The sequence below is a fragment of the Syngnathus typhle genome, linkage group LG9 (genome assembly GCF_033458585.1).
Source record: "Syngnathus typhle isolate RoL2023-S1 ecotype Sweden linkage group LG9, RoL_Styp_1.0, whole genome shotgun sequence".
Classification (NCBI taxonomy): domain Eukaryota; kingdom Metazoa; phylum Chordata; class Actinopteri; order Syngnathiformes; family Syngnathidae; genus Syngnathus; species Syngnathus typhle.
The window spans coordinates 13,452,144-14,028,859 of NC_083746.1; the positions used below are offsets into that span (position 1 = coordinate 13,452,144).

At 43.6% G+C, this 576,716-nt stretch overlaps 3 protein-coding genes and 3 long non-coding RNA genes across 48 annotated transcripts; 1 reads left to right on the forward strand and 5 right to left on the reverse strand.

Moving 5' to 3' along the window:
• Positions 1 to 3,083: 3,083 nt before the first annotated feature.
• LOC133160234 (uncharacterized) lies at positions 3,084 to 9,972 on the reverse strand. Its single transcript, XR_009715829.1, has 2 exons — positions 9,365 to 9,972; positions 3,084 to 4,728 (listed from the first exon to the last, which is right to left on the reverse strand). It is a non-coding gene; the product is annotated as an uncharacterized LOC133160234 (long non-coding RNA).
• An 86,223-nt stretch (positions 9,973 to 96,195) lies between these two features.
• Positions 96,196 to 165,712, forward strand: LOC133160231 (interferon alpha/beta receptor 2-like). Of its 10 annotated transcripts, XM_061287899.1 has the most exons (9): positions 96,197 to 96,477; positions 96,798 to 96,883; positions 107,484 to 107,613; positions 120,498 to 120,673; positions 127,182 to 127,330; positions 128,192 to 128,348; positions 151,362 to 151,477; positions 164,286 to 164,410; positions 164,515 to 164,636. In XM_061287899.1, the coding sequence occupies exons 2-8, from the start codon at positions 96,835 to 96,837 to the stop codon at positions 164,361 to 164,363; spliced, it is 855 nt and encodes a 284-aa protein (XP_061143883.1). In that variant the 5' UTR covers positions 96,197 to 96,477; positions 96,798 to 96,834; the 3' UTR covers positions 164,364 to 164,410; positions 164,515 to 164,636. The 10 variants fall into 10 exon arrangements, with proteins under 10 accessions (XP_061143882.1, XP_061143883.1, XP_061143875.1 ...); XM_061287891.1 differs by lacking the exon at positions 164,286 to 164,410 and having other exon boundaries at positions 164,515 to 165,712; XM_061287892.1 differs by lacking the exon at positions 164,286 to 164,410 and having other exon boundaries at positions 96,198 to 96,261; positions 164,515 to 165,712.
• On the reverse strand, positions 163,096 to 173,584 carry LOC133160233 (uncharacterized). The gene is made up of 2 exons (XR_009715828.1): positions 167,661 to 173,584; positions 163,096 to 167,079 (listed from the first exon to the last, which is right to left on the reverse strand). It is a non-coding gene; the product is annotated as an uncharacterized LOC133160233 (long non-coding RNA).
• Positions 173,585 to 210,998: 37,414 nt separating this feature from the next.
• Positions 210,999 to 403,433, reverse strand: LOC133160073 (interferon alpha/beta receptor 1b-like). Of its 24 annotated transcripts, XR_009715803.1 has the most exons (17): positions 403,302 to 403,429; positions 400,744 to 400,867; positions 375,184 to 375,362; positions 372,811 to 372,947; positions 371,083 to 371,322; positions 369,638 to 369,788; positions 342,226 to 342,355; positions 338,472 to 338,513; positions 272,045 to 272,232; positions 269,102 to 269,262; positions 268,424 to 268,577; positions 268,039 to 268,196; positions 233,604 to 233,767; positions 229,244 to 229,308; positions 228,987 to 229,168; positions 220,792 to 220,875; positions 210,999 to 220,371 (listed from the first exon to the last, which is right to left on the reverse strand). XR_009715803.1 is itself a non-coding variant. In XM_061287637.1 (15 exons), exons 1-15 carry the CDS (start codon positions 403,402 to 403,404, stop codon positions 220,353 to 220,355), a joined length of 2,034 nt encoding a protein of 677 aa, XP_061143621.1. In that variant the 5' UTR covers positions 403,405 to 403,429; the 3' UTR covers positions 210,999 to 220,352. The 24 variants fall into 24 exon arrangements, 13 of the variants coding, with proteins under 13 accessions (XP_061143621.1, XP_061143618.1, XP_061143627.1 ...); XR_009715802.1 differs by having other exon boundaries at positions 228,987 to 229,308; XR_009715801.1 differs by lacking the exons at positions 228,987 to 229,168; positions 229,244 to 229,308 and having other exon boundaries at positions 210,999 to 218,721; positions 218,883 to 219,005; positions 219,123 to 220,875; positions 403,302 to 403,427.
• LOC133160078 (uncharacterized) lies at positions 349,763 to 369,631 on the reverse strand. The gene is made up of 3 exons (XR_009715810.1): positions 366,520 to 369,631; positions 365,074 to 365,193; positions 349,763 to 349,777 (listed from the first exon to the last, which is right to left on the reverse strand). It is a non-coding gene; the product is annotated as an uncharacterized LOC133160078 (long non-coding RNA).
• A 12,939-nt stretch (positions 403,434 to 416,372) lies between the features above and the next one.
• Positions 416,373 to 566,009, reverse strand: ifngr2 (interferon gamma receptor 2). Of its 11 annotated transcripts, XR_009715716.1 has the most exons (9): positions 565,748 to 565,989; positions 538,542 to 538,656; positions 485,966 to 486,135; positions 474,135 to 474,277; positions 473,796 to 473,937; positions 439,541 to 439,680; positions 433,231 to 433,388; positions 422,665 to 424,608; positions 416,373 to 417,959 (listed from the first exon to the last, which is right to left on the reverse strand). XR_009715716.1 is itself a non-coding variant. In XM_061286752.1 (8 exons), the coding sequence occupies exons 1-7, from the start codon at positions 565,785 to 565,787 to the stop codon at positions 433,260 to 433,262; spliced, it is 870 nt and encodes a 289-aa protein (XP_061142736.1). In that variant the 5' UTR covers positions 565,788 to 565,992; the 3' UTR covers positions 422,932 to 424,608; positions 433,231 to 433,259. The 11 variants fall into 11 exon arrangements, 9 of the variants coding, with proteins under 9 accessions (XP_061142738.1, XP_061142736.1, XP_061142735.1 ...); XM_061286752.1 differs by lacking the exon at positions 416,373 to 417,959 and having other exon boundaries at positions 422,932 to 424,608; positions 538,551 to 538,656; positions 565,748 to 565,992; XM_061286751.1 differs by lacking the exons at positions 416,373 to 417,959; positions 433,231 to 433,388 and adding an exon at positions 434,456 to 434,567 and having other exon boundaries at positions 422,932 to 424,608; positions 565,748 to 565,988.
• Positions 566,010 to 576,716: the final 10,707 nt, after the last annotated feature.

Sequence of the window (576,716 nt, forward strand, 5' to 3'; positions counted from 1 at the left end):
GTATTTGGCCCCCTTGAACCTTTCAACATTTCGCGACATTTCAGGCTTTAAACATAAAGATATAAAAGTTAAATTTTTTGTCAAGAATCAACAACAAGTGGGACACAATTGTGAAGTGGAACGAAATTGATTGGATAATTTAAACCTTTTTAACAAATAAAAAACTTAAAAGTGGGGCGTGCAATATTATTCGGCCCCCTTGCGCTAATACTTTGTAGCGCCACTTTTTGCTGCAATTACAGCTGCAAGTCACTTGGGGTATGTCTCTATGAGTTTTGCACATCGAGAGACTGGATTTCTTGCCCATTCTTCCTTGCAAAACAGCTCGAGCTCAGTGAGGTTGGATGGAGAGCTTTTGTGAACAGCAGTCTTCAGCTCTTTCCACAGATTCTCGTTTGGATTCAGGTCTGGACTTTGACTTGGCCATTCTAACACCTGTATACGTCTATTTGTGAACCCTTCCATTGTAGATTTGGCTTTATGTTTTGGATCATTGTCCTGTCGGAAGATAAATCTCCATCCCAGTCTCAGGTCTTTTGCAGACTCCAACAGGTTTTCTTCCAGAATGGTCCTGTATTTGGCTCCATCCATCTTCCCATCAATTTTAGCCATCTTCCCTGTCCCTGCTGAAGAAAAGCAGGCCCAAACAATGATGGTGCCACCACCATGTTTGACAGTGGGGATGGTGCGTTCAGGGTGATGAGCTGTGTTGCTTTTACGCCAAACATATCAGAGTCAGAGTCAGAGTCAGCTTTATTGTCAATTCCTTCATGCCAAGACACACAAAGAAATCGAAATTACGTTTCCTCCATCCCACGGTGACGAGACACAGTACACGAGTAACATACAAGTAAACAACGGGGGAGAGAGTTCAGGACGCCAAAAGCCTGAAGATCACAAACTTCGCCAGAGGCGAGCAGTGCTTGCATCCCACCACAGAGTCCCGGCACCATTCGTCACGGATGTAGACACGCATTCCACCTCCTCGCGATGTTCCCCCTCGTACAATGGCCCGGTCCGCCCGATAGCACGCTAGCCGCTCCAGATGCACAGCAGTTACGCACTGTCCGTTTCATAGATCTCAGCAGGCATGTTGATGCCCAGCGATCGAACGTTCGCCCGAAGAAAGGAAGGCACGGCCGGTCGAGCTGGGTTGGCCGCCAGCCTGGCCCGGACGCCCCCGCTCTCGCTTCAGGACGGAGCAGACCGAGCGCCTTTAATGTCCCTGCTTCAAAGTCCAGATCGCCACAAAACTCGCTTCCGCCGATGTCGAGCTGAACCAGCCCGCTGTACTTGTAGCACAACCCGGTGCGACGAGACGAACACACAAAACTGTCGGACAAACCCACATTAAACGACAAAACAAAACACCGTTCGGGACAGAGAGAGGCCGCTGCGTGTGCACGCGCCGCCATCTTACTTACATCTTATCGTTTTGCATTGTGGCCAAAAAGTTTGATTTTGGTTTCATCTGACCAGAGCACCTTCTTCCACATGTTTGGTGTCTCCCAGGTGGCTTGTGGCAAACTTTAAACAAGACTTTTTATGGATATCTTTAAACTTCTCCACAACAGTATCTCGGACCTGCCTGGTGTGTTCCTTTGTCTTGATGGTTCTCTCTGCGCTTTAAACAGAACCCTGAGACTATCAAAGAGCAGGTGCATTTATACGGAGACTTGATCAAACACAGTTGCATTCTATTTATCATCATCAGTCATTTAGGACAACATTGGATCATTCAAAGATCCTCACTGAACTTCTGGAGTGAGTTTGCTGCACTGAAATTAAAGGGGCCGAATAATATTGCACGCCCCACTTTTCAGTTTTTTATTTGTTAAAAAAGTTTAAATTATCCAATCAATTTCGTTCCACTTCACGATTGTGTCCCACTTGTTGTTGATTGTTGACAAAAATTACAATTTTATATCTTTATGTTTGAAGCCTAAAATGTGGCGAAATGTTGAAAGGTTCAAGGGGGCCGAATACTTTTGCAAGGCATTGTGTTTGTGTGTGCGTGTGTGCGTGTGTGTGTATATGTGTGTATGTGTGTGCTTGTGTGTGTGTGTGTGTGTGTGTGTGTGTGTGTGTGTGTGTGTGTGTGTGTGTGTGTGTGTGTGTGTGTGTGTGTGTGTGTGTGTGTATATATAGGATCCTGAACTCTCTCCCCCCTTCTGCGTAGTGTCCTGTACTTTTGTGTTATATTCTGACTGTCTGCTGTATGCACACTTGCTCCATTTTTGCTCCTCTTATTTATTATTTGTTTATTTATTATTTATTCATCACTTTTATTATTCATTTTTTGTGCCTTCTTGTTTTTATTTTTTTGTGTTGTTTACTTGTATGTATATTGTGTACTATGTCTTGTCACCGTGGGATAGTGGGAACGTAATTTCGATTTCTTTGTGTGTCTTGGCATGTGAAGAAATTGACAATGAAGCAGACTTTGACGTTGATATATATATATACATATATACCGTATTTATTCTAATTATCGCCCATATTCTAATAATCGCCCAGTGTGTTAGCGATGACATAAATAAAAAACATTGATACCTCTAATTATCACCGATGCTTCTAAAAATTCCCCCTCAAACTTACGTTTTCCTCCGCGACCGCATGCCGACGTCATTGCGCAAGTTTAAATGACTGATTTGACAGCACGTTGAATGTCCCTTTTAAAAAAAAAAATCTCCGTAAACTATGATACAATTATACCCTTTCCTCCGCTACAATATCCTCACACAATTACGTTATCGGGGCGTGCACTAGAACAAGATGATCGCGATAACATGACGTGCGCAACATGTGATGTGCGACGGTAACGTGTCGCATCGATAGAGCGTCAATTGACGCACCCCGCTGTTAGAGGTAGATCAAAACAGCCGCTGTTCTAGTGTTAACACCAGTGAGATGCAGGTATTGCATACTACATAAGGAAAATATACATATCGCCCATTTCAGTGCCCCTTGGCGATCGGACAAAAAGTGTTCTCTATTAATCGCCCACCCTCCTTTTGGACATAAACTGTTAGAGTGGTGCTCACTCTAACTTATTTTGCAAGAACCACTCGGAGACAAGTTAGTCGTTTTGGGCACCTGCAGGCGGAGAGTCCATTCGTCACTGTGCGTACAGCAATGATCGAATGACGTCTGACTCTCGCTTCCCACAAGACCATCTTTATTAAGAGAAAAAGGGTGGGGGTGACAGTAGACTGAATAAACAAGTTAAAGCTCTTGCTTGACCTCTAGGTAAACAGAGCAGGGGATGTTTTACGACATTGTTTAGGATGGGACAGAGTTAGGTGGTTTATTACCGGTTACATACCAACGTAAGCATAAAACTAATCCACCTAAGTTATTTATTACCGGTTATATACATTCCAAGATAATCATAGATCAAGATAGTTTGGAAAACCCTGACATATCCCTCCTGTTTTATCATATGATTATGTGAACCCGATCAATCAAACATAAGTAAGTAAGTAAATATAAAGAAGAATAGCAAAAAACTATAATAAAAAAGATCAATAAAAAACGGAGACGACAGCGGACGGGTTGGGGAGCGTGCAGGGTGAAACACGACAAAAACAACAAACAATGATAGCAACAACTTCCAGTGAAGATGAGGTTTTTCCTCAATACTCCAGTCCAAACTTATTGTGTGGTCTAAAAACCTGCTGGCCGATGTTAAATCGCAGGAAAAGTCTCACACGGTCCCTCTGCCTTAGGCGACCATAATGCTATCAATAAGAAAATATAAATAAAGCCACGATCCGTTCCGAATGAAGTAGGACCCGTCCAATGGTACAGCCATGTTGGCAGGAGAGCCCTTACACCTTGAAATGGCTCTCCCATCCTGGCACACAGCGGTGATGTCCAAAGCTCCCATCCAGTTCCCTCCTGGAGAGCAGTTGTCGTGAATGCATCCGTGGGTCTTGTTTTCTTGGACGAAACACGTGTAGTCCATTCCAGGTAGCGTCCTGGTTTAGGCCACTTGTGGCATCTGTCGTCCTCCAACAGTCACATTGGGATTAATCCAAAATAGTTTGATCACAGATTCATTCCTGCGAGTCCAGGGCGGTAGGGGTAGCGTCACTGACTGACAGTACGGTGTTGATATCAAACTCCTCCCATGAATGCCATACATTTCGCTTCAGTGACATTCATTGCTCTGGCCTCCAAGTGAACTTGTGTGGAGCAAGGGGAGTTTTTGGAAACACAGATAACATCCCCCCTGTGTGCGCGCTCCCACAGTGACCTTCACATACCGGTACCAAGCGTTGGTTTTGTATGGGTTTCTGGGGTCTCATGACCAGTCCTCAAAGTTCTCATCGTGTGACCATCGTTTCCCACGGTCAACATTATCACTTGGTCTGTTCAGATGTGTCCATAGACTATAGCATGCTCCAACCAGAACGCAGCAGAGGATCCACCTGGCATGTGGAGCCCCGTTGCTACTAAGATGACAAGAACACCGAGACATACCCCCGCCTAGCGGAGTTGGGATCGTTGTTCGCAGACTTTGTCACCGTCCCGAAATGAGGGGTCCAGCACTCCTCGTAGCTTGCAGTGGCTAAGGTGAATCCAGTTGGGTCTTTCAGCGATCTTCACTGCGGAGGGGGGTAGTCAGCAAGACTTGGAATGGTCCCTCCCACCATGGCTGGCCCAGTTCCTTCTTTTGATGACCTTGATGTAGACCCAGTCTCCTGGATTGATGGGGTTGTCGACCTGTGAGGAGGAAAGATCAGGCGGCAGTAAATTTGCATTGGACATATCTTTCGGTTTGAGGGACCTGATCATGCTACCTATGTTCTTCATCTGCTTTTTGCAACTCTTGTAGTCAATTGTAATGCCCTTTTTAACGAGGCAGATAGGAGTGTTTGAAAGAAGAGTTTGAGCACTTCCTAATGATTCCTCCTAACCAAAGACCGTTTATGACAGGGGCTTTCCCATTTATTGCCTCCTGTCTTAAAGGAGATTCCCTTATCCATGCCGTCTTCTTCCTAACACAGGTTGTGCACATAAACGCACACACACCGAGCGCGCACCCAAGGCTCAGACAAACGACAACAGCCTGACACAACTTTACAGAGATTACGCACGAACACAGAACACAGACAAAGGGATTCTATACATCTCTCATGTAGCTCCTTTTGATAGAACCTCCTATTGGTAACTGTATAGCGGACTGTTCCGCATATAATCCCTTACTCAACTCCCTTGCTTCTACTTTTCCATGTCGGTGCAGTCGTAAGTGATCCCTACTGCAGTCATTGTCTTGTTAACTGTCGCCTTGTGCGACTCCTATGCATGATTGTGTGAAAGTCAAAAATTTAACGTATCCAACATTCTGACCACCCAAACTCCACCGTGGTGCAACGAATTTACTATTTTATTGAGTAGGTACATTGAGCAACCTAGCTTCCTCTTGACTGAATCCACTTTAGTCCAAATGTCCTATTCTAAAATGTATCTAACTCAATTTCTACTTCTTATGCCTGATGAGCCAAAACATCAGATCTCGCTCTTGTTTCTCTCCGTTTTAGCCTATTTGTTTTGTCCAATCTGTTCAATCTCTGACCATGATGCTTCTCTCTGTAGCTCTACGCATTATTAAATTTTTATCAAATCTCCTCAGTTCTGTCAAACCCAGTGCACAATGAAGCTCCTTTCCACTTTACCCCAAGCCCCACGAAGTTTCAGCACGGAGTGCGATTTGGCCGTTGGACATTTCAAGTCCATATCTTTTGCCGCACCTCACCCTCTCAAGATGGTGTTCTTTTGTTGTTGCTTCAGAGCCAACACATCCATCACTCTCGAATGAGTCCATTGTTCAAATGTCCATTTTGTCTTCAACATTGTGAGTTCCTCCACTTCTCACTGTCTTTTCTCGTCCCCGAGGATGTCGTCTTTTCTCCGGAGTGTACTTGCCCCTTCCAAGCACAACAACAGTCTTTCTTTGTCCTTGCCAAAGGTCAAAGGTGCCTCAAAGCCAGGCACCGTTTTGTAGACGTCCATGGCTGCAGGCAGAGTCTCGGGATTGAGTTTTCAGGGATCCTGGCACTGAGAGTGACAGACTGGGACATCAAACTTGTAACCAAATGTAGCTGCTGCCATCAATTCGCTAGTAACGTTTGTTTACCAAACTTCAAATTCTCCTAGTAACAGCGATCTCGTCTTTATATTGTAAGTCCTGTAAGTCATCCTATTTTCGAGCTACGTTCTGTCCATAGTTCCTATTTAATGAGACAGTACATTGTCTTCAGTATCATTATTTAAAATTAACTCAACGAGGTCTGCGTTCCACATCTAGCCCTGATCTATGTCTTGACCTCTCAAACGTTATTACCTGTGTCATGCTTGCTCAAAAATGTGACTTAGAATATGGTGTTGTGAATTTCCAATCTCCCTGATCAAATTGGATCCCGCTTCTTAGCTCTTCTTTCTCATGCTCCTGTTAGCCCGCAACTATCCAAATTAATAATGTTGTTTTCTTTTAACTGTCTTTCTGTTGAACCTCTAAATCTCTCTTGTTGCTAACCTATCTGCACCAGGAAGGGTCTTAAAGAAAGGACCAACAGATTACTCCCAATATCTCCTCATTATTTATGAGTTAGCCTCCCTTTCCTCACTCGGGTGCATATCTTGTCAGTTGTTAATGGAAACCAGATGTCTCGTGCCAATGAGATCATGGACCAAGGCCCAAACAATCCCGCACGAACCTGACCCGAAACATGACCCGGTCACACTTAGGCTTACTAGTGAGATATACATTGCATGATACCAGAATAGAATTTTACCACAGTATGACACTAAATGTATTAGAAAATCCATATGTCGTAAAGGTTTGTATTATTACTATCTTCCACTATCTGTCCTATTCACTCCCTCCTTCTGAGGCTTGACAACGCCCATGCCTCACACCTTGACAAACGTTTTGGGAGAACGTGTTCTTCACTACATATGATTCCATCATTTAATTTGACTTTCTTTTCAAAACGCTTCTAAATTTCCCAGTTCACACATCTTCTGCATGTGTTACTGGTTCTCCAGTTTTTTTCTCTAGTTAATCATTAATCCAAAAGCTATGTTTTTCATTTTAGCATTCAACTTACTCAAAACCACTCTTTCAGCAAAGTTGCTCTACTAATTTTCCATAGTAGTCGCCAACAGCTTCAACCATTCAACCTGTATTTTCCTATCATTCAAGGCAATCATTCATCAATGCTCATTTGCATCTCACACACAGTCTCCAAAAAGGAGTCTTACCATCACATTGGTCTCAATTCATCCAAGCTCACCACACAACATCCATATACCATTTTCAACTCAAGGTTCCTGATAGAACAATCCACCAAAAAAAAACTCAACTCATAAAAACTGCTGGCAAATTAATCTGAATTTTTCCTTTGTTTTTAAATTTAAAGAACTCAATTTCTCAGATTTAGCTCGCATATAGCAGTTTGTATAATTTTATAACACCATCAATCAATTATTCCTATTAAATGTAGCATTGCAATGTCTTAAATTCACAATTTTGCTTCTTCCAATTCCTGAAAGCATGTTCTGTCGTTTCTTTTTCAAATTTCTCATGAGGGCTCAACACTTAACATGCACTAGTGTGGATCAATTTCTGCTCGCAAACACATTTTTCTCTTTTCCTCTCATTTTTATCTTTCCAAATCGTTTCTGTTCTGCGGTGCAAATTGGATAGACCACAGTCTAACAAATTTCTTTACACTGAAAGTTTAGCCAATCTTCATCATTTTAACACACATGCACAGCTCTCGCGCGCGTAGGGCAGGCCCCAGCACCAATGATTCGTCACAGGCTGGCCATTTCCTGTGGTCGATCATGAGCTAGTCCCTCCCACGCACACAAGGACAGTACATTCTAATTTTTTTTATTTATCTTCAAGTTGCATTCATTTACCACTTGATTTGCAAATTCTAACTTTAGTGTACACACACAATTTGATCTCTGGTCATTTGTCATTGGGCATACAAACAGCATTGTCATACTTCTTGCATGGACAAGAGCTCTAATAATCCAAAAAATGTTCCAATAATCTGACAATGACATGTTTTGCTGTCATATGGGCATCTATTCTTTCTTTCTCTGTATTAGCATGAGGGGTCAAAGGAGAGGAAGCTTGTCATGCTGTAAATGTGACTTTTCCTCTGCCTCTTCCTCTGCCCCTTGACTGGCACCGTTTTTCTTTTTCTAAAACACTCTCTTGACCAGTGTCCACGTTTCCCACAGTTCCAACAGTTGTCAGAATCTGATGGGGGTTTTGAATTATATGGTGGCCTTCGGCCTTGTTGGTCTCTCTCTCTTCCTCTCCCCTTTGGGAACTTTGGGAGAAGATCGTTGTATCTTCATTTAGATCATTATCATCATCTAGATGAAATACATCAGAACATTTGCCTTTTTGGATCACTTTTTCAGCATGCCTGTCCCACTGCATAGTTGTTGTATACAAGTTTTGCACACGAGCGGAATGCCTCTCTTGCTCTTCTGCTTGAGCTGCGGCTGGAGCCGTGGCCGGGACAGTGCGCCTGCGCACTGTGGCCTCATTGTCTTCCGGCCTGACAAACATAGTCGCAGTACTTTTCAACTTTGTCTTTTGGATTTATTCTCTTCTCTCTTGTGAAGCTTTCAACCACAGTCTAGCACAATTCAACTCTCTCTCTTTTCTTTTTCCACTTCAGCATGTATTACATACAATCAAGAAATCTACTCGCCATGAACTCATCTCCTTCAAGAGCTAGAGATTTATCGTTCCTTTTTCTCATCTTAATTTTAATTTTTCCAGTGTTTTTTTTTTTTCCAATCTCTTTTTATTTTCTTTGAGGATCCTCAATGCAGGTTTAAATTGACCTTCTAACAAATTACTAGCCTGTGTTATTGCCGTCGATCAATGCTAGAACTGCTTTTTAGTCAATTTATCCTACCAGTCACACATTCAACCACACAAATTTCTTATCCCTGCCTACGCGAAGTCCTCTTTTAAAAATAAAAGAGCTGCTTCATCCGGAGAGGGGACTCTACAACACCCCTTCCTTCCCTGGGAACTAAAGACAACAGTCCTGTTACCCAGCCCTGCCAACGCGAAGTTGTACCCCTTAGAACAGTGGTTGTCAAATGAGGGTACACGGAGGTACATGAGATTTTACAAAAATATATAAAACAGTTTGAAAACCACTGCTCCAGAAGAGCCACTTCATCCGGAGGGGGACTCTACAACACCCCCTCCTTCCACAAGACTTCTTATCTTCTGTCTTGCCTATTTTTATTCCTGTGCACTTTTACTTTTACGCGTTTCACAACCACACAATCCCACAACTTTAGGGCTTTAACTTACTTGTCCCCTGGTTCGTTGCATTTCCGGGTCCCGTCAACCACCTCTGTCAGACGAAGGCAGACATAAGATGCTGGCCCAGCGAAGAAGTTCTCTTCCCAGGACTTTCTTTTCCAGGTCCTCCTAATGGACGCTGGCTTGTCGACAATGCAGCACGTCTTCCTCCGTCAGTCAGATGGCGGGTATGAGGGTCCCGGGTTTCGGCACCAAAATGTTAGAGTGGTGCTCACTCTAACTTATTTTGCAAGAACCACTCGGAGACAAGTTAGTCGTTTTGGGCACCTGCAGGCGGAGAGTCCATTCGTCACTGTGCGTACAGCAATGATCGAATGACGTCTGACTCTCGCTTCCCACAAGACCATCTTTATTAAGAGAAAAAGGGTGGGGGTGACAGTAGACTGAATAAACAAGTTAAAGCTCTTGCTTGACCTCTAGGTAAACAGAGCAGGGGATGTTTTACGACATTGTTTAGGATGGGACAGAGTTAGGTGGTTTATTACCGGTTACATACCAACGTAAGCATAAAACTAATCCACCTAAGTTATTTATTACCGGTTATATACATTCCAAGATAATCATAGATCAAGATAGTTTGGAAAACCCTGACATAAACCTTCTTTAATTATCGCCCTGGGCGCTAATTAGAGTAAATACGGTATATATTTATCATCGGCCCCCCCAGACCCCCGGTCGGTCCCCCAGACCCCCGGTCGGCCCCCCCAGACCCCCGGCTACTTTTCAGTGTTTTTTCACATTTGCCATTCTCATCCCTGGTGAATGTGTCACGGCTCCGCTCCGCTCTTGCAGTGCTGACCGGCTGACGCACCACACATTACTGCCGTTGTCCCGACTGTTTCTGCACGGTGGTGCATTTTTCCTTCATGCGTGGGTGTGTCACGTCTCCGCTCTCGCCCTGCTGTCCTATGGCATCACACGCCGTCCGCAATAGACCTCTGAGGCGCGTGTCGCATCGGGTAGTCGCTGATGGTGTAGGGGTGCACTTGTGTGCTTCGATTCCTGCATTTGACGTGCAAACAGGACAATCTAATCGGGAGTGACAAGCACACACTCAGCTCTACTCTGCTTGGCGATTGAAGAGCAGAGACGTGATAGTGTGTGCGTGCGTGCGTGTGTGTCCGCATATGAGCGTTTGCGGGCGTGCGGGCGTGTGAGTGTGTTGGTGCGTGCGTGCGTGAGCTCGCTTGTGTGTAATAAAGTACAAGTTTGAGGTGCTGCCGATATGTTGACATGAATAAAGTGGACGAGGCTGAGATAAAGTGTAGTTAGACCTGCTAAGCCAATCAGCTGCTAGGACACAGATCAACAAGTTCCCATTGGCCATTAGTGTCATATGGGCAGACAAAGCCCTGATCTCCAAGCTGCAAGTGCCGCAAAAAGCCGCAACGCATCGGGTGTAGGGGTGGACTTGCCTGTCTTGTTGCCTGCCTTGTGTGCTTTATTGCGTATGACGGTGTGAATGTGTGTATGTGTGAGACCTAACAAAATAAATCAGAATCTATCTGCAATAATTGTTTAAAAAAAATCCGTGATGGACCGAGCTTGCGATAGGTAAGACGTGCGGTAGCGAGGGATTACGGTAAAGCAGGTAAAATAATCTTCCATGTCTGACTAAGAACTGTTTACGTAAATAATACAAACATTTCAAGTTGGTTTGACAGTTTTGCTGAATGGCATACCAGTTTAATAACACTTATGCATGTATATTTTCCGATTATAACATGAGTTTTCTTGTGTATGTAATTTCCCTCTTTCATTTAATTCACTCGCTTTTTTTTCTTCCCTAGTTTTTTGGACCTTACACAAACAAGACATTGTTTGAGACAGACGACACGTACCGTCTTCTTGGCTTTCAGATTGAAGACCTGGGTTGCTGTAGAGTTATTCAACATCCTTTGTGGGGGTCACACGTGTTTGTGGGAATAATATTTACAAACGCACCACCCAGCAACCTTAATATAAAGAATTCTCATGTCTTTTAAACACAAGTCCATATGCTTTTTTATAATCGAAATGTTCTTAGCTAAAGATCTATCTACGGTTTGCGTGTTGGTATCATTATTTAGTGGACTGAATGTAATGCTTGCATGAAAACTTTAAAAGGTTGTTATTGTTTCACAATAAAATCTCAAATTAAACATTATTTTTGTCCTGTAATATTTAAAATAATTTTTCCGCTTCTGTCAAATGCATACCGGATTTTCCAGACTATAAAACGCACCTGGTTATAAGATGTATCAGCTAAAATTAGGGGGATTTTTTTTTTTTTTACATATAAGCCGCATCTTTACAAAAAAAGGATTGTCAGGAAAGAGATGGTTATTTGTGGACGCATACCTTTTATTAACATAACTTTTATTGACAGAGAAGAAGGAGCTCTGCAAACATACAAACTTGTATAAATCTCAGCAATAACCAGAATGAACTTAATGTGCAGGGAACACTAGCAACACCATAAATAAAATGGGACCACTTACAGGGGAAAAGTTGGCAATGAAATACGAGCTATACATAAAGCTGAAATGTTAAAGTATGTTATTAAAACTTAAAAAAAAGCTTTCTGTGTCCAGTCTTTCTTTGTTAATAACTCGCGTGCACACTTCCGTGTTGCTGAGGTACTACTGCTGCGTCACAGGCAATGTTTAGAAAGACATGTTAAAGTATGTTATTAAAACTTTAAAAAGGGTTTCTGTGTACTGTCTTTCTTTGTAAAAAAACTGGTGTGCACGTGTGGCTTATAGTCCGGTCCGGTTTATAAATATCAGAAAAAAACTAAAATATCCCCGGATTTTAGCTGGTGCGGTTTATAGTCCGGTGCGGTTTATAGTCCGGAAATTAAGGTAACTGTGATCATCATTCATCCATCCATTTTATTACTCAGGTATTTTCAAAGCAAATTAATATTGTTGCATTTATTAATTTGCTTTAAAATGATATATAATTAAAAGCTGACACTATAGCAATGTCAAACGTGTTCATTTAAGAAAAAGCCACGCACGTTTTGTAAACAAATCTTTCATAATGAGAATGATTTGAGTGAATTGATTTGAATGAATAATTGAAGACATTTCAGTTCTGAAGGCTCCTTTTCTCCCAAGCAAAGTGACAGTTGGTGGGGAGGGGGGGTAAAAAATGTAACAGGAACTCTATAAAGAAATGTCAACCCGTGAGGATATGTCCCCCCCCCCCCTTATTTTGAGAACGGTGAGTGCTGGACTCCAACTGTTCTTTTTTTCTGTCTTCCTGGGGGTCTGTTCAGGTAGTGTGGCAAATTTGAACAGGTTCCCTCATTCCTAGGCCAAATTACAGGGGGGAAACACATCCTCACGGCGGCCCCCTGAGGCTATGTCCCCCCCCCCCCCTTATTTTGAAAAGGGTGAGTGCTGGACTCAAACTGTTTACTTTCCTGTCTTCCTAGGGGTCAGTTCAGGTAGTGTGGCAAATTTGAACAGGTTCCCTCATTCCTAGGCCAAATTACAGGGGGGAAACACATCTTCACGGCGGCCCCGTGAGAATATGTTTGGAATATGGAGCTCTCTTCCACTTCCGTGGCTGGAAGTCCACGCCGCCACACGCCTGGCGCCCGATTTCAATCCACAGAAGTGAAAGAGAGCTCTGCGACGTCGCGGTCGCACGTCAGCAGCGCAGCGGTTGTTTACATAAAGGACAAAGATCGACTCAACCAGGGACGATGGATGGGGCTCGGACAATGCTTTTACGCACGCCCGGTCCTACTCTACCAAGCTGTCTTTCACCTTGAACTTTGTTAACGCTACAATATAGTTATATAGTAGATCTGTGGAATAACGACGAGGCAGCGCGACGCTTGACTCGACAAGCTGCTGCTGATGCGACGTCGCGCTGCTGTCGTCAGTTGAAATTCAAATTACAATAATCCCTTCCTACATTGCGGTTCGTTTATCGCGGTTTCACATGTATAAGTCGCTCCTGAGTATAAGTCGCCCCCCCACCTAAACTATGAAAAAAAACGCGACTTATAGTCCGAAAATTACGGTAATCAAAATGAGGGAGCATGACAGACCATATCCATGGCTGCAGGCGGTATCAACTCTTCTGCAATGGTGTGTTTTTTTTTTTTTTGCACTGAGCAATTGGGACCGCTTCTTTATATGATGCTAACAATGCTCGCTGATTGACTGAAATAGCGTTCACAAAGCGGGAAGATATATACTGGCCGTTTTCACTGAAAAAAACTCAAGCATCTTATCAGCGTGAATGGGGTGCAATGTCTTTCAGTGCCGCCTTAATATTTTGGCTTCATACTGTCCGCTGCGAACATTTTAAGGCACAGTAAACACACCGGTCTCTCCTCGTCTCCCACCGTAGTCACACTGAAGCCGAGTGCTGAGTACGCTTCGTCATATTTCCTTGTCTTAGCTTTCGGGTGACCATCCATTTTCTAGACTGCTTGTCTCCCACAGGGGTCGTGGGCATGCTGAAGCCCATCTCAGCAGTCATCGGACAGTAGGCGGGGGACACCCTGAACCGGTTGCCAGCCGATTGCAGAGCACACAGAGACGAACAACCATCCTTACTAGCACTTACACCTAGGGCCAATTTAGAGTGCTCAATCGGCCTACCAAGCATAATTTTGGAATGTGGGAGGAAACCGGAGTGCCGATAGAAATCCCACGCGGGCATGGGGAGAACATGCAAACTCCACACAGGAAGGGTCGGAGGTGGAATCGAACCGGCACCCTCCTAACTGTGCTAACCAGTGCTCCACCAAGCTGCCCCCCCGTTCTTTTCAATCCTGTTAAATATTTTTCCATGGTGTCCCACTGCACTTTCTATCGCCTGCTCTGTACTGTGTCTGCGTATAATCCGTGCGCTCTACACTATCGTGAATACTCCTTGTGTACACTCTTACAATGATACTGCCACTAGTGTTGGCTCGTGAGTGAACGATTCGTTCAAAGAACGAATCTTAAGATTCTCAAAATTTTCAGTGAACGAGAGTGAATGACTTCACTTCCTGAAGTGATTCGTTCTTTTTTCAGTTCATCGCAAGAATGGATCAGTGAGTGAACGAGTGCTGACTTTCCTGTTCGCGAACGAAACAGTGAGTGAATTGAATTCTTGTGAATCAACAGATCAGTCAGTGAACGTGTTGCGTATGCATATGTATATACGCCTAAATATTGCTATCCAATACATCTACTGCAAGTTCACATTAGATTGCTGGTCTGAAATGTACTTTTATTATTATTATTTACGTCTCTGAGTCGTCATTTTATCGTGGTGGAGGGGTTTGCGTGTCCCAATGATCCTAGGAGCCATGTTGTCTGGGGCGTTCTAGGTGAGGAGCCAGACAAAGCACGGCTCACAAAAAACCCTTATGACAATTAAGAAAATTGGATCTCGTTTTCCCTCGCCCGGACGTGGGTAACTGGGGCGCCCCTCTGGAGCCAGGCCTGGAGTGGGGGCTCGAAGGCGAGCGTCTGGTGGCCGGGCCTTTGCCCATGGGGCCCGGCCGAGCACAACCCAAAAAGGAAACGTGGGTCCCCCTTTCCATGGGCTCACCACCTGTGGGAGGGGCCAAAGGGGTCAGGTGCAAAGAGAACTGGATGGCAGCCAAAGGCGGGGACCTTGGTGGTGGGATCTCCGGCTGCAGAAGCTGGCTTTTGGGACATGGAATGTCACCTCTCTAGCTGGAAAGGAGCCCGAGCTGGGGTGCAAAGCAGAAAAGTTCCGACTAGACATAGTCACAGTTTGGGTTCTGGTACAAGCCCTTTCGAGAGGGGCTGGACTCTCTTCCACTCTGGAGTTGCCCACGGTGAGAGGCATCGAGCAGGTGTGTGTATACTAGGGGTGTAAATCGCGGGTTTTGTCACGATACGATATAATATCGATATAAAGAACTTCGATACGATATTTGCCGATATCTTAAAGCCTGCTGCGATTCATTCACGATATATCGCGATATAGTGCTCTACGATCGATATATTTTTTTTTTAATAAAAAATATAGAACAATATCCTGATTTATAACAATTCATACGCAAAATCAACAAGGTACTGCAAACTCTTTATTTAGGAAATTACAAGAGTATTGTTGTATACAAATTGCTTACTTAAACACTTAACTTTGATGTCGTGTTTTTTCTTTAAATGTGCGGCGAGATTTGTGCTCCCTGAATATTTGATCACCGCATGGCAGGATTTACAAACTGCACGTGTCTTGTCCGTCGAGCCATCTTTTCTTTGGAATCCAAAGTGCTTCCAAACGAATGACTTGAAGCCTAAAGGGGAGCAAATTTCCTCGTCTTTTTGGACACTAGCCATAGCACCAGCCCAGGAGCCGCGTACTAGTTGTCGCCTCCCCTTTTACGTGCGTGCTCTCCTCACAACACAACACGCGCGCACTGCTCCCGGAAAGAGGAAGCAAGCAACAATGAACTGGATTTCAAAATAAAGTCGCGTCTAATGTCCGAGGTCAAACACGGCGATATAAATCGATGTTTACCTTTAGCATCGATACCAATAAATCGTAGAGCATTATATCGATTAATCGATGTGTATCGATGTATCGTTACACCCCTAGTGTATACGTATTGCCTCCCGGCTGGGCGCCTGCGCATTAGGGTTCACCCCGGTGAACGAGAGGGTAGCCTCCTTCCGCCTTAGGGTGGGGGGACGTGTCCTGACTGTTGATTGTGTCTATTCACCAAATGGCAGCTCCGATTACCCACCCTTTTTGGAGTCCTTGGGAGAAGTGCTGGAGAGCGCTCCTTCTGGGGACTCCATCGTTCTTTTGGGTGACTTTAATGCTCATGTGGGCAATGACAGTGAGACCTGGAAGGGTGTGATTGGGAGGAACGGACCCTCCTATCTGAACCCGAGCGGTGTTCTATTGTTGGACTTCTGTGCTCGACAGGGATTGTCAATAATGAACACCATGTTAAAACATAAGGGTGTCCATGTGTGTACTTGGCACCAGGACACCCGAAGCTGCAGTTCGATGATTGACTTTGTAGTTATGTCATCGAATTTGCGGCCGTATGCTTTGGACACTCGGGTGAAGAGAGAGGCGGAGCTGTCAACTGATCACCACCTGGTGGTGGGTTGGCTCCAATGGTGGGGGAAGATGCCGGTCCGACCTGGCAGACCCAAACGTATTGTGAGGGTCTGCTGGGAACTTCTGGCAGAATCCCCTGTCAGGAAGAGCTTCAACTCCCACCTCCGGCAGAGCTTTTCCCACATCCCTGAGGAGCCGGGGGACATTGAGTCCGAGTGGACCATGTTCCGTGCCCCCATTGCTGAGGCAGCTGACCGGAGCTGTGGCCATAAGGTGGTTGGTGCCTGTCGTGGCGTCAACCCCCGAACCTGCTGGTGGACACCAGCGGTAAGGGATGCTGTCAAGCTGAAGAAGGAGTCCTATCGGGCCGTTTCGGCGGCCGACAGGTACCGGATGGCCAAGCGGAACGCGGCTTCAGCGGTTGTTGAGGCAAAAACCCGGAAGGAGTTCGGTGAGGCCTTGGAGAATGACTTCTGGATGGCTTTGAGGAAATTCTGGTCCACCATCCGGCGTCTCAGAAGGGGGAAGCAGTGCACCGTCCTCACTGTTTACAGTGGAGATGGCGTGCTCCTGACCTCGACTCAGGACGTCGTGAGTCGGTGGGGAGAATACTTCAAAGACCTCATCAATTCCACCGACACGCCTTCCATTGTGGAAGCAGGGCCTGGATACGTTGAGGTGGGCTCTCCAATCTCTGAGGTCGAAGTCACTGAGGCAGTTAAAAAACTCCTCGGAGGCAAGGCCCCAGGGGTCGATGATATCCACCCAGAGTCCCTAAAGCAGGGGTCACCAAACTACGGCCCACTGGACCGTTTAATCCGGCCCGCCAACCCTGAACAAATTGTATTATTAAACTCTTTTTTTTTGGTCATTTTGCCTGCAATTACGGCGTTTCCCCAGTAGGTTGGGAAGTGCTCGCCTGCGCATTTACTACCGTAAGCCTTGTCAGAAAGCTCGGTGCACACTCACAAGTGCGTGTACGTACATGGCGCACTCGCGCTCTATTTGTATCAGTCCCGAATTTAGAGCGTGGACTGTGATGACAGGTGGACACAGTGCCGAGCGTTCAAAAGAGAGTGGCCAATTTGGCTCGACGTACGCGACGAGGTAAACGGACCAACACCTCAGATCTCGCCTAAGAATTGCCACAACAATTTTACTCCAGACTATGACGCACTAACAAACTTTAACAAAAAAGACAGCGGTGTCTACAAGCCTACTGGAACCTACAAAAGGATTATAAGGAAGGAACACAAGAACTTTAAGAGACTGCTTATATGTGTCAGAGAGATTCTGCTCTGACAACTGAGCTGAACTTTTATCTGTTAACATTGTGCATGGCACAACAGAAAGTTAATGCTCTATGGCTTTTTTTTTCTATGAAGAACCCAGAGAGAGTTATTTAGTTATTATTTATTTCCTGTTTTTTCTGTGAAGAACTCAGAGAGGGTTATTTAGTTATTACCGTTTTTTTCCGTGTATAATGCGCGAAATTTAACTAATTTATTGTCCTAAAATCTGGGGTGCGCATTATACATGGATACAATTTAAAAAAAAAAAAAAAATTAATAATTTTTTTTTTAAGAAAATCATGGTACAACAAAACCAACAACAGGACTGACCGACAAAGACGTGGAACAAAAAGACAGGGTGACATTACCAAAGACAGGAACAGAAAACCAAACAGACATGACATCATCCGACGGTGAGCGAGGGGCAGACAGGACTTAAATACAAAACACGTTACATTGATTGAGGTGACACAGGAAGGGAAGGGGCGACGCGAACAGAAACTATGGCAACCTAGACACATAGCAAAACTGGGGACGAGACATGACAAATCTCCCTCGAAATAAACCTTGAAATCACCTTTCTTCTTGTTTGTTGTCAATCGCGCATCGCATTCAGCCATCCTGCCCAACACACTTAGTCAGTAAAATTCATAATCGACGACACATCGTTTGATGCGATGGTGCAATCCTTGATGGTGTGTTATTGTCAAATATTGTTTGTTCTTTAATCTCCATCGCGGACCTGACATCATACGGAGGCAGTATGACTGGGCATGCGCACTATGGATCCGATGCGCAGAACGGATGCGCAAGACACGTCAGCTATATAAAGAGCGAGAGTTGTTTTCTTCCTATTAGTTTCAATTCACAGTTTACTTAGCAGTTTCAACCAGCAAATAACAAAATGCGTATTACAGGTAATATTTTATTTCACAACACTTTGCCTTGTTCCTTTCGTCTCTGCTGTTCACTTCAAACACGCTCCATACGACCGCAATGCTCTCGTATCAGACGCTTGCTCGATCACCTGCTCGTTTGCTGTCACAATGTACCCTACACAAATCCGAAACATTTGTTGCGGCTCCGAGTCACGACGAGGGGCAAGTTTTGGTTTCCAAGGGTGTTTTTATTCCTCTTCAACGTCTCTCCCATACAGAGCCGCCTTTTTCACGTCCGCACGCCTTTTTCACATGTCCGCACTGATCGCGGTGGTGCGTTTACGGGCAGTCGGAGAAATCAACGCCAACAAAAAAAATTACATCCAGCCTAGTTAAGACCATACCAAAGACTATAAAAATGGGACCCATTGCCTCCCTGCGTGTGTGACGATCATTGGGACTTAAAAAAAAATAAAATAAAATTTAAAAAAAAATCATAAAAATTGGGTGCGTATTACACATGGGTACAAGCTTTTTTCCAGCATCAACATGCCATTTTTAGGGTGCGTATTATACATGGGGGCGCATTATACACGGAATAAAACGGTATTTATTTCATTAATAGTGTTATTATTTGTTTCCTGACTTTTTTTCTGTAAAGAACCTGAAAAGGGTTACTAAATAACCGTTAATTGGTTATGTGTGGCTTTCTGGAAAACAATTTAAAAAATTAAGCTCCCCTACGATCGTCACACTTTTTCTGTTACAAACTGACGCCGGCCCCCCATCAGAGAAGGGAAAAGTTATGTGGCCCTCACAGGAAAAAAGTTTGGGGACCCCTGCCCTAAAGGCTCTGGATGTTGTGGGGCTTTCCTGGCTGACACGCCTTTACACCATTGCGTGGACATCGGGGACGGTACCTCTGGATCGACAGGGTGGGGTGGTGGTTCCCCTCTTTAAGAAGTGGAACCGGAGGGTGTGTTCCAACTACAGAGTAATCCCTCTCCTCAGCCTCCCTGATAAGGTCTATTCAGGGGTGCTGGTGAGGAGGGTCCATCGGAAGGGTGAATCTCGGATTCAGGAGGAGTGTGGTTTTCGTCCCGGCCGTGGAACTGTGGACCAGCTTTATACCCTCGGCAGGATCCTCGAGGGTGCATGGGAGTTCACTCAACCAGTCCACATGTGTTTTGTGGACTTGGAGAAGGCAATCGACCATGTCCCTCGGAAAATTCTCAACTGGATGAATGTGTGACCGAGGTCACGTTCAAAGTCAAAGTCAAAGTCTGCTTTATTGTCAACGTCTTCACATGCCGAGACACACAAAGACATCGAAATTACGTTTTCCCTATCCCACGGTGACAAGACATATTACACGAAAGACACACAAGTAAACAACGCAATATAAAAAACAAGAAGGCACAAACAATAAATAAGAGTAACAATAAATAATAAATAAATAGAAAACACAACGAATAAAAGCCAGTGTGCATACAGACAGAAAAAGTACAGGACGCTACGCAGAACGGGGAAGCAAGTTCAGGATCCTGACTGCCTGGAGTATAAAGCTGTTTGAGAGTCTGGTGGTGCGGGAGCGCAGGCTTCTGTACCTCTTCCCAGAGGGCAGAAGCTCGAACAAAGAGTTAGCGGGGTGACTCACATCACTCACAATCGTGGTCGCCTTGCGGGTGAGATGGAAGGTGTAAATGTCCTTCAAGGAGGGGAGCGAAGCACCAATAATCTTACCAGCCGTGTTCACTATGCGCTGCAGGGCCTTCAAGTTGTAGTCAGTGCAGCCGCCACCCCAAACAGCAATACAGCTGGAGAGGACGCTCTCAATGGTGCCGCGGTAAAATGTAGTCATGACGGCCGGAGGGGCGCTCGCTCGCCTGAGTTTCCGCAGGAAGTACAGGCGGCGCTGGGCTTTCTTTGTCAGTGATGCGGTGTTGGTGGACCAGGAGAGATCCTCACTGATGTGCACCCCCAGGAACTTGGCGCTGCTCACTCTCTCCACCACAGCACCGTCGATGGTCAGCGGCAGGTGTTGGGTGTGACCCTTCCGGAAGTCCACAACAATCTCCTTGGTCTTGTCGACGTTCAGCAGGAGGTTGTTGTCCCTGCACCACGTGGTCAGAAGGTCAACCTCCAGCCTGTATTGAGTCTCGTCTCCCTTGGTGATGAGACCCACCAGAGTCGTGTCGTCAGCAAACTTCACTATACGGTTGTCGCTGTAGGTTGCAGTGCAGTCATGCGTCAGGAGGGTGAAGAGCAGCGGACTGAGCACACAGCCTTGGGGGGCCCCCGTGCTCAGCGTGATGCTGGCGGAGATTTTGTCGCCAACACGTACTACCTGTGGCCTCTGACAGAGGAAGTCCAGTAGCCAGTTGCAGAGGTAGGTACTGAGGCCCATGTGTGGGATCTCAGTCTTCCACCACTTAGTATCACCATTAACCCTTTCCGCCTCCTTGTCTTCGCACACATTTATACATTCATGTGTAAATGGTCCATCAATATTGCATACGTTTAGGGTTGCAAAGGGGTGGAAAATTTCCGGTAAATTTCCGGAAAGTTTCCGGTAAATTTCCATGGGAAGTTAAGCTCGGGAATTTTGGAAATATTCCAAATTGGAAACTTTCCATGGGAATTATGGGAATTTATGGGAATTTATGGGAATTCATGGGAATTTAATGGGAATTTATGGGAATTGAGGGTAATTTAGTGGAAAGGTATCATATCTAAGCAAAAATAATTGTTTAGTTATAAGCAAAATAATACAATTAAAGCAGATACAATTAAAACAGATTTATTTATAAGTTGAACAATCAAACAGAACAAACACATGAACGTGGAGTTAAATTTTACTCAAAAATGAACACAAATGCATCCCCCTAATCCAAAAATCCAAACAAAGTCCCATTCAAAATGTTAAATAAATCTCTCCAAAAAAGTCCCAATCCACATGCACATAAAAAAAAGTCAGCTTCCCTAGAGCTTCTCAAGCTTCTCATTTTCTTGCTAAACCCTTTCAGGCAGTAGGCATTCGTGGGTCTCAACATCCTGCATGTCCACTTCCTCAACATCGGACTCTAACTCTTCCTCTTCAGAGTCACTGTCCAGCCTTGTGGAGGATGGCTCTTTGTCAGGCTCAAAGAGCCTCAGGTTAGCCCGAATAGCAACCAATTTTTCCACTCTCAGATTTGTGAGCCTGTTGCGCACCTTTGTGTGTGTGTTCCCAAACATGGACCAGTTTCGCTCTGAGGCAGCTGATGATGGTGGGATCTGGAGTATGATGGAGGCTATAGGTGCAAGAGCCTCCGATCCACAAAGTCCCTTCCACCAGGTGGCTGCAGATATATGCTGGCATGACTGCCAGATTGCATCCCCTTCCCAAAGGCCTTGCTTTGTTCTGTACTTTGCCAAACTGCCAAGTACTTTGCCTTTATCAAGGCCCAGGTGGTCTGACAAGGCTGTAATAACGGTGTAAGCACTGCTCATCTCTTCCCCAGAGAGTAAATCCCTGTCATATTTTGGGTCCAGCATGTATGCTGCTGCATGCAACGGCTTCATGCAGAACTCCCTGCGCTTTTCTAGCAACTTTGAGGTCTGCAAAAAGACACTGGACATCTGATAAGATGGCACCATCACCCTCTATCTTGGCTATTGCTGCTGCAATTGGTTTGAGGATTCCCAGACTGCTGGACAATCTTTCCCAAAACACATCATCTAACATGACTTTCTTTATGTCACTTTCGATGCCTGCAGTCTGGGATATGGCCATCTCTTGCAGGGACTCCTTTCCATCCAAAAGACTGTCATACATGATGACAACGCCACCCCATCGTGTGATGCTGGGGAGCTTCAGCGTGGTATTTTTGTTTTTTTCCTTTTGCTTTGACAGATAAGTTGCTGAAGCTACTTGTTTGCCCTTCACATACTTGACAACTTGCTTCACTCGCTTGTATAGAGTGTCCATTGTCTTTAGTGCCATTATGTCTTTAAGGAGAAGATTGAGAGCATGGGCAGCACAGCCAATGGTTGTTATATGAGGGAAGGTCTCCTCCACGTGTTCCCAGGCAACCTTCATATTTGCCGCATTATCAGTCACAAGTGCAAAAACCTTCTCTGGTCCAAGATCATTGATGACCACTTTCAGCTGATCAGCAATGTAGATGCCTGTGTGTCTGTTGTTCTTTGTGTCTACACTCTTGAAGAATACAGGTTTAGGAGTGGTGACAATGTAGTTCATGATACCCTGTCCACGGATATTTGACCATCCATCTGAGATGACTGAAATACAGTCTGCTTTGTCAATAGTTTCCTTGACTTTTGTCTGCACCCTGCCAAACTCTTCATCCAGCAAATGAGTGGATAGCGCATGTCTGGTTGGGGGGGTGTATGCTGGCCGGAGAACATTCAAAAATCTCTTCCAGTACACATTGGCCGTTAGCATCAGGGGTGAGCCAGTTGCATAGACTGCACGAGCGATACACTCATCTGCACGTCTCTTGCTTTGTTCATCCATATGATCAAAGAATCCTCTGATGCCAGAGGGACCAGGAGCTGATGAGAGGGTATCTGACTCTGATGCGGCTGATGCAGATTTATTTTCATCTGTAGTGGAACTCCCATCTGTTGCACGTGTTGAGCCTTGAGGAAGTTTGTTGCACTTTGCAATATGCTGCTGCATTTTTGTGGCATTTTTTGTGTATGCCTTTTCACAATATTTGCAGATATACAAAGACTTTCCTTGCAAATTAGCTTGTGTGAAATCTCCACACATCGGATGGCGCACGTGGCATTTTTCTCTCTTTGATGTCCCTGAGCTGTTGAAGTTATATTAAAATTATTAAATTGTTTATAATTTAATATAAAAAAACAACTAAATGTTATTGTTCTTAATTCTTAACCCACAACTCTGAAAAAATACAACAATGTGTCTGTGAAGCTACACATCCCTGGGGATGTGTCCAATGTATCCTGGTGGAGATACAACTCATAAAATCCAAAATATACAAGATGTTTTTAAAACTATTAGTTATTGTTATTTACTTAGGTGCAAATGATATCTAGCAACATCAAAGTTCCACTCCTGTCTGTTAAAGTGATATTTACTGTATAAATTGTGGTTTATTTGGTTTTGACCAGTTTTATTTTTTCCACCATAAGGCTAAATATAGCACTTACATATAAAAATATCTCTAAATATATTACCATATAATGTCATCAAAACTTACTTCACTTCATGCAGTCCACAGGCTCAAAAGTCTGGCTTCAATTTGTGTGCTCTGGACTCAAAAGTGTGGTCCAGAATTGTATAAATCATCTGTGCATGTGATGGAGGAATGAACAGCACATGTAGGGGGCGTGGTCTCAGTGGCCCTGCAGCTATGTGAGCATGTGATAGCAAAGATATTCAACTGTGCTGCATGATATCTGGTTGTTTTAGTCAGGATTATGCTAAAATATTATTTTACACAACTATATTTAAGTTCCCTAATAAGAACATACCTTCAGTTTAGTAAATTCCCGGTTTATTCCCGTTTATTCCCGTTTATTCCCGTTAATTCCCGTTAATTCCCATGGAAAGTTTCCAAGTTTGAAAATTCCCGGAATTTTGCAACCCTACATACGTTTGATACTGATTAAACATCGTGACAATAATAACACATACTTTCACAATAGTCATTTTAACACAATCAGAACTATGATCGTGGGTTCTCTTAGTTAACAGATTACAACACTCAAGCATCTTCAAAACGTATTTTGATAAACTGGTGACCTCTAGGTCAAGCTCAAGCGTGGGATTGCAGTCTTCCACCCACGGTATCACTGTCAACCCCTTGTCCTTACTCAACTCTTAATACATTCATGTGTAAATGAAACATCAGTGCTATGATGCTGCTCTAGTTGCTGCTAACAATACAATATTTTAAAGCAGAATAAAAAAAAGTATATAGCAGCTTACTCTAACTGTGATTAACATGTCTCATTCTCATTAACCAACGATGAGCATGGGCTTCCCTTTATGAATTTTTTTTATGAAATTCTTTTTTTTTTTAAGTCCCAATGATCGTCACACACGCAGGGAGGCAATGGGTCCCATTTTTATAGTCTTTGGTATGGTCTTAACTAGGCTGGATGTAATTTTTTTTGTTGGCGTTGATTTCTCCGACTGCCCGTAAACGCACCACCGCGCTCCGTGCGCGCACGGGAAAGAGGCGTGCGGACGTGAAAAAGGCGGCTCTGTATGGGAGAGACGTTGAAGAGGAATAATAACACCCTTGGAAACCAAAACTTGCTCCTCGTCGTGACTCGGAGCCGCAACAAATGTTTCGGATTTGTGTAGGGTACATTGTGACAGACAGCAAACGAGCAGGTGATCGAGCAAGCCTTGTCTGATACGAGAGCATTGCGCTCGTATGGAGCGTGTTTGAAGTGAACAGCAGAGACGAAAGGAACAAGGCAAAGTGTTGTGAAATAAAATATGACCGACCTGTAATACGCATTTTGTTATTTGCTGATTGAAACTGCAAATTAAACTGTGAATTGAAACTAATAGGTGGAGTGTAGTTGGTTGGCATAATTCACCCGGAACCTAAGTTCACGTTGCCGAGTTCCGGTGGGATGGTTTAGAGGTGTGGGAGTTTCTTGTTTGGTTTAGTTGGTGTTAGGATCTTGAGGGGAAAAGAGTCGGCCCGTGGTTGAATGAAGATAATTATAAATGTCATTAAAACAACTGCCGTTGGCACCGTCATTTGTCACTCCGCCTCCAACTCCAGTCCTTGCACACCACAGGAGAACTGAACTCTCGCTCTTTATATAGCTGACGTGTCTTGCGCATCCGTTCTGCGCATCTGTAATGGCGGCCTCCGTATGACATCCGGTCCGCGATGGACATTAAAAAACAAACAATATTTGACAAAAACACACCATCAAGGATTGCACCATCGCATCAAACGATGTGTCGTCAATTATGGATTTTTTTGACTAAGTGTGTTGGGACAGGATGGCTGAATGCAATGCGCGATTGACAACAAACAAGAAGAAAGGTGATTACAAGTTTTATTTCGGGGGAGATTTGTCCCATCTCGTCCCCAGTTTTGCTATGTGTCTAGGTTGCCATAGTTTCTGTTCGCGTCGCCCCTCTCTTCCTGTGTCACCTCAATCGATGTAACGTGTTTTGTATTTAAGTCCTGTCTGCCCCTCGCTCACCGTCGGATCATTGCATGTGTTACTGTCATGATGTCTGTTTGCTTTCTGTTCCTGTCTTTGGTAATGTCACCCTGTCTTTTTGTTCCAAGACTTTGTCGGTCAGTCCTGTTGTTGGTTTTGTTTAAAAAAAAAAAAAAAAAAAAATTAAAAAAGAAAAAATTAAAAAAAAAATTGTACCCATGTATAATGCGCACCCCAGATTTTAGGACAATAAATTCGTTAAATTTTGCGCACTATACACGGAAAAAAACGGTATATTATAGCAATACAAAATAATATAACATAATCCAAAATTGTGTGTTGCTGTGCTTCAGAACAAGTCTTCATCTAATCGATGACTTTTTAAACTATTAATTTACTGTTAGGTCAATCTGACTTTGGCACCATCTTCTGGTGAAATTTGGAACAAGAATGAAGGTTTACTGGTTCATCCAACAAATTCCCCTTTACCAATTTAACTGTAGTTAATTTTGAAGAACTAACTTTTAAGTAACCCCTAGTCAGGCCCCCTCTTCTTCCATGTCAAGCCAATTCGTCTGGGCCAAATCCAATACACACTCACGCACCATCTTTTACCATCCTATCCACCATGTAACTCGACAACCTCTCTCTCTCTCATGTAACCACAGAGCTCCAACTTGGTGTCGTGGAGCCACGCCAGCATCTCTGGTCCCAGGTCGAAGAGGCCGCCCTCCGAGGGTGGTCTAAAAAGGGGGCAGGTGTTGATGATGTGGTCGGCTGTCTGCTCGGAGTCTCCGCACTCGCATGCCGCACTGTCCGCCAGTCCCCACTGCCGCATAGACGTGTTGAAGCGCCCAACACCAGTTCTTAAGCGGTTCAGTGTGGTCCACTGCTGCCGAGGCAGTTCGTCTCCTCCTATGGCGCCTTCTCCTGGTTCCCAGACATAACGGTGCATGAGGGAGGGGCCAACTGCCTCCCACTCCTGCTTCCAAGCTGCTGCTAGCCAGGCATCTCTGGGGATGTCTTCAGGGATGGAATTGAGCATCTTTTGTGCTGCCATGTTGTAGGGGTGGCGTGCCTTGAGTCTGCTTGGTGGAGCTGGAGTTGTTGTAGTGTTGTGCAGGATGTGCCAGTTGTTATTTTTCGCCTTCCTGGCGAGAACGAGGGTGGCAGCCTCTCGCCGAAGGTTGGCCGGCGCTATTCCCACAAGGACAGGCAGGAGGGACACAGGGGTGGGTTTTGGGCATCCTGTTATAGTTCGGAGGGCATTGTTAATTGCCACATCCACCTTTTTGGCGTGGGGGCTTCTGTTCCAAACTGGAGTGCAGTACTCTGCTGCAGAGAAGACCAGTGCTTGGGTTGATATCCGCAAGATCTTAACAGAGGCTCCCCACGTTGTTCGAGCAAGGCGGCGGATCAGTGCAACCCTGGATGTCACCTTTGCCTTCAGATCTTCGAGGTGTTGTTTGAAGGATAGGGTCCGATCAGGACACACGCCGAGGTACTTCGGGGCTTGTTGAACCTCCAGGCATTTGCCCTCAATGCTCACTGCCAGTTCTCTCCTTGCTTCCCTGGTGCTGAGATGGTATGATGCACCAACAGTCTTTCCAACGCTGAGCTGGAGACGCCACTTTTGAAGGTATGGAGCCATGGTGCGCATGTCTTCATTCAGGCCGTCTTCCGTCGACTTCCACGTTGGTCGACTCAGCATGATGGCAAGGTCGTCTGCATAGCCATACTTTCTGGATGCTGTGTCCGGTAGGTCGTATATATAGATGTTAAATAGTGTTGGTGAGAGAACTGACCCTTGCGGTACCCCGCTCCTCAGTCTACGGAGCCTACTGCACTGCCCACTGCTGGTTTGGAGAGTAAAGCTGCGGTTGGAAATAATCTCCGTCTCCATAATGAACTGCACCATGTGCCGGTCTGGTATGGTCCTCAGCAGCTTCAGGTGGAGTCCCCCACACGGTGTCATATGCGGCAGTTAAGTCCAGGTATACCACTCCAGCTTTCTCCTTATCCTGGAAGCTGTTCTCGATGTCTCGGGAGAGTGGGTTAATCTGGTCTGCTGTTGACCTTCCGCGACGGAAACCAGTTTGTTCCCGTGGGAGTTGTGAGTCCACCACTGGCTATTTGCGGCTGTGTATCATTCTTTCCAAGATCTTAAATGGGACACTCAGCAGTGAGATGGGCCTGTATGACTTGGGGTCCTCCGCATCTTTGTTTGGCTTCAGCAGAGCTATCACGGAGGCCTTATGCCAGATCTTCGAGAGCTTTAATCTCCAGTAGCATGACGTGAAGAAAGCTTTAAACCATCTAGATGTTGTTGGGCCCTGGTAGATGACGAACTCCGGGTGAATGTTGTCACGGCCCGGGGATTTGTCCGGCTTTAGCTTGCTAATTGCCTCACTGAGTTCCTCTGCTGTAAAGGTTCCCGAGAGATTGAAATCGACGTTGGCGTGACACCTCACGCGATATTAATCGTGCAAAGTATTTGTCTGCATCCGGGAAGCGGCCATTCTTCAGGAGTTGGGAGGCAATGAAGTCTGCAGTGACTGGGCATCTGTGGGCTGGTGTATTTCTGCCTGTGAGCCGGTTGATGGTCTGCCACGCCTTGCGGCTGGAATGGGTGAAGTCAATTGATTCAATGACTTCTGTCCATCTCGCCTTGCGGAAGGCGTCCAGCTTTTCGAGCAGTGCTGGTGCCGTTGCGTCCTCCTCTTCTCTGGAGCTGGCTCTCTGGTGTTCCCTCAGGAGGCGGCTACACTCCCCATCCCAGCCTGGGATGTAGTTCCTGTTGTACCCACGTGGGATGGTCTTCTTTGCCGCAGGCAGGAGGACCTGGCAGTAGGCTGCATAGGCTGCTTCCACATCTGTGGACTCTGGGTCTGGCAGGCCGGCAGACCTCCTTTCCGTCTCCTCAGTATACGACTCCCAGTTGGCTTTTCGGAAGTTCCATCTCTTCACAGGCTTCCCTGGCACCGGTTCCACCAGTGATGGAACTTTGATGACGGAAGGTTGGTGGTGTGAGCGGGGGAACCTGTCAAGAACACGCCTCTCCGGTCTTGGGTCATTGCTGCGGCAGACGGCGAAGGCCAGGTCCGGGTTGGTGGTGGGTGTTCCAGCGTGCAGAGAAGAAGGTTGGGGGTTCCTTGGGGTCGTACAGTAGCATGTTGGAGCCTGGTGGGGATTGGCTACAGGCTGCCCATCTTATTCCAGTGCGGACGAAGGTTGCCACACCGTGTTGCTTGGTATTGATGGACCCGGCGAGATGAAACCCAGGGATTTTGAGGATGTTGTTAGTCGTGCAGTGCGTCTCTTTTAGGAGCAGGACCACGGCCCCATTGGAGTCGGCCAGGTGCCGAAGGACTTTGAGTTTGGCGGTGGTAAGGCTCTCGACATTAAGTTGAAGCACCGACAGGCCTCGGTTTTCGACGGTCGGGATAGCTGCCCGTCCACCGTTCCTCAGTCTGCCGGCTCTGCGTTTGTTTGGCGACATTAGTTTTGCAAGCGGGACTTGCACCCTGACCTTGCTACTCACAGGGAAGACCGCGTGAAGGTTGTCGTCCATCTTCCTCTTAGGTGTTATGGGGAGTTACCATGTAACTACTGCCGTGGATGTCTATTTACTAGGGGTGTAAATCGCGGGTTTTGTCACGATACGATATCATATCGATACAAAGAACCGCAATACGATATTTGCCGATATCTTAAAGCCTGCCGTGATTCATTCACGATACATCGCATTATGAATCAAGATCTTCAAGATGGCGGCGCGTGCATACGCAGCGACCTCTCTCTGTCCCGCCCAAACGGTTACATTCGCTTGCTGCGATCTACAAACCGGACAGTGCGGGACTGCTGTGTGCTCGTGTTCACGGAGACTTGGTTGACTGTCAACATTCCGGACACTGCTGTGCATCTGGAGCGGCTAGCGTGCTATTTGGCGGACCGGGCCATTGTACAAGGGGGGAAATCTCGTGGAGGTGGAATATGCGTCTACATCCGTGACGAATGGTGCCGGGACTCTGTAGTGGTATGCAAGCACTGCTCGCCACTGGCGGAGTTCGTGATCATTAAGTGCCGTCCTTTTTACCTGCCAAGGGAATTTACCGCGATTCTGCTCGTCGCGGTTTACATCCCGCCTTCCAACATCGAAGGCGACAGGATCGCAGCTCTTAGTGAACTGTACCAGGCTGTCAGTGACCAAGAGACAGCGCACCCTGACGGTTTCACCATCTTCGCTGGGGATTTTAATCATGCTAACCTGAAGTCTGTTTTTCCGAGGCTTCACCAGCATGTTAATTTTCCTACGCGTGGCGACAGCTTCCTGGACCTGGTCTACTCTTCTCATAAAGGAGCTTTCAAAGCCGCCCCCCTCCCCCATCTTGGACTTTCTGACCATATCACTGTTATGCTTTTGCCCGCATACAGACAAATGGTGAGAGCGTCCAGGCCAGTTCGCAAGCGGGTACGGGTGTGCCCTGAGGGTGCCTCTGATGCACTGCGTGACTGCTTTGGATCTACTGACTGGGACATGTTTAGGAGGGCTGCCACTTGCGACGATCGGACAGACATTGAGGAGTATACGGACTGTTTCCTTTTACATCAGGAAGTGCATTGATGATGTGACTCACTCAAAATCCATCGTCACTCGGGCTAACCGGAAGCCATGGCTGACGGGGGCTGTCTTCAGGCTGCTGAGGGCCAGGGACAAAGCCTTTAGAGCGGGGGATGAGGCTGGCTTGAGGGCTGCGAGGGCTGACCTGTCCCGGGGCATCAAAGATGCAAAGAGGGCGTTCTCGTGCAAAATTACCACCCACTTCAAGGACAGCAGGGACGCATGGAGCCTTTGGCAGGGCATTCAGACCATCACGGATTACAAGCCCGCGCCGCAGAGCTGTGAAGGCGACGTCCGTCTGCTCAATGACCTCAACCGCTTCGACGCTCAGAACAGCACTTGCCCGCTGAAGGCCACTCCCCCTTCACACGAGCTGCCCCTGTGCCTCTCCGCCGACAGCGTGAGGAGGGCGCTTGCCGCTATCAACATCCGTAAGGTGGCGGGCCCTGACAACATCCCGGGTCGAGCGCTGAAGGACTGCGCTGGTGAGCTGACGGATGTCTTCACAGACATTGTCCATTGTCCCGTCATGTTTCAAAGCTGCCACCATCGTACCTGTGCCGAAGAAACCCCCGTGGCACTTACGCCCATCATTATGAAGTGCTTTGAGCGGCTTGTCATGGAGCACATCCGATCCGTTCTCCCCCCCACCATTGACCCCTTCCAGTTTGCGTACCGAGCCAAACGGTCCTCTGAGGATGCCATCTGCTCTGCCCTCCACTCGACCCTCACCCACCTGGAGAGAAGAGACTCGTATGTGAGATTGCTGTTTGTGGACTTCAGTTCTGCCTTCAACACCATTGTGCCACAACACCTCATCAGCAAACTTGACACGCTGGGCCTCAGTACCTACCTCTGCAACTGGCTACTGGACTTCCTCTGTCAGAGGCCACAGGTAGTACGTGTTGGCGACAAAATCTCCGCCAGCAACACACTGAGCACGGGGGCCCCCCAAGGCTGTGTGCTCAGTCCGCTGCTCTTCACCCCCCTGACGCATGACTGCACTGCAACCTACAGCGACAACCGTACAGTGAAGTTTGCTGATGACACGACTCTGGTGGGTCTCATCACCAAGGGAGACAAGACTCAATACAACTTCCCAAATACAGACAACACAACGTGTCCCACCCGAGGAACACAAACACTGGACCACTGCTACACCGTAATAAAGGACGCATGTGCCCCGTGCAGCTTTAGGACTCTCGGACCACTGTCTAGTTCATCTGATCCCAACCTACAGGCAGAAATTAAAAACTTCTAAGCCTGTGGAGAGGACTATGAGGAAATGGACAGTGGAGTCAAAGCAGGACCTCCAGGCTTGAGGTACATGGGTAGAGGCTTTTTTCCAGCATCGACATGCCATTTTTAGGGTGCGTATTATACATGGGGCGCATTATATATGGAAAAAAACGGTAGTTAAATTTTGCGCATTATACATGAAAAAAAACGGTAAATGTCTTGAAAAGGGGAAAAACACTACATGCAATGTGTTGTGTTGACTCTTTATTCACTGTACATAGCCTGCCCTCTATCGGTAAGAAATGCGAACTACAATGATATGGTCCTTCTCAGCCCAGGCTCCCAATACTTTTCAGGCTTGGACGATTTTGTTTTCTCCAACGTGGAACTCATCTCCCTGACTCTAAAGTAAGTTTGAATCTTTTATTACGCTGTCGAACTTGTTTTTCACAGCCGGAGTGCCTGGGAGAGCGGAGGCTTCGTGGCCGTTTGTCTGCCGTCGATCATCGGACGCAAAGTATGGCTGCGGATCAAGAGGTTTGCGTGGCTTCGTGCAACAACTGCACCCTTCTCTTAGAGAGGTTGTCCCTGCTAGAGGGACGTGTCCGCCAGTTAGAGCAGAATTGCGCGATAACTGTAGATGTGGCGGATACAGACGCGGGCTGTAGTCAGCCCGCTAGCCTAGTTAGCATTACCCCCAAGCGGCTTGCTAATCGCGATGAGCCAGGTAAGACGCATAGCCGTCCAAAGTCATCTCGGTCTACTGGCCCTCGCACTTTGGTCATAGGTGACTCCATTACCCGAAACATTACGCTTAAAAATCCAGCCACGGTAATGTGTATTCCTGGGGGCAGAGCACCCGACATAGAAGCTAATCTTAGGGAGCTGACTCGCAATAGGTCTAGTCAACAGCGTAGTTCCATCAACACTAGCTACTCGGACATAGTGATACACGTCGGCACCAATGATGTTAGGATGAGGCAATCGGAGATCACAAAGAGAAACATAGCGAGGACTTGTGATCTCGCCAGAAAGATGAGTCGGCATCGAGTATTTGTCTCTGGCCCCCTGCCTGGGAGAGGCACTGATGAGAGGTTTAGTAGATTAGTCTCCCTTAATCGATGGATGGATGGGTTCTGTAAGAAGCAGGGACTGTATTTTATAGATAACTGGCCTTCCTTCTGGGGCCGCCCCGACCTGCTGAGGAAGGACGGCCTTCACCCTAACCGTGCAGGCGCCTTCACTCTTTCTAGGAATATAGATCACTGTTTGAGCCACACATGACAGGTCACTTTAGAGCAGGCCGGGTCACAGGTGATTAGACCACCTGTCAAAATGGGTTTGGAGTCTGTTAAGATAAAGTTAACTAGCGCTAGGCTAGACTCCCAGCATGCACAAAGCTCCTTGTGTAGACTAGAGCGTGATAGTTTGAATAGTGCTACAGTACACATAAATGCACTTTCTACTGGGGTAGTAGAAAAATCCAATCACTCCACCCCGACCGGTTTTGCTGATGAAACGGTGCCGGTTTCAGATAATTCTACACGTGTAACAAATATTTACTATCAGATTCCCACGGTCGTATCATCCCACCGCACTAATAAACATTTGAGAGGTGATGTCAGGCCTAGAGAACACAATCTTACTCGCATCTCGTATAAATATCCTTCGATAGATACGCACCCGGATCGACCAATTACACTTAAACTTGGTTTTATGAATATTAGATCGCTTCATACGAAAGCCATTCTCGTTAATGATCTCATCACAGAACATAATCTAAACGTTTTTGGTCTCTGCGAGACCTGGTTAAAACCTAATGAACTGATGCCGCTTAATGAGGGCTCGCCTCCAAATTTTGTGAGCTCGCATGTGGCGCGTCCTCGAAAAAAGGGTGGGGGTGTCGCCCTCATCTCGAATTCCGAGCTTAGTTTTAGGCCTCGTTCGATCGACGTATTTAAAACATTTGAGGTTCTCACTGTCCGATCCACTGCTTTACCGTCATTTTATCTTGCTGTTATTTACCGTCCACCCGGGGCTTACTCTGGCTTCCTGAATGAATTTTCAGAATTTATGGCTGATCTAGTAACCAATGCGGATAATATAATTATCATGGGCGATTTCAACATCCACATGAATTTACCGTCAGAGCCACTTACTTCGGCGTTTCAGACTTTAACTGATACGTTTGGTTTTACGAAAGCCGTACAGGCAGCAACGCATAAGAATGGAAATACCATAGATCTGGTATTATCCCGAGGACTTGCAACCTCAAATATAGCAGTACTGCCATACACTACTGTTTTGTCTGATCATTACTTAATAAAGTTTGAAATTCTAGTTCCTTGTCAAAGACAAGAGAGCAATCAGCATTATAGGAGCCGTCATTTCAACTCCATGACTGCAACTGCGCTATCTGAGATACTGTCGCCTGTGGCAACCGCTATATTTCTCACATACGCCGGCTCTATTGATAATCTTACAAATGAGTTCAATGCGACATTGTCAAATGCCATTGACGCTGTGGCGCCGTTACGTCTGAAAACTCGCTGTAGAGTGCCTACTCCGTGGTTCACAGATGAAACGCGTACGCTTAAGCAATTATGTAGAAAGCATGAGCGCAGATGGCGTCTAACCAAACTTGAGGTTTTCCATCAGGCATGGCAGGATAGCCTCCTGAAATATAAAGATGCGCTTATTTCGGCAAAAACTCGGTATTTTTCGCAAGTTATTAATCTCAATAAAAATAATCTGAAACACCTACCGTTTTTTTCCGTGTATAGTGCGCCCCCATGTATAATACGCACCCTAAAAAATGCATGCTGATGCTGGAAAAAAGCTTGTACCCATGTATAATACGCACCCAATTTTTATGAATTCTTTTTAAATTTTTTTTTTTTTTTTAAGTCCCAATGATCGTCACACATGCAGGGAGGCAATGGGTCCCATTTTTATAGTCTTTGGTATGGTCTTAACTAGGCTGGATGTAATTTTTTTTGTTGGCGTTGATTTCTCCGACTGCCCGTAAACGCACCACCGCGCTCCGTGCGCGCACGGGAAAGAGGCGGCTCTGTATGGGAGAGACGTTAAAGAAGAATAAAAACACCCTTGGAAACCAAAACTTGCCCCTCGTCGTGACTCGGAGCCGCAACAAATGTTTCGGATTTGTGTAGGGTACATTGTGACAGACAGCAAACGAGCAGGTGATCGAGCAAGCGTCTGATACGAGAGCATTGCGGTCGCATGGAGCGTGTTTGAAGTGAACAGCAGAGAAGAAAGGAACAAGGCAAAGTGTTGTGAAATAAAATACACAGAACGGATGCGCAAGACACGTCAGCTATATAAAGAGCGAGAGTTGTTTTCTTCCTATTAGTTTCAATTCACAGTTTAATTAGCAGTTTCAATCAGCAAATAACAAAATGCGTATTACAGGTAATATTTTATTTCACAACACTTTGCCTTGTTCCTTTGGTCTCTGCTGTTCATCCTAAAACACAAAGGCGCTCTTTAAGCAATGCGACAGTGAGCGCCCGGCGCGCTGCGGTTGCGCGACCACACCAAATTAAGCTCCCTGCGCAGTGCGCACTGAGGTCCACTTAAATTTTAGAAAGTACATCAGGACTTTAAAAATGTCTTCTAAATTTCAGCGACGGCTCTGTCACAATAATGCGACCAGCGCGGTGCAGTTGGGCGGTCGGCGGCGCGCTACGGTTGAGCGTTCTTTCTCGCGCTCTCTCTCTCGCTCTCTCTCGCTCTCGCACACACGCAAACCGGATATCATACGGAGGCCGCCATTACAGATGCGCAGAACGGATGCGCAAGACACGTCAGCTATATAAAGAGCGAGAGTTCAGTTCTCTACCTAAATCCGTAGTACAGGTAATATTTTATTTCACAACACTTTGCCTTGTTCCTTTCTTCTCTGCTGTTCACTTCAAACACGCTCCATGCGACCGCAATGCTCTCGTATCAGACAAGGCTTGCTCAATCACCTGCTCGTTTGCTGTCTGTCACAATGTACCCTACACAAATCCGAAACATTTGTTGCGGCTCCGAGTCACGACGAGGGGCAAGTTTTGGTTTCCAAGGGTGTTTTTATTCCTCTTCAACGTCTCTCCCATACAGAGCCGCCTCTTTCCCGTGCGCGCACGGAGCGCGGTGGTGCGTTTACGGGCAGTCGGAGAAATCAACGCCAACAAAAAAAATTACATCCAGCCTAGTTAAGACCATACCAAAGACTATAAAAATGGGGCCCATTGCCTCCCTGCGTGTGTGACGATCATTGGGACTTAAAAAAAAAATAAAAAATAAAAAAATTAAAAAAAAATTGTACCCATGTATAATGCGCACCCCAGATTTTAGGACAATAAATTAGTTAAATTTTGCGCACTATACACGGAAAAAAACGGTATTTGATACAGTGGCAGAGCTGACTCTGCGCCAGCCGACCACCGATAGTTCCTTCCACTCAGCTGACGAGTTCATGAAATTTTTTGCTCAAAAGATTGAATCCATTAGGGATGAGATCAAGAATACCATTCCAATCGCTCGGTCGAGCCCGCCGTTTACCAACGCTGATGATCATGCAACAACCCTCTCAACTTTTAAAAGTGTGTCTCTTTAAAGGCTTACACTGTCATGATGTCGGGGTTTTGTAGATCGTTTGTTTTTGTCCTGTTATCACTTCCTGTTTTATTTTGTATACAACCTCTGCACTTCCTCTGCACTCCCGCCCACTTGACATCCCCGTTATGACAACTACGTACACCTGTGTCATCAGCCCTGATTGTCTGCACCTGTGTTCACCCTCCCCCGTAGGTCGATTTAGTCCGCGTCTTCCCATCGCCTTGTGCCAGTGCGTCTTGTTTGCCATGACCACCAGCGACTCCATAGCCCCAGCTATTTCCCGAGCCTTCCCGTGCGTTCTTGCCTTGTTTTTTCCCTCCTCGTGAGGCACCTTTTGTTTGCTGTTCCCGGCCCGTTTTTTCCCTCAAGTAGAGGCGCTTTTGTTTATCCCTTTTTTCCTCGTGTTGAGGCACTTTCTGTTGTCACCTTTTCCCTCCTTGTGAGGCGCCTTTTGTTTGGAGCGGTCATCCGCAGAGACAATAAAGCCCGTGAACCTTCCAACTCTGCGTTCGAGTCCTCTCCCTGCTCTGTGCCTGACAGTACGCACTGGCCAGACATGGACTCGGCAGAGTCAGAACGGCTGGCCTCCGCGGTGCGCTCCCAGGCATCGACGCTAGCCCAACACCAGCAGCAGGTCGATGCCCTGGGAGTAGATGTCCACGAAATCCGGAAAAACCAAGAAGACTTCAGAGCGGCGGTGGCGGCCCAGGTGGGATCACTGAGCCAGCAGATGCAGGACATTGTCACGCTGCTGACCGCTGGACCAACAGCGACCCCCAGCCCTCCAGTGTCCCCCCCGATCGATCGGCAGGCTCCCGCGCTCATGGCAATGGGTGTCCGGCTGGCTCCCCCAGAACGGTACGCTGGAGAACCTGGGGGCAGCAAAGCCTTTGTCACGGAGTGTGAGATGCAATTTGAGCGGTCCCCAGGCGATTTCCCCACCGAACGCTCCCGGGTGGCCTACATGCTCTCGTACTTGACAGGAAGAGCCTGGGCATGGGCAACGGCAGAATGGGCCCGGGATTCCCCCACGTGCCACTCTCTCTCCGCGTTCGTCGATGCTCTGCGCATGGTATTCGATCCAGTTTCCTCGGACCGTGAAAAGGCGCGCGAGCTCAGCCAGCTGTCCCAGGGTCGAGAGTCAGTTAGCGACTACGCGATCCGCTTCCGCACTCTGGCCGCGGAATGCGGGTGGAACCAGACGGCCCTGTACGATATCTTCCTCAAAGGTCTTTCGGGAACCATCCAGGACCAACTCGTTCCTCTCGACCTCCCCGCTGACCTTGACGCGCTCATCGCCCTGGCAATCCGCACAGACAATCGCCTGCAGGACCGGAAGAAGCAGCGCACAAGCCGGAGCGCGACCGTCTTCCCCCCATGGCCAGGTTGGCATCACCGCACCTCGAGACACACCGCCAAGCGTCGAGCACGGCACTGCTACTGCCTGGGGCTGAACCCATGCAACTCGGCCGAGCCAAGTTAAGCGCCGAAGAGAAGCAGCGCCGATACCGGGAAGGTCGATGCTACTACTGCGGCGCTCTGGGACATCTTGCCGTCTCCTGCCCCGAAAAAAGGACTATGAAGGTAAGCGCCTTCTCCGGTAGCCAGCAGAAGTGTCGAAGCCTACCCATCGGTACCCTTACATGTTCCGGGAAAAGCACCCAACTAGGAGTGTTAGTTGACTCCGGGGCAGACGAGAGCTTGATCGACTGGGCTTTCGCCCGGCGGTTCGGAATAAGAACCGAACCCCTAGCCAAGACTGTGAAGGCCAAGGCACTCAATGGGCAAGCGCTCTTTGACATATCTCAAATCACTGAACCCCTCTCTCTGTCCTTCGGGAATCCTCATGAAAAAATCAGGCTACATGTGGTTACCTCTCCCATGAACCCAATCATCCTCGGGTACCCGTGGCTATCGCGGCACAACCCCGTCGTGGACTGGGGGTCAGGGGAGATAAGGGAATGGGGATCCCGTTGCCAAGGGTCTTGCCTTACCCCTAATTCCCCGATCAACCTTACCCCCGACCCTAGTTCAGACCCCGAAACCCCGGACCTGTTAGGGGTACCCGCATGTTACCACCACCTCGCGGAGGTCTTTAGCAAAGCTAAAGCCAGCTCGCTACCGCCCCACCGTCCATACGATTGCGCTATAGAGCTCCTGCCTGGGGCTACAATACCCAAGGGGAGGCTTTATTCCCTTTCAGAACCCGAAAAACAAGCCCTGAATGAATACCTACCGTTTTTTTCCGTGTATAGTGCGCAAAATTTAACTAATTTATTGTCCTAAAATCTGGGGTGCGCATTATACATGGGTACAAAAACTTTTTTAAATTTTTTTTTAATTTTTTTTTTTTTTTAAGTCCCAATGATCGTCACACACGCAGGGAGGCAATGGGTCCCATTTTTATAGTCTTTGGTATGGTCTTAACTAGGCTGGATGTAATTTTTTTTGTTGGCGTTGATTTCTCCGACTGCCCGTAAACGCACCACCGCGCACGGGAAAGAGGCGGCTCTGTATGGGAGAGACGTTGAAGAGGAATAAAAACACCCTTGGAAACCAAAACTTGCCCCTCGTCGTGACTCGGAGCCGCAACAAATGTTTCGGATTTGTGTAGGGTACATTGTGAGACAGCAAACGAGCAGGTGATCGAGCAAGCCTTGTCTGATACGAGAGCATTGCGGTCGCATGGAGCGTGTTTGAAGTGAACAGCAGAGAAGAAAGGAACAAGGCAAAGTGTTGTGAAATAAAATATTACCTGTAATACGGATTTAGGTAGAAAACTGAACTCTCGCTCTTTATATAGCTGACGTGTCTTGCGCATCCGTTCTGCGCATCTGTAATGGCGGCCTCCGTATGATATCCGGTTTGCGTGTGTGCGAGAGCGAGAGAGAGCGAGGGAGAGAGCGCGAGAGAGAACGCTCAACCGTAGCGCGCCGCCGACCGCCCAACTGCACCGCGCTGGTCGATTAGTGTGACAGAGCCGTCGCTGAAATTTAGAAGATATTTTTAAAGTCCTGATGTACTTTCTAAAATTTAAGTGGACCTCAGTGCGCACTGCGCAGGGAGCTTAATTTGGTGCGGTCGCGCAACCGCAGCGCGCCGGGCGCTCACTGTCGCATTGCTTAAAGAGCGCCTTTGTGTTTTAGTCTCAACACCAAAGGAACAAGGCAAAGTGTTGTGAAATAAAATATTACCTGTAATACGCATTTTGTTATTTGCTGATTGAAACTGCTAATTAAACTGTAAATTGAAACTAATAGGAAGAAAACAACTCTCGCTCTTTATATAGCTGACGTGTCTTGCGCATCCGTTCTGTGCATTTTATTTCACAACACTTTGCCTTGTTCCTTTCTTCTCTGCTGTTCACTTCAAACACGCTCCATGCGACCGCAATGCTCTCGTATCAGACAAGGCTTGCTCGATCACCTGCTCGTTTGCTGTCTCACAATGTACCCTACACAAATCCGAAACATTTGTTGCGGCTCCGAGTCACGACGAGGGGCAAGTTTTGGTTTCCAAGGGTGTTTTTATTCCTCTTCAACGTCTCTCCCATACAGAACCGCCTCTTTCCCGTGCGCGGTGGTGCGTTTACGGGCAGTCGGAGAAATCAACGCCAACAAAAAAAATTACATCCAGCCTAGTTAAGACCATACCAAAGACTATAAAAATGCGACCCATTGCCTGCCTGCGTGTGTGACGATCATTGGGACTTAAAAAAAAAAAAAAAAAAAAAAAAAAAAAAAGATTTTAAAAGAATTCATAAAAATTGGGTGCGTATTATACATGGGTACAGGCTTTTTTCCAGCATCAGCATGCCATTTTTAGGGGTGCGTACTATACATGGGGGCGCACTATACACGGAAAAAAACGGTAGACACATTTGACATTTGACGTTACACGAAAGAAGAAGACCTAGACACATCGCTCAAGGCAGGATTGATCAGACCCTCGTCCTCCCCTGCAGGGGCCGGGTTTTTCTTTGTGGGCAAAAAGGACGGTACCCTACGCCCCTGAATAGACTATAGCCCCCTCAACCAGATCACTATAAAAAATCGATACCCCCTTCCACTCATGGCGACGGTCTTCGACCAGTTGCAGCAAGCCCAGATTTTTACCAAACTCGACTTGCGTAATGCTTACCACCTCGTGCGCATCAGGCAAGGAGATGAATGGAAGACGGGGTTCAACACCCCCCGAGGACACTTCGAGTACCTGGTGATGCCATTTGGGCTCACCAATGCCCCTGCCGTGTTCCAAGCTATGATTAACGATGTTCTGGGAGACTTTATAGATCATTTTGTTTATGTCTACCTGGATGACATTTTAATTTATTCACCTGATACGGAGACCCATGAACACCATGTTGTCGGTCCTGCAACGCCTCCTGGACCATCACCTGTACGTGAAGGCGGAGAAGAGCGAGTTCCACGTCGACACCATATCCTTCCTTGGCTTCATCATAACACCTGGTAAAGTACAAATGGACCCAGCCAAAGTAAGTGCCGTGACCCAATGGCCCAGACCCGATAACCGTAAGAAAGTGCAGCAGTTTCTGGGCTTTGTTAACTTCTACAGACGATTCATCCGAGGCTTCAGCGCCACAGCGGCCCCGCTGCACGCTTTGACTTCTCCAACGACCCCCTTCTGTTGGACGACGGAGGCAGAGGCCGCCTTCCAGGTGCTAAAGAGGCGATTCAGCACCGCCCCGATCCTCACACTACCCGACCCCTCTCGTCAGTTCGTGGTGGAGGTAGACGCCTCCAGTCGAGGAATCGGCGCCGTCCTGTCCCAAAGATCACCAGAGGACAACAGGCTTCACCCGTGCACCTACCTGTCCCGACGGATGACCCCCGCCGAACAAAACTATGACGTAGGTGATCGAGAGCTGTTGGCGGTGAAGCAGGCGCTGGAGGAGTGGAGACACTGGCTGGAGGGAGCCCAACAACCCTTCCTAGTGTGGACGGATCATAAGAACCTGCAGTACATCAAAAATGCAAAACGGCTGAACTCACGCCAGGCACGTTGGTCACTTTTTTTCAACCGTTTCAATTTCACCCTGTCCTACAGACCGGGTGCCAAGAATGCCAAACCCGATGCACTGTCACGTGTCTACAGCCCGGACCCGGAGACCAAGGAGCCCGAACCCATTCGTCACCCTCACTGTGTGGTGGGTCCGTGACCTGGCCCATTGAGGAGCAAGTAAAGCAGGCCAACGGCGACGCACCACCCCCTGAGGGCTGCCCAACGAATCGACTTTTTGTGCCGCCCACGCTGCGTCCCCAAGTCATCCACTGGGGGCACACCTCCCGGCTCGCCTGCCATCCCGGCGTGCAACGAAGCCTGTACGTGGTACAGCAGCGATTCTGGTGGCCCTCCATGGTGGCCGACGTCAGGGAGTACGTCGCAGCCTGCTCTGTTTGTGCGCGCAACAAGAACACCCCCGGCGCCCGGGTAGGCCTGCTGCAACCTCTCCCCATTCCCTCTCGCCCCTGGGCCGACATCTCTGTGGACTTTGTCACGGGACTTCCCGAATCCAAAGGGAAACCAACTATACTCACAGTAGTGGCCCGATTTTCTAAGATGGCCCACTTCATTGCCTTGCCCAAGTTGCCCTCAGCCAAACGAACGGCCGAAGTCCTCATGGACCAGGTTTTTAGAATACACGGGTTCCCACAGGACGTTGTCTCAGATAGGGGTCCCCAGTTCGTAAGCTCATAGGGGCTACCGTGAGTCTCACGTCAGGCTACCACCCGGAGGCAAACGGCCAGGCCGAACGCATAAATCAACAACTAGAAACAGGCCTCCGCTGCCTTGTAACCCAGAACCCCTCCACGTGGAGTAAGAACTTGACATGGGTGGAATACGCCCACAACTCCCTTCCAACCACGGCTACTGGAATGTCCCCGTTCATGTGTGTTTTCGGCTATCAGCCCCCGGTCTTCCCCGACAACGAGCCAGAGGTGTCGGTGACCTCGGCACGCGCCGTGGTGAGGAGATGTCACCGCATCTGGGCGGCCGCACGAGCCACGCTGGTCCGCCAGGGAGACCGAGTCAAGAGAATGGCCGACCGGAAACGACGGGGGGGGCCAACGGGTCTGGCTGTCCGCCCGGGACCTTCCCCTCCAGGTGGGCTCCAGAAAGTTGGCCCCCCGTTTCGTGGGGCCATTCCCCATCTCGAAGGTCGTGAACCCAGCCGCTGTACGACTTCGCCTGCCCCGGTCCCTCGCCGTGCATCCCACCTTCCATGTGGGGAAGATCAAGCCGGTCAGGGAAAGTAGAATGGTACCGGCTCCCGACCCACCTCCGCCTCCGCGAACTGTGGGGGGTGGGCCTGCGTACACGGTCAAGGAGTTGCTGGACGTGCGCAGGAGGGGTAGGGGCTGGCAATACCTGGTAGACTGGGAGGGTTATGGGCCAGAAGAGAGGCAATGGGTGCCACGCAGCTATATCCTGGATCCCGGCCTGCTGGAGGCCTTCTACGCTGCTCACCCCGATGCTCCTGGTCCGTCTGGGATCCGGCCCTAGAGGGGGGGTTATGTCATGATGTCGGGGTTTTGTAGATCGTTTGTTTTTGTCCTGTTATCACTTCCTGTTTTATTTTGTATACAACCTCTGCACTTCCTCTGCACTCCCGCCCACTTGACATCCCCGTTATGACAACTACGTACACCTGTGTCATCAGCCCTGATTGTCTGCACCTGTGTTCACCCTCCCCCGTAGGTCTATTTAGTCCGCGTCTTCCCATCGCCTTGTGCCAGTGCGTCTTGTTTGCCATAACCACCAGCGACTCCATAGCCCCAGCTATTTCCCGAGCCTTGCCCGTGCGTTCTTGCCTTGTTTTTTCCCTCCTCGTGAGGCGCCTTTTGTTTGCTGTTCCCGGCCCGTTTTTTCCCTCAAGTAGAGGCGCTTTTGTTTATCCCCTTTTTCCTCGTGTTGAGGCACCTTCTGTTGTCACCTTTTCCCTCCTTGTGAGGCGCCTTTTGTTTGGAGCGGTCATCCGCAGAGACAATAAAGCCCGTGAACCTTCCAACTCTGCGTTCGAGTCCTCTCCCTGCTCTGTGTCTGACATACACAATTGGTTAGTGCGGCTAAACAAACAACATGTTTACTCGACCCTCTTCCAGCCAAACTACTTAAAGAATTATTTCAAATTTTAGGACCGTCCGTCTTAAATATAATCAATCTGTCTCCTCTGGGATAGTGCCAACAGGCTTTAAAACCGCTATCATTAAACCGTTACTTAAGCGACCAAATCTTGACCCGGACTGTCTCAGTAATTATAGGCCAGTTTCAAACCTCCCATTCATAGCAAAACTTCTTGAAAAAGTAGTAGCGCAGCAGCTTATTGATTACATGGTCGCCAATAATCGATATGACACTTTTCAGTCTGGTTTTAGAGCTAATCATTCCACTGAGACAGCACTTGCTAAAGTGACTAACGATCTCCTCATAGCTATGGATTCAAACACTTCGTCTGTACTAATACTACTCGATCTTAGTGCTGCCTTCGACACTGTAGACTTAGATATTTTATTAGGGCGTCTTAAAAAGTTGTGTTGGTATTTCAGGGTCAGCACTAGGCTGGTTCCATTCTTATCTATCAAACAGGACGCACAGAGTGGTCCATGGCAATGCGTCCTCGGAGCTCTGTAATTTTACGTGTGGTGTCCCACAGGGATCGGTTCTCGGACCAATTCTTTTTAATATTTATATGATTCCGCTTGGCGACATAATACGTAAATATAATATTAGTTTTCAATGCTATGCGGATGACACCCAATTATATATGCCGTTATCGATGACAGATCCGCGGGATTGTTGTAATCTTGAGGCGTGCCTTGCGGAGATCAAGCAATGGATGTCTCTCAACTTCCTTTGTCTTAACCCAGATTAAACTGAGATGTTGATAATTGGGCCAACTTGTTATCAACACTTATTCAAGGAAACCGCTATAACTATAGATAACCGTACCATCACTCAAAGCGATACTGTAACTAATCTCGGGGTAATATTTGACCAAACTCTCTCCTTTCAAAAGCACATTAAGAATATAACCAGAATTGCGTTTTTTCACCTTCGTAATATTGCAAAGATTCGTCCGATCCTCTCGACCGGTGATGCAGAAACTATTATTCATGCGTTCGTCACGTCGCGCCTGGGCTACTGTAATGTACTATTATCGGGTCTTCCTAAGTCCCGCATCAAAAGTCTACAGTTAGTACAAAATGCTGCTGCAAGGCTGCTCTCTCGGTCAAGAAAATTTGATCACATTACCCCAATACTAGCCAACTTACATTGGCTCCCGGTCTATTTAAGATGTGATTTCAAGGTTCTTCTATTAACCTATAAATCACTGCATGGCTTAGCGCCTTCATATCTCGTCGACCTAGTTGTTCCTTATGTTCCGTCTCGTAACCTTTGTTCGCAAAACTCTACCCTTTTAGTGACACCGAGGGCCAAGAAAATGTCTGCAGGCTCTAGAGCATTTTCTATTCGGGCTCCAGAGCTTTGGGATGCCCTACCAATGGATATTAGAACTGCTACCTCAGTAGAAACATTTAAGACACGTTTAAAGACACATTTCTATGACATGGCCTTTAACTAACCTGTAGTGGCCGATTCGGCTGGAGTTTGTTTTCTCTCCCTCTCCACCCCCTCCCTCCCCCCTCCCCGGCCGGAGAGGTGGTTAGGTGGCACCCATGCTGACAGCGGCTATCTGGATTCTCGTGGGTCAATTCAGGATGAGGGAACTGCAGCTCAACCTCCTCGTAGACACTGCCAGGACAATTGAGGGCTCCTTCGGCAGCCCTCTGCTCTGACATGGACATCCACTTTTTATTTCATTGATGTTCATGTTGTATCATTTGTGCCCTCTCTGTATCCATTCCAACCTGGTGATCCTGAAAGGGGGATCCTTCCATCTGTGGTCCCTTCTCAAGGTTTCTTATTTTCCCCCCAGTAGGGGTTTTTAAGTTTTTCCTTGCCCTTTTGGGAGCTTAAGATCAGGGGATGCTTTGAGAATAACTGTCAATTTCTGTCTATGTGAAGCCCTTTGAGACTGCTTGTGATTTAGGGCTATACAAATAAACTTGACTTGACTTGACTTGATGACACCACACAATATAGGTTTCAAACTTATTATAATTATATAATTATAATTTCAATGCCGGAGTTGAATTTAGTTTCCGAATACCATACGTGATGGGTGTTGTAAAAATTTGCTTTAATGATTGAAGTGCAAAAAAAAAAAAAAAAGCTCACATCACCTAGTATTCCCAGGCAGTCTCCCATTCATGTACTGTACTGATAGCACGAACTGTCATAAAAAGAGACAGTTGACGGCCTGCCAAAAAGTGTACCACCAGAGCAGTGAAGGACATAAAAAGAGAACATACTTCGAACGATTACGTGTGAAACATTTTTGTTACATATAACAACAATACATCGTACCGGGAGTTATCGAACGCACGAGGAGGACATATTAAAACAATGAAGGGAATAAAACCACCCAGTCAACTGCAACTGGATGGAAATGTGGCCAAAAACTGGCGATCCTTCAAGCAACGTTTTCTTCTGTGCCTCACTGCGATTGGGACTTCGTCTAATTCAGGGGAACGTAATGTGTCTTTGTTGCTGACAGTGGCCGGCCCGCAAGCTATTGAGGTGTTTAATACATTCACGTTTGTGGAAGAAAAGGACCAAAGTGATCTGGCCAGGGTGCTTGGACTTTTTGATGACTATTGCAAAAACAGGGTGAAACCCCTGGCCCATTTTTGACCAACTTGAAGACCAAAGCACAAACATGTAACTTCGAGGAGCTGAAGAACTCGATGGTACGGGATCAAATTGTGTTTGGCATACGTGATAAGCGTGTGAGAGAAAAAATGCTGAGCGACTGTGACCTCTCGTTGGACGGCGCAGTGAAGATCTGTCATGCGAATGAACTTTCCGCCATGCACGTAAAAACATTTGGACAAAGTGATGCTGCTGCGGATGACGCCTGTGCAACGGCATTGGCGGCGAGTGCGTTTGGACAAGAGGACATGTTGATGGACGTCGTGAACAAGACGAGCACAAGAGGGCGTGCGGAGTCAAGGAATATTGAGCCATACGATTGCAAGCGGTGCGGTAACAGACCTGCATCCCGGCAGTGTCCAGCATATGGGAAAGCTTGCAAAATGTAAAGGCAAGTACCACTTTGCTAAGATGTGCCTATGGAAAAGACAAAAAAAGACAGTCATGCTATTGACACTGAAAAGCAGCTGCATGTGGGAACTGTGCATTGTGAATCACAACAGGCTGCGGATGTAGAGAATGTGCATGCAGTGGATCTACACACAGTGAAGTTTGGATTGCTCCTCTTCTGGTTAATGACACCATAGTTCCTTTCAAACTGGACACGGGCGCAAAGGCAAATTTATTAAACTGGAGGGATGTACAAAGTCTCAAGATGAGGCCCAAGATATTGAGCAAAACTGTGGCTTTGAAGGCATATAATGGACAGAGCATTGAGACAAGAGGTACATGCAGGCTGACAATCGAACACAACAACCGCAGGCATAATGTAATGTTCACAGTTGTACCAGATGGACATGAAACATTACTGGGGGACGAAGAGTGTGTGGATTTAGGCTTGGTCAAGCGAGTTTATGCCATAAATTAAACGCTGGATGTACTATGTACCTCGTCAAGCAGTGCAGGACTGTCTCATGCTGCAATAGTGTACAAGTATGCATATGCCTTTCAGGGTTTGGAGCACTGCCCTTAACATACTCCATCAAACTGAGAGAGGCTGTGCAACCTGTCATTCACGCACCCAAAAGGGTCCCAGTTGTACTCCACACCAGACTCAAGGAAGAACTGGACCGTATGGAGAGTCTGGGAGTCATACAGAGAGTGGAAGAGCCCACTGACTGTCTGTGTCAGATTAAGGAAAAGTGACAAACTGTGCATTTGCATGGACCCAAAGGATCTGAACGCTAACGTTAAAAGGGAACACTATCAGATATCGAGAAGAGAAGAAATAATAAGTGAAATGACAGTAGATAAATACTTTTCTAAGATGGACTTATCACATGGGTTTTGGCAACTGAAGATTGACGAAGACAGTGCTAAACTTTGCACCTTTAATACTCCATTTGGACGGTATTCGTACCGACGCTTGCCCTTGGGGATTAGTTCTGTCCCTGAAAATTTTCACCGAGCTATGGAGCAAATTATTGAGGGTCTGCAGGGGGTGAGGGTGTATGTAGATGATGTGGTAGTCTGGGGCTCAACTCAGAAAGAGCATGACACAAGACTGGAGAAGACACTCAAGAGGATACAGGACTATGGACTTAAATTAAACAAGGAACAATGTCAGTTCAGTGTCAGAGAAATCATGTTCCTTGGTGACAAGACCTGGTGTTCAACCAGATGAGATGAAGGTGAAAGCCATACATTACATGGAGAAGCCAAAGGACAAAAAAGGGGTACAGAGAGCCCTTGGAATGATAAATTATCTGGGAAAATTTGTGCCAAATTTTACTGTCAGAACTGCTAATCTGAAGAAGCTATTACATCGGGAGACAGTGTTCCAGTGGGCGCATGAACATAACCGGGAATGGAAGGAGCTGTTAAGAGCTCTAGCAGGTGAACGTCTTCTGAAAATGTTCTGCCCTGAAAAGAGAACGAAGGTTTCTACGGACGCCTCGAAAGATGGGTTGGGTGCTGTACTCCAGGAGGAGGAGGGGGCTTGGCATCCAGTGGCGTATGCATCACGTTCAATGACAGCTACAGAGTGCAGATATGCACAAATAGAAAAGGAAGGTCTGGGTCTGGCCTTTGGATGTGAAAATTTTCATACATACACATATTGAACTTCCGAGGGTCATTCATGAGACGGATCACAAGCCTTTGCTTGGCATTGCTAAAAAGAACCTGTGTGACATGTCGCCACGGGTACAGAGATTAATGATGAAATTGCAGCGCTATGATTTCAAACTTGCTTGTGTGCCAGGATCACAAATGTACACTGTCCAGGGCTGCACCTGCTGCCATACATGATGCTGAGGCAGAAGGGGACGTGGCTCTTTTTGTGAACATGGTCTATGCTGCATTGCCAGCCTCGCAGGAACAATTGTCTGAGATTGCAGCTGAAACGCTGAAAGACCTCATACTCTGGAGCAGCGGTGGCCAACCCGCGGCTCGCGAGTCGCATGCTGTCATGCCTCGTCTCCAGTTTTGGTTATGTGTCTGTGTGCTCGCCCCTCCCTTCCTGTGTGCCCTTGATTAATGTAACCACACGCACCTGCCTCTCGTTACCTGTGATGTATTTAAGTTCTGTTTGCAGGTCACTCCCCGTCGGAGCATTGTGCGTAAGATGTGGACAATGCATGTCTCACGGTCACGGTTTGTTTGGTTCCTGTCTTTTGTTTCACGATTTGGTCTGTTAGTCTTGTTAGTTTGTTGTTCAGTCACGTCAGTTTGCCGAGTCTTTTGAGTTTGCTGCAATAAACCCTGGTCCAAGCTGCACTTGGTCGCCCTGCTCCATTTCTCTACTCCGCACCGTGACAGAATGCTCCGACCATCACAGCGACCAGCGCTTGGACCTTCCAGCATCAGCTCCTGTCCGCGACGCGCAATCCACGCCCGTCGTTCAAGCAGGTTCCAGCGCCATGGGCTTCGCGGCTGCCATCAGAGTTCCTCCCGGTGCGACCGGCTCCGCTGTTGCCATCGGACTTCGCCCATCTGCGACGCCAGACTCGCGGCCGCCGTCGGACTTCGCTCCAGCGACGCCAGATCCGCGGCCGCCATCAGGGTTCCTCCCGGCGCCATCGGCTCGACGGCTGCCATCGGACTTTGCTCCAGCGACGCTGGACCCACGGCCGCCGTTGGTCCTTGTGCCAGCAGCGCCCGAACCTGCGATCATCACCCGACCCCACATCTAGGAAGGCAACATGCTCGACTCCTGCTGCTGCGCACAACTCCGCCTCCCAGAATGCCGATTGCGGCATGGACTCCCCGAATGCCGTCGAATGCGGTCCTGTTTCCCCGGGTGTCCGCCGATTGCGGTTCTGTTTCCCCGGGTGTCCGCCGATTGCGGTTCTGTTTCCCCGGGTGTCTGCCGATTGCGGTTTTGTTTCCCCGGGTGTCCGCCGATTGCGGTTTTGTTTCCCCGGGTGTCCGCCGATAGCGATTTTGTTTCCCCGGGTGTCCGCCGATTGCGGCTCTGTTTCCCCGGGTGTCCGCCGATTGCGGCTCTGTTTCCCCGGGTGTCCGCCGATTGCGGTTTTGTTTCCCCGGGTGTCCGCCGATTGCGGTTTTGTTTCCCCGGGTGTCCGCCGATAGCGGTTTTGTTTCCCCGGGTGTCCGCCGATTGCGGCTCTGTTTCCCCGGGTGTCCACAGATTGCGGCTCTGTTTCCCCGGGTGTCCGCCGATTGCGGTTTTGTTTCCCCGGCTGTCCGCCGATTGCGGCTCTGTTTCCCCGGGTGTCCGCCGATTGTGGCTCTGTTTCCCCGGGTGTCCGCCGATTGCGGTTCCGTTTGCCCAAGTCGCCGCCAATTGCGGTTCTGTTTGACCAAGTCGCCGCCGATTGTGGTTCCGTTTGCCCAATCCGCCGCCCGAGTGCGTTTTTTGGCTCCTAGTCGCCGCCCGAGTGCGGATCTGTTTGCCCCTAGTCGCCGCCCGAGTGCGGATCTGTTTGCCCCTAGTCTCCGCCCGACTGCGGATCTGTTTGCCCCTAGTCGCCGCCCGAGTGCGGATCTGTTTGCCCCTAGTCTCTGCCCCAGTGCGGATTTGTTTGCCCCTAGTCGCCGCCCGAGTGCGGATCTGTTTGCCCCTAGTCGCCGCCCGAGTGCGGATCTGTTTGCCCCTAGTCGCCGCCCGAGTGCGGATCTGTTTGCCCCTAGTCGCCGCCCGAGTGCGGATCGGTTTGCCCCTAGTCGCCGCCCGTGTGCGGATCGGTTTGCCCCTAGTCGCCGCCCGAGTGTGGATCGGTTTGCCCCTAGTCGCCGCCGGAGTGCGGATCTGTTTGCCCCTAGTCGCCGCCCGAGTGCGGCTCTCTGCCCCTAGTCGCCGCCCGAGTGCGGCTCTCTGCCCCTAGTCGCCGCCCGAGTGCGGCTCTCTGCCCTTAGTCGTCGCCCGAGTGCGGCTCTCTGCCCCTAGTCGCCGCCCGAGTGTGGCGCTCTGCCCCTAGTCGCCGCCCGAGTGCGGCGCTCTGCCCCCCCGCGTGCCGCCGTGGGGGGTTGGGTTTTTGGGACGTTGGGAGCCGTCCCTTGTGGCGGGGGTTCTGTCATGCCTCGTCTCCAGTTTTGGTTATGTGTCTGTGTGCTCGCCCCTCCCTTCCTATGTGCCCTTGATTAATGTAACCACACGCACCTGCCTCTCGTTACCTGTGATGTATTTAAGTTATGTTTGCGGGTCACTCCCCGTCGGAGCATTGTGCGTAAGATGTGGACAATGCATGTCTCACGGTCACGGTTTGTTTGGTTCCTGTCTTTTGTTTCACGATTTGGTCTGTTAGTCTTGTTAGTTTTTTGTTTAGTCTATGGAAGTTTATCTGTGCCATCGGATTTTGAATTCGAATTTGTAGCACTGAATTTTTTTACATCCAATTTTTAACACTGAATTTTTTTTGCATCTAAATCAGACTTTGAATTTTAAAAGCCATCGAATTTCTAGCACTGTGACGTCGAAACAGGAACGTCGTGAAGTTCAAAGGTAACAGTAACAGTTAATACTGTAATACTGTAATGAACTTGAACTTCACGACGTTCCTGTTTCGACGTCACATGACCAATGGAGCGTAACTTGATTGGCTGAACGTTGGATGATTTGATACAGGGATTGATTACTTCTCCCTTGGTTACCCCGGATGTCCGCGCTGAATATTTTTACACTGAATTTTTGGAGACATCGAATTTTTTTACACTGAATTTTTTTAGACATTGAATTTTTTTACATTGAATTTTTTGAGATGTCGAATTTTTTGACACTGAATTTTTTAAGACATGGAATTTTTTGACACTGAATTTTTTGAGACATTGAAAAAAATGTCTTAGGAAAAAAAAATTCAGTGCTAGAAATTCGATGGCTTTTAAAATTCAAAGTCTGATTTAGATGCAAAAAAAAATTCAGTGTTAAAAATTGGATGTAAAAAAATTCAGTGCTACAAATTCGAATTCAAAATCCGATGGCACAGATAAACTTCCATATTAGTCACGTCAGTTTGCCGAGTCTTTTGAGTTTGCTGCAATAAACCCTGGTCCAAGCTGCACTTGGTCGCCCTGCTCCATTTCTCTACTCCGCACCGTGACACATGCGGCTCTTTGGCTGGTTTCATGCGGCTCTTTTACGTTCATATCAACATTTGTGTTTATTTTTCGTGCGTATTTGCTTCGCTTGAGTTCAATATGGTATTTTGGTCAAACGCGCGTGAGGAGAAATCCCGCAAAGGAGGAGGGACAAACCCATTTGAGGAGTGTCAATTTTGCTCTCAAAATGGCAAGGAAAAAATGCACAGCTAAACGAATATATGACGATGAACACAGGGCAGAGCGATTGGTTTTGCTGGCTTTTTAATGAATGGCGACTGTGACTACGGGGGCCCATTAGGTCCAGAAAAGCTGACAAGACGCTAAGCCAGGTGTCAGGTTTATTTTGCTGATTGAATAAGTGAATAGAAGAGCAACAGCAAACAAACCACAAGTGAGACAGAATATTAAGTCTTTTCTCGCGAGGAGTGCAGTACAGATAGCTTGAGACAATCTCTACACACACTAAAAATCTGTAGGCACTCCCGCTCTTTTTATTTGGATTTGCCCTACCCACAGTGTGAGACACTAGATGTTTACATACTGATAAGAACATCTGGGAAGAGGAGTTTGAGTGGACTGGATACAAAAGAAAAAACCTTTGACCTCTAGTTAAAACATAGCAAGGGAAGTTTTACGACATTGTGTAGGATGCAAAAAGCTAAGTTATTTATTACTGGTTATATACATTCCAACCTAATCTTACGATAAAGATAGTTAGGAAAACCCTGACTTTAATGGTCACTTGGAGGTTCATCTGGGGCAAGACAGCATGTTGGCATGTTGTCCAACAAAGTGGTCTTTGTTAGAAAGGAACTGTCCTTCTGTGGTACATCATAAAAACAGCAAGGCCAAACAGCAAGCATATATTGCAGTAATATTGCAGTAAGGCATTGATTAGAGAACGCATGATAACATACATATATACATTTTTCTAACACCAGGGGTGGCCAACTCGGCCAAAATGGCAAGGAAAAAATGCACAGCTAAACGAATATATAACGATGAACACAGGACGTTTTTAACAGAGTTAAAGTTGTTTTTTGTTGAACGCAATGGCAAGCCATTCTGCCTGATATGTCGGACGTCATTAGCGCATTTAAAAGCTTCAAATGTTCAGCGCCACTTCAGCTCACTTCATGCCAATATCGATAAGGACTTTGCAAAAGGGACTGAATTTCGCAAGCACAAGTTTGGACACTTTGAAAAGTCAGGCAGAAAAATAGTTACAGTTTTTCAAAACAATTACGAAGCACTCAGAGACTGTCACACTTGCATTGTTTCAACTGGCTTGGAACATTGCACGGGCTAAAAAGCCATACAATGAAGTGGAGTTCGTTAATAAATGCCTCAGTGACGTTATTGAAATCTTGTCTCCTGAAAACGACAAACTAAAACAAATGGTCTGTCCCGCCACACATAGTAGGTGAAATAACGTATGTTTTTGTTTGTGGAATTTGTTGAACTGAGAGTTTGTCTGTGTGAGACAATGCACACAACGTTCATTGTTGAAAATGTGGTCTTTGGTCTGTGTGGTTTTAGTACTGTAGGAGTCAATTTGTCATTATCATGTTGATGCGTGACATAATAATGTCACAATAAATTTGGCTGAGCAGAGGTGTGTGTGCGCGCGTGTGTGTGTGTGTGCGTACGTGTGTGTGTGTGCGTGCGTGTGCATGTTTGTGTGTGTGGGGGGGGGTGTTCACGTGTGCTCATGTGTATGTTGTGGCTCTTTGCGATGACAGTAAAAAATGTGGCTCTTAGTCTCTGACTGGTTGGCCACCCCTGCTCTGGAGGGTGATCGAAAATTTAAATGAGGAGTGGAAGAAGGGGTCGGGTATGCAATATTATCACTTCCAGTCAGCGCTCTCTGTGGTAGATGGACTTCTGCTCAGAGGCAACAGGATTGTGGTGCCCACAGCCATGCAAAGAGAAATGCTCACCAGCATTCACGAAGGGCACCTGGGTGCAGAAAAATCTAAAAGAAGAGCACGCGAGGTCTTCTACTGGCCAAATAGGAACATTGACATTGACAGGTTGGTTAGTGACTGTGCTACATGCCAGGAGTATCAGTACAAGCAAACAAAGGAGCCCCTTATTCCCACTGAGCTACCGTCACACCCGTGGGAGAAGGTTGGAACTGACTTATTTCAATATGAGGGCAAGGACTATTTGCTCGTAATAGATTACTATTCAAACTATCCTGAAATGTATCTATTACCCAGCATCACATCTAGAGCTGTGATAACACAATCAAAGGCAATCTTTTCCAGGCAGGGCATTCCGCTAACTCTGGTTTCGGATAATGGCCCTGCCTATGCTAGTCATGAGTTTCGGAGATTTGTTTCGGAATATGAGTTCAATCATGTGACCTCCAGTCCTCTTTATCCACAGTCCAACGGTAAGGCAGAGAAAGGAGTACAGACAGTGAAGAGACTTTTGAAAAAGGCAGCACGTAGCAATACTGACCCATACTTGGCTCTGATGTCGTATAGAGCAGCCACCCTGGAAAGTGGCAAGTCACCTTCTGAGTTGTTCCTGGGCCACAAGATCCGTACCAGACTGCCCAGTTACCATACAAACACACCCGTAAACGGAGATGAGGTTTGGGCAGGTAAATCCAGGATCCTACAACATAGACAAAAGACATGTCATGACCGCATAGCGAAAGTTCTAGTGCCACTGCAAGAGAAGGAGGTAGTTCGCATGGATGGACGACCTGGGTCGTGGGATCATAGAACCGTCGTGTTGCAGAAAGTTGCTCCCAGATCATACAATGTCATGACAGAAAATGGTGATATCTATCGCAGAAACAGGAGGCATCTACTGAAAACCAAGGAGCTATGGCAACCACAGGATGAGTCCAGGCAGGCCAAGCAAGTCAGAGATAAGCGCAAGAGAGCACGAAGATGAAGGACAGGATCGTGACAATGCAACAGATGTTCTGTGCAACGCAGACGTGAGAGGAAGGGACAACTCCGAGATGACGCACCACCCTGTTCAGCTGTGCAGGGCTGAGCGGATCAGAAAGCCTGTGGTTAAACTGGACCTGTAGGGATGGACTATTAAGAATAACAATCACTGACTCTTGGGGGGTGGGTAGCTTTCATAATTCACTTGCAGATGTGTTCTTAAATGATATGCAGATGTTTTGAATGCTCAGTTTACTCTGCTTGTTTCATATACCTTTTTTGCTTGTTTCATATACCTATTATTGTGGGTTCTTTTCCATAATAAGTTCTTTCAAGAATATGTTGTTCTCATGGAAGGGGAAGATGTACTGATAGCAGGAACTGTCGTAAAAAGAGACAGTTGACAGCCTCCCGTAAAGTGTACCATTGAAGGACCTAAAAAGAGAAAATACTTATAATGATTACGTGTGAGACGTCTTTGTTACATCTAACAACAATACACGTACCAACCAGGCCCGACCATGCCTAGCTTCTGAGATCAGATGAGATTGGGCGTTCTCAGGCTAGTATGGTCGTAAGCAGTTGTTGAACACAAAATTTTGCAATTGCAAATTTGTCAATTTCAAGATTCAAGAGTTTTTTATTCGCCATGTTTGAACGTGCCAAACAAGGAATTTGACTTCGGTAAATCACAGCCTCTGTTAAACATTTAGGTGACTAACAACAATCAGGACATGTGAAAAATGGCAAATATTCTCAAACATCCCCTGATCTTAAACTACCAAGAGGGCAAGGAAAATCTCAAAACTCCAGCTAGGGGAAATGAGAAACCTTGAGAAGAGACCACAGATGGGAGGGTCCCTCTCCCAATTTGTTTGATTTATTATTGGTCAAGCTAAATTTGCCAAGTTGATTTTCTGTTAATTTGTATGCATATTTTATGTTAAGAATTTATTTTCCTAATTGTGATTGACTTCACTTGGGACACTACTAAGTTTACTTAATGTGTTGCACTGGGGACTTGTTAGTGGTGTGCATTCCAGTTCTTTTAAGTGAACTGAATCTTTAGAATCAGTTCACTCAAAGGATTTGTTCAAACAAATCGTTCAACGAATCGTCCCCCCCCCCACATACACACTGATCCGTTTTTTTGTTGTTTTGGTTTTACTTCAATAACACACACAACTAAGCAATACACCTCACATTACACCAGACAAAAAACAATCAAGTAAACACAGGGTAACGTCGACAACGGCAACGCAAACATTTTTCTCTATGTTACGACATCCCGTGGAAACAACCCATATACATCAAACAATAAAACTACACAACGCCCCCCCCCAAAAAAAGAAAAAAATATAATATTAATACCGTTTTTTTCCGTGTATAGTGCGCAATATTTTACTAATTTATTGTCCTAAAATCTGGGGTGCGTATTATACATGGGTACAAAGAAAAAAAAAAATTTTTTTTTTTTTTTTTTTTTTTAAATAAAGTCATGGTACAACAAAACCAACAACAGGACTGACCGACAAAGTCGTGGAACAAAAAGACAGGGTGACATTACCAAAGACAGGAACAGAATGACAGTAACACATGCAATGATCCAACGGTGAGCGAGGGGCAGACAGGACTTAAATACAAAACACGTTACATCGATTGAGGTGACACAGGAAGAGCGGGGTGATACGAACAGAAACTATGGCAACCTAGACACATAGCAAAACTGGGGACGAGACATGACAAATCTCCCCCGAAATAAAACTCACCTTTCTTCTTGTTTGTTGTCAATCGCGCATCGCATTCAGCCATCCTGCCCAACACACTTAGTAAAATTCATAATTGACGACACATCGTTTGATGCGATGGTGCAATCCTCGATGGTGTGTTATTGTCAAATATTGTTTGTTTTTTAATCTCCATCGCGGACCGGACGTCATACGGAGGCCGCCATTACAGATGCGCAGAACGGTTGCGCAAGACACGTCAGCTATATAAAGAGCGAGAGTTCAGTTCTCCACCTATTAGTTTCAATTCACAGTTTAATTAGCAGTTTCAATCAGCAAATAACAAAATGCGTATTACAGGTAATATTTTATTTCACAACACTTTGCCTTGTTCCTTTCGTCTCTGCTGTTCATTTCAAACACGCTCCATACGACCGCAATGCTCTTGTATCAGACGCTCGCTCGATCACCTGCTAGTTTGCCGTCTGTCACAATGTACCCTACACAAATCCGAAACATTTGTTGCGGCTCCGAGTCCCGACGAGGGGCAAGTTTTGGTTTCCAAGGGTGTTTTTATTCCTCTTCAACGTCTCTCCCATACAGAGCCGCCGTGTGCGCACGGAGCGCGGTGGTGCGTTTAGGGGCAGTCGGAGAAATCAACGCCAACAAAAAAAATGACATCCAACCTAGTTAAGACCATACCAAAGACTTTTAAAATGGGACCCATTGCCTCCCTGCGTGTGTGACGATCTTTGGGACTTAAAAAAAAAAAAAAATTAAAAAAAAAATTAAAAAAAATTCATAAAGATTGGGTGCCTATTATACATGGGTACAAGCTTTTTTCCAGCATCAGCATGCCATTGTTAGGGGTGCGTACTATACATGGGGGCGCACTATACACGGAAAAAAACGGTAATTGGCTCGGGTAATTCATACATTTCTTTCTATAATACAACACCTGGACACTGATCCGTTGGCAACAGTCTCTCAACAGGTGTTGTGCTTGATTTGGTTCCCCCGTGAGATTTTGTTCCCCCTGCCGCGGGAGCGCACACACCTTGTTTGGAAAGCGAAAAACCGATGCCGTACGGCGTCAGCACTATGTTGTTTTCAATAAAAACATGAAGAACTCATGTTTGCGTCAGTCAATTTTAATTTTTTAGAAAGGATTATTCTCATTTGATGTCTTTAAGTTCATTCGCGTTCTGCCGTTGAAGCGGGTTAAATTCAAAGACCAGTCGCACAGATGGAACACTCATTCACTTCACCAAAAAGCAACGATATAATTACGTGAGCTCTTTGGATAAACCTCGATGCAAAAAAAATCCTCTTTTTGGGTACCGTGAGTATATATTACAAAGGAGACTTTATACTTAATTATGATCATCATTCATCCATCCATTTTATTACGCAGATATTTCCAAAGCAAATTAATATTGTCGCATTTATTAATTTGCTTTAAAATGCTTTAAAACACTATAGCAATGTCAAACGTGTTGATTTAAGAAAAAGCCACACGTTTTGTGATCAAATCTTTCATAACGACAATGATTTGAGTGAACTGATTTGAATGAATAATTGAGAAGAAATTTCAGTTCTGAAGGCTCCTTTTGTCCCAAGCAAAGTGACAGGTGATGGGGAGGGGGGGATAAAAATTGTATCAGGAACTCTATAAAAAATGTCAACCCGTGAGAATTTGTGCCCCCCTCCCATTTTGAGAACGGTGAGTCCTGGACATCGACTGGCTTTGTTTCTGTCTTCCTGGGGGTCTGTTCAGGTTGTGTGGCAAATTTGAACAGGTTCACTCATTCCCAGGCCAAATAACAGGGGGGGAACAGATCCACACGGCGGCCCCGTGAGGAAATGTTCCCCCCTCACTTTTGAGAATGGTGAGTCCTGGACATCGACAGGCTTTGTTTCTGTCTTCATGGCCTCGTGAGGATATGTTCCCACCCCCTCACATTGAGAATGGTGAGTCCTGGACTCCAACTGTTTTGTTTCTGTCTTCCTGGGGGTCTGTTCAGGTTGTGTGGCAAATTTGAACAGGTTCCCTCATTCCTAGCCCAAATTACAGTGGGGGAACGGATCCACACGGCGGCCCCGTGAGGAAATGTTCCCCCCCCCCTCAGTTTTGAGAACGGTGAGTCCTGGACATCGACAGGCTTTGTTTCTGTCTTTCTGGGGGTCTGTTCAGGTTGTGTGGCAAATTTGAACAAGTTCCCTCATTCCTAGGCCAAATTACAGGGGGGGAACAGATCCTCGCGGCGGCCCCGTGAGGAAATGTTCCCCCCTCCCTCAATTTGAGAACGGTGAGTCCTGGACTCCAAATTGATTTTTCCTGTCTTCCTGGGGGTCTGTTCAGGTAGTGTGGCAAATTTGAACAGGTTGCCTCATTTCTAGCTCAAGTTACAGGGGGGGAGCACATCATCACGGTGGCCCCGTGAGAATATGTCCCCCCCCCCCTTTAGAGAAAGGTGAGACCTGGACCTAAACTGACTTTTTTCTGTCTTTCTGGGGGTCTGTTCAGGTAGTGTGGCAAATTTGAACATGTTGCCTCATTTTTAGCCCAAGTTACAGGGAGGAACACATCCTCACAAGTGCCCCGTGAGAATATGTTCCCCCACCACCCCCCATTTAAAACGGTGTATATGTAAATAAATGATTTGTGCACTGATAACTTTACAATATTGGATACTAAATAGATACATAAACAAATAGATAATTTCGTTTTTGTGGTGAATTCTCTTCGATGGTCAGCTGGTCTTCCAAACAAAATGGTGAAAAAGTGGCTGGCTTGGGGAAGGAAAACTTCAGTCACACATGGCTGATTGGGGAAAGATTTTATTCAACCGATGTCAGAGAGAAGTGTCTCGCGCCCAAGCCCAGATGTCGAGTCCCTTTGTCTACTCTCGCCCTGAAGCTTATACTCTTGCGCTTCCCTCCACGCGGGAGCGCGCAGATGGGGCTGTTGGCTGACCCCGCAGTCCGCCTCCTTAACTCTACACGGTGTGTATCTTAGCAGTTGTTAATGGAAACCAGATGTGTCTGGCGCCAACGAGCCTACAAGCCCCCAAACAATCCCACACAAACCTGACCCAAACATGACCCCGTCACACTTAGGCTTACTAGTGAGATAAACATGCATAAGCATGATACCAGAATAAAAAGACACAACATTCCCCTCTAACAGGCCACAACAAGTGCCCCGGCAACAACTCGACAAGAAATGACATCGGTACATCCAAAAACCTTCCCCCAACCATTTTATGGTTTTCATCTACAATTTGGACTTATTCGTCTCATCCTAAATCATGCTCAAGGCATGCTACTTAAGGTTACACTAACTCGGAGAGCTCAACCTAATTTAATATCAAATTCCTCCCTGACAGCAATCTGAGGCCTCTCAAGAACCACATTTGACCAAGATCGAATCCCCCAACTCCATTAACTGATTGACGCCGTCCGCACACCCCCCTTTGGTAATATATCACCAACGCCATCACTTTGGAGAGGAAAAGTTTGCTGTGGCCCGTTAGAAGCCCCAAAAAGTTGCCGGACCGCCGTCGAAAAAAACTCGCCAATCTAATGACGAGGAAAAAGAGGGAGACCCATTCTACACCCCCGGAGACGGCTCTCATCTGGCGAGAGCCAGGTGAAGGGAGCTCCGGCACACACCACATTTCACAAAGCGTAGCATGAGCCCCAAACACAGCAACAAACAGAACCACGACCCTCAAATAAAAATTGTTCAAAATGCAATGTCGTATGGTAAACATGCCACGGGGTAAACAAATGAGGTCACATAACAAAGTAAATAACATGGCAAAAAACAACGAGGTAACACAGTGAGGTATATGAAAACGAATCGTCAAAGCATGCAAGAAAATTACCGTTTTTTTCCATGTATAATTCAAAGTCAAAAGTCAAAGTCTGCTTTATTGTCAACGTCTTCACATGCCGAGACACACAAAGAGATCGAAATTACGTTTGCTCTATCCCACGGTGACAAGACATATTACACGATAGACATACAAGTAAACGACGCAATATAAAAAACAAGAAGGCACAAACAATAAATAATAAGAGTAATAATAAATAAACAGATAACACAACAAATAAGAGCCAATGTGCATACAGACAGTAAAAGTACAGGACGCTACGCATAACGGGGAAGCGAGTTCAGGATCCTGACAGCCTGGAGTATGAAGCTGTTTGAGAGTCTGGTGGTGCGGGAGCGCAGGCTTCTGTACCTCTTCCCAGAGGGCAGAAGCTCGAACAAAGAGTGAGCGGGGTGACTCACATCACTCACAATCGTGGTCGCCTTGCGGGTGAGATGGGAGGTGTAAAAAAAGTTTTTTTTTTTTTTTTAATTGTACCCATGTATAATGCGCACCCCGGATTTTAAGACAATAAATTAGCTAAATTTTGCGCATTATACATGGAAAAAACGGTAAACCCCTTGTTGCATGCACAAGCGCGCGCAGATATGAAATCCAGTCCACTGAGCCGTCAGTGGGGAATAGCACTAGTAGTAGACGGCCCTGTCCCGGGCCGGCTGTCCGTTCAATGTCCTCCTGTTGCTTATGATGGCCGTTGAATCCCGTGCAAGACCCCGGTCAGCAGCCAGGCGACCTATGACAAGCTAAAGCTACTGTCTGTATCAAGTGACGTTAACAGTGCGAACATGTGGAGTCATAATGGCAAAGGCAGCAGCCCAGGCCGGACGTCCTTCCGGCCCAGTCGGCCACCGCTGGCGGGACAACACAACCCGATAGCTCCAGTGTTACCGGCCCCCTCAAATAATTATTTTGCGGTGATGGGGCAACGAGGAAAAAGCTGTGTCAATCATCGAAATCTCATCAGAACGCCCGAGGGCTCCCGACACCTACCCCTCTTTTCCAGAGGCCCACGCGGTCCCTGAAACAAACAAACAAACAAACACTCCAGGACTTATAAATCATTACCCTCGTTTCTCGTCGTGCCGACAGCGTTGCTAGATCCCCCCAGTCACCATGTAAATTCTACCTGTTCCTGGTAGCCTTTCCTGCCGCAGATGTCACTGTCTCAATCACACTGCCATCTTTCTGAAGTCCCGTCAGTCATGTCACTTCAACCGCTCTTTTTCCCGTCCAAATACTATTTTTCACCCCCAAAATCCTTCTTCAGTTTAAAGATGCGTAGCATTGTCAAACCGGTACCCCTCACAATACTGTAGTTTCCTAGATCTGTACCTTTATGTATCCGTGTGCCTTATGTTCGAGCCACCTCACTGTTCAAATCAGTCATCATTCTGAAACAACGCTCATGTAATCTTACCAAAACGGTACAACCACTCAAATACTTTCATTATTCTTTATGCAAACTAATCGTCCTAAAATGTATAATAAAACATTTGCCCTCTAATAGCAGCTTTAATGCCGTCACACGTTCAGAAATTTCCCCATTCCTTGTCTCTGGCCCCGTCGTCCTCTGACATTCAATGACCTTCCAAACTTTCGTTGTGTATTGTGCCACTGTCCACTCCCTAATCACTGTATGATTTGTCCTTCGTACTTTGTCATTGAAAAACCTTAAACCTTATTGTCACTAAATTGTTACCACGCTTCGCATCCATTCCAGGTTGTTGTCTCCCGTTAACTCCCTTTCTTTCAAGATGCTTCTTCTGCTCCTTCCATCACTGCTAGTTGAATTCTGGCATGTCCTGTTAAAGCTTAAAAACTAGTGAATTTGGAAAAAAAAATACTTTGTATATCACAATTACAAATTGAAACCTACTCATCCATTTCTGTTTTACCACTCCCCCCTGACACATTCACCCAATGTGTCATTACATATCAAAAGGAACCTGCAAGGTGTACCCCTCATCACCACACTCATTGTAGCCAGGCCCGCGGAATCTGTTGCGGATCTGACAATTCCTGATGTTAAGGATTAAAGCTGTCTTCACTTTAAAAAGAATTGAACGGATTTAAAGAATGACTATGATAGGAAAATAAAGACATTTTAAAGTTATAATTACCGCATATAAAACCATGCTCGACATAGTTAATACGAAATAATCAATACCGAATTAAGGCTTAAGAAGAGATTTAATGAATAAGCAAGAAAAAGAATTGCAAGTCCATCCATCCATCCATCTTCTTCCGCTTATCCGGGGTCGGGTCGCGGGGGCAGCAGCTTCAGGAGGGACTCCCAGACTTCCCTCTCCCCAGCCACTTCATCTAGCTCATCCCGGGGGATCCCAAGGCGTTCCCAGGCCAGCTGAGAGACATAGTCTCTCCAGCGCTTCCTGGGTCGTCCCCGGGGGTCTCCTCCTATTTGATTTATTATATTTGTTAATTTCCATCAGGTCACCCCTATGTCAAGCTTTAACACCATCTCCTGGTGAAATTTTGAACTACTACATGTTTTGGGATAGCCAATGTGCCTGGGCCAAATTCACTACCTAAGTTTACACCATCTCGTACCACCATGTCACTTGATATCCCCCCCCATGAATTTCGGTACAGGCAACATAACCCCCCCACCACAGTTGGGAGCCACTTTGGCATCTCGTCCTCGGAAAAAAATATATATATATATATGTCCACAACTTTTCCAGCAGAGGAATCAGGGAGTAGTTCGTCGGGCGGGCTGAGGCAGCGGGATAGCAAGCCCCTCCCGGGTCCAAAGCAAGCGCTCCACGCGGTCCTGAATGAACAGGCCGCCGTGACGGACGCTGATGTCGTCGTCGCTGCCGTTGCCATTGTTGTCGATGTTGACGTCGACGCCCCCCTCAGTGATGGCTCGAAGAAGAAGCCGTCACCGGACCAATGTCCGAGGCAAGGTCCTCCGCGCCGAGGGGAGGGTCACACAGCCACGACAGGAGCAGCATCGGGTCCCTCTACTCGGGTGTAGAAGTCTTTGGACAAAAGTCGATGAGCCAGGCTAACAGCCACACACCGGCCACACCGCCAGTGGGACGTGAAGCATTGTGAACCGTCCAGGTGGCCCTAAGCCATGTGAACCAGAGGCCAGATGGTGCGACAGGATATCACTCTGTCTCAAAACGAGGACAACTCATGGTCTCGGTGGGCTGTGTCAGAGTAGCCACCCAATCTAAGCCGCTCCACTCAGCCTGCTCTCCTTGCTTGACATTAGGGGCAAGCCATTTAAAGACGGCGGGGATGTGGGAAAGCCACAGCTCACCACAACCTTCCGACCGTCCAGGCAAATTTCGACAGATTCAATCTACTAAGAATGCACCTGGGTGCATTCAAAGCACGTACTTGTCTGAAACACATAGACGCACAAGTTTAGAACATAGAACGGTCAATCCCTCCGCATGGCAGAGGGACTGGCCGGCAGGTGTTTCGCTCACATTTGCTTCCAAAATAAAACACAAAAATAAAATGGAAGTTGCTATTACAAAACCTTTCTACATTATACTTTGACACTCTCTGACAAATGCTTTCCTAAACAGGCTTTTTGGAGCCCTGTTAAAAAGATGTTTACAATTTGAAAAGGAGGAAGTTATCATTACTAACTCCTTCAAAATTATAGAATCAGGACTTATTCTATCTAATTCTTTTTGACACTCTCCAATGCCTTCCTAGACAGGCTTTTTGGAGCCCTGTTAAGAAGACGTTCATAATTTGAAAAAGGGGAGGAAGTTGGGGCCGGGGATTCAAATTCCTCCAGTATTTCCCTTTTTGTTTTTTGCTTTCTTCTCTCAATGATTGCTGAATTTAGTCTTGGGTAACGGGACACTAGGCATTGCTGTACCATTGTGCTTGACTCTCCCCCTCCTAGAAGAGAGACTTCTTCGAACAAATTTATCCTCCACTTACATTTGCAAGTCAAATATAATGTAAGATTAGCAAAGTTGGCCGGTGCGTTAAAACTACCAAATTTACCTGTCTAAATTTGCACCATTCTATATCACTGTTGCTGAGGAGTTATTCCATCAACTCAACATCGCTGGGACAGTAAGCCTACACACTCACCGGTCACCTATTTATCTTGCAAAACATCTGGAGACCCGGGGCCGCAGAGGCTCCGGGAGTCGCCAAAAGTGTCACGTGTCTTGCCTCCGAAGCACCGATGTCGTCTTCCTCCTGGAGGCTTGGGTCTTTACTTCAGACTCCTTCCACTTGACAACGATGCTCACAAATGCTCACACGGTGTTTCGTCGTCCCTGTTCCAATAAAAAGAGTCATCGCCTAAGGACACAGCCCCGTGTGGCTCTTCTCAGCAGGTCCAGGGCCCAACCGGCCATTTTTCCGTTCTGTTTTCTTCGTATGATAACTGCACCTTTGCATGCGGCCAAACACACCAAGGCGGGGACAGCTAAATTGTCAGCTGTAATCTGGTTCTTTTGGTTACATCTTAGCTCGAATCGGGTCAGCTGACAATGGTTTCAACTGCTCACCCTCTGGATTTTATTCTTCAAGCGTCTTGATCCCGCTCACGATTATTGTTGGCGTCGGCTCTTCTCACTGCTTCCAGCCCTTCATGTCTTGACAAGGAGTCCACAAGCACACCTCTTGTGCTGTCAACTCACATGGGTCCAGCGACATACTGGCCCCCATGGCACAGTGCTTGAAAGTCAATCCGTCTGTTCGCTGTCGTCTGCAACCTGTGCTGTACCTGTTACACAGTTCATGCAAGGCAGCACGAATTGCACTTTCGGAAATCCAGAGCTCCAGCTTCTCCAACTCCTTCCGTGTAGGCACCGCTCTTCCGTGCCCTATGGCTTCATGTACGGCCGTCACCACATTCTTCACGGACTCACATATGGGACCACTTTCCACGAGGGGTCTTGTCCCATTTCTCAACTCCTACAACTATAATTATCCTTTCTTGGACGTTTCGATGAACCTTCATTCTTCCAGCAGGCCCCCTCCTAGGGCCCATCCGGTCTTCCTTTCACACCCCCGTAGTCATGTTCTTCCCAAATGGCCAAAATGTCTATGAGGGCTTCTTCACCATAATGGCTGTCGGTTATGACTCTCACGCTCCCTGCGTGTCTGTTCACAACCTCCAACAGTCTTTCCAGCACTGTGGGAGCAATTTCTCTTGCCTGTGCGTCACCGGGCGTTCTTCCCCAACGTCGGTAACCCCTCTTAGGGATGAAGCCCCAATGAGCTTTCAGGTCTCCATCCTTTCTTGATCCGTCTCTTTTCGCAGTGTCTGCTTCTGCGGGCCTGTCTGCAACTCGTTTCCTTTTGACATCTCATCAGTCTTGTGTGTGTGTGTTTGTGTGCTGGACACATGCATATAGCTTTCTTTTTGTGGCAATTGGAATGCCTCCACAACATTTTTTGCTGGCACATATTCTTCAGTCACTTTTCAATAATCTCCTGATTGTTCACAGCAAAAATGTTTACAATTTTGAAGAAAGAAAAAAAAGAAAAACTTACCAAATGTTCAGCTTCTTCTAAGTCAGCAACCCTCAGAGGTCTTACTCAAGGCTGTCGACAGTTCCCTTTTTCGAGACAGCTGTTTCCTCTTTTTCCTCTCTCAAACTCACTTCCCTAAAAAGAAAAAAAATGGATTAAAAAAAAAAAAAACAGCTGCCAATGGATTAATCAAAATTCTTGCTGCCTCAACTTTATATAACCTAATCTCTCTTATTTTCCTGTGCAAATACTTGTATAGTCTTGACACAGCCAATCAACTAGTTCTCCTGACTTAAGGATTGGAATGTCTTTATTTCATAATTTTGCTTCATCCTATTTCAGACAGAAAGCTCTCTGTCCTAAAAAAAAAAAGGGGAAAATAAAAAAAATAATAAAAAAATCTATTAGGGCTAGACCAGTTCCTGTAAACAACTAATCCCCCCACTTTTTTATTTTCTCCCATTTTGTGGTGCAAACCAGACAAACTACAGTCCAGAATATTCTTCAGTGCACCATTATAGCCAGTTTTGTCTTACAACACATAACACCGACAGACAACATAGAAACAAACAAGCAACGCAGCGCAAATGTCATCTTCTCCCCGCTTCAAAACACCCTGTGGGAAACACAGACTGTCGCTTTAACACTCTCCCCGAGGACACTCAGCCCCCACCGAGCAAACGGCCTGCTCTGCTCTTCCTCTTTAGCTTTTTCCTTTTTTTCATTCTCTAATACTCCTTCCTCAAAAAGCGCACACACTACACAGCGAGGCGCCGCTCCCATGCCAGCTTTACTATGTATTTAGCAAACTCTGGAGGCCAGCTTCGCTTCACAAGCCGCCTCCAAAAAATTGTTGTAGGTTCGAGCTGTCTCCTTTCGAAGCCTTTCCGTGTGCACTCGGAATAGGGACGATACAGCTCTTAGTTACTCAACGGCGCCTTTTGCGTCGCCTCTACTCAGAACACCAATTTGAGAACTCACGCCTCGCTAATTGATGCTCTCAACGGCAGGATGCACTTTCTACGTTTCAATGTACCGCCACGCAAGAAACGTGCCCATGTACCGGCCCCTCTAGCTTTCGCAAGTTCTGCCGAATACTCTGCGAACAAAACTCATCCTTATAGCAACGTGCTAAGGGGTAGCGGTCACCGTTTACTATGACACAAAACAGTTCTAATCCTCCCGTGCTTTAAAAGGATCTTTTCTAGGAAACTCTATACCTTAAAGAGACTGTTTTTATGTCACTCAAGGCCGTTCTGACATTTGTTTGTATCAGTGAGTGGAATTATGACAGTTACTAGGAAGAAAAAACTGAAAAAACTCCACACAGGTTCGTTTTGGAGCTGCGAGCAAACATCTATTAATAAATCTTAACTCACAACCCCCCTCCACTCGTTGGGCGCCAAAATGTCAAACGCGCACTTTTTATCGTAGTGCCTCCGGCTCCCTAGTAACGGGTTCAATAAGCCGGGGCGAAGGGACTCGTCCGTAGCTGACCACCCGAGTTAAATTAATTCTACCAGAATCAATCTAATTTCTATACGACGCCAACCCCTTTCAAGTCATCCGACGCGCGAGCCGAGTAACTCAATTCGAGGCAAGTCGCCGGTATGACCGCGCCGTAATGATGGCTCCCTTCGGTTGTTTGATGCTGGTATTACGTTACGGATATTTTTTAGATGCCTTTGTTAAGACCTCAAGGATTCGTTAATTTACTAGAGCGCCCTCGCCCTAGCTGAGCTCAAGATAACTACTTCGAACCAGATCTGACAATTCCTGATGTTAAGGATTAAAGCTGTCTTCACTTTAAAAAGAATTGAACGGATTTAAAGAATGACTATGACAGGGAAATAAAGACATTTTAAAGTTGTAATTACCGCATATAAAACCATGCTCGACATAGTTAATACGAAATAATCGATACCGAATTAAGGCTCAAGAAGAGACTTAATGAATAAGCAAGAAAAAGAATTGCAAGTCGAAAACACAAAATAACAAGACTCACCCACACAGAACAAGAGAGGGGACTAAAGGTCTAAAATCTTTTTTGGTTGAACAAGTCGAGTGATCGGCTCTCCTTTGTTCCAAAATCCGAATTTTGTTTAAAAAAGAGGAAAGGTCTGGCCATGAGGAGAAAGTAAAAGTGGCGACTTCCCCTTTCTGCCCGGTGGCTTTCTCCCCTGCTTTCCTCAAAGCTTAAAATTTGACAAAGTCCAATTCGAAGACTCTGGAAATTCATTTTAGTAGATTTTGGTTCAATCTCAAAAATAATGCAAAATCCATCTTCGTTCTTTTACTCCGGGCAGCGTCACGGCCATCGCCCTGACTAGGAAGAAGCGCGCCCGCTCTGTGTCCGGGCAACCTATTTATAGGCTTCTGGCATTAGTTCATCGGAATTACATCATCCCGCACGTCAGGTGGCCTTCCTGGAAGTTTCTGGAAGTTTCAAGAATGTTCCTTAGCTGATGCCTGTCCAGGCCAGCTAGAATCCACTGGTTGTCTTGGCAACCTTGCTTCAAGCAGCAATCATCGGAAACAGATGTTTCCTGTTTTGCTCGTTCTTTACTTTTAGTATTAGCCCTTAAGTCTCCTCTCAACTTAATGCATTCAGGTATGGATGGAACACCAATGTTAAATACAGGTTGGACAAAACATTGCAACATGAATCACATATATCTTGTCTAATAAAGATCAATCTCAACACATAATAGTACTTAACACAATAATGGGTTCTTCCAACCTAAACACATATATTGATATTGCTCAAGCTGTTGCATCTTAAAATTATGGCATAGCAAATTCATATTCCAAAATTGTGCGTATCTACGTGTTTGAACAGGTCGTGTCCTCCCAATTGCTAACTATTTGATTTATTAGATTTTATAATTTCCATCAGGTCACCCCTATGTCAAGCTTTAACACCATCTCCTGGTGAAATTTTGAACTACTACATGTTTTGGGATAGCCAATGTGCCTGGGCCAAATTCACTACCTAATTTTACACCATCTCGTACCACCATGTCACTTGACAGCAGGCAAACATTGACCCCTAATAGAAACTCTTCACATTCTGACATACTCGTCAACATTAAAGATTAAAGATTAAAGTCCCAATGATCGTCACACACACACCTGGGTGTAGTGAAATTTGTCCTCTGCATTTAACCCATCCCGTGTGATTTTAATCCATCCCCTGGGGGAGAGGGGATCAATGAGCAGCAGCGGTGCCGCGCTCGGGAATCAGTTGGTGATCTAACCCCCCAATTCCAACCCTTAATGCTGAGTGCCAAGCAGGGAGGCAATGGGTCCCATTTTTATAGTCTTTGGTATGACCCGGCCGGGGTTTGAACCCACAACCTTCCAGTCTCAGGGCGGACACTCAACCACAAGGCCACTGAGCTGGTAGCAGTGACATGACCTATTGTAAAATCTCCAATTCAATTTTCCATAAACTCGCCCATCAGATTCATCGCAAATTGTCATATATGTCTATCGGAGGGGCTAACTGTGGGACCCGCGTTTTGAGGGAGCCTCCATACCCTCATATTGCTCCTACAAACTCGATCTCTATTACTTATCCTAATTAAATTCAATAAAGATGGGTCAGACTATTCCCACTGGCTTTTTACGTCATCATTTGGCTCTCCCCCTTTTTCCTGTTGTCTTGCTCAAATATGTTTCTCAGTCTGCTTCTCTTTATTGCCCCTCTTGGCGAGTCTCACTCCCCCCCTTTTTTTTTTCCTTCCTAAAAATCCTGCCTGTCACACCATCCAGCACCTCTCCCTGCTGCCTTAAATCGTCGTCTATTACCACTCCTTTCATCCACTCACTCGCGCGGTCTGCCCCCCTTCTGCAAAGCTGCAGCTCCACACAGGGAGCGCCAAGCCTTCTCCCTCGAATGAGCAGTTTTTAATGTAATTTACGTCATTGCTGTCCAGATCTTCTATCCTCAATCTCCCTTGCTGTCAATCCCTGTTAAAATGCCAAAATACTCCCGTTCCTACTTGCTCTAATCCGATCTTTGACAATGTAGTTTGCCCTCATCAAACGTCCGAATATACCGTTTTTTTCCGTGTATAGTGCGCAATATTTTACTAATTTATTGTCCTAAAATCTGGGGTGCGTATTATACATGGGTACAAAGAAAAAAAAATTTATTTTTTTTTTTTTAATTTATTTATTTATTTATTTTTTTAAATAAAGTCATGGTACAACAAAACCAACAACAGGACTGACCGACAAAGTCGTGGAACAAAAAGACAGGGTGACATTACCAAAGACAGGAACAGAATGACAGTAACACATGCAATGATCCAACGGTGAGCGAGGGGCAGACAGGACTTAAATACAAAACACGTTACATCGATTGAGGTGACACAGGAAGAGCGGGGTGACACGAACAGAAACTATGGCAACCTAGACACATAGCAAAACTGGGGACGAGACATGACAAATCTCCCCCGAAATAAAACTCACCTTTCTTCTTGTTTGTTGTCAATCGCGCATCGCATTCAGCCATCCTGCCCAACACACTTAGTAAAATTCATAATTGACGACACATCGTTTGATGCGATGGTGCGTGCAATCCTCGATGGTGTGTTATTGTCAAATATTGTTTGTTTTTTAATCTCCATCGCGGACCGGACGTCATACGGAGGCCGCCATTACAGATGCGCAGAACGGTTGCGCAAGACACGTCAGCTATATAAAGAGCGAGAGTTCAGTTCTCCACCTATTAGTTTCAATTCACAGTTTAATTAGCAGTTTCAATCAGCAAATAACAAAATGCGTATTACAGGTAATATTTTATTTCACAACACTTTGCCTTGTTCCTTTCGTCTCTGCTGTTCATTTCAAACACGCTCCATACGACCGCAATGCTCTTGTATCAGACGCTCGCTCGATCACCTGCTAGTTTGCCGTCTGTCACAATGTACCCTACACAAATCCGAAACATTTGTTGCGGCTCCGAGTCACGACGAGGGGCAAGTTTTGGTTTCCAAGGGTGTTTTTATTCCTCTTCAACGTCTCTCCCATACAGAGCCGCCGTGTGCGCACGGAGCGCGGTGGTGCGTTTAGGGGCAGTCGGAGAAATCAACGCCAACAAAAAAAATGACATCCAGCCTAGTTAAGACCATACCAAAGACTTTAAAAATGGGACCCATTGCCTCCCTGCGTGTGTGACGATCTTTGGGACTTAAAAAAAAAAAAAAAAAAATTAAAAATTTTTTTTTTAAAAATTCATAAAAATTGGGTGCGTATTATACATGGGTACAAGCTTTTTTCCAGCATCAGCATGCCATTGTTAGGGGTGCGTACTATACATGGGGGCGCACTATACACGGAAAAAAACGGTATACGTCCTCCTGTTATCTTCACCTCCACCTCTTAGTAGTTCTTTTGATAGAATCTCCTATTGGTAACCCTATAGCGGACTATTTCGCATATAATCCCTTACTCCGCTCTCTTGCTTCTACATTGCCATGTGGGTGCAGTTGAAATTGAGCCCTATCCAACTTTCTGACCACCCAACCTCCACCAGGGTGCAACAAACTTCTATCGTATTGAGTAGGTACTTCGAGCGTCCTAGCTTCCTCTTGACTGAATCCGCTTTAGTCCAGATGTCCTATTCTAAAATTTATCTAACTCGACTTCTACTTCTTATGCCTGATGAGCCAAAACATCAGATCTCGCTCTTGTTTCTCACCGTTTTAGCCTATTTGTTTTATTCAAATCTGTTCAATCTCTGACCATGATGCTTCTCTCTGCAGCTCTATGCATTATTCAATTTTTTTATCAAATCTCCTCAATTCTGTCAAACTCAGTGCACAATGACGCTCCTGTCCACTTTGACCCAAGCCCCACCAACTTTAGCAACACCACAGCAAGGAGTGCGATTTGGCCGTCGGCCACTTCATGTCCACCTCCAAATCTCTCGTGTTGCTGACCTATCTACTCCAGGAAATAATTTAAAGGGTCTTAAAGAAAGGACCAACAGATTACTCCCAATATCTTCTCATTATTTACGAGTTAGTCCCCCTTTCTTCTCTCACTCCCTCTTTCTATCTGTCTCGGGCTGCATTTGTGGCGTCCTGCCGTAAATTAGTGCTGCCACGGCCCAACTGTTTTCCTAAGACGCACAGGTACACATACATTAGTATTTTAATGAGTATCGCAACCACGCTGCTCTCTCGCCTATTTACAAACTGTTAAACATTAGTGCCAGTGATGTTTCAATTTCAATCATGTACGTTCGCCGTTGGTCATGCACCCTTTGCTCCTCAACATTTGATCTCCCCTCATCTTGTCTCAGTTCTCATCGACATTGACCTCTCCTGGGGGGACCCAGCCCCGCCTTTGCGGGCTCCTTGGCACAGCGCCCCCGGACAAGGGGGGGTCAGCGTATCAATGTTGACGCCACGGTCTGGCCAGGCCCGTGCGTCTCGCCGGCCCCCACCCCTGCCGGTATAGCGCCATTCCGCGCCTCGGAGCACACCGGGCCCCCTCCTTTCTTGGACATTCTCTGATTCATGCCATCTTCCTCCTCCCATGCGTGTGCACATAAACACACACACAGAGCGCGCACACAACTGCACCTGCACACACGCATCCACGCGCGCACGCCCAACACCAAGCGCGCACACAGCTCAGACGAACGACGACAACTGACAGAAACTTTACAGACATTACGCACGAACATAGAACACAGACAAAGGGATTCGAATCCATCTCGAATGGTGCATTTACAAACATGCCCTTTGCACTTCTTGTCTTTGTTTCCCCTAAGAGTGCTTTGCATTTCCCCTTATACTGCAGATTTTTAACTTCAGTGTGCACACAAATTACTTTTCTTACATGGTATACCAAAATTAAACCCCCTCAGGCCTCTTTTTCCACGTTTTCCAATTTCTATCGGCTACGCACTCCTCCGCTCTGCCAATTGCGGTCTGCTGCAAGCCGTAAATCTTATCAGACTTTGACAAGAGTGTGTACTATTACAGTGCGCCTCGACAATCGGACTCGAACCGTGTCGACTTTGGGTACGACCGCAGCGCACCAGTTCGCCCCGGTAAGTTGCCCAAAGAGTATCTCTCTAAGAGGCTAACGCGCCAGCAGTCAGCCGGTGGAACCGCGCAACCCGCACAAACTCCTAATCTGATCAGTGCTCAAATAACGTGGTCTGCGCGCATCATTCTCTTCGGCACCCTGGTCCCAGACCCAGCCGGTAATTCCCCCACATTCGTTCACACGCTACGGATGCCAAGGCTGCGCACTCCTCCGCTCTGCCAATCGCGGTCTGCAGCAAGCCTCCCTTTTTCGTAAGACCTTTATAGAGACAAATGCCACCACCGAACATCTCAACGACCACATTGGGTGTGATCTCAACGTCCCAGCACGACCCCGGGAATTGTGCCTCCAGTGGCTTGGTGGTGCACGTCTCTTGTCGCAAACAGTGTTCAATCGTACCTGTGTTTTCGCCTCAATCACACAGCTAAAATTTCCATCCTCCATCGGATCTGTCGCCAAAATAAAGTCCACATTTTATGGGACTTTCTATTATTCTTCTCTCGTGACAGCCGATCAGCAATGTCCCAGACATCCTGTCCTGTTACACGTGCCCTCTCTCGGGGCATTTTCTTTCTCATTCATCATTCACACCAGACATGTCACTCACACTGTTGTGCACATTCCCCATTAAGTCTTATGCTTTTTCCATTTTTATTTGCCTTTTTTCCTTTTTTCTTTTTTTATTGAACATTTTCATTTTTCTATTGGGGCTACTCCCCCCTTTCAAAATCCACATCTCGTTGACATTCAGCTAGGGGAGACAAATCCCCCCCCCCCCTTCTGCTAGCCACTGGCACACCAGGCCCATTAACTGTCCCGCTTAGGAGCCACTCCATCCCCCCCCACACCAGGCACGAGCACCTCGCAACACTGTGAGTGAAAGCTTCTCACCTCAAACTCAGCCTGCCGGACGGACGCTCAATGCTCGCACCCAGGCGGGTGAGGGCTCCCCGAAGGACAAGAGAACTGTTCGTGACGCCAAAAATTGTGGTGAATTCTCTTCGATGGTCAGCTGGTCTTCCAAACAAAATGGTGAAAAAGTTGCTGGCTTGGGGAAGGAAAACTTCAGTCACACATGGCTAATTGGGGAAAGATTTTATTCAACCAATGTCAGATAGAAGTGTCTCGCGCCCTAGCCAAGATGTCGAGTCCCTTTGTCTACTCTCGCCCTAAAGCTTATACTCTTGCGCTTCCCTCCACGCGGGAGTGCGCAGATGGGGCTGTTGGCTGACCTATGTCAAGTCAAGTCAAGTTTATTTGTATAGCCCTAAATCACAAGCAGTCTCAAAGGGCTTCACATAGACAGAAATTGACAATTATTCTCAAAGCATCCCCTAATCTTAAGCTCCCAAAAGGGCAAGGAAAAGAGAAGGGACCACAGATGTAAGGATCCCCCTTTCAGGATCACCAGGTTGGAATGGATGCAGAGAGGGCACAAATGATACAACATGAACATCAATGAAATAAAAAGTGGATGTCCATGTCAGAGCAGAGGGCTGCCGAAGGAGCCCTCAATTGTCCTGGCAGTGTCTACGAGGAGGTTGAGCTGCAGTTCCCCCATCCTGAATTAACCCACGAGAATCCAGATAGCCGCTGTCAGCATGGGTGCCACCTAACCACCTCCCCGGCCGGGGAGGGAGGGAGTGGAGAGGGAGAGAAAACAAACTCCAGCCGAATCGGCCACTACAGGTTAGTTAAAGGCCATGTCATAGAAATGTGTCTTTAGACGTGTCTTAAATGTTTCTACTGAGGTAGCAGTTCTAATATCCATTGGTAGGGCATTCCAAAGCTCTGGAGCCCGAATAGAAAATGCTCTAGAGCCTGCAGACATTTTCTTGGCCCTCGGTGCCACTAAAAGGGTAGCGTTTTGCGAACGAAGGTTACAAGACGGAACATAAGGAACAACTAGGTCGACGAGATATGAAGGCGCTAAGCCATGCAGTGATTTATAGGTTAATAGAAGAACCTTGAAATCACATCTTAAATGGACCGGGAGCCAATGTAAGTTGGCTAGTATTGGGGTAATGTGATCAAATTTTCTTGACCGAGAGAGCAGCCTTGCAGCAGCATTTTGTACTAACTGTAGACTTTTGATGCGGGACTTAGGAAGACCCGATAATAGTACATTACAGTAGTCCAGGCGCGACGTGACGAACGCATGAATAATAGTTTCTGCATCACCGGTCGAGAGGATCGGACGAATCTTTGCAATATTACGAAGGTGAAAAAACGCAATTCTGGTTATATTCTTAATGTGCTTTTGAAAGGAGAGAGTTTGGTCAAATATTACCCCGAGATTAGTTACAGTATCGCTTTGAGTGATAGTACGGTTATCTATAGTTATAGCGGTTTCCTTGAATAAGTGTTGATAACGAGTTGGCCCAATTATCAACATCTCAGTTTTATCTGGGTTAAGACGAAGGAAGTTGAAATACATCCATTGCTTGATCTCCGCAAGGCACGCCTCAAGATTACAACAATCCCGCGGATCTGTCATCGATAACGGCATATATAATTGGGTGTCATCCGCATAGCATTGAAAACTAATATTATATTTACGTATTATGTCGCCAAGCGGAATCATATAAATATTAAAAAGAATTGGTCCGAGAACCGATCTCTGTGGGACACCACACGTAACATTATAGAGCTCCGAGGACGCATTGCCATGGACCACTCGGTGCGTCCTGTTTGATAGATAGGAATGGAACCAGCCTAGTGCTGACCCTGAAATACCAACACAACTTTTAAGACGCCCTAATAAAATATCTAAGTCTACAGTGTCGAAGGCAGCACTAAGATCGAGTAGTAACAGTACAGACGAAGTGTTTGAATCCATAGCTATGAGGAGATCGTTAGTCACTTTAGCAAGTGCTGTCTCAGTGGAATGATTAGCTCTAAAACCAGACTGAAAAGTGTCATATCGATTATTGGCGACCATGTAATCAATAAGCTGCTGCGCTACTATTTTTTCAAGAAGTTTTGCTATGAATGGGAGGTTTGAAACTGGCCTATAATTACCTCGACAGTCCGGGTCAAGATTTGGTCGCTTAAGTAACGGTTTTGTTTTAAAGGCTGTTGGCACTATCCCAGACGAGACAGACAGATTGATTATATTTAAGACGGACGGTCCTAAAATTTGAAATAATTCTTTAAGTAGTTTGGCTGGAAGAGGGTCGAGTAAACATGTTGTTTGTTTAGCCGCACTAACCAATTGTGTAAGCCTTTCAAGAGATACGCTTTTAAAAGTTGAGAGGGTTGTTGCATGATCATCAGCGTTGGTAAACGGCGAGCTCGACCGAGCGATTGGAATGGTATTCTTGATCTCATCCCTAATGGATTCAATCTTTTGACCAAAAAAATTTCTCGTCAACTCGTCAGCTGAGTGGAAGGAACTATCGGTGGTCGGCTGGCGCAGAGTCAGCTTTGCCACTGTATCAAATAGGTGTTTCAGATTATTTTTATTGAGATTAATAACTTGCGAAAAATACCGAGTTTTTGCTAAAATAAGCGCATCTTTATATTTCAGGAGGCTATCCTGCCATGCCTGATGGAAAACCTCAAGTTTGGTTAGACGCCATCTGCGCTCATGCTTTCTACATAATTGCTTAAGCGTACGCGTTTCATCTGTGAACCACGGAGTAGGCACTCTACGGCGAGTTTTCAGACGTAACGGCGCCACAGCGTCAATGGCATTTAACAATGTCGCATTGAATTCATTTGTAAGATTATTAATAGAGCCGGCGTATGTGAGAAATATAGCGGTTGCCGGCGACAGTATCTCAGATAGCGCAGTTGCAGTCATGGAGTTGAAATGACGGCTCCAATAATGCTGATTGCTCTCTTGTCTTTGACAAGGAACTAGAATTGACCCCGCAGTCCGCCTCCTTAACTCTACACGGTGTGTATCTTAGCAGTTGTTAATGGAAACCAGATGTGTCTGGCTCCAATAAGCCTACAAGCCCCCAAACAATCCCACACGAACCTGACCCGAACATGACCCGGTCACACTTAGGCTTACTAGTGAGATAAACATTGCATGATACCAGAATAAAAATACACAACATTTTCCTTCTTTTGGTCAAACAATATTGTCTTGAATTCAAACTTGTCACCGAAGCACCCATTTTACCCCACCATGTAAGCGCGCACTTAATGTAATTTCGCCATTTCTTTCCTGACAACAATACGGTGCCGCACAATGGACCCAACTATTTACCAACAAATTATTGACTAATTTATGGAATGGAAAGCGCCAGAGACTCAAGGTCTGTCTGTATTAGTACTGTTTATTGAATTATATCTTTAAAAATTATCAATGAAGTTAAGAAGCTAAATGTCTTAATAATGTTGTTGGGCCACAAATTGGCCCAACAACATTATGAAGACAATATAACAATATAATTAAAAAACTCAATATGCATTAATTTTGTTCTTTGCACATTTTATTGAAATTATTGAGAGGTATTTTTTTTCTTCCTTTATTTTAAGATCAACGCGGTGGAATACAAGCTTATAGTTGGCATTGTCAATGAGCATAATCATTGGAAGCTGGCGGTAAAGAAATATTTTAATGCCACAAGGGGAGTAACATTATTCAAGATGGCGGCGCGTGCATACGCAGCGACCTCTCTCTGTCCCGCCCAAACGGTGTTTTGTCCGTCTAATGAGTGTTTGTCCGGCAGTTTTTTTTGTTCGTCTCGTCGTACTGAGTCATGCTACAAGTACGGCAGGCAGGTTGACATCGGCCAAAGCGAGTTTTGTCGAGTTCTGGACTTTGATGCGGGAACATTAAAGGAGCTCGGCCTGCTACGTCCTGAAGCGTCGTCGGGCTCGTCTGCTATTCCTCCCCCGGTTGGGAAGCGTCGAAAGCGTTGTGCGAGGAGGCTGACGAGGGGCAAACGCGAGGGCGTCCGGGCCAGGCTGGCGGCCAACCCTGCTCGCCCGGCCGTGCCTTCCATTCTTCTGGCGAATGTTCGATCGCTGGACAACAAAATGGATTACATTCGCTTGCTGCAATCTACAAACCGGACAGTGCGGGACTGCTGTGTGCTCGTGTTCACGGAGACTTGGTTGACTGTCAATATTCCGGACTCTGCTGTACGTCTGGAGCGGTTAGCGTGCTATCGGGCGGACCGGGCCATTGTACAAGGGAGGAAATCTCGTGGAGGTGGAATATGCGTCTACATCCGTGACGAATGGTGCCGGGACTCTGTAGTGGTATGCAAGCACTGCTCGCCACTGGCGGAGTTCGTGATCATTAAGTGCCGTCCTTTTTACCTGCCAAGGGAATTTACCGCGATTCTGCTCGTCGCGGTTTACATCCCGCCTTCCAACATCGAAGGCGACAGGATCGCGGCTCTTAGTGAACTGTACCAGGCTGTCAGTGAACAAGAGACAGCGCACCCTGACAGTTTCACCATCTTCGCTGGGGATTTTAATCATGCTAACCTGAAGTCTGTTTTTCCGAGGCTTCACCAGCATGTTAATTTTCCTACGCTTGGCGACAGCTTCCTGGACCTGGTCTACTCTTCGCATAAAGGAGCTTTCAAAGCCGCCCCCCTCCCCCATCTTGGACTTTCTGACCATTTCACTGTTATGCTTTTGCCCGCATACAGACAAATGGTGAGAGCGTCCAGGCCAGTTTGCAAGCAGGTACGGGTGTGGCCTGAGGGTGCCTCTGATGCACTGCGTAACTGCTTTGGCTCTACTGACTGGGACATGTTTAGGAGGGCTGCCACTTGCGACGATCGGACAGACGTTGAGGAGTATACTGACTCTGTCTCAAGTGCATTGATGATGTGACTCACTCAAAATCCATCGTCACTCGGGCTAACCGGAAGCCATGGCTGACGGGGGCTGTCTTCAGGCTGCTGAGGGCCAGGGACAAAGCCTTTAGAGCGGAGGATGAGGCTGGCTTGAGGACTGCGAGGGCTGACCTGTCCCGGGGCATCAAAGATGCAAAGAGGGCGTTCTCGTGCAAAATGACCGCCCACTTCAAGAACAGCAGGGATGCACGGAGCCTTTGGCACGGCATTCAGACCATCACGGATTACAAGCCCGCGCCACAGAGCTGTGAAGGCGACGTCCGTCTGCTCAATGACCTCAACCGCTTCTTTGCTCGCTTCGACGCTCAGAACAGCACTTGCCCGCTGAAGGCCACTCACCCTTCACCCGAGCTGCCCCTGTGCCTCTCCGCCGACAGCGTGAGGAGGGCGCTTGCTGCTATCAACATCCGTAAGGCGGCGGGCCCTGACAACATCCCGGGTCGAGCGCTGAAGGACTGCGCTGGTGAGCTGACGGATGTCTTCACAGACATCTTTAACACTTCCCTGCAGCAGGCCATTGTCCCGTCATGTTTCAAAGCTGCCACCATCGTACCTGTGCCGAAGAAACCCGCTCCGTCCTGCTTCAATGACTACCGCCCCGTGGCACTTACGCCCATCATCATGAAGTGCTTTGAGCGGCTTGTCATGGAGCACATACGCTCCGTTCTCCCCCCCACCATTGACCCCTTCCAGTTTGCGTACCGAGCCAAACGGTCCTCTGAGGATGCCATCTGCTCTGCCCTCCACTCGGCCCTCACCCACCTGGAGAGAAGGGACTCGTATGTGAGATTGCTGTTTGTGGACTTCAGTTCTGCCTTCAACACCATTGTGCCACAACGCCTCATCAGCAAATTTGACACGCTGGGCCTCAGTACCTACCTCTGCAACTGGCTACTGGACTTCCTCTGTCAGAGGCCACAGGTAGTACGTGTTGGCGACAAAATCTCCGCCAGCATCACGCTGAGCACGGGGGCCCCCCAAGGCTGTGTGCTCAGTCCGCTGCTCTTCACCCTCCTGACGCATGACTGCACTGCAACCTACAGCGACAACCGTATAGTGAAGTTTGCTGACGACACGACTCTGGTGGGTCTCATCACCAAGGGAGACGAGACTCAATACAGGCTGGAGGTTGACCTTCTGACCACGTGGTGCAGGGACAACAACCTCCTGCTGAACGTCGACAAAACCAAGGAGATTGTTGTGGACTTCCGGAAGGGTCACACCCAACACCTGCCGCTGACCATCGACGGTGCTGTGGTGGAGAGAGTGAGCAGCGCCAAGTTCCTGGGGGTGCACATCAGTGAGGATCTCTCCTGGTCCACCAACACCGCATCACTGACAAAGAAAGCCCAGCGCCGCCTGTACTTCCTGCGGAAACTCAGGCGAGCGAGCGCCCCTCCGGCCGTCATGACTACATTTTACCGCGGCACCATTGAGAGCGTCCTCTCCAGCTGTATTGCTGTTTGCGGTGGCGGCTGCACTGACTACAACTTGAAGGCCCTGCAGCGCATAGTGAACACGGCTGGTAAGATTATTGGTGCTTCGCTCCCCTCCTTGAAGGACATTTACACCTCCCATCTCACCCGCAAGGCGACCACGATTGTGAGTGATGTGAGTCACCCCGCTCACTCTTTGTTCGAGCTTCTGCCCTCTGGGAAGAGGTACAGAAGCCTGCGCTCCCGCACCACCAGACTCTCAAACAGCTTCATACTCCAGGCTGTCAGGATCCTGAACTCGCTTCCCCGTTCTGCGTAGCGTCCTGTACTTTTACTGTCTGTATGCACACTGGCGTTACCTATTTATTTATTATTTATTGTTACTCTTATTATTTATTGTTGTGCCTTCTTGTTTTTTATATTGCGTCGTTTACTTGTATGTCTATCGTGTAATATGTCTTGTCACCGTGGGATAGGGAAAACGTAATTTCAATCTCTTTGTGTGTCTCGGCATGTGAAGATGTTGACAATAAAGCAGACTTTGACTTTGACTTTACAGCAAAAAAATATTTAGTTATGTGCAAAATGTTTAATAATTCATGCATATGAATAATAAAACCTCATACCGTTTTTTTCCGTGTATAGTGCGCAATATTTTACTAATTTATTGTCCTAAAATCTGGGGTGCGTATTATACATGGGTACAAAGAAAAAAAAAATAATTTTTTTTTTTTTTTTAATTTTTTTTTTTTTTTTAAATAAAGTCATGGTACAACAAAACCAACAACAGGACTGACCGACAAAGTCGTGGAACAAAAAGACAGGGTGACATTACCAAAGACAGGAACAGAATGACAGTAACACATGCAATGATCCAACGGTGAGCGAGGGGCAGACAGGACTTAAATACAAAACACGTTACATCGATTGAGGTGACACAGGAAGAGCGGGGTGATACGAACAGAAACTATGGCAACCTAGACACATAGCAAAACTGGGGACGAGACATGACAAATCTCCCCCGAAATAAAACTCACCTTTCTTCTTGTTTGTTGTCAATCGCGCATCGCATTCAGCCATCCTGCCCAACACACTTAGTAAAATTCATAATTGACGACACATCGTTTGATGCGATGGTGCAATCCTCGATGGTGTGTTATTGTCAAATATTGTTTGTTTTTTAATCTCCATCGCGGACCGGACGTCATACGGAGGCCGCCATTACAGATGCGCAGAACGGTTGCGCAAGACACGTCCATACGACCGCAATGCTCTTGTATCAGACGCTCGCTCGATCACCTGCTAGTTTGCCGTCTGTCACAATGTACCCTACACAAATCCGAAACATTTGTTGCGGCTCCGAGTCACGACGAGGGGCAAGTTTTGGTTTCCAAGGGTGTTTTTATTCCTCTTCAACGTCTCTCCCATACAGAGCCGCCGTGTGCGCACGGAGCGCGGTGGTGCGTTTAGGGGCAGTCGGAGAAATCAACGCCAACAAAAAAAATGACATCCAGCCTAGTTAAGACCATACCAAAGACTTTAAAAATGGGACCCATTGCCTCCCTGCGTGTGTGACGATCTTTGGGACTTAAAAAAAAAAAGAAAAAATTAAAAAATTTTTTTTTTAAAAATTCATAAAAATTGGGTGCGTATTATACATGGGTACAAGCTTTTTTCCAGCATCAGCATGCCATTGTTAGGGGTGCGTACTATACATGGGGGCGCACTATACACGGAAAAAAACGGTATACGTCCTCCTGTTATCTTCACCTCCACCTCTTAGTAGTTCTTTTGATAGAATCTCCTATTGGTAACCCTATAGCGGACTATTTCGCATATAATCCCTTACTCCGCTCTCTTGCTTCTACATTGCCATGTGGGTGCAGTTGAAATTGAGCCCTATCCAACTTTCTGACCACCCAACCTCCACCAGGGTGCAACAAACTTCTATCGTATTGAGTAGGTACTTCGAGCGTCCTAGCTTCCTCTTGACTGAATCCGCTTTAGTCCAGATGTCCTATTCTAAAATTTATCTAACTCGACTTCTACTTCTTATGCCTGATGAGCCAAAACATCAGATCTCGCTCTTGTTTCTCACCGTTTTAGCCTATTTGTTTTATTCAAATCTGTTCAATCTCTGACCATGATGCTTCTCTCTGCAGCTCTATGCATTATTCAATTTTTTTATCAAATCTCCTCAATTCTGTCAAACTCAGTGCACAATGACGCTCCTGTCCACTTTGACCCAAGCCCCACCAACTTTAGCAACACCACAGCAAGGAGTGCGATTTGGCCGTCGGCCACTTCATGTCCACCTCCAAATCTCTCGTGTTGCTGACCTATCTACTCCAGGAAATAATTTAAAGGGTCTCAAAGAAAGGACCAACAGATTACTCCCAATATCTTCTCATTATTTACGAGTTAGTCCCCCTTTCTTCTCTCACTCCCTCTTTCTATCTGTCTCGGGCTGCATTTGTGGCGTCCTGCCGTAAATTAGTGCTGCCACGGCCCAACTGTTTTCCTAAGACGCACAGGTACACATACATTAGTATTTTAATGAGTATCGCAACCACGCTGCTCTCTCGCCTATTTACAAACTGTTAAACATTAGTGCCAGTGATGTTTCAATTTCAATCATGTACGTTCGCCGTTGGTCATGCACCCTTTGCTCCTCAACATTTGATCTCCCCTCATCTTGTCTCAGTTCTCATCGACATTGACCTCTCCTGGGGGGACCCAGCCCCGCCTTTGCGGGCTCCTTGGCACAGCGCCCCCGGACAAGGGGGGGTCAGCGTATCAATGTTGACGCCACGGTCTGGCCAGGCCCGTGCGTCTCGCCGGCCCCCACCCCTGCCGGTATAGCGCCATTCCGCGCCTCGGAGCACACCGGGCCCCCTCCTTTCTTGGACATTCTCTGATTCATGCCGTCTTCCTCCTCCCATGCGTGTGCACATAAACACACACACAGAGCGCGCACACAACTGCACCTGCACACACGCATCCACGCGCGCACGCCCAACACCAAGCGCGCACACAGCTCAGACGAACGACGACAACTGACAGAAACTTTACAGACATTACGCACGAACATAGAACACAGACAAAGGGATTCGAATCCATCTCGAATGGTGCATTTACAAACATGCCCTTTGCACTTCTTGTCTTTGTTTCCCCTAAGAGTGCTTTGCATTTCCCCTTATACTGCAGATTTTTAACTTCAGTGTGCACACAAATTACTTTTCTTACATGGTATACCAAAATTAAACCCCCTCAGGCCTCTTTTTCCACGTTTTCCAATTTCTATCGGCTACGCACTCCTCCGCTCTGCCAATTGCGGTCTGCTGCAAGCCGTAAATCTTATCAGACTTTGACAAGAGTGTGTACTATTACAGTGCGCCTCGACAATCGGACTCGAACCGTGTTCGAAAATTTAAAAAAAAATTAAAAAAAATTCATAAAAATTGGGTGCGTATTATACATGGGTACAAGCTTTTTTCCAGCATCAGCATGCCATTGTTAGGGGTGCGTACTATACATGGGGGCGCACTATACACGGAAAAAAACGGTATTTTGTGTGTAAAATATAGGCAATCATGCCAGGAGAAAAAAGGTCCTTAATACTTGATCCTCTTGGTGAGTCTCAATTTGAGACAAATGTCAAATGGACATTAAAAAATGCCTGGAATCAACACAGCTTCTAAAAATCAGAGTAATATTGACTCTTAACTGAACATGTGCGCTTTCTTTTGAAAGTGGACTAGGTTTTATTTTTAACAATAGAAATTATGTAATTGACGGATAAAACTTGAAATTTGTGTTGATATGTACCTGCTCTTATATTTCAGGGCGTTCATGCGCAGGTGAAAGATCGCAATGTTTCCAGGTGGACTTGTGGCACTGTCCCCCATCCCAGGCAACAAGATTCAACCTCTTGTGGTGTCTTTGCTTACTTAGTCAAACATTATTCAAAACTAAAAAAACTAATTTAGAATTCATACAACAAAGGACTAAAATAAATTATTGTCTGACAGCAGATTTTTTTGTATGATATATAGACTAAAGGGCGGCTCGGTGGCGCACTTGGGTAGCACGTCCGCCTCACAGTTAGGAGGGTGTGGGTTCGATTCTACCTCCGGCCCTCCCTGTGTATGTTCTCCCCGGGCCCGCGTAGGTTTTGTCCGGGCACTCCGGTTTCCTCCCTCGTCCCGAAAACATGCTTGGTAGGCCGATTGACCACTCCAGATTGACCCTAGGTGTGAGTGCGAGTGCAAATGGTTGTTTGTCTCTGTGTGCCCTGCAATTGGCTGGCAACCGGTTCAGGGTGTCCCCCTCCTACTGCCCGATGACGGCTGGGATAGGCTCCAGCACGCCTGCAACCCCCGTGGGGACTAAGCGGTACAGAAAATGGATGGATGGATGGATGGATGGACATAGGCTAAAGATGGCAAACATTTAAAGCATTCTTTATGCACTGTAAACATCTGACATTGTCTTTTTCAGTTTGCAGAACATATTTCAAATGAAAAAATTGATTTTTCAGCAAAGACACATGATATAAACAGGTACAGGCTGCAAATTGTCACAACGCTTCTATTAGAGACTGGTAAGTAATATGCACCCAAGAGATGTTATTGCCATCCAAAGAATGGTCCTGACTGTGCTATCAATTCTATATACAACTCAGTTAAGTTTTACACAGGGAAGTGCTATAGCAATCAGCACGTACAATATAGTACTGTAGCTTTTTTGTCGGGAAGCTACACATGATAGACAACAGATGGGTAATTATGTCAAGTCTTGTTAACTAATGCATGTGATGGTTAAGAAATATATGGAATTACACATTCATTGTAAATTATTGTCTGTTGTTCTATGTTTTCAACAGAGAGCATTTTGATGTTTTTAACTTCCTAACGTGTAAGATTTTAAAATGTACATTTCCTCACGGGGCCGCCGTGAGGATCTGTTCCCCTCCCTGTAATTTGGGCTAGGAATGAGGGAACCTGTTTAAATTTGCCACACAACCTGAACAGACCCCCAGGGAGACAGAAAAAAAGCCAGTCGATGTCCAGGACTCACCATTCTCAAAATGAGGGGGTGGGGGGACATTTCCTCACGGGCCCGCTGTGAGGATGTGTATAATTTCGCCTAGGAATGAGGCCAGTCGATGTCTAGGACTCACCGTTCTCAAAATGGGAGGGCGGCACAAATTGTCACGGGTTGACATTTTTTTATAGAGTTCCTGGTACAATTTTTATCCCCCCTCCCCACCACCTGTCTTCAGAACTGAAATTTCTTCTAAATTATTCATTCAAATCAATTCACTCAAATCATTCTCGTTATGAAAGATTTGATCACAAAACGTGTGTGGCATTTTCTTAAATGAACACGTTTGACATTGCTATAGTGTCAGCTTTTAATTATATTTTAAAGCAAATTGATAAATGCAACAATATTAATTTGCTTTGAAAATACCTGCGTAATAAAATGGATGGATAAATGATGATCACAATTAAGTATAAAGTGATGCCGCCGCGGAAGGCAGCCACGGTGAGTCGCTCTCTGTTTATTTGTCTTATTTTGTGTGTTTTCTGTGTCCTTTGCTGTCCATCCCGGATCACTTTTACCAGAGAAGCTCTGTTAAACATCGGACAGACTTCTTCTGGTATTTTCTCTCCTGTTCTCTCCGATTCAGACTGTTTGTCGGAGATTCTAGCCGGAGCGGCGGTGCTGTACAAGCTAGCGCGACGACGGCGGCGCGGAAAGCGAGCCGGAGCACTCGTAAGGCTGAGGCAGAAAGGGTTCCGTTCTGCCCTACCGTCAATTCATCTGGCGAATGTCCGCTCCCTGGCGAACAAGATGGATGAACTGCTGCTCCTCACTTCAAGGAACACGGACTTCAGCAGATCCGCCGCGCTGTGCTTTGTGGAAACGTGGCTTAGCGAACGAACCCCCCACCACGCCGTGGAGCTAGCCGGGTTCAGGCTAATGCGAGCAGATCGCAGCGCGGAGCTCTCCGGAAAATCAAAGGGAGGTGGTCTCTGTTTCTACATTAATGAACGTTGGTGTACTGATGTCACGGTGTTGAAAGAGTTTTGCAGCCCTCTCCTAGAAACAATTTTCATAAACTGCCGGCCGTTCTATTCACCACGGGAGTTCTCCTCGATCGTCATGGCGGCTGTTTACATCCCACCACACGCACGTGCGAGTGAAGCCACGCAGATGCTGGCTGACCAGGTAACAGACATGGAGAAACTTCTACCAAACTCACTAATCATTGTTGTGGGTGATCTTAACAGGGCGAACCTCACACACGAACTCCCCAGATACAGACAGCACGTTACGTGTCCCACCAGAGGGGCACAGACTCTAGACCACTGCGACACCGTGATCAAGGATGCATACCACTCTGCGGCTCGTGCAGCTTTAGGACTCTCGGACCACTGTCTAGTTCATCTGATCCCGGCCTACAGGCAGAAACTAAAAACTTCTAAGCCTATGGTGAGGACTGTGAGGAAGTGGACAGTGGAGTCAAGGCAGGACCTCCAAGCCTGCTTTGACTGCACCGATTGGGGTGCTTTCGAAGCTGCAACTTCAGACTTGCATGAACTTACTGACACTGTCACATCATACATCAGTTTTTGTGAGGATCTGTGTGTGCAGACTAAGACCTTCTGCACGTACAACGACAAACCTTGGTTTACACCGAACCTCAGGAGGCTGCGCAAAGTCAAGGAGGAGGCCTACAGGAGCGGCGACCGCGAGCTGTTCAGGCAGACCAGAAACACACTGAAGCGAGAGGTCAGGAAAGCCAGGAGGTGTTACGGGGAGAACTTGAAGAGACACCTCTCTGCCAATCCTGATCCCTCAACGGTGTGGAAAGGTCTGCAGAGCATCACGGGCTACAAGAAACGAACCCCCCGTCCTGTAGAGAGCCCAAGGCTTGCTAACCAGCTAAACAAGTTCTACTGCAGGTTTGATCGGTCCTCCCACACAACGGGACCTCCTGCAGCACAATCTACATACTCACCTCTCCCCACAACTGCTCTGTCCACACCTCTATCATCGTTGTCACCCACTCACTCTCTTGCAGAGGCCGCGCCTGCACTCCAGGTCCGCGAGGAAGAAGTGCGCCAGATGTTCCGGAGACAAAAGACCAGGAAAGCACCTGCCCCAGACGGCGTGTCACCTTCCTGCTTGAAAGTCTGCGCTGAGCAGCTGGCGCCCACCTTTGCACGGATCTCCAACCGTTCTCTGGAGCTTTGTGAGATGCCCTCGGGCTTCAAGAGCTCCACCATCGTTCCAGTGGCCAAGAAGCCCGCCATCACAGGTTTGAATGACTATAGACCCGTCGCATTGACATCTGTGGTCATAAAATCGTTCGAGAGGTTAGTGCTGAACCACCTGAAGGAGGTCACGGGCCCCCTGCTTGACCCCCTCCAGTTTGCCTACCGGGCAAACAGGTCAGTGGATGATGCGGTCAACATGGGACTGCACTACATCCTGCACCACCTGGACACCCCAGGAACGTACGCCAGGATCCTGTTCGTGGACTTCAGCTCGGCGTTCAACACCATCGCCCCTGACATCCTCCAACAGAAGCTCATCCAGCTTGCGGTGCCTGCCTCCACCTGTCAGTGGATCACCAGCTTCCTGAGCAACAGGAGACAGCGTGTGAGGCTGGGGGGCATCACATCTGACACCCGGACCACCAACACTGGAGCCCCTCAGGGGTGCGTCCTCTCCCCACTGCTCCTTTCTCTCTACACCAATGATTTCTCCTCAGGTGACTCTACTGTGAAGCTCCTGAAGTATGCAGATGACACCACTCTCATCGGACTGATCCAGGACGGTGATGAGACTGCGTACAGACAGGAGGTGGAGCGGCTGGTCCACTGGTGCAGTCAAAACCATCTGGAGCTGAACCCGCTCAAGACCGTGGAGATGACAGTGGATTTCAGGCGAGACCCTTCACCACTTTTACCCCTCACTATCCGGAGTAATACTATTCTCTCCACAGACACCTTCAAGTTCCTGGGAACCACAATCTCTCGGGACCTGAAATGGACCGGCCACATAGACTCTGGCCGGAAGAAGGCCCAGCAGAGGCTGTACTTCCTGAGACAGCTCAAGAAGTTCAACCTGCCGCGAGAGCTTCTGAAGACCTTCTACACTGCCATCATCCAGTCTGTCCTCTGCACCTCCATCACTGTCTGGTTTGGATCGGCCTCCAAACAAGACAAGCACAGACTACAACGGACAATCAGAACTGCAGAAAAGATCATTGGAATCAACCTCCCATCTATCCAAGACTTGTACCTGTCCAGGACCAGGAATCGGGCAAGGAACATCTCTACAGATCCTTCTCACCCTGGTTGCAGTCTGTTAGAACTACTCCCCTCCGGACGGCGTTATAGAGCTCGGTACGCCAAAACCAGCAGACACAGAGACAGCTTCTTCCCCCAGGCTGTTGCTCTGATGAACTCACACCACTCTTAGAGTCTCAGAGTCATTACTGTGCAATAACATCCTGCTCTCCACACCTTTTTTGAATTTGTCTACACTGTTTGTACTATGTGTCCTCTCTGCATCCATTGCGGCCTGGTCAAGAGGGACCTTCCCATCTGTGATCTCTTCTCAAGGTTTCTCATTTCCCCTACCTGGAGTTCTGAGTTTTTCCTTGCCCTTTTAGGAGTTTAAGATCAGGGGATGTTTGAGAATATTTGCCATTTTTCACATGTCCTGAGTGTTGTTAGTCACCTAAATGTTGAACAGAGGGTGTGATTTAAATTCCTTGTTTGGCACGCTCAAACATGGTGAATAAAATACTCTTGAATATTGAATCTTGAATCTATGAAAGTGATACTTCTTACTATGGCCAGCTGCCCCACTCATTTTTATACCCTTTGTTAAGTTTAGGAGAAAAACCAGGGTCCTGACAATTGGAGGGAACTCGCGAGCTAGTGTGTTTGTGTTGTTAGCGCCGTTGTTTGTACACGCGTCAAGTGCGAAAAAAAAAAAAATTATATCACGCGATCGACCAATAGTGGCTTGGCGATCGACCGACGTATTGCGCCCCCCTGGCTTAGGCGGTCCACGGAGGCAGAGCTTCCAGGGCTGCGAAGCACCCAGCCTCCGAACTGGCCTGCGAATTTCGACACGGTGACCGTTCGCCTCGCATATAGGGACACAGACAATTTAACAATCCTATTGTTACAATATACGTTGTGTTAGAGTGGTGCTCACTCTAACTTATTTTGCAAGAACCACTCGGAGACAAGTTAGTCGTTTTAGACACCTGCAGGCGGAGAGTTCACTCGTCGCTGTGCTTACAGCGATGGTCGAATGAAGTCTGACCCTCGCTTCCCACAAGAGCATCTTTATTAAGAGAAAAAGGGTGGGGGTGACAGTAGACTGAATAGACAAGTTAAAAAGCCCTTGACCTCTAGATTAGCAGAGCAGGGGATGTTTTACGACATTGTGTAGGATGGAACAAGCTAGGTTATTTATTACTGGTTACACACCAACATAAGCATAAAACTAATCTACCTAGGTTATTTATTACTGGTTACATACATTACAACATAATCATATGATCAAGATAGTTTTGGAAAACCCTGACATATCCCTCCTGTTTTATCATGCGATTATATGAACCCGATCAATCCAACATAAGCAAGAAAATATAAAGAAGAATAGTAAAAACAATAATAAAAAAAATCAATAAAAAACTGAGACGACAGCGGACGGGTTGGGGAACGTGTAGGGTGAAACACGACAAAAACAACAACCAATGATAGCAACAACTTCCAGTGAAGATGAGGTTTTTCCTCAATACTCCAGTTCAAACTTATTGTGTGATCTAAAAACCTACTGGCCGATGTTAATATGCAGGAAAAGTCTCACACGGTCCCTCTGCCTTAGGCGACCAGAATGCTATCAATAAAAAAATATAAATAAAGCCACGATCCGTTCCGAATGAAGCAGGTCCCGTCCAATGGTGCAGCCATGTTGGCAGGAGAGCCTTTGCGCCTTGAAATGGCTCTCCCATCCTGGCACACAGCGGTGATGTCCAAAGCTCCCATCCAGTTCCCTCGTGGAGAGCAGTTGTCGTGAATGCATTCGTGGGTCTTGTTTTCTTGGATGAAACGTGTGTAGTCCATTCCAGGTAGCGTTCTGGTTTAGGCCACTTGTGGCATCTGTCGTCCTCGAACAGTCACATTGGGATTAATCCAAAAGAGTTTGATCACAGATTCATTCCTGCGAGTCCAGGGCGGTAGGGGTAGCGTCACTGACTGTGACAGCACAGTGTTGATATCCAACTCCTCCCATGGATGCCATACATTTCGCTTCAGTGACATTCATTGCTTTGGCCTCCAAGTGAACTTGTGTGGAGCAAGGGGAGTTTTTGAACACACACATAACATCCCACCTGGGTTTCGTATGGGTTTCTGGGGTCTCATGACCAGTCCTCAAAGTTCTCATCGTGTGACCATCGTTTCCCACGGTCAACATTATCACTTGGTCTGTTCAGATGTGTCCATAGACCATAGCATGCTCCAACCACAACGCAGCAGAGGATCCACCTGGCATGTGGAGCCCCGTTGCTACTATGATGACAGGAACACCGAGACATACCCCCGCCTAGCGGAGTTGGGATCGTTGTTCGCAGCCTTCGCCACCGTCCCGAAATGAGGGGTCCAGCACTCCTTGTAGCTTGCATTGGCTAAGGTGAATCCAGCTGGGTCGTTCAGCGATCTTCACTGCGGAGGGGGGTAGTCAGCAAGACTTGGAATGGTCCCTCCCTCCCACCATGGCTGGCACAGTTCTTTCCTTTGATGACCCTGATGTAGACCCAGTCTCCTGGATTGATGGGGTTGTCGACCTGTGAAGAGGAAAGATCAGGCGGCAGTAAATTTGCATTGGACATATCTTTCGGTTTGAGGGACCTGATCATATAATCTGCCAAGGACTGTTCTTCATCTGCCCTTTGCAACTCTTGTAGTCAATTGTAATGCCCTTTTTAACGAGGCAGATAGGAGTGTTTGAAAGAAGGGTTTGAGCACTTCCTAATGATTCCTCCTAACCAAAGACCGTTCATGACAGGGGCTTTCCCATTTATTGCCTCCTGTCTTAAAGGAGATTCCCTTATCCATGCCGTCTTCTTCCTAACACGTTCGCACCCACACAGGTTGTACACATAAACGCACACACCGAGCGGCGAGCGCGCACCCAAGGCTCAGACAAACGACAACAGCCTGACACAACTTTACAGAGATTACGCGCGAACACAGAACACAGACGAAGGGATTCTACACATCTCTCACGTAGCTTCTTTTGATAGAACCTCCTATTGGTAACTGTATAGCGGACTGTTCTGCATATAATCCCTTACTCAACTCCCTTGCTTCTACTTTTCCATGTCGGTGCAGTCGTAAGTGATCCCTATTGCAGTCATTGTCTTGTTAACTGTCGCCTTGTGCGACTCCTATGCATGATTGTGTGAAAGTCAAAAATTTAACGTATCCAACTTTCTGACCACCCAAACTCCACTGTGGTGCAACGAACTTACTATTTTATTGAGTAGGTACATTGAGCAACCTAGCTTCCTCTTGACTGAATTCACTTTAGTCCAAGTGTCCTATTCTAAAATTTATCTAACTCAATTTCTACTTCTTATGCCTGATGAGCAAAAACATCAGATCTCGCTCTTGTTTCCTACCGTTTTAGCCTATTTGTCCTATCCAAATCTGTTCAGTCTCCGATTATGATGCTTTTCTCTGTGGCTTTACGCATTATTTAATTATTATTATTATTATTTTATTCTATTTTTTTAACAAATCTCCTCAGTTCTGTCAAACTCAGTGCACAATGAAGCTCCCGTCCACTTTGACTCAAGCCCCACAAAGTTTAGCCACGCCACAGCAAGGAGTGCGATTTGGCCGTCGGCCACTTCATGTCCATGTGTCTTCTGCTGCAAGTTGGTGTTCTTTTGTTGTTGCTTCAGAGCCAACCCATCCATCACTCTCGAATGAGTCCATTGTTCAAATGAGTCCATTTTCAACATTGTGAGTTCCTCCGCTTCTCACTGTCTTTTTTTTGTCCCCGAGGATGTCGTCTTTCCTTCGTAGTGTACTTGTCCCCCTCCAAGTACAACAACAGTCTTTCTTTGTCCTTGCCAAAGGTCAAAGGTGCCTCAAAGCCAGGCACCGTTTTGTAGTTGTCCACGGCTGCAGGTGGAGTCTCGGGATCAAGTTTCAGGGATCCTGGCACCGAGAGTGACAGACTATATGTCCTATTCACTCCCTCCTTTTGAGGCTTGGCAGCGCCCATGCCACACCTTGACAAGCTGTTTGGGAGAATGTGTTCTTTACTACATATGATCCCATCATTTAATTTGACTATCTTTCCAAAACGCTTCTCAATTTCCCAGTTCACACATCTTCTGCATGTGTTACTGGTTCTCCAGTTTTTTTCTCTAGTTAATCATTAATCCTAAAGCTACGTTTTTCATTTTAGCATTTAACTTACTCAAAATCACTCTTTCAGCAAAGTCGCTCTACTAAGTTTCCATAGTAGTCGCCAACAACTTCAACCATTCAACCTGTATTTTCTTTTCATTCAGGGAATCATTCATCAATGCTCATTTACATCTCACAAACAGTTTCCAAAAAGGAGTCTTTCCATCACATTGGTCCCAATTCATCCAAGCTCACCACACAACATTCATATACAACTCAACTCAAGGTTCCTGATAGAACAATCCACCAATCCAAAAAAAACTCAACTCATAAAAACTACTGGCAAATTAATCTGAATTTTTCTTTGTTTTTAGATTTAACGAACTCAATCTCTCAGATTTAGCTTGCATATAGCAGTCTGTATAATTTTATAACACCATCAATCAATTATCCCTATTAAATGTAGCATTGCAATGTCTTAAATTCACAATTTTGCTTCTTCCAATTCCTGAAAGCATGTTCTGTCGTTTTTTTTTTCAAATTTCTCATGAGGGCTCGACACTTAACATGCACTAGTGTGGATCAATTTCTGCTCGCAAACACATTTTTCTCTTTTCCTCTCATTTTTATCTTTCCAAATCGTTTCTGTTCTGCGGTGCAAATTGGATAGACCACAGTCTAGCAAATTTCTTTACACTAAAGGTTTAGCCAATCTTCATCATTTTAACACACATGCACAGCTGTCGCGCGCGTAGGGCAGGTCCCAGCACCAATGATTCGTCACAGGCTGGCCATTTCCTGTGGTCGATCATGAGCTGGTCCCTCCCACGTACACGAGGACAGTACATTCAAATTTTTCATTTATCTTCTAGAAGCAAGTTGCATTTATTTACCACTTGATTTGCAAATTTTAACTTTAGTGTACACACACAATTTGATCTCTAGTCATTTGTCATTGGGCATACAAAAAGCATTGTCATACTTCTTGTATGGACAGGAGCTCTAATAATCCAAAAAATGTTCCAATAATCTGACAATGACATGTTTCGCTGTCATATGGGCATCTATTCTTTCTTTCTCTGTATTAGCATGAGGGGTCAAAGGAGAGGAAGCTTGTCATGCTGTAAATGTGACTTTTCCTCTGCCTCTTCCTCTGCCCCTTGACTGGCACCGCTTTTTTTTCTAAAACACTCTCTTGACCACTGTCCACGTTTCCCACAGTTCCAACAGTTGTCAGAATCTGATGGGGGTTTTGAATTATATGGTGGCCTTCGGCCTTGTTGGTCTCTAACTCTTCCTCTCCCCTTTGGGAACTTTGGAAGAAGATCGTTGTATCTTCATTTAGATCATTATCATCATCTAGATGAAATACATCAGAACTTTCGCCTTTTTGGATCACTTTTTCAGCATGCCTGTCCCACTGCATAGTTGTTGTATACAAGTTTTGCACACGAGCGGAATGCCTCTCTTGCTCTTCTGCTTGAGCTGCGGCTGGAGCCGTGGCCGGGACAGTGCGCCTGCGCACTGTGGCCTCATTGTCTTCCGGCCTGACAAACATGGTCGCAGCACTTCTCAACTTTCTGTCTTTTGGATTTATTCTCTTCTCTCTTGTGAAGCTTTTAACCAGTCTAGCACAATTCAACTCTCTCTCTTTTCTTTTTCCACTTCAGCATGTATTACATACAATCAAGAAATCTACTCGCCATGAACTCATCTCCTTCAAGAGCTAGAGATTTATTGTTCCTTTTTCTCATCTTAATTTTAGTTTACCAGTGGGTTTCTTTTCAATCTCTTTTTATTTTCTTTGAGGATCCTCAATGCAGGTTTAAATTGACCTTCTAACAAATTACTAGCCTGTGTTATTGCCGTCGATCAATGCTAGAACTGCTATTTTGCCAATTTATCCTATCAGTCACTCTCAATCACACAAACTCCAGCGCTTTTTATTTTTAGGCCTATCCAGGATGGGTGTAAAACCCTTCCAAACAGCTTGGAAAAACGGACAAAAAAAAAAAAATCTACGTCCTTCTTCAATTGAGAAAAAAACCCAGTTTTTTTTCTTAGCCCGTTCTTTCCACTGGGACAAGAATCCCAGCTGTTTCTTAGCTTGGAAAAACCAAAGCCGTATCTCGTGCACCTTTAATTTTTTACGCGGTTCATAGCTCGAACAAATCAAAGCCGTATCTCATAGCTCGGACAAACCAAAGCCGTATCTCATAGCTCGGACAAACCAAAGCCGTACCTCATAGCTCGGACAAACCAAAGCCGTATCTCATAGCTCGGACAAACCAAAGCCGTATCAGCGCTTTAAAAAAAATGTTTTTTTTTTTTTTTTAACTTACGTGTCTCCTGGTTCGTTGCATTTCCGGGTCCCGTCAAACCACCTCTGTCAGACGAAGGCAGACCTAAGATGCTGGCCCAGCGAAGAAGTTCTCTTCCCAGGACTTTCTTTTCCAGGTCCTCCTAATGGACGCTGGCTTGTCGACAATGCAGCACGTCTTCCTCCGTCAGTCAGATGGCGGGTATGAGGGTCCCGGGTTTCGGCACCAAAATGTTAGAGTGGTGCTCACTCTAACTTATTTTTCATGAACCACTCAGAGACAAGTTAGTCGTTTTAGACACCTGCAGGCGGAGAGTTCACTCGTCGCTGTGCTTACAGCGATGGTCGAATGAAGTCTGACCCTCGCTTCCCACAAGAGCATCTTTATTAAGAGAAAAAGGGTGGGGGTGTAAAGGGAAATGTACTTTCGGCAGTTTGCAAACACATTTGATTAAGGCTCCGTTAGACACATATAATCATATCCATATAATTTCTAGTAGTAGTGTGGTCGCTTAATAAGTGGAAAGGAATGTGCAGGCTACATGAATTTGTTTTCTTCAAAGTATTGTGGAACAGGAGGTCCAGAGAGGGAGGCGATCTCAAGGCCGATGGGAACGCGAAAAACAACTCGTCTTTGTGGTCCAGAAACCTGTGCTGAGCAGGGGAAAACCCAAACGAGGAGGAGATGACCATCGACCAATCACCACACAACCTTTTGCATGTTTGAATATTCATATTGTGTTTCTTTAAAACTGGGCAACCCAGAAGAATGTGTCGTCTTTTCTGGTCACGAAGGCACACGAGTTTTTGTGTTAAGGACCCAAGACCCAGGCGCCTGTATTAGCTTGCTTTGTCAAGATTAAACAATTGGTAAATTCGGTCTGATTGATCTACTGGTCTTCTCTTTGACAGAACGAACTCGCAAAATTGTTAGGTGCGCCAGTGTGTGGATTAGAACATGGCAATTTTTGTGTTAAGTGTTGATCACAATTTGGAGTCAGATCAATAGCTAAAATCCGTATCCTAACAGGGTGACAGTAGACTGAATAGACAAGTTAAAAAGCCCTTGACCTCTAGATTAGCAGAGCAGGGGATGTTTTTTACGACATTGTGTAGGATGGAACAAGCTAGGTTATTTATTACTGGTTACACACCAACATAAGCATAAAACTAATCTACCTAGGTTATTTATTACTGGTTACATACATTCCAACATAATCATATGATCAAGATAGTTTTGGAAAACCCTGACACGTTGTTTTGGAGGATCAATTGCTTGGTGGTTTGTGAAGGCACTCAATAGGAAACATGATAACATCAATGTCGTTCATTTCCAAATATTTGGCAATGGTTTAACAAGCGGCTTTGTCTTAAAATAAGCTCTTGGGGAAATTCATTACATTAGTTAAGGGAAGATGTGCCACATCCAATATGGCTAATACGATGGCGTATTCCAGCTACTGGCCAACACGCTTAAGAAGTTATCTAGTAGATGAACATGTCTGCACGTTACGACATTGACGACGTGATCATGTGATTTCCTATTTTACGCCTTCGAACCTACCAAGCAAGCAATTGGACCTCTGCAGAATGTAACTATCAGAGTATTAGGCCGTTAATTATTGCCGGGAATATTTTGGTTTGTTTGTTTCACGGCTGTGAAATATTTACCCGATTTTGTTAGATCAACCTGTTATGGAGTTTCCTTGAACAGTACGTTTTTAAATGCAGTGATTTTGCGAGCACCAAGCTAGGGTGTGAAGGTCCCCATGACAAATATACTCTGCATGGAAGGTTTTCCATTGAAGGTAGCTGCGATGTCATGTTTCATTTATTACTGATATTTCATTCCACTTAACGTAAACTTGTTATGAACATTTCGTTTCTAACGTGTCATATTATAACCTATTCGCTAAGTTTAACTAAGCATAAGCTTCATCTAACGAGTTGTATGCTATTTTATTAGTATTATTTTTTCTTATTTTCTTTGTTGTTGAGAGGTACATTGGGTTGTTGTCCATGCAGCCTAAAATTTACTCATAAATGTACATAGCATAATGTGGTTTTATGGTTTACCTCAACAACACTGTCAAACTCTAACATTCTCCCAACTGTTGGATCCTTTCAGAGGGTACATCAAGAACCGGAAAGGCCACCGCCCTGACATGATTTTTGTCTTTTGGACGCTTACGTCACTTCACCATCTTCTCTCAGGTGTGTACTGTACATTGTTTTTTAGTTTTGCATTTTAAATGTTTTGGGTTTTGTGTGACATGAGGTTAAACATTAACACGCTCTTGATATTCAGAGCCACGACAAGCAGCACTGTGGCACCTAGATTAGTTTCGTAACAAACAAATTATGGGGGTGGAGTGGGACGCTGATTAGTAGGGGTGTAAATCGCGGGTTTTGTCACGATACGATATAATATCGATATAAAGAACTACGATACGATATTTGCCGATATCTTAAAGCCTGCTGCGATTCATTCACGATATATCGCGATATAGTGCTCTACGATCGATATTTTTTTTTTTTTAGTAAAAAATATATAACAATATCCTGATTTATAACAATTCATACGCGAAATCAACAAGGCACTGCAAACTCTTTATTTAGGAAATTACAAGAGTATTGTAGTATACAAATTGCTTACTTTAACACTGAACGTTGATGTCGTGTTTTTTCTTTAAATGTGCGGCGAGATTTGTGCTCCCTGAATATTTGATCACCGCATGGCAGGATTTACAAACTGCACGTGTCTTGTCCGTTGAGCCATCTTTTCTTTGGAATCCAAAGTGCTTCCAAACGAATGACTTGAAGCCTAAAGGGGAGCAAATTTCCTCGTCTTTTTGGACACTAGCCATAGCACCAGCCCAGGAGCCGCGGACTAGTTGTCCCCTCCCCTTTCACGCGCGTGCTCTGCTCACAACACAACAACGCCGGAAAGAGGAAGCAAGCAACAATGAACTGGATTTCAAAATAAAGTCGCGTCTAATGTCCGAGGTCAAACACGGCGATATAAATCGATGTTTACCTTTAGCATCGATACCAATAAATCGTAGAGCATTATATCGATTAATCGATGTGTATCGATGTATCGTTACACCCCTACTGATTAGGCTTTTAACGTTTCCATCTACAGTAGTTCCAATATTTAATTCAAGATTCAAGAGTTTTTATTCATCATGTTTGAGCGTGCCAAACAAGGAATTTGACTTCGGTAAATCACAGCCTCTGTTCAACATTTAGGTGACTAACAACACTCAGGACATGTGAAAAATGGCAAATACCGTTTTTTTCCGTGTATAGTGCGCAAAATTTAACTAATTTATTGTCCTAAAATCTGAGGTGCGTATTATACATGGGTACAAAAAAAATTTTTTTTAATTTGTTTTTTTTTTTTTTTTTTTAAAGAAAGTCATGGTACAACAAAACCAACAACAGAACTGACCGACAAAGTCGTGGAACAAAAAGACAGGGTGACATTACCAAAGACAGGAACAGAATGACAGTAACACATGCAATGATCCAACGGTGAGCGAGGGGCAGACAGGACTTAAATGCAAAACACGTTACATCGATTGAGGTGACACAGGAAGAGAGGGGCGACGCGAACAGAAACTATGGCAACCTAGACACATAGCAAAACTGGGGACGAGACATGACAAATCTCCCCCGAAATAAAACTCACCTTTCTTCTAGCAGGTGATCGAGCGAGCGTCTGATACAAGAGCATTGCGGTCGTATGGAGCGTGTTTGAAGTGAACAGCAGAGACGAAAGGAACAAGGCAAAGTGTTGTGAAATAAAATATTACCTGTAATACGCATTTTGTTATTTGCTGATTGAAACTGCTAATTAAACTGTGAATTGAAACTAATAGGTGGAGAACTGAACTCTCGCTCTTTATATAGCTGACGTGTCTTGCGCAACCGTTCTGCGCATCTGTAATGGCGGCCTCCGTATGACGTCCGGTCCGCGATGGAGATTAAAAAACAAACAATATTTGACAATAACACACCATCAAGGATTGCACCATCGCATCAACCGATGTGTCGTCAATTATGAATTTTACTAAGTGTGTTGGGCAGGATGGCTGAATGCGATGCGCGATTGACAACGAACAAGAAGAAAGGTGAGTTTTATTTCGGGGGAGATTTGTCATGTCTCGTCCCCAGTTTTGCTATGTGTCTAGGTTGCCATAGTTTCTGTTCGCGTCGCCCCTCCCTTCCTGTGTCACCTCAATCGATGTAACGTGTTTTGTATTTAAGTCCTGTCTGCCCCTCGCTCACCGTTGGATCATTGCATGTGTTACTGTCATTCTGTTCTTGTCTTTGGTAATGTCACCCTGTCTTTTTGTTCCACGACTTTGTCGGTCAGTCCTGTTGTTGGTTTTGTTGTACCATGACTTTCTTTAAAAAAAAAAAAAAAAAAAAGTTAAAAAAAAAAATTACATTTTTTTTTTTTATACCCATGTATAATACGCACCCCAGATTTTAGGACAATAAATTAGTTAAATTTTGCGCACTATACACGGAAAAAAACGGTACATTGATTCTGGTAGAATTAATTTAACTCGGGTGGTCAGCTACGGACGAGTCCCTCCGCCCCGGCTTATTAAACCCGTTACTGGGGAGCCGGAGGCAGTTCGATAAAAAGTGCCCGTTTGACAGTGCCAAGCAGGGTGGCAATGGGCCCCATTTTACAGTCTTTCGTATGACCCGGCCGGGGTTTGAACCCACAACCGTCCAGTCTCAGGGCGGCCACTCTAACCACTAGACCACTGAACTGGTCACGTTTCCTGGTCCTGGACAGGTACAAGTCTTGGATAGATGGGAGGTTGATGTCAATTATCTTTTCTGCAGTCCTGATTGTCCATTGCAGTCTGTGCTTGTCTTGTTTGGAGGCCGATCCAAACCAGACAGTGATGGAGGTGCAGAGGACAGACTGGATGATGGCAGTGTAGAAGGTCTTCAGCAGCTCCCGCGGCAGGTTGAACTTCTTGAGCTGTCTCAGGAAGTACAGCCTCTGCTGGGCCTTCTTCCGGACAGAGTCTATGTGGCCGGTCCATTTCAGGTCCCGAGAGATTGTGGTTCCCAGGGACTTGAAGGTGTCTGTGGAGAGAATAGTATTACTGTGGATAGTGAGGGGTGAAAGTGGTGAAGGGTCTTGCCTGAAGTCCACTGTCATCTCCACGGTCTTGAGCGGGTTCAGTTCCAGGTGGTTTTGGCTGCACCAGTGGACCAGCTGCTCCACCTCCTGTCTGTACGCAGTCTCATCACCGTCCTGCATCAATCCGATGAGAGTGGTGTCGTCTGCATACTTCAGGAGCTTCACAGTAGAGTCACCTGAGGAGAAATTGTTGGTGATCCACTGACAGGTGGAGGCAGGCACGGCGAGCTGGATGAGCTTCTGTTGGAGGATGTCAGGAGCGATAATGTTGAACGCCGAGCTGAAGTCCACAAACAGGATCCTGGGGTACGTTCCTGGGGTGTCTAGGTGGTGCAGCATGTACTGCAGTACCATGTTGACCGCATCATCCACCGACCTGTTTGCCCAGTAGGCAATAGTAGGTGTCTCTCCAGGCTCTCCCTGTAACACCTCCTGGCTTTCCTGACCTCTCGGTTCAGTGTGTTTCTGGTCTGCTCTGACAGGTCCCGGTCGCCGATCCTGTAGGCCTCCTCCTTGACTTTCAAAGTTCAAAGTCACTTTATTGTCAATCCCTTCATATGTCAAGAGACACAAAGAAACCGACATTCCGTTTCCTCCATCCCACGGTGACGAGACACAGTACACGATAAACATACAAGTAGACGACACAAAATCAAAACAAGAAGGCACAAACAATAACTAATAAATAATAAATAAATAAAATGAGTGATGAATAAATAATAAACAAATAACCCAATAAATATGAGGAGCAAAACTGAGCCAGTGTGCGTACAGCAGACAGTAAGCATAGCGCAAAGTACAGGACGCTACGCAGAAAGGGGGGGCGAGTTCAGGATCCTAACAGCCTAGAGTATGAAGCTGTTGGAGAGTCTGGTGGTGCGGGAGCGCAGGCTCCTGTACCTCTTCCCAGAGGGCAGAAGCTCAAACAAAGAGTGAGCGGGGTGACTCACATCACTCACAATCGTGGTCGCCTTGCGGGTGAGATGGGAGGTGTAAATGTCCTTCAAGGAGGGGAGCGAAGCACCAATAATCTTACCAGCCGTGTTCACTATGCGCCGCAGGGCCTTCAAGTTGTAGTCAGTGCAGCCGCCACCCCAAACAGCAATACAGCTGGAGAGGACGCTCTCAATGGTGCCGCAGTAAAATGTAGTCATGACGGCCGGAGGAGCGCTCGCTCGCCTGAGTTTTCGCAGGAAGTACAGGTGGCGCTGGGCTTTCTTTGCCAGTGATGCGGTGTTGGTGGACTAGGAGAGATCCTCACTGATGTGCACCCCCAGGAACTTGGCGCTGCTCACTCTCTCCACCACAGCACCGTTGATGGTCAGCGGCAGGTGTTGGGTGTGACCCTTCCGGAAGTCCACAACAATCTCCTTGGTCTTGTCGACGTTCAGCAGGAGGTTATTGTCCCTGCACCACGTGGTCAGAAGGTCAACCTCCAGCCTGTATTGAGTCTCGTCTCCCTTGTCACTTTGCGCAGCCTCCTGAGGTTCGGTGTAAACCAAGGTTTGTCGTTGTTGTACGTGCAGAAGGTCTTAGTCTGCACACACAGATCCTCACAAAAACTGATGTATGATGTGACAGTGTCAGTGAGTTCATGCAAGTCTGTAGTTGCAGCTTTGAAAACTCCCCACTGTCCACTTCCTCACAGTCCTCACCACAGGCTTAGAAGTTTTTAGTTTCTGCCTGTAGGCCGGGATCAGATGAACTAGACAGTGGTCCGAGAGTCCTAAAGCTGCACGAGCCACAGAATGGTATGCATCCTTAATTATGGTGTAGCAGTGGTCCAGTGTCTGTGCCCCTCTGGTGGGACACGTTATGTGCTGTCTGTATCTGGGGTGTTCGTGTGCGAAGTTCGCCCTGTTAAGATCACCCAGAACAATCATTAATGAATTTGGTAGAAGTTTCTCCATGTCTGTCACCTGGTCAGCTAGCATCTGCGTGGCTTTACTCGCGCGTGCGTGTAGTGGAATGTAAACAGCCGCCATGACGATCGAGGAGAACTGCCGTGATGAATAGAACCGGCCGGCAGTTTATGAAAAGTGTTTCTAGGAGAGGGCTGCAAAACTCTTTCAACACCGTGACATCAGTACACCAACGTTCATTAATGTAGAAACGGAGACCACCTCCCTTTGATTTTCCGGAGAGCTCCGCGCTGCGATCTGCACGCGTTAGCCGAAACCCAGCTAACTCCGCGGCGTGGTTGGGGGTTCGTTCGCTAAGCCACGTTTCAACAAAACACAGGGCGGCGGATCTGCTGAAGTCCGTGTTCCTTGAAGTGAGGAGCAGCAGTTCGTCCATCTTGCTCGCTAGGGAGCGGACATTCGCCAGATGAATTGACGGTAGGGCAGAACGGAACCCTCTCTGCCTCAGCTTTACGAGGGCTCCGGCTCGTTTTCCGCGTCTCCGTCGTCATGCTAGCTTGTATAGCACCGCCGCTCCGGCTAAAATCTCCGACAAACCGTCTGAATCAGAGAGAACAGGAGAAAAAATACCAGAAGAAGACTGTCCGATGTTTAACAGCACTTCTCTGGTAAAAGTAATCCGCGATGGACAGCAGAGGACACAGAAAACACACAAAATAAGACAAATAAACAGAGAGCAACTCACCGTGGCGGCCATCCGCGGCGCCATCTTGACGTCACATTAGACACATTGTCTACAGCCTATGAAATATCACATTAGTCAGGACACGTGACAATATCACGTGTTATTTTATTTACTGTAAAGGTACAATACATCTGCAGAACAGTATGGGAATGGTTGTTAAGGCAATAGAAAAGGTATATGTACTGTATTGGGGAGGGTTTAAAAAGCTTTAATATTGTGTACTGGGCCACAATGCTACAGGCGATTCATTGCAACCGTGACTCACTTTGGATTCGCTATGCATGATGTCCCTCTGGGTTAGTGTAGTGTGGTAATTCGGAAGGTACACACTTTGTATTGCCTGGCAAGGAAAACCACTCTTCTAATTGACTCGCTAAACATCCATGCTCTCTCGTGGCCAACAAGAAACACTGCGCGTTGGAAATTTCAAGACAATGGTGTTTACATTTCTAAATAATACATATACCGTTTCTACATTGAAAACTTCAATACAATGGTGTTTAAAGTTCTAAATAATACATATACTGTTTCATCTTGGCGGATTTTTGTTTTTTATGAATGGTTCTGGAACGCATCTCCCATGTTAAATTAGGGATCATTGCATTCCTAGATTTGACTCAAACGTTTGTCACTTATAGTTACCATAATACATGAAAGTTATGTACCGTAAATTCCGAACTATAACCCCGCACCGGACAATAAACCGCACCAGCTAAAATTGGGGATTATTTAATTTTTTTTCTTATATATGCCGCACCGGACTATAAGACGCACGTGCACACGCGTTTTTTACAAAGAAACATCGTTCACAGAAAGCCTTTTTAAAGTTTTAATAACATAATTTAACATGTCTTTCTAAACATTGCCTGTGACGCAGCAGTAGTACCGCAGCACCACGGAAGTGTGCACCCGAGTTATTAACAAAGAAAGACTGGACACAGAAAGCTTTTTTAAAGTTTTAATAACATACCGTTTTTTTCCGTGTATAGTGCGCCCCCATGTATAGTACGCACCCCTAACAATGGCATGCTGATGCTGGAAAAAAGCTTGTACCCATGTATAATACGCACCAAATTTTTATGAATTTTTTTAAATTTTTTTTTTAATTTTTTTTTTTTTTTTTTTTTTTTTTAAGTCCCAAAGATCGTCACACACGCAGGGAGGCAATGGGTCCCATTTTTAAAGTCTTTGGTATGGTCTTAACTAGGCTGGATGTCATTTTTTTTGTTGGCGTTGATTTCTCCGACTGCCCCTAAACGCACCACCGCGCTCCGTGCGCACACGGCGGCTCTGTATGGGAGAGACGTTGAAGAGGAATAAAAACACCCTTGGAAACCAAAACTTGCCCCTCGTCGTGACTCGGAGCCGCAACAAATGTTTCGGATTTGTGTAGGGTACATTGTGACAGCAAACGAGCAGGTGATCGAGCAAGCGTCTGATACGAGAGCATTGCGGTCTTATGAGCGTGTTTGAAGTGAACAGCAGAGACGAAAGGAACAAGGCAAAGTGTTGTGAAGTAAAATATTACCTGTAATACGCATTTTGTTATTTGCTGATTGAAACTGCTAATTAAACTGTGAATTGAAACTAATAGGAAGAAAACAACTCTCGCTCTTTATATAGCTGACGTGTCTTGCGCATCCGTTCTGCGCATCGGATCCATAGTGCGCATGCGCAGTCATACTGCCTCCGTATGACGTCCGGTCCGCGATGGAGATTAAAAAACAAACAATATTTGACAATAACACACCATCAAGGATTGCACCATCGCATCAAATGATGTGTCGTCAATTATGAATTTTACTGACTAAGTGTGTTGGGCAGGATGGCTGAATGCGATGCGCGATTGACAACAAACAAGAAGAAAGGTGATTTCAAGTTTGATTGAGGGAGATTTGTCATGTCTCGTCCCCAGTTTTGCTATGTGTCTAGGTTGCCATAGTTTCTGTTGGTGTCGCCCCTCCCTTCCTGTGTCACCTCAATCAATGTAACGTGTTTTGTATTTAAGTCCTGTCTGCCCCTCGCTCACCGTCGGATCATTGCATGTGTTACTGTCATGATGTCTGTTTGGTTTCTGTTCCTGTCTTTGGTAATGTCACCCTGTCTTTTTGTTCCACGTCTTTGTCGGTCAGTCCTGTTGTTGGTTTTGTTGTACCACGACTTTCTTAAAAAAAAAAAAAAAAAAAATTAAAGATTTTTTGTACCCATGTATAATGCGCACCCCAGATTTTAGGACAATACGTAAATTAGTTAAATTTTACCAAAGACAGGAACAGAATGACAGTAACACATGCAATGATCCAACGGTGAGCGAGGGGCAGACAGGACTTAAATACAAAACACGTTACATCGATTGAGGTGACACAGGAAGAGCGGGGTGATACGAACAGAAACTATGGCAACCTAGACACATAGCAAAACTGGGGACGAGACATGACAAATCTCCCCCGAAATAAAACTCACCTTTCTTCTTGTTTGTTGTCAATCGCGCATCGCATTCAGCCATCCTGCCCAACACACTTAGTAAAATTCATAATTGACGACACATCGTTTGATGCGATGGTGCAATCCTCGATGGTGTGTTATTGTCAAATATTGTTTGTTTTTTAATCTCCATCGCGGACCGGACGTCATACGGAGGCCGCCATTACAGATGCGCAGAACGGTTGCGCAAGACACGTCCATACGACCGCAATGCTCTTGTATCAGACGCTCGCTCGATCACCTGCTAGTTTGCCGTCTGTCACAATGTACCCTACACAAATCCGAAACATTTGTTGCGGCTCCGAGTCACGACGAGGGGCAAGTTTTGGTTTCCAAGGGTGTTTTTATTCCTCTTCAACGTCTCTCCCATACAGAGCCGCCTTTTTCACATGTCCGCACGTCACTTTCCTCTTTTCATCTGATCGCGGTGGTGCCTTTATGGGCAGTCGGAGAAATCAACGCCAACAAAAAAAATTACATCCAGCCTAGTTAAGACCATACCAAAGACTATAAAAATGGGACCCATTGCCTCCCTGCGTGTGTGACGATCATTGGGACTTAAAAAAAAGAATTACATTTTTTTTTTTTTTTTTTTAAATTGTGCGGGTATTATACATGGGTACAGGCTTTTTTCCAGCATCAACATGCCATTTTTAGGGTGCGTATTATACATGGGGGCGCATTATACATAGAAAAAAACGGTAACCTTCTGAATAAAATGTATTAAAAGTTCACGTTCATTACAACTTGTTTTTGGTGAGCAAAATGTCAGAAGAATTGAATTTACATGCTGATTGATTGGGTTCTAATACAATGCAGATGGTCCAAACAGCACCACTGCTTTGTGTAATTCTGAGTCACATGGCAGAGTAAGAGAAAGGGTTTAGAGCAGGGCTGTGGACTCGGACTCGTTGGACTCGGTCATTTTTGCCGGACTCGGACTCGGTGCTGATTTTGACCAAGTCCACCGAGTCCGACAATAAAATAAATACGTCCAATTTTATTTTCATCATGCTGCTGAGAATGCGCATAGGAATACTGTCCACAGCCCTGCTTGCTTGTTATGAAGACAAATTTAGTTGTTACGTGCGCGCCCGCGCCTGCCTGCCTGCGTGTGTGCACGTACAAGACCCACAATGCCCGGCGCGCAGCCAAGATGGAAGTACCCGGGAGCAGTGAGAGAACAATGTTTTGTCCCTAGATTTGGGGGGGAAACGGAGCGTAACTTACGATCAATGCGGCCACGTTGAGTTGCACTTAGGCTAACGTTATGTACCAATGTCAAGGACGCAGTGGCGTAGCCGAGCCGGGGCGGTGCCCCGGTTAGGACTCCCTGCGCCCCGGTTGAAAAAAATCGAGCTTTTTCGATTCTTCATTTTGATGCCGTTTTTTTCTTTCGGTCTTGCGCGAATGTGCTTGTGCTATTCTATGTGCACGATGTTGTCCATTCACCGTTTGCCTCCCGGACCCGGATGTTGTTTTAGCGATCAGCGAACGGCTTGGGTGATGTTAGATTTTTTTTCCTGTGAGCGCGCGCCCCTACTGGAAAAATTCCTGGCTACGTCACTGCAAGGACGATTATGTCACCCAGCTTATATCATTGATGTGTTTCGATAGTTGTGGGGTCATCACTAATTATTTGTGTTTAGATAAATGTCTGAGCTATAATGGTGTAATTAATGATCGATAGTTGTGGGGTCATCACTAATTATTTGTGTTTAGATAAATGTCTGAGCTATAATGGTGTAATTAATGATTAAAACTTGAAAGTATCTGTTTATTGTATTCGTTTATATGTTTAACAAAGACAAAGCCATCACAAAACGGTTGTAATTATTTAGATTTTGATCTAAATTAGCCTTGAATAAAGACTAAGCAGTCACATGAATCAACAGAAAAAATGGACAGACGGACTCGGACTCAGACTCGTGGTCAAGAGGCCGGACTCGGATTCGGTGCAAAAATCCGACCGAGTCCACTGGTTTAGAGCCCTTTGACGCAGGTCACCTAGCGTGCATTCCTACTAAAGCTCATAATAGTCACAAGCAACACAGCCAGAATAAGCAGCAGCCATAGTAGTGTTTCAAAATAGTATTTTTGTTGTTGTTTTTTTCTTCAAGATAGCGCAGTGTATAAAAGTGAAAGTGTTTTTTTTTTTTTTTGCCATTTTTCACATGTGTTGTTAGTCACCTAAATGTTGAACAGAGGGTGTGTTTTACCAAAGTCAAATTCCTTGAATCTTGAAGTGATCAAGTCATCACAAAAATCACGAAAAAATCCTTATATAAGCCGCACCTGACTATAAGCCGCAGGGTTCAAAATTTTGAAAAAAAGTCGCGGCTTATAGTCCGTATTTTACGGTATTTTGTTTTTCATTTGCTTTTTGAACAAGCAGAGTTGCAATTTATAAACCAAGTAGCTCGGCTGTCAAAAGAGCACAGGGGCGTTTGCGACATTTAAAAATGACTTAAATATTTCACTTGCAAAGAGATCAGGAATGCTTGTATGCAATAAATTACACAATATTTTTTTATTATTATTATTTTTCAGCTTTGAGTGAACTTCCCCAACCAGTCAACGTGGCAATCACCTCCACTAATTTCCTTCATATGTTAACATGGGAACATGGACCAGGCAGACCTGCGGATATTTATTACCAAATTCGCATCAGTACAGATATGTGAGTTTCTTCATTGTTTATTTTAATGTAATATGTTAGTTCAGTGACATGAATCACAGATCTATTCGAGCTTAATGGGTATTAAGTAGGGGTGTAAATCGCGGGTTTTGTCACGATACGATATAATATCGATACAAAGAACTACGATACGATATTTGCCGATATCTTAAAGCCTGCTGCGATTCATTCACGATATATCGCGATATAGTGCTCTACGATCGATTTTCTTTTTTTTTAAATGAAAAATATAGAACAATATCCTGATTTATAACAATTCATGAGCAAAATCAACAAGGTACTGCAAAGTCTTTATTTAGGAAATTACAAGAGTATTGCAGTATACAAAGTGCTTATTTTAATACTGAACTTTGATGTCGTGTTTTTTCTTTAAATGTGCGGCGAGATTTGTGCTCCCTGAATATTTGATCACCGCATGGCAGGATTTAGAAACTGCACGTGTCTTGTCCGTTGAGCCATATTTTCCTTGGAATCCAAAGTGCTTCCAAACGAATGACTTGAAGCCTAAAGGAGAGCAAATTTCTTCGTCTTTTTGGACACTAGCCATAGCACCAGCCCAGGAGCTGCGTACTAGTTGTCGACTCCCCTTTCACGTGCCTGCTCTGCTCACAACACAACGCCGCGCACTGCTCCCTGCTCCCGGAAAGAGGAAGCAAGCAACAATGAACTGGATTTCAAAATAAAGTCGCGTCTATTGTCCGAGGTCTAACACGGCGATATAAATCGATGTTTACGTTTAGCATCGATGCCAATAAATCGTAGAGCATTATATTGATTACGTAATCGATGTGTATTGATGTATCGTTACACCCCTAGTAGGTACCGTATTTTTCAGACTATAAGTCGTGTGTTTTATATAGATATATTTTTTTATATACCGCTGTTTTCCATGTATCATGCGCAAAATTTAACTAATTTATTGTCTTAAAATCTGGGGTGCGCATTATACATGGGTACAAAAAAAAAAAAAAAATTTTTTTATCCGGATATGATACGGAGGCCGGCATTACAGATGTGCTTTCTTCTCTGCTGTTCACTTCAAACACGCTCCATACGAACACAATACTCTCGTATCAGACACTTGCTCGATCACCTGCTCGTTTGCTGTCACAATGTACCCTACACAAATCCGAAACCTTTTCTTCACTATCGAGTTTGCTAGCGCATGCGCAGTGATACTGACCGGCAGAATAACATCCGGTTGTTCCCAAAGATGACCTTTTTTCTGAAATAATTTTACTTTTACGGACTTAAGTAGGAGTCAAAATTTGGGTGCGTATTATACATGGGTACAGGCTTTTTTCCAGCATCAACATGCCATTTTTAATGTGCGTATCATACATGGGGGCGCATTATACATGGAAAAAAACGGTATTTTGTATTTGAAATTATTCACAAATTTTCGAAATTCAAAAGTCCGCGATGTAGTGAAACCACGACAAACGAACCGCGATGTAGCAAGGGATTACTGTAATTTGAACTGCAACTGTACATAAAGGACAAAGGATTCAATCACGGGATTTAATGACTTGGAATGACAGAGATTGTTTGATAATTATATGGGTCTGTGCAATAATTTGAACTGCAACTGACGACGAGTCCGACGTCAGAGGCGCAGCGCACACGCGGCGTTGTTTACATAAAGAATGAAGATTTTGAGCGATGGATTTAATGATTTGGATTGACACAGATGGTTTGATAATATTGTTGTTTATATAATAGGAATTTGATATATACTTTATGTATCGTTATTTGGGCCTGTGGAATAATTTGAACTCCAACTGACGACGAGTCCGACGTCAGCGGTGTGGCGCACACGCGGCGTTGATTACATAAAGGACGATCGGTGGATTTAATGATTTGCAATGACGCAGATGGTTTGATAGTGTTGTTGATAAATACAATATACAGTGGAGCCTCGGTTTTCGACCACAATCCGTTCCGGAAGGCTGTTCGAGAAGTGAATTGTTCGAATTCTGTATCATGTTTTCCCATTGCAAATAATGGCAAAGAATTTAATCCGTTCCAATAAAAATAAAAAAACGTTGCTGAAAGTTAGAAAATATTTTTAAAGTCCTGATGTACTTTCTCAAATTTAAGTGCACCTCAGTGCGCAGGGAGCTTTGTTAGGGTGGTGCTCACTCTAACTTATTTTGCAAGAACCACACCGGAGACAAGTTAGTCGTTTTAGACACCTGGCAGGTGGAGAGTCCATTCGTCGCTGTGCTTACAGCGATGATCGAATGAAGTCTGACTCAGGCCTCATGAGGTGCATATTTATTGAGAGAAACAGAGTGGGGTTGAAAGTGGGGTTGTGGGAACACAGGATGGGGTGAAGCCGCTTCCCTGCTGATCAAAGCATAGCAGGGGGCCTTTTACGACGTTGTGTTAACAAAGCAACTTTGATTGCTTCCTCTGCAGCTATTCAATCAGCTGAAAAGATCTTAGCACTTTGGTCTACTACTTTTGTTAAGACGGGACAAGCTAGGTAAATTATTACAGGTTACATTCCAACATAATCATACAATAAAGATATTCTGTAAACCCTAACATATCCCTCCTGTTTTATCATATGATTGTCAACCCCGATCAATCAAACATAAGTAAGAAAATACAATGACAGCAATAATTTCCAGTGAAGATGAGGTTTTTCCTCAATACTTCAGTCCAAATTTTCTGTGTAACTGAAAAACCTGCGGCCAGATTAAACGAGGAAAAGAGTTGCACGGTCCCTCTGCCTTAGGCGACCAAAACAGTTCAAGAAAAACATTGCTCGTTATTGTTCAGCCGTTGGGGGCTTGGCACGCCCACTAGTGGAGGGTGAGCACAATTCTCACCCCTTCGCAGCTCTGCTCCGTCCGGGGAGAATTTGGAAATATCTCCTGCGTGGTCGTTGTCTTCAGTGGGTCAGGGTGGACTACCTGGCCACCAAGGGGGAAGAGGATTATTCTGCCTCTGTTTGAACTGGGGGCGGGGACGCTGTCGATGGCGGATCTGGTTCCTTCCAGGAACCCTTCACTGGGGCGCACTGGGACAGATGATACCACGTATCTCCTTTGCCGGACAGCTGGACGGCACGTGAGATGGGCTCATTTGAGATGTTTCTTCTGCTCCTCTCATCACTGTGTGTTGAATTCTTACATGTCCTGTTAAGACTCCAAAAACAATTACATTTGACAAAACATTGAATCTTACAGTAGATTAAATCATTCTACTCCCCCACCCTTTCGACACATTCACGTAATGTGTCAATAGCGTCGTTGGGGAGCAAAAAGGACCAGCAAGGTGTCCCGAAGACATTATCATACCCATCCCGGCTGGACTAGATGGTCCTGTCTTGTCCAGCCACAGGAAACGGGCCTTCTCCATTGAACCATTTGACGTCAATGGTTAATCATCAAATCCTGTTCATCTCAATTTGTACTATATTTACAGGCGAGAAGAACTCTATCTTCAATCGTGATCACGTCACCTCCACGTCAATTTACCCAGGCCATTCATATGCGTGCACACACGTACAAACTAAAAGACACAAAGGCACCCATTCATTCACCATCACATCCCAACCCGTCCCTCAACATTTAACTTCATGATGGCCGTGAGCAGGCAGACATTGAAGTCCACCAGACCACAGCCACAGCCGTGAACATCCCATGCCGCCCATGCATTCCCTGCCTGTCCTCATTCATTCTTCCATCATCCTGCCTTAATCTCACTTGCTATCACGCCCTCAGCACACACCTGGAGTGGGTATGACTCCACTCCGCGCGCTGCCACAGCAAGGGAAGCAAGAGGGGGGGGGCATCATTTCCATACTGACTTATCCCAGCCTGGCCAGTACTGGGACAATCAATGCCGTCGTCCCCCACCCGCGCCAACCCAGCAAATACGTAGCTACCCGCAGACTCCAGAGCCCCACACCTACATCAGTCTCCCCCACAATCAAATTACAAAATCAATCACCCCACTCACATTCCAACATCCGTGGAGACAATGGAACAGAATGGTCCATGTGCAACACCACAGGAGCCGTCTCCCACAGCCTTTTCACACCACAATACCACACTCCCCCTTCCACAGTCCACTCTCAGTGGAGACAATGGAAGGCAGCAAGGCAAAGGTGAGACGCTAGAGGAGCAAGCTCCTGCAGTCCTTCCACAAACCAATTACAACAAAAAACAAAAGCCCAAATCACTTATGTCTGTTTGGAAGGATCACAACGGCCAAATTTTACAAATGACAAACCACAAGACGCAGGTCTTGGAACCACATCGACGACCGCCAAACGCAAATGCCGGGTCAAGGACTGTTCTTTGTCTGTTCTTTGCAACTCTTGTAGTCAATTTTATTGCCCTTTTGAACTGGGCAGGTAGGAGTGTTTGCGAGAAGAGTTTGAGCACTTCCTAATGATTCCCCCTAACCAAAGACCATTTATGACATGGGCTATCCCATTTATTGCCTCCTGTTTTAAAGGAGGTTCTGGTCGGATCTGGGATGGGGGAATGGATGTTAAGTCCTGTAGCAAATGGTTCCTTTGATCAGTCAAACAAATGTTGATTAGCCAGGGAAGCGCATAAGCGCATGCCCTTCCAAACACATACACCACTTCCTCATAGCGTCTTTAGTCATTTTTCAGTCATCTTCCAATTGTTTACAGCAAAAGTTTGAAAAGCTTGAGAAAATTTTAACTTAATAGTATGACGCCAAATGTATTAGAGAATACATATGTCGTAAAGTGTTGTATTTTTACAATTTTTCACTATCTGTCCTACTCACCCCCCTTCTGAGGCTTGGCAATGCCCATGCCTCACACCTTGACAAACCTTTTGGGAGAATGTGTTCTTTACAACATATGATTCCATCATCATTTAATTTGACTTTCTTTCCAAAATGCTTCTCACTTACCCAGGTCACACATCTTCTGCATGTGTTACTGGTTCTCCAGTTTTTTTCTCTAGTTAATTATCAATCTAAAAGCAACCTTCATTTTTTTTTTCTTTTTTCTTTCTTAGCATTCAACTTACTCAAAATCACTCTTCCTTCAAAGTCACTCTACTAATTTTCCATAGTAGTCTCCAACCAGGGCTGTGGACTCGGTCGGATTTTTGCACCGAGTCAGAGTCCAGCCTCTTGACCATGAGTCAGAGTCCGAGTCCGGCTATCCATTTTTTCTGTTAATTCATGTGACTGCTCAGTCTTTATTCAAGGCTAATTTAGATCAAAATCTAAATAATTACAACAGTTTTGTGATGGCTTTGTCTTTATTAAACATATAAACAAATACAATAAACAGATACCGTTTTTTTCCGTGTATAATGCGCCCCCATGTATAATACGCACCCTAAAAATGGCATGCTGATGCTGGAAAAAAGCCTGTACCCATGTATAATACGCACCCAATTTTTATGAATTTTTTTAAATTTTATTTTATTTTTTTTTTATTTTTTTTTTAAGTCCCAATGATCGTCACACACGCAGGGAGGCAATGGGTCCCATTTTTATAGTCTTTGCTATGGTCTTAACTAGGCTGGATGTAATTTTTTTTGTTGGCGTTGATTTCTCCGACTGCCCGTAAACCAGTGCTTCTCAAATAGTGGGGCGCGCCCCCCTTGGGGGGCGCCGTGCTATACCTGGGGGGGCGCGTGTGACCCTGGGGAACAGGCTTTTTTTTTGCAGTACTAGAATAAAGTGTAATTGCGCATCTTCCCAGCAGGGGGCAGTGGCGCTCTCATTGTTACTTCTGTGACGTTTGCGACAGTGCAACATTTTACGACTTACAAGACAAGTTAGGATAGTCACGGTGGGGAGGGGGGGGGCGCGAATAGTTTTCTTCTTGCTGGGGGGGGCGTAACAGAAAATAATCGAGAAGCATTGCCGTAAACGCACCACCGCGCTCCGTGCGCGCATGTGAAAAAGGCGTGCGGACGTGAAAAAGGCGGCTCTGTATGGGAGAGACGTTGAAGGGCAATAAAAACACCCTTGGAAACCAAAACTTGCCCCTCGTCGTGACTCGGAGCCGCAACAAATGTTTCGGATTTGTGTAGGGTACATTGTGACAGACAGCAAACGAGCAGGTGATCGAGCAAGCGTCTGATACGAGAGCATTGCGGTTGTATGTTGTACCATGACTTTCTTTAAAAAAAAAATATATATATATATATATATATATATATATTAAAAAAAATTTGTACCCATGTATAATGCGCACCCCAGATTTTAGGACAATAAATTAGTTAAATTTTGCGCACTATACACGGAAAAAAACGGTACTTTCAAGTTTTAATCATTAATTACACCATTATAGCTCAGACATTTATCTAAACACAAATAATTAGTGACGACCCCACAACTATCGAAACACATCAATGATATAAGCTGGTTGAGATAATCGTCCTTGACATTGGTACATAATGTAAACATTAGCCTAAGTGCAACTCAACGTGGCCGCATTGATCGTAACTTACGCTCCGTTTCCCCTCCAAATCTAGAGGCAAAACATTGTTCTCTCGCTGCTCCCGGGTTCTTCCATCTTGGCTGCGCGCGGGGCATTGTGGGTGTTGTACGTGCACGCACGCAGGCAGGCGCGGGTGCGCACGCAACAACTAAATTTGTCTTCATAACAAGCAAGCAGGGCTGTGGACAGTATTCCTACGCGCATTCTCAGCAGCATGATGAAAATAAAATTCAATAACGTCACTGAGGCATATTTTAACGAACTCCACTTCATTGTATGGCTTGTTAGCCCGTGCAATGTTCCAAGCCAGTTGAAACAATGCAAGTGTGACAGTCTCTGAGTGCTTCGTAATTTTTTTGAAAAACTATCTTTTTTTCTGCCTGACTTTTCAATGTCTCCAAACTTGTGCTTGCGAAATTCAGTCCCTTTTGCAAAGTCCTTATCGATATTGGCATGAAGTGAGCTGAAGTGGCGCTGACCATTTGAAGCTTTTAAATGCGCCAATGACGTCTGACATATCAGGCAGAATGTCTTGCCATAGCGTTCAACTAAAAACAACTTTAAATCTGTTAAAAACTGTGTTCATCGTCATATATTCGTTTAGCTGTGCATTTTTTCCTTGCCATTTTGGCAAGCGTCTTGTCAGCTTGTCTGGACCTAATGGGCACCTGTAGTCACAGTCGGCATTCATTAAAAAGCCAGCAAAACCAATCGCTCTGTTTGTCCCGCCTCCTTTGCGGGATTTCCCCTCACGCGCATGCGCGTTTGACCAAAAACCATATTGAACTCAAGCGAAGCAAATACGCACGAAAAATAAACACAAATGTTATTTTTATTTTTTTTTATTGTCGGTCTCTGTGGACTCGGTCAAAATCAGCACCGAGTCCGAGTCCGGCAAAAATGACAGAGTCCGACCGAGTCAGAGTCCACAGCCCTGTCTCCAACAACTTCAACCTGTATTTTCATTTCAGTCAGGCATTCAGTCATCAATGCTCATTTGCATCTCACACACAGTCTCCAAAAAGGAGTCTTTCTACCACATCGGTCCCAATTCATCCAAGCTCACCACACAACATTCACATACCATTTTCAACTCAAGGTTCCTGATAGAACAATCCACCAATCCAAAAAAAACCTCAACACACGAAAAAACTGCTGGCAAATTAATCAGAATTTTTTCTTTGTTTTTTTAATTTGAAGAACTCAATCTCTCAGATTCAGCTTGCATATAGAAGTTTGTATAATCTTATAACACAACCAGTCAATTATTTCTACTAAATGTCAATGTCTTAAATTCACAATTTTGATTCTTCCAATTCCTGAAAGCATGTTCTGTCGTTTCTTACTTAACATGCACTAGTGTGGATCAGTTTCTGCTCGCAAACAGATTTCTCTCTTTTCCTCTCATTTTTTCTTTCAAAATCGTTTCTGTTCTGCGGTGCAAATTAGATAGACCACAGTCTAGCAAATTTCTTTACACTAAAAGCTTAGCCAATTTTCATCATTTTAACACATCCACAGCTCTCACGCGCGTAAGGTGGATCCTTACCAATGATTCGTCACAGGCTGGCCATTTCCTGTGGTCGATCATGAGCTGGTCCCTCCCACGCACACAAGGACAGCACATTCTAATCTTTTATTTATCTTTTAGAAGCAAGTTGTATTTCTTTACCACTTGATTTGCAAATTTTAACTTTAGTGTGCACACAATTTGATCTCTGGTCATTTGCCATTGGGCATACAAGAGCATTGTCATACTTCTTGTATGGACAGGAGCTCTACCAATCTAAACAATGAAAATGACATGTTTTGCTTTCATATGGACATCTGTTATTTCTTTCTCTGTATGAGCTTGAGCGGTCAAAGGCGAGGAAGTTTGTCATGTTGAAAGTTTGGCTTTTCCTCTGCCTCTTCCTCCACCCTTTGATTGGTATTGTTTTGCACGACGACACTCTTTCGACCAGTGTCCACGTTTCATACAATTAAGAAATTTACCCGCCATGTACTTCTCATCTCCTTCAAGAGCTAGGGATTTACCGGTTTTATTTCCCATCTTAATTTGGTATTTTAGGTTTACACAATTTTTTTTTCTTTTCTTCCATTGAGGATCCTCAATGCAGGTTTAAATTGACCTTTCAACAAATTACTAGCCTGTGTTATTGCCGTGGATCAATGCTAGAACTGCTTTTCAGTCAATTTAACCTACCAGCCACACAAATTCCAGCGCTTTTTATGTTTAGGCCTATCCAGGATGGGTGTAAAACCCTCCAACACAGCTTGGAAGAACGGACAAAAAAAAGAATCTACGCCCTTCTTCAATTAGGAAAAATAAACTTTTTTTTTTCCTTAGCCCGTTCCTTCCACTGGGACTTGAACCCAAGCTGTTTTTTGGCCGGAAAAACGTACAAAGAAAATCTACACTCTTCTTTGATTAACAAAAAAGAAGCTCCGTGTTTCTTAGCACGTTCCTTCCACTGGGACTCTAACCCAAGCCAGACCCCTCAGCTTGGAAAAACAGACAAAGAAGAATCTACGCACTTATTCGATGAACGAAAAAGAAGCTCTGCTTTTCTTAGCCTGTTTCTTTCCCTGGGACTTGAACCCAAGCTATCTCCCGTGCACCTTCTACGCATTTCACCAGACAATCTTAAACTTACCTGTCCCCTGGTTCGTTGAACTGCCGGATCCCGTCAATCCACCTCTGTCAGACAAAGGCAGACCTAAGATGCTGCCCCAGCGAAGAAATTCTCTTCCCAGGACTTTCTTTTCCAGGTCCTCCTAAACGACGCTGGCTTGTCGACAATGCAGCACGTCCTCCTCCGTCAGCCAGATAGCGGGTATGAGGGATCCGGGTTTCGGCACCAAAATGTTAGGGTGGTACTCACTCTTACTTATTTTGCAAGAACCACACTGGAGACAAGTTAGTCGTTTTAGACACCTGGCAGGTGGAGAGTCCATTCGTCACTGCTTACAGCGATGATCGAATGAAGTCTGACTCAGGCCTCATCAGGTGCATATTTATTGAGAGAAACAGAGTGGGGTTGAAAGTGGGGCTGTGGGAACACAGGATGGGGTGAAGCCGCTTCCCTGCCGATCAAAGCGTAGCAGCGGGCCTTTTACGACGTTGGGTAAACAAAGCAACTTTGATTGCTTCCTCTGCAGCTATTCAATCAGCTGAAAAGATCTTAGCACTTTGGTCTACTACTTTTGTTAAGACGGGACAAGCTAGGTAAATTATTACAGGTTACATTCCAACATAATCATACGATAAAGATATTCTGTAAACCCTAATAAGCTTAATTTTCTCCGATCGCGCACAGCGCACCGCCGAACGCGCAACCGTAGCGCGCTGCCGACCGCGTAACTTCACCGCGCTGGTCGCATTATTGTGACAGAGCGGTCGCTAAAATTTAGAAAATATTTTTAAAGTCCTAATGTACTTTCCAAATTTTAAGTGGACCTCAGGGAGCTTGATTTGGTCCGATCGCCCAACCGCAGCGCCCCGGGCGCATTGCATTGCTTTAGCAACGTCTTTGTGTTTTAGGATGGCTTTACTACTCCCACTTGCTTCCTTTGGAGGCATGATTAAAGTTGATGCAATCCTCAGAGTAACGAAAATGTAATAACGAATGGAGTCAGTTGGCAAGCGGGTCCTCTCGGCTCATCTCGCAAGGTTCGACAACCAAATTTCGTCTGACATCCAAAGCAAAAAAATCTCGAATTTTTTGTTCAAATACCGATTTGTTCGAGAACCGGGACGTTCGAAAACCGAAGCTCCACTGTACATCGTTATATGGGCCTGTGGAATAATTTGAACTGCAACTAACGACGAGGCCGACATCAGCGACGCGGCGCACACCCGGCATTGTTTACATAAAGGATAATCAATGGATTTAATGATTTGGAGTGACACAGATGGTTTGATAAAGGTGTTATTTATGTTATAGTTATTTGAATAACTGTTAATATTACGTCAGGCCTGTTCTCAGCTCTTCGTTTCTGTTTGTCACCTTAGCATACCGTATCGTTTAGCCTATTGTTGCTCGTTCATGTCTGTTCTTGGTGTTGGATTTTGTCGAATAAATTAACCCCCAAAATGAGACTTATACACCGGTGCGACTTATATATGTTTTATTTATATATATATATAGTAGCTTTCAGTCCGAAAAATACGGTAATTTCATTTAAAAATGTAATAATTAACCTCATAAAAGAGGGCAGCACAACTATGGAAATGTCAAATTAACTTGTCAATTCAAAGATTAAATAAACACCTTTATACACAAAATGTGCTTAGTAGGACTGCGCAAATCACGTTGTATTTTTCGGACTAAAAGTTGCTCCGGAATATACGTCGCATCAGCCATAAAATGCACAATAAAGTGAAAAAAACCTATATACGTAAGTATATATACAAAAATTTAGGTTACCTGCTGACAGTTCCGACTGCTACTCCAGTCTTCTTCAGAGCCGTCAACCGACGTGCTGCTGATGTGTCATTTATCCATTGGCGGACTTGACAATTTTACATGAAAGCCAAAGCCAGACCTGTCATAGCTAATGGTTAAATGACACGCCAGCAGCACGTCGTATGGCGGCTCTGAAGAAGACTGTAGTAGTAATCGAAACTGTCAGCAGGTAACATCCAAAAATGTTCGTGTCTGAACAAAATAATCTGTTTATAGTATTACAAAGACATGATGAATCTCATGTCAAGTCAGGTCAAGTTTATTTGTGTAGCCCTGAATCACAAGCAGTCCCAAAGGGCTTCACATAGACAAACGATTGACAATTATTCTCAAAGCATCCCCTGATCTTAAGCTCCCAAAAGGGCAAGGAAAAACTAAAAAAAAACCTACCAGGGGAAAAATGATAAAACCTTGAGAAGGGACCACAGATCGAAGGATCCCCCTTTCAGGATCACCAGGCTGCAATGGATGCAGAGAGGGCACATAAAATACGTAATATGAAAAAGTGGATGTCCAAGTCAAAGCGAAGAGCTGCCGGAGGTGCCTTCGATTGTCCTGGCAGTGTCTTCGAGGAGTGTAAGCTGCAGTTCCCTCATCCTAAATTGGTCCACGAGAATCCCGATAGCCGCTGTCAGCTTGGGTGTCACTTAACCACCTCCCCAGCTGGGGAGGGGTGGGGGGAGAGGGAGCAAAAACAAACTAGCCGAATCGGCCACTACAGGTTAATTAAAAACCATATCATAGAAATGTGTCTTTCAACGTGTCTTAAATGTTTCTACTGTGGTTGCAGTTCATATATCCATTGGTAGGGCATTCCAAAGCTCTGGAGCCCGAATAGAAAATGCTCTAGACCCTGCAGACATTTCTTTGGCCCTCGGGGTCACTAAGAGACTAGTGTTTTGCGAGCGGAGGTTACGAGACGGAACGTAAGGAACAACTAGGTCGACGTGATATGAAGGCGCTAAACTATGCAATGATTTATAGGTTAATAGAAGAACCTTGAGTCCCATCTTAAATGGACCGGGAGCCAATGTAAGTTAGCTAATATTGGGGTAATGTGATCAAATTTTCTTGCCCGTGAGAGCAGCCTTGCAGCCGCATTTTGTACTAACTGTAGACTTTTGATGCTGGACTTAGGAAGACCAGAGAATAATGCATTACAGTAGTCCAGACGCGACGTGATGAACGCATGTATATTAGTTTCGGCATCACCGGTCGAGAGGATCGGACGAAGCTTAGCAATATTACGAAGGTGAAAAAACGCAATTCTGGTTATATTAATGTGCTTTTGAAAGGAGAGCGTTTGGTCAAATATTACCCCGAGATTAGTTACAGTATTGCTCTGAGTACAGTTATCTATAGTTATAGTGGTTTCCTTAAATAAGTGTTGATAACGAGCTGAACCAATTATCAACATCTCAGTTTTATCTGGGTTAAGACGAAGGAAGTTGAGAGACATCCATTGCTTGATCTCCGCAAGACTGAGAGACATCCATTGCTTGATCTCCAAAAGACACGCCTCAAGATTACAACATTCCCACGGATCTGTCATCGATAACGGCATATATAATTGGGTGTCATGCGCGTAACAAAAACTAATATTATATTTACGTATCACGTCCCCATCATTCATCAAAATAAATTTATTTCTTATTGATTGGTTTATTTTTATCACCAAACCAGACCCCCTCAATGCCTCAACTGCATCTTAAAGTGTACCTCTGGAGATCCCACATTGAGGTATTGATGGGGAAAGGGTTAGGGTTGTGAAGTGTGGTCAATACTTGGTGTTACAATTTCTTTGTCTCGTCTTGTATTTGCCAAATTAATGCATGGCGCCATGAATTTGAATACACAGAGCAATTAGTCTAAATTTTTCCAAAAATAGAAACTGTTTGGCTTCCCTTAAAGATTGCTTGCATTCCTATTTTTTCATCCTGTAGGGGAACTGCCTGGGTCCCCGTGGCTGCCTGTCAGCATGTCCAGTACCCATTGGTTTGTAATATGACAGAAGCCTTCTCCGACCCATGGCAGTTCTACGTAACCCAGGTTACAGCCAAGCTGCGAGCTCAGGCCTCTTGGCCATTGACGCATCCTGGGTTCCAGCCAATCAAAGACAGTGAGTGACACTTTATTTTCGTTAATTATTTAGTTATGTAATTATTATTTAATTATTTATTTTAATTACCGTTTTTTCCATGTATAATGCGCAAAATTTAGCTAATTTATTGTCCTAAAATCTGGGGTGCGCATTATACATGGGTACAAAAAAAAAAAAAAAGAATTCTCAATTTTTTTAATTTTTTTTTTTTTTAAATCCGGATATCATACGGAGGCCGCCATTACAGATGTGCTTTCTTCTCTGCTGTTCACTTCAAACACACTCCATACGAACACAATGCTCTCGTATCAGACGCTTGCTAGATCACCTGCTCGTTTGCTGTCACAATGTACCCTACACAAATCCGAAACATTTCTTTGCTATTGAGTATGCTAGCGCATGCGCAGTGATACTGACCGGCAGAACATCCGGTTGTTCCCAAAGATGATCTTTTTTCTGAAATAATTTTACGTTCACGGACTTAAGTAGGAGTCAAAATCTGGGTGCGTATTATACATGGGTACAGGCTTTTTTCCAGCATCAACATGCCATTTTTAGGGTGCGTATTATACATGGGGGTGCATTATACACGGAAAAAAACTGTAAATACATTTTGTATGTGTTAACCTATAATGGCCTAAAGCGTGGGGCCCGGCCGGGTACAGCTCGAAAAGGAAACGTGGGTCCCCATTTCCATGGGCTCACAACCTGTGGGAGGGGCCAAAGGGGTCGAGTGCATTGTGAGCTGGGCGGCGGCCAAAGGCAAGAGACCTTGGCGGTCCGATCCCTGGCTGCAGAAGCTGGCTCTTGGGACATGGAATGTCACCTCACTGGCTGGAAAGGAGCCCGAGCTGGTGTGCAAGGCAGAAAAGTTCCGACTAGACATAGTCGGACTTGCTGCCACACACAGTTTGGGTTCCAGTACAAGCCCTCTTGAGACGGGCTGGACTCTCTTTCACTCTGGAGTTGCCCACAGTGAGAGTTGTCGAGCAGGTGTGGGTACACTTATTTTCCCCCAGCTTGGTGCCTGCACATTGGGGTTAACCCCGGTGAACAAGAGGGTAGCTTCCCTCCGCCTTCGGGTGGGGGGACAGGTCCTGACTGTTGTTTGTGTCCATGCTCCAATCAGCAGCTCAGAGCACACACCTTTCTTGGGGTACCTGGAGGAAGTAGTGGAGAGCGCTCCTTCTGGGGACTCCATTGTTCTACTGGGTGACTTCAATGCTCACGTGGGCAATGACAGTGAGACCTGGAAGGGCGTGATTGGGAGGAACGGCCCCCCGATCTGAACCCGAGCGGTATTCTATTATTAGAATTCTGTGCTCTACAAGGATTGTCAATAATGAACACTATGTTCAAGCATAAGGGTGTCCATGTGTGCACTTGGCACCAGGACACCATAGGCCGCAGTTTGATGATCGACTTTGTAGTCGTGTCATCAGATTTGCGGCCGCATGTTTAGGACACTCGGGTGAAGAGAGGGGTGGGGCAGAGCTGTCAACTGATCACCACCTGGTGGTGGGTTGGCTCTGACGGTGGGGGAAGATGCCGGTCCGACCTGGCAGGCCCAAACGTACTGTGAGGGTCTGCCGGGAACGTCTGGCAGAATCTCCTGTCAGGAAGAGCTTCAACTCCCACCTCCGGCAGAGCTTTTCCCACATCCCGGAGGAGGCGGAGGACATTGAGTCCGAGTGGACCATGTTCCGCGCCTCCATTGGCAGCCGACCGGACCTGTGGCTCTAAGGTCGTTGGTGCCTGTCGTGGCGGCCGGGAATCGGACCGTCAAGGTCCCTGTCTTTGGCCGCCGCCCAGCTTACACTGCACCCGACCCCTTTGGTCCCTCCCACAGGTGGTGAGCCCATGGGAAGGGGGACCCACCTTTCCTTTTCGGGCTGTGCCCGGCCGGGCCCCATGGGCGAAGGCCCGGCCACCAGATAGTTAGATAGCATGGATATTCAAAAAAAGGTTTTTGAAATCAAATGCATTTATTAACAGCATTAAAAAAATTTTCACCAAAAAACTACTATCACTGATTCTCATTTAAGAAGACATTATTATGAATAACAGTTTAGTTTAGTTTAGTTTAGTTTATTGTTTAGCACATATTATTATAACAATAACAGTGCAAGGAGGGAGACGAAGCCTAGGGCTTGTAAAGAGCTCCACTCCTGTACAAACAAAGTGCAAAAGCAAACAAAGTGCTGTGTCGTCAAATGTCATTCAAGTGTTTCAAAAATATATATACATGTGTATATATATATATATATATATATATATATTCTGTTCACATATATATGTATATATATATGTATATACATGTATATATAAATACATACATATATATATATATATATATATATATATATATATATATATATATATATATATATATATATATATATATATATACATACATATATACACGCACATATATATATATATATACACATACACATACACATACACACACACATACATACATATACATACATACACATACACAAGTAAATAAACAAAAGCATAAGCTATTAATTAATTCGTCATATTTATACATGCATACATACTACGAATGTGTATGTATACATACATAAACAAATACACTATACAAAATGAGAAACAAGAGAACAAAATAGTCACTTAGCGATGTTGAAACAATCAAAGAGACACCAGGTAGGAATAGCTTAGAGGGGACAGAAGAAACTGCAAGCAGAAAATAACAAAAACAAGGAAGAATCAGAGTATAAATTGTGGTCTAACCAGCTCAGTGGCCTAGTGGTAGAGTGTCCGCCCTGAGACTGGAAGGTTGTAGGTTCAAACCCCGGCCGGGTCATACCAAAGACTATAAAAATGAGACCCATTGCCTCCCTGCTTGGCACTCAGCATTAAGGGTTGGAATTAGGGGGTTAGATCACCAACTGATTCCCGAGCGCGGCATCGCTGCTGCTCACTGCTCCCCTCTCCCCCAGGGGATGGATTAAAATCACATGGGGATGGGTTAAATGCAGAGGACAAATTTCACCACACCCAGATGTGTGTATGAATCATCTTAGTGCGGTGGAGTAATTATGAACTGGTAAGATCATGAGTAGAGAAGGTGGTATTTCAGGTGCTTTCTAAAAGCAGCCTGTGAAGATATGGATCGGATATGGATTGGTAGCTCATTCCAGAGTGAGGGCCCTCTAAAGTAGATATTATATTGATGGCGTGATGTTCGACAGGAAGGTGGGTGGAGATTGTCACTCTGTCTTGTTGGATAAGAATGAAGATCAGATACAAATGTGAAGAAATTATAAAAGGTGGCTGGAAGACAGTGTTTCCTATATATATATATTCATGGATGAGTAGACATGTTTGATGAATGTTTACTTAATCAATTGGCAATAGTGAATAATTTTCAAACAGTGGTGCCGTTGGTTCATATCTATTCGAGAAAGAGATCATTCTTAGGAACTTCTTTTGTATGATGAGTAATTTGTTGAGGTATGTTGGATATGTGGCTGCCCAGACTGTGTTGCAGTAATTGAGAAAAGGAAACAGGAAGCTATAATACAGAGTGAGATGAGCAGAAGGATGGACCAAAGGACAAACCTTTCGTAAAATACCTAGCATTTTCATAGATCTTTTGCAAACCAAATCAATGTGTTTAAGTGTTTGTCTACTATAACTCCTAAGAATTTGGTGCTAGCAACTTGATGGACTTCGTTATTGTTTATGTAAATTTTGGTCTGTTCTTTGGGGTAAGATTTATTTATATTGCAGAAGGTCATGAAGTTATATTTTTTTATATTGAGTGACAACTTATTTATTTTGAACCATTTTGTAACAGCGTGCAATTCAGTATTCACACTTGCAATAGGAAATTAAAATCATCGTGGCTGGCAATAAGATTAGTATCGTCCGCAAATAACAAAGGGAGAAAATTTGAACAAGACATGGAAAAATCATTTATGTACACCAAAAACAATAGAGGACCCAATATTGACTTTGGGACCCCAGATAGTATTTTCGATCTGTTGGAAGAACAACCATTTATATATACATATTGTTCTCTGTTAGCGAGATAGTTTGTGAACCATTTCAGGTCAGAATTGTTCACTCCATATCTCTCTAGCTCAGCGATAAGGATCTTATGGTCGACGGTATCAAATGCTTTGCTTAATTCTTGGAAGACACCAAGAGCGAAATTCTTATTGTCAAGAGCTGTTGAGATGTGGTTGACAAGCTGAAGCAGTGCATGCTCAGTAGGGAACTTTTTGCAGAAACCATATTGATGTTTATAGAGAATATTGTTTGTTTCTAGGTGCTTTGCCAATCTTGAATAAACCATTTTTTCTAGAATCTTGGAAAAGCATGGAAGAATGGATATAGGTCGATAATTACCATATTCATTTGTCTCACCGGCTTTGAAAATAGGATTGACTTTCGCAATTTTTAGTTCTTGGGGTACAATGCCAAACTTTAAAGATAAGGAGAAAATGTGTGTCAGTGGGATTTTTATTGAATGAATGATTTTCTTAATAAGTATGCTTCTGATCTCGTCATGGCCATGGGCCGTGTTTTTCAAGCTCATGACGATGCTGTAAACTTCCTCAACACTAGGAGGGTCAAGAATAGAGAGTGAAGGAAACTGCCCTGTAATTAGGTAACAGGGGCTTGTATCAGAGGTTGAGAAGCTAGATGCCAAGGTAGCGCCAACATTTACAAAGAAATCATTGAAACTATTAGAAATATCTATTGGGTTAGAATGGGCTCCATTCTTCCCCAACGTCTCACTTGTTGTTTTGATGTCACCAGAGGCTTGTGTAAATTTATCAGCATAGTAAGTTTGTTTGGTTTTCCTTAATAATACTGTAAAATTATTTTTATATTTCTTGTATGTTTCTATATTTATAGGGGTGGGATTTGCAATAGATTTTCCATATAGTTTGTTCTTTTTACGTGAAGATTATAACGATAGCTGCTATACGCGCGAGGCTATTTCATGTCAAAATAGGCTGCTCTGTTCATGTTTCGAGTAAATCTACGGATCGATATGGAAGGGAAACATAGGTAAGTAGTACCAATGCGTTAGATCGAACTTTAGTCAGTTCTGATCATGAGTGATGCGAGTCACCCCCCTCACACTTTGTTTGATCTATTGCCCTCTGGGAAGAGGTACAGAAGCCTGCGCTCCCACACCACCAGACTCACCAACAGCTTCACACTACAGGCTGTTAGGATCCTGAACTTTCTCCCCCCTCCACCCTCAACTGCATAACGTCCTGTCCTTTTGGGCCACGTTGGCTGCCTTGCACTACTCCTCCTGTACTTTTGCGCTGTATACTGACTGTCTGCTGTATGCACAATTGCTCCATTTCAACCATGTTGCTCTTATTTATTTATTTATTTATTCATTCATTCATTCATTCATTCATTCATTCATTCATTCATTCATTCATTGCTCTTATTTATTCATTGTATGTCCCTTCTTGTTTTCCCTTTTTGTATTGTTTACCTAAATGTTTTGTTTGTCCATGGACCAATATAATATAATATAATATAATATAATATAATATAATATAATATAATATAATATAATATAATATAATATAATATAATATAATATAATATAATATAATATAATATTTTTGCGCATTATACATGGAAAAAAACGGTAATATGTCTTCTCACCTTGGTATAATAGGAAAGCAATTTCGATCTCTTTGTGTGTCTTGACGTGAAGAAATTGACAATAAAGCAGACTTTGACTTTTGATCCACAGTTTGTCGGTGAGTAAGGTTTTCCTGAGTCTTCAAATTAGCTGTCAACCTCTCCGATGTCGGCGCCCTGCTAGCGTAGTTAGCATGCTTTGTAGCAAAGTGACGGCTAATATTGGACTCCTTGAATACTGCAACCGTTTCTTGGCATATCAGACAAACCGGCATTGATCGGAGTTGAGCGAAAAAATATTTTGTTGTCCACTCTTTTTTTAAACACTTGGCACTCAGTATCCACCTTTCTTTTCCTTGGGCCATTCATTTTAATGAAAGGATTCCAGGGGAAGGTTTCTGGGTCTCTTTAGCGTAAACTGTCTGAAAGCTCAGCGCGCGAGTTACAAGAATGCTAACGTCACATACCTCACTCGAAATTTGGCACTGATAGAAATAGAGCGCGGAGTGCGCCAGGTCTGTACTACTGAGTACGTACACGCACTTGTGAGTGTGCAGACACGGCTTCCGGGAGTAAATGCGTGGGCGGGCGCTTCCCCATCTACTGGGGAAATGCAGTCATTGCAGGGAAAATGACCAAAAAGAATGTTTAATTATACAATTTATTCAGGTTTGGCGGGCCGTATTAAATGGCCCCGTGGGCCGGATGTGGCCCGCGGGCTGCAAATTCCCCATGTCTGTGTTAAGATCAGGGGATGTAGTCAACTGTGTCGTTAACATTTGTCTACTGTGCGCATGTGACAACCTTTGAGACTTTTCTGTGATTTCGGGCTATATACGTAAATAAATTTGATTTGGCTTCAACTTGTATGATTTAGCTCAGCTGGACTTGCCAGCAGTGGCTGTGACTCCATGTCAAAAAGATCTGTGTGTGGACCTTCTGCCTCAAACGCAGCATCTATGGGAATTCTACAACTCACTCAGCTACGAACTCAGGATCGAGAACAGTGACGCAGGCAGAACTCCGGTAATGTTGAGAACTAACGTACACAAGTGTTAAGGAATCTACTTTTTACTTGTAACTTTCGCTTTCATGTGTTTGTATGCTAGTTGCTTGGTGTGGGTCCACTTCCTAATTGCCATACACTCTTATGACTTCACTTGCACTCTATAGATATTTAGAAATTACATAGCCATTCCCGCCACACTCCAATTGAACTGTTGGGGCAGGTACTCTTGTCCTGCTCCCTTTCCCGCCTGTCCTATTCCAAAACTTGAATTTGTTTTTCTTTGCAGTTCCTGAATGAACAACTTCATTTTAGGAGCAACTTTCTAACTTTGTTTTTTAAACAATAAAAATGTGACAATATAAGAAATGAACAATTATTTGTTACGCTTAGAATAAACCGTTTCTATTCCTTAAAATTTCTAGAAGCAAAGCTAAATTGATTTTTAAAAAACCTGCTGTGATTTAATTTTACAAAATAAAATGTATTCCTTTATTCACTCTTTGCAGACATAGAGAACAAAAAACTGCATCCAGATAACTTTTGGCACTGACATTTGAAAAGTGGCAAAAACAGTGTAGACAAATTAAAAAAAGGTGTGAAGAGCAGGATGTTATTGCACAGTAATGACTCTGAGACTCTAAGAGTGGTGTGAAATCATCAGAGCAACAGCCTGGGGGAAGAAGCTGTCTCTGTGTCTGCTGGTTTTGGCGTACCGAGCTCTATAACGCCGTCCGGAGGGGAGTAGTTCAAAATAGTTTAGTGCAGTGGCTTGGTGCCCATCCCTAATAGTTTCACATTCATGTGGGTGAAAGCTTTTATTTTCCTTCCACGAATCATGTACTGTACTGTATCTATGTGGTTAATGCTGGTGGGGACAGTTTTTTCAGGAACCCGAATCTCTGAAGGGAACTGTTCTGAAGAACCTTGCTCCCGGAAACTACTGCATCTCAGTTCGATTTTCTGACAGCTTTATCCCGAGACAGTCCAACTACAGCCAGCGTCATTGTGTCGTTACCGCAGGGATTTCTCCTTCAGGTAAATGGCTCTCCTTTTGATTTGGCATTCTCTCTTTCAATTCCCTTTCTAAACTTCTAATTACCGTTTTTTTCCGTGTATAATGCGCCCCCATGTATAATACGCACCCTAAAAATGGCATGTTGATGCTGGAAAAAAGCCTGTACCCATGTATACTAATGCGCACCCATTCTTTTATTTTTTTTTTTTTTTTGAAGTCCCAATGATCGTCACACACGCAGGGAGGCAATGGGTCCCGTTTTTATAGTCTTTGGTATGGTCTTAACTAGGTTGGATGTAAATTTTTTTGTTGGCGTTGATTTCTCCGACTGCCCGTAAAGGCACCACCGCGATCAGTGCGGACATGTGAAAAAGGCGTGCGGACGTGAAAAAGGCGGCTCTGTATGGGAGAGACGTTGAAGAGGAATAAAAACACCCTTGGAAACCAAAACTTGCCCCTCGTTGTGACTCGGAGCCGAAACAAATGTTTCGGATTTGTGTAGGGTACATTGTGACAGCAAAGAAGCAGGTGATCGAGCAAGTCTGATACGAGAGCATTGCGGTCGTATGGAGCGTGTTTGAAGTGAACAGCAGAGACGAAAGGAACAAGGCAAAGTGTTGTGAAATAAGATATTACCTGTAATATGCATTTTGTTATTTGCTGATTGAAACTGCTAATTAAACTGTGAATTGAAACTAATAGGAAGAAAACAACTCTCGCTCTTCAACTCGTGTCTTGCGCATCCGTTCTGCGCATCGGATCCATAGTGCGCATGCGCAGTTATACTGCCTCCGTATGACGTCCGGTCCGCGATGGAGATTAAAAAACAAACAATAAAAACAGCACACCATCAAGGATTGCACCATCGCATCAAACGATGTGTCGTCAATTATGAATTTTACTGACTAAGTGTGTTGGGCAGGATGGCTGAATTCGATGCGCGATTGACAACAAACAAGAAGAAAGGTGATTTCAAGTTTTATTTCGAGGGAGATTTGTCATGTCTCGTCCCCAGTTTTGCTATGTGTCTAGGTTGCCATAGTTTCTGTTCGCGTCGCCCCTCCCTTCCTGTGTCACCTCAATCAATGTAACGTGTTTTGTATTTTAGTCCTGTCTGCCCCTCGCTCACCGTCGGATCATTGCATGTGTTACTGTCATGATGTCTGTTTGGTTTCTGTTCCTGTCTTTGGTAATGTCACCCTGTCTTTTTGTTCCACGTCTTTGTCGGTCAGTCCTGTTGTTGGTTTTGTTGTACCATGATTTTCTTAAAAAAAATAAATAAATAAAATCAAAAAAAATTGTACCCATGTATAATGCGCACCCCAGATTTTAGGACAATAAATTAGTTAAATTTCGCGCATTATACAGGGTAAAAAACGGTAGATGTAAATTTAGTACAACTTAATGATCAGAGTCAAAGTTAGTAAAGTCGTTTTCTCTATCCCACGGTGACGAGACATATTACACGATAGACATACAAGTAAGCGCCACAATATAAAACAAGAAGGCACAAACAATGAATAAATAATAAATAAACAGATAACACAATAGTTCGTAAGCAGTAAGCATAGCGCAAAAGTACAGGACGCTACGCAGAACTGGGAAGCGAGTTCAGGATCCTAATACCCTGGAGCATGAAGCTGTTGGCGAGTCTGGTGGTGTGGGAGCGCAGGCTCCTATACCTCTTCCCAGAGGGCAGAAGATCAAACAAAGAGTGAGCGGGGTGACTCACATCACTCACGATCGTGGTCGCCTTGCGGGTGAGATGGGACATGTAAATGTCTTTCAAGGAGGGGAGTGAAGCACCAATGATCTTACCAGCCGAGTTCACTATGCGCTGCAGGGCCTTCAAGTTGTCGTCAGTGCAGCTGTCACCCCAAACAGCAATACAGCTGGAGAGGACGCTCTAAATGATGCCACGGTAAAACGTAGTCATGGCGGCCGGAGGAGCGCTCGCTCGCCTGAGTTTCCGCAGGAAGTACAGGCGGCGCTGGGCCTTCTTCTCCAGTGATGCGTGTTGGTGGACCAGGAGAGATCCTCACTGATGTGCACCCCCAGGAACCTGGCGCTGCTCACTCTCTCCACCACAGCACCGTGGATGGTCAGCGGCAGGTGTTGGGTGTGACCCTTCCGGAAGTCAACAACAATCTCCTTGGTCTTGTCGACGTTCAGCAGGAGGTTGTTGTCCCTGCACCACGCGGTCAGAAGGTCAACCTCCAGCCTGTATTGAGTCTCGTTTCCCTCGGTGATGAGACCCACCAGAGTCGTGTCGTCAGCAAACTTCACCATGCGGTTGTCGCTGTAGGTTGCAGTGCAGTCATGCGTCAGGAGGGTGAAGAGCAGCGGACTGAGCACGCAGCCTTGGGGGGCTCCTGTGCTCAGCGTGATGCTGGCGGAGATTTTGTCGCCAACACGTACCACCTGTGGCCTCTGTCAGAGGAAGTCCAGTAGCCAGTTGCCTAGGTAGGTACTGAGGCCCAGCTTGTCAAGTTTGCTGATGAGACGTTGTGGCACAATGGTGTTGAAGGCAGAACTAAAGTCCAAAAACAGCAATCTCACATAAGAGTCCCTTCTCTCCAGGTGGGTGAGGGCCGAGTGGAGGTCAGAGCAGACGGCATCCTCAGAGGACCGTTTGGCTCGGTACGCAAATTGGAAGGGGTCAATGGTGGGGAGGAGAACAGAACGGATGTGCTCCATGACAAGCCGCTCAAAGCACTTCATGATGATGGGCGTAAGTGCCACGGGGCGGTAGTCATTGAAGCAGGACGGAGCAGGTTTCTTCGGTACAGGTACGATGGTGGCAGCTTTGTACCACGACGGGACGATGGCCTGCTGCAAGGAAGTGTTAAAGATGTCCGTGAAGACACCCGTCAGCTCACCAGTGCAGTCCTTCAGCGCTCGACCCGGGATGTTGTCAGGGCCCGCCGCCTTACGGATGTTGATAGCGGCAAGCGCCCTCCTCACGCTGTCGGCAGAGAGGCACAGGGGCAGCTCGTGTGAAGGGGGAGTGGCCTTCAGCGGGCAAGTGCTGTTCTGAGCGTCGATGCGAGCAAAGAAGCGGTTAAGGTCATTGAGCAGACGGACGTCGCCATCACAGCTCTGCGGTGCGGGCTTGTAGTCCGTGATGGTCTGAATGCCCTGCCAAAGGCTCCGTGCGTCTCTGCTGTCCTTGAAGTGGGCGGTAATTTTGCAAGAGAACGCCCTCGTCGCTTCTTTGATGCCCGGGGATAGGTCAGCCCTCGCAGTCCTCAAGCCAGTCTCATCCCCCGCTCTAAAGGCTTTGTCCCTGGCCCTCAGCAGCTTGAAGACAGCCCCCGTCAGCCATGGCTTCCGGTTAGCCCGAGTGACGATGGATTTTGAGTGAGTCACATCATCAATGCACTTCCTGATGTAGAAGGAAACAGAGTCCGTATACTCCTCAATGTCTGTCCGATCGTCGCAAGTGGCAGCCCTCCTAAACATGTCCCAGTCAGTAGAGCCAAAGTAGTCACGAAGCGTATCAGATGCACCCTCAGGCCACACCCGTACCTGCTTGCGTACTGGCCTGGACGCTCTCACCATTTGTCTGTATGCGGGCAAAAGCATAACAGTGATATGGTCAGAAAGTCCAAGATGGGGGAGGGGGCGGCTTTGAAAGCTCCTTTATGCGAAGAGTAGACCAGGTCCAGGAAGCTGTCGCCACGCGTAGGGAAATTAACATGCTGGTGAAGCCCCGGAAAAACAGACTTCAGGTTAGCATGATTAAAATCCCCAGCGAAGATGGTGAAACCGTCAGGGTGCGCTGTCTGTTGTTCACTGACAGCCTGGTACAGTTCACTAAGAGCCGCGATCCTGTCGCCTTCGATGTTGGAAGGCGGGATGTAAACCGCGACTAGCAGAATCGCGGTAAATTCCCTTGGCAGGTAAAAAGGACGGCACTTAATGATCACAAACTCCGCCAGCGGCGAGCAGTGCTTGCATACCACTACAGAGTCCCGGCACCACTCGTCACGGATGTAGACGCGTATTCCACCGCCACGAGATTTTCCCCCTTGTACAATGGCCCGGTCCGCCCGGTAGCACGCTAGCCGCTCCAGATGTACAGCAGAGTCCGGAATGTTCACGGTCAACCAAGTCTCAGTGAACACGATCACACAACAGTCACGCACTGTCCGGTTTGTAGATCTCAGCAAGCGAATGTAATCCATTTTGTTGTCCAGCGATCGAACATTCGCCACAAGAATGGAAGGCACGGCCGGGCGAGCTGGGTTGGCCGCCAGCCTGGCCCGGACGCCTCCGTGCTTGCTCCTCTTCAGCCTCCTCGCACACCGCTTTCGACGCTTCCCAACCGGGGAGGAATAGCAGACGAGTCCGGCGACGCTTCAGGACGTAGCAGTCCGAGCTCCTTTAATGTCCCCGCATCAAAGTCCAGAACTCGACAAAACTTGCTATCGCCGATGTCGAGCAGAACCTGCCTGCCGTAACTGTAGCACGACTCAGTACGACGAGACGAACACATAAAACGGCCGGACACACACTCATTAGACGAACAAAACACCGTTCGGGCGGGACAGAGAGAGGTCGCTGCGTATGCACGCGCCGCCATCTTGATGATGTGTCAAATTACAACATTGGTTACCTCAAATGGGATGGGGCTCAGACATGGCTTTTACGCACGCCTGGTCCTATTCTATGGAGCTCTCTTCCACCTCCATGGCTGGAAGTGCCACCTCCGGGGATGGAAGTCCATGCCGCCACACTCCTGGTCATCGACGCTGGTGCTTGGGGCCGTGTGGCGGTGAACTATTTATGTTATAGGTATTTGATATATTTTATTTTGTGTTGCAACTTGTATATGTTTTTATCATTACAGTTCAGTAGTTGTTGGCTCGTTGAACTCTTGTTTTGTTAAATAAAGAGCTGTTTATCAAACCCACGTCTTCCCTTGTACTTTGTTAACGCTACAATATAGTTATATACTAGATCTGTGGATAACACTATAATAGTTATATACTACATCTGTGGAATAACGACGAGGCTGACGTCAGCGGTGCACGCGCGGCGTTGTTGACAAAGGAAGAGGCATTTGATCGATGGATTCAATGATTTGGAGTGACACAGATGGTTTGATAATATTATTGCTTATATAATAGTTATTTGATATATAATTTATATATCGTTATATGGGCCTGTGGAATATTTTGAAGTGCAACCGCCGTCAGTAGCGTGCACCCGGCCGGCATTGTTAACATAAAGGACAATCGATGGATTTAATGAATTGGAGTGACACAGATGGTTTTATAAACGTGTTATTTATGTAATAGTTATTTGAATAACTCTGATTGTTACGTCAGGCCCGTTCTCAGCTTTTCATTTGTGTTCATTGTTTAGCCTGTTGTTGCTCATTCATGTCTGTTCTTGGTTTTGGATTTTGTAGAATAAATTTCCCCCAAAATGCGACATACTCCGGAGCAATTTATATATGGTTTATTTTCACGTTATTGTGCATTTTATGGCTAATCCGACGTATATTCCGGAGCGACTTTTAGTCTGAAAAATACGGTACTTAGATCCCTCTCATTTACACACGTATTCTATCTTCTTTTGGCTAATCTTCATTCCCTTCCTTTCCGGGGCATACTAGATTTCTCTCCACCTGCTTGCTCCTTACTCTCACTACAGATCATAATGTAATCCGCAAACATCATGGTCAATGGAGATTCCTGTCTCACCTCATCTGTCAGCCTGTCCATCACCATAGCAAACAAGAAGGGGCTCAGAGCTGATCCTTGATGCAGACCAACCTCCACCTTGAATTCCCCTTGCCTACAGGACATCTCACTCCTGTCCTGCAACTTTCATACATATCCTGTACCATTCACATACCGTTTTTCTCCGTGTATAATGCGCGAAATTTAACTAATTTATTGTCCTAAAATCTGGGGTGCGCATTATACATGGGTACAACTTTTTTTAAATTTTTTTTTTTTTTTTTTTTTAAGAAAATCATGGTACAACAAAACCAACAACAGGACTGACCGACAAAGACGTGGAACAAAAAGACAGGGTGACATTACCAAAGATAGGAACGGAAACCAAACAGACATCATGACAGTAACACATGCAATGATCCGACGGTGAGCGAGGGGCAGACAGGACTTAAATACAAAACACGTTACATTGATTGAGGTGACACAGGAAGGGAGGGGCGACGTGAACAGAAACTATGGCAACCTAGACACGTAGCAAAACTGGGGACGAGACATGACAAATCTCCCTCGAAATAAAACTTGAAATCACCTTTCTTCTTGTTTGTTGTCAATCGCGCATTGCATTCAGCCATCCTGCCCAACACACTTAGTCAGTAAAATTCATAATTGACGACACATCGTTTGATGCGATGGTGCAATCCTTGATGGTGTGTTATTGTCAAATATTGTTTGTTTTTTAATCTCCATCGCGGACCGGACGTCATACGGAGGCAGTATGACTGCGCATGCGCACTATGGATCCGACGCGCAAAACGGATATGCAAGACACGTCAGCTATATAAAGAGCGAGAGTTGTTTTCTTCCTATTAGTTTCAATTCACAGTTTAATTAGCAGTTTCAATCAACAAATAACAAAATGCGTATTACAGGTAATATCTTATTTCACAACACTTTGCCTTGTTCCTTTCGTCTCTGCTGTTCACTTCAAACACGCTCCATACGAACGCAATGCTCTCGTATCAGACGCTTGCTCGATCACCTGCTCGTTTGCTGTCACAATGTACCCTACACAAATCCGAAACATTCGTTGCGGCTCCGAGTCACGACGAGGGTCAAGTTTTGGTTTCCAAGGGTGTTTTTATTCCTCTTCAACGTCTCTCCCATACAGAGCCGCCTTTTTCACGTCCGCACGCCTTTTTCACATGTCCGCACTGTTCGCGGTGGTGCCTTTACGGGCAGTCGGAGAAGTCAACGCCAACAAAAAAAATTACATCCATTCTAGGTAAGACCATACCAAAGACTATAAAAATGGGACCCACTGCCTCCCTGCGTGTGTGACGATCATTGGGACTTAAATAATAATAATAAATTAAGTGCGTATTATACATGGGTACAGGCTTTTTTCCAGCATCAAAATGCCATTTTTAGGGTGCGTATTATACATAGGGGCGCATTATACACGGAAAAAAATGGTACTTCTCTTCCACTCCAGACTTCCTCATACAATTAGGGGTGTAACAATACATCGATACACATCGATTAATCGATATAATGCTCTACGATTTATTGGCATCGATGCTAAACGTAAACATCGATTTACATACAAAGAGATCGAAATTGCGTTTCCTACTATCTCACGGTGAAACGACATATTAAATAATACATATATATGTGTGTATATACACCGTGTTCCAAATTATTATGCAAATTGTATTTAAGTGTCATAAAGATTACATTTTTTGTTTTTCAATTAAACTCATGGACGGTATTGTGTGTCAGGGCTCTTTGGATCACTGAAATCAATCTCAGACACCTGTGATAATTAGTCTGCCAGGTGAGCCCAATTAAGGAAAAACTACTTAAGAATGGCGTTCCACATTATTAAGCAGATGACCATTTCCAAGCAACATGGGAAAGAAAAAGGATCTCTCTGCTGTCGAAAAGCGTGAAATAGTTCAATGCCTTGGACAAGGTATGAAGACCTTAGATATTTCACGAAAACTTAAGCGTGATCATCGTACTGTAAAGAGATTTGTGGCTGATTCAGAGCACACACGGGTTCGTGCAGATAAAGGCGCAACGAGGAAGGTTTCTGCCAGACAAAAACATCGGATTAAGAGAGCAGCTGCTAAAATGCCATTACAGAGTAGCAAACAGATATTTGAAGCTGCTGGTGCCTCTGGAGTCCCACGAACATCAAGGTGTAGGATCCTCCAGAGTCTTGCAGTTATGCGTAAACCATCTATTCGGCCACCCCTAAACAACGCTCACAAGCAGAAACGGCTGCAGTGGGCCCAGGAATACATGAAGACTAATTTTCAAACAGTCTTGTTCACTGATGAGTGCCGTGCAACCTTGGATGGTCCAGATGGATGGAGTCGTGGATGGTTGGTGGACGGCCACCATGTCCCAACAAGGCTGCGACGTCAGCAAGGAGGTGGCGGAGTCATGTTTTGGGCCGGAATCATGGGGAGAGAGCTGGTTGGCCCCTTTAGGGTCCCTGAAGGTGTGAAAACGACATCTGTAAAGTATGTGGAGTTTCTGACTGACCACTTTCTTCCATGGTACAAAAAGAAGAACCGTGCTTTCCGTAGCAAAATCATCTTCATGCATGACAATGCACCATCTCATGCTGCAAGGAATACCTCTGCATCATTGGCTGCTATGGGCATAAAAGGAGAGAAGCTCATGGTGTGGCCCCCATCCTCCCCTGACCTCAACCCTATTGAGAACCTTTGGAGCATCCTCAAGCAAAAGATCTATGAGGGTGGGAGGCAGTTCACATCCAAACAGCAGCTCTGGGAGGCTATTCTGACATCCTGCAAAGAAATTCAAGCAGAAACTCTCCAAAAACTCACAAGGTCAATGGATGCAAGAATTGTGAAGCTGCTATCAAATAAAGGGTCCTATGTTAAAATGTAACTTGACCTGTTAAGATGTTTTTGATTGAAATAGCTTTTGATTTCAGTAAATATGACCTCCTAATGCTGTAAATTCTAAAGATGAGCATTTCAGTTCATAACAACCTATAATATGTTATAAAACTCTGTTGTGCGTAGTAATTTGGAACAGTGCATTTTAAGTTTTTTATTTTTGAAAAATTCTGTTATCATTGGGAGGTTTGTTCAATAACATTCGAATTCATTAAACTAATGGTTGATGACTTGAAAATTATGCTGACTCATTTGCATCGACTATTTAGGAAAATCTGAGATAAATATCATTTGCATAATAATTTGGAACACGGTGTATATATATATATATATATATATATATATATATATATATATATTAGGGGTGTAACGATTCATCGATACTAGAGATGCACCGATCCGACTTTCAGTTCCGATACCGATACCGATGCCGTGGCTTTGCGTATCGGTCGATACCCGATACCGATCCGATATTATGGTTGACTTGATTGATTGATTGATTGTATATTTATTGATCCCCAGGGGTGGGGAAATTCAGGCCCCAGCCGTATTCATACCACAGAGTGGGTATACAAAAGACACACAGATGGCATGAGCGCAACTCAATAGGCTCTCATAAGGCTGCCACACAACGGTGCCACAAAGAAAGGCAGAAAGTGCTCAAGATAAAAGCCATCAAAGCAAAACAAAGCTAAAAGACAAAGGAAAAAAAGTAACAGCGGCCAACCAGCACCCCTCAATACAAGAGAACACCCCAAAACACACAAAATAGCCTCCACGGGGTCCATAGACAGGTGTAGGGGCAGTCCAGTTCAAACTTCACAAGCTACATAACTCTACATGTGGAACAGAAAAGACCAAAGGCAATGGCATCAGGCAGACTACACAGTTCTTTGCTCTAAATTAGGGGTGTCCAAACTAACGGTCCAGTTTTTATTGGCCCGCAGCAAATTCTGAAAACATAATTGAATATGGCCCGCACAAGAAGCTTGAGCTCAGCTTCTCAGTTTCCACACTAGATGGAGCCCGCCACACAAAGCGTTTGACGTCCCATTAACACCCCCCCGGAAGAGAAGCGAACACGCAGCGTTTCACATCCGATTAGCCCCCCCCATTCGGGAGAGAAGCGAACGCGCAGCCTTTGACGTCCCATTAGCAACCCGAAGAGAAGCGAACGCGCATGGTTTGACGTCCGCTTAGCAACCCGGGGAAGAGAAGCGAACGTTCGCTCCATGTTTGCGTTTGTTTAGAAAACTCTCGTGGCATGCGGCACACGTGCTGCTGACGTATGACGTAGCCCGCGTCCCAATAGATTAAGGAAAGTATCGGCTCACAGATCGGTTGTATTTTCCGATACCCGATCCATCTATTTTGTTGATATCGGGACCGATATCCGATCCAGATATCGGATCGGTGCATCTCTAATCGATACACATTGATTAATCGATATAATGCTCTACGATTTATTGGCATCGATGCTAAACGTAAACATCGATTTATATCGCCGTGTTTGACCTCGGACATTAGACGCGACTTTATTTTGAAATCCAATTCATTGTTGCTTGCTTCCTCTTTCCGGGAGCATTGCGCCCGGCGTTGTTGTGTTGTGAGCAGAGCAGGCACGTGAAAGGGGAGTCGACAACTAGTACGCTGCTCCTGGGCTGGTGCTATGGCTAGTGTCCAAAAAGACGAGAAAATTTGCTCCCCTTTAGGCTTCAAGTCATTCGTTTGGAAGCACTTTGGATTCTAAAGAAAAGATGGCTCAACCGACAAGACACATGCAGTTTGTAAATCCTGCCATGCAGTGATAAAATATTCAGGGAGCACAAATCTCGCCGCACATTTAAAGAAAAAACACGACATCAAAGTTCAGTGTTAAAATAAGCACTTTGTATACTGCAATACTCTTGTAATTTCCTAAAAAAAGAGTTTGCAGTACCTTGTTGATTTTGCGTATGAATTGTTATAAATCAGGATATTGTTCTATATTTTTTATTAAAAAAAAAAAATCCGATCGTAGAGCACTATATTGCGATATATCGTGAATGAATCGCAGCAGGCTTTAAGATATCGGCAAATATCGTATCGTAGTTCTTTATATCGATATTATATCGTATCGTGACAAAACCCGCGATTTACACCCCTACTAATCAGCGTCCCACTCCACCCCCATAATTTGTTTGTTACGAAACTAATCTAGGTGCCACAGTGCTGCTTGTCGTGGCTCTGAATATCAAGAGCGTGTTACTGTTTAACCTCATGTCACACAAAACCCAAAACATTTAAAATGCAAAACTAAAAAACAATGTACAGTACACACCTGAGAGAAGATGGTGAAGTGACGTAAGCGTCCAAAAGACAAAAATCATGTCAGGGCGGTGGCCTTTCCGGTTCTTGATGTACCCTCTGAAAGGATCCAACAGTTGGGAGAATGTTAGAGTTTGACAGTGTTGTTGAGGTAAACCATAAAACCACATTATGCTATGTACATTTATGAGTAAATTTTAGGCTGCATGGACAACAACCCAATGTACCTCTCAACAACAAAGAAAATAAGAAAAAATAATACTAATAAAATAACATACAACTCGTTAGATGAAGCTTATGCTTAGTTAAACTTAGCGAATAGGTTATAATATGACACGTTAGAAACGAAATGTTCATAACAAGTTTACGTTAAGTGGAATGAGATATCAGTAATAAATGAAACATGACATCGCAGCTACCTTCAATGGAAAACCTTCCATGCAGAGTATATTTGTCATGGGGACCTTCACACCCTAGCTTGGTGCTCGCAAAATCACTGCATTTAAAAACGTACTGTTCAAGGAAACTCCATAACAGGTTGATCTAACAAAATCGGGTAAATATTTCACAGCCGTGAAACAAACAAACCAAAATATTCCCGGCAATAATTAACGGCCTAATACTCTGATAGTTACATTCTGCAGAGGTCCAATTGCTTGCTTGGTAGGTTCGAAGGCGTAAAATAGGAAATCACATGATCACGTCGTCAATGTCGTAACGTGCAGACATGTTCATCTACTAGATAACTTCTTAAGCGTGTTGGCCAGTAGCTGGAATACGCCATCGTATTAGCCATATTGGATGTGGCACATCTTCCCTTAACTAATGTAATGAATTTCCCCAAGAGCTTATTTTAAGACAAAGCCGCTTGTTAAACCATTGCCAAATATTTGGAAATGAACGACATTGATGTTATCATGTTTCCTATTGAGTGCCTTCACAAACCACCAAGCAATTGATCCTCCAAAACAACGCGTCAGGGTTTTCCAAAACTATCTTGATCATATGATTATGTTGGAATGTATGTAACCAGTAATAAATATAATAAATGTAAATAAAAATAAAATACAACGATTTGAAAATCCTTCTCAACCCATATTCAATTGAATACACTACAAAGAAAACATATTTAATGTTCAAACTGATAAACAATTGTTTTTTGCCAAATATTAACGTAGAATTTCATGGCTGCAGCACGTCCAGTAGAAGTTGGGAAAGGTGGCAAAAAATACTGAGAAAGCTGAGAAAAGCTCATTCAACACCTATTTGGAAGATCCCACATGTGATCAGGCTAATTGGGAACAGGTGGGTACCATGATTGGGTATAAAAGGAGCCTCCCCAAACATGCTCAGTCATTCACAAGCAAGGATGGGGCGAGTTTCACCACTTTGTCCACAACTGCGTGAGAAAATAGTTGAACAGTTTAAGAACAACATTTCTTAAATCAAAATTGCAAGGAATTTAGGGATTTCAACATCTATGGTCCATAATATGAAAGGTTCAGAGAATCTGGTGAAAACTGCACGTAAACGCCTTGGCCGGAAACCAAGACTGAATGACCGTGACCATTGATCCCTCAGACGGTACTGCCTTAAAAACCAACATGAGTGTGTAAAGGATATCACTAAATGGGCTCAGGAAAACTTCAGAAAACCACTGTCAGTAAAGTTAAAATTGAAGTCCCAATGATCGTCACACACACATCTGGGTGTGGTCAAATTTGTTCTCTGCTTTTATGAAAATCACACGGGGATGGGATTTTTATCCATCCCCTGGGGGAGAGGGGAGCAGTGAGCAGCAGCGGTGCCACGCTCGGGAATCATTTGGTGATCTAACCCCCCAATTCCAACCCTTGATGCTGAGTGACAAGCAGGGAGGTAATGGGTCCCACTTTTATAGTGTTTGGTATGACCGGGCTGGGGATTGAACCCACAATCTTCCAGTCTCATGGCGGACACTCTACCACTAGGTCACTGAGCTGGTAAATACAGTTTGTCACTACATCAGTAAGTGCGGGTTAAAACTCAACCATGCAAAGCAAAAGCGGTTTATGAACAACATCCAGAAACGCCGCCGGGTTTTCTGGGCCCGAGCTCATGTAAAAAGGACTGATGCACAATGGAAAAGTGTTTTGTGGCCTGATGAGTCCACTTTTCAAATTGTTTTTGGAAACACTGGACGTCGTGTCCCCTGGACCAAAGTGGAAGCGGACGATCCGGACTGTTATCAACGCAAAGTTCAAAAGCCAGCATCTGTGATGGTATGGGGGTGCATTAGTTCTCATGGCATGGGTGACTTACATTTCTGTGTAGGCAACATAAATGCTGAAAAGTACATACAGATTTTGGAGCAACATATGCTGCCATCCAAGCGGTCTTTTTCATGGACACCAATGCTTATTTCAGCAAAATAATGCCAAGCCACATTCTGCACGTGTTACAACAGCGTGGCTTCGAAGTAAAAGAGTCCAGGTTCTCCCCTGGCCCGCTTGCAGTCCAGACCTGTCTCCCATTGAAAATGTGTGGCGCATTATGAAGCGTAAAACATGACAGGGAAGACCCCGGACTGTTGAACAACTGAAGCGGTTCATCAAGCAAGATCGGGAAAGAATTCCACATGAGAAGCTAAGCGAATTAGTCTCCTCTCTTTCAAAACGTTGATTGAGTGTTATTAAAAGGAAAGGTGATGTAACGAAGTGGTAAACATGCCCTTTCCCAACTTCTACTGCACGTCTTGCAGCCATTAAATTCTAAGTTAATTTTTATTTGAAAAATAAACTAAACATTAAATATCAAAGTCAAACTCCGCTTTATCGTCAATCCCTTCATATGTCAAGACACACAAAGAAACCGAAATACCGTTTCCTCTATTCCACGGTGACGAGACATAGTACACGATAGACATACAAGTAGACGACACAAAATAAAAACAAGAAGGCACAAACAATAAATAATATATAAATATGAGTGATGAATAAATAATAAACAAATAACACAATAATAAGAGGAGCAAAACTGAGCCAGTGTGCATACAGCAGACAGTAAGCATAGCGCAAAGTACAGGACGCTACGCAGAAAGGGGGAGAGAGTTCAGGATCCTAACAGCCTGAAATATGAAGCTGTTGTTGAGTCTGGTGGTGGGGGAGCGCAGGCTCCTGTACCTCCTCCCAGAGGGCAGAAGATCAAACAAAGAGTGAGCGGGGTGACTCACGTCACTCACAACCGTGGTCGCCTTACGGGTGAGATGGGAGGTGTAAATGTCTTTCAAGGAGGGGAGTGAAGCACCAATAATCTTACCAGCCGTGTTCACTATGCGCTGCAGGGCCTTCATGTTGTAGTCAGTGCAGCTACCACCCCAAACAGCAATAAAGCTGAAGAAGACGCTCTCAATGGTGCCGCGGTGAAACGTAGTCATGACGGCCGGAGGAGCACTCGCTCGCCTGAGTTTCCGCAGGAAGTACAGGCGGCGCTGGGCCTTCTTCGCCAATGACGCGGTGTTGGTGGACCAGGAGAGATCCTCACTGATGTGCACCCCCAGGAACCTGGCACTGCTCACTCTCTCCACCACAGCACCGTCGATGGTCAGCGGCAGGTGTTGGGTGTGACCCTTCCTGAAGTCAACAACAATCTCCTTGGTCTTGTCAACGTTCAGCAGGAGGTTGTTGTCCCTGCACCACGCGGTCAGAAGGTCAACCTCCAACTTGTAATGAGTCTCGTCTCCCTTGGTGATGAGACCCACCAGAGTCGTGTCATCAGCAAACTTCACAATGCGGTTGTCGGTGTAGGTTGCAGCGCAGTCATGCGTCAGCAGGGTGAAGAGCAGCGGACTGAGCACGCAGCCTTGGGGGGGCCCCTGTGCTCAGCGTGATGCTGGCGGAGATCTTGTCGCCAACACGTACCACCTGTGGCCTCTGACAAAGGAAGTCCAGTAGCCAGTTGCAGAGGTAGGTATCGAGACCCAGCTTGTCGAGTTTGCTGATGAGACGTTGTGGCACAATGGTGTTGAAGGCAGAACTGAAGTCCACAAACAGCAATCTTACATAAGAGTCCCTTCTCTCCAGGTGGGTGAGGGCCAAGTGGAGGGCAGTGCAGATGGCATCCTCAGAGGACCGTTTGGCACGGTACGCAAACTGGAAGGGCTCTATGGTGGGGGGGATAACGGATCGGATGTGCTCCATGACAAGCCGCTCAAAGCACTTCATGATGATGGGCGTAAGTGCCACGGGGCGGTAGTCATTCAAGCAGGACGGAGCGGGTTTCTTCGGCACAGGTACGATGGTGGCAGCTTTGAAACACGACGGGACGATGGCCTGCTGCAGGGAAATGTTAAAGATGTCCGTGAAGACACCCGTCAGCTCCCCAGCGCAGTCCTTCAGCGCTCGACCCGGGATGTTGTCAGGGCCCGCCGCTTTACGGATGTTGATAGCGGCAAGCGCCCTCCTCACGCTGTCGGCAGAGAGGCATAGGGGCAGCTCGTGTGAAGGGGGAGTAGCCTTCAGCAGGCAAGTGCTGTTCTGAGCGCTATGTTGTCCCTCCCTGTAGTGTATTCAGTCGAATATAGGTTGAAAAGGATTTTCAAATCATTGTATTTTGTTTTTATTTACATTTTACACAATTTCCCAACTTCAACCGAATCCGGTTTGTACAAAGACGCAATGCAGCTCCTTCTGACCCTCTCTGTACTTCTCCATCAGAATCCTCAAAGAAAATACTGCATCTGTAGTACTCTTTCTGGGCATAAAACCATACTGCTGCTCCCAGATACTTACTTCTGCTCTTAGTCGAGCTTCCACCACTCTTTCCTATAACTTCATTGTGTGGCTCATTAACTTTATTCCTCTGTATTTGCCACAACTCTGCGCATCCCCCTTGTTCTTATAGATTGGTATAAACACACTTCTATCACTTCACTCTGTCTGACATTCTTTTCACCTCCAAAACATTCCTCACAAACTCCTCTTTCAGGATAACTCCTACTCCATTTCTCTTCCCATCCCTGTCAGGTCTAAGTACCGTAAGACATTATTTTACACACTGAAAGAAGAGGAGAAGACAACCAGAACTTCTTTTGCTCGTGAGGAGAATTACGTAGAAGGCCCAGTTACAGTCATCCACCAATTCTGGACTCCTCTTCCGCTATCTCCTCTTTTTATTTTGGGTTGCCCTGGTTACAAGAGGCATTGCTACACTAAAGAGAAAGGAGATTGTGGCTGTAGCAACGCTGATTAGCTAACTAAAGGATGTTGTGTCGTGCAAGGCCTTGGCCGATTCGTGACCCCAGCAATGCAGAGTCTGTCCTTAGTTGGTTGACAGCCTCGTCGTAGGCTGCGATCTTCAAACGTGCTGGGTGCAGTGTCCCTGTAAAACAACGCTCCAGAGTATCACACAATAATAATAATAATGAGTAAATAATCAGATACCTCTCGTGCATACACTCCAACAACCGTTAAGTAGATGTGAGATAACTTGCATGAAGTCTACTTAAACCAACATTGAGTAAATATGGGATAACTTAAAAACTGTCCCGTCAACAACAATTTATGAATAGAAACTACAAGGTATAAAAGAGAAAGAACTTCTCTTGAACTAATCAAAGAACAAAGGTGTTCTGTTCATAACTAGTGAGGGCCTCTCACAGATAAGAAAAGGAAGGGAGTCTAAGAACTCCCCAGAGCTAGACAGATATGTTTGCTTGAGCGGTTCAGGCCGACCACCGCTTCTGCAAAAAGAATTGTTCCAACAATCCACACGGCATCCTCTCATTCTCTAGGATGTCATTGAACTGTCTGGTCAAAAACTCTACAGACACCTCCCCAAGACACTTCCATACCTTCACAGGTATATCATCCGGCCCAACTGCCTTTCCAGTCTTCATCGTCATCAGTTCCCTCCTTACTTCACCTCTACTGATCTTCGCAATTTCCTGGTCCACAGTGGCCATCTCTTTCACTCTCTCGTTTTCCTCATTCATCAACTCTTCAAAGTATTCTTTCCATCTTCCTATCACAGTTCCTGTATCTGTCAAAACATTTCCATCTCTATCTTTCATCACCGTAATCTGCTGCACATCCTTCCCATCTCTGTCCCTCTGTCTTGGCAACCTGTATAATTCTTTCTCTCCCTCCTTACCATCAAACCTGGCATACAGGTCGTCGTATGCTCTTTGTTTGGCCTTTGCTACTTCTGCTTTCGCCTTACGCCACATTTCCCTGTTTTCTCTCTTCAGTCTTCTCGGTGTCCCACTTCCTTTTAGCTAACCTCTAGTCACGTATGCACTCCTGCACTTCCTCGTTCCACGACCAAGTCTCCTTATCGACTTTCCTTCCAGAAGACACACCAAGTACTCTCCCACCTGTCTCCCTGATCACCTCAGCTGTCGTCGTACTGTCATCTGGAAGTGCCTCCTGCCCGCCCAGAGCCTGTCTCAACTCCTCCCTGAAAGTTACACAACACTCTGCTTTTTTTAGTTTCCACCACTTCGTCCTCTGTTCTGCCTTTTTCGTCTTCATCTTCCTCTTCCTCACCACCAGGGTCATGCAACACACCACCATTCCATACTACACTTTCACCTGCCACCCCTTTGCAGTCAGAGTCAGCTTTATTGTCAATTCCTTCATGCCAAGACACACAAAGAAATCGAAATTACGTTTCCCCTATCCCACGGTGACGAGACACAGTACACGATAAACATACAAGTAAACAATGCAAAATAAAAACAAGAAGGCACAAACAATGAACAATAAGAGTGATGAATAAATAATAAATAAACAAATAACACAGTAAATAAGAGGAGCAAAACGGAGCAAGAGCGCACAGCAGACAGTCAGAACAAAGCGCAAAAGTACAGGACTCCACGCAGAGGGGGGAGAGAGTTCAGGACCCTAACAGCCTGGAGATCACAAACTCCGCCAGTGGCGAGCAGTGCTCGCATACCACCACAGAGTCCCGGTACCTTCCGTTACAGATGTAGACGCACATCCCACCTCCTCGCGACTTTCCCCCTCGTACAATGGCCCGGTCCGCCCGATAGCACGCTAGCCGCTCCAGATGCACAGCAGAGTCGGGAATGATAACGATCACCGACGTCCCAGTGAACATGAGCACACAGCAGTTACGCACTGTCCGGTTCGTAGATCTCAGCAGGCGAAAGCAAACCATGTTGATGTCCAGCGACCGAACATTCGCCAGAAGAATGGAAGGCACGGCCGGGCAAGCTGGGTTGGCCGCCAGCCTGGCCCAGACGCCCCCGCTCTCGCCCCTCTTCAGCCTCCTCGCACACCGCTTCCGACGCTTCCCAACCGGGGGAGGAATAGCAGGCGAGTCCGGCGACGCTTCAGGACGGAGCAGACCGAGCGCCTTTAATGTCCCCGCTTCAAAGTCCAGAACACCACAAAACTCGCTTTCGCCGATTGAGCAGAACCAACCCGCTGCACTTGTAGCACAACCCAGTACGACGAGACAAACACAGAAAACTGCCGGACAAACCCACATTAAATGACAAAACAAAACACCGTTCGGGACAGAGAGAGGCCGCTGCGTGTGCACGCGCCACCATCTTTTACTTTTCATGATGTGAACTCAGTCTGATCTCCTTCAGGTCATATCGTCTACACCAGTGGTCCCCATCCTTTTTTCTGACACGAACCGGTTACGTGTCCGAAATATTTTCGCGGACCGGCCTTTATATAAATGAATAATACATTTATATAAATAAATAATACATTTATAATGAATATATGAATACGATTAAATAAAATGATACGACTGGCATAAAAACAAATATAAACGACATAAAAATAAAACTCACCATTACATTGAATTAGTGGGAGCCCTGATAGTGGCCGTTGTTAACCCGGGCCTCGACCGATCCGGTATGGAATTAACAGACTGAGTTCACATCATGAGCTATTTTGGCAAATTTCTACGCCGGATGCCCTTCCTGACACAACCCTCTACATTTACTCGGGCTTGGGACAGGCAGAAGAAAGACACTGCCTTGTACCCCCCTATGGCTGCATTGGTCAGCCCGATCCTGCTGCAGTGAAAATTAAGGAGTGGTTGTGTCCTCCCTTCATAGGGCTAAAGTTGTCTTACTTGGTGCATGGTTTGTTGTCCTTTAGCTGGACTGCCAACAAAGAAATGGTCTTGTCTTCCCCGTGAGATTGATGTCCAGGCCACTTCTCCTCTGCCGTGTGGGTTTCCCACCACATTCCACCTGAGGTCATGCAAACCTCTCCAGACCTTCTCAGTGAATGAGAAATGAAAAGCAATTATTGCAAGCAGTACTAAGTTAACTTGTCTTCTAAATGGCAACTGCATGATGAGCATACATGTTAAGTACTAAGTTAACTTGTGTCTAAATGGCAACTACGTGGTGGGCCTACGTGTGAATTTCTTCATTAGTTACCAATAATAGAGTATAGCCGCAGTTACCATTCTAAACATATATAATAATGATAGACAGAATATTTCTGGTCATTCCTTCACCAGAATTAGACAAGGTGAACTATTGGCCATTAAACCCTTTGTTAGAATAATTAGTTTTGCTGAAGCTCTGGTCGGCCTGAAACCGGAGGTCACATATTTTCGCTCAGGCCAACATATCTGCCAGCCAGCCTTAGGGAGTTCTTATACTCCCTTCCTTTTCTTATCTGTGAGAGGCCCTCACTAGTTATGAACAGAACAACTCTGTTCTTTGTTAGCTCAAGAGAAGTTCTTTCTCTTTTGATTGTTTTTGTCCGAGACAGGTTTTTAGTTATCCCATATTTACTCAATGTTTAAGTAGACTTCATGCAAGTTATCTCACATCTACTTAACATTTGTTGGAGTGTATGCACGAGAGGTATCTGATTATTTACTCATTATTATTATTGTGTGAAATGTAGCAAGAAAGTCTAGAGCATTGTTTTACAGGGACACGACATCCAGGTTTGGAGATTGCAGCCGGGCACGAGGCTGCCAACCATCTAAGAACAGACTCTGCATTCCTGGGGTCACGGATCGGCCAAGGCCATGCGGCCTCGCACCACACAACATTATTAGCTAGCTGAACAGCGTTGCTACAGTCACACTCTCCCCTCGCTTTAGTGTAGCAACGCCTCTTGTAACCATGGCAACCCAATATAAAAAGAGGAGATGATGGTAGGGCAGGTCAGAATTGGTGGAGGACTGTGAACTGGGCCGTCTACCTAATTCTCCTCGCGAGCAAAAAGAATACTGGTTGTCTTCTCCTCTTTGTTTCCAGCGTGTAAATAAATGTCTGATGGTATTTAGACCTGACAGCCTTTGATCAAATTCAAGGAGCACGTATATACCGTATTTCTTGGACTAAAAGTCGCTCCGGAGTACAAATCGCATCAGCCATAAAATGCACAATAAAGAGGAAAAAACATACATGTATATGTCGCACCGGAGTTTAAGTCGCATTTTGGGGGAAATTTATTTGACAAAATCCAACACCAAGTACAGACATGAACCAGCAAAAACCGGCTAAACGAAACGGTATGCTAATGTGACATAAACACAAACAAGAAGCTGAAAACGGGCCTGACGTAACATCAACAGTTATTCAAATAACTATAACATAAATATGTTTATCAAACCATCTGTGTCACTCCAAATCATTGAATCCATTGATCGAATGCTTCCTCCTTTCTGTAAACAACGCCTCGTGTGCGGCGCGCCGCTGACGTCGGACTCGTCGTCAGTTGCAGTTAAATTTATTCCACAATATAAACAACAATTTTATCACTCCAAATCATTAAATCATCGGAAACTTCGTCTTGTGTCACTTGAAAAAAAAACAAAAAAAAAAACAGCTGTTGACATCAGACTAGATATATCAAATAAATGTAATATAAACAACAATTTTAACGAACCATCCGTGTCACTCCAAATCATTAAATACATCGGAATCTTCATCTGCTGTGTCACAAAACAGCTGTTGACGTCAGCCTCGTCGTCAGTTGCAGCTCAAATTATTCCACAATCTACGTATATAACTATATTGTAGCGTTACCAAAGTACCAGGCCAGATGTTGGTTTGGTAACCGGCTCTTTATTTCACAAAATAAGAGCTTAACATATGAGCCAACACAGTGCTATAAGCAAGCGCCCTAGATCGCCTCACCCCCTCGCTGCCTTCATGGCCTTGATAGACAATCGGAAACTACTGAAGTCAGAGGGCTGAAGTCTAACAACATAGACGTTGCTACTCTTGATGAACTATATGAATTAACTATAACATAAATAACAAGTTTATCGAACCATCTGTGTCACTCCAAATCATAAAATCTCCTGACTCCGCAAGTCAGTGAATGGAACTCATTGTGAGTGAGGCTCAATTATTCCATAGCCATAGTGCGCCCTAATGCGGTTTAAAGTGAAAATAACGTGAAGTGATCAACTATACTAAGTTAGTAATGTGTTAATGATCAAGTAAAAATTTGTGAATAATTAAACATATAAGTCGCTCCTGAGTATAAGTCGCCCCCCCACCCAAACTATGACAAACGCGACTTATAGTCTGAAAAATATGGTAAATATTGGCCAATAATGATCAGCCACTGATGGGAGCATCCCCAATTAATTCATCATTGCAACTTTAAAACAACCTGGAGAACACAAGAAATAATGAATGAATTATCAACAGCTGCATCTGTAAAAAAGAAGTTCACATTTTCAAATTTTATCAGTCCATCCATTTTCTGTACCGCTTTATCCCCACGGGGTCGCGGGCGAGCTGGAGCCTACACCAGCCGTCATCGGGCAGTAGGCGGGGGACACCCTGAACAGGTTGCCAGCCAATCGCAGGGCACACAGAGACGAACAACCATCCGCACTCGCATTCACACCTAGGGACAATTTGGAGTGCTCAATCGGCCTACCAAGCATGTTTTTGGGATGTGGGAGGAAATCGGAGTGCCCGAAGAAAACCCACGCGAGCACAGGGAGAACATGTAAACTCCATACAGGGAGGGCCGGAGGTGGAATCGAATTTTATCCATCGTTATCAATTGTTTTGAACAGTTTTGTGTGTGTGAGAGCGTTTGTGTGTATTTGAGAGGTATTTCTGAATGATATCCCTGGTGGACTATCAAAATTGTTTTCCATCTGTTTCATATAAATATTTGTCAATAAATATTTTTTAAAATTTTATTTTACCGTATTTTTTGGACTATAAATCGTGTTTTTTCTCATAGTTTGGCGGTCATACTGAGGAGCGACTTGTATGTGAATTTTTCACAAATTTAAATTCAATTTTTTTTAAAAAGTGAAACCGCGATGTTGCAAGGGATTACTGTAATTTAAATTTCAAGTGACGTCAGCGGCACGGCGGTTGTTTTACATAAAGGACAAAGATTCGATCACGGTATGACGAAGATAACGAAGGGGCCCACGTACTACCGGCATCATTAGCGGCTTTGTTTGTAAGTGACATGGAGGACGAAGAGTTTGACGGATTTAATGATTTGGAGTGACACAGAAGGTTTGTAAAACTATTATGGCTTTTACGCACGCCCAGTCCGACTCTACGGAGCTCTCTTTCACCTCCGTGGATGGAAGTCGGGGGCCGGCGCTCGACCGGGTGGCTGTCCGGGGATAATAATATTATTGCTTATATAATAGTTATTTGATATATACTTTATATATTGTTATATGGGCCTGTGGAATATTTTGAAGTGCAACCTCCGTCAGCGGCACGCACCCGGCCGGCATTGTTGACATAAAGGACGATCGATGGATTTAAGAAATTGGAGTGACATAGATGGTTTTATAAACGTGTTATTTATGTAATAGTTATTTGAATAACGTTAATGTTACGTCGGGCCCGTTCTCAGCTCTTCGTTTGTGTTTGTCACATTAGCATACCTATCGTTTAGCCTGTTGTTGCTCGCTTATGTCTGTTCTTGGTGTTGGATTTTGTCGGATAAATTTCCCCCAAAATGCAGTTTGTACTCCGGAGCGACTTATATATTTTTTTCCACGTTATTGTGCATTTTATGTGTAATGCGACCTATATTCCGGAGCGACTTTCAGTCAGAAAATTACGGTACTAAAGAAAAAAACGCTCCTCTCAAACCTTTGTCTCTCCTTTTTCTAGACTGTGTGATCTCAGCTTTTTTAAGCATTATATCCATTGCTGTTATCATCATTGTGATTCTTCTCATCTATACTGGATTGCTATGTCTGAGAAAGATTCATCTGCCACCAGTGCTGGTAAGTAAGTTACGTTGTATTTGGGATGGGAATCACACATCACATGTAGTCACACCATTGCTCATAAAGCTGTACACCAAAGTGGATTGAGGCTATGGTTGGGCATCGAGAATCAGGAATCTACCGTTTTTTTCCGTGTATAATGCGCCCCCATGTATAATACGCACCCAATTTTTATGATTTTTTTTAATTTATTTATTTATTTATTTATTTTTACGTCCCAATGATCGTCACACACGCAGGGAGGCAATGGGTCCCATTTTTATAGTCTTTGGTATGGTCTTAACTAGGCTGGATGTAATTTTTTTTGTTGGCGTTGATTTCTCCGACTGCCCGTAAACGCACCACCGCGCTCCGTGCGCGCATGTGAAAAAGGCGTGCGGACGTGAAAAAGGCGGCTCTGTATGGGAGAGACGTTGAAGAGGAATAAAAACACCCTTGGAAACCAAAACTTGCCCCTCGTCGTGACTCGGAGCCGCAACAAATGTTTCGGATTTGTGTAGGGTACATTGTGACAGACAGCAAACGAGCAGGTGATCGAGCAAGCGTCTGGCATTGCGGTCGTATGGAGCGTGTTTGAAGTGAACAGCAGAGACGAAAGGAACAAGGCAAAGTGTTGTGAAATAAAATATTACATGTAATACGCATTTTGTTATTTGCTGATTGCTGCTAATTAAACTGTGAATTGAAACTAATAGGAAGAAAACAACTCTCGCTCTTTATATAGCTGACGTGTCTTGCGCATCCGTTCTGCGCATCTGTAATGGCGGCCTCCGTATGACGTCCGGTCCGCGATGGAGATTAAAAAACAAACAATATTTGACAATAACACACCATCAAGGATTGCACCATCGCATCAAACGATGTGCCGTCAATTATGAATTTTACTAAGTGTGTTGGGCAGGATGGCTGAATGCGATGCGCGATTGACAACAAACAAGAAGAAAGGTGATTTCAAGTTTTATTTCGGGGGAGATTTGTCATGTCTCGTCCCCAGTTTTGCTATTTGTCTAGGTTGCCATAGTTTCTGTTCGCGTCGCCCCTCTCTTCCTGTGTCACCTCAATCGATGTAACGTGTTTTGTATTTAAGTCCTGTCTGCCCCTCGCTCACCGTCGGATCATTGCATGTGTTACTGTCATGATGTGGTTTCTGTTCCTGTCTTTGGTAATGTCACCCTGTCTTTTTGTTCCACGACTTTGTCGGTCAGTCCTGTTGTTGGTTTTTTTGTACCATGACTTTCTTTAAAAAAAAAAATTATAAAATAAAATTAAAAAAAAAAAAAAAAAAAAAGCACCCCAGATTTTAGGACAATAAATTAGTTAAATTATGCGCACTATACACGGAAAAAAACGGTAATGGGTCCGGGAATTTCATTCTGGTTCAGATTTGTCAGTGTCTGTGATAACTTTCAATTTCGAGTTAGCCGTGTGGAAAAAGCACAAACAAAGGAAGTTTCGGTCACTTGGAGCGCAGGGCCTTGTCTGCCCATATGACTTAACCGTGCACTATTGGCCGGTAGGAGACCAATGGGAACATGTTGAACATGTTTTCATGCTCTGTTCTGGAAAATAAATACATAAATCTGGCCCTCTAAGGAGTTCCTAATTTTTGTGCGTGTTGTGCAAAATGTGTTTTTCAGTTTAATTGCAGTGTGCCTACATCTATAAACTTGTGCACAGCCTTATTGGCTCTATAAATTGGTGGAGCGACAGATGACGAGGGTGCTACAGGAGGTGATGACAGGCCACTAAAGAAAACATATAAACGCTTGACATGTCTTAACCAGCCTCTTGACCAAGTCCGGCTGTCCATTTTTTCTGTTAATTCATGTGACTGCTTAGTCTTTATTCAAGGCTAATTTAGATCAAAATCTAAATAATTACAATAGTTTTGTGATGGCTTTGTCTTTATTAAACATATAAACGAATACAATAAACAGATACTTTCAAGTTCTAATCATTAATTACACCATTGGAGCTCAGACATTTATCTAAACACAAATAATTAGTGACGACCCCACAACTATCGAAACACATCAATGATATAAGCTGGGTGACATAATCGTCCTTGACATTGGTACATAATGTAAACATTAGCCTAAGTGCAACTCAACGTGGCCGCATTGATCGTAACTTACGCTCCGTTTCCCCCCCAAATCTAGAGGCAAAACATTGTTCTCTCGCTGCTCCCAGGTTCTTCCATCTTGGCTGTGCGCGGGGGGGTATTGTGGGTCTTGTGCGTGCACGCACGCAGGCAGGCGGGCGCGCACGCAACAACTAAATTTGTCTTCATAACAAGTAAGCAGGGCTGTGGACAGTATTCCTAGGCGCATTCTCAGCAGCATGATGAAAATAAAATTGAACGTATTTTTTTTATTGTCGGACTCGGTGGACTCGGTCAAAATCAGCACCGAGTCTGAGTCCGGCAAAAATGACCGAGTCCGACCGAGTTCGAGTCCCCGAGTCCGAGTCCACAGCCCTGGTTTTAACAATGACTGTTTAAAACAGGAGAAATACGCTATGTGCCTACGACCATGCCGAGGCGATCCATTTTATGCTACCTGGTCCCTGTGCCCAGTGAAGATTCTCTTCGAAGGTAAAACCGCATTAGATGATCACGCCAAGTCTAAAAATCATAAAAATCGAACCAAGCCAAGAGCAGCAGCTTTTATTCCACAAAAGCAAAGAGAACATAATTATTTATCCTCCCCCAATACTGCCCCCAGGTGTCCACAACAAGAAACTGTTGAAAATAAACTAATATGATAAAGGCCTGCGATTAAGTAAAGCAAGTAACTAAACAAATTTGTAGTAAGTGTCATTATTACTAATTGGAGCTACACAATTGTCAAGTCAAGTCAGTCAAGTTTATTTGTATAGCCCTAAATCACAAGCAGTCTCAAAGGGCTTCACATAGACAGAAATTGACAATTATTCTCAAAGCATCCCCTGATCTTAAGCTCCCAAAAGGGCAAGGAAAAACTTAAAAAACGCTAGCAGGGGGAAAATGAGAAACCTTGAGAAGGGACCACAGATGGAAGGATCCCCCTTTCAGGATCACCAGGTTGAAATGGATGCAGAGAGGGCACAAATGATACAACATGAAAATCAATTAAATAAAAAGTGGATGTCCATGTCACAGCAGAGGGCTGCCGAAAGGAGCCCTCAATTGTCCTGGCAGTGCTCTTCGAGGAGGTTGAGCTGCAGTTCCCCTATCCTGAATTGGCCACGAGAATCCAGATAGCCGCTGTCAGCATGGGTACCACCTAACCACCTCCCCGGCCGGGGAGGGGGGAGGGAGGGGGGAGGGAGGGGGTGGAGAGGGAGAGAAAACAAACTCCAGCCGAATCGGCCACTACAGGTTAGTTAAAGGCCATGTCATAGAAATGTGTCTTTAAACGTGTCTTAAATGTTTCTACTGAGGTAGCAGTTCTAATATCCATTGGTAGGGCATTCCAAAGCTCTGGAGCCCGAATAGAAAATGCTCTAGAGCCTGCAGACATTTTCTTAGCCCTCGGTGTCGCTAAAAGGGTAGCGTTTTGCGAACGAAGGTTACGAGACGGAACATAAGGAACAACTAGGTCGACGAGATATGAAGGCGCTAAGCCATGCAGCGATTTATAGGTTAATAGAAGAACCTTGAAGTCACATCTTAAATGGACCGGAAGCCAATGTAAGTTGGCTAGTATTGGGGTAATGTGATCAAATTTTCTTGTCCGAGAGAGCAGCCTTGCAGCGGCATTTTGTACTAACTGTAGACTTTTGATGCGGGACTTAGGAAGACCCGAAAATAGTACATTACAGTAGTCCAGGCGCGACGTGACGAACGCATGTATAATAGTTTCCGCATCACCGGTCGAGAGGATCGGACGAATCTTTGCAATATTACGAAGGTGAAAAAACGCAATTCTGGTTATATTCTTAATGTGCTTTTGAAAGGAGAGAGTTTGGTCAAATATTACCCCGAGATTAGTTACAGTATCGCTTTGAGTGATAGTACGGTTATCTATAGTTATAGCGGTTTCCTTGAATAAGTGTTGATAACGAGCTGGACCAATTATCAACATCTCAGTTTTATCTGGGTTAAGACGAAGGAAGTTGAGAGACATCCATTGCTTGATCTCCGCAAGGCACTTCTCAAGATTACAACAATCCCGCGGATCTGTCATCGATAACGGCATATATAATTGGGTGTCATCCGCATAGCATTGAAAACTAATATTATATTTACGTAATTGCAGCGTAGAAGGGTGAGTTTTATCTTCAGGGGATGTTTGAGAATATGTGCCATTTTTCACATGTCCTGAGTGTTGTTAGTCACCTAAATGTTGAACAGAGGGTGTGATTTACCAAAGTCAAATTCCTTGTTTGGCACGCTCAAACATGGCGAATAAAAACTCTTGAATCTTAGGTTAGATGAGCGAAGGGCACCATCGCTTACAAACAAAAAAGTCAATAAACAGTTTCTTACTCTAAGTCCTCCAAGCATGCTCTCGTTTAGTTTTTTCCCGGTATAGGTACAAAGAAGTATTGTACAGGACGGTGACGTGCATTTTATTCTCATTTCCTCAAGCAAAAGGCCCGCCATTGCATTGCACAGAATGTCATGTGACACATTCCTGAACCTGATTGCCTGACGCGAGGCAAAGCGAGTGAAGTTAGTCCGCGGAGAGGCGAAAGCGTTTTTGCGTTGCGTGTCGACCTTTCTGCGTAGCGTCCTGTACTTTGCGCTATGCTTACTGTCTGGTGTATGCACACTGGCTCAGTTTTGCTCCTCTTATTTATTGTGTTATTTGTTTATTCTTTATTCATCACTCATATTATTTATTTATTACCGTATTTTCCGCCCTATAAGGCGCACCGGGGTATAAGGCGCACCTTCAATGAACGGCCCATTTTAAAACTTTGTCCATATATAAGGCGCACCGGCCTATAAGGCGCATAAAATAGAAGCTTTACTGCAACAAACTGAGGTTGACTAGGGTTGCGGTCTGCACCCACTAGTCAATAACCAACGAGCCCTCTGTAAACAATCGCGTTTCTCAAACAATCTCCTATAAAATGATTGGAACTGACTAAAGTTCAATCTAACGCATTGGTACTACTTACCAATGTTTCCCTTCCATATCGATCCGTAGATTTACTCGAAACATTAACAGCGCGGCCTATTTTGACATGAAATAGCCTCGCGCGTATAGCAGCTATCGTTATAGCATTAGCCATCCGCAAAAACCAATGACCCTCAGCTCGCAATCTCCCATGAGCCTCAGCAAAGTGTAAACAATCGCGTCTCTCAAACGAGCTCCTATAAAATGATCAGAACTGACTAAAGTTCGATCTAACGCATTGGTACTACTTACCTATGTTTCCCTTCCATATCGATCCGTAGAATTACTCGAAACATTAACAGAGCAGCCTATTTTGACATGAAATAGCCTCGCGCGTATAGCAGCTATCGTTATAGCATTAGCCATCCGCAATTTCCTAAGAGCCTCAGCTCGCAATCTCCCATGAACCTCAGCAAAGTGTAAACAATCGCGTCTCTCAAACGAGTGCCTATAAAATGATCAGAACTGACCAAAGTTTGATCTAACGCATTGGTACTACTTACCTATGATTCCCTTCCATATCAATCCGTAGAATTACTCGAAACATGAACAGAGCAGCCTATTTTGACATGAAATAGCCTCGCGCGTATAGCAGCTATCGTTATAGCATTAGCCATCCGCAAAAACCAATGACCCTCAGCTTGCAATCTCCCATGAGCCTCAGCAAAGTGTAAACAAACAATCGCGTCTCTCAAACGAGCTCCTATAAAATGATCAGAACTGACCAAAGTTCGATCTAACGCATTGGTACTACTTACCTATGTTTCCCTTCCATATCGATCCGTAGATTTACTCGAAACATTAACAGAGCAGCCTATTTTTACATGAAATAGCCTCGCGCGTATAGCAGCTATCGTTATAGCATTAGCCATCCGCAAAAAAAAACATGACCCTCAGCTCGCAATCTCCCATGAGCCTCAGCAAAGTGTAAACAAACAATCGCGTCTCTCAAACGATCTCCTATAAAATGATCAGAACTGACTAAAGTTCGATCTAACGCATTGGTACTACTTACCTATGTTTCCCTTCCATATCGATCGGTAGATTTACTCGAAACATTAACGGAGCAGCCTATTTTGAAATGAAATAGCCTCGCGAGTACAACAGCTATTCGGTGACGCCCCCTGACTACAGTTACCATAATGCTGGGAAGCGATGCGACCTCGTAATTTACTAGTCGTACTAAAACGTACTAAAACATTTTGGCAGAGCACTGTGTACAACCAGTATGGATCAACAAATTCATCACTTGATCCATATATAAGGCGCACCGGGCTATAAGGCGCACTGTTGACTTTTGATAAAAAATTAGGTTTTTAGGTGCGCCTTATAGGGCGGAAAATAATAATAATAAATAATAAATAGTTATTACCGTTTTTTTCCGTGTATAATGCGCGAAATTTAACTAATTTATTGTCCTAAAATCTGGGTACATGGGTACAATTTTTTTTTATTTTTTTTTTTTTTTTTAAGAAAATCATGGTACAACAAAACCAACAACAGGACTGACCGACAAAGACGTGGAACAAAAAGACAGGGTGACATTACCAAAGACAAGAACAGAAACCAGACAGACATCATGACAGTAACACATGCAATGATCCGACGGTGAGCGAGGGGCAGACAGGACTTAAATACAAAACACGTTACATTGATTGAGGTGACACAGGAAGGGAGGGGCGACGCAAACAGAAACTATGGCAACCTAGACACATAGCAAAACTGGGGACGAGACATGACAAATCTCCCTCGAAATAAAACTTGAAATCACCTTTCTTCTTGTTTGTTGTCAATTGCGCATCGCATTCAGCCATCCTGCCCAACAAACTTAGTCAGTAAAATTCATAATTGATGACACATCGTTTGATGCGATGGTGCAATCCTTCATGGTGTGTTATTGTGAAATGTTGTTTGGTTTTTAATCTCCATCGCAAACCGGATATCATACGGAGGCCGCCATTACAGATGCGCAGAATGAATGCGCAAGACACGTCAGCTATATAAAGAGCAAGAGTTGTTTTCTTCCTATTAGTTTCAATTCACAGTTTAATTAGCAGTTTCAATCAACAAAATGCGTATTACAGGTAATATTTTATTTCACAACACTTTGCCTTGTTCCTTTCGTCTCTGCTGTTCACTTCAAACACGCTCCATACGACCGCAATGCTCTCGTATCAGACACTTGCTCGATCACCTGATCGTTTGCTGTCACAATGTACCCTACACAAACCCGAAACATTTGTTGCGGCTCCGAGTCACGACGAGGGGCAAGTTTTGGTTTCCAAGGGTGTTTTTATTCCTCTTCAACGTCTCTCCCATACAGAGCCGCCTTTTTCACGTCCGCACGCCTTTTTCACATGTCCGCACTGATCGCGGTGGTGCCTTTACGGGCAGTCGGAGAAATCAACGCCAACAAAAAAAAATTACATCCAGCCTAGTTAAGACCATACCAAAGACTATAAAAATGGGACCCAACGTCTCCCTGCGTGTGTGACGATCATTGGGATTTAAAAAAATATATTATACATGGGTACAGGCTTTTTTCCAGCATCAACATGCCATTTTTAGGGTGCGTATTATACATGGGGGCGCTTTATACACGGAAAAATACGGTATTTATTGTTTGTGCCTTGTTTTTATTTTGTGTCGTCTACTTGTATGTCTATATGTCTCGTCATCGTGGGATAGAGGAAACGGAATTTCGGTTTCTTTGTGTGTCATGACATATGAAGGGATTGACAATAAAGCAGACTTTGACTTTGACATCCAAAAACAGTGTCAGAAACAGGTGTGAAGCAGCATAAGTACTGTGCCAGATTTCACTGTTAGTAACTTTAACGCAGTTATAACAATCATCATAGTTGAGTACATCATCCAGAACTGAAAAACTATAACAGTGTTAGTAACGCCGTTACTTCAAACGCCGTTAGTCACAACACTGGTGTTCAGTAGCATATTTTAAGTAACTGTTGCAATATAAAAATATGCGGGTTAAAAAAAAAATCCCTCTCAGTAACTCATAGTAATGTTCACAATCAGTGAACAGAGTTCATTTGTGAGGAATGTTCTGAGGTGAAAAGAATGTCAGACAGAGTGATGAGTTTGAAGCTGGAAATCCCAGGTGTGATGTTCAATATTGTCATTGGTTATGCTCCACAAGTAGGACGTGAATTAGAAGAGAAGAAGAAATTCTGGAGTCAGCTGGATGAGGTGATGCAGAAGTGAGTGGATAGTGACTGGTGCAGACTTCAATGGACTTGTTTGTGCAGGCAACAGAGATGATGAGGAAGTTATGGGCAGGTTTGGTATCCAGGATAAGAACGTAGAAAAAAAGATGATGATCACCTTTGCAAAAATAATGGAAATGGCTGTAGTGAATACTTTCTTCCAGAAGAGGGAGGAACATTTGGTGACCTACAAGAGCGGAGGTAGGAGCACACAGATGGATCACATGTTGTGTAGATGATGCAATCTGAAGGAAATCAGTGACTGCAAAGTGGTGGCAGGTGAGAGTGTAGCCAGACTGAATGGTGGTGTGTAGCATGACCCTGGTGGTGAGGAAGAGGAAGATGAAGACGACAAAGGCAGAACAGAGGATGACGTGGCGGAAACTAAAAAAGGTAGTTTTGTGTAGCTTTCAGGGAGGAGTTGAGACAGGCCCTGGGTTATCATGAGGCACTTCCAGATGACTGGACAACAAGAGCTAACGTGATCAGTGAGACAGGTACTTGGTGTGTCTTCTGGAAGGAAAGTCGATAAGGAGACTTGGTAGTGGAATGATGAAGTGCAGGAGTGCATACGTGGCAAGAGTATGCTAGCTAAGAAGAAGTGGGACACCAAGAGGACTTACTGAGAGAGTAAACAGGGATACAGGGAGATACAGCGTAAGGCAAAAGCAGAGGTGGCAAAGGCCAAACAAAGAGCATATCTGTATGCCAGATTGGAGAGTGAGGAGGGTGAGAAAGATTTATACAGGTTAGCGAGGCAGAGAGAAAGAGATGAGAAGGATGTGCAGCAGGTTAGGTTGATTAAAGATAGAGATGGAAATGTTTTGACAGACACTGGAAGTGTGATAGGAAAATGGAAAGAGTACTTTCCAAAGAATTGATTTTTTTAAACACTTTTTAAACGCCTGCTTTCCAAAGCCAACCTCTGAATATGACGCTGAGCGCGCACTCAACTTCTTTAGTCGACCATGGCGAGGCCTGTTTTGAATGGTCTTAGCTACCGTGCTACAGCTCAGTTTCAGGGTGTTGGCAATCTTCTTATAGCTTAGGCCATCTTTATATAGAACAGCCATTCTTTTTTTTAGATCCTCAGAGAGTTCTTTGCCATGAGGTGCCATGTTGAACTTCCTGTGACCACTATCAGTGAAAATACCTAATTTAATACACCTAATCCCCAATCACACCTAACACCACGGTACACCAACTAGTCGCATTACACAGGGAGGAAAAATGCCTAATTGGTCCCAATTTTGGCTTAATTTTGAGATTTCCAGTTGGAGTGTAGTCATTTTTGTTGCCAGCATTTTACACATTTGTTGTTGTATTTTGAGTTACTTCAAAGTAACAATAAATTTACTTTGCTATCCAAGCTCTACAGTGACTACTTAACATTGGATCAAAGTGTGATTTCTTTAGTGTTGTCCCATGACAAGATATACTTAAAACATTGCAGAAATGAGAGGGGTGTACTCAGTTTTGTGAGATACTGTAGGTGAGGGTAGGAGCATAGATCAACTGGTAAATTGAGAGCTTCGCCTTTTGGCTGAGCTCTCCCTTCACCACGACGGACCGGTACAGAGTCCGCATCACAGCAGACGCTGCACTGATCAGCCTGTCGATCTCACGCGCCATCCTGCTCCCGCTCATGAACAAGACCCCAAGATAATTGAACTCCTCCACTTGGGGCAGGATCTCATCCCTGATCCGGAGAGGGCATTCCACCCTTTTCCGACCGAGGACCATGGACTCGGATTTGGAAGTGCTGACCCTCATCCCGACCGCTTCACACTCGGCTGCAAACCACTCCAGTGAGAGCTGGAGATCACGGCCTGAAGAAGCCAACAGCACCACGTCCTCTGCAAAAAGCAGAGACGCGATGCTGAGGTCCCCAAACCGGACCTCTTCAACGCCTCGGCTGCGCCTAGAAATTCTGTTCAAAAAAATTATGAACAGGATCGGTGACAAAGGGCAGCCTTGGCGGAGTCCAACCCTCAGATTTGGAGGTGCTGACTTTCATCCCAACCGCTTCAGACTCTGCTGCGAACCGCTCCAGTGAGAGCTGGAGAGCACGGATTTAGGAAGCCAACAGCACCGCATCATCTGCAAACAGCAGAGATTTAAGCACCGAAGCACCCCCCACAGAACTTTCTAAGGGACACTGGTCGAACGCCTTCTCCAGGTCCACAGAACACGTGGAGTGGTTGAGCAAACTCCCATGCACCCTCGAGGATCCTGCCAAGGGTTTAGAGCTGGTCCACTTTTCCACGGCCACAAAGAAAACCACACTGCTCCTCCTGAATCCGAGATTCGCCCTCCCGACAGACCCTCCTCTCCAGCACCCCTTAATAGACCTTACCAGGTAGGCTGAGGAGTGTGATTCCTCTATAGTTGGAACACACCCTCCGGTCCTTCTTCTTAATCCCAGTCAGCCAGTCCAGATGCGTGTCAGCCAGGACAGCCCTACAACATCCAGAGCCTTTAAGAAATCCGGGCGGATCTCATCCAAACCCGGGGCCATGCCTCCGAGGAGCTTTTTAACTACCTCTGCGACTTTGACCCCAGAGATTGTAGTCCACCACAGATTCTCCAGGCCCTGCTTCCGCAATGGAAGGCGTGTCGGTGAAATTGAGGAAGTCGTCAATGTTTTCTCCCCACCGACTCAAAACGTCCCGAGTCGCGGTCGGTAGCACACCGTCTCCACTGTAAACAATGTAAACAGTGAAGTTTGGGTGGGGGGGCGACTTATACTCAGGAGCGACTTGTATATGTTTTCTTTCACAAATTTTTACTTGATCATTAACACATCACTTACTTACAAGTATAGTTGACCTCTTCACATGTTATTTTTAGTATAGTTGATCACTTCACATGCCTTGATATCTTTATCTTGAACATAGTCAAAACATGAAAAATAGAGAGGAAAAAAATCAAATAAAGTAATTAACACTTTAAAGCCCCATATCCTCTGGACATGTCCTCTGTCACCAGGATGACGTAAAGGACGAGAAATTTGATCGATGGATTTAATGATTTGGAGTGACACACATGGTTTGATAATATTGTTGTTCATGTGATAGTTATTTAAAATATAGTTGTATGGGCCTGTGGAATAAATTGAACTGCGGCGCGGCACACGGCATTGTTGACAAAGGACGATCAATGGATTTAATGAATTGGAGTGACACAGATGGTTTTATAAACGTGTTATTTATGTAATAGTTTTTTTTAAATAACTGAATGTTACGTCAGGCCTGTTCTCAGCTCCTTGTTTGTGTTTGTCACGTCAAAGTCAAAGTCAGCTTTATTGTCAATCTCTTCACATGTCAAGACACACAAAGAAACCGAAATTACGTTTCCTCTATCCTACGGTGACGAGACATATTACACAATAGACATACAAGTAAACGACACAATATAAAAACAAGAAGGCACAAACAATAAATAATAAGAATGATGAATAAATAATAAATAAACAGATTACACAATAAATAAGAGGAGCAAAACGGAGCCAGTGTGCATACAGCAGACAGTAAGCGTAGCGCAAAAGTACAGGACGCTACGCAGAAAGAGGAAGCGAGTTCAGGATCCTAACAGCCTGGAGTATGAAGCTGTTGTTGAGTCTGTTGGTGCGGGAGCGCACGCTCCTATACCTCTTCCCAGAGGGCAGAAGCTCAAACAAAGAGTGATTTATAGGCCAAAAATTACGCTAAGTTAATTTATATTCGTGAACACATTTTTAGTTACCGTTTTTTTCCATGTATAATGCGCAAAATTTAACTAATTTATTGTCCTAAAATCTGGGGTTCGCGTTATACATGGGTACAAAAAACAAAAAAAAAACATTTTTTTTTTTTTTTTTTAATCTGGATATGATACGGAGGCTGCCATTACAGATGCGCTTTCTTCCCTAATGTTCACTTCAAACACGCTTCATACGAACACAATGCTCTCGTATCAGACGCCTGCTCGTTTGCTGTCACAATGTACCCTACACAAATCCGAAACATTTCTTCGCTATCGAGTTTGCTAGCACATGCGCAGTGATACTGACCGGCAGAATAATATTTTTTCTGAAATAATTTTACGTTTACGGACTTAAGTAGGAGTCCAAATTTGGGTGCGTAATATACATGGGTACAGGCTTTTTTCCAGCATCAACATGCCCTTTTTAGGGTGCGTATTATACATGGGGGCGCATTATACATGGAAAAAAACGGTATGTATATTTTTATTTCCTTGCAAGAGATTATTACAAGAAAGATTAATATAAATTAATAGTGTTCTGCATATAGTATTTGAGTTTTGAAAGGGTTCATGCCTTATTGGTGGTCACTGTTTACTGTTTATCGTTTTTGTTTCTATATGCAATATTTGAAACATAAATGTGTCTGTCAGGTACATTGCTACAAGTTGTTTAACTTTAATAAATCAAACACTGATGGGACAATCCTGTACCTCTTTCTTTTCAACCAGAAATGTGCTGCGCTGGTCAGGGGGTACTTGGCTGAAAAAATATTTCAAAGGGGGTACATCACTGAAAAAAGGTTGTGAACCACTGCTCTAGGCAATTGTTCACTTCCGAAATATTGTTAACAATGGTTGGTTATTTGTTAATGTCACAATGGCTTTTATTTAGCTTATATGTGGGACCTTTGCTTCAATCTTTTTTCATGATATTCTCTTCTCTGCTTTTTTGTTTTAGACATCCGTCCATCACACAAAGGAGGCCCTGATTGTTGTGCCCCACAAAACATCCTTGTCTTCCCTCGTAATTAGACCAACACTGTATTTTCCATGTGAAGAGAAGGACCGTCAATTGTCAGATCTTCAAGATGGAGAAAGGACTTCAAGAAATGAAAGTGGTTACAAAATTCGTTTAAATTCTAACCTACCATCTTTGTCATCATCATCTCCTTCCCTTCTATTCTCATATCAGCCTGGATCACGGTTAAACAACACTTCAAACTCCATTTTTTTATCTTTCGATGTTTTTAGTCCCCTGCCTCAAACATGCATTTGGAATGACAGACTTTTAAATGCTGCATCAAAACATACATCCACAACAACAGGCTCACTTTCTGATACTCTTGTGAACTCAAACCACAGTCCATTTTTAGACCAAGCTAGTTACATGGCTGAGAGGATACAGCCAATTGAGGTCGAAAACTGGGAGGATGAAAAAAGAGACAACCAAGATGTTAATCTCAGCTCTCTAATTTTGGGTAGGTATGTGGAGGAATGGGATAAAACCATTTCTGACCAATCAAATGTGGATACAATTGATTTGGAAGAACATGACAGGAATTCAGCGATGCTGCCAGAAACCTGGGACACCAAAGAGGCACACATTCAAAGCACCTTCTGCTCTGATGATGAACAGCAACAAGATGTACAGTTTTCATACATGAGGCGCTAATTTTCTGTCATATAGGACATATTGTACTATACACAGAGTTGCCAAATGTTACAAATGGACAATACTGTAACACAGGTGTCAACACAGAATAAGACACTAATCATAGGCTGTGAATAAGCTACGCTTTTGACATTATCATGAAGGGAGGAGAACGATGGAGACCATGCTAATTGCCAAGCTTTTGTGACATGTTGTAAAGCACCAAAATTAGTGATTTCCCACCTCTTGTGTTTTATCCTATTTTGTAATACAGTAATCCATTTATTGCAGTTTAACTACTTCGCAGATTTTTTTTCCAAATTAAAAAAACAATTAAAATTCTGAATAAAACTTCAAATTTGGAGAATTATGGCACAAAAGGTGCCCACACGCCAGCAGAAGGCAGGGAGTGCCCACACAATTGCAGTGCATACACATATTTACAGTGTTGTAACCTTGTTATAGAAATATTGTTACAATAATAAAAGAGGATGTTCAGACGGTTTGATCGCAGCTTTTATGATAACAAAACAAGCATCAGAAAAACACATGCAAACAGAAGTTGCTGGTGGCCACAACTCACGGCCATGCCCTTCACACACCAACTGATTGCCCAGCTAACATGCCCGCACAACCCACCCGCATGACGTCACTTCTCACTCCTGGCCCCGCACTCAGACGCCCAGATACAACAAACAAATAATACAGGACATTACACTGCCCTCCCCTTTATAAAAACCCTCGACCCAAGGGGTCAACACAAAAAGTCATCCAGCCGTCGTGCCAGCTGAGCAGGGACAACACTGGCGGAATCTGGGGAACATGAATCCACCGCACGTCCCAAAGTGGCGGGTGAAGCCGACCCCGCCTCAAATGCCCAATGCCCCGGTACGGAGCCAACCTGTCTCGGTGCAGGGAAATCAGTGCATCTGCCCCTAGGGGGAACCGCCACTCGGTAGACCACATCCTCCACCCGCTGAAGCACCCTGCACGGGCCATCCCAATGGCTGTCCAACTTCTTCCATTTGGGTGTGTACACCCAAACTAGCTCATCAATCTGGAAGTTCCGCCCCTTGCTCCGCACGTTGTAGTTCCGCTTCTGGCGCACACTGGCTTTCTCCAGCTGGTCCTGGGCGGATGCATGCGACGCGTCCAAACGGTCCTGCAGTCTCCGGGCATACTCCAGCCCCGGTTGGTCCTCAGAATCACCAGGTGGCCTCCCGAACGGCAACTCCGCCGGCGTCCTGATTTCCCGGCCCAGCATCAGCAGAGCAATTCGTGGAACTTTGATCGGTCGAACGATAAGCTATCAGCACAAGCAGAATGTGTCGGTCCCAGTCATGTTGGTGATTGGAAATGAGGATGGGGAGCTGCTGCTGCATGGTGCGGTTAAACCGTTCCACAAGGCCATCACTCTGCGGATGCAAAGGGGTGCTGCGTGTCTCCTGCATGTCCAGAATCTCACAAAGCGCAGCAAAAACCTTGGACTCGAAATTTCGGCCTTGGTCACTGTGGAGAATGTCAGCAGTTCCAAACCGACAGCATGTCAGCCATTGTCTCTGCCTCCTGATCTGGACGTGCGTATACCTCTGGCCACTTGAAGTAATCCATCGCACACAGCACATAACGGTTCCCTCTGTCCGTCACGGGAAAAGGACCCATGATGTCCACAGCAACCCTTTCCATGGGCGCCCCAACCCTCTGTTGCTGAAGCGGTGAATGTGACTGGGCCTGTGGCCCCTTGTAGCCTGCACACTCATCACAACGCTGGCAGAAGTCCTCCACGTCTCGACAATGGTGACCCCAGTAGAACCCTTGCCACAGCCGTCCGAGAGTCTTCGCACTGCCAAAGTGTCCCGAACCAGTGCCCGCCTGTTGGGAAAAATAGACTTTTTATCATTGGATTCTATGTATCTACTTATGTGTGCAAGATTTTCTGTAGTATGTGACAGTTTGGCCTCGTGATAATGACTTGGGAGCATATGGCTGGCTAAGGAACTCGTGTCTGGAGTCACGAGTCGTGCTATACAATAAGCCCCATTGTTAGCTATCCATACACAGGACATGAGGTTGTCATGCGATAAGCTGAAGCAGACAAACGTCCTGTTTAAGTGGAGATCATGAGACCGCCACAAGGGTATCCGTCCCATTTGTCTAGCTAAAGTCACGAGCCGACCATACCGCTTCTGTCCGAGATATGTCCTTCCTGTCTAAAGAAGCAATGCATTCATGTACACTTGCCCCATTGTTTGTTCCTCAATAAAAGGCACGACCAAACTGAGGGAAGGCGCAGATCCCATCCACATTCGCTGTGGCTGGGGTGTGTCCTTCTGCAGGAGTCGCACGCCAAAAAAGACATATCCCGCCTCTGTGAGATTCTGTTCAGATAAATGTTGTGAACCCAACATTCTGTGGTGGCCCGTACGGGGATTCATGAAAATCTGCTTGCTGACCCGAGGAGTGTTGAAGACGCCGAATCCGTGCACGGCAGAGGTCATCACAGGACCCTGAAGGAAAGCCCTGGGGAGCGATGTTTATCCACCAGGCCCGCGAAGTCCAGTTCAGCACCTCTCGGCGGCGACGATTAACGGAATCTTTAAGAGAAATCTTTCAGAGATTCGGTGAGACCTCTTTGTTGGCTGCGTGGTTGGGGTATTTTAGTCCCCGGAAAAAAGGGTACCCGGGTAAGGGCGGCGGAGTCCTTGTTGTGAATTCCAAGTGATAGGAATTCGGTCTACAGATGGAACTTATAGATGTAAATACACCTCGTTGTGTTAAAAAAAAATCCGCAGTGTAAATGTGTGTGTGAATGGTAGCACGTATGTGCTGCATGTAATATAGTGGGAAGAAATAACGAATTTCTGTCAGGAATTACCACAGAAAGTCGTTATCCCACTAAAGAAACATTCCAGCTTTAGAAATCCCTAAGATTTGACAGTTGGACTAAATTCATTTAAATCAGGGGGCCGTCAAAGTGTTATTGACAATATATAAGGAGATGAGAAGTATACATGTTAAATAAGTTACCAAACTTGAGGCAAGTGTCATTAAGAACGATGAGGCCGCAAGTATGTTTGTCAGACAATGAAGCCACAGTGCGCGAGCGCACTGTTAAACAGAGGAGCCTGAGGCAAAAAGCTCTTTCTGCTCCTATGCAAAACATGCATCTAAAATACCTGAAACTCCCCCATATAATAGCAGAATATGTCATGGTCAGTCAATTAGAACTCCTGTACAAACAAGAAGCATGACAAGAGCTGTTAAATTTCCCCAAAGTATAAACGATGCTGATGTATGCTATGCGAATGATACAGGTGTCAAACCTTATTGAAAGATAAGGCCACTAATATGAAAAAATAAAAATAGTAAAACCAACACATCAAATAAAGGTAGACGTTTGCGCAGCGCTGTTTGTTGATGTTGTTTATGTATTTTGTCTTTATTGTGGGCCCTTGTCTTGTCCTTGTGTTCTTTGTATGTTTCTGTGTGTCTATGTGTTAAAATTATGAAATTGGCTAAAATAGTGTGCAAGGAAATTTACTAGACTGCGGTCTATTTGATTTGTACCATGACACAAAAAAGCAAAATGATTTTGAGACTAGAAGATGCTATTTCTGGAGAAATTGCATGTGAAGGCGTGAAAAATTAATAAATACTTAGAGGATGCAACAGAATGATGTTGGAGTAGAATTGAATCAGTTGGAAAAATGTAGAAATTAAAGGTGAAAAAAATTAATTTTGTGAAATTTTGCAGAAAATTTAATCAATCAATCTTTTATTGGCCAAGTTTGAGCATGCCATACAAAGGATTAATAAATTAACTGAAAACATAATTTTTTAATTTTGCAATTTTGGGAATGTTGAAAACTTTCCCCGGTGTGACTTGAATAGGCTGAATGATGTGAATTTCAAACTGGGACAATGTAAATCTGAAACGTGGAATGTGCCATTAGGAATGAATGGAAGAAAAATTGCCATAAATTTGCAAATTTTGTGGAAATGAAAAGCTGATGGAATCAAATGAATGCAAGCATCTCTCGCGTGAAATTTTGGAATATGTCAAGATTGGAATGAGTGGGTTGTTTTATCAATAACCTTGAGACGGGACAAATTAAAATGAGTAATGTGAATTGAAAATAATGTACGACTGTGTGAACAGCTTGCAAGAGAGCTTGAGGAGAGTGAGACCAGTATATATGGAGGCTGTGTGCGTGCGTGCGTGCGTGCGAGAGAGAGCGCGAGAGAGAGCGCGCGAGCGCGAGAGAGAGCGCGCGAGAGCGTGCGAGAGCGCGCGCGAGCGAGAGAGAGCGCGCGCGAGCGAGAGAGAGCGCGCGCGAGCGAGAGAGAGCGCGCGCGAGCGAGAGAGAGCGCGCGCGAGCGAGAGAGAGCGCGCGCGAGCGAGAGAGAGCGCGCGAGCGAGAGAGAGCGCGCGAGCGAGAGAGAGCGCGCGAGCGAGCAGGAATGAATGAAGATACAGGTTGACGTTGGTGGAGACTGCTATGGGAAAATTAGCAGAACAACTTTGATGAAAGAGTGATCTTGAGCAAATTTAATGCTAAGAAAGGTAAATAGGGTTTATTTCACAGTGGTTGACTGATTATCATAAATTGAATGGCTGGTTTTACGCTTTCATCTAAAAGTCAAGTTTTGGTCTACATTGATGATAATTGCTTTTGAAACAAGGAAAGCCTGGGGATGAGATTCCTTTCTCCTCATGCAGCATTTAGGCCTGAGAGGAAATGAAGTCAAGTAACAGAAGTTACGATGAGTAAAAACAGAAGTAAACTATGTTGGTTTACTCTCAGCGAAAGGGAGAACAGTGCAATGAGGCAGGAAACAGGCTATATTAGAGACACCACGACCTGTCACAAAGAACAACTTATGGGTTTTTTTCTGTGATTGCTGCAGAGCTTGGGCTCCACATTATGCTGAAATTGCTAAGCCACTGACAGGAGTGGCTCATGGACAGCCGTTAGCAGTCGAAGATACATTCGCGTGGACACCAAAAGTAGAAGCATTGACAAATTGAAAATGACATTAGTTCGGACAACAAAGGGTGCGATAATGGATAAGGTGTTATTGACCACGTCAGCAACGAAACTGTTTTGCCAAAATGATTTTTTTTAAGGCAAACCCAATTGTGTCACTTATGTGACAACAGGGGGGGATGAGTTATTAGTTACCTTCGGTTTAGATTCTTAAGTGAAATTAAAAAAAAAAAAAAACGTCCTATTTGTGTGAAACATGATCCACACGGGAACCTAAAAGAAACTATATGAAAATCACCCCCACTTCAGAAGGGTTAACACCTGTTGAAAACAAAGTGGAAAATGTGTTCAAGTTATACTATGTGGTGCTGCAATGGCAGTAGAATCGTCAGCAGATGTTAACTTGTTCCATCCCACAGACCTGTTTGTACCACATGCTGTTGATGTGTTGTTACTTCAAAGTAAAATGAATATGCTGTCTCCAGCCAGACATTTGTCTTGTACAGCTCTGTTATTGTCACAAACCAGACCAGAGCGTGTACTCTAGAAGATGGACAAGACCTAATTGTATACACAGACAGCTAGTATGCATTTTCAACAGTGTTTTACTTTACAAATAATGGGAAAGGTGTGGAACGATAACTTCAACAGGAAAGCAAATAACATGCACAATTTCTAATCCAGCTCCTCCAGGCAGTAATGTTGCCCACAAAGCTTGCAATTTGCAAATGTGAGGCACACACACGGAGGAAAGATTTTGTATCACTAGGCAATGCCTTTGCAGATAAAATAGCAAAGGAAGCTGCTATAGGCAAATACGGAACCTCAGACCTATTTCTGAGATTGCCGTCAGAAAAGGAAGAACTAATAAATACACAGATCTTGCATGATATTCAACATTTAGCCCCTAAACAAGAACAGAAAATGTGGATTGCTAAAGGTGCACATCTGACAGACAAAGACATACGTTGTAAATAATAAGCTTGCTCTCCCTAAATCCCTTTTTAGAGCAGCTGCAATTTCGACACACGGAAGTACTCATGTGTCGACAGGGGGGATGCAGGAGCTAATATCACAACACTTTACAACGTATGGTTTCAATTTGTACTCAAAGCTTTTTGTAGAGCGGGTGAAGTCTGTATAAAAAATAATCCACAAGGGAATGTAAAACCAAAAAGAGGAAAATTCCCAGAACCGACATATCAGTTCCAAATGTCGCGTATGGACTTCATAGAACTAAACAGGTGTGGACTGTACAAATACTGTTTAGTCCTAATCGATGCCTTTTCAAGGTGGACAGAAATAATCCCAGCAAAGAAGGCAGATGCTATAACAGTAGCAAAGGCTATCTGCAAGACCATCATTCCCAGTTATGGGATCCCAGAGACCATTTATAGTGACAACGGACCACATTTTGTCAATACGGTCATTAACCAAATGCATGGCAGAAACGGGAAGACCATGGCCCGAATGTCTAGATTTTATAAAACTCTATATGAGGATTATGCCCTGTGGCAAGGTTTTAACCCCTTATGAGATCGCAATACTAAGGGCTTTTGGGTTTAATCCCCTCAAAGGACTCAGACGGTCGGAAATTAATGAGGCACAACTAACCGCCCATCCCTGTTACAACATCTCAAGGCCATTCACAATAGTGTCAAAAAGTTCTGTCGTCACACCTGCACCAGTGACTCTCAAAGTGAGTGAAACCATCTCACATCCCCTGTGCTTCAGGAGGCGAAAATCCCCACTCCATCATCGAAGGGGGATGGTGGCTCTGTGGTCGCCGAGGCTACGCAGTCCTTCCAGGACAATGGGATGGCACATGTGCCCCCGTATATGTGTCAGATCACACTGTGTTCCTCAGTCTGACACATTTTCAGGAACGTCATCAGCGAAAGACACGTGCAGCTGTTGCCCCCACCTTCCGTCCCTACGACAGTGTCTGGGGCTCAGACGTACCAGATGAATAGAAGACACAAGACACAATATTGGGTCCTCTATTATTTTTGGTGTACATAAATGATTTCTCCATGTCTTGTTCAAATTTTCTCCCTTTGTTATTTGCGGACGATACTAATCTTATTGCCACCCACGGTGATTTTAATTTCCTCATTGCAAGTGTAAATACTGAACTGCACACTGTTACAAAATGGTTCAAAATAAATAAGTTGTCACTCAATATAAAAAAATGTAACTTCATGATCTTCTGCAATATAAATAAATCTTACCCCAAAGAACAGACGAAAATATAAACATAAACAGTAACGAAATCCATCAAGTTGCTAGCACCAAATTCTTAGGAGTTATAGTAGACAAACAATTAAACTGGTCTGAACACATTGATTTGGTTTGCAAAAGATCTATGAAAATGCTAGGTATTTTACGAAAAGTTTGTCCCTTGGTCCATCCTTCTGCTCATCTCACTCTGTATTATAGCTTCCTGTTTCCTTTTCTTAATTACTGCAATACAGTCTGGGCAGCCACATATCCAACATACCTCAACAAATTACTCATCATACAAAAGAAGTTCCTAAGAATGATCTCTTTCTCGAATAGATATGAACCAACGGCACCGCTGTTTAGAAATTATTCACTATTGCCAATTGATAAAGTAAACATTCATCAAACCTGTCTACTCATCCATAAATATATATATAGTAACAACTGTCTTCCAGCCACCTTTTATAATTTCTTCACATTTGTATCTGATCTTCATTCTTATCCAACAAGACAGAGGGACAATCTCCACCCACCTTCCTGTCGAACATCACGCCATCAATATAATATCTCCTTTAGAGGGCCCTCACTCTGGAATGAGCTACCAATCCACATCCGATCCATATCTTCACAGGCTGCTTTTAGAAAGCAGCTGAAATACCACCTTCTCTACTCATGATCCAACTACTTCCATAATTACTCCACCGCACTAAGCTGATTCATACTAAGAACATCAACTTAAACCACAATTTATACTCTGATTCTTCCTTGTTTTTGTTATTTTCTGCTTGCAGTTTCTTCTGTCCCCTCTAAGCTACTCCTACCTGGTGTCTCTTTGATTGTTTCAACATCGCTATGTGACTATTTTGGTCTCTTGTTTCTCATTTTGTATACTGTATTTGTTTATGTATATATGCATGCACATTCGTAGTATGTATGCATGTATAAATATGACGAATTAATATATAGCTTGTTATGCTTTTGTTTAGTTACTTGTGTATGTGTATGTGTATGCATGTATATGTAGGTGTATGTATATGTATATATATGTAGGTGTGCGTGTGTGTGTGCGTGTGTGTATATATATGTATGTAAGTGTATGTATATGTGTATATGGGTATGTATGTATATATATGGGTATGTATGTATATATATGGGTATGTATGTATATATATATATATATATATATATATATATATGTATATGTGTATATATATATATATATATATGTATATATGTATATATGTTTTTTTTTTTAAACACTTGAATGACATTTGACGACACAGCACTTTGTTTGCTTTGTTTGTTTTTGCACTTTGTTTGTACCGGAGTGGAGCTCTTTACAAGCCCTAGGCTTCGTCTCCCTCCTTGCACTGTTATTGCTATAATAATATGTGCTAAACAATAAACTAAACTAAAACTAAAGACTATTCTCCGAATAGAAACTATGGACTACATGTTGAAGACCTTTGCCAATTTTACTCTAGAGGCCCTTACAGGTTACCAGACGGAGCTGCAAGCCCTGAGACTAATGACACTACAGTCCCGAATGGTTTTGGACCTCCTGACTGCCGAAAAAGGAGGTGTGTGTGAAATAGTTGGTACCTCCTGTTGTACCTACATCCCAGGAGAAAATGACACCCACATCGAGTATGCTCTACAAGGACTTCGGAACCTCCGTAGGGCTATGTCCCAGGACGAAACTCCAGCCATGGATGTCCATCCCTTTTGGTAGCTGTTTTACAGGAATTGGAGGCAACTTCTCTTGAAAGTTGCAGTTCTTTTAGTTGCCATACTGTTATTTCTCTGTATTTTACATCATGAGTCATTCCTTGTATTCGTCACATGATGACTAAAATGTTGACATCAGCGTTTGCTGTCCAGAATATCATATTGGTCCAGCGTAAACAAGATGAGTGGGACCACCTTGCGTAAATCACCTACCTTTTTGGTTTTGCTTTTTGATGGTCCAAAACAAAATACATTCCATTATGATGAACATGGCCAGAGCCGAATGGAGAGCTGTAGTTCTGATAAATTCTGGAATGTAAACTTTCATACTTTTTGCTGATACAATACTATATTACTATACAGCATGTTGGCGCTACTTTCGTCACATTTGCCTACTCATTTGACTAATTAGCAAAAGTTTTAGCCAGCATGGCGAACGTTTTAGATAAAAAAAGACGAGGATCATGCAAGGGAAATATACAAGTCAAACGGGATCAGAGACTGCTTCAGATGGGCATGCTTCGAGAGCAGCGTCATCTTACAACTCGGAACACAAAGACGCTCTTAAAGCAATGAGACAGTGAGCGCCCGACGTGCTGCGGTTGCGCGATGGAACTAAATTAAGCTCCCTGTGCACTCAGGTCAACTTAAATTTTGGAAAGTACATCAGGACTTTAAAAATACTTTCTAAATTTCAGCGACGGCTCTGTCACAATAATTCGATCTGCACAGTGCAGTTGCGCGGTCGGCGACGCGCTACGTTTGCGTGTTCGGCGGTGCGCTGCAGTTGCGCAATCAGACAAACTTGAGCTCCCTGCGCACTTAGGTCCACTTGAATTTTGGAAAGTACATTAGGAGTTTAAAAATATTTTCTAAATTTCTGCGACGGCTCTGTCACAATAATGCAACCAGCGCGGTGCAGTTACACGTTCGGTGGTGCGCTGCAGTTGTTACAGTCTTGGAACGGATTAAAAACATTTCTGTTAGGGTTTGCAGAATATCTTCATTGTATGATTATGTTGGAATATAACCTGTAATAATTTAACTAGCTCGTCCTGTCTAGACAAAAGTAGTTGACAAAAGTGCTAAGATCTTTTCAACTGATTGACCAGACGCAGAGGAAGCAATCTAAGTTGCTTTGTTTACAGAAAGTCGTAAAAGGCCCCCTGCTATGCTTTGATCAGCAGGGGAGCGTCTTCACCATATCCTGTGTGTTCCCACACCCCCACTTTCAACCCCACTCTGTTTCTCTCAATAAATAAGCACCTGACGAGGCCTGAGTCAGACTTCATTCGACCATCGCTGTAAGCACAGCGACGAGTGAACTCTCCGCCTGCAGGTGTCTAAAATGACTTGCTTGACTCCTGTGTGGTTCTTGCAAAATAAGTTAGAGTGAGCAACACTTTAACATTTTGGTGCCGAAACCCGGGACCCTCATACCCGCCATCTGGTTGACGGAGGAGGACGTGCTGCATTGTCGACAAGCCAGCGTCCTTTAGGGGGACCTGGAAAAAAAAGTCCTGGGAAGAGAATTTCTTCGCTGGGCTAGCATCTTAGGTCTGCCTTCGTCTGTCAGAGGTGGTTTGACGGGGTCCGGCATTGCAGCGGACCGAGGAGACAAGTAAGTCATAGAAAAAAGCGCAGATACGGCTTTGGTTTGTCCGAGCTATGAGATACGGCTTTGGTTTGTCCTAGCTATGATATACGGCTTTGGTTTGTCCGAGCTATGAGATACGGCTTTGGTTTGTCCGAGCTATGAGATACGGTTTTGGTTTGTCTGGGCTATGAGATACGGCTTTGGTTTTTCCAAGCTATGAAACAGCTGGGGTTCAAGTCCCAGTGGAAGGAACGGGCTAAGAAAAAGAACAGAGCTTCTTTTTCTTAATTGAAGAAGGGCGTAGATTCTTTTTTTTTTTGTCCGTTGTTCCAAGCTGTTTGCATGAATGTTGTGTGGTTGAGAGAGTGCGACGGGTAGGATAAATTGACTGCAAAGAGAATTTGGTGGAAGGTCAATTTAAACCTGCATCCTCAATGAAAAGAAAAAAAAAATTGTAAAAATTGTATAAACCAAAAATACCAAATTAAGATGGGAAATAAGAACGGTAGATCTCTAGCTCTTGAAGAAGATGAGAAGTTCATGGCGAGTAAATGTCTTAATTGTATGCGATACATGCCAAAGTGGAAGAAAAAGTATGGAGTAGAAGGGAAGTTGAAAGTTTAAGTGTAGAAGATAGTGGTTGGTGTTTTGGAGGAGAGTGTAGATAGGATGACGAAGGGACAGAAAAAGAAAAGGAAAGAGAGAGAGTTGAATTGTGCTAGAATGTGGTTGAAAGCTTCACAAGAGAGAAGAGAACAAATTCAAGAGACAACAAATGGAAAGATAAAAAGTGATGAGACCACCATTCAATTAAGATTTGGAAAAGAATTCTGGGTGCACAGTGGCATCCCATTCGATGATGCAGCTGAGAGTGCTTATCTGCAACATCTTAGAAATGCGCTCCTCACTGTTTCACCCCCCGACTTAGGCAACTGGGTGAGGAAACACTTGGTGGAAGCAGACACTGCTTGTGTTGTGACGATTGAGAAAGGCAAATGTTCTGATGTATTTCATCTAGATGATCAAGTCAAGTCAAGTTTATTTGTATAGCCCTAAATCACAAGCAGTCTCAAAGGGCTTCACATAGACAGAAATTGACAATTATTCTCAAAGCATCCCCTGATCTTAAGATGGAAGGATCCCCCTTTCAGGATCACCAGGTTGGAATGGATGCAGAGAGGGCACAAATGATACAACATGAACATCAATGAAATAAAAAGTGGATGTCGATGTCAGAGCAGAGGGCTGGCGAAGGAGCCCTCAATTGTCCTGGCAGTGTCTACGAGGAGGTTGAGCTGCAGTTCCCCCATCCTGAATTAACCCACAAGAATCCAGATAGCCGCTGTCAGCATGGGTGCCACCTAACCACCTCCCCGGCCGGAGAGGGAGGGAGTGGAGAGGGAGAGAAAACAAACTCCAGCCGAATCGGCCAGTACAGGTTAGTTAAAGGCCATGTCATAGAAATGTGTCTTTAGACGTGTCTTAAATGTTTCTACTGAGGTAGCAGTTCTCATATCCATTGGTAGGGCATTCCAAAGCTCTGGAGCCCGAATAGAAAATGCTCTAGAGCCTGCAGACATTTTCTTGGCCCTCTGTGCCACTAAAAGGGTAGCGTTTTGCAAACGAATGTTACGAGACGGAACATAAGGAACAACTAGGTCGACGAGATATGAAAGCGCTAAGCCATGCAGTGATTTATAGGTTAATAGAAGAACCTTGAAATCACATCTTAAATGGACCGGTAGCCAATGTAAGTTGGCTAGTATTGGGGTAATGTGATAAATTTTCTTGTCCGAGAGAGCAGCCTTGCAGCAGCATTTTGTACTAACTGTAGACTTTTGATGCGGGACTTAGGAAGACCCGATAATAGTACATTACAGTAGTCCAGGCGCGACGTGACGAACGCATGAATAATAGTTTCTGCATCACCGGTCGAGAGGATCGGACGAATCTTTGCAATATTATGAAGGTGAAAAAACACAATTCTGGTTATATTCTTAATGTGCTTTTGAAAGGAGAGAGTTTGGTCAAATATTACCCCGAGATTAGTTACAGTATCGCTTTGAGTGATAGTACGGTTATCTATAGTTATAGCGGTTTCCTTGAATAAGTGTTGATAACGAGTTGGCCCAATTATCAACATCTCAGTTTTATCTGGGTTAAGACGAAGGAAGTTGAAAGACATCCATTGCTTGATCTCCGCAAGGCACGCCTCAAGATTACAACAATCCCGCGGATCTGTCATCGATAACGGCATATATAATTGGGTGTCATCCGCATAGCATTGAAAACGAATATTATATTTACGTATTATGTCGCCAAGCGGAATGATATAAATATTAAAAAGAATTGGTCCGAGAACCGATCCCTGTGGGACACCACACGTAACATTATAGAGCTCCGAGGACGCATTGCCATGGACCACTCGGTGCGTCCTGTTTGATAGATAGGAATGGAACCAGCCTAGTGCTGACCCCTAAATACCAACACAACTTTTAAGACGCCCTAATAAAATATCTAAGTCTACAGTGTCGAAGGCAGCACTAAGATCGAGTAGTAACAGTACAGACGAAGTGTTTGAATCCATAGCTATGAGGAGATCGTTAGTCACTTTAGCAAGTGCTGTCTCAGTGGAATGATTAGCTCTAAAACTAGACTGAAAAGTGTCATATCGATTATTGGCGACCATGTAATCAATAAGCTGCTGCGCTACTATTTTTTCAAGAAGTTTTGCTATGAATGGGAGGTTTGAAACTGGCCTATAATTACTGAGACAGTCCGGGTCAAGATTTGGTCGCTTAAGTAACGGTTTAATGATAGCGGTTTTAAAGGTTGTTGGCACTATCCCAGAGGAGACAGACAGATTGATTATATTTAAGACGGACGGTCCTAAAATTTGAAATAATTCTTTAAGTAGTTTGGCTGGAAGAGGGTCGAGTAAACATGTTGTTTGTTTAGCCGCACTAACCAATTGTGTAAGCCTTTCAAGAGACACGCTTTTAAAAGTTGAGAGGGTTGTTGCATGATCATCAGCGTTGGTAAACGGCGAGCTCGACCGAGCGATTGGAATGGTATTCTTGATCTCATCCCTAATGGATTCAATCTTTTGAGCAAAAAATTTCATGAACTCGTCAGCTGAGTGGAAGGAACTATCGGTGGTCGGCTGGCGCAGAGTCAGCTTTGCCACTGTATCAAATAGGTGTTTCAGATTATTTTTATTGAGATTAATAACTTGCGAAAAATACCGAGTTTTTGCTAAGATAAGCGCATCTTTATATTTCAGGAGGCTATCCTGCCATGCCTGATGGAAAACCTCAAGTTTGGTTTGATGCCATCTGCGCTCATGCTTTCTACATAATTGCTTAAGCGTACGCGTTTCATCTGTGAACCACGGAGTAGGCACTCTACGGCGAGTTTTCAGACGTAACGGCGCCACAGCGTCAATGGCATTTAACAATGTCGCATCGAATTCATTTGTAAGATTATCAATAGAGCCAGCGTATGTGAGAAATATAGCGGTTGCCGGCGACAGTATCTCAGATAGTGCAGTTGCAGTCATGGAGTTGAAATGACGGCTCCAATAATGCTGATTGCTCTCTTGTCTTTGACAACGAACTAGAATTTCAAACTTTATTAAGTAATGATCAGACAAAACAGTAGTGTATGGCAGTACTGCTATATTTGAGGTTGCAAGTCCTCGGGATAATACCAGATCTATGGTATTTCCATTCTTATGCGTTGCTGCCTGTACGGCTTTCGTAAAACCAAACGTATCAGTTAAAGTCTGAAACGCCGAAGTAAGTGGCTCTGACGGTAAATTCATGTGGATGTTGAAATCGCCCATGATAATTATATTATCCGCATTGGTTACTAGATCAGCCATACATTCTGAAAATTCATCCAGGAAGCCAGAGTAAGCCCCGGGTGGACGGTAAATAACAGCAAGATAAAATGACGGTAAAGCAGTGGATCGGACAGTGAGAACCTCAAATGTTTTAAATACGTTGATCGAACGAGGCCTAAAACTAAGCTCGGAATTCGAGATGAGGGCGACACCCCCACCCTTTTTTCGAGGACGCGCCACATGCGAGCTCACAAAATTTGGAGGCGAGGCCTCATTAAGCGGCATCAGTTCATTAGGTTTTAACCAGGTCTCGCAGAGACCAAAAACGTTTAGATTATGTTCTGTGATGAGATCATTAACGAGAATGGCTTTCGTATGAAGCGATCTAATATTCATAAAACCAAGTTTAAGTGTAATTGGTCGATCCGGGTGCGTATCTATCGAAGGATATTTATACGAGATGCGAGTAAGATTGTGTTCTCTAGGCCTGACATCACCTCTCAAATGTTTGTTAGTGCGGTGGGATGATACGACCGTAGGAATCTGATAGTAAATATTTGTTACACGTGTAGAATTATCTGAAACCGGCACCGTTTCTTCAGCAAAACCGGTCGGGATGGAGTGATTGGATTTGTCTACTACCCCAGTAGAAAGTGCATTTATGTGTACTGTAGCACTATTCAAACTATCACGCTCTAGTCTACACAAGGCATGCTGGGAGTCTAGCCTAGCGCTAGTTAACTTTATCTTAACAGACTCCAAACCCATTTTGACAGGTGGTCTAATCACCTGTGACCCGGCCTGCTCTAAAGTGACCTGTCATGTGTGGCTCAAACAGTGATCTATATTCCTAGAAAGAGTGAAGGCGCCTGCACGGTTAGGGTGAAGGCCGTCCTTCCTCAGCAGGTCGGGGCGGTCCCAGAAGGAAGGCCAGTTATCTATAAAATACAGTCCCTGCTTCTTACAGAACCCAGCCATCCATCGATTAAGGGAGACTAATCTACTAAACCTCTCATCAGTGCCTCTCCCAGGCAGGGGGCCAGAGACAAATACTCGATGCCGACTCATCTTTCTGGCGAGATCACAAGTCCTCGCTATGTTTCTCTTTGTGATCTCCGATTGGCTCATCCTAACATCATTGGAGCCGACGTGTATCACTATGTCCAGGTAGCTAGTGTTGATGGAACTACGCTGTTGACTAGACCTATTGCGATCATCATGATGATAATGATCTAAATGAAGATGCAACAATCTTTTTCCGAAGCTCCCAAAGGGGCAGAGGAAGAGTTAAAGACCAACATGGTCGCAAGCCGCCATATAATTCAAAACCCCCATCAGGTTCTGACAACTGTTGGAACTGTGGGAAACGTGGACACTGGTCAAAAGAGTGTCGTCGTGCAAAACAATACCAATGAAAGGGTGGAGGAGGAGGCAGAGGAAAAGCCAAATTTTCAACATGTCAAGCTCCCCCCCCCCCCCCCCCTTTTGACCGCTCATGCTAATACAGAGACATTGTATGCTACATTGAATGGAAATTGTTGATTGGTTGTGTTGTAGGATTATACCAACTTCTATATGCAAGCTAAATCTGAGAGATTGAGTTCTTTGAAGGAGAAAATTCGGATTAATTTGCAAGCAGGTTTTTTTGTGTGTTGATTTTTTTTGGATTGGTGGATTGTTCTATCGGGAACCTTGAGTTGGAAATGGTATATGAATGTTGTGTGGAGAGCTTGGATGAATTGGGACCAATGTGATAGAAAGACTCCTTTTTGGAGGCTGTGTGAGATGCAAATGAGCATTGATGACTGAATGCCCGACTGAAGGGAAAATACAGGTTGAATGGTTGAAGTTGTTGGAGAATACTATGGAAAATGAGTTGAGCGACTTTGAAGGAAGAGTGATTTTGAGTAAGTTAAATGCTCAACGTTTGTTTGACTGATCAAAGGAACCATTTGCTACAGGACTTAACATCCATGCCCCCAGCCCAGATCCGACAAAGACCAGGGAATCTCCTTTAAAGCAGGAGGCGATAAATAGGATAGCCCCTGTCATAAATGGTCTTTGGTTAGGGGGAATCATTAGGAAGTGCTCAAACTCTTCTCGCAAATACCCCTATCTGCCCAGTTCAAAAGGGCAATGAAATTGACTACAAGAGTTGCAAAGGACAGACGAAGAACAGTCCTTGACCTGGCATTTGCGTTTGGCGGTTGTCGTATTGTGGTGTGAAAAGGGTGTAGGAGCCGGCTCCTGTGGTGGTTGATATTGTAATTTGATTGTGGGGGAGACTGATGTAGGTGTGGGGCTCTGGACTCTGCGGGTAGCTGTTTGCTGGGTTGGTGGGGATTGGGGGCGACGGCATTGATTGTCCCAGTACTGGCCAGGCTGGGATAAATCAGTATGAAAATGCCGGGCCCCCCCCACTTGCTTCCCTTGCTGTGGCTGCGCGCAGAGTGGGGTCGTACCCACTCCAGGGGTGTGCTGAGTGCGTGGTGGCAAGTGATATTGATGCAGGGTGATGCTTAGGGAAGGTGTGACAATAGTTGCACGAAGGATAAAAGTACTACCAAAACGTCAAAAAAGGGGATGGCGTTTGCGCAGCGTTGTTTGTTGGTATTGTTTGTGAGCTGTGTCTCTGCTGTTTTTGTGTTGTCTGTGTGTTGTGTTATGTGTTAAAAGGATGAAATTCGCTAATATAGGTGCACTAAGGAATTTATTTATCTGTAGTCTATCTGATTTGCACCGCAAAACAAAACCGATTTTGTTAAGATAGGAAGGAAAAATAAAAAAGCGAGCAATTTGTTTATGGGCAGAAACTGGTCCACGCTCCTTTAATGCCTAGCCTTGGTTAGACAAAATTTGAGAGATGGAAAGAACTTGCTTTCTGGAATTAGATGATGTGCAATTATGAAATACCGACATTTCAAAGCTAGATTTAAAATTTGAGAATAAGAGAGCGATTGAGTTAGTTAAAGTTATGAAACTACAACAGTTAACTATTATATTACTTTACCAGCAGTTATTTTGTTTATTTATTTTATTTTATTTTTTTATTCGATTGGTGGATTGGGTTGTTACGTTGAGAAAGGAAAGGAAACGATACAAATGGGCAGCTGTATTGAGCCATGGTGTTGTCACGTGCCGTTGACACCTGGCTCAACAGGGGGGATGGAAGGGCAGTTCAGTCAGCTTTATACAACATGTGAATTTGATTCATATTCAAAACGTTTATAAAAAAGTTTTTGTAGAGCTTGTTTAACATGTGCTTAACACAATCCACAGGGTTATAATGCCTGGTCATAATAGATGCATTCTCAAAATTGATTGAATTGGCTTCAAAATATACACTGAAGGCCTTAACAGTGGCAAAAACGTTATGTAAAGAAATAATAGTTTGTCAACAACTGCTGTAGATGTTAAAGAATGGAATCAATATCTCGAAAATGAATTTGGATAGTTTGTTTACTGATTGTGAAATGTGCGACAGAGTGTTCTATATAATATCCGTTGAATGGAAGAAAAAGAAAATAAACCATTGCTTTTACAGAATGTAGTCAACCAAAATTGTATATGTACCGACATGCCAAGATCTGGGAAAAAGCTGGAAAAAACAAAAACATAATATCTTTAAATTTGAGAGGCGGCGATGATCTGACTGATATTGATGCAATTAAAGTCCCCAGAGGAGTTCCTGATTAATAAGAATTAATTGACCAAATTGAAGCGGGATGGGAGTCCTCCATTTGCTGCTGGTGGACGATGAACAAGAACGTTGACAGGATAAATTACATCCATTGCAACATGCAGAAATTGGGCAAACGGACACAAGCGGGACTTGAGGCAGTGCACAAACAGCTAGCCACGCCTTCCCTAATGTCAATCCAGAACCGCAATGCTCTTGTTATGTTGTTGTCTGGGAAAGGAAGGGTCTGCGCAATGTTCAGGGAACAATGCTGCACCTTCATCCAGAATGACACCGCCCCTGATGGGAGCCTGACGAAGGTGATTGCAAGCTTGCAATCCCTCAACACGAGGATGAAAGAGCACAACAAGTGGATGACTGCTTTTGGGAAGTATAAAGCCCTTGTGTCCTCAATTACTGCTATACTCACTTTGTGTGGATGTTGTTGTATTCCATGTCTCAGTGCTCTGTTTAATTGTCTTATCACTACAGCAATCTCGCCCATGGACGACGAGATGGCCCGGGTATGCCTAATGTCTGAACGGCAGCATGTTGATAACGATGATGATGATGCAATTTTTGCACTTGAGTTTACAGACTTCTTCCCAGATCTGTGTGTTTCCGAATGATGATGTTGCAACATTTATCCTTTTTTGGTGTAAACTTATTTGTGCTCATACTTGTGATCCGACAACTGAAAATCAAGAGAAGTGGTTGTTTTTGGTAATGTAAAAATTTAGCAAATGTGTGATAAACAGGAGGGAAATGTTGGAATAATTTTTAAGTGAAGCCTTGGCCTGCCAGACCTGTAGGCCTTGTATTTACGAGTTTATGGCTTTCCTTTTATCTACGTTCTTCCTCTTTAGTGACGGATGTCTTTTGATCCCTGTCAGCCATATGTATCCTTCCTGTCCTTATGTTAGCTGTGTGTTTTTGTTCCTGTAAGAGGCCTTCACTAACAATGAGCAGAGCTTATTTGCATAGGCGAAATGTTCTTATTTGGTTGAAAGAAACTTCATTCCTTTTAGTTAACTGTAGGTTTGGTTCATAGATTGTTGTTGATCAGAACTGTTTTTCTTTGTTAAGTGTTAAACACAGTTTGAAGTAGTTGCGTACAAGTTATCCTATATTTACTCAATGTTTGTTTAAGGAACTGCATACCAGTTACCTTACGTTTACTTAACATTTGTTTTAGTGTTTAGGACAAGTTACTTATTGTTATTGAGTGTTAATTTACTAAGTAGATAAAGTCTAGCCAAGGTCTAGTTGCATTGTTCCACAGGAAAGTGGCAATTGAAGTTATCTGATCTCACTCGCGGACGACTCGGCCAACAACTGGAGAAGAACAGATGGACAAACTCTGCGGGGGTCACGGGCCGACAATGAAGTGCTAGTTCACACCACACTACATTCCTTAGCTAATCAACGTTGCTACAGACACAATCTTCCCTCCCTTTGGTGTAGCAACGCCTCTGTAACCAGGGCAACCAAAACAGTGATAAAAGGAGCAGAAGAAACATCTCAAATGACTAATGGAAAGGTTGCAGAAAAGGTGCTGTTTTTTGCTGTTTTCCGGACGTGCTGCTGTTCTTTCGGTGGCGGATCCAGATCGGGATTTGGTCAGCAAACTACTGCGTATACGGAAGCAAAGCCCGAGGTCCAGATCACCCCAACGTTCTGGCTGAAGGTCCCAAGAAGATGGGGGACGGAGCCTGCGTTGACTGGACCCTATAAATTGGTGGAGCGCATCTCACATGCCGTCCGGCTAGCCTGCAAAGGAGATTCGTGGTATCATCTGTCCCAGTGCGCCCCAGTGAAGGGTTCCTGCAAGGAACCAGATCAGCCATCGACAATCCCCGCCCCCAGTTCATACAGAGGCAGAATAATCCTCTTCCCCCTTGGTGGCCAGGTAGTCCACCCTGAGCCACTGAAGACAACGACCACGCAGCAGACATTCCCGAGTTCTCCCCGGACGGAGCAGATCTGCGAAGGGGGTGAGAATCGTGCTCAGTGGGCGTGCCAAGCCCCCAACGGCTGAACAATCACGAGCAATTTTTATCTTGATTGATAACATTCTGGTCGCATAAGGCAGAGGGACCGTGTAACTCTTTTCCTGCATTTAATCTGGCCGCAGGTTTTTAAATTACACACACAATTTGGACTGGAGTATTGAGGAAAAACCTCATCTTCAATGGAAGTTATTGCTTTCATTGTATTTTCTTACTTATGTTTGACTGATCGGGGTTGACATAATCATATGATAAAACAGGAGGGATATGTTAGGGTTTGCAGAATATCTTCATCGTATGATTATGTTGGAATATAACCTGTAATAATTTAACTAGCTTGTCCTGTCTAGACAAAAGTAGTTGACCAAAGTGCTAAGATCTTTTCAACTGATTGACCAGACGCAGAGGAAGCAATCAAAGTTGCTTTGTTTACAGAAAGTCGTAAAAGGCCCCCTGCTATGCTTTGATCAGCAGGGGAGCGTCTTCACCATATCCTGTGTGTTCCCACACCCCCACTTTCAACCCCACTCTGTTTCTCTCAATAAATAAACACCTGACGAGGCCTGAGTCAGACTTCATTCGACCATCGCTGTAAGCACAGCGACGAGTGAACTCTCCGCCTGCAGGTGTCTAAAATGACTTGCTTGACTCCTATGTGGTTCTTGCAAAATAAGTTAGAGTGAGCAACACCCTAACAATTTCCATTATTTGTAATGGGAAAAATAGGTTCGTGATTCAACCGATTCGCTTCTCGAACCGCCTTCTGGAATGGATTGTGGTCAAAAACCGAGGCTTGACTGTATTATATTCACCTTGGTAGCCCACCAAGCAGGAATATTTTTTTAACAAAACTGTTGAAATTGAGTGATGAAATTAATAGTTTTGGGGTTGCTCTACTGCCAAAATCCAGGTGTTTCCAGGGAGCTTTTCACCTTGAGCCCCTGTGGCCCCCAATAGGGGCCTGTGGCCCCTGGCCCACTGCGCCCCCCATTGGGGAGGGTCTGCGGCCCCTGGCCCCCTGCGGCAAGTGGGGGGGGGGGCACAGGAAGTGGGGCATGTGGCCCCCAGACCCCGGCTACTTTTCAGTGTTTTTTTTCATTTGCCGTTCTCATCCCTGGTGAAGGATTGGTCACCTCGAAGGAGGCGGAACAAGGGTGCCCCAATGCAAGAAAATCCTTTCACGAACCGTCTGTAGTAGGAGGCCAGCCCTTTAAGCTGGTTCTGGTCTCTTGGTACTGGCCAGTCTTTGATTGCACTGACCTTCTCCTCCAACGTGCTGATGCTTTCGCCGTTTACACAGTGGCCCAGGAACTCCACCTCTCGCCACATAAGGTGGTACTTTTCTGGATGTAGCTTCAGTCCAGCCACCGCACCAGCCTCAGAGAATCCAGTGCGGCCGCCACTGACCCGCTTGGAATGTTCGAGAGCACAGTATCCATCAATCGCTCAAATCCCGACCACGGCACCGCTGCTGCTCACTGCTCCCCTCTCCCCCAGGGGATGGATTAAAATCACATGGGGATGGATTAAATGCAGAGGACAAATTTCACCACACCCAGATGTGTGTGTGACGATCATTGGGACTTTAACTTCAACTTAAATGTTCCTGGTGCATTGCACAGTCCAAAACTCATGACCTTAAACTGCCAATGCCCACGGGTGGTACAGAATGCCGTTTTAGGTCTGGAATCAGCGGTGAGATTGAGCGATGAGAACCAGGCAAACCCTGAGACCAAGTCCAATGTCTCATCTATCCGCGGAAGCGGGTAGCAGTCTGTCAGAGTTTTCCAAAACTATCTTGATCATATGATTATGTTGGAATGTATGTAACCAGTAATAAATAACCTAGGTAGATTAGTTTTATGCTTATGTTGGTGTGTAACCAGTAATAAATAACCTAGCTTGTTCCATCCTACACAATGTCGTAAAACATCCCCTGCTCTGCTAATCTAGTGGTCAAGGGCTTTTTAACTTGTCTATTCAGTCTACTGTCACCCCACCCTTTTTCTCTTAATAAAGATGCTCTTGTGGGAAGCGAGAGTTAGACGTCATTCGATCATTGCTGTACGCACAGTGACGAATGGACTCTCCGCCTGCAGGTGCCCAAAAAGACTTAACTGTCTCCCATGTGGTTCTTGCAAGATAAGTTAGAGTGAGCACCACCCTAACATTTTGGTGCCGAAACCCGGGACCCTCATACCCGCCATCTGGCTGACGGAGGACGACACGCTGTACACCGTCGACGGGCCAGCGTCCGTTTAGCCGGACCTGGTAAAGAAAGACCTGGGAAGCAAATTCTTCGCTGGGCCAGCATCTTAGGTCTGCCTTTGTCTGACAGATGTGGATTGACGGGACCCGGTGTTGTGCAGCGAATCAAGGGGACAAGTAAGTTAAAGCCCTAAAGTTGTGTGATTGTGTTGTTGTGAGACGCGTAAAAGGTAGAGGTGCACGGAATATAGCTTGGGTTCGAGTCCCAGGGGAAGAAACAGGCTAAGAAAAGCAGAGCTTCTTTTTCGTTCATCGAAGAAGTGCGTAGCTTCTTTGTCTGTTTTTCCAAGCTGAGGGATCTGGCTTGGGTTGGAGTCCCAGTGGAAGGAACGTGCTAAGAAACACGGAGCTTCTTTTTTTGTTAATCAAAGAAGAGTGTAGATTTTTCTTTGTACGTTTTTCCGGCCAAAGAACAGCTCGGGTTCAAGTCCCAGTGGAAAGAATGGGCTAAGAAAAAAAACCTAATTGAAGAAGGGCGTAGATTCTTTTTTTTGTCCGTTTTTCCAAGCTGTTTGGAAGGGTTTTGCACCCATCCTGGATAGGCCTAGAAATAAAAAGCGCTGGAGTTTGTGTGCTTGAGAGTGACTGGTAGGATAAATGGACTAAATAGCAGTTCTAGCATTGATCCACGGCAATAATACAGGCTAGTAATTGTTGAAAGGTCAATTTAAACTTGCATTGAGGATCCTCAAAGAAAAAGAATACATTTTTAAGAAAAAAATTGTATAAACCTAAAATACCAAATTAAGATGGGAAATAAAAACGGTAAATCCCTAGCTCTTGACGGAGATGAGAAGTACATGGCGAGTAAATTTGTTAATTGTATGCAATACATGCCGAAGTGGAAGAAAAAGTATGGAGTAGAAGGGAAATTGAAAGTTGAAGTGTGGAAGATAGTGGTTGATTTTTTGGAGGAGAGTGTGGATAGGAAGTCAGAGGGACTGAAAAAGAAAAGAAAAGAGAAAGAATTGATTTGTGCTAGAATATGGTTGAATGCTTCACAAGAGAGAAGAGAACAAATCCAAAAGACGAAAGATAGAAAGATGAAAAGTGATGAGGCTGCGACCATGTTTGTCAGGCCGGAAGACAATGAGGCCACAGTGCGCGGATGCAGCGCAAGCAGAGGAGCAAGAGAGGTTGTCCGCTTGTGCGCAAAACTTGTATCCAAGCTTAACAGACCTGCGCCCTCCCCCATATAACAGCAAAAAAGGTCAGGGTCAAATGATTAGAAGCCCTGTACAAACAAGAGGTTTGACCACTGCTGCTAGATTTTCCCAAAATTTAGACAATGTTGATGTGTGCCCAATGATCCAAGTGTCGAACCCTATTGTCGGGGAAGGCCAACCTCTACATACATATGTTTTTCGGCCATGGACTTTGGAAGAGGCAAGGAAAGCAGTTGAAGGGGTTACCCCTGTTGCTGAAGACCCAGAAAAATGGGCAGAGGACATGGCTGGAATCATACATTCCTATAGACTAAATGGGCATGAGGCAGGAGAAGCTGCAATGTCTTCCTTGGGAAAAGACTGGGCAAAGGTTAGAGGAAATTACACAGGTAGAAATAATCAAGGGCCTTTTCCCTATCCCGTTGAGGGAAATCAATTGGGAGGGAGTATGCAGCACAATGGAATGATCTTGTGCAAAGAGTGCAAACTATATTTCAAAGACGAGCGAATTATGGTCATTTGGCAGGAATAAAACAGAAGCCTGGAGAAGATACTGATGATTTTCGCTTGAGATTTGAAAAAGAATTCAGGGTGCATAGTGGCATCCCATTCAATGATGCAGCTGAGAGTGCTTATCAGCAACAGCTTAAAAATGCGCTCCTTACTTATTTCCGCCCTGAAATAGGCAACTGGGTGAGGAAACATTTGGTGGGAGTAGATATTGCAAGTGTGACAACAACTATGCAATGGGCCAGACATGCTGAAAAAGTGATAAAAAAAGGCAAAAGTTCTGATGTATTTCATCTAGACGTTAATGACCTAGATGAAGATACAACAGTCTTCTTCCAAGGGTCCCAGAGGGGCAGAGGAGGTAGAGGCCAACAAGGTCGAAGGCCGCCACATAATTCAAAATCCTCATCAGATTCAGAGACCTGTTGGAACTGTGGGAAACGTGGACACTGATCAAGGGAGTGTCGTTTTGCAAAACAAAACCAATCAAGGGAAGGAGGAAAGGGGAGAGGGAAAGCCAAATTCTCAGCATGACTAGATTGTGACCTCTTGTGCTCCTACAGAGGAAGAAATAGTAGATGTCCATACAGCATGGGACATTCTGAATGCATTAAAAGAAAAACCATATGTTACCTTAAACATTGGAGGAAGTGAAGTAGAGTTTTTGTGTGATAGCGGAGCTTGTAAAACCGTAATAAAAACTAAAGTCCCTAATCTGAAGGCCTCCCAAAATACAATCTGGGTGAAATCTGCTGATGGGCAGGTACACAAGGAGAGTACCTCCAATCCAGTTGAAGTGAGAGATGATGAAACAGGAGTCATAGCTTCAGTCTCGATTGTTCTATCGCCAAAATGTCCCATAAACCTGCTGGGACGAGATCTGATGACTCGGTTGGGAATTGCAATAATTCCAGTAAAGGATGGCATGCGAGCATGTAGAGTGAGAGATGTAGACTCATATGCTGCACAAGCAGGTGAACAGATTTCCTGCTCCTATGACATCACTCCCGAACGGAATCCCAAGCTACCAAGCAGATATCTGAGTGAAGCTCGAAAACAGTTGTCACGACCTGAATCAGAAATGACTTGTAATCAATTACATGTCACCATGAATATCCTCACTGATCCACATGATGATTATATTGAAAGTTTTCTCAGTGACACAGAAGTAACTTTAACAATCACTGCTCTGTACACAGATCGTGGGTCATTTGCAGCTGCTGCTGTGCTCCTGCCCGCTCCTCAGAAAGACAAATACAAGTTGTCGGCTGTACCCCACATTTCATGTTTCAAACCTCACAGTATAACATGGGCAGATGTGGGTTGCCGAATTAAACTTGCTGGATCTGTCACTGATTATGAGGACAAAGGTGATGGGTGGAGCTACAGTACCAGTTGTGACATGTGGAAGCAAACAGTGTGTGAAGTAGCTGTTGGTAGGGCATGCGCTTGTGCGCTAACCTCACTAGTTGACATTTGTTTGAATGAAAAGGAGGAGGAGGAATTGGCTGGGCTTTCTGAAAAACTGTGGACAAAGGGCCCATCTGATGTAGGACTTTTAACGTCCATTCCACCAGTACAGATCAAACCAAGATCAGAGTGGCGTCCAAGAGTTAAGCAATATCCTTTAAAACACGAGGCAATAAATGGGATTACCCCTGTTATAAATGATCTTTTGACAGGAGGAATCATTAGGAAGTGCTCGGATTCTCCTTGCAACACTCCTATTTTTCCAGTCCAAAAGGCCAATAAAATTGATTGGCGAATGATACAAGATTTACGAGCAGTGAATGATGCAGTGCAGACAAGAGCACCTAATGTGCCTGACCTGTCATGCCTCGTCTCCAGTTTTGGTTATGTGTCTGTGTGCTCGCCCCTCCCTTCCTGTGTGCCCTTGATTAATGTAACCACACGCACCTGCCTCTCGTTACCTGTGATGTATTTAAGTTCTGTTTGCGGGTCACTCCCCGTCAGAGCATTGTGCGTAAGATGTGGACAATGCATGTCTCACGGTCACGGTTTGTTTGGTTCCTGTCTTTTGTTTCACGATTTGGTCTGTTAGTCTTGTTAGTTTGTTGTTTAGTCACGTCAGTTTGCCGAGTCTTTTGAGTTTGCTGCAATAAACCCTGGTCCAAGCTGCACTTGGTCGCCCTGCTCCATTTCTCTACTCCGCACCGTGACAGAATGCTCCAACCATCACAGCGACCAGCGCTTGGACCTTCCAGCATCAGCTCCCGTCCGCGACGCGCAATCCACGCCCGTCGTTCGAGCAGGTTCCAGCGCCATGGGCTTCGCGGCCGCCATCAGAGTTCCTCCCGGTGCGACCGGCTCCGCTGTTGCCATCGGACTTCGCCCATCTGCGACGCCAGACTCGCGGCCGCCGTCGGACTTCGCTCCAGCAACGCCAGATCCGCGGCCGCCATCGGGGTTCCTCCCGGCGCCATCGGCTCGACGGCTGCCATCGGACCTTGCTCCAGCGACGCTGGACCCACGGCCGCCGTTGGTCCTTGTGCCAGCAGCGCCCGAACCTGCGATCATCACCCGGCCCCACATCTAGTGCGGCTCTCTGCCCTTAGTCGTCGCCCGAGTGCGGCTCTCTGCCCCTAGTCCCCGCCCGAGTGCGGCGCTCTGCCCCCCCGCCCCCCCGCGTGCCGCCGTGGGGGGTTGGGTTTTAGGGACGTCGGGAGCCGTCCCTTGTGGGGGGGGGGGGGTTCTGTCATGCCTCGTCTCCAGTTTTGGTTATGTGTCTGTGTGCTCGCCCCTCCCTTCCTGTGTGCCCTTGATTAATGTAACCACACGCACCTGCCTCTCGTTACCTGTGATGTATTTAAGTTCTGTTTGCGGGTCATTCCCCGTCGGAGCATTGTGCGTAAGATGTGGACAATGCATGTCTCACGGTCACGGTTTGTTTGGTTCCTGTCTTTTGTTTCACGATTTGGTCTGTTAGTCTTGTACAGACAGTCAGTATGCGTTTTCTACTCTGTTCTATTTTGCGAAACAATGGGAGCGCAGAGGGATGACAACATCGACCGGTAAGCCGGTTACCCATGCCTCCTTGTTAAAAGACTTGTTGCAGGCCATTCATTTACCTGCTAAACTAGCTGTGTGTAAATGTGCTGCTCACACCACTGGCACAGATGAAGTCTCAAATGGAAACAGATTAGCAGACAAAATTGCTAAAGAAGCAGCAGCAGGGAAACATGGCCATGAATTTTTTTTAATAGATTCAGAGGACACGCAACTCATAGATAAGACTATACTGACAGATATGCAGGGCAATGCTCCAATGGTGGAAAAACGAATGTGGACGACAAAAGGTGGATACAGATAATATCCACCGCATCAATGACAAACCTGTTTTACCAAAATCACTTTTTAAGGCAGCAGCGATTGCGACTCATGGGCCTTGCCATGTGTCGACAGGAGGGATGAAGTCTATCATACATCAACAATTCACTACCTTTGGTTTAGATGCTTACTTAAAAATTTGTGAACCAAGTTGTACAGAACATGGCTGTACACCTTGGAATAACATTAAAAAACCACTGCGCTTGGCATCCTGCGAGCGCTGGCCTGGTGGAACGAGCAAACTCCACTATCAAAAGCAGGTTGAAAAAATGCATGGAAACAACAGGCAGATCTTGGCCAGAGTGCCTAGACTTAGTGAAGCTCTATATGAGAATTACTCCCATTTCAGAAGGGCTAACACCTTTCGAAATCATCCATGGTAGACCATATAGACTACCTTTGTTCCCTGCAGATTTGCAAAAAGCAGATGGAGAACAGTCCTTGGCAGACTATATGATAAGGACGCTCAAACTGAAAGATGTGTCAAATGCAAATTTACTGCCGCCTGATCTTTCCTCCTCACAGGCCGACAACCCCATCAATCCAGGAGACTGGGTCTACATCAAGGTCGTTAAAAGAAAGAACTGGATCAGCCCACGGTGGGAGGGACCATTCCAAGTCTTGCTGACTACCCCCACCGCAGTGAAGATTGCTGAACGGCCCAGCTGGATTCACCTCAGCCACTGCAAGTTGCAGAGAGTGCTGGACCCCTAATTCGGAGTGGTGGGGAAGGCTGACTTCAAAGGGGTCCTATCGTTTAGGGTGGGACGTCTCAATGTTGGTGAAGAAAACAACGATCCCCACTCCGCTAGGCGAGGGGATGTCCCGGTGTATCTGCCATCCTAGTAGCAACGGGGCTCCATATGCCAGATGGATCCTTGCTGCGTTGTGGTTGGAGCGTGCTATGGTATATGGACTCATTTGAACAGACCAAGTGACAATATTGACCGTGGAAAACGATGGTCACACGATGAGAACTTTGAGGACTGGTCATGGGACCCCAAAAACCCATACGAAACCAACACGTGGTACCGGTACGTCAAGTTCACTGTGAGAGCCCACACACAGGAGGGATGTTATGTGTGTTCGAAACTCCCCCCTTCCTCCACGCAAGTTCACTTGGAGGCCAGAGCAATGAATGTCACTGAAGCAAAATGTATGGCTTCCATGGGAGGAGTTGGATATCAACACCGTGCTGTCAAAGTGAGTGATGAAGACCCTTTCCGCCCTGGACTTGCGGAAGACACCTGTGATCAGCTTTTCTGGACAAATCTCAATGTGACTGTTAAAGGACGAACATTACTGCAGGTGGCCTACACAGAGCGGCAACCTGGAGTGAACTATACGTGTTACATCCAAGGAAGTAAGACCCACAAATGCATTGACAGTGACTGCTCTCCAGGAGGAAACTGGATGGGAGCTTTGGATATCGCCGCTGAATGTCAAGATAGGAGAGCCATTTCAGTTGGGGAGGGCTCTCCGACTAACATGTCTGCACCATCTAACGGAACATACTTCATACAGAATGGCTGGTGGCTTTGTGGTCACAAGGTTTATCCGATGCTGCCCGCCAACTGGACAGGAGTGTGTGCACCAGTGTGGGTGACAGACCACACCTACAGGATATGACATCGACAGCTGACGACAGCACGCAACTCTTCTGGACGTCAACGCAGAGCGGTTGCAACTTTTGACCCTCATCACCCTATCTGGGGTGCGAATGTTCCAGACGACCATAAAGTATGGTCCGTTGGAGACAAAGTTGTTCATGCGCTTTTTCCCTGGGTCGGAGTTGGAAAACATTCACTCTTCATCGAGACACTGAACTATCGTTTTCAATCCTTTGCGAATCTCTCACTACAAGTCAACGATGGACAAAATAGAGAGATTCAGGCTATTAGGCTGATGGTCTTGCAAAACAGGATGGTTCTGGACTTGTTGACGGCAGCACAAGGTGGTGTGTGCCACATCATTGGGACTTCCTGTTGCACATACATTCCTGGAGAAAATGACACACGCATCTACGACGCCATGGCTTCACTGAAGAACTTACAGCAGGCCATGTCAAATGACAAAGTTCCACAACAGTGGTGTTTCTTTTCATGGCTTGTTTACGACCTGTGTTATCCCATGTTTGAAGTCTGCTGTGACGAGGGTTGTCTCCTCTACCGTAGCACACGTACATATACAACCTCTTAGTCGTGACGGATGTGATGACCATGATGAAACGCGAATTGCGTAGGTGCTATTATACTGAGCGTGTTTTACAGAAACTTGATGATTTGACCATCGAAAATGCTTCGCAAGTGATGGATACAATGATGTACTGTTTCTGTGTTTTTCTTTTTTATTGATAGCATTCTGGTCGCCTAAGGCAGAGGGACCGTGTGAGAATTTTCCTGCATATTAACATCGGCCAGCAGGTTTTTAGATCACACAATAAGTTCGAACTGGAGTATTGAGGAAAGTCCTCATCTTCACTGGAAGTTGTTGCTATCATTGTTTGTTGTTTTTGTCGTGTTTCACCCTACACGTTCCCCAACCCGTTCGCTGTCATCTCAGTTTTTTTTATTGATTTTTTTTATTATTGTTTTTACTATTCTTCTTTATATTTTCTTACTTATGTTTGATTGATCTGGTTCACATAATTGTATGATAGAACAGGAGGGATATGTCAGGGTTTTCCAAAACTATCTTGATCATATGATTATGTTGGAATGTATGTAACCAGTAATAAATAACCTAGGTAGATTAGTTTTATGCTTATGTTGGTGTGTAACCAGTAATAAATAACCTAGCTTGTTCCATCCTACACAATGTCGTAAAACATCCCCTGCTCTGCTAATCTAGAGGTCAAGGGCTTTTTAACTTGTCTATTCAGTCTACTGTCACCCCCACCCTTTTTCTCTTAATAAAGATGCTCTTGTGGGAAGCGGGAGTCAGACGTCATTCGATCATTGCTGTACGCAACAGTGACGAATGGACTCTCCGCCTGCAGGTGCCCAAAAAGACTTAACTGTCTCCCATGTGGTTCTTGCAAAATAAGTTAGAGTGAGCACCACCCCTAACACAGTCCTTCCTCGTCACTTTATTAAGTGGCCTGTAGTCCACACAGAAACACGGTCTGACACTCTTCTTTCTGGGCACCATGACCACGCTAGACGCCCACGGACTGTCGGAGGGCTCTATAATTCCTGCCTCGAGCATGGCACCGACCTCCTGATCTGCAGCCTCCTGCTGGACCAGAGGTAAGCGTCAGGGCCGCACCTTGACTTGTCACACGTCCCCGGTGTCGATGTGGTGCACCACCAAGTGAGTGAGGCCCACCTCATTCTCACTGAGGGCAAAGATGTACTCAAAGTCCCACAGCACCTGCCACAACTGCTCCCGCTGCTCAACATCCAGCCCATCACAGTTCTTCTCCCAGATGGAACGGATCGACCCAGTCCGGTCCTCTGCTGGCTAAGGCTGCTGACGCAGCTGGCCAGGACGACGTTGCTTCCCCCAGTGAGTGGTCCATCTCGGGGTGAGTGAACTCTACCCACTCTACCGTAGACTAGGGGGGAGAGGGTTCAGCGCTGCGATCGATCTGGGAGGGTTGGGCAGTGTCGTCCCCACCTGCAGGTTCTCCTCTGCAGAGTCTGTGGTGTCTGCTCACTTCCGCAGTGCTGCGTTGAGACACCGCAATCAGCCCCACATGCTGACCATCCGGCAGGATGAGCACTCCAGCACCCAAGTCCACCACACACTTTCAAAAAGTCCCGGCCCAGAATACAAGGGTCACTCACGTCCGCTACCCAAGCTGAGTAAATTGTTGACAGACCCCTCAAGGTAAAGGTTCCTTTCATCTGGCCTTTTTCACCGGTCACCGTCCTCAGTTTGGTAAAAGTTGATTGCAAGACGGTTCCCACTGGAACAGCGTCAGGCCTCACAATCATGGCTGAAGACCCTGTGCTACCAGGGCTATGCAGGAAACATTTCCAATCAGCACGCAAATATAGCTGAGGTCCCCCACGTCTGTCCATCCAACCATCACAACAGGCTCACTCCGGACATGGGGATCTCGGCGCACAGCCGCTCCGCATGCAGGTTGCTGTTCCCGGTCACCATCTGGAAGGGTCCGCGCCATCCGGGCTACACGGACCCCTTCCCGTTTCCCTGCTGGTTTGTCATCTTCGGGCAGCAACGCAGTAGATGACCAGACTACCCGCAACCCCAGCAGACCGCGGGGCGCGCGCGCCGACTGCTCCCTTCCTCACGCTGTGCTGAGCGAGCGTTTGTTGCACACACCAGCTCCTCCACCCACGCTGGTTTGCATACATCCCCTTCTGACGACGTTGCCGAAACGGAGCAGGTTGATGATTGTAGCGTCCCCTTCACTGCAATCTCCCTTTCCATGGCGAGGGCCAGCACCTCTCCCAGTGCTGTGGGATGGGCTAACTGGACGTGTAGGCGCAGCTCATCCAGTCTGAGAGCTTGGATAAACTGATCACGTACCAGTTCATTTTGGACTCCAACCAGCATGCCAGCATATGCGCGCCGAACCAGGCTCTCGATCTCATGGGCGAGGCAACGGAGCGGCTCATCCGGGCGCCGAACACGCTGCTTGAACTCACAGTGCAGAGAGTCTTTTAAATTGAACTCCCCAAAGCGCCTCTGCAACGCTCTCACTAGCGCGCTGTAATCTAATCTCTCCCCGGGGCTCAGCAGCAGCAGACAGGACGGAGCGTCTTCTTTCAGTCAAAGCTTTAATTGTACCCCTTTCACCCTTTCCGACCAATCTGCTGCATCAGCCACCAACACGAACTGTGCACGATACGCTTCCCAACTTCCCTTCCCGGAAAACCTAAGCGCTTTCATCGCCGGCCACGCGAGCTCAAGGGCGCCGCCATGTTTATTTATGTCCAGCGCCGCCGCTGTGTCATGACGTAGCTCCACTTGGGCGGGCTTACGATCAGGAAGGCGCGAAACACCACAAAAATGACGATCACGGTGGGGCCAACTCGGCTCAGGCATGTCAATAACACACTTCCTCCTTTACCCTCGGCCGCTCGCCGTAGCCGCTGCACGGCACGGCTTCCACGTTCACTTTGCGACGACTGACAAAGTCGCCGAACATCCTGACACACAAAAGTCGGCGTACAAGTGAACCCAAGACTTCTGACACCAATGTAATGCCCCTCAGTGAGTTAAGAATGTTCAGAAGCAACAGAAAAACACATGCAAACAGGAGTTGCTGGTGGCCACAACTCACGCCCATGCGCTTCACACACACCAACTGATTGCCCAGCTAACAAGCCCGCACAACCCACCCGCATGACGTCACTTCTCACTCCTCACACGCCCAGATATAACAAACAAATAATACACATGTACACTTGTACCTCGTTATACAAAAATTATAATAATAACTGTTCTAAAAACATATTTACAATATGTATTAAGAATTCTCCATGTTATTCAGTCGTATTTTGATTTGAGGTGCTTTATTTTGAAGCCCGTTTTCAGGCGATACCACTTCCTGTTTCACGTTCGCGTGGTTACAACATTGACAATGTAAGTGGGTCTCCCAACAAGAGAAATGAACATATGTCTAACCTTTAGGACAATGTAGCTCCAAATGTTGGTTTACATTAGTTTAGCGGTCCGTTTTCGCGTGTTAGCACGATCGCAAATAAGCATTTTTCCGCTAACTCGTTAGCCTGCCCAGTACGTCATGTTACACGCACACACGTATATTTATATTTTCAATATTTATGCAAAAGATTCTGTATGTTATTTTGTCACGTTTCGTCCCCGGTTATTTTATTATGTGCATATTGTTATAGTTTTTGTCCGTGTGCCTATGTGCTCGCCCCTGCCATCCTGTGTGCCCGTGATCAGTGTGATCATTCTCACCTGCCTCTCGTTACCTGTCGCGTATTTAAGTCCTGTCTGCGTGTCACAACCTTGTCGGATTATTTCTTGTCTCTCGTCGTTCGTATCTTTCTGTTTTTCCCTCGGTTGTTTTCTGTTTGCAATCCCTGTTGGTCAGTCAGCCCTGTTGGTGTTTTGTGATGATGTTAAGTTAGTTTGCCAGTTCCTGTCTGTTTCCCTTCATGCTCCATTCCAATTCCCTTTTCCCTAAATAAACACTTTTCCAAGCTGCATTTGGTCGCCCTCTCGGCGCCATCAGCTCCGCGGCCGCCATCGGACTTCGCTCCCGCGACGCTGGACCCGCCATCGGACTCGCGGCCGCCATCGGGCTTCACCGCGGCCGTCACCAGACCTGCAGCCGTCGCCGGACTTCGAGCCAGCCGCGCTGGGTCCGCGATCGTCCCTGTCCCCGCTCCCACTGCTGCAGCGTGTGGTGGCTCCTGCCGCTGCGCTCAGCGCTGGCTCCCTGGTGCCGCCGATTGTAGCTCCGCCTCTCGAATGCCGCCGATTGCGGTAATGACTCTCCGAGTGCCGTCGATTGCGGCAATGACTCCGCGAATGCCACTAATTGCAGCTCCGCCTCTCGAATGCCGCCGATTGCGGTAATGACTCTCTGAGTGCCGCCGATTGCGGCAATGACTCCGGGATCGTCACCCGACCCCGTGTCTACGACTGCAGCATGCTCAACTCCTGCCGCTGCGCACAGCTCCGCCTCCCTGAATGCCGCCGATTGCGGTTTTGACTCCCTGATTGCCGCCGATTGTGGTTTAGACTACCTGAATGCCACCGATTGTGGGTTTGACTCCCTGAATCCCGCTGATTGTGGTTTAGACTCCCTGACTGCCACCGATTGTGGTTTAGACTCCCTGAATGCCGCTGATTGCGGTTTAGACTAACCTGAATGCCGCCGATTGTGTTTTGACTCCCTGAATGCTGCAGATTGCGGTCCTGACTCCCCCGAATGCCATCGATTGCTGTTTTTACTCCCTGAATGCCGCCAATTGCGGTATTGACTCCCTGAATGCCGCCGATTGCGGTGTGGACTCCCTGAATGCCGCCGATTGCGGCGTGGACCCTCCGAATGCCGCCGATTGTGGTTCTGTTTCCCCTTTGCCGCTGTGCGCGGGCAAGACTTTGCTGCTGCCGGTTCGAGCTTTGCCACAGACCAGTGCGGTCATTTGGACTGGTGCGCTTTTTTGGGACGTCGGGAGCCATCCCTTGTGGGGGGGGGGGGGGTACTGTCATGTTTCGTCCCCGGTTGTTTTATTATGTGCATAGTTTCTGTCCGTGTGCCTGTGTGCTCGCCCCTCCCCTCCTGTGTGCCCATGATCAGTATCATCATTCTCACCTGCCTCTCGTTACCTATTGCGTATTTACCGTGTTTTTCCGTGCATAATGCGCAAAATTTAATTAATTTATTGTCCTAAAATCTGGGGTGCACATTATGAATGGGTACAACAATTTTCGAAGAAAATCTCCCTCGAAATAAAACTTGAAATCACACCTTTCTTGTTTTTTGTCAATTGCGCATCATATTCAGCCATCCTGCCCAACACACTTAGTCAGTAAAATTCATAATTGACGACACATCGTTTGATGCGATGGTGCAATCCTTGATGGTGTGTTATTGTCAAATATTGTTTGTTTTTTAATCTCCATCGCGGACAGGACGTCATACGGAGGCAGTATGACTGCGCATGCGCACTATGGATCCGATGCGCGGAACGGATGCGCAAGACACGTCAGCTCTATAAAGAGCGAGAGTTATTTTCTTCCTATTAGTTTCAATTCACAGTTTAATTAGCAGTTTCAATCAGCAAATAACAAAATGCGTATTACAGGTAATATTTTATTTCACAACACTTTGCCTTGTTCCTTTCGTCTCTGCTGTTCACTTCAAACACGCTCCATACGACCGCAATGCTCTCGTATCAGACGCTTGCTCAATCACCTGCTCGTTTGCTGTCTGTCACAATGTACTCTACACAAATCCGAAACATTTGTTGCGGCTCCGAGTCACGACGAGGGGCAAGTTTTGGTTTCCAAGGGTGTTTTTATTCCTCTTCAACGTCTCTCCCATACAGAGCCGCCTTTTTCACGTCCGCACGCCTTTTTCACATGTCCGCACTGATCGCGGTGGTGCCTTTATGGGCAGTCGGAGAAATCAACGCCAACAAAAAAATTACATCCAGCCAAGACCATACCAAAGACTATAAAAATGGGACCCATTGCCTCTCTGCGTGTGTGACGATCATTGGGACTTAAAAAAATAAATAAATAAATAAAATTGGGTGCGTATTATACATGGGTACAGGCTTTTTTCCAGCATCAACATGCCATTTTTAGGGTGCGTATTATACATGGGGGCGCATTATACACGAAAAAAACTTACTTAGTACGTACACGCCCTTGTGAGTGTGCACAGAGCCTTCTGACACGGCTTCCGGGAGTAAATGCGCGGGGGGGGGGGGGGGGGTTCGCTTCCCCACCTATTGGGGAAACATAGTAATAGCGGGCCCTAGTTTGGGCTAAACGATACAGAATGCTAACGTTACATGAACACAAACGAGGAGCTGAGAACGTACCTGACGTAACATTAACAGTTATTCAAATAACATAACACGTTTATTAAACCATCCGTGTCACTCCAAGTCATTAATTCCATCAAAATATTTTTCCTTTGTGTAAACAATGCTGCTTCTGACCCCGGAAGTGCATGCGACGTCGGACTCATCATCAATTGCAGTTCAAATTATTCCACAGGCCTATATAACTGATAGTTTCGCCCACTCTACCTTTTATGCAAGAAGCACAGTTTGCCCACTTTACGCTTGCAAGCGGAGCAAGCCATCATCACCCCTGTGTAGTACAGAGGTGCTTGAAAGCAGTTTAACTTTTACCTCTTGCAATATTTATTGAGGAAAAGTAGGGTGGGGGTGAGAGTGAACAGGTTTCGGGATCACCTCTGCAAACTGGTTAATCAGTGCAGAGGGTCTTAGCGTTTTGTTTTACAAGGTTGTGGAAACAGATACTAGTGGAGCATTTTAGATAACTAACTCAGCAAGAATGTTTCCACATCATTTGGAAGGTTTCAACAACTAAAGGTGGAAAGTTTCAACGAGTCAAGGAAAGGTGTAAGGTTTTAACAAAATTAATTATTCTAGTCAACATCCCAACATAATCATACGATCAAAGTAATTTGTCAACCCTAACAATAACTAAATATAAACTATATATCAAATAACTATAAAATAAATACTTTTATTGAACCATTCATCTCACTCCAAATCATTAAATCCATCCCACTCTGTGTCACCTAAAAAAATTAATAAAACAAAAACACCGCTGCTGACTCCGCCCTATCGAACTTTGGGACATCCAAAAATAATGTTTTTTTAACACATAAAACATATTAAAGAAACAAAATAGGTGACAATTACTGTAACACTCATCTATAATTGTCAAATAGAGATGACATAAAAATGGTGAGAGGTCGACCCCAAATCAACAGGGCCCAAAATGGCTTAGTCAGAGGTTCCACGTTGGAATGTAATTTGACTATTTCTGTGTGGAGTTTGTTCTTTCTGATTGTAATGGTTTCCTGCGGCATCGCAAAATCTTGCATGATAGGTTAATTGAAGACTTTGAGTTGCCCACCTATAGGTGTGAGTCTGATTGATTGTTTGTCTATATGCAGTTCAGACTGCAGGCAAATCAGATTTTTTTAATTAATCAAATTGCCTATCCATACGTGCAATAAACCAGATTAAATTTGTTTCATCCCTGTACTGATCCTTCCGCATGGCTTGCGATCGTTACAATGAAGGTGCCATTTGTGGTGACTATTTACATATACGAAAATAACATGTAACTTTAAAAAGATGACGAATGAAGCCTTCACTGCGAATTGGAAGGACGAAAATATAGCTGCAGCGTTCGCCTTCTAAAAGCCTGTCAGCATGGTACCCCTTTCACGACACAAAATGCCTCTGCATTGCTTTGACTAACCTCTTTCCCAGAGCCTTCATGTACCCCTTGGCAAAATCTTATTGGGACTTGGGAGTTTTAATTTCCAACAATAATAAAGATTAACAATTATAAACGTACTTTCTTTTGTTGTTTTACTGCAACTGATGCAGCTGTGCAACTCTGTAATATAGTGATATACTGTAGCTTAGGGGTGTCCAAACTACGGCCTGCGGGCCAATTGCGGCCCGCGGTCCAGTTTTTATTGGCCCGCAGCAAATTCTGAAAACATAATTGAATGTGGCCCGCACAACAGCTTGAGCACTTCTCGGTTTCCACACTAGATGGAGCCCGCCACACAAAGCACTTGACGTCCGATTAGCAAGGAAGAGAAGCGAACTTGTCACTTGTCCTGTCTTAACAAAAGTAGTAGAACAGAATGCTAAGATCTTTTCAACTGATTGACTAGCAGAGGAAGCAATCAAAGTTGCTTTGTTTACACAACGCCGTAAAAGATCCCCTGCTAAGCTTTAATCAGCAGGCCAGGGGCTTCACCCCATCCTGTCTTCCCACACCCCCACTTTCAACCCCACTTTCTCTCAATAAATATGCACCTGATGAGGCCTGAGTCAGACTTCATTCGACCAACGCTCTAAGCACAGAGACGAGTGGACTCTCCACCTGCAGGTGTCTAAAATGACTTGCTTGTCTCCCGTGTGGTTCTTACTAAATAAGTTAGTGAGCACCACCCTAACAGAACAACTAAAAGACTCGGCAGACTGACATAACTTACTAACAAAACCAACAACAGGACTGACCGACAAAGACGTGAAACAAAAAGACATGAAGTCACACCGGTGACAACAACACAATGATCCGACAGGGAGTGACACGCAGACAGGGCTTAAATACGAGACAGGTAACGAGAGGCAGGTGACTGTGATTAGTACATTGATTGTGAGTTGACACAGGAAGGGAGGGGCGAGTACACAGGCACACGGACAGAAACTATGACAATACGCACATAACAAAACAACCGGGGACGAGACGTGACAGCGACGCACAACGGCTGCGCGTTCGGCGGTGAGCTGCAATTGCGCGATCGGACAAAATTAAGCTCCCTGCGCACTGAGGTCCACTTAAATTTTGAAAAGTACATCAGGACGGCTCTGTCACAATGATGCGAGCAGCACGGTGCAGTTGCACGGTGGGCGACGCGCTACGGTTGCGCGTTCGGCGGTGCGCTGCAGTTCCGCGATCGGACAAATATGCGCAAATGAATTCTTTTTTAAAAAGGCGGGGGTTTTTTTCGTCTTGAAACGGTTAAAAAAAATGTCCATTGTTTGTAATGGGAGAAATAGATTTGGAATTCAACCAATTCGCTTCTCGAACCGCCTTCTGGAACGGATTGTGGTCAAAAACCAAAGTTTGACTGTATTTTTGCTATTCTTGTTAAAATCACACTTGAATTGGAAATGACAATAGTAACATAGTGAAAGCCAAATTGAGCAAATTGGCTATTTCAGAAGACTTCAGGATTTCAGGACTTTAAAAATATCTTCTAAATTTCAGCGACGGCTCTGTCACAATAATGCGACCAGCGCGGTGCAGTTGCGCGGTCGGCGACGCGCTACGGTTGCGCGTTCGGCGGTGCGCTGCACTTGCGCGATCAGACAAAAATGCGCAAATGAAAAAATGCTTGGATGAAAGGATGGCAATCCTTCTTTCTCCATTATTTGTAATGGGAAAACATGATTCGGAATTTGAACGATTCACTTCTCGAACAGCCTCCTGGAACGGATTGTGGTCGAAAACCGAGGCTCCACTGCAATACATTTCATTGTTACTACTGTCCGCGGTTGTGCCGTTTGTCCGATCGCGGTTTGCTCCGGCGCGCTCCTTTAAGTTTGCCTCGTTACGCAGCGGCACGGCAACTAACGGTCGCCAGCAATGCATTTTGTTGTCTCGATTACTTATATGTTTCGTGTGTTGCAGAGAGTATTTCATTTATTGGTTATTTAGTATAGCGGAACCGTTACGCGAAATTAGTTATGTAATGTGTGCCGTCTACGAGTGTTGTGTGACGTCAGACCCCACAAACCACACACACGCTTCACACAATACCCTATGAGCCACAGTGCCTGTTACTTTTTTGCCAATAATTCAGTTAAGCAATCAAAACTGAACCACGTCTTCCCTCCTGTGTTCTGACCGACACCCGGGGGCGAAAAGAGCATAACCTTCCGAGCCAACCCCCTATACAGTCCTCAGGCTCGCCAACAATAGCGGTAGCAGTTTGCATTATCGTATTGCAATGTTTTTCCTTATTCGGATTTGTTTCAAGACTACAGTTACAGTTAGACTTCACTTTGATGGTTAATGCAGTTATTGCAATTTTGTGGTTTTATCACAGTAGATTGGTTGATTTACATTTCAAAAACCAGAAGCCATTCATTTACAAATGTGATTGCACTTTAGTTTACATATTTAAATATTATATCTTGTGATAGACAGTTTGACTGATTAACCAGTTGCTGAGGTGACCACCAAACATGTTCAATGTCACCCCCACCCTGCTTTCTCTCAATAAATACTCTCTTGCAAGAATCCAAAGTCAGACCTCATTCGATCATCACTGTACGCACAGCAACGAATGACTCTCCACTTGCAAGTGCTTAAAAAGTCTCCCGTGTGGTTTTTGCAAAAATAAGTTAGAGTAAGCACCACTCTAATATTTTGGTGCCGTGACCCGGATTCTCTCATACCCGCCATCTGGCCGACAGAGGACGACGTGCTGCATTGTCGACAAGCCAGCGTCCATTAGGAGGACCTGGAAAAGAAAAACCTGGGAAGACAATTCTTCACTGGGCCAGCATCTTAGGTTTGCCTTCGTCTGACAGAGGTGGATTGACGGGATCCGGCAGTGTCACGTGCTGGCGCCACCTGTGACAGGACACCACCCCCCCCCCCCCCCCTTTCAGTGGAATCGCCGCCACCTGCCACAGGCTCATGGACAGTGCTATATCAGCGCCATCAGCGCAAACCCGAGTGTCAGTCTGGCCTTGATGCTGCTTCGCTCTCCTGTCCCTGAGAAACTGACTCACTTGAAGATTCGAAGATCCCGCAGAATCGCTTGTTTCCCCCAGCCAGATCGCAGCTCCAGCGCCAGCTGTCCCAATCTTACTGCCGCCCACAATAAAGTCTCTGTCGCTACGCACTTGGCTGTACTGTCCGATCCCTTACAGGCAGTGCAACGAACCAGGGGACAAGTAAGTTGAAGCCCTAAAGTTGTGTGATTGTGCTGTTTTGAAACGCGTACAAGTAAAAGTAAAAGTGCACAGAGAAAAGTACAAGTAAATAGGCAGGACAGAAAATCTTAAGTCTTGTGGAAGGAGGGGGTGTTGTAGAGTCCCCCTCCGGATGAAGTGGCTCTTCTGGAGCAGCGGTTCTCAAACTGTTTTACCGTTTTTTTCCGTGTATAGTGCGCAAAATTTAACAAATTTATTGTCCTAAAATCTGGGGTGCGCATTATACATGGGTACAAAAAAAAAAAAAAAAATATATATATATATATATTTTTTTTAAAGAAAGTCATGGTACAACAAAACCAACAACAGGACTGACCGACAAAGTCGTGGAACAAAAAGACAGGGTGACATTACCAAAGACAGGAACAGAAACCACATCATGACAGTAACACATGCAATGATCCGACGGTGAGCGAGGGGCAGACAGGACTTAAATACAAAACACGTTACATCGATTGAGGTGACACAGGAAGAGAGGGGCGACGGGAACAGAAACTATGGCAACCTAGACACATAGCAAAACTGGGGACGAGACATGACAAATCTCCCCCGAAATAAAACTTGAAATCACCTTTCTTCTTGTTTGTTGTCAATCGCGCATCGCATTCAGCCATCCTGCCCAACACACTTAGTAAAATTCATAATTGACGACACATCGTTTGATGCGATGGTGCAATCCTTGATGGTGTGTTATTGTCAAATATTGTTTGTTTTTTAATGTCCATCGCGGACCGGACGTCATACGGAGGCCGCCATTACAGATGCGCAGAACAGATGCGCAAGACACGTCAGCTATATAAAGAGCGAGAGTTCTGTTCTCCACCTATTAGTTTCAATTCACAGTTTAATTAGCAGTTTCAATCAGCAAATAACAAAATGCGTATTACAGGTAATATTTTATTTCACAACACTTTGCCTTGTTCCTTTCGTCTCTGCTGTTCACTTCAAACACGCTCCATACGACCGCAATGCCAGACGCTTGCTCGATCACCTGCTCGTTTGCTGTCTGTCACAATGTACTCTACACAAATCCAAAACATTTGTTGCGGCTCCGAGTCACGACGAGGGGCAAGTTTTGGTTTCCAAGGGTGTTTTTATTCCTTTTCAACGTCTCTCCCATACAGAGCCGCCTTTTTCACGTCCGCACGCCTTTTTCACATGCGCGCACGGAGCGCGGTGGTGCGTTTAGGGGCAGTCGGAGAAATTAACGCCAACAAAAAAAATTACATCCAGCCTAGTTAAGACCATACCAAAGACTATAAAAATGGGACCCATTGCCTCCCTGCGTGTGTGACGATCATTGGGACTTAAAAAAAAAGAAATAAAATAAAATAAAAAAATTAAAACAAAATTCATAAAAATTGGGTGCGTATTATACATGGGTACAGGCTTTTTTCCAGCATCAGCATGCCATTTTTAGGGTGCGTATTATACATGGGGGCGCACTTTACACGGGAAAAAATGGTATATATTTTTGTAAAATCTCACGTACCCCCTAGAGTACCTCCGTGTACCCTCATTTGACAACCACTGTTCTAAAGAGTACTACTTTGCGTTGGCAGGGCTGTTGCCTTTAGTTCCCAGGGAAGGAGGGGGTGTTGTAGAGTCCCCCCTCAGAATGAAGCCGCTCTTTTTTTAAAGAGGACCGCGTAGGCAGGGATAAAAAACTTGTGTGGTTGAGAGTGTGACTGGTAGGATAAATTCACTAAAAACAGTTCTAGCATTAATCCACGGTAATAACATAGGTTGTAAATTTGTTGAAAGCTCAGTCAAGAGGGTTGGGGATGTCGCCGTTTTGGTTTGGTGGCGCCATTTTGGATGGGGACATGTCTGTATTTTATCAGCCGGATGTGGAGTCAGATTTTCAAACAAACATTGATGAAATAGATTTGCATCCATTTTTTGTGAAACAAACCAAAGAAGTGATACATCTGAGCTAGATTTGCTATCAACCAGCGCGTCTAGGGGTCAAGGGGGGAGTTTTGTTGAGAAAACAAAAAGCATCTGAAAGAGTTAGTCAAGGTGTTGCTGCACATAATTTGACATACAATAGCTTGTGGAGCCTCCTCTAGTAGAGTCAGGAGAGTCAACAATTATTGGGTCCGAGTTGTCTGCGTGTAATTCTGTTGAAAAAGACATCTGAAGGAGAAAGACAAGGTGTTGGTACACCTAATTTAACATACAATAGTTTGAAGTGAGGTTGAGTCATTAAAGCGTCGTCACTATGCTGACGAAGTTACCTGAACGTAAGAGACTAGGTGTTGGGAGCATTTAATTTTGGAGGGAGACAGATGAAGGCCTCTGAAGGCCTTATATTTCAGTATATTTGATGCGCCTCCAGCATATTTCGTATGTTACAATTTGTTTAGATAGTTTTATTAGAGTCGCCTAAGTTAAAAGCATGTCTTGACTAAAAACACGTGATACACAGAGGTGTGGTTTGAGAGAGGGGCTGGATCTGATGCAGCTATATTACGGCAGAGTATCGAGCGGCGAGTTCACAGAAAAGAGCTAAGCTAAAGCTTTGGTGTTAAACTGCAAACCTGAAGCTCAAATCATGATAGCGGAAACACCGGTCAGTATTCATCTTTGCCGTAAAGGCCCTAGAACGGGGGTGGGCAAACTACGGCCCGCGAGCCACATCCGGCCCACGGGACCGTTTAATCCGGCCCCCCAACCCTGAATAAATTGTATTATTAAACATTTTTTTGGGTCATTTTGCCTGCAATTACTGCGTTTCCCCAGTAGATGGGGAACCGCTCGCCTGGGCATTTACTACCGAAAGTCGTGTCAGAAAGCTCGGTGCACACTCACAAGTGCGTGTAGTACTCAGTAGTACGGACATAGCGCACTCACGCTCTATTTGTATCAGTGCCGAATTTAGAGCGTGGACTGTGACGACAGCATTCTTGTAATTCGCGCGCTGGGCTTTCAGATACAGTTTTACGCTAAAGCCACCCACAAACCTTCCCCTGGAATCCTTCTATTAAAATGAGTCGCCCGAGGAAAAGCAAGGTGGACACAGTGCCGAGTGTTTAAAAAAGAGTGGCCAATTTGGCTCGACGTACGCGACGTGACGTTCAGCCACATGAGCATCAACATCAACCGGTCACAGATCGAGGTAAACGGACCAACACTTCGGATCTCTCCTAAGATTTGCCACAACAAATTTTACTCCAGACTATGACGCACTAGCAAAAAAGGGAGACCAACAACACTGTTCCCACTGAAAATGAAGGGGAGGCTCTCAAGTTGGTTGTAAAAAAATGCATTTTGAATATGATTTGTACACATAGCAGGGATTGAAACTAGCGACATTCTCATTTTCAAACAATGCAGGATGCTCAAGGACATCGATGGACCACCTGTTTGCGACTAATCTTAACCTGTAAAGTTCTTAAGGCTTACTTTAAGGAAGTGTTTCTCGTTTCCTCACCTCTGTTACCAGGTGTTTGTGAGTTAAAACTCTGCTCTGATTTTCAGATACCCCTCACCGTGTTGCCGTTTTGATTACTTTATTTGGATGTATGCTTTCACCGATTCTTCAAAATGATATATTTGGTCAGAATGTTTGCCGTTTGATGTGATCTCATAAGATAAACATCTTTCATTAATCTGACCTGCAGGCACTGAAGTGATGAAGACTGTTATTCATAATAACAGTGTTGTATTTTATGAGAATCACTGATAGCAGCTTTTCATTGAATTTTTTATTTTTTTTTATTGCTGTTAATAAATGCATTTGTTTTCAAAAAACTTGTTTGGAATATCCATGCTTTACTACCTACTAAATGCCAAAATCTTCTATGCAATGACCTTTACAGGTCGCTTATATTACTTCACACAAACACTACGTCCATCTGCTCCTGGTTCGGCCCTCTGGTACAAATTTAGAACCCAGTTTGGCCCGCGAGTCAAAAAGTTTGCCCACCCCTGCCCTAGAAAGAGGCAAATGTATCTAAATCGTATGCAACAGCCTCCTACAGAAAAACTTGAGCAGAATTGGTATCTAACAGTGGAGACTCTGTGGGGATTTACATTTTTTTATGAGGTCGGTGAGCTACGCTAGAAGTGTTTAACAGCGAACGTGGAGTTTTTCAAACAATAGTGAACGTACCGCTAACAGAATGGTATAAACGGATGCAAGCATTTGGTGATAGTATTATGGGACTCTTTCTATCTAGCCGTGTCTGGACAAACATCATTGGAGTGAAACGTAAATTGACTTTAGATTAATTTAGGGGACTAAGGCCGCTGACGCAACTGGCCAGGACGACGTTGCTTCCCCCAGTGAGTGGTCCATCTCGGGGCGAGCAAACTCTACCCAATCTACCGTACTGGGGTGGAGGATTCAGCGCTGCGATCAACCTGGGAGGGCTGGGCGGTGTCGTCCCCACCTGCAGGTTCTCCTCTGCAGAGTCCATGGTGTCGATGTTCACTTGTCCAGTGCTGCGTTGAGACGCCGCAATCAGCTCCACATGCTGACCATCCGGTAGGATGAGCACTCCAGTCCACCACACACTTTGTAGCTTTCAAAAAGTCCCGGCCCAGAATACAAGGGTCACTCACGTACCCAAGCTGAGTAAATCGTTGACAGCCCCAAGGTAAACGCAAAGGTCCCTTTTCCTTTCATCTGGGCTGTTTCACCAGTCACCATCCTCAGTTTGGTAAAAGTCGAAACAAAATGGCAATAAGTGTACTGTAGATTCTATAAGAATCGAAATGTGAGGCAGATGCACCACTTAAAATCAATATTCCCTTAAACAAAGGAACATGTAAATGAACATGCTCGTCTAAATGTTGTGTAAATGAATATTCACCCTAAATCGCGACTTTCTGTCTAATGTAGTTTGGACATGGATGCCAATTTTTTTTGTCATGAATACATTTTCAAGTAGTACTTTAAATGGACCTCATGAAGCTAAATGACTAGCGCATAAACCTTAGCGCTGAAGAAAGTAACAAGTAAAAACAGAGGTTCTAGTTGTAAAAAGTCCAGAGAGGCTTACATCTCATTGAATAAAGTGCATAAGCATAAAATTATAATCACGTATGAAATCAATAAAAATATTTTACACAATCACATTTACACATTAAATCAATAAAAAAAGTATTTTCCAGACTATAAATTGTGCAAGTTCTCCCACCTACAAGATGAGAGATGCCTGTAATTTTCATTATAAGTACACGTCAACTATGAGAGACAAAATGAAAAAACAAAATCCGGAACATCACAGTGTCTGATTTTTAAGAAATTTATTTGCAAATTATGGTGGAAAATAAGTATTTGGTTACGGTTAGGGTTAGTTCATATTTAGTTTAAAAGTTCATATTAATACTTTGTTATACACCCTTTGTTGGGAATGACAGAGGTCAAAGTTTTCTGTAAGTCTTCACAAGTCTTTCACACGCTGTTGCTGGTATTTTGGCCCATTCCTCCATGCAGATCTCCTCTAGAGCAGTAATGTTTTGGGGCTGTTAATTGGAGCCGCAACTGACAATGCATGTACAGTAATCCCTCGCTACGAAGCCGTGGCACCTTTACACTAAAATGTTTAAAAAAATGTTTAAAATACAATGACATATTTAAAATCAAAAGTACAATAGAGTACCGTATTTTCCGCACTATTAGGCGCACTTAAAAACTTACATTTTACTCAAAAAAACACAGTGCGCCTTATAATGCAGGGCGCCTTATATATGGATCAATTGATGAATTTGTTGATCTATACTGGTTGTACACAGTGCTCTGCCAAAATGTTTCAGTACGTTTTAGTACGACTAGTATATTACAAGGTCGCATCGCTTCCCAACATTACGGCAACTGTAGTCAGGGGGCGTCACCGAATAGCTGTTGTACCCGCAAGGCTATTTCATTTTAAAATAAGCTGCTCCGTTTATGTTTCGAGTAAATTTACAGATTGATATGGAAGGGAAACATAGATAAGCAGTACCAATGTGTTCGATCGAACTTTAGTCAGTTCCGATCATTTTATAGGAGATCGTTTGAGAAATGCGATTGTTTACACTTTGCTGAGGCTCATGGGGGTCTGCGAGCTGAGGCTCATGGGAGTTTGCGGGTGGCTAATGCTATAATAATAGCTGGTATACGCACAAGGCTATTTCATGTCAAAATAGGCTGCTCTGTTAATGTTTTGAGTAAATTTACGGATTGATATGAAAGGGAAACATAGGTAAGCAGTACCAGTGTTAGATCGAACTTTACGTAGTCAGTTCTGATCATTTTATAGGAGATTGTTTGAGAAACGCGATTGTTTACAGAGGGCTCATAGGTTATTGGCTAGTGGATGCATACCGCAACCCTAGTCAACCTCAGTTTGTTGCAGTATAGCTTCTATTTTATGCGCTTTTTAATCCGGTGCACCCTATATATGAAATAATTTCTAAAATAAAAAAAACATTGAGTGTGCGCCTTATAATCCAGTGCGCCTTTTGGTGCGAAAAATACGGTATATAAAAATGATAAAAGTCTTGCGCGGATGCGCTCGGCTGGGCTGTTGGGGCGCGTCAGTCGGCCAGCATGCAAGAGCAGAGAGGAGCCAGACATGTTTACACTTCAAAAAAGGTTCATAAAAATCTTCTGTGGATATTTTAACAATATATTTACTCTTATTTATTTTCTTATTCATTTAAATAAATAAGAATGTTTTTGAAAGTCAGCTTGAGTTTAAAAATTGTACAGTGTTTAAAAATACAAAAAAGTGTTTAAAAAACAATAAAGTGTAAAAAAAACTACAATAAAGGTTCATAAAGGTCTTGTGCGGATATTGTAACAATATAATTACTCATTTATTTTCTTTTTCTTATTTATTTAAACAATGAATGTTTACGAAATAATCAGTTTGACTTTAAAATGTTTACAAAAGTGCTTAAAATACTAAAAAACATTTAAAAGTATAATAAAATAATAATTTATTGCTTAAAAATACAATAAAGGTTCATAAAGTCTTTTATGGATATCTTAACAATATAGTTTCTCTACATTGCGGATTTTCACCTATTGCGGGTGGTCTTAGAACCAATTATCTGCGATAAACGAGGGGTTACTGTACTACAAAACATGTACTGTACACATACGGCATATGGTTCCATAGACTGCTTATTTTCCATGCTTGCCCTTGAAAAGTATCATTGTATGATATATAGTTCATTTTCTTTCTAAAGACAAACATCAATCGGTGTTCATCAGTGTTGGCCAAATTACTTCCAAAATGTAATTAGTTAGTAAAAAAAAAGTTGCAGCACAGAGTGCGCTGCAGTTGCGCGATAGGACCAAATTAAGCTCCCTGTCCACTTAGGTCCACTTAAATTTTGGAAAGTACATCAGGACGGCTCTGTCACAATGATGCGAGCAGCACGGTGCAGTTGCACGGTGGGCGACGCGCTACGGTTGCGCGTTCGGCGGTGCGCTGCAGTCCCGCGATCGGACAAATATGCGCAAATGAATTTTTTTTTATAAAAGGCGGGTTTTTTTTTCGTCTTGAAACGGATTAAAAAAATGGCCATTGTTTGTAATGGGAAAAATAGATTTGGAATTCAACCAATTCGCTTCTCGAACCGCCTTCTGGAACGGATTGTGGTCAAAAACCAAAGTTTGACTGTATTTTTGCTATTCTTGTTAAAATCACACTTGAATTGGAAATGACAATAGTAACATAGTGAAAGCCAAATTGAGCAAATTGGCTATTTCAGAAGAGTGTTTCAAACAGGTCGGCCTTTGCCTTAATCAGTACCCAGGAAGTAGCTCTTGGTTTAAGAAAGGTTGGTGACCCCTGCTCTACGCTGTGGTCTGCTGGGATGGGGGTAGTACGGACCGGGACAGGGGGAGACTGAATAAGATGGTCAGGAGAGCTCTGTGCTGGGCTGTCCCCTGGACTCCATTGAGGTTGTGGGTGAGAGGAGGACGTTGATTAAGCTGAAATCCATCATGGACAACACCTCTCACCCCCTCCATGACATTGTGCGGTCCTTGAACAGCTCCTTTAGCAGCAGACTATTACACCCACGGTGTAGGACAGAACGGTTCCGCGGGTCCTTCATTCCCTCTGCTGTCAGACTTTACAACATGCATGCCACCTGATAAAATGAATATGTTTCGTCTCTACTAGCAGCACTTGTGTTTGTCCTTGTCTGTTATTTACCCTTTTTTGTAATTCTGGCACTTGTTTTATTCTTGCACTCATATTATTCTTGCACTCATATGCGCTGCTGTGACAAGGGATTTTATAATTTATAATGTGCAAAATTTAACTAATTTCCTTCCTAAAACCTTCTACACTGCCATCATATCCAGTCTATCCTCTGCTGCTCCATCATGCGTGGCACCTGATAAAAATTGTTTCGTCTCTACTAGCGGCACTTGTCTTTTATCTGTTATTTATCCTTTTTGATATTTTGACACTTGTTTTCTTGCACTCGTATGCGCTGCTGTGACAAGTAAATTTCCCTGGCGTGGGATAAATAAAGTTCTATCATCATTATCATCTTCATTCTGGTGGAGAGGCTCCATCAAGATCTTGAAACTCTGATTCGGTGAAATGTGAATTTCTTCTTGACCATTCTTCCTACACCCTTAGCACAGTTCTGAAGTACATGGGTGTTCACTGCCCATCGTTTGACCGTCTCCTTGAGGAGTTCTGTGAGATGTACTGCAACACAGTATGTTGGATTTGTTTGCATTGATTTGGTTCATTAACTTCATGATTGCAATTTACAGATGCAGACGAGGGTTTTGGGGGTCTACTTTAGTGACCTCAGTTTTGGGAGTCTACTTTAGTGACGTCAGTATTACGTCCTCGCTTTTTGCGGGAGATGAGTTCTGTTGGGTTCATCAAGCCATGATATTCAACTCTCACAGGAGCTGTTCGCAGCCAAATATGAAGTGGCTGACATGAAAATCAAAACAATAAATATGAGGCCTGAAGGTCTGGATTCAACTAAATGTCTGATTTAGCTTAAGTTAATAAGTTAAACTAAGTAATTAATAAGTATTCAGAAGTATGCATATACACGGGACATAAGTACAAACTTTTTTTTTCAAGATGGCGGCGCGTGCATACGCAGCGACCTCTCTCTGTCCCGCCCAAACGGCGTTTTGTCCGTCTAATGAGTGTTTGTCCGGCAGTTTTTTTTGTTCGTGTTTTGTCGAGTTCTGGACTTTGATGCGGGAACATTAAAGGAGCTCGGACTGCTACGTCCTGAAGCGTCGCCGGGCTCGTCTGCTATTCCTCCCCCGGTTGGGAAGCGTCGAAAGCGGTGTGCGAGGAGGCTGAAGAGGGGCAAACGCGGGGGCGTCCGGGCCAGGCTGGCGGCCAACCCGTGCCTTCCATCCTTCTGGCGAATGTTCGATCGCTAGACAACAAAATGGATTACATTCGCTTGCTGCGATCTACAAACCGGACAGTGCGGGACTGCTGTGTACTCGTGTTCACTGAGACTTGATTGACTGTCAACATTCCGGACTCTGCTGTACGTCTGGAGCGGCTAGCGTGCTATCGGGCGGACCGGGCCATTGTACAAGGGGGAAAATCTCGTGGAGGTGGAATATGCGTCTACATCCGTGACGAATGGTGCCGGGACTCTGTAGTGGTATGCAAGCACTGCTCGCCACTGGTGGAGTTCGTGATCATTAAGTGCCGTCCTTTTTACCTGCCAAGGGAATTTACCGCGATTCTGCTCGTCGGGGTTTACATCCCGCCTTCCAACATTGAAGGCGACAGGATCACGGCTCTTAGTGAACTGTACCAGGCTGTCAGTGAACAAGAGACAGCGCACCCTGACGGTTTCACAGTCTTTGCTGGGGATTTTAATCATGCTAACCTGAAGTCTGTTTTTCCGAGGCTTCACCAGCATGTTAATTTTCCTACGCGTGGCGACAGCTTCCTGGACCTGGTCTACTCTTCGCATAAAGGAGCTTACAAACCCGGCCACCTCCTCTATCTTGGACTTTCTGACCATATCACTGTTATGCTTTTGCCCGCATACAGACAAATGGTGAGAGCGTCCAGGCCAGTTCGCAAGCAGGTACGGGTGTGGCCTGAGGGTGCCTCTGATGCATTGCGTGACTGCTTTGGCTCTACTGACTGGGACATGTTTAGGAGGGCTGCCACTTGCGACGATCGGACAGACATTGAGGAGTATACGGACTCTGTTTCCTTCTACATCAGGAAGTGCATTGATGATGTGACTCACTCAAAATCCATCGTCACTCGGGCTAACCGGAAGCCATGGCTGACGGGGGCTGTCTTCAAGCTGCTGAGGGCCAGGGACAAAGCCTTTAGAGTGGGGGATGAGGCTGGCTTGAGGACTGCGAGGGCTGACCTGTCCCGGGGCATCAAAGATGCAAAGAGGGCGTTCTCGTGCAAAATTACCGCCCACTTCAAGGACAGCAGGGACGCACGGAGCCTTTGGCAGGGCATTCAGAACATCACGGATTACAAGCCCGCGCCGCAGAGCTGTGAAGGCGACGTCCGTCTGCTCAATGACCTCAACCGCTTCTTTGCTCGCTTCGACGCTTAGAACAGCACTTGCCCGCTGAAGGCCACTCCCCCTTCACACGAGCTGCCCCTGCGCCTCTCCGCCGACAGCGTGAGGAGGGCGCTTGCCGCTATCAACATCCGTAAGGCGGCGGGCCCTGACAACATCCCGGGTTGAGCGCTGAAGGACTGCGCTGGTGAGCTGACGGATGTCTTCACAGACATCTTTAACACTTCCCTGCAGCAGGCCATCGTCCCGTCGTGTTTCAAAGCTTCTACCATCGTACCTGTGCCGAAGAAACCCGCTCCGTCCTGCTTCAATGACTACCGCCCCGTGGCACTTACGCCCATCATCATGAAGTGATTTGAGCGGCTTGTCATGGAGCACATCCGATCAGTTCTCCCCCCCACCATTGACCCCTTTCAGTTTGCGTACCGAGCCAAACGGTCCTCTGAGGATGCCATCTGCTCTGCCCTCCACTCGGCCCTTACCCACCTGGAGAGAAGGGACTCGTATGTGAGATTGCTGTTTGTGGACTTCAGTTCTGCCTTCAACACCATTGTGCCACAACGCCTCATCGGCAAACTTGACGCGCTGGGCCTCAGTACCTACCTCTGCAACTGGCTACTGGACTTCCTCTGTCAGAGGCCACAGGTAGTACGTGTTGGCGACAAAATCTCCGCCAGCATCACGCTGAGCACGGGGGCCTCCCAAGGCTGTGTGCTCAGTCCGCTGCTCTTCACCCTCCTGACGCATGACTGCACTGCAACCTACAACCGTATAGTGAAGTTTGCTGACGACACGACTCTGGTGGGTCTCATCACGAAGGGAGACGAGACTCAATACAGGCTGGAGGTTGACCTTCTGACCACGTGGTGCAGGGACAACAACCTCCTGCTGAACGTCGACAAGACCAAGGAGATTGTTGTGGACTTCCGGAAGGGTCACACCCAACACCTGGCGCTGACCATCGACGGTGCTGTGGTGGAGAGAGTGAGCAGCGCCAAGTTCCTGGGGGTGCACATCAGTGAGGATCTCTCCTGGTCCACCAACACCGCATCACTGACAAAGAAAGCCCAGCGCCGCCTGTACTTCCTGCGGAAACTCAGGCGAGCGAGCGCTCCTCCAGCCGTCATGACTACATTTTACCGCTGCACCATTGAGAGCGTCCTCTCCAGCTGTATTGCTGTTTGGGGTGGGGGCTGCACTGACTACAACTTGAAGGCCCTGCAGCGCATAGTGAACACGGCTGGTAAGATTGTTGGTGCTTCGTTCCCCTCCTTGAAGGACATTTACACCTCCCATCTAACCCGCAAGGCGACCACGATTGTGAGTGATGTGAGTCACCCCGCTCACTCTTTGTTCGAGCTTCTGCCCTCTGGGAAGAGGTACAGAAGCCTGCGCTCCCGCACCACCAGACTCTCAAACAGCTTCATACTCCAGGCTATCAGGATCCTGAACTCGCTTCCCCGTTCTGCGTAGCGTCATGTACTTTTACTGTCTGTATGCACACTGGCTGTTGTTTCTTGTGTTATCCGTTTATTTATTATTTATTATTACTCTTATTATTTATTGTTTGTGCCTTCTTGTTTTTTATATTGCGTCGTTTACTTGTATGTCTATCGTGTAATATGTCTTGTCACCGTGGGATAGAGAAAATGTAATTTCGATCTCTTTGTGTGTCTCGGCATGTGAAGACGTTGACAATAAAGCAGACTTTGACTTTGAACATTAGACACCAGCAAGAAAAACATGTTCAATAGGCAAGATGTTTTGTAAATGTGTTATTCTGAAGCATGGAGAATGGAAATGTGGACAGAGACCAACTGTTGGCATGGAAAATAACATAGCAACAAAACATTAGCCAGGATTAATATTGTGTTGAATTCATCGTCGCACAAGACAGTTCACTAGGACCGAGGAGATGAACAAATGACTGTTTACACAAATTGACATCAGCAAAAGTTCAAGCGCTGCCAAGGATGGGACAATGCCCTCTGCGTGAGGGGAGAACTGGATTTTAAAAACATCCAAACAAGGATTGGACAAGATGGAGCAGCCCGTTTGGGTGAGGGGAGAACTTGACTTTAAGATATCCAAAAAAGGACGAGACTAACAGTCTCCATCTCTTGCCACAAAACCAAGTGACGTGTATAAAAATGCATGAGTTGTTGTGTGGGGCGCGGTCCTTCCATGTCTGGGGGAGAATGCCCGGCGCCGTATAGCCTTTTCCTGAATGCAGACTTAATATACTCAGTTGAAATTGAACTAACCTGACCTGAGTCTGATTTGTGTGGATATCTTTGCCCTTAGAAGAAAAAACGAACACGCGTTAAAGAAGTTGGCCACAGGTAATGGTTGATGCAAGGAAGAAGGCCCGAGACTTCTATACGTTGAAATTTTACAACAGACCATGGTCTTCAGTCAGAAAAGGTTGGAGTGCTCTTAACAGGTTGGGGATCAGATCCTGCCCAAAGAGGAGTTCACAAGTGAGGGAAGAATGGACATCACCGATTCTAATTGGTGAATCTTGTATATATAGACTATATATTGGTCTGTCTTGGTGAAGGAGCTGAGCCTATAGGCAAAGCTCTCGATTTACCAATTGAGTAACATTTCTACACTCACCTATGGCCACAAGCTGTGGGTTGTGACTAAAAAACAAGGTCACAGATAAAATGAGGGCCACCCATTGGAGATAGGGTGAGAGGGTCGGTCATCCGAGAGGGCCTCCACTCAGCCCTCACCCACCTGGAGAGAAGGGACTCGTATGTGAGATTGCTGTTTGTGGACTTCAGTTCTGCCTTCAACACCATTGTGCCACAACGACTCATCTGCAAACTCGACAAGTTGGGCCTCAGTACCTACCTCTGCAACTGGCTACTGGACTTCCTCCGTCAGCACAGTACGTGTTGGCGACAAAATCTCCGCCAGCATCACGCTGAACACGGGGGCCACCCCAAGGCTGCGTGCTCAGTCCGCTGCTCTTCACCCTGCTGACGCATGACTGCACTGCAACCTACAGCAACAACCGCATAGTGAAATTTGCTGACGACACGACTTTGGTGGGTCTCATCACCAAGGGCGACGAGACTCAATATAGGTTGGAGGTTGACCTTCTGACCACGTGGTGCAGGGACAACAACCTCCTGCTGAACGTCAACAAGACCAAGGAGACTTCCGGAAGGGTCACACCCAACAGCTGCTGCTGACCATCGACGGTGCTGTGGTGGAGTGAGCAGCACCAGGTTCCTGGGGGTGCACATCAGTGAGGATCCTGGTACACCAACACCGCATCACTGGCGAAGAAAGCTCAGCGCCGCCTGTACTTCCTGCGGAAACTCAGGCGAGCAAGTGCTCCTCCGTCCGTCATGACTACATTCTACCGTGGCACCATTGAGAGCGTCCTCTCCAGTTGTATCGCTGTTTGGGGTGGTAGCTGCACTGAATACAACATGAAGTGAACACGGCTGGTAAGATTATTGGTGCTTCACTCCCCTGCCTGAAGGACATTTACACCTCCCATCTCACCCGCAAGGCGACCACGATTGTGAGTGATGTGAGTCACCCTGCTCACTCTTTGTTTGATCTTCTGCCCTCTGGGAAGAGGTACAGGAGCCTGCGCTCCCGTACCATCAGACTCACCAACAGCTTCATACTCCAGGCTGTTAGGATCCTGAAGTCTCTCCCCCCTTCTGCGTTGGGTCCTGTACTTTTGCGCTATATTCTGACTGTCTGCTGTATGCACACTTGCTCCATTTTTGCTCCTCTTATTTATTATGTTATTTGTTTATTTGTGCCTTCTTGTTTTTATTTTTTTGTGTTGTTTACTTGTATGTATGTTGTGTACTATGTCTTGTCACCGTGGGGTAGTGGGAACGTAATTTCGATTTATTTGTGTGTCTCGGCATGTGAAGAAGTTGACAATAAAGCAGACTTTGACTCAGAGTTGATGCGCTGTTCATGCTTAGTGCAGGCAGATGAGGTGGCCTTGGCATCTTATCAAGATGTGCCCAAGCCAGCCATCTGGTGAGGTGTCCCAGGCACATCCCTGGTCACGCTGGAGAGTCTTTCTCTCCAGGTTGGTCTAGTAACGTTTCAGGGTCTCCTGGTAGTGCTGCAACACGAGTGGATAAGCAGATGACAATGAATGAACGAGTGAATTAATTAATGATTTTTTTTAAGAGACCTGAAATTCTGCCCTTGATGTGACAAGAACTAGACAAACATAATTCCACAAATAATAAACACACCTTAATGTCAGTAAAGGAAACCCACAAATAATAAAAACACGCCTTAATGTCAGTAAAGGAAACCCTCCCAAACTGTATGAACACATTTTGACATGACACGCCATGACATGGTTGGGAAATCAGTTTTGTTTCACCTCAGAGTTTCTTTATAGCTTCAGGAAAGCCCGTCTACAAAATCTTCAACTGTAATCCCACATTGAATTTGGTGCCTTTTGTCATGCATTTTCACAGAATCTAGATCAGGGCCTTGGCAGGCCACCAAGGAGGATTGACTGCTGTTTAACTTTTGGTGTTGGCATTCGCTGCCTTCTGTGGAGTAAACCCCAGAGTCTTCGTTTCTCCTCATGTCCTGATGGCTGTACAGACCACTGGAAGAAACACAGAAAATAATACATGTTTTTATAACTTGCATACTATATTTTATTGCTGTATGCGACATCAATATCTAAACAAAGATCTTGATTCTGATTCCTGTAATTCATGTTTTGCACTGGTCACAATTTGGGTCAAAATATTAGTGTCTCAAAGAGTTTGAACGAGGAACATGAACCACAGAGCAGGAGACATCTCATCCGAAGAGCGACTTGCACTGCTAAGCCATCCTCTACGCTGTGGTCTGCTGGCGTGGGGGCAGTACTGACCGGAACAGGGAGAGACTGAATAAGATGGTCAGAAGAGCTCTGTCCTGGGCTGTCCCCTGGACTCCATTGAGGTTGTGGGTGAGAGGAGGACGTTGATTAAGCTTAAATCCATCATGGACAACACCTCTCACCGCCTCCATGAAATTGTGCGGTCCCTGAGCAGCTCTTTTAGCGGCAGACTTTTGCACCCTCAGTGTAGGAAGGAACGGTTCCGCAGGTCCTTCATTCCCTCTGCTGCCAGACTTTATAACATGCATGCCACCTGATAAAATGAATGTGTTTCGTCTCTACTAGCAGCACTTGTGTTTGTCCTTCTCTGTTATTTACCCTTTTTTGTAATTCTAGCACTTGTTTTATTCTTGCACTCGTAATTATTCTTGCGCTCATATGCGCTGCTGTGACAAGGGATTTTATAATTTATAATGCGCAAAATTTAACTAATTTATCGTCCTAAAATCTGAGGTGCGCATTATACTATACTTATACTATATTTAAGTCCTGTCTGCCCCTCGCTCACCGTCGGATCATTGCATGTGTTACTGTCATGATGTCTGTTTGGTTTCTGTTCCTGTCTTTGGCAATGTCACCCTGTCTTTTTGTTCCACGTCTTTGTCGGTCAGTCCTGTTGTTGGATTTTTTGTACCATGATTTTCTTAAAAAAAAATAAAATAAAATTGTACCCATGTATAATGCGCACCCCAGATTTTAGGACAATAAATTAGTTAAATTTCGCGCATTATACACGGAAAAAAACGGTACATAACTAAAAATGTGTTCACAAAAATAAATTAACTTAATTATAATAAATAATATCTTGTTTACAAAATAAATTGATAACTTAATAATAAATAAAGATTTGCTCATAAAAAATAATAAACTTTACCTCTTTTGGGATAAAAAAAAGAAACTTGTTTTTCCTCTTAAAATTGAATTGTTGCATTGAACATTTGATTTGGATTTGACAAGCATTGAACAAGCATTGAACAGTGTTGAAGCTTGAATGAGTCTTTTGCACTCATACTACATTTTAGTGAGAAACATGGAGCTATGGTGAACGGTTTTTTGGCTTTAGCTACGAGCAAAGAAACCGCACAAGAAGCCTTCAGGGCTTTGGCTGATGTAGTGGAGGCTTGTCGCATTGTGTCTTTGGATGACTTGAAGTCAGAAAGTTTCCTCCTGAAGAACTCCGGTGGCTTACCAACATGGCATCCGTGTTTTGTGGTGAGATGCCGCTGGAGATGTGCCGGCTTCATGCTAGCATTGGCTAATTTCTCCCCGCAAAAAAAGCACAGCGCTTTGGGTGGGTTACAACTTGTGGACGTAAATCCCATCAAGCAATATTCTTCCATGTCGTGTCGGTACTTCGTCGGCTCTGGTTTTGCCTTCATTTTTACTTGTTTCTCCGTGTTTTCAACAGCAGCATCGTTGCTATGCTTTAGCCACATCTCCATTTTACAGTGCGTCATCAAGGCAACCGCAGGTGACTGCTATTGGTTTGTGGAGAGTTTATTAAGGATTAAAATTGAATACTGAATATAAAACATACATTTGTATTTCATCAAACTTTTTATAACTAATTTTCAAGACAATCAGGCTTACTTTTTATTTTTTTAATACCGGTATATATTTTTGAAAATTCTCACGTACCCCCTGGAGTACCTCCACGTAGCCCCATTTGAGAACCATTGTTGTAGAGTAGGGGTTGTAACTGCATCTGAGGCAGTATTTCAGCCTAAAGTATTTTTGTTCATGCCTATTAATGGCGATCAATGAGGCGGAACATTTTTCTGTGTCGTTTCACTCGGACCCGTTTTAGTGACGGACCACCAGCAAAATCTCCGCTAGAAAAGGCCAGTTTTTCTAAGCTGTTGACTACCCAAGTTATACTTATAAGTTTCTTAAGCCTTATTAACAACCTCTCACGCCTGTATATGCAGCTAATAAGGTAATGAGGGTGAGGTTTTTTGTGTTTCATTGCTGAAGTTTCTATATGACCAGAGTGAAGGATCAGGTCACGTGTCTAAGGGCAACTGCTCAGATGAAGAAATAAATGAACTTCTACATTGTCGTGTCTCTGTAAAGAGAGAAATTAAGTCTTGAACTAGTTCGCCACAGAACCGTTCTCCACCAATACTAGAATTACAATGTTCTCCAACAAGGCAAAAGGACAGAGTTGAGGACAGCACGTCAGCTCTTGTCAGAGCACTTGCAGAATCCATCAGTGCGAGTCGCATTCCTCTACCTGAAACCACAGTGTTCAATGGTGACCCACTGAGGTTCAATGACTGGAAGGTGTCCTTTCAGACGTTCGTTGCCAGAAAGAATATTCCTGCAGAAGAGAAAATATATTATCTTCGCAAGTACGTGGGGGGAGCTGCCAAAAGGTCCATAGAAAGTTACTTCTTGATGGACTCTGAGTCCGCCTATTATGCAGCATGGCAAATGCTAGAAGAACGATATGGCAATCCATTCCTAATTGCCAAGGCTTTCAGAGACAAGATCGACTTGTGGCCCAAGATAAATTCCAAAGGCAGTGTGGAGCTTCAAGAACTTGCTGACTTCCTGCGCAGCTGTGAGTCTGCCATGTCTCAAATCAGAGGTCTTGAAGTACTAAATGACTGCAACGAGAACCAGAAAATACTCTCCAAACTACCAGACTGGTTGACCTCAAGATGAAACAGAAAGGTCATTAAAATAGAAGAAGAAACTCACATGTTCCCCAGCTTCAGTCAGTTTGTAAAGTTCCTCACACGTGAAGCCAAAATTTCATGCAGTCCTATCACATCTCTCCATGCTCTGAAACCAACAGAAAGAGTTTTGGAGAAGGGAAACAGAGGTCCTGAAGCAAAGGTCTTTGCAACCAGCTCAGATGGGCAAGCCGTCCCCACAAACTGTATCTTCTGTGACAAGGTCGGACACAGTCTTCAAAGGTGCCGGAGGTTCATGCAGAAGACAATCTTAGAACGAGTCAAGTTTGTTCAAAAAAGAAAGTTGTGCTTCGGCTGTCTGAAGTCTGGTCATCGCTCCAAGGACTGTGGTGAATGAAATACGTGATACTTGTGAGAAAGGACATCCAACTTGCCTTCATGATGATCGCACCAAGGAAGAAAGAATGTCAACAAAGTCGTATGGATCAAGGTACAGTGACAAGCCCAAAGAGAAGGAAAATGAACAGCCACAAGAGGAGGCAGAAACACCATCAAATGAGGCAACAACAAATAGAGTTGTACAGAATACCGTGAACACGCATACTTCCACAATAATTCCAGTGTGGCTGTCATCTGTTAGTAAGCCAAATCGTGAAGTCCTTGTGTATGCACTCTGTCAGGGTTTTCCAAAACTATCTTGATCATATGATTATGTTGGAATGTATGTAACCAGTAATAAATAACCTAGGTAGATTAGTTTTATGCTTATGTTGGTGTGTAACCAGTAATAAATAACCTAGCTTGTTCCATCCTACACAATGTCGTAAAACATCCCCTGCTCTGCTAATCTAGAGGTCAAGGGCTTTTTAACTTGTCTATTCAGTCTACTGTCACCCCCACCCTTTTTCTCTTAATAAAGATGCTCTTGTGGGAAGCGAGAGTCAGACGTCATTCGATCATTGCTGTACGCACAGTGACGAATGGACTTTCCGCCTGCAGGTGCCCAAAAAGACTTAACTGTCTCCCATGTGGTTCTTGCAAAATAAGTTAGAGTGAGCACCACCCTAACATTTTGGTGCCGAAACCCGGGACCCTCATACCCACCATCTGGCTGACGGAGGACGACACGCTTTACACCGTCGACGGGCCAGCGTCCATTTAGCCGAACCTGGTAAAGAAAGACCTGGGAAGGAAATTCTTCGCTGGGCCAGCATTTTAGGTCTGCCTTCGTCTGACAGATGTGGATTGACGGGACCCGGTGTTGTGCAGCGAATCAAGGGGACAAGTAAGTTAAAGCCCTAAAGTTGTGTGATTGTGTTGTTGTGAAACGCGTAAAAGGTAGAGGTGCACGGAATATAGCTTGGGTTCGAGTCCCAGGGGAAGAAACAGGCTAAGAAAAGCAGAGCTTCTTTTTCGTTCATCGAAGAAGTGCGTAGCTTCTTTGTCTGTTTTTCCAAGCTGAAGGATCTGGCTTGGGTTGGAGTCCCAGTGGAAGGAACGTGCTAAGAAACACGGAGCTTCTTTTTTGTTAATCAAAGAAAAGTGTAGATTTTTCTTTGTATGTTTTTCCGGCCAAAGAACAGCTCGGGTTCAAGTCCCAGTGGAAAGAACGGGCTAAGAAAAAAAAAAAAAAAAAGGTTTTTTTTTCTTAATTAAAGAAGGGCGTAGATTCTTTTTTTGTCCGTTTTTCCAAGCTGTTTGGAAGGGTTTTACACCCATCCTGGATAGGCCTAGAAATAAAAGCGCTGGAGTTTGTGTGATTGAGAGTGACTGGTAGGATAAATGGACTAATTAGCAGTTCTAGCATTGATCCACGACAATAATACAGGCTAGTAATTGTTGAAAGGTCAATTTAAACTTGCATTGAGGATCCTCAAAGAAAAAGAATAATTTTTTAAGAAAAGAATTGTAAACCTAAAATACCAAATTAAGATGGGAAATAAGAACGGTAAATCCCTAGCTCTTGACGGAGATGAGAAGTACATGGCGAGTAAATTTGTTAATTGTATGCAATACATGCCGAAGTGGAAGAAAAAGTATGGAGTAGAAGGGAAGGTGAAAGTTGAAGTGTGGAAGATAGTGGTTGATGTTTTGGAGGAGAGTGTGAAGAGGAAGTCAGAGGGACTGAAAAAGAAAAGAAAAGAGAAAGAATTGATTTGTGCTAGAATATGGTTGAATGCTGCACAAGAGAGAAGAGAACAAATCCAAAAGACAAAAGATGAAAAGTGATGAGGCTGCGACCATGTTTGTCAGGCCGGAAGACAATGAGGCCACAGTGCGCAGGCGCACTGTCCCGGATGCAGCGCAATCGGAGGAGCAAGAGAGGCTGTCCGCTTGTGCGCAAAACTTGTATCCAAGCTTAACAGACCTGCGCCCTCCCCCATATAACAGCAAAAAAGGCCAGGGTCAAATGATTAGAAGCCCTGTACAAACAAGAGGTTTGACCACTGCTGCTAGATTTTCCCAAAATTTAGACAATGTTGATGTGTGCCCAATGATCCAAGTGACAAACCCTATTGTAGGGGAAGGCCAACCTCTACATACATATGTTTTTTGGCCATGGACTTTGGAAGAGGCAAGGAAAGCAGTTGAAAGGGTTACCCCTGTTGCTGAAGACCCAGAAAAATGGGCAGAGGACATGGCTGGAATCATACATTCCTATAGACTAAATGGGCATGAGGCAGGAGAAGCTGCAATGTCTTCCTTGGGAAAAGACTGGGCAAAGGTTAGAGGAAGTTACACAGGTAGAAATAATCAAGGGCCTTTTCCCTATCCCGTTGAGGGAAATCAATTGGGAGGGGAGTATGCAGCACAATGGAATGATCTTGTGCAAAGAGTGCGAACTATATTTCAAAGACGAGCGAATTATGGTCATTTGGCAGAATTAAAACAGAAGCCTGGGGAAGATACTGATGATTTTCGCTTGAGATTTGAAAAAGAATTCAGGGTGCATAGTGGCATCCCATTCAATGATGCAGCTGAGAGTGCTTATCAGCAACAGCTTAAAAATGCGCTCCTTACTAATTTCCGCCCTGAAATAGGCAACTGGGTGAGGAAACATTTGGTGGAAGTAGATATTGCAAGTGTGACAACAACTATGCAATGGACCAGACATGCTGAAAAAGTGATAAAAAAAGGCAAAAGTTCTGATGTACGTATTTCATCTAGACGTTAATGACCTAGATGAAGATACAACAGTCTTCTTCCAAGGGTCCCAGAGGGGCAGAGGAGGTAGAGGCCAACAAGGTCGAAGGCCACCATACAATTCAAAACCCCCACCAGATTCTGGCAACTGTTGGAACTGTGGGAAACGTGGACACTGGTCAAGGGAGTGTCGTTTTGCAAAACAAAACCAATCAAGGGGGAGAGGGAAAGCCAAATTCTCAGCATGACTAGATTGCCCCCCTGTGACCTCTTGTGCTCCTACAGAGGAAGAAATAGTAGATGTCCATACAGCATGGGACATTCTGAATGCATTAAAAGAAAAACCATATGTTACCTTAAACATTGGAGGAAGTGAAGTAGAGTTTTTGTGTGATAGCGGAGCTTGTAAAACCGTAATAAAAACTAAAGTCCCTAATCTGAAGGCCTCCCAAAATACAATCTGGGTGAAATCTGCTGATGGGCAGGTACACAAGGAGAGTATCTCCAATCCAGTTGAAGTGAGAGATGATGAAACAGGAGTCATCGCTTCAGTCTCGATTGTTCTATCGCCAAAATGTCCCATAAACCTGCTGGGACGAGATCTGATGACTCGGTTGGGAATTGCAATAATTCCAGTAAAGGATGGCATGCGAGCATGTAGAGTGAGAGATGTAGACTCATATGCTGCACAAGCAGGTGAACAGATTTCCTGCTCCTATGACATCACTCCCGAACGGAATCCCAAGCTACCAAGCAGATATCTGAGTGAAGCTCGAAAACAATTGTCACGACCTGAATCAGAAATGACTTGTAGTCAATTACATGTCACCATGAATATCCTCACTGATCCACATGATGATTATATTGAAAGTTTTCTCAGTGACACAGAAGTAACTTTAACAATCACTGCTCTGTACACAGATCGTGGGTCATTTGCAGCTGCTGCTGTGCTCCTGCCCGCTCCTCAGAAAGACAAATACAAGTTGTCGGCTGTACCCCACATTTCATGTTTCAAACCTCACAGTATAACATGGGCAGATGTGGGTTGCCGAATAAAACTTGCTGGATCTGTCACTGATTATGAGGACAAAGGTGATGGGTGGAGCTACAGTACCAGTTGTGACATGTGGAAGCAAACAGTGTGTGAAGTAGCTGTTGGTAGGGCATGCGCTTCTGCGCTAACCTCACTAGTTGACATTTGTTTGAATGAAAAGGAGGAGGAGGAATTGGCTGGGCTTTCTGAAAAACTGTGGACAAAGGGCCCATCTGATGTAGGACTTTTAACGTCCATTCCACCAGTACAGATCAAACCAAGATCAGAGTGGCGTCCAAGAGTTAAGCAATATCCTTTAAAACACGAGGCAATAAATGGGATTACCCCTGTTATAAATGATCTTTTGACAGGAGGAATCATTAGGAAGTGCTCGGATTCTCCTTGCAACACTCCTATTTTTCCAGTCCAAAAGGCCAATAAAATTGATTGGCGAATGATACAAGATTTACGAGCAGTGAATGATGCAGTGCAGACAAGAGCACCTAATGTGCCTGACCTGTCATGCCTCGTCTCCAGTTTTGGTTATGTGTCTGTGTGCTCGCCCCTCCCTTCCTGTGTGCCCTTGATTAATGTAACCACACGCACCTGCCTCTCGTTACCTGTGATGTATTTAAGTTCTGTTTGCGGGTCACTCCCCGTCGGCGCATTGTGCATAAGATGTGGACAATGCATGTCTCACGGTCACGGTTTGTTTGGTTCCTGTCTTTTGTTTCACGATTTGGTCTGTTAGTCTTGTTAGTTTGTTGTTTAGTCACGTCAGTTTGCCGAGTCTTTTGAGTTTGCTGCAATAAACCCTGGTCCAAGCTGCACTTGGTCGCCCTGCTCCATTTCTCTACTCCGCACCGTGACATGACCCACACACACTTCTGAACACTTTGAAACCTAAGCAGAGGTTTTTCACAGTAATTGATCTTAGCAATGCATTTTTCTCAGTGCCAATTCACCCAGACTCACAGTTTTGGTTTGCGTTTAAAGGACAAAGCTATACGTACACCAGATTGCCACAGGGATTTGCTGATAGTCCAACTATTTTCATTCAAGCTATCATTGCCTGTCTGGCGGATTTTCAGATGTCAAACAAAAGCCAACTTCTAGTTTATGTAGATGATCTCCTGGTAGCCTCTGAAACTGAAGCTGCTTGCAAGGAAGACTCCTTAGCATTGTTACACTTTCTCTGCAAAACAGGGAATAAAGTGAGCAAGAACAAGCTACAATGGGTCAGACAGGAAGTGAACTATTTAGGTCACACTTTGTCAGCTTCTGGAAGACAGATACAGAGAACCAGAAAGCAGATCATTGCAGATGCACCGAAACCTGAAACAAAAAAACAAATGATGTCATTTTTGGGGCTCTGCAATTACTGTAGAGCATGGATCCCACATTATGCGGAAAAGAGACAACCGCTGCTGAACATTGAGCATGGAGTCCCCATGGCAATGACAGAAAAAATAATGTGGACACCAGTAGCAGATGATGCTTTTGTGGTGCTGAAACAGGCTCTGATAGAAACTACAACTCTTATCTTGCCAGACTACAATAAAACCTTTGTGCAAACAGCAGACTGGAGGAATGGTTTTATGACCTCAGTGTTGCTGCAGAGTCATGGCAGCAAACTAAGACCAATTGCATTTTATTCAAAAAAAATTGGATCCAGTGGCTCGATCTTTGCCAGACTGTGTCCAAGCAGTGTGCGCGGCAGAACTTGCAGTGAGACAAGCTGCAGATGTGGTGTTTTTTCACAAAATGGAGCTGCTAGTTCCACATGCTGTAGATGTGCTGCTACTGCAAAGTAAAATGAACTTTTTGTCACCAGCCAGACACCTGTCTTACACTGCTACACTTCTGTCACAACCACACATTGTGATAAAGAGGTGCACAGTCCTTAACCCAGTAACGTTGATCCCGTTGCCAGGGGATGGTACCCCACATAACTGTTTGGATGCCACGGAACATCTACAGCTGCCCAGAGAAGATTTACGTGACACGCCACTTGACAAAGGGGAAAAGTGGTTTGTGGATGGATCATGTTCAAAGGATCCTAAAGGAAACAATAAAAGTGGTTATGCAATTGTGAAATTGCCAAACCAGATTGTTGAAGCAGAGAAGCTTCCATACAACAGGTCAGCGCAGGCTGCTGAGCTAATTGCGCTAACAAGAGCTTGTCAATTAGCGGAAGATAAGGAAGTCACTGTATACACAGACAGTCAGTATGCGTTTTTTACTACTACGTTTTCTACAACTGACTTTATGTTCAAGACCTTTTAGTAAAAGGAACTGAACTTTATCTACATTATTTATTTGGAAGAAAATTGTATTTTTTGTTTAAACTCATCCATTTTTGTGTGTTTTAAAGATTTTTCCCCTTGATTGTTTCGCTCATTAAAAACCAGAACAAAGAGTGGAATCCCAGTCTGGTCAAGTCCTTCCTTTTCAAGTGTGGAAACCCATGACGTTAAAATACACTTGCCAATTTTATTTGTGGTTACTTAACCGTTACGCGCAGTTAGTTATGTAATGTGTGCCGTCTACTAGTGTTGTGACGTCAGAAGTGGAGCATTGACTTACGTGCTGTATTTCTGTCTGTTGTAGAATCACACACACACACGCGCGCACGCGCACACACATGCACACACTTCACACATTTCATACAATAATCACACACACAAGAAACACATTCCTTTTGCCAGTTTGCCTGTATGGCCCTATGAGCCAATTTTTGCCATAGTACTTTTTTGCCAATTATTCAGGAAAGCAATCAAAACTGAACCACATCTTCCCTCCTGTGTTCTGACCGACACCCGGGGGCGAAAAGAGCATAACCATCTGAGCCAACCCCCTATGCATTCCTCAGGCTCCCCAACAATAGCGGTAGCAGTTTGTATTATTTTATTGCAATGTTTTTCCTTATTTAGATTTGTTTCAAAACTACAGTTACAGTTAGACTTCACTTTGATGGTTAATGCAGTTATTGCAATTTTGTTGTTTTATCACAATAGATTGGTTTATTTACATTTCAAAAACCAGAAGTCATTCATTTACAAATAAGATTGCACTTTAGATTATCTTCAGATATTAAGACGTGAGACAGTTTCTGCATGATTTGAATGAGGCAAAATAACATGCTTTTTCTGTCGAATATATTGTTATAATCATTTGTTTCACATGTAGTCATTTTCTGTATAAAAATATAATTTGGTGTCAAACACACACACACACGCACACGCACGCACGCACGCACGCACACACACACACACACACGCGCACACACACGCGCACACACACACACACACACATATATGTGTTGACTCCATAGACAAAGTTGAACAGTTGTTCCATTGACTTGGTTCCATCTAGCTGCAAAACATCAACGGCCATCCTCTCCATGATGTTCTTGTGTTTCAAGTACATCAACATATGTTTCAAGTACATATGTTTCAAGTAGTGTGTGTGTGTGTGTGTGTGTATATATATATATATATATATATATATATATATACACACACACACACACACACACACACACACACACAGCTCAAAAAATTAAAGGAACACTTTGAAAACAAATCAGATTTCAATGGTGAAAATTATTTGGGGGGATATCTATACTGATATGGACAGTTTAATGTCTCAGGAACAAAAGGATGCCACATCTTTTGAAGGAAATAAAGGTTTTCATCCTACAGTGGGCTCAGTATATACACCCCCAAAATCAAAGTGAAAAAATTATATGGCAGGCTTGTCCATTTTGCCTAAATTCAATTTCCGCAACTCAAAATTCTTTTCAATATCTTGTGTGGCCCCCACGAGCCACATCTTTCGCCAGCGTCGTGTCATTCTCCTAATGACACGACGGATAGTGTCTTGGGAGATGTCCTCCCAGATCTGTCTAAGGGCATCAGTAAGCTCCTGTAAAGTCTGAGGAGCAATCTGGCGGGGTATGATGGACCAAAACATTATGTCTCAGAGGTGTTCTATCGGGTTGAGACCAGGTGATCGTGAGGGCCATTCAATTGTGTCAATTCCTATATCCGCCAGATACTGTCTGCATACTCTTGCCACAATAGGGCCTTGTTGTGGATCAGGAGGAACCCAGGACCTACTGCACCAGCGTAGGGTCTGACAATGACTGCAAGGATTTCATCCCGATACCTAATGGCAGTCAGACTGCCGTTCTCTAGCCTGTAGAGGTCTGTTCGTCCCTCCATGTAAATGCCTCCCCAGACCATCACTGACCCACCAGCGAACCGATCATGCTGAATGATGTTGCAGGCAGTATAGCGCTTTCCTTGGCTTCTCCAGACCCTTTCACGTCTATCACAGATGCTCAGGGTAAACCTGCTCTCATCTGTGAAAAGCACAGGATGCCAGTGGCGGACTTGCCAATTCTGGTGTTCTATGGCAAATGCCAATCGAGCTCCACGGTGCTGAGCAATGAGCACAGGGCACACTACAGGACGTCGTGCCCTGAGGCCATCCTCGTGAAGTCTGTTTCTGACTGTTTGGGCAGAGACATTCACATCAGTAGCCTGCTGGAGGTCATTCTGTAGGGCTCGGGCAGTGCTCAACATGTTCCTCCTTGCACGAAGCAGCCGATATCGGTCTTGCTGATGGAATGAGGACCGTCTACGGCCCTCTCCAGCTCTCCTAGAGTAACTGCCTGTCCCCTGGAATCTCCTCCGTGCTCTGGAAACTGTACTGGGAGACATATCAAATCTTCTTTTAACAGCACGCATGGCTGTGCCATCCTGGAGGAGTTGGACTCTGCGCAACTTCAGGAGGGTTAAGAAATCGCCTCATGCGCCCAGTCGTGATAATGACTCTAGCTAAAGCCAACACTTGTGGAAAAACAGTTAAAAAAGATCAAGAGGGAGGAACTTGAAATGGCCTCCACCTGCAAAACCAGTCCTGTTTTGGGGACCATCTCGTTGTTCTAGTGCACCTGTTGTTGATTCCATCAACACCAATGCAGCTGAAACTGATAAACAACCCCCTCTGCCATGTACATGACCAAAACCTTATCAGAAAAGTCTAAATGAATTCATGCCATATCCTGATAAAAAACTGTTCCTTTAATTTTTTTGAGCAGTATATATACGTATATGTATATATATACACACGCACGCACACGCGCACATGCACACACATGCACACCCACACGCACACACACGATACATATTGTGGGTGGATCCATCCATCCATCCATCCATCCATCCATCCATCCATCCATCCATCCATCCATCCATCAAGCAGACATGAATCAAAAGACTACCGTGGGTATGACCGGGAGCATGATGTAGAGTGACTTTCTTTTAACTAGTTCAGCGCTGGTTTGTGTGAGTGTTGGGGATAAGAGCCCTTAAAAAAATCATAGCTTTGAGGATCTTTAAATCACATCTAGGATAGCAATTTCCGTCCCAAACTGTTCAATCGTTCAGCCGTACTATTCCGTCCCAAACTGTTAAATCGCTCAGCCTTACCATACGCCACTATAATAGTGATCACAGCATTTCAGCATTCATTTGATCTAAGTGCTTATTTGTTTAGTCATTGACATTAACATAACAATTTTGAAGTGATCATTATGTAAAAACAATGTAAAGTGAACTAACCTTGACCCACTCGCTGGCTCCAGACCTAAGGACGACATCGGTGGAACTTTTGAGGAATGATCTATTGCCTTTTCACATATAGTGACTCTATCACAAAAGAGTTCAGCTTCAGATTCCATGGACAAGAGACACGGAATATCAGATCCAAAGTAGTCATAAGGATACTGTGAAGAAAAATTGCCTTAATGAGATACTTGATTAGTAATGTTTTCATCCAAGATTTTTAAACAGCACTCATTTCTCAATTACAGGAAACATTGGCTGCCAGCCATCTTAGCATTTGGACTCACTTTGCGAAATTGTTTTTGTAAGGGTACAAGAGTTTGTAAGGGTTGTTAGCCTGTGGGCATTTTATCCGGTCTGAATAACTCCCTGATTGCAGGGCATGATAAAAACTTCATCAAGCTGCATGACAACAATATACGTACACTCAGGTTGTTGACTAGGTCTCAAATGAACAATATGGGTCCTTTTTGAAAAAAGCCCCTTATGACGAAAAAGACATATGGACTCAGATTTCCCTCGCCCTGACGCGGGTCACCGGGGCCCCCCTCTGGAGCCAGGCCTGGAGGTGGGGTTTGAAGGCGAGCGTCTGGTGGCCGGGCTCCTTCCCATGGGCTCACCACCTGTGGGAGGGGCCAAAGGGGTCGGGTGCAGTGCAAGCTGGGCGGCGGCCAAAGGCAGGGACCTTGGCGGTCTGATCCCTGGCTGCAGAAGCTGGCTCTTGGGACATGGAATGTCACCTCTCTGGCTGGAAAGGAGCCCAAGCTGGTGTGCGAGGCAGAAAAGTTCAGACTACATATAGTCGGACTTGCCTCCACGCACAGTTTGGGTTCCGGTACAAGCCCTCTCGAGAGGGGATGGACTCACTTCCACTCTGGAGTTGCCCACGGTGAGAGGCGTCGAGCAGGTGTGGGTATACTTATTGCCCCCCGGTTGGGCGCTTGAACATTGAGGTTCACCCCGGTGAACGAGAGGGTAGCCTCCCTCCGCCTTCGGGTTGGGGGGATGGGTCGTGACTGTTGTTTGTGTCTATGCACCAAACGGCAGCTCAGAGTACCCACCCTTCTTGGAGTCCCTGGAGGAAGTGCTGGAGAGCGCTCCTTCTGGGGACTCCATTGTTCTACTGGGTGACTTCAATGCTCACGTGGGCATGATCTGAACCCAAGCGGTGTTCTATTACTGAACTTCTGTGTTCGACACGGATTGTCAATAATGAACACCATGGTCAAGCATAAGGGTGTCCATGTGTGCACTTGGCACCAGGACACCCTCGGCCGCAGTTCGATGATCGACTGTAGTCATCGGATTTGGGGCTGCATGTTTTAGACACTCGGGTGAAGAGAGGGGCGGAGCTGTCAACTGATTACCACCTGGTGGTGGGTTGGCTCCGATGGTGGGGGAAGATGCCAGTCTGACCTGGCAGACCCAAACGCTCTGTGAGGGTCTGCTGGGAACGTCAGGCAGAATCCCCTGTCAGGAAGAGCTTCAACTCATTCTTATTCTAAAAGAACACTGAGGTGTGGACCAAGGCGGAAGTAATCTGGGGAGAGGACGCTGGCGCTGCTTGTTCGCCGCTTCTCCACCAGAATTAGTTTAGTTTTAGTGTTTTTATTTATTTATTTTTTAGCCATTATTAAGTTTAGTTTTTAGCTTCTAGTTTTAGTGTGCAGTGCGCCTGGACCGCGGCGAACCTCCACAGAGCCGGCTACCTACTACGGCGCGCCCACCCCACCACCCCCCGCCAAGGCATCCTGGCTAGGCTAGCCAATGGCTAACACTCAAGTTCAGTGTTCTCCAACCGGCACTATATTAACTTACTCCATCCCCCGCTTGCTGGAGCTGAGTAATCACACCATTCCAGGGTGTGTCTCAGTCATCAAACAACTTGGACTTCTCCGCAGACCACGTTACATCCACAGAAGCACCCGTCGTAACTTTGTTTTCTCCCAACCCGTCCATAACAGTGTACCATCCATCTGCTCCTCCTGCGCCCGACACCCCGTCGCAAGTAAAACACGTCATCAGATACCTGGCGCACTTGGATCTTATCTTAGCAACCATGCGGGGCTGCAGTACTCCAGGTGGCCTGGAAAACATGGTGCGGACTATACTCCTACACGGAGCGGACTCCGACACAAGACGGACACCGGGTCGCCGGGACAACACGGAGTGTTAATTTCTCCAGTGCGGAACGGACACCAACACGGAGTGGATCTTACTCCAACCCAGAGTGGATTGCACTGCATGCGGCACAGAAAACGTGGAGTGGATTTCTCTCTACTTCGCCCCCTACCTAAACACAGCCCCACAGCCACAATCAAAATGGATCTCCTCAACATCCAAGCACTCACCCGTAAATCATCATTTATTCACGACCTCATCCTGGACAAAGGCCTAGACATAATGTGCCTGACTGAGACCTGGCAACCACCTGATGTCTATCAATCCCTCAATGAAGCCTGTCCCTCTGGTTATAGATACATAACTAAACCTCGCAGCATTGGCCGTGGCGGTGGCCTGGCTGTACTCCACCGTCTTGATGTAGAGCTGTCCCCCCTCCCTCTACCTGATCACTCCTCATTCGAATCCCTTGCATTCAAATGTAAACCTCCATATCCCATCACAGTTTTACTTATTTACCGCCCTCCTAAACCAAACTCCTCTTTCATTCCAGAACTACACGATCTACTCACTACCCTCTGTACCTCCACTTCCTCTAATCTAATCATACTGGGTGATGTTAACATCCACGTCGACACCCCCTCCAGCCCCCCTGCCTCTGACCTGTTGCAACTATTGGACTGTTTACACCTCACCCAATATGTAAATGTCCCCACACATGACAAAGGGCATACACTTGACCTTGTCATCTCCTCATCGGCAATAAGCAACCTGCAAGTTCTCGAGGTCGGTGTGTCTGACCACAAACTTATTCAAATGGAACTTCCTTTCCCACGCCCCCACTCCAAACCCAAGCGGCAAATCTCATTCAGAAATTTCAAAAACATCAATCAAGACACTATAGCACAGGACCTCCAGTTTCTCTCCTCCTCCTCTGCAACCTTTACATCAGTCAGCAAGGCAGTGGACCATTACAATAACTCTTTGGCCAAACTTCTAAGTATCCATGCCCCCCAAAAAACCAAAACAGTCACTTTTTCACACTCAGCCCCCTGGTACACCAGTGAGCTGCGTTTGTTGAAGTCAACTGGGCGCATCCTGGAGCGTCGTCTTAAAGCCTCAGGACTGACCGTGCACAAACAGGCCTACAAAGAACACCAGAAGGCCTACTCAAAAGCCCTTGGGACTGCACGTGCCCAGTTCTATTCCAATATCATAAACAATACCCCTGGAAACTCAAAACAACTCTTTTCAACCATCAACCACTTTCTCAAACCACCTCACACCACTCCAACAGAATCCTCAGAGGTAGTGTGCAATAACTTTATGACCTTTTTTACCGCTAAGGTTAACAACATCCGCACCCAGCTCCTCTCCTCTTCTGGCCCCACCATTTCACCTCCTCCCCCCTTCCTTCCACCCGGGACAGTCCAGCCTCTCCGCTGCTTCTCTCCTATCTTGCAGTCGGAGGTAGAGGACATCATCAAAAAGATGAAACCCTCCACATGTGCCCTGGACCCTTTCCCCACAGCCCTCATTAAACAACAAACCTCAGCCATTAGTCCCCTAATAACCAATGTCATCAACCTCTCACTCCAGTCTGGCTCTGTACCCCCTGCACTGAAGACTGCCATCATTAACCCCCTGCTCAAAAAACCCTCGCTTGACCCGGACAACCTTGCCAACTACAGACCAATATCTAAACTCCCGTTCCTCTCCAAGGTTCTGGAAAAAGTGGTAGCTGCCCAACTTCACACTCATCTTACCCGCAATAACATCGCTGAGAAATTTCAATCCGGGTTCCGCTCTGGCCACAGCACTGAAACAGCACTTGTTAGGGTCACCAACGACCTTCTCATGGCTGCCGATGCAGGCTCACCGTCACTTCTCATCCTGTTGGATCTGTCCGCTGCATTTGACACTGTCCACCACAATATCCTCCTTAACCAGCTTCACTCCACTGGATTCTCTGGCACTGCTCTAACCTGGCTTCAGTCCTACCTCTCAAACCGGACCGAGTACGTTTCCCTGGGGGGGAAAAAATCCGACACTCACACTGTCACCTCCGGTATCCCCCAGGGATCTGTACTCGGTCCTACCCTCTTCACTCTACATACTACCCCTCGGCAATATAATCAGGAAGTTCGGCATCTCATTTCATTGTTATGCGGACGACACCCAGCTATACCTCAAACTTGACCCCCCGCCCTCCATAACCCAGCCTTCTCCATCTCCCTCATCCATCCTCTCCCTGTGTCTGGAGGAGATAAAGGCGTGGATGAATCTCAGCTTCCTGCAAGTTAACAGTGACAAAACCCAAGCCATGTTAATTGGCACTCCCCATCAGATCCATACCTGCCCAATAACAAGCATCTTATTCGCCGGTCTCACTATTCCCCTCTCAGCCACTGTCACCAACCTGGGTGTGAAACTGGACCCTCAACTCAACCTTGAGTCACACATAAAACACATCTGCAAAACCTCCTTCTTCCACCTCAGAAATATCTCCAAACTCCGCCCCACACTTACCCTGACGGATGCTGAGAAACTTGTCCACGCCTTTGTCTCCTCAAGGATAGACTATTGTAACGCACTCCTCATCGGGATCCCTAGCAAGAGCCTCCAGAGGCTTCAGTACATTCAAAACAGCGCTGCTAGGATCCTGATGGGGGTGCGGAAAAGCAATCACATCACACCCATCCTCCGTTCTCTGCACTGGCTCCCCATCAAATTCCGAATTGATTATAAGATCGCCCTCCTCACTCACCATTGTATCCTTGGACATGCTCCCCCATACCTCAAAGAAGTCCTTGCCCCAAAACCTGCCACCCGAAGCCTCCGCTCATCCAATTCACACCTTCTCCACGTTCCTAAAACCAAGCTGCGCACCATGGGCGACCGAGCCTTCTGCTATACAGCCCCTACACTGTGGAACTCCCTCCCCGACCACCTAAGAGCACCCCAATCCACTGACTCTTTCAAAACTGGACTTAAAACTCACCTTTTTACCTTAGCATTTCCGTAATTTTTCTCATATCTTGGTTGTCGGCCAGTTGTTCTAAACTTGTCCTTGTTTTGTTTTCTTGTTTTTTATCTGCCATGTAGCACTTTGAGATTCCCCCAAATGTAAAGTGCGTTATAAATATAATTTATTATTATTATTATTATTAACTCCCACCTCCAGCAGCACATTTCCCAGGTTCCGGGGGAGGCGGGTACATTGAGTCCGAGTGGATCATGTTCCGCGCCTCCATTGTTGAGGCAGCCAACCGGAGCTGTGGCCGTAAGGTCGTTGGTCCAGTCACGGCAGTATTTGGGGTTGTACAGACAAAAGGAGTCTCGAAGGCTCAGTCTCAGATGATGGCGTTTTCCTCATTACTCGCTCGACGTCTGGTTCTTATGTGTTGGAAATCTCCATTGCCCCCTAGGCACTCTCGCTGGGTGAGTGAGACCATGTCCTTCCTCCAGTTGGAAAAAGTTAGAACCACAATTCAGAAGGAGAATTTCAGAACTGTATGGCAACCTTTTCTGGATTATTATGAGGATGAGTTTGATGCAAACTTATTGCAGTAATAGCCCACTCTCACCCCCCCCCTCCCCGTCTTTCCCTTTTCTCTCTTAGTTTTTTTTTTTTTTTTTAATTTTGTTTTTATTAATTAGGTAATATTTGTTATTACTTGGCTGTTAACAATGAGGTGTTTTGTATGGGTGAAATGCTTGTTTAGTAGGCTGTATGCAAGGCAATGTTTGTTTCCATGCAGATTGTTCCAGAACAATGCCGTTGTCATTTCTGTGTGAAAACTAATAAAAACATTTTGAAATAAGTAAGGTCGTTGGTGCCTGTCGTGGCGGCAATCCCCGAACCCGCTGGTGGACACCGGTGGTAAGGAATGCCGTCAAGCTGAAGGAGTCCTATCGGGCCGTTTTGGCCTGTGGGACTCCGGAGGCAGATGACAGGTACCGGATGGCCAAGCGGAACGCGGCTTCAGCAGTTGCTGAGGCAAAAACCCAAGCGTGGGAGGAGTTTGACGAGGCCATGGAGAATGACTTCGGGACGGCTTCGAGGAAATTCTGGTCCACCATCCAGCGTCTTAGGAGGGGGAAGCAATGCACAGTCAACACTCTTTACAGTGGAGATGGCGTGCTGCTGACCTCGACTCGGGACGTCGTGAGTCAGTGGGGAGAATACTTCGAATACCTCCTCAATTCCACCGACCCGCCTTCCATTGTGGAAGCAGGGCCTGGAGTCTCTGAGGCGGACTCTCCGATCTCTGGGGTTGAAGTCACTGAGGTAGTTAAAAAAAACTCCTCTGTGGCAGGGCCCCGGAGGTGGATGAGACCCGCTCAGAGTTCTTAAAGGCCCTGGATGTTGTGGGGCTGTCATGCCTCTACAACATTGCGTGGACATCGAGGACGGTGCCTCTGGATTGGCAGACTGGGGTGGTGGCTCCCCTCTTTAAGAAGGGGGACTGGAGGGTGTGTTCCAATTACAGGAGAATCACACTCCTCAGCCTCCCTGATAAGGTCTATTCAGGGGTGCTGGAGAGGAGGGTTTGTCAGGAGGTCCAACCTCGGATTCAGGAGGAGCAGTGTGGCTTTCGTCCTGGCCGTGGAACAGTGGACCAGCTCTACACCCTCGACAGGATCCTTGAGGGGGCATGGCAGTTTTCCCAAGCAGTCCACATGTGTTTTGTGGACTTGGAGAAGGCGTTCGACCGTGTCCGTCGGGAGGTTCTGTGGAGGGTGCTTCGGGAGTACGGGGTGCCGAGCCAACTGATAAGGGCGGTTCGGTCCCTGTTGTCACGCCTCCGCGTCACCTGACCTCCAGCCAAGCCCTACTCAGTGAATTACCCGCACCTGCTACAGCTCGTTAGGTTCCCTACTTAACCTCTCGGTGTGCTGCCAGTGGTTGTCAGTTCGTCTGCTTACCCTGCCTGTGATACTCCTGCCTTTTTTCCCCGAACCGAGCTTTGTAGCCACCTGCTTCCGTGCCCTTTGACCACGCTTCTGCTCGCCGCCTGTCCTGACAACCAGCTCGCCCTTCGACCACGCTTCTGCTCGCCGCCTGTCCTGACAACGTGCTCGTCCTTCGACTTTCTGCCTGCCACCGACTACTCCTACGCGCTGCGCTCTGCCACGCCAGCCCGACCGCAGGTCCGGCGTTCCATTTCCCCTTTTGGCAATAAAGGATTGTGCTGCACTTGGTTGCCCTGCCTTTGCTTCCTGACAGAACGAACTGACCAGAAATGCAACCAGCGCACAATCCCTCAGACCTGGACCGCCTGACCACTACGGAGTGGGGACTTAGCAAGACCACAGAGGAGATGGCAACTTTAACGAGGATCGTTCAGCAGCAGCAACAGCAGCTTCAGCAGCAGCAACAGCAGCTTCAGCAGCATCATCAGCTCCACCAGGAACTGGTAGAAGCTCTCAGGGACCTCAAAGACTTGGTACCTCTGGCTGCTGCAGACCAATCTGCACGAGCCCTGTCCACGCCCTGTCCTGCCCCGGCGCCCGGGCAGCTCGTGGATGTCCCGGAGCCCAGACTCAGTAACCTCGCGAGGTTTGACGGCGACCCCAAGTATGTCCGGGCTTTTCTGACTAATTGCCGTGTCTTGTTTGACCTCCAGCCCGTCACATTTGCCACGGAACCAGCCAAGGTGGGCTTCGTTCTTACTCACCTGACGGGCGAGGCGTGGCTGTGGGGAACGGCCGAATATGAGCGGCAGGGACCCGCCTGTTCGTCATTCGATGCCTTCGCAACGGAGATCCTGCGCGTGTTTGATTTGGGCTCCGCCTCGGAGGACGCGTCCACGGAACTCATCACGCTGCGCCAAAACAGCAGATCTGTCGCCCAGTATGCCATCCGGTTCCAGACGGTGGCGCGTCGTAGCGGCTGGAACACCCCGGCTCTCGTCGGCACCTTCCTCCACGGACTTGCAGAGTACATCAAGGACGAAATGGTGTCCTACGAGCGCCCTCAGACCCTGGAAGAGGCCATGGACCTGGCAGCACGGGTGGACCGGCGGATCCAGTCCAGGCGACGCGAGAAGAGGAGGGTGACTCCGCCCCCCCGTCATCGTGACATCAGCCCGACACCTCGGGTGTCAGGGAGAGCACCGGTTTTCCCGCCTGACCAGTCGTCAGCCAGGGACCCTGTCCACGTAAGTCAGCACAGTTGTACTACTCCTCCCACCCAGCCCAGCTGGCCGGAGCCGATGGAGATAGGACGCACCTTTCTCTCGGCAAAGAGGCGTAGGGAGCGCCTCAGAGACAGCCTTTGCCTGTACTGCGGGGGTGAGGGTCACTGGGTGGCTGCTTGCCAGAAGAGACCTAAGGGCACTTGCCAAGCAGGGATCCGTTTGGGGACGGTTTTCTTGCCCCCTACCACCTGTCGCGAGTCCCTGCCTTGGACCCGCTATTCGACTCCAGCCCGTGCCCTTGCCTCTCGGCCCTCCGCTGCACCAGCCCGGGGACAGCGGCCGCGGGTCCAGCCTCGTCGTCAGCCGCGGCGTATGGCCCGGGCCCTTACTCGGCTGCCGTTGCGAGGTTCGCAGCCGGGTTCTGCTCCGGTGGGCGGGGAGTTATGGTCTGACCGGCTCCCTGCTCAAAGTAGTCCGGTAGGGACCCATTCGGTTCCCGCCCCGGCCCCCTGGTCGGAATCTCCCGATGCCACGGCTGGAGAGGGGGACTGGGCGGTGAGGCCGCCTGATGATGGGGCTTGGTCGACGTGTTCTGGCTCGGACTTCTCGGATTATTGATCGACGCACGTCTTGGGGTAAGGGCTGCCTGCTCTGGCTCGGGGTTCTGTTTTTTAGGACGTCCGGAGCCGTCCCTTGGGGGGGGGGGTTCTGTCACGCCTCCGCGTCACCTGACCTCCAGCCAAGCCCTACTCAGTGAATTACCCGCACCTGCTACAGCTCGTTAGGTTCCCTACTTAACCTCTCGGTGTGCTGCCAGTGGTTGTCAGTTTGTCTGCTTACCCTGCCTGTGATACTCCTGCCTTTTTTCCCCGAACCGAGCTTTGTAGCCACCTGCTTCCGTGCCCTTTGACCACGCTTCTGCTCGCCGCCTGTCCTGACAACCAGCTCGCCCTTCGACCACGCTTCTGCTCGCCGCCTGTCCTGACAACGTGCTCGTCCTTCGACTTTCTGCCTGCCACCGACTACTCCTACGCGCTGCGCTCTGCCACGCCAGCCCGACCGCAGGTCCGGCGTTCCATTTCCCCTTTTGGCAATAAAGGATTGTGCTGCACTTGGTTGCCCTGCCTTTGCTTCCTGACACCTGTATCACCGATGCCAGAGTTTGGTCCGCATTTCCGACAGTAAGTCGGATTCATTCCCAGTGAGGGTTAGACTCCGCCTTTGTCACCGATTCTGTTTTTAATTTTTATGGACAGAACTTCTTAGCCCAGCCAAGGCGTTGAGGGTGTCCGGTTTGGGGACCTCAGCATCACGCTTTTGCTTTTTGCAGACGACGTGGTGCTGTTGGCTTCTTCAAGCCGTGATCTCCAGCTCTCACTGGAGCGGTTCGCAGCCGAGTGTGAAGCGGCCGGGATGAGGGTCGGCACCTCCAAATCCGAGTTAATGGTCCTCGGTCGGAAAAGGGTGGAATGCCCATTCCGGATCGGGGATGAGATCCTGCCCCAAGTGGAGGAGTTCAAGTATCTTGGGGTCTTGTTCACGAGTGAGGGGATGATGGAGCACGAGATCGACAGGCGGATCGGTGCAGCGTCGGCAGTAATGCGGACTCTGTACCGGTCAGTCTTGGTAAAGAGAGCTGAGCCAAAAGGCAAAGCTCTCAATTTACTGGTTGATTTATGCTCCCAACCTCACCTATGGTCACGAGCTATGGGTCAAGACCGAAAGAACGAGATCCCGGATACAAGCGGCCGAAATGAGTTTCCTTCCCGGGATGTCCGGGCTCTATATTAGATTTAGGGTGAGAAGCTCGGTCATCCGGGAGATATAGATAGAGTCGCTGCTCCTCCATGTTGAGAGGAGCCAGATGAGGTGGCTCGGGCATCTCATCAGGATGCCTCCTGGACACCTCCCTGGGGAGGTGTTCCGGGCATGTCCCACCGGTAGGAGACCCCGTGGACGACCCAGGACGCGCTGGAGAGACTATGTCTCTCAGCTGGCCTGGGAACGTCTTGGGATTCCCTGGGATGAGCTGTATGAAGTGGTTGGGGAGAGGGAAGTCTGGAAGTCCCTCCTAAAGCTGCTGCCCCCGCAACACGATCCCGGATAAGCGGAAGAAGATGGATGGATGGGTCTTTTTTGACCTTTCCGTGAGTCACCACCTTATTGTGGTCGAGGGGTTTGTGTGTGTCCCAGTGATCTTAGAAGCTAAGATGTTTGGGGCTTATTAATGCCCATAGTATGGTCACCCTTGGCAAACAGGTTCGAGGTTAGGGACTGGAAGAAGCATGAATAAAAATAAAAAAAAGGTTTAATTTAATTTGCTGATGTGTTTAGGAGGAAATGCTTTTATTCCCCTTCCCTTGTTTTAGATCTGCTGCCCTAGGGAAGCAAGTCCCTGTCCAACCTTTCTATATTATAAGTCTCCTACTCTACATTAAAATAAACAAGATTTCAGAGACTGCTGTCCTCTTACAGCTGTCCCCCATTTGTCTGCCCTGTACTAAGGTTTGTGTTGATCGAAAAATTAATGCATGATTGTGCTAAATATGATATATGCATATGTATACAAACATACATCAGCACCAATACTATAATCTAAATCAGTTTAGTTTCTAGAATAAGATAGATACATACTATATAATAATGATAATAGATCGGTTTTATATAGCGCTTTTCTAAGTAATCAAAACCGTTTTGCATAAAACATTGTGCTTATACTATTTGCTCATGTAGTCGATATATGTAGTATATATCTATCTTATATTAGGTATAGATCTTTACAAATATGGTGATGACACAATGGTAATACCATGGTAATAACAATTGCAATTATCCACCTAATGAATTCTTATACTACATATATACTGGTACTACAGATGTCGATAAGTGACATTGAGAGAAGCAAGAAACAAACAGTAGGGTACAGGTAGAACAACAACACAAGACACATAAGACAAGGAACAATTCGACTGATATAATGTATTTCTCATGCAATATAATCAGTTTCTTTTGTTTGTTCAGTTGTAGGTATATCATTTTCCCCATAAGAATAATATTACCGTTTTTTTCCGTGTATAGTGCGCCCCCATGTATAGTACGCACCCCTAAAAATGGCATGCTGATGCTGGAAAAAAGCTTGTACCCATGTATAATACGCACCCAATTTTTATGAATTTTAAAAATTTTTTTTTTTTTTTTTTTTTTTTAAGTCCCAAAGATCGTCACACACGCAGGGAGGCAATGGGTCCCATTTTTATAGTCTTTGGTATGGTCTTAACTAGGCTGGATGTAATTTTTTTGTTGGCGTTGATTTCTCCGACTGCCCCTAAACGCACCACCGCGCTCCGTCCGCACACGGGAAAGAGGCGGCTCTGTATGGGAGAGACGTTGAAGAGGAATAAAAACACCCTTGGAAACCAAAACTTGCCCCTCGTCGTGAATCGGAGCCGCAACAAATGTTTCGGATTTGTGTAGGGTACATTGTGACAGACGGCAAACTAGCCGGTGATCGAGCGAGCGTCTGATACAAGAGCATTGCGGTCGTATGGAGCGTGTTTGAAGTGAACAGCAGAGACAAAAGGAACAAGGCAAAGTGTTGTGAAATAAAATATTACCTGTAATACGCATTTTGTTATTTGCTGATTGAAACTGCTAATTAAACTGTGAATTGAAACGAATAGGTGGAGAACTGAACTCTCGCTCTTTATATAGCTGACGTGTCTTGCGCAACCGTTCTGCGCATCTGTAATGGCGGCCTCCGTATGACGTCCGGTCCGCGATGGAGATTAAAAAACAAACAATATTTGACAATAACACACCATCAAGGATTGCACCATCGCATCAAACGATGTGTCGTCAATTATGAATTTTACTAAGTGTGTTGGGCAGGATGGCTGAATGCGATGCGCGATTGACAACAAACAAGACGAAAGGTGAGTTTTATTTCGGGGGAGATTTGTCATGTCTCGTCCCCAGTTTTGCTATGTGTCTAGGTTGCCATAGTTTCTGTTCGTGTCACCCCGCTCTTCCTGTGTCACCTCAATCGATGTAACGTGTTTTGTATTTAAGTCCTGTCTGCCCCTCGCTCACCGTTGGATCATTGCATGTGTTACTGTCATTCTGTTTCTGTCTTTGGTAATGTCACCCTGTCTTTTTGTTCCACGACTTTGTCGGTCAGTCCTGTTGTTGGTTTTGTTGTACCATGACTTTCTTTAAAAAAAAAAAAAAAAAAAATTAAAAAAAAAAAATTTAAAATTTTTTTTTGTACCCATGTATAATGCGCACCCCAGATTTTAGGACAATAAATTAGTAAAATATTGCGCACTATACACGGAAAAAAACGGTACAACCTCAATAACATTATAAGTAATAATAATAACAGGCTGCATCATTAGCATGTTCCACTCATTAGGTATATACTACCAGGGGTCGGTGAGCCGCATGCGGCTCTTTAGCACTCCTCTCGCGGCTCCCTGGACCTTTTGCAAAAATGCGTGAAAATGGAAGATGTTTTTTTGTTCCATCCATTTTCTGTACCGCTGTATCCCCACGGGGGTCGCGGGCTTGCTGCAGCCTATCCCAGCTGTCATCGGGCAGTAGGCGGGGGACACCCTGAACCGGTTGCCAGCCAATCGCAGGGGACACAGAGACGAACAACTATCCGCACACGCACTCACACCTAGGGGCAATTCGGAGCGCTCAATCGGCCTACCAAGCATGTTTTTGGGGATGTGGGAGGAAACCGGAGTGCCCGGAGAAAACCCACGCGGACACGGGGAGAACATGCAAACTCCACACAGGGAGGGCCGGAGGTGGAATCGAACCCGCACCCTCCTTACTGTGAGGCGGGCGTGCCACCGAGCCGCTTTTTCATGTTTTGTTGTTTTTTTAAAAATGTTTTTTAGAAGGTAATCATGACACAAACATTCTTATGCTGTAAAAATGTACAATGTCATTGTAAATATTTTTAAAAAATATTGAATTTCAGAATGGCGCCAAATAGCAAAATTGCCCAAGTGCGTGTACGTACTAAGTAGTACGGACCCGGCGCACTCCACGCTCTATTTCCATCAGTGCTGAATTTCGAGTGTGGGCTGTGACGTCAGCATTCTCGTAATTTGCGTGCTGAGCTTTCAGATACAGTTTTACGCTAATGCCACCCACAAACCTTCCCCTGGAATCCTTCCATTAAAATGAGTGGCCTGAGGAAAAGAAAGGTGGACGCAGTGTTTGGTGTAGTTGACAGCAACTTGAGGCCGCACCTCAACATTCCGTTCTGGGTCAACAAGATCAAAGCTGCCATTTTGAGGAGATTCACTGTTGTTTTTCAGGAATCAACAAACGCGTAGAACATCTGCTGAATATCCGCGGTGACTGCGATGTTCTCTCTCCTGAAAACGCATTAAGACACCTAGCAGGGCATTGTTTAAGTCTGGCCCGCTGAGCATAACGTTATTCAGTGACACCTTCATGTTTGGCACTTGAGTCAAAAACCACTCTGATCTGATTTGGTTTTTGAGGATGATAGACTTTGAATAGAGTATACAGTCTTTCTTGATGTTCTTCTAGTTCTGGTGGTAGCTCTGCTTGGTTGTTCTCGAATACTTTTTTCATGAACACCAGAAAACGTTCCTTCATGTCTGTGCGTTTGTCTCGTGTTCGTCGGAGCGGTAAGAGTCGACGTAGAGCCATTCCTCTATTGTTGGGGAGATGGCGTTGGGGCTTACAGAATGGCAGTGGTGCTACCCAGCTGTTTGCGCGATCCTTATAAACCTCCGTCCATGATGTCCAAGAATGTTTGATCGTCGACTGATACAGCTTAGGGTGACCATGTTTGGATTTCTGAAAAAGACGACACCTTATTTTTGGTTCTCTTTTTTGGAGGTGGGGGGGGGGGGGCATTTGTGTCATGTTATGACACAAATGACATGGTGTCTGTATAGCAATTGCATTTATTGGCCCCAATAACACAAAACATATATACAATAACAAAAACGTGTACACTGACATTTTAGAGTTTTATAGTGGTACACTAAGTAAAAAAAGACAAAAGAAATACAGCCATCGGTGCAGCATTTGAAGAAAAAAAAGGGCTCCTCTTCAGTCCTTTTCTTGTGGGGTGCGTTGGCACCTTTATGTGCCACAGACACATGTCAAGCACTCAGCTTCATAAGGATCACGACCCTGGCGAAAGCACGGGATTTGTTTAATTCAACTCCTCTGTAAACGTGCATTGTAGTTTCGGCATTGCTTGTAAACACTCGGTGTAGACTGGCCAGTCCACCCTACTTCGTAGCAAAGCGACTAAATTTGAGGAGGGCGTGACTTATTTGCAAACGATACAGCAAAACCTGGAATTGAGTGAAATGGAACGGAGTGGCAATTCTATTGACAATGAACTGTACATGTGTTATGTTTGAGACAGTCTTGCTCCCACATTCTCTGCAGATTATTTCTTTGTCAGTCTTTTGCTCTATGTTTGGTTGAGCTGCAGCACCTGAAGCAGATGGTCCTTTCTTTGAGGTAGGTTTTGCGGTCTTCTATGGCTTTGTTGCGGAAGGTGCGGTCCTTTTTGAGTGAGTGAGGCTTGTTATGCAGTGGGCATAGTCTGTCTAGATCTATAGCTCCTTTTTCAACGGAACCTGCAGGGGCTGTTGTTGCTTCAGGAATCACGGCAGTCTTTTTCACAGACACTGGTACTTTGTTGTTGTACTTTGTTAGTCTCTGTCTTGATGGGACCTGGGTAGTTTGTGATATCATAAATCGAGGGTCATTTCTGGTTTTAGCCTCAGAGCGAACAAACTGTGGGAAGAAAGTGAAAGGGGGATGGGGGACACGGTTATAGTATTCTTTGTACCTTGACCCTTCGGAGATCCACTTTTATTGAATAGAAAATGGGAGCTCACTCCACGTAACTTATCAAGATATGCAAAGTTAGGAGGAATCCTCCTAACTTTGCATATTCCACTTCAAGTAAGAGAACTCTGAGCTCTCTTAGTCTCAGTGTCTTTGTTTGTGATTCTGGGAAACGCCTCAATCCTGTTCAGGAGTGAAATGTTCAACTGCCTCAGGTGTTCATAGGTCTCTTCTAGTCTTTGCCAGACCATGTTCAGTCCTGTTTCTCTATTCGCATATGAAACCTGTGCGCGACCAGCTCTCTGAGTGCAGCAGAGCTCGCTGACTATTTGTAACTTGACTGTAGGATGGGTATAGTCACCAAGGACTGTTGTATTTCTTCTTTGTTACGTTGATCATCCATCTTGCTTGCTTGGGTGACGACTAGGAACTAAGTAAAAAAAAAAAAAAACGCCGGAGTGCGGAACAACGTGACTTGGGGGGAAAAAATAAAAGGTGTGACATCACCACCACAGACTTCTGGGTGTAGATTATGTAATCCCATAATGCCTCACTAAGATTATTTTATCCCCTTTATTCAGTGGCCAGCTCAGTGGGCTAGTGGTAGAGTGTCCGCCCTGAGACTGGAAAGTTGTGGGTCCAAACCTAGTCTTTAGTCATACCAAAGACTATAAAAACGGGACCCATTTCCTCCCTGCTTGGCACTCAGCATTAAGGGTTGGAATTGGGGGGTTAGATCACCAAATGATTCCCGAGCGCAGCCCCGCTGCTGCTCACTGCTTCCCTCTCCCCCAGGGGATGGATTAAGATCACACGGGGATGGGTTAAATGCAGAGAACAAATTTCACCACACCCAGATGTGTGCGTGACAATCATTGGGACTTTAACTTTTAACTTATTCAATGTTCCAAAATAAAGAGATGTTCGTTTGTGTGTGCATGTTAGTAAAAATGTGAGTTTTCCCATTTCTATATTTTTGATTGTTAGAAACAAATCATTTCAAAGTCAAAGTCTGCTTTGTTGTCAATTTCTTCACATGTCAAGACGCACAAAGAGATCGGAATTGCGTTTCCTACTATCCCACGGTGACAAAAATCAAAGTCAAAGGAAAGTCAAAGTCTGCTTTATTGTCAATTTCTTCACATGTCAAGACATACAAAGAGATCGAAATTGCGTTTCCTACTATCTCACGGTGAAACGACATATTAAATAATACATATATATGTGTGTGTATATATATATATATATATCTATATATATATATATATATATATATATATATTAGGGGTGTAACGATTCATCGATACACATCGATTAGTCGATATAATGCTCTACGATTTATTGGCATCGATGCTAAACGTAAACATCGATTTATATCGCCGTGTTTGACCTCGGACATTAGACGCGACTTTATTTTGAAACCCAGTTCATTGTTGCTTGCTTCCTCTTTCCAGGAGCAGTGCGCACGGCGTTGTTGTGTTGTGAGCAGAGCAGGCACGTGAAAGGGGAGTCGACAACTAGTACGCGGCTCCCCTTTAGGCTTCAAGTCATTCGTTTGGAAGCACTTTGGATTCCAAAGAAAAGATGGCTCAACGGACAAGACACGTGCAGTTTGTAAATCCTGCCATGCGGTGATCAAATATTCAGGGAGCACAAATCTCGCCGCACATTTAAAGATAAAACGCGACATCAAAGTTCAGTGTTAAAATAAGCACTTTGTATACTGAAATACTCTTGTAATTTCCTAAATAAAGAGTTTGCAGTACCTTGTTGATTTTGCGTATGAATTGTTATAAATCAGGATATTGTTCTGTATTTTTTATTAAAAAAAAGAAAATCGATCGTAGAGCACTATATCGCGATTTATCGTGAATGAATCGCAGCAGGCTTTAAGATATCGGCAAATATCGTATCGTAGTTCTTTGTATCGATATTATATCGTATCGTGACAAAACCCGCGATTTACACCCCTAGTCTTCACTGATGTGCACCCCCAGGAATCTGGTGATGCTCACTCTCTCCACCACAGCACCGTCGATGGTCAGTGGCAGGTGTTGGGTGTGACCCTTCCGGAAGTCAACAACAATCTCCTTGGTTTTGCTGACGTTCAGCAGGAGGTTGTTGTCCCTGCACCACGTGGTCAGAAGGTCGACCTCCAACCTGTATTGAGTCTCGTCGCCCTTGGTGATGAGACCCACCAGAGTCGTGTCGTCAGCAAATTTCACTATGCGGTTGTTGCTGTAGGTTGCAGTGCAGCCATGCGTCAGCAGGGTGAAGAGCAGCGGACTGAGCATGCAGCCTTGGGGGGCCCCCGTGCTCAGTGTGATGCTGCTTGAGATATTGTCGCCAACACGTACTACTTGAGGCCTCTGACAGAGGAAGTCCCAATTTGTCGAGTTTGCAGATAAGTCGTTGTGGTACAATGGTGTTGAATGCAGAACTGAAGTCCACAAACAGCAATCTCACATACGAGTCCCTTCTCTCCAGGTGGGTGAGGGTTGAGTGGAGGGCAGAGCAGATGGCATCCTCAGAGGACCGTTTGGCTCGGTACGCAAACTGTGAGGGGTCTATGGTGGGGGGGAGAATGGATCTGATGTTCTCCATGACAAGCCGCTCAAAGCACTTCATGATGATGCGTGTCAGTGCCACGGGGCGGTAGTCATTGAAGCAGGACGGAGCGGGTTTCTTCGGCACAGGTACGATGGTGGCAGCTTTGAAACACGACGGGACGATGGCCTGATGGCGTGAGTTTCCGCAGAAAGTACAGGCGGCGCTGAGCTTTCTTCGCCAGTGATGCAGTGTTGGTGATCCAGGAGAGGTCTTCACTGATGTGCACCCCAGGAATTTTGCATAACCAGAGCTAAAGTAGGTGTGCTAATTAATCACTTACGCCAAATGGCTGCATTGCGGTCATCTCCGGAACGCCACAAGGAATAGAAAGTATTGGAGTAAACGAGTCAATGCTCACTGGCTGTGGTGCGTAAGCGGAACGTCGCTGCCGTTTGCGAACATAACATAACTACAATGGACAGACCTTCCATTTCACCTAACTACATAGTTTAACATGAATGGGACATATAAAAGGCAAAAAACGAGCTTCAAATAAATTCAATATGACAAAATAATACTCTGTAAACACAAAACGTACTTACCCATGATAGAAGTCCCAAAAATAATGTCCCAAAAGCGTATCTGTTGAGAGATGCTCTCAATTATACATTTTCCTATTGTATGTTTTGTCAGAATATGTTTAAATCGTGTTATTTTCTTATGACAGCATCTTGATTTATTGTGTGATTGGAACCACCTGTGATGACCTGTTAAGTGGGCGTGTTTGATAAAAAGCCTTCCTGCATGCTGCACAGTGGGTCCCTACAAGCTGTTGCCGCAGTAGTCACAGTGAATGGTGTGCAAACAGAGTTGATCGTCCTCCTCGTCTTTCTTTATTTTATTCCACTGAGTTTGGTGCGATTGTGTTCCTCACAAGTACCTGCTGCTGTATGGCTACTCTGCCAACAGGTTATGGGCCCAGGTAAACCCAACGCCGCATGTTCCCACCGACGTACTGGTGATGATAGCACGCTGTGAGCACCATGAGCTGACGGGCTGCAGAGAGGAACAGTTTTGCTAGCCGCTGGTCGCGGTTACTGTTCGACGGTGATGAAAAGAATTACGAATTATGGGAGGCAAAGTTCTTGGGCCACCTGCGATCGCAGGATTTGAAAGACATTATCTTAAACGAGCCCACAACCGAGGAAGAAGACGAACTACAGCAAGACGCTGGAAAGAATGAGGAAGCGTATGCAGAACTCATTCAGTTTTTGGATGATAAAAGTTTGTCGTTGGTGATGCGCGATGCTGCAGATGACGGGCGAGAGGCCCCACAGATCCTAAGAAACTACTATCAAGGCAAAGGCAAGCCACGCATCATAAGTCTCTACACAGAACTGACATCACTACAGAAGTCTGAGAGTGAAAGTGTGACCGAGTATGTGATCCGGGCAGAGACCGCAATCACAGCGCTAAGAAATGCCGGTGAGACATTAGGTGATGGACTATTGGTAGCAATGGTGTTAAAAGGTCTGCCGGAGTCCATTAAACCATTTACAATCCATGTCACACAACGTGATGAGACGATGCAGTTCTCTGAATTCAAGACAAAAATGCGCAGTTACGAGGACACAGAGAAGATGCGGGCTGAAGCAGATGACAACGTGATGAACGTACGGCAGAGGAGAGCGAGACCTGACAGACCAGCTGACCGGGGAGCCGAGAGGAGCGCCGCGGAGGTGGTGTGCTTCAAGTGCGGCCTGAAGGGCCACATGGCCAGAGCCTGCCGACGTAAACTGTGGTGCAGTCATTGCAAGAGCAGCACACACCGGGACGCGACCTGCAGGCGGAAGCAGCGCGGCAACCGGGACGACGCACGGTGGGTCCCCGGGGAGACGGAAGACCAGGACCGAGACGAGTACTTCTTCCGAGTGAGCGAGGGGGCAGCAAGAGTCGACGTGAGAGGCCTGATGGTTGACTGCGGGGCTACCTCGCACATCACAGACCTGGCGAAATTCAAGCGGTTTGATGACGGGTTCCAGGCCGAGACACACTGCGTGGAGCTGGCGGACGGCACGCGGTACAAGGGCGTCGCGGAGCGCCGAGGTGATGCAGAAGGCTGCCTGATCGACAGCACAGGTAGAAACCTGAACGCAACGCTGAGGCAGGCGCTGTACATCCTATCCTACCCACAAGACATCCTATCCGTGAAAGCAGCTACTGCCAGGGGAGCCACTGTGGTCTTCAAGGAGGAGAAGAACGTCCTCATCTACCAAGACGGTACGAAATTCCCCATCCACGTACGTGATAGACTATATTATTTGCATACAGTAAATGATGATGATGATGATTGTGATGATGATCAGTGTAAAGGGTGTCATGATATTCAGATGTGGCATGAGATACTGGGACACTGCAACTATAAAGACATTCAGAAATTACAAAATGTTGTTGATGGCATGAAAATTAAGGGGTCAATAAGCAAACCTCAACATTGTGAAGTGTGTACTAAAGGAAAGTTTTTCCAAACCAGGAACAAAGATCCTGATGTGAGGGCTAAGACCCCTCTAGAACTAGTTCACACAGATTTGGCAGGGCCAATCCATCCAGAATCTAAAGAGGGTTACAGATATGCAGTTTCATTTACTGATGATTTTTCCAGCACTGTTTTTGTGTATTTCTTAAAGAACAAAAGTGACACTGTTTGAGCTACAGAAGGGTTTCTGGCAGATGTAGCCCCATATGGCAAAGTAAAATGTATCCGATCTGATAATGGTACTGAATTTACAAGTAAATATTACCAGACTTTGCTCACTAAAAATGTGATTAAACATCAGACATCAGCACCGTACTCTCCTCCTCAAAATGGTACTGCTGAGCGCAATTGGCGAACACTTTTTGACATGGCAAGGTGTATGCTCATTGATAGTGGTTTGCCAAAACAACTATGGACCTATGCAGTCCAAACTGCTGCTGTGATCCGGAACAGGTGTTTTAACAAAAGAACAGGGCAGACAGCCATCCAGATGTTGACAGGAAGAAGACCAAATTTGTCTAGGATGTAGAGGTTTGGTTCAGAGTGTTATGCCTATAAACAAGACAAGAGAAAGCTTGATTCAAGGTGTGAAAAATGTGTTTTTATTGGGTATGATAAAACCAGTCCTGCATACATTGTGTATTCCCCTGTCAGTAAGAAAGGGCAAAAGCACAGATTGGTAAAGTTTGTGGCAAAATCAGGTGTAGAACAACAAACACAGACTAATGTCACATCTGAGGATGATGACTTTGTAAAAACCAAATCAAGAAGTCCAAATCTTGTGTTCGGAGAACAAAAACCTGAAGTCAGCCACCACCAACCACAACAAGAAAGAGCTGAGATCAAACGTGAGCCTGATGGTAGCCATTACCCTACCAGAGAGAGAAGGCAGCCAGACAGATACACAGATTGTAATGTGTCCAAATATGTCTGATGATGAAGAGACTGATCAAGTCCAGAGTAACATTGATTACTGTTATCGTGTAATGTGTAACGTACCTGTGTCATTTTCAGGAGCTGTAGCCTCAGATAAGGCCAAAGAGTGGGTTAAAGCCATGGATGAGGAAATGCATTCACTCAAAGAAAACAACACATTTACCTTGACCAATTTGCCAGAGGGCAAGAAAGCAGTGGGGGGTAGATGGGTGTATGCCATTAAAACAGATGTTGATGGATCTGAGAAGTACAAGGCCCGATATGTTGCTAAGGGATATAGCCAAAAGATGGGTGTAGATTATGGGGAGACATGTTCTCCTACAGCTAACATGACCAGTGTTAGAGTTCTGATGCAGAAAGCAGCGCAGGAAAAGTTGATTTTACACCAAATGGATGTGAAAACCGCATATTTAAACGCACCCATAGACTGTGAGATCTACATGGCACAACCAGAAGGGTATGAGGCGAGATCTCAAACAGATAGGAAGTTAGTATGCAAAATTGAGAAGTCATTGTATGGGTTAAAACAATCAGGCAGAAATTGGAATAAGTTGTTGCATGATCATTTGACGGAAAATTATTTTACCCAAAACCAAGCTGACCACTGTGTTTACACAAGAGAGACAGAACATGAACATGAGAAAGTCATTGTGATAATATTGTTGATGACCTATTAATTGCAGCAAGTAATGAAGAAGCTATGGAGGTCACAAAAGACATGCTGACAGCAAGGTTCAAAATAAAGGACTTGGGTAAACTGAAACATTTCTTGGGCATCGATTTTGAGCAAACCAGTAACTGTGTAACAATGTCTCAAGCTAAATATGTTGAGAAAATTTTAGATAGGTTTAATAGGCAAGATTGCAAAGGTAGATCGACACCTTGTGAACAAAAACTGAACTACACAGATGATGATGCATTACTGAGTGATGTTTCAATGTACAGAGAAGCAGTGGGTAGTCTTATTTATTTAACTGTATGTACAAGACCTGACTTGAGTTTTATTGTAAGCAAACTGTCACAGTATTTTAATCAACCTACTGTTGAACATTTTTGTACAGTTAAACATGTGCTAAGATATTTAAAGGGTACTAGTGACAAGAAGTTGTGCTACCAAATGAGTAATGCAAACCTGGGTATACAAGCCTACAGTGATGCAAACTGGGCTGGTGATGTAGATCGACGTAGTACAACTGGTTATTGTGTAACTCTATCTCAGGGTGGTACTTTAGTGTCATGGAAGACAAAAAGACAGCCAACTGTAGCACTGTCTACTTGTGAGGCAGAGTATGTTGCTCTGGCTGCAACTATCCAAGAATGTCTATACCTCACACAACTGCTAGATGGTATTGATAAACATGTGTATATGCTACCTGTAGTGTTTGAAGACAACCAAGGCACGATTGCATTAGCAAAGAATCCTGTTAAAAGACAGCGATGCAAACATGTGGATATTAAATACCACTTTATCCGGTCCAATGTTACCGAGGGTAAACTGTCTCTTGTGTACTGTCCAACTGAACATATGGTTGCGGATGTAATGACCAAGCCTGCAACAAAATTTAAGTTGGCAAAATTTGCTGGATTTATGTTTGGGTCTAGCTAAAGGAAAAAGTACTTGTTTTCTGACTAAAATGTCAAGGTAATGTTTTCTTTAGGTTTATAACGTGAGAGCAAGTGGGGGTGTTGAGAGATGCTCTCAATTATACATTTTCCTATTGTATGTTTTGTCAGAATATGTTTAAATCGTGTTATTTTCTTATGACAGCATCTTGATTTATTGTGTGATTGGAACCACCTGTGATGACCTGTTAAGTGGGCGTGTTTGATAAAAAGCCTTCCTGCATGCTGCACAGTGGCTCCCTACAAGCTGTTGCCGCAGTAGTCGCAGTGCAATGGTGTGCAAACAGAGTTGATCGTCCTCCTCGTCTTTCTTTATTTTATTCCACTGAGTTTGGTGCGATTGTGTTCCTCACAAGTACCTGCTGCTGTATGGCTACTCTGCCAACAATATCAATGTGAATGAAAGGATGGCTATTGTTTACAAATGGCTCAATTTTACACGGTTGTTATCGCATGAACTCAACTCTTCAGCATGAACCCCCGTGATATTGTGGTCTCGTGGGCGGAGAATTTTCAGAGACAGAACACAACTGTTCGCCGCCGGTGTGAATTCCAGTAGCGGGTCATCTGCAAAGAAACCGCAACGCAGCCGTTCGGCAGCCTGTGTGAATTAGGCATTAGGCTCATGTTCACTCACTGCTGTACTCTGGTGGACGATGTCTAACAGGTTAGTTAAAGGCCATGTCATAGAAATGTGTCTTTAAACGTGTCTTAAATGTTTCTACTGAGGTAGCAGTCCTAATATCCATTGGTAGTGCATTCCAAAGCTCTGGAGCCCGAATAGAAAATGCTCTAGAGCCTGCAGACATTTTCTTGGCCCTCGGTGTCGCTAAAAGGGTAGCGTTTTGCGAACGAAGGTTACGAGACGGAACATAAGAAACAACTAGGTCGACGAGATATGAAGGCGCTAAGCCATGCAGTGATTTATAGGTTAATAGAAGAACCTTGAAGTCACATCTTAAATGGACCGGGAGCCAATGTAAGTTGGCTAGTATTGGGGTAATGTGATCAAATTTTTTTGTCTGAGAGAGCAGCCTTGCAGCAGCATTTTGTACTAACTGTAGACTTTTGATGCGGGACTTAGGAAGACCCGAAAATAGTACATTACAGTAGTCCAGGCGCGACGTGACGAACGCATGTATAATAGTTTCCGCATCACCGGTCAAGAGGATCGGACGAATCTTTGCAATATTACGAAGGTGAAAAAACGCAATTCTGGTTATATTCGTAATGTGCTTTTGAAATGAGAGTTTGGTCAAATATTACCCCGAGATTAGTTACAGTATCGCTTTGAGTGATAGTACGGTTATCTATAGTTATAGCGGTTTCCTTGAATAAGTGTTGACAACGAGTTGGACCAATTATCAACATCTCAGTTTTATCAGGGTTAAGACGAAGCAAGTTGAGAGACATCCATTGCTTGATCTCCGCAAGGCACGCCTCAAGATAACAACAATCCCGCGGATCTGTCATCGATAACGGCATATATAATTAGGTGTCATTCGCATAGCATTGAAAACTAATATTATATTTACGTATTATGTCCCCAAGCGGAATCATATAAATATTAAAAAGAATTGGTCCGAGAACCGATCCCTGTGGGACACCACACGTAACATTATAGAGCTCCGAGGACGCATTGCCATGGACCACTCGGTGCGTCCTGTTTGATAGATAGGAATGGAACCAGCCTAGTGCTGACCCTGAATTACCAACACAACTCTTAAGACGCCCTAATAAAATATCGAAGTCTACAGTGTCGAAGGCAGCACTAAGATCGAGTAGTAACAGTACAGACGAAGTGTTTGAATCCATAGTTATGAGGAGATCGTTAGTCACTTTAGCAAGTGCTGTCTCAGTGGAATGATTAGCTCTAAAACCAGACTGAAAAGTGTCATATCGATTATTGGCGACCATGTAATCGATAAGCTGCTGCGCTACTACTTTTTCAAGACGTTTTGCTATGAATGGGAGGTTTGAAACTGGCCTATAATTACTGAGACAGTCCGGGTCAAGATTTGGTCGCTTAAGTAACGGTTTAATGATAGCGGTTTTAAAGGCTGTTGGCACTATCCCAGAGGAGACAGACAGATTGATTATATTTAAGACGGACAGTCCTAAAATTTGAAATAATTCTTTAAGTAGTTTAGCTGGAAGAGGGTCGAGTAAACATGTTGTTTGTTTAGCCGCACTAACTAATTGTATAAGCCTTTCAAGAGACACGCTTTTAAAAGTTGAGAGGGTTGTTGCATGATCATCAGCGTTGGTAAACGGCGGGCTCGACCGAGCGATTGGAAAAAAAACACCAAAGGACTTATTGGGTCAAGGGCACAGCGGTGAGGGTTTTATTTTTTTCCCAAAATGAGATAATGTACCTCAGGCCTGTTCAAACCAAGTCCTCTGCTGTCCTGCTTGTTAGTCCTGCTACTCTGATTTAAACAATTACGTTATCATGATTCTTCAGCGCTTGCTGATGAGCTCATAATTTGAACCAGGTATGGTAGACAAGGGAGACAACTATAACAGGGAGGACAACTAGAGCTGGACATGCCTGCCATACCCGGAAGACTAATGAAAATAAAGTTGCGGTTCGGCACCTGCGGATTTTCATTTCTTTCCATCCCTCCATCCATCCATTTTCTGTACCGCTTAGTCCCCACTGGGGTCGCGGGCGTGCTGGAGCTTATCCCAGCCGTCATCGGGCAGTAAGCGGGGAACACCCTGAACGGGTTGCCAGCCAATCGCAGGGCACACAGAGACAAACAACCATTTGCACTCGCACTCACACCTCGCACTCGCACTCACACCTAGGGACAATTTGGAGTGTTCAATCGGCCTACCAAGCATGTTTTTGGGATGTGGGAGGAAACCGGAGTGCCCGGAGAAAACCCACGCGGGCCCGGGGAGAACATGCAAACTCCACACGGGGAGGGCCGGAGGTGGAATCGAACCCGCACCCTCCTAACTGTGAGGCGAACGTGCTACCCAAGTGCTCCACCGAGCCGCCCCATTTCTTTCCAATTCTTTAAAAATAATAACTGTTATGACAACTAACAGATGCAGAAATCATTCAAACAAAACATCCACTAGTCCCCCTCCAAACCAGCAGGGGGAAAAAGGCAAAAAAAAAAAAACCTGCCAAATCTCTATTCACCAAGCTTCCTGTCATATGCCAGGGACCGCCATATTGCCTCAGTTCCTGGTGACACGCAACTGGTAGGAAATGGACCTGAACGCTTAGTTTGTTTGAAATGTTTGGTTTGTTTGAATTGTTTGGTTTGAGCTAAAAATTGTTTGTCTTGGCTTTGAGTGGCTCAATCAAATTGTGGTTACCGTTTTTTTCCGTGTATAATGCGCCCCCATGTATACTACGCACCCTAAAAATGGCATGTTGATGCTGGAAAAAAGCCTGTACCCATGTATAATACGCACCCAATTTAATTTTTATTTTTTTTGTCCCAATGATCGTCACACACGCAGGGAGGCAATGGGTCCCATTTTTATAGTCTTTGGTATGGTCTTAACTAGGGTGGATGTAAAATTTTTTGTTGGCGTTGATTTCTCCGACTGCCCGTAAAGGCACCACCGCGGTCAGCGGACATGTGAAAAAGGCATGCGGACGTGAAAAAGGCGGCTCTGTATGGGAGAGACGTTGAAGAGGAATAAAAACACCCTTGGAAACCAAAACTTGCCCCTCGTCGTGACTCGGAGCCGCAACAAATGTTTCGGATTTGTGTAGGGTACATTGTGACAGCAAATGAGCAGGTGATCGAGCAAGCGTCTGATACGAGAGCATTGCGGTCGTATGGAGCGTGTTTGAAGTGAACAGCAGAGACGAAAGGAACAAGGCAAAGTGTTGTGAAATAAAATATTACCTGTAATACGCATTTTGTTATTTGCTGATTGAAACTGCTAATTAAACTGTGAATTGAAACTAATAGGAAGAAAACAACTCTCGCTCTTTATATAGCTGACGTGTCTTGCGTATCCGTTCTGCGCATCTGTAATGGCGGCCTCCGTATGATATCCGGTTTGCGATGGAGATTAAAAACCAAACAATATTTGACAATGACACACCATCAAGGATTGCACCATCACATCAAACGATGTGTCGTCAATTATGAATTTTACTGACTAAGTGTGTTGGGCAGGATGGCTGAATGCGATGCGCGATTGACAACAAACAAGAAGAAAGGTTATTTCAAGTTTTATTTCGAGGGAGATTTGTCATGTCTCGTCCCCAGTTTTGCTATGTGTCTAGGTTGCCATAGTTTCTGTTCGCGTCGCCCCTCCCTTCCTGTGTCACCTCAATCAATGTAACGTGTTTTGTATTTAAGTCATGTCTGCCCGTCGCTCACCGTCGGATCATTGCATGTGTTACTGTCATGATGTCTGTTTGGTTTCTGTTCCTGTCTTTGGTAATGTCACCCTGTCTTTTTGTTCCACGTCTTTGTCGGTCAGTCCTGTTGTTGGTTTTGTTGTACCATGATTTTCTTAAAAAAATAAATAAATAAATAAAATAAAATAAATAATTGTACCCATGTATAATGCGCACCCCAGATTTTAGGACAATAAATTAGTTAAATTTCGCGCATTGTACACGGAAAAAAACGGTACTTGTGCTTCCTGTTTCCTCCTGTATGTATGCAATTGCTGAACTTGGTTGAACTTGAAGTACTGTATTTTACGCACTATTAGGCGCACTTAAAAACTTAAAATTCACTCAAACACCTTATAATGCAGAGTGCTTTATATATGGATCAAATGATGATTTTTTTTATCTTTACTGGTTGTGCACAGCACTCTGCCAAAATGTTTCTGTCAGGGTCCGGGGGTGGCGTACTGCTTTTGTCCACAGGGAGCAACTGTGAGCAGAGCAGCAGAGTGCAGAGGGCCCAGGTGCGACTCATCAGGCTCGTTAGCAGGGCTGTAGATTCGGACTCAGGGACTCGGTCATTTTTGCCGGACTCGGACTAAGTCCACCGAGTCCGACAATAAGAAAAATACGTTCAATTTTATTTTCATCACGCTGCTGAGAATGCGCGTAGGAATACTGTCCACAGCCCTGCTTGCTTGTTATGAAGACAAATTTAGTTGTCGCGTGCGTGCCCGCGCCTGCCTGCCTGTAATGTTTTGCCTCTAGATCTGGGGGGGAAACGGAGCGTAAGTTACGATCAATGCGGCCACGTTGAGTTGCACTTAGGCTAATGTTTACATTATGTACCAATGTCAAGGACGATTATGTCACCCAGCTTATATCATTGATGTGTTTCGATAGTTGTGGGGTCGTCACTAATTATTTGTGTTTAGATAAATGTCTGAGCTATAATGGTGTAATTAATGATTAAAACTTGAAAGTATCTGTTTATTGTATTAGTTTATATGTTTAATAAGGACAAAACCATCACAAAACTGTTGTAATTATTTAGATTTTGATCTAAATTAACCTTGAATAAAGACTAAGCAGTCACATGAATTAACAGAAAAAATGGACAGCCGGACTCGGACTCGTGGTCAAGAGGCCGGACTCGGTGCAAAAATTCGACCGAGTCCACAGCCCTGCTCGTTACAGGAGAGCTCTTAAGGACCATGCTGTCAACTGCTCGTCGCCTGAGTGTCCCTTCGTTGTGATCTTCTCCACGGTTGTGCCTCTAGCTTCTTGCTCATAGTTCTCGCCTTGCTCTCGGACGACAAGTTTTACAGATCCACTGGTTGGCAATCACCTCCACCTTTAGTACGACTAGCAAATTACAAGGTCGCATCGCTTCCCAGCATTACGGAAACCGTGGTCAGGGCCCGTCACTGAATAGCTGTTGTACGCGCGAGGCTATTTCATGTCAAAATAGGCTGCTCTGTTCATGTTTCGAGTAAATCTACGGATCGATATGGAAGGGAAACATAGGTAAGTAGTACCAATGCGTTAGATCGAACTTTAGTCAGTTTTGATCATTTTATAGGAGATCGTTTGAGAAACGCGATTGTTTACACTTTGCTGAGGCTCATAGGAAATTGCGGATGGCTAATGCTATAACGATAGCTGCTATACGCGCGAGGCTATTGCATGTCAAAATAGGCTGCTCTGTTAATGTTTCGAGTAAATCTACGGATCGATATGGAAGGGAAACATAGGTGAGTAGTACCAATGCGTTAGATCGAACTTTAGTCAGTTCCAATCATTTTATAGGAGATCGTTTGAGAAACGCGATTGTTTACAGAGGGCTCGTTGGTTATTGGCTAGTGGGTGCATACCGCAACCCTAGTCAACCTCAGTTTGTTGCAGTAAAGCTTCTATTTTATGCGCCTTATATATGGACAAAGTTTTAAAATGGGCCGTTCATTGAAGGTGCGCATTATACCCCGGTGCGCCTAATAGGGCGCAAAATACGGTAATTATATTGTTGCGTTTTGGTGAAGTGAAGGAGTGTTCCGTCTGTACGACTGGTCTTTGAATGCACCTCGCTTCAATGGCAGAACGCGGATGAATTTAAAGACATCAAATGAGAATAATCCTTTATAAAATTTAAAATTGACCGACGCAAACGTGAGTTCTTCATGTTTTTATTGAAAACAACATAGTGCTGACGCCGTACGACATGGGTTTTTCGCTTTCCAAATAAGGCGTGCGCGCTATCGCGGCAGGGGGAAGAAGTTCTCACGGGGGAACCAAATCAAGCACAACACCTGGAGCAGCGAGAGAACAATGTTTTTCCTCTAGATTTGGGGGGGAAACGGAGCGCAAGTTACGATCAATGTGGCCACGTTGAGTTGCCCTTAGGCTAATGTTTACATTATGTACCAATGTCAAGGACGATTATGTCACCCAGCTTATATCATTGATGTGTTTCGATAGTTGTGGGGTCGTCACTAATTATTTGTGTTTAGATAAATGTCTGAGCTATAATGGTGTAATTTATGATTAAAACTTGAAAGTATCTGTTTATTGTATTTGTTTATATGTTTAATAAAGACAAAGCCATCAAGCCACTTCAAGGACAGCAGGGACGCACGGAGCCTTTGGCAGGGCATTCAGACCATTACGGATTACAAGCCCGCGCCGCAGAGCTGTGAAGGCGACGTCCGTCTGCTCAATGACCTCAACCGCTTCTTTGCTCGCTTCGACGCTCAGAACAGCACTTGCCCGCTGAAGGCCACTCCCCCTTCACACGAGCTGCCCCTGTGCCTCTCCGCCGACAGCGTGAGGAGGGCGCTTGCCGCCATCAACATCCGTAAGGCGGCGGGCCCTGACGACATCCCGGGTCGGGCGCTGAAGGACTGCGCTGGTGAGCTGACGGATGTCTTCACGGACATCTTTAACACTTCCCTGCAGCAGGCCATCGTCCCGTCGTGTTTCAAAGCTGCCACCATCGTACCTGTGCCGAAGAAACCCGCTCCGTCCTGCTTCAATGACTACCGCCCCGTGGCACTTACGCCCATCATCATGAAGTGCTTTGAGCGGCTTGTCATGGAGCACATCCGATCCGTTCTCCCCCCCCACCACTGACCCCTTCCAGTTTGCGTACCGAGCGGTCTTCTGAGGATGCCATCTGCTCTGCCCTCCACTCGGCCCTCACCCACCTGGAGAGGAGGGACTCGTATGTGAGATTGCTGTTTGTGGACTTCAGTTCTGCCTTCAACACCATTGTGCCACAACGCCTCATCAGCAAACTTGACGCGCTGGGCCTCAGTACCTACCTCTGCAACTGGCTACTGGACTTCCTCTGTCAGAGGCCACAGGTAGTACGTGTTGGCGACAAAATCTCCGCCAGCATCACGCTGAGCACGGGGGCCCCCCAAGGCTGCGTGCTCAGTCCGCTGCTCTTCACCCTCCTGACGCATGACTGCACTGCAACCTACAGCGACAACCGTATCGTGAAGTTTGCTGACGACACGACTCTGGTGGGTCTCATCACCAAGGGAGACGAGACTCAATACAGGCTGGAGGTTGACCTTCTGACCACGTGGTGCAGGGACAACAACCTCCTGCTGAACGTCGACAAGACCAAGGAGATTGTTGTGGACTTCCGGAAGGGTCACACCCAACACCTGCCGCTGACCATCGACGGTGCTGTGGTGGAGTGAGTGAGCAGCGCCAAGTTCCTGGGGGTGCACATCAGTGAGGATCTCTCCTGGTCCACCAACACCGCGTCACTGGCAAAGAAAGCCCAGCGCCGCCTGTACTTCCTGCGGAAACTCAGGCGAGCGAGCGCTCCTCCGGCCGTCATGACTGCATTTTACCGCGGCACCATTGAGAGCGTCCTCTCCAGCTGTATTGCTGTTTGGGGTGGCGGCTGCACTGACTACAACTTGAAGGCCCTGCAGCGCATAGTGAACACTGCTGGTAAGATTGCTGGTGCTTCGCTCCCCTCCTTGAAGGACATTTACACCTCCCATCTCACCCGCAAGGCGACCACGATTGTGAGTGATGCGAGTCACCCCGCTCACTCTTTGTTCGAGCTTCTGCCCTCTGGGAAGAGGTACAGAAGCCTGCGCTCCCGCACCTCCAGACTCTCAAACAGCTTCATACTCCAGGCTGTTAGGATCCTGAACTCGCTCCCCCGTTCTGCGTAGCGTCCTGTACTTTTACTGTCTGAACTGTCTGAATGCACACTGGCTCTTATTATTTATTATTTGTTATTACTCTTATTTATTGTTTGTGCCTTTTTGTTTATGATGTTTTTTACTTTTGCGCTATGCTTGCTGGCTCCGTTATTTATTGTGTTATCTGTTTATTTATTATTTATTCATCACTCTTACTATTGATTGTTTGAATTTTTGCCTTCTTGTTTTTATATTGTGTCGCGTACATGTATGTCTATCGTGTTATGTGTCTCGTCACCGTGGGATAGAGAAAAACGTAATTTCGGTCCCTTTGTGTGTTGTGACGTGGAGAGATTGACAATAAAGCTGACTTTGACTTTGACTTTGACTTTACTCACCTGAAGGAGAAGCGTAGGATCCTGGAGGAAGTCTCTTATGTTGAGGATGTGCATACCTTCCACAAAGACCTGGACAAGCTGGACGCAATCACCAGAGGAGTCGAAGAGATCCCAAAAGCTGGTGGATTCTTTCTTAAGCCCTGGGTCAGGTCAGGCCAATGTGGGAGAGAGACACTCACGCCAGGAGCATCGTCATGCAAAGTCCTTATTCTCCCAAATCAAAGGCGAGAAGACGATGACAAAGCCCGTGGAACCTACCTGGTTGAAAGTGACAAACCGTACCCAATGATCTCTGTCAATTTCTCAAAGAGGAGGAAGAAAATGAGAGTGCGTCAAAATCTCCTGGAAGAAGAAGTGAGAGAAAAAAACTCCCAAACCACTGACTAGAAGGCAGTTGCTAAGCCAAGTAGCTAACCTGTATGACCCAATAGGTCTTGTCACTCTTGCTAAACAGATGGGTGCCATCCTAGTCGGGAGAGGCTGGAACAAGCACAACCCGAAACACACGAGACAAACCATTGTCAGAAAGATTGAGGGAAGAAGCAGTCCAGCTGTTTGAAGAATACATCCGCCTCTGTCAAATTAGCTTCCACAAAAGCCTCACACCGTGCAACTAAACCCGAAAACCCTGGGGAGTGACATTCTCCGATGGGAGCGAGCAGAGTTACGAAGCTGCGGTGTACCTCAGACCGGAGACAGCAATGGGCACTGAAGTCAGACTTGTTGAGTCCAAAGCAAAGCCCACACCACTTGACCAGAAAGGAGAACCAGTCAAGGCTAAAATATGTGGCGTTGTCTATGCAACTCGCCTCAGAAGGTACATCGAAAAGCACAGTCGAATTGAAATTGTAAGATGGTTCCATCTGCCGGACAGTCAAACTGTGTTGGGATGTTGAATGTCAAACTTTCTTCGCAAACAAAGTTGGATAAATCCAGAAGACCACATCCTCTGATGACTGGTGGTGGATCCAGGGGGACATCTATGTTGCAGACATTCTAACGAGACGTGCAGCTTTAGAAGACCTCCAAGAGGATTCTGTAGGGTAGAACGTACCTGAATTCCTCAAGCTGGCTGTGGTAGAGTGGCCAAAAAAGTCTGCTAAAAAAGTTGCTGTCTAGGCAAGAGAAGGGATTAACAAACTCCAAAGAAAATACTTAGCAGCAGCACTGATGAGATCCCAGGTCAGGAAAGGCACATGCAATGTGCCTTCTACTGGAGCAAAAATCCCAGGCGAAAGAGACCACGGTGCTCCACAAGGCACCACAGATGGAAAACAGCCCAAGACTAAAACCCAAAGACCTCCAGCTGGATCTGCAATGAAAGAACTGATTGACGTCAGGAGGTTCAGCAGCTTAACCAAGGTGATCAGAGTTGTTGCCTGGGTATGGAAGGCTGCAATAAAATGGAAGAACAAAGGTAAACATCAACCATCAAGAAAGAAGCAATCGCAGCCATCCAGAACTCATGTGACCTCTCTGGGTTCAAGAACCAAGACATCAAGTGTGAGGTATTAATTCAACCGAGGCAGAAATCATTCAAACAAAAGATCCACTAGCCCCTCTCCACACCAGCAAGGGGAAAAAGGCAAATTAAAAAAAAAAATTCAAATTCACCAAACTTCCTGCCAGATGCCAGGGACAGCTATATTACCTATAGACCAGAATTAAAGCTGGGGAACAAAGAAGGGAAAGCTGTTAGTGTAAGAAAGACAACTTTAACAGAAAAAGCAAATAAAAGAAACCCAAAGAGACTCCTCAGTTTCTGGTCACGCGCAACGGGTAGGAAATGGACTTGAATGCTTAGTTTGTTCAAAATGTTTCGTTTGTTTGAATGGTTTGGTTTGAACTACAAACTGTGTTCGTCTTGGCTTTGAGTTGCTCAATCAATTTGCGGTTACTTGTGCTTCATGTTTCCTAGTGTATGTATGCAAATGCTGAACTTGGTAGGACTGGAAGTAATACAATGTTTTCTTTGCTTAAGGTTATCAACCCCAAAGTCAAAGTCAGCTTTATTGTCAATCTCTTCACATGTCAAGACACGCAAAGAAACCGAAATTACGTTTTCTCTATCCCACGGTGACGAGACATAGTACATGATAGACATACAAGTAAACGACACAATATAAAAACAAGAAGGCACAAACAATAAATAACAAGAGTGATGAATAAATAATAAACAGATAATGACTAATTATCCTCTAAGTAATTATGAAATAAACTGCAAAAAGAAAATATAAAGTTGTTCCAAGGACCAAGGCACTTTTCAAGTTGGGGTAAAGAACTGTGGATAAAAAAAAGAGGACAACTTGACAGTTGATAACCAACAACTTGACAATAACAAAAAATTGTTATATATTATAGCGGGATGGGGTTCTTTTTTTTTTGTGGGAAACATTTTTTTTATCAGCTTTTCTTGAAAAAGATCTGTTCGTTTTTTTTATTCATTTCAATGGGCATCAACTATGTGCCAATTTTTTACTATTCATGGAATGGCTCGGTCTCTATCCCCATAAAATGTTTTAAACAAGGTTCATCTTTCTTTTCGGCTTGTTACCAAATAAACCAGGGAGTGGGGGAACTTGCATGTAAGCATACGTATTGACTTGTGATCAGTTCAGGGTTGTGACAAGATAAGTGTGAGTGTGTGATATAATAATTTGAAGGAACAATGAAAAAATACATCTTGTGTCAGAAAATGATTTTTCTAGTCTTTTTGTGTTGCATCTCCATACCTTATGGAAAAATGATGGAAGCTGGATCAAGGGATAGAACGTTGCCTTGAAAATGCTGTAACACCTAAAGAGAATATACAAGACGAGCAGCACAACTGTACACGCCATCAGCAAAGAGCCTAAGAAGTACATAACAGTTTGCCACCAAGGTGTATGGCCTGTTGAAAAAAAGAAAGAAACAAAGATGATCACTGTACGATTTTGTCATGCATCATATAAATGTTCAGTATATATGCTGTTGTTTCTAGCTGTACAGTAGTTTTAAAATTATGAGTACTGCAAGTTTTTGTGGTTATATTTGTTAGCTTGCCTCAAACATATTGATAAGAGATGCAACATTGTGTGTGCATGGGGACAGTTATTTAAGATTAAAAAAAATAGTTACCATCAGTCTGAATGCAATATGGTAAGTTAAATTTGCTCCTCTTATCGGGATGGTCAGAACATGACTGGACCCGAACACAGTACAATGTCCAATAGTTCAAGTCTGGCAAAGTTACCATCTGAGCACTTGTGTGTATGATTTGGGGTTGTAGTACCTGAAAGACAGATAGCAGATAGACAGATAGCAGTTCATTATCATTATGTTATTGAGAATGAATCACAGCAGGCCTTAATAATATCGTATCGTGGTTCTTTGTATCGATATGATATCGTATCGTGACAAAACCTGCTATTTACACCCCTAGTAGGTGCATATGCAACACTCATTCACCCTCTGGTAGCGGTAAACAACGCAAGTAGCCAAAGCTGCCCTGTTGCAGGCCGACAAAAGTGTGGCTGCCTCCGTGTGCCTACGGCCCCTCCGACTCCCACCAAAGATTCACACCCAAGGATTCACCAGTGTGAGAAGTACTTGTGGCAAGGTGTGTGAAGTGTCTTGCCCAAGGACACAAACACATGTGACTCGAGATACAAACCGTCAACCCTCAGGTAACGAACGATGCGCCCTACCACCTGAACCACGGCTGCCTCAAGATCGGATGTTAATGAACTTTCCACCTATTTGAGAAAGGTATACCGTTTATGCCGATCAGAGAAATTAAAAAATCTAAATTCCTACCTGCTTGTCAACATTATGTTCCCAATACACAATGTAGTAGTGCAACTTTTTAAGATTCTGCCTCATGGAGCGGTTTGAACTGGTCAATGGATCGGAAATAAAAACATCAATGTTGTTTACAGCAACAGCCAGTTCCACTTTGGATGGTGGACCAATTGCAGCTATAAGGCAGAAGACAAAAGAAATCAGAGAATTGGTGGCTATTAGTATGGTTATTTACAACATTAAATCCACGTTGGCACAAATACAATCCACACAAGGAACTGTGAAATCAACCCGCAGTGAAGTATGGGTTACAGCAGGGGCGATGCTATGGCCACACTCCCTGGCGCGGCGATGTTGACAAAGGACGAGGAATTTGATCGATGGATTTAATGATTTAGAGTGCACAGATGGTTTGATAACATTATTGCTTATATAATAGTTATTTGATATATAATGTATATATCGTTATATGGGCCTGTCGAATATTTTGAAGTGCAAGAGCCGTCAGCGGCGCGCACGCATTGTTGACAAAGGACGATTGATGGATTTAATGAATTGGAGTGACGCAGATGGTTTTATTAACGTGTTATTTATGTAATAGTTTTTTGAATAACTCTGAATTTTACGTCAGGGCCGTTCTCAGCTCTTAGTTTGTGTTTATGTCACGTTAGCATAGCTATCGTTTAGCCTGTTGTTGCTCGTTCATGACTGTTATTGGTGTTGGATTTTGTCGAATAAATTGCCCCTCAAAACGCGACTTATACTCCGGAGCGACTTGTATATGTTTTTTTTCGCTTTTTGGGGCATTTTATGGCTGGTGCGACTTATACTCCGGAGCGACTTTTAGTCCGAAAATTACGGTATTTAACAAAACACACTTCTAGGCGTGTGGCAGCGTGGACTTCCAGCCACGGAAGTGGAAGAGAGCTCCATAGAATAGGACCGGGCGTGCGTAAAAGCCATGACTGAGCCCCATCCACCGTCGTCGGACAGCCACCCGGCCGAGCGCCGGCCCCAGACTTCTATTCACGGAGGTGAACTTGAGCTCCATAGAATAGGACCGGGCGTGCGTAAAAGCCCTAATAGTCTGTCACTCCAAATCCTTAAATCCTTCAAACTCTTCGTCCGCCGTGTCACTTAGAAACAAAGCCGCTAATGATGCCGGTAGTACGTGGGGTCCTTCGTCATCTTCGGCATCCCGTGATGAATCTTTGTCCTTTATGTAAACAACCGCCGCGCCATGCCGTGTTGCGCTGCTGACGTCACTTGAAATTCAAATTACAGTAATCCCTTGCTACATTGCGGATCGTTTATCGCGGTTTCACTTTTTTTTTTATTGAAAAAAACCCCCACATATAAGTCGCTCCTTATTATAAGTCGCCCCCCCACCCAAACTATGAAAAAAAAACGCGACTTATAGTCCGAACATTACGGTAGTAACTTTTGTATATTCAAATAATGAACTTTCAATTGATCTGAATGCAAACTGTAAAAGTAATTTCAATCTTACAATGTCAATCAAAAACATTACTTTCACTCCACAGTCGGCAAAAGCATGAAAGAGTCATTGTACCGTAATTTTCGGACTATAAGTCGCTCCGGAGTATAAGTCGCACCAGCCATAAAATGCCCAAAAAAGCGAAAAAAAAAACATATGTCGCTCCGGAGTATAAGTCGCATTTTGGGGGGCAATTTATTCAACAAAATCCAACATCAAGAACAGACATGAACGAGCAACAACAGGCTAAACGATACGGTATGCTAACGTGACAAACAGAAACGAGGAGCTGAGAACGGGCCTATCGTAACATTCAGTTATTTAAAAAAAACTATTACATAAATAACACGTTTATAAAACCATCTGTCTCACTCCAATTCATTAAATCCATCGATCGTCCTTTGTCAACAATGCCGTGTGCCGCGCCGCAGTTCAAATTATTCCACAGGCCCATACAACGATATATAAACTATATTTTAAAAAACTATCACATAAACAACAATATTATCAAACCATTTGTGTCACTCCAAATCATTAAATCCATCGATCAGATTTCTCGTCCTTTATGTCATCCTGGTGACAGAGGACATGTCCAGAGGATATGGCGCTTTAAAGTGTTAATTACTTTATTTGATTTTTTCTCTTTATTTTTCATGTTTTGAATATGTTCAAGAAAAAGATATCAAAGCATGTGAAGTGATCAACTATACTAAAAATAACATGTGAAGTGGTCAACTATACTTGTAAGTGATGTGTTAATGATCAAGTAAAGATTTGTGAAAAAAAACATATATAAGTTGCTCCTGAGTATAAGTCGCCCCTCCCACCCAAACTATGAAAAAATATGCGCCTTATAGTCGGAAAATTACGGTATGTCATACGACATAACACAGTCACAGTTTTATGAAATAAAATATACACGAACGTCAATCTTGCTCAACAACAAGCAGGTTCAAATCTGTGAAGAATAAATATTTTTTTATGTCACTGGTTTTTTTTAAATATGATTTGAAAGATAGAGCCATTGATCACAGTATTCAAAATGTCATTGGTCATCAGTGATGATCGGTTTGCTTGGCTGTTAACTAGCAAATCAGTGCATGACACAGACGTACCCTATGAGAAAGCAAAGCAATGGGAAAATCTAGTAAATTAAATTTATAGCAAGACTCTCGTCATAATTGTGTACTTAGTAGGACTCGTGGTACACACACGAGTGAATTAAGTGGCTGAAGTTTAGCCACTAAACTATCTTGAGAAGCAGCTGCCGATGACCTTCTAACCGAACAACCATTGAAAGGGTCCACTCATTCAACCTCCTGGGCAGGGTTATCTAATTCAGACATACCGCTGCCCTGAAAAATCCATACCTAGCTCAAAACCAAGTACATACAAGGGACTGAAGGGTCCTAATTTTGGAGTATTACGCAACGTTACCACACTTTCCCACAATTTCTCACCATGCTTCTCAGGACAAAATTCTTTCTGCACCCATTCTGAGTGACTGGAGTTGTCATTGGTGCGCACACGCAACATGTAGAAGCCCAAATAGTGCAGGTTATGTGCAGTAAGGTCACATGACTTGGAAAACGTCTTGTCACAGGCATTAGACCAGTAGTACCTTTTCTTGGATTCTAGCTTGTATTTCCTGTAAAGACAAAACAAAAAAGTACTTACTCTTCGCATACAATAGTGCAGCATTCTGGCAGTTGGTGAATGGAAGTTCATGTTCATGCTATTGTTTCTTAAAATTAAGTCTATTATACTGACTGTACTCTCATACATATACATACATGTTTAGGAGGGCTGCCACTTGCGACGATCGGACAGACATTGAGGAGTATACTGACTCTGTTTCCTTCTACATCAGGAAGTGCATTGATGATGTGACTCACTCAAAATCCATCGTCACTTGGGCTAACCGGAAGCCATGGCTGACGGGGGCTGTCTTCAGGCTGCTGAGGGCAAGGGACAAAGCCTTTAGAGCGGGGGATGAGGCTGGCTTGAGGACTGCGAGGGCCGACCTGTCCTGGGGCATCAAAGAAGCAAAGAGGGCGTTCTCTTGCAAAATTACCGCCCACTTCAAGGACAGCAGGGACGCACGGAGCCTTTGGCAGGGCATTCAGACCATCACGGACTACAAGCCCGCACCGCAGAGCTGTGAAGGGGACGTCCGTCTGCTCAATGACCTTAACCGTTTTTTGCTCGCTTTGACGCTCAGAACAGCACTTGCCCGCTGAAGGCCACTCCCCCTTTACACGAGCTGCCCCTGTGCCTCTCCGCCGACAGCGTGAGGAGGGCGCTTGCCGCTATCAACATCCGTAAGGCGGCGGGCCCTGACAACATCCCGGGTCGAGCACTGAAGGACTGCGCTGGTGAGGTGACGGATGTCTTCACAGACGTCTTTAACACTTCCCTGCAGCAGGCCATCGTCCCGTCGTGTTTCAAAGCTGCCACCATCGTACCTGTGCCGAAGAAACCCGCTCCGTCCTGCTTCAATGACTACCGCCCCGTGGCACTTACGCCCATCATCATGAAGTGCTTCGAGCGGCTTGTCATGGAGCACATCCGTTCCGTTCTCCCCCCCACCATTGACCCCTTCCAGTTTGCATACCGAGCCAAGCGGTCCTCTGAGGATTTCATCTGCTCTGCCCTCCACTCGGCCCTCACCCACCTGGAGAGAAGGGACTCGTATGTGAGATTGCTGTTTGTGGACTTCAGTTCTGCCTTCAACACCATTGTGCCACAACGTCTCATCGGCAAACTTGACAAGCTGGGCCTCAGTATCTATCTCTGCAACTGGCTACTGGACTTCCTCTGTCAGTGGCCACAGGTGGTACGTGTTGGCGACAAAATCTCCGCCAGCATCACGCTGAGCACAGGGGCCCCCCAAGGCTGCGTGCTCAGTCCGCTACTCTTCACCCTCCTGACACATGACTGCATTGCAACCCACAGCGACAACCGCATAGTGAAGTTTGCTGACGACACGACTCTGGTGGGTCTCGTCACCAAGGGAGACGAGACTCAGTACAGGCTGGAGGTTGACCTTCTGACCACGTGGTGCAGGCACAACAACCTCCTGCTGAACGTCGACAAGACCAAGGAGGTTGTTGTTGACTTCCGGAAGGGTCACACCCAACACCTGCCGCTGACCATCGACGGTGCTGTGGTGGAGAGAGTGAGCTCACTCTTTGTTTGAGCTTCTGCCCTCTGGGAAGAGGTATAGGAGCCTGCGCTCCCGCACCACCAGACTCAACAACAGCTTCATACTCCAGGCTGTTAGGATCCTGAACTCGCTTCCCCTTTCTGGGTAGCGTCCTGTACTTTAGCGCTATGCTTACTGTCTGCTATATGCACACTGGCTCCGTTTTGCTCCTCTTATTGTGTGAAGGCGAAGGCCTTCACACATATGTTATTCTACACCATTCTCTATTATTATTATTATTGTGTGAAGGCGAAGGCCTTCACACTTATGTTATTCTACTCCATTCACTTTATTGTGTGAAGGCGAAGGCCTTCACACATATGTTATTCTACACCATTCTCTATTATTGTGTGAAGGCGAAGGCCTTCACACATATGTTATTCTACACCATTCTCTATTATTATTATTATTATTCTCTACGTTTCTCCACACTTTTTTGACACGTTTCATCTTCCACATAATTCATCCGATTCACTCCATTCCACTTTTCACGTATTCCAAATATTCACGCGACGAGCGCTTGTATTTTGCTCGTTCCGAAAATTTTCCGATTCCGCAAAATTCCCAAAATTCCGACAAATTTTTCCCCATTCATTCTTAATGGCACATTCGACATTTCACATTTACGTCGTTCCAATTTGAAATTCACATCATTCAGCACATTCTAATCACATTCGGAAGGATTCTCGACATTCCCAAAATTCCCAAATTCGAAAATTTCACGTTTTCACGTTAAAAATTCCGACAAATTTTCACAAAATTTCGTTTTTCACCTCTAACTTCTACAGTTTTCAACCGATTCAACTCGTTCCAACTTTCAACTGTTCATCTTTTGCCTACCTATTCCACAACGTCCCACTTACCAAAAACTTCACATCTTTTATTTTGAAATTCAACCAAAATTCTCTAAAATTTCGTTTTTCTACTCTAATTTCTACATTTTTCAACCGATTCAACCCATTCCAACTTTCAACTGTTCATTATTTTTCTACTGATTCCACAACTTCCCACTTACCAAAAGCTTCACATCTTTTATTTTGAAATTCACACCCAATTCCTTTTCCCTTCTCATTTCTACATTTTTCAACCGATTCAACCCATTCCAACTTTCAGCTGTTCATCATTTTTCTACCTATTCCACAACTTCCCACTTACCAAAAACTTCACATCTTTTATTTTGAAATTCACACCCAATTCTCCAATATTTCCGTTTCTCCTTCTCATTTCTACATTTTTCAACCGATTCAACCCATTCCAACTTTCAACTGTTCATCATTTTTCTACCTATTCCACAACTTCCCACTTACCAAAAACTTCACATCTTTTATTTTGAAATTCACACCCAATTCCTTTTTCCCTTCTCATTTCTACATTTTTCAACAGATTCAACCCATTCCAAATTTATTCACTTAATTCACCTTATTCTTCCCACATTCACTCCCATTCACCCCCACTTCCACTATGCTTACACAATTCAACCCTTGACCCCCAATTCCAGTGTGGCGGCCATCTTGGATGACCCTGAAGTGCCACCAATGAACCCAGAATGAACCGGAAGTGGCCCAAATCAAACCGAAAGTGACCCCAAATAGACCGGAAGTGACCTCAGGTAAACCGGAAGTGACCCCAAATCAAACCGGAAGTGACCCCAAATGTACCGGAAGTGACCTTTTTAGACCGGAAATGACCCCTTATAAACCGGAAGTGACCTCAGACGAACCGGAAGTGACCCAAATTAAACCGGAAGTGACCCAAATAAACCGGAAGTGACCCCAAATAGACCGGAAGTGACCTCTGGTAAACCGGAAGTGACCCCAAATCAAACCGGAAGTGACCCAAAATGAACCGGAAGTGACCTTTTTAGACCGGAAATGACCCCAAAGAAACCGGAAGTGACCTCAGCTAAACCGGAAGTGACCTGTTTTAAACCGGAAGTGACCCAAATAAACCGGAAGTGACCCAAATTAGACCGGAAATGACCCGAATCAAGCCGGAAGTGACCTTATTTCAACACTAAGTGCCCCAAATAGCTACATTTGCGCTTACGTCTTCGTTTTTTGTCCGATATAACCCGTTTCAACATTTTTACCCCAAAAGTGAACCTCCTGAGGCCGTTTTTTTTGGTTTTGTTCCAAATCTAGAAAGATTTTGGCGCAATTGCTTTTTTTTATTTTCCCATTCATTCTCTATGGGGATTCAACATTTGCTCTAACTTCTACATTTTTTAACTGATTCAACCCGTTCCAACTTTCAACTGTTCATCTTTTGCCTACCTATTCCACAACTTCCCACTTACCAACAATTCCAAATTTAAAATTCAACCAAATTCTCCAAAATTTCGTTTTTCTACTCTAACTTCTAAATTTTTCTACCGATTCAACCCATTCCAACTTTCAACTGTTCATCTTTTGCCTACCTATTCCACAACTTCCCACTTACCAAATATTCCAAACTTTCAATTTTGAAATTCACCACAAATTCTCCAAATATTCTACATTTCTCAAGTAATTCAACACGTTTCAACATCGTTCGGCAGCATTCCCCGAAAAAGTTATTCATACATTTCGCCTTCACACGCAATTTCTCCAGAAATTGCAAAATTCTAGTTATTATTATTCTCTTTTATTCTCCACACTTTTTTGACACGTTTCATCTTCCACATAATTCATCCGATTCACTCCATTCCACTTTTCACGTATTCCAAATATTCACGCGACGAGCGCTTGTATTTTTCTCGTTCCGAAAATTTTCCGATTCCGCAAAATTCCCAAAATTCCGACAAATTTTTCCCCATTCATTCTTAATGGCACATTCGACATTTCACATTTACGTCGTTCCAATTTGAAATTCACATCATTCAGCACATTCTAATCACATTCGGAAGGATTCTCGACATTCCCAAAATTCCCAAATTCGAAAATTTCACGTTTTCACGTTAAAAATTCCGACAAATTTTCACAAAATTTCGTTTTTCACCTCTAACTTCTACATTTTTCAACCGATTCAACTCGTTCCAACTTTCAACTGTTCATCTTTTGCCTACCTATTCCACAACGTCCCACTTACCAAAAACTTCACATCTTTTATTTTGAAATTCAACCAAAATTCTCTAAAATTTCGTTTTTCTACTCTAATTTCTACATTTTTCAACCGATTCAACCCATTCCAACTTTCAACTGTTCATTATTTTTCTACTGATTCCACAACTTCCCACTTACCAAAAGCTTCACATCTTTTATTTTGAAATTCACACCCAATTCCTTTTCCCTTCTCATTTCTACATTTTTCAACCGATTCAACCCATTCCAACTTTCAACTGTTCATCATTTTTCTACCTATTCCACAACTTCCCACTTACCAAAAACTTCACATCTTTTATTTTGAAATTCACACCCAATTTCCTTTTCCCTTCTCATTTCTACATTTTTCAACCGATTCAACCCATTCCAACTTTCAACTGTTCACTATTTTTCTACCGATTCCACAACTTCCCACTTACCAAAAGCTTCACGTCTTTTATTTTGAAATTCACACCCAATTCCTTTTCCCTTCTCATTTCTACATTTTTCAACCGATTCAACCCATTCCAACTTTCAACTGTTCATCATTTTTCTACCTATTCCACAACTTCCCACTTACCAAAAACTTCACATCTTTTATTTTGAAATTCACACCCAATTTCCTTTCCCCTTCTCATTTCTACATTTTTCAACCGATTCAACCCATTCCAACTTTCAACTGTTCATTATTTTTCTACCGATTCCACAACTTCCCACTTACCAAAAGCTTCACGTCTTTTATTTTGAAATTCACACCCAATTCCTTTTCCCTTCTCATTTCTACATTTTTCAACCGATTCAACCCATTCCAACTTTCAACTGTTCATCATTTTTCTACCTATTCCACAACTTCCCACTTACCAAAAACTTCACATCTTTTATTTTGAAATTCACACCCAATTTCCTTTTCCCTTCTCATTTCTACATTTTTCAACCGATTCAACCCATTCCAACTTTCAACTGTTCATCATTTTTCTACCTATTCCACAACTTCCCACTTACCAAAAACTTCACATCTTTTATTTTGAAATTCAACCAAAATTCTCTCAAATTCCGTTTTTGTACTCTAATTTCTACATTTTTCAACCGATTCAACCCATTCCAACTTTCAACTGTTCATCATTTTTCTACCTATTCCACAACTTCCCAAATACTTCACATCTTTTATTTTGAAATTCACACCCAATTCCCTTTTCCCTTCTCATTTCTACATTTTTCAACCGATTCAACCCATTCCAACTTTCAACTGTTCATCATTTTTCTACCTATTCCACAACTTCCCACTTACCAAAAACTTCACATCTTTTATTTTGAAATTCACACTCAATTCCCTTTTCCCTTCTCCTTTCTACATTTTTCAACCGATTCAACCCATTCCAACTTTCAACTGTTCATCATTTTTCTACCTATTCCACAACTTCCCACTTACCAAAAACTTCACATCTTTTATTTTGAAATTCACACCCAATTCCCTTTTCCCTTCTCATTTCTACATTTTTCAACCGATTCAACCCATTCCAACTTTCAACTGTTCATCATTTTTCGACCTATTCCACAACTTCCCAAAACCTTCACATCTTTTATTTTGAAATTCACACCCAATTCCTTTTTCCCTTCTCATTTCTACATTTTTCAACCGATTCAACCCATTCCAACTTTCAACTGTTCATCATTTTTCAACCTATTCCACAACTTCCCACTTACCAAAAACTTCACATCTTTTATTTTGAAATTCGCCACAAATTCTCCAAATATTCTACATTTCTCAAGTAATTCAACACGTTTCAACATCGTTCGGCAGCATTCCCCGAAAAAGTTATTCATACATTTCGCCTTCACACGCAATTTCTCCAGAAATTGCAAAATTCTAGTTATTATTATTATTATATTTTATTCTCCTCACTTTTTTGTCCCGCTTCTTCTTTCACAAAATTCACCCGATTCACTCCATTCCACTTTTCACGTATTCCAAATATTCAGGAAAGGGTGGCTTGTATTTTTCTCATTCCGAACATTTTCCGATTCCGCAAAATTCCCCAAATTCCGACAAATTTTTCCCCATTCATTCTTAATGGCACATTCGACATTTCACGTTTACGTCGTTCCAATTTGAAATTCACATCATTCAGCACATTCTAATCACATTCGGAAGGATTCTCGACATTCCCAAAATTCCCAAATTCAAAAATTTCACGTTTTCACGTTAAAAATTCCGACAAATTTTCACAAAATTTCGTTTTTCAGCTCTAACTTCTACATTTTTCAACCGATTCAACTCGTTCCAACTTTCAACTGTTCATCTTTTGCCTACCTATTCCACAACGTCCCACTTCCCAAAAACTTCACATCTTTTATTTTGAAATTCAACCAAAATTCTCTAAAATTTCGTTTTTCCACTCTAATTTCTACATTTTTCAACCGATTCAACCCATTCCAACTTTCAACTGTTCATTACTTTTCTACCGATTCCACAACTTCCCACTTACCAAAAGCTTCACATCTTTTATTTTGAAATTCACACCCAATTCCTTTTCCCTTCTCATTTCTACATTTTTCAACCGATTCAACCCATTCTAACTTTCAACTGTTCATCATTTTTCTACCTATTCCACAACTTCCCACTAACCAAAAACTTCACATCTTTTATTTTGAAATTCACACCCAATTTCCTTTTCCCTTCTCATTTCTACATTTTTCAACCGATTCAACCCATTCCAACTTTCAACTGTTCATCATTTTTCTACCTATTCCACAACTTCCCACTTACCAAAAACTTCACATCTTTTATTTTGAAATTCAACCAAAATTCTCTCAAATTCCGTTTTTGTACTCTAATTTCTACATTTTTCAACCGATTCAACCCATTCCAACTTTCTACTGTTCATCATTTTTCTACCTATTCCACAACTTCCCAAATACTTCACATCTTTTATTTTGAAATTCACACCCAATTCCTTTTTCCCTTCTCATTTCTACATTTTTCAACCGATTCAACCCATTCCAACTTTCAACTGTTCATCATTTTTCTACCTATTCCACAACTTCCCACTTACCAAAAACTTCACATCTTTTATTTTGAAATTCACACCCAATTCCCTTTTCCCTTCTCATTTCTACATTTTTCAACCGATTCAACCCATTCCAACTTTCAACTGTTCATCATTTTTCTACCTATTCCACAACTTCCCACTTACCAAAAACTTCACATCTTTTATTTTGAAATTCACACTCAATTCCCTTTTCCCTTCTCATTTCTACATTTTTCAACCGATTCAACCCATTCCAACTTTCAACTGTTCATCATTTTTCTACCTATTCCACAACTTCCCACTTACCAAAAACTTCACATCTTTTATTTTGAAATTCACACCCAATTCCCTTTTCCCTTCTCATTTCTACATTTTTCAACCGATTCAACCCATTCCAACTTTCAACTGTTCATCATTTTTCTACCTATTCCACAACTTCCCACTTACCAAAAATTTTCACATCTTTTATTTTGAAATTCACACCCAATTCCCTTTTCCCTTCTCATTTCTACATTTTTCAACCGATTCAACCCATTCCAACTTTCAACTGTTCATCATTTTTCTACCTATTCCACAACTTCCCACTTACCAAAAACTTCACATCTTTTATTTTGAAATTCACACTCAATTCCCTTTTCCCTTCTCATTTCTACATTTTTCAACCGATTCAACCCATTCCAACTTTCAACTGTTCATCATTTTTCTACCTATTCCACAACTTCCCACTTACCAAAAACTTCACATCTTTTATTTTGAAATTCACACCCAATTCCCTTTTCCCTTCTCATTTCTACATTTTTCAACCGATTCAACCCATTCCAACTTTCAACTGTTCATCATTTTTCTACCTATTCCACAACTTCCCACTTACCAAAAACTTCACATCTTTTATTTTGAAATTCACACCCAATTCCCTTTTCCCTTCTCATTTCTACATTTTTCAACCGATTCAACCCATTCCAACTTTCAACTGTTCATCATTTTTCGACCTATTCCACAACTTCCCAAAACCTTCACATCTTTTATTTTGAAATTCACACCCAATTCCTTTTTCCCTTCTCATTTCTACATTTTTCAACCGATTCAACCCATTCCAACTTTCAACTGTTCATCATTTTTCTACCTATTCCACAACTTACCAAAAACTTCACATCTTTTATTTTGAAATTCACCACAAATTCTCCAAATATTCTACATTTCTCAAGTAATTCAACACGTTTCAACATCGTTCGGCAGCATTCCCCGAAAAAGTTATTCATACATTTCGCCTTCACACGCAATTTCTCCAGAAATTGCAAAATTCTAGTTATTATTATTATTATTATTGTGTGAAGGCGAAGGCCTTCACACATATGTTATTCTACACCATTCTCTATTATTGTGTGAAGGCGAAGGCCTTCACACATATGTTATTCTACACCATTCTCTATTATTATTATTATTCTCTTTTATTCTCCACACTTTTTTGACACGTTTCATCTTCCACATAATTCATCCGATTCACTCCATTCCACTTTTCACGTATTCCAAATATTCACGCGACGAGCGCTTGTATTTTTCTCGTTCCGAAAATTTTCCGATTCCGCAAAATTCCCAAAATTCCGACGAATTTTTCCCCATTCATTCTTAATGGCACATTCGACATTTCACATTTACGTCGTTCCAATTTGAAATTCACATCATTCAGCACATTCTAATCACATTCGGAAGGATTCTCGACATTCCCAAAATTCCCAAATTCGAAAATTTCACGTTTTCACGTTAAAAATTCCGACAAATTTTCACAAAATTTCGTTTTTCACCTCTAACTTCTACATTTTTCAACCGATTCAACTCGTTCCAACTTTCAACTGTTCATCTTTTGCCTACCTATTCCACAACGTCCCACTTACCAAAAACTTCACATCTTTTATTTTGAAATTCAACCAAAATTCTCTAAAATTTCGTTTTTCTACTCTAATTTCTACATTTTTCAACCGATTCAACCCATTCCAACTTTCAACTGTTCATTATTTTTCTACTGATTCCACAACTTCCCACTTACCAAAAGCTTCAAATCTTTTATTTTGAAATTCACACCCAATTCCTTTTCCCTTCTCATTTCTACATTTTTCAACCGATTCAACCCATTCCAACTTTCAACTGTTCATCATTTTTCTACCTATTCCACAACTTCCCACTTACCAAAAACTTCACATCTTTTATTTTGAAATTCACACCCAATTCCTTTTTCCCTTCTCATTTCTACATTTTTCAACCGATTCAACCCATTCCAACTTTCAACTGTTCATCATTTTTCTACCTATTCCACAACTTCCCACTTACCAAAAACTTCACATCTTTTATTTTGAAATTCACACCCAATTTCCTTTTCCCTTCTCATTTCTACATTTTTCAACCGATTCAACCCATTCCAACTTTCAACTGTTCATCATTTTTCTACCTATTCCACAACTTCCCACTTACCAAAAACTTCACATCTTTTATTTTGAAATTCACACCCAATTCACTTTTCCCTTCTCATTTCTACATTTTTCAACCGATTCAACCCATTCCAACTTTCAACTGTTCATCATTTTTCTACCTATTCCACAACTTCCCACTTACCAAAAACTTCACATCTTTTATTTTGAAATTCACACCCAATTCCCTTTTCCCTTCTCATTTCTACATTTTTCAACCGATTCAACCCATTCCAACTTTCAACTGTTCATCATTTTTCGACCTATTCCACAACTTCCCAAAACCTTCACATCTTTTATTTTGAAATTCACACCCAATTCCTTTTTCCCTTCTCATTTCTACATTTTTCAACCGATTCAACCCATTCCAACTTTCAACTGTTCATCATTTTTCGACCTATTCCACAACTTCCCACTTACCAAAAACTTCACATCTTTTATTTTGAAATTCGCCACAAATTCTCCAAATATTCTACATTTCTCAAGTAATTCAACACGTTTCAACATCGTTCGGCAGCATTCCCCGAAGAAGTTATTCATACATTTCGCCTTCACACGCAATTTCTCCAGAAATTGCAAAATTCTAGTTATTATTGTGTGAAGGCGGAGGCCTTCACACATATGTTATTCTACTCCATTTACTTTATTATTATTATTATTATTATTATTCTATTTTATTCCCGCCACTTTTTTGTCCCGTTTCATCTTCCACATAATTCATCCGATTCACTCCATTCCACTTTTCACGTATTCCAAATATTCACGACATGAGCGCTTGTATTTTTCTCATTCCGAAAATTTTCCGATTCCGCAAAATTCCCAAAATTCCGACAAATTTTTCCCCATCCATTCTTAATGGCACATTCGACATTTCACAAAATTTCGTGTTTCACCTCTAACTTCTACATTTTTCAACCGATTCAACCCATTCCAACTTTCAACTGTTCATCTTTTGCCTACCTATTCCACAACTTCCCACTTACCAAAAATTCCAAATTTTCAAATTTGAAATTCAACCAAAATTCTCTCAAATTCCGTTATTCCACTCTAATTTCTACATTTTTCAACCGATTCAACCCATTCCAACTTTCAACTGTTCATCTTTTGCCTACCTATTCCACAACTTCCCACTTACCAAAAATTCCAAATTCTCAAATTTGAAATTCAACCAAAATTCTCTAAAATTTCGTTTTTCTACTCTAATTTCTACATTTTTCGACCGATTCAACCCATTCCAAATGCATTCACCTTATGCTTCCCACATTCACTCCCATTCACCCCCACTTCCACTATGCTTACACAATTCAACCCTTGACCCCCAATTCCAGTGTGGCGGCCATCTTGGATTGACCCTCAAGTGCCCCCAATGAACCCAAAATGAACCGGAAGTGCCCCAAATCAAACCGAAAGTGACCCCAAATAGACCGGAAGTGACCTCAGGTAAACCGGAAGTGACCCCAAATCAAACCGGAAGCGACCCCAAATGTACCGGAAGTGACCTTTTTAGACCGGAAATGACCCCTAATAAACCGGAAGTGACCTCAGACGAACCGGAAGTGACCCAAATTAAACCGGAAGTGAACCAAATAAACCGGAAGTGACCCCAAATAGACCGGAAGTGACCCCAAATAGACCGGAAGTTACCTCTGATAAACCGGAAGTGACCCCAAATCAAACCGGAAGTGACCCCAAATGTACCGGAAGTGACACTTTTAGACCGGAAATGACCCCTAATAAACCGGAAGTGACCACAGACGAACCGGAAGTGGCCCAAATTAAACCGGAAGTGACCCAAATAAACCGGAAGTGACCCCAAATAGACCGGAAGTGACCCCAAATAGACCGGAAGTGACCTCTGGTAAACCGGAAGTGACCCCAAATCAAACCGGAAATGACCCCAAATGAACCGGAAGTGACCTTTTTAGACCGGAAATGACCCCAAATAAACCGGAAGTGACCTCAGCTAAACCGGAAGTGACCTGTTTTAAACCGGAAGTGACCCAAATAAACCGGAAGTGACCCAAATTAGACCGGAAATGACCCGAATCAAGCCGGAAGTGACCTTATTTCAACACTAAGTGCCCCAAATAGCTACATTTGCGCTAACGTCTTCGTTTTTTGTCCGATTTAACCCGTTTCAACATTTTTACCCCAAAAGTGAACCTCCTGAGGCCGTTTTTTTTGGTTTTGTTCCAAATTTAGAAAGATTTTGGCGCAATTGCTTTTTTTTATTTTCCCATTTATTCTCTATGGGGATTCAACATTTGCTCTAACTTCTACATTTTTTAACTGATTCAACCCGTTCCAACTTTCAACTGTTCATCTTTTGCCTACCTATTCCACAACTTCCCACTTACCAACAATTCCAAATTTAAAATTCAAACAAATTCTCCAAAATTTCATTTTTCTACTCTAACTTCTACATTTTTCTACCGATTCAACCCATTCCAACTTTCAACTGTTCATCTTTTGCCTACCTATTCCACAACTTCCCACTTACCAAATATTCCAAACTTTCAATTTTGAAATTCACCACAAATTCTCCAAATATTCTACATTTCTCAAGTAATTCAACACGTTTCAACATCGTTCGGCAGCATTCCCCGAAAAAGTTATTCATACATTTCGCCTTCACACGCAATTTCTCCAGAAATTGCAAAATTCTAGTTATTCTTCTATTTTATTCTCCTCACTTTTTTGTCCCGTTTCATCTTTCACATAATTCATCCGATTCACTCCATTCCACTTTTCACGTATTCCAAATATTCAGGAAAGGGGTGCTTGTATTTTTCTCATTCCGAAAATTTTCCGATTCCGCAAAATTCCCAAAATTCCGACAAATTTTTCCCCATCCATTCTTAATGGCACATTCGACATTTCACAAAATTTCGTTTTTCACCTCTAACTTCTACATTTTTCAACCGATTCAACCCATTCCAACTTTCAACTGTTCATCTTTTGCCTACCTATTCCACAACTTCCCACTTACCAAAAATTCCAAATTTTCAAATTTGAAATTCAACCGAAATTCTCTCAAATTCCGTTATTCCACTCTAATTTCTACATTTTTCAACCGATTCAACCCGTTCCAACTTTCAACTGTTCATCTTTTGCCTACCTATTCCACAACTTCCCACTTACCAAAAGTTCCAAATTTTCAAATTTGAAATTCAACCAAAATTCTCTCAAATTCCGTTATTCCACTCTAATTTCTACATTTTTCAACCGATTCAACCCGTTCCAACTTTCAACTGTTCATCTTTTGCCTACCTATTCCACAACTTCCCACTTACCAAAAATTCCAAATTCTCAAATTTGAAATTCAACCAAAATTCTCTAAAATTTCGTTTTTCTACTCTAATTTCTACATTTTTCGACCGATTCAACCCGTTCCACATTTATTCCCCTTATTCACCTTATGCTTACCACATTCACTCCCATTCACCCCCACTTCCACTATGCTTCCCACATTCACTCCCATTCACCCCCACTTCCACTATGCTTACACAATTCAACCCTTGACCCCCAATTCCAGTGTGGCGGCCATCTTGGATGACCCTGAAGTGCCACCAATGAACCCAGAATGAACCGGAAGTGCCCCAAATCAAACCGAAAGTGACCCCAAATAGACCGGAGGTGACCTCAGGTAAACCGGAAGTGACCCCAAATCAAACCGGAAGTGACCCCAAATGTACCGGAAGTGACCATTTTAGACCGGAAATGACCCCTAATAAACCGGAAGTGACCTCAGACGAACCGGAAGTGACCCAAATTAAACCGGAAGTGACCCAAATTAAACCGGAAGTGACCCAAATAAACCGGAAGTGACCCCAAATAGACCGGAAGTGACCTCTGGTAAACCGGAAGTGACCCCAAATCAAACCGGAAGTGACCCCAAATGAACCGGAAGTGACCTATTTAGACCGGAAATGACCCCAAATAAACCGGAAGTGACCTCAGCTAAACCGGAAGTGACCTGTTTTAAACCGGAAGTGACCCAAATAAACCGGAAGTGACCCAAACTAGACCGGAAGTGACCCGAATCAAACCGGAAGTGACCTTATTTCAACACTGAGTGGCCCAAATAGCTACATTTGCGCTAACTTTTTCGTTTTTTGTCTGATTTAACCCGTTTCGACATTTTTACCCCAAAAGTGAACCTCCTGAGGCCGTTTTTTTTTTTTGTTCCAAATTTAGAAAGATTTTGGCGCAATTGCTTTTTTTTATTTTCCCATTCATTCTCTATGGGGATTCAACATTTGCTCTAACTTCTACATTTTTTAACTGATTCAACTCGTTCCAACTTTCAACTGTACATCTTTTGCCTACCTATTCCACAACTTCCCACTTACCAAAAATTCCAAATTCGAAATTCAACCAAATTCTCCAAAATTTCGTTTTTCTACTCTAATTTCTACATTTTTCAACCGATTCAACCCATTCCAACTTTCAACTGTTCATCTTTTGCCTACCTATTCCACAACTTCCCACTTACCAAAAATTCCAAACTTTCAAATTTGAAATTCACCACAAATTCTCCAAATATTCTACATTTCTCAAGTAATTCAACACGTTTCAACATCGTTCGGCAGCATTCCCCGAAAAAGTTATTCATACATTTCGCCTTCACACGCAATTTCTCCAGAAATTGCAAAATTCTAGTTATTATTATTATTCTTCTATTTTATTCTCCTCACTTTTTTGTCCCGTTTCATCTTTCACATAATTCATCCGATTCACTCCATTCCACTTTTCACGTATTCCAAATATTCAGGAAAGGGGTGCTTGTATTTTTCTCATTCCGAAAATTTTCCGATTCCGCAAAATTCCCAAAATTCCGACAAATTTTTCCCCATCCATTCTTAATGGCACATTCGACATTTCACAAAATTTCGTTTTTCACCTCTAACTTCTACATTTTTCAACCGATTCAACCCATTCCAACTTTCAACTGTTCATCTTTTGCCTACCTATTCCACAACTTCCCACTTACCAAAAATTCCAAATTTTCAAATTTGAAATTCAACCGAAATTCTCTCAAATTCCGTTATTCCACTCTAATTTCTACATTTTTCAACCGATTCAACCCGTTCCAACTTTCAACTGTTCATCTTTTGCCTACCTATTCCACAACTTCCCACTTACCAAAAGTTCCAAATTTTCAAATTTGAAATTCAACCAAAATTCTCTCAAATTCCGTTATTCCACTCTAATTTCTACATTTTTCAACCGATTCAACCCGTTCCAACTTTCAACTGTTCATCTTTTGCCTACCTATTCCACAACTTCCCACTTACCAAAAATTCCAAATTCTCAAATTTGAAATTCAACCAAAATTCTCTAAAATTTCGTTTTTCTACTCTAATTTCTACATTTTTCGACCGATTCAACCCGTTCCACATTTATTCCCCTTATTCACCTTATGCTTACCACATTCACTCCCATTCACCCCCACTTCCACTATGCTTCCCACATTCACTCCCATTCACCCCCACTTCCACTATGCTTACACAATTCAACCCTTGACCCCCAATTCCAGTGTGGCGGCCATCTTGGATGACCCTGAAGTGCCACCAATGAACCCAGAATGAACCGGAAGTGCCCCAAATCAAACCGAAAGTGACCCCAAATAGACCGGAGGTGACCTCAGGTAAACCGGAAGTGACCCCAAATCAAACCGGAAGTGACCCCAAATGTACCGGAAGTGACCATTTTAGACCGGAAATGACCCCTAATAAACCGGAAGTGACCTCAGACGAACCGGAAGTGACCCAAATTAAACCGGAAGTGACCCAAATTAAACCGGAAGTGACCCAAATAAACCGGAAGTGACCCCAAATAGACCGGAAGTGACCTCTGGTAAACCGGAAGTGACCCCAAATCAAACCGGAAGTGACCCCAAATGAACCGGAAGTGACCTATTTAGACCGGAAATGACCCCAAATAAACCGGAAGTGACCTCAGCTAAACCGGAAGTGACCTGTTTTAAACCGGAAGTGACCCAAATAAACCGGAAGTGACCCAAACTAGACCGGAAGTGACCCGAATCAAACCGGAAGTGACCTTATTTCAACACTGAGTGGCCCAAATAGCTACATTTGCGCTAACTTTTTCGTTTTTTGTCTGATTTAACCCGTTTCGACATTTTTACCCCAAAAGTGAACCTCCTGAGGCCGTTTTTTTTTTTTGTTCCAAATTTAGAAAGATTTTGGCGCAATTGCTTTTTTTTATTTTCCCATTCATTCTCTATGGGGATTCAACATTTGCTCTAACTTCTACATTTTTTAACTGATTCAACTCGTTCCAACTTTCAACTGTACATCTTTTGCCTACCTATTCCACAACTTCCCACTTACCAAAAATTCCAAATTCGAAATTCAACCAAATTCTCCAAAATTTCGTTTTTCTACTCTAATTTCTACATTTTTCAACCGATTCAACCCATTCCAACTTTCAACTGTTCATCTTTTGCCTACCTATTCCACAACTTCCCACTTACCAAAAATTCCAAACTTTCAAATTTGAAATTCACCACAAATTCTCCAAATATTCTACATTTCTCAAGTAATTCAACACGTTTCAACATCGTTCGGCAGCATTCCCCGAAAAAGTTATTCATACATTTCGCCTTCACACGCAATTTCTCCAGAAATTGCAAAATTCTAGTTATTATTGTGTGAAGGCGAAGGCCTTCACACATATGTTATTCTACTCCATTTACTTTATTGTGTGAAGGCGAAGGCCTTCACACTTATGTTATTCTACACCATTCTCTATTATTATTATTGTGTGAAGGCGAAGGCCTTCACACATATGTTATTCTACACCATTCTCTATTATTGTGTGAAGGCGAAGGCCTTCACACATATGTTATTCTACACCATTCTCTATTATTATTATTATTATTATTCTCTTTTATTCTCCACACTTTTTTGTCCACTTTCATCTTCCACATAATTCATCCGATTCACTCCATTCCACTTTCCACGTATTCCAAATATTCACGCGATGAGCGCTTCCATTTTTCTCGTTCCGAAAATTTTCCGATTCCGCAAAATTCCCAGAATTCCGACAAATTTTTCCCCATCCATTCTTAATGGCACATTCGACATTTCACAAAATTTCGTTTTTCACCTCTAACTTCTACATTTTTCAACCGATTCAACCCATTCCAACTTTCAACTGTTCATCTTTCGCCTACCTATTCCACAACTTCCCACTTACCAAAAATTCCAAATTTTCAAATTTGAAATTCAACCAAAATTCTCTCAAATTCCGTTTTTCTACTCTAATTTCTACATTTTTCAACCGATTCAACCCATTCCAACTTTCAACTGTTCATCTTTTGCCTACCTATTCCACAACTTCCCACTTACCAAAAATTCCAAATTTTCAAATTTGAAATTCAACCAAAATTCTCCAAAATTCAGTTTTTCCACTCTAATTTCTACATTTTTCAACCGATTCAACCCATTCCAACTTTCAACTGTTCATCTTTTGCCTACCTATTCCACAACTTCCCACTTACCAAAAATTCCGAACTTTCACGTTTGAAATTCAACCAAATTCTCCAAAATTTCGTTTTTCCACTCTAATTTCTACATTTTTCGACCGATTCAACCCATTCCACATTTATTCCCTTTATTCATCTTATGCTTACCACATTCACTCCCATTCACCCCCACTTCCACTATGCTTACACAATTCAACCCTTGACCCCCAATTCCAGTGTGGCGGCCATCTTGGATGACCCTGAAGTGCCACCAATGAACCCAGAATGAACCGGAAGTGCCCCAAATCAAACCGAAAGTGACCCCAAATAGACCGGAAGTGACCTCAGGTAAACCGGAAGTGACCCCAAATCAAACCGGAAGTGACCCCAAATGTACCGGAAGTGACCTTTTTAGACCGGAAATGACCCCTAATAAACCGGAAGTGACCTCAGACGAACCGGAAGTGACCCAAATTAAACCGGAAGTGACCCAAATAAACCGGAAGTGACCCCAAATAGACCGGAAGTGACCCCAAATAGACCGGAAGTGACCTCTGGTAAACCGGAAGTGACCCCAAATCAAACCGGAAGTGACCCAAAATGAACCGGAAGTTACCTTTTTAGACCGGAAATGACCCCAAATAAACCGGAAGTGACCTCAGCTAAACCGGAAGTGACCTGTTTTAAACCGGAAGTGACCCAAATAAACCGGAAGTGACCCCAATTAGACCGGAAGTGACCCCAAATAGACCGGAAGTGACCTCTGGTAAACCGGAAGTGACCCCAAATCAAACCGGAAGTGACCCAAAATGAACCGGAAGTGACCTTTTTAGACCGGAAATGACCCCAAATAAACCGGAAGTGACCTCAGCTAAACCGGAAGTGACCTCAGCTAAACCGGAAGTGACCTGTTTTAAACCGGAAGTGACCCAAATAAACCGGAAGTGACCCAAATTAGACCGGAAGTGACCTTATTTCAACACTAAGTGCCCCAAATAGCTACATTTGCGCTAACGTCTTCGTTTTTTGTCCGATTTAACCCGTTTCAACATTTTTACCCCAAAAGTGAACCTCCTGAGGCCGTTTTTTTTGGTTTTGTTCCAAATTTAGAAAGATTTTGGCGCAATGGTTTTTTTTTATTTTCCCATTCATTCTCTATGGGGATTCAACATTTGCTCTAACTTCTACATTTTTTAACTGATTCAACCCGTTCCAACTTTCAACTGTTCATCTTTTGCCTACCTATTCCACAACTTCCCACTTACCAACAATTCCAAATTTAAAATTCAACCAAATTCTCCAAAATTTCGTTTTTCTACTCTAACTTCTACATTTTTCTACCGATTCAACCCATTCCAACTTTCAACTGTTCATCTTTTGCCTACCTATTCCACAACTTCCCACTTACCAAATATTCCAAACTTTCAATTTTGAAATTCACCACAAATTCTCCAAATATTCTACATTTCTCAAGTAATTCAACACGTTTCAACATCGTTCGGCAGCATTCCCCGAAAAAGTTATTCATACATTTCGCCTTCACACGCAATTTCTCCAGAAATTGCAAAATTCTAGTTATTATTATTATTATTCTCTTTTATTCTCCACACTTTTTTGTCCAGTTTCATCTTCCGCATAATTCATCCGATTCACTCCATTCCACTTTTCACGTATTCCAAATATTCACGCGATGAGCGCTTCCATTTTTCTCGTTCCGAAAATTTTCCGTTTCCGCAAAATTCCCCAAATTCCGACAAATTTTTCCCCATTCATTCTCAATGGCACATTCGACATTTCACATTTACGTCGTTCCAATTTGAAATTCACATCATTCAGCACATTCTAATCACATTCGGAAGGATTCTCGACATTCCCAAAATTCCCAAATTCGAAAATTTCTCGTTTTCACGTTAAAAATTCCGACAAATTTTCACAAAATTTCGTTTTTCACCTCTAACTTCTACATTTTTCAACCGATTCAACTCGTTCCAACTTTCAACTGTTCATCTTTTGCCTACCTATTCCACAACGTCCCACTTACCAAAAACTTCACATCTTTTATTTTGAAATTCAACCAAAATTCTCTAAAATTTCGTTTTTCTACTCTAATTTCTACATTTTTCAACCGATTCAACCCATTCCAACTTTCAACTGTTCATTATTTTTCTACTGATTCCACAACTTCCCACTTACCAAAAGCTTCACATCTTTTATTTTGAAATTCACACCCAATTCCTTTTCCCTTCTCATTTCTACATTTTTCAACCGATTCAACCCATTCCAACTTTCAACTGTTCATCATTTTTCTACCTATTCCACAACTTCCCACTTACCAAAAACTTCACATCTTTTATTTTGAAATTCACACCCAATTCTCCAATATTTCCTTTTCTCCTTCTCATTTCTACATTTTTCAACCGATTCAACCCATTCCAACTTTCAACTGTTCATCATTTTTCTACCTATTCCACAACTTCCCACGTCCCAAAAACTTCACATCTTTTATTTTGAAATTCCCACCCAATTCCTTTTTCCCTTCTCATTTCTACATTTTTCAACCGATTCAACCCATTCCAACTTTCAACTGTTCATCATTTTTCTACCTATTCCACAACTTCCCACTTACCAAAAACTTCACATCTTTTATTTTGAAATTCACACCCAATTCCTTTTTCCCTTCTCATTTCTACATTTTTCAACCGATTCAACCCATTCCAAATTTATTCACTTAATTCACCTTATTCTTCCCACATTCACTCCCATTCACCCCCACTTCCACTATGCTTACACAATTCAACCCTTGACCCCCAATTCCAGTGTGGCGGCCATCTTGGATGACCCTGAAGTGCCACCAATGAACCCACAATGAACCGGAAGTGCCCCAAATCAAACCGAAAGTGACCCCAAATAGACCGGAAGTGACCTCAGGTAAACCGGAAGTGACCCCAAATCAAACCGGAAGTGACCCCAAATGTACCGGAAGTGACCTTTTTAGACCGGAAATGACCCCCTAATAAACCGGAAGTGACCTCAGACGAACCGGAAGTGACCCAAATTAAACCGGAAGTGACCCAAATAAACCGGAAGTGACCCCAAATAGACCGGAAGTGACCCCAAATAGACCGGAAGTGACCTCAGGTAAACCGGAAGTGACCCCAAATCAAACCGGAAGTGACCCCAAATGAACCTTAAGTGACCTTTTTAGACCGGAAATGACCCCAAATAAACCGGAAGTGACCTCAGCTAAACCGGAAGTGACCCCAAATCAAACCGGAAGTGACCCCAAATGTACCGGAAGTGACCTTTTAAGACCGGAAATGACCCCTGATAAACCGGAAGTGACCTCAGACGAACCGGAAGTGACCCAAATTAAACCGGAAGTGACCCAAATCAAACCGGAAGTGACCCCAAATGTACCGGAAGTGACCTTTTTAGACCGGAAATGACCCCTGATAAACCGGAAGTGACCTCAGACGAACCGGAAGTGACCCAAATAAACCGGAAGTGACCTCAGGTAAACCGGAAGTGACCCCAAATAAACCAGAAGTGACCTTTTTTAGCCGGAAATGACCCCAAATAAACCGGAAGTGACCTCCGCTAAACCGGAAGTGACCTATATTAAACCGGAAGTGAGCCAAATAAACCGGAAGTGACCCAAATAAGACCGGAAATTACCCGAATCAAACCGGAAGTGACCTTATTTCAACACTAAGTGCCCCAAATAGCAACATTTGCGCTAACTTTTTCGTTTTTTGTCCGATTTAACCCGTTTCAACATTTTTACCCCAAAAGTGAACCTCCTGAGGCCGTTTTTTTTGTTTTGTTCCAAATTTAGACAGATTTTGGCGCAATTGCTTTTTTTTATTTTCCCATTCATTCTCTATGGGGATTCAACATTTGCTCTAACTTCTACATTTTTTAACTGATTCAACCCGTTCCAACTTTCAACTGTTCATCTTTTGCCTACCTATTCCACAACTTCCCACTTACCAACAATTCCAAATTTAAAATTCAACCAAATTCTCCAAAATTTCGTTTTTCTACTCTAACTTCTACATTTTTCTACCGATTCAACCCATTCCAACTTTCAACTGTTCATCTTTTGCCTACCTATTCCACAACTTCCCACTTACAAAATATTCCAAACTTTCAATTTTGAAATTCACCACAAATTCTCCAAATATTCTACATTTCTCAAGTAATTCAACACGTTTCAACATCGTTCGGCAGCATTCCCCTAAAAAGTTATTCATACATTTCGCCTTCACACGCAATTTCTCCAGAAATTGCAAAATTCTAGTTATTATTATTATTCTCTTTTATTCTCCACACTTTTTTGTCCAGTTTCATCTTCCGCATAATTCATCCGATTCACTCCATTCCACTTTTCACGTATTCCAAATATTCACGCGATGAGCGCTTCCATTTTTCTCGTTCCGAAAATTTTCCGTTTCCGCAAAATTCCCCAAATTCCGACAAATTTTTCCCCATTCATTCTTAATGGCACGTTCGACATTTCACATTTACGTCGTTCCAATTTGAAATTCACATCATTCAGCACATTCTAATCACATTCGGAAGGATTCTCGACATTCCCAAAATTCCCAAATTCGAAAATTTCTCGTTTTCACGTTAAAAATTCCGACAAATTTTCACAAAATTTCGTTTTTCACCTCTAACTTCTACATTTTTCAACCGATTCAACTCGTTCCAACTTTCAACTGTTCATCTTTTGCCTACCTATTCCACAACGTCCCACTTACCAAAAACTTCACATCTTTTATTTTGAAATTCAACCAAAATTCTCTAAAATTTCGTTTTTCTACTCTAATTTCTACATTTTTCAACCGATTCAACCCATTCCAACTTTCAACTGTTCATCATTTTTCTACCGATTCCACAACTTCCCACTTACCAAAAGCTTCACATCTTTTATTTTGAAATTCACACCCAATTCCTTTTCCCTTCTCATTTCTACATTTTTCAACCGATTCAACCCATTCCAACTTTCAACTGTTCATCATTTTTCTACCTATTCCACAACTTCCCACTTACCAAAAACTTCACATCTTTTATTTTGAAATTCACACCCAATTTCCTTTTCCCTTCTCATTTCTACATTTTTCAACCGATTCAACCCATTCCAACTTTAAACTGTTCATCATTTTTCTACCTATTCCACAACTTCCCACTTACCAAAAACTTCATCTTTTATTTTGAAATTCAACCAAAATTCTCTCAAATTCCGTTTTTGTACTCTAATTTCTACATTTTTCAACCGATTCAACCCATTCCAACTTTCAACTGTTCATCATTTTTCTACCTATTCCACAACTTCCCAAAAAACTTCACATCTTTTATTTTGAAATTCACACCCAATTCCTTTTTCCCTTCTCATTTCTACATTTTTCAACCGATTCAACCCATTCCAACTTTCAACTGTTCATCATTTTTCTACCTATTCCACAACTTCCCACTTACCAAAAACTTCACATCTTTTATTTTGAAATTCACACCCAATTCCCTTTTCCCTTCTCATTTCTACATTTTTCAACCGATTCAACCCATTCCAATTTTCAACTGTTCATCATTTTTCTACCTATTCCACAACTTCCCACTTACCAAAAACTTCACATCTTTTATTTTGAAATTTACACTCAATTCCCTTTTCCCTTCTCATTTCTACATTTTTCGACCGATTCAACCCATTCCAAATGCATTCACCTTATGCTTCCCACATTCACTCCCATTCACCCCCACTTCCACTACGCTTAAACATTCAACCCTTGACCCCCAATCCCAGTGTGGCGGCCATCTTGGATTGACCCTCAAGTGCCCCCAATGAACCCAAAATGAACCGGAAGTGCCCCAAATCAAACCGAAAGTGACCCCAAATAGACCGGAAGTGACCTCAGGTAAACCGGAAGTGACCCCAAATCAAACCGGAAGTGACCCCAAATGTACCGGAAGTGACCTTTTTAGACCGGAAATGACCCCTAATAAACCGGAAGTGACCTCAGACGAACCGGAAGTGACCCAAATTAAACCGGAAGTGACCCAAATAAACCGGAAGTGACCCCAAATAGACCGGAAGTGACCTCTGGTACACCGGAAGTGACCCCAAATCAAACCGGAAGTGACCCCAAATGAACCGGAATTGACCTATTTAGACCGGAAATGACCCCAAATAAACCGGAAGTGACCTCAGCTAAACCGGAAGTGACCTGTTTTAAACCGGAAGTGACCCAAATAAACCGGAAGTGACCCAAACTAGACCGGAAGTGACCCGAATCAAACCGGAAGTGACCTTATTTCAACACTGAGTGGCCCAAATAGCTACATTTGCGCTAACTTTTTCGTTTTTTGTCTGATTTAACCCGTTTCAACTTTCAACTGTACATCTTTTGCCTACCTATTCCACAACTTCCCACTTACCAAAAATTCCAAATTCGAAATTCAACCAAATTCTCCAAAATTTCGTTTTTCTACTCTAATTTCTACATTTTTCAACCGATTCAACCCATTCCAACTTTCAACTGTTCATCTTTTGCCTACCTATTCCACAACTTCCCACTTACAAAATATTCCAAACTTTCAATTTTGAAATTCACCACAAATTCTCCAAATATTCTACATTTCTCAAGTAATTCAACACGTTTCAACATCGTTCGGCAGCATTCCCCGAAAAAGTTATTCATACATTTCGCCTTCACACGCAATTTCTCCAGAAATTGCAAAATTCTAGTTATTATTATTATTATTCTATTTTATTCCCGCCACTTTTTTGTCCCGCTTCTTCTTCCACAAAATTCATCCGATTCACTCCATTCCACTTTTCACGTATTCCAAATATTCACGACATGAGCGCTTGTATTTTTCTCATTCCGAAAATTTTCCGATTCCGCAAGATTCCCAAAATTCCGACAAATTTTTCCCTATCCATTCTTAATGGCACATTCCACATTTCACAAAATTTTGTGTTTCACCTCTAACTTCTACATTTTTCAACCGATTCAACCCATTCCAACTTTCAACTGTTCATCTTTTGCCTACCTATTCCACAACTTCCCACTTACCAAAAATTCCAAATTCTCAAATTTGAAATTCAACCAAAATTCTCTCAAATTCCGTTATTCCACTCTAATTTCTACATTTTTCAACCGATTCAACCCATTCCAAATGCATTCACCTTATGCTTCCCACATTCACTCCCATTCACCCCCACTTCCACTACGCCTACACATTCAACCCTTGACCCCCAATTCCAGTGTGGCGGCCATCTTGGATTGACCCTCAAGTGCCCCCAATGAACCCAAAATGAACCGGAAGTGCCCCAGATCAAACCGAAAGTGACCCCAAATAGACCGGAAGTGACCTCAGGTAAACCGGAAGTGACCCCAAATCAAACCGGAAGTGACCCCAAATGTACCGGAAGTGACCTTTTTAGACCGGAAATGACCCCTAATATACCGGAAGTGACCTCAGACGAACCGGAAGTGACCCAAATTAAACCGGAAGTGACCCAAATAAACCGGAAGTGACCCCAAATAGACCGGAAGTGACCCCAAATAGACCGGAAGTGACCTCTGGTAAACCGGAAGTGACCCCAAATCAAACCGGAAGTGACCCAAAATGAACCGGAAGTTATCTTTTTAGACCGGAAATGACCCCTAATAAACCGGAAGTGACCTCAGCTAAACCGGAAGTGACCTGTTTTAAACCGGAAGTGACCCAAATAAACCGGAAGTGACCCAAATTAGACCGGAAATGACCCGAATCAAGCCGGAAGTGACCTTATTTCAACACTAAGTGCCCCAAATAGCTACATTTGCGCTAACGTCTTCGTTTTTTGTCCGATTTAACCCGTTTCAACATTTTTACCCCAAAAGTGAATCTCCTGAGGCTGTTTTTTTTTGTTTTGTTCGGAATTTAGAAAGATTTTGGCGCAATTGCTTTTTTTTATTTTCCCATTCATTCTCTATGGGGATTCAACATTTGCTCTAACTTCTACATTTTTTAACTGATTCAACCCGTTCCAACTTTCAACTGTACATCTTTTGCCTACCTATTCCACAACTTCCCACTTACCAAAAATTCGAAATTTGAAATTCAACCAAATTCTCCAAAATGTTGTTTTTTTTACTCTAATTTCTACATTTTTCAACCCATTCCAACTTTCAACTGTTCATCTTTTGCCTACCTATTCCACAACTTCCCACTTACCAAATATTCGAAACTTTCCATTTTGAAATTCACCACAAATTCTCCAAATATTCTACATTTCTCAAGTAATTCAACACGTTTCAACATCGTTCGGCAGCATTCCCCGAAAAAGTTATTCATACATTTCGCCTTCACACGCAATTTCTCCAGAAATTGCAAAATTCTAGTTATTATTCTCTTTTATTCTCCACACTTTTTTGTCCACTTTCATCTTCCACATAATTCATCCGATTCACTCCATTCCACTTTCCACGTATTCCAAATATTCACGCGATGAGCGCTTCCATTTTTCTCGTTCCGAAAATTTTCCGATTCCGCAAAATTCCCAAAATTCCGACAAATTTTTCCCCATCCATTCTTGATGGCACATTCGACATTTCACAAAATTTCGTTTTTCACCTCTAACTTCTACATTTTTCAACCGATTCAACCCATTCCAACTTTCAACTGTTCATCTTTTGCCTACCTATTCCACAACTTCCCACTTACCAAAAATTCCAAATTTTCAAATTTGAAATTCAACCAAAATTCTCCAAAATTCAGTTTTTCCACTCTAATTTCTACATTTTTCAACCGATTCAACCCATTCCAACTTTCAACTGTTCATCTTTTGCCTACCTATTCCACAACTTCCCACTTACCAAAAATTCCGAACTTTCACATTTGAAATTCAACCAAATTCTCCAAAATTTCGTTTTTCCACTCTAATTTCTACATTTTTCGACCGATTCAACCCATTCCACATTTATTCTCTTTACTCATCTTATGCTTACCACATTCACTCCCATTCACCCCCACTTCCACTATGCTCACACAATTCAACCCTTGACCCCCAATTCCAGTGTGGCGGCCATCTTGGATGACCCTGAAGTGCCACCAATGAACCCAGAATGAACCGGAAGTGGCCCAAATCAAACCGAAAGTGACCCCAAATAGACCGGAAGTGACCTCAGGTAAACCGGAAGTGACCCCAAATCAAACCGGAAGTGACCCCAAATGTACCGGAAGTGACCTTTTTAGACCGGAAATGACCCCTAATAAACCGGAAGTGACCTCAGACGAACCGGAAGTGACCCAAATTAAACCGGAAGTGACCCAAATAAACCGGAAGTGACCCCAAATAGACCGGAAGTGACCCCAGATAGACCGGAAGTGACCTCTGGTAGACCGGAAGTGACCCCAAATCAAACCGGAAGTGACCCCAAATAAACCGGAAGTGACCTTTTTAGACCGTAAATGACCCCAAATAAACCGGAAGTGACCTCAGCTAAACCGGAAGTGACCTGTTTTAAACCGGAAGTGACCCAAATAAACCGGAAGTGACCCAAACTAGACCGGAAGTGACCCGAATCAAACCGGAAGTGACCTTATTTCAACACTGAGTGGCCCAAATAGCTACATTTGCGCTAACTTTTTCGTTTTTTGTCTGATTTAACCCGTTTCAACATTTTTACCCCAAAAGTGAACCTCCTGAGGCCGTTTTTTTGTTTTGTTCCAAATTTAGAAAGATTTTGGCGCAATTGCTTTTTTTTATTTTCCCATTCATTCTCTATGGGGATTCAACATTTGCTCTAACTTCTACATTTTTTAACTGATTCAACCCGTTCCAACTTTCAACTGTTCATCTTTTGCCTACCTATTCCACAACTTCCCACTTACCAACAATTCCAAATTTAAAATTCAACCAAATTCTCCAAAATTTCGTTTTTCTACTCTAACTTCTACATTTTTCTACCGATTCAACCCATTCCAACTTTCAACTGTTCATCTTTTGCCTACCTATTCCACAACTTCCCACTTACCAACAATTCCAAATTTAAAATTCAACCAAATTCTCCAAAATTTCGTTTTTCTACTCTAACTTCTACATTTTTCTACCGATTCAACCCATTCCAACTTTCAACTGTTCATCTTTTGCCTACCTATTCCACAACTTCCCACTTACCAAATATTCCAAACTTTCAATTTTGAAATTCACCACAAATTCTCCAAATATTCTACATTTCTCAAGTAATTCAACACGTTTCAACATCGTTCGGCAGCATTCCCCGAAAAAGTTATTCATACATTTCGCCTTCACACGCAATTTCTCCAGAAATTGCAAAATTCTAGTTATTATTATTATTCTCTATGATTCTCCACACTTTTTTGACACGTTTCATCTTCCACATAATTCATCCGATTCACTCCATTCCACTTTTCACGTATTCCAAATATTCACGCGACGAGCGCTTGTATTTTTCTCGTTCCGAAAATTTTCCGATTCCGCAAAATTCCCAAAATTCCGACAAATTTTTCCCCATTCATTCTTAATGGCACATTCGACATTTCACATTTACGTCGTTCCAATTTGAAATTCACATCATTCAGCACATTCTAATCACATTCGGAAGGATTCTCGACATTCCCAAAATTCCCAAATTCGAAAATTTCACGTTTTCACGTTAAAAATTCCGACAAATTTTCACAAAATTTCGTTTTTCACCTCTAACTTCTACATTTTTCAACCGATTCAACTCGTTCCAACTTTCAACTGTTCATCTTTTGCCTACCTATTCCACAACGTCCCACTTACCAAAAACTTCACATCTTTTATTTTGAAATTCAACCAAAATTCTCTAAAATTTCGTTTTTCTACTCTAATTTCTACATTTTTCAACCGATTCAACCCATTCCAACTTTCAACTGTTCATCATTTTTCTACCGATTCCACAACTTCCCACTTACCAAAAGCTTCACATCTTTTATTTTGAAATTCAAACCCAATTCCTTTTCCCTTCTCATTTCTACATTTTTCAACCGATTCAACCCATTCCAACTTTCAACTGTTCATCATTTTTCTACCTATTCCACAACTTCCCACTTACCAAAAACTTCACATCTTTTATTTTGAAATTCACACCCAATTTCCTTTTCCCTTCTCATTTCTACATTTTTCAACCGATTCAACCCATTCCAACTTTCAACTGTTCATCATTTTTCTACCTATTCCACAACTTCCCACTTACCAAAAACTTCACATATTTTATTTTGAAATTCAACCAAAATTCTCTCAAATTCCGTTTTTGTACTCTAATTTCTACATTTTTCAACCGATTCAACCCATTCCAACTTTCAACTGTTCATCATTTTTCTACCTATTCCACAACTTCCCAAATACTTCACATCTTTTATTTTGAAATTCACACCCAATTCCTTTTTCCCTTCTCATTTCTACATTTTTCAACCGATTCAACCCATTCCAACTTTCAACTGTTCATCATTTTTCTACCTATTCCACAACTTCCCACTTACCAAAAACTTCACATCTTTTATTTTGAAATTCACACCCAATTCCCTTTTCCCTTCTCATTTCTACATTTTTCAACCGATTCAACCCATTCCAACTTTCAACTGTTCATCATTTTTCTACCTATTCCACAACTTCCCACTTACCAAAAACTTCACATCTTTTATTTTGAAATTCACACTCAATTCCCTTTTCCCTTCTCATTTCTACATTTTTCAACCGATTCAACCCATTCCAACTTTCAACTGTTCATCATTTTTCTACCTATTCCACAACTTCCCACTTACCAAAAACTTCACATCTTTTATTTTGAAATTCACACCCAATTCTCCAATATTTCCTTTTCTCCTTCTCATTTCTACATTTTTCAACCGATTCAACCCATTCCAACTTTCAACTGTTCATCATTTTTCTACCTATTCCACAACTTCCCACGTCCCAAAAACTTCACATCTTTTATTTTGAAATTCCCACCCAATTCCTTTTTCCCTTCTCATTTCTACATTTTTCAACCGATTCAACCCATTCCAACTTTCAACTGTTCATCATTTTTCTACCTATTCCACAACTTCCCACTTACCAAAAACTTCACATCTTTTATTTTGAAATTCACACCCAATTCCTTTTTCCCTTCTCATTTCTACATTTTTCAACCGATTCTTCTCATTTCTACATTTTTCAACCGATTCAACCCATTCCAACTTTCAACTGTTCATCATTTTTCTACCTATTCCACAACTTCCCACGTCCCAAAAACTTCACATCTTTTATTTTGAAATTCCCACCCAATTCCTTTTTCCCTTCTCATTTCTACATTTTTCAACCGATTCAACCCATTCCAACTTTCAACTGTTCATCATTTTTCTACCTATTCCACAACTTCCCACTTACCAAAAACTTCACATCTTTTATTTTGAAATTCACACCCAATTCCTTTTTCCCTTCTCATTTCTACATTTTTCAACCGATTCAACCCATTCCAAATTTATTCACTTAATTCACCTTATTCTTCCCACATTCACTCCCATTCACCCCCACTTCCACTATGCTTACACAATTCAACCCTTGACCCCCAATTCCAGTGTGGCGGCCATCTTGGATGACCCTGAAGTGCAACCAATGAACCCAGAATGAACCGGAAGTGCCCCAAATCAAACCGAAAGTGACCCCAAATAGACCGGAAGTGACCCCAAATAGACCGGAAGTGACCTCAGGCAAACCGGAAGTGACCCCAAATGTACCGGAAGTGACCTTTTTAGACCGGAAATGACCCCTAATAAACCGGAAGTGACCTCAGATGAACCGGAAGTGACCCAAATTAAACCGGAAGTGACCCAAATAAACCGGAAGTGACTCAAATTAGACCGGAAATGACCCGAATCAAACCGGAAGTGACCTTATTTCAACACTAAGTGCCCCAAATAGCTACATTTGCGCTAACTTTTTCGTTTTTTGTCCGATTTAACCCGTTTCAACATTTTTACCCCAAAAGTGAACCTCTTGAGGCCGTTTTTTTTGTTTTGTTCCAATTTTAGAAAGATTTTGGCGCAACTGCTTTTTTTATTTTCCCATTCATTCTCTGTGGGGATTCAACATTTGCTCTAACATCTACATTTTTAAACTGATTCAACCCGTTCCAACTTTCAACTTTACATCTTTTGCCTACCTATTCCACAACTTCCCACTTACCGAAAATTCCAAATTCGAAATTCAACCAAATTCTCCAAAATTTCGTTTTTCTACTCTAATTTCTACATTTTTCAACCGATTCAACCCATTCCAACTTTCAACTGTTCATCTTTTGCCTACCTATTCCACAACTTCCCACTTACCAAATATTCCAAACTTTCAATTTTGAAATTCACTACAAATTCTCCAAATATTCTACATTTCTCAAGTAATTCAACACGTTTCAACATCGTTCGGCAGCATTCCCCGAAAAAGTTATTCATACATTTCGCCTTCACACGCAATTTCTCCAGAAATTGCAAAATTCTAGTTGTGTGAAGGCGAAGGCCTTCACACATATGTTATTCTACACCATTCTCTATTATTATTATTGTGTGAAGGCGAAGGCCTTCACACATATGTTATTCTACTCCATTTACTTTATTATTATTATTATTCTATTTTATTCCCGCCACTTTTTTGTCCCGCTTCTTCTTCCACAAAATTCATCCGATTCACTCCATTCCACTTTTCACGTATTCCAAATATTCACGACATGAGCGCTTGTATTTTTCTCATTCCGAAAATTTTCCGATTCCGCAAAATTCCCAAAATTCCGACAAATTTTTCCCCATCCATTCTTAATGGCACATTCCACATTTCACAAAATTTCGTTTTTCACCTCTAACTTCTACATTTTTCAACCGATTCAACCCATTCCAACTTTCAACTGTTCATCTTTTGCCTACCTATTCCACAACTTCCCACTTACCAAAAATTCCAAATTTTCAAATTTGAAATTCAACCAAAATTCTCTCAAATTCTGTTTTTCTACTCTAATTTCTACATTTTTCAACCGATTCAACCCATTCCAACTTTCAACTGTTCATCTTTTGCCTACCTATTCCACAACTTCCCACTTACCAAAAATTCCAAATTTTCAAATTTGAAATTCAACCAAAATTCTCCAAAATTCAGTTTTTCCACTCTAATTTCTACATTTTTCAACCGATTCAACCCATTCCAACTTTCAACTGTTCATCTTTTGCCTACCTATTCCACAACTTCCCACTTACCAAAAATTCCGAACTTTCACATTTGAAATTCAACCAAATTCTCCAAAATTTCGTTTTTCCACTCTAATTTCTACATTTTTCGACCGATTCAACCCATTCCACATTTATTCCCTTTATTCATCTTATGCTTACCACATTCACTCCCATTCACCCCCACTTCCACTATGCTTACACAATTCAACCCTTGACCCCCAATTCCAGTGTGGCGGCCATCTTGGATGACCCTGAAGTGCCACCAATGAACCCAGAATGAACCGGAAGTGCCCCAAATCAAACCGAAAGTGACCCCAAATAGACCGGAAGTGACCTCAGGTAAACCGGAAGTGACCCCAAATCAAACCGGAAGTGACCCCAAATGTACCGGAAGTGACCTTTTTAGACCGGAAATGACCCCTAATAAACCGGAAGTGACCTCAGACGAACCGGAAGTGACCCAAATTAAACCGGAAGTGACCCAAATAAACCGGAAGTGACCCCAAATAGACCGGAAGTGACCCCAAATAGACCGGAAGTGACCTCTGGTAAACCGGAAGTGACCCCAAATCAAACCGGAAGTGACCACAAATGAACCGGAAGTGACCTTTTTAGACCGGAAGTGACCCCAAATAAACCAGAAGTGACCTCAGCTAAACCGGAAGTGACCTGTTTTAAACCGGAAGTGACCCAAATAAACCGGAAGTGACCCAAATTAGACCGGAAATGACCCGAATCAAACCGGAAGTGACCTTATTTCAACACTAAGTGCCCCAAATAGCTACAATTGCTAACTTTTTCGTTTTTTGTCCGATTTAACCCGTTTCAACATTTTTACCCCAAAAGTGAACCTCTTGAGGCCGTTTTTTGTTTTTTTTCCAAATTTAGAAAGATTTTGGCGCAATTGCTTTTTTTATTTTCCCATTCATTCTCTATGGGGATTCAACATTTGCTCTAACTTCTATATTTTTCAACTGATTCAACCCGTTCCAACTTTCAACTGTACATCTTTTGCCTGCCTATTCCACAACTTCCCACTTACCAAAAATTCCAAATTCGAAATTCAACCAAATTCTCCAAAATTTCGTTTTTCTACTCTAATTTCTACATTTTTCAACCGATTCAACCCATTCCAACTTTCAGCTGTTCATCTTCTGCCTACCTATTCCACAACTTCCCACTTACCAAATATTCCAAACTTTCAATTTTGAAATTCACCACAAATTCTCCAAATATTCTACATTTCTCAAGTAATTCAACACGTTTCAACATCGTTCGGCAGCATTCCCCGAAAAAGTTATTCATACATTTCGCCTTCACACGCAATTTCTCCAGAAATTGCAAAATTCTAGTTATTATTATTATTCTCTTTTATTCTCCACACTTTTTTGTCCACTTTCATCTTCCACATAATTCATCCGATTCACTCCATTCCACTTTCCACGTATTCCAAATATTCACGCGATGAGCGCTTCCATTTTTCTCGTTCCGAAAATTTTCCGATTCCGCAAAATTCCCAAAATTCCGACAAATTTTTCCCCATCCATTCTTAATGGCACATTCGACATTTCACAAAATTTCGTTTTTCACCTCTAACTTCTACATTTTTCAACCGATTCAACCCATTCCAACTTTCAACTGTTCATCTTTTGCCTACCTATTCCACAACTTCCCACTTACCAAAAATTCCAAATTTTCAAATTTGAAATTCAACCAAAATTCTCTCAAATTCCGTTTTTCTAATCTAATTTCTACATTTTTCAACCGATTCAACCCATTCCAACTTTCAACTGTTCATCTTTTGCCTACCTATTCCACAACTTCCCACTTACCAAAAATTCCAAATTTTCAAATTTGAAATTCAACCAAAATTCTCTCAAATTCCGTTTTTCTAATCTAATTTCTACATTTTTCAACCGATTCAACCCATTCCAACTTTCAACTGTTCATCTTTTGCCTACCTATTCCACAACTTCCCACTTACCAAAAATTCCAAATTTTCAAATTTGAAATTCAACCAAAATTCTCCAAAATTCAGTTTTTCCACTCTAATTTCTACATTTTTCAACCGATTCAACCCATTCCAACTTTCAACTGTTCATCTTTTGCCTACCTATTCCACAACTTCCCACTTACCAAAAATTCCGAACTTTCACATTTGAAATTCAACCAAATTCTCCAAAATTTCGTTTTTCCACTCTAATTTCTACATTTTTCGACCGATTCAACCCATTCCACATTTATTCCCTTTATTCATCTTATGCTTACCACATTCACTCCCATTCACCCCCACTTCCACTACGCTTACACATTCAACCCTTGACCCCCAATTCCAGTGTGGCGGCCATCTTGGATTGACCCTCAAGTGCCCCCAATGAACCCAAAATGAACCGGAAGTGCCCCAAATCAAACCGAAAGTGACCCCAAATAGACCGGAAGTGACCTCAGGTAAACCGGAAGTGACCCCAAATCAAACCGGAAGTGACCCCAAACGTACCGGAAGTGACCTTTTTAGACCGGAAATGACCCCTAATAAACAGGAAGTGACCTCAGACGAACCGGAAGTGACCCAAATTAAACCGGAAGTGACCCAAATAAACCGGAAGTGACCCCAAATAGACCGGAAGTGACCTCTGGTAAACCGGAAGTGACCCTAAATCAAACCGGAAGTGACCCCAAATGAACCGGAAGTGCCCTTTTTAGACCGGAAGTGACCCCAAATAAACCGGAAGTGACCTCAGCTAAACCGGAAGTGACCTGTTTTAAACCGGAAGTGACCCAAATAAACCGGAAGTGACCCAAACTAGACCGGAAGTGACCCGAATCAAACCGGAAGTGACCTTATTTCAACACTGAGTGGCCCAAATAGCTACATTTGCGCTAACTTTTTCGTTTTTTGTCTGATTTAACCCCTTTCAACATTTTTACCCCAAAAGTGAATCTCCTGAGGCCGTTTTTTTTGTTTTGTTCCAAATTTAGAAAGATTTTGGCGCAATTGCTTTTTTTATTTTCCCATTCATTCTCTATGGGGATTCAACATTTGCTCTAACTTCTACATTTTTTAACTGATTCAACCCGTTCCAACTTTCAACTGTACATCTTTTGCCTACCTATTCCACAACTTCCCACTTACCAAAAATTCCAAATTCGAAATTCAACCAAATTCTCCAAAATTTCGTTTTTCTACTCTAAATTCTACATTTTTCAACCGATTCAACCCATTCCAACTTTCAACTGTTCATCTTTTGCCTACCTATTCCACAACTTCCCACTTACCAAATATTCCAAACTTTCAATTTTGAAATTCACCACAAATTCTCCAAATATTCTACATTTCTCAAGTAATTCAACACGTTTCAACATCGTTCGGCAGCATTCCCCGAAAAAGTTATTCATACATTTCGCCTTCACACGCAATTTCTCCAGAAATTGCAAAATTCTAGTTATTATTATTATTATTATTCTCTTTTATTCTCCACACTTTTTTGTCCACTTTCATCTTCCACATAATTCATCCGATTCACTCCATTCCACTTTCCACGTATTCCAAATATTCACGCGATGAGCGCTTCCATTTTTCTCGTTCCGAAAATTTTCCGATTCCGCAAAATTCCCAAAATTCCGACAAATTTTTCCCCATCCATTCTTAATGGCACATTCGACATTTCACAAAATTTCGTTTTTCACCTCTAACTTCTACATTTTTCAACCGATTCAACCCATTCCAACTTTCAACTGTTCATCTTTTGCCTACCTATTCCACAACTTCCCACTTACCAAAAATTCCAAATTTTCAAATTTGAAATTCAACCAAAATTCTCTCAAATTCCGTTTTTCTAATCTAATTTCTACATTTTTCAACCGATTCAACCCATTCCAACTTTCAACTGTTCATCTTTTGCCTACCTATTCCACAACTTCCCACTTACCAAAAATTCCAAATTTTCAAATTTGAAATTCAACCAAAATTCTCTCAAATTCCGTTTTTCTAATCTAATTTCTACATTTTTCAACCGATTCAACCCATTCCAACTTTCAACTGTTCATCTTTTGCCTACCTATTCCACAACTTCCCACTTACCAAAAATTCCAAATTTTCAAATTTGAAATTCAACCAAAATTCTCCAAAATTCAGTTTTTCCACTCTAATTTCTACATTTTTCAACCGATTCAACCCATTCCAACTTTCAACTGTTCATCTTTTGCCTACCTATTCCACAACTTCCCACTTACCAAAAATTCCGAACTTTCACATTTGAAATTCAACCAAATTCTCCAAAATTTCGTTTTTCCACTCTAATTTCTACATTTTTCGACCGATTCAACCCATTCCACATTTATTCCCTTTATTCATCTTATGCTTACCACATTCACTCCCATTCACCCCCACTTCCACTACGCTTACACATTCAACCCTTGACCCCCAATTCCAGTGTGGCGGCCATCTTGGATTGACCCTCAAGTGCCCCCAATGAACCCAAAATGAACCGGAAGTGCCCCAAATCAAACCGAAAGTGACCCCAAATAGACCGGAAGTGACCTCGGGTAAACCGGAAGTGACCCCAAATCAAACCGGAAGTGACCCCAAACGTACCGGAAGTGACCTTTTTAGACCGGAAATGACCCCTAATAAACAGGAAGTGACCTCAGACGAACCGGAAGTGACCCAAATTAAACCGGAAGTGACCCAAATAAACCGGAAGTGACCCCAAATAGACCGGAAGTGACCTCTGGTAAACCGGAAGTGACCCTAAATCAAACCGGAAGTGACCCCAAATGAACCGGAAGTGCCCTTTTTAGACCGGAAGTGACCCCAAATAAACCGGAAGTGACCTCAGCTAAACCGGAAGTGACCTGTTTTAAACCGGAAGTGACCCAAATAAACCGGAAGTGACCCAAACTAGACCGGAAGTGACCCGAATCAAACCGGAAGTGACCTTATTTCAACACTGAGTGGCCCAAATAGCTACATTTGCGCTAACTTTTTCGTTTTTTGTCTGATTTAACCCCTTTCAACATTTTTACCCCAAAAGTGAATCTCCTGAGGCCGTTTTTTTTGTTTTGTTCCAAATTTAGAAAGATTTTGGCGCAATTGCTTTTTTTATTTTCCCATTCATTCTCTATGGGGATTCAACATTTGCTCTAACTTCTACATTTTTTAACTGATTCAACCCGTTCCAACTTTCAACTGTACATCTTTTGCCTACCTATTCCACAACTTCCCACTTACCAAAAATTCCAAATTCGAAATTCAACCAAATTCTCCAAAATTTCGTTTTTCTACTCTAAATTCTACATTTTTCAACCGATTCAACCCATTCCAACTTTCAACTGTTCATCTTTTGCCTACCTATTCCACAACTTCCCACTTACCAAATATTCCAAACTTTCAATTTTGAAATTCACCACAAATTCTCCAAATATTCTACATTTCTCAAGTAATTCAACACGTTTCAACATCGTTCGGCAGCATTCCCCGAAAAAGTTATTCATACATTTCGCCTTCACACGCAATTTCTCCAGAAATTGCAAAATTCTAGTTATTATTATTATTCTCTTTTATTCTCCACACTTTTTTGTCCACTTTCATCTTCCACATAATTCATCCGATTCACTCCATTCCACTTTCCACGTATTCCAAATATTCACGCGATGAGCGCTTCCATTTTTCTCGTTCCGAAAATTTTCCGATTCCGCAAAATTCCCAAAATTCCGACAAATTTCTCCCCATCCATTCTTAATGGCACATTCGACATTTCACAAAATTTCGTTTTTCACCTCTAACTTCTACATTTTTCAACCGATTCAACCCATTCCAACTTTCAACTGTTCATCTTTTGCCTACCTATTCCACAACTTCCCACTTACCAAAAATTCCAAATTTTCAAATTTGAAATTCAACCAAAATTCTCTCAAATTCCGTTTTTCTACTCTAATTTCTACATTTTTCAACCGATTCAACCCATTCCAACTTTCAACTGTTCATCTTTTGCCTACCTATTCCACAACTTCCCACTTACCAAAAATTCCAAATTTTCAAATTTGAAATTCAACCAAAATTCTCCAAAATTCAGTTTTTCCACTCTAATTTCTACATTTTTCAACCGATTCAACCCATTCCAACTTTCAACTGTTCATCTTTTGCCTACCTATTCCACAACTTCCCATTTACAGAAAATTCCGAACTTTCACATTTGAAATTCAACCAAATTCTCCAAAATTTCGTTTTTCCACTCTAATTTCTACATTTTTCGACCGATTCAACCCATTCCAAATGCATTCACCTTATGCTTCCCACATTCACTCCCATTCACCCCCACTTCCACTACGCTTACACATTCAACCCTTGACCCCCAATTCCAGTGTGGCGGCCATCTTGGATTGACCCTCAAGTGCCCCCAATGAACCCAAAATGAACCGGAAGTGCCCCAAATCAAACCGAAAGTGACCCCAAATAGACCGGAAGTGACCTCAGGTAAACCGGAAGTGACCCCAAATCAAACCGGAAGTGACCCCAAATGTACCGGAAGTGACCTTTTTAGACCGGAAATGACCCCTAATAAACCGGAAGTGACCTCAGACGAACCGGAAGTGACCCAAATTAAACCGGAAGTGACCCAAATAAACCGGAAGTGACCCCAAATAGACCGGAAGTGACCCCAAATAGACCGGAAGTGACCTCTGGTAAACCGGAAGTGACCCCAAATCAAACCGGAAGTGACCACAAATGAACCGGAAGTGACCTTTTTAGACCGGAAGTGACCCCAAATAAACCGGAAGTGACCTGTTTTAAACCGGAAGTGACCCAAATAAACCGGAAGTGACCCAAATTAGACCGGAAATGACCCGAATCAAACCGGAAGTGACCTTATTTCAACACTAAGTGCCCCAAATAGCTACAATTGCGCTAACTTTTTCGTTTTTTGTCCGATTTAACCCGTTTCAACATTTTTACCCCAAAAGTGAACCTCTTGAGGCCGTTTTTTGTTTTTTTTCCAAATTTAGAAAGATTTTGGCGCAATTGCTTTTTTTATTTTCCCATTCATTCTCTATGGGGATTCAACATTTGCTCTAACTTCTATATTTTTCAACTGATTCAACCCGTTCCAACTTTCAACTGTACATCTTTTGCCTGCCTATTCCACAACTTCCCACTTACCAAAAATTCCAAATTCGAAATTCAACCAAATTCTCCAAAATTTCGTTTTTCTACTCTAATTTCTACATTTTTCAACCGATTCAACCCATTCCAACTTTCAGCTGTTCATCTTCTGCCTACCTATTCCACAACTTCCCACTTACCAAATATTCCAAACTTTCAATTTTGAAATTCACCACAAATTCTCCAAATATTCTACATTTCTCAAGTAATTCAACACGTTTCAACATCGTTCGGCAGCATTCCCCGAAAAAGTTATTCATACATTTCGCCTTCACACGCAATTTCTCCAGAAATTGCAAAATTCTAGTTTATTGTGTTATCTGTTTATTTATTATTTATTCATCATTCTTATTGTTTATTGTTGGTGCCTTCTTGTTTTTATATTGTGTCGTTTACTTGTATGTCTATCGTGTAATACGTCTCGTCACCGTGGGATAGAGAAAACGTAATTTCGGTTTCTTTGTGTGTCTTGACATGTGAAGAGATTGACAATAAAGCTGACTTTGACTACATACGTGTATGTGTATACGTGTATATATATATATATATATATATATTAGGGGTGTAACGATTCATCGATACACATCAATTAATCGATATAATGCTCTACGATTCATTTGCATCGATGCTAAACATAAACATCGATTTATATCGCTGTATTTGACCTCGGACATTAGACGCGACTATATTTTGAAATCCAGTTCATTGTTGCTTGCTTCCTCTTTCCGGAAGCAGTGCGCAGCGTTGTTGTGAGCAGAGCAGGCACGTGAAAGGGGAGTCGACAACTAGTACGCAGCTCCTGGGCTGTGTCACTATGGCTAGTGTCCAAAAAGACGAGGAAATTTGCTCCCCTTTAGGCTTCAAGTCATTTGTTTGAAAGCACTTTGGATTCCAAAGAAAAGATGGCTCAACGGACAAGACACGTGCAGTTTGTAAATCCTGCCATGCGATGATCAAATATTATAAATCAGGATATTGTTCTAATTTTTTATTTAAAAAAAAAAAAAAAACGATCGTAGAGCACTATATCGTGATATATCGTGAATGAATCGCAGCAGGCTTTAAGATATCGGCAAATATTGTATCGTAGTTCTTTGTATCGATATGATATCGTATCGTGACAAAACCCGCGATTTACACCCCTAATATATATATATATGATATATATATCTATATATCCATATATAGATATATAGATATATATATATCATCAGGGGTCACCAACCTTTCTTAAGTCGAGAGCTACTTCCTAGGTACTGATTGTGGATTGTTATTGTATTGTCTTTTTGTTGTTTTGTCACTTCCTGTTTTATTTTGATAAGTAACTTCTCTCGTTTCAGTTCGTAGGTCCTTCCTCTGTGCGTCAGTTTGATTGTCTTCCCTGATCCTAATTGTGTGCACCTGTGCCCTTGCTCCTAATTGTGTGCACCTGTGCCCTTACCCTTCTGTGTGTATTTAGTCAGCGTCCTCCCCTTGTCTTGTGCCAGTGCGTCTTGTCGTGTCAGGAGAACTAGCGATTACGTAAACTGAAAGCGACTTTTGAATACCTTGTCTAGTTTTTTTAAGTAGCTTTTTATTTTTTGATTCACCGAGAGAACTATTTAGTTAGTTTGCTTAATTGCCTGGATTTCCCTCGTCGAGGTGATTTTGATATTTGTCGGATCTCGCCTGTCAAAATTCCTGAGGTTTTTTGTCACTCTGCATCCGAGTCCTATCCTTGTTCCTAGCCTGACAAATAGCAAAAATACAGTCAAATCTTGGTTTTTGACCACAATCCGTTCCAGAAGGCGGTTTGAGAAGCGATTCAGTCGAATTCCAAATCTATTTTTCCTATTACAAATAATGGAAAACATTTTAATCCGTTTAAGACAAAAGAAAACCAGCCTTTTTAAAGCATTTTTTCATTTGCGCATTTTTGTCCGATCGCGCAACTGCAGCGCACCGCCAAACGCGCAATTGCACCGCGCTAGTCGCATTATTGTGACAGAGTCGTCGCTGAAATGTAGAAAATTATTCATTATGTACTTTCCAAAATTTAAGCGGACCGAAGTGCGCAGCGAGTTTAATTTTGTCCGATCACGCAACTGCAGCACACCGCCAAACAGTAGCGCATTGCGAACCGCGAAACTAGACCGCGGTGGTCACATTATTGTGACAGAGCCGTCGCTAAAATATACAAAATATTTTTAAAGTCCTGATGTACTACTTTCCAAAATTTAAGTGGACCTCAGTGCGCAGGGAGCTTAATTTGGTCCGATAGCGCAACTGCAGCGCGCCGGGCGCTCACTGTTGCATTGCTTTAGGAGCGTCTTTGTGTTTTAGGATGGCTTTACTGCTCCCACTTGCTTTCTTTTGAGGCATGATTAGGGGTTAATGCAATCCTCAAAGTGACGAAAATACAATAACGAAGTCAGTCGGCATCCGGGCCGCGCGGTCGGGTTTTCTCGGGTCCTCCCGGCTCATCTCGCGAGGTTCGACAGTCGAAGCAAAAACATCTTTTTTTTTTTTGTTCGAATTCCAATTTGTTCGAGAACCGGGACGTTCGAAAAGCAAGGTTTGACTGTAAAATAAATAGATTGATAATTGAAGTGCCGCTATTTGAGCTATGTTTGGAACAGTCCTGCGGGCGACTCATGCGGTCCTCACGGGCGACCTGGTGCCCGCGGGCACAGTGTTGGCGACCCCTGATATATTATATATATACCGTTTTTTTCCATGTATAATGCGCAAAATTCAACTAATTTATTGTCCTAAAATCTGGGGTGCGCATTATACATGGGTACAATTTATTTTTTATTTTTTAAGAAAATCATGGTACAACAATTTATTAAGAAAATCTTGTCACGGATGGAGTGTGGAAAGGAGCAGGGCGACCAAGTGCAGCTTGGACCAGGGTTCATTGGAGGAACTCAAAACACAGACTTGGTAAACTAACATAACTCTCTAACAAAACCAACAACAGGACTGACCGAGAAAGACGTGGAACAAAAAGACAAGGTGACATTACCAAAGACAGGAACAGAAACCTGTGTTATTGTCAAATATTGTTTGTTTTTTAATCTCCATCGCGGACTGGACGTCATACGGAGGCAGTATCACTGCGCATGCGCACTATGGATCCGATGCGAATAGTCCCCTTCTCTTCTTGACTGACAATGAATGTGATAGTTTAATACAATCAGCAAATAACAAAATGCGTATTACGGTCTTCCGGTTGAGCTTCGGAGATATGTAGACGTGTCGTCTGAGCTCTCCCACATTTACCTAAAATATGCCAACGAGACCCCTTTTTTAAAATAATTGGTTACTCGTGGAACACCTGTAAATCAATTATACACAGTATTTTCTGTTGTTTTATTCTTCTCTTTTTTCCTCTCTCGACGGTATTGTGGAGTTTCTTTACAATGCCGAGGGTGAGAGCTAATGAGCCCGGAGAGAGTAGCCTAGCCTCGGGAGAGTCCGCTGTCCTACAGGCGATTGGCGCTTTGAGGGCTGAATTGTTGACCAAGATCGACGAGAAGGCGGAAATGCAGAAGAAGGAGCTGTCCAAACAAATAAGCAGCCTTGGAGACGAACTGAAGGCGGCTATCGACCATGCTAGCAACAGAGTTGGCGTCCTGGAGGAACACATGGCTAGCTTGGAGGAGGGTGCCAATGCTCAATCAGACAGAATCACCGAGTTGGAACAAGTGTCCGATTTACGGAAAGTAATGTCAGACATGACGGCGAAAACAGAGGACTTAGAAGCGAGGTCGAGGAGAGACAATTTGCGCGTGTTCGGCGTCAGAGAGGGTCGTGAATCTGGTGTAAGGGTGAGCACTTTTGTTGCGGAACTTCTGCAGCAGCTACTGCAAATAGAAACCACACCGGTAATTGACCGGGCCCACCGCACCAATCCACAATCTGGCAAACCGGGACAAGATCAGCCACCGAGAGCCTTCGTAGTGAAGTTCCATTACTCTCAGGAAAAGGAGGCCATTCTGAAGAAAGCTGCTTCCCAGAAGCTTGTCTCTAAAGATGGGGACGTCATACGAATCTTCCCGGACTTCACGCAGCGAGTTGCAAGACAGAGAGCGGAGTTCGGCCCGGCGAGACAGATACTAAGACAGTGCGAGGGAGTGAAATATGGACTTTTGTTCCCTGCGAGATTGAAGGTAACGACCACGGATGGCGTGCAGCTAGTGTTCTCCGACCCAGTGAGGGCAACTGCGTTTGCCAAAGGTCTGATGTCGGCATGACTTGGGGACTCTCGAGACATTAAAAATTACATATTTGGGATGAGACGTTTACATGGACAGCTATTTGGGTTGGTAAGTGGATTCTTACTACATCTCTCTCATAACTCATGATTTATACTGACTGATGCCAGTTCTATTGTGTATGTGTAAACTTAATTACTGTGGTTAATGTTAAGGCTTACTTATTTAGGGATTATTATTATTGAGTTATGTCGATTATATATATATATATATATATATATATATTATTTTTTTTTCCATGCAAGCAATTTTGCTTACTTGTTTATATTTCACACACACATGTCTCAATTCATTTCTCGCCTTGAATCATTTTTGTTTACATCTACCTGCTTGTTTATGGTACCATCGTTGGTATTTCTCGATCTGTTGCTTTGCTGAGTTATTATACTTCAATATGTTTGTTTTCCATGGGCTTAACGAGGGAATATGTATGTAGGTGGGTCTTGTTGGTGTTTCATAGTATAGATATTCGGTTAAATGTGTAATGTTAGGTTCATGTGGGGTCGCAGCCACTTGTGACAAGTGTCTGGAGTAGCCTTAACAATTCAGATGCTTCATAGTGGCTTGGGAGGTGGGCTGGGTGCAGTCTCTCATTTGGGGAGGGACCGGCAACAAAGGTTTTGTGTTGGGTGTGAAACCCTTTTGGGTGTTGGTGGTGTTGTTTTTTGTGTGTTTTTTTTTTCTCTCTTTTCTCTGTTTTCTTTTTGTTGTTTTTTCTGCTTTTCCCCTTTCTTTCCTTTTCCTATCCAAGGGCTAGAGATGTGGAGCAACCTTTTTTTACATCCATCCTCCATTATTTTTTCTTCAATTTATGCTGAGTTCTTCCGGTGATGTGAAAGGACGATTAACAAAATTTGTAACCTGGAATGTGAGGGGTCTCAACCACCCAGTGAAGAGGAGTAAGGTGTTTTCTCACCTGAAAAAATTAAAAGCGGAGGAAATTTTTCTACAGGAAACACACCTTCGTATTAACGATATCCATAAATTGAAGAGGGGACCGATATCTCAGGTTCATCATTCTGGCTTAAATTCCAAATTACGCGGTACAGCCATTTTAATTGGTAAAAATGTGCAATTTACTCTCTATAGGGCTATAGATGATAAAGAAGGGAGGTTTGTTATTGTGCAGGGCAAGCTTTGTGGTATTCCAGTAGTGCTTATTAGTGTTTATGCCCCCAATTGGGATGACACTAAATTCTTTAAAGATTTGTTTGGGCGCATTCCGGATCTTGGGACACACCATCTTGTACTGGGCGGGGATCTAAATACGGTTCTTGAGCCCTCACTTGACCGATCTAGGGTTTCAAGTGGCCCCACTTCTAAATCTGCATCTACTATTAAGACCTTTTGCCAATCTCTGGGAGCTGTCGATCCATGGAGATTTAAAAATCCAACCTCCAGAACGTTTTCATTTTTTTCTGCAGTTCACCAGACGTATTCAAGAATTGACCTTTTCTTAATAGATTAAAAATTACTCCCACTAACTAAATCAATTGATTATGATAGTATTGTAATCTCGGACCACGCCCCAATAACCTTAGAACTTTGCCTTCAAAGTAGACTGCCCTTACAGTATGATTGGCGATTTAACACGTATTTATTGTCGGATGAGAATTTTGTGGAATTTATTTCATCACAGGTTGATTTCTTTTTGGAGACGAATAATTTACCGGGCACGAATGTTCTTATATTATGGGAGACCTTTAAGGTTTACATTAGGGGCCAGATAATTGAATACAATGCCCGTCTCAATAAAACCCGTAGGGAAAGATTTGATAAGTTGATCAAATTAATAAGAAATGTAGATCTGCAGCATTCTTCTTCACCAACAGCCGATCTACGTAAACAAAGAATAGCGTTACAAACAGAATTTGATCTTCTGACCTCTAAGGAGGCCAGTGAAAAATTCTTGAAGTCCAGGCAAAATTGTTATGAACATGGAGAACGGGCTGGCAGGCTTCTGTCTCACCAACTGCGCCAGCGCTCGGCAACTAATTTTATTGAGGGAATCCAGGCACTAGACGGAGAAATTAAATCTAATCCCAAAGATATCAACGACCAGTTTAAATACTTTTATTCGTCTCTCTATACAGCAGACTATTCTCGTTCCAACAGCTTTCTGGATAATATAGCTTTTCCCACGGTGGCTGAAGAGGACAGGGATTTTTTGGAACTGCCCATATCTGAAGCCGAGATAGGGGAAGCTATCAAATCCATGAAGAATTCGAAGGCACCCGGCCCGGATGGTTACCCAATTGAATTCTATAAGGCTTTTGCTAATAAATTAACTCCTTTATTATGTATAGTCTATAGCGAAGTCCTAAAACAGAAAAAGCTTCCAACTTCCATGACCCAGGCCACCATTTCAGTTCTTCTTAAAAAGGGCAAGGACCCAACCAAATGTGATTCTTATCGTCCAATAAGTTTGCTTACAAGTGATTATAAGATCCTTGCTAAAATTATGTCATCAAGGTTGGAGTCCATAGTGCCAAAGATCATACATCCGGACCAAACGGGGTTTCTGAAGGGCCGTCAACCATTTCACAACATTAGGCGGCTTTTTAACGTAATCTACTCTACGTCTACTGGAAACTCCCCAGAAATAGTTATATCATTAGATGCGCACAAAGCATTCGATTCAATTGAACATAAACATCTCTTTAAAACTTTGACCAAATTTGGATTTGGTCCAACTTTTGTCTCTTGGATAGAGATACTGTATGCTTCACCTCAAGCAAGGGTGAGGACAAATAATCTTATCTCGTCTTACTTTACCCTTCAACGGGGGACAAGACAGGGGTGCCCTCTATCCCCCCTCCTTTTTGATCTGGCCATAGAACCACTTGCTATTGCCCTGAGACATTGTGCGGATGTACGGGGAATCTTGAGAGGAGGCTTAGTTCATAAGGTTTCGTTGTATGCGGATGATTTGTTGTTGTTTGTGTCAGATCCGGATACCTCAATCCCGAAATGTTTAGACATAATGGAACATTTTGGTATGTCATCGGGGTATCGGATCAACCCTACTAAAAGTATTTTATTTCCTATTAATAATATAGCGAAAAATCACGTCTATGACTCTTACCCCTTCACGACCGCAGTAGGATCTATGACATATTTGGGGGTGAAAGTCACTAGTAGTCATACAGGTTTATTCGGAGCTAATTTCAAAAAGCTTTTGTATCAAATCAAGGAGGATTTGTTGCGCTGGTCTTCGCTTCCTATAAATTTGGCAGGCCGTATTAATTCGGTTAAAATGGTGATTCTGCCGAGGATCTTGTACTTGTTCCAAACAATTCCCATTTTTCTGCCAAAATCATTTTTTAAGGAGCTCGATGGGTACATCAGCCGCTTTATTTGGAATAAATCGATACCTCGTGTTCGGAAATCAGTCCTTGAGAGACGTAAAGAAGACGGTGGACTGGGGCTACCTAATTTTTTGTACTACTACTGGGCTGCTAATATTTTTAAAATGGCTTTTTGGTATAATTTGAATCCGGATGAAGATGGGCCATCTTGGTTATTAATGGAACAGCATGATTGTTCTCCAGTCTCTCTGGCATCGCTACTGTGTGCCCCTCTCCCGCTACCAGTGGGTGAGCATTCAACCAATTTAATCATCAGATCGGGCCTTCGCATTTGGACCCAGTTTCGTAAGCACTTTCGATATACACAACCCTTGCTATCTATGCCTTTGATTAAAAACGCTGCTTTTAAACCATCACTGATTGACACTGCTTTTTTGTCCTGGGCCAGACATGGGGTGAAATGCGTGGGAAATTTGTATGTAGGGGGCAGTTTTGCAACTTGGGAACAATTAATTACGAAATTTAATTTATCTGGTACTCAATTTTTTCGATATCTCCAAGTTCGAGATTTTGTTCGAGTTCAGTTTTCATCATTCCCCCTACAACCAGATTCCAGTCCCCTGGATGACTGTTTGACATTAAATTTGCAACAATCGGGTGGTGTGTCCCAACTGTATAGAATGATTTGTAATATTAATTGCCCGCCACTTCACCATTTGAAGACCCAGTGGGAAGGAGATTTGAGTTTGAACATTTCTGATGAAATTTGGCGAAAGGCTATCAGTACGATATACAGTACATCCATTTGTGTCAGACATAGGCTAATACAGTTTAAAGTATTTAATCGATTACATTATTCACGGACCAAATTGGCTAAAACGATTCCAAGCGTGGACCCTACTTGTACCCGCTGTAAGCAAGCTGAGGCATCCTTAGGGCATATGTTCTGGACATGCCCAAAATTACATACATTTTGGTCTAGAATTTTTGACACATTCTCCTACATCTTAAAGGGAAATGTACTTTCGGCAGTTTGCAAACACATTTGATTAAGGCTCTGTTAGACACATATAACCATATCAATATAATTTTTAGTAGTAGTGTGGTTGCTTAATAAGTGGAAAGGAATGTGCAGGCTACATGAATTTGTTTTCTTCAAAGTATTGTGGAACAGGAGGTCCAGAAAGGGAGCATATCTCAAGGCCGATGGGAACGCGAAAAACAACTCGTCTTTGTGGTCCAGACACCTGTGCTGAGCAGGGGAAAACCCAAACGAGGAGGAGATGACCACAGACCATCGACCAATCACCACACAATCTTTTGCATGTTTGAATATTCATATTGTGTTTCTTTAAAACTGGGCAACCCGGAAGAATGTGTCGTCTTTTCTGGTCACGAAGGCACACGAGTTTTTGTGTTAAGGACCCAAGACCCAGGCGCCTGTATTAGCTTGCTTTGTCAAGATTAAACAATTGGTAAATTCGGTCTGATTGATCTACTGGTCTTCTCTATGACAGAACGAACTCGCAAAATTGTTAGGTGCGCCAGTGTGTGGATTAGAACATAGCAATTCTTGTGTTAAGTGTTGATCACAATTTGGAGTCAGATCAATAGCCAAAATCCGTATCCTAACAGTTTCTTGGTGACCCTGACGTGATGTCAAGAGAAGGGTAATTGACTAACTCGTGGTCTGTGTCCAAGTCATCGGACAGTTAGTCTGGGACAGGTGTCTCCCGGTCGGCGTACCGTTTGAATAAGGAATAAGCGCACAACGTTGAGCTGGTACGACGTTTCCTAAACCCTGAGCTCATCAATGATAAGGTAAGCAGAATACCTGTTACTATATGTCGAAATTCTGCAAATTGAAAGAGGAAATTTAAGAGGAGACTGTCGTTCAGATCAAATAAGGTGTGCAAGCTTTTAGAAACAGTTAAATTCCGTGGTGGGAGGGCGGGCTCCTCTGTTCTTTTAGAAACAGTTAAATTCCGTGGTGGGAGGGCGGGCTCCTCTGTTCTTTGAGAAACAGTTAAATTCCGTGGTGGGAGGGCGGACTCCTCTGTTTTGCTTCGTCGTGGCGGACAAGGGTGCGGTGACGATCGCATTCAAATAGCTGGGGTGTTTTTGAGATCCCCGAGGAGAAGTGAGGCCTCCTCAAAAAGTATCCGGTGGTAACAGTTCCTCCTGTGAGAGACCAGACCGCTAAAATATCCAAAATGTGCAACCAAATTGGGGGGAGTGTGTGTGTGATGAGAAGAATGAATGGAGTGATATGAGAGGAATGTATGCTGATGTGGAAGCGCAAATCGTGAGCTACATGAGAGATGGATTCGAATCCCTTTGTCTGTGTGTTCTGTGTATGTGCGTAATCTCTGTAAAAGATTCGGCTCATACCGGCAAGGGTGGGGGCCAGCAGGACGTGCGGGCCTGGCCAGATTGTGACGTCAACATTGATACAATGTTGAGGAGAAGTGAGAGAAGAGAGGGGGGCTAACTTGTAAATAGTGATGAGATAATTGTTCAATTGATGGGGGTTAATAATTATCCAAATTTTAGTCACATGTTTTGAGGGACCACAGCAACAACATTGTACTTGCAGGCCATTAATTTAGTAGGTGATGACAGTGTTTAGCTAAGTAGACAATGTGAGAGTGAAGGAGTATTTGTAGTCTGGCATTTGGGTGCCACTTTTAAGAGTCTGTGCAGGAACATAGATTGTTTTTGGTCGTCTTAAAGATATATTTAACAGTTTATTTCGGTGCAGTAAGGCAAAATTAAAAGCAAAATTACATTTTAATTCTGACATATGCCAGCTAATATGAGGATGGCAAATAAATAAATGAATAAATACTAGCTCAAATGTGGCATGTGTTTTAAATTGGGCGATAAGACATTCACTTTCGAGCACTATCATTTAGCGCTGCTGACAACAATAACTTATCAGATGGTAAATCAAGGAGGAGTGTCACAGGCGCTGTATGACCTATAGATTGAACAATAACATTCACCGCATATGTTGTGAATTGTTAAATTATATTACAGTTTATTACAAAAGATTTCGGAACTTTATTTGATGATAAACACTGGAACGAGGATTTTAGCCGTGTTAATGGGTAGGGTGGATGGATTGCTCAGAAGAAAAAAGCATTTGATAAGGGCGGCTTGATAGTAAGATGATGAGTGTGCGCAACTGATAGGATACAAAATGTTAATAGGAAGATTTGGGGTGTAAGGAACAAATACTACACAGGAAGACTGATAACACAAAGATAGTTTTGTTAAATTTGTGTCCCAGTGTGTTCTTCCCTAGCGCGTGGCACGATTCCTGAACTGAGTCCTCTTACTCCACTGGCTGTCTCAAAATCAACAGAGGACTGTCCCTGATCATGAGACACCTTTGACCTTTGGGAGAACAACAGAAACTGCTATCATGCTTGAAGGGGGCAAGCACAGCTTTTCACAGGACAAGAACCATACAGTTGGTGGAATACACACAGTTGCAGATCAGAAAAGAAAATGGACTGAAAGAACAAAGACAAGATGGACGCATTTGAGAGTGGCGGACGATCCAGCCCTGAATCATCATCATGAGAATCTAAGAGGAGAGGCTGCTAAAGACTTGCATGAGTCACATGAAGTCAAACTGGACACATTGCTAAAGACTGCTGAAGCATTACAAAGTTGGTGGAGTGTGGGACAAAAGGGATGGAAGTGTGTTTGGGTGCTGGGGCGGACATATCTGAGGAGTTTTGATAAAAAAGGGAATAATAAGGCTGCTTATTGACACTGAAACGGGGATAACAACAAAATACATAGATATGGACAGCGAAGATGCACTAATAATGACAAATCATACGACAGCGTGATCAGAAACTTTGCAAAGTGGATATTGATCGATAGAAATTAAATTTATCAAAACGACAGAATTTAATTATACATCAATTGCAACGATTGATTTACCGTTTTTTTCCGTGTATAGTGCGCCCCCATGTATAGTACGCACCCCTAACAATGGCATGCTGATGCTGGAAAAAAGCTTGTACCCATGTATAATACGCACCCAATTTTTATGAATTTTTTAAAAAAATTTTTAATTTTTTTTTTTTTTTTTTAAGTCCCAAAGATCGTCACACACGCAGGGAGGCAATGGGTCCCATTTTTAAAGTCTTTGGTATGGTCTTAACTAGGCTGGATGTCATTTTTTTTGTTGGCGTTGATTTCTCCGACTGCCCCTAAACGCACCACCGCGCTCCGTGCGCAGGGGAATGAGGCGGCTCTGTATGGGAGATACGTTGAAGAGGAATAAAAACAACCTTGGAAACCAAAACTTGCCCCTCGTCGTGACTCGGAGCCGCAACAAATGTTTCGGATTTGTGTAGGGTACATTGTGACAGACGGCAAACTAGCAGGTGATCGAGCGAGCGTCTGATACAAGAGCATTGCGGTCGTATGGAGCGTGTTTGAAATGAACAGCAGAGACGAAAGGAACAAGGCAAAGTGTTGTGAAATAAAATATTACCTGTAATACGCATTTTGTTATTTGCTGATTGAAACTGCTAATTAAACTGTGAATTGAAACTAATAGGTGGAGAACTGAACTCTCGCTCTTTATATAGCTGACGTGTCTTGCGCAACCGTTCTGCGCATCTGTAATGGCGGCCTCCGTATGACGTCCGGTCCGCGATGGAGATTAAAAAACAAACAATATTTGACAATAACACACCATCGAGGATTGCACCATCGCATCAAACGATGTGTCGTCAATTATGAATTTTACTAAGTGTGTTGGGCAGGATGGCTGAATGCGATGCGCGATTGACAACAAACAAGAAGAAAGGTGAGTTTTATTTCGGGGGAGATTTGTCATGTCTCGTCCCCAGTTTTGCTATGTGTCTAGGTTGCCATAGTTTCTGTTCGTGTCACCCCGCTCTTCCTGTGTCACCTCAATCGATGTAACGTGTTTTGTATTTAAGTCCTGTCTGCCCCTCGCTCACCGTTGGATCATTGCATGTGTTACTGTCATTCTGTTCCTGTCTTTGGTAATGTCACCCTGTCTTTTTGTTCCACGACTTTGTCGGTCAGTCCTGTTGTTGGTTTTGTTGTACCATGACTTTATTTAAAAAAAAAAAAAAAAAAAAAAAAAATGTAAAAAAAAAAAATTAAAAATTTTTTTCTTTGTACCCATGTATAATACGCACCCCAGATTTTAGGACAATAAATTAGTAAAATATTGCGCACTATACACGGAAAAAAACGGTAAATGACACTTTATGATAGGCATTTATGGTTAGGGTTAACAATCCATCCATCCATCCATCCATCCATCCATTACTGGTGCGGCTTGTCCTTACGAGGGTCACGGAGGATTCACAATAATAATTAGCATTTGTAATTTCTCGAGAAATTGTGTGTGAAGGCGAAGAGGCTGAATACAAATTCGGGGAATGCTACAAGATTATGTTTAAATTTAGAACGTGTTGAATTGGTCAGAAAATCGATGAAAATACCGAAAGAATTTTGTAAAATTGGGCGTGAATTTTAAAGTTGAAAATTTGAAATTTTTCACAAGTGGGAAGTTTTGGAATAGGTAGGCATAAGATGAATAGTTAAAAGAAATTGAAAAGGGTTGAGTCAGTGAAAAAATAATTAGAAATTAGAAGGGAAAAAGGAAATGTTGCAAAATGTTACCGCAATGTTGAAAGTGAAAATGTGAAATTTTAAGCTGGAAAGTGAAAGAAGGTTAATTGGAGGAATTATGTGGAAGAAAATGAGAAATATTGAATGTGCCATGAAGAATGAATGGTGAAATATTGGGTTAAAATTTGTAAATTTCTCAAAAATCGTAAATATTTAGAATATTTGGCATGAATATTTGGAATGTGTTAAAAGTGGAATGAGGTGAATCAGATGAATTCGTAGAAGTAGTTAAGTTAAAAAATGAATAAATAAAAAAGAGGCAGAAGAATGCAGAAGAAGTTGAATAATGATAAAGTCAAGGCAAGGCAAGTTTATTTATATAGCCCACAAGCAAGTCTCAAAGGGCTTCAAATGTACAAAAATTGACAATTTAAAGTACAGGAACAATAAGTGTGAGGGCCACAATGATGATCATGACAGCAAAAATATTCCTAGTTGGTTTTGATAGGTAGAAAGGGGGAGCGTGGAAGGTTTTCAAACTTTGTGATATAGCGTGACTCCATTATCAAAAGTAAGTATTTAATTTTAAGAATTGGCATCAACAAAAATGAGAACGATAATCTTCAAGGTGATAGCGTAAGTGGCAGGAGGAAGCTGTGTATATTGTTTTTAAACATTATTTTTGGTATCATTATTTTTTAGGAGGGTCAGTTATGCTTGTGAGAAGATGACTGAGGGAACAAGGTAACAGTAAAAGGGAGTGCTCTATAAATTGTTGGTTCTTTGCCAGAGGTAGTTATTTGGAGGGATGACTTTAAACTGAAAGCCAAATGGAACTGTTTAGTGGAAGAAATATGGGAATGTGGAAATATTGAAGTTACAGCTCAACACAAAGTGTCAAATAGTCTAAGTGAGAGATGTGAGCAAACTAAATGGGGAGTTAAATCATGTTCCGGCATTATGCATATTGGCAAACGAGGAGAGGACAGGAAACCAGACAATAAGATATTAACTTTAGATTTAAAATAAAAAAGGGAAATTTTAATTGAGGAGAAAATTTTGCGTAGGGAAGATTCCTTTTACAATTTAATATTGTATGGGGTTTTATGTGTATTGTGGAATGACAGTTTGTTTGTAATGGTGTATGAATGTCAAGTCTGTGCTTGTGGTGTGGTGTTTGTGTATTGTGAATGGTTGACATGATTCAAAGTTGGGGTGATGTGATCACAGCAGGGGATAACATTCCTCTCACCTGAAAAATATAAAGATACTACAGATTTGAAAGAGCACGATTGATCAGGACTAATTTTTGACTAAATATGGGTTTAGGATTACTCAGGGGCACCATCGACAACAAAACAGTGCGATGGAGAAGGCCCATTTCAGTAATATGGTTAGACAAGACAGAACTAGTATCGGACTAGGTGGACAGTGACCAAATGTTTGACGCTTGAGCTTGCTTGCGACAAGTGCACGCTCTGCTTTGTCATTCTGTGTGACATAATTTTTTGCAGCAGCAACAGCCACCAGCCAAGGAGCGGATTGCGCGTTGCTTGCGTAACTTGTTTTCGTTCTTGCAGGTTGTCGATTGCGTTCGTGGAAAGTTTGTATTGAATTTACAAGAATATGTTAACCCTTGCCCTTTTGTTTTTTATGATGAACTTGTTGATGACATGGTTTTCAGGACATGATCCGCGGGCGCCAGGATTCATTTTGTGACTGTTTTTATTCTGATACTTGATGTCTGTTTTTGTACAAATGTCCGCTGTCAGCAGGGCTATAAGCTCGCTGACAGGAGTGCGATGGTTTTTGTTTGTGTTGCCGAGCGTGTGGTGGACGAGCTAGAGGTTCCGCAGGCCTGGCTACAATGAGTGTGGTGATGAGAGGGGATGCTTAGCAGGTTCCTTTTGATACATAATGACACATTGGGTGAATGTGTCAAAAGGGGGAGTGGTAAAATAGAAATGGGTGAGTATGTGGTAAGATAGAATTGGGTGAGTAGGTTGTAAAATACAAATGGGTGAGTAGGTTTCAATTTGTAATTTTGATTTCCAAAGTTTTTTTTTTTTCCAAATCCACTTGTTTTTAAGCTTTAACAGGACATGCCAGGATTCAACTAGCAGTGATGGAAGGAGCAGAGGAAGACCAGTGACAACTGGTTGTGGTGTGGTGACAACATATTATAGCATCACTTGCCAAAGGATGCATAGGGTATCTGTGCCCTCGTGTATTTGATAATGCCTGTAGTGGTTGTCCCCATTGAAACACAGAATCTCAATTGGAACATGGAGTCCCCACTGGCGGGGCTCCTGAAGTGAGCCAAAAGAGACGTTTTGCCCCCATGGTTGAGCGACAACGATCCAACATATATTGACGCCATAGGTGTGCCAGATAAGTATGAACTCGTTAATCAAGTGTCCTCGGGATTCAAAAGCATTTTCCTATGGATCACCCCCAATAAAAATGTATCATTTACAGCGGTCCATGAACAATTGGCATTGATGTCGTTCCAAAATAGAATTGCGTTGGACATGCTATTGGCTAAGGAACATGGTGTGTGCGGAATGTTTGGTGATGCATGTTGTACTTTCATCCCCAACAACACAGCGCCAGGGGGCCGACTGACCCAGGCGGGAAGAAAGGACCGACAGCATGCTGGTCGCTGCTTGCTAGAGTAACGGGTGATGACCTCATAAATGAGGTCATGAGAGGGAATAAAGGGAAATGTACTTTCGGCAGTTTGCAAACACATTTGATTAAGGCTCTGTTAGACACATATAACCATATCAATATAATTTTTAGTAGTAGTGTGGTTGCTTAATAAGTGGAAAGGAATGTGCAGGCTACATGAATTTGTTTTCTTCAAAGTATTGTGGAACAGGAGGTCCAGAAAGGGAGCATATCTCAAGGCCGATGGGAACGCGAAAAACAACTCGTCTTTGTGGTCCAGACACCTGTGCTGAGCAGGGGAAAACCCAAACGAGGAGGAGATGACCACAGACCATCGACCAATCACCACACAATCTTTTGCATGTTTGAATATTCATATTGTGTTTCTTTAAAACTGGGCAACCCGGAAGAATGTGTCGTCTTTTCTGGTCACGAAGGCACACGAGTTTTTGTGTTAAGGACCCAAGACCCAGGCGCCTGTATTAGCTTGCTTTGTCAAGATTAAATAATTGGTAAATTCGGTCTGATTGATCTACTGGTCTTCTCTTTGACAGAACGAACTCGCAAAATTGTTAGGTGCGCCAGTGTGTGGATTAGAACATAGCAATTCTTGTGTTAAGTGTTGATCACAATTTAGAGTCAGATCAATAGCTAAAATCCGTATCCTAACAATCTGTAAGAGAAGAATTGACCCAGATCCAGTCACGGCAGTATTTGGGGTTGTACAGACAAAAGGAGTCTCGAAGGCTCAGTCTCAGATGATGGCGTTTTCCTCATTACTCGCTCGACGTTTGGTTCTTATGTGTTGGAAATCTCCATTGCCCCCTAGGCACTCTCGCTGGGTGAGTGAGACCATGTCCTTCCTCCAGTTGGAAAAAGTTAGAACCACAATTCAGAAGGAGAATTTTAGAACTGTATGGCAACCTTTCCTGGATTACTATGAGGATGAGTTTGATGCAAACTTATTGGAGTAATAGCCCACTCTCCCCCCCCCCTTGTCCTTCCCTTTTCTTGTTTTTTTTTTTTTTTTTTTTTTAAATTTAATTTTGTTTATTATTTTGTTTTTATTAATTAGGTAACAATGAGGTGTTTTGTATGGGTGAAATGCTTGTTTAGTAGGCTGTATGCAATGTCTGTTCCCATGCGAATTGTTCCAGAACATATGCTGTTGTCATTTCTGTGTGAAAAAAAAATAAAAAATGCGTATTACAGGTAATATTTTATTTCACAACACTTTGCCTTGTTCCTTTCGTCTCTGCTGTTAACTTCAAACACGCTCCATACGAACGCAATGCTCTCGTATCAGACGCTTGCTCGATCACCTGCTCGTTTGCTGTCACAATGTACCCTACACAAATCTGAAACAGTTTTTGCGGCTCCGAGTCACGACGAGGGGCAAGTTTTGGTTTCCAAGGGTGTTTTTATTCCTCTTCAACTTCTCTCCCATACAGAGCCGCCTTTTTCACATGTCCGCACGTCACTTTCCTCTTTTTATTTTAACCTAACTGATCGCGGTGGTGCCTTTACGGGCAGTTGGAGAAATCAACGCCAACAAAAAAAAAAATACATTCAGCCTAGTTAAGACCATACCAAAGACTATAAAAATGGGACCCATTGCCTCCCTGCTTGGCACTCAGCATTAAGGGTTGGAATTGGGGGTTAGATCACCAAATGATTCCTGAGCGCAGCGCCGCTGCTGCTCACTGCTCCCCTCTGCCCCAGGAGATGGATCAAAATCACACGGGGATTATACATGGAAAAAAACGGTATATATATATACACACACACACACACACACACATACAGTGCCTTGTGAAAGTATTCGCCCCCCCTTGAACCTTTCAACATTTTGCCACATTTCAGGCTTCAAACAAAGATATAAAATTTTAATTTTTTGTCAAGAATCAACAACAAGTGGGACACAATCGTGAAGTGGAACAAAATTGATTGGATAATTTAAACCTTTTTAACAAATAAACTGAAATATCGAGTTCGATATCATCGATTAATCGATGATATAATGCTCTACGATTTATTTGCATCGATGCTAAACGTAAACATCGATTTATATCGCCGTGTTTGACCTTGGACATTAGACGCGACTTTATTTTGATATCCAGTTCATTGTTGCTTGCTTCCTCTTTCCGGGAAGTGCACGGCGTTGTGTTGTGAGGAGAGCAGGCACGTGAAAGGGGAGTCGACAACTAGTACGCGGCTCCTGGGCTGGTGCTATGGCTAGTGTCCAAAAAGACGAGGAAATTTGCTCCCCTTTAGGCTTCAAGTCATTCGTTTGGAAGCACTTTGGATTCCAAAGAAAAGATGGCTCAACGGACAAGACACGTGCAGTTTGTAAATCCTGCCATGCGGTGATCAAATATTCAGGGAGCACAAATCTCGCCGCACATTTAAAGAAAAAACACGACATCAAAGTTAAGTGTTAAAGTAAGCAATTTGTATACTACAATACTCTTGTAATTTCCTAAATAAAGAGTTTGCAGTACCTTGTTGATTTTGCGTATGAATTGTTATAAATCAGGATATTGTTCTATATTTTTTATTTTAAAAAAAATATATCGATCGTAGAGCACTACATCGTGATATATCGTGAATGAATCGCAGCAAGCTTTAAGATATCGGCAAATATCGTATCGTAGTTCTTTGTATCGATATGATATCGGATCGTGACAAAACCCGCGATTTACACCCCTAGAAAATATACATACAAAAAGTGTTCTCTGTTAATTGCCCAACCCCCTGTTGGACATAAACCTTCTCCAATGAATAATAATTATTATTACTAATAAATACGGTATACACACACACACACACACATATATATATATATATATAAAAATTCCCCTCTCACCCTCCGCGGGTGGTTTTTCCACTCCAAGCTCGGGTCCTCTACCAGAGGCCTGGGAGCTTGAGGGTTCTGCGCAGTATTTTGGCTGTTCCTAGCACTGCACTCTTCTGGACTGAGATGTCTGATGTTGTTCCTGGAATCTGCTGTAGCCACTCCTCCAGTTTGGGGGTCACTGCCCCAAGTGCCCCAATGACCACGGGCACCACCGAGGCCTTCACTTTCCAGGCCTTCTCAAGCTCTTCTTTGAGGCCCTGGTATTTCTCTAGCTTCTCAAGTTCTTTTTTCCTGATGTTGCCATCGCTCGGTATTGCTACATCCACTACAACGGCCTTCTTCTGCTGTTTGTCCACCACCACAATGTCCGGTTGGTTCGCCATCACCATCTTGTCAGTCTGGATCTGGAAGTCCCACAGGATCTTGGCTCGCCCGTTCTCTGCCACCTTAGGGGGTGCTTCCCACTTTGACCTTGGGGCTTCCAGTCCATACTCTGCACAGATGTTCCTGTACACTATGCCAGCCACTTGGTTATGACGTTCCATGTATGCTTTCCCTGCTAGCATCTTACACCCTGCTGTTATGTGCTGGACTGTCTCAGGGGCCTCTTTGCACAGCCTACACCTTGGGCTCTATATATATATATATATATATATATATATATATATATATATATATATATATATATATATATATATATACATATATATATATATATATATATATATACACACATATATATTAGGGGTGTAACGATACATCGATACACATCGATTAATCGATATTATGCTCTACGATTTATTGGCATCGATGCTAAAGGTAAACATCGATTTATATCGCCGTGTTTGACCTCGGACATTAGACGCGACTTTATTTTGAAATCCAGTTCATTGTTGCTTGCTTCCTCTTCCGGGAGCAGGGAGCAGTGCGCGGCGTTGTTGTGTTGTGAGCAGAGCAGGCACGTGAAAGGGGAGTCGACAACTAGTACGTGGCTCCTGGGCTGGTGCTATGGCTAGTGTCCAAAAAGACGAGGAAATTTGCTCCCCTTTAGGCTTCAAGTCATTCGTTTGGAAGCACTTTGGATTCCAAAGAAAAGATGGCTCAACGGACAAGACACGTGCAGTTTGCAAATCCTGCCATGCGGTGATCAAATATTCAGGGAGCACAAATCTCGCCGCACATTTAAAGAAAAAACACGACATCAAAGTTAAGTGTTAAAGTAAGCAATTTGTATACTACAATACTCTTGTAATTTCCTAAATAAAGAGTTTGCAGTACCTTGTGGATTTTGCGTATGAATTGTTATAAATCAGGATATTGTTCTATATTTTTTATTAAAAAAAAAAATATATCGATCGTAGAGCACTATATCGCAATATATCGTGATTGAATCGCAGCAGGCTTTAAGATATCGGCAAATATCGTATCGAAGTTCTTTATATCGATATTATATCGTATCGTGACAAAACCCGCGATTTACACCCCTAATATATATATATATATATATATATATACACATACATATACACATACACATACACATACACATACACATACATATACACATACATATACACACACATATACACACACATATATATATACACACATTAGAGATGCACCGATCCGACTTTTCGATACCGATGCCGTGACTTTGCGTATCGGTCGATACCCGATACCGATCCGATATTATGGTTGACTTAACAAGCTACATAACTCTACATGTGGAACAGAAAAGACCAAAGGCAATGGCATCAGGCAGACTACACAGTTCTTTGCTCTAAATTAGGGGTGTCCAAACTAACGGTCCAGTTTTTATTGGCCCGCAGCAAATTCTGAAAACATAATTGAATATGGCCCGCACAAGAAGCTTGAGCTCAGCTTCTCAGTTTCCACACTAGATGGAGCCCGGGACACAAAGCGTTTAACGTCCCATTAACACCCCCCCGGAAGAGAAGCGAACACGCAGCGTTTGACATCCGATTAGCCCCCCCATTCGGGAGAGAAGCGAACGCGCAGCCTTTGACGTCCCATTAGCAACCCGAAGAGAAGCGAACGCGCAGGGTTTGACGTCCGCTTAGCAACCCGGGGAAGAGAAGCGAACGTTCGCTCCATGTTTGAGTTTGTTTAGACGCGCGCGCGCACGCGCACGCGCACGCGCACGCGCACACGCACACGCACACGCACACACACACACACACACACACACACTCGGGTTAACTGCAAGCCATGGCTGACAGGGGCTATCCTCAGGCTGCTGAAGGCCAGGGACAAAGCCTTCAGGGCTGGGGATGAGGCTGGCTTGAGAACAAACAGCGAGGGCTGACCTGTCCCGGAGCATCAAGGAAGCGAAAAAGGCATTCTTTTGCAAGATTACCGCCCACTTCAAAGACAGCAGGGACGCACAGAGGCTATGGCCAGACCATCACGGACGGACTACAAGCCCGCGCTGCAGAGCTGTGAGGGGAACATCCGTCTGCTCAACGATCTGAACCGCTTCTTTGCTTGCTTCGACACTCAGGACAGCACTTGCCCGCTGAAGACCCCTCCCCCTCCACACGAGCAGCCCCTGTGCCTCTCTGCCGATAGCGTGAGGAGGACGCTTGCCGCTATCAACACCCGTAAGGCGGCGGGCCCAGACAACATCCCAGGTCGAGCGCTGAAAGACCCACTGGGGAGTCTTCACGGACACGTGCAGCAGGCCATTGTACCGTCAGGTTTCAAGGCTGCCATCATCGTACCTGTGTCGAAGAAACCTGCTCAATCCTGCTTCAATGACTACCGCCCCGTGGCACTGACACCCATCATCATGAAGTGCTTTGAGCGGCTTGTCATGGAGTACATCAGATTCATTCTCCCCCCCACCATAGACCCCTTCCAGTTTGCGTACCGAGCCAAACGGTCCTCTGAGGAAGCCATCTGCTCTGCCCTCCACTCAACCCTCACCCACCTGGAGAGAAGGGACTCGTACGTGAGATTGCTGTTTGTGGACTTCAGTTCTGCATTCAACACCATTGTACCACAGCGGCCCATCTGAAAACTCGACAAGCTAGGCCTCAGTACCTACCTCTGCAACTGACTACTGGACTTCCTATGTCAGAGGCCTCAGGTAGTTCGTTTTGGCGACAATATCTCCGCCAGCATCACACTGAGGACGGGGGCCCTATAAGGCTGCGTGCTCAGTCCGCTGCTCTTCACCCTGCTGACGCATGACTGCACTGCAACTTACAGCAGCAACCGCGTGCTGAAATATGCAGACGACACGACTCTGGTGGGTCTCATGCCCGAGGGCGACGAGACTCAATACAGGTCGGAGGTCGACCTTCTGACTACGTGGTGCAGGGACAACATCAGCAAGACCAAGGAGATTGTTGTTGACTTCCGGAAGGGTCACACCCAACACCTGCCACTGACCATCGACGGTGCTGTGGTGGAGAGAGTGAGCAGCACCAGATTCCTGGGGGTGCACATCAGTGAGGATCTCTCCTGGTCCACCAACACCTCATCACTGACAAAGAAAGCCCAGCGCCGCCTGTACTTCCTGCGGAAACTCAGGCGAGCGAGCGCCCCTCCGGCCGTCATGACTACATTTTACCGCGGCACCATTGAGAGCGTCCTCTCCAGCTGTATTGCTGTTTGGGGTGGCGGCTGCACTGACTACAACTTGAAGGCCCTGCAGCGCATAGTGAACACTGCTGGTAAGATTGCTGGTGCTTCACTCCCCTCCCTGAAGGACATTTACATCTCCCATCTCACCCGCAAGGCGATGACGATTGTGTGTGATGTGAGTCACCCCGCTCACTCTTTGTTTGATCTTCTGCCCTCTGGGAAGAGGTACAGGAGTCTGCGCTCCCGCACCACCAGACTCACCAACAGCTTCATACTCCAAGGTGTTAGGATCCTGAACTCTCTCCCCCCACTGCGTAACGTCCTGTACTTTTGCGCTATATTCTGACTGTCTGCTGTATGCACACTTGCTCCATTTTTGCTTCTCTTTTTTATTAGGTTATGTTTATTTATTATTTATTCATCTTATTTATTCATTGTCTGTGCCTTCTTGTTTTTACTTCTTGTGTTGTTTACTTGTATGTATATTGTGTACTATGTCTTGTCACCGTGGGATAATGGGAAACGTAATTTCGATCTCCTTGTGTGTCTTGGCATGTGAAGAAATTGACAATAAAGGAGGATCGTGCCAGGGAAATAGACAAGGCGATCGGGATCAGGAACTGCTTCAAATGGGCATGGATCGAGAGGTACTTTACATATAGAGCAGGTCTAAAACCGGGCACAGCAGAATGGTCTTTTTCCAACCCAGAGGTTGGGAATCCAATGCTCGACCATTGTAACCGTAAGTAACCAAAGTAGCCTTGAGCAAAATACTGAATCCCTAGTTGCTCCTAATCTAGTCATCAGTAGATAAATGAGGAATTCAGTGTAAAACGCTTAGAGAGGCTCAACAGGTGGAAAAGCACTATGCAAATTAAAGACCAATTCCCATTTACAGCCAGATTTCTCACACATCAAGAGCTGGGCATCTTTGGTTTCCTACACTGCTGCATTGTGCTCCAACAAAGCAGAGAGAATATGCTTGTGAATCATGGTGAGTATTTTAAGCTACTTTTGTACATAGCTCAATAATTAGTTCCTGTCTCACAGTAACTCATGATACTAATGCATACCGTATTTTTTGGACTATAAGTCGCGGTTTTTTTTTCATAGTTTAGTGGGGGGGGCGACTTATACTAAAGAGCAACTTATGTGAATTTTTCACAAATTTTCAAAATTAAAAAAAAAAGTGAATTCTTTCACAAATTTTCAAAATTAAAAAACAAAGAAAAAGTAAAACGGCGATAAACGAACCGCGATGTAGCAAGGGATTACTGTACTTTGAACTGCAAGTAACGTCAGTGGCGCGGCGGTTGTTTACATCAAGGACAAAGATTGATCACGGGATGTCAAAGATGATGAAGGGCCCCACGTACTACCGGCAACATTAGCGGCTTTGTTTGTAAGTGACACGGAGGACGAAGAGTTTGAAGGATTTAATGATTTGGAGTGACGCAGAAAGTTTGAAAAACTATTTTGGCTTTTACGCACGCCCGGTCCTACTCTACGGAGCTCTCTTTCACCTCCGTGGATGGAAGTCGGGGACCGGCGCTCGGCAGCTGGCTGTCCAGGGACGGTGGATGGGGGTCGGACACTGCTCCTACGCACGCCCGGTCCTACTCTACGGAGGTCCCAGCCACTTCCGTGGCTGGAAGTGCCACCTCCGGGGATAGAAGTTCACACCGCCACATGCCTGGAAGTCCACGCCAGTGCTTGGGGCCGTGTGGCTGTGAACTATTTATGTTATAGTTATTTGATATATTTTATTCCGTGTAACAACTTGTATATGTTTTTATCGTTACAGTTCAGTAGTTGTTGGCTCGTTGAACTCTTGTTTTGTTAAATAAAGAGCCGTTTACAAAACCCACGTCTTTCCTGGTACTTTGATCTGTAGAATAGCGACATGGCTGACGTCAGCGGCGCACGCGCAGCGTTGTTGAGGAATTTGATCGATGGATTTAATGATTTGGAGTGACAGATGGTTTGATAATATTGTTGATTATATGATAGTTATTTCTTACTTTCTATATCGTTATATACGTAGGTCTGTGGAATATTTAGAACTGCAACTCACGACGAGTCCGACGTCAGCGGCGCAGCGCATACGCCTCATCGTTTACATAAAGGACGATCGATGGATTTAATGAATTGGAGTGACACAGATAGGTTTATAAACGTGTTATTTATGTAAAAGTTGTTTGAATAACTCTGAATGTTACGTCAGGTCCTTCCACAGCTCTTCGTTTTTGTTTATGTCATGTTAGCATACCTATTACCGTTTTTTTCCGTGTATAGTGCGCCCCCATGTATAATACGCACCCTAAAAATGGCATGCTGATGCTGGAAAAAAGCCTGTACCCATGTATAATACGCACCCAATTTTTATGAATTTTTTTAATGAAAACTTTTTTTTTTTTTAAGTCCCAATGATTGTCACACACGCAGGGAGGCAATGGGTCCCATTTTTATAGTCTTTCGTATGGTCTTAACTAGGCTGGATGTAATTTTTTTTTGTTGGCGTTGATTTCTCCGACTGCCCATAAACGCACCACCGCGCTCCGTGCGCGCACGGGAAAGAGGCGTGCGGACGTGAAAAAGGCGGCTCTGTATGGGAGAGACGTTGAAGAGGAATAAAAACACCCTTGGAAACCAAAACTTGCCCCTCGTCGTGACTCGGAGCCACAACAAATGTTTCGGATTTGTGTAGGGTACATTGTGACAGACAGCAAACGAGCAGGTCATCGAGCAAGCCTTGTCTGATACGAGAGCATTGCGCTCGTATGGAGCGTGTTTGAAGTGAACAGCAGAGACGAAAGGAACAAGGCAAAGTGTTGTGAAATAAAATATGACCGACCTGTAATACGCATTTTGTCATTTGCTGATTGTATTAAACTATTACATTCATTGTCAGTCAAGAAGAGAAGAGGACTATATTGCTAAAGCCTTCGCTGTATCAAATTGATTTGTTTTCTTCCTCCAGAGTCTTATGTTTGACTCATTGACGTCAAATTGGCGCGCAGCTGCCCTATTGCCTAATTCTTCTGCCACTTCAATGACTTTCTTTCGAAATGCTACAGTATAACTTGCCCTCTTATCCATTCTGATGAAACTGCTACTTAAACCGAACTCTCGCTAATTAGTAAATAGCTGACGTGTCTTGCGCATCCGTTCTGCGCAGCTGACCCATAGTGCGCATGCGCAGTCATACTGCTTCTGCATGACGTCCGGTCCGCGATGGAGATTAAAAAACAAACAATATTTGACAATAACACACCATCAAGGATTGCACCATCGCATCAAACGATGTGTCGTCAATTATGGATTTTTTTGACTGTGTGTTGGGACAGGATGGCTGAATGCGATGCGCGATTGACAACAAACAAGAAGAAAGGTGATTACAAGTTTTATTTCGGGGGAGATTTGTCATGTCTCGTCCCCAGTTTTGCTATGTGTCTAGGTTGCCATAGTTTCTGTTCGCGTCGCCCCTCTCTTCCTGTGTCACCTCAATCGATGTAACGTGTTTTGTATTTAAGTCCTGTCTGCCCCTCGCTCACCATCGGATCATTGCATGTGTTACTGTCATGATGTCTGTTTGCTTTCTGTTCCTGTCTTTGGTAATGTCACCCTGTCTTTTTGTTCCACGACTTTGTCGGTCAGCCCTGTTGGTTTTGTTTTCTAAAAAAAAAAATAATAATAATAATAAAAAAAAAGTTTTTTAACAATTTTTGTACCCATGTATAATGCGCACCCCAGATTTTAGGACAATAAATTCGTTAAATTTTGCGCACTATACACGGAAAAAAACGGTATTTAGCCTGTTGTTCATTCATGTCTGTTCTTGGTGTTGGATTTTGTCGAATAAATTTCCCCCAAAATGCGACTTCTACTCCGGAGCGATTTATATATGGGTTTTTTCACTCTATTGTCCTTTTTATGGCTAATGCCACGTATATTCCGGAGCGACTTTGTCCGAAAAATACGGTACTTTCTTCGCTCTTTGGTGCATACCGCCTACTGTACAATGCTGTACTGTGCAGTCTATTCGGGTAAGCTTGCCCTTATAACAAACACATGCCAGACAGGCTGTTCCTGTCAGCCTTAATGAAATGAGCATTTCTCACTGACAGAGGTTTGTCAGTACTTGACCAAGTTTGTGACAGGTACACAGAAAATCCACTTGCATCAGCGCTTAAGTCAATTTTTTTTTTTTTTAAACTTTGACATCATCTATCCGCAAAATGGGCATCTGTGTCAGATAAGCAAGAAACAAAAGAAGCATTGGCTTTGCAGAATCAGTATTTGTCACTACAATCTAAAATTATAGGTGAGCATTTGTACTGTAGGTGAGCATTTGTACTGGAGTTAAAATGTAGACTCATGGTGGAATGCAATGCATCAAGCCCACTAAAATCACCAAACGCTTAAATGTTTTACCTCCAAGGGGTTTCACAGTTGAGCTTGTATGGGATCTGCTCATGTTCCCCTTTTCTGCAAACCTAGGCCTTTCCTTTACTCTGGTAAAATGGTCATCTTTGTCTCTTTAAAGAGAAAGCTAACAAAATAAAATCTTTGCAATAATATGCTGTATGTGCCCCCACTAGCCTAAACATGGCATTCTAACTAATACTGCGTTTGTGTCATATGAATCAAGCAGAAAAGTCCCTGTTTTTATCCATCTAAGCCAGTGGTGTCAAACGTACGGCCCACGGGCGAGAACCGGCCCGCCAGTGGGTTCAGTGTGGCCCGCGGGATAAATCTGCATTATCAAAGAAGAATAAACTTAATTCTCTTTAAAAATTGCAGTTCCTATATTGTCCGCTAGTGTTTGTCAGTTCTATCTTAATTTCGGTTTCTTTGTGTGTCTTGACATATGAAGGGATTGACAATAAAGCTGACTTTGACTTTGACTTACCCGCTTTTTCTGTTGACCCTGGCACCCTCTTCAGTGAAATGTCTTTGTCAAAAAAGAGAAAAGTGGACACAGAGTGTCGGATTTTTCAAGAAAAATGGACCTCTTCCTATATGTTCACGGAGGTGAATGGGAAACCCGTGTGCCTGGTGTGCATGCAGCAAGTTTCGGTGCTTAAGGAATACAATCTTCGGCACCACTATGAAACTCAGCATGGAGAAAAATACAACAGCTTGCATGGAGAACTGAGAAAACAGAAGGTACCGTAATTTTCGGACTATAAGTCGCTCCGGAGTATAAATCGCACCAGCCATAAAATGCCCAAAAATGGGAAAAAAAACATATAAGTCGCTCCGGAGACTTAACCGATGGTTAAGCTGAAGCGCTTCTTTGATCTACGTGGGGAAATTGGACAATTCATGGAGAAAAAAGGTAAACCTGTTAAGGAATTACAGTGCCCACTTTGGCTGCAGGACCTTGCATTTATGGTTGATATTACTGAGCACTTGAATAATCTGAACAAAATGTTGCAAGGACGCAAAAGAATTGTAACACAGTATTATGACAGCATACGTGCATTCAAGTTAAAGCTCGCGTTATGGGAGACGCAGATGGCAAGCGGTGACCCTGCTCATTTTCCATGTCTCAGAGATGTGTGTGCAGCAAGCGTTAATCCTGAAGTGACACAGTACAAAGACAAGATTTCAGGGTTGCTGAGGGAGTTTGAGAAGCGATTTCAGGTCTTTAGCAAACTTGAGACAAAATTTGCAGTTCTTTGCTCACCACTCACAGCCAGAGCTCCTGATGTGCCCGTTGAAATGCAACTTGAAATCATTGATTTGCATTGTGATGTAGAATTGAAGGACAAATTTGCTTCTGTGGGCTTGGACACATTTTACAAGTATCTCTTACCAGGCTATCCTAAATTGACAGCACTGGTTGCAAAAATGTTGTCCATGTTTGGGACTACCTACCTTTGTGAGCAGGTCTTCTCAGTAATGAACATTAATAAAACAAAGCTTTACTCAAAGCTCACACATAAGCACTTAAATGAGATTCTGAAACTGGCTCCTTCTCAAGACATGATGCCTGATATTGATGCACTTGTGCAGGCTAAAGATGCCAAGTTCCAGGGGCAAATACTGAGCAACACTAAATCCTATGGAAACCCTGCTTCCAACATTGCTCTATAAAAATAAACAGCTCTGAATATTTGCTGTTGTAATTACTGGGAAAGTCAGTGCTAGTCAGTTTTCTTGTCAGTTTTCTTTGCATTATTTCTTATGCATGCCATATACGTATGTTATGTGGGTTTTGCACTTGAATAAATGTTAGTGAGTAAAAGTGTTGTTGAAATTGCACATACGTTTCTTAAAAACTCTTAGGTTGTTCATAATATATGTATTTAGTAAAAGGGACAATTCATTTCATATAAAGATTTTTATAATTTACGTCGTCTTCTTTGCACTAATACAATGGAAAAAAAGTGGACTTATTGTTAGTTCTATGTAATTTTGGAATGAGTTTACTGGTCTGGCACCCTTGAGATCCGATTAAGTTGTATGCGGCCCCCAGACCAAAATGAGTTTGACACCCCTGATCTAAGCAGTCAGCAATTTTGCCACTTGCTGTCGACTGAAAATTACATCACAGTTGTTCAGGGCGTAGAGCACCAATGACTGCTCACCCTACTAGACTAGTGATAGGCGCATTTTATGCTAAAGAAAACTTTGGGTTGATTTTTAAGCTCAGGTTTGTACTTTACTGACGTACTTTTGTATTTTTCATCCTAGCTTACTTATTTGTCTTGCTAATACGGGTTTTGCATCTTCTCGTGAAGTATCTGTAGTTCAGTTCATGTTCATTACCTTCAACTTGGAGGTAATAGTTCCTGACATTGTTTTACGTAGGTTCATAAGAACAACTCAAAATGTGTTTTATGCCCAAATACTGTTTTCCCTAATGTAGCTTTCCAATGTCTTGGTACACTAGTATGTCTTTTCATTGCTTCTACACACTCCGCACTTGTATTTTCTATAGCGAATGTTTGTACAATGGCACGAGTGATGACATTTACCTTCTTTCAGTTTGAGTTATTTTCCCCCAAGAGAGGTCTCAAATTCTTGTTTGTCAAACCAGACAGTAATTATTTTTGTCTATCTCGGTAAAACCCAAAAACTGAATCCAAAATTCAATGGAAAAGGTCACTCTGGCGCAACAAACCATGACTGTGACGAGTTGCAATACTTTTTCTCACATGAAAAATTGTTGTGTTCCCAAAAATGATTATCTTATTTGTTGTTTATCCATCCATCCATCCATCCATCCATCCATCCATCCATTTCTATACCGCTTGTAGCCAACAAAAAAATGTCTCGTTCACACACGCGCGCGCACACGCCACCAAGGGAGACGAGACTCAATACAGGCTGGAGGTTGACCTTCTGACCACGTGGTGCAGGGACAACAACCTCCTGCTGAACGTCGACAAGACCAAGGAGATTGTTGTGGACTTCCGGAAGGGTCACACCCAACACCTGCCGCTGACCATCGACAGTGCTGTGGTGGAGAGAGTCAGCAGCGCCAAGTTCCTGGGGGTGCACATCAGTGAGGATCTCTCCTGGTCCACCAACACCTCATCACTGACAAAGAAAGCCCAGTGCCGCCTGTACTTCCTGCGGAAACTCAGGCGAGCGAGCGCCCCTCCGGCCGTCATGACTACATTTTACCGCGGCACCATTGAGAGCGTCCTCTCCAGCTGTATTGCTGTTTGGGGTGGCGGCTGCACTGACTACAACTTGAAGGCCCTGCTGCGCATAGTGAACACGGCTGGTAAGATTATTGGTGCTTTGCTCCCCTCCTTGAAGGACATTTACACCTCCCATCTCACCCGCAAGGCGACCACGATTGTGAGTGATGTGAGTCACCCCGCTCACTCTTTGTTCGAGCTTCTGCCCTCTGGGAAGAGGTACAGAAGCCTGCGCTCCCGCACCACCAGACTCTCAAACAGCTTCATACTCCAGGCTGTCAGGATCCTGAACTCGCTTCCCCGTTCTGCGTAGCGCCCTGTACTTTGACTGTCTGTATGCACACTGGCTTTTATTCGTTGTGTTATCTATTTATTTATTTATTGTTACTCTTATTATTTATTGTTTGTGCTTTCTTGTTTTTTATATTGCGTCGTTTACCGTGTTTTCCGCCCTATAAGGCGCACCTAAAAACCTAAAATTTTCTCAAAAACCAACAGTGCGCCTTATAGTCCGGTGCGCCTTATATATGGACCAAATTCCTAAATTTAAACTGGCCCAAAGCATTGTGCCATGAAATCAATCATAAATGGCCCGCTGAAGACTCTGAATCATGACTCAAAAAGACTATGGATCATTATTTTATCATTATAAAGTAATTTGTTCCGTCTGAAGTTGAAATAAAAAAGATAAAATGGAGAATGATTTGATTTGGATTAAAAATGTGACATGATGCATTAATGGTGCGCCTTATAGTCCGGTGCGCCTTATATAAGGATAAAGTTTTAAAATGGGCCATTCATTGAAGGTGCGCCTTATAGTCCGGTGCGCCTTATAGGCCGGAAAATACGGTACTTGTATGTCTATCGTGTAATATGTCTTGTCACCGTGGGATAGGGAAAACGTAATTTCGATCTCTTTGTGTGTCTCGGCATGTGAAGATGTTGACAATAAAGCAGACTTTGACTTTGAAAGAAAAATAAAAAAAACTGATGTGCAGCACTACTTACGACATATATTGTACAGAGAAAGAAACAGCTTGACTCTTTGAAGTAGCCCTGTTCCATTCCCACTTAAGTGTGTAATTGGTGTTCAAGGTAATGAAGTCGACTTTCTGTGGCGGAGGCAGGTGTTCACTCACTGAAACAAACAAAAAAGGACAACACATGACCTCATAGCCCATTTTATGTACTTGTGGTCTTAAGACATGCTGTTAACAGAGTTAACATGCCCAGAACCGATACAGCCAAAGACGAAGCACACGAGGCTTTCCGTTGTTCATACCAACATGACACCACCTAGAAACAGGTGTGTCTGATCGCTCTTTATTTGAATAGCCACAATTTAGTCACAGTTGCTGTAAAAGAAGAAACAATTGACGAATAACAATTTGTGATTCCCCTTACACTTGTCAGAATTCAACAGAGGACTGAGGAGAGGGAAGACGACTGCCAAGCTATCAAGCCTCCACAGCAATGTGCCGCCCTCCAGAGCCATATACCGTTTTTTTCCATGTATAATGCGCAACATTTAACTAATTTATTGTCCTAAAATCTGGGGTGCGCATTATACATGGGTCCAATTTTTGTTATTTATTTTATTTTTTGTAAGAAAATCATGGTACAACAATTCTTTAAGAAAATCTTGTCACGGATGGAGTGTGGAAAGGAGCAGGGCGACCAAGTGCAGCTTGGACCAGGGTTCATTGGAGGAACTCAAAACACAGACTTGGTAAACTAACATAACTCTCTAACAAAACCAACAACAGGACTGACCGAGAAAGACGTGGAACAAAAAGACAGGGTGACATTACCAAAGACAGGAACAGAAACCTATGTTATTGTCAAATATTGTTTGTTTTTTAATCTCCATCGCGGACTGGACGTCATACGGAGGCAGTATCACTGTGCATGCGCACTATGGATCCGATGCGAATAGTCCTCTTCTTGACTGACAATGAATGTGATAGTTTAATACAATCAGCAAATAACAAAATACGTATTACAGGTAATATTTTAAAACACTTTGCCTTGTTCCTTTTGTCTCTGCTGTTCACTTCAAACACGCTCCATACGAACGCAATGCTCTCGTATCAGACGCTTGCTCGATCACCTGCTCGTTTGCTGTCACAATGTACCCTACACAAATCTGAAACATTTGTTGCGGCTCCGAGTCACGACGAGGGGCAAGTTTTGGTTTCCAAGGGTGTTTCTATTCCTCTTCAACTTCTCTCCCATACAGAGCCGCCTTTTTCACATGTCCGCACGTCACTTTCCTCTCTTCATTTTAACCTAACTGATCGCGGTGGTGCCTTTACGGGCAGTCGGAGAAATCAACGCCAACAAAGAAAATACATCCAGCCTAGTTAAGACCATACCACAGACTATAAAAATGGGACCCATTGCCTCCCTGCTTGGCACTCAGCATTAAGGGTTGGAATTGGGGGGTTAGATCACCAAATGATTCCCGAGCGCGGCGTCGCTGCTGCTCGCTGCTCCCCTCTCCCCCAGGGGATGGATCAAAATCACACGGGGATGGGTCAAATGCAGAGGACAAATTTCACCACACCCAGATGAGTGTGTGACGATCATTGGGACTTAAAAAAATAAAATAAAATTTGGGTGCGTATTATACATGGGATAAGGCTTTTTTCCAGCATCGACATGTCATTTCTAGGGTGTGTATTATACATGGGGGCGCATTATACATGAAAAAAAAAAAACGGTATTACAGTTTCCATTTCGTTCGAATTTTGAATTAACGGCCAATCCCTGATTAACTGCTTTCTTTGTGTGGGAGGAGAAAGATTGAAACTCTGGGTCTTTTATAGTAAACCTGCCAGTGAGCAGGTTATGTTCACAGATTAAGTTACCGCAGTAACTGATCCAGAGTTTAATTAACCTCTCTTTCCCTTGTTTCACATTACCCGCTCCTTTGGACATATTACTTTACTTTAACACCTCTTGCTTCCCTGATTTGGGTCCTCATCCTGAAGCAATCCTGACACTATTACTATTATTTGTGATACCAATGACCAAATGTACTTCAATATAAAAATACAGCATAGGAATACATATTGGCAATATAAAATTGTCTTTCCGTCTGGGACTATTTATCTACTGGATTAAATATCAGTTATAATGTTTAAAAATGTTATTGTATTAATTGTATTATGAATAAATAAAAAGCAATGATTTACCACCACTTAAATATCACCCGTAGATAAAGTTCCTCATTACAAGTAACTTGAAATCGAAAAAGTAACTTATTACTCCACGCAGACAGTAATATTGTAAAGATTTTACTTTCAAATGCACGTAACTAATATAAAATATCCTTACACACCACTGCTAGCGGTTTGGGGGTAGACTAGTAGTTCTGATTCCAACGACAGTAGCCTTCACATTTTTCTTTTGTTCGCTCAGTCATTTTATGACATACCTCGTATTGAATTTACTTCCGTGTTATTGCTTCCCGCATTTGACACTTGTGGGCATTTGGTTATCGGCATGTCTGGGTTGTTTAGCGTGATAAATATAACTCGAAATTATGTGAAATTTACAACCAAAAAAAAGCCCTAAAAAAATTGGAAATGGTATTTTACGCCCATAGCGTAAATCTTGTTTCGTTTTCAAAGCCAAACATGTTTTGTGCCAGCATTAAGTCACGATAACGACGCACAAACGTCACGTTAAAAAAAAAAAAAAACTTACTATTGATTGCATGGATCCACACAAAAGAAGAGAACAGAAGGAAACAATGGTCACGGAACATGCCGTTAAGGAATGCCATCTATTCGGTTGTTCTCTTAAAGTTCAAGGTGGCTGTATTTTGGAAATCTCACTGCGTTCTCGTTGGTACAAGTCTTCTCCCTCTTTAAACGAGCTATCATTGGTGCGTTACCACCGTGTGGACTGGAGTGGGATTACTACTTTGAGGATAAAACGGCACAGGGGTGAATATTATTTGCCTTGAACTAATATGGAACAGGTTTATTTTAAGCTTTTATTTCTAAAATGAAATAGGATCCAACACAAGACGCAAATTCAAGATTCAAGATTGTCATGTGTACAAAAGGAAAGCACTTTTCTTTGGACAATGAAATTCTTTTGCTGTACGTTAAAATGCAAGGTAAGGACGATTAAAAGAATATTAAAAAAAGTAAAAACACAAAATATAAAAACCACAATATATACACAATACATACAACTACTAGGGTGAGGGATGTGCAATATAGGAGAGTGCAAAAATGGCATTGTGCAACAGTTGTGAGAGTTATAGTGAATGTACCGTTAAACAGGGGAGAATGCAGTGCAAAACAAAGTAAGTGTAAACAATGTACAGTATAAAGTGCAGATCAGTGACTGAGGTAGTGATCTGGTTACCTGTTTAAGAGTCTAATGGCCGTGGGGAAGAAAGAGTTCTTGAAATGGGAGGTTTACATTTTACACTTCTGTACCTCCGGCCTGAGGGGAGAACTGTGAACAGTCCATGTTGGGGGTGGGTGGGGTCTTTATGGATGGAGGCTTCTTCTTTCGTGTAACGTCAAATGTCCAACTCTGTGTCGCGTAGCCATGCCCGCATCTCTGGTCCTAGGTCGAAGAGGCTGGCTTCCGAGGGTGGTCCATATAAGGGGCAGATGTTGTTTATATGGTCGGCGGTCTGCTCAGGGTCACCACACTCGCATGCCGCACTGTCCGCCAAGCCCCATGTCTTCATTGATGACCCAAAGCGACCGGCCCCAGTCCGTAGGCGGTTCAGCATGGTCCATTGCCGGCGTGGTAGGTCGGCTCCTCCGATGGCGCCATCTCCTGGGTCCCAAATGTAGCGGTGGACTCGGGAGGGTCCGGCCGACTCCCACGCCGGTGCTATTCCAGCGAGGACCGGCAAGAGGGACACAGGAGTAGGTTTCAAGCATCCAGTTATTATCCGGAGGGAGGTATTAATAGCCACGTCGACCTTTGTCGCATGCGGGCTTCTGCTCCAGACTGGGCTGCAGTATTCTGCTGCAGAGAAGACCAGGGCTTGGGTGGATATTGATGTTGGATATTGGCTGTTGATCTGTGATATATCTGATCATCTTCCTGTCTTCCATTTCATCCACAATGATAGTGGTCCAAAAATCAAAGGTCATACTGGTGATCAAATGAAATTCCGCAAATTTACTGAGAAAAACATGGTACTTTTTATATCTATCATCAGCTCTGTGTCATGGGATGAGGTTATCATGTTGCAAGATGTCAACAAAGCCTAACACTCCTTTCTAACAATACTCACAAATGCATTAGAGTCCTCATTTCCTTTCATTTCTCGTCATAAATGTCACGGACGGAGTGTGGAATGGAGCAGGGCGACCAAGTGCAGCTTGGACCAGGGTTTATTGCAGGAACTCAAATCACAGACTCGGCAAACTGACGTGACTTAACTAACAAACTAACAACAGGACTGACCGAACAGCGACGTGAGACAAAACGGACAGGGAGGCATTCCATGACAGCAGCAACAGCATGCAATGCTCCAACAGGGACTAACAGACAAACAGAACTTAAATACGCGACAGGTAATAAGAGGCAGGTGAGAATGATCACACTGATCATGGGCACACAGGAGGGGAGGGGCGAGCACACAGACAGACGGAGATGATTACAACCTATACACACAAAACTGGGGACGAGGCATGACAGTAAAAATAACTCTAAGGGGAAACCATGGATAACGGATTAACTAAAAAAATCTTCACTTAAAAAAAATAAACTTTATAGAAAATCTGTTGCAAATCCTACCCCTATAATAATAGAAACATACAAGAAATATAAAAATAAATGTTCAGTATTATTAAGGACAACCAAACAAACTTACTATACTGATAAATTTACTCAAGCCTCTGGTGACATTAAACATGACATGGAATTTTATCAACCATTTATTACATCGCAAAGAATCTAAAACATCTACCCCAAGTGAGATGCTGGGAAAGGATGTAGCCCATTCTAACCCAATAGATATTTCTAATGGTTTCAATGATTTCTTTGTAAATGTTGGCGCTACCTTGGCATCTAGCTTCTCAACCTCTGATACAAGCCCCTGTTGCCTAATTAAAGGGCAGTTTCCTTCACTCTCCATTCTTGACCCTCCTAGTGTTGAGGAAGTTTACCGCATCGTCATGAGCTTGGAAAACCCGGCCCCTGGCCATTACGAGATCAGAAGCATACTCATTTAAAAAATCATTCATTCAATAATAATCCCACTAACACACATTTTCTCCTTATCTATAAAATTTGGCATTGTACCCCATGAACTAAAAATTGCTAAAGTCATTCCTATATGGTGATATAGGATATTTCATAGATATTTCCATGGAGGGACGAACAGACCTCTACAGGCTAGAGAACGGCAGTCTGACTGCCATTAGGTAACGGGATGGAATCCTTGCACCCATGGTCAGACGCTGGTGCAGTAGGTCCCGGGTTTCTCCTGATCCACGACAATGCGGCAGGAGTATGCAGACAGTGTCTGGAGGATGAAGGAATTGCCACAATTAAATGGCCCTCACGATCACCTGATCTAAACTCAATAGAATACCTCTGGGACATAATGTTTCAGTCCATCAGACGCCGCCAGGTTGCTCCTCAGACTTTACAGCTCACTGATGCCCTTAGGCAGATCTGGGAGGACATCCCACAAGACACCATCCGTCGTCTCATTAGGAGCATGCCGCGATGTTGTCAAGCATGCATACAAGCACGTGGGGGCCACACAAATTATTGAAAATAATTTTGAGGTGCAGAAATTGAATTTGGGCAAAATGGACGAGCCTGCCACATCATTTTTTCAGTATGATTTTTGGGGTGTCTATATACTGAGCCCTCTGTAGGCTGACAACTTTTATTTCCATCAAAAGATGTGGCATCCTTTTGTTCCTGAGACATTAAAGTGTCCATATCAGTATAGATATCCAACATTTTTGTTATCACCATTGAGATCTGATGTGTTTTAAAGTGTTCCTTTAATTTCTTTGAGTAGTGTACCTAATCATTAGGGGTGTAAATCGCGGGTTTTGTCACGATACGATATAATATCGATATAAAGAACTACGATACGATATTTGCCGATATCTTAAAGCCTGCTGCGATTCATTCACGATATATCGCGATATAGTGCTCTACGATCGATTTTCTTTTTTTAATAAAAATATAGGACAATATCCTGATTTATAACAATTCATACGCAAAATCAACAAGGTACTGCAAACTCTTTATTTAGGAAATTACAAGAGTATTGTAGTATACAAATTGCTTACTTTAACACTGAACTTTGATGTGCTTTTTCTTTAAAAGCGGCGAGATTTGTGCTCCCTGAATATTTGATCACCGCATGGCAGGATTTACAACTGCACGTGTCTTGTCCGTTGAGCCATCTTTTCTTTGGAATCCAAAGTGCTTCCAAAGAATGACTTGAAGCCTAAAGGGGAGCCAATTTCCTCGTCTTTTTGGACACGAGCCATAGCACCAGCCCAGGAGCCGCGTACTAGTTGTCGACTCCCCTTTCATGTGCAGCAACGCCGCGGCGCGTACTGCCCCCGGAAAGAGGAAGCAAGCAACAATGAACTGGATTTCAAAATAAAGTCGCGTCTAATGTCCGAGGTCAAACACGGCGATATAAATCGATGTTTACCTTTAGCATCGATGCCAATAAATCGTAGAGCATTATATCGATTAATCGATGTGTATCGATGTATCGTTACACCCCTACTAATCATGCCTCCACTGTTGAGAAGTTCAAATTCCGAGCAGTTGGACAATTTCAAATGTCTAAAAATACAAAATACTTATTAGGTTGATAATCCATTAATTGTCAATTTATTGTGGCACCTTTAAAATGAATACATCATCAAATAAAATACAAACTTAGCATATTGGGCAATATCCTTTATCTGCCAACAACCAAACATTTATGAAATTTTGAACTTTTATTTTAAGGAATAGTTCATATTTTTTGTACGGTTTCAGTCAGCTTGAATCAAATTCTGTTGCCAGGAAGTTTTACACAGAACAGACAGGCAGATAAACCCATGGAATGAAAAGAATGGTGCTTTTGTCATTGGGTTTCATTGCTAAATTGGTGTCTTGAAAAACAGGTCATCACACCTCTCACAGTTACAATTAATCTGGTTTTCGTTTGCTTCTAGAGGTAGTTTTTTTGTCTTGTCTCAGTAACAAGCTTTCTGCAGAAGATGGCTCACAATTCTTCCACAGACCTTTTCTCTGCAATGACGTTGACTGAATTGTATATCTCCTCAAGTTGGTCATGGTTGTGCATGGCCCAGGAGAGAGGTAAGATGGGGGCTGCCAACAGGTTCTTGACAGAATTAACAGGTTGTGTTAAAGTTGGGGTTAAAACAACATACAAATGGTTAAAAAAACATCCATACCTCAGGTAGTTTGTCTTTTGGACAAAGAAAATGGGAAATCCTTCTTCGATAAACAACTGCAATCACCACAAGAGTTACTGCCATGGTCATGGCGAGAAAGGTGGCCACTGCCGGCACCCATGTAGCTTCCGCTTAAGTGTCACATGCCAGAAAAAGATGTGTTATTTATGTTTCTTGTTGTACTAGGTTCATCTTGTTTTTTCTTTTTCAATTAATTCTCTGGTTCTTCTATATCAAACAATTTGTTTTAGGTTTATTTACCTGACATGTTTCGGCGGATTCTTCCGCCTTCATCAGAGTGTCACTGATGTGGTTGTGACGCGTCTTTACAGTGACACTCTGATGAAGGCGGAAGAATCCGCCGAAACATGTCAGGTAAATAAACCTAAAACAAATTGTTTGATATAGAAGAACCAGAGAATTAATTGAAAAAGAAAAAACAAGATGAACCTAGTACAACTATTACGAAGAAGTTATGGAGAGAACTGCGTCAAAGAGTTTCGCCTCCTTGAAAAACTAACGAAAAAACGAGCTCGCTACAGGAACCACCTGAGGTTCAATCTACGCTGCCGGGATGAAGAAGTAACGCCGGCCAGCCTAACAATCAAGAACCCAATCCCGACCAGGAATGCGGAAAAGATTATAAGGAGAGTGCGGATGGCTCTGGCCAAAGAAAGGATACGCTGCACAAACAACAAACTCAACAATATCAACGATGAACTACAGCGACGGACGGAACAATTCAAACACCGGTATGTCCTGGACAATGACACGGAAACAACACTACACGAACATTTCGATAATATACACGAACAGGAATTTGTCGCCACAAAAAAACGACACATCGGGAAATTGGACAGACTCATTGCACAAAAGAAGCCACAACCGGAGCACACACACATCAACGAAAAATGGATTCACAACATGTCACGCCATAAACTCACCCAGGCAGAACGCAGCATATTAGCAAAAGGACTCAACTACGCGATCACACCCCAAAACATACATGATTTCATTTTAGCCACGGAGTTAGCATGCGAGAAAATACATAACCCAGGTCAAAAAGCAGCACTACGCAATGAAGTTGCAGGGATATTAAAAACAGCTAAATCACCACCCAGTAATATTACAAAACAGGAAGCAAACGCAATGATTACACTAGCAAAAAATAAAGACATTACAATCCTCCCGGCAGACAAAGGTAGAACAACAGTGATTATGGACACGGACACCTACAAAGAATCAATGCAACAGTTACTACAGGACGATACCTATGAAGTAATAAAAAAAGACCCAACAGAAGACAAGAAAAATAAACTCAAAGCATTACTCAAACCACTACTCATGGAAAATAAAATAGACAAACAGGCATACAACCACCTAATACCCACGGCAAACATCATCCCCAGAATCTATGGCACACTAAAAATCCATAAACCAGCTACACCTCTCCGCCCCATTGTAGACAGCATAGGGTCAGTCACATACAACCTTTCAAAAGCACTCACAGAAATAATAAAACCACTACTAGGACACAGGGATCAACACTGCAAAAACTCAAGACAGCTTGCCACGGAACTCACACACATAAAAGTACAGAAAGATGAAATGCTCATATCACACGACGTCATTTCACTCTTCACAAAAACGCCCACACAAACCACCATACACATAGTACATGACAGACTATCAGCAGACAAGACACTCAAGAAACGGACAAATCTAACAGCACAAGACATCACCCAACTACTTAATTTCATCGCTACCTCCACATACTTTCAATACAGAAACATAATATACAGGCAAAAAGAGGGATTTCTGCCATCATGTGCAATTTTTTTATGGAAGATTTAGAACAGAAGGCACTCTTAACAGTCCCGGACACATACAAACCCACTCTATGGAAACGTTACGTCGACGACATTCTGGAAAAAACAAAAACAGGACATACACAACACCTCACAGACCATCTCAACACCATAGACACCACGGGTAACATCAAATTCACTCATGAAGAGGAAACAGCTCGATCCATAGCCTTTCAAGATGGCGGCGCGTGCATACGCAGCGACCTCTCTCTGTCCCGCCCAAACGGTGTTTTGTCCGTCTAATGAGTGTTTGTCCGGCAGTTTTTTTTGTTCGTCTCGTCGTACTGAGTCATGCTACAAGTACGGCAGGCAGGTTCTGCTTGACATCGGCAAAAGCGAGTTTTGTCGAGTTCTGGATGCGGGAACATCAAAGGAGCTCGGACTGCTACGTCCTGAAGCGTCGCCGGGCTCGTCTGCTATTCCTCCCCCGGTTGGGAAGCGTCGAAAGCGGTGTGCGAGGAGGCTGAAGAGGGGCAAACGCGGGGGCGTGCGGGCCAGGCTGGCGGCCAGCCCTGCTCGCCCGGCCGTGCCTTCCATTCTTCTGGCGAATGTTCGATCGCTGGACAACGAAATGGATTACATTCGCCTGCTGCAATCTACAAACCGGACAGTGCGGGACTGCTGTGTGCTCGTGTTCACTGAGACTTGGTTGACTGTCAACATTCCGGACTCTGCCGTACATCTGGAGCGGCTAGCGTGCTATCGGGCGGACCGGGCCATTGTACAAGGGGGGAAATCTCGTGGAGGTGGAATATGCGTCTACATCCGTGACGAATGGTGCCGGGACTCTGTAGTGGTATGCAAGCACTGTTCGCCACTGGTGGAGTTCGTGATCATTAAGTGCCGTCCTTTTTACCTGCCAAGGGAATTTACCGCGATTCTGCTAGTCGCGGTTTACATCCCGCCTTCCAACATCGAAGGCGACAGGATCGCGGCTCTTAGTGAACTGTACCAGGCTGTCAGTGAACAAGAGACAGCGCACCCTGACGGTTTCACCATCTTCGCTGGGGATTTTAATCATGCTAACCTGAAGTCTGTTTTTCCGAGGCTTCACCAGCATGTTAATTTTCCTACGCGTGGCGACAGCTTCCTGGACCGGGTCTACTCTTCGCATAAAGGAGCTTTCAAAGCCGCCCCCCTCCCCCATCTTGGACTTTCTGACCATATCACTGTTATGCTTTTGCCCGCATACAGACAAATGGTGAGAGCGTCCAGGCCGGTTCGCAAGCAGGTACGGGTGTGGCCTGAGGGTGCCTCTGATGCACTGCGTGACTGCTTTGGCTCTACTGACTGGGACATGTTTAGGAGGGCTGCCACTTGCGACGATCGGACAGACATTGAGGAGTATACTGACTCTGTTTCCTCCTACATCAGGAAGTGCATTGATGATGTGACTCTCTCAAAATCCATCGTCACTCGGGCTAACCGGAAGCCATGGCTGACAGGGGCTGTCTTCAGGCTGCTGAGGGCCTGGGACAAAGCCTTTAGAGCGGGGGATGGGCTGGCTTGAGGACTGCGAGGGCCGACCTGTCCCGGGGCATCAAAGAAGCAAAGAGGGCGTTCTCGTGCAAAATTACCGCCCACTTCAAGGACAGCAGGGACGCACGGAGCCTTTGGCAGGGCATTCAGACCATCACGGATTACAAGCCCGCGCCGCAGAGCTGTGAAGGCGACGTCCGTCTGCTCAATGACCTCAACCGCTTCTTTGCTCGCTTCGACGCTCAGAACAGCACTTGCCCGCTGAAGGCCACTCCCCCTTCACACGAGCTGCCCCTGTGCCACTCCGCCGACAGCGTGAGGAGGGCGCTTGCCGCCATCAACATCCGTAAGGCGGCGGGCCCTGACAACATCCCGGGTCGGGCGCTGAATGACTGCGCTGGTGAGCTGACGGATGTCTTCACGGACATCTTTAACACTTCCCTGCAGCAGGCCATCGTCCCGTCGTGTTTCAAAGCTGCCACCATCGTACCTGTGCCGAAGAAACCCGCTCCGTCCTGCTTCAATGACTACCGCCCCGTGGCACTTACGCCCATCATCATGAAGTGCTTTGAGCGGCTTGTCATGGAGCACATCCGATCCGTTATCCCCCCCACCATTGACCCCTTCCAGTTTGCGTACCGAGCCAAGCGGTCTTCTGAGGATGCCATCTGCTCTGCCCTCCACTCGGCCCTCACCCACCTGGAGAGGAGGGACTCGTATGTGAGATTGCTGTTTGTGGACTTCAGTTCTGCCTTCAACACCATTGTGCCACAACGCCTCATCGGCAAACTTGACGCGCTGGGCCTCAGTACCTACCTCTGCAACTGGCTACTGGACTTCCTCTGTCAGAGGCCACAGGTAGTACGTGTTGGCGACAAAATCTCCGCCAGCATCACGCTGAGCACGGGGGCCCCCCAAGGCTGCGTGCTCAGTCCGCTGCTCTTCACCCTTCTGACGCATGACTGCACTGCAACCTACAGCGACAACCGTATTGTGAAGTTTGCTGACGACACGACTCTGGTGGGTCTCATCACCAAGGGAGACGAGACTCAATACAGGCTGGAGGTTGACCTTCTGACCACGTGGTGCAGGGACAACAACCTCCTGCTGAACGTCGACAAGACCAAGGAGATTGTTGTGGACTTCCGGAAGGGTCACACCCAACACCTGCCGCTGACCATCGACGGTGCTGTGGTGGAGAGAGTGAGCAGCGCCAAGTTCCTGGGGGTGCACATCAGTGAGGATCTCTCCTGGTCCACCAACACCGCATTACTGACAAAGAAAGCCCAGCGCCGCCTGTACTTCCTGCGGAAACTCAGGCGAGCGAGCGCCCCTCCGGCCGTCATGACTACATTTTACCGCGGCACCATTGAGAGCGTCCTCTCCAGCTGTATTGCTGTTTGGGGTGGCGGCTGCACTGACTACACCTTGAAGGCCCTGCAGCGCATAGTGAACACGGCTGGTAAGATTATTGGTGCTTCGCTCCCCTCCTTGAAGGACATTTACACCTCCCATCTCACCCGCAAGGCGACCACGATTGTGAGTGATGTGAGTCACCCTGCTCACTCTTTGTTCGAGCTTCTGCCCTCTGGGAAGAGGTACAGAAGCCTGCGCTACCGCACCACTAGACTCTCAAACAGCTTCATACTCCAGGCTGTCAGGATCCTGAACTCGCTTCCCCGTTCTGCGTAGCGTCCTGTACTTTTACTGTCTGTATGCACACTGGCTTTTATTCGTTGTGTCATCTATTTATTTACTATTTATTGTTACTCTTATTATTTATCATTTGTGCCTTTTTGTTTTTTATATTGCGTCGTTTACTTGTATGTCTATCGTGTTATATGTCTTGTCACCGTGGGATAGGGAAAACGTAATTTCGATCTCTTTGTGTGTCTCGGCATGTGAAGATGTTGACAATAAAGCAGACTTTGACTTTGACTTTGACTTTGACTTGACTTTTAGACATCAACATACACCACACAGACAATGGTGACATAAAAACAAAAGTACACAGAAAACCCACACACACCGACCAATACCTCCTCTGGACATCAGAACATCCCACTATACACAAACTGTCAGTAGTCAGAACACTATACGAACGTACAACAATAATCACAGATCCGGACGACATAACACAGGAAGAAAAATACATACAGCACGCACTCAAAAAATGTCAGTATCCACAATGGGCAATAACCAAAGGTGCAGAACAGGTAAAAAACAAAAAACACAAAACACAGGAGCAAAGAAAGAAACAAACAAGGAAACAGGAACCCAGCGGAATAGTGACGTTGCCGTATGTGAGAGGAATTACGGAACGCATCAAAAGAGCAATGAAAAAATACAACATAAGCACGCCTATCAAACCACATATAACACTCCGTCAGATACTGGTCCACCCAAAGGACAGAGTCAATCCGGAAAATAAATGCAATTCCATATACGAGATTCCATGCAAATCATGTAATAAATCATATATCGGGGAGACAGGGAGGAATTTCATCACAAGAAAAATGGAACACAAGAAGGAATGTGAGAAGGAGACAGCAACAAGACAAACAAGAGCAATAAAACTACAAGCACAGCAGGAACACTACAAGTCAGCCATCACCGACCACTGTAAAAGGGAAAACCACATCATGGACTGGGAGAAGGCCAGAGTCATCCGCACTGAAGAAAACAAACATCAGCGTTGGATCAGGGAGGCCATTGAGATCGGCAAGCGGGGCCCGAGGACCATCAACAGGGACGAGGGAGCCTACATGCTCTCTACAACCTGGAACAGTGTTTTGGAGAGGTGAACTGACAGCAGAGGGCGTGACTCACCTGTCAAATCTGACAGGTGAGCCGCGCCTTCATCCATCAGCTGATAAAGACGCGTCACAACCACATCAGTGACACTCTGATGAAGGCGGAAGAATCCGCCGAAACATGTCAGGTAAATAAACCTAAAACAAATTGTTTGATATAGAAGAACCAGAGAATTAATTTATGTTTCTTACCATATCTCACCACTGTGTGTTGCCACACTCAAAAGCAGAATTTCCACATCTTTTCCAATTTAGTACCCAAATTAGAGAATGGTTCTGTTCCTGGAACTCAAACTTAACATTTTGAGGCAAAAAAGGGTGGTTCTCTGGAAGTATGGTGCAAATTACATGAGAACCGAAAAATCAACTTGTTCAAAACCAGGTCAAAATAATACATGCTTTAAATCAGGGGTCGGGACCTATGGCTCACGAGCCAGATATGGCTCTTTTGGTGACTGCGTCTGGCTCGCGGACAAATCTGACATTTGTCTACACAATTGAAGTCATAAATAATTTTGTTATATCAAAGCAAAAAATAGACCTACTGAAATCAAAATGTTAAATTAGCTTTCAAAATATAAAATATGATCACGTTTTCAATCCATCCCATCTGTTTTCTACCGTTGAAATCCACGGTTGCATCATATCAAGTTCAAAGTCAAAGTCTGCTTTATTGTCAATTTCTTCACATGTCAAGACATACAAAGACATTGAAATTGCGTTTCCTACTATCCCACGGTGACAAGACATATTACACCCAATTGATCCACAGACAAACAAAACATTCAAGTAAACAATACAAAAAGTAAAAATAAGAAGGCACATACAATGAATAAATAAGAGCAATGAATAAATAAGATCAACATGGTTGAAATGGAGCAATTGTACATGCAGCAGACAGTCAGTATAATAGCACAAAAGTACAGGAGGAGTAGTGCAAGTGGAGTAGTGCAAGGCAGCCATCGTGGCCCAAAAGGCCAGGACGTTATGCAGCTGAGGGTGGAGGGGGGGGGAGAGTTCAGGATCCTAACAGTCTGGAGTATGAAGCTGTTGGTGAGTCTGGTGGTGCGGGAGCGCAGGCTCCTGTACCTTTTCCCAGAGGGCAGAAGATCAAACAAACAGTGAGCGGGGTGACTCACATCACACACAATCGCGGTCGCCTTGCGGGTGAAATGGGAGCTGTAAATGTCCTTCAGGGAGGGGAGTGAAGCACCAATATTCTTACAAGCTGTGTTCACTATGCGCTGCAGGGCCTTCATGTTGTATTCAGTGCAGCTACCACCCCACACAGCGATACAACTGGAGAGGACGCTCTCAATGGTGCCACGGTAGAATGTGGTCATGATGGCCGGAGGAGCACTTGCTCGCCTGAGTTTCCGCAGGAAGTACAGGCGGCGCTGAGCTTTCTTCGCCAGTGATGCAGTGTTGGTGGTCCAGGAGAGGTCTTCACTGATGTGCACCCCCAAGAATCTGGTGCTGCTCACTCTCTCCACCACAGCACCGTCGATGGTCAGTGGCAGGTGTTGGGTGTGATCCTTCCGGAAGTCAACAACAATCTCCTTGGTCTTGCTGATGTTGTCCCTGCACCACGTAGTCAGAAGGTCGACCTCCAACCTGTATTGAGTCTCGTCGCCCTTGGTGATGAGACCCACCAGAGTCGTGTTGTCAGCAATTTCACTATGCGGTTGTTGCTGTAGGTTGCAGTGCAGCCATGCGTCAGCAGGGTGAAGGGCAGCGGACTGAGTACGCAGCCTTGGGGGGCCCCCGTGCTCAGTGTGATGCTGCTTGAGATATTGTCGCCAACACGTACTACTTGAGGCCTCTGACAGAGGAAGTCCAGTAGCCAGTTGCAGAGGTAGGTACTGAGTCCCAGTTTGTCGAGTTTGCAGATAAGTCGTTGTGGTACAATGGTGTTGAATGCAGAACTGAAGTCCACAAACAGCAATCTCACGTACGAGTCTCTTTTTCCAGGTGGGTGAGGGCTGAGTGGAGGGCAGAGCAGATTGCATCCTCAGAGGACCGTTTGGCTTGGTATGCAAACTGGAAGGGGTCAAGTGTGGGGGGGAGAATGGATCTGATGTGTGTCTGCCATGGGGCAGTAGTAATTGAAGCAGGATGGAGCAGTTTTCTTCAGCCCAGGTATGATGGTGGCCAATCAGCCAATCCCAGCTGCCCTTCAGTGTACAGAAGGGTGACGCTAGGTCGGACAAAAAAAGCGCAATTTCTATTGGACCATACGCTGCCTACGGGGTCGTGAAAGGTAAAATTCCGTCCGCTTTATTTAAAATTTCCGCTAGCAAGCTGATGTGTGCCAGGCAAGCAAGAAAGATGGTGAAGATAAAAAAAGATGACAATAACTGAACATTTGAGAGTGAGTGGACCGAAGAATTCGCATTTGTGGAGAGAGGAGGCTCTGCTACGTGCCTCAATGACAAAATTGCATCAATGAAACGCTCCAATATCAACCGCCACTTTGAGACACGACATGCTACATTTGCAACCAAATATCCAGCTGGGGACAGCAGAAAGAAAGCGTGTGAAGAGCTCCAGAGGAAGGTCCAAGCTAGTCAACAGCAACTCCGTGTATGGACCAGACAAGGTGACTTTAATTCAGCTGGTTTTGCTGGCGCATTAGAAATTGTGAGGAACGGAAAGCCATTCACTGATGGCGAGTATTTCAACATATATGCTTGATGTGGCTAATTAACTTTTTGACGACTTCACGGATAAAGAAAAAATACTCAAACGGACTAAAGACATGACAGCAGGAACCGTTCACGATCGGGCCAATATGACTGATGAGATCCTCAACGCCTGCATGAAGCTCAACCTCACCGCATATCAACTGGACTACAAAGCCATCAGCAAAATTATGCAGCCCCAAAATTCTCATTAATGGTGAGGGTTTTTTTCTAGGCTTCAATATAAAAACATTATTAAAAAGAATAGCACACTCAAAAAATCGTTGGTCTTAATTTCTTTTTCTTATTGTGTCTACAAAGCAGCTAGCCACAGCTGAACACATTTCTGTCCCTTCTTATTAAACTCTGCAAATCCGATGCTGTGCAGGGATGTTTCAGCAGGGGGCATATGAGGAGGTGTTGCATAGTCTGTGGTTCAGTGCCACAGTCACATTCAGCGTTCTGATCATTCAGATATCCCCACTTGGCGAGAGTGACTTTTGCACGTCCAACACCAGATCTTAGTCTATTTAGGCATTTCCACGTTGCATAGCTGGTGTCTGTTCCTGAGGGCAGTGCCTCGCTTGCCTGAAGCTCCATTGTAGTTTCTGGTGGAAGATTGTCAAGTCTTTCTTCCCGCCGAGTGACTCTTTCACTGCCTATGCTCGGTGTTCCGAGGGGTGGGACACTTTTCAGAAAACCTTTCCTGGACTTAAGGCGCCTTTTGGCTGGTACATAGCCGAAGAGAGGATGTCTTTGGTCAGTGGGCTGTTGTTGCCGTTCTTCCTTGCTTGCTGCATGTCTACGTATCTCTGGTGGGGCTATTCCTGCCTGGATGTGCAGGCGCTCTGTAGGCGTTGGTTTTAGACAGCTGGTCTTAATTAAAATACAGTTTTTTTCCGTGTATAATGCGCGAAATTTAGCTAATTTATTGTCCTAAAATCTGGGGTGCGCATTATACATGGGTACAATTTAAAAAAATTTTTTTTTTTTTTTTTTTAAGAAAATCATGGTACAACAAAACCAACAACAGGACTGACCGACAAAGACGTGGAACAAAAAGACAGGGTGACATTACCAAAGACAGGAACAGAAACCAAACAGACATCATGACAGTAACACATGCAATGATCCGACGGTGAGCGAGGGGCAGACAGGACTTAAATACAAAACACGTTACATTGATTGAGGTGACACAGGAAGGGAGGGGCGATGCGAACAGAAACTATGGCAATCTAGACACATAGCAAAACTGGGGACGAGACATGACAAATCTTCCTCGAAATAAAACTTGAAATCACCTTTCTTCTTGTTTGTTGTCAATCGCGCATCACATTCAGCCATCCTGCCCAACACACTTAGTCAGTAAAATTCATATATGACGACACATCGTTTGATGCGATGGTGCAATCCTTGATGGTGTGTTATTGTCAAATATTGTTTGTTTTTTAATCTCCATTGCGGACCGGACGTCATACGGAGGCAGTATCACTGCGCATGCGCACTATGGATCCGATGCGCAGAACGGATGCGCAAGACACGTCAGCTATATAAAGAGCGAGAGTTGTTTTCTTCCTATTAGTTTCAATTCACAGTTTAATTAGCAGTTTCAATCAGCAAATAACAAAATGCGTATTACAGGTAATATTTTATTTCACAACACGTTGCCTTGTTCCTTTCGTCTCTGCTGTTCACTTCAAACACGCTCCATACGACCGCAATGCTCTCGTATCAGGCGCTTGCTCGATCACCTGCTCGTTTGCTGTCACAATGTACCCTACACAAATCTGAAACATTTGTTGCGGCTCCGAGTCACGACGAGGGGCAAGTTTTGGTTTCCAAGGGTGTTTTTATTCCTCTTCAACGTCTCTCCCATACAGAGCCGCCTTTTTCACGTCCGCACTGATCGCGGTGGTGCCTTTACGGGCAGTCGGAGAAATCAACGCCAACAAAAAAAATTACATCCAGCCTAGTTAAGACCATAACAAAGACTATAAAAATGGGACCCATTGCCTCCCTGCGTGTGTGACGATCATTGGGACTTAAAAAAAATAAAATAATAATAATTTAAAAAAATTGGGTGCGTATTATACATGGGTACAGGCTTTTTTCCAGCATCAACATGCCATTTTTAGGGTGCGTATTATACATGGGGGCGCATTATACACGGAAAAAAACCGGTACTTGTATTTAATTGTATTTAGCCTATCGGGTTTTTTTTTAATGGTATGGCTCTCACGGGAAATTGTTTTAAATAAATGGGCATTTATGGCTCTGTCTGCCAAAAAGGTTCCCAACCCCTGCTTTAAATCAAACCTTCGTGCAGTGTGATATGAATAAATCAAGATAGTTCACTCCTCCCTTTGCTTGCAAGAGATCATTCAATGTCATGGTCGGTCGGTCGGTTGAAGCTTTAATGTCATTGTACAAAGATATACAGTCAAACCTCGGTTTTCAAACGTCCCGGTTCTCAAACAAATCGGAATTCGAACGAAAAATTCGAGATTTTTTTTGCTTCGGTTGTCGCACAAAATTCAGAGGTCGAACCTTGCGAGATGAGCCGAAAGGACCCAAGAAAACCCGACCGCGCGGCCCGGATGCCAACTGACTCCGTTCGTTATGTCAAACGTGCACTTTTCATTAAAGTGCCTCCGGCTCCCCAGTAACGGGTTCAATAAGCCGGGGCGAAGGGACTCGTCCGTAGCTGACCACCCGAGTTAAATTAATTTTCTTGGAATCAACCTAACTTCTATACGACGTCAATACCGCTTAAGTCATCTGAGTTAAGGGAGCCGAGTAACTCAATTCAAGGCAAGTCGGTATGACCGCGCCGTATTGATTGCTCCCTTCAATTGTTTGATGCTGGTATTTTGTTACGGATACTTTTTAGATGCCTTTGTTAAGGCCTCAGGGATTCGTTCGCCTATAGCGCCCCGTAGCGCTACTCTCATCGAAGTAACTTTTAATAAGGCCCCGCTCTACTGGTTTGGGGAAGTAAAGAGATTACTTCCCTTTTTTCGGAAGAAAATCACATTAGCAGAAGTATGACAATGATAGTGTTTTAAAATTAAATTTAATGCATTAATCTCTCTAATTCTAACATTATATTTATAAACACTTAACCGTAAAAGTGCTTCCTCAAATTCGATTGTTTCCAACGGAATAATATTTTACTTAATACGGGTTAAAGTGATTTAATCAAATTATTATTATCATGCAATTAATTTTGAAGGCAAATGAATCCCTCAAAATCCTTCAATGTGCCTTTTGACGCGGCCCGATTAAATTAAATACTTTTGATCAGGCCCCGTTCCGCTTTTGATGAAGTAGCGAGCCTACTTCCCTTTTTTCGGAAGAAAGTCAAATTAGCAGAAGTATAGCAAAGATAGTGGTTCAAGATCAATTTAATACATTAATCACTAATTCTTAAAATCTCCTGTTAATAAATCGGCTTATCAACCCATCCACAAACAATCAATTGCATATATCATACAAATTAGCGCACAACGAATTAAATGAGTATATACAACATTTTTATTGAAGAAGCAAGAAATAAAATTACAAATCTCAATCCTCCAAAAACTGAACAATTCCACTCACTGATGCCCTTGCAAATACAATCATTCAATCCTGGAGTATTTTTGATTGCAAAAATTAAATCAGAAAAGAGGAAAAGAAAGGTACCAATTGGGTGCTATTTTTTGGTGGAAATAACGTCGAGTGATCAGTTCGATTTCATTTCTAAAAATCCAATTTAGATACTAGTTCGGCCACGGGAGGACCAACTACCCGGTAACGGTCTCCCTCCCCTCACGGCAACCCAGAAAGAGTCGGTCCTCTCACCTAGTTTCTCAAGCAAAGTTGTCCAGTCCAATTCTTTTGAGTAAATCCAAGTTAATCCGTGCCAGCAATCTTGCGTCTCACACAAAGATCTCGAAGGCTTTGGAAAAAAGTCTTGAAACTCCTACCGGCTCCTGTTCGATCTGACGGCGGTCCGGGAGAGAGCCTCGTAGATGTCCAAGGTGACCTTTTTATAGACTTCTCTGGCCCTTCCCCTTTTCCGCTGGCCTCTATACTGTCCAGTTTCCCACGCTCATCCCCTACGGCCTCTATACTGTCCAGTTTCGCACGCTCATCCCCTACGGCCTCTATACTGTCCAGTTTCCCACGCTCATCACCCTGTGGTTTTTCCGAGCAGCTATTTCCGTCCCACTTTCTTTCCACCAAAATTCTACAGAAACCCTGACAAACACCCCACTTCCTCTTTTCTTTATTTCTCCTTTTTTAAAACCAATACTTCAAAGTTACACTTTACTCAACCATTAAATCAAAAATCAAAGCCCTTGAATTGATTTTTTTTTCTTTTTAACATTTTTTTACATACCACTTCGTGGTGGGCCTCTTTTCCTAATTGTGTAATAATATTGCTTTAAGCGGTTACAGAATATATTTCAGCCAAGCAAGTAAAATAAAATACAATTAAAAGAAAATTAAATTAAATTAAAAGAAAACAAGAACTCATCTGTTTTACCCTTTCCAACAATTTTTAACACACCTCTGTTCACATAAGGGTGGGCAGTTTAACCTAATTCTGTGATAATATTGCTTTAAGCGGTTACAGAATATATTTCAGCCAAGCAAGTAAAATAAAAATACAATTAAAAGATAATAAAATAGAATAAAATAAAAACCACCTTTGTGCTCTCATGTGTGACTCATAATCCGACCCCGCTCAATTTTGGTCCCTTGAACCGGTATGGCTCCATCTATTGGAAAATCTTAAAATTTCAGCTTTGCCAATTCATTCACTAATTCCCAACTCAGATTTTGCACCATCTGCTGTTAAAATTTGGAATGTCAGCCGCCAATCTATTCCTGTGAGCAATCCATACTCACTTTTTGCACCATTTGTTCCCCCCCACACTCCATGTTACATGACAGTTATTACGTTCTCGTTACTGTGAGGATTGCATCAACTCTAATCATGCCTCCAAAGGAAGCAAGTGGGAGCAGTAAAGCCATCCTAAAACACAAAGACGCTCCGAAAGAAATGCGACAGTGAGCGCCTGGCGCGCTGCGGTTGCACAATCGGACCAAATTAAACTCCCTGCGCACTGAGGTGCACTTACATTTTGGAAAGTCCATTAGGACTTTAAAAATATTTTCTAAATTTTAGCGACCGCTCTGTCACAATAATGCGACCAGCGCGGTACAGTTGCGCAGTCGGCGGCGCGCTATATCTGTGCGTTTGGTGGTGCGCTGCAGTTGCGCGATGGGACAAAAATGCGCAAATGAAAAAATGCTTAAAAGGGCTTTTTTTTTGTTTTTTTTTAGTCTTGGAATGGATTAAAATTTCTTCCATTATTTGTAATGGGAAAAATACCATAACGTTTCGGACTATAAGCCGCGACTTTTTTCTCAAATTTTGAACCCTGCGGCTTATAGTCCGGTGCGGCTTATATAGGATTTTTTCCGTGATTTTTGTGATGACTTGATCACTTTTATAGACTCGTAAAAAGGCTGTGGACCGCTGTTGTGCGGCACCGCTTTGCTGGGCGGAGGGATATGTGACACAGTCACTGGGGAGAAAAGTGGTATGTTGATCGCATGTCCATCCGCCTGGCAAATAGCGACGTATAATTCACCCAAAGAAGAGACAGAACGAGATAAAGACAGACATTACTGAAAGGAAGCTTTTGTGCATAAACAGTCATTATGGAGGGTTTATATAGGATTTTTTCCGTGATTTTTGTGATGACTTGATCAATTTTATACACTCGTAAAAAGGCTGTGGACCGCTGTTGTGCGGCACCGCTTTGCTGGGCGGAGGGATATATGACATGGTCACTGGGGAGAAGAGTGGTGTGTCTTTCTTTGTAAAAATCTCGTGTGCACGTGCGGCTTATAGTCCGGTGCGGCTTATATAAGAAAAAAACTAAAATATCCCCGAATTTCAGATGGTGTGGCTTATAGTCCGGAAATTACGGTAGATTCGGAATTCGACCGATTTACTTTTCGAACCGCCTTCTGGAACGGATTGTGGTCGAAAACAGAGGTTTGACTGTACAACAAAATTTCATTTAGCAACACCTCCCGTTAAAACAGCTAAATGACACCCTTGGAAACCAAAACTTGCCCCTTGTCGTGACTCTGAGCCGCAACAAATGTTTCAGATTTGTGTAGGGTACATTGTAACAGCAAACGAGCAGGTAATCGAGCAAGCGTCTGATACAAGAGCATTGCGTTCGTTTGAAGTGAACAGCAGAGACGAAAGGAACAAGGCAAAGTGTTGTGAAATAAAATATTACCTGTAATACGCATTTTGTTATTTGCTGATTGTATTAAACTATCACATTCATTGTCAGTCAAGAAGAGAAGAGTACTATTCGCATCGGATCCATAGTGCGCATGCGCAGTGATACTGCCTCCGTATGACGTCCAGTCCGCGATGGAGATTAAAAAACAAACAATATTTGACAATAACACAGGTTTCTGTTCCTGTCTTTGGTAATGTCACCCTGTCTTTGTTCCACGATTTGTCGGTCAGTCCTGTTGTTGGTTTTGTTAGAGAGTTATGTTAGTTTACCAAGTCTGTGTTTTGAGTTCCTCCAATGAACCCTGGTCCAAGCTGCACTTGGTCGCCCTGCTCCTTTCCACACTCCATCCGTGACAAGATTTTCTTCAGAAATTGTTGTACCATGTTTCTCTTCAAAAAAAAAAAAAGAAAATTTTTTTTTTTTTTAAATTGTACCCATGTATAATGCGCACCCCGGATTTTAGGACAATAAATTAGTTGAATTTTGCGCATTATACATAGAAAAAAACGGTAATTGAATATGGCCCGCACAAGAAGCTTGAGCTCACGTCTCAGTTTCAACACTAGATGTAGCCCGCCACACAAATGAAATCAAGCGAAGAAAGACTTTTACCGCGAGTCCCCAGAAATGGCTGCACCCCCCCCCCCCCCGGAAGAGAAGCGAACACGCAGCGTTTGACGTCCCATTAGCAAACCCCCAAAGAAGAGAAGCGAACATGCAGCGTTTGACGTACCATTAGCACCCCCCCCCCCCCCCGGAAGAGAAGCGAACACGCAGCGTTTGACGTCCCATTAGCACCCCCGCCCCCCGCGGAAGAGAAGCGAACACGCAGCGTTTGACGTCCCATTTGCACCCCCCCCCGGAAGAGAAGCAAAAACGCAGCGTTTGGCACCCGGGCCCCTTCCCGTTACTAAATCTGGCCCTCCTTGAAAAAAGTTTGGACACCCCTGGTCTAAACTGTTTGTACTATGTGTCCTCTCTCCATCCATTGCAGCCTGGTCATCCTGGAAGAGGGACCCTCCCATCTGTGGTCTCTTCTCAAGGTTTCTAGTTTCCCCTAGTTGGAGTTTTGAGTTTTTCCATACGCTCCTGGGAGTTTAAGATCAGGGGATGTTTGATAATATTTGTCATTTTTCACATGTCCTGAGTGTTGTTAGTCACCAAAATGTTGAACAGAGGCTGTGATGTACCAAAGTCAAATTCCTTATTTGGCACACTCAATCATGGGGAATAAAAACTCTTGAATCCATCCATCCATCCATCGATTTTCTATACCGCTTGTCCTCACGGGGGTTGCGGGTGTGCTGGAGCCTATCCCAGCAGTCATTAGGCAGTAGGCGGGTGACACCCTGAACCGGTTGCCAGCCTATCGCAGGGCACACAGAGACGAACTCGCACTCACACCTAGGGCCAATTCTGAGTGCTCAAATTGGCCTACCAAGCATGTTTTTGGAAACACTAGCTGATCTTAAGTTAACGGTTTTGAACCAGATTCTGACACTCCCTGATGTCAAGGATTAAAGGTGTCTTCATTTAAAAAAGAACTGAACGGTTTAAAGTATGACTATGATAGAGAAACAAAATAGATTTAAAGCATAAAAGATCAAAATTATTAATCGAAATTAAATGATTATAGAGTAGACATTTAATGAATAAGCAAGAAAGAGAATTACAAGTTTCAATTGTTTGAACAACTAACAATAATTTCCACTCACCATTCTCAATAGAGCAAAAATTATTCAGTCTCGAAGTTCTCTCGATTGAAAACTCAAAAATATAGTAAAAAAGGGTAAGAGGCTAGAGGTCTAAAATGCTGTTTGGTGGAAAAGTCGAGTGATCAGTTCTCCTTGTTCCAAAATCCGAATTCTGTTTAAAACAACAGGCTGGCCTAAAGAATAGAGATGATGACGCCCTAAAAATGGCTCCTCTCTCCTGCACCGAGGTCTGCATCTCCTAGCCTGTCTTTGAGCTTAATTTTTGACTAGGTCCAATTTGAAGATAGTATACATTCATCTTAACGGACCTAGGGTTAATCTCAGAAAGAATGAAATCTATCTTTGTCTAATCGGCGTTCTCGACCCACGGCAGTAGCCGCAGGGGCATAGCCCTGACGGGCAGAGCCCTCCGGGCGAGAGAGAGAGCCCTGCTCTTTGTTCGAAGGAACCTTTTATACCAGTCCAGTTCGTGAGTTCTATGCCTGCTTTGTCACGTACCAGTTTTTTTCCATGACGTCATACATTGGCCTCAAATGACCCAAATGCTTCCAGAATAGACTGCACCTGCATCTCAGCCGGTCTCAACCGGATTCAACCAGATGAGATGACCATGTTTTCAGGGAAGTAACAATTTTCTCAGGGATGCTTCATCCGGTTTCCCACTCCCAAATCTTGTCAACTGTCCATCAACGTGACATTTGCAAATGTTTTTTCTCTGACTTGTGTTCCGTCAAACAGCATTTTGTTTAGGCTTCAACTTGATGCACGTGACCGAGTTCACGCTCACATTCATACATTCATGTGTAAATGGAACATCAATATTCCATACATGTTTGATACTGATCAACCATCATGACAATACTAACACATACTTTCACAATAGTCAATTTACCACATAATCATAACTATGATCGTTGACTCTCTTAGTTAGCAGGTTAAACCACTCAAGCATCTTCAAAACGTATTTTTACAAGCTGGTGACCTCTAGGTCAAGCTCAAGCGTGGGATTGCAGTCTACCACCCACGGTATCACTGTCCTTAGCCCCTTGTCCTTACTCAACTCTTAATACATTCATGTGTAAATGAAACATCAGTGCTATGATGTTGCTCAAGATGCTACTAACTATACAATATTGCAAAACAAAATAAAATAAAGTATATTGCAGCTTACTCTAACTGTGATTAACATGTCTCATTCTCATTCTCATTACCTAACAATGAGCATGGGCTTCCCTAGTTAGCAAATTAAAATATTCAAGCAGTTTCAGAGTATATTACAGCAAAACAAAATAATATAACATAATCCAAAATTGTGTGTTGCTGTGCTTCAGAACAAGTCTTCATCTAATCGATGACTTTTCAAACTATTAATTTACTATGTTAGGTCAATCTGACTTTGGCACCATCTTCTGGTGAAATTTGGAACGGGAATGGAGTTTTACTGGTTCAACCAACAAATTCCACTTCACCAATTTAACAATAGTTAATTTTGAAGAACTAACTTTTAAGTAACCCCTACTCAGGTCCCCTTCTTCAGGTCCTCCATGTCAAGCTTTGAAATTTGGAATTTCATTTTAGCCAATTAAGCGGCTCGGTGGCGCACTGGCTAGCACGTCCGCCTCACAGTTAGGAGGGTGTGGGTTCGATTCCACCTCCGGCCCTCCCTGTGTGGAGTTTGCATGTTCTCCCCGGGCCCGCGTGAGTTTCCTCCGGGCACTCCGGTTTCCTCCCACATCCCAAAAAACATGCTTGGTAGGCCGATTGAGCACTCCAAATTGTCCCTAGGTGTGAGTGCGAGTGCGTATGGTTGTTTGTCTCTGTGTGCCCTGCGATTGGCTGGCAACCGGTTCAGGGTGTCCCCCGCCTACTGCCCGATGACGGCTGGGATAGGCTCCAGCACGCCCGCGACCCCCGTGGGGACTAAGCGGTACAGAAAATGGATGGATGGATTTTAGCCAATTCGCCTGGGCCAAATCCAATACACTCTCACGCACCATCTTTTACCATCCTATCCATCATGTAACTCCACAGTACCCTCCTAACTGTGAGGCGGACGTACTAATCAGCCGCACAAGACTTTTATAATTTTATTTTTAAACACTTTATTATACTTTTAAACACTTTATTGTATCTTTAAATACTTTTTAAATAGCTTTAAAAAAGCTTGCTATGCCCTTCTGCTTTGATGATGTACGACACGAGCTTGCTGACCGGCTCGTCAGCTTGCCTCGTAGTCCTGCTGTGCCGGCATTCCAGCCCTCCTTGTTTCCTTTAAACTCTCCCCAAATAAAGAGAGTGAATAATGTTGCATTTGGTTGTCCTGCCTCGTTTGTGACAAAAAAACAAAGCGTGTATCAGAGATGCTGCTGATTCTGCTGACAAACGAAGTGGAGGAGTGGATGAATACGTAGCAGGAGATTGAGATGAAGCCTGGTTAGAGCTGCTCTTACAGCTCTAAGACAATCATCAGCAAGGATACAGATCAACATGTTCCCATTGGTCTCCTACCGGCCAATAGTGTGCTGTAAAGGCATATGGGCAGACAAAGCCCCGCACGCCGGAAAAAGCCGCGATGCACCGAATATATCCGCAATATTTGTTTTCATAAAAATCCGCGATGCACCGAGGCCGCGATAGGTGAACTGCGAAGTAGCGAGGGATTACTGTATTCCAAAACAACAGGACATTGACATAGCATAGTAAGCAAGCCAGAAAACAAGCGTAACATGCCTTCGCTTCTTTCTCTGACATAGTCAGGCTGATGTGTCAATCAAGCAGACTCCACCCAAAGAGTGGCAATCAGTAATTCCACCGCAATTTAGTGCCAAAACACCGTTAAATCAAAGTCAAAGTCTGCTTTATTGTCAATTCCTTCAGGGAGGGGAGTGAAGCACCAATAATCTTACCAGCCGTGTTCACTATGCGCTCCAGGGCCTTTTAAGTTATTTTTCCAGGGACGAATTATAGTACTGAAATAATTTTTTAAAACAGACCTATCATATAAGTGCCAATGTTGGACTCGCTTTACTGTCCCATTAATCCTTTCAGGGTACAGATAGATTAAAACCTTTGCAGAAAGTGAAAACCTAAAATAATCTGACTTGAAAATGACACTTACCATTGGTGGTGCTCTCACAAACTGTACTGCTCGGATTGCTAGGCTTGGTGTTGCTTTCTGCAATGATTTGAACCTGGACACAATACTTCGTCCCGGGGTCCAGGTCATTGAGAAATATTTGATTTTGCAGTACACTGCTGATGTGTTTTGCCTGGAAGAAGCAAAAAAAGTGGGGAGTCCAGTGTTAACAGATGACAGAGCCAGTGACAACAGCAGATGAGAGGAGAGAAAAAAAATGGGGGGGGGGGGGTGCAAACATGACTGGAACAGAAGGCAAGTTCGTGGATAAAAAAAGAACTGGGTATTTCTGTTGCACTTTGTTTATGCTAGAATAATAAGAGAACTAGCGTGTTCTAATATCAGTGTTAACAATTTTGGAATCCGTAAAGCTGAGTTGGTTTTAAAATAAAATATCACGAAACATTTTTATCTGCCGTGACCTTCAAGTAGCACAGAAATATTTACAGAAAATATCATGAAAATATCGTACTGACATCGCCTTTATCGCCTTTTTGAATTGTATCATTCCAAGAAAGTGAACTATCAATTTGTGTCGAACATTTAGGCCTTACTTATATCAACATGCATCGAATTGATTAAAAAAAAAAAAAAAAAGATCATCACACCTCTTCTACGTACCTAGCTACCTACCTACCAACCATAGTGAATTCTTCGATACCTGAGCAAAGGATTCTGCGACGGCACTGCTGGAATAGACGAAGGTAAACACGAAATACTCAATAATACTTGGACTATTGTCATTTAGTCCGTTATCTATTGTAGTAATTACGAGCAGAAACACAAATAGTGTGACTGTGCGTGGTTTGATGACTTCACCACACTGAAAGCGGTTATCTCTTTAAAGCAGGTAAAACAACGGAGGTGGTTTATTTACAGAAAGTATATTCATTTTGTAAGCCACTGTAATATTCAGTTTGAACATAAAGTAGCAAAAATAATCAAGCATTTCCTTTTGAATACATTTCACCTGAATATTTTTAAAAAGACTACTGTTAGCGATAAAATACAAATGGCTTACATTACAGCCTCATATAATCAACTGATGAACTCTGACTATTTTGAGGAATGTATTTTGATTGACAACTGTTCCTGATGGACATTTGGACAGTTTCAAGTGAAGAAATTTTAAATCTCGCTTCAAAATCCGCTACACAGAAGTGCAGTGTCTCCTGCCATTCCACCGCCACCCATTCGGGTAAATTCCCTTTTACATAACTTATAGGACACTTGAATTATTCACTGTTACTCATTTTGTGCTTGCATGTCAATAGGTAAATGTTCACGAGGGCATGCTGGAGCCTATCCCAGCTGATTTAGAGCAGTAGTGCTTATCCTCACTAAGATTGTTGATGTGCTGGAGTCCATAAAATACATTTCACAAACGGTTAAACAGACGCTCACTATACTGAGTTAATTGAGCTCACCTTTTCATTTTGGCCATCTTTCCAGTAGGTGATGTTGTAGGTGGCAGTACCATAGACACTCCTGAGGTCTGAGATTGCAAATGTTGGATCTTTAACTGAAATTCCAATTGTAGCCCCATTGGAAATGAGTGACACATTGGGTGAACCAATCATAGCTAAACAGAAAAAGAAAATAAGGAGAGAAGTAGCTGAGGAGAGCGATGTTTGGGCTTCCCTGCTGAAGCTGCTGCCTCCAAGACCCTGGATAAGTGGTAGATAATGGATAGATGTATGGACATTTTCCAAGTAATGACATAAGTTAAAGTTAAATTAAAGTTAAAGTCCCAATGATCGTCACACACACATTTGGGTGTGGTGAAATTTGTCCTCTGCATTTAACCCATCCTCATGTGATTTTGATCCATCCCCTGGGGGAAAGGGGAGCAGTGAGCAGCAGCGGTGCCGCGCTCGGGAATCTTTTGGTGACCTAACCCCACAATTCCAACCCTTAATGCTGAGTGCCAAGCAGGGAGGCAATGGGTGCCATTTTCATAGTCTTTGGTATGACCCGGCCGGGATTTGAACCCACAACCTTCCAGTCTCAGGGCAGACACTCTACCACTAGGCACTGAGCAATGAGCACATAACATTTTTTATGTTAACGTTTTTTCCATGTATAATGCGCAAAATTTAACTAATTTATTGTCCTAAAATCTGGGGTGCGCGTTACACATGGGTAAAAAATTGTTTTTTTCTTTTTTTTTATAAAAATCATGGTACAACAATTTTTGAAGAAAATCTTGTCACGGATGGAGTGTGGAAAGGAGCGGGGCGACCAAGTGCAGCTTGGACCAGAGTTTATTGGAGGAACTCAAAACACAGACTTGGTAAACTAATTGTGATAAATAACTGGAACATCACTCAAATATTGGTGATCCCGTTGAGAGTCTCACGTATTTCTTCGCTATCGAATTTGCTACTGCATGCGCAGTGATACTGACCGGCAGAATAACATCCGGTTGTTCCCAAAGATGATATTTTTTCTGAAATAATTTTACGTTTACGGACTTAAGTAACCCGGCCGGGTCATACCAAAGACTATATAAATGGGACCCATTGCCTCCCTGCTTGGCACTCAGCATTAAGGGTTGGAATTGGAGAGTTAGATCACCAAATGATTCCCGAGCGCGGCGCCGCTGCTGCTCACTGCTCCCCTCTGCCCCAGGGGATGGATTAAAATTACACGGGGATGGGTCAAATGCAGAGGACAAATTTCACCACACCCGGATGCGTGTGTGACGATCGTTGGGACTTTAAAAATAAATAAAAAGTCAAAGTTTGGGTGCGTATTATACATGGGTACAGGCTTTTTTCCACCATCGACATGCCATTTTTAGGGTGCGTATTATACATGGGGGTGCATTATACATGGAAAAAAACGGTAACTACTCTTGGGATTCCAGATCATTCCCACTGTGACCTGGCATCATAGTTTGATGATCGGCTTTATTGCCTTGCTGCAGCATGTCTTAGGCACTCAAGTGAGAGGGGTGAAGTTGTCAACTAACCACTGTGGTGAACTGCCTCTGATAATGGGGAAAGATCTGACCTAGCAGACCTAGGTTCTGCAGGGAAAATGTGTCTGAGTCCCCTATGAGGAAGTTTCAACCCCCACCTCAGTCAGAGATTTGTCCAGGTCTGGGGGGAGGTGGGATCATTGGGTCTGAGTCGACCATATTTTGCTCGTACATCTTTGAAGCAGCTGATTGGAGCTGTGGCTGTAAGGTGCTTGTTCCCCGTCATGGCGGCAATCCCCAAACCCGCTGGTGGACACCAACGGTAAGGGATGTCGTCCAGCTGAAGGAGTCCTATACGGCCTTTTTGGCCTGTGGGAGTCAGAAGGCAGCTGATAGGCTGTCCAAGCGGAATGGAGCCAAAAACTAGAGCATTGGCGAGGACATGAAAAACAACTATCGGATGACTTAGAGCAGTGGTCCCCAATCACCGGGCCGCGGACCGGTACCAGTCCGTGGTTCACTTGGTACCAGGCCGCCAAGCCGCACAGAAAAAAATATATATACGTATATATATATACATATATATATATATATATTTTTTTTTTTTTGTTTTGTTTTGTTTTTTTATCGACGATCGATTAATTCTGGTCAAGACGCTCGTCCCAGTCGCGTGACGTTTCCCCAGTCGAGCCCGCAAAGCTAGCAAAAATGAGTAAGAATTTATTTAGAATAATATAAAAAATTTGGCGATTCTCTGCTAATTACATCCGTCGGTGCATCTGTGTCTCTTGACAGGTTAATTCAGGTCAAGACGCTCATCCTGGTCACGTGACATGTCACCCCAGTCGAGTCCGCGAAGCAAGCAAAAATGAGCAAGAAACAGAGCTATTTGGAAAGCTTCTTCGGAAGGGAAAAAAGCTCAATGGGGAGACGAAAGAAGAAGAGGCTACAACTTCTAGAAAAAGGAAAGCTTAAAAGAAAATTTCTGGAGTCCTACTTAAAATATGGATTTACCGCCACAGGTGACTCGGACGCGCCAAGCCCACTCTGCATATGTGGCGACAGGCTAGCTAACAAGACAATGAAGGGTTCAAAACTGCTTCGGCACATGGTCGCCACAAAAGCGCTGAAAACCCTGCTTCTTTTTCCAACAACCTAACTTTGTGAAGCTGGATTTTCTGCAGTTAGAGCAACCAAAACAAAGCTGCGGAGCAGATTGGACATCAACAGCACAGGTTCGGGTGTTATTGTCTCAGATTAAGCCTAGATGGGACCGGCACGTTTCTGAGAAACAAGCTCAGTCCTCCCACTAATTCAACGTAATGGTGAGTTTTATTTTTATGTGGTTTATATTTGTTTTTATGCCAGTCGTATCATTTTATTTCATCGTATTTATATATTATGAATGTATTATTTATTTCAAGATTCAAGATTCAAGCCATATTGGCCATGTTTGAGCATGGCAAACAAGGAATTGACTTCGGTACATCTCAGCCTCTGTTCATCATTTAGGTGACTAACAACACTCAGGACATGTGCGAAAATTGACAAATATTCTCAAACATCCCCTGATCTTATTCATATAAATGTATTATTTAAATTGGAACTTTTTAAATTTCGTTGTACAAGTGTGACAATAAAGATCTATTCTACTATTTATTTATATAAAGGCCGGTCCGCGAAAATATTTCTGACATGTAACCGACCCGTGGCGCAAAAACGGTTGGGGACCACCAGATGTTTTTACTGGTGCACAAAATGAACCGTGCATGAACGTCACCTTGTTCAAAGAACAAAACCAACACAATGCATGAACTCACAAAAAATGACCTTTGTGAGACCAGTTCAGATAGTATGTGTCATCACCAATTTACACGATAAATCAGGTGTGTTCTGACCTCCGCAGTGGAGGCTCTGCCGAACCTCTGAGACCGACTCACCGAAGTCCGAGGGTTTGATCGAACCCAGGGTAAGAACCACTGCACTAGACGTACAAATTCCAAAATAAACGACAACCCGATTCAAGACTTCAAACCAGCGGTTCATTTTGTGACTAAAAAATATGTTTGTGGACAATGAGGAAGAAGAAGATTTCAAAAGCTCAGAATGGAGGACTAAATTTAATCGAGGCTGTTTTAAACGCACCGGTCCCTGGGGATAAGGCAGAATCTTTAAAAAAGTATACTGAATGTTTATAGAAATCAAATCAACTCAAGTTTATGTGAAAGCCATAAGCGTAAGCTCTCAAATTATTTTGGAATTGTGATTCCATTTGCTGCGATTAGCTGGCAACAAGTTAAGGGTGTCCCCTCCGCCTACTACCAGAAGACAGCTGGGATAAGCTCCAGCATGCCCGTGGCCCTTGTGAAGACAAGCGGTTAAGAAAATGAATGGATGTTCCCGTTTGCTACAGGGGCTAAGATATCAATTATTTATTAGGCGTTGACAATATTGTTGCATTTCCAGTAAAATGTCAGCTTTTCTGGAATGCTTCTAAAGTTGCCCTGAGGTTTTAGAGGCGTGTTTTATAAGGCGCTTTAGGCTTTAATGAGTCACACGTCCCTAATATGATTATAAAATACTTTATTTAAAAAGATATACTCACTATCACTTTCCAAGGTAATCGGTTTACTTTCCACCCAAGAAGAGTGGTTTTCCCCTCGCTGTGCCCGTACTCTGGCTTTATACCTTCCATACACACTGAGGAAGGTGTTCAGGCTGCTGAAGTCACATTCAAGGGTTGAGATGTTGACACAACCTACATGACATATTCGGACAGAGGTACTGTGGAGAAAACACAATACTGTTAAAAAAAATCATGCTGTATTTTCCACACCGTAAGGCAGGGGTCCCCAACCCCCTGTCCGCAGACTGGTATCGGTCCGTGGCTTTTAACTTTTATCCGAGCAATTTGACAACCATTCAAGACTCCCATTTGTTCTTACATTGACTTGGTTACAACACAGTGCATAAAGTCTAGACCAGTGTTTTCCAACCTTTTTATATCCACGGCACACCTTTTCATTGGAAAAGATCTCAAGGCACATCACCATATTAAACATATTCAAATTGGTTGTATTAAAAAGACGTTGTGAAAGTGAAGTCCTATTCCGATACATATTTTGTGGTATTTTCTGCATTATAAGGCGCATTGGATTACAAGGCGCATCTTCATTGAACTTTTTATTTGAGAAATGTTTTCATATATAGGGCGTACCGGATTAAAAGGCACATAGAATAGAAGCTACTGAGGTTGACTAGCGTTGTGTTATGCATCCACTAGATCAGGGGTGGCCAACCAGTCAGAGACTAAGAGCCACATTTTTTACTGTGTCATCGCAAAGAGCCACATCATACACATGAGCACACATGAACACCCCCCCCCACACACACACACACAAACACACGCACACACGCACACACACACACACGCACACACGCACACACACACACACACACACCTGGGGTGCACATCAGTGAGGATCTCTCCTGGTCCATCAACACCGCATCACTGACAAAGAAAGCCCATGTCTATCGTGTAATATGTCTTGTCACCGTGGGATAGGGAAAACGTAATTTCGATCTCTTTGTGTGTCTCGGCATGTGAAGATGTTGACAATAAAGCAGACTTTGACTTTGACACCCCTCTGCTCAGCCAAATTTATTGTGTGACATTATCATGTCACGCACCAACATGATAATGACAAATTATCCTATAGTACTAAAACCACAGACCAAAGACCACATTTTCAACAATGAACATTGTGTGCATTGAGAATCAGCTGGTCTTCGGCGTTGAAGTTTTTTCATGAACGTTTTAACATACTCGCCATCTGTGAATGGTTTTCCGTTCCTCACTATTGCTAAAGCTCCAGCAAAGCTAGCGGAATTATCGTTAGCTTGCCGGGTCGATACGCGGAGTTGCTGCTGACTAGCTTGCACCCTGCTCTTGGCATGCTTTCTTTTTGCTGCCTCCCGCAGGGTATTTTGGTGCAAAAGTAGGATGGCGTGTCGAAGTGCCGCTTTACATTCGACGTTTCATAGATGCAATTTTGTCATTGCAAATTAGACACACCGCAGATTACTGCTCTCTCCACAAAGGCAAATTCTTCGGTCCATTCATTCTGAAATGTACAATAATCATCTTTTTTTCTTTTTGCCATCTTCTTTTTTTTGTTAGGGGTTAGCTTTGAGCTAATGACCGAGCAGCTTGATTCAAAAGGAGGCATTTTACCTGGAAGCTATTATCCAATTAAAACAATGGACAGTTGCTCCTCAGCTCCTGAGCTAATGACCGAGCAAACTAAAGGGGGCGTTTACCTGTAAGCTATTATCCAATTAAAACAATGGACAGTAGCTCCTGCAGCAAACTGGAGCCCTGAACAGGATTTGGCCGCGGAAAATCAATGGCTGGATTAAAACAAGTGATAATATGTTTCATCTGACGAGCCGAAATCTGCGAGCCAGATGCAATCATAAAAAGAGCGACGCCTGGTCCGCGAGCCATAGGTTCCCGACCTACAAGTGATCAAGTTACCACAAAAATGCCATAGATACGCCACACCGGACAACAAGCCGCAGGGTTCAAAACTTGACCAAAAAGTAGTGGTTTATAGTCCGGAAATTACAGTACCGTATTTTCCGCCCTATTAGGCGCACCAGGGTATAAGCCGCACCTTCAATGAACGGCCCATTTTAAAACTTTGTCCATATATAAGGCGCACCGGCCTAATAGGCGCATAAAATAGAAGCTTTACTGCAACAAGCTGAGGTTGACTAGGGTTGCGGTATGCACCCACTAGCCAATAACCAACGAGCCCTCTGTAAACAATCGCGTTTCTCAAACGATCTAACGCATTGGTACTACTTACCTATGTTTCCCTTCCATATCGATCCGTAGATCTACTCGAAACATGAACAGAGCAGCCTATTTTGACATGAAATAGCCTCGCGCGTATAGCAGCTATCGTTATAGCATTAGCCATCCGCAAAACCCCATGAGCCTCAGCTCGCAATCTCCCATGAGCCTCAGCAAAGTGTAAACAATCGCGTCTCTCAAACGAGCTCCTATAAAATGATCAGAACTGACTAAAGTTCGATCTAACGCATTGGTACTACTTACCTATGTTTCCCTTCCATATCGATCCGTAGATTTACTCGAAACATGAGCAGAGCGGCCTATTTTGACATGAAATAGCCTCGCGCGTATAGCAGCCATCGTTATAGCATTAGCCATCCGCAAAAACCCATGACCCTCAGCTCGCAATCTCCCATGAGCCTCAGCAAAGTGTAAACAATCGCGTCTCTCAAACGAGCTCCTATAAAATTATCAGAACTGACTAAAGTTCGATCTAACGCATTGGTACTACTTACCTATGTTTCCCTTCCATATTGATCCGTAGATGTACTCGAAACATGAACAAAGCAGCCTATTTTGACATGAAATAGCCTCGCGCGTATAGCAGCTATCGTTATAGCATTAACCATCCGCAAAAACCCATGACCCTCAGCTCGCAATCTCCCACGAGCCTCAGCAAAGTGTAAACAATCGCTTCTCTCAAACGAGCTCCTATAAAATGATCAGAACTGACTAAAGTTCGATCTAACGCATTGGTACTACTTACCTATGTTTCCCTTCCATATCGATCCGTAGATTTACTCGAAACATTAACGGAGCAGCCTATTTTGAAATGAAATAGCCTCGCGGGTACAACAGCTATTCGGTGACGCCCCCTGACTACAGTTACCGTAATGCTGGGAAGCGATGCGACCTTGTAATTTACTAGTCGTACTAAAACGTACTAAAACATTTTGGCAGAGCACTGTGTACAACCAGTATGGATCAACAAATTCATCACTTGATCCATATATAAGGCGCACCGGACTATAAGGCGCACTGTTGACTTTTGATAAAAATGTAGGTTTTTAGGTGCGCCTTTTAGGGGGCGGAAAATACGGTACTTTAATCTAAACTAAAATTTAAACTAAAATCTTTCATTTTAAATTTCCTTTACATAGCTAAGTATTTGACAATTACCGTAATTTCCGGACTACAAGTCGCAGTTTTTTTCATAGTTTGGCCGAGGGTGCGACTTATAATCAGGAGCGATTTATAAGGGAAATTATTAACACATTATGACTTGATCATGAACACATTACTTACTTACTAGTATAGTTGATCACTTCACATGTTATTCTCACTTTAAACTGCATGAGGGCGCACTAGGCCTGTGGAATAATTGGAGCCGCCACTGACTGAGTCTGAATCCATTCACTGACTTGTTTATAACACAGATGACAGAGATTGACACAGAGGACGAACATTTTGATGGATTTAATGATTTGAAGTGACACGGATGGTTTGATAAACTTGTTATTTATGTTATAGTTATTTGATATATAGTTTATTTAGTGTACCAACTTGTATATTGTTAGAGTTCAGTAGTTTCCGATTGTCTAGGAGGGCCGTGAAGAGAGATCCGAGGTGCTTTGTTAGAGTGAGCAAACAGACATATGTTGAGCTCTTGTTTTGTGAAATAAAGAGCCGGTTACCAAATCCACGACTTGCCTGGTACTTTGGTAATGCTACAATATAGTTATATAGATCTATGGAATAATTGGAGCAGCAAGTGACGATGAGTCTGACGTCTGACGTAGTACGTCCTAATGGGAAATGTACTTTCTGCAGTTTGCAAACACATTTGATTAAGGCTGCGTTAGACACATATAATCATATCAATATCATTTTCAGTAGTAGTGTACTCGTGTGGTGATTACCGTTTTTTTCCGTGTATAGTGCGCAAAATTTAACGAATTTATTGTCCTAAAATCTGGGGTGCGCATTATACATGGGTACAAAAATTTCTAAATTTTTAAAAATAATTTTATTTTTATTTTTTTATTTTTTTAGAAAACAAAACCAACAACAGGACTGACCGACAAAGTCGTGGAACAAAAAGACAGGGTGACATTACCAAAGACAGGAACAGAAAGCAAACAGACATCATGACAGTAACACATGCAATGATCCGACGGTGAGCGAGGGGCAGGCAGGACTTAAATACGAAACACGTTACATCGATTGAGGTGACACAGGAAGAGAGGGGCGACGCGAACAGAAACTATGGCAACCTAGACACATAGCAAAACTGGGGACGAGACGTGACAAATGTCCCTCGAAATGAAACTTGAAATCACCAAGTTTTGGTTTCCAAGGGTGTTTTTATTCTTCTTCAACGTCTCTCCCATACAGAGCCGCCTTTTTCACGTCCGCACGCTTCTTTCTCGTGCGCGCACGGAGCGCGGTGGTGCGTTTATGGGCAGTCGGAGAAATCAACGCCAACAAAAAAAGTTACATCCAGCCTAGTTAAGACCATACCAAAGACTATAAAAATGGGACCCATTGCCTCCCTGCGTGTGTGACGATCATTGGGACTTAAAAAGAAAAAAAAAAAAATTCATAAAAAAAATTCATAAAAATTGGGTGCGTATTATACATGGGTACAGGCTTTTTTCCAGCATCAGCATGCCATTTTTAGGGTGCGTATTATACATGGGGGCGCACTATACACGGAAAAAAACGGTAATAAGTGGAAAGAAATGTGAAGGCTACATTAATTGGTTTTCTTCAAAGTATTGTGTGACTTAATTTTTATTTATTTTTTGCAGCACCAGCCAAGGAGCGGGAAAGGCCTCATCATGTCTGTGCTCGTTGCTGTGGCTTTACTGCAGTGATGATTTTCTGTGGTTGTTGTTGTATTCCATGTATTATGTCACTCACTGTCCGGTTGATCGAGAAAACTGTCGGCCCGTTGGCACCGAATGGCCAATATACCCTAGTGACTCAACATGAGCCGCGGGGGGAAGAAAGGACCGACAGTGTGCTGGTCGCTGCTTGCTAGAGTAACTGGTGATGACCTCATAAATGAGGTCATGAAAGGGAATAAAGGGAAATATACTTTCGGCAGTTTGCAAACACATTTGATTAAGGCTGCGTTAGACACATATAATCATATCAATATCATTTTCAGTAGTAGTGTACTCGTGTGGGGTTTAATAAGAGGAAAGGAATGTGCAGACTACATTAATTGGTTTTCTTCAAAGTATTGTGGAACAGGATGTCCAGACAGGGAGGACATCTTAAGGCCAAAGGGGAACGCGAATAACAACTCGTCTTTGTGGTCCAGACACCTGTGCTGAGCAGGGGAAAACCCAAACGGGGAGGAGATGACCATCAACCATCGACCAATCACCACACAATATTTTGCATGCTTGAATATTCATATTGTGTTTCTTTAAAACTGGGCAACCCGGAAGAATGTGTTGTCTTTGATGGTCACGAAGGCACACGAGTTTTTTTGTTAAGGACCCGAGACCCAGGCGCCTGTATTAGCTTGCTTTGTCAGGATTAAACAATTGATAAATTCGGCCTAATTGATCTACTGGTCTTCTCTTTGACAGAACGAACTCGCAAAATTGTTAGGTGCGACAGTGTGTAGATTTGGACACAACAATTCTTGTGTTAAGTGTTGATCGCAATTTGGAGTCAGATCAATAACTAAAATCCATATCCTAACAATTTATTGGCGACCCCGACGTGATGTCGAGATAAGGGTTATTGACAACTCGTGGTCTGTGTCCAAGTCATCGGACAGTAAGTCTGGGACAGCTGTCTCCCGGTCGGCGTACCGTTTGGGAATAAGGAATAAGCGCACAACGTTGAGCTGGTACGACATCTCCTAAATCCTGAGCTCATCAATGATAAGGTAAGCAGAATACCTGTTACTATATGTCGAAATTCTGCAAATTGAAAGAGGAAATTTCGTTCAGATCAAATAAAGTGTGCAAGAAGTTAAGGTAATTAGAAACAGTTAAATTCCGCAGTGGGAGGGCGGGCTCCTCTGGGTTTTTTTTTACAGTTAAATTCCGCAGTGGGAGGGCGGGCTCCTCTGTTTTTTTTAAACAGTTAAATTCCGCAGTGGGAGGGTGGGCTCCTCTGTTTTGCTTCGTCGTGGCGGACAAGGGTGCGGTGACGACCGTATTCAAATAGCTGGGGTGTTTTTGAGATCCCCGAGGAGAAGTGAGGCCTCCTCAAAAAGTATCCGGTGGTAACAGTTCCTCCTGTGAGAGACCAGGCCGCTAAAATATCCAAAATGTGCAACCAAATTGAGGAATGAATGGCGTGAGATTGAGAGGAATGTATGCTGATGTGGAAGCGCAAATCGTGAGCTACATGAGAGATGGATTCGAATCCCTTTGTCTGTGTGTTCTGTGTATGTGCGTAATCTCTGTAAAAGTTTGTGTCAGTCTGTCGTCGTTTTGTCTTAGCTCTGTGTGCGCACTTTGTGTATTGGCGTGCGTGCATGCGAATGCGTGTGTGTGTACGTGCGGTTGTGTGCGCGCTCGGTGTGTGTGCGTTTATGTGCACACCCTTTGTTGGTGTGGGCGTGTGAGGAGGAAGACGGGATGGATCAGAGAATGTTCAAGAAAGGAGGGGGCCCGTTCGGCTCCAAGGCGTGGAATGGCGCTATACCGGCGAATGTGGGGTCCAGCGGGACGCGCGGGCCTGGCCAGATTGTGACGTCAACATTGATACGCTGACCCCCCCCCCCCCCTCTCGTCCAGGGGCGCTGTGCCGAGGAGTCCGCAAAGGCGGGGCTGGGTCCCCCTGGGAGAGGTCAATGTTGAGGAGAACTGAGGCAAGATGAGGGGAGATCAAATGTTGATGAGCAAAGGGTGCATGACCAACAGCAAACGTGCATGATTGAAACTGAAACATCACTGGCACTAATGTTTAACACTTTGCAAATAGGCGAGAGAGGGGTGTACTTGTGGGTCTTAGGAAAACAGTTGGGCCGTGGCAGCAGTGATTTATGGCAGGACGCTACACATTCAGCCCAAGACAGATAGAAAGAGGGAGTGACAGAAGAGAGGGGCGCTAACTCGTAAATAGTGAGGAGATAATTGCTCAATTGATGGGGGTTAATAATTATCCAAATTATAGTCACATGTTTTGAGGGACCACAGCAACAACATTGTATTTGCTATATTTATTAGGTGATGACAGTGTCTCTGTTTTATCAAAAATGTGAGAGTGAAGGAGGAGGTTTGATTTGTAATCTGGCATTTGGGTGCCACTTTTAAGAGTCTGTGCAGGAGTCTGTGTTTTTGGTTGTTTTTAAAGATAACATAGTTCATAGTTGGAACACAGGCGCTGTATGACCTATAGATTGAACAATAACATTGACCGCATATGTTGGTAGATTGTTAAATTATATTACAGTTTATTATAAAAGATTTCGGAACTTTATTTGATGATAAACACTGGAATGAGGATTTTAGCCGTGTTAATGGGTAGAGTGGATGGATTGCTCGGAAGAAGAAAAAAAAGAGCATTTGATAAGGGCGGCTTGATAGTAAGATGATGAGTGTGCGCAACTGATAGGATACAAAATGTTAATAGGAAGATTTGGGGTGTAAGGAACAAATACTACACAGGAAGACTGATAACACGAAGATAGTTTTGTTAAATTTGTGTCCCAGTGTGTTCTTCCCTAGCGCGTGGCACGATTCCTGAACTGAGTCCTCTTACTGCACTGGCTGTCTCAAAATCAACAGAGGACTGTCCCTGGTCATGAGAAACCTTTGACCTTTGGGAGAACAACAGGAACTACTATAATGCTTGAAGGGGGCAAGCACAGCTCTTCACAGGACAAGAACCATACAGTTGGTGGAATAAACACAGTTGCAGATCAAAAAGAAAATGGACTGAAAGAACAAAGACAAGATGGACACCTTTGAGAGTGGTGGACGATCCAGCCCTGAATCATCATCATCATGCGAATCTAAGAGGAGAGGCTGCTAAAGACTTGCATGAGTCACATGAAGTCAAACTGGACACATTGCTAAAGAGTGCTGAAGCACTACAAAGTTGGTGGAGTGTGGGACAAAAGGGATGGAAGTGTGTTTGGGTACTGGGGCGGACATATCTGAGGAGTAAAAGAGGGAATAATAAGGCTGCTTATTGACACTGAAATGGGGACAACAACAAAATACATAGATATGGACAGTGAAGATGCACTAATAATAACAAATCATACGACAGCGTGATCAGAAACTTTGAAAAGTGGATATTGATCGATAGAAATTAAATTTATCAAAACGACAGAATTTAATTACACATCAACTGCGATTGATTTATAGGATGCATATTTGAGCTTGAAGGGGTGAGGGGCCGTAAGAAAGTTGGAATTTTGGATAGTCAGCAAAATAGTAATACAGAGCACTACTTAATTAAAAAGGATACAGTTGGGCTTTAAATATCAAATACAGTGACATGACCCTTGCGACAATTGATTTAAATGACACTTTATGATAGGCACTAGAGATGCACCGATCCGACTTTTTCAGTTTCGATACCGATACCGTGGCTTTGCGTATCGGTCGATACCCGATACCGATCCGATATTATGGTTGACTCAACAAGCTACATACCTTTACATGTGGAACAGAAAAGACTAAAGGCAATGGCATCAGGCATGACTACACAGTTCTTTCCTAAGACAAAATGTAACAAGATAAAGCAGATTAATGCAATGAACTATTTATTTGTAACAAAAATTGTGCAACAGCAGCAATAAAGTGTATCAGCATTTAAATTCAAGGAAATTAGGATATAAACTTCTTAAAAAAAATACAAATGTTGCAGCTGAAACTGCACTGGGCAAATATAGAAAGGGTGATCAAGCACACAGTAACCAAATATTAAAATAAATAGTAAACATGTAAACATTAGGTGCCGTTCCACATCACTCATGACCTGTTGATGCTCTAAATGCTCATTTAAGCAGCAATGAGAAGTGCTCCCTGAAAACAAGCTTTGCTAAGTCGAACACAAAAAAAACCCATTCATAATTATCTCTAAATACTGAAAGTGCAGAGTGGAATTAAAAATAAAATATAGCATCGGGACAAGAGAATAAACAAGTGACTTGGTCAAATACAATAATCAAGCAACGTAAACATGTCTCTACATAGTGCAATCGCACCATTCATGACCTGGTGCTCTGAAACTTGTGCAGTCTCACCCCCTCATTAATGCTCACTTAAGCAGCAATGACAAATTCTTTGTCAAGAAGACAAGCATTTCTGCTCTGTCTGCAGTCAGTCTGTTTCGCTTGTCATTCACAGTGTTGGAAACTGTGCTGAACAATCGCTCACTTTCCACACTGGTGCAGGGGGCACAGAGATACTTTTTGGCAGTAGCAGCAAGATCAGGTAGCCGATGTTTGTTGGCTTCCCAGTAATTGTATGGGCTGTCTGATGCAGTGATGGTTTTCTCAGCTAAATATTCATTCAGTTGAACTGCAGGGCTTGAGCTGCTTGCTGCACCTGCATCCTCACTCTCCTCCAGAATTTGCTCAAATGCTTCCATGAAACTGCTCTTGCTTGGAGCTGCTACTGCTTCTGCTGCAGTCTCCATCCGAGGGACCTTCTCTGGTCGCTGTGAAGCCTCCGCTGCTCCTGCTGTGCTGGTCAAGCCCCTGTCTTCAAGCTCCTTCAACAGTGCATCTTTTGCATGCTTGGTAGAGGTCTCACTTGTAAAGTATCTGAAACAGACATAGAACAGCTTAGGCTAAATATGAAAATATGGATCAAATTATAAACCCCACTGTTAACATATGTGATCTGACAGTGAAACTTGAGACAGATCGAAATAATATACAAATACTGTAATAACATAATTAGTGTATAAGAAAGCATTTTTTTAACGTTATACTCAAATGCATGTCAAAGCATCTTCACATTCACATGTTAAACACTTTGCAACGTGACCCCAGTGACGGACAGTTTTTCTATGAGTGTACAGTTAATGGGAACGTTCAAATTAGCTCATGTGAATAAATAAACTCTGGTTAGATCGCTGACTAGCTTGAAAGCTAGTTTAGCAGTTTACTAACGTTGCATAGCAACCGCAGGCAGCCGGAAACTACTTTCTTGTAAATGACTTGTAATGTAGGCTAATTGTTATTAAATAAAACCGTTTTTATTGGATTGTGTCTATAACTTTCATATTGCCATACTTGGTATCTGTTATATAAAAGAAATAGCTCACTTCAGACCGTGATATGTTGTGATTATATCACAGCTAATAGCTCACGGCCTGTTGAGTATGTCAGCTTAAAATATCTTACCTGTCCTTATATATTGGGTCCAACAAAGTGGCCAGGGCGTACAGAGGCTCATCTTCTACTGAGTCAAAACGTTGTTTGACAGCTTGGAGCAGGGTCTTTTTCATCGTTTTAATGCCAGAATCTGCCTCGTCTTCCTTGGTCAGGATGCGCTTGAGGACAGTGATGGCTGGAATGACATCAGCAGTGGAGGCGGTGGATGAGCTTATTTTCCTGGTCAGCTCTTCAAATGGTTCCAAAACAGTGCTAGTTTTCTCCAGCAAGGCCCACTGGTTAGCAGTCAGTGTTGTGGGCAGATCATAATCCACAACATAGGTACCTACTGCGCGCTTCTGTTCCAGCAGACTCTGTATCATGAAGTAAGTAGATGCTGTTCCATCTTGTTCTGACGTCTTGTTGTAAGCGTTTAGGTTGCATTTGCATCTGGAGTTGGACGTCATATAGCCGTGAATAAGCAAGTGGAGAATGTTTGAAATGTTTCACAATCTGTCGGCCGTTTGCAATCGCATCGCTCACACTTCGCTGAGACAGTAGCCCCTCGTTAACAACGAGCTGTAGTGTGTGAGCAAAACAGCCCAAGCTGCACACTCCCATCTTTTCCATGGCCTTTTTCATATTGCTGGCATTGTCCCTGAGAATGACATGCGCTTTGTTGAGCGGAATATTCCACTTATCAAGCATTGCCTTAATGGCAGTCGAAATTGTGTCACCGTTGTGTGCTCCGGGGAAGTTTTTAGCTTGCAGCACGGCACTGCGAGGGGTGTGATTCCTGTCTAACGAGTGCACAGTTAAACTCAACATAGACATGGGGCACACCTCCGAGCTCCAGATATCAGTTGTGAAGCTCATGGCATCTACATCTCTTAATTGTTGTGACAAGTGTTCGCACACTTTTTTATACATTTCTGACAGTGCGGTCTCAGAAAAATACTTGCGCGATGGCAAATTGTACCGTGGCTCCAGGTGCTCAAGTAAACGTCGGAAGCCCTCGTTTTCAACAACACTCATCGGTTGTCCATCCAAAACCATGAATTCCAGCACTTTCTCTGTAATTCTCGTTGCTTTTGCGCTATTGACTGGGAATTTCTCCCGTCTTTGCAGTGCATCTACTAACGTTAACTGCTTTGTAGGTCCACCTCCCGCTCCCTTTGATTTGCTCAACTGCTGGAACTCCTGGTGCTCCGTTGCGTGGTGTTTCTGGAGATGCATACCGTTTTTTTCCGTGTATAGTGCGCCCCCATGTATAATACGCACCCTAAAAATGGCATGCTGATGCTGGAAAAAAGCCTGTACCCATGTATAATACGCACCCAATTTTTATGAATTTTTTTTTATGAATTTTTTTTTTTTTTTTAAGTCCCAATGATCGTCACACACGCAGGGAGGCAATGGGTCCCATTTTTATAGTCTTTGGTATGGTCTTAACTAGGCTGGATGTAATTGTTTTTGTTGGCGTTGATTTCTCCGACTGCCCATAAACGCACCACCGCGCTCCGTGCGCGCACGGGAAAGAGGCGTGCGGACGTGAAAAAGGCGGCTCTGTATGGGAGAGACGTTGAAGAGGAATAAAAACACCCTTGGAAACCAAAACTTGGTGATTTCAAGTTTCATTTCAAGGGACATTTGTCACGTCTCGTCCCCAGTTTTGCTATGTGTCTAGGTTGCCATAGTTTCTGTTCGCGTCGCCCCTCTCTTCCTGTGTCACCTCAATCGATGTAACGTGTTTTGTATTTAAGTCCTGTCTGCCCCTCGCTCACCGTCGGATCATTGCATGTGTTACTGTCATGATGTCTGTTTGCTTTCTGTTCCTGTCTTTGGTAATGTCACCCTGTCTTTTTGTTCCACGACTTTGTCGGTCAGTCCTGTTGTTGGTTTTGTTTTCTAAAAAAAAATTAAAAATTTTTGTACCCATGTATAATGCGCACCCCAGACTTTAGGTAGTACTATAACTGGCAGTACTACCACCACCCCTGGCAACATTAGCTTTGCAGATATTACAAACTGCCGTCGAGCTAGTTGGCGTGTTAAGTTTGAAATACCTCCACACAGCTGACTCTTTCATTCGCTCCATGTTTGCGTTTGTTTAGAAAACTCTCGTGCATTGCGGCACACGTGCTGCTGACGTATGACGTAGCCCGCGTCCCGCGGCACACATGCTGCTGACGTATGACGTAGCCCGCGTCCCAAAAGATTAAGGAAAGGATCGGCTCACAGATCGGCTGCATTTTCCGATACCCGATCCATTAATTTTGTTGATATCGGGGCCGATATCCGATCCAGATATCGGATCGGTGCATCTCTAATAGGCACTTAGGGTTAGGGTTAACAATCCATCCGTCCGTCCGTCCGTCCGTCCATCCATCCATCCATCCATCCATCCATCCATCCATCCATCCATCCATCCATTACTGGTGCGGCTTGTCCTTACGACGGTCTCGGAGGATTAACAATAATAACTAGAATTTGTAATTTCTAGAGAAATTGTGTGTGAAGGCGAAGAGGCTGAATAAAAATTGGGGAATGCTACAAGATTATGTTTAAATTTGGAACGTGTTGAGTTGGTCAAAAAATGGATGAAAATATAGAAAGAATTTTGTAAAATTGGGCGTGAATTTTAAAGTTGAAAATTTGAAATTTTTCACAAGTGGGAAGTTTAGGAATAGGTAGGCATGAGATGAACAGTTAAAAAATTGAAATGGGTTGGTTCAGTGAAAGAAAAAATAAATAAATAAATTGGAAATTAGAAGGGAAAAAGGAAATTTTGCAAAATTTTACCGCAATGTTAAAAGTGAAAATGTGAAATGTTAATCTAGAAAGTGAATCAAATGAATTTGTAGAAGTAGTTAAGCTAAAAAAATGAATAAATAAATAAAAAGAGGCAGAAGAATGCGGAAGAAGTTGAATAATAATGAAGTTAAGGCAAGTCAAGTTTATTTATATAGCCCACAAGCAAGTCTCAAAGGGCTTCAAATGTACAAAAATTGACAATTTAAAGTACAGGAACAATAAGTATGAGGGCCACAATGATGATCATAACAGCAAAAATATGTCATGATTCGTCCTCGGTCACGTCTATGTTGTCATTGTTTTGTCCGTTTGTCTGTGTGCTCATGTCCGTGGATCATGTCAGTGTGCTTCTCTCATGTCTTGTCCCCAGTTTTGCTAGGTTGCCATGGTTTCTGTTCGCGTCGCCCCTCCCTTCCTGTGTCACCTCAATCAATGTAACCGCGTTCACCTGCCTCGTGTTTTGTGTTTTGTATTTAAGTCCTGTCTGCCCCTCGTTCACTGTCGGATCATTGCTTGTCGGTTGTTGCATGCAATTGCTGCTGTCACGGTCACGTGACCTTGTCTTTCTGTTCCACGTCTTGTTAGGTCAGTCCTGTTGTTAGTGTGGTAGTTAAGTTATGTCAGTCTACCAAGTTCGTGTTTTGAGTTTGTTCCAATAAACCCTGGTCCAAGCTGCACTTGGTCGCCCTGGTCCATTTCCACCATCCATTCGTGACAGAATGATCCGACCACTACAGCGACCAGCGCTTGGACCTCCCTCCACCATCAGCTTCCACGGAGACACCCGATCCACGTCCATCGTCCGAGAAGGTTCCAGCGCCATCGGACTTCGCTCCAGCGACTCCGGACTCGCGGCCGCCATCGGAGTGCCTCCCGGCGCCATCAGCTGCGAGAATCATCGGACTTCCTTGCCGCAACGCCGGACCCGCGGCCGCCATCCGAGTGCCTCCCGGCGTCATCAGACTCGCGGTCGCCATCGGGCTCCATCTCAGCGTTGCAGGACCTGCGGGCGTCGTCAGATTCGAGCCAGCTGCGCCGGGTGCGCGATTGTCCATGGTCCCACCCCCACTGCTGCAGCACGTGGTGGCTCTTGCCGCTACGCACAGCTCCACCTTCCAATTGCCGCTGATTGCGGTCCGGACTTCAAACTGCCGCCGATTGTGGCTTGGACTTTTCAAGTTTCCGCCGAGCACGGTTCCGTTCCCCGAGTTTCCGCCGAGGGCGGTTCATGTCCCCCGAGTTTGTGTGAGTGCCGCCAGAGTGCGGTTCATGTTTGTGTGAGTCCCGCCAGAGTGCGGTTCATGTTTGTGTGAATTGCCGCCAGAGTGCGGTTCATGGTTGTGTGAGTTGCCGCCAGAGTGCGGTTCAGGGTTGTGTGAGTTGCCGCCAGAGTGCGGTTCAGGGTTGTGTGAGTTGCCACCCGAGTGCGGTTCGGTTCCCCAAGTTGCTGCCGATTGCGCGTCAGGCCCCCAGTGTGTGCCGCGATTGTGACCCTGGGCCCCTGACCTCCGCTGAGTGCAGGTCTGTTCCCCAAGTTGCCGCTGCATGCGGTTGTTTCCCCAGTCGCTGCCGTGTGCCGTTCAGGCCGTTTCGAAAACCAGTGGGGTCGTCGGAACTGGTGAGTTAACCATGGCGTGGCGCCGTGGTGGGTTGGGTTTTTGGGACGTCGGGAATCGTCGCTTGTGGGGGGGGTTCTGTCATGATTCGTCCCCGGTCACGTCCATGTTGTCATTGTTTTGTCAGTCTGTCTGTGTGCTCATGTCCGTGGATCATGTCAGTGTGCTTCTTATGTCTTGTCCCCAGTTTTGCTAGGTTGCCATGGTTTCTGTTCGCGTCGCCCCTCCCTTCCTGTGTCACCTCAATCAATGTAACCGCGTTCACCTGCCTCCTGTTTTGTATTTAAGTCCTGTCTGCCCCTCGTTCACTGTCAGATCATTGCTTGTCGGTTGTTGCATGCAATCGCTGCTGTCACGGTAACGTCATCATGTCTTTCTGTTTCACGTCTTGTTAGGTCAGTCTTGTTGTTAGTGTGGTAGTTAAGTTATGTCAGTCTACCAAGTTCGTGTTTTGAGTTTGTTCCTGGTCCACGCTGCACTTGGTCGCCCTGGTCCATTTCCACCATCCATTCGTGACAAAATATTCCTAATTGGTTTTGATAGGTAGAAAGGGGGAGCGTGGAAGGTTTTCAAAATTTGTGATATAGCGTGACTCCATTATCAAGAGTAAGCATTTCTTTTTAATTCTAAGAGTTGGCATCAACAAAAATGAGAACGATAATCTTCAAGGTGATAGCGTAAGTGGAAGGAGGAAGCTGTGTATATTGTTTTTAAACATTATTTTTGGTATCATTATTTTTTTAGGAGGGTCAGTTATGCTTGTGAGGAGATAAATGAAGGAACAAGGTAACAGTAAAAGGGAGTGCTCTATAAATTGTTGGTTCTTTGCCAGAGGTAATTATTTGGAGGGATGAATTTAAACTGAAAGCAAAATGGAACTGTTCAGTGGAAGGAACATGGGAAGGTAGAAATATAGAAGTTAGAGCTCATCACAAAGTGTCGAATAGTTTAAGTGTGAGATGTGAGCAAACTAAATGGGGAGTTAAACCATGTTCCAGCATTATCCATATTGGCAAGCGATAAGAGGACAGGATACCAGACAATTAGATAATAATTTTGGATTTAACATAAAAAGGGAAATTTTAATTGAGGAGAACATTTTGTTTTTATGTGTGTGTTGTGGAATGACAGTTTGTTTGTAATGAGGTATGAATGTCAAGTCTGTGCTTGTGGTGTGGTGTTTGTGTATTGTGAATGGTTGACATGATTCAAAATTGGGGTGATGTGATCACAGCAGAGGATAACATTCCTCTCACCTGAAAAATATAAAGATACTACAGATTTGAAAAGCACGATATATCAGGACTAATTTTGGACGAAATATGGGTTTAGGATTACTCAGGGGCACCATAGACAACAAAACAGTGCGATGGGGAAGGCCCATTTCAGTAATATGGTCAGACAAGACAGAACTAGTATCGAACATCAAGACTCTGGACGATTTGACGTGTGACGACTTTGAGCTCACCCGACAGGGTGACGGACTTGGTGGACAGTGACAAAATGTTTGACGCTTGAGCTTGCTTGCGACAAGTGCACGCTCTGCATTGTTTTTCTGTGTGACTTAATTTTTATTTATTTTTTGCAGCACCAGCCAAGGAGCGGGAAAGGCCTCATCATGTCTGTGCTCGTTGCTGTGGCTTTACTGCAGTGATGATTTTCTGTGGTTGTTGTTGTATTCCATGTATTATGTCACTCACTGTCCGGTTGATCGAGAAAACTGTCGGCCCGTTGGCACCGAATGGCCAATATACCCTAGTGACTCAACATGAGCCGCGGGGGGAAGAAAGGACCGACAGTGTGCTGGTCGCTGCTTGCGAGAGTAACTGGTGATGACCTCATAAATGAGGTCATGAAAGGGAATAAAGGGAAATATACTTTCGGCAGTTTGCAAACACATTTGATTAAGGCTGCGTTAGACACATATAATCATATCAATATCATTTTCAGTAGTAGTGTACTCGTGTGGGGTTTAATAAGAGGAAAGGAATGTGCAGACTACATTAATTGGTTTTCTTCAAAGTATTGTGGAACAGGATGTCCAGACAGGGAGGACATCTCAAGGCCAATGGGGAACGCGAATAACAACTCGTCTTTGTGGTCCAGACACCTGTGCTGAGCAGGGGAAAACCCAAACGAGGAGGAGACGAGCATCAACCATCGACCAATCACCACACAATATTTTGCATGCTTGAATATTCATATTGTGTTTCTTTAAAACTGGGCAACCCGGAAGAATGTGTTGTCTTTGATGGTCACGAAGGCACACTAGTTTTTGTGTTAGGGACCCGGAACCCAGGCACCTGTATTAGCTTTCTTTGTCAGGTTTAAACAATTAGTAAATTCGGCCTAATTGATCTACTGGTCTTCTCTTTGACAGAACAAACTCGCAAAATTGTTAGGTGCGACAGTGTGTGGATTCGGACATAACAATTCTTGTTAATTGTCGATCGCAATTTGGAGTCAGATCAATAACTAAACTCCGTATCCTAACAGTCCGGAGTAAGCAGTGTGTGTTTTTTTAAGTGACACAGAGAACGAAGATTTTGATGGATTTAATGATTTAGAGTGACACGAATGGTTTTATACATTTTTTAGTTTTAGTGTAGTTATTTAATATATACCGTAATTGTCGGACTATAAGTCGCGTTTTTTTTTCATAGTTTGGGTGGGGGGGGCGACTTATAATAAGGAGCAAAGTATATGTGTTTTTTTTTTTTAAATTTAAAAAATGTTCAAAAAAAAAAAGTGAAACCGCGATAAACACCCCGCGATGTAGCAAGGGATTACTGTAATTTGAATTTCACGTGACGTCAGCAGCGCGACGCGGCGTGACGGTTGTTTACATAAAGAACAAAGATTGACGACGAAGATGACGAAGGGCCCCACGTACTACCGGCATCATTAGCGGCTTTGTTTCTAAGTGACACGCCGGACGAAGAGTTTGAAGGATTTAAGGATTTGGAGTGACACAGAAGGTTCGAAAAACTAGTATGGCTTTTACCCGCGCCCTGTCCTACTCTCCGGAACTTTCTTTCACTTCCGTGGATTGAAGTCAGGGGCCGGCGTTCGCCCGGGTGGCTGTACAGGGACGGTGGATGGGGCTCGGACAATGCTTTTACGCACGCCCGGTCCTACTCTACCGAGTTGTCTTTCACCTTCGTGGATGGAAGTCGAGGGCCGGCGCTCGGCCGGGTGGCTGTCCGGGGACGGTGGATGGGGCTCGGTCATGGCTTTTACGCACGCCCGGTCCTATTCTATGGAGCTCTCTTCCACTGCCGTGGCTGGAAGTCCACGCCGCCACAGTTTTGTTTTGTTTTGTAAATAAAGAGCCGTTTACCAAACCCACGTCTTTCCTTGAACTTTGTTAACACTACAATATAGTTAGTTATATAGTAGATCTGTGAAATAACGACGAGGCTGACGTCAGGGCGCACGCGTTGTTGACGAAGGACGAGAAATTTAATCGATGGATTTAATGATTTAGAGCAGGGGTGGGCAAACTACGGCCCGCGGGCCACATCCGGCCCACGGGACCGTTTAATCCGGCCCGCCAACCCTGAACAAATTGTATTATTAAACTTTTTTTTTTTGGTCATTTTGCCTACAATGACTGCGTTTTCCCAGTAGATGGCGAAGCGCTCGCCTGCGCATTTACTACCGGAAGCCGTGTCAGAAAGCTCGGTGCACACTCACAAGTGCGTGTACGTACTCAGTAGTACGGACTTGGCGCACTCTCGCTCTATTCGTATCAGTCCCGAATTTAGAGCGTGGGCTTTGACGACAGCGTTCTTATAATTCGCGCGCTGAGCTTTCAGATGCAGTTTTGCGCTAAAGCCACCCACAAACCTTCCCCTGGAATCCTTCCATTAAAATGAGTGGCCCGAAAAAAAGAAGTGAGTGCCGAGTGTTTAAAAAAGAGTGGCCAATTTGGCTCGACGTACGCGACGTGACGTTCAGCCACATCAACATCAACCCGTCACAGATCAAGGTAAACGGACCAACACCTCGGATCTCGCCTAAGAATTGCCACAACAAATTTTACTCCAGACTATGACGCACTAGCAAAAAAGGGACACCAACAACACTGTTCCCACTGAAAATGAACGGGAGGCTCTCAAGTTTATTGTAAAAAAATGCATTTTGAATATGATTTGTACACATAGCAGGGATTGAAACTAGCGACCATTCTCATTTTCAAACAATGCAGGATGCTCAAGGACATTGATGCACCACCTATTTGCGACTAATCTTAACCTGTAAAGTTCTTAAGGCTTACTTTAAGCAAGTGTTTCCCGTTTCCTCACCTCTGTTACCAGGTGTTTGCGAGTTAAAACTCTGCTCTGATTTTCAGATACCCCTCACCGTGTTGCTGTTTTGATTACTTTATTTGGATGTATGCTTTCACCGATTTTTCAAGATGATATATTTGGTCAGAATGTTTGCCGTTTGATGTGATCCCATAAGATAAACATCTTTCATTAATCTGACCTGCAGGCACTGAAGTGATGGAGATTGTTATTCATAATAACAGTGTCGTATTTTATGAGAATCACTGATAGCAGTTTTTTAGTGAATTATTATTTTTTTTAATGCTGTTAATAAATGCATTTGTTTTCAAAAAACTTGTTTGGAATATCCATGCTTTACTACCTACTAAAGGCCAAGATCTTCTATGCAATGACCTTTACAGGTTGCTTATATGACTTCACACAACGCCTATACCATCTGCTCCTGGTCCGGCCCTCCGGTCCAAATTTAGAACCCAGTTCGGCCCGCGAGTCAAAACGTTTGCCCACCCCTGATTTAGAGTGTACAGATGGTTTGATAATAGTATTGCTTATATACCGTTTTTTTCCGTGTATAGTGCGCAAAATTTAACTAATTTATTGTCCTAAAATCTGGGGTGCGCATTATACATGGGTACAAAATTTTTTTAATTTTTTAATTTTTATTTATTTTTTTATTTTTTTAAGTCCCAATGATCGTCACACACGCAGGGAGGCAATGGGTCCCATTTTTATAGTCTTTGGTATGGTCTTAACTAGGCTGGATGTAATTTTTTTTGTTGGCGTTGATTTCTCCGACTGCCCGTAAAGGCACCACCGCGCTCAGTGCGCACATGTGAAAAACGCCTGCGGACGTGAAAAAGGCGGCTCTGTATGGGAGAGACGTTGAAGAGGAATAAAAACACCCTTGGAAACCAATACTTGCCCCCTCGTCGTGACTCGGAGCCGCAACAAATGTTTCGGATTTGTGTAGGGTACATTGTGACAGACAGCAAACGAGCAGGTGATCGAGCAAGCGTCTGATACGAGAGCATTGCGGTCGCATGGAGCGTGTTTGAAGTGAACAGCAGAGAAGAAAGGAACAAGGCAAAGTGTTGTGAAATAAAATATTACCTGTAATACGGATTTAGGTAGAGAACTGAACTTTCGCTCTTTATATAATTGCTGTCTTGCGCATCCGTTCTGCGCATCTGTAATGGCGGCCTCCATATGATATCCGGTTTGCGTGTGTGCGAGAGCGAGAGAGAAGGCGCGAGAGAGAACGCTCAACCGTAGCGCGCCGCCGACCGCCCAACTGCACCGCGCTGGTCGATTATTGTGACAGAGCCGTCGCTGAAATTTAGAAGATATTTTTAAAGTCCTGATGTACTTTCTAAAATTTAAGTGGACCTCAGTGCGCACTGCGCAGGGAGCTTAATTTGGTGCGGTCGCGCAACCGCAGCGCGCCGGGCGCTCACTGTCGCATTGCTTAAAGAGCGCCTTTGTGTTTTAGGATGAACAGCAGAGACCAAAGGAACAAGGCAAAGTGTTGTGAAATAAAATATTACCTGTAATACGCATTTTGTTATTTGCTGATTGAAACTGCTAATTAAACTGTGAATTGAAACTAATAGGAAGAAAACTACTCTCGCTCTTTATATAGCTGACGTGTCTTGCGCATCCGTTCTGTGCATTTTATTTCACAACACTTTGCCTTGTTCCTTTCTTCTCTGCTATTCACTTCAAACACGCTCCATGCGACCGCAATGCTCTCGTATCAGACGCTTGCTCGATCACCTGCTCGTTTGCTGTCACAATGTACCCTACACAAATCCGAAACATTTGTTGCGGCTCCGAGTCACGACGAGGGGCAAGTTTTGGTTTCCAAGGGTGTTTTTATTCCTCTTCAACGTCTCTCCCATACAGAGCCGCCGTTTTCACGTCCGCACGCCTTTTTCACATGCGCGCACGGAGCGCGGTGGTGCGTTTATGGGCAGTCGGAGAAATCAACGCCAACAAAAAAAATTACATCCAGCCTAGTTAAGACCATACCAAAGACTACCGTTTTTTTCTGTGTATAGTGCGCCCCCATGTATAGTACGCACCCCTAAAAATGGCATGCTGATGCTGGAAAAAAGCCAATTTTTATGATTTTTTTTTTTTTTTTTTTTTAAGTCCCAATGATCGTCACACACGCAAGGAGGCAATGGGCCCCATTTTTATAGTCTTTGGTATGGTCTTAACTAGGCTGGATGTAATTTTTTTTGTTGCCGTTGATTTCTCCGACTGCCCTTAAACGCACCACCGCGCTCCGTGCGCGCACGGGACAGCAAACGAGCAGATGCTCGAGCAAGCCTTGTCTGATACGAGAGCATTGCGGTCGCATGGAGCGTGTTTGAAGTGAACAGCAGAGAAGAAAGGAACAAGGCAAAATAAAATATTACCTGTAATACGGATTTAGGTAGAGAACTGAACTCTCGCTCTTTATATAGCTGACGTGTCTTGCGCATCCGTTCTGCGCATCTGTAATGGCGGCCTCCGTATGATATCCGGTTTGCGTGTGTGCGCGTGTGCGTGTGTGCGAGAGCGAGAGAGAGAGCGCGAGAGAGAACGCTCAACCGTAGCGCGCCGCCGACCGCCCAACTGCACCGCGCTGGTCGCATTAGTGTGACAGAGCCGTCGCTGAAATTTAGAAGATATTTTTAAAGTCCTGATGTACTTTCTAAAATTTAAGTGGACCTCAGTGCGCACTGCGCAGGGAGCTTAATTTGGTGCGGTCGCGCAACCGCAGCGCGCTGGGCGCTCACTGTCGCATTGCTTAAAGAGCGCCTTTGTGTTTTAGGATGAACAGCAGAGACCAAAGGAACAAGGCAAAGTGTTGTGAAATAAAATATTACTTGTAATACGCATTTTGTTATTTGCTGATTGAAACTGCTAATTAAACTGTGAATTGAAACTAATAGGAAGAAAACAACTCTCGCTCTTTATATAGCTGACGTGTCTTGCGCATCCGTTCTGTGCATTTTATTTCACAACACTTTGCCTTGTTCCTTTCTTCTCTGCTGTTCACTTCAAACACACTCCATGCGACCGCAATGCTCTCGTATCAGACGCTTGCTCGATCACCTGCTCGTTTGCTGTCCCGTGCGCGTTGGTGCGTTTACGGGCAGTCGGAGAAATCAACGCCAACAAAAAAAATTACATCCAGCCTAGTTAAGACCATACCAAAGACTATAAAAATGGGACCCATTGCCTCCCTACGTGTGTGACGATCATTGGGACTTAAAAAAAAAAAAAAATTAAAAAAAAAAAAAAAAAAAAAGTTTTTTTGTACCCATTTATAATGCGCACCCCAGATTTTAGGACAATAAATTAGTTAAATTTTGCGCACTATACACGGAAAAAAACGGTATAAAAATGGGACCCATTGCCTCCCTGCGTGTGTGACGATCATTGGGACTTAAAAAAAATAAATACAATTTTTTTTAAAAATTCATAAAAATTGGGTGCGTATTATACATGGGTACAGGCTTTTTTCCAGCATCAGCATGCCATTTTTAGTATTACGTATACATGGGGGCGCACTATACACGGAAAAAAACGGTAATAGTTATTTGATACCTAATTTATATATCGTTATATGGGCCTGTGGAATATTTTGAAGTGCAAGCGCCGTCAACTACGACACTGTGATGATGAAGAACATTTTCCATCATTTCAGCGCCTGCAGGTCAGATTTATGAAATATGTTTATCTAATGAGGCGAAATCACATCCAACGGCAAACATTCTGACCAAATACATCATCTTGTCTTCAAGACTTGAAGAATCAGTGAAAGAATACATCTAAATAAAGTAATAAAGAAATCAATAGTATTGTTGGTTTCCCTTTTTTGCTAGTGCATCATAGTCTGGAGTAAAATTTGTTGTGGTAATTCTTAGCATAGACCCGAGGTGTCGGTCCGTTAACCTAGATCTGTGACAGGCTTTGTTGACGTTCATGTGGCTGAACGTCTTCTCACACACGTAGGTCGAGCCAAATTGTCCACTCTTTTTTAACATTCGGCACTCAGTGTCCACCTTTCTTTTCTTCGGGCCACTCATTTTAATGGAAGGATTCCAGGGGAAGGTTTGTGGGTGGCATTAGCGTAAAACTGTATCTGAAAATTTAGCGCGCGAATTACGAGAATATTGACGTCACAGCCGATGTATACACTCAAAATTCGGCACTGATAGATGAAATTACTACGTACTACTGAGTAAGCACACGCACTTGTGAGTGTGGACCGAGCTTTCTGACACGGCTCCCGGGAGTAAATGCGCGGGCGGGCGCTTCCCCATCTACTGGGGAAACATAGTAATTGCAGGGAAAATGACCCCCCCAAAAAAATACAATTTATTCAGGTTTGGCGGGCCGGATTAAACGGCCCCGTGGGTCAAATGTAGTTTGCCCATGTCTGGTTTAGCCTGTTATTGCCTGTTCATGTCTGTTTTGGTGTTCGATTTTTTTGAAATAAAGTTCTCCCAAAAATGCGACTTGTACCCCGGAGTGACTTATATATGTTTTTTCTCCTTTATTATGCATTTTAGGACTGGTGCGACTCCGGAGTGACTTATAGTCCAGAAAATACGGTACTTGCTGCAAGAATAAGGTAATTTACCCAAATGATCATTATGACAATCTCGTTGTCAGATTTTTTACTGTAAATACAAGAGCCGGCTGTAATTTTAACAAAATAAATTCTCAATTACCGTATTTTTCGCACTATTAGGCGCACCGGATTATAAGGCGCACCTTCAATGAACGGCCCATTTTAAAATTTTGTCCATATATAAGGCGCACCGAATTATAAGGCGCATAAAATAGAAGCTATACTGCAACAAACTGAGGTTGACTAGGGTTGCGGTATGCATCCATTAGCCAATAACCAACGAGCCCTCTGTAAACGATCGCGTTTCTCAAACGATCTCCTATAAAATGGTCGGAACTGACTAAAGTTTGATCTAACGCATTGGTACTACTTACCTATGTTTCCCTTCCATATCGATCCGTAGATTTACTCGAAACATTAACGGAGCAGCCTATTTTGTCATGAAATAGCCTGGTGCGTATAGCAGCTATCGTTATAGCATTAGCCATCCGCAAAAACCCATGAGCCTCAGCTCGCAATCTCCCATGAGCCTCAGCAAAGTGTAAACAATCGCGTTTCTCAAACCATCTCCTATAAAATGATTGGAACTGACTAAAGTTCGATCTAACGCATTGGTACGACTTACCTATGTTTCCCTTCCATATCGATCCGTAGATTTACTTGAAACATTAACAGAGCAGCCTATTTTGACATGAAATAGCCTGGTGCGTATATCAGCTATCGTTATAGCATTAGCCATCCGCAAAAACCCATGAGCCTCAGCTCGCAATCTCCCATGAGCCTCAGCAAAGTGTAAACAATCGCGTTTCTCAAACCATCTCCTATAAAATGATCGGAACTGACTAAAGTTCGATCTAACGCATTGGTACGACTTACCTATGTTTCCCTTCCATATCGATCCGTAGATTTACTTGAAACATTAACAGAGCAGCCTATTTTGACATGAAATAGCCTGGTGCGTATAGCAGCTATCGTTATAGCATTAGCCATCCGCAAAAACCCATGAGCCTCAGCTCGCAATCTCCCATGAGCCTCAGCAAAGTGTAAACAATCGCGTTTCTCAAACCATCTCCTATAAAATGATCGGAACTGACTAAAGTTCGATCTAACACATTGGTACTGCTTACCTATGTTTCCCTTGAATATCAATCCGTAAATTTACTCGAAACATTAACGGAGCAGCCTATTTTGAAATGAAATAGCCTCGCGGGTACAACCGCTATTCGGTGACGCTCCCTGACTACAGTTGCCGTAATGTTGGGAAGCGATGCGACCTTGTAATTCACTAGTCGTACTAAAACGTACTGAAACATTTTGGCAGAGCACTGTGTACTACCAGTATGGATCAACAAATTCATCAATTGATCCATATATAAGGCGCTCTCTGCATTATAAGGCGCACTGTGTTTTTTTTAGTAAAATGTAAGTTTTTAGGTGCGCCTAATAGTGCGGAAAATACGGTAAGTAGTCATGAAGCATTTTATTACAATTTTGCCCTGACTGCTTCAGACCATACCATGTTACTTGTTGAGTGTACACACCATTTTGTCCTGTATTTGACTTGACCTTGAACCCTTCAATGGGTCGAAATATTCAAGGAAAATGTTGGCCTATTAAATGAAATGTGTTGATGTTCAGATCACACTGACTTACTTGCATTCTGTGGTGTAGGAAATGTCACCGGTTAGCCCCTCAGGCGAATCCCACCTCAGCACCAAATTCATGTTCATGGAAGTTAGACGGACATTTCTGGGTGGGCTGAGGACAGCTGAAGCCACTAAACAGTCAGAAACACATGTCACGTTTTATAATGTCAGTATCATGGTGCATCACAAACAATGCTCAAGTTGAATAATTAATGACTAGCATAATAGATATACAGTGGATATAGAATGTCTTCAAACCCAGGTTGAAATGCCAGGTTTTGTGACATAAAGAGTCTATTGCAGTTTGACGCTGAGTCTGCAACATACTTCGAAACAATGGCGTAGATTTCCATAGAAACACTACGTCGATGCTTGTTTCATATGACATACCATATGACGAGAAGCACCAACTGCTTCATTGCCTGAATGAATATTCGGACCGATATAGACCCGAAGAATGTTTGTTGCTCTTCAGAGAGGCAATTTCATATTTTGAGACAGCTGCTGCTCGAATTATTTAATGATGGATGGTTAATAGGTTTAACTTTAAAAAAGGAAAATGTCACATATGGAAATAGGAAATGAGTACTTGCAGCAGTGTCGTAATCAATCAACGATCAATCAATCAAATCTCATTTACATAGCCCTTTACAATAGCCAACTGGAACCCAAAGTGCTTTACAATAGGATAAAAACAACAATATCTATATAATAATATAGATCTATCTATCTATCTATCTATCTATCTATCTATCTATCTATCTATCTATCTATCTATCTATCTATCTATCTATCTATCTATCTACAGGGCTCGAAGCTTATTTTTTGCCCAAGTTGCCCTCGGGCAAGTTGGAGAAAATTTTACTTGCCCGAAACAAAATTTTACTTGCCCGAATTTATTCGGAGTGGATTTTTACTTGCCCGACACATTTTTGCAATAAAAAAGACAACACTATAAGTTTTGCCTTCATATGCCTTCGTATCCGCCAACCGGAAACAAGCTCTGCTGGTGCGCAGGCGCAGAAGAGCCAGGGACGGGTGAGGGATCATGCATTTAATTACGAAGCGCTTTGCCGTTATCAATGTATTGCAGACTTACACGAGAAACTAACCGCTCCCTAGAAAACAAAATGTCGGACCAGAAGCGGCAGAAGTTGCAAGAAATTATGCACAAAATCGTCTTTTTACAGCTTGAAAACATGGTATTATGGCAGGGCAAGTTCGGGCAAGTGAGGAAAAATTCTACTTGCCCGTCTGCCATCGCTACTTGCCCCGGGCAATCGGGCAATCGTTAGTTTCGAGCCCTGATCTATCTATCTATCTATCTATCTATCTATCTATCTATCTATCTATCTATCTATCTATCTATCTATCTATCTATCTATCTATCTATCTATCTATCGTGGCTTCAGTACATCAACAACCCCCCCCCAAACAAAAATTCTTAATAAAAAATTTAAATTGGGGAATTATGGCACGAAAGTTGCCCGCACGCCAGCAGAAAGCAGGGAGTGCCCATACAATTGCAGTGCTCCATTGACATGTTACACACACATACACGTGCAATATTTATATTCAGATTATTTATACATTATTTTCTGTATGTCATTTATACTATTAACATAGTATTTACATGTTTGAAACAATGATTTAATGTTCTAAGAATAACATATGCCCTTATGTATCTGGTTTGCTATACATTTATTGATACACAAACAACGTATGTTAAAAAAAGGTGACACTACTTCGCGGATTTTGACATATCGGGGGTGGTCTTGGAACCAATTATCCGCGATGAATGAGGGATTACTGTACTGCCCAATTGTTCATGGAGAGTTGTTCATGTTGAGCACACATGCGCGCACACAAACGCAAGCACAAACCAAGACACACGTGCGCGCACACACACAAACACTCGCGCGCACACACACATGCACAAGCACGTGCAATTGCAGCGATCTGAATCTCGACAGATTGGCCGCAATGATCAAGATGCGATCAAATCTTTACTGTTAAAACTAATTTTCCAATTCATTTTTTTTTCATTCACCCCCAATGGTAATTCAAACATTTAGTTAATGCCCCTTATACCCTGCTACTATATCGGCTACTTACTCCATGACTATATTTTTTTACGTATCATATATGTATCTAAATGTATTGTACAGCAACTAGGCAATTCTTATGTAATCCGTGGAGAATAATTTCTCATACTTGATGGACAACAATGGGCCTTTTACCATCCAATACACTCAAACCTAAAACAACACGATTCACATTTACCTATACGTAAAGCAATTTCTCTATGCTATACTGTATAGTCCTGCTTTCAAAACGCGCGAACGCATTAAGCGCAATCAAAACTTGGGCTGAGGTGCTGGGTGAAAATGATACAATGCAATGTGACAATTGAATAAACAGTTACCTGTCGTTCCACCCGATGTTAAAATTACAATGAGAGCATTTAAAATAATTGATGCCATAACTAAGATCGTCTTGCATTTCGTAGCTGTAGTCCAGTTAGTGACGTAATTGTGTGAAGGCAAAGGCCAATATTATTATTACTTTCAGTCTTGTATTTCCTGGAACTCGTCGCTTCTTCAAGATAGGCAGCGCCACAGAAATGAACATTGGTAAATATGACACGCCCCTTTTGACTTGCAGTCATTCGACGCTGAGTAAGGAGGGGCAAAGGATTTATTATTTTCATTCGGGATTCAGGACTGCATTCTACTGAACGGCACGATGAAAAGAAAACCACAAAAGAAGGATGCCTTCACATTGTGCTGCTGCTGCTGCATGCTGTTTTGCACAAGGTCGTCCTTTGGGGCCAATGTTGTCCCTTCCAACATGGCCGTCACGGAGACACGCTTCTTCAACCTTGAGGGCAAAGCCATAGACATCAAACGCGAACTGATTCAGATTAGTGATGTGCATTCCAGTTCTTTTAGGTGAACTCGTTCTTTTGATTCTTTAGAATCCGTTCGCGAAGATTCACGAGTGAGTGACAGACAACATTGCCGCTAAACCATTGCCAGCCGACACACTTTATGCCGACATTGATGTTTTGATTTTGTATTTGTTGGCTTATAGTTGATGGTGTTATTATATCGAATGTGTTTGTGTTTGAATAAAAGGTTGAAAAAAACCCCGTTATGCTGACATTTGTTAATTGTGGGGACACCAACTCAACGTAAAACACATACATATTGTCATATAAATCAGTTCACCAAATGTCTGATATTTATGTTTTATTTGGCGAATATAAAAACAAGGAATAAAACACTAGACAAGTTTTCATCATTATTATTATTGTTATTTTTATTGTTTATTAAAATTAAAATAACAATAATAATAATGTTGAAGATAAAAGTACATCTCAAACCAGCAATCTAATGTGAAATTAATGTGATATATTGGATAACAGTATTTAGGCATATAGTATATGCATAGACGTTCTTTAAAACCTACTATAAGTAAATCGTAAATCTACATTCTGGCTTGCATAGTTCACGCTAGGAGACGCAACACGTCCACTCACTGATCCGCTTATGCACGGGAAGGCAGTTCACCCATTGACTCGTTCGCGAACGAGAAAGTCAGGATTTGTTCCCTCACTGATCCGTTCTCGCGATGAACTGGAGATGCGAATCACTCACTCGCTGATTCGTTGACTCACTCCGTTGGTGAACGGGAAATGCAATTCACAACTCGTCCGTGAACGGGAAGTTACGTCACTGACTCGTAAAGTCCCGCCTCCATCTAACGCTCGCTGGCGCTGCTGATTGGTCTTCACGAGTGAGTGAGTGAGTGAGTGAGTGAGTGAGTGAGTGAGTGAGTGAGTGAGTGAGTGAGTGAGTGAGTGAGTGAGTGAGTGAGTGAGTGAGTGAGTGAGTGAGTGAGTGACAGACAGCATTGCTGCTATGCCATTGCCAGCCGACACACGTTATGCCGACATTCATGTTTTAATTTTGTATTTGTTGGCTTGTAGTTGATGATGTCATTATACCGAACCCCATTATATCGACGTTGGTTATTTTGGGGGACACCAACTCATATAACAACGTAAAAGACATATACCGTTTTTTTCCGTGTATAGTGCGCAAAATTTAACGAATTTATTGTCCTAAAATCTGGGGTGCGCATTAAACATGGGTACAAAAAATCTTTAATTTTATTTTTTAAAAATTTGTTTTTCTTTTCTTTCTTTTTAGAGAACAAAGCCAACAACAGGACTGACCGACAAAGTCGTGGAACAAAAAGACATTACCAAAGACAGGAACAGAAAGCAAACAGACATCATGACAGTAACACATGCAATGATCCGACGGTGAGCGAGGGGCAGACAGGACTTAAATACAAAACACGTTACATCGATTGAGGTGACACAGGAAGAGAGGGGCGACGCGAACAGAAACTATGGCAACCTAGACACATAGCAAAACTGGGGACGAGACGTGACAAATGTCTCTCGAAATGAAACTTGAAATCACCAAGTTTTGGTTTCCAAGGGTGTTTTTATTCCTCTTCAACGTCTCTCCCATACAGAGCCGCCTTTTTCACGTCCGCACGCCTCTTTCCCGTGCGCGCACGGAGCGCGGTGGTGCGTTTACGGGCAGTCGGAGAAATCAACGCCAACAAAAAAAATTACATCGAGCCTAGTTAAGACCATACCAAAGACTATAAAAATGGGACCCATTGCCTCCCTGCGTGTGTGACGATCATTGGGACTTAAAAAAAACAAAAAATAATTCATAAAAAAAAATCATAAAAATTGGGTGCGTATTATACAGCGGGGCGCACTATACACGCAAAAAAACGGTACATATTGTCATATAAAGCAACCAAATGTCTGATTTTTATGTTTTGATTGGCGTATATAAAAACAAGGAATGAAACACCAGACGTTATAACATAAATGTTTATTAAAATAATAATAATAATAAATAATAATAATAAAGCACGCCCGCCTCACAGTTAGGAGGGTGCGGGTTCGATTCCACCCCTGTGTGGAGTTTGCATGTTCTCCCTGGGCCTGCGTGGGTTTTCTCCGAGCACTCCGATTTCCTCCCACATCCCAAAAACAAGCTTGGTAGGCCGATTGAAGACTCCAACTTGTCCCTAAGTGTGAGTGCGAGTGCAAATGGTTGTTTGTCTCTGTGTGCCCAGCGATTGGCTGGCAACCGGTTCAGGGTGTCCCCCGCCTACTGCCCGATGACGGCTGGGATAGGCTCCAGCGCACCCACGACCCCTGTGGGGACTAAGCGGTTCAGAAAATGGATGGATGGATGGATAATAATAATAAAACATCTCAAACCAGCTAATGTGAAACTGCAGTCGACATTGAGGTAAATTTTGGATTCTATGCGTCCCTGTATGTCACCTTAAATGGCAACCTAGCAGCAGTGAGAAGACCCTAAGCTATTATTGCGGTACAGAGAAGCTCTAGTTTTAGTAATGTGTAGGTACTTAGAATATGGAAGGGCCATTCGTCCGTGACCAGGAAGAACTTTGTCCATGCCCTTTTAAGGGCATCGGAAGTATCCAGTAGAGCAGGGGTGGCCAACCAGTCAGAGACTAAGAGCCACATTTTTTTACTGTGTACCGCTAAGAGCCTCATCCCCCCCCCCCCCCCCCGAAGCGAACACGCAGCGTTTCACGTCCCATTAGCTCTTTTACGTTCATATCAACATTTGTGTTTATTTTTCGTGCGTATTTGCTTCGCTTGAGTTCAACATGGTATTTTGGTCAAACGCGCATGCGCGTGAGGTGAAATCCCGCAAAGGAGGAGGGACAAACAGAGCGATTGGTTTTGCTGGATTTTTAATGAATGGCGACTGTGACTACGGGGGCCTATTAGGTCCAGAAAAGCTGACAAGACGCTTGCCAAATAGACAAGGAAAAATGCACAGCTAAACGAATATATGACGATGAACACAGGACTTTTTAACAGAGTTAAAGTTGTTTTTTGTTGAACGCTATGGCAAGCCATTCTGCCTGATATGTCGGACGTCATTGGCACATTTAAAAGCTTCAAATGGTCAGCGCCACTTCAGCTCACTTCATGCCAATATTGATAAGGACTTTGCAAAAGGGACTGAATTTCGCAAGCACAAGTTTGGAGACTTTGAAAAGTCAGGCAGAAAAATAGGTACAGTTTTTCAAAAAAATTACGAAGCACTCAGAGATTGTCACACTTGCATTGTTTCAACTGGCTTGGAACATTGCACGGGCTAGAAAGCCATACAATGAAGTGGAGTTCGTTAAAATGCGCCTTAGTGACTTTATTGAAATCTTGTCTCCTGAAAACGACAAACTAAAACGAATGGTCTGTCCCGCCACACATAGTAAGTGAAAAAACTTATTATGTTTTTGTTTGTGTAATTTGTTGAACTGAGGGTTTGTCTGTGTGAGACAATGCACACAATGTTCATTGTTGAAAATGTGGTCTTTGGTCTGTGGTTTTAGTACTGTAGGAGTCAATTTGTCATTGTCATGTTGGTGCGTGACATAATAATGTCACACAATAAATTTGGCTGAGCAGAGGTGTGTGTGTGTTTGTGCGTGCGCGTTCGTGCGTGCGTGTGTGTGTGTGTGTGTGTGGGGGGGGGTGTTCATGTGTGCTCAAGTGTATGATGTGGCTCTTTGCGATGACACAGTAAAAATGTGGCTCTTAGTCTCTGACTGGTTGGCCACCCCTGATCTAGCTCATCCTGGGGGATCCCAAGGCGTTCCCAGGCCAGCTGAGAGACATAGTATCTCCAGCGCATCCTGGGTCGTCCCCGGGGTCTCCTACCGGTGGGACATGCCCGGAACACCTCCCCAGGGAGGCGTCCAGGACGCATCCTGATGAGATGCCCGAGCCTCCTCATCTGGCTCTTCTCAACGTGGAGGAGTAGCGACTCTACTCCAAGTCTCTCCCAGATGACCGAACTTCTCACCCTATCTCTAAGGGAGAGCCCGGACATCCTGCGGAGAAAACTCATTTTGGCCGCTTGTATCCGGGATCTCGTTCTTTCGGTCACGACCCATAGCTCGTGACCATGGGTGAGGGTAGGAGCGTAAATCGACCGGTAAATTGAGAGCTTTGACTTTTGGCTCAGCTCTCTCTTTACCACGACGGACCAGTAGAGTCCGCATTACTGCCGACGCTGCACCAATCCGCCTGTCGATCTCGCGCTCCATCCTCCCCTCACTCGTGAACAAGACCCCAAGAAATTTTAACTCCTCCACTTGGGGCAGGATCTCATCCCCGATCCGGAGAGGGCATTCCACCCTTTTCCGATCGAGGACCATGGACTCGGATTTGGAGGTGCTGACCCTCATCCCGACCGCTTCACACTCTGCTGCGAACCGCTCCACTGAGAGCTGGAGATCACGGCCTGAAGAAGCCAACAGCACCACGCCATCTGCAAAAAGCAGAGACGCGATGCTGAGGTCCCCAAACCAGACACCTTCAACGCCTCGGCTGCGCCTAAAAATTCTGTCCGTAAAATTTATGAACAGAATCGGTGTCAAAAGGCAGCCTTGGCGGAGTCCAACCCTCACTGGGAATGAATCCGACTTACTGCCGGAACTGCGGACCAAACTCTGGCATCGGTGATACAGGGACCGAACCGCTCTTATCAGTTGGCTCGGTACCCCGTACTCCCGAAGCACCCCCCACATAACCTCCCGAGGGACACGGTCAAACGCCTTCTCCAAGTCCACAAAACACATGTGGACTGGTTGGGTGAACTCCCATGAACCCTCGAGGATCCTGCTGAGGGTGAAGAGCTGGTCCACTGTTCCACGGCCAGGACGAAAGCCACACTGTTCCTCCTGAATCCAAGGTTCGAGCTTCCGACGGACCCTCCTCTCCAGCACCCCTGAATAGACCTTACCAGGGAGGCTGAGGAGTGTAATTCCCCTGTAATTGAAACACACCCTCCGGTCCCCCTTCTTAAAGAGGGGAGATACCACCCCAGTCTGTCAATCCAGAGGCACTGTCCCCGATGTCTACGCGATGTTGTAGAGACGTGTCAGCCATGACCGCCCCACAACATCCAGAGCCCTTAAGAAATCCGGGCGGATCTCATCCACCCCCGGGGCTTTGCCACCGAGGAGTTTTCTAACTACCTCAGTGACTTCGACCCCAGAGATTGGAGAGTCCGCCTCAGAGTCCCCAGGCCCTGCTTCCGCAATGGAAGGCGTGTAGGTGGAATTGAGGAGGTCTTCGAAGTATTCTCCCCACCGACACATGACGTCCCGAGTCGAGGTCAGCAGCACGCCATCTTAACTGTAAACAGTGTTGACGTTGCACTGCTTCCCCCTCCTGAGACGCCGGATGGTGGACCAGAATTTCCTCGAAGCCGTCCGGAAGTCATTCTCCATGGCCTCGCCAAACTCTTCCCACGCCCGGGTTTTTGCCTCAGCAAGCGCCAGAGCAGCGTTCCGCTTGGCCATCCGGTATCTGTTAGCTGCCTCCGGAGTCCCGCAGGCCAAAATGGCCCGATAGGACTCCTTCTTCAGCTTGACGGCATCCCTTACCGCTGGTGTCCACCAGATGGTTTGGGGATTGCCGCCACAACAGGCACCAATGACCTTACGGCCACAGCTCCGGTCGGCCGCCTCAACAATGGAGGCGCGGAACAAGGTCCACTCGGACTCAATGTCCCCCGCCTCCCCCGGGACGTGGGAAAAGCCCTGCCGGAGGTGGGAGTTGAAGCTTTTCCTGACAGGGGATTCCGCCAGACGTTCCCAGCAGACCCTCACAGAGCGTTTGGGTCTGCCAGGTCGGACCGGCATCTTTCCCCACCATCGGAGCCAACCCACCACCAGGTGGTGATCAGTTGACAGCTCCGCCCCTCTCTTCGCCCGAGTGTCCAAAACATGCGGCCGCAAATCCGATGACACAACTACAAAGTTGATCATTGAACTGCGGCCTAGGGTGTCCTGGTGCCAAGTGCACACATGGACACCCTTATGTTTGAACATGATGTTCATTATAGAAAATCCATGTCGAGCACAGAAGTCCAATAATAGAACACCGCTCGGGTTCAGATCGGGAGGGCCGTTCCTCCCAATCACGCCCTTCCAGGTCTCACTGTCATTGCCCACGTGAGCATTGAAGTCACCCAGTAGAACGATGGAGTCCCCAGAAGGAGCGCTCTCCAGCACTTCCTCCAGGGACTCCAAGAAGGGTGGGTACTCTGAGCTGCCGTTTGGTGCATGGACACAAACAACAGTCAGGACCCGTCCCCCCACCCGAAGGCGGAGGGAGGCTACCCTCTCGTTCACCGGGGTGAACCCCAATGTGCAGGCGCCCAGCCGGGGGGCAATAAGTATACCCACACCTGCTCGACGTCTCTCATCGTGGGCAACTCCAGAGTGGAAGAGAGTCCAGCCCCTCTCGAGAGGGCTTGTACCGGAACCCAAACTGTGCGTGGAGGCAAGTCCGACTATATCTATTCGGAACTTTTCTGCCTCGCACACCAGCTCGGGCTCCTTTCTAGCCAGAGAGGTGACATTCCATGTCCCAAGAGCCAGCTTCTGCAGCCGGGGATCAGACCGCCAAGGTCCCTGCCTTTGGCCGCCGCCCAGCTTGCACTGCACCTGACCCTTTTGGCCCCTCCCACAGGTGGTGAGCCCGTAGGAAAGGGGACCCACGTTTCCTTTTGGGGCTGTGCCGGGCCGGGCCCCATGGGCGAAGGCCCGGCCACCAGACGCTCGCCTTCGAGCACCGCCTCCAGGCCTGGCTGCAGAGGGGGGCCCCGGTGACCCGCGTCTGAGCGAGGGAAAACGAGATCCATTTATTTTGTTTGTCATAAGGGGCTCGTGTGAGCCGTGCTTTGTCTGGCCCCTCACCTAGGACCCGTTTGCCATGGGTGACCCTACCAGGGGTATGAAGCCCCAGACAACATGGCTCCTAGGATCATAGGGGCACGCAAACCCCTCCACCACGATAAAGTGACGACTCACGAAGGGGCCTACTAAACCTACTATAAGTAAATCGTTAATCTACATTCTGGCTTACATAGTTCACGCCAGGAGACGCAACATATTCACTGACTGATCTGTTGATGCACAGGAAGGCAGTTCAGTCATTGACTCGTTCGCGAACGGGAAAGCCAGGATTTGTTCCCTCACTGATCCGTTCACGCAGTGAACTGGAAATGCGAATCACTCAGCGAGTGATTCACTCAGCGAGTGATTTGCTAAGTGAGTGATTCACTCGGTGAGTGATTCACTAACTGAGTGATTCACTCGGTGAGTGATTCACTAACTGAGTGATTCGTTCACTCACAGATTCGTTCGTGAACGGTGTTGTGCCCCGTGAGGATATGTCCCCCCCCTTATTTTGAAAATGGTGAGTGCTGGACTCCAGCTGTTTTTTTTCTGCCTTCCTGGGGGTCTGTTCAGGTCGTGTGGCAAATTTGAACAGAATCCCTCATTCCTTTGCCAAATTACAGGGGGGAACACATCGTCAAATTTCATAATTACGGGGAAGTGGTACCAGCTTCAAAGGGCATTGAAAAAGAACCAATCACTTTAGGAAGTGATTCGTTCACTCTCGTTCACTGAAAGGATTCGTTCTCTTAGAACGAATCTTTCACTTACGAGCCAACACAAATCCAGATCGACTCGGGTGGTCCTGCTTTCAAAAATGGAACGTCTCTCAAACGCAATCCTAAATTAAAGTGGCTCAATTAATTGATTATGCTAAACCGTTTTTGGTTTACCATTCCCAATACAATTTTTCAAAAAATCAGTTGAATTAACTTTCTTTTGCGCTGCGATTATGCCTGTGCAAGTTTTGAAATTGTATCTTTAGACACATTTTTACTCACAATTCACCTTTGTGAAATAACATATATACGTATGTTGACCAAGTAATTGTTTACAGAAAATTGAATGGATAAAGGTATTTGGTATTTTACATTTATTGAATGAACAAGAAACGTTTTTAAATCATAAGGACCTTTTTAAAACAGCTGTTTTAAAAACAACCTTCAATGCACATATAGAGCGTTCAATGAAATCATTAAAGCTCTTCCACCCCTCTTTAAAGCAATGACTCAACAATTAGTGCCGCATATTGAATGACATTTATCCAGCTAATCATTTCATACATGGAGCTCAACCTCCTCGAAGACACTGCCAGGACAATTGAGGGCTCCTTCGGCAGCCCTTCGCTCTGACATGGACATCCACTTTTTATTTAATTGATTTCCATATTTTATCATTTGTGCCCTCTCTGCATCCATTTCAACCTGGTGATCCTGAAAGGGGGATCCTTCCATCTGTGGTCCCTTCTCAAGGTTTGTCATTTTCCTCTGGTAGGGTTTTTTTGAGTTTTTCCTTGCCCTTTTGGGAGCTTAAGATCAGGGGATGCTTTGAGAATAATTGTCAATTTTTGTCTATGTGAAGCCCTTTGAGACTGCTTGTGATTTAGGGCTATACAAATAAACTTGACTTCACTTGATACATATAAGATTTAATTAGGATAGCAACTTGCGTGGCGTTTGTGAGAATTACATTAAAACAGTGGAACATATTTTCTTTGAATGTGAGCACGTTTCAAAATTTTGGATAGCCTTGCAAAGTTGGTTGTTGGACAAACTTGCACCATTTGGACTGGATGTCTATTAATGCAAGAGTTCAGTTAAAGGAGAATATTTGTATCACATGACTGACAAAAATGCCCAGAGTCTATTTTCTTTAATGGACATTTATTTTCTTCTTGATTAAGCTCTTTAGAACATTATTATTGTTATTATTATCTATCCGTCCATTTTCTGTGCCGCTTGTCCCCACGGGCGTCGCAGCAGTCATCCAGCAGTAGGCAGGGACACCCTGAACCGGTTGCCAGCCAACCACAGGGCACAAACAACCATCCACACTCACACCTAATTTGGAGTGCTCAATCAGCCTACCGTGCATGTTATTTTTGGGGGGGGGGGGGAGTGGGAGGAAACTGGGGTGTCCGAAGAAAACCCACGCAGGTACAGGGAGAACATGCAAACTCCACACAGGGAGGGCCGGAGGTGGAATCGAACCCGTACCCTCTGAACTGTGAGGCGGGCATGCTAACATGTGCTACCCCAAACATCGGCAAACTACGGCAAGCGGGGCACATCCGGCCCACGGGGCCGTTTAATCCGGCCCGCCAACCCTGAATAAATTGTACTACCGTATTTTTCGCACTATTAGGCGCACTTAAAATTTAAAATTTACTCAAAACACCACAGTGCGCCTTATAATGCAGAGCGCCTTATATATGGATCAATTGATGAATTTGTTGATCCATACTGGTTGTACACAGTGCTCTGCCAAAATATTTCAGTACGTTATAGCACGACTAGTAAATTATAAGGTCGCATCGCTCCCCAGCATTACAGCAACCGTGGTCAGGGGGCGTCACTGAATAGCTGTTGTACCTGCGAGGCTATTTCATTTCAAAATAGGCTGTTCCGTTAATGTTTTCGAGTACGTTTACGGATCAATATCCAACAAAATCATAAATAAGCAGCACCAATGTGTTAAATCAGTCTTTAGTCTGTTCCGATCACTTTTATGTTTAAGAAACATGATTGTTGCCACGACACTTTGTTTAGGCTCATGGGAGTCTGTAAGCTGAGGCGCATGGGAGTTTGCGGGTGGCTAATGCTATAATGATAGCTGCTATACGCACGAGGCTATTTCATCTCAAAATAGGCTGCTCCGTTAATGTTTCGAGTAAATTTACGGATCAATATGGAAGGGAAACATAAGTAAGCAGTACCAATGTACTTATTTCTTGTTGCTGTTTCAACTGTTTAATCATCTATGACGATATTAGCCTTAATTGTTTGTATTTTTAAATTCAGTATGAATTATATTTTAAGAAAGTGCAGGAACAGAACTGAAAAAACCACATTTTGTGAAATACAGCATTAATTCCCCTCATTTAGTCATTCACACACATAACCATACAATATTTTGGAAACAGATAGGCAGCATTAAATACATTGTTATGATGATTAGGAATGTTTACGTCATCGATAATTAAACATATTTTACCGTCAAAGTGGCAGTTACTTTACACACTGTAAGGTTGATCGCTGTAAATCAGGGGTGTCCAAACTACGGCCCGCGGGCCAGTTTTTATTGGCCCGCAGCAAATTCTGAAAACATAATTGAATATGGCCCGCACAAGAAGCTTGAGCTCAACTTCTCAGTTTCAACACTAGATGGAGCCCGCCACACAAATGAAATCAAGCGAAGCGTTCGACGTGGAGAATGATTGGGATGGAGAGGTGGGATGCGACGAAGTTGAGGGTGAATGTGGCCCGATCACGCGAACAGAAGTGGGGAAAGTCATGAAGGCCATGAAGGATGGAAAGGCAGCTGGACCATCTGGAGTGGTGGCAGAGATGCTAAAGGCAGCGGGAGACGTCGGTGTGCAGTGGATGACCGACCTGTGTAACAGTGTCATTGCTGAAGGGCACATTCCGGAGGACTGGACGAGAAGCGTCCTGGTGCCTCTATTCAAAAGGAAGGGGGACCCACTCGCATGCGGGTCATACAGAGCCATAAAGCTGCTGGCGCATGGAATGAAGCTATTAGAGAGTGTGTTGGAAAGCAGGGTGAGGTCACGGGTAGAGGTGGACGAGATCCAGTATGGCTTCATGCCTGGTAAAGGTACAACAGACGCAATTTTTGTCATCCGACAGATGCAAGAGAAACACCAGGAGAAGAGGAGAAGGTTGTACTTCGCTTTTGTTGACCTGGAAAAAGCGTTCGACAGGGTGCCAAGGGAGGTGGTGAGGTGGGCCCTATGGAAGTCGGGCGTGGAAGAGGGACTGGTTCAGGCTGTGATGGCTCTCTACTGCAGAGCCTGCACAGCTGTTAGAACAGGAGTTGGCAACAGCAATGGGTTTGAAGTAACGGTAGGGGTGCACCAGGGATCAGTGCTCAGCCCATTACTGTTTGCTATCGTGATGGATGTGGTATCGAGGGAAGTGAGGGGTGGACTACCATGGGAGCTGCTCTAAGCGGATGACCTGGTATTGATGGCTCACAGTCGAGAAGACCTAACTAGGAAGCTAGCGGCCTGGAAGTGAAAGGAATGGTGAATGCGGCAAAATCAAAGCCTGGCCTTGGAGTGATGTGGAGTTTGCGGGAAGGGAGTGCAAGCTAACTCTATCCGGGGCACAGGTTGTCAGAGATGGGTACACTGAAGATGCAGCGGAGTAAAAGGCAGCCTACTAGCTGCAAGTGAGACCTTCCAATGCAAGCGGTGCAGGGGAGAAGTCGCCCAAGCAGACCCAGCTGAGCAAGAGGGGCTTGTGGTAGATGGGGAGACGTATGAGGTGGTGGACAGCTTCTGCTACCTTGGAGACATGCTTAACGCTGATGGGGGGGTGGACTTAGCAGTGACCACAAGGGTGAGAAGCGGGTGGAAGAAATTCAGGGAACTCATGCCCTTCTTAACATCTAAGGCCCCATCCCTGAAGATGAGAAGCCAAGTGCACTCAGCCTGCGGCAGAAGTAGTATGACGTACGGAAATGAGGCATGGGCCCTGAAAACAGAGCACGAAGACAAACTAAACAGAGCAGAAATGAGGATGATCAGATGGATGTGTGGTGTGTCTATGAGGGAGGAAAAGACCAGTGCAGAACTGAGAAAGAAGATGGGAGTGGAGGGAGGCCATAGAGGAGAGGCAAACTGCGATGGTACGGACATGTAGTGAGGAAGGACGAGAACGACTGGGTGAAGAAAGTTATGTCGTATAACGTAGAGGGAACAAGACCCGCCGACCTAAAAAGACCTTGCAGACGACCGTGGCAGCCGACATGAAGGCACTCGGCATCAACCACGAGATGGCCATGGACCGTTCCCGGTGGAAGAAAGCCATATCGAGAACCCAGTCCAACCCAGCGGCGCCTGGAAAGCGGACTTTAAACCGATGATGATGATGTGCCGCGGCACACTGGTGTGCCGCAAAATATTGTCAGGGGTGCCGTGGGAAATTCTCCAATTTGTGCGCCTGTGCGGTATAGCGCCCGGAAGAGTAATCATATCTTCCATATCAGAAGGTGGCAGCAGCAGGTAGCGATTTGCCTTGTGCTTGCAGACGAGAAAGCATTGACAGCGACGTTGTCATTGTGGATAGCGAGACGACTCGATAGTGACAGTGATGGCGAAGTTGTTTAAGAGAGACGTTCAGCTGTGCCGTGGGATTGTAAAATATTAATTACAGAGCGCATTGTAAACAGGATCGCCAAACCACTGGTCAGTTCGCACAAGGCCTGGTCAGCCACTTGCTAATCATGCATGCGTGGAGAATCTTGAGATTTCATATTGTGTCGGTCTGATTGTATTGCATCAGCGCATATTCAGTTTGTGTGTGTTGCTGTGTGCTTTTGCTAACAGTGACAAACACTATGACGGTTGTGGTGCGTTTGTGGTCCAATGGAAATCAGTGGATGCAGTTCAACCGGAGAACCTGGGTTGGTTATATTTAACATACATAAAATAAACAGTCAAGTCGAGACACCTCGACTGTGATAGCCACTCAGCTGCTGTCAGAACAGCAGAGCGTCTTTAAAAGTGACTGTTAGAGTGGTGCTCACTCTAACTTATTTTGCAAGAACCACACGGAGACAAGTTAGTCGTTTTGGGCACCTGCAGGCGGAGAGTTCACTCGTCGCTGTGTTTACAGCGATGGTCGAATGAAGTCTGACTCTCGCTTCCCACATCTTTATTAAGAGAAAAAGGGTGGGGGTGATAGTAGACTGAATAGACAAGTTAAAAAGCCCTTGACCTCTAGATTAGCAGAGCAGGGGATGTTTTACGACATTGTGTAGGATGGAACAAGCTAGGTTATTTATTACTGGTTACATACATTCCAACATAATCATAGATCAAGATAGTTTGGAAAACCCTGACATATCCCTCCTGTTTTATCATATGATTATGTGAACCCGATCAACCAAACACAAGGAAGAAAATATAAAGAAGAACAGTAAAAATAATAAAACCAATAACAAAAAAGATCAATAAAAAACTGAGACGACAGCGGACGTGCTGGGGAACGAGTAGGGTGAAACATGACAAAAACAACCAATGATAGCAATAACTTCCAGCGAAGAAGAGGTTTTCCCTCAATACTCCAGTTCAAACTTATTGTGTGATCTAAAAACCTGCTGGCCGATGTTAAATCGCAGGAAAAGTCTCACACGGTCCCTCTGCCTTAGGCGACCAGAATGCTATCAATAAGAAAATATAAATAAAGCCACGATCCGTTCCGAATGAAGTAGGACCCGTCCAATGGTACAGCCATGTTGGCAGGAGAGCCCTTACACCTTGAAATGGCTCTCCCATCCTGGCACACAGCGGTGATGTCCAAAGCTCCCATCCAGTTCCCTCCTGGAGAGCAGTTGTCGTGAATGCATCCGTGGGTCTTGTTTTCTTGGATGAAACACGTGTAGTCCATTCCAGGTAGCGTCCTGGTTTAGGCCACTTGTGGCATCTGTCGTCCTCCAACAGTCACATTGGGATTAATCCAAAATAGTTTGATCACAGATTCATTCCTGCGAGTCCAGGGCGGTAGGGGTAGCGTCACTGACTGACAGTACGGTGTTGATATCAAACTCCTCCCATGGATGCCATACATTTCGCTTCAGTGACATTCATTGCTCTGGCCTCCAAGTGAACTTGTGTGGAGCAAGGGGAGTTTTTGGAAACACAGACATAACATCCCACCTGTGTGTGCGCTCTCACAGTGACCTTCACATACCGGTACCAAGCGTTGGTTTCGTATGGGTTTCTGGGGTCTCATGACCAGTCCTCAAAGTTCTCATCGTGTGACCATCGTTTCCCACGGTCAACATTATCACTTGGTCTGTTCAGATGTGTCCATAGACTATAGCATGCTCCAACCACAACGCAGCAGAGGATCCACCTAGCATGTGGAGCCCCGTTGCTACTAAGATGACAGGAACACCGAGACATACCCCCGCCTAGCGGAGTTGGGATCGTTGTTCGCAGACTTCGCCACCGTCCCGAAATGAGGGGTCCAGCACTCCTTGTAGCTTGCATTGGCTAAGGTGAATCCAGCTGGGTCGTTCAGCGATCTTCACTGCGGAGGGGGGTAGTCAGCAAGACTTGGAATGGTCCCTCCCACCATAGCTGGCCCAGTTCTTTCTTTTGATGACCTTGATGTAGACCCAGTCTCCTGGATTGATGGGGTTGTCGACCTGTGAGGAGGAAAGATCAGGCGGCAGTAAATTTGCATTTGACACATCCTTCAGCCTGAGGGCCCTGATCATGCTACCTATGTTCTTCATCTGCTTTTTGCAACTCTTGTAGTCAATTGTAATGCCCTTTTTAACGAGGCAGATAGGAGTGTTTGAAAGAAGAGTTTGAGCACTTCCTAATGATTCCTCCTAACCAAAGACCGTTCATGACAGGGGCTTTCCCATTTATTGCCTCCTGTCTTAAAGAAGATTCCCTTATCCATGCCGTCTTCTTCCTAACACGTTCGCACCCACACTGGTTGTGCACATAAACGCACACACACCGAGCGCGCACCCAAGGCTCAGACAAACGACAACAGCCTGACACAACTTTACAGAGATTACGCACGAACACAGAACACAGAACACAGACAAAGGGATTCTACACATCTCTCATGTAGCTTCTTTTGATAGAACCTCCTATTGGTAACTGTATAGCGGACTGTTCTGCATATAATCCCTTACTCAACTCCCTTGCTTCTACTTTTCCATGTTGGTGCAGTCGTAAGTGATCCCTATTGCAGTCATTGTCTTGTTAACTGTCGCCTTGTGCGAGTACTATGCATGATTGTGTGAAAGTCAAAAATTTAACGTATCCAACATTCTGACCACCCAAACTCCACTGTGGTGCAACGAATTTACTATTTTATTGAGTAGGTACATTGAGCAACCTAGCTTCCTCTTGACTGAATTCACTTTAGTCCAAATGTCCTATTCTAAAATGTATCTAACTCAATTTCTACTTCTTATGCCTGATGAGCCAAAACATCAGATCTCGCTCTTGTTTCTCTCCGTTTTAGCCTATTTGTTTTGTCCAATCTGTTCAATCTCTGACCATGATGCTTCTCTCTGTAGCTCTACGCATTATTAAATTTGTATCAAATCTCCTTAGTTCTGTCAAACTCAGTGCACAATGAAGCTCCTGTCCACTTTGACTCAAGCCCCACCAAGTTTAGCTATGCCACAGCAAGGAGCGCAATTTGGCCGTCGGCCACTTCATGTCCATATGTCTTCTGCTGCAAGTTGGTGTTCTTTTGTTGTTGCTTCAGAGCCAACCCATCCATCACTCTCGACTGAGTCCATTGTTCAAATGAGTCCATTTTCAACATTGTGAGTTCCTCCGCTTCTCACTGTCTTTTCTCGTCCCCGAGGATGTCGTCTTTCTTCCAGAGTGTACTTGTCCCCCTACAAGTACAACAACAGTCTTTCTTTGTCCTTGTCAAAGGTCAAAGGTGCCTCAAATCCAGGCACCGTTTTGTAGACGTCCATGGCTGCAGGCAGAGTCTCGGGATCGAGTTTCAGGGATCCTGGCACTGAGAGTGACAGACTGGGACATCAAACTTGTAACCAAATGTAGCTGCTGCCATCAATTCGCTAGTAACGTTTCTTTACCAAACTTCAAATTCTCCTAGTAACAGCCATCTCGTCTTTATATTGTAAGTCCTGTAACTCATCCTATTTTCGAGCTACGTTTCGTCTATAGTTCCAACTTAATGGAACAGTACATTGTCTTCAGTATCATTATTCAAAATTAACTCAACGAGGTCTGCGTTCCACATCTAGCCCTGATCTATGTCTTGACCTCTCAAACGTTACCTGTGTAAATTACCTTGCTCAAAAATGTGACTTAGAATATGGTGTTGTGAATTTCCAATCTCCCTGATCAAATTGGATCCCGCTTCTTAGTTCTTCTTTCTCATGCTCCTGTTAGCCTGCAATTGTCCAAATCAATAATGTTGTTGTCTTTCTTTCGAACCTCTAAATCTCTCGTGTTGCTAACCTATCTATACCAGGAAGGGTCTTAAAGAAAGGACCAACAGATTACTCCCAATATCTCCTCATTATTTATGAGTTAGCCTCCCTTTCCTCACTCGGGTGCATATCTTGTCAGTTGTTAATGGAAACCAGATGTCTCGTGCCAATGAGATCATGGACTAAGGCCCAAACAATCCCGCACGAACCTGACCCGAAAAATGACCCGGTCACACTTAGGCTTACTAGTGAGATATACATTGCATAATACCAGAATAGAAATTTACCACAGTATGACACCAAATGTATTAGAAAATCGATATGTCGTAAAGGTTTGTATTATTACTATCTTCCACTATCTGTCCTATTCACTCCCTCCTTCTGAGGCTTGGCAACGCCCATGCCTCACACCTTGACAAACTTTTTGGGAGAATGTGTTCTTTACTACATATGATTCCATCATTTAATTCGACTTTCTTTCCAAAACGCTTCTCAATTTCCCAGTTCACACATCTTCTGCATGTGTTACTGGTTCTCCAGTTTTTTCTCTAGTTAATTATTAATCCAAAAGCTATGTTTTTCATTTTAGCATTAAACTTACTCAAAACCACTCTTTCAGCAAAGTCGCTCTACTAATTTTCCATAGTAGTCGCCAAGAGCTTCAACCATTCAACCTGTATTTTCCTACCATTCAAGGCAATCATTCATCAATGCTCATTTGCATCTCACACACAGTCTCCAAAAAGGAGTCTTTCCATCACATTGGTCTCAATTCATCCAAGCTCACCACACAACATTCATATACCATTTTCAACTCAAGGTTCCTGATAGAACAATCCACCAATCCAAAAAAAACTCAACTCATAAAAACTACTGGCAAATTAACCTGAATTTTTCTTTGCTTTTAGATTTAACAAACTCAATTTCTCAGATTTAGCTCGCATATAGTAGTTTGTTATTTGTCAGTTAATTTTATAACACCATCAATCAATTATTCCTATTAAATGTAGCATTGCAATGTCTTAAATTCACAATTTTGCTTCTTCCAATTCCTGAAAGCATGTTCTGTCGTTTTCTTTTTCAAATTTCTCATGAGGGCTCGACACTTAACATGCACTAGTGTGGATCAATTTCTGCTCGCAAACACATTTTTCTTTTTTCCTCTCATTTTCATCTTTCCAAATCGTTTCTGTTCTGCGGTGCAAATTGGATAGACCACAGTCTAGCAAATTTCTTTACACTAAAAGTTTAGCCAATCTTCATCATTTTAACACACATGCACAGCTCTCGCGCGCGTAGGGCAGGTCCCAGCACCAATGATTCGTCACAGGCTGGCCATCTCCTGTGGTCGATCATGAGCTAGTCCCTCCCACGCACACAAGGACAGTACATTCTAATTTTTTTATTTATCTTCAAGTTGCATTCATTTACCACTTGATTTGCAAATTCTAACTTTAGTGTACACACACAATTTGATCCCTGGTAATTTGTCGTTGGGCATACAAACAGCATTGTCATACTTCTTGCATGGACAGGAGCTCTAATAATCCAAAAAATGTTCCAATAATCTGACAATGACATGTTTTGCTGTCATATGGGCATCTATTCTTTCTTTCTCTGTATGCTGTAAATGTGACTTTTCCTCTGCCTCTTCCTCTGCCCCTTGACTGGCACCGTTTTTTTGTTTTTTTCTAAAACACTCTCTTGACCAGTGTCCACGTTTCCCACAGTTCCAACAGTTGTCAGAATCTGATGGGTGTTTTGAATTATATGGTGGCCTTCGGCCTTGTTGGTCTCTAACTCTTCCTCTCCCCTTTGGGAACTTTGGAAGAAGATCGTTGTATCTTCATTTAGATCATTATCATCATCTAGATGAAATACATCAGAACTTTTGCCTTTTTGGATCACTTTTTCAGCATGCCTGTCCCACTGCATAGTTGTTGTATACAAGTTTTGCACACGAGCGGAATGCCTCTCTTGCTCTTCTGCTTGAGCTGCGGCTGGAGCCGTGGCCGGGACAGTGCGCCTGCGCACTGTGGCCTCATTGTCTTCCGGCCTGACAAACATAGTCGCAGCACTTTTCAACTTTCTGTCTTTTGGATTTATTCTCTTCTCTCTTGTGAAGCTTTCAACCACAGTCTAGCACAATTCAACTCTCTCTCTTTTCTTTTTCCACTTCAGCATGTATTACATACAATCAAGAAATCTACTCGCCATGAACTCATCTCCTTCAAGAGCTAGAGATTTATCGTTCTTTTTTCTCATCTTTTAATTTTCCAGTGTTTTTTTTCAATCTCTTTTTATTTTCTTTGAGGATCCTCAATGCAGGTTTAAATTGACCTTCTAACAAATTACTAGCCTGTGTTATTGCCATCGATCAATGCTAGAACTGCTTTTTAGTCAATTTATCCTACCAGTCATACATTCAACCACACAAATTTCTTATCCCTGCCTACGCAAAGTCCTCTTTTAAAAATAAAAGAGCTGCTTCATCCGGATGGGGGACTCTACAACACCCCTTCCTTCCCTGGGAACTGAAGACAACTGTCTAGTTACCCAGCCCTGCCAACGCGAAGTTGTCCCCTTAGAACAGTGGTTGTCAAATGAGGGTACACGGAGGTACGTGAGATTTTACAAAAATATATAAAACAGTTTGAAAACCACTGCTTCAGAAGAGCCACTTCATCCGGAGGGGGACTCTACAACACCCCCTCCTTCCACAAGACTTCTTATCTTCTGTCTTGCCTATTTTTATTCCTGTGCACTTTTACTTCTACGCGTTTCACAGCTCGAACAAATCAAAGCCGTATCTCATAGCTCGGACAAACCAAAGCCGTATCTCATAGCTCGGACAAACCAAAGCCGTATCAGCGGTTTTTTAAAATTTATTTTTTATTTTTATTTTTTAACTTACGTGTCTCCTGGTTTGTTGCATTGCCGGGTCCCGTCAAACCACCTCTGTCAGACGAAGGCAGACCTAAGATGCTGGCCCAGCGAAGAAGTTCTCTTCCCAGGACTTTCTTTTCCAGGTCCTCCTAATGGACGCTGGCTTGTCAACAATGCAGCACGTCTTCCTCCGTCAGCCAGATGGCGGGTATGAGGGTCCCGGGTTTCGGCACCAAAATGTTAGAGTGGTGCTCACTCTAACTTATTTTGCAAGAACCACACGGAGACAAGTTAGTCGTTTTGGGCACCTGCAGGCGGAGAGTTCACTCGTCGCTGTGTTTACAGCGATGGTCGAATGAAGTCTGACTCTCGCTTCCCACAAGAGCATCTTTATTAAGAGAAAAAGGGTGGGGGTGATAGTAGACTGAATAGACAAGTTAAAAAGCCCTTGACCTCTAGATTAGCAGAGCAGGGGATGTTTTACGACATTGTGTAGGATGGAACAAGCTAAGTTATTTATTACTGGTTACATACATTCCAACATAATCATAGATCAAGATAGTTTGGAAAACCCTGACAGTGACTTTGTTCTTAGTGTTGCAATATTTATAGACCTAGTCTAAAACAGTAAACAAAATAACTTACACCGTCTAAAAAACTGTCACTTTTATTTAAAAAAAGGAATACAATTTAAAGAATATTTAGTATTTATTTCTATTAAATTATTGGACTCTCCATACATATACCGTAATTTTCGGAGTATAAGTCGCTCCGGAGTATAAATCGCACCAGCCATGAAAACTGGGGCGGCACGGTCGCGTGCTGGTTAGCACATCTGCCTCACAGGTGCGGGTTCCACCTCCAGCCCTGCCTGTGTGGAGTATGCATTTTCTCCCCGTGCCCGTGTGGGTTTTGTCCGGGCACTCCGGTTTCCTCCCACATCACAAAAACATATTTGGTGGGTCGATTGAGCACTCCAAATTCCCTCTAGGTGTGAGTGCGAATGGTTGTTCGTCTCTGTCCCTACGATTGGTTCAGGGTGTCCCCCGCCTACTGCCTGCGACCACCATGGGGACAAGCAGTATAGAAAATGGATGGATGGATGGATGGGTTCTCAACTGGTCGATTGGGACACAGAAGTGCGTCGCCGACAGCGAGTAAAACAGTTGGATGTATTCATATTTTGATTTTTTCTACCCCCGTGACAGTAAACAAATACAGTGCAACTCAGCCTCTGGATGGCGGACATCAAGGCAAGCAATATGCTTTTGGCAGTGCATCAAATTCTTTTTAAACAGCATTCTACTGTGTGTTTTCAGAGGCTACATTTCATCGAACAAAATATTCTCTTAACTTCTAATAAAGTGTGTCGCAACTTTGCAACAATAGTATAATGCGGTTCTCAAGGTGACAATAGTTGAGACCCATTGTTGTATACTTTGTATATAAAATACTCACAAAACTATGGATATTTAGCTTTTGGGAGGAATAACAGGATGAATCTAAAATGCAACCATTACAACCTTTACAGGTTGAGTAGACATAACCTGTCAATGCAAGGTTGTACACATTTTATATATTTGTTTACTTTTGAGTTGCCTGGTTCTGATGCTTATTGCAATGCAATTGGTGAACGGATTCAATTAAAGTGACACATTCGAACACAGGATAGGCATTGGACCTGCAGTGGAAATCTTGGTGAAGTCACTCAGAAGACAAAGTCCTTAAACCAATTCTGCAATTTAGTGCTAGGCTATTTTTCTATTACCAAGTAGTCTATCATTTCATTTTTTTCCTTAATATACTTTTCATACTACTGGGATAAATTGTTTAGTTGTAGTATGTGAGAGTGGATAAAATATTGCTTCATTCACTGTCCTCGAGACTCCATGCTTGTAACATCAGAGAAGTCCTCAGTTGGGCTGTTGCTCGAGATTTGAATGAGAGACAGCTCACGTGCTTCAATGAAGACCTGTGGATGAACAACTCTGAGATTAAGTGAATTTTGAATATATTATTGTATTATTATATATATTCAATATATATTGTACAACAAGATTACATACACAATACATATACGTAAGTACTTACCGTTTTTTTCCATGTATAATACGCAAAATTTAACTACCGTTTTTTTCCATGTATAATGCGCAAAATTTAACTAATTTATTGTCCTAAAATCTGGGGCGCTCATTATAAATGGGTACAAAAATAAAAAGATTTTTTCTTAATTTATTTAATTATTTTTTATTTTTTTTAAGAAAATCATGGTACAACAATTTTTGAAGTAAATCACGGATGGTTCTTTACAACGTCACTTTCCTCTCTTTTCATTTTAACCTAACTGATCGCGGTGGTGCCTTTATGGGCAGTCGGAGAAATCAACGGCAACAAAAAAAATACATCCAGCCGAGTTAAGAAATCACCAGAAAGATCACCGAGACAATCCATCCATCCATCCATCTTCTTCCACTTATCCGGGGTCGGGTCGCGGGGGCAGCAGCTTCAGGAGGGACTCCCAGACTTCCCTCTCTCCAGCCACTTCATCTAGCTCATCCCGGGGGATCCCAAGGCGTTCCCAGGCCAGCTGAGAGACATAGTCTCTCCAGCGCGTCCTGGGTCGTCCCCGGGGTCTCCTACCGGTGGGACATGTCCGGAACACCTCCCTAGGGAGGCGTCCAGGAGGCATCCTGATGAGATGCCCGAGCCACCTCATCTGGCTCCTCTCAACGTGGAGGAGTAGCGACTCTACTCCGAGTCTCTCCCGGATGACCGAACTTCTCACCCTATCTCTAAGGGAGAGCCCGGACATCCTGCGGAGAAAACTTATTTCGGCCGCTTGTATCCGGGATCTCGTTCTTTCGGTCACGACCCATAGCTCGTGACCATAGGTGAGGGTAGGAGCGTAAATCGACCGGTAAATTGAGAGCTTTGCCTTTTTGCTCAGCTCTTTCTTTATCACGACGGACCGGTACAGAGTCCGCATTACTGCCGACGCTGCACCGATCCGCCTGTCGATCTCGCGCTCCATCCTCCCCTCACTCGTGAACAAGACCCCAAGATACTTAAACTCCTCCACTTGGGGCAGGACCTCATCCCCGATCCGGAGAGGGCGTTCCACCCTTTTCCGATCGAGGACCATGGACTCGGATTTGGAGGTGCTGACCCCCATCCCGACCGCTTCACACTCGGCTGCGAACCGCTCCAGTGAGAGCTGGAGATCACGGCCTGAAGAAGCCAACAGCACCACGTCGTCTGCAAAAAGCAGAGACGCGATTCTGAGGTCCCCAAACCGGACACCCTCAACGCCTCGGCTGCGCCTAGAAATTCTGTCCATAAAAATTATAAACAGAATCGGTGACAAAGGGCAGCCTTGGCGGAGTCCAACCCTCACTGGAAACGAATCCGACTTACTCCTTCTTCAGCTTGACGGCATCCCTTACCGCCGGTGTCCACCAGCGGGTTCGGGGATTGCCGCCACGACAGGCACCAATGACCTTACGGCCGCAGCTCCGGTCGGCCGCCTCAACAATGGAGGCGCGGAACAAGGTCCACTCGGACTCAATGTCCCCCGCCTCGCCCGGGACCTGGGAAAAGTTCTGCCGGAGGTGGGAGTTGAAGCTCTTCCTGACAGGAGATTCTGCCAGACGTTCCCAGCAGACCCTCACAGAACGTTTGGGTCTGCCAGGTCGGACCGGCATCTTCCCCCACCATCGGAGCCAACCCACCACCAGGTGGTGATCAGTTGACAGCTCCGCCCCTCTCTTCGCCCGAGTGTCCAAAACATGCGGCCGCAAATCCGATGACACGACTACAAAGTCGATTATCGAACTGCGGCCTAGGGTGTCCTGGTGCCAAGTGCACACATGGACACCCTTATGCTTGAACATGGTGTTCATTATAGAAAATCCGTGTCGAGCACAGAAGTCCAATAATAGAACACCACTCGGGTTCAGATCGGGGGGGCCGTTCCTCCCAATCACGCCCTTCCAGGTCTCACTGTCATTGCCCACGTGAGCATTGAAGTCACCCAGTAGAACGATGGAGTCCCCAGAAGAAGCGCTCTCCAGCACCTCCTCCAGGGACTCCAAAAAGGGTGGGTACTCTGAACTGCCGTTTGGTGCATAGACACAAACAACAGTCAGGACCCGTCCCCCCACCCGAAAGCGGAGGGAGGCTACCCTCTCGTTCACCGGGGTGAACCCCAATGTGCAGGCGCCCAGCCGGGGGGCAATAAGTATACCCACACCTGCTCGACGCCTCTCACCGTGGGCAACTCCAGAGTGGAAGAGAGTCCAGCCCCTCTCGAGAGGGCTTGTACCGGAACCCAAACTGTGCGTGGAAGCAAGTCCGACTATATCTAGTCGGAACTTTTCTGCCTCGCACACCAGCTCGGGTTCCTTTCCAGCCAGAGAGGTGACATTCCATGTCCCAAGAGCCAGCTTCTGCAGCCGGGGATCAGACCGCCAAGGTCCCTGCCTTTGGCCGCCGCCCAGCTTGCACTGCACCCGACCCCTTTGGCCCCTCCCACAGGTGGTGAGCCCGTAGGAAAGGGGACCCACGTTTCCTTTTGGGGCTGTGCCGGGCCGGGCCCCATGGGCGAAGGCCCGGCCACCAGACGCTCGCCTTCGAGCACCGCCTCCAGGCCTGGCTCCAGAGGGGGGCCCCGGTGACCCGCGTCCGGGCGAGGGAAAACGTGATTCAATAATAGTTTTCATCATAAGGGGTACTGTGAGCCGTGCTTTGTCTGGCCCCTCACCTAGGACCCGTTTGCCATGGGTGACCCTACCAGGGGCATGAAGCCCCAGACAACATGGCTCCTAGGATCATAGGGGCACGCAAACCCCTCCACCACGATAAGGTGACGACTCACGGACAATTGTGAATGATAAATAAATATTTTTTATATATATTATATATATATTATTATTATAATTATAATAAATAATTGTGATAAATAAATGGAACATCACTCAAATATTGGTGATCCCGTTGAGAGTCTCACATATTTCTTCGCTATCGAGTTTGCTACTGCATGCGCAGTGATACTGACCGGCAGAATAACATCCGGTTGTTCCCAAAGATGATATTTTTTCTGAAATAATTTTACGTTTACGGACTTAAGTAGGAGTTAAAATTTGGGTGCGTATTATACATGGGTACAGGCTTTTTTCCAGCATCGACATGCCATTTTTAGGGTGCGTATTATACATGGGGGCGCATTATACATGGAAAAAACGGTAACTACCCTCGGGATTCCAGATCATTGCCACTGGGACCTGGCATCATAGTTTGATGATCGGCTTTATTGCCTTGCAGCAGTCTTAGGCACTCAAGTGAGAGGGGTGAAGCTGTCAACTAACCTCTGATAATTACTTACTAGGGGTGGGCAATACTGCGCAAAAATAAAATCACCAACCATAACGGATTTTTAAAAAAACATTTTTAGAAATGTTTAGAATGAGTCTTTTTCCTGGCGGCGTTGTGTGTGGCAGCCTTCCAGTAGTTCTCTCGCTCTCTTTTCGAAAAAGTTTCTCTCATCCGCGGTGCTATGACTACTATTGCTTAGTCAAGTGATTTTCTATTCAACCGAAAGCATGGTCCCGGTGTGGTTCCACACCTGCCTGTAGAGGTAAGGAAGCCCTATCGTGGCTGCAAAGCCGGGGCTACACGAAAAGGTCAAGTCATAGTTTGCTTTATTGTCAATTTCTCCACATGTCAAGACACACAAAGAGATCAAAATTACGTTTCCCACTATCCCACAGTGACAAGACATGGTACACAATATACATACAAGTAAACAGCACAAAGGGTAAAAACAAGAAGGCACAAACAATGAATAAATAAGAGCGATGAATAAATAATAAATAAACAAATAACATAATAAATAAGAGGAGCAAAAATAGAGCAAGTGTGCATACAGCAGACAGGCAGAATATAGCGTGTCAAGTGACATGGTGGTACGAGATGGTGTAAAATTAGGTAGTGAATTTGGCCCAGGCACATTGGCTATCCCAAAACATGTAGTAGTTCAAAATTTCACCAGGAGATGGTGTTAAAGCTTGACATAGGGGTGACCTGATAGAAATTAACAAATCTAATAAATCAAATAGTTAGCAATTGGGAGGACATGACCTGTTCAAACACGTAGCCACGCACAATTTTGGAATATGAATTTGCTATGCCATAATTTTAAGATGCAACAGCTTGAGCAATATCAATATATGTGTTTAGGTTGGAAGAACCCATTATTGTGTTAACTACTATTATGTGTTGAGATTGATCTTTATTAGACAAGATATATGTGATTCATGTTGCAATGTTTTGTCCAACCTGTATTTAACATTGGTGTTCCATCCATACCTGAATGCATTAAGTTGAGAGGAGACTTAAGGGCTAATACTAAAAGTAAAGAACGAGCAAAACAGGAAACATCTGTTTCCAGTGATTGCTGCTTGAAGCAAGGTTGCCAAGACAACCAGTGGTTTCTAGCTGGCCTGGACAGGCACCAGCTCAGGAACATTCTCGAAACTTCCAGAAACTTCCAGGAAGGCCACCTGACGTGCCGGATGATGTAATTCCAGTGAAGTAATTCCAGAAGCCTATAAATAGGTTGCCCGGACACAGAGCGGGCGCGCTTCTTCCTAGTCAGGGCGATGGCCGTGACGCTGCCCGGAGTAAAAAAACGAAGATGGATTTTGTATTATTTTTGAGATTGAACCAAAATCTACTAAAATGAATTTCCAGAGTCTTCAAACTGGACTTTGTCAAATTTTAAGCTTCGAGGAAAGCAGGGGAGAAAGCCGCTCCGGGCAGAAAGGGGAAGTCGCCACATTTACTTTCTCCTCGCGGCCAGACCCTTCCTTTTTTTTAAACAGAATTCGGATTTCGGATCGATTATTTCGTATTAACTATGTCGAGCATGGTTTTATATGCGGTAATTACAACTTTAAAATGTCTTTCTTTCCCTATCATCGTCATTCTTTAAATCCGTTCAATTCTTTTTATGTAAAGTGAAGACAGCTTTAATCCTTAACATCAGGAATTGTCAGATCTGGTTCGAAGTAGTTATCCTGAGCTCAGCTAGGGCGAGGGCGCTCTAGTAAATTAACAAATCCTTGAGGTCTTAACAAAGGCATTTAAAAAATATCCGTAACGTAATACCAGCATCAAACCATTGAAGGGAGCCATCAATGCGACGCGGTCATACCGGCGACTTGCCTCGAATTGAGTTACTCGGCTCGCGCGTCGGATGACTTAAGCGGGATTGACGTCGTGTAGAAGTTGGGTTGATTCCAAGAGACTTAATTTAACTCGGGTGGTCAGCTACGGACGAGTCCCTTCGCCCCGGCTTATTGAACCCGTTACTGGGGAGCCGGAGGCACTTCGATAAAAAGTGCGCGTTTGACATTTTGGCGCCCAACGAGTGGATTTAGGATTTACTGGTGAATATTTATTCGCAGCTCCAAAACGAAGTCCGCGTTTGACATTTTGGCGCCCAACGAGTGGAGGGGGGTTGTGAGTTAAGATTTATTAATAGATGTTTGCTCGCAGCTCCAAAACGAACCTGTGTGGAGTTTTTTCAGTTTTTTCTTCCTAGGAACTGTCATAATTTCGCTCACTGATACAAACAAATGTCAGAACGGGTTTGAGTGACATAAAAACAGTCTCTTTAAGGAATAGAGTTTCCTAGAAAATAACCTTTTTAAAGTACGAGAGGATTAGAACTGTTTTGTGTCATAGTAAACGGTGACCGCTACCCCTTAGCACGTTGCTATAAGGATGAGTTTTGTTCGCAGAGTATTCGGCAGAACTTGCGAAAGCTAAAGGGGCCGGTACATGGGCACGTTTCTTGCGTGGCGGTACATTGAAACGCAGAAAGTGCATCCCGCCGTTGAGAGAATCAATTAGCGAGGCGGGAGTTCTCAAATTGGTGTTCTGAGTAGAGGCGACGCAAAAGGCGCCGTTGAGTAACTAAGAGCTGTATCGTCCCTATTCCGAGTGCACACGGAAAGGCTTCGAAAGGAGACAGCTCGAACCTACAACTATTCTTTGGAGGCGGCTTGTGAAGCGAAGCTGGCCTCCAGAGTTTGCTAAATACATAGTAAAGCTGGCATGGGAGCGGCGCCTCGCTGTGTAGTGTGTGCGCTTTTTGAGGAAGGAGTTTTAGAGAATGAAAAAAAAGAAAAAGCTAAAGAGGAAGAGCAGAGCAGGCTGTTTGCCCGGTGGGGGCTGAGTGTCCTCGGGGAGAGTGTTAAAGCGACAGTCTGTGTTTCCCACAGGGTGTTTGAAGCGGGGAGAAGATGACATTTGCGCTGCGTTGCTTGTTTGTTTCTATGTTGTCTGTTGGTGTTATGTGTTGTAAGACGAAATTGGCTATAATGGTGCACTGAAGAATATGCTGGACTGTAGTTTGTCTGGTTTGCACCGCAAAATGGGAGAAAAAAAAAGTGGGGGGGATTACCGTTTTTTTCCTTGTATAATGCGCAAAATTTAACTAATTTATTGTCCTAAAATCTGGGGTGCGCATTATACATGGGTACAATTTTTTTTTTTTTTTTTTAAAGAAAGTCATGGTACAACAAAACCAACAACAGGACTGACCGACAAAGACGTGGAACAAAAAGACAGGGTGACATTACCAAAGACAGGAACAGAAACCAAACAGACATCATGTCATCATCCGACGGTGAGCGAGGGGCAGACAGGACTTAAATACAAAACATTACATTGATTGAGGTGACACAGGAAGAGAGGGGCGACGCGAACAGGAACTATGGCAACCTAGACACATAGCAAAACTGGGGACAAGACATGACAAATCTCCCTCGAAATAAAACTGGAAATCACCTTTCTTCTTGTTTGTTGTCAATCGCGCATCGCATTCAGCCATCCTGCCCAACACACTTAGTCAGTAAAATTTATAATTGACGACACATCGTTTGATGCGATGGTGCAATCCTTGATAGTGTGTTATTGTCAAATATTGTTTGTTTTTTAATCTCCATCGCGAACCAGACGTCATACGGAGGCAGTATGACTGCGCATGCGCACTATGGATCCGATTCGCAAAACGGATGCGCAAGACACGTCAGCTATATAAAGAGCGAGAGTTGTTTTCTTCCTATTAGTTTCAATTCACAGTTTAATTAGCAGTTTCAATCAGCAAATAACAAAATGCGTATTATAGGTAATATTTTATTTCACAACACTTTGCCTTGTTCCTTTCGTCTCTGCTGTTCACTTCAAACACGCTCCATACGACCGCAATGCTCTCGTATCAGACACTTGCTCGATCACCTGCTCGTTTGCTGTCTGTCACAATGTACCCTACACAAATCCGAAACATTTGTTGCGGCTCCGAGTCACGACGAGGGGCAAGTTTTGGTTTCCAAGGGTGTTTTTATTTCTCTTCAACGTCTCTCCCATACAGAGCCGCCTTTTTCACGTCCGCACGCCTTTTTCAAATGTGCGCACTGAGCGCGGTGGTGCCTTTACGGGCAGTCGGAGAAATCAACGCCAACTAAAAAAATTACATCCAGCCTAGTTAAGACCATACCAAAGACTATAAAAATGGGACCCATTGCCTCCCTGCGTGTGTGACGATCATTGGGACTTAAAAAAAAAAAATTCATAAAAAAAATTCATAAAAATTGGGTGCGTATTATACATGGGTACAGGCTTTTTTCCAGCATCAGCATGCCATTTTTAGGGTGTGTATTATACATGGGGGCGCACTATACACGGAAAAAACCGGTACATCAATATTTAGTAGATCCTCCTTTTGCAGAAATAACAGCCACTAAACGCTTCCTATAGCTTCCAATGAGAGTCTGGATTCTGGTTGAAAGTATTTTTGACCATTTTTCTTTACAAAACATCTCTAGTTCAGTCCGGTTTGATAGTTTCCGAGCATGGACAGCCTTCTTTAAACCACAAGATTTTCAATAATATTCAGGTCTGGGGACGGAGATTGGCATTCCACAACGTTGTACTTGTTCCTCTGCATGAATTTGAACAGTGTTTAGAGTCGTTGTCTTGTTGAAGTATCCAGCCCCTACGCGAGCTGCCCCTGTGCCTCTCCGCCGACAGCATGAGGAGGGCGCTTGCCGCTATCAACATCCCTAAGGCGGCGGGCCCTGACAACATCCCGGGTCGAGCGCTGAAGGACTGCGCTGGTGAGCTGACGGATGTCTTCACAGACATCTTTAACACTTCCCTGCAGCAGGCCATCGTCCCGTCGTGTTTCAAAGCTGCCACCATCGTACCTGTGCCGAAGAAACCCGCTCCGTCCTGCTTCAATGACTACCGCCCCGTGGCACTTACGCCCATCATCATGAAGTGCTTTGAGCGGCTTGTCATGGAGCACATCCAACCCGTTCTCCCCCCCACCATTGACCCCTTCCAGTTTGCGTACCGAGCCAAACGGTCCTCTGAGGATGCCATCTGCTCTGCCCTCCACTCGGCCCTCACCCACCTGGAGAGAAGGGACTCGTATGTGAGATTGCTGTTTGTGGACTTCAGTTCTGCCTTCAACACCATTGTGGCACAACGCCTCATCAGCAAACTTGACACGCTGGGCCTCAGTACCTACCTCTGCAACTGGTTACTGGACTTCCTCTGTCAGAGGCCACAGGTAGTACATGTTGGCGACAAAATCTCCGCCAGCATCACGCTGAGCACGGGGGCCCCCCAAGGCTGCGTGCTCAGTCCGCTGCTCTCCACCCTCCTGACGCATGTCTGCACTGCAACCTACAGCGAGAACTGCATAGTGAAGTTTGCTGACGACACGACTCTGGTGGGTCTCATCACCAAGGGAGACGAGACTCAATACAGGCTGGAGGTTGACCTTCTGACCACGTGGTGCAGGGACAACAACCTCCTGCTGAACGTCGACAAGACCAAGGAGATTGTTGTGGACTTCTGGAAGGGTCACACCCAACACCTGCCGCTGACCATCGACGGTGCTGTGGTGGAGAGAGTGAGCAGCGCCAAGTTCCTGGGGGTGCACATCAGCGAGGATCTCTCCTGGTCTACCAACACCGCATCACTGGCAAAGAAAGCCCAGCGCCGCCTGTACTTCCTGCGGAAACTCAGGCGAGCGAGCGCTCCTCCGGCCGTCATGACTACATTTTACCGCGGCACCATTGAGAGCGTCTTCTCCAGCTGTATTGCTGTTTGGGGTGGCGGCTGCACTGACTACAACTTGAAGGCCCTGCAGCGCATAGTGAACACGGCTGGTAAGATTATTGGTGCTTCGCTCCCCTCCTTGAAGGACATTTACACCTCCCATCTCACCCGCAAGGCGACCACGATTGTGAGTGATGTGAGTCACCCCGCTCACTCTTTGTTCGAGCTTCTGCCCTCTGGAAAGGGGTACAGAAGCCTGCGCTCCCGCACCACCAGACTCTCAAACAGCTTCATACTCCAGGCTGTTAGGATCCTGAACTCGCTTCCCTGTTCTGCGTAGCGTCCTGTACTTTTACTGTCTGTATGCACACTGGCTCTTATTTGTTGTGTCATCTGTTTATTTATTATTTATTATTACTCTTATTATTTATTGTTTGTGCCTTCTTGTTTTTTTTATATTGCGTCGTTTACTTGTATGTCTATCGTGTAATATGTCTTGTCACCGTGGGATAGAGAAAACGTAATTTCGATCTCTTTGTGTGTCTCGGCATGTGAAGACGTTGACAATAAAGCAGACTTTGACTTGAAAAGCTTCAACTTTGTCACTGAATTCTGAACATTGTTTGCAAGAATCTGCTGATACTGACTGGAATCCATGCGACCTTCAACTTTAACAAGATTGCCAGTACCTGCACAGGCCACACAGCTCCACAGCATGATGGAACCACTACCATATTTGACTGTGGGTAGCAAGTGTTTGTCCCGGAATGCTGTGTTCTTCTTCCGCCATCCATAATGCCCCTTGTTATGTCCAAATAACACAAGTTTAGTTTCAGCACTTTATTCCAAAATGAAGCTATCTTGTCAAAAATTGAGACATGTGCGCAGAAAAGGCTTCTGCTGCATTACTCTCCCATGCAGCATATCCTTGTGCAAAGTGCGCTGAATAGTTGAACACAGTGACATCATCTGCAGCAAGATCATGTTGTACGGGTAGGTCTTTGAAGCTGGTCTGTGGGTTGACTTTGACTGTTCTCACCATCCTTCACCTCTGCTTATCTGAGATTTTTCTTAGCCTGCCCCTCCGGGCCTACAACTGTGCCTGTGGCCTTCTATTTTCATACTATGTTCCTCACAGTGGAGACTGACAGCTAAAATCTCTGAGTTCGCTTTTTGTATCCTTTCCCTAAAGCAGGGGTCGAGAACCTTTTTGACTAAGAGAGCCATGAAAGCAAAAAATTTGGAAATTTATTTCAGTGAGAGCCAGATAATATATTTCAAAAGTGAATTCAACTAAATGTCAGTATAATAAGCCTCTGAATTTATTCTTTTAAATAATGTTGTTATAACTGTTAGAAAAATGTATATATATGTTATAGAGATGCACCGATCCGACTTTTTCAGTTTCGATACCGATACCGATGCCGTGGCTTTGCGTATCGGTCGATACCCGATACCGATCCGATATTATGGTTGACTTAACAAGCTACATAACTCTACATGTGGAACAGAAAAGATCAAAGGCAATGGCATCAGGCAGACTACACAGTTCTTTGCTCTAAATTAGGGGTGTCCAAACTAACGGTCCAGTTTTTATTGGCCCGCAGCAAATTCTGAAAACATAATTGAATATGGCCCGCACAAGAAGCTTGAGCTCAGCTTCTCAGTTTCCACACTAGATGGAGCCCGCCACACAAAGCGTTTGACGTCCCATTAACACCCCCCCGGAAGAGAAGCGAACACGCAGCGTTTGACATCCGATTAGCCTCCCCCCCCCCCATTCGGGAGAGAAGCGAACGCGCAGCCTTTGACGTCCCATTAGCAACCCGAAGAGAAGCGAACGCGCAGGGTTTGACGTCCGCTTAGCAACCCGGGGAAGAGAAGCGAACGTTCGCTCCATGTTTGCGTTTGTTTAGAAAACTCTCGTGGCATGCGGCACACGTGCTGCTGACGTATGACGTAGCCCGCGTCCCAATAGATTAAGGAAAGTATTGGCTCACAGATCGGCTGCATTTTCCGATACCCGATCCATCTATTTTGTTGATATCGGGGCCGATATCCGATCCAGATATCGGATCGGTGCATCTCTAATATGTTATCATGCGTTCTCTAATCAATGCTTTACCGCAATTTTACTGCAATATATGCTTGCTGTTTGGCCTTGCGGTTTTTATGATGTACCACAGAAGGACAGTTCCTTTCTAACAAAGACCACTTTGTTAGACAACATGCCTCATTGCTGTCTTGCACCCAAGATGAACCTCCAAGTGACCATTAAAGTCAGGATTTCCTAACTATCTTGATCGTAGGATTAGGTTGGAATGTATATAACCAGTAATAAATAACTTAGCTTGTTGCATCCTACACAATGTCGTAAAACTTCCCTTGCTATGTTTTAACTAGAGGTCAAAGGTTTTTTTTTCTGTATCCAGTCCACTCAAACTCCTCTTCCCAGATGTTTTTATTAGTATGTAAACACCTAGTGATTTTTCCTTACGAGGCAAAGCCCACATGCTTTCCCCCTCCTTTCCTGAGGGGCTTGTCTCACAAATTGTGGGTAGGGCAAATCCAAATAAAAAGAGCCGGAGTGCCTACAGATATTTAGTGTGTGTAGAGATTGTTGTAAGCTATCTGTACTGCACTCCTCGCGAGAAAATACTTAATATTCTGTCTCACTTGTGGTTTGTTTGCTGTTGCTCTTCTCTTAATAGTTATCCAGTCATCGAAATAAACCTGACAATAACACTCACCATTACAGAACAGTTCTTGCCGACAGAGGCATGTCTTGTATCCGTTTGATTATTGTCTTTGTTCGGAAGATCATCAAAAGGTTCATTGGCTACATCCAGCATGAACGTTTTAGCATACTCGCCATCAGTGAATGGTTTTCCGTTCCTCACTATTGCTAAAGAACCAGCAAAGCTAGCCGAATTATAGTCACCTTGCCGGGTCCATACGCGGAGTTGCTGCTGGCTAGCTTGCACCCTGCTCAGAAGCTCTTGGCACACTTTCTTTCTGCTGTCTCCCGCCGGGTATTTTGATGCAAAGGTAGCGTGGGGCGTGTCGAAGTGCCGCTTTACATTCGACCGTTTCAACGATGTAATTTTGTCATTGCAAATTAGACACACCGCAGAACCCGCTCTCTCCACAAAGGCGAATTCTTCGGTCCACTCGTCCTGAAATGTACGATACTCGTCTTTTTTTCTTTTCGCCATCTTCTTCGTCAAAGGGTTAGCTTTGAGCTAATGACCGAGCAGACGCCGTCTCAGACTGATTCAAAAGGGGGCGTTTACCTGTTTTACCCAGCAACGGCAAACGTAGGCCAGTATCATCCAATTAAAATAATGGACAATTGCTCCTGCAGCCCTGAACAGGACATGCGCAGTGAAAAATCGATGGATGGATTAAAACAAGTGAGAATATTTTGTTTTATCTGCGAGCCATATGCAATCATCAAAAGAGCCACATCTGTCTCGCGAGCCATAGGTTTCCGACCCCTGCCCTAAAGCATGACGTTGAACAATCTTTGTTTTCAGGTCATTTGTCAGTTGTTTTGAGGCTCCCATGTTCCCTAACCCTAACTTGGAACTGGCTACCATAAATACCATTTCTCATGATTGGCTTCACCTGTGTATGTAGATCAGTTCCAATAATTAGTCATAAAGGTATTCAAGTCAATAAAACAACGAGGGTGCCCAAATGTATGCCTACTTTTGTTTAAATAATGATTGCGCACTTTCTGTAAATACTATAGACTTCATTTCCCTTCTCAAATACCACTGTGGTTGTCTGCTATATGATATATTTAACTGAAATTGCTGATACGAACAACCAATGATTTGTAAAGCGAAATCTTAAAAATTATCAAGGGTGCCCGGACCTTTTCATACAACTGTATTTATTTACCGTATTTTGCGCCCTATTAGGCGCACCGGGTTATAAGGCGCACCTTCAATGAACGGCCAATTTTAAAACTTTGTCCATATATAAGGCGCACCGGACTATAAGGTGCATAAAATAGAAGCTTTACTGCAACAAACTGAGGTTGACTAGGGTTGCGGTATGCACCCACGAGCCAATAACCAACGAGCCCTCTGTAAACAATCGCGTTTCTCAAACGATCTCCTATAAAATGATTGGAACTGACTAAAGTTCGATCTAACGCATTGGTACGACTTACCTATGTTTCCCTTCCATATCGATCCGTTGATTTACTCGAAACATTAACAGAGCAGCCTATTTTGACATGAAATAGCCTCGCGCGTATAGCAGCTATCGTTATAGCATTCGCCATCCGCAATTTCCTATGAGCCTCAGCTCGCAAACTCCCATGAGCCTCAGCAAAGTGTAAACAATCGCGTTTCTGAAACGATCTCCTATAAAATGAACAGAACTGACGAAAGTTCGATCTAACGCATTGGTACTACTTACCTATGTTTCCCTTCCTTATCGATCCGTACATTTTCTCGAAACATTAACAGAGCAGCCTATTTTGACATGAAATAGCCTCGCGCGTATAGCAGCTATCATTATAGCATTAGCCATCTGCAATTTCCTATGAGCCCCAGCTCGCAATCTCCCATGAGCCTCAGCAAAGTGTAAACAATCGCGTTTCTCAAACGATCTCCTATAAAATGATCAGAACTGACTAAAGTTCAATCTAACTCATTGGTACTACTTACCTATGTTTCCCTTCCATATCAATCCGTAGATTTACTCGAAACAATAACAGAGCAGCCTATTTTGACATGAAATAGCCTCGCGCGTATAGCAGCTATCGTTATAGCATTAGCCATTCGGAATTTCCCATGAGCCTCAGCTCGTAATCTCCCATGAGCCTCAGCAAAGTGTAAACAATCGCGTTTCTCAAACGATCTCCTATAAAATGATCAGAACTGACTAAAGTTCGATCTAACGCATTGGTACTACTTACCTATGTATCCCTTCCATATCGATCCGTAGATTTACTCGAAACATTAATAGAGCAGCCTATTTTGACATGAAATAGCCTCGCGCGTATAGCAGCTATCGTTATAGCATTTGCCATACACAATCTCACATGAGCCTCAGGAAAGTGTAAACAATCGCGTTTCTCAAACGATCTCCTATAAAATGATCAGAACTGACTATAGTTCGATCTAACGCATTGGTACTACTTACCTATGTTTCCCTTCCATATCGATCCGTAGATTTACTCGAAACATTAACAGAGCAGCCTATTTTGACATGAAATAGCCTCGCGCGTATAGCAGCTATCGTTATAGCATTAGCCATCCACAATTTCCCATGAGCCTCAGCTCGCAATCTCCCATGAGCCTCAGCAAAGTGTAAACAATAGCGTTTCTCAAACGATCTCCGAAAAATCATCAGAACTGACTAAAGTTCGATCTAACGCATTGGTACTACTTACCTATGTATTCCTTCCATATCGATCCGTAGGTTTACTCGAAACATTAACGGAGCAGCCTATTTTGACATGAAATAGCCTCGCGGGTACAACAGCTATTCGGTGACGCCCCCTGACTACAGTTACCGTAATGTTGGGAAGCGATGCGACCTTGTAATTTACAAGTCGTACTAAAACGTACTAAAACATTTTGGCAGAGCACTGTGTACAACCAGTATGGATCAACAAGTTCATCAATTGATCCGAATATAAGGCGCACCGGACTATAAGGCGCACTGTCGACTTTTGATAAAAATTTTGGTTTTTAGGTGCGCCTTTTAGGGCGGAAATTACGGTAATTGTTTATTTATAATTTATTACTACTCACAATATCTGGGATCTTGTAAGAAGGTTGAAACCACTCCTTGATTCTCCTCCTCTGAAACAGCGGGATGTATGCTATGAATGGTATTAAAATAAGAACAAGCACTACGGCAAAACCTTTCTCAATTTGTTTTGTTCCTGGGCCTGGAAAACACAAAAATAGAGACAAAATCTGTAAGATGTTTTATGCATTTCAAATAATTGAAACAAATGTCTGTCATGCAAGAAAGAACTGACCCCAAATAGTTTTAACATAGAAAGAGTGGAATGGGTGTAACCACACTAAACAACCTACCAACCCACACACACACATATACACACACGTACACGCACACACGTATCGTATTTCTATTGTTTATACATTATTTTCTGTATGTCATTTATACTTTTAATATAGTATTTACATGTTTGAAACTATTATTTAATGTTCTAATGATAACATATGCACATATGATTTAATATACATTTATTGATACAAAAAAATGTATGTACCGTATTTTTCGGACTAAAAATCGCTCCGGAATATACGTCGCATTAGCCATAAAATGCACAATAACGTGAAAAAAAACATATACAAGTCGCTCCAGAGTATAAGTCGCATTTTGGGGGATATTTATTTGACAAAATCCAACACCCAGAACAGACATGAACGAGCAACAACAGGCTAAACGATAGGTATGCTAACGTGACATAAACACAAACGAAGAGCTGAGAACGGGCCTGACGTAACATTCAGAGTTATTCAAGTAACTATTACATAAATTTAGTTTAAAATAAAGTTTATAAAACCATCTGTGTCACTCCAATTCATTAAATCCGTCAATCGTCCTTTATTCAAGATTCAAGAGTTTTTATTCGCCATGTTTGAGGGTGCCAAACAAGGAATTTGACTTCGGTAAAAACACACCCTCTGTTCAACATTTAGGTGACTAACAACACTCAGGACGTGAATAATGGCAAAAACAGTGTACACCAAGGGTGGGCAAACTACGGCCCGCGGGCCACATCCGGCCCACGGGACCGTTTAATCCGGCCCGCCAACCCTGAATAAATTGTATTATTAAACTTTTTTTGGGGTCATTTTGATGCAATGACTGCGTTTCTCCAGTAGACGAGGAACCGCTCGCCTGCGCATTTACTACCGGAAGCCGTGTCAGAAAGCTCGGTGCACACTCACAAGTGCGTGTACGTACTCAGTAGTACGGACATGGCGCACTCGCGCTCTATTTGTATCAGTCCCGAATTTAGAGCGTGGGCTGTGACGACAGCATTCCTGTAATTTTAGGTACTGTTTTACGCTAAAGCCACCCACAAACCTTCCCCTGGAATCCTTCTATTAAAATGAGTCGCCCAAGGAAAAGCAAGGTGGACACAGTGCCGAGTGTTTAAAAAAGAGTGGCCAATTTGGCTCGACGTACGCGACGTGACGTTCAGCCACATGAACGTCAACATCAACCCGTCACAGATCGAGGTAAACGGACCAACACCTCGGATCTTGCCTAAGAATTGCCACATCAAATTTTACTCCAGACTATGACGCACTAGCAAAAAAGGAGACCAACAACAAGGTTCCCAATGAAAATGAAGGGGAGGCTCTCAAGTTTGTTGTAAAAAAATGCATTTTGAATATGATTTGTACACATAGCAGGGATTGAAACTAGCGACCATTCTCATTTTCAAACAATGCAGGATGCTCAAGGACATTGATGCACCACCTGTTTGCGACTAATCTTAACCTGTAAAGTTCTTAAGGCTTACTTTAAGGAAGTGTTTTTTTAAGTCCCAATGATCGTCACACATGCAGGGAGGCAATGGGTCCCATTTTTATAGTCTTTGGTATGGTCTTAACTAGGGTGGATGTAATTTTTTTTGTTGGCGTTGATTTCTCCGACTGCCCGTAAAGGCACCACCGCGATCAGTTGCGGACACGTGAAAAAGGCGTGCGGACGTGAAAAAGGCGGCTCTGTATGGGAGAGACGTTGAAGAGGAATAAAAACACCCTTGGAAACCAAAACTTGCCCCCCGTCGTGACTCGGAGCCGCAACAAATGTTTCGGATTTGTGTAGGGTACATTGTGACAGACAGCAAACGAGCAGGTGATCGAGCAAGCGTCTGATACGAGAGCATTGCGGTCGTATGGAGCGTGTTTGAAGTGAACAGCAGAGACGAAAGGAACAAGGCAAAGTGTTGTGAAATAAAATATTACCTATAATACGCATTTTGTTATTTGCTGATTGAAACTGCTAATTAAACTGTGAATTGAACTAATAGGAAGAAAACAACTCTCGCTCTTTATATAGCTGACGTGTCTTGTGCATCCGTTCTGCGCATCGGATCCATAGTGCGCATGCGCAGTCATACTGCCTCCGTATGACGTCTGGTCCGCGATGGAGATTAAAAAACAAACAATATTTGACAATTACACACTATCAAGATTGCACCATCGCATCAAACGATGTGTCGTCAATTATGAATTTTACTGACTAAGTGTGTTGGGCAGGATGGCTGAATGCGATTGACAACAAGAAGAAAGGTGATTTCAAGTTTTATTTCGAGGGAGATTTGTCATGTCTCGTCTCCAGTTTTGCTATGTGTCTAGGTTGCCATAGTTTCTGTTCGCGTCGCCCCTCTCTTCCTGTGTCACCTCAATCAATGTAACGTGTTTTGTATTTAAGTCCTGTCTGCCCCTCGCCCTGTCTTTTTGTTCCACGTCTTTGTCAGTCCTGTTGTTGGTTTTGTTGTACCATGACTTTCTTTAAAAAAAAAAAAAAGTTTTTAAAAAAAAGAAAAAATTAAAAATATTTGTACCCATGTATAATGCGCACCCCAGATTTTAGGACAATAAATTAGTTAAATTTTGCGCATTATACACGGAAAAAAACGGTAGTATTACTGCGGATAGTGAGGGGTAAAAGTGGTGAAGGGTCTCGCCTGAAGTCTACTGTCATGTCATGGCATGTCAACAATGCCGGCTGGGTGCGCGCCGCTGACACTTCAAATTAGTGCACAGGCCCATATAACGATATACAAATTATATATTAAATAACTATTATATAAGCAATAATATTATCAAACCATATGTTTCACTCCAAATCATTAAATCCATCAATCAAATTCCTCATCCTTTGTCAACGCGTGCGAGGCTGACGTCAGCCTCGTCGTTATTCCACAGATCTAGTATATAACAATATTGTAGCGTTAAAAGTACAAGGAAAGACGTGGGTTTGGTAAACGGCTCTTTATTTAACAAAACAAGAGTTCAACGAGCCGACAACTACTGAAATGTAACGATAAAAACATATACAAGTTGCTACACGAAATAAAATATATCAAATACCTATAACATAAATAGTTCACCGCCACACGACCCCAAGCACCGGCGTGGACTTCCAGGCGTGTGGCGGCGTGGACTTCCATCCCCGGAGGTGGCACTTCCAGCCACGGAGGTGGAAGAGAGCTCCATAGAATAGGACCGGGCGTGCGTAAAAGCCATGTCCGAGCCCCATCCACATTCCCCGGACAGCCACCCGGCCGAGCGCTGGACCCCGACTTCCATCCACCGAGGTAAAAGAGAGCTCCGTAGAGCAGGACCGGGCGTGCGTAAAAGCCATGTCCGAGCCCCATCCACCATCCCCGGACAGCCACCCGGCCGAGCGCCGGCCGCCGACTTCCATCCACGGAGGTGAAAGAGAGATCCGTAGTGTACGACCGGGCGTGCGTAAAAGCCATAATAGTTTTTCAAACCTTCTGCGTCACTCCAAATCATTAAATCTGTCATGATTCGTCCCCGGTCACGTCCATGTTGTCATTGTTTTGTCCGTCTGTGTGCTCATGTCCGTGGATCATGTGTGCTTCTGTCATGTCTTGTCCCCAGTTTTGCTAGGTTGCCATGGTTTCTGTTCGCGTCGCCCCTCCCCTCCTGTGTTCCCTCAATCAATGTAACCGCGTTCACCTGCCTCGTATTTCGTGTTTTGTATTTAAGGCCTGTCTGCCCCTCGTACACTGTCGGATCATTGCTTGTCGATTGTTGCATGCAATCGCTGCTGTCACGGTAACGTCACCATGTTTTTCTGTTTCAAGTCTTGCCAGGTCAGTCCTATTATTTATGTCAGTCTACCAAGTTCGTGTTTTGAGTTTGTTCCAATAAACCCTGGTCAAAGCTGCACATGGTCGCCCTGCTCCATTTCCTCATCCGAAGCTTGACAGAATGATCCGACCAACACAGCGACCAGCGCTTGGACCCCCCTCCACCACCAGCTTCCGTTGTCCATGCCAAGCCAAGAAGCCAAAGCCAAGAAGCCAAAGCCAAGAAGTCAAAGCCAAGAAGTCAAAGCCAAGAAGTCAAAGCCAAGAAGTCAAAGCCAAGAAGTAAAAGCCAAGAAGCCAAAGCCAAGAAGCCAAAGCCAAGCGAAGCCAAAGCCAAGCGAAGCCAAAGCCAAGTGAAGCCAAAGCCAAGAAGCCAAGCGAAGCCAAAGCCAAAGCCAAAGCCAAAGCCAAAGCCAAAGCCAAGCCAAGCGAAGCCAAAGCCAAGCCAAGCGAAACCAGATCCACGCCAAGCGAAACCAAAGCCACGCCAAGCGAAACCAAAGCCACGCCAAGCGACCAAGCCACGCCAAGCAACCAAGCCACGCCAAGCAACCAAGCCACGCCAAGCAACCAAGCCACGCCAAGCAACCAAGCCACGCCAAGAAACCAAGCCACGCCAAGAAACCAAGCCACGCCAAGAAACCAAGCCACGCCAAGAAACCAAGCCACGCCAAGAAACCATGCCAAGCCGCCTTCGGCTACGCATGATCCAGCGGCCGACCCCCGACCCTGTCCCGTCGGCGCGGATGCTACGGCCGCCACCAATCTAGGCGGCGTGGATCCAGCGGCCGACCCCCGACCCTGTCCCGTCGGCGCGGATGCTACGGCCGCCACCAATCCAGGCGGCGTGGATCCAGCGGCCGACTCCCGACCCTGTCCCGACGGCGCGGATGCTACGGCCGCCACCAATCCAGGCGGCGTGGATCCACCGGCCGACCCCCGACCCTGTCCCGTTGGCGCGGATGCTACGGCCGCCACTATTCCAGGCGGCGTGGATCCAGCGGCCGACCCCCGACCCTGTCCCGTCGGCGCGGATGATACGGCCGCCACCAATCCAGGCGGCGTGGATCCAGCGGCCGACCCCCGACCCTGTCCCGTCGGCGCGGATGCTACGGCCGCCACCAATCCAGGCGGCGTGGATCCAGCGGCCGACTCCCGACGCTGTCCCGATGGCGCGGAAGCTACGGCCGCCACCAATCCAGGCGGCGTGAATCCAGCGGCCGACCCCCGACCCAGTCCCGACGGCGCGGATGCTGCGGCCGCCACCAGTCCAGGCGGCGTGGATCCAGCGGCCGTCACCCAGTCGGTCTTCGGAGGCGTGTGCAGTGCGGATTCCTCCCCGTTCCCTCCCGCCCCTTCTTGAACAGTTTTGGGGATTTTGGGACGTCGGGAGCCGTCCCTTGTGGGGGGGGTTCTGTCATGATTCGTCCCCGGTCACGTCCATGTTGTCGTTTTGTCCGTCTGTGTGCTGTCAAACGGGCACTTTTTATCGAAGTGCCTCCGGCTCCCTAGTAACGGGTTCAATAAGCCGGGGCGGAGGGACTCGTCCGTAGCTGACCACCCGAGTTAAATTAATTCTACCAGAATCAATGTAATTTCTATACGACGCCAACCCCTTTCAAGTCATCCGACGCGCAAGCCGAGTAACTCAATTCGAGACAAGTCGCCGGTATGACCGCGCCGTAATGATGGCTCCCTCCTGTTGTTTGATGCTGGTATTACGTTACGGATATATTTTAGATGCCTTTGTTAAGACCTCAAGGATTCGTTAATTCACTAGAGCGTCCTCGCCCTAGCTGAGCTCAAGATAACTACTTCGAACCAGATCTGACAATTCCTGATGTTAAGGATTAAAGCTGTCTTCACTTTAAAAAGAATTGAACGGATTTAAAGAATGACTATGATAGGGAAATAAAGACATTTTAAAGTTGTAATTACCGCATATAAAACCATGCTCGACATAGTTAATACGAAATAATCGATACCGAATTAAGGCTCAAGAAGAGATTTAATGAATAAGCAAGAAAAAGAATTGCAAGTCGAAAAAAACAAAATATCAAGACTCACCCAGACAGAACAAGAGAGGAGACTAAAGGTCTAAAATCCTATTTGGTTGAACAAGTCGAGTGATCGGCTCTCCTTTGTTCCAAAATCCGAATTATGTTTAAAAAAGAGGAAAGGTCTGGCCATGGGGAGAAAGTAAAAGTGGCAACTTCCCCTTTCCGCCAGGATCGGCTCTCTCCTCTGCTTTCCTCGAAGTTTAAAATTTGACAAAGTCCAATTCGAAGACTCTGGAAATTCATCTTAGTAGATTTTGGTTCAATCTCAAAAAGAATGCAAAATCCATCTTCGTTCTTTTACTCCGGGCAGCGTCACGGCCATCGCCCTGACTAGGAAGAAGCGCGCCCGCTCTGTGTCCGGGCAACCTATTTATAGGCTTCTGGTATTACCTCATTGGAATGACATCATCAGGTACGTCACGTGGCCTCCCTGGAAGTTTCTAGAAGTTTCGAGAATGTTCCTTAGCTGATGCCTGTCCAGGCCGGCTAGAAACCACTGGTTGTCTTGGCAACCTTGCTTCAAGCAGCAATCACCGGAAACAGGTGTTTCCTGTTTTGCTCGCTCTTTACTTCTAGTATCAGCCCTTAAGTCTCCTCTCAACTTAATGCCTTCAGGTATGGATGGAACACCAATGTTAAATACAGGTTGGACAAAACATTGCAACATGAATCACATATATCTTGTCTAATAAAGATCAATCTCAACACATAATAGTACTTAACACAATAATGGGTTCTTCCAACCTAAACACATATATTGATATTGCTCAAGCTGTTGCATCTTAAAATTATGGCATAGCAGATTCATATTCCAAAATTGTGCGTATCTACGTGTTTAAACAGGTTGTGTCCTCCCAATTGCTAACTATTTAATTTGTTAGATTTGTTCATTTCCATCAGGTCACCCCTATGTCAAGCTTTAACACCATCTCCTGGTGAAATTTTGAACTACTACATTTTTTGGGATAGCCAATGTGCCTGGGCCAAATTCACTACCTAATTTTACACCATCTCGTACCACCATGTCACTTGACAGTGCTCATGTCTGTGGATCATGTGTGCTTCTGTCATGTCTTGTCCCCAGTTTTGCTAGGTTGCCATGGTTTCTGTTCGCGTCGCCCCTCCCCTCCTGTGTTCCCTCAATCAATGTAACCGCGTTCACCTGCCTCGTATTTCGTGTTTTGTATTTAAGTCCTGTCTGCCCCTCGTTCACTGTCGGATCATTGCTTGTCGATTGTTGCATGCAATCGCTGCTGTCACGGTAACGTCACCATGTCTTTCTGTTTCAAGTCTTTCCAGGTCATTCCTATTATTTATGTCAGTCTACCAAGTTTGTGTTTTGAGTTTGTTCCAATAAACCCTGGTCCAAGCTGCACATGGTCACCCTGCTCCATTTCCTCATCCGAAGCCTGACAAAATCCTTCAAATCTTCGTGTCACTTACAAACAAAGCCGCTCATGATGCCGGTAGTACGTGGGGCCTTTCGTCATCCCGTGATTGAATCTTTGTCCTTTATGTAAACAACCGCCGCGCCGCTGACGTCACTTGAAATTCAAATTACAGAATTACAGTAATCCCTTGCTACATCGCGGTTCCACCTTTTTTTTTTTTGAATTTTGAAAATTTGTGAAATATTCACATATAAGTCGCTCCTCAGTATAAGTCGCCCCCCCACTCAAACTCCGAAAAAAACGCGACTTATAGTCCGAAAAATACGGTATGTTAAAAATGAGCGGGTGACTACTTCGTGGATTTTCACCTATCACAGGTGGTTTTAGAGTACAGTAATATACAGTAATCCTTATAGTTGTACTATGTTCATTTTGTTTTCACTTGTCAATTATTTAACAGAATGTCACTCTGATGAAGGCGGAAGGAAGTACAAGCCGAAACATGTCAGGTAATTCAACCTGAATATCTTGTTTGTGATAAAAGAACCAGTTAAATAATACAGTAATCCCTTGTTTATCGTGAATATTTTGTTCCAAAACCACCCCACGATAAGTGAAATCCGCGAAGTAGGGTCACCCTCTCATCTATCATTTTCTTGTGCGTCAATAAATGTATATGAAGCCATTTAAGTGCATATGTTGTATTAGAAGATTAAAAATTAGTTTCAAACATGTAGATAATACATTAATAGTATAAACAACATACAGAAGATTGTGTAAATACTGAAAATATAAATACTGTTTTTTTTCCATGTATAATGCGCCCCCATGTATAATACGCACCCTAAAAATGGCATGTCAATGCTGGAATAAAGTCTGTACCCATGTATAATACGCATCATTTTTAAGTCCCAATGATCGTCACACACGCATCTGGGTTTGGTGAAATTTGTCCTCTGCATTTGACCCATCCCCGTGTGATTTTGATCCATCCCCTGGGGGAGAGGGGAGCAGTGAGCAGCAGCGGCGCCGCGCTCGGGAATCATTTGGTGATCTAACCCCCCAATTCCAACCCTTAATGCTGAGTGCCAAGCAGGGAGGCAATGGGTCCCATTTTTATAGTCTTTGGTATGGTCTTAACTAGGGTGGATGTATTTTTTTGTTGGCGTTGATTTCTTCGACTGCCCGTAAAGGCACTACCGCGATCAGTTAGGTTAAAATGAAGAGAGGAAAGTGACGTGCGGACATGTGAAAAAGGCGGCTCTGTATAGGAGAAAAGTTGAAGAGGAATAAAAACACCCTTGGAAACCAAAACTTGCCCCTCGTCGTGACTGGAGCCGCAACAAATGTTTCGGATTTGTGTAGGGTACATTGTGACAGCAAACGAGCAGGTGATCGAGCAAGCGTCTGATACGAGAGCATTGCGTTCGTATGGAACGTGTTTGAAGTGAACAGCAGAGACGAAATGAACAAGGCAAAGTGTTGTGAAATAAAATATTACCTGTAATACGCATTTTGTTATTTGCTGATTGTATTAAAATATACCACCATCTTCGTTGGGGATTTTAATCATGCTAACCTGAAGTCTGTTTTTCCGAGGCTTCACCAGCATGTTGATTTTCCTACGCGTGGCGACAGCTTCCTGGACATGGTCTACTCTTCGCATAAGGGAGCTTTCAAAGCCGCCCCCCTCCCCCATCTTGGACTTTCGGACCATATCACTGTTATGCTTTTGCCCGCATACAGACAAATGGTGAGAACATCCAGACCGGTTCGCAAGCGGGTTCGGGTGTGGCCTGAGGGTGCCTCTGATGCGCTTCGTGACTGCTTTGGCTCTACTGACTAGGACATGTTTAGGAGGGCTGCCACTTGCGACCATCTGACAGACATTGAGGAGTATACTGACTCTGTTTCCTCCTACATCAGGAAGTGCATTGATGATGTGGCTCTCTCAAAATCCATCGTCACTCGGGCTAACCGGAAGCCATGGCTGACAGGGGCTGTCTTCGGGCTGCTGAGGGCCTGGGACAAAGCCTTTAGAGCGGGGGATGAGGCTGGCTTGAGGACTGCGAGGGCCGACCTGTCCCGGGGCATCAAAGAAGCAAAGAGGGCGTTCTCGTGCAAAATTACCGCCCACTTCAAGGACAGCAGGGACGCACGGAGCCTTTGGCAGGGCATTCAGACCATCACGGATTACAAGCAGAGCTGTGAAGGCGACGTCCGTCTGCTCAATGACCTTAACCGCTTCTTTGCTCGCTTCGACGCTCAGAACAGCACTTGCCCACTGAAGGCCACTCCCCCTTCACACGAGCTGCCCCTGTGCCTCTCCGCCGACAGCGTGAGGAGGGCGCTTGCCACTATCAACATCCGTAAGGCGGCGGGCCCTGACAACATCCCGGGTCGAGCGCTGAAGGACTGCGCTGGTGAGCTGATGGGTTTCTTCACGGACATCTTTAACATTTCCCTGCAGCAGGCCATCGTCCCGTCGTGTTTCAAAGCTGCCACCATCGTACCTGTGCCGAAGAAACCTGCTCCGTCCTGCTTCAATGACTACCGCCCCGTGGCACTTACGCCCATCATCATGAAGTGCTTTGAGCGGCTTGTCATGGAGCACATCCGATCCGTTCTCCCCCCCACCATTGACCCCTTCCACTTTGCGTACCGAGCCAAACGGTCCTCTGAGGATGCCATCTGCTCTGCCCTCCACTCGGCCCTCACCCACCTGGAGAGAAGGGACTCGTATGTGAGATTGTGGGACTTCAGTTCTGCCTTCAACACCATTGTGCCACAACGCCTCATCAGCAAACTTAACAAGCTGGGCTCTCAGTACCTACCTCTGCAACTGGCTACTGGACTTCCTCTGTCAGAGGCCACAGGTGGTACGTGTTGGCGCCAAAATCTCCGCCAGCATCACGCTGAGCACGGGGGCTGCGTGCTCAGTCCGCTGCTCTTCACCCTCCTGATGCATGACTGCACTGCAACCTACAGCGAGAACCGCATAGTGAAGTTTGCTGACGACACGACTCTGGTGGGTCTCATCACCAAGGGAGACGAGACTCAATACAGGCTGGAGGTTGACCTTCTGACCACGTGGTGCAGGGACAACAACCTCCTGCTGAACGTCGACAAGACCAAGGAGATTGTTGTTGACTTCCGGAAGGGTCACACCCAACACCTGCCGCTGACCATCGACGGTGCTGTGGTGGAGAGAGTGAGCAGCGCCAGGTTCCTGGGGGTGCACATCAGTGAGGATCTCTCCTGGTCCACCAACACCGCATCACTGGCGAAGAAAGCCCAGCGCCGCCTGTACTTCCTGCGTAAACTCAGGCGAGCGCTCCTCCGGCCGTCATGACTACATTTTACCACGGCACCATAGAGAGCGTCCTCTCCAGCTGTATTGCTGTTTGGGGTGGTGGCTGCACTGACTACAACTTGATGGCCCTGCAGCGCATAGTGAGCACGGCTGGTAAGATTATCGGTGCTTCGCTCCCCTCCTTGAAGGACATTCAAACCTCCCCTCTCACCCGCAAGGCGACCACGATTGTGAGTGATGTGAGTCACCCCGCTCACTCTTTGTTTGATCTTCTGCCCTCTGGGAAGAGGTACAGGAGCCTGCGCTTCGCACCACCAGACTCTCCAACAGCTTCATACTCCAGGCTGTTAGGATCCTTAACTCGCCCCCCCTTTCTGCGTAGCGTCCTGTACTTTGTGCCATGCTTACTGTCTGCTGTATGCACAACTGTCTTAGTTTTGCTCGTCTTATTTATTGGGTAATTTGTTTATTATTTGTTCATCACTCATTTTATTTATTTATTATTTATTGTTTGTGCCTTCTTGTTTTTATTTTGTGTCGTCTACTTGTATGTCTATCGTGTACTGTCTCTCGTCACCGTGGGATAGAGGGAACAAAATTTTGGTTTCTTTATGTGTGTTGACTTTGACTTTCACATTCATTGTCAGTCAAGAAGAGAAGAGGACTATTCGCATCGGATCCATAGTGCGCATGCACAGTTATACTGCCTCCGTATGACGTCCAGTCCAGGATGGAGATTAAAAAACAAACAATATTTGACAATAACACAGGTTTCTGTTCCTGTCTTTGGTAAGTTCACCCTGTCTTTGTTCCACGTCTTTGTCGGTCAGTCCTGTTGTTGGTTTTGTTAGGGAGTTATGTTAGTTTACCAAGTCTGTGTTTTGAGTTCCTCCAATGAACCCTGGTCCAAGCTGCACTTGGTCGCCCTGCTCCTTTCCACACTCCATCCGTGACAAGATTTCCTTCAAAAATTGTTGTACCATGATTTTCTTCAAAAATAAAGAAATAAAAATTTTAAAAATTTAAAAGTTTTTACCCATGTATAATGCGCACCCCGGATTTTAAGACAATAAATTAGTCAAATTTTGCGCATTATACATGGAAAAAACGGTATTATACGTGTGTGTGTGTTTGTGTGGTTCTGCAACAGCACGTAAATTTTTGTCGTCACACAACACTAGTAGACGGCACACATCACATAACTAACTGCGCATAACGGTCCCGCTATACTAAATAACCATAAATGAAATACTCTCGGCAACACACGAAACATAAGTCATCGAGACAACAAAATACATTTGCTGGTGACCGTTAGTCGCCTTGCCGCTGCGTAACGGCTACTCGTACAATGCGAGGCAAACTTAAAGGAGCGCGCCGAAGCTATCAATCAAACGGCGCACACACAAAACAAACCGCGACCAGACAAATGACACAACAGTAGACAGGAGTAACAATGAAATGTACATATATACTCATTTTGTGTCAAAGACGCATACGAGCAACATACTCGGTCGATATCAGCAACCTGCGCACAAGCTCCAACAATCGCAATAAACTGAGGTAACTCAAGCGAGACTCAAGGCGCGGTGACGTAACTTTCCAACATTTTAACATCAACATAGGAACCTTTCCAACAGCTATTTTTATTTTTCTTCTTTGTGACAGGCTTTGGCCTGGGGAGTTAAGTTCAGCATTCTGATATCTGGCGCCATCTAGGGTTGTGAATGGGTATAATGTCTGGACCCCGAATGTAAGATGACCCTCACTTCCATCCATCCATTTTCTGTACCGCTTAGTCCCTACGGGGGTGGCGGGTGTGCTGGAGCCTATCCCAGCCATCATCGGACAGTAGGCGGGGGACACCCTAAACCGGTTGGCAGCCAATCGCAGGGCACACAGAGACAAACAACCATTTGCACTCGCACTGACACCTAGGGACAATTTGGAGTGCTCAATTGGCCTACCAAGCATGTTTTTGGGATGTTGGAGGAAACCGGAGTGCCCAGAGAAAACCCACACAGGCCCGGGGACAACATGCAAACTCCACACAGGGAGGGCCGGAGGTGGAATCGAACCTGCACCCCCCTAACTGTGAGGCGGGCGTGCTACCCAGTGCGTCACCGCCCTTGACCCTCACTTTTCCAGTCTTATTTCAATGCAAAAAACATCGTCTCATATTCGGGCCAATACAGTGTATATATACTACATATGTCATCATCATTGGCGGGCACTCGGGACGAATCTGACTGTGGTGGTGGTGATGCTCGGTATCCTGGCTTCCTCCAGAACGCTGATGTTTGTGCATCTGTCCTCCCATTTGATCCTGAGTATTTTCCTCAAGGTCCTCTGGTGGTGTTGTTCAAGAGCTCTTAGGTGCCTGCTGTAGGTTGTCCATGATTCTGCCCCATAAAGTAAGGTGGGGAGAACCACAGCTTTGTAAACCAGGAGCTTGGTGTCAACCCGAAGGTCTCTGGCATACGCTCCACTGGCACAGCTCAGGCGATGGTTGACCTCAGAGTCAATGTCCGTTTTGGAGGAGAGAAGGCTGCTGAGGTAGGGGAAGTGGTCAACATATTCAAGTGCAGTGTTGTCCACATTTAACATGGGCGGAGTAGATGGCTGGTCGGGTGGGGGTTGATGTAGCACCTGGGTCTTCTTGATGTTCACTGTCAGACCCAGGGCCCTGTATGCCTTAGCAAAGGAGTTCAGGATGCCCTGGAGGTCTTCTGCAGAGTGTGCTGCAATGGCATTATCGTCTGCATACTGGAGCTCCACAATCGTGGTGGTTCTGATCTTGGTTTTGGCTTTGAACCTGTTAAGGTTGAAGAGGCTGCCATCAGTTCTGTACCAAATTGGGATTCCCTGTGGTAGTTCTTCGTCAATGAGTTGGAGTATGGCGGCAATGAAGACAGAGAACAGGGTGGATGCAATGATGCATCCCTGTTTGACCCCTGTCTCTATGTACAGTGAAAGGCTCAGTCAAGGAGCTGTTGTTGAGCACTGTGGCTGTCATTCCGTCATGTAATAATCGCAGTATTCTGACGTATTTATCTGGGCAACCATTCCTCAGAAGGATGCTCCATAGGGCCTGGCGATCCACTGTGTCAAAGGCCTTTGTCAGGTCTATGAAAGCCATGAACAAAGGCTGTTTACGCTCACGGCATTTCTCTTGGAATTGGCGTGCTGTAAAAATCATGTCTGCAGTGCCTCTAGATGGACGGAAATCGCACTGCGATTCTGGGAGAACTTCCTCAGACAGTGGCAGTAGGTTATTGGCAAGAACACGAGCAAGTACTTTGCCAACTATTGAAAGGAGGGAGATGCCCCTACAGTTTCCACAATTTGCTTTGTCCCCTTTCTTGAAAATTGTCACTATCAGAGTGTCCCTGTGCTCCGGGGGAATACTTATTTTTCCCAGACCGTCAGAAAGAGGGAATGGAGGTGGCGCTGGAGCTCTGGTCCACCTTCCTTTAGGACCTCAACTGGGATCCCATCTGGCCCTGAGGCCTTGTTGTTCTTCAGGCTACTGATGGCATCTTGGACCTCAGCAGAGATGGGACCAAGTCACACATGTGCAAGTCTCAAGTAAGTCTCAAGTCTTAACCTTCAAGTCTCAAGTAAGTCCCAGGTCATTTTTTTCTTGGGCAATTCAAGTCCTTAAATAGGTCAAGTCAAGTCCAAGTCAAGTCCTTAAATAGGTCAAGTCAAGTCCAAGTCAAGTTAACTGTAGTTTTTATTTATTAACTTGCTCCATATTAAATCATGTTAACTTAATTCAGTTTCATCATCATATTCATTGCATTAAAGCTATATATACACATCTATTTAGATAAATGAAAAGCACTTACTTGGCAGAATGGCTCTTCAAATGACGGACAAAGTTTGAAGTTGTCGTCTGGCTGTCCGAAATGTTTTTGTTGCATATCTCGCACTGTGCTGTCCGTCTTTTGCCGTCATAAAAGTAATTGCGATAGCCGAAGGTGATGACTCGCGGTACCACTCCCGCTGACATGTTTGTGCTTGTTTGATATAAAGGGGCGTGATTCTCCAATAAACACGTTCGGTAGGTAGAAAGGGCACGACTGATTGATTGACAGGGTAGTGATCCAATCATGACAACGCCATTCTCAGCCTGCGCTCCTACCATGTTATCGATATTTTTTAAAATGTATTATTAATTTTATATTCAAACTGAAAACAAATTCAAGTCATCGTGTCTCAAGTCAAGTCAAGTCCCGAGTCTTTAACTTTCAAGTCCAAGTCGAGTCTCAAGTTTTTTCATTTTTTGTTAAGTCAAGTCACAAGTCATCAAAACAGCGACTCGAGTCGACTCGAGTCCAAGTCACAGTGACTCGAGTCCCCATCTCTGGACCTCAGCTACTGTGGGAGGTTCACCCATGTCTTCCCTGAGGGATTTGACTGAGGAAATCTGACTGAGTTGTGCTGTCACGGTTGAGGAGTTCCTGAAAGTGCTCTCTCCACCGGTTGTTTATGGACTCATTGTCCTTCAACAGCTCTTGTCCGTCTTTAGAGTGTAGGGGGTTTTGGCCGCGATGGTTTGGGCTGTAGACAGCCTTAATAGCGCTGAAAAAGCCTCTGGTGTCACCAGAGTCGGCCAATCTCTGGATTTCCAGTGCCCTTTGTGTCCACCAGGATTTTTTAGTCTGTCTCACCCGGCTCTAGACGTCAGCCTTATTCCTTATTCTTATTATTATTATATTATTCTCAGGATCTTATTCCTTTGCAGGTGATGTCATTTTGCCAGACACAAAAGGTTTCCCTTTTCTTGGAGATGAGCTGTTCTATCTCTGTGTCGTTCTCATCAAACCAGTCCTGATGCTTTCTGGACTTGTACCCGAGAGTGGCACTGCAGGTATCGAGGATGGAAGACTTCAGCAGGCTCCAGTGTTCTTCAATCTCCTCAGGGTATTCTTGATTAAGGGTTTCTCCAAGAGAGGCCTGAAACAGCTGCAGGGCGGCAGTTTCGTTCAGGGTCTCAAGGTTTAGTCTCTGCCGGCTCAGTTTCTTTTGCAATCTCCTCTTCCTCTTGAGTCTGATGGACATCGTGGATCGTATCAGGTGGTGATCTGTCCAGCAGGCCTCTGAATCCATCATGACTTTTGTGACGCTCACGTCGCGCTGATCCCTGGCTTAGACAATGACAGTCAATAAGATGCCATTGTTTAGAACGAGGGTGTCTCCATGAACCCTTGAGTTTGTTTTTCTGGCGAAAGATGGTATTGGTGATGGAAAGGTCGTATTGAGCACCTTTGCTAAGAAGCAAAACCCTGTTGGAGTTGATGTTTTCAATGCCTTCCTTTCCAATGGTGCCCTTCCAGAGGTGGTGGTCTCGGCCCACTCTGGCATTGACATCTCCCAATATAATAATTTTGTCCTTCTTGGGGATTTTTGACAATACCTCATCCAGACAGGCATAGAAGGCCTCTTTTTCTTCCTCATCAGAAACGAGGGTAGGTGCATAAGCACTAAGAACTGTTGCCGCCTGGTTGTTGGTCAGCACCAGACGGAGGGTCATCAGGCGCTCACTGATTCCCACAGGGAGTTCAGAGAGCTGACAATCAGTTGGTTCTTCAGGGCAAAACTAACCCCATGGATCCTAGGCTCATCTGTGGCCTTTCCTTTCCAGAAGAAAGTGTATCCACCCTTTTCCTCCTTCAGATGACCTTCCTCTGCCCGTTGGGTTTCTGAAAGAGCAGCTATATCAATCCAGCATCTTCTCAGTTCCCTGGCAATGATGGCGGTTCTCCTTTCCGGCCTATCACTGGTTACACTGTCCATTAGTGTGGGCACATTCCATGCTCCAAAATTCATGTTGGAGTTCTGTGTTTTTGACCGCATATTGGTGATCCCTCTGAAAGCGGTAATCCAGTCGGGAGGTTTGAGGCAGGCTATGTTTAGGGCACCTTTCTCCGTCAGGGGTGAGCAGAGTGGATCTTAAAAAGGGCTGCTCAGTCATGGATCCAGCTACCACAGAGCTCTTTCTGCCTCGGTCCAAGAGCCCAACGGTCATCTAACATCCACTGCCTGATGTGCCATTTACTGGTCACCACAGGACTTTAATCCGGGATGTAAGGTGGATTCCCTGAAAAAGACGCCTGTGCGTGACTTTGTTTAAAGTGGGGAGACTGGTGCACCGACAGTCACCACACTGACCTTGACAGATCGGGGTCAGAATCCAGTGGCAAGGAGACCAAGACGACTGGTGACCCTTTTCTGCTGCAGCCTTCATCCGCCTTCTCAGCCGTTGTGACGCCTCCCCTTAGGTCAACCATCATCCTCTGCCTGGTCCACCGTTGAGGTCTTCACTATTTACTAGGGGTGTAAATCGCGGGTTTTGTCACAATACGATATATCGATACAAAGAATCACGATACGATATTTGCAGATATCTTAAAGCCTGCTGTGATTCATTCACGATACATCACGATATGGTGCTCTACGATCGATATAGAACAATATCCTGATTTATAACAATTCATACGCAAAATTAACAAGGTACTGCAAACTCTTTATTTAGGAAATTACAAGAGTATTGTAGTATACAAAGTGCTTATTTGAACACTGAACTTTATCAAATTCCTATATTTTTTCTCATATAAGTAAGTAAAAAAATGACTTGAAACCCAAAGGGGAGCAAATTTCCTCGTCTTTTTGGACACTAGCCATAGCATCAGCCCAGGAGCCGCGTAGTTGTCGGCTCCCCTTTCACGTGCACACACACACACACACACACACACACACACACACACACACACACACACACACACACACACACACACACGCACACACGCACACACACACACACACACACACACACACACACAAACACACATTCAGGACTGTCTCAGAAAACTAGAATATTGTGATGAAGTTCTTTATATTTTCTTTAATGCAATTAAAAAACCAAAAATGTCATACATTCTGGATTCATTACAAATCAACTGAAATATTGCAAGCCTTATATTATTTCAATATTGCTGATTTATGGCATACAGCTTGAGAAAACTCAAATATCCTATCTCACAATATTTGAATATTTCCTCAGACCAAGTAAAAAAAAAAATTTAAAACAGCAAAACAAAATCAAACATTTGAAAATGTCCGTTAATGCACTCAGTACTTGGTTGGGAATTCCTTTGCACGGATTAGTGCAACCAATGCGGCGTGGCATGGAGGCAATCAGCCTGTGGCATTGCTGAGGTGTTATGGATGCTCAGAATTCTTCAATAACGGCCTTTAGCTCATTTGCATTGTTGGGTCTGGTGTCTTTCAGCTTCTTCTTCACAATACCCTACAAATTCTCTAATGGGGTTCAGGTCAGGGGAATTGGAAGGCTAATTGAGGGCAGTAATGCCATGGTCAGTACACCATTTACTGGTGGTTTTGGCACTGTGGGCAGGTGCCAGAACATGCTGGAAAATGAAATCATCATCACCATAGAGCTTTTCAGCAGACGGAAGCATGTAGTGCTCTAAAATCTGCATTTACTATGGCTTTGATGAAACACAGTGGACCAAGCTGCTGACATGGCTCCCCAAACCATCGCTGACTGTGGGAACTTCACACTGGATTTCAAGCAACTTGGATTTTGCTCCTCTCCAGCCTTTCTTAAGACTCTGGCGCCTTGACTTCCAAATGAAATACAAAACTTGCTTTCATCTGAAAAGAGGACTTTGGACCACTGCAACTTTCCAGTGCTTCTTTTCCATAGCCCAAGTCAGACGCTTCTTTCGTTGTCTTGAGTTCAGAGGTGGCTTGACCATGGGAATACGGCTATTGTAGGCCATATCCCGGACACGTCTGTGAACAGTGGCTTTTGATACCTAAACTCCAACTTCAGTCCACTCTCTTTGAAGCTCCCCCAAATTCTGGAAGCGACTCTTCTTCACAATGCTGTTAAGGCTGCGGTCATCTCTCTTGTTTGTGCAGCGTTTCCTGCCACATTTCCCCCTTCCAACAGAGCTTTTGTGGATGTGCTTTGAAACTGCACTCTGTGAACAGCTTGCTCTTTGAGAAATTTCTTTTTGTGTCTTACCCTACTGATGGAGGGTGTCAATGATGGTCCTCTGGACAGCAGTCAGATCAGCAGTCTTGCCCATACTTGTGATTTAGTTTATTGAACTAAACTGAGTGTTTTTCAAGGCTCAGGAAACCCACACCTTCCGGTCCCCCTTCTTAAAGAGGGGAACCACCACCCCAGTCTGCCAATCCAGAAGCACTGTCCCCGATGTCCACGCGATGTTGTAGAGACGTGTCAGCCATGACAGCCCCACAACATCCAGAGGCCTTAAGAAATCCGGGCGGATCTCATCCACCCCGGGGCCTTGCCACCGAGGAGTTTTTTAACTACCTCAGTGACTTCGACCCCAGAGATTGGAGAGTCCGCCTCAGAGTCCCCAGGCCCTGGTTCCACAATGGAAGGCGTGTAGGTGGAATTGAGGAGGTCTTCGAAGTATTCTCCCCACAGACACACGACATCCCGAGTCGAGGTCGGCAGCACGCCATCTCCACTGTAAACAGTGTTGACGTTGCACTGCTTCCCCCTCCTGAGACGCCGGATGGTGGACCAGAATTTCCTCGAAGCCGTCCGGAAGTCATTCTCCATGATCTCGCCAAACTCCTCCCACGCCCGGGTTTTTGCCTCAGCAACCGCCGAAGCCGCGTTACGCTTGGCCATCCGGTACCTGTCAGCTGCCTCCGGAGTCCCGCAGGCCAAAACGCTTCGATAGGACTCCTTCTTCAGCTTGACGGCATCCCTTACCGCCGGTGTCCACCAGCGGGTTCGGGGATTGCCGCCACGACAGGCACCAATGACCTTACGGCCACAGCTCCGGTCGGCCGCCTCAACAATGGAGGCGCGGAACAAGGTCCACTCGGACTCAATGTCCCCCGGCTCCACCGCGACGTGGGAAACGCCCTGCCGGAGGTGGGAGTTGAAGCTCTTCCTGACAGGGGATTCCGCCAGACGATCCCAGCAGACCCTCACAGAACGTTTGGGTCTGCCAGGTCGGACCGGCATCTTCCCCCACCATCGGAGCCAACCCACCACCAGGTGGTGATCAGTTGACAGCTCCGCCCCTCTCTTCGCCCGAGTGTCCAAAACATGCGGCCGCAAATCCGATGACACGACTACAAAGTCGATCATCAAACTGCGGCCTAGGGTGTCCTGTTGCCAAGTGCACACATGGACACCCTTATGTATGAACATGGTGTTCATTATAGAAAATCCGTGTTGAGCACAGAAGTCCAATAATAGAACACCGCTCGGGTTCAGATCGGGGGGTCCGTTCCTCCCAATCACGCCCTTCCAGGTCTCACTGTCATTGCCCATGTGAGCATTGAAGTCACCCAGTAGAACGATGGAGTCCCCAGAAGGAGTGCTCTCCAGCACTTCCTCCAGGGACTCCAAGAAGGGTGGGCACTGTGAGCTCCCGTTTGGTGCATAGACACAAACAACAGGACCTGTCCCCCCACCCGAAGGCGGAGGGAGGCTACCCTCTCGTTCACTGGGGTGAACCCCAATGTGCACGCGCTCAGCCGGGGGGCAATAAGTATACCCACACCTGCTCGACGCCTCTCACCGTGGACAACTCCAGAGTGGAAGAGAGTCCAGCCCCTCTTGAGAGGGCTTGTACCGGAACCCAAACTGTGCGTGGAGGCAAGTCCGACTATATCTAGTCGGAACTTTTCTGCCTCGCACACCAGCTCGGGCTCCTTTCCAGCCAGAGATGTGACATTCCATGTCCCAAGAGCCAGCTTCTGCAGCCGGGGATCAGACCGCCAAGGTCCCTGCCTTTAGCCGCCGCCCACCTCGCACTGCACCCGACCCCTTTGGCCCCTCCCACAGGTGGTGAGCCCATGGGAAGGGGGACCCACGTTTCCTTTTTGGGCTGTGCCCGGCCGGGCCCCATGGGCGAAGGCTTGGCCACCAGACACTCGGCTTCGAGCCCCGCCTCCAGCCCTGGCTCCAGAGGGGGGCCCCGGTGACCCGCGTCCGGGCGAGGGAAAATGAGATCCATTTTTTTTTCATCATAAGGGGCTAATGTGAGCCGTGCTTTGTCTGGCCCCTCACCTAGGACCCGTTTGCCATGGGTGACCCGACCAGGGGCATGAAGCCCTAGACAACATGGCTCCTAGGATCATAGGGGCACGCAAACCCCTCCACCACAATAAGGTGACGACTCACGGAGGGGTTGAATACCCTACTAGTATACTTTTTCATGATATTCTAATATTTTGAGATGGGATATTGGAGTTTTCTTAAGCTGTATGCCATAATCAGCGATATTAAAATAATAAAAAACTTGCAATATTTCAGTTGATTTGTAATTAATCCAGAATGTATGACATTCTTTTTAATTGGATTAGAGAAAATAAAGAACTTTATCACAATATTCTAATTTTCTTGTATATACACTCTGTGTATGTGTATACAGTATATACAGGGTCCGGCAATGATCTGACACACTTGTAGGTTTAATAAAATGCAAATACCGGTTTTTCCCATGTATAATGCGCAAAATCTAACTAATTTATTGTCCTAAAATCTGGACAATCATTAAACATGGGCCCAAAAAAAGAAATTTTTTTTTTTTTTTAAATCCGGATATGATACGGAGGCCACCATTACAGATGCGCTTTCTTCTCTGCTGTTCACTTCAAACACGCTCCATACGAACACAATGCTCTCGTATCAGACGCTTGCTCGATCACCTGCTCGTTTGCTGTCACAATGTACCCTACACAAATCCGAAACATTTCTTCGCTATTGAGTTTGCTAGCGCATGCGCAGTGATACTGACCGGCAGAATAACATTCGGTTGTTCCCAAAGATGATCTTTTTTCTGAAATAATTTTACGTTTACGGACTTAAGTAGGAGTCAAAATTTGGGTGCCTATTATACATGGGTACAGGCTTTTTTCCAGCATCAACATGCCATTTCTAGGGTGCGTATTATACATGGGGGTGCATTATACATGGAAAAAAACGGTAAATTAAAGAAACAAAAAAGTTTTTTTTATTTTCGAAAAGTACATATAGGTATGATGCCATTAATTTCAATTTTGTTTCGTTTTTGAATAATGTTATTTTGGTTTTACCGCGGCCACATTTTCTGGAGTTCTGGCGGTGCGAGGTTGGCTGGTTGATTTTCGTTTCAATGATGATCCACTGGCTCTGAAGTTAGTAACCCATAACAAGATCGAGTTTCGAGCAGGTACGGGATCATGTCTACCAAGTCTGAAGCCCAAACGGAACGCTCATTGTGTTGCAGTTACAGATTTGTTCTTGATAAACGTTTCCACAATGAAAGCCCACGAGACCGTTTAATCCGGCCCGCCAACCCTGAACAAATTGTATTATTAAACTTTTTTTTTGGTCATTTTGCCTGCAATGACTGCGTTTCCCCAGTAGACGAGGAACCGCTCGCCTGCGCATTTACTACCGGAAGCCGTGTCAGAAAGCTCGGTGCACACTCACAAGTGCGTGTACGTACTCAGTAGTACGGACATGGCGCACTCGCGCTCTATTTGTATCAGTCCCGAATTTAGAGCGTGGGCTGTGACGACAGCATTCTTGTAATTCGCGCGCTGAGCTTTCAGATGCAGTTTTGCGCTAAAGCCACCCACAAACCTTCCCCTGGAATCCTTCCATTAAAATGACTCGCCCAAGGAAAAGCAAGGTGGACACAGTGCCGAGCGTTTTAAAGAGAGTGGCCAATTTGGCTCGACGTACGCGACGTGACGTTCAGCCACATGAACGTCAACATCAACCCGTCACAGATCGAGGTAAACGGACCAACACCTCGGATCTCGCCTAAGAATTGCCACAACAAATTTTACTCCTGCCTATGACGCACTAGCAAACTTAAACAAAAAAGACAGCGGTGTCTACAAGCCTACTGGAACCTACAAAAGGATTATAAGGAAGGAACACAAGAACTTTAAGAGACTGCTCATATGTGTCAGAGAGATTCTGCTCTGACAACTGAGCTGAACTTTTATCTGTTAAGATTGTGCATGGCACAACAGAAAGTTAATGTTCCATGGCTTTTTTTTCTATGAAGAACCTAGAGAGCGTTATTTACCGTAAATTCCGGACTATTAGCCGCACCGGATTATAAACCGCACCAGCTAAAATTGGGGGATACTTTAGTTTTTTTCTTATATAAGACGCACCGGACTATAAGCCGCACGTGCACACGCGTCTTTTACAAAGAAAGACCGTTCACAGAAAGCCTTTTTAAAGTTTTAATAACATACTTTAACATGTCTTTCTAAACATTGCCTGTGACGCAGCAGTAGTACCGCAGCAACACGGAAGTGTGCACGCGAGTCATTATCAAAGAAAGACTGGACACAGAAAGCTTTATCAAAGTTTTAATAACATACCTTAACATTTCTTTCCAACGCGAGTCATTAACAAAGAAAGACTGGACACAGAAAGCTTTTTTAAAGTTTTAATAACATACCTTAACATTTCTTTCCAAACACTGCCCGTGCCGCGGCAGTAATACCGCAGCAACACGGAAGTAACACAAGACTAATAGTCTAATGCCCGTGCGCACACGGGAAAGAGGCGGCTCTGTATGGGAGAGACGTTGAAGAGGAATAAAAACACCCTTGGAAACCAAAACTTGCCCCTCGTCGTGACTCGGAGCCGCAACAAATGTTTCGGATTTGTGTAGGGTACATTGTGACAGACAGCAAACTAGCAGGTGATCGAGCGAGCGTCTGATACAAGAGCATTGCGGTCGTATGGAGCGTGTTTGAAGTGAGGTAGATTAAAAAGAAAACTACCCGGTAAAAGTCACTGAGACGTGGCGGTAACACAGCAGCAACACGGTAGTACAGCACCAACAGGGCTCGTTAAAAAAACATACCAGTAAAAGTAAGAAAAGAGCTTCATCGTCTTCATCTTCCTCCTGTGCACTGAAACCATCGAAGTCTTCCTCCTCAGCGTCCGATTGGAATAGCGTTAGATATCCTTCGCCTCACACTTTCTCAGTCTCTCTTTCGTCGTCGCTTTTATGCATTTCTTCGAGTGTGTTGAGGGTCTGTTCATGTTAATTTTATTCATGCACAAAGCGCTAAATTACCGTTTTTTTCCGTGTATAGTGCGCCCCCATGTATAGTACGCACCCCTAAAAATGGCATGCTGATGCTGGAAAAAAGCTTGTACCCATGTATAATACGCACCCAATTTTTATGAATTATTTGAAAATTTTTATTTATTTTTTTTAAGTCCCAATGATCGTCACACACGCAGGGAGGCAATGGGTCCCATTTTTATAGTCTTTGGTATGGTCTTAACTAGGCTGGATGTAATTTTTTTTGTTGGCGTTGATTTCTCCGACTGCCCGTAAACGCACCACCGCGCTCCGTGCGCACACGGGAAAGAGGCGGCTCTGTATGGGAGAGACGTTGAAGAGGAATAAAAACACCCTTGGAAACCAAAACTTGCCCCTCGTCGTGACTCGGAGCCGCAACAAATGTTTCGGATTTGTGTAGGGTACATTGTGACAGACAGCAAACTAGCAGGTGATCGAGCGAGCGTCTGATACAAGAGCATTGCGGTCGTATGGAGCGTGTTTGAAGTGAACAGCAGAGACGAAAGGAACAAGGCAAAGTGTTGTGAAATAAAATATTACCTGTAATACGGATTTAGGTAGAAAACTGAACTCTCACTCTTTATATAGCTGACGTGTCTTGCGCATCCGTTCTGCGCATCTGTAATGGTATGATATCCGGTTTGCGTGTGTGCGCGTGTGCGTGTGTGCGCGTGTGTGCGAGAGCGAGAGAGAGCGAGAGAGAGAGTGCGAGAGAGAACGCTCAACCGTAGCACACCGCCGACCGCCCAACTGCACCGCGCTGGTAGCATTATTGTGACAGAGCCGTCGCTGAAATTTAGAAGATATTTTTAAAGTCCTGATGTACTTTCTAAAATTTAAGTGGACCTCAGTGCGCACTGCGCAGGGAGCTTAATTTGGTGCGGTCGCGCAAAGTGTTGTGAAATAAAATTTTACCTGTAATACGCATTTTGTTATTTGCTGATTGAAACTGCTAATTAAACTGTGAATTGAAACTAATAGGAAGAAAACAACTCTCGCTCTTAATATAGCTGACGTGTCTTGCGCATCCGTTCTGCGCATCTGTAATGGCGGCCTCCGTATGACGTCCGGTCCGCGATGGAGATTAAAAACAAACAATATTTGACAATAACACACCATCAAGGATTGCACCATCGCATCAAACGATGTGTCGTCAATTATGTATTTTAAGTGTGTTGGCCAGGATGGCTGAATGCGATGCGCGATTGACAACAAACAAGAAGAAAGGTGAGTTTTATTTCGGGGGAGATTTGTCATGTCTCGTCCCCAGTTTTGCTATGTGTCTAGGTTGCCATAGTTTCTGTTCGCGTCGCCCCTCTCTTCCTGTGTCACCTCAATCGATGTAACGTGTTTTGTATTTAAGTCCTGTCTGCCCCTCGCTCACCGTTGGATCATTGCATGTGTTACTGTCATTCTGTTCCTGTCTTTGGTAATGTCACCCTGTCTTTTCGTTCCACGACTTTGTCGGTCAGTCCTGTTGTTGGTTTTGTTGTACCATGACTTTCTTTAAAAAAAAAAAAAAAAAAAAGTTAAAAAAAAAAAAAAATTAAAAATTTTTTTCTTTGTACCCATGTATAATACGCACCCCAGATTTTAGGACAATAAATTAGGTAAATTTTGCGCACTATACACGGAAAAAAACGGTACATTAAACTAGCGAGCAACACGTATAGACGGATGGGACCAAGAAATAAAGAAAAGGGTGACGCAACCGTCTTGACAAACTAGCACGTCTTCTTCGGCGCATTATCGTTTCTTCGTCTGTCTCGCTCTTGCTTCCTGCTAGAGCGCCCCGGAGGCCGTAAAAATCCATAAATACGCCGCGCCGCCATTTAAGATCTATTTCCCTCTTTGACAGCCAAATCGATTGCTTTTAACTAAAAATCAAATGCATTTCTTCGTGTTTTCCATGAGGGTGTGTGCATGATGCGCGAAATGTTCAAAACACAAACTAGCACGTCTTCTTCGGCGCATGTCTCGCTGACAGACAAAGAAGAAATAATAATAATAAGAAGAAGCAGCAATCCTGCTAGAGCGCCCCCTGGAAGCCGTAAAAATCCATAAATACGCCACGCCGCCATTTAAGCCTCGGGGTTCAAAGTAACCTTCTGAATAAAACGCATTAAAAGTTCACAATCATTACAACTTGCTTTTGGTGAGCAAAATGTCAGAAGAATTTTATTTAAATGCTGATTGATTGGGTTTTAATACAATGCAGATGGTCCAAACAGCGCAGGTCACCTAGCGTACATTCCTACTAAAGCTCATAATAGTCACAAGCAACACAGCCAGAATAAGCACCAGCCATAGTAGTGTTTCAAAATAGTATTTTTGTTGTTGTTTTTTTTCTTCAAGATACCGCATTTTTCACATGTCCTGAGTGTTGTTAGTCACCTAAATGTTGAACAGAGGGTGTGTTTTACCGAAGTCAAATTCCTTGTTTGGCACGCTCAAACATGGCGAATAAAAAACTCTTGAATCTTCAAGTGATCAAGTCATCACAAAAATCACGAAAAAAAACCTTATATAAGCCGCACCTGACTATAAGCCGCAGGGTTCAAAACTTTGGAAAAAAGTCGCGGCTTATAGTCCGGAATTTACGGTAGTTATTATTTATTTCCTGTTTTTTCTGTGAAGAACTCAGAGAGGGTTATTTAGTTATTATTTATTTCATTAATAGTGTTATTATTTGTTTCTTGACTTTTTTTCTGCTAAGAACCTGGAAAGGGTTATTAAATAACCGTTATTTGGTTATGTGTGGCTTTCTGGAAAACAATAATTTTTTTAAGATCCCGTACGATCGTCACACTTTTTCTGTAACAAACTGACACCGGCCCCCCATCAGAGAAGGGAAAAGTTATGTGGCCCGCACAGGAAAAGGTTTGGGGACCCCTTTATAATATAATCATATATAATCATTTATAATATAAATGATACTGAAAATTATAATATGGAAGAAGTGGCAAACAGTTTTAATCCCAACTATACTAAAAATAATTAGTTCGATCGTCCTTTGTCAACAATGCCGTGTGCTGCGCCGCAGTTCAAATTATTCCACAGGCCCATACAACGATATATAAACTATAATTTAAATAACTATCACATAAACAACAATATTATCAAACCATTTGTGTCATTACAAATCATTAAATCCATCGATCAAATTTCTCGTCCTTTATGTCATCCTGGTGACAGAGGACATGTCCAGAGGATATGGCGCTTTCAAGTGTTAATTACTTTATTTGATTTTTTCTCTCTATTTTTCATGTTTTGAATATGTTCAAGATAAAGATATCAAAGCATGTGAAATGATCAACTATACTAAAAATAATGTGAAGTTGTCAACTATACTTGTAAGTAAGTGATGTGCTAATGATCAAGTAAAGATTTGTGAAAAAAAACATATACAAGTCGCTCCTGAGCATAAGTCGCCCCGCCACCCAAACTATGAAAAAAAACGCCACCACCAAGGTCTGTTCTCCCTGCTATCCTTTGGGAAGAGGTTTCGCAGCATCCGCTGCAGGTCCACCAGGTTCTGCAACAGTTTTTCCCTACTGCCGTCAGACTGTTGAACAGTCAACTTAGCATTCCTCTGCGCATTTTGTAAATACTGTTTTTGTTTCCTGCACTGTTTACATACTTTATCACTGCTGCACTCATACTTATCTTATTTCATATTTATATAGTAATGTCACTATTTATTCAGCCGAAATATCATTTCATTGTGGAGAGCCGTATGCGACGAAATTTCGTTTTGTGTGCACCAAGTGTTTACAAAATGACAATAAAGTCTGTCTAAGTCTAATCAGTTCTGTGTAAATGTTGGGCCTCACATAGCAAAAAACATAACGATTCCAGCGCCAGATGTAGGCAAATTAATAGAAAGGAATCCTCACTCAATGTTTTTGAAGGCAGTTGATGAAAATGAAATCATTAAGATTGTAAAACAATGCAAAAATAAAACATCTACCGACTGCAATGGGATTGATATGATGTTAGTTAAGCAAATCATTGAGGGGATTTCAAAGCCACTTGTGTACATCTGTAACTTTTCATTTTTAACTGGTACGTACATTCCCAAAGAAGATGAAAATTGCTAGTCATTTCTCTTTATAAAACTCGGAGCAAACACAACTTTACAAACTACAGACCTGTCTCAATATTGCCACAACTCTCAAAAATATTGGAAAAGCTTTTTAACAGTAGAATGGATGGATTTTTGGAAAAACAAATTATTTGCAGAGAACCAATATGTGTTTACTTAGTTTAAGTGCACTAAATACACAGGACACCGTCGCCCTTTCTCTCTCACTTGCGTGCGCAACACACACACACACATACACACACCTATGAGCACGCTCACTCCGAAAAGTCTTCACTCCTCCGGTCTCGCGTCAACTCTCAGTTCCCAGTCCCGTAAAGGGTATACTCGTCGTGGCCACGGTCTTTCCTGGTTGTCGCCTCCGCCTCTGGGAACATCAGGTATCTTGCGATCCAGCTCGAAGGACCAACTTATGTTAGGTTTATTTCCTAAACATCTCACAAACAATGAGGAGAGAAGACGCTTCCAGTTAATTGCAAGGAGAATTAGGCGAGCCGCATGCTGGTCTCTCAACTACCGTAATTTTCGGACTATAAGTCGCGGGTTTTTTCATAGTTTGGGTGGGGGGGGCGACTTATGCTCAGGAGCGACTTATATATGTTTTTTTTCACAAATCTTTACTCGATCATTAACACATCACTTACTTACAAGTATAGTTGACCACTTCACGTTATTTTTAGTATAGTTGATCACTTCACATGCTTTGATATCTTTATCTTGAACATATTCAAAACATGAAAAATAGAGAGAAAAAATCAAATAAAGTAATTAACACTTGAAAGCGCCATATCCTCTGGACATGTCCTCTGTCACCAGGATGACATAAAGGACGAGAAATTTGATCGATGGATTTAATGATTTGTAATGACACAAATGGTTTGATAATATTGTTGTTTATGTGATAGTTATTTAAATTATAGTTTATATATCGTTGTATGGGCCTGTGGAATAATTTGAACTGCGGCGCAGCACACGGCATTGTTGACAAAGGACGATCGATAAAAGACGAGAAATTTGATCGATGGATTTAATGATTTGGAGTGACACAAATGGTTTGATGATATTGTTGTTTATGTGATAGTTATTTAAAATATAGTTTATATATCGTTGTATGCACACGGCATTGTTGACAAAGGACGATCGATGGATTTAATGAATTGGAGTGACACAGATGGTTTTATAAACGTGCTATTTTGTAATATATTTTTTTAAATAACTGAATGTTACGTCAGGCCTGTTCTCAGCTCCTCGTTTTTGTTTGTCACGTTAGCATACCATATCGTTTAGCCTGTTGTTGCTCGTTCATGTCTGTTCTTGATGTGTGATTTTGTCGAATAAATTGCCCCCAAATTGCGACTTATACTCTGGAGCGACTTATATATGGTTTTTTTTCACATTTTTGGGCATTTTATGGCTGGTGCGAATTATACTCCGGAGCAATTCATAGTCCGAAAATTACGGTACTCGAATCAGCTCTCCCATCAACCTCACTTTTATTTGGTTTGAGGTCCCCAAGTTACATAAAGGGTTATCTAAGGGGTTTCTTGCAGAGTCTCTGCAAGCAGACATTAGCCAATAAGCTCTTTTGAACGTCATTTCATCATATCATCTAACAGCAGAAAGGTCTTCTCCGGTGGTTTCCTCTTATCGTTGGCTTGAGATCAGCTGGGGCCAAACAAAGGCAACAGATTTCCGCTCCTCTGCTTCTGTTCCTTATTCACTACACGCTTTCCACAGCGATCACAAATGTATAATAACACATAATAAATCATAATGAAATATGAATCCGACACTGTCCATGTGCCTTCTGGAGCAGGGGAACTTTGTGGGCAATGCAGGATTTTTAGCCATTGCAGCAGCATCGATCCATCTTCTATACCATTTGTCCCCACTGGGGTCACGGGCGTGCGAGAGCCTATCACAGCAGTCATTGGGCAGTAGGCGGGGGACAACCTGAACTGGTTGCCAGCCAATCGCAGGGCACACAGAGACGAACAACCATTCACACGCGCACTCACACCTAGGGGCAATTTGGAATTCTCAATGGGCCTACCAAGCATGTTTTTGGAATGTGGGAGGAACCCATGCGGGCACAGGGAGAAAATGCAAACTTCACACAGGGAGGGCCGGAGGTGGAATCGAACCTGCACCCTTCTAATTGTGAGGCGGACGTGCTAAGCAGTGTTAAATTTGGAGTCTGATTGATTGCATGGAGAGGGGTTTTATTCAATTTACACAGTTGACTTAGCTGCAGGTGACATTGTGTCTAAGGAGCAGGAGTGGTATTTAACGAGTCTGTGGGAGCCAAAAATGTTAATGGTTGGCAGGGGATCAAATACTTATTGCCCTCAATAAAATGCCAATCTAATTACCGTTTTTTTCTGTGTATAATGCGCCCCCATGTATAATACGCACCCTAAAAATGGCATGTTGATGCTGGAAAAAAGCCTGTACCCATGTATAATACGCACCCAATTTTTAATATATATATATTCTTTTTAAGTCCCAATGATCGTCACACACGCAGGGAAGCAATAGGTCCCATTGTTATAGTCTTTGGTATGGTCTTAACTAGGCTGGATGTAATTTTTTTTGTTGGCGTTGATTTCTCCGACTGCCCGTAAAGGCACCACCGCGATCAGTGCGGACATATGAAAAAGGCGTGCGGACGTGAAAAAGGCGGCTTTGTATGGGAGAGACGTTGAAGAGGAATAAAAACACCCTTGGAAACCAAAACTTGCCCCTCGTCGTGACTCGGAGCCGCAACAAATGTTTCGGATTTGTGTAGGGTACATTGTGACAGCAAACGAGCAGGTGATCAAGCAAGCGTCTGATACGAGAGCATTGCGGTCGTATGGAGCGTGTTTGAAGTGAACAGCAGAGACGAAAGGAACAAGGCAAAGTGTTGTGAAATAAAATATTACCTGTAATACGCATTTTGTTATTTGCTGATTGTATTGAACTATCACATTCATTGTCAGTCAAGAAGAGAAGAGGACTATTCGCATCGAATCCATAGTGCGCATGCGGAGTGATACTGCCTCGGTATGACGTCCGGTCCGCGATGGAGATTAAAAAACAAACAATATTTGACAATAACACACCATCAAGGATTGCACCATAGCATCAAACGATGTGTCGTCAATTATGAATTTTACTGACTAAGTGTGTTGGGCAGGATGGCTGAATGCGATGCGCGATTGACAACAAACAAGAAGAAAGGTGATTTCAAGTTTTATTTCGAGGGAGATTTGTCATGTCTCGTCCCCAGTTTTGCTATGTGTCGAGGTTGCCATAGTTTCTGTTCGCGTCGCCCCTCCCTTCCTGTGTCACCTCAATCAATGTAACGTGTTTCGTATTTAAGTCCTGCCTGCCCCTCGCTCACCGTCGGATCATTGCATGTGTTACTGTCATGATGTCTGTTTGGTTTCTGTTCCTGTTTTTGGTAATGTCACCCTGTCTTTTTGTTCCACGTCTTTGTCGGTCAGTCCTGTTGTTGGTTTTGTTGTACCATGATTTTCTTAAAAAAATAAAAATTAAAAATTAAAAAAATTGTACATATGTATAATGCGCACCCCAGATTTTAGGACAATAAATTAGTTAAATTTCGCGCATTATACACGGAAAAAAACGGTATATCTTTTATACAATGTGTTTTTTTGCATTTTCTTTTCTATATTCTGTGTCATTGTTAAAAAAAACTATTTTTAAAATTATAGACTGTTTGCTTCTTTGTCAGTAGGCAAATTTACAAAATTAGTGAAGGATCAAATACTTATTTTCCCCACTGTGTGTGCGTATGTGTGCGTGTGCGTCTGAGTTCTCCCTGGATCGCCACCTTGTCGTGGTGGAGAACCTTAAGTGTTCCTATGAACCCAAAAGCAAAACTGTCTGGAGCTTAAACTCCTGGTAGGGTTACCGATGCCGGTAAGGTTAAGGGGGAGGTTCCAGACAAAGCGCGATCCCAAAGAAAAGACCTCAACGGTGGATGTGGCAAATGATGACGTCACAACGGCATTGAAGGCGGGTGAAGTCTGCAACAGAGGGTGGCCTCCAGTCGTCGTGGTCCTCCATGCCATTGGAATCAGTTGTGGTCCTGTGGCGACCAGGAAATAGTGTCGTGGTGGAGAACCTTGTGTGTTCCTATGAACAGTGCACTCTGGTTGCCTTTGCAAAAGCATACAAACAGCTTGGTCTAGTCATCAACATACAGTAAAAAGGACTCAAATCCTCCATCAGCCACCACGAAAAAGTACTCCTGTCCCACCCCCAAAAATCTTCATTGACAACACCAGACTGGAAAATGTGGACCACTTCCAATTTCTGGGCCGCCGCCTTCTATCATCAAAAGTGGACATTGATATACCACCGCCTCAGCTGTGCCAGTGGGGCTTTTCCTAGGCTAAGGAAAAGACTCTTTGAGAGCCGCGACCAAAATCCTGGTCTACAAAGCTGCTGACTCTTCTGTATGGGTCAAAGGCCTGGACCACATACAGCAGGCTGCTGTGACAAGTAAATTTCCCCGCTGTGGGATGAATAAAGTTCTATCATCATCATCATCATCATCATCATTTAAAAACCTTAGAGGTATATCACCAGAGATGCCTCCAAAAACCCTCAGGATCAGTAGGGAAGATCGACGCACCAACACCAGCGTCCTGAAGGAGGCTGACATCCCTACCATCACTGCCACCATCGTACAACACCAGCTCAGATGAACTGGTCATGTTGTCCGCATGCCTGATCTCTGACTTCCAAAACAAGTTCTCTACTCCCAGCTTGTTGAAGGAAAACCTGGCCAAGGAAGCCAGATGATGAGGTATAAGGACAACATTAAAACAAACCTCAGAAGGTTCCACATAGACCTTAAAACCTAGGAAGACATGGCAAAAGACCATGAGAGTGCTGCACTTTGTAATGCTGATGTCCACTGTACTGCAGAAGACAAGCCCAGACTCAGAAAGAAGCGATCATCCACCAAACAGGTCCAACCCAAGCCCACCACCACATTCAACTGTCCACACTGCACAAGAACAATCGGGTCCAGGATCGGCCTTCACGCCCATCTGAAGTGTTAAAAAGTCTCTGACAAAGGCAAAGCCACTTTGCCTTTGTCAGAGACTTTTAATTATAACTCAGGGTGCAAAATCCTGTAAGGTTACCCAAAATACGCCTGAAACACTTTCGGAACAACACGGGGACAGGACCTAGACGGGGGACAGTCATACTCGACCACGAGTGACCGCCTATGATGATGGTGTGTGTGTGTGTGTGTGTGTGTGTGAATGTGTGTGTGTGTGTGCGTGCGTGTGCGTGTAGGTCGTTTAGGGTGGTTATACCCGTTCCACTCTTTCGATGTCACACACACATTTGGTTGAACTGGAGAAAGTTATCTGGCATTCAGAATTTGAAGCCACAAAAAACAACTTTACAGATTTGCACAAACGGTACGCAGAGGTACGTACTCTACGTGCTACATACAGTCCTCTGGTTGTTTTTTTGCCCCGATCTACGTAAAACCTAATGTCCTCTGATTGGTTCATCGGGTCTTCACATTACGGATGTATAATACGGAAGCCAAACAAAACAATTTCACAGATTTTGGAGTCCACACAAAAGGCACTGTCAGGGTTGCTTTATTATGTCTGTTACCATGGTTTCTGTTCGCGTTGCTCCTCCCCTCCTGTGTTACCTCACAATCATTGTAATCTCAGTCACCTGCCTCTTGTTACCTGTCTTGTATTTAAGTCCTGTCTGTGTCGGATCATTGTCAATGTCACCCTGTCTTTTCTTTTTCACGTCTTTGTCGGTCAGTACTCAGTTTACAGAGTCTGTTAGTTTGTGTTCGTCAATAAACCCTGGTCCAAGCTGCACTTGGTCGGCCTGCTCCATTCCGATTTGTGACAGGCACTCCTTATTAAAAGGCCACCTTCCTTTTTTGAGAAAATTAAAGGCTTTTAAGTGTGCCTTAAGGTCCAGAAAATACGGCAATTTTAATTTGTCCTTCTCATATATAAGCTTTTTGTTTTAATTTTCACAATCAACCAGGTCATGACACACATGACACAACACATCTATTGACTCTAAAAAAAACATATTGACACAAAGCAAATAACATGTAGTGTTTCTCAACCATAGACGATAATCAGAAAATAATAATCTAAATTGTTGTGTTACTTGACTGAGGGATGACTTCACACTGGGTGCAGCTGGACAGCCCGACAGGATGGTCAAAGTAAGTGTACTGCACTTTTGCACAGTAGCGCTCTCCCTCCTTTAAATTGTTAATGGACACAGAGGACACAGCATCTTCATATTTCTGTTGAATAGTAGAAATTTCCATGGTAGTTATTATTATCCATGATGAAATAAACCAATATTGTTCAAGATCCCAGTTGATAGTCAGTGACCACCAATCATTATTCATGGTTAGCACCATGTTTGCATTTTCTTGTCATGCTACCACCTTTCCCTTTATTTTAGGCATTCATACTAATTTTTCTTAAAGTGTCTTACCTCCAAGTGTTCTCCCTCTTTTCCAAAGTAAATCCTATGTTTTATGTGGTCACCTTCCAGAGCAATCCCATTTTTTCTACTTAAATAAATAGTGAAGAAACCAGGGCGTGCACTCAGGCGAACTTCAGGACTACAAAGGGTACCTGTAGAAGAAGAACAAAACAGACAAACAAAACAAGACTGATCATCTGCTGCTTGGACTTCAGAATTGATTCTATATATCAAACACAAACTTCAGTACAAAAGGCCAAGCAAATGTTTGACACAAACTGATTCACACTTTCATATGTTTTGTTCGTTTTGGCCCTAGTTCTTTTATATACAAACCGGATTGTGTAAAATGTCAATAAAAAAAATACAATGATTTGAAAATCCTTTTCAACCTATATTCAATTGAATACAGTACAAAGACAACATATTTAATGCTCAAACTCATAAACTTTATTTTATTTGTCAAATAATAATTAACTTAGAATTTCATGGCTGCAACAAGTGCAGTAGATGTTGGGAAAGGGCATGTTTACCACTTTGTTACATCACCTTTCCTTTTAATAACACTTAATAAACGTTTTGGAAGAAAGGAGACTAATTCTCATGTGGAATTCTTTCCCATTCTTGCTTGATGAACTGCTTCAGTTGTTCAACAGTCCCAGGGGTCTTACTTGTCGTATTTTACACTTCATAATGCGCCACACATTTTCAATGGAAGACAGGTCTGGACTGCAAGCGGGCCAGGGGAGAACCTGGACTCTTTTACTTCGAAGCCACGCTGTTGTAACACGTGCAGAATGTGGCTTGGCATTATCTTGCTGAAATAAGCAGTGGCGTACATGAAAAAGACGTCGCTCTGACGGCAGCATATGTTGCTCCAAAATCTGTATGTACTTTTCAGCATTTATGTTGCCTACACAGAAATGTTAGTCACCTATACCATGGGAACTAATGCACCCCCATACCATCACAGATGGCGGCCTTTGAACTTTGCGTTGATAACAGTCCGGATGGTCCGCTTCCTCGTTGGTCCGGAGGACACAACGTTCAGTGTTTCCAAAAACAATTTGAAAAGTGGACTCATCAAACCACAAAACACTTTTTCATTGTGCATCAGTCTATTTTACATGAGCTCGGGCCCAGAGAACCCGGCGGCGTTTTTGGATGTTCATAAACGGCTTTGGCTTTGCATGGTAGAGTTTTAACCCGCACTTACTGATATAGTGATGAACTGTATTTACTGACAGTGGTTTTCTGAAGTTTTCCTGAGCCCATTTGGTGATATCCTTTACACATTCATGTCGGTTTTTAAGGCAGTGCCGTCGGAGGGATCGAAGGTCACGGTCATTCAGTCTTGGTTTCCGGCCGTGGCGCTTACGTGCAGTGATTTCACCAGATTCTCTGAACCTTTTGATGATATTATGGACCGTGAATGTTGAAAACCCTAAATTCCTTGCAAGTTTGCTTTGAGAAATGTTCTTAAACTGTTCAACTATTTTGTCATGCAGTCGTGGACTAAGTGGTGAACCTCGCCTCATCCTTGCTTGTGAATGACTGAGCATGTTTGGGGAGGCTCCTTTTATATCCAATCATTGTACCCAATTAGCCTGATCACATGTGGGATGTTCCAAATAGGTGTTTGACGAGCTTTTCGCAGCTTTCTCTGTATTTTTTGCCACCTTTCCCAACTTCTACTGAAAGTGTTACAGCCATGAAATTCAAAGTTAATTATTATTTAGCAAAAAACAATTAAATTTATCAGTTTGAACATTAAATATGTTCTCTTTATAGTGTATTCAATTGAATAGGGGATGAGAAGGATTTTCAAATGGTTGTAATTTGGATTTATTTACATTTTACACAATTTCCCAACTTGAACCGAATCCGGTTTGTACACTGAGGTCCGAATTCATTAAGAACTGCGTCACTTTTTGTGTGGCGCTAACTCAGGGGTGGGCAAACTTTTTGACTCGCGGGCCGAACTGGGTTCTAAATTTGGACCGGAGGGCCGGACCAGGAGCAGATGGTATAGGCGTTGTGTGAAGTATTATAAGCGACCTGTAAAGGTCATTGCATAGAAGATCTTGGCCTTTAGTAGGTAGTAAAGCATGGATATTCCAAACAAGTTTTTTGAAAACAAATGCATTTATTAACAGCATTAAAAAAAAAAATAATTCACTAAAAAACTGCTATCAGTGATTCTCATAAAATACGACACTGTTATTATGAATAACAATCTCCATCACTTCAGTGCCTGCAGGTCAGATTAATGAAAGATGTTTATCTTATGGGATCACATCAAACGGCAAACATTCTGACCAAATATATCATCTTGAAGAATCGGTGAAAGCATACATCCAAATAAAGTAATCAAAACAGCAACACGGTGAGGGGTATCTGAAAATCAGAGCAGAGTTTTATCTCGCAAACACCTGGTAACAGAGGTGAGGAAACGGGAAACACTTAAGAACTTTACAGGTTAAGATTAGTCGCAAATAGGTGGTGCATCAATGTCCTTGAGCATCCTGCATTGTTTGAAAATGAGAATGGTCGCTAGTTTCAATCCCTGCTATGTGTACAAATCATATTCAAAATGCATTTTTTTACAATAAACTTGAGAGCCTTCCGTTCATTTTCAGTGGGAACAGTGTTGTTGGTGTCCCTTTTTTTCTAGTGCGTCATAGTCTGGAGTAAAATTTGTTGTGGCAATTCTTAGGCGAGATCCGAGGTGTTGGTCCGTTTACCTTGATCTGTGACGGGTTGATGTTGATGTGGCTGAACGTCACGTCGCGTACGTCGAGCCAAATCGGCCACTCTTTTTTAAACACTCGGCACTCACTTCTTTTTTTCGGGCCACTCATTTTAATGGAAGGATTCCAGGGGTTTGTGGGTGGCTTTAGCGCAAAACTGCATCTGAAAGCTCAGCGCGCGAATTATAAGAATGCTGTCGTCAAAGCCCACGCTCTAAATTCGGGACTGATACGAATAGAGCGAGAGTGCGCCAAGTCCGTACTACTGAGTACGTACACGCACTTGTGAGTGTGCACCGAGCTTTCTGACACGGCTTCCGGTAGTAAATGCGCAGGCGAGCGCTTCGCCATCTACTGGGAAAACGCAGTCATTGCAGGCAAAATGACAAAAAAAATAAAAGTTTAATAATACAATTTGTTCAGGGTTGGCGGGCCGGATTAAACGGTCCCGTGGGCCGGATGTGGCCCGCGGGCCGTAGTTTGCCCACCCCTGCGCTAACTGGTAAAAATGGAGCAAACAGATAGCATCCAACCCCAACCTTTTTAGCACCAAGGACCGGATCATTGGCAGACTCTGACGGACCTCAGTACCAGGCCTCTCTCAGCAGGCCTACAGTTAAGGGTGGGGTGACATGTTTGTCCTTTGTGCTCATGCTCTTTTGTATCTTTGATGAACTGTCTTTAGCCTCAGTTGTTGGCAGACAGTCATGGAATAAAGACGTGTTCCTCACTTCTGCTATAAGACAATATTTTCACGGATCGGGTTTTAAAGTGTGGTGGATAAATACAACAAAATAAAATGATACGACCGGTATATAAACAATGGTATTGTGGCGTAAAAGGAAATGAGACGCAGAAGCTGTGTTGCAAAATACTTTACTGAACATACTCAAAAAACATGAAATGGGCAGAACAACAAGGAAAGTGCGTTACCACATAAACACCATATTCCCAACACTCCCTTCATCCCTTAGTTCCATGAAGGAATGCTGTATGAGAACACCACAGTATAATAGAATAATAAACGTGAATCCACTGTGCTCCTATGCAACTTTATAGCAGCATCCTCATACCATTGCGCCAACAATATAAGTAATGACTAAGGTTATGTTATGTTCGCGTCATCAAAGTGTGGGAGAGAATTTGGTCAATTTTTCAAAATACAAACTTCGGTTTTTGAACGTCCCGGTTCTCGAACAAATCGGAATTCGAACAAAAAATTCGAGATTTTTTTGCTTCGGTTGTCAAACAAAATTCGGAGGTTGAACCTTGCGAGATGAGCCGAAAGGACCTGAGAAAACCTGACTCCGCGGGCGCCGACTGACTCCGTTCGTTATTGTATTTTCGTTACTTTGAGGATAGTATTAACCCATAATTATGCCTCCAAAGAAAGCAAGTGGGAGCAGTAAAGCCATCCTAAAACACAAAGACGCTCTTAAAGCAATGCGACAGTGAGCGCCCGGCGCGCTGCGGTTGCGCAATTAGACCAAATTACGTAAGCTCCCTGCGCACTTAGGACCACTTAAATTTTGGAAAGAACATCAGGACTTTAAAAATATTTTCTAAATTTCAGCGACGGCTCTGTCACAATAATGCGACCAACGCAGTGGAGTTGCACGGTCGGCGGCGCACTATGGTTGCGCGTTCTGCGGTGCGCTGCAGTTGCGAAAAAAAATGCGCAAATGAAAAAATGCTTAAGAAAGGTGTTATTTTTAGTCTTGGAACGGATTAAATTTTTTTCCATTATTTGTAATGGGAAAAATAGATTCGGAATTTCACCGATTCACTTCTCGAACCTCCTTCTGGAACGGATTGTGGTCGAAAACCGAGGTTTGACTGTAAAAGATTGTTCAAACTCAAATAAATGAAACCCCTCCGTGAGTCGTCACTTTATTGTGGTGGAGGAGTTTGCGTGACCCTATGATCCTAGGAGCCATGTTGTCTAGGGGTTCATGCCCCTGGTAGGGTCACCTATGGCAAACGGGTCCTAGGTGAGGGGCCAGACAAAGCACGGCTCACACTAGCCCCTTATGATGAATAAAATAAATGGATTTTGTTTTCCCTCGCCCGGACGGGGGTCACCGGGTCCCCCCCCCTGGAATCAGGCCCGGAGGCGGGGCTCGAAGGCGAGCGTCTGGTGGCTGGGACTTTGCCCAGGGGGCCCGGCCGGGCCCAGCCCAAAAAGGCCCCCTTCCCATGGGCTCACCACCTGTGGGAGAGGCCAAAGGGGTCGGGTGCAGTGCAAGCTGGGCGGCGGCCAAAGGCAGGGACCTTGGCGGTCTGATCCCCGGCTGCAGAAGCTGGCTCTTGGGACATGGAATGTCACCTCTCTGGCTGGAAAGGAGCCCGAGCTGGTGTGGGAGGCAGAAAAGTTCCGACTAGATATAGTCGGACTTGCCTCCACGCACAGTTTGGGTTCCGGTTCAAGCCCTCTCGAGAGGGGCTGGACTCTCTTCCACTCTGGAGTTGCCCACGGTGAGAGGCGTCGAGCAGGTGTGGGTATACTTATTGCCACCCGGCTGGGCGCCTGCACATTGGGGTTCACCCCGGTGAACGAGAGGGTAGCCTCCCTCCGCCTTCGGGTGGGGGGACGGGTCCTGACTGTTGTTTGTATATATGCACCAAACGGCAGCTCAGAGTACCCACCCTTCTTGGAGTCGCTGGAAGAAATGCTGGAGAGCGCTCCTTCTGGGGACTCCATCGTTTTACTGGGTGACTTCAATGCTCACGTGGGCAATGAGAGTGACACCTGGAAGGGCGTGATTGGGAGGACCCCCCCCCCCCGATCTGAACCCAAACGGTGTTCTATTATTGGACTTCTGTGCTTGACACGGATTTTCTATAATGAACACCATGTTCAAACATAAGGGTGTCCATGTGTGCACTTGGCACCAGGACACCATAGGCCGCAGTTCGATGATCGACTTTGTAGTCGTGTCATCGGATTTGCGGCCGCATGTTTTGGACACTCGGGCGAAGAGAGGGGCGGAGCTGTCAACTGATCACCACCTGGTGGTGGGTTGGCTCCGATGGAGGGGGAAGATGCCGGTCCAACCTGGCAGACCCAAACGTTCTGTGAGGGTCTGCTGGGATCGTCTGGCGGAATCCCCTGTCAGGAAGAGCTTCAACTCCCACCTCCGGCAGGCCTTTTCCCACGTCCCGGTTGAGGCGGGGGACATTGAGTCCGAGTGGACCTTGTTCCGCGCCTCCATTGTTGAGGCGGCCGACCGGAGCTGTGGCCGTAAGGTCATTGGTGCCTGTCGTGGCGGCAATCCCCGAACCCGCTGGTGGACACCGGCGATAAGGGATGCCGTCAAGCCGAAGAACGAGTCTTATCGGGCCGTTTTGGCCTGCGTGACTCCGGAGGCAGCTGACAGGTACCGGATGGCCAAGCGGAACGCGGCTTCGGCGGTTGCTGAGGCAAAAACCCGGGCGTGGGAGGAGTTTGGCGAGGCCATGGAGAACAACGTCCGTACGGCTTCGAGGAAATTCTGGTCCACCATCCGGCGTCTCAGGAGGGGGAAGCAGTGCAACGTCAACACTGTTTGCAGTGGGGATGACGTGCTGCTGACCTCGACTCGGGGTGTCGTGTGACCTCCTCAATTCCACCTACACGCCTTCCATTGTAGAAGCAAGGCCTGGGGACTCTGAGGTGGGCTCTCCAATCTCTGGAGTCAAAGTCACTGAGGTAGTTAAAAAACTCCTCGGTGGCAAGGCCCCGGGGGTGGATGAGATCCGCCCGGAGTTCTTAAGGGCTCTGTGGGACTGTCATGGCTGACACGCCTCTACAACATTGCGTGGACATCGGGGACAGTGCCTCTGGATGGGCAGACTGGGGTGGTGGTTCCCCTCTTTAAGAAGGGGGACCGGAGGGTGTGTTCCAATTACAGGGGAATTACACTCCTCAGCCTCCCTGTTAAGGTCAATTACGGTAATAAATAAGAGGTACAAAAATGGAGCGAGTGTTCATACAGCATACAGTCAGAATCACATAGCGCAAAAGTACAGGACGCTACACAGAAGGGAGAGAGAGTTCAGGATCCTAACAGCCTGGAGTATGAAGCTATTGGTGAGCCTGGTGGTGCGGGAGCGCAGGCTCCTGTACCTCTTCCCAGAGGGCAGAAGATCAAACAAAGAGTGAGCGGGGTGACTCACATCGTTCACAATTGTGGTCGCTTTGCGGGTGAGATGGGAGGTGTAAATGTCCTGCAAGGAGGGGAGTGAAGCACCAATAATCTTACCAGCCGTGTTCACTATGCGCTGCAGGGTCTTCCTGTTGTATTCAGTGCAGCTACCACCCCAAACAGCGATACAATTGGAGAGGACGCTCTCAATGGTGCCGTCGATGGTCAGCGGCAGGTGTTGGGTGTGACCCTTCCGGAAGTCAACAACAATCTCCTTGGTCTTGTTGACGTTGCACCACGCGGTCAGAAGGTCAACCTCCAACCTGTACTGAGTCTCGTCGACCTTAAATAGTGCACCTGGCATTATTAGTTTGGTGATGTACTTGACCTTTTCTCTTTTGAATCTCATTTTGTGGATTTTAAATCTTCTCATCTTGGTTTATTCACCTGATTAGTCATGCATTACAATTTTGTTATGTCCTACAATAAAAAAAACGTTATTTAGGAGACCTTTATCAGACATGAGATGATATCACGATATCACGACTCCATCTGTCAATTTCTATCAATATCATGTTGGTCATGTCACACAATAAATTTGGCTGAGCAGAGGTGTGTGTAAGAGGAAGGGATGGGGTGATGTTCATGTGTGCCCATGTGTATGATGTGGCTCTTTACGGTAACACAGTAAAAAATGTGGCTCAGTCTCTGACAGGTTGGTCACCCCTGTTTTAATCAAATTAAAAATTATTATCAAAATGCAATTGTGAAATTTGATCCATCCATTTTCTGTCCCGCTTGTCCCCACTGAGGTCGCGGGTGTGCTGGAAATTATCCCAGCAGTCATCGGGCAGCAGGTGGGGGACACCCTAAACTGGTTGCCAGCAAATCGCAGGGCATACAGAGACCAACAACCATTCGCACTTAATTTAGAGTGTTCAATTGGCCTAGCGCAGGGGTGGGCAAACTACGGCCCGCGGGCCACATCCGGCCCACGGGACCGTTTATTCCGGCCCGCCAACCATGAACAAATTGTATTATTAAACTTTTTTTTGGGTCATTTTGCCTGCAATGACTGCGTTTCCCCAGTAGATGGCGAAGCGCTCGCCTGCGCATTTACTACCGGAAGCCGTGTCAGAAAGCTCGGTGCACACTCACAAGTGCGTGTACGTACTCAGTAGTACGGACATGGCGCACTCTCGCTCTATTCGTATCAGTCCCGAAATTAGAGCGTAGGCTTTGACGACAGCATTCTTGTAATTCGCGTGCTGAGCTTTCAGATGTAGTTTTGCGCTAAAGCCACCCACAAACCTTCCCCTGGAATCCTTCCATTAAAATGAGTGGCCCGAAAAAAAGAAGTGAGTGCCGAATGTTAAAAAAGAGTGGCCAATTTGGCTCGACGTACGCGACGTGACGTTCAGCCACATCAACATCAACCCGTCACAGATCGAGGTAAACGGACCAACACCTCGGATCTCTCCTAAGAATTGCCACAACAAATTTTACTCCAGACTATGACGCACTAGCAAAAAAGTGAGACCAACAACACTGTTCCCACTGAAGATGAACGGGAGGCTCTCAAGTTTATTGTAAAAAAATACATTTTGAATATGATTTGTACACAGAGCAGGGATTGAAACTAGCGACCATTCTCATTTTCAAATAATGCAGGATGCTCAAGGACATTGATGCACCACCTATTTGCGACTAATCTTAACCTGTAAGGTTCTTAAGGCTTACTTTAAGGAAGTGTTTCCCGTTTCCTCACCTCTGTTACCAGGTGTTTGTGAGCTAAAACTCTGCTCTGATTTTCAGATACCCCTCACCGTGTTGCTGTTTTGATTACTTTATTTGGATGTATGCTTTCACCGATTCTTCAAGATGATATATTTGGTCAGAATGTTTGCCGTTTGATGTGATCTCATAAGATAAACATCTTTCATTAATCTGACCTGCAGGCACTGAAGTGATGGAGACTGTTATTCATAATAACAGTGTCGTATTTTATGAGAATCACTGATCAGTTTTTTAGTGAATTATTATTATTATTATTTTTTGTAATGCTGTTAATAAATGCATTTGTTTTCAAAAAACTTGTTTGAAATATCCATGCTTTACTACCTACTAAAGGCCAAAATCTTTTATGCAATGACCTTTACAGGTCGCTTATATGACTTCACACAAAGCCTACGTCCATCTGCTCCTGGTTCGGCCCTCCGGTCCAAATTTCGAACCCAGTTCGGCCCGCGAGTCAGAAAGTTTGCCCACCCCTGGCCTAGCGTGTATGTTTTCGGGATGTGGGAGGAAGACCCATGCAAGCACAGGGAGATGCTACATGCAAACTCCACGCAGGGAGGGCTGGAGGTGGAATCGAAACCACAATTTCTGAACTGTGAGGCAGACATCAAAGTCAAAGTCAGCTTTATTGTCAATCTCTTCACATGTCAAGACACACAAAGAAACCGAAATTACGTTTCCTCTATCCCACGGTGACGAGACATATTACACAATAGACATACAAGTAAACGACACAATACAAAAACAAGAAGGCACAAACAATAAATAATAAGAGTGATGAATAAATAATAAATGAACAGATAACACAATAAATAAGAGGACCAAAACGGAGCCAGTGTGCATACAGCAGACAGTAAGCATAGCGCAAAAGTACAGGACGCTACGCAGAAAGGGGAAGCGAGTTCAGGATCCTAACAGCCTGGAGTATGAAGCTGTTGAGTCTGGTGGTGCGGGAGCGCAGGCACCTATACCTCTTCCCAGAGGGCAGAAGATCAAACAAAGAGTGAACGCGGTGACTCACATCACTCACAATCGTGGTCGCCTTGCGGGTGAGATGGGAGATGTAAATGTCTTTCAAGGAGGGGAGTGAAGCACCAATAATCTTACCAGCCGTGTTCACTATGCGCTGCAGGGCCTTCAAGTCGTAGTCAGAGCAGCCGCCACCCCACACAGCAATACAGCTGGAGAGGACGCTCTAAATAGTGCCACGGTAAAATGTAGTCATGACGGCCGGAGGAGCGCTCGCTCGCCTGAGTTTCCGCAGGAAGTACAGGCGGCGCTGGGCCTTCTTCGCCAGTGATGCACCACGTGGTCAGAAGGTCAACCTCCAGCCTGTATTGAGTCTCGTCTCCCTTGGTGATGAGACCCACCATAGTTGTGTCGTCAGCAAACTTCACTATGCGGTTGTCGCTGTGGGTTGCAGTGCAGTCATGCGTCAGGAGGGTGAAGAGTAGCGGATTGAGCATGCAGCCTTGGGGGGCCCCTGTGCTCAGCGTGATGCTGGCGGAGATTTTGTCGCCAACACGTACCACCTGTGGCCTCTGACAGAGGAAGTCCAGTAGCCAGTTGCAGAGGTAGGTACTGAGTCCCAGTTTGCTGATGAGACGTTGTGGCACAATGGTGTTGAAGGCAGAACTGAAGTCCACAAACAGCAATCTCACATACGAGTCCCTTCTCTCCAGGTGGGTGAGGGCCGAGTGGAGCGCAGAGCGGATGGCATCCTCAGCGGACCGTTTGGCTCGGTACGCAAACTGGAAGGGGTCAAAACGGAACGGATGTGCTCCATGACAAGCCGCTCAAAGCACTTCATGATGATGGGCGTAAGTGCCACGGGGCGGTAGTCATTGAAGCAGGATGGAGCAGGTTTCTTCGGCACAGGTACGATGGTGGCAGCTTTGAAACACGACGGGACAATGGCCTGCTGCAGGGAAGTGTTAAAGATGTCCGTGAAGACATCCGTCAGCTCACCAGCGCAGCCCTTCAGCGCTCGACCCGGGATGTTGTCAGAGCCCACCGCCATACGGATGTTGATAGCGGCAAGCGCCCTCCTCACGCTGTCGGCAGAGAGGCACAGGGGCAGCTCGCGTGAAGGGGGAGTGGCCTTCAGCGGGCAAGTTCTGTTCAGGTCATTGAGCAGACGGACGTCTCCTTCACAGCTCTGCGGCGCGGGCTTGTAGTCTGTGATGGTCTGAATGCCCTGCCAAAGGCTCCGTGCGTCCCTGCTGTCCTTGAAGTAGACGGTAATTTTGCAAGAGAACGCCCTCTTCGCTTCTTTGATGCCCCGGGACAGGTCAGCCCTCGCAGTCCTCAAGCCAGCTAAGTAACATGCTAAGTAACTAGTGTTTTGCCGAGGTGCCCCAATCGTGAAATGTATGTTTACAAATATTTGTATCCTTCATTTTATATCACATATACCGTTACAGGGCTCGAAACTAACGATTGCCCGATTGCCCGGGGCAAGTAGCGATGGCAGACGGGCAAGTAGAATTTTTCCTCACTTGCCCGAACTTGCCCTGCCATAATACCATGTTTTCAAGCTGTAAAAAGACGATTTTGTGCATAATTTCTCGCAACTTCTGCCGCTTCTGGTCCGACATTTTGTTTTCTAGGGAGCGGTTAGTTTCTCGTGTAAGTCTGCAATACATTGATAACGGCAAAGCGCTTCGTAATTAAATGCATGCTCCGTCACCCGTCCCTGGCTCTTCTGCGCCTGCGCACCAGCAGAGCTTGTTTCCGGTTGGCGGATACGAAGGCATATGAAGGCAAAACTTATAGTGTTGTCTTTTTTATTGCAAAAATGTGTCGGGCAAGTAAAAATCCACTCCAAAAAAATTCGGGCAAGTAAAATTTTGTTTCGGGCAAGTAAAATTTTCTCCAACTTGCCCGAGGGCAACTTGGGCAAAAAATAAGCTTCGAGCCCTGCGTTACCATGAAGAAATGCAATTTACATCGTTTTACAGATTGTGGGCCATTTTGGCCCAGTTCTACATTCAATATTTGAAACTGAATGTTGAATTTGTAGCTGAATGTTTACCTTTTTTAAACTAAAAAGTGCACATTCAATATTTTGATGGTAGTAAAATTCAGGGTTAGTAATTCTGAATCAGATTGCAAAATATACTTCTAGTTTAGTAGATGTACCTATTTTTTTGGTGCACGACATGCTTACCTTGTCTGCTACAGGCTCTGACTAGATCTGAAGTCAGCCCACGCCGTTCTGCTTGAACACCCAGCATAACACAGCCATGCTCTGCCTCGGCTTTGATGGAAGTGACCTTACACGAAGTAAAATTAATCTGCTTGCAGGTTGGGACATCTTTCCAAAGATCAGAGTCAAAGCTGAATTTAAAAAAAGAAACAACGGGCAACTCAGACTCTGGTTTTCACAAACTTTAAAAACTATTTTGGAAAAGAATAACAAATACTGTTCCATTTAAATAAATACCAAAATTTCACACCCATACTCCATTCAATGTACTGGCTCATTTCATCTTGGATCAATTTCAAAATCCTGCTACGCAGCCATAAATCCATTTATGGACCTGCACGGACCTACCACCCATGACTCATCATGCTACAGTCCATCACCGACAGACACACTCAGATCTACGGAGGTGGTACCCCATACCTGGACTTCAGAGCAGATTTACCGTATTTACCTTATGTTCCTTACGTTCCATCTCGTAACCTTTGTTCGCAAAACGCTAGTCTTTTACTGACACCGAGGGCCAAGAAAATGTTTGCAGGGTCCAGAGCATTTTCTATTCGGGCTCCAGAGCTGTGGATTGCCCTACCATTGGATATTAGAACTGTTACCTCAGTAGAAACATTTAAGACAAGTTTAAAGACACATTTCTATGATATGGCCTTTAATTAACCTGTAGTGTTCAATTCGGCTGGAGTTTCTTTTTGCTCTCTCTCCCCATACCCCCTCCCCCCACCCCTCTCCGGCTGGGGAGGTGGTTAGGTGACACCCAAGCTGACAACGGCTATCTGGATTCTCGTGGACCAATTCAGGATGAAGGAACTGCAGCTTACCCTCCTCGAAGACACTGCCAGGACAATGGATGGATGGATGGATGGATGGATGGGATGTCGGGTGCCGTCCCTTGTGGGGGGGGTTCTGTCACGACTCGTCCCCGATCATGACTGTGTGCTCGCCCCTCCCTTCCTGTGTGCTCATGTCTGTGGGTTCTGTCCGTGTGTCTGTGTGCTCGCCTCTCCCCTCCTGTGTGCCCATGATTAGTGTGATCATTCTCACCTGCCTCTTGTTACCTGTCTTGTATTTAAGTCCTGTCTGTGTGGCACTCCTTGTCGGATCATTGCTTGTCGGTTGTTGCGTGTTGTGGGTTGTGTGTTAGTGTCACAATGTATTTTTAGTTCCTGTTGCTGTCGTCATGTCCTGCTGTCTTCTTGTTTCACGTCCCGGTCAGTCACTCCAATTATTGTTTTGTTAAGTCGTATCAGTTTGCCTTTTGAGTTCGCCAATAAACCCTGGTCCAGGCTTCATTTGTTTGCCCTGTTCCATTTCCACACTCCGAATCCTGACACTATACAAATAAACTTGACTTGAATTTTCCACACCACAAGGCGCTTCAGGTAAAAAGGTGCAGACTCAATTCGGGGGCTTTTCTGTACTGATGTCTGATGTGTCAAATCAAGCAGACTCTGCCCAAAAAATGGGTGTCAGTAAGTCCACCGCCACTCTATTCCAAAATACCGTTAGACTGACTTTTTTTCAAGGGGAACTTGCAGTACTAACATTATTTTTTAATACAGTGCCAATGATGGGCTCGCTTTACCGTCCCTTTAAATCAGCCATCCCCAACCTTTTTAGCAACATGGACCGGATTATTGTCAGACAACATTTTCATGAATCGGCTTTTAAGGTGTGGCGGATAAATACAACAAAATAAAATGATACGACCGGCTTAAAGAATAGAATAGATCTTTATTGTCATTGTCACACATGTACAACGAAATTTAAAAAGTGCCAACCGATCAGTGCATAAAATAAAAAATAAATAGAATAGAATAAAAATATTTTAAAAAATACTAGTTAAAAACCCACAGAAGAACATACACAGACAATCTTTTTTTTTTAGCAGCATGTAATGTGACTACCGCTGTAGGGTAAAAACTGTTGGCGAATCTGCTAGTCCTTGACCTAATTGATCTGTAGCGTCTGCCTCATGGCAACAGTTCGAAAAGGGAGTGGCCAGGGTGGGAAGTGTCTTTCAGAATGTTCTGTGTTTTTTTGAGACAGCAGGTCCTGTGTAGGTCTTCCAGTGTGGGGAGAGGGCAGCCAACGATCTTCTGTGCTGTGTTGATGACCCCTTGGAGCTTTTTCCTCTGCGCTGCAGTGCAACTGGAGTACCAAACACATATACAGTACGTTAAAGTGCTTTCTATGGAGCAGCGATAGAAGGCCACCAGCAGTCTGTGTAATGCTGTACCTCCTAAGCACCCTTAGGAAGTAGAGTCTCTGCTGGGCCTTTTTTAGCAGCTCAGAGGTGTTCACGCTCCAGGTGAAGTCTTCCTCGATGTGGACACCCAGGTAGCGGAAGGACACCCTCTCCACACAGACCCCGTTGATGATAACTGGTGGAATGTCCGTTTTATTTTTCCTCCTAAAATCAACGACCAGTTCTTGGGTTTAGGAGCAGATTGTTCTCTCCGCACCACTCCGATAGCTGCACCACTTTGTCGCTGTAGGCAGACTCATCCCCCTTTGAGATGAGCCCCACCACAGTGGTGTCATCCGCAAACTTCACGATGGTGTTTCTGCGGTGGGCGGGGGTGCATGTATGTGTGTAGAGCGTGTAAAGCAGTGGGCTCAGTACGCAGCCCTGTGGGGAGCCAGTACCAAGACTGAGAGGTGTGGATGTATGATGGCCCACTCTCACCCTCTGGCTGTGACCCGTCAAGAAGCTCTTAATCCACCTGCAAGTATTGTGTGGAAGTCCCAGGCCCCCCAGTATGTCCACCAGTCTATGGGGGAGGATGGTGTTAAAAGCAGAGCTAAAGTCCTCGAAGAGCATCCGCACATAGCTTCCCGGCTGCTCCAGGTGGGACAGTGCAACGTGGAGGGCTGTAGCTACTGCCTCCTCTGTGGATCTATTTGCCCTGTAGGCAAATTGGTGGGGGTCAAAACCTCTGAGCAGGAGTGATGTAATGTGACCCCATACCAGCTTTTCAAAACACTTCATCACCACCGGGGTGAGTGCGACTGGCCTGTAGTCATTAAGGCTGGTGATATGGCGTTTCTTGGGCAGGGGGACTATAGTGGAGGATTTTAAACAGGATGGGACGGTGGACTCGGTAAGGGACTGGTTGAAGATCTTGTGAAGACTCCAGCCAGCTGATCTGCACAGTCCTTCAGGACACGCCCAGTGACGCCGTCAGGACCCGCAGCCTTGCTCGAGTTGATGGTCCACATCGTGTGCCTCAGCTCGTGCTCCTTCAATATGAGGGTGAAGCTGCTGCGTACTGTGGGATGTGATGTGGCCGCTTCAGGTGGCTCGGACTCGAACCGGGCAAAGAAGGTATTAAGGTCCTCTGCCAGCGAGGCGTCCCCTTCAGCAGCTCCGATGGTGGTTCTGTAGTTGGTGAGATGCTGGACTCCCTGCCACACCTGCTGGCTGTTGTTGCTGTCCAGGTGATCCTCAATCCTCCTCTTATAGGCAAGCTGGGCCTCTATGATGCCTCTCCTCAGGTTGGCTCTGGCTGTGCTGTAGAGAGCCTCATCCTCAGACCTGAGGGACAGGGCGGTGTCCCTCTCCTCCAGCAGCCAATGGACCTCCCGGGTCATCCAGGGCTTCTGGTTGGGGTATATCCGTATAGGTTTGTCCACCGTGACAGTGTCTGTGCAGTGCTTGATATAACACAGAACACTGTCTGTGAACACGTTCAGGTCCCGGTGTTCGAAGATGCCCCAGTTAGTCCTGTCGAAGCAATCCTGCAACTGCTGAGAGGCGCCATCAGACCAGGTTTTAACAGTTTTAGTGATGACAGGAGCTGGTTTCCTGATGGTGGTATATGCAGGGATTAATAGCAGTGACATGCGGTCAGACTGGCCCAGGTGAGGTAGCTGTTTTGCCCTGTAGCCTAGCTTGATGTTGGAGCAGACCTTGTCCAGAGTGTTAACTCCTCTAGTGGCACATTTAACATGCTGCTGGAAACTAGGGAGTGCTGCTTTCAATTCTACATGATTAAAGTCAATAATAACAATGCTACTCTGGTGCCGAAGGAAAGGTTTAGGATTAGAGACGCAGGAGGTGCGTTGTTAAACACTTCACTGAACATACACTCCTAAAACAAGGAATCGGAAGAACAATAATGATAGAGTTTTGCCCACTCTACCTTTTAAGCAAGAACCACACGTGAGACAGTTTGGCCCTTTTATGCTTGCAAGCAGAGAAAGCCATCAGCACCCTATGGGGTACAGAGGTGCTTGAAAGCAGTCTGACTTTCGGTTCTTGCAAGAGAATATTTATTGAGAGAAAGCAGGGTGGGGGTGAGAGTGAACAGATTTCGAGGTTCACCTCTGGAAACTGGTTAATCAGTGCAGAGTGTCTTCGCGCTTTGTTTTACAAGGTTGTGGACAGAGATACTAGTGGAGCATTTTAGATAACTAATGAAGCAAGAATGTTTCCACATCATTTGGAAGATTTCAACAAATGAATGTGGAAAGTTTCAACAAGTCAAGGAAAGGTGGAATGTTTTAACAAAGTTAATGATTCCAGTCAACCCTCCAACATAATCATACGATAAAAATGATTTGTCAACTCGAACAAATAGCTGAAATACGTTAACACAAATACCATGTTCCTAACACACCCTTCAATCCTTAGTTTCAAGGGGGAATTTTGAATACGAACACCACTGTATAATACTAGAATTTGCAATTCCTGAAGGAATTGCGTGTGAAGGTGAAGTTGAATAAATATTGAAGGAATGCTGCAGAATGATGTTGAAACAAGTTGAATCGGTTGAAAAATGTAGAAATGAGAAGGGAAAAAGGAAATATAGTAGAATTGGGTGTGAATTTCAAAATAAAAGATGTGAAGTTTTTGGGAAGTTGCGGAATAGGTAGAAAAATGATGAACAGTTGAAAGTTGGAATAGGTTGAATCGGTTGAAAAATGTAGAAATGAGAAGGGGAAAAAGGAATTGGGTGTGAATTTAAAAATAAAAGATGTGAAGTTTTTGGTAAGTGGGAAGTTGTGGAATAGGTAGAAAAATGATGAACAGTTGAAAGTTGGAATGGGTCTAATCGGTTGAAAAATGTAGAAATGAGAAGGGAAAAGGGAATTGTGTGAATTTCAAAATAAAAAATGTGAAGTTTTTGGGAAGTTGTGGAATAGGTAGAAAAATGATGAACAGTTGAAAGTTGGAATGGGTTGAATCGGTTGAAAAATGTAGAAATTAGAAGGGAAAAAGGAATTGGGTGTGAATTTCAAAACAAAAGATGGGAAGTTTTGGGGAAGTTGTGGAATAGGTAGAAAAATGATGAACAGTTGAAAGTTGGAATGGGTTGAATCGGTTGAAAAATGTAGAAATTAGAGTAGAAAAACGGAATTTTAGAGAATTTTGGTTGAATTTCAAAAGAAAAGATGTGGAGTTTTTGGTAAGTGGGAAGTTGTGGAATAGGTAGGCAAAAGATGAACAGTTGAAAGTTGGAACGAGTTGAATCGGTGGAAAAATGTAGAAGTTAAAAGTGAAAAACGAATTGTTATGAAATTTTGCAAAATTTTGAGCAAATTTTGGTGAAAACGTGAAAATTTTGAATTTGGCAAGTTTGGGAATGTCCCCAATGTGATTTGAATGTGTTGAATTATGTGAATTTCAAACTGGAACAACGTAAATGTGAAATGTTGAATCTGCCATTAAGAATGAATGGGGCAAAAATCGCCATAAATTTGTGAATTATGCGAAAACGGAAAATTTTTGGAACGAAAAAAATGTGAGCAGTGTTGCCATGAATTTTTGGAATACCGTTTTTTTCCGTGTATAGTGCGCAAAATTTAACTAATTTATTGTCCTAAAATCTGGGGTGCGCATTATACATGGGTACAAAAATTTTTTTAATTTTTTTTTTTTAAATTTTTCTATTTTTTTCTTTTTTTTTTTTTTTTTAAGTCCCAATGATCGTCACACACGTAGGGAGGCAATGGGTCCCATTTTTATAGTCTTTGGTATGGTCTTAACTAGGCTGGATGTAATTTTTTTTGTTGGGGTTGATTTCTCCGACTGCCCGTAAACGCACCACCGCGCTCCGTGCGCGCACGGGACAGCAAACGAGCAGGTGATCAAGCAAGCGTCTGATACGAGAGCATTGCGGTCGCATGGAGCGTGTTTGAAGTGAACAGCAGAGAAGAAAGGCAAAGTGTTGTGAAATAAAATGCACAGAACGGATGCGCAAGACACGTCAGCTATATAAAGAGTGAGAGTTGTTTTCTTCCTATTAGTTTCAATTCACAGTTTAATTAGCAGTTTCAATCAGCAAATAACAAAATGCGTATTACAGGTAATAATGTATTTCACAACACTTTGCCTTGTTCCTTTGGTCTCTGCTGTTCATCCTAAAACACAAAGGCGCTCTTTAAGCAATGCGACAGTGAGCGCCCGGCGCGCTGCGGTTGCGCGACCGCACCTAATTAAGCTCCCTGCGCAGTGCGCACTGAGGTCCACTTAAATTTTAGAAAGTACATCAGGACTTTAAAAATATCTTCTAAATTTCAGCGACGGCTCTGTCACAATAATCAACCAGCGCGGTGCAGTTGGGCGGTCGGCGGCGCGCTACGGTTGAGCGTTCTCTCGCGCGCTCTCTCTCTCGCTCTCTCTCGCTCTCGCACACACGCAAACGGGATATCATACGGAGGCCGCCATTACAGATGCGCAGAACGGATGCGCAAGACATGTCAGCTATATAAAGAGCGAGAGTTCAGTTCTCTACCTAAATCCGTATTACAGGTAATATTTTATTTCACAACACTTTGCCTTGTTCCTTTCTTCTCTGCTGTTCACTTCAAACACGCTCCATGCGACCGCAATGCTCTCGTATCAGACGCTTGCTCGATCACCTGCTCGTTTGCTGTCCCGTGCGCGCACGGAGCGCGGTGGTGCGTTTACGGGCAGTCGGAGAAATCAACACCAACAAAAAAAATTACATCCAGCCTAGTTAAGACCATACCAAAGACTATAAAAATGGGACCCATTACCTCCCTGCGTGTGTGACGATCATTGGGACTTAAAAAAAAAAAAAAAAAAATTATTATTTTTTTTTTTAAAAATTCATAAAAATTGGGTGCGTATTATACATGGGTACAAGCTTTTTTCCAGCATCAGCATGCCATTTTTAGGGGTGCGTACTATACATGGGGGCGCACTATACACGGAAAAAAACGGTAAGTGAAAAGTGGAACGGAGTGAATCGGTTGAAGTATGTGGAACTAGTTGAGCGCCAAAAAAGTGGGCAGAAGATGTTGAATAATAACTAGAATTTGCAATTCCTTAAGGAATTGCGTGTGAAGGTGAAGAAGTTGAATAAATATTTAAGGAATGTTGCAGAATGATGTTGAAACGAGTTGAATCTGTTGAAAAATGTAGAAATGAGGAGGGAAAAAGGAACTGGGTGTGAATTTCAAAATAAAAGATGTGAAGTTTTTGTTAAGTGGGAAGTTGTGGAATAGGTAGAAAAATGATGAACAGTTGAAAGTTGGAATGGGTTGAATACGTTGAAAAATGTAGAAATGAGAAGGGAAAAAGGAATTGGGAGTGAATCTCAAAATAAAAGATGTGAAGTTTTTGGTAAGTGGGAAGTTGTGGAATACCGTTTTTTTCCGTGTATAGTGCGCAATATTTTACTAATTTATTGTCCTAAAATCTGGGGTGCGTATTATACATGGGTACAAAGAAAAAAAAAAAAATTTTTTTTTTTTTAAATATTTTTTTTTTTTTTTTTTAAATAAAGTCATGGTACAACAAAACCAACAACAGGACTGACCGACAAAGTCGTGGAACAAAAAGACAGGGTGACATTACCAAAGACAGGAACAGAATGACAGTAACACATGCAATGATCCAACGGTGAGCGAGGGGCAGACAGGACTTAAATACAAAACACGTTACATCGATTGAGGTGACACAGGAAGAGCGGGGTGACACGAACAGAAACTATGGCAACCTAGACACATAGCAAAACTGGGGACGAGACATGAAAAATCTCCCCCGAAATAAAACTCACCTTTCTTCTTGTTTGTTGTCAATCGCGCATCGCATTCAGCCATCCTGCCCAACACACTTAGTAAAATTCATAATTGACGACACATCGTTTGATGCGATGGTGCAATCCTCGATGGTGTGTTATTGTCAAATATTGTTTGTTTTTTAATCTCCATCGCGGACCGGACGTCATACGGAGGCCGCCATTACAGATGCGCAGAACGGTTGCGCAAGACACGTCAGCTATATAAAGAGCGAGAGTTCAGTTCTCCACCTATTAGTTTCAATTCACAGTTTAATTAGCAGTTTCAATCAGCAAATAACAAAATGCGTATTACAGGTAATATTTTATTTCACAACACTTTGCCTTGTTCCTTTCGTCTCTGCTGTTCATTTCAAACACGCTCCATACGACCGCAATGCTCTTGTATCAGACGCTCGCTCGATCACCTGCTAGTTTGCCGTCTGCCACAATGTACCCTACACAAATCCGAAACATTTGTTGCGGCTCCGAGTCACGACGAGGGGCAAGTTTTGGTTTCCAAGGGTGTTTTTATTCCTCTTCAACGTCTCTCCCATACAGAGCCGCCGTGTGCGCACGGAGCGCGGTGGTGCGTTTAGGGGCAGTCGGAGAAATCAACGCAACAAAAAAAATGACATCCAGCCTAGTTAAGACCATACCAAAGACTTTAAAAATGGGACCCATTGCCTCCCTGCGTGTGTGACGATCTTTGGGACTTAAAAAAAAAAAAAAAAAAAATTAAAAAAAAATTAAAAAAAATTCATAAAAATTGGGTGCGTATTATACATGGGTACAAGCTTTTTTCCAGCATCAGCATGCCATTGTTAGGGGTGCGTACTATACATGGGGGCGCACTATACATGGAAAAAAACGGTAGGTAGAAAAATGATGAACAGTTGAAAGTTGGAATGGGTTGAATCGGTTGAAAAATGTAGAAATGAGAAGGGAAATTGGGTGTTAATTTCAAAATAAAAGAAGTGAAGTTTTTGGTAAGTGGGAAGTTGTTGAATAGGTAGAAAAATGATGAACAGTTGAAAGTTGGAATGGGTTGAATTGGTTGAAAAATGTAGAAATTAGAGTAGAAAAAAGGAAATTTTAGAGAATTTTGGTTGAATTTCAAAATAAAAGATGTGAAGTTTTTGGTAAGTGGGAAGTTGTGGAATAGGTAGAGAAAAGATGAACAGTTGAAAGTTGGAATGGGTTGAATCGGTTGAAAAATGTAGAAATGAGAAGGGAAAAGGGAAAAAGGAATTGGGTGTGAATTTCAAAATAAAAGATGAAAACCTGAAAATGTTGAATTTGGCAAGTTTGGGAATGTCCCCAATGTGATTTGAATGTGTTGAATTATGTGAATTTCAAACTGGAACACAGAAATGTGAAATGTTGAATCTGCCATTAAGAATGAATGGGGCAAAATTCGCCGTAAATTTGTGAATTTTGCGAAAACGGAAAATTTTTGGAAGGAGAAAAATGTGAGCAGACGTGCCATGAATATTTGGAATAAGTGAAAAGTGGAATGGAGTGAATAGGTTGAAGTATGTGGAAGTAGTTAAGCGTCAAAAAAGTGAGCGGAAGTTGAATAATAACTAGAATTTGCAATTCCTGAAGGAATTGCGTGTGAAGGTGAAGAAGTTGAATAAATATTTAAGGAATGTTGAAGAATGATGTTGAAACGAGTTGAATCGGTTGAAAAATGTAGAAATGAGAAGGGAAAAAGGAATTGGGTGTGAATTTCAAAATAAAAGATGTGAAGTTTTTGGGAAGTTGTGGAATAGGTAGAAAAATGATGAACAGTTGAAAGTTGGAATGGGTTGAATCGGTTGAAAAATGTAGAAATGAGAAGGGAAAAAGGAATTGGGTGTGAATTTCAAAATAAAAGATCTGAAGTTTTTGGTAAGTGGGAAGTTGTGGAATAGGTAGAAGAATGATGAACAGTTGAAAGTTGGAATGGGTTGAATCGGTAGAAAAATGTAGAAATGAGAAGGGAAAAAGGAATTGGGTGTGAATTTCAAAATAAAAGATGTGAAGTTTTTGGTAAGTGGGAAGTTGTGGAATAGGTAGAAAAAGGATGAACAGTTGAAAGTTGGAATGGGTTGAATCGGTTGAAAAATGTAGAAATGAGAAGGGAAAAAGGAATTGGGTGTGAATTTCAAAATAAAAGATGTGAAGTTTTTGGGAAGTGGGAAGTTGTGGAATAGGTAGGCAAAAGATAAACAGTTGAAAGTTGGAATGGGATGAATCGGTTGAAAAATGTAGAAATGAGAAGGGAAAAAGGAATTGGGTGTGAATTTCAAAATAAAAGATGTGAGGTTTTTGGGAAGTTGTGGAATAGGTAGAAAAATGATGAAGAGTTGAAAGTTGGAATGGGTTGAATCGGTTGAAAAATGTAGAAATGAGAAGGGAAAAAGGAATTGGGTGTGAATTTCAAAATAAAAGAAGTGAAGTTTTTGGTAAGTTGGAAGTTCTTGAATAGGTAGAAAAATGATGAACAGTTGAAAGTTGGAATGGGTTGAATCGGTTGAAAAATGTAGAAATTAGAGTAGAAAAAAGGAAATTTTAGAGAATTTTGGTTGAATTTCAAAATAAAAGATGTGAAGTTTTTGGTAAGTGGGAAGTTGTGGAATAGGTAGAGAAAAGATGAACAGTTGAAAGTTGGAATGGGTTGAATCGGTTGAAAAATGTAGAAATGAGAAGGGAAAAGGGAAAAAGGAATTGGGTGTGAATTTCAAAATAAAAGATGAAAACGTGAAAATGTTGAATTTGGCAAGTTTGGGAATGTCCCCAATGTGATTTGAATGTGTTGAATGATGTGAATTTCAAACTGGAAGAACGTAAATGTGAAATGTTGAATCTGCCATTAAGAATGAATGGGGCAAAATTCGCCGTGAATTTGGGAATTTTGCGAAAACGGAAAATTTTTGGAAGGAAAAAAATCTAAGCAGTGTTGCCATGAATATTTGGAATAAGTGAAAAGTGGAATGGAGTGAATCGGTTGAAGTATGTGGAAGTAGTTAAGCGCCGAAAAAGTGAGCGGAATAAGTTGAATAATAACTAGAATTTGCAATTCCTGAAGGAATTGCGTGTGAAGGTGAAGAAGTTGAATAAATATTTAAGGAATGTTGCAGAATGATGTTGAAACGAGTTGAATCGGTTGAAAAATGTATAAATGAGAAGGGAAAAGGAACTGGGTGTGAATTTCAAAATAAAAGATGTGAAGTTTTTGGTAAGTTGTGGAATAGGAAAAAAACTGATGAACAGTTGAAAGTTGGAATGGGTTGAATCGGTTGAAAAATGTAGAAATGAGAAGGGAAAAAGGAAATGGGTGTGAATTTCAAAATAAAAGACGTGAAGTTTTTGGTAAGTGGGAAGTTGTGGAATAGGTAGAAAAAGTGATGAACAGTTGAAAGTTGGAATGGGTTGAATCGGTTGAAAAATGTAGAAATGAGAAGGGAAAAAGGAAGTGGGTGTGAATTTCAAAATAAAAGATGTGAAGTTTTTGGTAAGTGGGAAGTTGTGGAATAGGTAGAAAAATGATGAACAGTTGAAAGTTGGAATGGGTTGAATCGGTTGAAAAATGTAGAAATGAGAAGGAAAAAAGGAATTGGGAGTGAATTTCAAAATAAAAGATGTGAAGTTTTTGGTAAGTGGGAATTTGTGGAATAGGTAGAAAAATGATGAACAGTTGAAAGTTGGAATGGGTTGAATCGGTTGAAAAATGTAGAAATGAGAAGGGAAAAAGGAAGTGGGTGTGAATTTCAAAATAAAAGATGTGAAGTTTTTGGGAAGTTGTGGAATAGGTAAAGAAATGATGAACAGTTGAAAGTTGGAATGGGTTGAATCGGTTGAAAAATGTAGAAATTAGAGTAGAAAAACGAAATTTTAGAGAATTTTGGTTGAATTTCAAAATAAAAGATGTGAAGTTTTTGGTAAGTGGGAAGTTGTGGAATAGGTAGGCAAAAGATGAATAGTTGAAAGTTGGAACGAGTTGAATCGGTGGAAAAATGTAGAAGTTAGAAGTGAAAAAGGAAATTTTATGAAATTTTGCAACATTTTATGCAAATATTAAAAGTGAAAACGTGAAAATTTTGAATTTGGGAAGTTTGGGAATGTCCCCAATGTGATTTGAATGTGTTGAATGAGGTGAATTTCAAACTGGAACAACGTAAATGTGAAATGTTGAATCTGCCATTAAGAATGAATGGGGCAAAAATCGCCATAAATTTATGAATTATGCGAAAACGGAAAATTTTTGGAATGAGAAAAATGTGAGCACACTTGCCATGAATATTTGGAATAAGTGAAAAGTGGAATGGAGTGAATCGGTTGAAGTATGTGGAAGTAGTTAAGCACCAAAAAAGTGGGCAGAATAAGTAGAATAATAATAAAGGACAGGAATAACAATAGTGTGAAGGTCTTCACCTTCACACTAACTAGAATTTGCAATTCCTGAAGGAATTGCGTGTGAAGGTGAAGAAGAAGTTGAATAAATATTTAAGGAATGTTGCAGAATGATGTTGAAACGAGTTGAATCGGTTGAAAAATGTAGAAATGAGAAGGGAAAAGGAACTGGGTGTGAATTTCAAAATAAAAGATGTGAAGTTTTTGGTAAGTTGTGGAATAGGAAAAAAACTGATGAACAGTTGAAAGTTGGAATGGGTTGAATCGGTTGAAAAATGTAGAAATGAGAAGGGAAAAAGGAAATGGGTGTGAATTTCAAAATAAAAGACGTGAAGTTTTTGGTAAGTGGGAAGTTGTGGAATAGGTAGAAAAAGTGATGAACAGTTGAAAGTTGGAATGGGTTGAATCGGTTGAAAAATGTAGAAATGAGAAGGGAAAAAGGAAGTGGGTGTGAATTTCAAAATAAAAGATGTGAAGTTTTTGGTAAGTGGGAAGTTGTGGAATAGGTAGAAAAATGATGAACAGTTGAAAGTTGGAATGGGTTGAATCGGTTGAAAAATGTAGAAATGAGAAGGAAAAAAGGAATTGGGAGTGAATTTCAAAATAAAAGATGTGAAGTTTTTGGTAAGTGGGAATTTGTGGAATAGGTAGAAAAATGATGAACAGTTGAAAGTTGGAATGGGTTGAATCGGTTGAAAAATGTAGAAATGAGAAGGGAAAAAGGAAGTGGGTGTGAATTTCAAAATAAAAGATGTGAAGTTTTTGGTAAGTGGGAAGTTGTGGAATAGGTAGAAAAATGATGAACAGTTGAAAGTTGGAATGGGTTGAATCGGTTGAAAAATGTAGAAATGAGAAGGGAAAAAGGAAATATTGGTGAATTGGATGTGAATTTCAAAATAAAAGATGAAAACGTGAAAATGTTGAATTTGGCAAGTTTGGGAATGTCCCCAATGTGATTTGAATGTGTTGAATTATGTGAATTTCAAACTGGAACAACATAAATGTGAAATGTTGAATCTGCCATTAAGAATGAATGGGGCAAAAATCGCCGCAAATTTGTGAATTTTGCGAAAACGGAAAATTTTTGGAACGAGAAAAATATGAGCACCCATGCCATGAATATTTGGAATAAGTGAAAAGTGGAATGGAGTGAATCGGTTGAAGTATGTGGAAGTAGTTAATCAGCGAAAAAGTGAGCGGAATAAGTTGAATAATAATAATAATAATAATAATAAAGGACAGGAATAACAATAGTGTGAAGGTCTTCACCTTCACACTAATAATAAAGTACAGGAATAACAATAGTGTGAAGGTCTTCACCTTCACACTAACTAGAATTTGCAATTCCTGAAGGAATTGCGTGTGAAGGTGAAGAAGTTGAATAAATATTTAAGGAATGTTGCAGAATGATGTTGAAACGAGTTGAATCGGTTGAAAAATGTAGAAATGAGAAGGGAAAAAGGAACTGGGTGTGAATTTCAAAATAAAAGATATGAAGTTTTTGTTAAATTGTGGAATAGGTAAAGAAATGATGAACAGTTGAAAGTTGGAATGGGTTGAATCGGTTGAAAAATGTAGAAATGAGAAGGGAAAAAGGAATTGGGTATGAATTTCAAAATAAAAGACCTGAAGTTTTCGGTAAGTTGGAAGTTGTGGAATAGGTAGAAAAATGATGAACAGTTGAAAGTTGGAATGGGTTGAATCGGTTGAAAAATGTAGAAATGAGAAGGGAAAAAGGAATTGGGTGGGAATTTCAAAATAAAAGATGTGAAATTTTTGGTAAGTGGGAAGTTGTGGAATAGGTAGAAAAATGATGAACAGTTGAAAGTTGGAATGGGTTGAATCGGTTGAAAAATGTAGAAATGAGAAGGGAAAACGGAATTGGGCGTGAATTTCAAAATAAAAGATGTGAATTTTTTGGTAAGTGGGAAGTTGTGGAATAAGTAGAAAAATGATGAACAGTTGAAAGTTGGAACGGGTTGAATCGGTTGAAAAATGTAGAAATGAGAAGGGAAAAAGGAATTGGGTGTGAATTTCAAAATAAAAGATGTGAAGTTTTTGGTAAGTGGGAAGTTGTGGAATAGGTAGAAAAATGATGAACAGTTGAAAGTTGGAATGGGTTGAATTGGTTGAAAAATGTAGAAATGGGAAGGGAAAAAGGAATTGGGAGTGAATTTCAAAATAAAAGATGTGAAGTATTTGGTAAGTTGTGGAATAGGTAGAAAAATGATGAACAGTTGAAAGTTGGAATGGGTTGAATCGGTTGAAAAATGTAGAAATGAGAAGGGAAAAAGGAATTGGGCGTGAATTTCAAAATAAAAGATGTGAATTTTTTGGTAAGTGGGAAGTTGTGGAATAAGTAGAAAAATGATGAACAGTTGAAAGTTGGAATGGGTTGAATCGGTTGAAAAATGTAGAAATGAGAAGGGAAAAGGAAATTGGGCGTGAATTTCAAAATAAAAGATGTGAATTTTTTGGTAAGTGGGAAGTTGTGGAATAAGTAGAAAAATGATGAACAGTTGAAAGTTGGAACGGGTTGAATCGGTTGAAAAATGTAGAAATGAGAAGGGAAAAAGGAATTGGGTGTGAATTTCAAAATAAAAGATGTGAAGTTTTTAGTAAGTGGGAAGTTGTGGAATAGGTAGAAAAATGATGAACAGTTGAAAGTTGGAATGGGTTGAATTGGTTGAAAAATGTAGAAATGAGAAGGGAAAAAGGAATTGGGAATGAATTTCAAAATAAAAGATGTGAAGTATTTGGTAAGTTGTGGAATAGGTAGAAAAATGATGAACAGTTGAAAGTTGGAATGGGTTGAATCGGTTGAAAAATGTAGAAATGAGAGTAGAAAAAGGAAATTTTAGAGAATTTTGGTTGAATTTCAAAATAAAAGATGTGAAGTTTTTGGTAAGTGGGAAGTTGTGGAATAGGTAGGCAAAAGATGAATAGTTGAAAGTTGGAACGAGTTGAATCGGTGGAAAAATGTAGAAGTTAGAAGTGAAAAACGAAATTTTATGAAATTTTGCAAAATATTATGCAAATTTTAAAAGTGAAAACGTGAAAAATTGTAATTTGGCAAGTTTGGGAATGTCCCCAATGTGATTTGAATGTGTTGAATCATGTGAATTTGAAACTGGAACAACGTAAATGTGAAATGTTGAATCTGCCATTAAGAATGAATGGGGCAAAAATCGCCATAAATTTGTGAATTATGCGAAAACGGAAAATTTTTGGAACGAGAAAAATGTGAGCACCCATGCCATGAATTTTTGGAATAAGTGAAAAGTGGAATGGAGTGAATCGGTTGAAGTATGTGGAAGTAGTTAATCAGCGAAAAAGTGAGCGGAATAAGTTGAATAATAATAATAAAGTACAGGAATAACAATAGTGTGAAGGTCTTCACCTTCACACTAACTAGAATTTGCAATTCCTGAAGGAATTGCGTGTGAAGGTGAAGAAGTTGAATAAATATTGAAGGAATGCTGCAGAATGATGTTGAAACGAGTTGAATCGGTTGAAAAATGTGGAAATGAGAAGGGAAAAAGGAAATGGGTGTGAATTTCAAAATAAAAGATGTGAAGTTTTTGTTAAGTTGTGGAATAGGTAAAGAAATGATGAACAGTTGAAAGTTGGAATGGGTTGAAAAATGTAGAAATGAGAAGGGAAAAAGGAATTGGTTGTGAATTTCAAAATAAAAGAAGTGAAGTTTTTGGTAAGTGGGAAGTTGTTGAATAGGTAGAGAAAAGATGAACAGTTGAAAGTTGGAATGGGTTGAATCGGTTGAAAAATGTAGAAATTAGAGTAGAAAAAAGGAAATTTTAGAGAATTTTGGTTGAATTTCAAAATAAAAGATGTGAAGTTTTTGGTAAGTGGGAAGTTGTGGAATAGGTAGAGAAAAGATGAACAGTTGAAAGTTGGAATGGGTTGAATCGGTTGAAAAATGTAGAAATGAAAAGGGAAAAGGGAAAAAGGAATTGTGTGTGAATTTCAAAATAAAAGATGAAAACGTGAAAACGTTGAATTTGGCAAGTTTGGGAATGTCCCCAATGTGATTTGAATGTGTTGAATTATGTGAATTTCAAACTGGAAGAACGTAAATGTGAAATGTTGAATCTGCCATTAAGAATGAATGGGGCGAAAATCGCCGTAAATTTGTGAATTTTGCGAAAACGGAAAATTTTTGGAACGAGAAAAATGTGAGCGCCCATGCCATGAATATTTGGAATAAGTGAAAAGTGGAATGGAGTGAATCGGTTGAAGTATGTGGAAGTAGTTAAGCACCAAAAAAGTGGGCAGAATAAGTAGAATAATAACTAGAATTTGCAATTCCTGAAGGAATTGCGTGTGAAGGTGAAGAAGTTGAATAAATATTGAAGGAATGCTGCAGAATGATGTTGAAACGAGTTGAATCGGTTGAAAAATGTGGAAATGAGAAGGGAAAAAGGAAATGGGTGTGAATTTCAAAATAAAAGATGTGAAGTTTTTGGTAAGTGGGAAGTTGTTGAATAGGTAGAGAAAAGATGAACAGTTGAAAGTTGGAATGGGTTGAATCGGTTGAAAAATGTAGAAATTAGAAGGGAAAAAGGAATTGGGCGTGAATTTCAAAATAAAAGATGTGAAGTTTTTGGTAAGTGGGAAGTTGTGGAATAGGTAGAAAAATGATGAACAGTTGAAAGTTGGAATGGGTTGAATCGGTTGAAAAATGTAGAAATGAGAAGGGAAAAAGGAATTGAGTGTGAATTTCAAAATAAAAGAAGTGAAGTTTTTGGTAAGTGGGAAGTTGTTGAATAGGTAGAGAAAAGATGAACAGTTGAAAGTTGGAATGGGTTGAATCGGTTGAAAAATGTAGAAATTAGAGTAGAAAAAGGAAATTTTAGGGAATTTTGGTTGAATTTCAAAATAAAAGATGTGAAGTTTTTGGTAAGTGGGAAGTTGTGGAATAGGTAGAGAAAAGATGAACAGTGGAAAGTTGGAATGGGTTGAATCGGTTGAAAAATGTAGAAATGAGAAAGGAAAAGGGAAAAAGGAATTGGGTGTGAATTTCAAAATAAAAGATGAAAACGTGAAAATGTTGAATTTGGCAAGTTTGGGAATGTCCCCAATGTGATTTGAATGTGTTGAATGAGGTGAATTTCAAACTGGAACAACGTAAATGTGAAATGTTGAATCTGCCATTAAGAATGAATGGGGCAAAAATCGCCATAAATTTATGAATTATGCGAAAACGGAAAATTTTTGGAATGAGAAAAATGTGAGCACACTTGCCATGAATATTTGGAATAAGTGAAAAGTGGAATGGAGTGAATCGGTTGAAGTATGTGGAAGTAGTTAAGCACCAAAAAAGTGGGCAGAATAAGTAGAATAATAATAAAGGACAGGAATAACAATAGTGTGAAGGTCTTCACCTTCACACTAATAACTAGAATTTGCAATTCCTGAAGGAATTGCGTGTGAAGGTGAAGAAGTTGAATAAATATTGAAGGAATGTTGCAGAATGATGTTGAAACGAGTTGAATCGGTTGAAAACTGTAGTAATGAGAAGGGAAAAAGGAATTGGGTGTGAATTTCAAAATAAAAGATGTGAAATTTTTGGTAAGTTGTGGAATAGGTAGAAAAAAGATGAATAGTTGAAAGTTGAAATGGGTTGAATCGGTTGAAAAATGTAGAAATGAGAAGGGAAAAAGGAATTGGGTGTGAATTTCAAAATAAAAGATGTGAAGTTTTTGGTAAGTGGGAAGTTGTGGAATAGGTAGAAAAATGATGAACAGTTGAAAGTTGGAATGGGTTGAATGGGTTGAAAAATGTAGAAATGAGAAGGGAAAAGGGAATTGGGTGTGAATTTCAAAATAAAAGATGTGAAGTTTTTGGTAAGTGGGAAGTTGTGGAATAGGTAGAAAAATGATGAACAGTTGAAAGTTGGAATGGGTTGAATCGGTTGAAAAATGTAGAAATGAGAAGGGAAAAGGGAATTGGGTGTGAATTTCAAAATAAAAGATGTGAAGTTTTTGGTAAGTTGTGGAATAGGTAGAAAAAAGATGAACAGTTGAAAGTTGGAATGGGTTGAATCGGTTAAAAAATGTAGAAATTAGAACGGAAAAAGGAATTGGGTGTGAATTTCAAAATAAAAGAAGTGAAGTTTTTGGTAAGTGGGAAGTTGTTGAATAGGTAGAAAAATGATGAACAGTTGAAAGTTGGAATGGGTTGAATCGGTTGAAAAATGTAGAAATTAGAGTAGAAAAAAGGAAATTTTAGAGAATTTTGGTTGAATTTCAAAATAAAAGATGTGAAGTTTTTGGTAAGTGGGAAGTTGTGGAATAAGTAGAGAAAAGATGAACAGTTGAAAGTTGGAATGGGTTGAATCGGTTGAAAAATGTAGAAATGAGAAGGGAAAAGGGAAAAAGGAATTGGGTGTGAATTTCAAAATAAAAGATGAAAACGTGAAAATGTTGAATTTGGCAAGTTTGGGAATGTGCCCAATGTGATTTGAATGTGTTGAATGATGTGAATTTCAAACTGGAACAACGTAAATGTGAAATGTTGAATCTGCCATTAAGAATGAATGGGGCAAAATTCGCCGTAAATTTGTGAATTTTGCGAAAACGGAAAATTTTTGGAAGGAAAAAAAAGTGAGCAGATGTGCCATGAATATTTGGAATAAGTGAAAAGTGGAATGGAGTGAATAGGTTGAAGTATGTGGAAGTAGTTAAGCGTCAAAAAAGTGAGCGGAAGTTGAATAATAATAATAATAACTAGAATTTGCAATTCCTGAAGGAATTGCGTGTGAAGGTGAAGAAGTTGAATAAATATTGAAGGAATGTTGTAGAATGATGTTGAAACGAGTTGAATCTGTCGAAAAATGTAGAAATGAGAAGGGAAAAAGGAACTGGGTGTGAATTTCAAAATAAAAGATGTGAAGTTTTTGTTAAGTTGTGGAATAGGTAAAGAAATGATGAACAGTTGAAAGTTGGAATGGGTTGAATCGGTTGAAAAATGTAGAAATGAGAAGGGAAAAAGGAATTGGGTGTGAATTTCAAAATAAAAGATGTGAAGTTTATGGTAAGTGGGAAGTTGTGGAATAGGTAGAAAAATGATGAACAGTTGAAAGTTGGAATGGGTTGAATCGGTTGAAAAATGTGGAAATGAGAAGGGAAAAAGGAAATATTGGAGAATTGGGTGTGAATTTCAAAATAAAAGATGTGAATTTTTTGGTAAGTGGGAAGTTGTGGAATAGGTAGTAAATTGATGAACAGTTGAAAATTGGAATGGATTGAATCGGTTGAAAAATGTAGAAATGAGAAGGGAAAAAGGAAATATTAGTGAATTGGGTGTGAATTTCAAAATAAAAGATGAAAACGTGAAAATTTTGAATTTGGGAAGTTTGGGAATGTCCCCAATGTGATTTGAATGTGTTGAATTATGTGAATTTCAAACTGGAAGAACGTAAATGTGAAATGTTGAATCTGCCATTAAGAATGAATGGGGCGAAAATCGCCGTAAATTTGTGAATTTTGCGAAAACGGAAAATTTTTGGAACGAGAAAAATGTGAGCACCCATGTCATGAATATTTGGAATAAGTGAAAAGTGGAACGGAGTGAATCGGTTGAAGTATGTGGAAGTAGTTAATGGACAAAAAAGTGAGCGGAAGATGTTGAATAATAACTAGAATTTGCAATTCCTGAAGGAATTGCGTGTGAAGGTGAAGAAGTTGAATAAATATTTAAGGAATGTTCCTGAATGATGTTGAAACGAGTTGAATCGGTTGAAAAATGTAGAAATGAGAAGTGAAAAAGGAAGTGGGTGTGAATTTCAAAATAAAAGATGTGAAGTTTTTGGTAAGTTGTGGAATAGGTAGAAAAATGATGAACAGTTGAAAGTTGGAATGGGTTGAATCGGTTGAAAAATGTAGAAATGAGAAGGGAAAAATGAATTGGGTGTGAATTTCAAAATAAAAGACGTGAAGTTTTTGGTAAGTGGGAAGTTGTGGAATAGGTAGAAAAATGACAGTTGAAAGTTGGAATGGGTTGAATCGGTTGAAAAATGTAGAAATGAGAAGGGAAAAGGAAATTGTGTGAATTTCAAAATAAAAGAAGTGAAGTTTTTGGTAAGTGGGAAGTTGTTGAATAGGTAGAAAAATGATGAACAGTTGAAAGTTGGAATGGGTTGAATCGGTTGAAAAATGTAGAAATGAGAAGGGGAAAAGGAAATATTGGTGAATTGGGTGTGAATTTCAAAATAAAAGATGTGAAGTTTTTGGTAAGTTGTGGAATAGGAAAAAAAATGATGAACAGTTGAAAGTTGGAATGGGTTGAATGGGTTGAAAAATGTAGAAATGAGAACGGAAAAAGGAAATGGGTGTGAATTTCAAAATAAAAGACGTGAAATTTTTGGTAAGTGGGAAGTTGTGGAATAGGTAGAAAAATGATGAACAGTTGAAAGTTGGAATGGGTTGAATCGGTTGAAAAATGTAGAAATGAGAAGGGAAAAAGGAATTGGGTGTGAATTTCAAAATAAAAGATGTGAAGTTTTTGGTAAGTGGGAAGTTGTGGAATAGGTAGAAGAATGATGAACAGTTGAAAGTTGGAATGGGTTGAATCGGTTGAAAAATGTAGAAATGAGAAGGGAAAAAGGAATTGGGTGTGAATTTCAAAATAAAAGATGTGAAGTTTTTGGGAAGTGGGAAGTTGTGGAATAGGTAGAAAAATGATGAACAGTTGAAAGTTGGAATGGGTTGAATCGGTTGAAAAATGTAGAAATGAGAAGGGAAAAGGGAATTGGGTGTGAATTTCAAAATAAAAGATGTGAAGTTTTTGGTAAGTTGTGGAATAGGTAGAAAAAAGATGAACAGTTGAAAGTTGGAATGGGTTGAATCGGTTAAAAAATGTAGAAATTAGAAGGGAAAAAGGAATTGGGTGTGAATTTCAAAATAAAAGAAGTGAAGTTTTTGGTAAGTGGGAAGTTGTTGAATAGGTAGAAAAATGATGAACAGTTGAAAGTTGGAATGGGTTGAATCGGTTGAAAAATGTAGAAATTAGAGTAGAAAAAAGGAAATTTTAGAGAATTTTGGTTGAATTTCAAAATAAAAGATGTGAAGTTTTTGGTAAGTGAGAAGTTGTGGAATAAGTAGAGAAAAGATGAACAGTTGAAAGTTGGAATGGGTTGAATCGGTTGAAAAATGTAGAAATGAGAAGGGAAAAGGGAAAAAGGAATTGGGTGTGAATTTCAAAATAAAAGATGAAAACGTGAAAATGTTGAATTTGGCAAGTTTGGGAATGTGCCCAATGTGATTTGAATGTGTTGAATGATGTGAATTTCAAACTGGAACAACGTAAATGTGAAATGTTGAATCTGCCATTAAGAATGAATGGGGCAAAATTCGCCGTAAATTTGTGAATTTTGCGAAAACGGAAAATTTTTGGAAGGAAAAAAAAGTGAGCAGACGTGCCATGAATATTTGGAATGAGTGAAAAGTGGAATGGAGTGAATAGGTTGAAGTATGTGGAAGTAGTTAAGCGTCAAAAAAGTGAGCGGAAGTTGAATAATAATAATAACTAGAATTGCAATTTCGGAAGAAATTGCGTGTGAAGGCGAAGGCAGATGTTAATTTAGAAACGTTAAGCGTTAAAAATGATGAGAGGGAAGAATGAAAAGGGAAAGAAATAATTGTGAAATAAATGGGAAAATGTTACAAATACATGTTACAAAAAGGTACAAATGATAAGCGTTAAAAATGAAATGTTACAAATGTTACAAAAAAGGTACAAATGATAAGCGTTGAAAATGATAAGGGAAAGGATAAAGAGTAAAATAAATAATGACGCCCAACGTGGGAATCGAACTGACGCGGGTTTTGATACCACTCGGGAATGATGCTCGTGTACTGGAATCACTTGTGTTTCCCACGAGCTAATTGAGTCCCTTACTATGCCGTGGTTGAAATTGGTTAATGTAATGAATGTGTTTGTTGAATGCGAATACGTAATTAAAGTGGTGGAAATTGCTTAATGTAATGAATGTTGAATGCGAATGTTAGTTACAAATGATAAGCGTTGAAAATGATAAGCGGGAAGAATAAAGAGTAAAATAAATAATGACGCCCAATGTGGGAATCGAACCCACTACAGGAAACTGGCTCGGGTTGACATTGCCATTAAGAATGAATGGGGAAATAAAAGGCACACATTTGCTAATTACTTAAAAACGGTAAATGTTATGAACGAGAAAAAAAGTGGCAAGCTTGCCATGAATTTTTGGAACGTGTGAAAGTTTGAACGAGGTGAATCGGTTGAAGCATGTGGGAGTAGTTGGATGTCAAAAAAGTGGGAGGAATAAGTTGTTTAATAAAAATAATAATAAAGTAGAATAACAATGTGTGAAGGCCTTCGCCTTCACACAACTAGAATTGCAATTTCGGAAGAAATTGCGTGTGAAGGCGAAGGCAGATGTTAATTTAGAAACGTTAAGCGTTAAAAATGATGAGCGGGAAGAATGAAAAGGGAAAGAAATAATTGTGAAATAAATGGGAAAATGTTACAAATACATGTTACAAAAAGGTACAAATGATAAGCGTTAAAAATGAAATGTTACAAATGTTACAAAAAAGGTACAAATGATAAGCGTTGAAAATGATAAGGGGAAGGATAAAGAGTAAAATATATAATGACGCCCAATGTGGGAATCGAACTGACGCGGGATTTGATACCACTCGGGAAAGATGCTCGTGTACTGGAATCACTTGTGTTTCCCACGAGCTAATTGTGTCCCTGTCTACATACTGGTTGAATTTGGTTAATGTAATGAATGTGTTTGTTGAATGCGAATACGTAATCAAAGTGGTGGAAATTGCTTAATGTAATGAATGTTGAATGCGAATGTTAGTTACAAATGATAAGCGTTGAAAATGATAAGCGGGAAGAATAAAGAGTAAAATAATTAATGACGCCCAATGTGGGAATCGAACCCACTACAGGAAACTGGCTCGGGTTGACATTGCCATTAAGAATGAATGGGGAAATAAAAGGCACAAATTTGCTAATTACTTAAAAACGGTAAATGTTATGAACGCGAAAAATACTGGCAAGCGTGCCATGAATTTTTGGAATGTGTGAAAGTTTGAACGAGGTGAATGGGTTGAAGCATGTGGGAGTAGTTAGATGTCAAAAAAGTGGGAGGAATAAGTTGTTTAATAATAAAGTACAATATCAATGTGTGAAGGCCTTCGCCTTCACACAACTAGAATTGCAATTTCGGAAGAAATTGCGTGTGAAGGCGAAGGCAGATGTTAAGTTACAAACGTTAAGCGTTAAAAATGATGAGCGGGAAGAATACAAAGGGAAAATAGATAATTGTGAAATAAATGGGAAAATGTTACAAATACATGTTACAAAAAGGTACAAATGATAAGCGTTAAAAATGAAACGTTACAAATGTTACAAAAAAGGTACAAATGATAAGCGTTGAAAATCATAAGGGGGAAGAATAAAGAGTAAAATAATTTATGACTCCCAATGTGGGAATCGAACCCACTACAGGAAACTGGCTCGGGTTGACATTTCCATTGTGTTTCCGACTGAGCTAATGAGGATCCTTCCTTCTTGCTGGTTGAATTTGGTTAATGTAATGAATGTGTTTGTTGAATGCGAATGCGTAATCAAAGTGGTGGAAATTGCTTAATGTAATGAATGTTGAATGCGAATGACAAAAGTTACAAATGATAACCGTTGAAAATGATAACCGGGAAGGATAAAGAGTAAAATAAATAATGACGCCCAATGTGGGAATCGAACTGACGCGGGTTTTGATACCACTCGGGAATGATGCTCGTGTACTGGAATCACTTGTGTTTCCCACGAGCTAATTGAGTCCCTTACTATGTCGTGGTTGCAATTGGTTAATGTAATGAATGTGTTTGTTGAATGCGAATACGTAATCAAAGTGGTGGAAATTGCTTAATGTAATGAATGTTGAATGCGAATGTTAGTTACAAATGATAAGCGTTGAAAATGATAAGCGGGAAGAATAAAGAGTAAAATAATTAATGACGCCCAATGTGGGAATCGAACCCACTACAGGAAACTGGCTCGGGTTGACATTGCCATTAAGAATGAATGGGGAAATAAAAGGCACAAATTTGCTAATTACTTAAAAACGGTAAATGTTATGAACGCGAAAAATACTGGCAAGCGTGCCATGAATTTTTGGAACGTGTGAAAGGTTGAACGAGGTGAATCGGTTGAAGCATATGGGAGTAGTTAGATGTCAAAAAAGTGGGAGGAATAAGTTGTTTAATAACTAGAATTGCAATTTCGGAAGAAATTGCGTGTGAAGGCGAAGGCAGATGTTAATTTAGAAACGTTAAGCGTTAAAAATGATGAGCGGGAAGAATGAAAAGGGAAAGAAATAGTTGTGAAATAAATGGGAAAATGTTACAAATACATGTTACAAAAAGGTACAAATGATAAGCGTTAAAAATGAAATGTTACAAATGTTACAAAAAAGGTACAAATGATAAGCGTTGAAAATGATAACCGGGAAGGATAAAGAGTAAAATAATTTATGACGCCCAATGTGGGATTTGAACCCACTACAGGACACTGGCTCGGGTTGACATTGCCATGGTGTTTCCGATTGAGCTAATGAGGCTTCTTCCTTCATGCTGGTTGAATCTGGTTAATGTAATGAATGTGTTTGTTGAATGCGAATGCGTAATCAAAGTGGTGGAAATTGCTTAATGTAATGAATGTTGAATGCGAATGACAAAAGTTACAAATGATAACCGTTGAAAATGATAACCGGGAAGGATAAAGAGTAAATTAAATAATGACGCCCAATGTGGGAATCGAACTGACGCGGGTTTTGATACCACTCGGGAAAGATGCTCGTGTACTGGAATCACTTGTATTTCCCACAAGCTAATTGTGTCCCTGTCTACATACTGGTTGAAATTGGTTAATGTAATGAATGTGTTTGTTGAATGCGAATACGTAATCAAAGTGGTGGAAATTGCTTAATGTAATGAATGTTGAATGCGAATGTTAGTTACAAATGATAAGCGTTGAAAATGATAAGCGGGAAGAATAAAGAGTAAAATAATTAATGACGCCCAATGTGGGAATCGAACCCACTACAGGAAACTGGCTCGGGTTGACATTGCCATTAAGAATGAATGGGGAAATAAAAGGCACAAATTTGCTAATTACTTAAAAACGGTAAATGTTATGAACGCGAAAAATACTGGCAAGCGTGCCATGAATTTTTGGAACGTGTGAAAGGTTGAACGAGGTGAATCGGTTGAAGCATGTGGGAGTAGTTAGATGTCAAAAAAGTGGGAGGAATAAGTTGTTTAATAATAAAGTACAATATCAATGTGTGAAGGCCTTCGCCTTCACACAATAATAATAATAATAAAGGACAGGAATAACAATAGTGTGAAGGTCTTCACCTTCACACTAATAATAACTAGAATTTGCAATTCCTGAAGGAATTGCGTGTGAAGGTGAAGAAGTTGAATAAATATTGAAGGAATGCTGCAGAATGATGTTGAAACGAGTTGAATCGGTTGAAAAATGTGGAAATGAGAAGGGAAAAAGGAAATGGGTGTGAATTTCAAAATAAAAGATGTGAAGTTTTTGTTAAGTTGTGGAATAGGTAATGATGAACAGTTGAAAGTTGGAATGGGTTGAATCGGTTGAAAAATGTAGAAATGAGAAGGGAAAAAGGAATTAGGTGTGAATCTCAAAATAAAAGAAGTGAAGTTTTTGGTAAGTGGGAAGTTGTGGAATAGGTAGAAAAACGATGAACAGTTGAAAGTTGGAATGGGTTGAATCGGTTGAAAAATGTAGAAATTAGAGTAGAAAAAAGGAAATTTTAGAGAATTTTGGTTGAATTTCAAAATAAAAGATGTGAAGTTTTTGGTAAGTGGGAAGTTGTGGAATTGGTAGAAAAAAGATGAACAGTTGAAAGTTGGAATGGGTTGAATCGGTTGAAAAATGTAGAAATGAGAAGGGAAAAAGGAATTGGTTGTGAATTTCAAAATAAAAGAAGTGAAGTTTTTGGTAAGTGGGAAGTTGTTGAATAGGTAGAGAAAAGACGAACAGTTGAAAGTTGGAATGGGTTGAATCGGTTGAAAAATGTAGAAATTAGAGTAGAAAAAAGGAAATTTTAGAGAATTTTGGTTGAATTTCAAAATAAAAGATGTGAAGTTTTTGGTAAGTGGGAAGTTGTGGAATTGGTAGAAAAAAGATGAACAGTTGAAAGTTGGAATGGGTTGAATCGGTTGAAAAATGTAGAAATGAGAAGGGAAAAAGGAATTGGTTGTGAATTTCAAAATAAAAGAAGTGAAGTTTTTGGTAAGTGGGAAGTTGTTGAATAGGTAGAGAAAAGATGAACAGTTGAAAGTTGGAATGGGTTGAATCGGTTGAAAAATGTAGAAATTAGAGTAGAAAAAAGGAAATTTTAGAGAATTTTGGTTGAATTTCAAAATAAAAGATGTGAAGTTTTTGGTAAGTGGGAAGTTGTGGAATAGGTAGAGAAAAGATGAACAGTTGAAAGTTGGAATGGGTTGAATCGGTTGAAAAATGTAGAAATGAGAAGGGAAAAGGGCAAAAGGAATTGTGTGTGAATTTCAAAATAAAAGATGAAAACGTGAAAACGTTGAATTTGGCAAGTTTGGGAATGTCCCCAATGTGATTTGAATGTGTTGAATTATGTGAATTTCAAACTGGAAGAACGTAAATGTGAAATGTTGAATCTGCCATTAAGAATGAATGGGGCGAAAATCGCCGTAAATTTGTGAATTTTGCGAAAACGGAAAATTTTTGGAACGAGAAAAATGTGAGCACCCATGCCATGAATATTTGGAATAAGTGAAAAGTGGAATGGAGTGAATCGGTTGAAGTATGTGGAAGTAGTTAATGGACAAAAAAGTGAGCGGAAGATGTTGAATAATAATAATAACTAGAATTTGCAATTCCTGAAGGAATTGCGTGTGAAGGTGAAGAAGTTGAATAAATATTGAAGGAATGTTGTAGAATGATGTTGAAACGAGTTGAATCTGTCGAAAAATGTAGAAATGAGAAGGGAAAAAGGAACTGGGTGTGAATTTCAAAATAAAAGATGTGAAGTTTTTGTTAAGTTGTGGAATAGGTAAAGAAATGATGAACAGTTGAAAGTTGGAATGGGTTGAATCGGTTGAAAAATGTAGAAATGAGAAGGGAAAAAGGAATTGGGTGTGAATTTCAAAATAAAAGATGTGAAGTTTTCGGGAAGTGGGAAGTTGTTGAATAGGTAGAAAAATGATGAACAGTTGAAAGTTGGAATGGGTTGAATCGGTTGAAAAATGTAGAAATGAGAAGGGAAAAAGGAATTGGGTGTGAATTTCAAAATAAAAGATGTGAAGTTTATGGTAAGTGGGAAGTTGTGGAATAGGTAGAAAAATGATGAACAGTTGAAAGTTGGAATGGGTTGAATCGGTTGAAAAATGTGGAAATGAGAAGGGAAAAAGGAAATATTGGAGAATTGGGTGTGAATTTCAAAATAAAAGATGTGAATTTTTTGGTAAGTGGGAAGTTGTGGAATAGGTAGTAAATTGATGAACAGTTGAAAATTGGAATGGATTGAATCGGTTGAAAAATGTAGAAATGAGAAGGGAAAAAGGAAATATTAGTGAATTGGGTGTGAATTTCAAAATAAAAGATGAAAACGTGAAAATTTTGAATTTGGGAAGTTTGGGAATGTCCCCAATGTGATTTGAATGTGTTGAATTATGTGAATTTCAAACTGGAAGAACGTAAATGTGAAATGTTGAATCTGCCATTAAGAATGAATGGGGCGAAAATCGCCGTAAATTTGTGAATTTTGCGAAAACGGAAAATTTTTGGAACGAGAAAAATGTGAGCACCCATGTCATGAATATTTGGAATAAGTGAAAAGTGGAACGGAGTGAATCGGTTGAAGTATGTGGAAGTAGTTAATGGACAAAAAAGTGAGCGGAAGATGTTGAATAATAATAATAATAATACCTAGAATTTGCAATTCCTGAAGGAATTGCGTGTGAAGGTGAAGAAGTTGAATAAATATTTAAGGAATGTTGCAGAATGATGTTGAAACGAGTTGAATCGGTTGAAAAATGTAGAAATGAGAAGGGAAAAGGAACTGGGTGTGAATTTCAAAATAAAAGATGTGAAGTTTTTGGTAAGTTGTGGAATAGGAAAAAAACTGATGAACAGTTGAAAGTTGGAATGGGTTGAATCGGTTGAAAAATGTAGAAATGAGAAGGGAAAAAGGAAATGGGTGTGAATTTCAAAATAAAAGACGTGAAGTTTTTGGTAAGTGGGAAGTTGTGGAATAGGTAGAAAAAGTGATGAACAGTTGAAAGTTGGAATGGGTTGAATCGGTTGAAAAATGTAGAAATGAGAAGGGAAAAAGGAAGTGGGTGTGAATTTCAAAATAAAAGATGTGAAGTTTTTGGTAAGTGGGAAGTTGTGGAATAGGTAGAAAAATGATGAACAGTTGAAAGTTGGAATGGGTTGAATCGGTTGAAAAATGTAGAAATGAGAAGGAAAAAAGGAATTGGGAGTGAATTTCAAAATAAAAGATGTGAAGTTTTTGGTAAGTGGGAATTTGTGGAATAGGTAGAAAAATGATGAACAGTTGAAAGTTGGAATGGGTTGAATCGGTTGAAAAATGTAGAAATGAGAAGGGAAAAAGGAAGTGGGTGTGAATTTCAAAATAAAAGATGTGAAGTTTTTGGGAAGTTGTGGAATAGGTAAAAAAATGATGAACAGTTGAAAGTTGGAATGGGTTGAATCGGTTGAAAAATGTAGAAATTAGAGTAGAAAAACGAAATTTTAGAGAATTTTGGTTGAATTTCAAAATAAAAGATGTGAAGTTTTTGGTAAGTGGGAAGTTGTGGAATAGGTAGGCAAAAGATGAATAGTTGAAAGTTGGAACGAGTTGAATCGGTGGAAAAATGTAGAAGTTAGAAGTGAAAAAGGAAATTTTATGAAATTTTGCAACATTTTATGCAAATATTAAAAGTGAAAACGTGAAAATTTTGAATTTGGGAAGTTTGGGAATGTCCCCAATGTGATTTGAATGTGTTGAATGATGTGAATTTCAAACTGGAACAACGTAAATGTGAAATGTTGAATCTGCCATTAAGAATGAATGGGGCAAAAATCGCCATAAATTTATGAATTATGCGAAAACGGAAAATTTTTGGAACGAGAAAAATGTGAGCAGTCGTGCCATGAATATTTGGAATAAGTGAAAAGTGGAATGGAGTGAATCGGTTGAAGTATGTGGAAGTAGTTAAGCGTCAAAAAAGTGGGCAGAAGATGTTGAATAATAATAATAATAACTAGAATTTGCAATTCCTGAAGGAATTGCGTGTGAAGGTGAAGAAGTTGAATAAATATTGAAGGAATGCTGCAGAATGATGTTGAAACGAGTTGAATCGGTTGAAAAATGTGGAAATGAGAAGGGAAAAAGGAAATGGGTGTGAATTTCAAAATAAAAGATGTGAAGTTTTTGGTAAGTGGGAAGTTGTTGAATAGGTAGAGAAAAGATGAACAGTTGAAAGTTGGAATGGGTTGAATCGGTTGAAAAATGTAGAAATTAGAAGGGAAAAAGGAATTGGGCGTGAATTTCAAAATAAAAGATGTGAAGTTTTTGGTAAGTGGGAAGTTGTGGAATAGGTAGAAAAATGATGAACAGTTGAAAGTTGGAATGGGTTGAATCGGTTGAAAAATGTAGAAATGAGAAGGGAAAAAGGAATTGAGTGTGAATTTCAAAATAAAAGAAGTGAAGTTTTTGGTAAGTGGGAAGTTGTTGAATAGGTAGAGAAAAGATGAACAGTTGAAAGTTGGAATGGGTAGAATCGGTTGAAAAATGTAGAAATTAGAGTAGAAAAAGGAAATTTTAGGGAATTTTGGTTGAATTTCAAAATAAAAGATGTGAAGTTTTTGGTAAGTGGGAAGTTGTGGAATAGGTAGAGAAAAGATGAACAGTGGAAAGTTGGAATGGGTTGAATCGGTTGAAAAATGTAGAAATGAGAAAGGAAAAGGGAAAAAGGAATTGGGTGTGAATTTCAAAATAAAAGATGAAAACGTGAAAATGTTGAATTTGGCAAGTTTGGGAATGTCCCCAATGTGATTTGAATGTGTTGAATGAGGTGAATTTCAAACTGGAACAACGTAAATGTGAAATGTTGAATCTGCCATTAAGAATGAATGGGGCAAAAATCGCCATAAATTTATGAATTATGCGAAAACGGAAAATTTTTGGAATGAGAAAAATGTGAGCACACTTGCCATGAATATTTGGAATAAGTGAAAAGTGGAATGGAGTGAATCGGTTGAAGTATGTGGAAGTAGTTAAGCACCAAAAAAGTGGGCAGAATAAGTAGAATAATAATAAAGGACAGGAATAACAATAGTGTGAAGGTCTTCACCTTCACACTAATAAAGGACAGGAATAACAATAGTGTGAAGGTCTTCACCTTCACACTAATAATAATAAAGGACAGGAATAACAATAGTGTGAAGGTCTTCACCTTCACACTAATAACTAGAATTTGCAATTCCTGAAGGAATTGCGTGTGAAGGTGAAGAAGTTGAATAAATATTGAAGGAATGTTGCAGAATGATGTTGAAACGAGTTGAATCGGTTGAAAACTGTAGTAATGAGAAGGGAAAAAGGAATTGGGTGTGAATTTCAAAATAAAAGATGTGAAATTTTTGGTAAATTGTGGAATAGGTAGAAAAAAGATGAATAGTTGAAAGTTACAATGGGTTGAATCGGTTGAAAAATGTAGAAATGAAAAGGGAAAAAGGAATTGGGTGTGAATTTCAAAATAAAAGATGTGAAGTTTTTGGTAAGTGGGAAGTTGTGGAATAGGTAGAAAAATGATGAACAGTTGAAAGTTGGAATGGGTTGAATGGGTTGAAAAATGTAGAAATGAGAAGGGAAAAGGGAATTGGGTGTGAATTTCAAAATAAAAGATGTGAAGTTTTTGGTAAGTGGGAAGTTGTGGAATAGGTAGAAAAATGATGAACAGTTGAAAGTTGGAATGGGTTGAATCGGTTGAAAAATGTAGAAATGAGAAGGGAAAAGGGAATTGGGTGTGAATTTCAAAATAAAAGATGTGAAGTTTTTGGTAAGTTGTGGAATAGGTAGAAAAAAGATGAACAGTTGAAAGTTGGAATTGGTTGAATCGGTTAAAAAATGTAGAAATTAGAAGGGAAAAAGGAATTGGGTGTGAATTTCAAAATAAAAGAACTGAAGTTTTTGGTAAGTGGGAAGTTGTTGAATAGGTAGAAAAACTATGAACAGTTGAAAGTTGGAATGGGTTGAATCGGTTGAAAAATGTAGAAATTAGAGTAGAAAAAAGGAAATTTTAGAGAATTTTGGTTGAATTTCAAAATAAAAGATGTGAAGTTTTTGGTAAGTGGGAAGTTGTGGAATAAGTAGAGAAAAGATGAACAGTTGAAAGTTGGAATGGGTTGAATCGGTTGAAAAATGTAGAAATGAGAAGGGAAAAGGGAAAAAGGAATTGGGTGTGAATTTCAAAATAAAAGATGAAAACGTGAAAATGTTGAATTTGGCAAGTTTGGGAATGTGCCCAATGTGATTTGAATGTGTTGAATGATGTGAAATTCAAACTGGAACAACGTAAATGTGAAATGTTGAATCTGCCATTAAGAATGAATGGGGCAAAATTCGCCGTAAATTTGTGAATTTTGCGAAAACGGAAGATTTTTGGAAGGAAAAAAAAGTGAGCAGACGTGCCATGAATATTTGGAATAAGTGAAAAGTGGAATGGAGTGAATAGGTTGAAGTATGTGGAAGTAGTTAAGCGTCAAAAAAGTGAGCGGAAGTTGAATAATAATAATAACTAGAATTTGCAATTCCTGAAGGAATTGCGTGTGAAGGTGAAGAAGTTGAATAAATATTTAAGGAATGTTGAAGAATGATGTTGAAACGAGTTGAATCGGTTGAAAAATGTAGAAATGAGAAGGGAAAAAGGAATTGGGTGTGAATTTCAAAATAAAAGATGTGAAGTTTTTGGGAAGTTTTGGAATAGGTAGAAAAATGATGAACAGTTGAAAGTTGGAATGGGTTGAATCGGTTGAAAAATGTAGAAATGAGAAGGGAAAAAGGAATTGGGTGTGAATTTCAAAATAAAAGATCTGAAGTTTTTGGTAAGTGGGAAGTTGTGGAATAGGTAGAAGAATGATGAACAGTTGAAAGTTGGAATGGGTTGAATCGGTAGAAAAATGTAGAAATGAGAAGGGAAAAAGGAATTGGGTGTGAATTTCAAAATAAAAGATGATAAGTTTTTGGTAAGTGGGAAGTTGTGGAATAGGTAGAAAAAGGGTGAACAGTTGAAAGTTGGAATGGGTTGAATCGGTTGAAAAATGTAGAAATGAGAAGGGAAAAAGGAATTGGGTGTGAATTTCAAAATAAAAGATGTGAAGTTTTTGGGAAGTGGGAAGTTGTGGAATAGGTAGGCAAAAGATAAACAGTTGAAAGTTGGAATGGGATGAATCGGTTGAAAAATGTAGAAATGAGAAGGGAAAAAGGAATTGGGTGTGAATTTCAAAATAAAAGATGTGAGGTTTTTGGGAAGTGGGAAGTTGTGGAATAGGTAGAAAAATGATGAAGAGTTGAAAGTTGGAATGGGTTGAATCGGTTGAAAAATGTAGAAATGAGAAGGGAAAAAGGAATTGGGTGTGAATTTCAAAATAAAAGAAGTGAAGTTTTTGGTAAGTTGGAAGTTCTTGAATAGGTAGAAAAATGATGAACAGTTGAAAGTTGGAATGGGTTGAATCGGTTGAAAAATGTAGAAATTAGAGTAGAAAAAAGGAAATTTTAGAGAATTTTGGTTGAATTTCAAAATAAAAGATGTGAAGTTTTTGGTAAGTGGGAAGTTGTGGAATAGGTAGAGAAAAGATGAACAGTTGAAAGTTGGAATGGGTTGAATCGGTTGAAAAATGTAGAAATGAGAAGGGAAAAGGGAAAAAGGAATTGGGTGTGAATTTCAAAATAAAAGATGAAAACGTGAAAATGTTGAATTTGGCAAGTTTGGGAATGTCCCCAATGTGATTTGAATGTGTTGAATGATGTGAATTTCAAACTGGAAGAACGTAAATGTGAAATGTTGAATCTGCCATTAAGAATGAATGGGGCAAAATTCGCCGTAAATTTGGGAATTTTGCGAAAACGGAAAATTTTTGGAAGGAAAAAAATCTAAGCAGTGTTGCCATGAATATTTGGAATAAGTGAAAAGTGGAATGGAGTGAATCGGTTGAAGTATGTGGAAGTAGTTAAGGGCCGAAAAAGTGAGCGGAATAAGTTGAATAATAACTAGAATTTGCAATTCCTGAAGGAATTGCGTGTGAAGGTGAAGAAGTTGAATAAATATTTAAGGAATGTTGAAGAATGATGTTGAAACGAGTTGAATCGGTTGAAAAATGTAGAAATGAGAAGGGAAAAAGGAATTGGGTGTGAATTTCAAAATAAAAGATGTGAAGTTTTTGGGAAGTTGTGGAATAGGTAGAAAAATGATGAACAGTTGAAAGTTGGAATGGGTTGAATCGGTTGAAAAATGTAGAAATGAGAAGGGAAAAAGGAATTGGGTGTGAATTTCAAAATAAAAGATCTGAAGTTTTTGGTAAGTGGGAAGTTGTGGAATAGGTAGAAGAATGATGAACAGTTGAAAGTTGGAATGGGTTGAATCGGTAGAAAAATGTAGAAATGAGAAGGGAAAAAGGAATTGGGTGTGAATTTCAAAATAAAAGATGTGAAGTTTTTGGTAAGTGGGAAGTTGTGGAATAGGTAGAAAAAGGATGAACAGTTGAAAGTTGGAATGGGTTGAATCGGTTGAAAAATGTAGAAATGAGAAGGGAAAAAGGAATTGGGTGTGAATTTCAAAAGAAAAGATGTGAAGTTTTTGGGAAGTGGGAAGTTGTGGAATAGGTAGGCAAAAGACAAACAGTTGAAAGTTGGAATGGGATGAATCGGTTGAAAAATGTAGAAATGAGAAGGGAAAAAGGAATTGGGTGTGAATTTCAAAATAAAAGATGTGAGGTTTTTGGGAAGTGGGAAGTTGTGGAATAGGTAGAAAAATGATGAAGAGTTGAAAGTTGGAATGGGTTGAATCGGTTGAAAAATGTAGAAATGAGAAGGGAAAAAGGAATTGGGTGTGAATTTCAAAATAAAAGAAGTGAAGTTTTTGGTAAGTTGGAAGTTCTTGAATAGGTAGAAAAATGATGAACAGTTGAAAGTTGGAATGGGTTGAATCGGTTGAAAAATGTAGAAATTAGAGTAGAAAAAAGGAAATTTTAGAGAATTTTGGTTGAATTTCAAAATAAAAGATGTGAAGTTTTTGGTAAGTGGGAAGTTGTGGAATAGGTAGAGAAAAGATGAACAGTTGAAAGTTGGAATGGGTTGAATCGGTTGAAAAATGTAGAAATGAGAAGGGAAAAGGGAAAAAGGAATTGGGTGTGAATTTCAAAATAAAAGATGAAAACGTGAAAATGTTGAATTTGGCAAGTTTGGGAATGTCCCCAATGTGATTTGAATGTGTTGAATGATGTGAATTTCAAACTGGAACAACGTAAATGTGAAATGTTGAATCTGCCATTAAGAATGAATGGGGCAAAATTCGCCGTAAATTTGGGAATTTTGCGAAAACGGAAAATTTTTGGAAGGAAAAAAATCTAAGCAGTGTTGCCATGAATATTTGGAATAAGTGAAAAGTGGAATGGAGTGAATCGGTTGAAGTATGTGGAAGTAGTTAAGCGCCGAAAAAGTGAGCGGAATAAGTTGAATAATAATAATAATAATAAAGGACAGGAATAACAATAGTGTGAAGGTCTTCACCTTCACACTAATAATAATAATAAAGGACAGGAATAACAATAGTGTGAAGGTCTTCACCTTCACACTAATAATAAAGGACAGGAATAACAATAGTGTGAAGGTCTTCACCTTCACACTAATAAAGGACAGGAATAACAATAGTGTGAAGGTCTTCACCTTCACACTAATAATAATAAAGGACAGGAATAACAATAGTGTGAAGGTCTTCACCTTCACACTAATAATAATAAAGGACAGGAATAACAATAGTGTGAAGGTCTTCACCTTCACACTAACTAGAATTTGCAATTCCTGAAGGAATTGCGTGTGAAGGTGAAGAAGTTGAATAAATATTTAAGGAATGCTGCAGAATGATGTTGAAACGAGTTGAATCGGTTGAAAAATGTAGAAATGAGAAGAAAAAAGGAACTGGGTGTGAATTTCAAAATAAAAGATGTGAAGTTTTTGGTAAGTTGTGGAATAGGAAAAAAAAAGATGAACAGTTGAAAGTTGGAATGGGTTGAATCGGTAGAAAAATGTAGAAATGAGAAGGGAAAAGGAATTGGGTTTGAATTTCAAAATAAAAGATGTGAAGCTTTTGGTAAGTGGGAAGTTGTGGAATCGGTAGAAAAATGATGAACAGTTGAAAGTTGGAATGGGTTGAATCTGTTGAAAAATGTAGAAATTAGAGTAGAAAAACGAAATTTGAGAGAATTTTGGTTGAATTTCAAAATAAAAGATGTGAAGTTTTTGGTAAGTGGGAAGTTGTGGAAAAGGTAGAGAAAAGATGAACAGTTGAAAGTTGGAATGGGTTGAATCGGTTGAAAAATGTAGAAATGAGAAGGGAAAAGGGAAAAAGGAATTGGGTGTGAATTTCAAAATAAAAGATGAAAACGTGAAAATGTTGAATTAGGCAAGTTTGGGAATGTCCCCAATGTGATTTGAATGTGTTGAATGATGTGAATTTCAAACTGGAACAACGTTAATGTGAAATGTTGAATCTGCCATTAAGAATGAATGGGGCGAAATTCGCCATAAATTTGTGAATTTTGCAAAAACGGAAAATTTTTGGAAGGAAAAAAATCTAAGCAGTGTTGCCATGAATATTTGGAATAAGTGAAAAGTGGAATGGAGTGAATCGGTTGAAGTATGTGGAAGTAGTTAAGCGCCGAAAAAGTGAGCGGAATAAGTTGAATAATAACTAGAATTTTGCAATTTCTGGAGAAATTGCGTGTGAAGGCGAAATGTATGAATAACTTTTTCGGGGAATGATGTGAATTTCACCTTCACACTAACTAGAATTGCAATTTCGGAAGAAATTGCGTGTGAAGGCGAAGGCAGATGTTAAGTTACAAACGTTAAGCGTTAAAAATGATGAGCGGGAAGAATACAAAGGGAAAATAGATAATTGTGAAATAAATGGGAAAATGTTACAAATACATGTTACAAAAAGGTACAAATGATAAGCGTTAAAAATGAAACGTTACAAATGTTACAAAAAAGGTACAAATGATAAGCGTTGAAAATGATAAGGGGGAAGAATAAAGAGTAAAATAATTTATGACTCCCAATGTGGGAATCGAACCCACTACAGGAAACTGGTTCGGGTTGACATTTCCATTGTGTTTCCGACTGAGCTAATGAGGATCCTTCCTTCTTGCTGGTTGAATTTGGTTAATGTAATGAATGTGTTTGTTGAATGCGAATGCGTAATCAAACTGGTGGAAATTGCTTAATGTAATGAATGTTGAATGCGAATGACAAAAGTTACAAATGATAACCGTTGAAAATGATAACCGGGAAGGATAAAGAGTAAAATAAATAATGACGCCCAATGTGGGAATCGAACTGACGCGGGTTTTGATACCACTCGGGAATGATGCTCGTGTACTGGAATCACTTGTGTTTCCCACGAGCTAATTGAGTCCCTTACTATGTCGCGGTTGCAATTGGTTAATGTAATGAATGTGTTTGTTGAATGCGAATACGTAATCAAAGTGGTGGAAATTGCTTAATGTAATGAATGTTGAATGCGAATGTTAGTTACAAATGATAAGCGTTGAAAATGATAAGCGGGAAGAATAAAGAGTAAAATAATTAATGACGCCCAATGTGGGAATCGAACCCACTACAGGAAACTGGCTCGGGTTGACATTGCCATTAAGAATGAATGGGGAAATAAAAGGCACAAATTTGCTAATTACTTAAAAACGGTAAATGTTATGTAGGGGAAAAAAGGTGGCAAGCTTGCCATGAATTTTCGGAACGTGTGAAAGTTTGAACGAGGTGAATCGGTTGAAGCATGTGGGAGTAGTTAGATGTCAAAAAAGTGGGAGGAATAAGTTGTTTAATAATAACTAGAATTGCAATTTCGGAAGAAATTGCGTGTGAAGGCGAAGGCAGATGTTAATTTAGAAACGTTAAGCGTTAAAAATGATGAGCGGGAAGAATGAAAAGGGAAAGAAATAATTGTGAAATAAATGGGAAAATGTTACAAATACATGTTACAAAAAGGTACAAATGATAAGCGTTAAAAATGAAATGTTACAAATGTTACAAAAAAGGTACAAATGATAAGCGTTGAAAATGATAAGGGGAAGGATAAAGAGTAAAATATATAATGACGCCCAATGTGGGAATCGAACTGACGCGGGATTTGATACCACTCGGGAAAGATGCTCGTGTACTGGAATCACTTGTGTTTCCCACGAGCTAATTGTGTCCCTGTCTACATACTGGTTGAATTTGGTTAATGTAATGAATGTGTTTGTTGAATGCGAATACGTAATCAAAGTGGTGGAAATTGCTTAATGTAATGAATGTTGAATGCGAATGTTAGTTACAAATGATAAGCGTTGAAAATGATAAGCGGGAAGAATAAAGAGTAAAATAATTAATGACGCCCAATGTGGGAATCGAACCCACTACAGGAAACTGGCTTGGGTTGACATTGCCATTAAGAATGAATGGGGAAATAAAAGGCACAAATTTGCTAATTACTTAAAAACGGTAAATGTTATGAAGGGGAAAAAAGGTGGCAAGCTTGCCATGAATTTTTGGAACGTGTGAAAGTTTGAACGAGGTGAATCGGTTGAAGCATGTGGGAGTAGTTAGATGTCAAAAAAGTGGGAGGAATAAGTTGTTTAATAATAAGAATAAAAAAAATAATAATAATAAAGTAGAATAACAATGTGTGAAGGCCTTCGCCTTCACACAACTAGAATTGCAATTTCGGAAGAAATTGCGTGTGAAGGCGAAGGCAGATGTTAATTTACAAACGTTAAGCGTTAAAAATGATGAGCGGGAAGAATAGAAAGGGAAAATAAATTATTGTGAAATAAATGGGAAAATGTTACAAATACATGTTACAAAAAGGTACAAATGATAAGCGTTAAAAATGAAATGTTACAAATGTTACAAAAAAGGTACAAATGATAAGCGTTGAAAATGATAAGGGGAAGGATAAAGAGTAAAATAAATAATGACGCCCAATGTGGGAATCGAACTGACGCGGGTTTTGATACCACTCGGGAAAGATGCTCGTGTACTGGAATCACTTGTGTTTCCCACGAGCTAATTGTGTCCCTGTCTACATACCGGTTGAATTTGGTTAATGTAATGAATGTGTTTGTTGAATGCGAATACGTAATCAAAGTGGTGGAAATTGCTTAATGTAATGAATGTTGAATGCGAATGTTAGTTACAAATGATAAGCGTTGAAAATGATAAGCGGGAAGAATAAAGAGTAGAATAATTAATGACGCCCAATGTGGGAATCGAACCCACTACAGGAAACTGGCTCGGGTTGACATTGCCATTAAGAATGAATGGGGAAATAAAAGGCACAAATTTGCTAATTACTTAAAAACGGTAAATGTTATGAAGGGGAAAAAAGGTGGCAAGCTTGCCATGAATTTTTGGAACGTGTGAAAGTTTGAACGAGGTGAATCGGTTGAAGCATGTGGGAGTAGTTAGATGTCAAAAAAGTGGGAGGAATAAGTTGTTTAATAATAAGAATAAAAAAAAAAATAATAATAAAGTAGAATAACAATGTGTGAAGGCCTTCGCCTTCACACAACTAGAATTGCAATTTCGGAAGAAATTGCGTGTGAAGGCGAAGGCAGATGTTAATTTACAAACGTTAAGCGTTAAAAATGATGAGCGGGAAGAATAGAAATGGAAAATAAATTATTGTGAAATGAATGGTAAAATGTTACAAATACATGTTAAAAAAAGGTACAAATGATAAGGGTTAAAAATGAAATGTTACAAATGTTACAAAAAAGGTACAAATGATAAGGGGGAAGAATAAAGAGTAAAATAATTTATGACGCCCAAAGTGGGAATCGAACCCACTACAGGAAACTGGCGCAGATTGACATTGCCATTGTGTTTCCAACTGAGCTAATCAGGGTCCTACCTAAGTCATTGTTGAAATTGGTTAATGTAATGAATGTGTTTGTTGAATGCGAATGCGTAATCAAAGTGGTGGAAATTGCTTAATGTAATGAATGTTGAATGCGAATGACAAAAGTTACAAATGATAACCGTTGAAAATGATAACCGGGAAGGATAAAGAGTAAAATAAATAATGACGCCCAATGTGGGAGTCGAACTGACGCGGGTTTTGATACCACTCGGGAAAGATGCTCGTGTACTGGAATCACTTGTGTTTCCCACGAGCTAATTGAGTCCCTTACTATTTTGTGGTTGAAATTGGTTAATGTAATGAATGTGTTTGTTGAATGCGAATACGTAATCAAAGTGGTGGAAATTGCTTAATGTAATGAATGTTGAATGCGAATGTTAGTTACAAATGATAAGCGTTGAAAATGATAAGCGGGAAGAATAAAGAGTAAAATAATTAATGACGCCCAATGTGGGAATCGAACCCACTACAGGAAACTGGCTCGGGTTGACATTGCCATTAAGAATGAATGGGGAAATAAAAGGCACAAATTTGCTAATTACTTAAAAACGGTAAATGTTATGAAGGGGAAAAAAGGCGGCAAGCTTGCCATGAATTTTTGGAACGTGTGAAAGTTTGAACGAGGTGAATCGGTTGAAGCATGTGGGAGTAGTTGGATGTCAAAAAAGTGGGAGGAATAAGTTGTTTAATAAAAATAATAACTAGAATTGCAATTTCGGAAGAAATTGCGTGTGAAGGCGAAGGCAGATGTTAAGTTACAAACGTTAAGCGTTAAAAATGATGAGCGGGAAGAATACAAAGGGAAAATAGATAATTGTGAAATAAATGGGAAAATGTTACAAATACATGTTACAAAAAGGTACAAATGATAAGCGTTAAAAATGAAACGTTACAAATGTTACAAAAAAGGTACAAATGATAAGGGGGAAGAATAAAGAGTAAAAAAATTTATGACGCCCAAAGTGGGAATCGAACCCACTACAGGAAACTGGCGCAGGTTGACATTGCCATTGTGTTTCCAACTGAGCTAATCAGGCTCCTTTCTCAGTAACTGTTGAATTTGGTTAATGTAATGAATGTGTTTGTTGAATGCGAATGCGTAATCAAAGTGGTGGAAATTGCTTAATGTAATGAATGTTGAATGCGAATGACAAAAGTTACAAATGATAACCGTTGAAAATGATAACCGGGAAGGATAAAGAGTAAAATAAATAATGACGCCCAATGTGGGAATCGAACTGACGCGGGTTTTGATACCACTCGGGAAAGATGCTCGTGTACTGGAATCACTTGTGTTTCCCACGAGCTAATTGAGTCCCTTTCTTTTAGTGGTTGAATTTGGTTAATGTGATGAATGTGTTTGTTGAATGCGAATACGTAATCAAAGTGGTGGAAATTGCTTAATGTAATGAATGTTGAATGCGAATGTTAGTTACAAATGATAAGCGTTGAAAATGATAAGCGGGAAGAATAAAGAGTAGAATAATTAATGACGCCCAATGTGGGAATCGAACCCACTACAGGAAACTGGCTCGGGTTGACATTGCCATTAAGAATGAATGGGGAAATAAAAGGCACAAATTTTCTAATTACTTAAAAACGGTAAATGTTATGAAGGGGAAAAAAGGTGGCAAGCTTGCCATGAATTTTTGGAACGTGTGAAAGTTTGAACGAGGTGAATCGGTTGAAGCATGTGGGAGTAGTTAGATGTCAAAAAAGTGGGAGGAATAAGTTGTTTAATAATAAGAATAAAAAAAATAATAATAATAAAGTAGAATAACAATGTGTGAAGGCCTTCGCCTTCACACAATAATAAAGTAGAATAACAATGTGTGAAGGCCTTCGCCTTCACACAACTAGAATTTGCAATTCCTGAAGGAATTGCGTGTGAAGGTGAAGAAGTTGAATAAATATTTAAGGAATGTTGCAGAATGATGTTGAAACGAGTTGAATCGGTTGAAAAATGTATAAATGAGAAGGGAAAAGGAACTGGGTGTGAATTTCAAAATAAAAGATGTGAAGTTTTTGGTAAGTTGTGGAATAGGAAAAAAACTGATGAACAGTTGAAAGTTGGAATGGGTTGAATCGGTTGAAAAATGTAGAAATGAGAAGGGAAAAAGGAAATGGGTGTGAATTTCAAAATAAAAGACGTGAAGTTTTTGGTAAGTGGGAAGTTGTGGAATAGGTAGAAAAAGTGATGAACAGTTGAAAGTTGGAATGGGTTGAATCGGTTGAAAAATGTAGAAATGAGAAGGGAAAAAGGAAGTGGGTGTGAATTTCAAAATAAAAGATGTGAAGTTTTTGGTAAGTGGGAACTTGTGGAATAGGTAGAAAAATGATGAACAGTTGAAAGTTGGAATGGGTTGAATCGGTTGAAAAATGTAGAAATGAGAAGGAAAAAAGGAATTAGAAGTGAATTTCAAAATAAAAGATGTGAAGTTTTTGGTAAGTGGGAATTTGTGGAATAGGTAGAAAAATGATGAACAGTTGAAAGTTGGAATGGGTTGAATCGGTTGAAAAATGTAGAAATGAGAAGGGAAAAGAAGTGGGTGTGAATTTCAAAATAAAAGATGATAAGTTTTTGGGAAGTTGTGGAATAGGTAAAGAAATGATGAACAGTTGAAAGTTGGAATGGGTTGAATCGGTTGAAAAATGTAGAAATTAGAGTAGAAAAACGAAATTTTAGAGAATTTTGGTTGAATTTCAAAATAAAAGATGTGAAGTTTTTGGTAAGTGGGAAGTTGTGGAATAGGTAGGCAAAAGATGAATAGTTGAAAGTTGGAACGAGTTGAATCGGTGGAAAAATGTAGAAGTTAGAAGTGAAAAAGGAAATTTTATGAAATTTTGCAACATTTTATGCAAATATTAAAAGTGAAAACGTGAAAATTTTGAATTTGGGAAGTTTGGGAATGTCCCCAATGTGATTTGAATGTGTTGAATCATGTGAATTTCAAACTGGAACAACGTAAATGTGAAATGTTGAATCTGCCATTAAGAATGAATGGGGCAAAAATCGCCATAAATTTATGAATTATGCGAAAACAGAAAATTTTTGGAACAAGAAAAATGTGAGCAGTCGTGCCATGAATATTTGGAATAAGTGAAAAGTGGAATGGAATGAATCGGTTGAAGTATGTGGAAGTAGTTAAGCGTCAAAAAAGTGAGCGGAAGATGTTGTATAACTAGAATTGCAATTTCGGAAGAAATTGCGTGTGAAGGCGAAGGCAGATGTTAAGTTACAAACGTTAAGCGTTAAAAATGATGAGCGGGAAGAATACAAAGGGAAAATAGATAATTGTGAAATAAATGGGAAAATGTTACAAATACATGTTACAAAAAGGTACAAATGATAAGCGTTAAAAATGAAACGTTACAAATGTTACAAAAAAGGTACAAATGATAAGCGTTGAAAATGATAAGGGGGAAGAATAAAGAGTAAAATAATTTATGACTCCCAATGTGGGAATCGAACCCACTACAGGAAACTGGCTCGGGTTGACATTTCCATTGTGTTTCCGACTGAGCTAATCAGGATCCTTCCTTCATGCTGGTTGAATTTGGTTAATGTAATGAATGTGTTTGTTGAATGCGAATGCGTAATCAAAGTGGTGGAAATTGCTTAATGTAATGAATGTTGAATGCGAATGACAAAAGTTACAAATGATAACCGTTGAAAATGATAACGGGGAAGGATAAAGAGTAAAATAAATAATGACGTCCAATGTGGGAATCGAACCGACGCGGGTTTTGATACCACTCGGGAAAGATGCTCGTGTACTGGAATCACTTGTGTTTCCCACGAGCTAATTGAGTCCCTTACCATGTGGCGGTTGAAATTGGTTAATGTAATGAATGTGTTTGTTGAATGCGAATGCGTAATCAAAGTGGTGGAAATTGCTTAATGTAATGAATGTTGAATGCGAATGTTAGTTACAAATGATAACCGTTGAAAATGATAACCGGGAAGGATAAAGAGTAAAATAATTAATGACGCCCAATGTGGGAATCGAACCCACTACAGGAAACTGGCTCGGGTTGACATTGCCATTAAGAATGAATGGGGAAATAAAAGGCACAAATTTGCTAATTACTTAAAAACGGTAAATGTTATGAACGGGAAAAAAGGTGGCAAGCTTGCCATGAATTTTTGGAACGTGTGAAAGTTTGAACGAGGTGAATCGGTTGAAGCACGTGGGAGTAGTTGGATGTCAAAAAAGTGGGAGGAATAAGTTGTTTAATAAAAATAATAATAAAGTAGAATAACAATGTGTGAAGGCCTTTGCCTTCACACAATAATAAAGGACAGGAATAACAATAGTGTGAAGGTCTTCACCTTCACACTAATAATAATAAAGTACAGGAATAACAATAGTGTGAAGGTCTTCACCTTCACACTAATAAAGGACAGGAATAACAATAGTGTGAAGGTCTTCACCTTCACACTAATAATAAAGTACAGGAATAACAATAGTGTGAAGGTCTTCACCTTCACACTAATAATAATAAAGGACAGGAATAACAATAGTGTGAAGGTCTTCACCTTCACACTAATAATAAAGTACAGGAATAACAATAGTATGAAGGTCTTCACCTTCACACTAATAAAGGACAGGAATAACAATAGTGTGGAGGTCTTCACCTTCACACTAATAAAGGACAGGAATAACAATAGTGTGAAGGTCTTCACCTTCACACTAATAATAAAGGACAGGAATAACAATAGTGTGAAGGTCTTCACCTTCACACTAATAAAGTACAGGAATAACAATAGTGTGAAGGTCTTCACCTTCACACAAATAATAAAGGACAGGAATAACAATAGTGTGAAGGTCTTCACCTTCACACTAATAAAGTACAGGAATAACAATAGTGTGAAGGTCTTCACCTTCACACTAATAAAGGACAGGAATAACAATAGTGTGAAGGTCTTCACCTTCACACTAACTAGAATTGCAATTTCGGAAGAAATTGCGTGTGAAGGCGAAGGCAGATGTTAATTTACAAACGTTAAGCGTTAAAAATGATGAGCGGGAAGAATAGAAAGGGAAAATAAATTATTGTGAAATGAATGGTAAAATGTTACAAATACATGTTACAAAAGGTACAAATGATAAGGGTTAAAAATGAAATGTTACAAATGTTACAAAAAAGGTACAAATGATAAGGGGGAAGAATAAAGAGTAAAATAATTTATGACGCCCAAAGTGGGAATCGAACCCACTACAGGAAACTGGCGCAGGTTGACATTGCCATTGTGTTTCCAACTGAGCTAATCAGGTTCCTACCTCAGTGACGGTTGAATTTGGTTAATGTAATGAATGTGTTTGTTGAATGCGAATACGTAATCAAAGTGGTGGAAATTGCTTAATGTAATGAATGTTGAATGCGAATGACAAAAGTTACAAATGATAACCGTTGAAAATGATAACCGGGAAGGATAAAGAATAAAATAAGTAATGACGCCCAATGTGGGAATCGAACTGACGCGGGTTTTGATACCACTCGGGAAAGATGCTCGTGTACTGGAATCACTTGTGTTTCCCACGAGCTAATTGAGTCCCTTTCTTTTAGTGGTTGAATTTGGTTAATGTGATGAATGTGTTTGTTGAATGCGAATACGTAATCAAAGTGGTGGAAATTGCTTAATGTAATGAATGTTGAATGCGAATGTTAGTTACAAATGATAAGCGTTGAAAATGATAAGCGGGAAGAATAAAGAGTAAAATAATTAATGACGCTCAATGTGGGAATCGAACCCACTACAGGAAACTGGCTCGGGTTGACATTGCCATTAAGAATGAATGGGGAAATAAATGCACAAATTTGCTAATTACTTAAAAACGGTAAATGTTATGAAGGGGAAAAAAAGGTGGCAAGGTTGCCATGAATTTTTGGAACGTGTGAAAGTTTGAACGAGGTGAATTGGTTGAAGCATGTGGGAGTAGTTGGATGTCAAAAAAGTGGGAGGAATAAGTTGTTTAATAATAATAACTAGAATTGCAATTTCGGAAGAAATTGCGTGTGAAGGCGAAGGCAGATGTTAAGTTACAAACGTTAAGCGTTAAAAATGATGAGCGGGAAGAATACAAAGGGAAAATAGATAATTGTGAAATAAATGGGAAAATGTTACAAATACATGTTACAAAAAGGTACAAATGATAAGCGTTAAAAATGAAACGTTACAAATGTTACAAAAAAGGTACAAATGATAAGGGGGAAGAATAAAGAGTAAAAAAATTTATGACGCCCAAAGTGGGAATCGAACCCACTACAGGAAACTGGCGCAGGTTGACATTGCCATTGTGTTTCCAACTGAGCTAATCAGGCTCCTTTCTCAGTAACTGTTGAATTTGGTTAATGTAATGAATGTGTTTGTTGAATGCGAATGCGTAATCAAAGTGGTGGAAATTGCTTAATGTAATGAATGTTGAATGCGAATGACAAAAGTTACAAATGATAACCGTTGAAAATGATAACCGGGAAGGATAAAGAGTAAAATAAATAATGACGCCCAATGTGGGAATCGAACTGACGCGGGTTTTGATACCACTCGGGAAAGATGCTCGTGTACTGGAATCACTTGTGTTTCCCACGAGCTAATTGAGTCCCTTTCTTTTAGTGGTTGAATTTGGTTAATGTGATGAATGTGTTTGTTGAATGCGAATACGTAATCAAAGTGGTGGAAATTGCTTAATGTAATGAATGTTGAATGCGAATGTTAGTTACAAATGATAAGCGTTGAAAATGATAAGCGGGAAGAATAAAGAGTAGAATAATTAATGACGCCCAATGTGGGAATCGAACCCACTACAGGAAACTGGCTCGGGTTGACATTGCCATTAAGAATGAATGGGGAAATAAAAGGCACAGATTTTCTAATTACTTAAAAACGGTAAATGTTATGAAGGGGAAAAAAGGTGGCAAGCTTGCCATGAATTTTTGGAACGTGTGAAAGTTTGAACGAGGTGAATCGGTTGAAGCATGTGGGAGTAGTTAGATGTCAAAAAAGTGGGAGGAATAAGTTGTTTAATAATAAGAATAAAAAAAATAATAATAATAAAGTAGAATAACAATGTGTGAAGGCCTTCGCCTTCACACAATAAAGTAGAATAACAATGTGTGAAGGCCTTCGCCTTCACACAATAACTAGAATTGCAATTTCGGAAGAAATTGCGTGTGAAGGCGAAGGCAGATGTTAAGTTACAAACGTTAAGCGTTAAAAATGATGAGCGGGAAGAATACAAAGGGCAAATAGATAATTGTGAAATAAATGGGAAAATGTTACAAATACATGTTACAAAAAGGTACAAATGATAAGCGTTAAAAATGAAACGTTACAAATGTTACAAAAAAGGTACAAATGATAAGCGTTGAAAATGATAAGCGGGAAGCATAGAGTAAAATAATTAATGACGCCCAATGTGGGAATCGAACCCACTACAGGAAACTGGCTCGGGTTGACATTTCCATTAAGAATGAATGGGGAAATAAAAGGCACAAATTTGCTAATTACTTAAAAACGGTAAATGTTATGAACGAGAAAAAAAGTGGCAAGCTTGCCATGAATTTTTGGAACGTGTGAAAGTTTGAACGAGGTGAATCGGTTGAAGCATGCGGGAGTAGTTAGATGTTAAAAAAGTGGGAGGAATAAGTTGTTTAATAAAAATAACTAGAATTGCAATTTCGGAAGAAATTGCGTGTGAAGGCGAAGGCAGATGTTAATTTACAAACGTCAAGCGTTAAAAATGATGAGCGGGAAGAATAAAAAGGGAAAATAAATTATCGTGAAATAAATGGGAAAATGTTACAAATACATGTTACAAAAAGGTACAAATGATAAGCGTTAAAAATGAAATGTTACAAATGTTCACGACAAAAGTTACAAATGATAACCGTTGAAAATGATAACCGGGAAGGATAAAGAGTAAAATAAATAATGACGCCCAATGTGGGAATCGAACTGACGCGGGGTTTGATACCACTCGGGAAAGCCGCTCGTGTACTGGAATCACTTGTGTTTCCCACGAGCTAATTGGGTCCCTTACTATGTAGTGGTTGAAATTGGTTAATGTAATGAATGTGTTTGTTGAATGCGAATGCGTAATCAAAGTGGTGGAAATTGCTTAATGTAATGAATGTTGAATGCGAATGTTAGTTACAAATGATAAGCGTTGAAAATGATAAGCGGGAAGAATAAAGAGTAAAATAATTAATGACGCCCAATGTGGGAATTGAACCCACTACAGGAAACTGGCTCGGGTTGACATTTCTATTAAGAATGAATGGGGAAATAAAAGGCACAAATTTGCTAATTACTTAAAAACGGTAAATGTTATGAACGCGAAAAAAACTGGCAAGCTTGCCATGAATTTTTGGAACGTGTGAAAGTTTGAACGAGGTGAATCGGTTGAAGCATGTGGGAGTAGTTAGATGTTAAAAAAGTGGGAGGAATAAGTTGTTTAATAAAAATAATAATAACTAGAATTGCAATTTCGGAAGAAATTGCGTGTGAAGGCGAAGGCAGATGTTGATTTACAAACGTTAAGCGTTAAAAATGATGAGCGGGAAGAATAGAAAGGGAAAATAAATTATTGTGAAATAAATGGGAAAATGTTACAAATACATGTTACAAAAAGGTACAAATGATAAGCGTTAAAAATGAAATGTTACAAATGTTACAAAAAAGGTACAAATGATAAGCGTTGAAAATGATAAGGGGAAGGATAAAGAGTAAAATAAATAATGACGCCCAATGTGGGAATCGAACTGACGCGGGTTTTGATACCACTCGGGAAAGATGCTCGTGTACTGGACACACTTGTGTTTCCCACGAGCTAATTGTGTCCCTGTCTACATACTGGTTGAATTTGGTTAATGTAATGAATGTGTTTGTTGAATGCGAATACGTAATCAAAGTGGTGGAAATTGCTTAATGTAATGAATGTTGAATGCGAATGTTAGTTACAAATGATAAGCGTTGAAAATGATAAGCGGGAAGAATAAAGAGTAAAATAATTAATGACGCCCAATGTGGGAATCGAACCCACTACAGGAAACTGGCTCGGGTTGACATTGCCATTAAGAATGAATGGGGAAATAAAAGGCACAAATTTGCTAATTACTTAAAAACGGTAAATGTTATGAACGCGAAAAATACTGGCAAGCGTGCCATGAATTTTTGGAACGTGTGAAAGTTTGAACGAGGTGAATCGGTTGAAGCATGTGGGAGTAGTTAGATGTCAAAAAAGTGGGAGGAATAAGTTGTTTAATAATAAAGTACAATATCAATGTGTGAAGGCCTTCGCCTTCACACAATAATAAAGTAGAATAACAATGTGTGAAGGCCTTCGCCTTCACACAATAAAGTAGAATATCAATGTGTGAAGGCCTTCGCCTTCACACAATAAAGGACAGGAATAACAATAGTGTGAAGGTCTTCACCCTCACACTAATAAAGGACAGGAATAACAATAGTGTGAAGGTCTTCACCTTCACACTAATAAAGGACAGGAATAACAATAGTGTGAAGGTCTTCACCTTCACACTAATAATAAAGGACAGGAATAACAATAGTGTGAAGGTCTTCACCTTCACACTAATAAAGGACAGGAATAACAATAGTGTGAAGGTCTTCACCTTCACACTAATAAAGGACAGGAATAACAATAGTGTGAAGGTCTTCACCTTCACACTAATAATAAAGGACAGGAATAACAATAGTGTGAAGGTCTTCACCTTCACACTAATAAAGGACAGGAATAACAATAGTGTGAAGGTCTTCACCTTCACACTAATAAAGTACAGGAATAACAATAGTGTGAAGGTCTTCACCTTCACACTAATAATAAAGGACAGGAATAACAATAGTGTGAAGGTCTTCACCTTCACACTAATAATAATAAACGTGGATCTACTGTGTACTTTTATGCAACTTTACTAGCAGAGTCCTCACAAAATCACGCGAACAACACAACATGAGTAATGTTGTGTTCAGAGAGAATCCGGTCCATTTTTCAAAACAAAAGGTTGTTCAGACTCCATCCATCCATCCATCCATCTTCTTCCGCTTATCCGGGGTCGGGTCGCGGGGGCAGCAGCTTCAGGAGGGACTCCCAGACTTCCCTCTCCCCAGCCACTTCATCTAGCTCATCCCGGGGGATCCCAAGGCGTTCCCAGGCCAGCTGAGAGACATAGTCTCTCCAGCGCGTCCTGGGTCGTCCCCGGGGTCTCCTACCGGTGGGACATGCCCGGAACACCTCCCCAGGGAGGCGTCCAGGAGGCATCCTGATGATATGCCCGAGCCACCTCATCTGGCTCCTCTCTACGTGGAGGAGCAGCGGCTCTACTCCGAGTCTCTCCCGGATGACCGAACTTCTCACCCTATTTCTAAGGGAGAGCCCGGACATCCTGCGGAGAAAACTCATTTCGGCCGCTTGTATCCGGGATCTCGTTCTTTCGGTCACGACCCATAGCTCGTGACCATAGGTGAGGGTAGGAGCGTAAATCGACCGGTAAATTGAGAGCTTTGCCTTTTGGCTCAGCTCTCTCTTTACCACGACGGACCGGTACAAAGTCCGCATTACTGCCGACGCTGCACCGATCCGCCTGTCGATCTCGCGCTCCATCCTCCCCTCACTCGTGAACAAGACCCCAAGATATTTAAACTCCTCCACTTGGGGCAGGATCTCATCCCCGATCCGGAGAGGGCATTCCACCCTTTTCCGATCGAGGACCATGGACTCGGATTTGGAGGTGCTGACCCTCATCCCGACCGCTTCACACTCGGCTGCGAACCGCTCCAGTGAGAGCTGGAGATCACGGCCTGAAGAAGCCAACAGCACCACGTCGTCTGCAAAAAGCAGAGACGCGATGCTGAGGTCCCCAAACCGGACACCCTCAACGCCTCGGCTGCGCCTAGAAATTCTGTCCATAAAAACTATGAACAGAATCGGTGACAAAGGGCAGCCTTGGCGGAGTCCAACCCTCACTGAGAACGAATCCGACTTACTGCCGGAAATGCGGACCAAACTCTGGCATCGATGATACAGGGACCGAACCGCCCTTATCAGTTGGCTCGGTACCCCGTACTCCCGAAGCACCCCCCAGAGAACCTCCCGAGGGACACGGTCGAACGCCTTCTCCAAGTCCACAAAACACATGTGGACTGGTTGGGCGAACTCCCATGCACCCTCGAGGATCCTGCTGAGGGTGAAGAGCTGGTCCACTGTTCCACGGCCAGGACGAAAGCCACACTGTTCCTCCTGAATCCGAGGTTCGACCTCCCGACGGACCCTCCTCTCCAGCACCCCTGAATAGACCTTCCCAGGGAGGCTGAGGAGTGTAATTCCCCTGTAATTGGAACACACCCTCCGGTCCCCCTTCTTAAAGAGGGGAACCACCACCCCAGTCTGCCAATCCAGAGGCACTGTCCCCGATGTCCACGCGATGCTGTAGAGACGTGTCAGCCATGACAGCCCCACAACATCCAGAGCCCTTAAGAAATCCGGGCGGATCTCATCCACCCCCGGGGCCTTGCCACCGAGGAGTTTTTTAACTACCTCAGTGACTTCAACCCCAGAGATTGGAGAGTCCGCCTCAGAGTCCCCAGGCCCTGCCTCCACAATGGAACGCGTGTCGGTGGAATTGAGGAGGTCTTCGAAGTATTCTCCCCACCGACACACGACGTCCCTAGTCGAGGTCAGCAGCACGCCATCTCCACTGTAAACAGTGTTGACGGAAATAATGCAGGTGATTTAATCTTTCTTGAGTGACCTGGTACCAAATTATTCATGGACCGTACCGGTCCAGGGGTTGGGGACCACTGCTTTAAATGACAGTTGGGACTTTTTAAACCAAGTACAATCCACTGTGCAAAGTCAAGCGATCCAACCATTTTGAAAGAAATGTAGCCCATGCATACATGAAGCATAACACTTATACACTTATAGTTTAGACCAGTGATTCTTAACCTGGGTTCAATCGAACCCTAGGGATTCGGTGAGTCGGTCTCAGGGGTTCAGTGGAGCCTCTACGTCCGAGCACACCTGATTTATTGTGTAAATTTGTGATGCCGCATACCGTTTTTTTCATGTATATTGCGCAAAATTTAACAAATTTATTGTCCTAAAATCTGGGGTGCGCATTATACATGTGTACAAAAAAGAAAAGAAAAAAATTATTATTATTATTTTTTTTTTTAAATCCGGATATGATACGGAGGCCGCCATTACAGATGCGCTTTCTTCTCTGCTGTTCACTTCAAACACGCTCCATACGAACACAATGCTCTCGTATCAGACGCTTGCTCGATCACCTGCTCGTTTGCTGTCACAATGTACCCTACACAAATCCAAAACATTTCTTCGCTATCGAGTTTGCAAGCGCATGCGCAGTGATACTGACCGGCAGAATAACATCCGGTTGTTCCCAAAGATGATCTTTTTTCTGAAATAATTTTACGTTTACAGACTTAAGTAGGAGTCCAAATTTGGGTGCGTATTATACATAGGTACAGGCTTTTTTCCAGCATCGACATGCCATTTTTAGGGTGCGTATTATACATGGGGGCGCATTATACATGGAAAGAAACGGTATCTTGTAAAGGAAAGAGCAGAAGTCACACTGATTTGCAGGTAACAAGGTGATGTTTATGCACGGCTCATTTTGTGCACCAGTAAAAAAACATCTGTCGAGAATTTGAAAAAATAAAATTTAACTAAAAAGGGGTTTGGTGAATGCGCATATGAAACTGGTGGAGTTTGGTAGCTCCAACAAGGGTTAAAAACCACTGGTTTAGACACTCATACCACATACCTGCTGTACCTCACAGTGTAAGTGACAGTGCTCTCTTCTGAGGCAGAAGTCCACGTCACCTGCCAGTTATCAAACAGGACATCCTGTGGCAGAGCGGGCAGAGTTTCACTGAATACTGTGGAAGATGAAAAATGAAATGTGAGATTTACTCAAATAAACTACCAGATTCAATCCAAAAGGCTCATTTTCAGACTGAAGACCTCAAGTCATTGGGAAAACAGTAGAGCATGACCAGATTGGACCAGCATGTTGTGTTCGAACATTTTCTGATATTGCTTTTTAATGCTGCTGTCAGACTACACAAATGTAGCCCGATAATGAGCCGACTGACGTGTCTTGACGTGTCGTAGCTCGTGTGGATGGCTAACGACCACTTCAACAAAAGTCTGGCATGTCAGAATTTTTATTATGAGTTGACATACTATACAACTACATTCTATACAACCCATATTGAAATGTTTTGACGTGTCATAGCTCGTGTAGTTTTATTATTAGCCGACAGACGTGGCGCCGATATTGAGTTGTCTTGACGTGTCGTAGCTCGTGTGGATGGCTGGTGTCTGGGATGGCTAACGACCACTACAACAAAAGCCTGGCATGTCAGAATTTTAATTATGAGTTGACATACTATACAACTATATACTATACACAGGGATGAGAATGGCAAATGTGAAAAAAACACTGAAAAGTAGCCAGGGGTCTGGGGGACTGACCGGGGGTCTGGGGGGGTCCGATGATATATATATATATATATATATATCATTAAAGATTTATTCTTTAACAATATCCTGACAATATCCTGACAATATCATGACAATAGCGTAACATTAGCTTACATGTAACATCATGTTACTTTCTAAACCCACATGCTCGTAAAAGTAAAAGAGTACCTTTGTGTTTTTTTGTTTCGAAGTGTTCCTTAATGTTCCTAGTGCTGCGACCGCCACAGCTGATCATATATTGACAGAAAATACACAAAACCTTCCCGAGACATCTACTTTACGGATATGTTCCATCAGGCACGTGGTTACGGACTGTGTTCAGAGTTGTACAATGACGCTGCTCTCGAGTCATGCCCATCTAAAGCAGTTCTTGATCTCGTTCGGCTTGTCTATTTCCCTGGCACGATCCTCATGCTGGCAAAAACCTTTGCTGAGTAGGCCCTAGATCAGAGGTGAAAACAGTTTGACTTGCGGGCTGAATTGGGTTCTAAATTTTGACCGGGGGGCCGAACCAGGAGCAGATGGATGTAGTGTTTGGGTGAAGTAATAAAAATGACATAGAACGGTTATCGCATAAAAGGTTTCTTCTTTTATTAGGTAGTAAAGCATGGATATTCAAAAAAAAGCTTTTTGAAAACCAATGCATTTATATTAACAGCATTCAAAAAATATTTCACCAAAAAACTGCTATCGGTGATTCTCATTAAATACAACACTGGTATTATGAATAATAGGTTCCATCACTTCAGCGCCTGCAGGTCAGATTTATGAAATATGATCATCTAATGAGGTGAAATCACATCAAACGGCAAACATTCTGACCAAATACATCATCTTGAAGAATCAGTGAAAGAATACATCTAAATAAAGTAATAGAGTCAATAGTATTGTTGGTCTCTCTTTTTTGCTAGTGCATCATGGTCTGGAGTAAAATTTGTCAGGGTAATTCTTAGGATAGAGCCGAGGTGTCGGTCCGTTAACCTAGATCTGTGAAGGGCTTTGTTGACATTCATGTGGCTGAACGTCGAGCCAAATTGTCCACTCTTTTTTAACATTCGTCACTCAGTGTCCACCTTTTCTTTCCTTGAGCCACTCATTTTAATGGAAGGATTTGTGGGTGGCATTAGTGTAAAACTGTGTCTGAAAGCTCAGTGCGCGAATTACGAGAATGCTGACGTCACAGCCCACACTCGAAATTCGGCACTGATGGAAATAGAGCGCGGAGTGCGCCGGGTCTGTACTACTTACACCAGCTCAGTGGGCTAGTGGTAGAGTGTCCGCCCTGAGACTGGAAAGTTGCGGGTTCAAAGCCCGGCCGGCTCATACCAAAGACTATAAAAATGGGGCCCATTGCCTCTCTGCTTGGCACTCAGCATTAAGGGTTGGAATTGGGGGGTTAGATCACCAAATGATTCCCGAGCGCGGCACCGCTCCTGCTCACTGCTCCCCTCTCCCCCAAGGGATGGATCAAAATCACACGGGGATGGGTTAAATACAGAGGACAAATTTCACCACACCCAGATGTATGTGTGACAATCATTGGGACTTTAACTTTAACTTTAGTACATACACGCACTTGTGAGTGTGTACCGAGCTTTCTGACACGGCTTCCAGGAGTAAATGCGTGGGCGGGCGCTACTGGGGAAACATGGTAATTGCAGGGACAATGACCCCAAAAAAAAGTTTAATAATACAATTTATTCAGGTTGGGGGGGGCCGGATTAACCGGCCCCGTGGGCCGAATGTGGCCCGCGGACCGTAGTTTGCCAATATCTGCCCTAGATCTATCTGATTAAATAACTCGTCTACAAGTGATAAAAACCTAATCGCAAATTCACATTGTGGTGGTGTAAAAACACTAGTTCTCCGCGCAAGTTAACAAGTGGAAATGATGTTACAAAAGTAGCGCCAAAATGCTGCCGAAAATAAGGCGGATGTTGTCGCATCACTGCTGCCAGTGCTTTACAGAGGCAAGCCGATTTCAGTACTCACAATTTTGCCTTGAGATGTGCCAAAAGATGCCGTGGCGGCGGCTGGGCGAATGCTCGCGAGTCCCCGAGGCTAACGTTGCCCAGCCGCTTCCGTACCCCCCATATATATTAAAAAGAAAATCGCAACGGATTTACACGATTCTCGAAAATGATACTTTCGACGAAAAAAAAACACGGAAATCCGCGGCGCCGCGGAAAATTCTTATCCCTGTATACAACCCATATTGAGTTGTCTTGACGTGTCATAGCTCGTGTAATTTTATTATTAGCTGAAAGACGTGTCGCCGATATTGAGTTGTCTTGACGTGTTGTATCTCGTGTGGATGGCTGGTGTCTGGGGTGGCTAACGACCACTACAACAAAAGTCTGGCATGTCAGAATTTCCATTTGTTTTTAATTTTTGACATAAATTACGACGTCCTTCAAGTGGTTCGTGGGCATTGACCAATAGGAATACAGTCCGCTCCTACTTATGACGAGAGATTGAACATGGCGCACAAACAAAATGGCATAAAAAAAAAACCTGACTAATCTGATCTCAAGCGGGCCACGATATGAGGAACTGTGCCTGAAATGTCCTCAGCTAATAGCTGATTAGCAAACGTGGTATCATTAAATAAATTTGTGGCCTCAAGTTCTTTTGGGAGAATAGACAGTCTGTAGTGCCTGTTAAAGGTCTCAATACGGGTTGAATGTGTAAAGGTTTTTTCAATGTATTAGTACCCTCTGTTGGTGAACGTTAGAAACTACAGTCATTTGGTGATGGACTATTTTCATGGTAGTATGTCTCTTTCTCTCATTGCCTTTTCTGAGTTGTAGAGAAAAGCACACATGCACGTAAAGCCTCAGTTGACATGACTGGCAGGTGCTTGTCCTGCTGGACCTGCGCCGATCGAGTGAATGTTGTTAGAAGCACACGACGATTGGACGGCGTCTGGTTGGTGACATATCCCACAGCGCGACTGTCGTGAACAACGAAAAAGTCGCGTAGTCTGACAAAGGGCATAATTAAATACAATTACGAATTATAGGAAGAACGAAGATTGCACCAAGCAACCTTAAAACACAAAGTGGTCAGGGTTTACCCCAGAAAACTTGCTAAGACTGGTGATAGAGAAGCTAACTTGGCTTCATCAAAGATATTTAGGGTGCGTTCGGACATTCACTCTGACATCCGTGCATTACTCAAGCAAGTGTGTTCAGAAAGGTAGAGTACACTCTGCTCTTATTAATGTATGAACACAACCAGCACCGGTGAACCGTGTCCCCAGTGGGAGCGCCTCCGGTGCGCACTGGCACTCCATTTATGGTCCGTGCTCAGGGCAAATTATCTAATGTACCTTTCATTTTTCGTCAGTGTACTGTATTTATTTTTGATTAATCATAGTAAATGATAGTTTGTACAAAATAAGTGTACAAAATGCTATGCTCATCTGCTTCGATGACGCGAGCTCGCTGACCTGCTCGTCAGCTTGCCTCATCGTTCTGCTTTGCCATCATTTCAGCCCTCCTTGTCTCCTTTAAACTTTGTGCGAGCCCGTGTTGGGTTTGGTTGTGCTGCCTTGTTCATGACAAAAGGAAGTGCAAATCAGACATGCTGTCGATTCTGCTTGTTAGGGTTTGCAGAATATCTTCATCGTATGATTATGTTGGGATGTAACCTGTAATAATTTAACTAGCTTGTCCTGTCTAGACAAAAGTAGTTGACCAAAGTGCTAAGATATTTTCAACTGATTGACTAGACGCAGAGGAAGCAATCAAAGTTGCTTTGTTTACAGAAAGTCGTAAAAGGCCCCCTGCTATGCTTTGATCAGCAGGGGAGCGGCTTCACCCTATCCTGTGTGTTCCCACACCCCCACTTTCAACCCCACTCTGTTTCTCTCAATAAATATGCACCTGAAAAGGCCTGAGTCAGACCTCCATTCGACCATTGCTGTAAGCACAGCTATGAATGGACTCTCCGCCTGCAGGTGTTTGAAATGACTTGCTTGACTCCTGTGTGGTTCTTGCAAAATAAGTTAGAGTGAGCACCACCCTAACATTTTGGTGCCGAAACCCGGGACCCTCATTCCCGCCATCTGGCTGACGGAGGAGGACGTGCTGTATTGTCGACAAGCCAGCGTCCTTTAGGGGGACCTGGAAAAGAAAGTCCTGGGAAGAGAATTTCTTCGCTGGGCCAGCATCTTAGGTCTGCCTTCGTCTGCCAGAGGTGGATTGATGGGTTCCGGCAGTGCAACAGACCAGGGATCAGGTAAGTTAAAAATGGCGTGGTGAAACGCGTAAAAGGTGCACGGGAGATAGCATGGGTTCAAGTCCCAGGGGAAGAAACAGGCTAAGGAAAGCAGAGCTTCTTTTTCGTTCATCGAAGAAGTGCGTAGATTCTTCTTTGTCTGTTTTTCCAAGCTGAGGGATCTGGCTTGGGTTAGAGTCCCAGTGGAAGGAACGTGCTAAGAAACACGGAGCTTCTTTTTTGGTAATCCAAAAAGAGTGTAGATTTTTCTTTGTACGTTTTTCCGGCCAAAGAACAGCTTGGGTTCAAGCCCCAGTGGAAGGAACGGGTTAGGAAAAAGAACAGAGCTTTTTTTTCTTAATTGAAGAAGGGCGTAGATTCTTTTTTTTTGTTCGTTGTTCCAAGCTGTTTGTGTGGTTGAGAGAGTGCAACCGGTAGGATAAATTGACTGCAAAGAGAATTTGGTGGAAGGTCAATTTAAACCTGCATTGAGGATCCTCAAAGAAAAGAAGAAATTGTAAAAATTGTATAAACCTAAAAAAACGAATTATGATGGGAAATAAGAACGGTAAATCCCTAGCTCTTGAAGGAGATGAGAAGTACATGGCAGGTAAATTTCTTAATTGTATGCAATAAATGCCAAAGTGGAAGAAAAAGTATGGAGTAGAAGGGAAGTTGAAAGTTGAAGTGTGGAAGATAGTGGTTGATGTTTTGGAGGAGAGTGTAGATGGGACGACAAAGGGACAGAAAAAGAAAAGGAAAGAGAGAGAGTTGGGTTGTGCTGGAATGTGGTTGAAAGCTTCACAAGAGAGAAGAGAACACATTCAAGACACAAAAAATGGAAAGATAAAAAGTGATGAGACCACCATTCAATTAAGATTTGGAAAATAATTCTGGGTGCAAAGTGGCATCCCATTCGATGATGCAGCTGAGAGTGCTTATCTGCAACATCTTAGAAATGCGCTCCTCACTGTTTCACCCCCCGACTTAGGCAACTGGGTGAGAAAACACTTGGTGGAAGCAGACGCTGCTTGTGTTGCGCCGATTTAGAAAAGCAAATGTTCTGATGTATTTTATCTAGATGATGGTAATGATCTAGATGAAGATACAACGGTCTTCTTCCGAAGTTCCCAAAGAGGCAGAGGAAGAGTTAGAGACCAACAAGGCCGCAGGCCGCCATTCGATTCAAACTCCAGCTCAAATTTGGACTGTTGGAACTGTGGGAAACGGGGACACTTGCCAAGAGTGTGTCGTCGTGTAAAACAATACCAATCAAAGGGTGGAGGACGAGGCAGAGCCAAATTTTCAACATGTCAAGCCCATCCCCCCTTTTCTTTTTTTGACCGCTCATGCTAATACAGAGACATTGTATGCTACATTTAATAGAAATTATTGATTGGTTGTGTTGTAAGAATATACACATTTCTATATGCGAGCTAAATCTGAGAGATTGAGTTCTTTAAATTGGAAAACAAAGGAAAGATTCTGATTAATTTGCCAGCAGTTTTTTTTTTGTGTGGAGTTTTTTGGATTGGTGGATTGTTCTATCAGGAACCTTGAGTTGAAAATTGTATATGAATGTTGTGTGGAGAGCTTGGATGAATTGGGACCAATGTGATAGAAAGACTCCTTTTTGGAGGCTGTGTGTGAGATGCAAATGAGCATTGATGACTGAATGCCCGACTGAAGGGAAAATACAGGTTAATTGGTTGAAGTTGTTGGAGACTGCTATGGGCAAGTAGTTGAGCGACTTTGAAGAAAGAATGATTTTGAGTAAGTTAGATGCTAGGGAGGAAAGAAAAAAAGAAACAAATACAAACAAAAGAAAAATAAAGGTTGCTTTTGACAAGAGTTGCAAAGAACAGACGAAGAACAGACCTTGACCCAGCATTCGCGTTTGGCAGTCGTCAATGTGGTTCCAAGACCTGCGTCTTGTGGTTTGTCATTTGTAACGTTTGGCTGTTGTGATCCTCCCAAACAGACATACCGTTTTTTTCCGTGTATAGTGCGCAAAATTTTACTAATTTATTGTCCTAAAATCTGGGGTGCGCATTATACATGGGTACAAAAAAAAAAAAAAAAAATTTTTTTTTTTTAATTTTTTTTTTTTTTTTTTTTTTTTTTTAAGTCCCAATGATCGTCACACACGCAGGGAGGCAATGGGTCCCATTTTTATAGTCTTTGGTATGGTCTTAACTAGGCTGGATGTAATTATTTTTGTTGGCGTTGATTTCTCCGACTGCCCGTAAACGCACCACCGCGCTTTGTGCGCGCACGGGACAGCAAACGAGCAGGTGATCGAGCAAGCGTCTGATACGAGAGCATTGCAGTCGCATGGAGCGTGTTTGAAGTGAACAGCAGAGAAGAAAGGCAAAGTGTTGTGAAATAAAATGCACAGAACGGATGCGCAAGACACGTCAGCTATATAAAGAGCGAGAGTTGTTTTCTTCCTATTAGTTTCAATTCACAGTTTAATTAGCAGTTTCAATCAGCAAATAACAAAATGCGTATTACAGGTAATATTTTATTTCACAACACTTTGCCTTGTTCCTTTGGTCTCTGCTGTTCATCCTAAAACACAAAGGCGCTCTTTAAGCAATGCGACAGTGAGCGCCCGGCGCGCTGCGGTTGCGCGACCGCACCAAATTAAGCTCCCTGCGCAGTGCGCACTGAGGTCCACTTAAATTTTAGAAAGTACATCAGGACTTTAAAAATATCTTCTAAATTTCAGCGACGGCTCTGTCACACTAATCGACCAGCCCGGTGCAGTTGGGCGGTCGGCGGCGCGCTACGGTTGAGCGTTCTCTCGCACGCTTTCTCTCTCGCTCTCTCTCGCTCTCGCACACACGCAAACCGGATATCATACGGAGGCCGCCATTACAGATGCGCAGAACGGATGAGCAAGACACGTCAGCTATATAAAGAGCGAGAGTTCAGTTCTCTACCTAAATCCGTATTACAGGTAATATTTTATTTCACAACACTTTGCCTTGTTCCTTTCTTCTCTGCTGTTCACTTCAAACACGCTCCATGCGCACGGAGCGCGGTGGTGCGTTTATGGGCAGTCGGAGAAATCAACGCCAACAAAAAAAATTACATCCAGCCTAGTTAAGACCATACCAAAGACTATAAAAATGGGACCCATTGCCTCCCTGCGTGTGTGACGATCATTGGGACTTAAAAAAAATAATAATAATAATAAATAATAATTAAAAAAAAAATTAAAAAAAATTCATAAAAATTGGGTGCGTATTATACATGGGTACAAGCTTTTTTCCAGCATCAGCATGCCATTTTTAGGGGTGCGTACTATACATGGGGGCGCACTATACACGGAAAAAAACGGTAAGTGATTTGTGCTTTTGTTGTTTGTTGTAATTCGTTTGTGGGAGGGCTGCTGGAGCTTGCTCCTCCAGTGTCTCACCTGTGCCTTCTTGCCTTCCATTGTCTCCTCTTAGACTGGACTGTGGAGGGGGAAGTGTGGTATTGTGGTGTGAAAAGGGTGTAGGAGCCGGCTCCTGTGGTGATTGGTATTGTAATTTGATTGTGGGGGAGACTGATGTAGGTGTGGGGCTCTGGACTCTGCGGGTAGCTGTTTGCTGGGTTGGCGCGGGTGGGGGACGACGGCATTGATTGTCCCAGTATTGGCCAGGCTGGGATAAATCAGTATGAAAATGCCGGGTCCCCCCCCTCTTGCTTCCCTTGCTGTGGCTGCGCGCGGAGTGGGGCCATACCCACTCCAGGCGTGTGCTGAGGGCGTGGTAGCAAGTGATATTGAAGCAGGGTGATGCCTAGGGAAGGTGTGACAATAGTTGCACGAAGGATAAAAGGCACTGAGGAAAGAAAAAAGAAAAAGTACAACCAAAAGGTCAAAAAAAGAGGATGGCGTTTGTGCAGCGTTGTTTGTTGGTATTGTTTGTGAGCTGTGTCTCTGCTGTTTTTGTGTTGTCTGTGTGTTGTGTTATGTGTTAAAAGGATGAAAATGGCTAATATAGGTGCACTAATGAATTTATTTATCTGTAGTCTATCTGATTTGCACCGCAAAACAAAAACGATTTTGTTAAGATAGGAAGGAAAAATAAAAAAGCGAGTGATTTGTTTATGGGCAGAAACTGGTCCACGCTCCTTTAATGCCTAGCCTTGGTTAAACAAGATTTGAGAGATGGAGAGAACTTGCTTTCTGGAATTGGATGATGTACAATTATGAAATAATGACATTTCAAAGCTAAATTTAAAATTTGAGAATAAGAGAGCGATTGAGTTAGTTAAAGTTAAGAAACTACAACAGTTAACTGTTATATTACTTTACCGGCAGTTATTTTGTTGATTTTTTTAATTTCTTTATTCGATTGGTGGATTGGGTTGTCGCGTTGAGAAAGGAAAGGAAACGATACAAATGGGCAGCTGTATTGAGCCATGGTGTTGTCACGTGCCGTTGACACCTGGCTCAACAGGGGGGATGGAAGGGCAGTTCAGTCAGCTTTATACAACATATGAATTTGATTCATATTCAAAACGTTTATAAAAAAAAAAAATTGTAGAGCTTGTTTAACAAGTGCTAAACACAATCCACAGGGTTATAATGCCTGGTCATAATAGATGCATTCTAAAAATGGATTGAATTGGCTTCAAAATAAACACTGAATGCCTTAACAGTGGCAAAAACGTTATGTAAAGAAATAATACCTCGTCAACAACTGCTGTAGATGTTAAAGAATGGAATTAATATCTCTAAAATGAATGTGGATAGTTTGTTTTAGGTGACGATAAGAGTAACTGGTAAAATAAACAATTGATTGCTAATGGCAAAACAAGCTGCAAAGACAGGAAAAATAATGAATGTCATGTGTATGGGTTCACGACCAATTCTTTATGTTGTACCGTTGCCATTGATAAAAGATTGTGTGAAATCTGTCACGTCTACTGATTGTGAAATGTGCGACAGAGTGTTCTATATAATATCCGTTGAAGGAAAAAAAGAAAAAAAAAAAGAAAAGAAACCATTGCTTTTAGAGAATGTAGTCAACCAAAATTGTATATGTACAGACATGCCAAGATCCGGGAAAAAGCTGGAAAAAACAAAAACATAATATCTTTAAACAAACATTGAATAAATATAGGATATCTTGTACGCAACTACTTCAAACTGTATTAAACACTTAACAAAGTAAAACAGTTCTGATCAACAACAATCTATGAACCAAACCTACAGTTAAATAAAAGGAATGAAATTTCTTTGAACCAAATAAGAACATTTTGCCTATGCAAATAAGCTCAGCTCAGTATTAGTGAAGGCCTCTTACAGGGATCAAAAGACATCCCTGTCACTAAAGAGGAAGAACCTAGATAAAAGGAAAGCCATAAACTCGTAAAGCCAAGGCCTACAGGTCTAGCAAGCCAAGGCTTCACTTAAATTATTCCAACATTTCCCTCCTGTATTTATCACACATCTGTTCGATTTTGACATTACCAAAAACAACCACTTCTCTTGATGTTCAGTTGTCGGATCACAAGTATGAGCACAAATATTTCCACCAAAAAGGATAAATGTTGCGACATCATCATTCGGAAACACACAGATCTAGGAAAAAGTCTGTAAACTCAAGTGCAAAAATTGCATCATCATCATCGTTATCATCAACATGCTGCCGTTCAGACATTAGGCATACCCGGGCCATCTCGTCTGGGCGATATTGCTGTAGTGATGAGACGGTTAAACAGAGCACGGAGACACGGAATACAACAACATCCACAAAAGATGAGTATAGCAGTAATTGAGGACACAAGGGCTTTATACTTCCCAAAAGCAGTCATCCACTTGTTGTGCTCTTTCATCCTCGTGTTGAGGGATTGCAAGCTTGCAATCACCTTCGTCAGGCTCCCATCAGGGGCGGTGTCATTCTGGATGAAGGTGCAGCATCGTTCCCTGAACATTGCGCAGACCCTTCCTTTCCCAGACAACAACATAACAAGAGCATTGCGGTTCTGGATTGACATTAGGGAAGGCGTGGTTAGCTGTTCGTGCACTGCCTCAAGTCCCGCTTGTGTCCGTTTGCCCAATTTCTGCATGTTGAAATGGATGTAATTTATCCTGTCAACGTTCTTGTTCATCGTCCACCAGCAGCAAATGGAGGACTCCCATCCCGCTTCAATTTGGTCAATTAATTCTTATTAATCAGGAACTCCTCTGGGGACTTTAATTGCATACATTTCAGTCAGATCATCGCCGCCTCTCAAATTTAAGGAACTGCATACCAGTTACCTTACATTTACTTAACATTTGTTTTAGTGTTCTGGACAAGTTAATAATTGTTATTTTGTATTAATTTACTAAGTAGATAAAGTCTAGCCACGGTTTAGTTGCATTGTTCCACAGGAAAGTGGCAATTCAAGTTATCTGATCACACTCGAGGACGGGTCAGCCAACCATGAGAGAAGAACAGCTGGTTGAGAAAAGAGGACAGATTCTGCGAGGGTCACGGGCCAACAATGAAGTGCTAATTCACACCACACTACATTCCTTAGCTAATCAACGTTGCTACAGACACAATCTTCCCTCCCTTTGGTGTAGCAACACCTCTGTAACCAGGGCAACCAAAACTGTGATAAAAGGAGCAGAAGAAACATCTCAAATGACTAATGCAACGGTTGCAGAAAAGGTGCTGTTTTTTTGCTGTTTTCCGGACGTGCTGCTGTCCTTTCGGTGGCGGATCCAGGTCCCAAGAAGGAGGGGGACGGAGCCTGCGTCGACTGGACCCTATAAATTGGTGGAGCGCATCTCACATGCCGTCCGGCTGGCCGGCAAAGGAGATTCGTGGTATCATCTGTCCCAGTGCGCCCCAGTGAAGGGTTCCTGCAAGGAACCAGATCAGCCATCGACAGTCCCCGCCCCAGTACAAACAGAGGCAGAATAATCCTCTTCCCCCTTGGTGGCCAGGTAGTCCACCCTGAGCCACTGAAGACAACGACCACGCAGCAGATATTTCCAAGTTCTCCCCGGACGGAGCAGATCTGCGAAGGGGGTGAGAATCGTGCTCACCCTCCACCAGTGGGCGTGCCAAGCCCCCAACGGCTGAACAATCACGAGCAATTTTTATCTTGATTGATAACATTCTGGTCGCCTAAGGCAGAGGGACCGCGTAACTCTTTTCCTGCATTTAATCTGGCCGCAGGTTTTTAAGTTACACACATACTTTGGACTGGAGTATTGAGGGAAAACCTCATCTTCACTGGAAGTTATTGCTTTCATTGTATTTTCTTACTTATGTTTGACTGATCAGGGTTGACATAATTATATGATAAAACAGGAGGGATATGTTAGGGTTTGCAGAATATCTTCATCGTATGATTATGTTGGGATGTAACCTGTAATAATTTAACTAGCTTGTCCTGTCTAGACAAAAGTAGTTGACCAAAGTGCTAAGATCTTTTCAACTGATTGACTAGACGCAGAGGAAGCAATCAAAGTTGCTTTGTTTACAGAAAGTCGTAAAAGGCCCCCTGCTATGCTTTGATCAGCAGGGGAGCGGCTTCAACCTATCCTGTGTGTTCCCACACCCCCACTTTCAACCCCACTCTGTTTCTCTCAATAAATATGCACCTGAAAAGGCCTGAGTCAGACCTCCATTCGACCATCGCTGTAAGCACAGCTATGAATGGACTCTCCGCCTGCAGGTGTTTGAAATGACTTGCTTGACTCCTGTGTGGTTCTTGCAAAATAAGTTAGAGTGAGCACCACCCTAACACTGCTGAAGCAAACAAAGTGAAAGAGTGGATACGTGGCGTGTGTGTGTGTGTGTGTGTGTGTGTGTGTGTGTGTGTGTGCGTGCATGCGTGTTGCTTGGTACACCTGTTAGAACATTACAACATTAAATAATAGTTTATTTATTTAAACATGCCAAGGCAACCAGTGGTTCCCAGCAAGCATAGAGGAAGTGGGATGAGGTCATGCATTATGAGCATACCAAGAATGCCATGCATTCCATGGATGCCATGCATACCAGGCATTCCACACATACCAAGGAGGTCAGGCATTCTTAGCATACCAGGCATTCCACACATACCAATGAGGTCATGCATTCCTAGCGTACCGGGCATTCCACAAATATCAATGAGGTTATGCATTCTTCTCACTACGATGAGGTAATGCCAGTAGAGCCGACAAGCCTATAAAAGCTTGTTTTCGGACGAGAAAAGGGCTCTCCCTCATCAGTGGGTACTGCGTGCTGCCCGCGAGCCCAGAACGTCTTTAGACAAAGATAGATTTTTCATTCTTTTTGAGATTAGACCAAACTCTACTAAAATGAATTTCTAGAGTCTTCGAATTGGACTTTGTCAAATTTTAAGGTTACAGATATGCTAGGAGAAGGGGACTTCGGGGCTGCAGAAAGGGAAATGCCATTTTTAAGGCGTTGTCCCCCTCCTCAAGGCCAGCCTATCTTTTTAGACAAAATTAGGATTTTTGGAATAAGGAAAACTGATCAACCAACTTTAATTCCACCAAAAAGCCATACAACTTGTGTCTGCCTTCCCCTGTTGTACTGTTTTGTATTTTATAATCGAGAAAACTTCGAGACTGAATAATTTTGCTCTATTGAGATTCGTGAGTGGAATTATTGTTGTTCGTTCGAACTATTGAGACTTGTCATTCTTTTTCTTGCTTATTATTGAATTTCTTCTGAATCCTTAATTCAGTTATCGATTATTTCATATTAGCTATGTTGAGCATGGTTTTATATGGAGTAATTAGAACTTTAAATTTTCTTTATTTCCCAATCATAGTCATTTTTTAAATCTGTTCAATTATTTTTAAAGTGAAGACATTTTAATCCTTAACATCAGGAATTGTCAGATCTGGTTATCTTAAACTCAGCTAGGGCGAGTGCGCGCTACAGTAAATTAATGAGTTCTCGCGGTTTTAACAAAGACAGCTTAATTTATCCGATTTAACAAGAGCCCCAAATGATTTAAGAAAATAGCCGTTGTAAAAAAGCCACGGTCATCCTGACGCCATGTCTCGACCCTAGTTATTCTACACAAGCGTCGCTTGACTTTAGAGCAGTGCTTCTCAATTATTTTCTGTTACGCCCCCCCCTAGCAAGAAGAAAACTATTCGCGCCCCCCCTTCCCCACCGTGACTATCCTAACTTGTCTTGTAAGTCGTAAAATGTTGCACTGTCGCAAACGTCACAGAAGTAACAATGAGAGCGCCACTGCCCCCTGCTGTGAAGATTCGCAATTACACTTTATTCTAGTACTGCCAAAAAAAAAACCTGTTCCCCAGGGTCACACGCGCCCCCCCAGGAATAGCACCGCGCCCCCCAAGGGGGGCGCGCCCCACTATTTGAGAAGCACTGCTTTAGAGGGATCGGCGTCCTAAAAAGATTAGATTCATTCCTTCAGAATTAATTTAATAGAGACGTACGGTTAGTACTCAGACGAATGTCTTCCGGTACTCGGCTTATTTTACTCTCGTCTCCCCATGAGAGCAGTGTTAAAGCGCGCAAGGACAAAGGAGAGTTTTTAACCCTTTAAACGGAGAGCCGGTCGCTTACGTTTTGATAAGTGCGGATTTGACAGCTTCTCCAAGATCTCCTTATCCGACATCTTGCGTCCTTTGTCCTTTTCCGCACGATCTGGTATTCCTCATGGGCGAGGCCGGCAGCTTGTCCTCAACCTCCCTGTTGTCGCACATTTTCTGTTCCTTTTGTCTGATGGCTGGTCAAAATCCGCAGGGAGTGGAATAGGAACGAAATATGTATCCAAGACGGTGCCACGGCGTCTGAAATGGCCCCTAAAGTGACTCCGCCACCTGTGTTACTTCATCCTGCTGCCCCAAGCTTGTCACGTTCGTGACCGAACCGGCCGAGGTGGGGTATGTCCTGACCCACCTCACGGGTGAGGCGCGGCTCTGGGGAATGGCCGAGTATGAGAGGCAGGTGAAGGTGATCACACTGATCATGGGCAGACACAGGAGGGGAGGGGCAAGTACAAAGAGACGCGAAGAGAAACCATGACAATAATAGCACAAGGAAACGAACGGAGACGGGTTGTGACAATATTTTGCACAAGTCTTAAAAAAAACGTTGAGAAAATATTAGGGATGCACCAAAATCAAAATTCTTGGCCGAAACCGAAAACCAAAAATGAGGAAACCAAGGCCGAAAACCGAAACACCGAAAGAAATGATTGTCAGTTATTAGAACCACAGCATTTATGGATTTATATTATATATTAAATTATATTAATATTATCTTCATAATATTAATATTATTATCTTATATTATATTATTTATATGTATTTATATATTTATATTTGATTTATATAGCATTTATTTTCAGCATTGCATGTTTTGCAAATCGCTATCCGTGGGTCTTTCTCTGAGATAGTGAAATCAGTCCACACCGCAGACATGCTGGCTCTTATCCCGTTTTCCCGCGTGCTGGCTGCGCTGTTTGCTCACGTCATCACAAGTTTCGGCCGTGTTGTTTCGGTGATTTAGGTCTTTCGGCCAAAAACCGAAAATGCACTTTTGGGTCATTTTCCGCCGAAGGTTTTCGGTGGCCGAATTTTCGGTGCATCCCTAGAAAATATTGACTCAATGTTATGACTTTTTATATGTATACTTTTTAAAATATACTTTTTATCATTGGATTCTATGTATCTACTTATGTGTGCAAGATTTTCTGCAGTATGTGACAGTTTGGCCTCGTGATAATGACTTGGGAGCATATGGCTGATGACAGATCACGAGGTTGTCATGGGATGGCTGAAGCAGACAAACGTCTTATTTAAGTAGAAGTCATGAGAACGCCACAGAGGTATCCATCCCTTGGGCACTAAGACTACGTCTTTGTTAAGCTAAAGTCATGAGACGACCATACTGCTTCTGTCCGTAATAGTATCGCTGTTGTGCTGTGGTCATGAGATGTAATTGTGGAATGTCTTTCCTGTCTAAAGAAGCTATGCATTCATGTACACTTGCCCCATTGTTGTTCCTCAATAAAAGGCACGACCAAACTGAAGGAAGGGCGTGGATCTCAGCCACACTTGCTGTGTGTGTCTGGGTTGCGCCCATCTGCAGATGATCGCTTGCCATCGAAGACATATCCTGCCTCTGTGAGATTATTTTCAGATAAATGTTGTGAACCCAACATTTTGTGGGGGCTCGCTCGTGATTCCTGGAAATCTGCTCGCTGATCCGAGGAGTGTTGAAGACGCCGAATCCGTGCACGGCAAAGGTCACAGGACCCTGAAGGAAAGCCCTGGGGAGCGATGTTCATCCACCAGGCCGGCGAAGTCCAGTTCAGCACCTCTCGGCGGCGACGATTGACGGAATCTTCAAGAGAAATCTTTCAGAGATTCGGTGAGACCTCTTCGTTGGCTGCGTGGTTGGGGTATTTTAGTCCCCGGAAAAAAGGATACCCAGGTAAGGACGGCGGAGTCTTTGTTGTGAATTCCAAGTGATAGGAATTCGGTCTACAGATGGAACTTGTAGACGTAAATACACCTCGTTGTGTTAAGAAAATTCCGCGGTGTGAATGTGTGTGTGAATGGTAGCACGTATGTGCTGCATGTAATATAGTGGGAAGAAATAAAGAATTTCTGTGGAAGCACAGGCAAGAATTCCTCATCAGGAAACTGGTCGAAGCAGGAATTACCACAGAAAGTCGTTATCCCACTAAAGAAACATTCCGGCTTTAGAAATCCCTAGGATTTGACAGTTGGAGTAAATTCATTAAAATGGGGGTCCGTCAAAGTGTTACTGACAATGTATAAGGAGTAGAGAAGTATATGTTAAATAAGTTACCAAACTTGAGGAAAGTGTCATTAAGAGCGATGAGGCCGCAAGTATGTTTGTCAGACAATGAAGCCACAGTGCGCTGGTGCAGAGGAGCCTGAGGCAAAAAGCTCTTTCTGCTCCTATGCAAAACATGCATCTAAATTTAAAAGACCTGAAAACTCCCCCATATAATAGCAAAATATGTCATGGTCAGTCAATTAGAACTCCTGTACAAACAAGAAGCATGACGAAGGCTGTTAAATTTCCCCAAAGTATAAACGATGCTGATGTATGCGAATGATACAGGTGTCAAACCTTATTGAAAGATAAGGCCACTAATATGAAAAAAAAAAAAATAGTAAAACCACAACATCAAATAGAGGAAGACGTTTGCGCAGCGCTGTTTGTTGATGTTGTTTGTGTACTGTGTCTTTATTGTGGGCCCTTGTCTTGTCCTTGTGTTTTCTGTGTGTTTATGTGTGTCTATGTGTTAAAATTATGAAATTGGCTAAAATAGTGTGCAAGGAAATTTACTAGACTGCGGTCTATTCGATTTGCACCACGACACAAAAAGGCAAAATGATTTTGAAACCAGAAAATGCCATTTCTGGAGAAATTGCGTGTGAAGGCGTAAAAGATTAATACATACTTAGAGGATGCAACAGAATGATGTTGGAGCAGAATTGAATAAGTTGGAAAAATGTAGAAATTAGAGGTGAAAAAATTAATTTTGTGAAATTTTGCAGAAAATGTATGAGCATGCCATACAAATGCCATAAATTTGCAAGTTTTGTGGAAATGAAAAGCTTATGGAATCAAATGAATGCAAGCATCTTTTGCGTGAATTTTTGGAATATGTCAAAATTGGAATGAGTGGGTTGTAATATCAGGAACGTTGAGATGGGACAAATTCAAATGAGCAATGTGAATTGAAAATAATGTATGACTGTGTGAACAGCTTGAAGAGAGCTTGAGGAGAGTGAGACCAGTGTATAATGGAGGCTGTGTGTGTGTGTGTGTGTGTGTGTGTGCGTGTGTGCGCGTGCGTGCGCGCGTGCTTGAGAGAGAGAGAGAGAGAGAGAGAGAGGAGAGAGAGAGAGAAGAGAGAGAGAAGAGAGGAGAAAGAGAGAGGAGAGAGAGAAAGAGAGAGAAAGAGAGAGGAGAGAGAGAAAGAGAGAGGAGAGAGAGAAAGAGAAAGAGAAAGAGAGAGAGAGAGAGAGAGAGAGAGAGAGAGAGAGAGAGAGAGAGAGAGAGAGAGAGAGAGAGAGACGCTTTCATCTAAAAGTCAAGTTTTGGTCTACATTGATAATTGCTTTTGAAACAAAGGAAGCACAGGGATGAGATTCCTTTCTCCCTATGCAGCATTTAGGCCAGAGAGGAAATTAAGTCAAGTAACAGAAGTTACGATGGGTAAAACCAGAAGTAAACTATCTTGGTTTAATCTCAGCGAAAGGGAGAGCAGTGCAATGAGGCAGGAAACAGGCTATATTAGACCACGACCTGTCACAAAGAACAACTTATGTCTTTCTTTCTGTGATTGCTGCAGAGCTTGGGTTCACATTATGCTGAAATTGCTAAGCCGCTGACAGGAGTGGCTCATGGACAGCCGTTAGCAGTCGAAGATACATTCGCGTGGACACCAAAGGGAGAAGCATTGACAAAATTGAAAATGGCATTAGTTCAGACAACAAAGGGTGCGATAATGGCTAAGGTGTTATTGACCACGTCAGTAACAAAACTGTTTTGCCAAAAATACTTTTTAAGGCATCCCCAATTGTGTCACTTATGTGACAACAGGGGGGGGGGGGGGGGATGAGTTATTAGTTACCTTCGGTTTAGATTCTTTAGTTACCTTCGGTTTAGATTCTTAAGTGATTTTTTTTTAAAAAGCATGTCCTGTTTGTGTGAAACATGATCCACACGGGAACCTAAAAGAAACTCTACATGAAAATCACCCCCACTTCAGTAGGGTTAACACAGTGCTTCTCAATTATTTTCTGTTACGCCCCCCCCTAGCAAGAAGAAAACTATTCGCGCCCCCCCTTCCCCACCGTGACTATCCTAACTTGTCTTGTAAGTCGTAAAATGTTGCACTGTCGCAAACGTCACAGAAGTAACAATGAGAGCGCCACTGCCCCCTGCTGTGAAGATTCGCAATTACACTTTATTCTAGTACTGCCCAAAAAAAAGCCTGTTCCCCAGGGTCACACGCGCCCCCCCAGATATAGCATCGCGCCCACTATTTGAGAAGCACTGGGTTAACACCTGTTGAAAACAAAGTGGAAAATGTGTTCAAGTTATATGTGCTGCTGCAATGGCAGTAGAATCGTCAGCAGATGTTAACTTGTTCCATCCCACAGACCTGTTTGTACCACATGCTGTTGATGTGTTGTTACTTCAAAGTAAAATGAGCATGCTGTCTCCAACCAGACATATGTCTTATACAGCTCTGTTATTGTCACAAATCATTGCACTGACCAGAGCGTGTACTCTAGCAGATGGACAAGACCCAATTGTATACACAGACAGCCAGTATGCATTTTCAACAGTTTTTTACTTTGCAAAACAATGGGAAAGGCGTGGAATGATAACTTCAACAGGAAAGCAAATAACACATGCACAACTTCTAACCAGCTCCTCCAGGCAGTAATGTTGCCCACAAAGCCTGCAACTTGCAGATGTGAGGCACACACAGGGAGGAAAGACTTGGTATCACTAGGCAATTTCTTAGGAGACAAAATAGCAAAGGAAGCTGCTATAGGCAAATACGGAACCTCAGACCTATTTCTGAGATTGCCGTCAGAAAAGGAAAAACTGATAAATACACCGATCTTGCATGATATGCAACATTTAGCCCCTAAACAAGAACAGAAAATTTTGGATTGCTAAAGGTGCACAACTGACTGACAAAGACATATACGTTGTAAATAATAAGCTTGTTCTCCCTAAATCCCTTTTTAGAACAGCTGCAATTTCGACACACAAAAGTACTCATGTGTCGACAGGGGGGGATGCAGGAGCTAATATCACAACACTTTACAACGTATGGTTTCAATTTGTACTCAAACCTTTTTTGTAGAGCGTGTGAAGTCTGTATAAAAAAGAATCCACAAGGGAATGTAAGACCAAAAAGAGGAAAATTCCCAGAACCAACATATCCGTTCCAAATGTTGCATATGGACTTCATAGAACTAAACAGGTGTGGACTGTACAAATACTGTTTCGTCCTAATCGATGCCTGTTCAAGGCGGACAGAAATAATCCCAGCAAAGAATGCAGATGCTATAACAGTAGCAAAGGCTATCTGCAAGACCATCATTCCCAGTTATGGCATCCCAGAGACCATTTACAGTGACAACGGACCACATTTTGTCAATTCAGTCATTAACAAAATGGCTGAACATTTGCAGATTACATTAAAAAATCATTGTTCCTATCATCCATCGAGTGCTGGCCTTGTTGAACGGACAAATGGAACAATTAAAAATAGATTAACCAAATGCATGGGAGAAACGGGAAGACCATGGCCCGAATGTCTAGATTTGGTAAAACTCTATATGAGGATTATGCCCTGTGGCAAGGGTTTAACCCCTTATAAGATCATTCATGGCAGAGCATACAGGCTCCCTCTGTTCTCACATGATCAAGACACAGCCACAGAAGAGCTAACTAGCTGACTACATGATCAAAACCATGCAAACGGAAAACGTGTCAAATGCAAATTTACTCCCCTCCACTCCTTTATTGCCACAGGATGACTCAGCAAAACCAGGTGACTGGGTCGTCATCAAAGTAATCAAGCGAAAGACGTGATCTTCACCCCGGTGGGAGGGACCATTCCAAGTCCTACTCGCCACACCCACAGCTGTGCAGAAAGACCCAGCTGGATATATCTCAGCCACTGTAAGCTGCAGAGAGTGCTTGTCTCCTAGTCAGGGCGAAGTCTGGCTGCAAAGGGGGTGCCAATTATAGTTTGGAATCAGTCTCAAACCGGTGAAGAACTAAGAACCCTGACCATTTAGCTCCCTAGGGGTTCAGGTGGGTCTGTGGAACTAAACGGAAACTGGCACTCAGAGGAGTGCTTGTCTGTGCTGTGGCTATAGCATGCTTGCCAATGACATGGAGTGTCCAGGGTCCCCAAGGGGAAAGTGGAACTTCCGCTCGAATCAAGAGAATGACAACCGAACTGTTGACAAAGTATATAAAGATACACCCAGATATACCCCATGCAGACAACATGCGGTACCAGTATGTATCCATCTTGGCCGAAACATACAATCAAATTGAATGTTATATATGTTCCATAATGCCACAATCAAGTCAACAGCCCGTCCTACATGCCCGACCCATGCCAGAGAAAAATGGATGGTGTTTCGCACTACTAAGGGCTTTTGGGTTTAATCCCATCAAAGGACACAGATGGTCGGGAATTAATGAGGCACAACTAGCCGCCCATCCCTGTTACAACATCTCAAGGCCATTCACAATAGTTTCAAGAAGTTCTGTCGTCACACCCGCACCAGTGACTCTTGAAGTGAGTGAAACCATCTCACATCCCCTGTGCTTCCGACGAAGACGTGTTGATGGATTAAAGGTGAGAGATACAAAACGCTGCATCACCACCGCACTTCTAGAACCTTCCAGCGAGACCTCGATGAATACCACAGTAGTAATCAGACAAATCCTAGCAGGAGGCGAAAATCCCCACTTTATCATCGAAGTGGGATGGTGCCTCTGTGGTCGCCGAGGCTACGCAGTCCTTCCAGGACAATGGGATGGCACATGTGCCCCCGTATATGTGTCAGATCATAATATGTTCCTCAGTCTGACACATTTTCAGGAACATCATCAGCGAAAGACACGTGCAGCTGTTGCTCCCACCTTCCGTCCCTACGACAGTGTCTGGGGCTCAGACGTACCAGATGAATACAAGTTTTGGAGCACAGGACAAAAGGTGGCACTCCCACTTTTCCCACAGGCGGGTGTGGCTAAGACTGTTCTTCGAATAGAAACTATGGACTACAGGTTGAACACCTTTGCCAATTTTACTCTAGAAGCCCTTACAGGTTACCAGACGGAGCTGCAAGCTCGGAGACTAATGGCACTACAGTCCCGAATGGTTTTGGACCTCCTGACTGCCGAAAAAGGAGGTGTACGTGAAATAGTTGGTACCTCCAGTTGTGCCTACATCCCAGGAGAAAATGACACCAACATCAAGTATGCTCTACAAGGACTTCGGAACCTCCGTAGGGCTATGTCCCAGGACGAAACTCCGGCCAAGGATGTCCATCCCTTTTGGTGGTTGTTTTACGGCAATTGGAGGCAACTTCTCTTGAAAGTTGCAGTTCTTTTAGTTGCCATACTGTTATTTCTCTGTATTTTTACATCAGGCATCATACCTTGTTTTAAAAAAATACGTTCTAATTACAGTGTTTCCCAACCTTTTTTCATTCACGGCACACCTTTTCATTGGAGAAAATCTCAAGCAAACAAAAATGTTACACCAACTTCTATATTAAAATCAGTTATATTACAACGAAAGACGTAAAGTCCTATTCCTATATACATATGGAGAGTCGAATAATTGAATACAAATAAACATTAAATATTCTTTAAATTGTATTCCTATTGTATTGTAATCAGGAAGTAAGCAGGGCAGTAAGCACACGTTTCAGCACGGTGTTGAAAGCGAACGCTGCTTGTTCCATTCTCTCCTGCAGTTCGGCAAAACTACTGCCTAAATTTTGTGTTATACAAGGCATCGTTGGTATGTACCTTAGCTTTAAGTTATGTACCGAAATACATCTTTTGAGTTCTGAAATTATAGTTTCCTGTGACGTTAGACCAGGGGTGGGCAAACTACGGCCCGCGGGCCACATCCGGCCCACGGGACCATTTAATCCGGGCCGCCAACCCTGACCAAATTGTATTATTAAACTTTTTTTTGGGGTCATTTTGCCTGCAATGACTGCGTTTCCCCAGTAGATGGGGAATCGCTCGCCTGCGCATTTACTACCGGAAGCCGTGTCAGAAAGCTCGGTGCACACTCACAAGTGCGTGTACGTACTCAGTAGTACGGACATGGCGCACTCGCGCTCTATTTGTATCAGTCCCGAATTTAGAGCGTGGGCTGTGACGACAGCATTCTTGTAATTCGCGCGCTGAGCTTTCAGATGCAGTTTTGCGCTAAAGCCACCCACAAACCTTCCCCTGGAATCCTTCCATTAAAATGAGTCGCCCAAGGAAAAGCAAGGTGGACACAGTGCCGAGTGTTTAAAAGAGAGTGGCCAATTTGGCTCGACGTACGCAACGTGACGTTCAGCCATATGAACGTCAACATCAACCCGTCACAGATCGAGGTAAACGGACCAACACCTCGGATCTCTCATAAGAATTGCCACAACAAATTTTACTCCAGACTATGACGCACTAGCAAAAAAGGGAGACCAACAACACTGTTCCCACTGAAAATGAACGGGAGGCATTGTGGATATGATTTGGACACATAGCAGGGATTGAAACTAGCGACCATTCTCATTTTCAAACAATGCAGGATGCTCAAGGACATTGATGCACCACCTGTTTGCGACTAATCTTAACCTGTAAAGTTCTTAAGGCTTACTTTAAGTGTTTCCCGTTTCCTCACCTCTGTTACCAGGTGTTTGCGAGTTAAAACTCTGCTCTGATTTTCAGATACCCCTCACCGTGTTGCCGTTTTGATTACTTTATTTGGGTGTATGCTTTCACCGATTCTTCAGGATGATATATTTGGTCAGAATGTTTGCCGTTTGATGTGATCTCATAAGATCTTTCATTAATCTGACCTGCAGGCAAGTGATGGAGACTGTTATTCATAATAACAGTGTCGTATTTTATGAGAATCACTGATAGCAGTTTTTTAGAGAATTTTTTCTAATTTTTTTTTTAATGCTGTTAATAAATGCATTTGTTTTCAAAAAACTTGTTTGGAATATCCATGCTTTACTACCTACGAAAGACCAAAATCTTTTATGCAATGACCTTTACAGGTCGCTTATAATACTTCACACAAACACTACGTCCATCTGCTCCTGGTTCGGCCCTCCGGTCCAAATTTAGAACCCAGTTCGGCCCGCGAGTCAAAAAGTTTGCCCACCCCTGCGTTAGACGATCTGTTGGGAAAGCTAACGTCATGTTGGTTAGCCAGTCTCCTGCCGCCCTATTGTGGCCGTAGTCAATGTGTTCATGTGTAATAAGTATATAAATAATGATTCACTAATTCATAGTTTAAACAGACAAATACAATTAATAAACACAGTGATTGTGTTACTATACAGTGATTCATAAGATAACAGTGCGTTTGTTACAGTGACATGACATATTTCATGTTGCAAATGTTAAAGGCATGATTGAGATTTCATATTGATTTAATTCATTTAGTTCATATGACTACCGTTTTTTCCATGTATAAGATAAGATAAGATAAGAGGAACTTTATTAATCTCACGTGTGAGAAACTGCATGTAACAACAGCCCGATTAACAGGAAGGTACAAGTAGGGGGATAAAGGTGCAAAAAGAGAAAATTTAACTAATCTATTGTCCTAAAATCTAGGGTGCGCATTATACATGGGTACAAAAAAAATAAAATATATATATGTATATATATATATATATATATTTTTTTTTTAATCCGGATATGATACGGAGGCCGCCATTACAGATGCGCTTTCTTCTCTGCTGTTCACTTCAAACACGCTCCATACGAATACAATGCTCTCGTATCAGACGCTTGCTCAATCACCTGCTCGTTTGCTGTCACAATGTACCCTACACAAATCCGAAACATTTCTTCGCTATCGAGTTTGCTAGCGCATGCGCAGTGATACTGACCGGCAGAATAACATCCGGTTGTTCCCAAAGATGATCTTTTTTCTGAAATAATTTTCCGTTTACGGACTTAAGTAGGAGTCCAAATTTGGGTGCGTATTATACATAGGTACAGGCTTTTTTCCAGCATCGACATGCCATTTTTAGGGTGCGTATTATACATGGGGGCGCATTATACATGGAATAAAACTGTAATTATACAAGGTGGTTTGTATTTGTTAGGGTGGTGCTCACTCTAACTTATTTTGCAAGAACCACACTGGAGACAAGTTAGTCGTTTTAGACACCTGCGGGTGGAGAGTTCACTCGTCGCTGTGCTTACAGCGATGGTCGAATGAAGTCTGACTCAGGCCTCGTCAGGTGCTTATTTATTGAGAGAAACAGAGTGGGGTTGAAAGTGGGGGTTTGGGAACACACAGGTTGGGGTGAAGCAGCCGGTCCCCTGCTGATCAAAGCATAGCAGGGGGCCTTTTATGACTTCTTGTAAACAAAGCACCCTTGATTGCTTCCTCTGAGTTTAGTCAATCAGTGGTAAACTAATTTTGTCTAGACAGGACAAACTAATTAAATTATTACAGGTTACATTCCAACATAATCATACGATGAAGATATTCTGCAAACCCTAACAGTATTCCCCCAGTTTCACCCTTTCCCTTATTATTAAACCAGAAGTCAACCTACAACCTGGGCTTCAGAGCCTTGATGAGTGGAAATGGTTGAGCTTACTGTCTTTGGATATTCAACATATTTAGAGGGCAGGATAGGGCCATAATATAAAATTTGATTGACACGTGTCAACTGGTTAAGGAAGTTACACTAGAGGTCAGCAAATTGGAGGCTTCCATCTCCTGTGTCATCCCAAGCATTGCAGTACTGAAGATGGTGATTCAGGCAGAGTTAAACTTAAAGTCCCAATGATTGTCACACACACATCTGGGTGTGGTGAAATGTGTCCTCTGCATTTAACCCATCCCCGTGTGATTTTGATCCATCCCCTGGGGGACAGGGGAGCAGTGAGCAGCAGCGGTGTCGCGCTCGGTAATCATTTGGTGATCTAACTCCCCAATTCCAACCCTTGATGCTGAGTGCCAAGCGCTGCGTCAACAGTTTGTGCTACGACGCAAGATAACTGTGCCTAACTGTAACAAATTACAAATATGTCGACCGGAAAGGGAGGGGCACATCTTGCAGCCTGGAGGGGGCGGGGTGTAAAGTATCTCTCGCATTAAAAGAGACCACACTAAAACAGCTTGCTCTGAGCCGCACCTCAGAACAAGTAGAAAAGAGGGACCTGTGATGCAATCAGAACAAGGAATTCAGACAAAAGCATCACTGTTCCACTTTATACAGACCACAACTGAATGTGTAAAACGTAAAACAGTACAATTTATTATCGTGATATGTTTGTTTTTTTGTTACCCTCAAGTAAAATGTTTTTATATAAAAATTTAACAAGTCTCTTGCTCAACTTTGTTACCCCGTTCATTTGGGACCTGGAACTGATCAATCACTAAGATAGTGAACATGTACTGGCAATTCATTTGTTGCACATGCATGCAGTCGTTTATAGGGTAAAAACAATTGCCCCCAAGCATTTCAGGTGCTGACCCCCTTGACAGAGGTCTCGTGATTGGTTTGCATACACCTACGTATCATTCAATACCGTTTGTCGTTTCGTTCTCACGCATACACAGCTGATCTGCGGGTTGCTTATTGATGTCCATGTATGCTTTGTTTTGCTTTAAAACACAAAGATGGATATGCTTTCTTGAAGAACTAAGAAAAAAAGACATTTCAGTGTTCACAAGTATTCACAATCATTCACAATCAGAGGGTTTGTACTTGTGCAATATTTTTCTTGACAAGTAGTGTGTGTGTGCGTGTGTATGTGTGCGTTTAATGTCGTCATTGGGCAAATAGCAGGCTACTTAAATTTTACTGTTAAACTGTGTGACGTATTGATTATTTACTTCTCTGGCTACTAGGAACAGAAGCTGGTGAATGCGAGAGAATGATTATTTGCTCTACGTATACACTGTACACTTCTGCAATGAAGGGTACACCCCGACCCAAATAACGTTGAACTCACTGAGTAAGAGTTCCTTTACGTTTTATAAATAATGGCACGTTAAAAATAGTTATGACGAGTAGTTCAATAGAACAGAATTTGGTAAATTTTGGCACTTACCTTGCGCGACGAAGTGAAAGCAATATTTTTCCTGACAAGAAGTGTGTGTGTGTGTGTGTGTGTGTGTGTGTGTGTGTGTGTGTGTGTGTGTGTGTGTGTGTGTGTGTGTGCGCGCGCGTGCGCGTGTGCGTTTAATGTCGTCATTGGGCAATTAGCAGGCTACTTAAATGTTACTGTTAACCTGTGTGACGTTTTGATTATTTACTTCTCTGGCTACTAGGAACAGAAGCTGGTGAATGCAAGAGAATGATTATTTGCTCTACGTATACACTGTGCACTTCTGCAATGAAGGGTACACCCCGACCCAAATAACGTTGAACTCATTGAGTACGAGTTCCTTTACGTTTTATAAATAATGGCACGTTAAAAAATTGTCATGACGAGTAGTTCAACAGAACAGAATTTGGTCAATTTTGGCACTTACCTTGCGCGGCGAAGTGAAAGCATATTAGGAGAAAAGCCATTTTGACTGCATCATTTCATACTGCCAAAAGATTCCAAAACCTGTTAAGCTATCGTAATCAATCGAATTTGTAAGACATCTCGGGTGGGGGCAAAGGTAAATTCGGCTTCTAACAAACCCCCTACTTTCACGCGCTCTGTCTAGCTCTCTCTCTCTTTCGCTTTCTCTTTCTCTCGCTCGATGACCACCTTCAAACAACTTTTACCGTGCACTACCGCCGTCTTCAGATAGGAATGCGGATGAGGCTACGGCTGATCGTTCCCGCCGTGTCTAGATTATGATTTCCCGCAAGAGTCAAAAGTTCCAAAATCCAAAATTGAGTAAAAGTGCAACTAAACCCGAATTTAAATTTAAAAGTAATTTAAACCTGTGTAAATTAATATTCAATTGTTTTGTATAATCATAATTTTTTTTATTTCGATATTTTTATATTTATTATTTATTTATTTTGTACTTGTTTCTCTTTTATTTAGTATTATGTTTTGATGTTCTTAATTTGATATTTTTGGGTTAAATTTTCAATCCTGTTTGTTTGTATTACTTTTTACTCCCACTTTTACTTTTTTATTTTAACAGATTTTGTCCTGAAATACAGAAGGAAATGTTATTCAAATGAGGGCGCAATCTTGGGCAGAGCCAGTGTAGGTACCAGACCTATTCGCGTATTCACATTGGCTCGGGGCCTGAGCCTTTTGATGACGTCACGCTAGATGACTGGCTGGAAGACAGTATGATTTAAGATTTTGGTTGGTCTGTTTTGCAGATATGGGAATTTTTTTGAACATCTGTGTCAAACATACAATATATGACAATATTGTGTATCATAGTAAAATACTAAATACATACAATACACAGTGTACACTGTGGCAGAAGTGAGGAACACATTTTTATTCCATGACTGTCTACCAACAACTGTGGCTAGATCAGGGATGGGCAAACTTTTTGACTTGCGGGCCGAATTGGGTTCTAGATTTTGACCGGGGGACCGAACCAGGAGCATATGGATGTAGTGTTTGTGTGAAGTAATAGGAATGACATGTAAAGGTCATTGCATACGTAAAAGGTTTTTACTTTTAGTAGGTAGTAAAGCATGGATAATCAAAAATAGCTTTTTGAAAACAAATGCATTTATTAACAGCATTAAAAAAAAGATGTTACCCCAAAACTACTATGTGACTCTCATTAAATACGACACTGTTATTTTGAATAATATTTCCATCACTTCAGTGCCTGCAGATCAGATTTATGAAAGATGTTTGTCTAATGGGGCGATATCACATCAAACGGCAAACATTCCGACCAAATCATCTTGAAGAATCAGTGAAAGAATACGTACATCTAAATAGAGTACCGTGTTTTTCCATGCAAAATGTGCCCCCGTGCATAATACACACCCTAAAAATGGCATGTCGATGCTGGAAAAAAGCCTGTACCCATGTACTATAATACGCACCCAAATTTTGACTCCTACTTAAGTCCGTAAATGTAAAACTATTTCAGAAAAAAGATCATCTTTGGGAACAACTGGATATATTTGGTCAGTATCACTGCACATGCGCTAGCAAACTCGATAGCGAAGAAATGTTTTGGATTTGTGTAGGGTACATTGTGACAGCAAACGAGCAGGTGATCGAGCAAGCGTCTGATACAAGAGCATTGTGTTCGTATGGAGCGTGTTTGAAGTGAACAGCAGAGAAGGAAGGAACAAGGCAAAGTGTTGTGAAATAAAATGTTACCTGTAATACGCATTTTGTTATTTGCTGATTGAAACTGCTAATTAAACTGTGAATTGAAACTAATAGGTAGAGAACTGAACTCTCGCTCTTTATATAGCTGACGTCTCTTGCGCATCCGTTCTGCGCATACTGTCATGGCGGCCTCCATATGATATCCGGTCTGCGATGAAGATTAAAAACCAAACAATATTTGACAATAACACACCAAGGATTGCACCATTGCATCAAACGATGTGTCGTCAATTATGAATTTTACTGACTAAGTGTGTTGGGCAGGATGGCTGAATGTGATGCGCGATTGACAACAAACATGAAGAAAGGTGTGATTTCAAGTTTTATTTCGAGGGAGATTTTATTCAACAATTGTTGTACCCACGCATAATGCGCACCCCAGACTTTAGGACAATAAATTAGTTACATTTTGCGCATTATGCATGGAAAAACACGGTAATAAAGAAATCAATAGTATTTATTGTTGGTCTCCCTTTTTTGCTAGTGAATCATGGTCCTGAGTAAAATTTGTTGCGGTAATTCTTAGCTGCAGAGGAAGCAATCTAAGTTGTTCTGTTTCCCCCAACGTCGTATGCTTTGACCAGACGCCAGGGGCTTCAACCCCATCCTGTCCACTCTCACCTCCACCCTGCTTTCTCTCAATAAAAACTCTCTTGCAAGAATCCAAAGTCAGACTTCATTCAATCATCGTTGTATGCACAGCGATGAACGAGCTCTCCACTTGCAAATGTTCAAAAGGCATACTGTCTCCCGTGTGGTTCTTGCAAAATAAGTATGAGTGAGCACCACTCTAACACACACCATCGTGTGACACTCTCTGACGAAGGCGGAAGTTGCTGCCGAAACTGTCGGAAAAGTTATCAAGGTAAGACTTACACACCTTGTCTGAACAAAAGAAATCAATGGCTATCATCAACGAAGACATAATGAACACAATTCAACTATTACGCATGAATTATGGAGAAAAATGCGTCAAAGACTCTCCCCGCATTGAAAACCCCCTTAAAAAACGAGCATGTTATAGAAACCACCTCAGAATTAACCTCCGTTGTCGAGACGAAGGGATCATCCCTAAAGGGAAATGTACTTTCGGCAGTTTGCAAACACATTTGATTAAGGCTGCATTAGACACATATAATCATATCAATATAATTTCTAGTAGTAGTGTGGTGATTAATAAGTGGAAAGGAATGTGCAGGCTACATTAATTGGTTTTCTTCAAAGTATTGTGGAACAGGATGTCCAGACCGGGAGGACATCTCAAGGCCGATGGGGAACGCAAATAACAACTCGTCTTTGTGGTCCAGACACCTGTGCTGAGCAAGGGAAAACCCAAACGAGGAGGAGATGACCATCAATCATCGACCAATCACCACACAATAGTTTGCATGCTTGAATATTCATATCGTGTTTCTGTAAAACTGGGCAACCCGGAAGAATGTGTTGTCTTTGATGGTCACGAAGGCACACGAGTTTTTGTGTTAAGGACCCGAGACCCAGGCGCCTGTATTAGCTTGCTTTGTCAGGATTAAACAATTGGTAAATTCGGCCTAATTGATCTACTGGTCTTCTCTTTGACAGAACGAACTCGCAAAATTGTTAGGTGCGACAGTGTGTGGATTTGGACATAATTCTTGTGTTAAGTGTTGATCGCAATTTGGAGTCAGATCCATAGCTAAAATCCGTATCCTAACAATCCCGAACAGCCTAAACATAAAAAAATAATTTTCATTTGATCATTTGAATCAGGTCTGTTGCAACAGGGTGACATAGAAAACATGCAGGACCTCGGGCCTCGAAGACCAGAATTGTTCTACCCCTGACCTACGAGATCCTCAAAAAAGACCCAACAGAAGAAAAGAAAAATAAACTCAAGGCACTATTAAAACCATTATTAACTGACAACAAAATTGACAAGCAAATATACAACCATCTCATACCCACAGCAAACATTACACCACACACATACGGCACACCAAAAATCCACAAACCAGAAACACCACTATGCCCAATCGTTAACAGTATTGGATCAGTCACTTACAATTTGTCAAAGGCTATCGCAGAAATAATAAAACCCATACTTGGACAAACGGAACAACACTGCAAGAACTCAAAAGAACTAGGAAAAGAACTCAAAGACATTAAGATGGCCAAGGAGGAAATATTCATCAGGGATGAGAACGGCAAATGAAAAAAAACACTGAAAAGTAGCCGGGGTCTGGGGGCCGCATGCCGAAGGCCCCCGATCGGGGGGGTCCTGTGCTCCCCCCCACTTGCCGCAGGGGGCCAGGGGCTGCAGCGCACCGCCGAACGCACAAACGTAGCACGTCGCCGACCGCGCAACTGCACCGCTCTGATTGCGTTATTGTGACAGAGCTGCCGCTGAAATTTAGAAAATATTTTTAAAGTCTTGATGTACTTTCCAAAATTTAAGTGGACCTCAGTGTGCAGGGAGCTTAATTTAGTCCGATCGCGCAACCGCAGCATGCCGGGCGCTCACTGTCGCATTGCTTTAAGAGCGTCTTTGTGTTCCGAGTTGTAAAATGACGCTGCTCTCGAGCCATGCCCATCTGAAGCAGTTCCTGATCCCGTTCGACTAGTCTATTTCCCTGCCACGACCCTCGTCTTTTTTCTCTAAAACTTTCGCCATGCTGGCGGAAACTTTAGCTAATTAGCCAAATGAGTAGGCAAATGATGTGACAAAAGTAGCGCCAAAATGCTGCCGAAAATAAGGCGGCTGTTGTCGCAATACTGCTATCAGCCGCCCCCCCTCCATACAAAAACAAATTTCTCAACGGATCTACGCGATTCATGAAAACCCAGACGGAAGAAAATACGGAAATCTGCGGAAGATTTTCATCCCTGATTCATATCACATGACGTTGTATCACTTTTCACCAAAACACCAGTACAAGCAACGTTAAAAATCGTGCAAGACCGACTGCAAACAGACAGGACTCTTAAAAAACACACCAACCTCACCACTCAGAACATAATACAGTTACTACAGTTTATTGCCACATCCACATACTTCACTTTCAAGAATCAAATATACAGACAAAAAGAAGGCTTCGCGATGTCGGCAATCATGTGCGGCTTTTTTGTGGAGGACTTCGAGGAAAAAGCTATTACAACAGCACCCGATACACTCAGACCCACAATGTGGAAAAGGTACGTATACGACATCATAGAAAAAATAAAAAACGGCTTTATGCAGCAGTTCACAGATCACCTTAACACAGACACTACTGGAAGCATACAATTCACCCACGAAGAAGAAATAGACAATGTCAGGGTTTTCCAAAACTATCTTGATCATATGATTATGTTGGAATGTATGTAACCAGTAATGAATAACCTTGGTAGATTAGTTTTACGCTTATGTTGGTGTGTAACCAGTAATAAATAACCTAGCTTGTTCCATCCTACACAATGTCGTAAAACATCCCCTGCCCTGCTAATCTAGAGGTCAAGGGTCTTTTTTACTTGTCTATTCAGTCCACTGTCACCCCCACCCTTTTTCTCCTAATAAAGATGGTCTTGTGGGAAGCGAGAGTCAGACGTCATTCGATCATTGTTGTACGCACAGTGACGAATGGACTCTCCGCCTGCAGGTGCCCAAAACGACTAACTTGTCTCCAAGTGGTTCTTGCAAAATAAGTTAGAGTGAGCACCACTCTAACATTTTGGTGCCGAAACCCGGGACCCTCATACCCGCCATCTGACTGACGGAGGAAGACGTGCTGCATTGTCGACAAGCCAGCGTCCATTAGGAGGACCTGGAAAAGAAAGTCCTGGGAAGAGAACTTCTTCGCTGGGCCAGCATCTTAAGTCTGCTTTCGTCTGACAGAGGTGGTTGACGGGACCCGGAAATGCAACGAACCAGGGGTCAAGTGAGTTAAAGCCCTAAAGTTGTGTGATTGTGTGGTTGTGAAACGCGTAAAAGTAAAAGTGCACAGGAATAAAAATAAGCAAGACAGAGGATAAGAAGTCTTGTGGAAGGAGGGGGTGTTGTAGAGTCCCCCTCTGGATGAAGTGGCTCTTCTGGAGCAGTGGTTTTCAAAATATTTTGTCAAATCTCACGTACCTCCGTGTACCCTGATTTGACAACCACTGTTCTAAGGGGACAACTTCGCGTTGGCAGGGCTGGGTAACTGGACGGTTGTCTTTAGTTCCCAGGGAAGGAAGGGGTGTTGTAGAGTCCCCTCTCCGGATGAAGCAGCTCTTTTTATTTTTTTAAAAAGAGGACTTCGCGTTGGCAGGGCTGGGTAACTGGACGGTTGTCTTTAGTTCCCAGGGAAGGAAGGGGTGTTGTAGAGTCCCCTATCCGGATGAAGCAGCTCTTTTATTTTTAAAAGAGGACTTCGCGTTGGCAGGGATAAGAAATTTGTGTGGTTGAGAAAGTGTGACTGGTAGGATAAATTGACTAAATAGCAGTTCTAGCATTGATCCACGAAAATAATACAGGCTAGTAATTGTTCAAAGGTCAATTTAAACTTGCATTGAGGATCCTCAAAGAAAAAAAAAATAAAATTAATAATAATAATAATAATAATAATAATTGTATAAACCTAAAATACCAAATTAAGATGGGAAATAAAAACGATAAATCTCTAGCTCTTGAAGGAGATGAGTTCATGGCGAGTAGATTTCTTGATTGTATGTAATACATGCTGAAGTGGAAAAAGAAAAGAGAGAGAGTTGAATTGTGCTAGACTGTGGTTGAAAGCTTCACAAGAGAGAAGAGAATAAATCCAAAAGACAAAAGACAGAAAGTTGAAAAGTGCTGCGACCATGTTTGTCAGGCCGGAAGACAATGAGGCCACAGTGCGCAGGCGCACTGTCCCGGCCACGGCTCCAGCCGCAGCTCAAGCAGAAGAGCAAGAGAGGCATTCTGCTCGTGTGCAAAACTTGTATACAACAACTATGCAGTGGGACAGGCATGCTGAAAAAGTTATCCAAAAAGGCAAATGTTCTGATGTATTTCATCTAGATGATGATAATGATCTAAATGAAGATACAACGATCTTCTCCCAAAGTTCCCAAAGGGGAGAGGAAGAGAGAGAGAGACCAACAAGGCCGAAGGCCACCATATAATTCAAAACCCCCATCAGATTCTGACAACTGTTGGAACTGTGGGAAACGTGGACACTGGTCAATAGAGTGTTTTAGAAGAAAAGAAAAAAAGCGGTGCCAGTCAAGGGGCAGAGGAAGAGGCAGAGGACAAATTTAACATAAAAAATAAAACATTTACAGCATGACAAGCTTCCTCTCCTTTGACCCCTCATGCTAATACAGAGAAATAAAGAATAGATGCCCATATGACAGCAAAACATGTCATTGTCAGATTATTGGAACATTTTCTGGATTATTAGAGCTCTTGTCCATGCAAGACGTATGACAATGCTGTTTGTATGCCCAATGACAAATGACCAGAGATCAAATTGTGTGTGTACACTAAAGTTAAAATTTGCAAATCAAGTGGTAAATAAATGCAACTTGCTTCTAGAAAATAAATGAAAAATTAGAATGTACTGTCCTCGTGTACGTGGGAGGGACCAGCTCATGATCGACCACAGGAAATGGCCAGCCTGTGACGAATCATTGGTGCTGGGACCTGCCCTACGCGCGCGAGAGCTGTGCATGTGTGTTAAAATGATGAAGATTGGCTAAACTTTCAGTGTGAAGAAATTTGTTAGACTGTGGTCTATCCAATTTGCACCGCAGAACAGAAACGATTTGGAAAGATAAAAATGAGAGGAAAAGAGAAAAATGTGTTCGCGAGCAGAAATTGATCCACACTAGTGCATGTTAAGTGTCGAGCCCTCATGAGAAATTTGAAAAAGAAACGACAGAACACGCTTTCAGGAATTGGAAGAAGCAAAATTGTGAATTTAAGACATTGCAATGCTACATTTAATAGGAATAATTGATTGATGGTGTTATAAAATTATACAAACTGCTATATACGAGCTAAATCTGAGAAATTGAGTTCTTTAAATTTAAAAACAAAGGAAAAATTCAGATTAATTTGCCATTAGTTTTTTTGAGTTGAGTTTTTTTTTTTGGATTGGTGGATTGTTCTATCAGGAACCTTGAGTTGAAAATGGTATATGGATGTTGTGTGGTGAGCTTGGATGAATTGAGACCAATGTGATGGTAAGACTCCTTTTTGGAGACTGTGTGTGAGATGCAAATGAGCATTGATGAATGATTGCCTTGAATGATAGGAAAATACAGGTTGAATGGTTGAAGCTGTTGGCGACTACTATGGAAAATTAGTAGAGCAACTTTGCTGAAAGAGTGGTTTTGAGTAAGTTGAATGCTAAAATGAAAAACATGTCTTTTGGATTAATGATTAACTAGAGAAGAAATTGGAGAACCAGTAACATATGCAGAAGATGTGTGAAAAAAAAAAATTGAGAAGCGTTTTGAAAAGACAGTCAAATTAAATGATGGAATCATAAGTAGGAAAGAACAAGTTCTCCCAAAACGTTTGTCAAGGTGTGAGGCATGGGCGTTGTCAAGCCTCAGAAGGAGGGAGTGAATAGGACAGATAGTGGAAGATAGTAATAATACAAACCTTTACGACATATAGATATTCTAATACATTTAGTGTCATACTGTGGTAAAATTCTATTCTGGTATCATGCAATGTATATCTCACTAGTAAGCCTAAGTGTGACCGCGTCATGTTTCGGGTCAGGTTCGTGCGGGATTGTTTGGGCCTTGGTCCATGATCTCATTGGCACGAGACATCTGGTTTCCATTAACAACTGACAAGATATGCACCCGAGTGAAGAAAGGGAGGCTAACTCATAAATAATGAGGAGATATTGGGAGTAATCTGTTGGTCCTTTCTTTAAGACCCTTCCTGGTGCAGATAGGTTAGCAACAAGAGAGATTTAGAGGTTCAACAGAAAGACAGTTAAAAGAAAACAACATTATTAATTTGGACAATTGCAGGCTAACAGGAGCATGAGAAAGAAGAGCTAAGAAGCGGGATCCAATTTGATCAGGGAGATTGGAAATTCACAACACCATATTCTAAGTCACATTTTTGAGCAAGCATGACACAGGTAATAACGTTTGAGAGGTCAAGACATAGATCAGGGCTAGATGTGGAACGCAGACCTCGTTGAGTTAATTTTAAATAATGATACCGAAGACAATGTACTGTCTCATTAAATAGGAACTATAGACAGAATGTAGCTCGAAAATAGGATGAGTTGCAGGACTTACAATATAAAGACGAGATCGCTGTTACTAGGAGAATTTGAAGTTTGGTAAACAAACGTTACTAGTGAATGGATGGCAGCAGCTACATTTGGAGATAGTCTTACAAGTTTGATGTCCCAGTCTGTCACTCTCCAGTGCCAGGATCCCTGAAAACTCAATCCCGAGACTCTGCCTGCAGCCATGGACGTCTACAAAACGGTGCCTGGCTTTGAGGCACCTTTGACCTTTGGCAAGGACAAAGAAAGACTGTTGTTGTGCTTGGAGGGGGCAAGTACACTCCGGAGAAAAGACCACATCCTCGGGGACGAGAAAAGACAGTGAGAAGTGGAGGAACTCACAATGTTGAAGAAAACTCACAATGTTGAAGAAAAAATGGACACTTGAACAATGGACTCATTCGAGAGTGATGGATGTGTTGACTCTGAAGCAACAACAAAAGAACACCATCTTGAGAGGGTGAGGTGCGGCAAAAGATATGGACTTGAAATGTCCAACGGCCAAATCGCACTCCGTGCTGAAACTTCGTGGGGCTTGGGGTAAAGTGGAAAGGAGCTTCATTGTGCACTGGGTTTGACAGAACTGAGGAGATTTGATAAAAAATTTAATAATGCGTAGAGCTACAGAGAGAAGCATCATGGTCAGAGATTGAACAGATTGGACAAAACAAATAGGCTAAAACGGAGAGAAACAAGAGCGAGATCTGATGTTTTGGCTCATCAGGCATAAGAAGTAGAAATTGAGTTAGATACATTTTAGAATGGGACATTTGGACTAAAGTGAATTCAGTCAAGAGGAAGCCAGGTTGCTCAATGTACCTACTCAATAAAATAGTAAGTTCGTTGCACCACAGTGGAGTTTGGGTGGTCAGAAAGTTGGATACGTTGAATTTTTGACTTTCACACAATCATGCATAGGAGTCGCACAAGGCGACAGTTAACAAGACAATGACTGCAATAGGGATCACTTACAACTGCACCGACATGGAAAAGTAGAAGCAAGGGAGTTGAGTAGGGGATTATATGCAGAACAGTCCGCTATACAGTTACCAATGGGAGGTTCTATCAAAAGAAGCTACATGAGGGATGTATGGAATCCCTTTGTCTGTGGTCTGTGTTCGTGCGTAATCTCTGTAAAGTTGTGTCAGGCTGTTGTCGTTTGTCTGAGCCTTGGGTGCGCGCTCGGTGTGTGTGCGTTTATGTGCACAACCTGTGTGTGTGCGAACGTGTTAGGAAAAAGACGGCATGGATAAGGGAATCTCCTTCACGACAGGAGGCAATAAATGGGAAAGCCCCTGTCATGAACGGTCTTTGGTTAGGAGGAATCATTAGGAAGTGATCAAACTCTTCTTTCAAACACTCCTATCTGCCTCGTTAAAAAGGGCATTACAATTGACTACAAGAGTTGCAAAAAGCAGATGAAGAACATAGGTAGCATGATCAGGGCCCTCAGGCTGAAGGATGTGTCAAATGCAAATTTACTGCCGCCTGATCTTTCCTCCTCACAGGTCGACAACCCCATCAATCCAGGAGACTGGGTCTACATCAAGGTCATCAAAAGAAAGAACTGGGCCAGCCATGGTGGGAGGGACCATTCCAAGTCTTGCTGACTACCCCCCCCTCGATCGCTGAACGACCCAGCTGGAGTCACCTTAGCCAATACAAGCTACAGGGAGTGCTGGACCCCTCATTTTGGGACGGTGGCGAAGTCTGCAAACAACGATCCCAACTCCGCTAGGCGGGGGGATGTCTCGGTGTTCCAGTCATCTTAGTAGCAACGGGGCTCCACATGCCAGGTGGATCCTCTGCTGCGTTGTGGTTGGAGCATGCTATAGTCTATGGACACATCTGAACAGACCAAGTGATAATGTTGACCGTGGGACACGATGGTCACACGATGAGAACTTTGAGGACTGGTCATGAGACCCCAGAAACCCATACGAAACC

What these genes read in the sequence shown, in the direction of transcription:
- LOC133160073 (XM_061287634.1), bottom strand. Translation starts at nt 403,404, where the DNA reads ATGACTGCAAGTCAAAAGGGGCGTGTCATATTTACCAATGTTCATTTC. An exon ending in CAATCAGCTGCTTCAAAGAT is followed by an intron (nt 371,323 to 372,810) that starts GTACGAGCAAAA and finishes CCACTTATCCAG; the next exon opens with GGTCTTGGAGGCAGCAGCTT. An exon ending in AGGGTCAACAGAAAAAGCGG is followed by an intron (nt 272,233 to 338,471) that starts GTAAGTCAAAGT and finishes TTGTCTTTACAG; the next exon opens with GAAATACAAGCTAGAATCCA.
- ifngr2 (XM_061286749.1), bottom strand. Translation starts at nt 565,787, where the DNA reads ATGGCTTTTCTCCTAATATGCTTTCACTTCGCCGCGCAAG. An exon ending in TACACTGTGAGGTACAGCAG is followed by an intron (nt 486,136 to 538,541) that starts GTATGTGGTATG and finishes TTTTAAATTCAG; the next exon opens with CTTTGACTCTGATCTTTGGA. An exon ending in CAGAGCCTGTAGCAGACAAG is followed by an intron (nt 474,278 to 485,965) that starts GTAAGCATGTCG and finishes CTTCTTCTACAG; the next exon opens with GTACCCTTTGTAGTCCTGAA.
- LOC133160231 (XM_061287891.1), top strand. Translation starts at nt 96,835, where the DNA reads ATGATTTTTGTCTTTTGGACGCTTACGTCACTTCACCATCTTCTCTCA. An exon ending in ATTCGCATCAGTACAGATAT is followed by an intron (nt 107,614 to 120,497) that starts GTGAGTTTCTTC and finishes TTCATCCTGTAG; the next exon opens with GGGAACTGCCTGGGTCCCCG. An exon ending in CGCAGGGATTTCTCCTTCAG is followed by an intron (nt 128,349 to 151,361) that starts GTAAATGGCTCT and finishes TCCTTTTTCTAG; the next exon opens with ACTGTGTGATCTCAGCTTTT.